General features: G+C 39.5%; 6 protein-coding genes and 1 long non-coding RNA gene across 23 annotated transcripts; 3 read left to right on the forward strand and 4 right to left on the reverse strand.

The window, feature by feature from the left end:
- Positions 1-9,180: 9,180 nt before the first annotated feature.
- Positions 9,181-51,278, forward strand: MTMR10 (myotubularin related protein 10). 2 transcript variants are annotated; one of them, XM_075431583.1, is made up of 16 exons: positions 9,181-9,370; positions 10,782-10,842; positions 24,019-24,155; positions 25,300-25,372; positions 27,536-27,678; positions 37,275-37,365; positions 39,736-39,910; positions 40,340-40,427; positions 40,590-40,678; positions 41,681-41,811; positions 41,923-41,992; positions 42,560-42,630; positions 43,473-43,642; positions 44,972-45,142; positions 46,055-46,237; positions 46,758-51,278. In XM_075431583.1, the coding sequence occupies exons 1-16, from the start codon at positions 9,311-9,313 to the stop codon at positions 47,355-47,357; spliced, it is 2,313 nt and encodes a 770-aa protein (XP_075287698.1). In that variant the 5' UTR covers positions 9,181-9,310; the 3' UTR covers positions 47,358-51,278. The 2 variants fall into 2 exon arrangements, with proteins under 2 accessions (XP_075287698.1, XP_075287700.1); XM_075431585.1 differs by lacking the exons at positions 9,181-9,370; positions 10,782-10,842 and adding an exon at positions 14,370-14,430.
- Positions 51,279-51,372: 94 nt separating this feature from the next.
- FAN1 (FANCD2 and FANCI associated nuclease 1) lies at positions 51,373-80,451 on the reverse strand. Of its 4 annotated transcripts, none has more exons than XM_075431882.1 (14): positions 80,360-80,451; positions 78,150-79,507; positions 72,227-72,367; positions 70,328-70,523; positions 69,283-69,516; positions 68,633-68,764; positions 66,315-66,423; positions 65,456-65,575; positions 62,933-63,097; positions 61,809-61,977; positions 56,253-56,356; positions 53,830-54,024; positions 53,319-53,447; positions 51,373-52,494 (listed from the first exon to the last, which is right to left on the reverse strand). In XM_075431882.1, exons 2-14 carry the CDS (start codon positions 79,444-79,446, stop codon positions 52,357-52,359), a joined length of 3,129 nt encoding a protein of 1,042 aa, XP_075287997.1. In that variant the 5' UTR covers positions 79,447-79,507; positions 80,360-80,451; the 3' UTR covers positions 51,373-52,356. The 4 variants fall into 4 exon arrangements, with proteins under 4 accessions (XP_075287997.1, XP_075287996.1, XP_075287994.1 ...); XM_075431881.1 differs by having other exon boundaries at positions 78,150-79,513; XM_075431879.1 differs by having other exon boundaries at positions 78,150-79,575.
- Positions 80,452-81,179: 728 nt separating this feature from the next.
- MPHOSPH10 (M-phase phosphoprotein 10) lies at positions 81,180-91,965 on the reverse strand. 2 transcript variants are annotated; one of them, XM_009936012.2, is made up of 11 exons: positions 91,625-91,965; positions 87,700-88,348; positions 86,700-86,848; positions 86,107-86,281; positions 85,678-85,819; positions 85,178-85,245; positions 84,318-84,455; positions 83,981-84,091; positions 83,635-83,742; positions 82,851-83,081; positions 81,180-81,383 (listed from the first exon to the last, which is right to left on the reverse strand). In XM_009936012.2, exons 1-11 carry the CDS (start codon positions 91,684-91,686, stop codon positions 81,234-81,236), a joined length of 1,983 nt encoding a protein of 660 aa, XP_009934314.2. In that variant the 5' UTR covers positions 91,687-91,965; the 3' UTR covers positions 81,180-81,233. The 2 variants fall into 2 exon arrangements, with proteins under 2 accessions (XP_009934314.2, XP_075287701.1); XM_075431586.1 differs by lacking the exon at positions 91,625-91,965 and adding an exon at positions 91,080-91,261.
- Positions 91,966-93,095: 1,130 nt separating this feature from the next.
- On the forward strand, positions 93,096-101,972 carry MCEE (methylmalonyl-CoA epimerase). Of its 2 annotated transcripts, none has more exons than XM_075431695.1 (3): positions 93,096-93,176; positions 97,676-98,016; positions 101,323-101,972. In XM_075431695.1, the coding sequence occupies exons 1-3, from the start codon at positions 93,146-93,148 to the stop codon at positions 101,473-101,475; spliced, it is 525 nt and encodes a 174-aa protein (XP_075287810.1). In that variant the 5' UTR covers positions 93,096-93,145; the 3' UTR covers positions 101,476-101,972. The 2 variants fall into 2 exon arrangements, with proteins under 2 accessions (XP_075287810.1, XP_075287809.1); XM_075431694.1 differs by lacking the exon at positions 93,096-93,176 and adding an exon at positions 93,374-94,234.
- On the reverse strand, positions 98,469-107,953 carry LOC142362565 (uncharacterized). Its single transcript, XR_012765154.1, has 3 exons — positions 107,757-107,953; positions 105,117-105,214; positions 98,469-98,532 (listed from the first exon to the last, which is right to left on the reverse strand). It is a non-coding gene; the product is annotated as an uncharacterized LOC142362565 (long non-coding RNA).
- Positions 107,954-108,021: 68 nt separating this feature from the next.
- Positions 108,022-217,589, forward strand: APBA2 (amyloid beta precursor protein binding family A member 2). Of its 4 annotated transcripts, none has more exons than XM_075431682.1 (14): positions 108,023-108,228; positions 108,921-109,138; positions 170,221-171,227; positions 183,125-183,205; positions 184,701-184,737; positions 188,841-188,986; positions 190,293-190,328; positions 191,949-192,035; positions 200,508-200,693; positions 204,058-204,237; positions 206,210-206,422; positions 207,207-207,326; positions 213,599-213,739; positions 215,156-217,589. In XM_075431682.1, the coding sequence occupies exons 3-14, from the start codon at positions 170,259-170,261 to the stop codon at positions 215,225-215,227; spliced, it is 2,268 nt and encodes a 755-aa protein (XP_075287797.1). In that variant the 5' UTR covers positions 108,023-108,228; positions 108,921-109,138; positions 170,221-170,258; the 3' UTR covers positions 215,228-217,589. The 4 variants fall into 4 exon arrangements, with proteins under 4 accessions (XP_075287799.1, XP_075287797.1, XP_075287798.1 ...); XM_075431683.1 differs by having other exon boundaries at positions 108,924-109,138; XM_075431681.1 differs by lacking the exon at positions 108,921-109,138.
- Positions 217,559-386,188, reverse strand: ENTREP2 (endosomal transmembrane epsin interactor 2). 8 transcript variants are annotated; one of them, XM_075431686.1, is made up of 14 exons: positions 385,951-386,154; positions 319,204-319,260; positions 313,896-314,012; positions 276,047-276,157; positions 266,257-266,388; positions 248,958-249,065; positions 242,031-242,048; positions 238,882-239,042; positions 238,130-238,265; positions 230,222-230,297; positions 226,825-227,415; positions 221,154-221,228; positions 220,127-220,455; positions 217,559-218,151 (listed from the first exon to the last, which is right to left on the reverse strand). In XM_075431686.1, the coding sequence occupies exons 1-14, from the start codon at positions 386,074-386,076 to the stop codon at positions 217,966-217,968; spliced, it is 2,223 nt and encodes a 740-aa protein (XP_075287801.1). In that variant the 5' UTR covers positions 386,077-386,154; the 3' UTR covers positions 217,559-217,965. The 8 variants fall into 8 exon arrangements, with proteins under 8 accessions (XP_075287801.1, XP_075287806.1, XP_075287800.1 ...); XM_075431691.1 differs by lacking the exon at positions 313,896-314,012 and adding an exon at positions 288,954-288,996 and having other exon boundaries at positions 385,951-385,981; XM_075431685.1 differs by lacking the exon at positions 313,896-314,012 and having other exon boundaries at positions 385,951-386,188.
- Positions 386,189-416,746: the final 30,558 nt, after the last annotated feature.

Consider the following 416,746-nt stretch of genomic DNA (forward strand, 5'->3'; position numbering starts at 1 on the left):
AACAGAATGACATTTGAAATTGTTTCACTTCCATGTTTACTTCTGTGTTACCATTCTATGCACCTATATAGCCATTTGTATGTGTGGTTAAAATACCCTCCAATTTGCCAATGCCTTTTTATTGTTTGCCTGCACACTCGCCAGAAACTGATTCATTAATTAACACAAAGGGATGCAGCGTTCAGCACTTTGCTAAACAAGCAGTATGCATTGTGGAATGAAATACCTATGTTGCATACCTCTTGTTACATTGTCTTTATAAAATGTGTGTTAAATCATGCTCTGTTTGACCAGTTCTTTTTTTAGCATTTACATTACAAATTTATCAGGTAGCATGTAGATTTCAAACAAAAACATTTATCTTTTATTTATTTATTTATTTATTTATTTATTGTAAAAAATATTTATAAAGAAAAACATGGAAAAGATGTGAAATGAATTCAGTATAACAATTTTTTCACTATAATGATATCAAAACACTTCACTCACCTGTTTCTTCTTCTACAGTGCATGGGTTGAACATTTTCTAAGCAATGTTTCTTTTTAACATTTGCTAGTAATTTTCCATAAAGTTCTTTATACAGTGATGACTTTATAAGGGTTGGATGTTTCTGTGCTCTTGCAGAGCATGAACTGAAATGATAACCTCTCTGCCATTAAACGTGAAGGAACTACACTGACTTTGGCAGAGTTATTTTAGACATACAGCCATGTTAATGAGATTTAAACATGGCTCTGTATATGCATAGAAGACCAATAGTGGATTTGGAGCACACAAAACAGAATAACGATCAACACATTTGCATGTCTGCCTACATGCTTTCTTGAATACTGGCTGAAAGGATGCAGGCACAGAATTTGCATTTCCGAAGAGGCATGCTGAATACTGCTTTTCAGGAAGATGCATCCCTCCTACTGCCGAGTATGTCGTAACTCCACAGCAGTGTCACTGTGAATACCATTTTTTATTATGTGCTTGACCCACACTGAACCAGGTCAAGCCTAAAGAGTATGTACTCTAAGGCTGTGTCTACACAGACACATTATACTGAGGTAATTTAAGTTTGTTCAGTTCACAGTATCATGCAATGCAAACATTTCCCTCTCCCTCAAGACGAATGCTTTAAACACAATGACTAATTGTAATATTCACATAGGCAGGTTCTTAACTATACCAGCTGATTCCATAAATTACCCCCTTTTACATTGCATCATTCTGGAACTGGCTTGACTTTGCTCTTGCAAGCCTCTCCTATTCCAGAGTCGCTCTCTCCATTTTAGATGCTGGATTTCGATACGTGAGAACCAAAAAAGTCAATTTTCCATATTATTTAGTAATGAATTAAAGTAGCCACTGAAACCTTCCAACTATGGTTTCTCCATATTGCGTCTTTGGATGCTTTCCTAAGTTCTAGGCTTGACTATCATCTTTGGCAAAATGTACATCTGTCCTTCTAAATAAAAATTAAAAGAATACAAGCATCTGTAAGGCCTTGTCAGAAAACAGGAACATGAGGAGGGTGCATGACCAAGGATGTCAACAGGATTATTTCATTAGATCTGCAATATCCGCAGGATTGTGCCCTGTTACGAGTATTCTGGGTAGTTAACCCACTGACACAAAGCCAGTTTGCTGCCAAGCACTTGCTATGGAGGAGGTGAGTTTTCAGAGTGACAGCAGCACGTGGACACGCTGCTGGGGACCCACCTAGTAGTGCCATTGCCAGCATATCACTTCTGCACCACTGTCCTGTCTGACTGATCACTTCTAGTTGAACTTGTATTACTCTCAAAAGCTTGTTATGAGCAAAAAAGGAGACACACCTTGTATGTAAAGTCAGGAATTTATTTTTAGTGTAACAAATTTTAACAGTCTGATATATGAATTATTATTAGTCTAGATCTAATTACAAGAGAGGAGAGACAAGAAGAGAGGAAAAAAAGAATACTACTATACAGGAAAAAAACAATATGGTAAAATTGATACATGCACACTTCCTACCATCTACCCTTTTTTTTTTTTTGATGTTATGCTCACACTTGCACTGATCCTCTGGGTCTAACAGTCAGTGGCTGCAGTGGGGAAAGTGAGGAAATATTGCCAGCTGTCAGCATCCAGTCCTTTGCTAGGATGAGCATGTTGATGTCTGTTTGTTTTTCCTTATTTTTTGCTTGCTGACGAATATTTTTATGTTTCTTAGCAACTTTACATCTTGTTTTTCTTCACTGGCCTTCAAATCCTACAATTACACCTGAATTCCCTAGTTATTAGCAAAATTACTTTCACAGCTAAACAAATGAAGCGACAGCTCAAGGCAGGTTAAGGCAAGTTCGGACAAAGCAATCCAGGCAAGCCTCAGTCCTGAGGCCTTACAAAGTCAGCATAAAGCCTGTGGCCTGCTACTAGCCCTGACAATACTCTGTTTACTGGGCTAAGAAGACACATTAGCCCTAGAGGTGTTTTCCTCTCACTACAGCCACTGCAGATAAATGCTGTACTGCGTGCAGTGGTCACCTGAGCTGAGTAATTCAGCCTAATTGTGAATTTTGATTCCCCCATTGGGATCCAGCATCAGACAGAAAGGCAAAACAGATGTAAGGACCTGGTTGATATAGCCATTTAATGCCCATTCCAACTGGTGCCAGGGTCCGAGGGCGGGGGTAGGATAGTCAAAAAACAGTACACAGCAGTAGTTTGGATTGCAGGCTGACAAACTGCAAGCCTTGGGAGAAGTGAGAAAAGAACTACAGATTTTCTTGAAACCGCAATCTTCTTTTGCTTTTTTCAACTTTTAGCCTTATCCGCAGAAACAAAAATTGATATGGCAAAGTGGTGCTTTATGGTTGATGCCCTGTATCTTTACAATGGATATGAGATATGTCTTGACAATAGGCTTTAAAATATTATTTGCAGTTGTTCTGCCAAAACATTTAAGTGCCTGTATCCACCTTTCCCTTGGTGTTAAAGTTAGTGAAAAGAAGTTGCCTAATTTCATCTGCCTGCTCCTCTTTAGTCTCTACAACATTAAAACCCCTGTGAAACTGCAGTGTTTCATCCTGCATGATTCTAGAAGTAAACATCTCCCATTTCTTGCACTAACTGGACTGCTGTGCTCAGCAAGCTATTATCTGAGCAGATCAACAGCCTTCAAAAATGGCCACAGAGAAAGACTGGAGTCTAGTTTAGGAGCACTGGTAATCTGATAGTCACTATGGCAATATCTATGCAAAGTAGCCCAAGCCAAGGTGGAATATTGTACCAATTAATAGCTCCAAATAACTCCAGGCAAGTAATACCTACATAAAGATTAACAAGAAAGTACTCTTATGTAACATAGCAAAGTTCAATATCATTAAGTCTCCACTCTGAGAATACTACCTCCACTTTGCAGATGTGCCTTGAAAAGGAGGCTTTTTTCCTGAGATACCTCAAGAAATGACAGTGTTTGCATAGTTTGTATATCGTTCATAGATCTTTGGCTAATACTATAAAAGTTGCCGTTTTATGTAAATAATCACATTTTAAATATTATTCTGCTGGAACTTCATCAAGGACACTCAGGAAAGAGATTTTTTTTCAACTGCTTAATAAATTTAAGGCATAATGTTGTTCTTCTATAAGAGGTAATACAGACCTGTAGGGCTGGCTTCCTCACAAGCCCCCAGCAAAAGTCCCACCCTTCTGAGTGCACGCTGTGGCAGCCTGGGTGTGCAAACTATTGAGTGCACAAGTAGAGAGGTGTCGAGGTAAAGTAATAAACCATAACACTTCCAGGGCAAAAGAGAACAGACTTTCATCACGGAATTCCTGACTTTGCAGACTTGTCACATACTTGCTGTAGCTCTGGGCACATAGCTCAGCTGTGAAATCAGACAACACGTATGTCGTTGTGTCTTGGGGTTCAAACCAATAACTGAACCACTCTTCAGAAGGCTATGAAGACACAGAAGTTGACATAGAAATGCAGGCCTGGAAGAGATCATCTACACTGAGGCAAGTTCAGCAGTGTCGATAGTATCAGTGGCAGATGGTGGTCAAACCTGTTCTCAAACATGTCTAATGAAAGCCATTCTTTAATCTGGTGAGAGATCAAAAGGCACCATTAGGGAAATCTGTTCTGATTTAACCCCAGCCCTCATGAATTGCACAAGCCAAAGTACCTCCCCAACCACAGAGCTGTCTTGTGAGGTTGTAACAGAACTTTTAGGAAGATACCTACTCTGATGTGCAGTAAATACAGCAGGCTTTTGCACCACAGCCATAGCTAAGCAGATAATTATCTTCGCTGTTACAATTTGCACTGTATGTAAAAAGAGGCCCCAGGAAACTGCCATACAGTACATGGGGTGTGATACCACCAGGACAGCAAGCAAGCTGGTTCTGGGAGAGCCATGACAGTGGACAAGTGTAAGGGTCGTGGTCAGTCTAGCACACAGGAGATATCACTGAATAACTTAACGTTGAGGCAATGAAAATAACTGCACTGAGAATTACCTCCATCCCAGGAAAGATGATGGAGCAACTCATTTTGGATGTCATCATTAAGCAAGTGGAGGAAAATAAGGTTATCAGGAGGAGTCAACATGGATTCACCAAGGGGAAATCATGCTTGACCAATCTGATAGCTTTCTATGGTGGTATGACCAGCTGGGTAGATGAGGGCAGAGCCGTGGATGTTGTCTACCTTGACTTCAGGAAGGCTTTTGACACAGTCTCCCATGATATCCTCCTAAGGAAGCTCAGGAAGAGTGGGCTAGATGAGTGGTCAGTGAGGTGGATTGAGAACTGGCTGAATGGCAGAACTCAGAGGGTTGTCATCAGCGGCGCTGAGTCTAGTTGGAGGCTGGTAACTAGTGGTGTCCCTCAGGGGTCACGACTTGGCCCAGTCTTATTCATCAATGATGTGGATGAAGAGTTAGAGTGTACCCTCAGCAATTTTGCTGATGACACCAAACTGGGAGGAGTGGCTGATACACTGGAAGGCTGTGCTGCTATTCAACAAGACCTGGACAGGCTGAAGAGTTGGGCACAGAGGAATCTGATGAGGTTCACCAAGGGGAAGTGCAGGGTCCTGCAGCTGGGGAGGAACAACCCCATGCACCAGTAGAGGCTTGGGGCGGACCTGCTGGAGAGCAGCTCTGCGGAGAGGGACCTGGGAGTCCTGGTGGACGACAGGTTAACCATGAGCCAGCAGTGTGCCCTGGCTGCCAAGAAGGCCAGTGGTCTCCTGGGGTGCATCAAGAAGAGTGTGGCCAGCAGGTCGAGGGAGGTTCTTCTCCCCCTCTACTCTGCCCTAGTGAGGCCCCATCTGGAGTACTGTGTCCAGTTCTGGGCTCCCCAGTTCAAGAAAGATGAAGAGCTACTGGAGAGAGTCCAGCAGAGGGCTACGAGGATGATGAGGGGACTGGAGCATCTCTCCTATGAGGAAAGACTGAGGGAGCTGGGCTTGTTTAGCCTGAAGAAGAAAAGGCTGAGAGGGGACCTAATAAATATCTGCAGGGTGGGTGTCAGGAGGATGAGGCCAGACTCTTTTCAGTGGCGCCCAGCGACAGGACAAGGGGCAACGGGCACAAACTGAAGCACAGGAACTTCCAGCTGCCCATGAGGAAGAACTTCTTCACTCTGAGGGTGACAGAGCACTGGAACAGGTTGTCCAGGGACGTTCTGGAGTCTCCTTCTCTGGAGATATTCAAGACCCACCTGGACAAGGTCCTGTGCAGCCTGCTCTAGGTGACTCTGCTTTGGCGGGGGGGTTTGGACTAGATGACCCACAGAGGTCCCTTCCAACCCCTACCATTGTGTGATTCTGTGATTCTATGAGTAAAAAATGATATTTTTTAAATTAATGAGAAAATAGACATCTGCAGTCTTTTCAGCTGGCTTTGTTGCATAGCTAGCTTCCCACCATCCTTTCAAGACTGTTGTCACAGAACAAAGGCATTCTCAGAAAAGTCTGGTTTAGCAGAACTGTTTGAAAAAAGCGAGCAAGGCAAGCCAGGATAGCTGGAGATGGGTAGGCAGTTGAGTGCGTCTCCAAAAAGGAGTCAGGGGATACAGCGGATTTCCTTCCCTGTTCTGCATGCCTTACTTCTGCGACCACCCATCCTGACTGCCTAGCCTAACCTGCCCTACCTGCCCTCCTCCCTTGTCTGCACTGCCCTGCCCTGCCTGCGTACCCTACCCTGCTTGCCTGTCCTGCTCTGCCTGTCTGCCCTGCCTGCTTGTATGCCACTGCAAGTTGTGACAATTAACTTGCTCCTCCAAAATACTCACTTCTGTCAAATCAGCTTTCTCCTTCCACTGGCATAAAACTCTTACAGTGGCAACTTGTGACCAGTTCCAACAACAACCCTCACAAATCTTGTGATCTTTTGTTTATGGAGACCTTAGTTTTTATTTTGTTTGTTTCTTTTGCTTCCTGTGATTCAAATGTGTCAGTGCAGTCCTTAATGGAAATTTGTGCTATCCTATGCTCATTCCCTCAAAAGTAAGACTGCATTTGCAGCCAGTTCTCAGAAGGCTATGTGCCAATGCAGAAACACTCTTGTAATTCTGATGTAGTATAAGTAATTGTCTTTTTTAATATCACTAGAAAATTTGTTATATGCAATTTCAAGCCTAGCTGATTTGGGTGGTTTCTGCCTTCCTCGCTCCCTTGCTTTCTTTTCCCCTTTTTCTGATTTTAATTTCCTTTCAACAATGTTCTGCATATGAACAAAAAACTTTAAAGAATATTAAAGATGAGGACATGTCCCACAGTATTTCTCATTTATCAAACATCCAAGGGATTTAGCTTATGAAAGGGGTAAGTCATCAACAGGAGAGGAGCTGTGGCTTGCTCTCATAGCACTGTTGGGCATTCAGCATTATACCACCAGCAGCTTCTGCAGCTCAGTGCACTCTCTAAAACGGACAGGGGCTGAGCCTGAGACCTGGGTGAATAATGCCACTTAGATGATGATGTTTACAACATAAAATAAAAATCTTCTATGTGAAAATACAGGATAAAGTGAAGTGTCTGCCAACACCAAATAAGATGGGACCTTGTGCAAGGAGGTGCACTTGTTTTTTAAAAACTACACGATGGGATTGTTTTTATCTTCTCCACCTGCAAGTCCAAGAGTAGTGTATGGTTATGGAGGTGCTTGCTGGTGTTCTCCCCTGGGCTTATTGAATATCTTTGAATGTATGCACACATACTTATTTCTTCAACCTAGGCAGGTGCCAGTGGGTTGTTTCCCTTCTCGCTGTTCAAACAAACCTTCCTGCTGGCATCAATGGGGCAGCTCATCTATAAGTTGGAGAATCCAGATTGTGCCCTAAAGTCTGTTCTTGCATTGAACATCCACCCTCTGACTTCACAAAAAAATCCTAGGGCCTATAATGCAATGCAATGTGCTTCCTGTTAATGAAGTAAGGGAAGACCTTGAACCTGCAGCTAATGCTGGGTGCTGCATGTGTCATTTTGCATCTAAAAATGGCATCTTCCAGTTCTTTACTATCTCTATGTCATGGTGATATTACAATACTACTATGCTGTAGTAGGCCTTTACTGATGTTAGTTTGCATGTGAGCTGTTACACAAAAATGACAGTATACTGACCAAAACCATGCTTCTTAATAAGTTACAGTACCCAAATACCAGCAGTTAGTTTGGCAGGTCCTGGCCTTCACATTCCCCTAAACCATGGGCCTTGCAGTGAACCACGCTTGGCTCACAGCTGGAACCATCACTGTGGTGCATCAGCTGTGAAGGGAGCACTAACAGGCACAGGAACCAGCAGCCCTTCTTACCCTACCCGATGCACCACACCTGTCTTCAAACTGTGGAGAGGCCTGGCTGGTTTTACCCAATTCCTTTCTGCTTGGACCACCAGCAGGACAACACAGGCTCTCCCCTTTCCTTAGGTCTCACGGCTGATGGCCCCGTGTGCTCCCACTCTGGGGCTCTTGATTAAACCACATTTCCACCCAAACTGCTGCTTCTTGTAGGAGGTCCTTCCACTGCGGAGGCCAAGTTCATTGCAGTCACAGCTCATATAAACCCCTGCAATGTGGACCTTTAAGAGTACCAAGGGCCATGAAACAATTGTGAGTAGTTACCCAGTTTCCTACTTATCAAAAGAGATAGCAGAGCTAGATTTTAGCAATTTAGGTGGACAACTGCGTTAGTTCCACGTTCTTGAGAAGCTCAAGTGAGCAATCCACGAGTGCCTGGAAACCTTATGGGTTGGAGTGCAGGTGTCAGCTCTGCATTCATCTCCAGCCGTCAGCAGTTACAGTGACAAGCAAGAGGGAGACTGCGCGGCAGCAGCCAGAGGCTTAACCCATGGACCGCACGTGTTCCATGGCTGCAACATGATGATCTCGTCTAAGAGGTGACCGTAAGAAGAACTCGGTAGCAGCAGCTGATCCACGCTGCACCTGGATTGTTCCCGCTGACCTGAGACAACCCCGGGTGGCGGTGAAGACCTGCCTCTGCAGGCCCCACGCGGTGGCTTCAGTCTCCGAGTGGCTCAGAGGCCGAACTGTGGAAATCTCTGCTTCAGTCCTCATTTTAATGGGGAGCAGCCCCTGGGTCAGCGACTGCTTTTCTCTCCCGAGGGCCAGGAAGGGAGCGCTCCTGGCGGCCTGCCCAGCGGCAGAGCTGAGGAGGGGCTGCGGGCCTGCCCCCGGGACGCTCCACCCCGAGGCAGGGCGCGGGCCCTGAGCCCGGTCTCCCCGGGAATCGGCAAGGTGCGGTAAACCAAACCCACTGCCAGGCTGTCCAGACATTACAGTGCTGGCTGTAACTGCCGTTACAGCAAGCACCCATGACAGTTGCACAAACCGTCAATTACCAGGCTGCTGGCCCGGGCTAACGGCCCCCGCCGGACCGCGGCCGCTTGGGCCCTCCGCGCCACCGTACGCAGACCGCTCCCCCCAATATGGCCGCCCCGGCAGAGCCCGCCTCAGCCTGCCGCCCGCCGGGGCCGCCGCCGCCCGCCCGCCGCCGCCGGCGGTAGAGACCGCTGGGCCGGCAGGCGGCCGCCCTCACAGGGAGGCGGAGAGAGCCGGGGGGGCCTCCATGAGGGGTTGGGGCAGCCCCCGGCCAGGCCTGCCCAGGCGCCTGACTCCTCCCTTGGGGAAGGAGGGTGCGCTGGGGCCGCCGCCTCCGCCGCCGCCCGCCGGGGCCGCCGCCCGCCGGGGCCGCCGCCGTGTGACTGGGAGCGCGCAGCCCCGAGCGGCTGCCGGGCCTGAGCCGGCGCGCGCCGACACCCTGCCTCCGTGGGACGGGGCCTCTAGGGCCCGTCCCCGCCGGCAGCGACAATGTTTTCCCTCAAGCAGCCCAAACCCACCTTCAGGTCCTACCTTCTGCCGCTGCCTCAGGTAACAGCCTTTTATTTCCATTAGCGACCTGCTTGGCTCTTCCCCTCCCGGCCCTGGCCGAGGTGCCGCCGCCGGGGTCGCCCTCCCGCCGCCGCGGCGGCTGTGCCGGCCCGGAGCGGGGCCCGCGGAGCGCCCGGGGCTCTGCCCAGGGCCTCTCTCTCGCGGTTACCGGCCCCGCGGGGTGGTGAACCGGCTCCTGCGCCTTTGCGGAGGGACTGCCGCAGAACCCCAGAAACCCCCCGTCGCACAGGGGAACAAAAGCTGTGTGGGCGGCTAGGAGCGCAGCCTCTTGGTCTTGGAGGTCGCACGCAAACGCGAAGTGAGCGTGTGCTGGTGACAAGGCCGAACTCCGGTCGAGGAGCAGAGCTTCTATCAAAATAAAGTCTCGTGTCGGTTAAAACCGGCCAATGTGAGTTGATCCCGGAAAGTTAAGAATAGCGCTTGAGGGGCTGGGGCTGGCTTTCCTTTTCGTGCTGGGGGGGATCGGTGTGACCCGCGTTCGCACTGGGAGAGAGGTTCTGAGGAGAAACCAGCTGGTGCTTGTCTGGCCTGCAAATAGTTAAAATTTCGCTGTAGCCGTCGTTTCACATTTAAAACTTGGCTGATGGCGTAAATAAGAAAATCGAGTATACGTGGTAGAATGCTATATGTAGTGCATATAGCATCGAGTATATCTAGTAGAACCACCAGGACTTTTTGTGTGGCCTGGGTGTGCACCTGACAGAAAGTGATTTTTTAATTTGTTTCTTTTAGACAAGGCAGGGCCTCTTCTATCAACACATTTGACGTTTTGACTGATTTTTGCTTTTTCACAATTTCTTGGTAAAAGTGAAACATTGATGCAATGTAGTTCTGGATATTCCTAGTCCTGGGAAATGGCAGTATCACTGTAAGTGTAGAAACTATGCCTTTCATTGAAGGTTCCAGTCTTTTTCTAGAAGTATTTTTATTTTTAAAGTTTGGAATTAAAATGCAAGTGGGCATGTATGTGTTCTAGGCCTTTGTCTTTTGGAAGTTTTTTCTGTGTCGGGAAGTCATGCATGTTAGAAGTTGGGGGAGAGTTTTGTGTAAACTTGGGTGTCTGTATCTGTGTAAAGCTTGCTGTGGGACTGAGCCTTTATGGAATGTCAAGCGAAATTTTTTGTTCGTCCTGTGACTTGTTACAGCCTAGGTTACACAATTAGTTAAACATAGTGTTTAAAACATTATATTATTCTTTTGATACAGAGCTAAATGTACACAAAAATGTTAATATTATTACAGTTGCTGTAATTGGATCGTAGCTCTTTAAGATCAGCTTTTTAAGTTAAAAGAAGAACTTTCTCTTTTGCCCAAACACATCAGGCTTGTGTCTGACCATAAGGTTCTGATTCTTAAATAAATTCTCGTGTTTTATTTTTTTTTTCTGCAGGCTGAAGACCATATAGCGTCAGAACCAAGGATTAAAAAACTGGAACCAGTGCTTTTGCCAGGTAGGCATAAATCAGGAATTTGTCAGATACCTAAACAAGGATATATTTAAGCCTTTTGTTTATTATTACAGAATTGGTAAAATATAAATACTTTTCCATATATTACTGTGATTATTGCTTTTGGTATATTTTGATCTTAGCATGCCCCTTGAGGGAACATATCTTTGAAGTGAGAAAATGTAATGATCACAGAATCACAGAATCACAGAATAATAGGGGTTGGAAGGGACCTCTGTGGGTCATCTAGTCCAACCCCCCTGCCGAAGCAGGGTCACCTACAGTAGGCTGCACAGGATCTTGTCCAGGCGGGTCTTGAATATCTCCAGAGAAGGAGACTCCACAACCTCCCTGGACAGCCTGTTCCAGTGCTCCGTCACAGAAAATTGTTCTAACCTGCCTGAAACACTAAATCAATACACAGGCAATTTTTGCCTGTGTAAGGCTTTAGTATGTGTAGAATAATGTCTTGGTTTTATTGTGAGTATTTGCAATGAAACCAGTGTAAGTTTTGTAACATTTGACACTTTTTGGAAGACTACTAATAATTATATTTTTGTCAGAGAGTCAGACCTTTGCCTGTGTGCAGAACCCACAGCCGTAGCATGTGTTGTAGTCTTACTTTATTTTAAAGGAAAATTTTAGTAGAATTTCCAGTAGGTAGGTGTGATTGACTTCTGTATTGGAAAACTTCTAATGCGACCTTTGTTCATTTACTCTTACTGAATATGCAGCTGTTATGTAATTTTGGAATTTGTAAAGGACTTTAAACCTAGGCAGAATAACCTTTTTAGTGTGTGGATGAGAAAAGCAATGTTTTTATTATTGTTCATAATTACATATAAGAATGTACGATATTCATGACTTCCGTATTTTAAATAAGAAATCATCTTTGATAAATGACATTTTGATCAATGAGGATTTCTGAAAGCCTTTTTCAGATACCAAAGGAACAATCTAGTATTCTCAAGATTGCTTTCATTGCAAACTGTACATCACAGTAATAAATTTGGTTTGCTGTTTCTAAGAGTAATTTTGAGTTTAAAACAATAGTAGTCTGTGTTTTTTTTCTTAGCAGTCAGATTATATGTTAACAAATACGAATTTACACACAGATACTAATGTAGGAAGCCATTGCTATCATGTTGTCTAAGTTGATAAAACATGTTAACTTTCAAAGTAATTAATAGAATAAACAAGTCACTCTTAAAATTTTTTTTCTGTCACTGCTTTATATGGGGCTGTTGGTAATTAAGCAGTACTGATTTATATATGATACGGTCCAGTGGGGTACCCTAAGCTTAAGAGACTGGAATAGAATCATAGAATCATAGAATATTGTGGAAGAGATTAGACTGAAAGAGTAAATAACAACTGACTGACACTCTTCATGAAACAAAATAATACAGATTTTACTTGAGGCATAAATACCCTAAAATACATTGCTAAGATTGCTCGGTGTTTGAAATACAGTTATATTTTTATGCTTGCAAAACTTCTGCTTACTACTTGGCATCTTATTGGTTATGTTGCAGTTGATATTCGTCCAAGGTCTTTGACTCACAAGGAAGTGACTGCATGTTCTACTCTGAGACATTCCACAGAAAATGCAAGGCAGTACAAGATTGCTTTTCTCAAAATGTAACGCATCTTGCCTTTACTGTGGGACACATGCATGAGCAGTTACAGAAAACAATCTCTGTGCAGTCACTTTTTGCAGTGTGGTTTATTCTTTATGTGTGAGACTCCGAAGCACACTTAAAATGGTGCTGACTGGGTTTGTTTTTCTCAACTGGCTTATGTTTATCCCGTTTGCATCATTTCCCTTGTCTGCACTGTCTTTGAAATTGGCATTTGATGGCTTTTGGGACATTTGTAGTAAGTTGCCCCAGGTTATATAGAAATTGATGAAAGAATATGACTCAGAATTTCCAGCTCCATATCATTCTGAGGTTTTATTTTGAATTATTTCATAATCAAATTCACTGTTCTGTAGAGCCACAGAGTAACTCTGACAAAATCTTTTCGTTTTTGTGAGCATCAGTCTGTATGAGGGTGGGGGGGAGTTTAGAAGTGATTTATTTTAAATGACTTAAATGAAACTTTTCCTGTTCAAAGTTAAGCACCGAACTAAGCACATTTTTTTTCTTTCTGTCATCAAATGGTGCAGCAATAAAGTGCATAAACAAGTACACATTGTACTGTTGGATAGACTGGCTTTTGGATTTGTCATAACCCAAGTTTCTGGCCAAATTCCAACTCATTTAATTACATTAAGGCTGACTTGTACTTCCTTGCAAGTACAGTTTGACTATGGTATTCCTAATATCCTATCCTTAATAGTTGTGTGAAATTGCTTTTGCTCTTATGAACAGAGTTAAACCTGGGCAGATGAATGTTTACTATTCTTCTTTAATTGGAGGAGTTTTTAAGGAGTTCTTTTGGAATTAAATTACATTAGCACAAGGAGTTACTGGCTCTAGTAATCTTTGAAAACCACACATAGTTGTATTAAGTTTTTGATTCCTAAAACATAGTCACTCTGAGGGAGTAGAATACTAAACAATGAAATTCCAAAGTACCTAAATACCCTGCTGTCTAACTTGTATTTCTGTGTAGGTTAGGAGAGGGGGTTACAGATACGGAAATAATGAGTCAGGTTACAAAATGAGGAGGATTTTATTAAAAATAAAAAGATAGAAAATTGCAATTTACATTGGAATCCACTTTCAACCTGTAGAGTTTGTTTTTAAAGTTTTCTCTGGTGCCCGGAGGAATAGAGAGGCATCTCTTCAGCTTCTCGAACAAAAGCCTGTATTCTCATGGAACTGTGTGCCCCGAAGAGGGTGGTGTGTTAGGAAAAGCAGCAGCATGATTTGAAGCAAGTAAAAACCTTGGTTGTAAGTGGCAATGCTGATACTGCAGTAGGAAAAAGCAAGTAATTTTATAGAATTTGGTATAATTTCATTCCAAAACACATGGTATAGATTTAAGATGGAGTTACAAAAATGTTTTCTTTTTCTTTCTGCGGTTCTGTTCTCCTAGCGTAGCTCTCTGATCGAGAGTTTTTGCAGAGTTAGTTAAAGAGTTGGCCTGTGTCACACTTTCACTTTTTTTGCTTTGTTTGTTTGTGTAGCTTGTTTTATAAGCATGTCAAAGAGGAAAAAGAAGAGGTAGTCGACCAGTCAGTCTGTTAAAGTGCTTTGTCTGGCTAGTAGGAAATTAGCTTCTGTACTTCTGCAGAAAAGTCGTTAAACCCGAAGGTGTGTTTTGTTCTGGTAATCAGTTGTAGCCTATTTTCCACAACAATGTCTGTAGCATTTTTGAGACATCAACTGAAGTATTCAAAAAAATGGTACAACATAACTGGAATGTAATGCAGTGTATGTTTTCATGATTTGAATGGCAAAACAGTGCGCAGAGGGGTGCAATACGTGGATGGATAATGAACCAGTCCAGTGTCTGTATTGTAAGCAGTGCCGCACTGGGGTTTAGGCAAGATCAGGCAAAAAGGTCCTCGCTGTTGCTCACACAGGATGTTCTGCAGGAGATTATGTAGCTAATGGAACATCTGGCAAAGTGCAAGAAAAGGTTTGTTTCTCCTGAATCTTAGTAGCGACTTGTAGTAATTATTTTAAGATGTTGGTTGATATACTAATTTGCTAGTAGATTAAGTTAGTAGTTGCTACCTGTAAATTTTTACAGACCAGCTAGAAATGGTTTAGTTGTTTTTAGAAGTTTATACAGCAGAGTTATAGAAGTAAACTGAATTAGAATAGTGGTTTTTTTATATTTAAGACTTGCTCACATTAAGGAGCTGTTGTTGGCAAAGCAGTTATTCATAGTCTCTTGTGTCTGCACCATGTTTCATGGTCAGATTGTAGAAATCAACTTCAGTGCCATCACTGGTGTGCTCACATCTGTAGTGGGTTTATAAACAGGTCATTGGTACGGCTGGACAGGGTCAGATGGCGCCTGTGGCTGCCAGCAGGCGTGTGGGAAGAAGAATGAGCAGGACAAGCACCACTCCCAGCTGCTGCTTCTGCCCTCTCTGCTTCCTTCAATGTGTGGCATGGGGACTTTCCTCTTAGAGTAATGTGATGGGCAGATCCAAGTGAGGAGTTAGAGCACCACAGAGACAGTGCTATCGTGTAATTCCTCTTGCTGAATTTTTCTTATGTGAATTTATCCAATTGCATTCTAGTCATGCAAACGTCTATCACCCACAGCTTCATCTGGTAAGGAGTTCAGCAATGTAATTATGTGCTGTTACAAACTACCTTTGTTTGTTTATTTGCTCTGAACGTATCACCATATAGTTTCTTTGGATAAATGCTACTTCTTTTATGACACAGCAAACATCGAGCTGTATTCCCCCACTCCATGTGATTTGTGATTTTCAGACTTGTGTCGTATGTCCACTCTGTTTTGCTTCCCTCTAGCTTAGTTGTCTTAGCTGGTCCTAAGGAGGAAGCTTTGCATATCTTTAATAATCCTTTTTGATTACCTTGGAACATTTTCCAGTCATGCTGTGTCCTTGTTGAGGTGGAATTACGTATCGTGTTCAAGATTTTTGCCACTGGGTATATTTGACTTTTATCTTATAATGCCAATCTAATTGGCTTTACCACCTGCTTTTTTGTTTGCTTTTTTGTATACATGTCCCCTTAGATAGGAAACTGACTGTAGAAATTTAATTGTGGGAGGTTTTCAAGACTGTATCATGGAAAGTTTTAATCTTTTAGAAATATCTGATCTCTTGCAAGTTCTATTTTCTTTTCTGCTTTTTGCAAATCCCTAGTACATTGTTACATGTTCCAGAGCAACTGCAGCACACCTTGTGATAGCACAAGGGAAATACTCTTTTTGGTAAGGTACCTTTGTGCATTAGTACCCCAGGTACATTCACTCTGGACTGCTTTGAACCTCTGCACCTCTTCCTTGGCATTTTCATTTGGTTTGTGGTGTTGCAGTGTGAGTGCATGATGCCAGCGCTGTACCGCGGGTGGGTGGGTGTGTGTGTGAGAAATAGGAACCAAGTTAATGAGGTTAATTCGTAAGCCCAGAGATTTGTCAGGTCTGCCTTTCTTATTTATTAGGAATCATTTTGGTTTAACACCTCAAAGGGGTAACTGGGATTGTTTAATTGCTTGGTACAAGTAGTGATGCTGTTACTGTCAGTGCCTTTTTCCGTCTATGTTTCTGGAATGAGTCATTGCTATTCACATAGGTTTTGCTTGATCTGTTAAGGATTTTCATCTGTTGGTGATGAGTAGTGATAGCCCATCAATGCTGATAATAACTGAATAGAACTTGTGTGAAGTCAGTTTCTGATTGCTTCCAAAGCATATTCGGTTGTTGATTCTCATGTCCAGTGTTACGGTGTGCTAGCCAAGGCTATCTTACTCATGCACAGCTGATTAAGACATCATATTGTGGGGTTATGTGTTTTTCCCTGCATCAAGTTTCTTAACTGAAATTGAAATTTTACTGTAAAAGTTTGTTTGTTTTTAAAGTTAGTGTGTGATATTAGACAGGTAAGTGAAATGGCTTTGTAATTTCAACTCTTTTTCAGGACTCATTGTCATTTTCAACATGTCAGAATGGCCAGATTAGATAATCAGAATAGTGATTTGGAAAGTAATACAATCCCCTAAAGCTTTTCGATATTAGAGTTTGTTTGTTTGTTTGTGCTACACCAAGATTACTGAAAGTTTTATTTAAATGAATTGTGAGAGTTTCAAGTTCTAGATTTAAAATCTGAAACAGCAGCTTTCTGCAAACTAGTCTTTTATACTGCGAGAAGTTTAAAAATGAACTAAGCGTTTGACTTATATTTAGAATAAATGAGGCATCATTACAGTAAGTATATAGTAAATACTCTATTATAGCTTTTTTGTTTGACTCAAAAGTAAATTCTCAGGCATGCTTTGGGTTCAGTTAACTGCTTGTTTTGTTTTTGATTTTGTTTTTTTAAAGGATTGGTATGATATAAGTACTAGCAAGGCAGTTTGCATATAGAATCTAAGTTCCAGACACGGTCTTACAATTGGATTTTGTTGTCAGTCAGTTTGTTCTGCCTGCTTTGTTATGAATACAGAGAGAACATTTCTTAAAATTTCTGATAAGTAATAAATTTGAAGTATTTGTAAATATCTACAAAAATACTATTTGCAATAGGTTAGCTGTAGGGCAATACGGAAGTAATTTTCTAAAGGTAGAAGGATGAACATGCTTTAAAATAAAGTATCTTAATGTTTCTGCATCTGCATTCTGCAAAACAGTTCCAAAGTAATTGGTTGCTGCCCACTCTCTCCCACATATATTTAATGCCACAAGTCATTAAAGTCAAGAAAGGGGATAAAATCTTAGTGTAGGTTCTGAGTTGTCAGCTGACCAAACTACTAGGGTTTTTGTCTCCTGGCAATTATATTTGCTTCCAGTGAAGTAAGTCTTCAGTGAACTAATTTCTAAGGAACACATGTTTCTGTATTGATTTGTTTATTAAGCCAAACCTGAGTAATTTAAGCTAACCAGTAAAATATTACATATTCAGACCAGCATCTGTAACTTGTATTGGTGACATAGTTATAAAATAACAGGCTGAAAACCACAGTCCTCTCAAATTATTACTCATTATGTTGTTTAGGCAAGTTAGGCTTTGGGAATTTGTAGTTTATGTAGCCAGACTAAAAATATGCAAAACATAAAACACTGTTCCTCCTCACTGGCTTGTTTATTGTTCACATTACAGAACTCTGACTAAATCATTGCTAAACTTTTTTTGGGGTGTTTTAGTGATAGAGCTATTTTAATTTGGCCTAAAAAGACATACTGATGGCAAGAGGAGCTGTTTATTATTCCATTTTTCTCATCACGGATGTGTGTTCCTATTGGCTACTTGATGCTGACACTTTTTTGTGCAACCAAAGAACAAGCCAGATTGGAGAGCTGATTCAGATGAAAGTAGGACTGACAAAAAAGGAAGAAAAATACGTGGTTAGAATTACTTTCAGCTGGATCAATTCTTTGATATGACTAACAAAGTCCTTCACAAATGGCAGTGCCAGCACAAGGGTTGAAGTGGAAATGAGTGCTGAATAGGGAACTATTTCCATTTCAGGGGTAATAGAAGTTGCTGAATTAAAGCAAGTCTGTAAGCATGATGAGCTTTTTAATCTGCTGCAATACTTTGTTTTGGATCTAGTTGCTAATGAGAGCCTTGCTCATGATGGATATTCCCTTCTTGCCATGTGAACTCCTGTTGGTTGCCTGCTCTACATTCTTGCGTCCTTCAGTGTGTTTCTGGGGTGTGGGGGAAGCTTTTGTGGAGCATCCCATCCTAGTTGAGAAAAGTGGTTATCTTTTCAGATTCCTTCTGTGGTCAATTTCTTTTGCAAGATTCACAAAGATTAGCCATTATTGGACAATACTGATTTTAGTCGTGTATTGTGTATGGGAAAAGAAGAGTTGTTCTTTGAGGACTTCTAGCAAGAAGTCTTTACTTCTTTTGCTACTTTTTTCCTTACTGAGCTTTTCTAAAATTAACTAAGCTCTTGTCATTCTCTTTTTCTGTTTGTTAGCACACTAGAGAAACTGTACAATATTAATATATGGTACTTCCATCACAATTTTTCTAACCACATCACCAAAGCAAGCTCTTTTGCTACTGTGCATTTAAAACACACCACTCTCCAAGCAGTGGTTAGAGTAGTTTTTTGACAGAAATCACAGGTTCTCCTATTAGAAATTAGTGCAGATAGAATATATCCACATTGTTTTTCATTCCCCAGTAATCACAGTATTGAGCTGTCTTTTTGGAACAACATTTTTACTTTTTTATTTTTTCCTTTCTGCAGATGTACAGAAGATGAAATGTAGTCTATTTTTTAACTAATTGGGAAAGTATTGGAAATTAGTTGGGGGAAGAAAAAAGATGGGAGATACCTACAACAGTGTGCAGCTTTGTCTTCACATACCTTAAATCCTTAAATACACTATAAGAGGTCATGAAAATCAGAAAAGAGATAAAAGGCAATTATTTCAGGAGCTTACAAATACTTTTTTCTTAAGTTTGGAAGTGGCTGAGCACACTGAACAGAAGATTCATTTAGAAGTGGATTTAGAGACATTTACATCTAAATGCTTGGCGCATACTAATAAACTCATACAACTTAGCTGTTCTCTTGTAGAGAATACCAAAAAGGCAGCTAAATGAGTGAAGATGGTCTAGATTTCAGTTACTTATTAATGAAGTTTTTATTAGAAATTCTTACGCAGAAATTTACAGAAGTTGACTATTTGCCAATCATTTTGGAGCTGTTTTAGACTTGGAGCTTTCTAAATACAAGTGAACTCATTACTGTGCATTTTTAATGGTTAAATGGCTACAATTCAGCTTTTCTATTGTGAACTTTTTAGACTATCTTTCATATAAGCAAACTGGTTTTCTGTTGTCTGAATTGTGTATAATCACTATCAGCATTATAAATGAGGAACAGTGTATATCCTAAGTGTATTCATGTGCTAGGTTTTTATGAATTTAGATAGGAATTAATGTGACTGCATGAAGTACTTAGTATCTTCTATTGTCCTCATGTCTATTAGACCTTGAACGTACACTAAACATACTCAGATTTTGATGTAGTACTTCAGTGCTCATTAAAGGAAGTTTATACTAATAAATCTATTCTTATGCTTCTAGTACAGCATTCACAATGTTCCTTAGCAATATTCAGGGTACTTGCAAACTTCTTGTGTCTGTAGGATTTGCGTTATTCATTTATGGAGTCTGATTTCAGCCATTCATTGCCTCTAACAAGTATCAGGTTCTCAATATGCTAGAAATAATGTATGTTAGCATTTTAACGTATGTATATATGCATGTGTGTGCTCTGTCTCTGTGTATATATCGATTTATGCATGCATATATGTATACAATACAGCATAAATAGGTCAGCTTGTAAACTGCTTAGTTACTTCATTGTGCAGCATTTTTATATTCAGTCAGTATTGTCAATTTTGTTGAATACTGTTCAGTGTGTTTCGCCTCGTACATAGTAAAGTTGTGGTCCTAGAAGCTGTTCAATCAACCTTCTTCCCTGAAAGCTAAGGTTTGCAGATACGCCGTTCTGCTATATTCCTTCTGCATTCATAGACAGCAAAACTTTTGGATGGAAGCGTTTGGCAGCTGCCTTAGTGAACAACTGAAAACCTGGAAATTACTTGAGGTCTCTTTCTTTGTTGGCGTGTTTCTTGAATTTTAAGCTAAGATAATACAGAAACATGAGAACTGGCTGTATAGGTGAAAGAGGATTATTTATGCATCTCCTGCTGCTATAAAGAATCCAGACCTTTGTTGCTAGAGAAAATACAGAAGTTTCCAATTACAAGTTCTAATGCAGTGCTAATTCTAGCAATTCTTGCTTAGTTTTTCAGATCTATCAGATTTACTTACTTGAGATATTTTGTGTGATCTGCATGTATGCAGGTTATTAGATCCAGAGTTCCTGATAGTAAATTACAAATTACTACCTTCATAAGATAAACGAAAAAATTAAACTTGATCCTGTGGGTCATGGCACCAAAAATGACAAAAATATTATTCAGTAGTAGGCAAAATGGTGCAGAACATCCTTTATTTTAGGATGTTACTGAGTAGGGATTATGTATTCAAATGTTGCCAAAGTAAATTGCCCTGAAGCCTAGACGAGACCTCACTTAGACTGAGACAACAGCTGTGGCACCTATTGATCACTCCTGCTGATCGCTGAATTTGGTATTTTTAGTCATGCCCATTGTCTCCAGTTCCCATGCACTCACACTCTGCTTTTCGAATTTTATTTGGATTGTAGTGGGTTATGCATTATGGTGGATTAGATATATACTGTAAATTCTCTTAACATCCAAAATGTGAAATGGTCAAATTGCATGTGCTTTTGGGAGATTTAGGAGAATTTTTCTGAAGGTTAGCAGTTTCTGAGTCTGTGTGTTAAGTGGAAAGTGTATTAGCTAGATAAATCCTTCAGTCTCTTGTGCTATTTTAGTGATTCATGTATTCAGTGTAGAAATATTTTTATTAAACATGATTAGGCTTTCTATATAAGGGTGGTAACCTGTAATTTTTCTTCTGGTTTCCTGTCAGAGTTTAAACAAACTGCTCTTGTCTCCTGAGATCATTCTTTGACTGTTAGAGTCACATGGAATTGTTGACTGCTGTTCCCGGTCTGGAACAGCTTGTGACTGTTTACTGGAAAAAAGCAGCAGCTACATTGTAAAAATGTGCAGTGTAATGTCTCTGAATAGCTCTGTTGTTGACACTTTCATAGAAAAAATCACCTATTCAACTACAAATACAAAAAGGGTTCATTGTGCAAGACCAACAAGTACTACTTATGTTGTTTACCTACTTTTCTAAATTTTAAGTTGTTTGGAAGGTTTGCACCTTTTTATATTGCTCATTATAGATGTCCAAATGAGAGATAAAAGCTCTGTCAATATAAAATTCCAAACATGCTTTTTAAAAAAGTTTAGTTTCTAGGGGCTTTTGAAAACTACATGTATTAAATTTGCATTGCCAACTTTCTCATACTTCTTTGTAAATTTTTAAACTTTTCAGTTGAAATCGGTATGCATGCATTCTCTGCGTTACTGTATTGTAACACTCGGGCTCAAAGCTGACAGTTCTGTGTTAGGGCTGTAAACTTGAGTGGGAAGGAGAAGCTAGGCCAGAAAATCTAGAATGTATTTGTGTTGGAGGAAATGAGAATAAATGAAGTTACACTAAAAATAGGACTAGTATTAACATGGTGCAGTGTAGCGACGCAAGTATGAGGAATGGATGAAGGAAGTAAAAAGGACTGGCTTTGGTAAAGAGAATGATGTAGCAGGCATATTTTAAACTGTAGTAGATTGAAATTGAAGAAGTTTGCATGGATCTCTTATTTCTCTACTGTTTTGTAGGATCAAATACATGAGTACTGAAATAGTTTGGTAATAGTGATTTGTGGTTTTAGCAAGAGTGTGTCCTGTGTCGTACTAAAATACAGTCCACTTGCCAAAAGATAAGAGAATGCTGGGGGGGGGGGGTGGATCCCCCACGGACATTGCACTTCATTTCATGGTGTATTTGGCTCTCTGTTTCTTTGTATTAGAAACGCAGTTTCAGGAGGTACTGAGAGAGGGAAGAATAAAAACTATTTAGGTTTAGAACAACTGACTTTGTGGAGAAAGGAAGCTTCACAGGCATATAGGGACTGAGAACTCGACATTGAATAGTTGAAGATTAACACCAACTGTGAGAAGGAATTGCTTTAGTATACAGTTTGGGCTTTTGCAGTTCTTTAAGTAAATAGCTTATTAGAAAAAATACTGGGCATTAAGAAGTTTCAGGCCAGACTCTGCTAAAAGTATTGAAATGTTTTCATTAGTGTTTAACAGAAGTAGGGCTTGCAATTCTCATGTACCCCATTCTGAGATACTGTTTTCAACTGCTGTGGACTTGGCTGAGCGTTAACTATTTGTACTGAAGCTGTCAGAGTAACTTTCTTTTTTCAAATTCAAAAGCTTATTTAACCACAGTTTAGTAGTTTGAGAAAAGACTTTAAAGCTCCAGCACATGTGTCTATAGAGCATTTTCACAACTCTTGCCACTTCTGGCATCGGTTATGCATGTATATGATAACCACAGGTCAATGAAACTTGTCCCCTTACATCTTAAAATGGTCCCAGAATGCACAGCATAATTCTGCCAGCTCAAGGCTACAGAGTTAGTCCAAGAAATTTTCATAGCTGTTTATCACAACTGAACTAAAAGCAGAGATTCTGTTTGCTGGTGCTCTTAGTGACTTCCAGGCTGATGCCTAGTCATATTAGGGGCAAGAGGGCTAGTAGGGCAGCTTAGCTAAATAGCTTTGGATAAGGAGCATGTGCAGAGACTGGGTCTTAAGGCTAGCAAAAGGTGCATTTCTGCTCAAGGATTTGCAATGCAAGTGACAGTTCTTTGAATGTGTGGTTACTTGGCTGCAGTGATAACTACCTGAGGAAAACCAGGAGGCAGATGGGAGATTTATTCAAAGCTGTATCCGTACTCGTCGGGCATACAGATAACAGTTTACTGTCGTTATAGTCACCCAAAGAGCTGTTTACTTGCAAAGCGCAGGACAATCTGAGATGACATTTTGGGCAACTGGGACTAAAATTGCCTAATTTACTACGAGCAAATTAGGTGTTAGCAATCTTTAGTCCTTAGTCTTTTTTTTAAACAAAAACCTACAGCTAGTATAAAATTACACTTTTCTTGAACACACTTCCACTCTCACTCTATTTATGGTATGCAGAGCAGCAGGAGGTGGTTGATCCAATGACAGAAGTGAAAGCCCTATGCAAGAGTAAAATAAACAACCAAGTTAATTTCCTGAAGTAAGAATGAAATTACAGTTTAGCTTTCAGAAGCCTCTGTTGTGGAAATAAAACATAACATTATGTGTAGCAATTTACTTTTTCTTTTTGACTGGTCCTCAGTCTCATTTGCCTGTATGCATTTTTAATTCATAGCTTATCCCAGATGAATTAGCATAACTTCTTTTTTATTCATTTGGATCTTCTGTTTTGCAAAAGGAAGTGATTGGTCTACTTCCATTAGATGGTCACAGTAGAAACTTTGAAATGGTGAGGAGTGTTTAATGTGTTTGTGTTCTGATTTTTCTGTTATGAAATCACCTGAAAATCTGTTCGTAAATGCAAAACTAAATGTGGACTGATTATTCTGAATTCATGAAGTTCATAAAACTCTCTAAAGTACTTAACAATAGCAAGCTAATTTCAATATTTAAAGTAAATTCTAGCTGAAGAACATGAACGTGTGCCTTCGTTTAAAGGACAGTGTTGTCCAAACCAATTAATTTTTAATAGTAGAAAATTGCAGATTTTGATCTCTGGGTATAAGGAAAGTGGTGTGTGGTTTTTTACTTTTGGTACTGCACAATATTGTCTGTTTCAGAATGGTAGGTTTTTTTCCCCCCTGGAAGGATGTTAGTTAAACTCCAGGTTTACCCCAAAGAGATGGATAACTTGAAACAGATGAAGAGTTAGGGGTTTCTTAGTACTACAGACTTAAAATTGTTGTACCTACAAGATTTATATAGGCTTCTCTGTTCCTCTCCCCTGTTTCTGTTTTAGGTGAAATTGTGGTAAATGAAGTAAATTTTGTAAGAAAATGCATCGCAACCGATACAAGTCAATACGACCTGTGGGGCAAATTGGTTTGCACTAACTTCAAGATTTCCTTTATTACAGATGACCCAATGCCATTACAGGTTTGTTATTACTCACATCACTACATCATGACAACAAATGTGATAAGTAAAATAGATTTAATTAGAATACAGTGAATCTGTCTCATATCTGATATAAATATGATGCCTTCTAAAACGAATCAGGCTCAATGATGAGGTCCCACTGTCCTGTTCTGAATGTGTTGCTATTGAGTGGCTTCATTGAGACTATCAGAACAGAGCAAGTTTGGTATGGAAGTACAGCCAGCTCTATTTACCTCTGTTTATGGAGACTTCATCGGGAAGTGGTTTTACAAAAGGCAAAGCAGGAATTATATAAAAACATCTTCCTCCTTGAAGAAGATAACTGCAAATGTTCCCTTGATTAGACAAATGTCAGATCAGCAAAGCCTTTAATGCATCCAAGTTTTATTGCCATTGCTGACAGAGGACAAAGTAACCATGAAATGAGTTTTCATTGTAGAGGAAGCAACAAGAAAAGTGGAGAAAGAAACCAAGCCTTTGGCAAAGGAGAACATGTGACGGTCAAAACCTCAATCAGTTTTTGAACAGCACAGCATACAGTACTGTTTCGAAATCCAAGTTGTGAGCTGTATGTTATTTTCAGTAGAGTTCTCACTTTCATTTTGGGCTTTTCAAAGAAGCACTCTGTCAACATAGATGTGTGTAAAGCTCTGAAAGTAGATAGTTGCTTATTCCGTAATGGTTAGTAAGTTTGATCAAAGCTACTTCAAAAAATTAATTTTTGACATGAAGTAGTTGTCAAACTTATTTCTGAAAGCTGAATTAATATTTTTTTCCTTCTGTTGTTACAGCAATAGATATTTTTTGTCTGATGTGTGTGTGTGTATATATATATATATATATATTTTACACTTCACATTGTGTTGAGTTTCTACCAGCAGTTTTTGAGGCTAATAAATTCAGTGCAGGTAGTGGGGTTATTTTGCGTAATCCCCTGGGTTTTCTAAACTGTTTGGTGTGCATTCACCAGCACAAAAGAGCTGTTTCCACAACCTCTGTTTGCCTGTGAATAGGCAAGGGTGGTACATGTCAGAAAAGTCTAGGCGTGTCTGATTTTCATCATAGTTTCTTTAAAGTTTGCTGTATATCTGGTTGCAAACTGCACAACTGCAATTAATGGCTGTGAGTTCATGTGTTTCAGAAATTCCATTATAAAAATCTCCTCCTTGGTGAGCATGATGTCCCACTAACGTGCATTGAGCAGATTGTCACAGGTATGTTAAAAATAGTTAGGTATGATGACAGGCTTTAAACTTTATTCAGTTCAAAACCGTTAACTGCTTGTTAGGTTGTGCAGAATTGTCGGCAATTGGGGTTTTATGTCATTAATCTTCCCTGATTTGAATAATTTGATTTATTTAAAATTAGGATAAAAGCCTTAAAAGGTGAGTAAAACTTGAGGTGCTGTGCAGGAGATGTATTTCATTGGGTCTTTATAGTGGTTTTAAATTTAACTACAATACTGAATCAACAGGTGTTCTAGGATAGACACCTGTTACAGCAGCACAAAATTTGTTAGCAACTTCTTTATATTCAAGCATCTGAATCGCTTCTATTTAAATACACTAGATTGCAAAAAACACATCACTTATACAATTTATACGTAGCTAGGATATCCGACGACATAAATGCTTGAGTTTCCTATCTTGTCTAATTCTTAGCAAGATAGTAGATAGTGGTCCTCAAGAATCTACAAATTACAGTAGACATCTTAATCTGAAGAAACAATTTATAAAATACTTATTTTGAAGAACTATTTTTTGATTTGGTGGATACTTTAGGCTAACCTATTCAAGAAGAGTATTTTTCATCTTGTGATTGAAGAATTTCGTATAACTGATAATTTTTCAAATCTTGATTATCACATGGCCTGTTAAATACTTGGTTTTCTGACTGTAGGTAATTGAAATCATTACTTACAAGTTTCCAGTGCCCAAAGTTATCCAGTAATCCATTTCCATTCTGGAAGCTGGTTATAATCACTGTGAAAAGATTAATGTGTATCTGAGGAAGAACATTATGAAGAAATGCCTTTTTTTTTTTCCTTTTTTTGCTAAATGAAGACGTGCGATTGACCTGTTATATGGTCTTGCACTGGCCCACATTTTTTGCCCCTTTTTAAAAATACCAGGTAGAACTGACAAAATAGTAGCAGTATTGCAAATCTGTTAATGACAGTTTTGCATGGAGAGGTGTTTATCAGTCTTCTTATGTAACATCTCATACAAAGGCTTGTATGATAAATTCTGCTAATTAGGGGGGAAAAGCAAGCCGGCCTCGAATAATTGTTCTATTAATTTTGTTGTCTATCACATGAAATGTGTTGTTCCTAAATGGGAGAGCTACAGGTAGCTCTTATTTTGAAACTAGACGGCTAACAGACTCTAGATTAATCTTTTGTATGTATTTCCCTAAAGTCAAATAGCATGAATGTTTGCAGTTTCTTTAGAAGAATGGTAGAAGTTGTCTAGGAAGCTTTTCTGTTTAGGTTTTCCATTGAGGTTTGAAACTCTTTAAAGGGAGAGGGCAGTATTTCCTGCCACACACTTGAGGAGATTATTCTTTGTTTTTGCTATGTAGGTTTACCCTAAATTTAGTGAAGCATAAGCTCGTACCAACAGGAGTTAAGAGGGAGGTTTTCACCCATGCTGCAGAAGAGGTTGCTTGCTTGAGGTTATATTGAAGGTGAATAGCTGGAGGTGTCTGAAAACACTTGTCTTGAGTTCCCTTGAAGTACTTAACCCAGAAGATACCTGCGACCAGGCAGCTATATCAGTTAATCTCTCAATGTGCCCCAGTTTTCCCAGCTACCACAAAGAAAATCTCTGTGGCTTCTGCAATGCTTGCTTTTTACAGCTTAACTTTCTCTGTTTCGAAAGGAGATACATAGGTTGAGAGATGCAGCCTGTCTGTGCAGATCTAGACCAGCTGGCAATTTACTATACTTACATTCTAGAGTTTTATGTAAGAAATAAGGAGTTAATCTTAGTCTTAACTCGAGCACTTTTTTTATACAACCAAGTTAAAAAAAAAAAAATCAGTATATGTGCCAGTTACTGTGTATCAGAAGGGCATTGCAGCATACGCAATTGACTGTCGGGGAGCAAAAATTGCTCTTGGGAATACTGCATGCTAATTCCTTGTTTGTAAAGTTGTTGATGGACAAAAATAATCTGAGCGTACAGGAGACAGTAATTCAGCCACTTGTTTGAAAGGAGATTGATCAACAGGAGGGCCTGTAGATTTTCTACCTCAGCTGAACAGTTGAAATATACTATTAAATGAAAAACTGTTGGTAGCAGCTTTAGTGTGTCTGAGCCAGTCTTGTGTTCTATATTTACAAACCATAGTCCAATAACTTTGTCTTTTCTTAACAGTGAATGACACCAAGAGGAAGCAGAAGGTCCTTGGTCCCAACCAAAAACTTAAATTTAATCCAACTGAATTAATAATTTATTGCAAAGACTTCCGTATTGTCAGATTCCGTTTTGATGAAGCGGGTCCTGAAGGTGCAAAAAAGGTATTATATCTTCTTATGAAATCTTGCCTTGTAGTCATTATGTGTAGCAACAGCTGTGCGAATAAGAACATTGTGGTTTATGAATTTATAGAGAAGTAGAGGAGAAGCATTACAGATTAATCACATTCTGTTACAGGAGACTATCTAGATTTTTAGAATCAAAATTATTAGGCAAAAAATTTAGTGTGATGTATTAACTGTTTCTTTTCATATAAGACAAACCTGCATTTTTGTCATATCTGTTGTACGTTTAAAAATTACTGATTTATTAAGCAAATATTTTTAAAGACTGGAATCAGAATACTGCATTGCAGCTGTACAGCAGATGTTTACATTTTTATGGAAAGTGATTGAAACTTTGATACATTTTCTGAAAGTTACAAGCTTAATTTGCCCATAGGCAAAATGTACTATCTTATATATACACTTTTTATTTGCTTTACACAGCAAGTTCTCCAATGAGCTCTTGGAATGGCCAGTTTATCTAATCTATGTAAAACTGTGTGCTCTTTCTCAACATTTTCTTAGAAAATACTTGCATTCCTCTTTACAAGAGGAATTACTTCTGTGTGTACATTCCTAGAAATTTCATTCCTTCCCCGGTTTTAACACTTTTTGTAAGTCTCAACAAAATCATACAATGTTATTTAACCTGGTGTGGTCCAGATAAGTTGCTGCTAATCAGAGATGGTTAGTCTACATAACAACGTTTGCTCACAGGCTTTCTTGCTCTGGACCAGTGCCACGGGCTATTTGAGTTGCAGCTCCGCTGACCTCCATGGCACCACTTCGTGGGCAGGCATGGCACAGCAATCATTTCATAAGGAATTACCCAGTTTTCTCACAGAGCTTAAGAATTCCCCTTCTCAGTAGGATGAAGTTTGAGCTTAAGTAGGTCTTACAAACCATCTGCCCAGAGAAAAGTCTGTTTGCAGTTACTGAGTAACTGACAAACCAGTTCATCACTTTTTCACCTTTTACCCTCCGTGGGCAGAAGCCCAGTAATGAAGCAGACTCTTCTTTCCTTGCTACTTTTCTAGGTTCCTTCCTGTCTACTGTCTTTGCTGTTTGTAACCTTCCATGTTTGGCAACCTTTCAGCAGTCAATTTCCCTTTCACAGCATCTCTGAAGTCTCCCTGGAGCAGCCCATCTACTGCAGTATCTTTTAGCAACTGTTTCTAATTGATCGTCACAGCTAAGAAGAGTGATTAGCCTGGAGCACAGAGGAGGAGAGCATAAACTCAGCATCTCATTAACATTTTTTGTGCTGCATTTACTTACACAAGAGCGAAAAGTGAAACCTTTTTATGAAGGTGCTTGCTTTATACATTTATAATTACATGGTCTAATGTGATTTTTTTTGATAGGAAGAACAGCTAGTTCTAGAGATCCGGAAGGATCTGAATCTGTGTGGTTATAAAGCTAGTACTGGTGGTCACCGAAAGTGGAAGAGTTGCCATTTTCAGCTATCAGAGTGCGCTCACTGGAGGAGTGGAAAAAAACTTGTACAAACCGTAATATCAGCTGTGTGGCTACTGTTGCAGTTTTGATGCATCAAGTAGGTTACTGCGACTTTGTGTGGGTGTATCACAGAAGCACGCTTACTGAAGGGAGTTAAGGTTCTGCTAACCTAATCTGTTTCCATAATAACATTATTCCATTAGTTTTAAAATATAAATGTCTAAAACCATGAGGTCCTTAGATTGGGTATCTTCTGTCAGGAATTTGCTTAAGTTATTTTGGGATGCTGGTGAACACAACCAGAATGGTCTTACACAGCATATTCAGTGGAGTTATTTTGTTCTTTCAGGCATTAAAATGGCATGCTAGTACCACACTCTTGAAAGATTTTATCTGGTTTCTGTTGCTGCCCTTCAAGTAGTACTTACTAGCAAAGATGTCCTGATGTTTAAAAACAAAGGAAGGTGGTCAGACCTCCTTATAGTTCTGAAGGGTCTCTTAAATAAATGTTTACATCCAGCTATTTGTGCATGAAAGCATTGGTAGAGGTCTACTTGGAAATAATTGTGTGCGCATAACTTTTGTAGGGACGACCAAGATTTAAAACATAACTGAGTTCTGATGAGAGGGAGTTCCTCTTCTACTCTTCAGCTGAGTGTGCTAGCATCATCTTCTGACTGAGAGAATGTTGTAGCAGAGAACTGACCATGGAGTCAGAGGTGCTGGATGGGAGGGGCCTGTGGAGATCAGCTAGTCCACCTTTCTCTTCAGAGTTGCCAGGATTAGATCAGGTTAGCTGTGGATTTGTCCAGTTGTATCTTGAAAACCACCAAGGATGGAGAGCCTTCTCCCTCTGTGGGTAACCTGTTCCAGTGCTGCATGGTTTTCCTGATGTCCAGCTTGAATGTTGGAAGATGAGTGTCTGGCTGCTGCCCATTATGTCATCTGGCAAGACTGAGTCTGTAAATACCTTCCTGGTAGTGATTTCCTGCAGTCTCATTATTACACAGCTAAATGAGCCTAGTTTCTTCAGAAGATGTGCTTCAGGACCGTAGTCATCTTGGTAGCCCGCCACTGAACCCTCTCCAGCTTCTCCTCTTTGCTTTTGACCTGGGGGTCTAATTTCTAGTAATCTCCTTGAGAAAAATCCAACTAATTGTCAGCTATATCTTTTTTCCTCACAAATTTGTTTGTGCTCATTTTGGAGCTAGATATGAAGACCTCCTGAATAAAAAATGAACTGAATAAATTGTGCTTATGTGTTTTGTGAAGGTTTTCTAGGGTGCTTAGTGTTGAGAAACTGCAGAACTCAGAATTTCTGTTGGAATCAGTGAATTGTGCAGGATATAACTAAAATCATGTCTGAAGTGTTTGACTGAAGTTTTTTCAAATAAGGTTTTTTTCACTTGTAGATTTTAAAATAAGAAGAAAGGAAGGTGATATTAGAGTTAGCATTACAATCTCTGTTCTCTAAAGCAAGAGACCTGCATGTTAGTGCTTTATAAATCATAAATAGCTTCCTTTAGCAAATTTTACATAAATACAGTCACCTATACAAATCAGAGCAGGGACATTTCTAACAAAATGTCATCTTGGTAATACAGAGGAGTATCATCCTATGAATAAAGTACTGTTAGGTCAAAAGGAAATATCTACCTACTAAAATATACATTTCAAACTGTGGGAGTATAAATGTCTAACTTGTTGCCAGGTCCTTGATTCCTTGATTCTTACAATCATCCTTGAATGTAATGGAAATACTCAACAGCATTCAGCTACATAAAGTGATGTTGGCAAAGAGAATGTAATCTGTTCCTCAGGAAGTGTCTATATTTGCTGAATAGGGCATAATGGAGAATAAACCTTGCTAATTAAGCAGCCTTACTAGAACAGAGAGTATTCTGAGTCTCTTTTTGGTAGTAAGTGAGAAAAGAAGGATCTAGGTTTGAAAGCAGTCAGGCTTTAGGTGTGGACAATCTGACTGACTTGTTCACACAAAGACATGATGTGTGGGTATTATCAGTAGAACTTTCCGAGCTGTTTTTCTCTACCTTCAAGCAGAAACAAATTGGAAGAACACATTGAATTTTGAGGTGAATTAGTTTATTTGGGGGTAAACTATTATGAAGAAGCTGAAAAATCAGTTCTATTACAAAAATACCTTCAACATTAGTTGCAGTCAATACATGCTAATAAAGTATTGTCTCAACATTAATCAGTCAAGTTAATATTTTCCTCGTTTATATTAATGGATATTTGGGAGACTAGTTAAGGAATAACAGAGGGAATGGAAACTTGCACTCATCACTATTTAGCAGTTTAATTCTGTTTTGTCTCTAAAATAAAGCTATAGAGTCTCCAAAGGAAGGAAAGCCAGATGGGTGTGGGAGGAAGTGGAGGATGGGGAAGCAAGGGTAAGCAAGTTGGGGAAGTCTTAAGTTAGGCAGTGTGAAAGAAGAAGTGTTTCATATTCCTTAAAGGAAAAGTGATGGTTTTGTTCCAGAAATCGCAACAGTCAGACTGAAAACTCCTGCTAATTTTTAGCCACTACAATACTTGACATTAGACTAAGAAATTAAAATGTATGAAAAGGTGAGGCTTTAGATCTTATGACTGTTAGATGATGGATAGTATGTTGCCTCACCACGCATGTGAATCTTGGCAGTGCACCAGAATGGCGCACACCCTGTAATCTCATGTTTCCTAAATATAGCTCCATTTTCTCAGCCCCTTTCCCTTTTGGAACTCCCTCAGTTCTTTTCCTTCAGGAAGCTTTTTTAAATGAGTATGAGAGCAGTTTCAGAAACACATGCTTAATCATAGCAGAAGGAGAATTATGTATCTTGAATTTTGTTTCCTGTGCAATCAAAACTAGCCTTCTCACACGTCATAACACTTGGGATGGAGTGGAACAATTTTTTCCTAATTGTTGTGAAGAATAATATGAAACTCAGAGTTTTGTACAAATGATCCTGACCCTTTCCAATATCTTTTTTTTTTTCCTCCAAATGTCTGTATTTCCTTGCTTTAATTGTTTATACGGATCACAAAATTGGTATTAAGACACTGGGAATGCACGAGAAGATATTATTAACTCTATGGGCTTTGGAGTGGGATTGGAGAGGGTGAAGAAAGCTTTTTTCAGAAGTAGACTTATCTAAAGGTATTTTAAAAAATAGCAATGTATTTTAATATTTCTCTTAAGGCTTAGGAAACGTGTACTTAGAATTCAGACACATTCTCATACAAACGAGGATTTTGATATTGAAGAAGTCACTTCATCTTCTGAAATGCTTGTACTGTTTCTTCTTGTGTAGATCACTTGTTTTCAAACCAAATTAAGCATTACATGTAGCTGGTATTGGAATTCTTATAGAAGTAAAAAAAAATAGTTCTCAATTAGACAATTCATAGCTTGGCAGCTAGGAGAACACACGCGATGGTTAGAGCTGAAATTCTTGTTACCTGAAAGCTTATTTTCCCAAGAAGGCTTCCTGCTTAGGAAGATTAACAAATTCTGTCGTGGGACTTGGTCTGGTCTTGGTTGCATGACTTTCTACCTGGTCAGAATAGGAATTGCAGGAGCAAGGGAGAATAGTATCCTTCCAGTGAGTGTATAAGACAAGTAGCTTGGCTTAGAGAAGGAGGTGAAATGCAGGGCTATGCTAGCTTAGCACATCTTAAATATGACTGTTCAAAACTACCTTTTCCAAGAGCTTTAGCAATATTTTGAAGCTCTCGTCCTTGGTAAAATTCCTGTTAAAGAAGAGGAGGGCTTGCCCTGAAAGTATCATTTATTTTTCTCAGATAGGGGTTGAACAGGGGACACTGGCATAGGGAAACGACCTTTGCACTGTGAAATAATTGTAGCCCTTACGATTACTGCTTTTATTAAATGAACTTTCCAACAAGCAGTCTATTCTATTGGTACTTGACTGAGCGCAAGTATCTTCAGCTTTACACAATTGTAAATTGGCAAGAATACCAAACATTGTTCAGCTTTATATGTGAGAACATTTCCTGTAAAACATGTTTGTCTTCCAATTTAAGAGCTATCTAGTTATAGTGATAATCTGCTGAGATCTGTGGAATGTGCTTGTCTTTTGAAACTTTCAGACAATAGAGTTACTATATGGGTTTACAGAATCACAGAATAATAGGGGTTGGAAGGGACCTCTGTGGGTCATCTAGTCCAACCCCCCTGCCGAAGCAGGGTCACCTACAGTAGGCTGCACAGGACCTTGTCCAGGCGGGTCTGGAATATCTCCAGAGAAGGAGACTCCACAACCTCCCTGGGCAGCCTGTTCCAGTGCTCCGTCACCCTCAGAGGGAAGAAGTTCTTCCTCATGTTCAGACGGAACTTCCTGTGCCTGTTTGTGCCCATTGCCCCTTGTCCTGTCACTGGGCACCACTGGAAAGAGCTTGGCCCCATCCTCCTGACACTCACCCTTCAGATATTTGTAGGCATTTATAAGGTCCCCTCGCAGCCTTCTCTTCTTCAGGCTGAACAAGCCCAGTTCCCTCAACCTCTCCTCGTAGGGGAGATGCTCCAGTCCCCTCACCACTTTAGTGAGGAATAAACTGAAAATGAGCATGTCTTTAATACTTGTTTAGTGTATATGAGTGGAATTTGTCTAAAATGTAAAAATGAAGACAACAGCAGAATAAGTATATGTTATTCTTCTTAACAACAGAAACAGAGGTCCCGAACCTGTGTTATAATCTATAGGTGGACTGTTCCACCCATGCAGTACCTGGTATTGTGAGTTACGTCTGTACTGTGGAACACCTGCTGCTGGGTTCAGAAGCACAGCTATGGTCTGATGTTTTTGGGGACCCAGATCTGAATGCTTACCATCTCTTCCCTCAACCCCCCTCCCCCTTTTTACCCCCCTTTAACACAGCACACACATACTGTCTTTCTAAAACATGGCAAGTAAATGACAGATTTCAACTGCTGCTTTTAAAATTAGGTTTTACTGTATTTATGTTTTGTTATTTGGCAGCACAATGGAATTTTTTTAATGTCTTGCAGTTCATCCTCAAGCCTTGAGAGTAGATCAGCATAGTAAAAGGCTTTCATCCTTCACTCCCATAAATGAAGATGAGGAGTAGCTCTGTTAATATCAGTTACTATAGTGAAAAGTTACATAAAAGAATGGAAGTCAGAATGTGTATGTACATAGATTTCCCTTTTGCTTCATTGTGAATGACAGGCAGAAGTTATCTGTTAGAAGAGGCCAAGTATTATGGAGTAGCTGGCTTCTTCAGCTTTGATTTGTACACTGAAATCACAAGGTTTAATAAAATATGCATGAATTCCAGTTATTTCATGGTAGCTATTAAAAGTTTTACTGAATCCTGCAAATGAGGTTATAAATGTTCTTTTGATAAGTCATGCTAGACTATTTCCCAGTGACACTTTTACTGTTTAGATTTTTTTCAGGGGTCCCCCCTGCAATATCCTGTCCTCTATATTCTTTTGCGGTTTTGATGTAGAACTGAAAGTGTGAGGAGAGAAGTTAAAGCAACTGTTTCTCTAAGACTCAATAGGAATTTTTTTGTAGGGGAGTGTCTGTGAAAACCTGTTTTCAACTCAAGTTAGTCTACAGTCATTACTGGTTTTTATAAATAGTGAGGAATGTCCCTATCAAAAGCCAAAGTAAATAAAAATATGGCAGAGGTTTCTTGATGCCATATATGTTGTGTACAATCTACTTGAAGTACAATAACTTTCACCGTGCAGAACTTAGCATAAGTGAGCTCTGAAGTTTTTTTTCCTGTGGCACAATGCTGCCAGTAGTAGTATTCCTTCAATTGTGTGTCATGAAAATCTTTCTTTTACATCTATGACAATAAGAAAACTTGCCTTCACTAACAGAAAACAATTTCTTGGATGCACAGAATGTTTTCCAAAAGTAATACCCAAAAGTGCTAAACAATTTTCAATAAATTGTGTCAATAAGTTGCAAAATATAAAAAGTCATGGAGAGTTGAAGAGAAGGAAAGAAATGGAAAGGAAAAAATTTAGGTGGTAATAATGTGAACTTATACTGTGTCTTTGTCCCTAATTGAAAACTTTGTCACATGGAATTTCTGTATCTGAACATGTAGAACAGAGTTTTGTGTTTTATAACCTCCTTTTCATTAAATATTTTCTTTAGAGATAAGACAGGTACATTTTAGTAAAATAGAGAAGCAAATACCGAGGGGAAAAAGGTAAAGCTAAAGACTCCAAACCAAGTCCTGAAATTTGGAGAATAACAATGCCAATCTCTACTTGAAAGTTATTTTTTTTTATCTTCCTGAATTTGATTCTTCTAGATATTAGGGGTTTTGTCAAATCTTCTGTATTTATTATTGAATATCTACATTTAAAGAGATAAAAGCTAGCGAAACTTGGCTGTATTTGAAGTCTAGTACCTAATCCTAAACCATGTGCTGCACTCAAGAGTTCTAGCAAAATGAACAATTTGTATGGGTATAGAAAAAGAGTTGCATATATGGTGCTGGTCCTGAGACTGTGGCAAAAATGCGAATTCTTAGGCAAGACTCTTCCTCATGCCCCAGATTAATCTCTGCTGTTCTGAGGATGCATCTCTTGCTTGTTTTAAATCTTTACTGAAGTTCCCTTCCCAGGGCAGGGCTTGTGACTCAGCCTGGTTAAACCTGATGAATGCATCAGATTGTCAGAGGCAGTGTTGGAGCTTGCTATAAACCTGCAGGCATCTAGAAGTTATGGGCGGGTTTCTTTTGTGAATGAAATCCAGTCATCTAGGACAGAACCTCTAAGGACTAGGCCAAAATTTAATGAAGCTGACATCTTGCTCCCCTCAGAAAGTATGGGTAATGTTTCAGTTCTCAAGAGCAGCTGGGTGCTGGGAAAGGGCATGATCACTGGCATGTTTCATTAACTGTAGATCTCTCACACTTGGCAAAAGGACTGGCCCTAAAAACTCACTTTTTATTGAAATTAGAGATAGATGGAGAATCTTTGGCCTGACATTCAGCTAACACACTACAGGTGACTAACATGAAGAACATGTCTCCCACTATGCATTACTTATTTCCAAGTAACTTTGGGGAAAAGCTGTTCTTTATTACCAAACAATTTGCTTTTCCTTTCTATTCATCAAAGCCCTTCATAGTTTTGGAATACAACTTAATGAGGTGCAGGATTGACTTAGGTCCTGGAAGTCTTCAAAGAGCAACCTCTTGTTTTCCCTTCCAAGAGCAGAAATTTTTGAAGGTTGAGTTTTGGATGGCAGAGACTGGTGAGCCTGATGCCTGTATGGGGTGAATGAGTGGAAAAGATAATAAAAATATAATTAGACACAAACTTTTGGTTAAGTGTGATACTTTAGGGAAGAACTCAACAGAGCTTTTGTAAAGGGAAGTCCCACTTCAAACAAACTTCTCTTGGCCTAGTTGACATCTTTATAGAGTACTTGTTAAGTGCTGTTGAATACTGATACCAGATTTTAGTTCAGGAAGTGCCTGAACTGTGAACTGTTGAATAACATCCTGGTAGAATTTAATTATATGCTTTCTCTGGTTTTACCCTCTTCCCTAAGCATTGATTGCTGGCCAGTGTCAGGAGCGGAGTTGTAGGTTGGACCTTTTGAACTGACCCAGTATGGCCATTCTTATGTTCTTCTGCTACATTGATAAGTATTCCTTATTAAAAAAAAAAAAAAAAAATCTAAAGACCAATTACAAATGAGATTTTGCTGTACTGTGCCCATGTGTGTTGAGCTCTTCCTGTTCTCCTCCTTAGTTCTATACGCAGGTGGGCAGGCACAGCACAGTAGCTCCAAGTCCTTGCTTGTCTTTGCTGATACAGAGAATCATGTTTAGGGATGCCTGTTGCAGTCTGACCTTTCTTGCAAAAACTTTGTCCACCCGTATCAGTTAATTACTTGATAGATGGTTGTGAACTTACCTATTATGAGTACAGTAATGGTCTCTCGGCAGCTATGAGTAGGTTTAACTATATAATTCAGTCCTCTCAAATACGGAGAGAAAATGTCAGAAGACTGATTTTTAATTATTGCTTTGCATGTTTCACACTGTCATAATTAAAGGTCAATAAATTTTACGTTTATAAATAACAGTAATAAATGCTTTTTTCTTAGGTGTGCCTTGCAATAGCTCATTATTCTCAGCCAACGGATCTTCAGCTTCTCTTTGCATTTGAGTATGTTGGAGAAACGTATCATAATCCAGGTAAGTATGAAAGTATTTTGATTTTTTTTTTTCCTGTGTCCTAATATGTAATATTAGTAAGACTTCTGTCTAGAAGCAGTGGCAAAAAGCATTTGAGGCTTTCTCCAGGGGTAATAAAATTGGCTTGTCCTGCACCCAAGCTCTTTACTTTTGGTAATAAGTCATTCATTGTGATAGACATTAGTGACCAAAATAGAAAGAAATGTCTTTCCTGTCTGAAACAAAACAAAAATACCTATGTCAGCACTTATACTCATATTTCTCAATTCACACTTCAATCCTCCTATTGTATGTCTATATTCGTTCTCTAGGTACCTAGCTAATCTCCCATCAGGCAGGCTTGTTCACCTGCCCTTCTTTTGGGAATAAGTTTCTCTTCTGGTGGTATTGCAGGAGGATTTGTGCAGCTTGGGACTCCATACCTTCTTTCCTAGAGGCTTACTAGGCAGTTCTTACTACTCAAAACCTCCACCACCCCTGCTGAGTTGGAGCACACCCTCTCTGCTCAAGGCCAATCTCCAACTGAACCTTGTCAGTTAGGTAAGCCTGAAAAAGATGCCTTTGGAACTTGATTTCTAGTATAATGCTGTGCGGTCACTGCTTAGTGTTCCCCAGCCAATACACAGCTGAAACCCATCAGTTCTAGTGTAACAAGCCTCCAAATAGACAAGTGCCATTGATGTAGTTCTGTGGCATTAGAAACCACTGATCTGCCTGTTACAGGATTTGAATATTGTGGAATTATGAGCTCTGGCCTTCAAATTTACACAGAAAGGCATGTTTTTCGTGCAGATGCCTACATGACTGCCTTGTGCATGCACAAGAACAAGTGTGCATGTGATTATGTTGCACACATAACTACACATATAATTTCTTACCTGATAAGACTTGGGCAATTATTAAGGTCCATGTATTTCAGCATTATAAGGTACTAGGGAGGAAGCCAATTTGCAGATAAAATTACAATAAAATGTTAAAGTGGAGTGTGAACAAAATGTTAGTCTGTCACAAAGATGCCTTTACTCTGTCCTTAAAATAGCTTTTGCTGTATGGAAAAATACCTAGTGGAAGAATTACATAAGGTGGGTAAAAAGTTGTTCCTCTGGAGCAGCAGACCAGAATGGCAAACAGTAGTTGTTCTGCTATGCTGCAGTTGCTGGAGAGAAGAGTTTGAACTACTTTTGGTTTGTGTTGGGGGTTTTTTGTTGTTATGAACCCTGGTGTTTGTAGCATAGATCTCTGGCTTTGCACTTAAAATTCCAGCACTGTGTTTTATAACACACTATCCCTGCTAGTCCTAGTAAAGTAAAAGCTGAAATACTGTCTTTATGCTTCTTGAGGAACATAAAGAGCCTGCATTGCTCTGATGTATATGTACCTATTTTTTTACCAGGCTGTATTTGATAATTCTATATCTTGCCATTGAACAACAAAATTATAAATTTTTTTTGTAATTACCATTTTTCTGTGTGCTATCTTTGAACAATTACTTCATTCTGATTTTAGTCCGATTTTCTTCTGAAAAACAGAAGTAGTCCGAGTACTAGTGCAAGAATGAAGTTGATCGATACAGAAAGTAGAAACTACACAATCACTGAGATGGCGGTAGAGCCATAATGCCGTATTTGGCACTTACATCTTTACAGACTGTTGCTAAAGCTGGGAGCTTTCATGGGAGACGTAATAGGGTTGAGTCTCAGTTTATTTCACTTTCATCTAAAAACTTACTTCCCGGTGTCAAGAAACAGAGTGTAGTCTCCTTTGACACAGCTGACAGCTTCCTTGGCACCTAAAGAATGACCAGCAAAGGAGATACTTCTTTGTTAGTAACAGATTGTAGTCTTCTTGGTCCATAGCCACAAAATGGTAGACCGTGATTTTTGTGGATATAAATATGTATATATTTTAACCTGGCTTTCAATTTATTTTATTTGCTGTTAATGCAGCAGTCATTTAAAGATGTTGAAATTACATAGTTTTTAGTTTGCTTTCTTCATAAGGTACCTAATTAAAGGGTAGCCTATAAAGGGTTCATGTTTTTAAAACACTGCTAACTTTGGTGTGTTGATGAGAAAAATCCTGTGACTGAAGATAACATTTGTTCTTAAGTGTTAGTATGTCTTGCTTTCTATCAAGCAGCGCAACATATCAATTCTATGTTGCTTCTCTGTTAAAATTGCAGGAAAAAATATATTTACATCTTCATGTATCGCCAAGCTGTCGTTAAATACTGATCTGTTGTAATGCAAAAATAGGTAACGTTAGCCCTGATGCTAGTGGCTCATTCTTGTAATCAGGAAGGTGAAGAGTTTGATTTTTTTTTTTTTCTCTTTTTTTTAAAATGTGCATCGATGGATTTTCTTTTCCTAGCAAAGAAGGTGAATGGAATAGACCCAGGAGGTGGTGGTGGCGGCATCGGCAGTGCCAGTGGTCAGCAGACACCTTTGTTTGAAACTTACTCTGATTGGGACAGAGAAATCAAAAGGACAGGTGCATCAGAGTGGAGAGTTTGTTCAGTCAATGAAGGCTATATGATATCTACTTGGTAAGTTTCTCGTATAACGCAAGTAGAAGAAAACAAGGCCATTACCCTGTCTTCTCCTGTCTTCTCTCCCAAAGCCTCCATCCTACCTAACTGTGCACTTCGCCTCTTAAATGTGCCAGTCTCTAGAGAGGCCCTCAGCTGAAAGATCCTGCAAGTGTTGTCATTAAGGGAAATGTCATATTCTGGCATCTGTTGCTTTCATGCTTTAGTACTTCCCTCTGGAACACGCACATTTCTAAACAAGTAGATGTGAGCTATACCAGTGGTATATGAGATCATGCAGACAGACAGGGCAACCAGTTAGCACTGCGGTGTTAGGGGCTGGTGCATTATAGTTTTAAGAGTTGCTAAGACAGCACTGCAACAAGAGAAAAGCTGGTAAAATACATAGGGAACAGTAACCTTTTGTATCATATTTTTTTCCCCAAGCCTTCCAGAATATTTTGTGGTTCCATCTTCCTTAGCAGATCAAGACCTCAAGCTATACTCCTACTCTTTTATTGGGAGACGAATGCCAGTAAGTGTAGTCTTTATTCAGGTACTCTTCTTGATCATTGTACAGTATTGAAGATATGTATGCCAATTAACATTTTGTGTGTAGCATTAAGAAAAAAATGTCCATGGAGTAACACTAGCCTGCATTATTTTGTTGTTTCTTTTGTGTTTTTTCCTGTATTAGTTATGGTCCTGGAATCACCCTAATGGGAGTGCCCTTGTAAGAATGGCCAACATTAAAGATGTATTGCAACAAAGAAGAATTGATCAAAGGTAAATGATTAGTTATGTTATTCTTTAATCAGATGGATAGGATAGCACAAGTGGTGACTGTGTAACATACAGCAGCAATTGATAATTGAGAGGATACTAGCTTTGTGATGTAGTGCAATAGCTTTTGAGAAGCTGTTCTCTGAATATAGTTCTGGCATAATTTCTGTTCAAGGTCCACTTCAGTTTTGAATACTGAACAATTTTTCAAATTTTAAGGGATGTTTATTTTTTAGCTGGCTAGTCATTCAGATGACAGAATTTATTGATAAAAGGATCAGACTTAATCTTTTCTACTGATGTTACCGTAATACAACTTAAGGTAGTGGAGGTTGTCTTACCCACTTCAGCAAGACACAGTAAAAATTATTTATTTGTGGCATCGGGAGATACAGGTCTATAGATTTAATGCCATAACGCACATGGTATTTCTGTGAAATATTTGTCATTCACGGTCCTTGATGAAAGATGAAGGCATTTAGAGCCTTGCATAAGTAGTTTACTAGCTTGGTGGTTTTGGTTCTTTGGTTTAATTTGTAGAGGGACTTTCTGTAGTAGTACAAACACTTGCATTGTGGGTCTTAGGCTGGAGCTCTGAGTTTTATTTGAAACCCTGTCAGATTTCTTGGCTTTCTAAACTTTATATATGTTCTGTTTATTTAGCAAGAATAAGTCTCACTAAAAATTGTGGAAAATTAACAGTTTAATAGAGCTGTTTAACCATAAGTCAGACTCAGATTTTCATTTCCCAAATGTGTTGTTTTAATGAGCCAGTGTTTCCATTTTTGTGTTTTGTAACTAGCAGACACAAAAAATACTGGAGTGAGTAGCTGTGTGACAGGAGCAGTATATCTCCTGAATATAAACTAGAAAACTTCTTTTTTAAAATAAGGTGCATGTCTTATGTGGTTTGAGATGTTTGCAGTTAAAAGCTGTGGCATGTTTGTTGAAAGACTGTTTCTCTTCTCTGCACTAATAATATGGCTGATTCTTTTTCTTTCTTAGGATTTGTAATGCAATAACTCGAAGCCATCCTCTGAGAAGTGATGTTTACAAGTCTGATCTGGACAAGTGTCTCCCCAGCATCCAGGAAATCCAGGCTGCACATATCAAACTCAAACAGTTGTGTGTTAATGGTATGCTGGACTGTCCTTCTGTCATGGCGGTTATTTTCTTGAAATACAACAGATTCTAATGGGTCTGGCTAACAGGATTGTTCAGCAGTGTAATCACTTTCCTTGTTGCAGAGCCTTTTGAAGAAACTGAAGAGAAGTGGCTATCCTCACTGGAAAATACTCACTGGTTAGAGTATATTAGGTTTGTACCATTAATAAAATAATGGTTAATGAGACGTGAAAAACTTTCACCAGTGTAAAATGAGCAGTGAGTCAGTTGAAGGATTCTCTATTTTAATATGTGAGTTGGATAATGTCATGGTTTAGCCCTGCTGGCAACAAAGAACCACACAGTCAGTCTTGCTCCTCTCCCCCCAGTGAGATGGGAAGGAGAATTAGAAGTAAAAGGCAGAACTCGTGGGTTGGGATAAAACAGTTCAACAGAACAGCAAAGGTAGAAGAAAATAATAATACTCATAAAAAGAATATACAGCATGCAATGTTCTCACCGCTCAGCTTCCTCCTGAGTAGCAAATCACCCTGCTCCAGCCAGCTCCCCTACTTAAATACCAAGCATGATGTCACATGATATCGAATATCCCATTTGACTGGCTAGTTTGGGTCAGCCCAACCTGCTTCTTGTGAAAATTAACCCTATCCCAGCCAAACCCAGGACAGGTAAATATAGATACCCCTTTTTTTTTTTTTTTTTTTTCTGGCATGTGAACCTGTTCTATTAACTGTTGTATCACTTTCTTTTCCCATCTAGATCGTTCCTTAGGCATTGTGCTGAGCTTGTATATATGATGGAGTGTAAGCATGTTTCGGTAGTTCTGCAAGGTAATACAATCATATAGCTTGCTGTAATTCTTAGCATTATTATGATAATGTAGATAAACACATTTCAATAAAATCAGCTGTAATCTTCATACATAAACCTCATTTTAGGCATTTGAGGAACTGGAAAGGAAAATAATTTTGTTATGTATCTGAACTGTAGTATAGTCCATAGCATCAGAGGAATATTTCACTTTGAGTCTTTGTGGGTTTTAGTCTTACAATCATACGATAGGATCAGAATTTTAGGGTGAACTTTTGTACTGTGTTAATTCGGCTAATACTCCTTGCATAAGCAGTATCAGCTTTATTCAGAGGTCCTGTGCACAAAAGTATCTCACTAACGGTGGCTGCTGTTGTGTAAGTGCAAACCTATTCCAGAAAAAAAGTCACTGAAAAACGTGCTTATATCAACATCAGAAATTTTGTAACTTCTGTAATGTTTACAAGACCTGTTCAGCTGGTATATCCCACTGTCCTGACCTAATGGTCTTCCAAAAACTGCTGCAGGGTGGAAAATATGTTGAAAATTTCCAGCAACATGAACACCCTCCTTCTCAGCACGTCTTGGTTTACATATCGGGTGTTTGGGTGGGTATTTTCTTCTTGATAAATGTATTCTTGTGCTGGGTACTACAGGAACCTTTCCTCTAGTATGAGTGTCAGCTGGAAAAAAGAAAAGGTGTTTTCTAAAAGCATGAGAACAATTACAGCAGCAAAAAGCATGTTTTAAAAAAATTCAAAGAACACTAGACCAAGTTGCCACTTTTTGATCTTTGAGATCTAATTCTGTATATGTGCCTATATAGCTTATGTATGTCATGCATTCTGTATGTTATTCACAGAGGAAGAGGGACGGGACCTGAGCTGTCTTGCTGCTTCTCTCATTCAAGTCATGCTGGATCCCTATTTTCGAACAATTGTTGGATTCCAAAGCTTAATACAGAAGGAATGGGTCATGGCAGGGTATCAGTTTTTAGATAGGTGTAACCACTTAAAGAGATCTGACAAAGAGGTAAAAATTAATTGTATTTGTATGTGATACCAGTATCTGGTTAATATCAGCCTGAACATTTACTCACACAGAAATCTAAAGCAAAAATACTTTTTAATACTTTCAAATCTCATGAAGCAAATGTCAGCGAAAATGAGCCTCTGTCCAGGATAGAGATACATTTTCTTTATCCTCTATAGTTCTGTGAGAATCAGCGAAACGCCAGGTGCAGTCAAGTGTTGCTGGGTTTTTGTGTTGCTTCCGTGTTACATGTGAAAGGTCCCGCTGTAACAAATGCTAACACAGTCCACATTTTAAGTTGAAGTAAAAGAGGGTTAAGAGTGCATTTGGAGGGTTTTACCAAGGGTATCTGTTTTCACCCCTGGTTTTTTGAATGAAAAGTTGTATGCAATATGTAGTACATTTCAAAATACTGAGCTGATAGAGAAGTGCTGCAGCTTTGTGAACTGATACACAGCTGCCAAACAGATCAATAGAGGGTAGCATGGTGCTTGATTTTCAGTATTTCCAGCTCATCTTATTTGGCTTCTTCATTGCAAAGGAGAGACTTGTAATTGCAGTTAGAAAAATAGAGGACCCTATGTTTTTCAGGGAGAATGCCCAAGAGTAATAGAAAAGCAGTGTCTCGAGAGAGTGGAGGCAGCAGATAAACTGAGGACACTGAGCTCTAAGCAGAGAAACTGCATGAGGAGATAAACTGAAATACCAAGGGGGAAGTAATGAGAAAGCAGATATTGTGACCCTAGGAAAGAATATACAGAAGAGTGAAACTGGGAAGAGGAAAATATTTCTAAAGCTTTATATAAATGATAGTTTATACTTTTGCCATTCATGGGCCACTGTGGAAAGAACGAAAAAGTGTAGTGCGAAGATAACATGGCTGAATCATAAGCTCTCCAGTCATTTCAAACACAAAGGAAGTATGTACGTTGTGAAAATAAGGCCAAGTAATAAGGAGGGCTCATAAAAGCACTAATTTGGAAATTATGAGGGACATACAAGATGGCAGAAAGCGTTTTTGCAGCTGCATGAGTATAAGGTGAGCGCTGGAAGGAATTGACTGGCTTCTGACAGAGGAGGGAAAGCTGTGGAAAGGGAGCATTGAGAAAGCCAGCTGACATAGTTGCTTGTGAAAGTGGCTAAACAGGAATACAGGGTATTAGAGTTGCATGAAGTCATAAAAAATACAATACTCCAAAGAGTTCACGCTGTTGAGGAATGTACCAGAGGTATAGCTAAATACCCTAATGGAGCACTAACTACAGAAAAATTGGTATGACTTGAGAAGAGCTTATGTTAAATCTAATAATTATCTGTTTCTTTTCCCAGTCTCCTTTGTTCTTGATGTTTCTTGACTGTGTTTGGCAGCTGCTAGAACAATACCCAGCAGCCTTCGAGTTTTCTGAAATGTACTTGACCATATTGTACGACAGTGCACGTATCTCGTTGTTTGGCACTTTCCTTTTCAATTGTCCTCATCAGCGAGTAAAGGAAAGCACTGTGAGTATGAAGTGTTACATCTACTTTTCAAATAGGAGACTTCAGCATGCCCTTCTGGAAATAACATCATCTCAGCTAAATGGTATTCCTTTGTATTTTTCAAAATGTCACACTCTGTTCGGGGCAAAACACTCAGCTGCCCAGATTAATGTGAGCAGAATGTCCTTTTAGGTGATCTTTGCATAGACAGTCACTAACTCTGCAAGAAGAAAGTCTACAGAATTTCTACTTTATTTTTTCCTAGAAAAGCATTGTTATTGTATATTATTATTTGTACTTCTCTAGGAAACAGATTTATATCTGGAACCGATACAGTGGAATGACAGGCAATAAACAGAATTTCACACTTCAGGCAGACTTTGAAATGTCTTGACGTAATTGTTTAAATAGTTGAAAGAGTTGGAAAAGACTGCGTAAAGTTCAAATACTAATGCACAATGAAAGTATTTAGAAAACTGAACACTTAAATTTGTTTTTGAAAACTGGAGCTGGTCAGAGCTGTGCGTAGAAAAGATTTGATGACTGATAAAAGTAAAACTTATTTTGTTAAATATTTTCTCTTTAAAACCTTACAAAGAAGTAGAGCATTGAGGGACCATTAGTGTATTCTCAAAATAACGGGTTGGAGGGTGTTTAAGAGTAAACAAACAATATCATTGAAAAGTAATTTTTGCATTGAAAAGTAAATTTTGCATGAGTCCTGCCTCTGCATTGCACAGATGAAAAACAGGGTACAGCTGTGTTCTGGAGCAGCAGACTGTCTTGCTGCTCTGTTGCTTTGATCTGCAACCAGCTCTTAATTATACCTCTGCTCTTCTTTGCCCAATGTTTATGCGCTGGTTTGTAATTAAGATTTGTGAATAAGGCTATTTTCTTTGATTTTTAATATGCCCGTATGTTAACTTCTTACAGGAATTTGCCATAAGCAAAAATATTCAGCTCGGTGATGAGAAAGGCCTCAGATTTCCTTGTGTTTGGGACTGGTCTCTTCAGTTTACAAGCAGGGATCGCCTGCTCTTTCACAACCCTTGGTATATTGGCAAGAGTGCACCATGTGTACAAAATGGAGCAGTGAAAACTTTTAAACGCTCAAAGGTAACTATAGTGATGTCTGTCTGTGAATGGGCTGTATCTGTGCTTAACCCTAGGGTGTTAACGCTTAAATATCTACAGTTGTGTAGTGTGCTACACCCTCAGTTTAGTAACGGAGCATTAATTCTCTCAGCTTCCCAGGCTTAAGAAATGATTTTCTGTAGAGGTAGAGATGTAAGTTGTTGAACCTAGTGTTCCAGGATGTTTTCTGATATGGCTGAGCTCACTGCCAGTATTTGCATTATTTCACCTATGGAAAAGTGATGACGTGCCACTTTTTTCCCCCAGGGTTGTTGTTTTTTTCAGTGAATACTGATTAATTCAATCGTTTATTGTTTTAGCAAGTCTAGAAAACACACATATTTCTTTTTAAAGGCCACAGGTGGCCACACTCTGCCCTGTGAGCCCTGCCATAATGACTCACGAGCTCAGAACTATTTAAAGGACACATCCTGGCATCTCAGGGAATCTGTTATTCAAATAAGCACAAAACTGGAAAATTATCAGTATTTATTTTCTGCAGAAAAACTACAGCTCCACATTGCGAGGTGTCCCCCCAGCATTAAAAAATGGAATCATCAGTGAGCAAGAGTTCCTTCCAAGAAGAAACTCTCTGATACTAAAACTGAAACCAGACTTTTTGCAGCAAACAGAGAGTCAGAGTAACAGTATGGAAGAGTACTTCAGAGACTGGTTTGCAAAGCCTGTTGATTTGCACGGCGTAATTCTACCCCGTACCACCGGAACACAAATAAAACTGTGGAAACTCTGCTACTTCCGCTGGGTTCCTGAGGCCCAGATTAACCATGGTGGCTTCATCACTGCTTTCCATAAAGTTTCTTTGCTGGCAGATGAAGTAGACATGTTAAACCGGAATCTTCGACAGTGCAAAAGCAACTCTTCTTTGCAAGGCAGCTGCTCAGAACTGGATCAAAGCAGGATGTACTTCAGAGCAAATAGTTTAAACAACACCTCTGGGGTCCCAGACTTCCTCTCCTCCTCATTCCCATTTTCTCCTGTAGGAAACCTATGCAGACGGAGCATTCTGGGAACGCCTTTAAGCAAATTTTTAAGTGGTGCCAAAATCTGGCTATCCACCGAGACGCTTGCAAATGAAGACTAAGATGATGTGATAGTTTAAAGGTTTGGGAAGAATACAGCATATCGTTTTGTCTTTTCTAAATTAACACTGCTAAATGCGGCATTGATAGCTGTAATAATTTTTATATACAAACATTACGTAAGTTTTGCACAAATATTTAAAAGCAAAGCGAGTCATGTTTCAAATCGCACAATTTTGTCTTCAGTAGGTTTCATCTGCCAGGGCTTCTGGTCCCTGATTCCTTCTGCATTTTGTGGTTTGGCTCATTATTGCAATGGAGCAATTTGCTTAGCTAATTGACACACTTGTTGTGGTCATTAATGAGGGTTTGCTTGAAATATCTTTTTTCCCAGATAGCGACTGAAGTGACTCTCGTGTCAAAACCACCTGGCAAATCAAAGTAGTTAGGTGCAGTGGACACAGACGGACAGCTGAAATCTGGGAACAAACTGTTCTTATCAGATTGCCTCTTCAGGAAGAGTACTTATATGCATGCATGCATACATACATACATACTAGTGTTCTGTGACTTGATCACTCTACATATGTGTTAATGCAGTGTGTACCCATAGGGTAAGTTGTTCCCTTTTCTTTCTCTCCCCAAAATGTGTTAATTGACAGTTGGTCAGATTTGTGCTCTTTGTCATGAGCTCGACTTTAGACTATAGGAACCAACTTCAGGACAATGCACTGTTAACCTTAAAACATTTACTGTAGATACGGTATTGTAGTAGCTTTGGAAGTGCCTTTAATTGGGAGGAAACAGCAAGATTACTCTGATGCAGCTGCCCCCCTGCCCCTTTTTTACAGTAGATTGTTATAGTAGGTTCTTGTTCCATCCCCTGCCTCCCCCTCTCCATTTCAGGAAATAACAGGCTCAAGAGATAGCAGGATTTTGCTCTTTAAGGTTAAGCTTGTTTGTAAGGCTGCTGAGAGCCTCACTTCTCTGTATGAGCACCTCAGATACTCAGCATTATATCCCTGCATGGCTCCTCGTCCCTGCCGACTCTCTCCTCCTCATCCTGTTGCAGGATGGAGTAGCTTTCAGCAGAATTCATGCTTGAGCCCCACTGGGCTCCAGCGAGGAGGACGTGCTCCAAGTGCCCAAAGCCATGAGGCGTGCTAGTGCTGCTCTCACTGGGAAGCGGGTGCTGGAAGAAGAGTGGTTGGTTGTGCCTCCTTTTTACGCACATGTGTGTCCATGTGGACAATGTGATGGGCAAGCACTGCTTGGGGGAATGAAGTCCAACAGCCTCCCTCCGATTAACGCAGCGGCCTCCCCCTTGCTCTAAAACCTTTTAAGTGATACCTCTCCCCTGGATGCTGTGCCAGAAGCCGCCTCATGTTTCATAGGGTGAAAAGCAAGAGAGTAAAGTGTGCTGGGAGCGTGGAGGAGTAGTAATGTGTCATTCTCATGGGTTAAGGCTTCTGTCGACTACCTTCTCTTAACAGCAAGGCTGTATTTTATGTGAACTGATTTCTGTGTAAGACACAAGCGCTATTGCACCAACACTGAGCCTCTGTTCAGGTGTTGACTCACAAGTTAAGGCACTGAAGACCTTATGTGATGGACTAGGAGCTATTCTCAGTTGGGGGGGAGGGTAGCTTATCATGGTCATACACAGTGTATTAGAGTTAAAAAAAAGGGGGAGGGATAGGATCTGGAGCTCTTCATTTGTCTGTAAAACCAAACTGGCCGTCAGGACAGCCTAAATCACAAGGTAGGTTTTGGATGTCTAAGACTGCTCAAGGATTTCTGTTAGAGAATATGCATCTGGAGTGGCCTTACAGGTGCAGGCTTTGCACTAGCAAAGTCCCTTGCATACAGGACCCTGTTTTCCCCAGGTTAAAAATCGCCTAAGCCACACAGCTTGGGGGGGCACCGGGGGCGCAGCTGTCTGCGTGGGGTGTGGGCTGGTGGGGATCAGCAGGTGGTTTCATTGTTAAGGTGAGCTAAGGCGGGTGGGGGGAGTGGGGTGATGTCCTTTTGTAACCAGCCCCCCCCCCCCAACTTGTTTTTATGTAAGGAAGCCGAGCATGCTTGTGCACGTGTGTGTCTGCATGCAGCACGCACATGCGTGTTCTGGCACAGTGCCAGATTGGTTTGGGTTGACTGCTGGTGAGGAAAAAACGTATTCCCCTCACTGGCCGGGTCATGCTGCCGGACATGGAGCGTGTTGGACGGGCTGCCAGCTAGGTGTGTTTATTTACAAGCTTGCTGGAGCAGTCATTTAACTTGTTCAATTCTTTATGCAAATGTTGGTATTAGTTTGCTTTTGTGGGTTTTTTTTTTTCATTAGTTTACTGCCTTCCCTGGCCTGATACTTGACATAAAAGACCTCAACCTGTGTGCTTAGTGTCCTTGGGTACCAATCTTTTTTCACTTTAAAATTACAGCTAAAACTATGGTGTCTTTCTTTTTTTCCTTAGAAGTGTAACCTTTTTTGGTTTAAAGGTACCAAAAATGTGTAAATAAGTGACTCCACACAGGCAGCTGGTGGAATAAAAAAAAAAAAAAAAATTAACGTTTAGGCTAGTACCCTTTGGGGGGGGAATGGGTACTGTATTGGTCTTTTATAAGGAGATTTCAGACATTTTTACATTTCAGTTCTAAGATGTGTACAGATGCTGCAGATGGTCTTTGTATTTTATATATCTAGCACGGGAGGGGGTTAAAAATAATACGCTTTTATAGTAAAAACCTGTCGAGCTCTCTATGTGCCAAACAGAAAGAAATTCTACACAGTGCAGAGAGGGGCGTTAAGCAAGCAGAGGCTGAGCTGGGGGAAGCACCAGGGGAGAGCAGGGGGAGTGACCCCTGCCTCCCTAGCAGTGCAGGCAGGGTTCTGCAGCCTTGTGTTGGCGCGGGCTGTTACTTCGAGGAGTGTGAGCAGCTGCTGCATGCGTACCTGCAGGTGTTGTTCCTTCCTCTGAAGTTCAACATCTTTAATTTTTTTTTAATTTACTCTTGAAAGACAGGTACTAAATGTTAATTTTAAAATACTCTCCACTGTGCACAATTGCCTTATCAATAGTCAGCAGGGACCGCTTCTGAGTATCTTTAATAACTTTCAAAAGCAATTTTGGGGTGCGAGTACATATCTTCAGCTTCTCTGTACAGAATACTGACATACAAGTGTGTGTATATATGTGTGTGTATATATGAATCATATTTTCAAATTTTAATTTCTGTTCATCATTTAAAACAAGATACTGTCAATGCCATTTTGGTGTTGCAAGAGTAGAAAAACTAAACTACCGCGAAGCTTCTCGTTTTGTCTTTTTCTAGAAAATGTGCACTATTTTGGCTGTTCCTGGCTGTTACATCGTAGGTTTTGTACTACACTGTAAGCCATGCAGGGGGAAATCCGTGGCGCTGTTTGGTATGGAGAAAGTGTACCTCTGCTGGCATTAGCTGCTGTGAGGTGGAGCTTATTGTAGACTATCATGGCCATAAACTTCATTCACCATTTGCTACCATGTGTCAGAGAGATTGCTTTCATTCCAGAAATGCGTTGCAAAGTGTGTGTGTGTGTCTGCGTACAACCAGGCCTGCACGTGTGTTTGATGCGCACCTGCCTGCAATACCACTTTGATATTAACTGCCTTGTATTTTTAATGACAATATAGCAAGTGGGGCAAAGGTTTTCGCTTACTCTTAGACAGAAAGACATTAAAACAAAGAAATTTCTAACATATGTTTAAGCAAAGGATGAAATTTTAAATTTGCCTCTAACATAAGAGACAGACATCTGTACCTCAAATTGCTCTAATGCTGTCGCTGTGACGGTTCGGAGTTCACTGTTTCAACTGAAACTAAAACCTTTGTGCCTGATAATGATTTACTGAGTAAAGTAGCAGTGCTGGGAAGATTATGAACTCCTCATGCTGAGTTGTGAATGTGAAGTAAATTAAACTAAATAAAACATTCATACCTTTCCACAGTGAACTCTGTTTTCCTTTCACTTCCCCTAACAAAAAAATATGGGGGGGGGGGGGGGGGCGGTAGTTTTTTCCAAGGACAGCAGGGACGCTGTGCTGTAGAAAGATGATTAATAAAAAAGATGTGCAAATGATCTTAATTTCTCACTACATTCTATGACGGTGTCTGCTGTTTGTACGGTAAGCAGAGTTTCTGCTCTCAGGAGAACTGACTGAGCATGCGAATGAAGACTCCAGAGACAAGATGTTGGCTATGTGTTTAAAATTGAGACAAACCCACAGGATTGTGATGTCTTAAAAGAGAACTCATCCTTTTGGTTCCATTTCAGTTGACTGGCTTCTTTCTGCATGAGAAAACACATCCACTTATGTGGGGCAAAACTGACCATGATGAGTGACACCCTGCAGAGGAGTGCAGTGATCCTGGCACTGAACAACTCCTGTCTGCTACCAGAAATGCTTCCCTTTTACACAGGTAATGCAGATATTGACAGCAGCAGGAGCTGTGAAAGAAATTATCCTTTCCTACATAGCAGCACGTAAAAACAGCTTTAAATAAAAAAGGGGGGGGGGGGTGCCTTACTCTATGCCATCATTGACCAGCTGTATTTTTTTATGTTAAAGTGAAAAACTGAAACACATAATGCAAAGTGGGAACAGTGAAAGAACCATACTGGTTCTGACAATCCTGGAAAGGCACTGAACGTGCACAATGTGGTGAACTTAGGCTACGCAGGCACCACGGAACTGACCAGGACTTGCTGTGCCACATTCTGCATTGCAGAGGCTGTTCTCAGCTGGTACGGCTGCGATGCCAGCTGTTTCCCTTTGCTGGGCAAACACCCTGGATTGCCTTTGACAGAATAAGTATGAATGGGATGTAGCAGAGAAAGGCTTTGCTTCTGAACACAGTGACACACAGTAAATCATACTGACAGTCTTCTCCAACTGTTTTTTGTAATGTTTTGTGCTAAAAAAGAAGCCAGAATTCTAGAAGCAACTACTTTTAATAAGCAGCAGCCAGTACTGTGTCATGCCAGTTCTTGTAAAACACTCGTGTGTCATCAGACTGCTGCTGTCAGCTGAGGCGTTTGCTCTTGCCTCCAACAGCTTGCACGTGACAAACTTCTACCACAGCACCCAGCTTCTGCAGTTCACTCAGCCAGAGGATCTGCTTGTGGGACAGGCGGTCGTTGGGGCCTTTCACTTCCACCAGCTACAAGGAAAGGCGGATGGTTAGTAGTGTGCCTGCAGAGGAACTGAAAGACCGTTAGAGCCCACAGACATATAAGTGTTCTTTCACAGCTGTTCTTTGCAACAAAAATAATACAGATTTTAGCACAACAGGAGGCCCAGTGGGTGCTAAATTATTAACTCTTACAGGTAAACTTTGGAACATGAGAACTAAATTTTACCAAAACACAGATAGAGGCACTGGTGAGTGAAGATACCACATATTCAGTCATCTGCAACCTCTCCTGTTCCAGCTGATACTAACAGCGGCCTGTTCAGATGCTCTGGAGAACTAACTCGGGCTGTTCAGCTGGGTGTTAAAATGCCTGACAAGTCGCTCCAGCAGCCGAGCAATGGCCAGTAGTCTCCTAGTACATATTGCACTACCAAGACACAAACCATGGCTGTTTACTCAATGTTTGTAGCAGAGACAGACACAGTTGTAGTCTTAGCTATTCAAGTTTTTGTGTAAGTGGTGACATTAGCACCCCTTGCTAGCAACAGTCAGAATCTGTACAACTGATTAACAGTTGCTTGACAGTAATTTCAATTGCAGACCTATTCTACAACACTATGTAGCCACCTCTGGCTGTTTCTCATTATGCTCACTGAAGCTACAGCAAAATGTGATGAAATACCAGATAACCCATCACCCGCTACTTGCCATAGGTGCTGGGCAGATGAGCAGCAGGTTTAACTCCAACACAACAGGAAAAAAAACATTTGTGTGGGCTGACAACAGGAAGGCTTTACACCTAAGGGTAAGCTCAGCTGAGCACCGAGTATTTCCATGATCTCCCAATATACCTTAAAGTGATTAGTGTGAGTCCGCCACACAACCAGGTCAGGAAGTCCCCCTCTGCAATGGCGTAGATCTTTGGAAAGCCGCCTAAAAACACCACTCAGAAACATTCCTCCAAGGCAAGAGACAAGGCTCTGTAAGAGAAGTTTTGGTGGCAGTGTTTGTTTTTGTTGTTTTTGAATTTCCTGTACAGCCATATCCCAACTCTCACAAGAATATTCTGTGGCCCATCTCAGCTTTTTGTTTAGTCATGCATACTAGGAAATTTAAGTAGATGTTATCTACAGCGATTTCCCTGGTGTGTTCCCAACTACTGCTGCAGGAGAAGTGACCATATCAGGACAGAGAGCAGCAGCTGGGACAGGGAGGACTGTGCAGAAGTCCCCCCACGCTTCCTCCCCCCACCACTCACCAGCAGTCTTGGCTCAGTGCCTCAGTCCTGTGAGTGCACTATGGCCATGTGTGATTTATCGGCCAGCCTAATCAGAGTGCCCACTCTGGACAACAGTTACTTACCTGAACTTGCTGGAGGGAAGTAAACCGTCCCCAGCTAACCAGTGCCACTGCCTTTCCCTCCTGAGTGGTCCAGATGTCAGCAACCAGCTTTTCCAGTATCTCTGAGGAAGCTGTATGAAGCTGCTGGAGTCTGGCCTCAATGGCACCCCTCCTGTTCTCATAGAAGCTGTCAGTGTATAAATCCAGCGGGAACATCTGTATAAAAAGGTAAACACAGCTCTGAGGAGCTGCCACCAACACAGCAATTCCAAGAATGACAATGCCCTACTTCATATTTTTCTTATCACAACTACAAATTCACGCAAACACTGAGTAAACTTCAACATGTCCACCTCATAAACGTTTATTAAATGGGGAAAGATTTGCACATATTTTAACAGCTAATGCCAGTGCAACAAATGCTGGCCACAGCTTAGCCTGTACTCTTGGTTTCTGACCTCCAGCTGGAGGGTTCCTTTGACAGACAACACAGTGCTATCTGCTCTCCTACTTCTGCGAGCAGTAATATTCTAGTCAGGATTTGGAATTGGCATCCAGACTGCTCAGCCCCAGTGAGCAGGCTGAGGTGGGAAGAAAGCAGTGATGAAACTGGGGAGTATCACTTAAGCCACCTAAAAGCAGACCACCTTATGCATAGTGCTGAACCCCTTACTGCATGCAGTCACTGCAGTTATTATTCAATTCTGAACATGGCTGAAAAAGCTATCAAGTAGTAGCTGAGTGCCACTCTAGCTTTTCAAAACCAAGTGCAGAGCACTTGGAAAAATGGCAGATTTCAACCTTACACATGCTGCTGCCACAGCGAATCCCACAAGCCTACAGTGTAGGAATGACTGAGACAATGTGTGAGCTTTCAGCTCATCCTTGTTCATGCCTGAGGCTCACGATAGCTTTGCTCTGCATTAGTAAGTAAAATCTCCTGCCTAAAAAACTGCAAATGCCTTTATGTCCCACCTCAAAATTCCAAAGCAAGAAGGACAACCATATCTTAGTTCTTTCTGCAAATAGTATTCAACCCTAAATTTACTTGGTCAGATGAATACAAGACTCAAGTGGTAAAAGACATTGCAAAGAACAGCCACTACTCTGTAGTAAGTTGCCTCTTTTCATCCCTGAGTAGCTCTCCAAGGATATGACCAAGAACACACTTATAATCAGGGGCTCGTGACTTAAGAAATTATTTCAAGACATGACTGTATACAGACTTATAATCCATGTCAACATAAAATAAAACAAAAAAAATTAAACTTCAGTGTAGCAGGACAGCGAGCAACTCATTCATAGTTTTGAGTTTAGTCCTACTGGCCTAATAAAATAATTGTACTGTTTGATTCTCTAGATTTTTACATCCTTTGCTTAAGGGACTAGGTAAGGGTGGCCTTGAGGGAATGTATCTCCCTCTCCACCATAGTGGTTGCTAATTAGGGAAACAGCCAGCTCCAAAACCACCAGGTGGTTTTCGACTCAGCCACAAGGATTTCTACTTCATACTGTTGAAAAAGAACTGGGGGGCAAGGAGGGGGGGAATGTTTCACCTCTAAAATAAGAAGAAATTTCTACCTAAGCTAGCTCCTACTGATACAAACCTGTAACTTCTCACAGTACAAATAAATCCAGTTGAGGAGGAGAACAGCACTGGCTGGTCCACCAGGGTTCCAGTTAGACACAATGGGATAAGGTGGAAGAAAGAAGACAACTGTCTGACCTTTTTCAGTTCTGCAACAGTTGAGATGGCTTCTTAGGGTTTTCTTAGCAGATGTCACTAAGTAATCAAGTTTTCTAATTGCAATTATTAAAACTGTTTCCAGCTGCAATTTGTAGGATGTAAAGCATTTAGCTAAAAGCCACAAGTTCACCTGGAATTATTAATCTTAGGGTGTGGCGGGGAGTTGTTGGGTGGTGTGGTGTTGTTTGCTTGTTTGTTTCTTTGACAGAAAGGAAGGATGATCCCAAAAGCACAAACATGTTGGGGTGGAGTGGGTGGGGGGGTGTTAACACACTCAACGTGACTTCCCTTTAAAGGCTATTGAAAAGAAACAGACTCTTGTATGTCTGTGTGGCTTTTTTTAAATGGAATGCATCATCTTCAAACGAGATGAACAATGCTATCGTGTAGCAGTGTTCTTCCACCGACTATAAGGGAAACAATGACCAGTGAGTTCAGAGATAGGACGCAGGCGTTAAGCCAGCCGATACACGCCCTACCTGACAGTCAGTCCAGACTTACATAGCAATTAGAGAGCAAAGAGCCCTTCAATGACAAGCCCAATATAACAAGTAATAAAACCAAGCAAACACCAAGAGCTGTCTGTAAAGTCCAGCAGACTACAATGTTCATCTATTCCTGAGTAAGATTTTAACATGGTTACAGAGTCGACAGCAATGGGTAAAGAAATTAACTACAGAAAGCCTTTCACAACTACCTGATAAGAATTTCTGAAAACGTCGGGTATGCCATCCATGAAAATGATATCCCACATTAGAATACCATACAGCGTCATAAATGTTGAGCCTTCCCCATGAATACCTAAAGGGCAAAATTCAATAAAAATTGAAACATTAATTTCTACAGCAGTCTCGTATGAAGAGGTACTAAACCATCATGATCCAAACCAGCACCACGCTATGCTCAGGTTTACACATAGCTGAAGTCAGTATATAATAACATTACAGCACCAAGCTGTACATGCAGTTTGTTACTTCCACAACTTGCTAACATTTTCCATTTCCAGGGTAGCAGCCTTCATTCACAGCGTAGGATTACAGTGCTCTGCCCTGTCACAAATAAGGTTTACTGTTCTAACCTGAATAATTTTTAATACACTTTTAAAAAAAATTTTTACACAAAAAAAGTAATACCGTAATAACAAAATGTTTATATATGTTTTATATTAGACATATATACACATACATGTATGCATACTTATACATATATGGAGCTACACATATACACAGATGTATACATGTATGCATATATACGTATACATACATCTGCTGCAAAAAAGCACTCATCACCAGACCAATGCTCAGCCAGTATACTAAAAATGTAATACATCAGCAACAAAATGTTTGTCTACATAAAAATGTTTTCTATTACATTGACATATAGACACATATACATGTGCACATGAACACATTAATGTATGTATACATACACACATATACATATATGTGTGCATGTATATATGTATGTGTAACAATCCTTTTTAAACATATATAAACATTTTGTTATTAATATATTACATTTTTGAGTAACACAGGCTAAGCACTGGTCTGCTGGTGGTGAGGGATTGCTTTTGCATCATCTTTCCTTTACTTTTTCATCCCTCTCACTCAATAAATTGTCTTTACATCAGCCCATGAGGGCTGGGGGTTGTTTTTCATGTAGAGGTATAATATACATACGTGATACGTGTGTGTGTACATATATATGCATATATGTTCATATATATAAAAGTCTATGTATGAATATGTGCATATATCTATATATACACACACGCACTTATTTTTGTATATTAAAAAAACTTGTGGTGGATTGACCCTGGATGGCAGACAGGCCCTCCGACCCAGCTGCTGACCCCTCCCGCCCCAGTGCACTTGGGGAGACAACTGGAAGGGCAAAAGCGAGGAAGAACAAGAAACAAACAAACCCACATCCCTCAGGGGTTGAGATACAGACAATTTAATAAGTGATGGGGGGGGGGGGGCACGGAAGAAGAAATGGAAGTGATGCAAAAGCACTCGCTCACCAGCAGGCCAATGCGGCCAATGCTCAGCCAGTCTCTGAGCCACAGATACTTTGGAAAAACTACCCCCCCCCCCGCTATTGCCAAGCAAGACATCCGCTGGCAGGGCATGTGCCTGGCAGCTGGGGTCAGCTGGCCCGGCTGCACCCCCCCAGCCCCCTGCCCCCCCCAGCCTACCCACAGGGGGGAGAAAAGGAGAGAGCCTTGGCGCTGTGTAAGCACTGTACAGCAAGAGACAAAACATCCCTGTAGCATCAACACCGTCCACCTAAACCAACCTAAACCGCAGCAGCACAGGGGCTACCACGAAGAAAATCAACTCCATTCAGCCAAACCCAGTACAACAATGTATATATCATATATGCTATATATAGCATACGTACATAAAACATATGTCACATATATACTAATAACAATAGGTAGTATGTAATGTATAATATATAATACATAGTATATAATCCATAATATAGTATACCATAGTAATGACATTATTTAAATAGTTCACATGTATTTATAAATATTATAAATTCTATATATTTATAGCACATAATTGTATGGTATATGATGTATATAAATTTACATATGTTCTATATTGTACTATCATCATAATAAAATTATATGCACTACATACATAAATTACTAAATATACTTTATATCCCATGTATTAGGTGTTATATGTTAGTATAGTACTGATGATAATATATAACATACTAAAAACATAATATACATTTTTATAGTATATCATTAGATCTTGCATATTGTATAACATATATTACTGTTACATATAATGTTTTATAGTTATTGTATATATTTACAATTATATCCGACAGTGGAATATTTATAATATATAACATATCTAAATATTTAACATACATCTCATATATGTATACATATATATGTGAATACACATAAGTATGTTGATATGAACATATATATATATATATATCTATCTACACACCCTCCACAACCTCTCCGGGCAACCTGTGTGAATGTAGGGAGACACACATATGTATGAACATATATACAGACATACAGAATCATAGAATGGTTTGGGTTGGAAGGGACCTTAAGAATCATCTGGTTCCAACCCCCCTGCCTTGAGCAGGGACATCTTCCACTAGAGCAGGTTGCTCAGAGCTCCATCCAACCTGGCCTTGAACACTGCCAGGGAGGGGGCAGCCACAGCTTCTCTGGGCAACCTGTGCCAGTGTTTCACCACCCTCATGGTGAAGAACTTCTTCCCAATATCTAATCTAAATCTGCCCTCTTTTAGTTTACAGCCATTCCCCCTTGTCCTATCACTACACACCCTTGTGAGAAGTCCCTCTCCATGCTTCCTGTAGGCCCCTTCAGGTACTGGCAGGCTGCTATAAGGTCACCCTGGAGCCTTCTCTTCTCCAGGATGAACAGCCCCAAGTCTCTTAGCCTGTCCTCATAGGAGAGGTGTTCCAGCCCTCTGATCATTTTCGTGGCCCTCCTCTGGACCCGCTCCAACACACCCATGTCCTTCTTATGCTGGGGGCTCCAGAGCTGGACGTAGTACTCCAGGTGGGGTCTCACGAGAGCGGAGTAAAGGGGGCAGAAGCCCCTCCCTCGACCTGCTGGCCACGCTTCTCTTGATGCAGCCCAGGATACGGTTGGCTTTCTGGGCTGCAAGCGCACATTGCCGGCTCATGTTGAGCTTCTCACCCACCAGTACCCCCAAGTCCTGCTCCTCAGGGCTGCTCTCGAGCCACTCTCCGCCCAGCCTGTACTTGTGTTTGGGATTGCCCTGACCCACGTGCAGGACCTTGCACTTGGCCTTGCTGAACTTCATGCGGTTCACGCAGGCCCAGCTCTCCAGCCTGTGAAGGTCCCTTTGAATGGCATCCCTTCCCTCCAGCGTGTCAACCGCACCACGCAGCTTGGTGTCGTTGGGAAACCTGCTGAGGGTGCACTCAGTCCCACTGTCCATGTCGCCGACAAAGACATTAAACTTCACCGGCCCCAGTACCGACCCCTGAGGCACATCACTCATCACTGGTCTCCACCTGGTCATCGAGCCGTTGACTGTAACTCTTTGAGTGCGTCCATCGAGCCAGTTCCTTACCCAACGAGTGGTCCACCTGTCAAATCCATGTCCTTCCAATTTAGAGACAAGGACATCATGCGGGACAGTGTCAACTGCCTTGCACAAGCCCAGGTAGATGATGTCAGTTGCCTGCCCTTTGTCCACCAATGCTGTAACCCCGTCACAGAAGGATATCAAACTGGTCAGGCACATTGTGCCCTTGGTGAAGCCGTGTTGGCTGTCCCCAGTCACCTCCTTGTTATCCATGTGCCTTAGCATGGTTTCCAGGAGGATCTGCTTCATCATCTTGTCAGGCACAGAGGTGAGGCTGAGTGGCCTGTAGTTCCCTGGGTCTTCCTTTCTTCCCCTTTTTAAAAATGGGGGTGATGTTGCCCCTTCTCCAGTTGGTGGGGACCTCCCCAGACCGCCATGACCTCTCAAATATGATGGAGAGTGGTTTGGCAACTTCATCCACCAGTTCCCTCAGGATCTGCGGATGCATCACATCAGGCCCCATGGACTCGTGCACCTTCAGGTTCCTTACGCAGTCTCGAACCTGGTCTTCTCCTACAGTGGGCAGTTCTTCATTCTCCCAGTCCCCGCCTTTGCCTTCTGCAACTTGGGCAGTGTGGCTGGAGCACTTGCTGTTGAAGACTGAGGCAAAAAAGTCGTTAAGCAACTCAGCTTTCTCTACGTCCTGGGTAACCAGGTCTCCAGCTTCCTTCCGGAGAGGGCCCAAATTTTCCCTAGTCTGCCTTCTATCACTGACATATCTATAGAAGGCTTTCTTGTTCCCTTTGACATCCCTGGCCAGATCTAATTCAGGAAACACTTTTTCACTGTGAGGTTGACCGAGCACTGGCACAGGTTGCCCAGAGAGGTTGTGGAGTCTCCATCCTTGGAGACATGCAAAAGCTGGACACGGTTCGGGGCAACTGGCTCGAGGTGGCCCTGCTTGAGTCAGGGAGGTGGCCCTGCTTGAGTCAGGGAGGGTTGTGCAGGGTGACCTCCAGAGCCCCTTGCCAATCTCAGCTGCTCTGTGACCTATGTTCTGCTATTAGCCTATTAGTATATTACATATAATATTATATGCAATGTTACATGTAATACATACAGATAATAGAATATATGCTATATCTTATTATATTATATATAATATATATTATAGTCTATCTGTATTCTACATGTACGATATATCACACATATTCCAGAGGGAGAGAGAGAGACTGCACAAGAGACTGTGCGTGTGTGCATATGTGCATGCGTTAGTGTGCATGTATAGCGCTGGACTGGGCATTCTGCTCCCTTAGGCGTACCACTAGATCATAGATGGCCATTGTGTGCTCAAAATTTGTACTGAGCCACTGAGCCAAGAAGGCTGACGGTGACTGGATGGGAGTGAGGAACTGAGTGGGGACTTCAGCAGAATTCTCCCAAATTCTAAATACTGTCACCTTCCCATTTACCCTTTTCTAATAGGGTCACTTTTCCTGCAACAGTATTTGGGAACACACCAATAATACAAAATTATAGTAAAATATATATTTTACGCAAAAACATAAATTTTACCTTAGAAAATAACCCACTTACAGGAAAAAAGCAAAATACAAAAAAGTAAAACAGACTATATATTCTTATTTGTCCATGGGTTTTCACAGCTCTTAGGTTGTAAAAATACATGAACAACTACTAGTAGAGCTGAAAATCAAGTCTTTCCAAAAGAAATTGCAAAGTGTCTTGCTATGGTATACACTGTTTTCATGTTCATCTAGTACCAAAAATCAGTGGAAGTTTACCTTTCCTTAATGACACTCCCTTAAACGACACTTCTAGCATTTTACCCCTAATAAACAAAACAGCTGTTCACTGATAAGAAAGGCTAAGTCATTTTCTATGGAGATAAAGAAGAAATGTTGGGGTTTTTTCCTAACACATTTCAAAACCACCTTAGGTATATGAAGGCAGCTAAAGACCAGGAAGCAGGTCAGGTTGAAAATACATATTGGAGCATTTTGGTAAGGAAATTACATATTAGAGCCATTTGGGAAGGAAACAGAATCAGACTCAAAACTGGTCTAATGAAATCTGCTAAAACTGGTCTATTAACTAAACAGCTTAGTAAATTGGTTCTTTATCCCCACAGTTATTTTACTGTATCAAAAAAACAAGAAAGTAACCGTTACCCTGATCAAAACCATCCTGCCTGTAATGAGTTAAAGCCAGCTCCTCAACTGAGCACATGACTGTGGATACACTGAAGTCTTCGCCTCCTTCTTCATCACCAATATCCTCCATTAGAAATACAGATTTCCCCATTCCCATCTGAGGACACATCTTGCCTTTGATTGTAACCTGAACATATTAAAAGAACTAGTTACTTTCCAGCATTACATTAAAAAAACTTCAGCCTAGGTATCTGAATCTCTCCTGGAACATACATTCCTCCTTTTCTGTTTTCTTCAAAACAGAACCAGACTTGTTTCCAAAAATCCACTGAATAAAATTTAACCTGCCATTCCCTTGAAATAATTCTGTTTAGTTTTTGTAAACTGGCGAATTTTTCAGAAAAAAAAATGTCTAGCAAAAATGCTGGGCACATGGGAATGTAGTCTTTCTATATGCAGGACTAGGAAGAAAGAATACAGATGACTGAGGAGACTGATTCTGGACCAAGAAGGGCTGTACGGAGATACATGGTGACACGGCTGAGTGAGAAAGTGAGGCTCTGCTCTGACTTTGCCCAAATACAATTATCTTTGCAATAACAGGGAAAAGAACAAGTTAAAAAAAAATCCATTCCAATATGATGCATATTTGGAGTGCGTAACTCCCAAAGACTAGTAAAAAAACCTTGCATTTTTTCAGCCCTTAACCTAACGCTGACAACATGCTAAGGTTACTATTACTTTTTCTTACACACAGAATGCTTGGCCTGAGGACACCAGAGGCAATGCACTGATTTGATCAGACTCCTCAGACAGAAAGGTTCTGTGAGTGTTGCTGGTAATTTAGTGAACTTTATAGCTGATCAGATTCATAACACATATTCAGTAAAGCAATGCAAATTAAATCAGCATACGGCTGACTGACTCCAACTAAGCAGCTGACTATTTATTAAAAAGTAGAAATACTTGTTTCCCTAAAGCTTCTGTTTTAGAAACACATTTGTATTCATTTTCCTGCAGCACAAATAAGTCAGAGGCTGGTGCATAGCACGTAACAGTCTCCCAGATAATTTTTTCTTGTCAGAAGAAAAAAAGACCTCCTGAGTTGTCATTTCTCAGAAACCACCAGTAACTTTACTCACGTGTGTCACATCCTCCACAGTTATGACTGGCAGATCATGAAACAGGCATCTGAACTGCTTGCAGCTGGGCGAGTCTCTGATTCGTAGGGCCCGCTGGTAGAGAGAGAGACGATGCCCAGTACGTACAAACGGGTCTGCCAGCCCATTTCTAATGCAGTCAATGGCCTAGCACAGAGCAAGGTAAACAAGCAATAATTTAGAAAGACCTATGCACATCTGTCTATTACTAAGCTCAAAAGACCAATTGATTTAAGGACCACAACAACATGAGTGTAAAAAAACATGTCGAAGATAGGGCCACCTTTCTTACTTATGCACTGAAGTTCTAACTAGTAAGTTGTATTTTGTAGCAGGCTTCTGGATTCAAATTTGCACTCATACAGTAAAAAGAAATTACTCTCCATTTTTACTGATCAGTAGAAGATTAAGGAAGTGTAAATTCCACATAAGTGATGAGAAAAAAAGAGTTAGCTCTAAGGTAAATCAATTTAATATTTTAGAGCCAGTTTCTTAACAGCACGTATTTTCAAAACAGGAGCACCAGATCAGTTGTGCAAGAACATGCATACAGAACAAATTTTAGACCAATGCACTACTGCACTGAAGAATATCCAGGGTTAAATATGGACTCCAAAAATTAATTAAAACCATGGTTCTGATGTACCTTCTTTCTGTAACTTCAGGAAGGCACTTTGTCCTAATTCATAAATAAGGAACTGAGACTAACTCTTCCTTTGTAAAACTTCTAATTCCAAATCTGGAAAAAGCTCGATATAGGGGTATAAGATGCAGAAGAGACAACTGCAGACGCTTGACAGCCTATGATATTATTTCCTATTAACAGACTTAGAGAATTAAAATGCAACACAAAATAAGAGCATTTTACTCCCAATTCTCAATAGCCTTAGTGAGGCAAGGAAGCAACATCAAGGAAAAAAAAAAGTCATTCTCTGCTTATTTTAAATAACTCTACAACTGCTACTCTTCCTGGACTTAAAACTTTTTTTAATCTCTACTTTTCATTGCCAAATTAGTCAGGTAACTTAGATGTGTTTAATTAGATTGGTCGTCTTTGTCTTTTAGTTAAAAGTTGATTTTCAGTCTGCCCACACTTCACTGTGGCCTAAACCGTCCTACAGACTGTCATTTTCAATCACTGACAATATTTCTCCTTTATATGTAACCAACAGGAAAAATGGACATAATCTCCTGTATTTATAAATCCTCAGACCTGCAGCTGACACAACTACCACCTGCTGTTTCTCACTCAGAAAATGCACAGAACTGCAACTGACCCCTAAAATGAGTCAGACAGGGGCTTCTGCGCCTTGTGGCTCTTGAAAAGGAAGTGTGTGAAAAACTGGTGCTGGCTCACAAGGAATTCAAAGGCACAACTCATACTGCAGCTTGCAGTTTTCTCTGGTTTCTTTATCTTCTACTGCAAAACTCTTTCCTGAGGTGCCAGAAAGTTCTACAGAGATTTACAGTAATCCTTGCACACAATCCTTGCCATTCCCACATGGTTGTTTTTCTTCCATTCAGCTACATGCCAGCTAATCACTTAGGAAACTCAAAGACTGCTCATCGTGTACACAGCATTTCTAAAAGCCTGAACTGCCTCATTCAGACTTGAAGCTGCAGGCAAGTTTACTCATTGCACAGATCATGTGTTTTACTTGTACAAACACACCCTACTGGTGTGTGTGTCCTACTGGAAGGGAAGAGTGAAGAAAACAAAGTTTCAGCAAAAGCTAAGATTACCTCAAAACTTCTTCTCCCCTCCTCTGTCTTCCTAAGAGAATTAAACAGACCAGGATGAACATAGCCTATAATACACGCTATCTAAACCCACTGTTATTCTTTACCAGTCTAAGGGTGGTCAGCTACAGTTCCTCTTGTAGGACCATGGAAATAGTTTAAATTTGCTGTTGAAGACTAATAAACCTGCCACAGCTGTGTACAAGTAACAGATTAGAAATGGGGTTGTCGACTGCTTGATCCCCTACAGTAGAAACCCCACACCAAAATTGGTCCCGATATAGAAGACAACCTTCTCCCCCACTGGCAACAGTTGGCCAAGGTCTTAATTCTCTTAAGTTTTTGTTTGAAAACATTAAAAAAGTCCTTACGATCATGTTTGTTTTTTTCATTCCCGAGACGGCCTCATCATGACTCAGGTTCGACAGCAGAAGTGTTTTACTGAAAGAAATTGCTTCTTGCACAGTAGGCAAATTTATAAGGCAGAACAGCAAGGAAACTGCTGCCTGATACCACCATACAACTCTTCATGCCAAACGGTGGTGTTCTACGCAACACAGAAAAGCAGGCCAACCAAGGATGAGGGTACACTCAACATTCAATTTCTTAGGAGAAACAGGCTGCCTGACCTTGGGATGCCCACCAATATCTGCATTTTTAGGAGAGCCTACCCCACTGTTATTCTCATACGAAATACTTCTTAAAAACGCTTTCAGACAACGACTGCAGTGTTTCCAGCTTTACAGCATGCAGTTGTGAAGATACCTTCTTAGTGTTTTTCAAGTGCTGATGTAAATTCAGAGCCAGGCGATCCCACCACCGCCCTCTGCTGTCAGTACAATACACATCCTGAGACAGCAGAGTCCGCAGCTCCCGCACCGCCTCCTGTAGCCAACAAGATTATATCTTTATTGATTGAGTTAGAAAACCAAGCTGAAGTTTCATTATATAATTAGCTTGTCACTCTCCCTTCTAATTACTGTGTACTATAAAACTTTGTCTCTGCACAATTCAAACCTCATTTTTACTCCAGGACCCAATGTATTCAGCTGCATAGGTATGTCTTAAAAACTCTAGAACAGAAATAATTTTATGTAAACTTTAAGGTTAGCTGCCAAAAATGTATATTTTTGTCTTTTCTGTATTCCTTAGTGTATACGAAAAAGACCTGAATATTACTTGTTTGCAGAGGCAAAGTTTTTTTCAGAATAATTTGGTTTGCTTTAACATGTAAGTCAGAGGCCTTGGGAAATGTTAGCTCCTTAGGTGAAGAGGCATCATCACCTTCATAAAAGACTTTTTTTCCAAGATTTTCTTATTTAAAAGCAATAATCAAATCTAGTGAAACACAGGTATCTTTAAGTAACAAAACAACGATGTCTCAGTAACAGTCTTATGGTATATTACATACGGTAAATCTCCAAAGCATAAGCAGAAATCAAAACGTACCTACAATTATCTAAAGCAGCAAGAAAAAAAGGCTCTTTTAGCTTAAAAGTAATCTGTTAAGAGAACTGTAGCAAGTCCTAGCAAACATTATCACCATTTTCCAGCCACATCAGAAATGTAAATTGATGTACAATGCTGCATTAAACACATACTCCTATTCACCTCACCACTTTACCTCATACATGTGAAGTCTCTGCAAAATTTCAACACCTTGAGAAAGGATTCTTGTATACACCCAGCCAACTGTGAAATGTCGCAGATACTCAGGTAAAACTCTATGACAGCTGAAAGAGAAAAGCAGTTCAGATCAATTCAATGATTGCAATTTAAATTCTTAAAATTCTCTTACTAACAATACTTACACCTAAAGCATATACAAAAATTAAATGCCTTATATATGACATGGATTTGACAGGTGGACCACTCGTTGGGTAAGGAACTGGCTCGATGGACACACACAGAGTTACAGTCAACGGCTCGATGACCAGGTGGAGACCAGTGACGAGTGGTGTGCCTCAGGGGTCGGTGAGGTTTAATACCTTTGTCGGCGACATGGACAGTGGGACTGAGTGCACCCTCAGCAGGTTTCCCAACGACACCAAGCTGTGTGGTGCGGTTGACACGCTGGAGGGAAGGGATGCCATTCAAAGGGACCTTCACAGGCTGGAGAGCTGGGCCTGCGTGAACCGCATGAAGTTCAACAAGGCCAAGTGCAAGGTCCTGCACGTGGGTCAGGGCAATCCCAAACACAAGTACAGGCTGGGCGGAGAGTGGCTCGAGAGCAGCCCTGAGGAGCAGGACTTGGGGGTACTGGTGGGTGAGAAGCTCAACATGAGCCGGCAATGTGCGTTTGCAGCCCAGAAAGCCAACCGTATCCTGGGCTGCATCAAGAGAAGCGTGGCCAGCAGGTCGAGGGAGGGGCTTCTGCCCCCTTTACTCCGCTCTCGTGAGACCCCACCTGGAGTACTACGTCCAGCTCTGGAGCCCCCAGCATAAGAAGGACATGGGTGTGTTGGAGCGGGTCCAGAGGAGGGCCACGAAGATGATCAGAGGGCTGGAACACCTCTCCTATGAGGACAGGCTAAGAGACTTGGGGCTGTTCATCCTGGAGAAGAGAAGGCTCCAGGGTGACCTTATAGCAGCCCGCCAGTACCTGAAGGGGCCTACAGGAAGCATGGAGAGGGACTTTTCACAAGGGTGTGTAGTGATAGGACAAGGGGGAATGGCTGTAAACTAAAAGAGGGCAGATTTAGATTAGATATTAGGAAGAAGTTCTTCACCATGAGGGTGGTGAAACACTGGCACAGGTTGCCCAGAGAAGCTGTGGCTGCCCCCTCCCTGGCAGTGTTCAAGACCAGGTTGGATGGAGCTCTGAGCAACCTGCTCTAGTGGAAGATGTCCCTGCTCAAGGCAGGGGGGTTGGAACCAGATGATCCTTAAGGTCCCTTCCAACCCAAACCATTCTATGATTCTATATCAAAATTGAACTGAAATGCATATCCCAGCTGCAAAGTCAAGAACTCAAAGGTAAGAAAACAGTTCAGCTGAGGCAGCAAATGCAAGCTGTACTTGCACAGCATATTTTGGTTTGAACAGCAGTTAGCAAGTTTCATATCAGATGCAAAACAATAATTCGCATCATCATGTTTTGTTACGGGCAACTTGTTCTGGAAAGTCAGGTTAACTTCAGAAACACAGCTGAACAAAAAAAAAAAAAAAAAAGGCTAGAATAGGCACTTCCTGGCATAAAAGACGACTAATATCTTTAGGGTAGGTACCTCTATGTTTGAAGACAAAGTCTTTTGAATGTCTTAACTGAAATCAAAATAGGTTTTTCCATTGTCTTCAGTGCAAAATAGAATAGACCTCCAAATGACCCTCTACAAATATTATTTTAAATCAGCTGCCATGAAAATTTATATAATGCCAAACACAAGGCTTTAATTTTCGGTGTATCATTAAGCCAGAAAACAAAATAACTGAAAGACAAACTGACGAAGGACCCTTCAAAAACAATACACATCATTTCAGTTCTCAGATCTTGAGTAATGTTTCCTGAATTATACCCACTTGGAAGTTTGAAGAGACGAATAACCCAGTATATTTCTCACAACATTTGCAACATTCTTCTGTTCACATTGAATTTTAAGTTCTGCTTATCGCTATTGGTCTAAAAGCCATATAACCAAACTGACAAGGAAAAAATAAAGCTCTTGTTCTCCTTACTGGCGCATAGAACAGAAATGTTTTAGTACTTTATCCATGCCTACTAATTAACTCCCAAAGTTTTATAAAAAAGGTCTTTTCATATCACCACTTAAAAGCTAAACAAACAACCAGGAAGTTCAAAGCTTTCAAGAACATTAAAGCTTCTAAGTTTATCAGGCTTAAATAATATCACTAGTCTATAAGCCTCTCTCAAAAGGAAAAGTACCAAAAGATAATACACTTAATAGTTTCATATGAACACTAGGCTAGTTTTCAGTTTACTACCTCAAAGAGGGGTGATTTTTCAGTTTGTTCCAAGTTTCTTTAGCACACATATACAGATGATTAGCTTCTTCCCAGTTCCCATTTACCATTGCAGTGGCTATATCATTTGACAAATGAGCAGCAGTTGCATACCTAAGGGAAAGAAACCATAATAACGGTATTAGGCTTTAAAAGTATTTATAGTTAAAAGAAATAAGTTCTTCTATACAATACCTTTTAAAAACTCCCTTCAAGTCTCCAAAGACACTGAATCATGCAGCCAACTTTACTCTTAATCTTGTAGGATCAGCACAGTTTACACTAGCAGGGTACACTATGTTTAAAATTACTTCTAAACTAGAGGACGTGTTTTTTGTTTTGTTCAGAGTCCATTCTAATCATCATCACAGCAAATGAAGAAACAACTTTCACCAGCAGATGATCACAAAGCAAATAAATATGCCATTTTGGTTAAAAATGCAAGCCACTGTGAATCACAAGTCCTACCTGCATACAAAAATGCATTTTAAATCATTGCCAAAGTGCAACTTCTACCCACTTATATCTGGAGCTCTACAAGATTAATTCTTATTTGCCTATGCAAGTACTGCACAGGCAAAGATTTTCTAGAAATAAACACATTTCCAAACAGCTGCCAAAGCTCCCCATACCTGATAAGATCTTCTCTGTCCTGAAAGACCTGTGTTTTCCTATTCACAGTGTAACTGGGGAACACCATACGCCCCATGTTTACCATAAGGACTGTGGAGAGCTGGCCTTGACCTGCACTACCAGCTTCTTCATCCTCCATAGACTCAGACAGTGAAAATAGCAGCAGAATTCGAGAAAACACAGCCCGGGGGCCTTTACAGACCCTGACAGATTTCCCAGCCAGGTCCTTCACCCTGGAAGGACAAATAAAATTATTGTAACAAATGGGTTTTGCCATCACTTATAAAAATTCCAACATACTGAATGAAGTCTGAGAATAATTTTGTTTTCAAGCCAATTAATGTGTAAACTTGATTTTCCTTGAAAGAAGCAGCTTGAGAAACTACATAGTGCATGCAACATCTAGTGAAAAGCCAAAGACATTCATTAACTAATAAAAAGTTTAAGGGCCAAACTTCAAGCAGAATAGAATAGGAACTAACTGCTCTTTGGGTGCAGCCACTCCTGTTGTTATGTCAAGCAGTACCAACAAGATGTGATTTGCTATTAGGGCAATGTTTACAGACCGCAATTTGAGATCCCTTGTTTTAGTGTATCTCCATTAGCACATCTTCATCCAGCCTTCTCATACAAGACAAGACTTCTGTTACTTGTCCACAGGACAGCACAGATTTAAAACAGGATTTTCTCTGATCTCATGGGGTAACTAGTATTAAAGAGTATTACATTCCCAAAGTTGATATGGCTGAGCAAGTAACTATCAGCCCCTTTTCTAGGAGTAGTGAGTAAGCCAGAGCCAAGGAGATTTTTTGAATATAACTGATTTTCTCAGGTTCATTCCTATTTCCTGAACACATTTTCCATTAGCCTGCCCTTGTATCATTTAAGCCAATATTCTGAAAACAATTCTGTTGGTGTCAGCGATAATTATACAGATCATGCATCATGCATCACCACATAGTTCAAATATCTAGTATTACACAGATACATTGAGTCCTTTGAATCATACATTTACCTGCAAAATTTAACTACAAACTGAGTTACCTTTTTAAAATCACTGTCCCAACACCAGCCTGACTCCTGCTGAAGACTGAACGTTGTTTTGCCAACCTCAGAAAATCATCCACAAGTTGGTGTTTCTGACCATTTGGGTTTGGCAAGTGAAAGATCTTTGCCAATGCTTTTAGCTCAGGGGCTGAAAGCAAATCCAACCCTTCACACAGGTCTTCCAGTTCAGATTCTAGAAGTAAAATGATCCACATATATTCACTGTGCTATACATACTGATACCTGTAAATGTAAAATTTCGACTTACCAGAGTGATTGTAACTAAACTAAACTAGATCCTTGCTGTTTTGAGAAGACAGGAAAGCTTTAAGATAAAGAGGCTCCTCAATAACACTACTTAGGCAAACTCGACTTGCTGCTTTGAGAAGACAGGAAAGCTCTAAGATAGAGAGGCTCCTAAATAATTCTACCCCAGACAGCTCAGCCTTGGGAGGGCAGATGTACCAAGCTACAGAGATAAAGAGCCACCAAGAGGGCACCAATTCCGGAGCAAAACAGGCTGGAAGGACATGGTATACGTAATCTTAGAACTGAGTCTGCGCAGAAACAAAGGTCAACCAGCGGACACTGTGATGAGGAGCATAAGCCTTCATCTTGAGACCCCCAAAGACCATCCGAGGATGCTAGCAGACATGCGTGAAAGATATTAACATATGCTAATTCGTTCTTGGAAAAGTCATGAATATGCTAAGCATTTCTCGGAAATATAATGGATATGCATATTGTGGTTGTATTTAACCTGAAATGACAGGGTGTTTGGCACGTATGTCCGGAGGAGAGATCCCCTGTGTGCCCGGCGCCGCAACAAAGAATACCTGCTTAATAGCCCTCTGACTATTGAGTCTTCAACTCCAGCTTTTCACGGCATCATTTCCAACTCTTTGAGCAACAGCTCAAAGTCTAATACATTCACATAACCTAGCACTAATCTAATGATTTAGATTCTTCAAACATGTATTACTGATGCTAGCTGGTTCAGCTTGACATTCATCCTCTTCACAGGCCCAGTTTGAAGGAATGGACTAATCAGAAAAAAAATCCCTTTGCAACTTCAAAACAAAAGCAAATATAAAGAAATTCTGATGCGTTACAAAAAAAAAAAAAATTGCTGTTCAGAAGAACTTGTCTTCCCGATGATTAAAACTTTGCCCAATGCAATAAAAGGTGCTGCCAGGGAGCTGCAAGGACAGACCTGTTTGAAAAGGGGGAATGAGCCAGGAGCCAACAGCGACCACAGCACTGGCAGTGTCCTCACCAACCCTGCTGCAGTCTCACCGCAAGTGAACAGAATGGGCAGAGCCAAACTCCCAATAACAGATACCACTGGCAGTCCCAGAAAAGGCATGATGATGAATCAGGTCCAGGGTCAATCTAAGAGACAAGCTGGACATAACACTAGAGACAAGACTACAATTTACATCTGAGATCTATCCACAGGACACGGCCCCAGCCAAGACTGGCAACAAACACCTTCAGTGTTGGCTGGAGGTCCAGCCAGGCAGGGATGGACCAGGCCAGTGACAGGGTGCCTGCGAGACAGCTCAGGGCAGTGCTAGAGGATATTAAGCAGAGCTCCTGGACCAATATGCAGAGGCTACACAGGTCAGGGTCTAAGATGAAGCTGGTGAGGGCAAGTAAGGTTTATTGTTGCACCTACAGCCCTGACACTTATTTAGCTCTCCCTATTACCTAAATTGCGCTAACTGCTTTTATTATTAATGTAACACAACACAACTCAACTACCTGAAACCTTTACTCTGCTCCTCTAGTTCTCTTCTCAAGGCACAGACAAGCATGTAGTGCATTAAGCTCTAACATGATACAACTGCAAATTTTATTTGTAATATTTTTAACATTTATTAATGCTGACCATACCTGTTTGCAGAAATCTGGCTGCAGCCAGTTCTTCAATTATTGGTGACAAATCCATACTTATCTCTCCATACTCTATTTTGTTCACCTTTAACCAGTTGAGCTTGCGTTGAAAAAGTCTCACATATAACTTCTGCCCACCAACTGCAAATTTAATTTAAAGCAGGGAAGGATAAAAAGCAAATTAAATTCTAAAACACAGTACTATGCATAATCACTGCCTTACCTAGGAAAAGTTACTTTGATGCAGATATCCTCTAAAATGAATTTTAAATCTGCCCATGTTCTATGAGCAGACTTGATAAAATACCAGTACTTACCTTTCCAAGTAATTATTGCTCATTAGAATCCTTCAGTTTTGTAGATAGAAAATTATTACAATGTATTTTGTAGGTAGTGAACATTGCTGAAACACATTTTGCACATTTTACCCTTTAACAAATCGTTTGTTTTCTAGGAAAAGACAACTACATTTTTCAAACTCTGCATATTGTGGTGTTAAATAAGTCCTTTTGCTTTCTTTAACACTCATTCAATAACCAGCTATTTGATGATGGGGAAGAAAAGAAGCTGATTGAATAATTGAATATGATTGAATGATTGAATAATCACAGAATACCTCTCTGTTTAGTAGCCTTCAGATTCTTCTCTTTCCAAAGATAAGCTTAATTTTACAAATATATCTAGTGAAAACAAGGGGAAAAACCCCTCCTATCAATTTCTTATCAGAGAAGTGCTCTCTTAAAGTAACTTTTAAACAATGTGGCAATTCTACAAAATAGCTCATTAAATCTTAGCTGAAAATAGTCTGGCTATTGTTATTACATTCAGCACCCTTTTGAACACTTAATTGATTCCTCATTAACTTCTAATGTTTTTATCCCTGGCTTCTGCTGCTTAACTGAATCTGATCATTAATAAAAACAGTCACTGAAACACTACCAGACCTACATATATTTAAGAAATGGCAATTAACTTTTACATGCTTATTTAACTATTCTCCTGTCCTTAAAAACACTTTTTCAGGGGTTATTTTAATAGACTGTTTCTGGGATCAATTCACTGAGAGAACTGCATTCAGACACACAGGCCTGTCATTTTCTCTGTGGGATTCTAACTTCTTTGAAGTCTGTCTCCAGTTTTCACAACTCTGGAAAAAGGAGAAAGGTCCAGTAACACATGAACATTCTTTCTCCAGACTATGGAAACTGATCAAACTAGGGTTGCAATTCTGTAAAGCCATGTGAGGACTGCTTTCTCTCTAAAGGATCTGAATGACAAACAGAAGAACAAAAAGCTATTGCGCAAGTAGTTAATTGCTTCTTAAGCATCCTGTTTTGCAGTACATTACCTTTGAAGGTTTGGGAGATATTTTTTTTCTTTTGCAGTTCTTAAGAAAGTTTCAGCTGTATCACTGAAATAAAAAAATTGCTCCAAGTTGAAATACTATCAGCAAGAAGATGCAGACTATCTTAGAAAAGTTCACCCTCTGTGATTCATTAAAATGCAACAGAAAAAAATTACAGTATTTTTTCTTGTTCAGTGTTCTATACCTCAGTTCCACTGGTGACTATAAATCAACATTTCTCAGATTTGATTTTTCTGTTGTATTGAAGTTGGAAGTAGGATTTCACAAAGCATATTAAGTAGTGTCACCAGAGCTATGTGCTTGCATTTAAGTTCTTCCAATTGCAACATACAGTGAAATTAAACATGGAGAATATAAAAACCAATTTTTTAATATTATACCTAAGTTCAGACAGATCTCAATCTTAAACCTGACAATGCACCGCAGCCTACGTGTTTTGCGTAACACCTCTGCTTTTCCCTACTCTTATTTACTGTTTCCACTAATCAAAAAATCGGCAGTGCTCTACATCCAACATAAAGGCTGATAGAGGGGATTGTAAGAAACGTGAAACTATAACAAAAAAGCCTTAATATTTTCTAGTTTTAGTAGTCTTTAGTACTGCAACTTGTATTTCTGAATGCATAGTGACCTAACGATGTAACTGTTACACTAATCCCCGTTTTCTCATTAAGGAATGTAGTGGAAGGACATGGGCACAAGCTACCACTTAGTCATCAGACAAAATAATTAAGTGAAACAAAAGTGGTCTTGGTTCTCAGCAAATAATTGGGATGCCTGTGGGATAAAAGAGACTCCTAAATAATTCTACTCCAGACAGCTCGGCCTGGGGAGGGCAGATGCGCTGGGCTACAGAGATAAAGAGGCACCAAGAAAGCAACAAGACCGGAGCAAAACAGCCTGGAGGACATGATATACGTGATCCTAGAACTGAGTTTGCGCAGAAACAAATGTCAATCAGTGAACAGCGTGATGAAGAGGATGGGCCTTCATCTTGGGATCCCCGAAGACCATCCAAAGATGCTAACAGACATGCGTGATATTTACATATGCTAATTAGTTCATATAAATATAATGAATATTTACATGTGTGATTGTATTTAACCTGAAGCAACAGGGTGTCTGGTGTGCACGTTTGGAGGAGAAATCCCCCGTGTGCCCGGTGCCGCAATAAAGAATACCTGCTGAACAGTATACATTGTACTGTTAGGTTTTTCCTACCGGATCTTCGAATCAAGGCCATGCACTTTTGAGAAAACTGGGCAGGAATGAAGGAAGGGAATTTAAACCTTTTAAAAATACCATTCCCTTCATAATAAGCATTAGAGATAACTCACTGAAGACCACTAGGCATTTTAGCAGAAAATAATGACATAGTGGAAAACACCTATGTTCAAGCAACTTTACAGTATTAACCGGGGGGGGGTAGTGGGGGTTTAGGTTATGACAACTGAAAGACAACACTTGCTGGGTAGAAACTTCTAAGGTGAAACAGATGAACCATCTACCGGACCTTCTAAATTATTCTAAGTTTTCTTGAAGGTAAAGACATCCGTCACTTGCCCAGAATTCATTGCCTATTGACTTAAAGCTATCCAATCACTTCTCACAGCTGAATCATTGCAGTTTTCCCACCCTGCAAAGAGAGACTGTTTTATTTGTGACTAGCAGTCAGTGCAGACATGGATTTACCAGCACCACTTTGTAATAATTCTTTCTGTATTCTGAACTCCTGTGAGAGAAGAATAGTGAGAATCACACTACTGAAAGAAAAACAAGCACTTCCCTTATTTAACAGAACAAGTTACTATTACTGATCAGTGCTATACTCATCCAGAGACAAGAGTGTGAAAATAAGGAAGCTGTATCCTGAACGTCTCTTAATATTTGTCAAAGTAGCCAAACTGTATCTAACTTTACCTAACCTTATCTAACTGTAAGTTTATTCCTAGATCTTCTTTGGAAGTAAATGTTACACATTTACTGTGTGCCTCGAGAGAGCCAATAACAGTTTTGTTGCTTATATTCCATTCTTTCTTTACATATTCCCATTTAAACTATCACAACATAAACAAGACATTACCAAGCTCCAAGAGGTCCCTGAATACATATTTAGGTGGAGAAAGTTAACTATTTTAACATTCTTATGGTCTTGAGGGCACCAACAGGTTCTGCAACCCCATCCCAGCCCCCACAGGGTTGGCTGACGTGTTCAAGGTCAGCTCTGATACAGTGCAGCTGTGTAAGCTGGGCTCAGGCTGCTGGGAAGAGCTATATGAGGCTTTGCCATGGCCTCCCCCAATTCGCTCAGGAGCTGTACTTAAGCTCAGGCTGGTGGCCTGTGCTCTTGCCTAAGCTCTGCTGTGGCATGCTGGTGCCCAGCCAGATACCCTGACAGCTTGGCTTCACCTTGCACCTGCCTTGTCGCTGCGGACTTGCCTGAAGACCTGCTGCAACTGGAGCAGGTCTGACTGCAGTAGCAGCAGTGGATCCACTCTGCTCTTCTTCCCTGCGCAACGTGGCCTTGTGGCCCCTGCCTGCCCTGCTGTCCCCTTTGGGTCATGGCTCATCTTCCCACGCAGAGTAGTCTGCTCTTGCTGCTCCCTGACAAATACAGCCCTATGTTACGATCTCACAATATTCTCATAATTTATGTTAGTATTATTCTTTAAATATTTTAAATGCTTGGTGTTACTGCATAATTGTAATCATTACAATATAATCTGCAAGAGTTTAACTATGACCAGGTAACCACTGCAGAAATACCTGTGTAAATTTAGAGCCCTACCTCCTCCTCTGAAGTTTTGTCACCTTTTTAGCAACCATTTCTTAAGGTTGAGTCAGCTCAGCTGACTTTTCCAAATGGGCAAATGAATAATGTTCACATGGGCCTTTCCAGCTGCTAAACTTTGAAAGAAGATCTTAAGTCAAAAAAGACATTTCTGAGATTGTTCCACCACAGTTCAAGTACTTCCTAGAAAGACAGATAGGCACTGACTCAATTTTTTTAAGGATCTGAGATTGTGAACTACTTATCAGGGCTGTATCTCTTCCTAAAAAGCTCAGGCCAACACTTCTCCATTTCTGTCACTCAGTATCCTGTATTAAAAACCTTGCGATGTCATATGCACTAACCTAACCTCATTCTATTATTCTCCACATCTATACAAGTTATCAGAAAAACACTTACTGAAAGTCTCCTACTGGCCTTGGAAAAAATTCAACTAATTGCTAATCACAAGTCATGACCTTCATATCCTCTTTTGTAATGTCCTGTGGTGTCAATCCACAGTATCATTCAGAACTTCATAGAAACGAACATTAGGGGACTAAGTGCTCTGAATAGCTAGAACAGTTTTCTTCCACTTTGCAATGGGGAAACAGTCTACAGACTGTTGTACACTAGTGCAGAAGAAAGGAATATAATCTACAGAGAGAAAAGGCCAAAATACAAAACAGTTTCACACAGGGAAATACTATTCTTTAATGTGATAAAACATTACAGCTTGCTAGTTAAGCTAAACTCAATGAACACAATACATTAACAAGTGCAGCCTGCTTCTTATTTTTTAATTACTTTTGCCAGCAGATATGTATGCAACTGTCACTTTCGCATGTTCAGCTCAGATGCATGAACTGAGGTCGTACAAGCATGTATCTAAAAATACTTTGTCAGGCAGTTGTATATTACATAGTAGCTTAAAACAATATAAAAGGTTATGCCTGCAATACTGCAATAATACAACTTACAAACATACATAATAATTTATACATCATAAGGGTTAGCTTTAACTTGCATCACTTCTATCATGCTTTTACTATAAAACTTGTAAGAGTGGGAGATTCAGACAAGCCTGCTTTGAATCTTGTTGAAATATGGAGGGCTTAAATCTCCAACTTTCTGGCTCCTACTGAAGTTAATGAAAGTTAAAAGTACGAAGCAATCTACATGAAAATGACTGTTAATCAGTAACTAGCATTCTAAACACTGGATAATAATCATAGGGATAACCATGGATTCACACCAAGCACGAAAGCCATCTGTAAATGTGCTGCATCAAAGCTTACAAATGCCACTTCAGAACTACTTTTTTCAAGATCTATGTATCTAGCACAGGCCTCTTCATAATCCCATTTTGTAGAATTCCCGTACGTAATAATCACCAAAAGCTTGGTGTTAACTGATACCCCCTTTCTGTTCTACAAGTTTCCTTCCTTGGAAACATAATTAAATGCAGCAGCAAGTTGACTTATGATTCTTAAAAAAAGTATTAAAACATTAAAAAAAGTATTCCAAAAAAACAAATATCCATAACCATTCTCTCCTTACTTCTTACAAGTCTCCACTATTTATCATTACCTTTCATTAAAGCAACATTAGGAAAGTTCACCTACAAGAAGCCCCTGAAGGATAAGTCTCCTGAGAAGAAGGAGCTTCTTGCCTTAAGGAATTCATCAAGTTAAATTGCCCACTGGTATAGCACTCTTCACATAAAACTATGTAACGGTTGTCTCTATAAGAATTAACTTGAAAAGGTACTAAAAAAAAAAAGATACCTGATAATTTGCAGAACTTGGTTATAATGTTCATATCTTGCTCATCAAAGAGTCTGACATCATCTTCATTCTCCAAGACTGCTCGCAGCACCACTAAAAAATTCTGGAGGTAATATGGGTGATCAGGAGACCCGGGCACAGAGCTAACCTCATTTATTTTGTCTAAAATGTCTCCAATGGAATTCTGAAATTCTACCTTTTCCACAGTTTCTGACAAAGTTTCATTAATCTCATCTTTCAAGTCTTCGTGAACTTCCACAGGAAGTACCTGTACATCACCCTTGCTAAAGCAATTTTGCGCACCACAGTTCACTTCTGTCTTGGAAGAAGGAATAACCTGAGTGTGAAGTTGAGTCCTGACATCCAAACTCTTCAGCTCTGCTGAAGTATGAAGGGCTAGATGCGTTTCAAACTTATCAGGACTAAGTATCACACCTTCAGAACTACTTTCTGTTCTGGTGCTTCTTGTACCAAATGGTAACCTTTTGCCACTAATGTTACTAGTGGGTGACGATACCTGAACAATGTCCACAAGGTTGTCTCCATTACATTTGTTTATTTCTTCCTGAAATTCAGGTTTCTTCTTTGAAAAATTTTCTTCCTGGCACTCACTCTGAGCAAGCTGATTTTCTTTCTGAGAACTATGCCCAGCAGAAATGCCATCATCATCCTGTGCTGCAGCACCTTTGCACATATTGTGAAAAGCTGGAGGTGAAGAGTCGATCTCTTTATACACGACCTGTTTTGGTCCCTGGCTATGTCTTCTGGACAGTTTAGATGCCAAGCTTCCCAAAGAGACTATTTTAACTGTTTGAGTCTGTGGTTCATAGTTAACATTACAGACTGAACTATTATTGCTAAAATAAGGACTAACTTGCTGTGCTGCACTCCCTTCCATTTTCAATAATCCGCTTTTGGAAGGACTTGTTTCTAGATTTAAGAGGTGTTTTGAAAAACGTGAGCTGGAATTGTTGTTCACATTTGCAGCTGAGGGACTCTCATTCCTAAAAGAGTCGAGTGTTGAATCAATGACGCCAATCATACCACAATTTCTCTGACATGTTTCATCCATGTGCTCATTTATTCCGTATCTTGGCACCATTTGCCCACACATGGGACAGGTAACTTTGGCAGGCGGAACACTGTTAAAAAAGGAAATAACAGAGGAGGATGCTGAAGGTATAGATGGTATTCCTTTACCTTCCACTTTGCTTGTTGTTCCTTTTTTTTTCTTATTTTTACTGAGTGACAAAGTTTTTCGGGATCTTTTAATTTCTGAACACCCAGCTTCTGCCATTACAAAACTTCAAAGCATTTCCACAGCACAGGCACCTTCATTCAGGCTGTATTTCCTTATTCTGTAACTTTAAAAAAAAAAACAACTTTTCTTGGCTTTACATTTCCCATCTGTAATCCTTCAACATGCCTTCAAGAAAAAAAAAAAGATATGGAATGAAAGGTACCAAACACAAACAAGATGAACAGTGGAGGAGAAAAAAAAACCCAACACCCTAGAAGTGGAAAAGCCAGGCAACCCTCCACCGCTGCAGGCAGCCGCCCCCCTCCCGCCCCCAGGCAGGCAAAGGCGCGCACGCCAAGCCTGCCGCGCCGAGCACGGCCGCTGCCGGCCGGGGAAGGGCTGCGCACAGGAACGCTGCTACGCGCCGCGACTGTCAAAGGCCGCGTTCGTTCGCTGGTGTCAACGAAGGCCTGAGATAAAAGTCACCGTGAGGACACGGCCAAGTCCCCCCCTCATTTTTGTCAGCGTCCTGTTTGCTGTCCACAGGCACGCTGACCTTTCGGCGCCAACCGCCACTTTCACAGAGCCCAGGCGAGGGGCGCGGGCGCGCACGGAGCGCGAGCGCGGTGCCCTCCCGAGCGCTCCATTGCCGCTAGCCGATCGCTCCGGAGGCGCCGAGCACGCCACGCCGCGCCGCCGGGCTGCGCTCACCCTCCCGAGCCGGCGTTCGGCAGCGCAGCTGCAGCGCAGCTCAGGCGGCTCTGCACGCACGCCCGACGCGTCCCCGAGGGGGATGGCGGCGCCCCGGGTTTCCGAGCCCGCTTCTGCCTCCTGCTGGCCCGCCCGCCGCCGCCCCCCCCCCCCTCGCCGCCCACCCCCCCTCGCCGCCCACCCCCCTCGCCCGGGCCGCGCCACGGGCCCAACCGAAGCTCCCCCCCCTAGCCCTCCGCGCCCGACCTTCCCCACACACCGGCGCCGCCGCCGCGCGTCCCTCTGCCACGGGGGCCGTGAGGGGAAGCGAGGGCCCGCCGCGCGCCAAGGCCGCCCCGGCAGGCGGGCACCCGGGCCCCGCCCCACGGCGCGCAGCCACCGCCCGCTCGCCCGCCCCCGCCGCCAGGCCAGCGCAATGCATCGCCGATGGCGGGACGCAAGGCCTGGGGAGGAGATGGCGGAGCCTGGCGACCGCACTCCGCTGAAAACGTCCGCGCTAAGGCCTGCGTACTGTAAACATCTTGCCCTCTTTGAAGTTAAAATTTCCTTTAACAACAAAGGGCGCAAACCAGTTGTGATCCTTCTTTAGAAAGGGGGACGAGAGGGGCACCAGCTGGCACTTCTTTTGGTTCAGCCAAGAGCAGAGCACGTGCTGCAGTACTTCCACCCGGAGACAACCCTTGGAGCCAAGAGCCACCACCTGCTCACTCTGCGGGCTGGAAGAGCCTGTGTCCTCCTTCGCTGTTCGGTCATCCCGACTGCAGAGGACCGCTGGGCAGGCGCAGTGCCAGGACGGAGCTGCAGGCCCTTGCTCCATGCAGTGCAACGGTGGCAGCAGACACCGAGCGAAGCAGCGGGGAGAGCAGAGGCTGCACAGCCCAAGCACAAAAGTGGAGCGTTCCACGTGGTTATGCATCTGCCCAGGGCAAGAAGCTTTCTTTTTACAGTAAAAAGACAAAATCAGAGTACTGTGGTAGAAAATAAAAGTATAACCCAAAGGAAAGCGTCTTTAAAATGTTCTGTGAACTTCTAAGGTGGTGTAAAGACCAACACAGAATAAAACCCACTCAAATTCAGCATTCACATGGAAACATTTTAATATATACAAGATGCAACACATATAAAAAGGTAAATTACAATTTCAGTTTATGAACAGAGAGTGCTTTCTCCTTCTTCTGTTTCTTCTTCAATTTGTTTGCATCTTTGATTTGCATTTTTACCTGATCTTGCAGTTGAGAAAAGAAGGCCTGGGATGATTTCAAGACCTTATCTTTACCTTCATCCTGTCGATGGACAAAATATTTGTTATAACCAAGAAATGTACAAACAGCATCATTATGCTACTTACTAGTTTACTCACATATGATGGTATTTGACTTAAAAACAAACATCTGATAATTAATTTTCAAAGGATACTTTTCACTGCATTCTTATACCACTCCTGCTATCTAAACCAGTAATGAGTACGTTTCCTTTCTAATTAGCAGTTAGCATGACAGGTAAGAACAGGCGTCAATATAAGATCCTTGCACTACGTATCTGTATTTTGTGTTTTGCTCTCCTTCTGAAAAGCTAAGCACAAACCTTTTAGAAGTAATCAAGTTATTTTTCCTCTTAGTTTCTAATACCCCAAAATTTCAGAGATTTTTAAAATTTAATTTACAAGGCATCATAGGTGGTATGCAAGTTTACTGTTTTATAGCATGCAAAACAAAATTGATCTGATGAGATTACAGAGAAGGCTCCACAAGAAGAAGTAGAAAATTAAATATGAATATTATATTTCAAAAAATAGCTGAAGTTACTCAAAGCTTAGAAAGAACTAAATAGAAATCTCATCCTCAATTACGCATGCAAGTAATCCCATTTAATCATGGGAACGGTTCAAATGAAGGAAAGAAGAGCCTAAGTCTCAGTATTTGCAGGAACACCACCCTGTAAACTTCAAAATAAATAAAAAGTAGTACCTAATGCAAACTATCATTTCTCCTTTGTGAATATGCTTTGATATAAAGTAATTTTATCATACAATTTTTTCATATTTTTCATATCTAAAGATTAAGTTGCTTACGAATTCAAATATATTTCCTACTCTGAGTAAGCTTCTAAAGGTTCCAACAACCATTTTGGTATAACTTATTCATAATTAAAGCATCAACATCTACATAAATATGCATCATAAACAAGGGGGTCACTGCAAAGTGCAACCAGAGCTGTATTTTTTCAGGTCTCTGTACTGATATCACACTGTCACGATAATTGGCAAAATCCAGAGTAAAAAGGCATTCAACGCCACTTTGCGTAAGACAGTTACAAGTATGGATTAGAACAGTCCTTCCAAAACTGCAGTTCAAAAGAATACAGGGGAAAGCAAAGGGGGCGTGAGAGAAAAAGGAGAAAAAGAAAAAAGAGGAGCATGCATGTGCCCTTCCCATGTCTTCCTCCTACCTCTTTCTTTCCAGCAGCTACATTAACCGTTTATATTTGCTCAGACATAAAGAAGGTAACAAGGTTTGGGTGGTAAGCAGATATACTACTTGCGTACAAGAATTTTTGAGGGGATGGAGAAACATTAGGAGATGGAACTGTGTCAAGATGGATGGGATGGAAACAAACCCTATACTTTGTAATTTTTCCTGATAAAGTGCCCTTTCCTTTCTTTATCTAAATATTATCTGTCCTTGGGATTTTAATATTCTTTAGCTAGGAAGCTCCAAGTTATACAGGACTACCAAGTATAAGAGCCTTACCTTAAGCAGAGATGCTTTGCCTTCTTTTGTAAGCTTTTTTAATTTTGCTGCAGCAGCTTTTTTGCTAAGTTTTGTGCCTTGTTCTGGTTTCGTCTTTTCAAGAAGCTTTTGACGTTTCTTCTTTTCTCTTAGCTTCATACGTTTACGAATCTTCTTCTTTCTTCGTTCTCGTTTTTTGTCTGTGGGAGTCTTTTCTGCATCTGTTTTTACATCACCAGCTTTGTTCTTTTCCTAAAAAGAACAAGATCTCTAGATCCGTAAGCATGCGGAAGAAAACTCACTTCACAATACTCAAATCTGTCTTAGCGTTTCCATTATTTCAAGTGTTTAGCCAGCTCAGGGCAATGCCATGTTAAGGCAAAGGCCAAAAACTGGCAAAAGTTGCTAAGTGACACTTGTACAACTGATTGAAGACGTGCTAATTTGCTCTTCCCTACTGTCATTTAGCTTCCCCTTCCAAATACCTATATATCTGTAGGGAAAATAATTACTGTCACATAATAGTCAAGGACAAAACCAAAGATTAATATTATGGCCTAGTATAGCCAAATAAAATGAACTCTTTCCCCTCCTTCCAGTTACCCTCCCCCCAAAAAATCACACAGTCCTCCCACAAAAACCCCAACAACAATCAACACTAAAATGCTAGGCAAAAAAGTCCACAAGGTGAGGAAGCCAGGGTGGGAGGGGACAGAATTCTCCCACTGATGTGGCAGCGAGTACACCCTTCTATCAACAATACAGATTCTCTCCAAAGCCTTCCATGACTTTTATTCATATTTACCTTGATCTCCTCTGGTGCCAAGAGAGCAGCATCACTAACAGCAACAGGTGCTACTTCTTCCACACTTATAGCTGGAAGGTTCGAAACTATTTTAACTTCTGGCACAGGCTAAAAACAAAACACACACATTCAGGACCGAGCACACCATCTCACAACAACTTACAGCTAACTGAAGATACTAAATATTTGGGTTTGTTTAGAGGCAATTATAGAAAATTTAGAAATAAGAACAAGCTCAATAACACTCAATGTTTACTTTACTTTCCATTTCCCAAATATATTTTAAAGTGTCCAGTTTCAAAGAGGGAGGGAAAAACCTCCAGCTTTATGAAACCTATCTACTCACTGGTTTGGGTGTGAAGTGGAAGTTACAAAGTGCATCCAGCTTCAGGAAGAGTGAATCCATCATTTCCTGAATTTCTTTGTGTTCAGGATTTTCTTCCTCTTCAGTCTTTTGCTGCATTAATAACGCAACATTACTGCAACACCATTCATAAAGCCATTTTACTTTAGCAAGACTGATAACAACACAATATACAATTCAGAGCCATTTCACCGGTGAACACTCAGAGAAAGACTGAAGTACTTCCATAAAGCTGAAAGCAGAGTTAGCAGTGTACAAATGCAGATATGACTAGGGGATGTGAACTTCAAATCAAAAGGAAAGGCATTGCTTACGTTACCTGGTGAAGTTTCATGTATTCTTGCTCATAGATCTCAGCAAGGCTCAGTTTACTTTTTTCATGATCCAAAGTGATGCGTTTCTTGTATTCAAAAGCCTCCTCTTTTGGTTTTTCTTTTGGTACTACATCATCCCATGCCTGAGAAAGTCACCAATTAATGTCCAAATGCAACTACAGTCAACCATCGGGTGCTACAGCTTATTTAGAACATTTTCTGTATTACTTATCTGACACATTAACTAGTTCATGCCTGTGGCTTCCCAGGAACTCATTAAGTTTCACACTTTCATTTGGAAAAAAAAAAGTAATAAAAAACTTACAGCTTTAGCTTGTCTGCTTTTTTTTTTTTTGTGGATTGGGGTAGAAACTGTGTAACAAACAAATGTGTCATTAAGTACTTAAATACTCTCCCCCCATATGTACCGATTTTTTTTACTCAACTAACAGTAAGCCTCAACAAGCTGTGAGATCCAAATCTCCTGTCAGTGGCTTTTAAGAAAAATTAAGTAAAAAATTGAGTTTTGGTTAGTATTCAGAATGCTCAGAGTGCTAGTTACAGTCCTAGACAAAATTTACAGACAGGCATTATATTCCAAATAAATTCCTTATAGTTTTATCTGCAAACACTCATTTTTCTGAAGTGCACCAAAACCTATCATGTAACAGGCACGTAAAAATAGACCTCCTTAGGAATCTAAAGACACATTCACCATGGCAAAAGACTAAAACAACGAGCTGCAGAAATTTTTAAAGATAACTCTACATCTAATATTTTAAGAGCTTCAAACTCATCCTTGGAATGTGACCTGTGAATCTAGTCTATGAACAAAATAGGGAGGAACAAGTAAGATAATACTAACCTCATCCAATATTCTCTGTTTAATGATATCTTCAAGCTGAAAAGTAGTTTCTTCTGTGATCACAGGTGCTGAGACGAGAAAGAAAAGAATTTTAAGATTAATGTTTCTCCAGCAAGAAATACTTTTTCTTCTATGAAGAATAAGCAACAGAAAAAGAAAGTAAAGCCTTAGCAAAAATGTAGTAATTGAAGGAAAAGTAAGTAAATAATGTTTTCCTCTATCTTGAAGAGAGTAATCATGTTATGTAAGGCTTGTAAAAATTACTAAAATCTGCCACCAAATTAATGAACTTTCAGCTAAGTTAAAAATGAGCAAAAGAGATTATACCTCTGTGTAGTTTTCACCACGAAAATGCAGAACGTCAAAAACACACTGAGAAGTTTAACTTAGTGTTGTGTTACCCTGCTCTTGAGTCATAGGTGTTTTCAGCAAGGTCACAGGGAAGCAAACTCAATTTGGCATGCAACACTCTTTCAGGAAAGCCCTCTCTCGCTACTTACCCATTCGGACTGCATGGTCAAAAAGTACTGTTTCTTCCAAAAGGCTGTTTTCAGGTCGTTTTCGTCCAGTCACTTCTCCTTTAAGCTGCCAAGGTTTCTCCTCTAACAACCCTTCTTCTAAACTTTTTATTTTTTTGCTCATCTGAAAAACACAGTTTCCTAAGAAGTTTAAAACATAGAGCTCACAAGTAAACTCAAGGCAAGAAATCAATAGTTATTTTCAGATACTTCTAACTCCTCCTTACATAAAGATGAGGGAATATATGATTGCATATATATCTGATGTAGATAAGCCACTTTTCTTCCCCCCCTTAACTTGTAAATAGCCTCTTCATATTTGCCAGACTCCAAACAAATGACATAATCATTAAAAAAAAAAAAATATTGGCCACTGTTTTGAGTTATTAGCTAAATAAAAAAAAAAATTACCTTTTCCTGTCTCCTCTCAAAAGAAGACTTTATTTCACTGGGATCGATGCCCTTCTCTAATTGCATATCAGTAACATCTTCTGTTTCACTGTCATCTGGCAAACTAAAAGTCACTTTTTTAGAGGCTTCTTTACTTCTCATATTCTCCATCATCATTTCATTCATATCCTCGACCCTGTAACATTAAAATTTAATACAAAATAAAGATTGAAAAGCCTCTATAGTTTTTCACATGAAGATATTTCAGCCATTAGAAGTTTACCTGTTACAACTAACCCACAATTAAGAAACACAACAGGCTTTCATTGTAACCTAAAGGCAAGGGACACTAAGGAAACTTCTATATACTAAAAATAACTTTCAAAAATTGAAGTTACAGCTATTAAGTGATTTATTAAAATAAATATCAAAGATAATCCTCAAAAGATAAGTGAACTACTTTTTAAATAAGGTAACAATACAAATCATGAACATACAAATAACAGAATGGCAAACCATGACCAAAATGAGGCTAGAATTCACACTTTATTTTTTAATTCACTTCGGTGTAAAATTACAAGGACATTTTAACTGCAAATAATGCCTGCACTTACTCAGACATGCTTTCTTCATTCTCCTCTTCAACAGCACTGTCTGCTTCCTCTTCCTGATCATCTTCAACATCATTAGCTACTAAATCATCATTGTCCTCAACTGGATCAAAGAAATCTTTGTATGTCAAGTCTCTAGAACTTTTAATTGGCTAAGAAGTGGAGAAGGAAAAGGCAAAACAAAACAATAAAACAAACCAAAACAAAACTGTCAGACTGACAGAAGTCTAAGGGTATCCTGTCTTTTTAAAGTCCTTAGCACCTGGGGAACAGCACTATTTGTGTAACAGTAATTCAATTTACTGAAGCATTAACCTGTGGTAGGACATCTTAGTAAAACTAACCTCTTTTACAAGTATTTTAGATATTCTACCGCTTAAATTCATTTCCAATTTCAATATATTTCAATATATTCAGAAGTCAAAGAGCAGTAAATTTTGCCTTGGAATGCGTACATGTTCTCTTATACCCTGGGCATAGTTCCTACTTGGTAGTGAGAATCTCTGGCAATATTAAATAACAAAAGATTTACTTTTGAAACAAGTCCTCAGCAACTTCAGTTGCATCAGTTGCAAAGCCTTGTCCTTGGAAAAAAAGAAGTTGCCAAAAGCCCTTTGCTCTGCATCAGTCATCTTAGTGATCTCTAATTGCCAGATGTCAACGCTGAGTGACATCCTTCTGATGTGCTGGGTCACCTATTCTGCAAGGTCACTTACTTCTTATGACATACTATCTCTTCCTTTATTCATGCAAAAACCCGAGACCCATCTAAAGAAAAACTGGAATAGCAGGACAGTATGTTCTTCTACAGTGGGACGTTTTGTTACAAGACACTCATGTCAAATATGCTGTTAAAGCTTCAGAAGTAATCATCAGTCATCTAATCAAATTTAACCTAGTAGTTTCTATTCAGAGTTCAACAATTTACAGACACCCTAATGGTTATTAGATCTTGATTTAAAGCAAAAAAGGTATCAGAAAATTAATTTACTGATATTCTTACTTTGACTTTAGCTTCTTCAGACTCTTCTTCCTCATCATCTGAGATGATGTCTTCAAAATAATTAATATCTTCTTCGTCCTCCCTGTTTTCCTTCTCTGCATGTTCTAAAAAAGCTTCCATCTCAGCCAGCTTGAAAAACTTGTCATCCACTATAGATTTTCTTCCTGTTTTTTTCAGTGTGGTTTCCTTGGCTGTTTTAGTTTGTTGCTCCAGTGCTTCAATATCAAAGTCAATATCAGAATCCTCATCACTGGATTTCTGCATTATGCTTTCTCTGAGTTTGCTTTGCTTTTCTTTAGCTTTATTTTTATCTTTTGTATAAACATTCTTCTGTCCAGTTTCTGCTTCCATTAAGTTGTCTTCCAATTCCTTGTCACTGCTGTCCTCTGCATCAGAGCCATCCTCTTCCTGGTCTGAGAGAAGGCAAAGGTCTTCATCCTCGGCACCCCTTGCAATGGATTTCTTGAAGAAATCGAGAACTGCATTGTTCTGGAGCTCTAGTTGTTGCCAAATTTGTTCTTCATCAAAATCTTCTATCACCAGTTCTTTTAGAGGACCCCCATGAACTATATTACTTCCCAGAAATTTATTTAAATCATAGAGAGTCTTTGTTAATGCTCTGAAGTCAGCAGCCAGTCCATCTTGCACACTAAGCGTAGAAAAAAAATTGAGCTTTAAAAAGGACAACATTTAATAATAAATTTTTATTTTCTGTTTTGCAAAATTTACTAGCTTTCATTCATTTTACATCTTCCATTAAGTTAATCACATGGTCACACTGCAGCTCTTTTTATATCTGCTTAGGTATTCTGGTGCCAAAGCATAGCACCTTTCAACAATTACTGCTGTTACCTAACTTTCTACATATCTCTTGAAGTACTACTACTAAACATTTTTAGAAAAAAAGACATTATGATTATTAATTAATTTGGTAGCCTTCTACAACAGGGTTACTACATTAGTGGATACGGAAGAGCAACTGACGTCATCTACCTGGACCTGAGCAAAGCTTTTCACACTGTCCTGCGCAACATCCTTGCCTCTAAACTGGAGAGACATGGAATTGATGGGTGGGCCACTTGGTGGATAAGGAATTGGCTGGATGGCCACACTCAAAGAGTTGTAGTCAATGGCTCGATGTCCAAGTGGAGACCAGTGGCATTCCTCGGGGGGCTGGTATTCGGGCTGGTGCTGTTTAACATCTTTGTCGGTGACATGGTCAGTGGCATTAAGTGCACCCTCAGCAAGTTTGCCAATGACACCAAGCTGTGTGGTGCAGTCGACACACTGTAAGGGAGGGATGCTATCCAGAGGGACCTTGACAGGCGGGCCTGTGCGAACCTCATGAACTTCAATAAGGCCAAGTGCAAGGTCCTGCACATGGGTCAGGGCAATCCCCAGCACAAATACAGGCTGGCAGAGAATGGATTGATAGCAGCCCTGCCGAGAAGGACTTGGGGGTGCTGGTTGATGAGAATCACAGAATGGTAGGGGTTGGAAGGGACTTCTGTGGGTCATCTAGTCCAATCCCCCTGCCGAAGCAGGGTCACCTACAGCAGGCTGTAGAGGACTGCATCCAGGCGGGTCTTGAATATCTCCAGAGAAGGAGACTCCACAACCTCCCTGGGCAACCTGTTCCAGTGCTCCGTCACCCTCAGAGGGAAGAAGTTCTTCCTCATGTTCAGACGGAACTTCCTGTGCTTCAGTTTGTGCCCATTGCCCCTTGTCCTGTCGCTGGGCACCACTGAAGAAGAGTCTGGCCCCATCCTCCTGACACCCACCCTTGAGATATTTATAAGCATTTATAAGGTCCCCTCTCAGCCTTCTCTTTTTCAGACTAAACAAGCACAGCTCCCTCAGCCTCTCCTCATAGGAGAGATGCTCCAGTCCCCTCATCACCCTCATAGCCCTCTGCTGGACTCTTTCCAGTAGCTCCTCATCTTTCTTGAAGTGGGGAGCCCAGAACTGGACAGAGTACTCCAGATGGGGCCTCACTAGGGCAGTGTAGGGGGGGAGGAGAACCTCCCTCGACTTGCTGGCCACACTCTTCTTAATGCACCCCAGGAGACCATTGGCCTTCTTGGCAACAAGGGCACACCGCTGGCTCATGGTCAACCTGTCATCCACCAGGTCCCTCTGCAGAGCTGCTCACCAGCACATCCGCCCCAAGCCTGTACTGGTGCATGGGGCCAGCAATGTGTGCTTGCAGCCCAGAAAGTCAACCGTATCCTGTGCTGCATCAAAAGCAGCATGGGCAGCAGGTCAAGGGAGGGGATTCTGCCCCTCTGCTCCGCTCTGGTGACAGACCACCTAGAGTCCTGTGTCCAACTCTGCAGCCCTCAGCACAAGAAGGACATGGACCTGTTGGAGTGGGGCCAGAGGAGGCCACAGAAATGATCAGAGGGCTGGAGCACCTCTCCTGTGAGGACAGCTTGAGAGAGTTGGGGCTGTTCAGCCCGGAGAGAAGGCAGCTGCAGGGAGACCTTATTGTGGCCTTCCAGTACCTGAAGGCACCTACAAGAAAGCTGGAGAGGGACTTTTTACAAGAGCCTGTAGGGATAGGACAACGGGTAATGGCTTTAAACTGAACAAGATTTAGACTAAATATAAGAAATGAATTCTTTACTCTGAGGGCTCTGAGGCCCTGGCACAGGTTGCCCAAAGAAGCTGTGGCTGCCCCCTCCCTGGCAGGGTTCAAGGCCAGGCTGGTCGGGGCTTTGAGCAGCCTGGTCTGGTGGAAGGGTCCCTGCCCGTAGCAGGGGAGTTGGAACCAGATGATCTTTAAGGTCCCCTCCAACCCAAACCATTCTATGACTAAGATTTTCAGCTTCATTACACTTTGTGTATGAAGTAGCAGCTGGGCAGAATATTCTACCCTTCTATAGTTGCATCTTATTATAACTAGATCTTATTTAAGCACTCCAGATGTTTTGGGGAAGTAAACAGTATAGCACTAAACACTTAAAGCACACAAGATACAGACTCTTGGTTTTAAAAAGGTAATTGTCCTCCTCCACTGCCTTACTCCTCAGCTTTTATATCTGGGCAGTCTCTCCATTTTTTTCTCTAGAGCTACCAAGGCTTCAACACAACTAGCTGAAACAGAAATCTCTGTTTCCTACTTCCCGAACGCTGAAGAAAAGAGCAGGACACTGCAGCAGCCGAGGCAGAAGCTGCTAACAGCGCGCTCCAGCAGAGCTCTGAGGCCCCGGGGGTAGCAGAGGGACCCCGGGGGTAGCTGAGGGGCCCCGACCGGCCGGCACGAGGCCTGCCTCCTTCCCTCCCTCCCTGAGCATCGAGGCCCGCACAAATCGCGGAGCGCTACGCGCACACAAGCCCGCCGCTCGGGGGCTCGCCAGCCCCGGGCAGCCCCGCGGTACCTGAGGAAGCGCTCCGGCCGCGCCGCGGCGGCGCCCGCCACCCGGAGGCACGTCTCCAGTCCCTTCACAGCCGCCATCTTCCCGCCGGCCGCGGCGCGTGGGCCAACCTGGCACAGCCCCCCTGAGGCCCCGACTGAGCGGTCCGGGCTCCTCCCGCGGCCGGCGCCGAGGTTCCGCACACAGGAGTTCCGCCCCGCGGGGCCTCACCCCCACAGCGGCGGGAGCGCGGCGGAACCCGTGCTTCTGCCACAGAGCCGCCTCTTTTGTTCATGGCACCCCCACTTCTTTAGGCGGGCCTACTCGCGTTCGCGCTGAGCCGCGAGGAGGGTGCTGCACAGCCATCTCCCGACGGCTTCTGCTTCCTCCCCTTGGCAGAGCGTGGCGTTGCTCTAGGTTGGGATGCTCATCGGCACGGAAAAACCTGCTCTAAGTACAGTAAAGCTACAGTCACCTCACTTGGCAGTTTTGTGTCTCCGACCTAGATACAAAGGCTGTTTTTGAGCCACACATTTCCAGCTGATTCTGAGCAAAGCGCCCGACATTACCTGGCATCTCCAAGCTCCCCACCAGGCAGGCAGGCAGGCAGGCAGGCACACGCCGACGCCATTAGCGAGCACTGCCCAGTCCCACTGTTCTGTTCTTTAACACCGCAGAGCGTCCTCCCAGTGTATTTTACAAAGCCGCACTAAGCGCTGCACCCCCAGCCCCGGTGCGGAGGCTGCTCCCGCCCTGGGGCAGACGGCCTGCTCCTGCCCCAGCTGCGTGCATGCCACCTTCTGCCGCTCCCCGCGGCCATGCTGCACCAGGCCCCACAGCCAGGACCAGCCTTTGGCCTTTGTCCGTGCTACTGCCGCTGCCCTTCTGCTGCTGCATTCATGTCAGCTTCCTACGAAGAAAAGAGAAGTCTTTTCAGTGCACAGAAAACAAAGCCCTGCTGCGCAACTCGGGCGTGTCCCCTCGGCGGCACATCGCACCCCGAAAACCACTGTGCGGAGCAAGGCCAGTGATGCCGTGAAAAGCCAGAATTGAAGACTCAATAGTCGGCAGACTATTAAGCAGGTATTCTTTATTGCGGCGCCGGGCACACGGGGGATCTCTCCTCCAAACGTGTGCACCGAAGAGACACAGTTACTAGGTATTTATGCTATGTTAACATACATATTCATTACATTTCCAAGAAATGTTTATCATAGTAATGCCTTTTCCGATAATTCATTAATATATGGTAATGTCCATCGCACATGTTTGTTTGGCGTCTCTCGGCAGGGGTCTTCAGATTATCCTGCAGCCTCCTTATCTCTGTAGTTTGCATACCTGTTCTCCCAAGGCCCAGGCGCCTAAAGGGATTATTCAGGAGTCCCTTGTCTTGCAACCATCCCAATTATTCACAAAGAACCAAGACTTGTTTCTGACCACCTGAAGTGATAACATCCCCTACATGTTACATTTGTTACATTTACAGTTATCACCAGCCAGCAGAGGCACGGGCATGACCCCTTCCCGTGCTTCTCCAAACGTCACAAACGTACCTGACACTCTACAGCTGCATTGGAGGAGGACGCGTCATGTACTGAGACTTTTAAATACCCATTTTGACCACTCTGACCCGCACCTTTAATCATTCGGATATTACCAGATCTGACAGGGCACAAGCTGTGTGTTTCGGATGCGCCGCAGGCCCCTGACAGGACAGGCGCGGAGCGGCAGGGAACAGCCTGCCCGCTGTCCCGAGTCCCCCCTGCACGACGCTCCCGGCAGAACACCGTCCTGACGGCAGCCGCCCTCCCTCCGCCGCACGTCCCCCGCCCGACGCAGCTTCCTCCTCCCGGGAAAGGCCCACCAGCCCATCGGCGTGACGCCGCTGCCGCCACCGCCGCTGCCGCGTACCGGGACGCGCCGGCGGCGCCGGCCCTGCGCACACAGCCCCGGCCGGCCACCGCGCCCAACCGCTCCCCGCCCGGGGACGCCCTGGCGGCCGCTGCCGTGCTGACGGCGGAGGGCGGCCGCTCCCCGCGCCCAGGCCCCGCCTGCTGCGGCCGCGCTGGGTGAAGCGGCGGGGCGGCGAGATGGCGGCGTCCCTGGGGCGCGCGGCGGCCGGTAACGCGGGGGGCGGGCGGCGGGGCCAGTGACGGCCGGCGCGGCCGCAGGGCTCGGGGTTCCGCGGCGGCGGGCGCTGCGCTCCGTGGCGGGGCCGGGCGGGCCCGCGGCGCCCTGCGCGCCCTGGGGTGCGGGAGCGGGCCCGGGGCGCTCCGCGGGAGCCGCACGGGCCACAGCGAAACGGGGCGGCTTTTGTAAGTGAAAATGAGGTCTTACGATCAGGATGGCGGGTACGTCGGCGGCTGGCATCGTCTGGCTTAGAATACACGTCCGCGGCAAACACCACACTAGAGGTGCAAGGAGAGGCTTGTCTTGTTCGGGTACAACTTGGAGGTCACATGCAAAATCGATTCCCTTTCATTGTAATTGTGTGGACTATTCACTCGCTTCATAGTAAGGCGGGCAGGTGGAGCTTACCGTACCTGAACCACGCGGTTTCACTGCATAGCTATAGGCTGCAGGAGAACAGGGAACGAGCGACTCAGTGCTGTCAGTGACCCATCAGTGGGATACGGGCAATGAAAACACCTTTGTGTAACTACAGTTGCACTTCGACGGAAGAAACCAGAGCTGCAGCAAAGTGAGGCTCCATTTCCAGGACCTGTGGAGCCCGTCTGACTCCCAGAAGTCACCTCCAGCACAGAGCAGAGCAGCACTATGGGTGACCTAAGCCTCATTGGCTGGCAGAGCTTCCGGGAAGCTGATGCACCTTGCCTTGCTGGGGTTTAAGACTCACCAGCCTAGGCCCGTTCTCCACTTGGGCCACAGAGCTAATACACAGCCCCCGTGTGCCAGACTCCCAATGGCGACAGTATCCTCTCCGTGCTTGGGAGTCTTTCTCAGCCTGCAGTGGTTGACAATAGAGCAGTGCCCAGTGACAAGGTTCTTCTTACTGCCACCCACAGTTGTGTAACCTCCCCATAGAGAGCATGACTGAATTCAGTTGGGTTTGGCTCGCGTTTGATTACTTAGGCGTGTAAGTTGATGAACTCTGCCCCACATAAGAAGCAACAAGCCTATGAATAAACATTTGAAGGATGAGGATCTCATTTTATGGGGTACTTTAGACTTCTTACTTCATAATCTGCTTCGTTATAGAATGTAAGCCACAGCTGGTAGAACTGTACATGGTTAAACTCTGATGTGCATAATACTAGTAGATCAGTCAACCATTAATAGAATTAAACCCAAATAGATCAATTTAAAAATGTTCTTCAAGTGATGCTAAAGAAGGTGACATACATTCTGCAGTATCACTGAGGCTAGGAAGTGAGCAATTATATATGAGAGCAGGATCAGATGAATCTTCTCTAAAGGACAAAATAGCTAGAAAAAATCGGATTTGGCTGTCAGTGTTTGAAAAATGAGGTCTTAAAAAAAACAGTAGGGGCAAATGCTGTATATACCAGGAGAAGCAACTGCGTGTGTGAATTTGGTCAGCGTATGCAAGTTTTTCAAGCAGGACAGATACTTGGATAGATACTTCAGTCAGTGTCCACTGGCTTCAAAAGAAGCAGAGAAAGTATTTTTTTTTAACATTGGAGAAAACAATTTTAATAACTCTGTAGTCAGTAAAGAAATGCTTTTGTGATTGAAGAATTTAGCCATAACAGTTAATAGGACTAGTTTTGAGATACAGGCATAAACGTGTTTCTTTCCTGAAACATGGCAGCGATGGTGTTTCAATCTGAAAAGCATTTTTTTTCACTGCAGGGTCATCTTGATTATTGGGTTGGAAGAAGAAGATTAGAATTTTAAGTAACTAATCTCTATAGTTGCTAATCTATATAATGCAAGAAAAACACGAAAGCTTTTTGTTTAATCTTGGTCAATTCATACTGGCAATTATGGGTTTAAAATTAAAGCTCTGTATGCATATGACTAGAGTTAGGATAAATACACAGGAGTTCATAGAATAAAGTGAAAAAAAAAAACCCACCAAACCCACTGAAGAGTCCTCTGCCCCTACATACTCATAGGAAAAATACATAGGGTTCTACCACCTGTTCCATTGAGTGAGAGGAAGAAATGGAGAGATGCGTAAATAGTATTGTCATGAGTGGGCATTTAAGTATCTTCGACTTTACAAGAATCCTAGGAATATACTTCACTTTTTCAATCTATTATCTTTCCAGGAAACACCACAAAAATCCAACATTTCTTGGGCAGAACCCAACAGAAATAACATTTTCTATTCTTCTTGTTATTGCTTCAGTAACAGCTAACTAAGAGTCTATGTTTCTACTTTCTGTTAATTTACTTGAAAATAGACAAAATACAAAATAAATTATAGTAAACATGTAGTCATATGCCCTGTGTGAAGTACAGCAACAATTACAGATGGGAGATATCAAAAAGAATGGGAAAAATCCTAGCCTTTCCCATCAGTAAAGAGTGCTTGAAAAGTCTACATTAGTAGTCTTTCTACTGAACTGTGGTCTGTTAATGTTTGGAAGAAGGAATGAAACAATAAAAGGCTCTAGGAAACATAACAAATGATGTAGTAATTGGTCCTTATCTTTCAAAGGATTTTTATCTTTTGGAGAACACTGACCTTTAACTGGAAGAGTATCTCTTGCTTGAGCAAGAATTGAATCAGGCCTTAAGATATTATTGTAGGAAACAAGAGGTGCTTAGGTAGAATCATAGGTGGACAGAAAAGACTGCATGGTGGTGGGGTTTCTTACTACTGTTTGACACATTATTTACTCTGGTCAAACTCTAGTTAATTATCCATGCTTCTAATTATGCCAACTAGGTACTGCATATTTCTTATTTTGTAAATTATAAGCATTGCATAGTATTGCTTCCTTGGGCAATTGCTTTGTTCACCCCAGCTACAGCTGCATTTAGATGGCAAGCTTATCTACAAAATAGTTTCAGTATTGACATTTGAAAAACTAAAATTTTTCTTCTGTGTAGAAGTTGCTATGGAATTTTTTTTTTAATATGTAAATAGTGGAAAAGTACTTTGAACTACTGAGTTGCTCTACTATGCCAGTATGATAGCTTAAAGGTAACAAGCAAAAAAGAATTATCCAGAACTTCTGGCTGGGATGAAGGAGATGACAGGATGTACGTGTGTGAAAGGCTGGCAAGAAATACTCCAGGGCAGTTACTTGCAGAACTGGACAAGTTTCTGGAAATTTTTCATGTAGGATGTTGATTAGTATTATCAAAAGATGCTGAATATTCTGTGATTCTGTGATTCTGTGAATAGACTTACTTTTGTGATACAAAGTCTTTGGAAGTATGTACATTGCATGTTGCAGTTTCAAGTCTCAAGTACACACAAACACTTCTTCCATCACAGTACAATGCTCAGAAAGGCTCTAGATTTAAGGACTGCCATCTTTGTGAAGAATCATTCTTTGTGAAGAATAATTAACCGATAGCTGTAGAGTCTTGAATGCATGTGAAAATGGTAGTTCTCGTGCAGTGAAGCTAGCTGATTGATTACAGCTACTACTAACCTTACGGAGTACAGAGTCTGAAAAAATGCAAGCCGTGCTCTCCTCAGTGTATTGCAAAGCATCTGGAATCTCAGTGCATTCGTGGCACGATCTCTTAGCAAAATAGCACATTTGTGAATTTAAAGCTAAGAATGCCTCAAAGACTTCCAGAATGCTCAGGTGCCTCTAGCTTGGCCTTGGGGCATTGGGAACTCTGACATGGCCCAAAGCAAACTAGCATGAAATTAAAATGCGGCTTTTATGAATACATCCTTTCATCAAATTCTGATTCTGGTGCTAGAAACAACTGACATGATCGCAATTTCTCCCCCACCCCCAAACTCTCCAGATTCTAGTACTCTCTAGATCAATTTTTAATGTAATTCATTTGTAAGTATCCTCATTTTGTGTCTTATTTTTCATGATTTTTTTAAAAAACAAGCAACCCCAGAACTATTTGTGAACAATACAGCAATTTGACACCGATAGTGCAAAGTTCAGTACTGTCTTGTCAGAGCAGTCCGTGAAGAGTTCTGTAGATACCTAAGCAGTTTTTCATGACACTGAGTTTCTCCATGACTCCTCCATCTTTTCTCTACACGTTAGCACTTAACTTTGTGTCATATGGTCATCCAATATTATAATTATCTTTTCAATTATAACGAGCCAAGTCTCATTCTTTTTCTTTTGTAAGTCACAGTGAAGTCAGTGGCACTAGTTGCATTAAAAAAGCTAATATGATTTTGACCTTTGAAAGATAATCTTCTGAACTATTATTGGTCAGTTGGACATGGTATTGTTCACAGCACTTAGAACTGAAGTATTTCTAAGCATCCTGAAACAGATCTGTGAAACTAAGTGTAAGACTTGTATGGCATAGTCTGTTAGTACTACAGAATAATTCTTTGCTTGGTCTCAGTCTGCCTCCAGCTTTGCACACTGGTGTGCTTATGACATAGGAGTTATACAGGCCTCGTTAAAACGGGAAAGAGCAGATATTGTTACTTTCTCAAGAGCATTATATCGGTGCTATTCTCTTTTTTCCAGGGCTTCTTACCAGGTTGCAGACTTCAGCTTGCATAATACGAACTCTATCATCATCGAATTCCTTTTCTCAAAACATTCCAAGCTGTTTGTGGAAACTGGGCCGACTTAATCATGTAGCAATTGCAGTACCCGATTTGGAGAAAGCTCAGTCCTTGTATAAAGATGTGTTAGGAGCACAGGTGAGCGAGACTGTTGCTCTTCCCGAACACGGTGTGTACACTGTTTTTGTGGAGCTGGGAAATACCAAGCTGGAACTTCTACATCCTTTAGGAGAGAAAAGTCCCATTGCAAGCTTTCTGCAAAAAAATAAGACTGGAGGAATGCATCATATCTGCATTGAGGTATTTTAACACACTATATCATATAATAAGATAGAGATATTAAAGTGTGCATAATTTTTTCATACGTTTGACATGTGTCAAGGACAAACAAATAAGGCTGTCATGTTTGTGAAAATTTATATTGCCTAAGAAGTGTTAAATGCCTTTTTTCTATTTTGGAAATCACAGTTCAGTTTTATAAGCTATATGATAATTTTTTGCCTCTTTTATGCTATAAAGATTAAATTGGGGAGGGGAGGGTTAAGTATCCAGTGTGGAAGGTGAACAATCTTAAGGACTTGTGAAGAGTGAAAGGTGTCAACTTCCTGCCATAGAAAGGACATAGACTGGAAAAAGATGGGAGTTGTAAATTTAAGCTAAGGCGTAGTTTAGATTTTCAGAAGTTTCCTCCTGTTTGATACTTAGTTAATAATTGTATACAGAAATCAAAAAATATTGTCAGTTGTACTTACCAAACAGCAGTAAAATCTCCACAGTTTCTTCTGTCCTGTTCTTGTCCATCAAAGAGAGATTGATCTGGAGGTACATAAGATGTAAAGGTGCTGGATAAAGTAGTTATCTTGTTTAGTATACTCATTTTTTAGTGTAAGATGTTTGATACAAAATTTCATGCTGCCACCTATGATACATGTTTTTAATATTTCACAGATCTGAGTCTTGCAAACTTTATTATTTCATGCAAAGTGTAAAAATAAAAAGTAATGGGATTATTGATATGAGTAAAAATTGTTTTCAGAATACATCTACAAAGACCAGTGTTTGCAGTTGCATGCTGTCATTGAGAATTGAGAAATTTTGCATACATGCAAACATTGCAATTTTTCTTACATTGTTTGCCTATTTGCAGATGTTCAAGAATAAGAAAATTAATTCTGTTTCAATTGACCCTGAATTGTATTGCTAGGCAGTTCTGCTATAGAAATGTGAAAGACCTAATCTGTACTTTAGGAAATGGAGGGTGTAGAAGAAAGAAGTGATTTGCAGCAAGACCAAAAAAAACCTCCAGCCCTTTGTAAGATCAGTGCTACTTGTAGGTACAAGAGAAAGAAGTTGTAGGCATTTCTCAGCAGCAAGAGCTCAGAGCTTCCAAGGGTTTCAAGTATATGTAATCCCTTTTAAGACATTGCAGGAAATATTTGTTATCAGCTGAAAATGTTCTATGTAGATTTCCATTTTGTATGACAGCTGATCTTGTTGCAGATAAACCAAAGATGGCTGTCAAGGGAAGTCATACCGTTAATTATGAAAATTTAGAAGAATGAGACATGCTAATTATACCATGTTGGACAATGTAGAAGTGTTGTGTTAAAAAAGAAAATTTATAACTGTATGCAGTAGGTTAAGCAAGCCAGAAGTCATAATCTAGCAGTTAATTTCTATTAGTTGTGTAAGCTAGTGCTACTTGCAGCCAGATTTTCCTAAACGAAGCCTTGTAACTCACTAACAGGTTCTCTACCAAAAAAAAAAAAAAGGAAATGATTGTCCAAAGTCCCTCATGCATGTTTGTCTCCACATAAAAACAAATGGAAGATTATAGACTAATTTACTTGGAGAAAAAAGCAATACATTGTTGAGCTGCTGTTTAAGAGGGACTGAAGACAGATTTGGTCACTACCATAGTCAGACAAAAAGATACTAACGTTCCTCCTCCAATTTTCCGTTCTCAGAATGGAAAATCTTGCAATTTCAAAGACATGTCGTCTTCTGAGGTTGAGCAAAAAGAGTTTTCAGGAAAACTATAAAAAAACTTCACTGTCAATTGATTGTTAAATATCTTTCTGTGAACAATTTTATTGCAGAAAGCTGAATTGTAAAAATTGTTTCCATACTGGAGAGGAAGCCTGACAAATTTATCAAAATGCTTTTTTATTTCTTTCATCTTAGTCAAAGGAAAAGGTTAGACAGTTGTGTTGATAGGGAATTTGTTTCAGAAAAAATAAGCATTTTAAGAAGAAATAAAATTATTCCTGACCAGCTATAATTGAATTTAATATCTGCAATGAAAAGCATTCTGGACACCTGGTAAAATAAAAGAGAATCCGAGCCTGCTATTCTCCTAACACGGATGCACCCACAGGCTTTCCACTGTCTACCCTCACGGCTTGCTTGGGGATGCAGTCATTCATTCCAGCTGAGCCCAGACACAGTTTCTCTTCTGGCCATCTCTGCAGGACAGGAGCAGCAGCTGCAGTGGCTTTTCTGCTTGGGGAGAGAACCTGGAGGGGACTATGGCACACATTACATGTGCTGTTTTATTTTAGATAAAACTTCACAGTAATTTTCTTTTATTTTCGGCAGACTTGTAGTTCTGTGTAGGAAGAACTGTAGTGAGTTCAGAATTTTCATGAACAAAACCGCTGCAAATGAGTAGGAATTAATTGATGTCTGTTCCTCTGAATTAAAGCTAGATATTTCCTTCTTCCCTCCAATAGCATCATGCAAATTTATTCATCAAGTTAGGCCCAGACACCTCAGTCTTGACAAACAGCAATGCTGTTATTTTAATTCTAGGTCTTTGTTGATAATCGGATTTGCTGAACTGAGTGCTAATTTTATTATTTCAAAGAATGAATGCATTTAAGGTTTGGGAAAATTCAAATGCCATCTGATGGCATGACATCAGACTTAAGACCACATTATACAGTATAGACATGTTTCTATTAATTACATTTTCTGCAGGAAACTGCACTGAAATACTATGTTAAAGGCTATTATTATAATTAAGTTCAACAGGAAACCCAGGTCATATTCTGGGTATGTTTTGATCTTAGGAAGCTTCATGAAGTTTAACCTATTCAGAAGGAGGATACATAAATCTAAAAGAGACTTTCATTTTCCCTTCTGCCCATTACCCTTCCTTTTCACCAGCATCTAGTAAGTCAATGTTCTGTCATCAATTAGACAGGGAGGCATTCTTCTTTAGTTATTGATAGTTTGAGAGCAGTGTGATCTTCTTAGTAACAGTAGAGCACAGTTTACATTATTTATGGAATCCTTATCAAGTAACAACATAAAAAAATCAACGGGCTTTGTGCATGAGTGATTTTTGTTTAATAATTTCTTAAATGTAGCACAATCTATTTGAACAATATTTTATAAAATCTACAAATAACAAATGCAAACTTCTGTACGATTTTTATTTTGAAGACTAGATGTTTTAAAACTGTTTTATAATTTATTTTCAGAATTATATAGAATTTAGAAATAACATTTTAGTAAAGAATTATATTACTGCTCCTAAATGTAGAATCTGCATAATACAGTGTAAAATGTTAATTTGTGTGAACTGTATTTTTGTTTTATAAGGTTGATGACATAAAAGCGGCTATGACAGAACTGAAGAAAAAAAGTATACGAATATTGAGTGAAGAGCCAAAAATAGGTGCACATGGCAAACCTGTGATTTTTCTTCACCCTAAAGATTGCCACGGAGTCCTTGTGGAACTTGAGCAAGCCTGAGCTGTAATATTCATAAATAAAACAATACATTAGCTGTGAAGTTACCGAGTTGGTGCTGGGAATATTGATGTGTTATTCAGTCTTTACAAGTTCCTGTAGTTCCTGTGGATTAAGTACAGCTTTAGAGTACTGAACTAGTGCTACAGATTTAGGGTCATTTTCTTTTTCTTGTTGTTGATCTGATTTTCAGAATTAATAAGTTGATATTTCTTGCATTCTCTGTGATTCTAAAGACTCATAGTAATTTATGTCCTGTTGCCTTAGGTTTGCAGCATGGTTTTACCTCTGTAACCACAGAAACTGTACAGTTTCTAGGTCATCCCACATTATTTTGTTCTACATTTCAGAGCAGAGACCCACTTCTCAGTGACAACAGAGCTTAGATATTGCCTTCAGAAATAAAGGAAAAAGGAACATTGTATTTTCTGTTTTCACCATCAATGTCTGTGCTTCATGCTGATTGATTAGTTCACGCAATAAAAAAATCCTTATGTTATTGTATGGGTGTCTGCAATCAGTAAATAAGTTTTCCCTGGCAAAGTAATTACTGCCAAGGTAATTCATGATTTATTCCATGCATAAATCATCATTTAGTTGTTTTATGAACTCTCTGGATATGCAGGCAATGCGAGAATAGTACCTGAAAAATTATTTGCCTGAAATATACTTCAGACTGTAACGTACTTGTCACATTTTAGTTTTTTCAGGTATTGAATTTTTGTTTTTCAGGCTTTACCCATAGGAAGATATCTGGGAGAGACCTGAACAAATAGCAAGTAATCTTTTCACTTACTTTATAAATACTGTTTTCCTATGCAAAAGCACTTAAAAAATCAGTCTTGCTTATGTACATTGTCTTTAACATCAGAAAGCATGCCAGCATACTTATGTTTCTGATAGACTGCAGTCGCAGCTTGTTGACTTATTCATGGACAGACTTCACTTTATTGCCATACATTAAGCAAGCAGCTTTTGTTCTGATACCTTCTTGTATAGGTTTTTTTTTTTGACATGTCAGCTGTAGAAACTGAAGACTTGCTGTTTATCTCTCTAATTTTCTTAATCCTTAAAAGTCATATTTTTTTCCTAGCTAAACCACATCTGCATATACAGTGAATAGTTTCAGCTTGATACGAAGTAAGTTGATTTTAGTCTAGGAGAATTTTTACTTAATGGAAATGGAATTATTTGTGTTCTGTGTCATGTTTTCTACAACAATATACAAGTACAATGTTGACCTGAGATTTAAACAGGGCTTTAAAGACATAGATGCTGCCTCATGAATTTTACTTCTGAAAAAAACTCTACAAGCCATGCATTTTTTTAAAATTAGATAGTTTTATACTCAAAGAAATACTCTTTCTGTCATATTTTAAGAAAAATAGTGTCTTCTACAGGGTTCTTGCATTTCATCAAATCACTGTTTAGAGGGTAGTTTGTGATCTAAATTCTAAATTGTTTGAATTTAGAAATCCTAAGGCTCGTGATGGAAAAGCAGGATGATTTGATATTCCTGAAATATGATTCTGCCATTCTAGGAGACATTCTATTGGCAAAGCTGCTTTTGTCTTTCTGTTCTTTCAAAGACAGGGAGGCATCTTTTCTGCAAAACTAGCATAGGAATGCCAAGACTAGAAGCCTCACTGGTTACAAGTCAAGATAATTGGACAGAAGTCTTTGCACCTACTACCCTTAGTCTGGTGCAACACAAAACTGGGCAGTCCTCCCTAGGTTCGTACTCCATTTCTTTGTCCTGTCTGAAAGAGACGGAATTTTGTGTATGACATCTATCAATACACTCTGTACTAGGGAATAGAGATTTTGAGTAAACAATACTTACTCCACTTGCCTCATTGTGCTTCCCATCTTACTAGCAGAAATAAACTTGTAATGCTTTTAGCTGGTAACCAAGAATTTTCCTGACTGACTGCAGTGGGGTTGCCTAGCATTAAGTCCACTGATGTATTTTGTTCACCATAACTAAGTCATGCTCCTATCTCACTCACAGTTTATACATTTAATCTGACTCCTCCTAAGGTGGAAGTCAAGATATTAACAAAAAGAAACCCAGAATTATATATATATAAAAAAAAAAAGAGTTTAGGTCTGTAAAACTAGTCAATACCCAAAACTGGGGCATGCTTTTACCATTTGGTGGGATCAGAGCCCCTTATAAATATACACTACAAGATATGAGAATTTCCACCTCTGGAGCTCTAGACTTGGAAGGAATAGGCAAGAGAGCTGGACATCTGAGGAATCTGAAGACAGCTGAAAGCACTGAGAGAAGTTTCCTGTTCGTAAGCCTAACTCCCGTAGACTTCAGTGAGAACAGGATCAGCCCCTATACTTGTAACAAACTTCTAGCCCTTCACCTTATACAAGAGAGTCTTCACAAGTCATTCTTTGTTCTGACTTTCTCATGGGTTGGGGGGGGGGGAGGGGTTAGCTATATGGGCCTTACCCTTTGTCACTGCCATGATTATAAAAGGGGAGTAACATCAAGAAAAACAGTGGAAATTCAGGAATGGAAACTAGTGCAATAGAGAACTGTGATTTGTTTCTTCCAGTCAGTGGACACTTAATGATGCACTCCTGTTGCACCAGTATACAATTTTTGGAAAGAACAACAGTGATTCAAATAACTGGAGCCTGATTAGCTCAGAAGGGAATAAGGCTTTGATAATGGGTATTTGGTTTTTTTTTCAAAATGTACAGTGAAACCATATTTTCTGATAATGTCAAGCCTTTCAGAAGATGAAGTGTTAAAAGTTTTGTCACTAAATTTTGTCATGCTTGGGTCATTTGTCAAGTGCGAGTTCCCTGTTGCAGTCTTTCCATGTGGCTTTTTCCTCCTCTGAGCTCAAGCATGTTCCCATTTTATGCTGCCTAGGGCAGACAAGACACATTTTTGTGGACCCCATCAACATTTCTCGGTCAGCTAATGGGCTTATAATTAAATGATGCAAAATAGCTTTTTTGACTTCCTCTGTGCAACCCTCGTGCCTCTCCTAGGTGGGAGGAGGAGAACAAGCTGCAGAATGAATCCGATTCTGTATGCATGAGACAAACCTAGAAGAAAACTCCAAAAGCTGAGAAAAGAACTATGTGCCTTTTAACAGCTAACCTTATGGTTTTGCAAATCTGCAAAAGCTCTGGTCCCATCATGCTTGTACTGCAATTAATTCACCTGAATTAATAAAAACCCCACCCAAACTCGGTATGAATTAAAAAAAAACCACAAACTGGATATTTTATTCTGAATTCAATTGCTTTCATTATTACCATATTTACACTTATCACAAGTTTTGGGAGAATGTACTCTATCATAATGCCACAGCTATAGTGCTTAATACAGTTAACACAGCCTGAAAACGTAGAAAGCTGTGAATGGATTACAAGAGGAACTGAAGATGGCATTTGCTTCTGCACACCACTTCCTGGGTGGATGATACTTCTGTGTTTAATACTGAGACTAGAATTTACTTTCTTAATGCACATTGTTGTCTATTGTTAAGTACAGTCCTTGAATTAGGACTTTATTGCTAAGATAGATGAATGGAAGTTGGTGTGACCAAGGAAGTTTCATAGAAAGACCAGGAAACGTGGAGATGTTTATAATATCTAGTTGAGGTACTTACAGTAGGTGCTTGGAATCCTTTCCTTGGCGCTTCTGTTTGATTCTCTCCTTACAAGAAATTCTTCCTGTAGTGAATTGGGCTTGTTGAACTCAAGAACCCTTAAGAGAAAAAGTTAATTGTTTCAATAAACACTCGATTCTTTTAGCAAAGCAGTTTTCATGTTGGCCAAATTATTAGACTGTGAAACAAAAGAAATCCCTAAAATTGTAGCCCTGGTGCTTCTAATAAGGGTGCTGGATGACACTAGACACAGAAAGGTAACTGACAGTTTAAACTGGGAACATCAAATCATACAAGATTAATATGGAAACGAAAGCTAACTATATAAATTAATTGGCCTGATGCTGAAATTTTCAAATGGAAAAACTCACGTTCTTAGGAATGCAAAATCTGTCACCTTTGATAAGCATTTTCAAAGCAGTTTGAATGTTTTATGAAACATAAATTTATCTTATTATGAAGGAGGGAGGTTTGCCTCCTGGGATGATATAATCCTTCAATATCTATAAAATGATGTCATCTATTTGTACTGTCTTGTGTATTGTTAAACAGCATTGTTAACTGCAAAGTACATAGCATAGATTCACAAGTGAGGAAGATTTCTCTCAGACAATTTAAAGTAATTACACATTTCGAAGCACTTCTTGACTTTTCTAGGTGTAATCTGAAGTGATCTTTTGACTGTTATGCTTTGTTAACATAAAAAATGGCAAATAGGTACCAAAATCTTCTATAAAACAGATATTGAATGAAGACTTTTACTTGTTTTTAACATCGCATTTTTTCAGTAACAGGTTCAAACTATGATTATAAAAAAAAAGGGTTCTGAAGTAACTAGTAACTGTGTGTCCTCTGAAGCCATATGGAACAGTGTAGAGTTTGCATTAAATAGAGGGGAATACCCTACCTCTGCATCTGTGGTTGGCCTGGATGGAAAAGTTTATTTCCAGAAACTGAAGAGTAGCAGAGAGGTGCACTACTGGACTGATATTATGCACCTTATTTTTATCTTCCATTTTGGTATGTAATTTTCGATAATAACCATGTCTGAGTCACTGTCTCCAAAATGAGACCGAGGGAGAATGTTTATTAGGAACTTAAATTTAAGAAGTTAAAAAATATCCCTTTCCCTTTGGGACCCCTGTGGTCTTTGAGAGGTCAGTTGTAGTACAATACTTACAGCTGCATTAACTTCAGAAAGAAAACACAAGCTGGCAATACATCTTTTGGTGTATTGATTGAGAAAGTGAAAACTTCCTTACATACACAAGGCTATTTCATCATGTTAACAATTTCTGGAAATTAATAATTTGGCAAATATTTAAAAAAACGATCTACAGATTATATATAACTTCCTGTAGTTCCGTGTAAAACATAGATGCATTACAGTTTATGCAATGTGTCAGTTTTCATTATCTTCAGAAGAGAACCAAAATCAGTCAAGCAATCAGGATAGAGAAAGAGACAGATGAGAAAAGTCACCGTAGAAAACCATGATAGAAAATAGCCTCTTAGTAGCAAATGGCTACTCTGTATTAGTGAATCGTAACAGAAATCCTAACAACTAAACAAAAAGCAAGAAGAAAACCCCCACAAAATGGTGTTTTCATGAAGGGCCTTTGCATGTGCATGGCATTTGACTCAGTGCTAACCAACTGGTATAGCTGCCCCAGGGCAAACAAAAACACACCAAGTTGGACACACAGCTATTACAGTGAACACTGATATCTAGCTGACTGGAATGCAATATAATTACATTAAGATAGCTTTTCACTTTTGCTATAATGAGAAAGATTACTTTTTACACTCAAGAATAGCTGCGAGTCTCAAATCTGCATACTTATGAGCAAGTCCTGTCAGAATTGGCCTAAGAGCACTTTATCTTGCATACGTTCCTTTGTATACAAAGTAATCACCATCACCTAGCTACAGTAGAAAGATCTAGTAGTTTCTCATAAAAGGCCTGAGAAACCAACTATGTTTATCATTCACCGTAATAAATGTTCTCGGAGAAATCCACTTCAGTGGATTGCATCTTCCATTTTTAATCTTTATGAGGGAGGAATCTACGTATTTTATGCACAAGGGCATAAAAATCATTATTTGATCTCCTAAATCAGGCTGTATGATGGAATATGACTAAGTCCAGTGCTGTCCCCTGCTGTAATGTTCAAACTTTTGGTGTTTGATTTGAATTTTGTTGCACTGGAGCATGTCAAGCAACAGGGAAACCTGAGATCATTAACTAGAAAGGTTACATTACATTCTTCACAGAAAAGTAGCATGAAAGACTCACAGGAAACAACATACGCTATGGCCCGTTGAAATGGGGTCCCTAGATGTACAGTGCAGCGTGGCCTCACCATGCGTCACAGCAGGACTGGAGGCCTCCAGCAAACAGAGCTGCCTACCGCTGCTGCTTGAGGGGCTGCTGAAGGGTGGCCGGACTGAAGGATGCTCCATCCCGCAGGCTGGGGAGCACAGGAGTGACGTGCCCTGCCACCAGCTCGCCTCAGCGTCCAGGACTGGGCGAGCTGCTCCGCCGGCACCTGTGAAGCTGGCGCAGAGCTGGGCCTCCAGTCTCCGGTCCCTGTGGAAGACCGTACTTGACAGATTAGTCTGCATCACCAAGCCACTTACTTTTTGTGCCATTTTTTGAGAAGCTGCGGGGCGTAGCCACACGGCATCACCTCACCGGCCCTCCATGAGGCAGCGCAGGGAGTGCTCCCACTGCCTCTTCCAATGGCTCTGGGAGCAGGCCGAGCAGGACCCTGCGAGCGGAGACCGACGCCCGCGCCCCGGGCCGCGAGGGCTGGCCGGCAGGGCCAGGGGCAACCGAGCGCGGGGGGGTGAGCGGGCCGGGGCGGGCGCGCTGAGGCGGCGCCGAGGAGAGGCGGGGGACCCCGGGCCGCTCCGCCGCTTCCCGCGGAGGCCGGGCTATGCGCCATACAGGTTCCCGGGCGGCCGGCAGTATTCTCGCACGCAGCTTCCCGGGCCCACCAGCCGTCTCGGTGTGTGGCGCTGAGGCAGGCACACAAAAGAGCGGCGGTCGCTGCCCCCGCGTCCCCGCCGCGGCGCGGGGTGGGGACCAGCCGCGCCGCTGCTAGCAGAGGTAAGGAGCGGAGGCGCGGGGCGGCGGGCCGGCAGCCGGTGTCATCGCGGGGACCGGCGGCTCCACCGGGGGTGGGGCGGCAGCATCCCCGCGGGTCCCCTCTGGAGCGGGGAGCCCGCGGGGCCGGGCGGGCGCTGAGGGGGCGCCGCAGCCGCCCCCGCGTGAGCGCGGACATTGCTGCCCTCGACATCGGGGCTGGGAGCTGCCCGCCCCGCGAGCAGCGGCACCCGCCTTATCCCCATCCCCTGGCAACCGAGCTGCCCGCAGGTGGACGGGGAGCCGGGGTGGGGGGGAGCCCCTGCGGCATGGCGTCGCCGCTGGTGCGGTCGCAGTCGGCGGCGGGGGGCTGCGGCGGGGGAGGCTGCTGCACGCCCTCATGTCCCGCCCCCCCCCCCCCCCCCGCTCGGCGCGGAGCCGCCGTTCTGCTCGCTGTGGCGGCGGGGCGGCGGCGGAGGATCCTGTCAGGCGCTGGGGAGCGGGCAGCCTCTCCCCGGAGCCGGGCTGCCGCTGGGGTCGGTGGGTGCCTCGCGCTGCCGGCTCTCGGTCGGCTCCCTCCCGGGACGGCTGCGAGCGCTCCGGCTCGGCCGTGCTGTGCCGCCTGCTCTCGGTAGTGCGGGGACCGACAGTGCACCGTGTGCATCCTGTCTGTGTTTTGTGGGAGGGCGGGAGACTGAAGAGTCTGTTTGTCTTAGTAGAGTGAAAAGAAATGCGAGAGGAGCCCCCACGTAATGCAGCACCGCCAGGAGTTTGTGTTTGTTTCTGATTTCGTGCCCCCCGTGTGGCAAATGGACGAGAGCTGCGGATCTGCTGTCTTCCTGTTCCATTCGTCAGGAGGTCTGGAGGGAAAAAGCTGCTCAATTAAGAATACTTGATTTTTGTTGGGATAAACAGCGTGAGACATTGTAGCATGGTCTGTTTTCCCCTTTTTGAGCATTTTTTTCAATACATGGGGGGTTTTGTATTGCCGTAACAAAAGGGGTGGGGGTGGGGGAGAGGAAGGGAATGCTGCGTTTGGAGCTGCATATTGGGAAGGCAAAGACTGGCTTTTTTTGCCTCAACTAGCAGTCTGCGCTTTCAGATTTATGTACTTTGCATCCTCAATGCCGTTTTGATGGTTGTACCATGCTAGTGAAGGCATACAAGAAAATAAATTTATATAAAGACAAGAGGCCATGCAACATTTATAGTACAGAGATAAACGTGCATTGCAGTGATGTTTAAGAAGTCTTAAATTATTGTGACCAGTTTGGATAAAAAATGCAAGTAGAGTTTCAGTTGTATTACCTGGTCAAGGCCACCCTATAATCTCCCAGGAGGGGCTGGGAAATCCGTTTGCAGAAAAGGTATTTCATGAATTATTCCTGTTACCTAAGAATCCCTCATTACTTAACCAGCAGAACTGAAAACAGAAACAACCTCTGTCGCAGTTTTATGTGGTAGTGTGTGAGCAATAGTATTTCCACGTAAGGTCATTTTAAAAGGGAGGAATTTTAGTGTAATTCTTTATTGCCGCTTAAGAAGTAAAAATACAGTATGTGCTGGTTGTCTGTATGTTGAAAAGCATAAGACTGACATTTATGTTAAAGCATAAGATTGCAATTTATCACTGTATAATCCAGATTCTCCTCCATATGGGACAGACAAAGACGGAAGAGCTTTTCTTTCCCTGTGTTGTTCTGTGGGTACTAAACTACTAAAGGCGAAGATGCTGTCCATACTCCACTTTGGGCTCATAGGATTTCAGGCTGCAGACTTGTCCTTGTAAACCTTGATTGTCAGGCTTCCTAAACCTAAATTCTCTGATCATTTAGTCCTTATCTACACTTGGAAATTTCTAAAGCTATTTTTAAAAATGCAGTGTTGCCTCTAATCAGCAGCTGCATTACTGCTTCCCCTTGATTATCTGATCATAAAGGAAGAGTCTTCTTGAAGAGGCCATAGCTGCTTAGCTCTTTTGGTCAAAGTCTTATGATTCAAAGGAGGCATCTCAAAAAGCATTTTTTGTGCAGTTACTTGGGTAATGCCAGTTCAGGTTGGAGACTGGACATGAATTTAAACAAGAGCTAGGTCTTTAAAAGTGACCTTTGCTTAAGGCTGTGAACGTGAGGAACCACTTCAAGAAGCATAATTTTACCATCTCTCAAGCTGTTCTGATAAGAACATTTGCTAAGAAATAATTTGTGAAAATACCACGGTTTAAGCCTCTTCCAGTTTATATTCCTGTGCTGAAGGTAGAGAAATCTACCAAGAAGTGATCTGTTCCAGGCTACCAGCTCAGAGAGAAATCTGGAAGACCCTGGGTTTGTCCAGAACAAAATATTGCTTGTAGCCTTTGAACACATCAGGTTTTAAGTGCTTTTGCAGACTTTTTATATCCATTTCCCTTGTAATTTGTGTTTAAATAAACAAGACAATGCTTTCATACTTTAAGCCATTGCAATGATAGAGGCAGTCGTCTTCTGACAAGAAGGTCCAGAGGTGCTGGTGGACAGCAAGCTGCATATGAACCAGCCGTGTACCCTGGCAGCAAAGATAGCCCAGGAGCGTCCTGGTCTGCATGAACAAGAATGCAGCCAGTAGATCAAGAGAAGCAATTATCCCCCTCTACTCTGCATTCAATAGGCTGCATCTATAATAGTATGTCCAGTTTTGGTCCCACCTGGTACAAGAAAGATACTAATGAGCTGGAGTGAGTTCTGCAGAGGCCACCAAAGTGGTTGAGGCTGGAGGCCAGGCTCTGTGAGGAGAGGGTGAGGGAGTGCGGCTTACTTAGCCTGTGGAAGGGGAGGCTTTGGGGGGACCTAACAGGAACCTTCCAGTACTTACAAGGAGGTCGTCAGGGAAGTGGAGCCAGACTCATCACAGTGGTGTGTGGCAGAGAATGAGAGACAACAGGCATGTGTTGAAATGAGAAGTTCAGACTGGATGTAAAAAAAATCTTTTGGCCCACAAGGACAATCATACATGGCAACAGGTAGTCTAGAGAGGTTGTGTGGTCTCTGTCCTTGGAGGTTTTTAAGACCAGACTGGATAATGCCCTGAGCAACCTGATCAGGCCTCACTGATGACCCTGGTTTGAGCAGGATGTTGGACAAGAGACCTCCGACATTCTTTCCAACCTGAATTGCTCTATGATCCTATGCTTGTGCCTATCCATATGTGATACAAGAAGCAGACATGTTTTCAGAAGTCAGATTTTTTTTAGAAAGAACTAGAGCTTCCATTCCAGGGCTAAACCATGCATCTTAGCAAAGATGGAGTATAACATCGGTATAATACATTGGTTTCTATTACCTGTAGTAACAGTATGTTACTATTAGTACCAACTAATACCTTACTGTAAGACTCCCAAGGAAAATATATTTGCTTGAAATATTTTTATTTTAATGTAGATATAAAGGAAAGGAAGAACATACCTAGTATCTTTTGGCACTCCTGTGAGGCAATTAAAGCCTTGCAACATTAGTGCAAAAGACATAATGGTAGTTCTTATAGCTGGAGAAAATAAAGCACTGATGCGGTCACATGAACTTGGTGAGTTAAGAGGAAGAGCTGAAAGCAGAATCAGAATTCACTATATTTTAGACACTCCACAAAACATGCAATTGCTGAGTCAAATGTTCATTATAAGTACTTTGGATACTTGCAAATGTCTTTAGTCTGCTGGAGAGAGCATTAAAATGTAAGATTTTTTTTGTTTGTGTTTTCTTTTTTTTCCTGAGGATCCATTTTCCCTTGAGACCTGTGTGAGAAGCAGTTCAAGACAACACCACGTGTTTCTTGAAGTATTCAGTGCTTTAGACTTGTGATGCCTGTAGGAGCTGAACATGCAGTGCTTAGGCTTTATCATGGCATCCATGAGAAGAGGGCTTTCATTCCAATTCTCAGTTTTGTCAGAACTTAAATCTCATCTTGGCTAACAATACTATTTTCCAGAGGAAGGGTCTTATACGGCTTGTAAAAACATATAGAATGAACTGTTTGCTTCTGATGCTGGTAAGTAAATGCACTGTCGTTTGAGTACATGACATTCCTTTCCTTTTCTGTTGCAGTACTTACTGTCTTCATTCACCTGCTGCAACACAGGAAGGTAACTTGCACTTCAAGAGGCGTAAGTTGGAGCTGAGCAGACACTGGTACAGAAAACTCTGGGATTAGTAGGTAGTTCCGCCTAAGCCAGAGAGGGAGAGCTAGAAGTCGTGTAGGCAGGAATGAAAAGGAAGAAGTGTCATTGTTCTCAGATGATAAGGTTGCATGAACTACTGCTGGAGATGCATACTCTGAAGTATACTCGTGCATGAAGGGATCATTTTCTTTTTGAATAGAAGCAAATGAAGAGGAAAGGAAAGCTGGCAAAAAAGTGTACAAAAAGTTAGTGGAGTAGTATGTCAACTATAACCAGTGTGAGGTTTGGAATCTAGATAAGGATTTTCAAATAGTAGTACTTATGCAATGCAGAAGAATCTGCTGATACGCACCTGAACTACCGGTGGGAGCTGCACGGAGGAGTATCTTGGGATAGTTGTCTGTTTTGAACTATTGATATGAAGTTTCCTTCAGAAAATAGTCCTTCTAGTTACAGACTTGGTAATGAAGATTCAGCCACATAGGAAGAAGTTGTCATTGTTTTATTACGTAAAAAGTAGGTTGAATATTTCCATTCTATTAATTGAATTGAGTAGTTTTTCAACTTCTATTTGTACATTGGTGTTAAGAATATTTGTGTGTCATCAGCTAGCATAATTTCCAGACTTCTGTCTTTCCTTTTGCTTTCTGAGATCCCTCTCACAGATGCACTTGTCAGTTACAACCTTTGCAGAAATTCTTCTCCCCAAGTCAATTGTACTGTAACCCTGATCATTTTCGAAGAGTGAAATCCGCTGGATTTATTCCTAAAACGTTTCTACAAGAGAGAGGCCTGATTTTGCAAGTTTTTCTTTTATACATCATCTACCTTTGTGTGTTATGGGTTCACAGGATCTAGTCCTTGAAGAATTTAGTGAAATTATTTCACCTGAGTACAGTGGTTAGATATAGCTAAGATTTCATAATGTGGTCATAGCAGGCAAGTTACTTCTTACTGTCACGAGTATAGCAACATCTTCTTAAAAATACAACGTCAAACCAACAGCTCATGACTCAGCAGAATAGTTTTGTAACACTAACCATGAGTGGTGGCACTGTTCTTGTGGGTGTGCAGATCTAGGTTCTTGACCACTGTAGTCCAGAATGCCAAGTGATGTTGTCTACCACAGGAACAGAGGGCTTTTTGGGTTCATTTACATTTTCTCCAGTAAGGTATTTTTCTTGCAGTGACTGTAGAAAAGTCATCTCTTCTTTCCATTTGTTCCACTTTGGATTTGTTGTGAGTGACAGCCAAATGATTATCATGACATTACACTGAAGGGTTCTCCAGGGGATTTAGTGAGATAGTAATTCCAGTAAAAACTGAACAGAAAATTCATATTTTAGCAGATAAACAGAGATGGACAATTCCTATTCTTATGTACAGACTTTCGTCATTCCATCTCACTGTGTTAAGAACCTGAGGCCATAGAAAGAGCATCATTCAGCTGAGGTTTTAGGAGTGACATCAGAATGATCCCATGGGATCACTGTATGGTCTGCTCCTCTGAGTAAGCTTCTGAAGACAGAAGCATAGGAATAAATGTAGAAGACTGTGCATACCTTGGGGTTCTAACAGTTGATGTAAACCTTAGTTGCACCACAAACTAGCAACAGGATGCCATAACAATGCTACCTCAATTCTCCACAAACATACTGTGCCTATCTTTGGGAGAGTCACATGGACATATCTCATAAGGGCCTCTGGAAGGGACTGCACAGGCATCGTGCCATGAAAAAGACCACTGGTCTTATGCAAAGTGACCCTGTAGCACCCAGAACTCCCCAAGCACGGGGGAAGATTCAGTCATTACAGCATTTTGTACTAAGGAATAAACAAAGTACGTCAAAAGTCAGGTTGAACCAAATCTTGCAACAAAGCATTTGTGACAGGGCAGGCACTTTTGAAGTGGTTGTGGTAATAAAACTTGGACAAAGCTCATCTCCTACATAAGGGAGAGACCTGTAGACCTATAAGTGCTGACTTACTTTAGGAGTTCTAAACTGATTAGTGAAATAAAATTAGCATATTGGAAAGCAAGAAAACATGGGAGGAAGGAAGGAAAGAAGGAAGAGGGGAAACAAGACAACATCTCTGTTGTTGGTAGTGATAGTGGTATGTCTGTATGTGAAAATTCCCTGAGGAGGAAGAGGAAGTCACAGGAATTTTTGAAGTGTAGGCTCCAAAAGAGTGAATGTTTAGGTAGAAGTAGGGAGCCTGAATGAAACATTAGCTGCAATTCCAAAAACAAGGTGATACCTGCCGCAAATTGTATGAAACACAAGACTATGAAGTCATCACTATGTTGTCTGCATTAAACCAGGATAAACAACTACCAAGGAACAAAAAATTCAGGCTGTGTGTCTGTCTTTTTTTGGTGCTCAATTATGCCAAGAACACTTAGACAAGTATTTCTAACCAGCATTTTTTTCCCCTCTCTGTACAAGCTATAACATAGGGTGAGAAGCCAAAGTTCCGCAAGGACAGCGCCTATTTAAACAGTATTATAAGAACCTCCCAGAAAGACTAGTTCTGTTTGGCATTCAGTGTTCAGGTTCAGTGAAATAGCTGATCTTTATGTGAGAGGAGAAAGAATAATAAAGAAAATAAGATTCCCACACAGCTCTCCACATATTTACTGCCTTCATGCACTAGACAGAAACAAAGGTACTTGGGTGGACTTTCTGTCACCCGTTGTGCCCTTCAAAGCCAGAAGATCGTCTGCCATACTTTACTGGTTAGCCTGTCTTTCTAGGGAGTCTCAGAAGTGCAAGTTCACTCTCAGAAGTGCAAGTTAACTTTGCCTTTTCCTGACCCAGCAAAACGGTAATATATTCCTGAGTGCCTGGTTACTAAAGCAACTGGAACAACTGAAGAGAATGAGTGTTGCAGGGACCAGATTTTGTTCTGGAATGACATAGGATTTTAATTCCCTCCCCCCCATCACCAAGAGTGAAATGACATCAAGAAATTGACATTACTCTCTAGAATCACTGATACCAGCTACCGCAAAAATATCATTTCAGTGCAAGGGCAAATGCATCCTGTTGGTTTAGTCAAATCTTAAAATAGGCCTCAAAACTCAGACTCTAAAAGCCAAGAGAGATGTCTTTTCAACACATCAGGGAGAGTGCACAGAGGCGGGATTGCTTGTTTCTCGTTCCTACGCAAGATTGCTTCAGAGCTGTGATACTCCTCAAATCCACATCAAATCTCTCTCCTGGGAGTGAAATCTTGTATTAAACACTGTTACTAAGCATATATTTTTTTTTTTTCTATTTTAATGTTTTCTTCCAATCTGTAGCTTTTCTGTCTATTGAGGTTGGCCATCCTGACTGCTACCAGGTTTCACAGGGTTGCTGTTCTGTCTTGAGTTTCAAAGACAACTACAGCTACTAATGTAGGAATAGTCATAAAGGCAGTTATACAAAGAACACAAATATTTCTGTTCATAAACTGATCAAGTATGGGAAAGAAGCAAAGACTTGCCTCCGTTCCAAATTCTTACTATGCAGCATAGCATGTTGTTGCCATGCTACCAGAATTGCTTGCCTTGATATTTAAATTTACCCTTAACACATTTGCATTTGAAAAGAATGAACTGTTAACAGTACATTAAAATATAAAATAACCTGACAGGACATAAGCCTTGTCACCAATTTGTTCATGTATTATTGACCTCTACAGATTTGTGTTTTCATTCCTAAATAAACCCCACAATAATGACAAATCTCAGAGATGAACAAACCAATGAAATATTCAAAGATGCTGTGTGGTACTGCAATAAAGGTTTGTATCAAGGGAGGGATATAAATTATAGTTTCGGTACTTAAGAAAAATGTACATTTTGTCTGCTTCAGTTGTCATCCTTCATTGTCTGATTTAGCACTACAAAGGGAAATCAGAGTATAATGATATTTTCTAGTTATTGCTGCGTTGTGGAGGAGAAATGAATGTTATTTTTATATATGTGTGTGTGTGTATAATATCCTTTAGGCACAAAATCTTGTGTTACTGGAAGGCAACCCTTGATTAGAGATAAGGCAGCTTTAAAAAGAAACTTACCCGTGAGATATTCTTAGCCAGTGAATCGGTGTGGCTTTAATTATGTAGAAGTATTTGACATATTATGGCCCAGGAGATAAGAGCTGTCACGTACTAGATGATAGAAAGGGAAGGAGTTATGTTGGTGACTAGAAATTCTATGCTCAGTGCTGTATCAGAGGTATAAAATGAGTGGTGGAGGGGAACACTTCCTAGTAACTACTGATTTGCATTGCATTTCTGATTCCACTATCAGGAAGGTTGCTGGTGGCAGAATTCTTCATTCCTGGTAAGTGACTGCCTGCTCTCTTGATGGAAGACTTGCCATGAAAATACCTGTGTGGTATCGGGAGTGTGCCTTTAATTCAATTCTATTGGGGTTTTGTGTTGATTTTTTTAATAATAAAGGGTTTTTCTTTGTGTTTTCAATGGTAGGTGGAAATCTCCCTCTGTTCTTCGTAAGTAAAAGGCACAGAAGCCATCTGTTGTGATACTTGCTGTTTTCAGTACTTGAAAAGAGACCAGCTTAAGAGTTTTTAGCACATCTATTCCACACCTATCTGCAGTGGTAATAAATTGTCTCTGCAGCATGTGTTTCACCTGATATTTGTCCTCCAATTATTATTCAACTCATACACATCGTAACTGGACCCACCAACTAGCAGACGATCTAATTAGAAATAATGATTTAGGGGAAGAAAAGTGCTGTTAAGATTATATTACTCTAGGCATGAATAACCTCATGTCAGTTTTATTGCAGCATCAGATGTATACATTGGTACTGTAATTCTTTTGTACTGTCATGCTAGGTAAGATTTAGCTTTTGAACTTCTTATCAGAAAGTGTCAAAGCAAAGGAAATAAATTTGTTGGCCCTGTTTTACAGATAGGGAGTCACAGAAATGACTTGCCCAGAGTCATTCAACCTGCTGGGTGACTGAACCAGGAATAATACCAAGATCTCCAGATTAGTTGCCTAAAGGTTTATCCACGGTACTATCTTAAGCTGGTTCTTGCTTTGTACAGTAGCATTTAGGAGAATAACAAACTGTTAGCTGATCTGCTTTCTGGCATACAAACATCTTTCTCACATTTTGATACAAGAATGATTTGCTTCATGAGAAGGCACTTTGTGCAAAACATAGTAAAGAACCTTAGTAATCTATGCTTTGCTTCCTGAAGACTGGAATGAGGGAAAACTGAGTATTGGGGGGGGGGGGTGTTTATTACAGTGCTATTAGCCCTTTGTGACAGTATTGTTTTTTCCTGTGCACACCTCTGTATTTGTTTTGGAGGTTTTAAATGACAATTTAGTAAAATTTCTGACTTGATTTAACTTGGATTTGTTAACACTTTTTAGTATTGGGAGACTTATGATATTTCATGGTTTAGTTAAGGCTCCAGCTGTTGGTGTGTGAGAATTGCAGCTTCGAGTTTCTACTCGCACAGGCTCCAGGAATGAAGAAACTGTGAATATGTACTTTAAATATCTGCGGACAATATGATACCTTTAAATAATTTTGGAATTCTTGTGATTTGCAGTGCTATAGCAGTTGCAGTGGAAGTAAGTTCCTTAATATTAACCAGAATCTGTTTGGATGACATAAGCTTGAGTTACTGGTTTTCTTTCTGATGATACTTAACATTTTTATAACCATTCATAAGAAATACAAACAAGCCAAATGCCATCCATGGTTTCTGAACCAGCTGTTTTATCAGTAAATAGTCCATGGTATTACTTATTTTCATCTATGTAATTATAGTCTTAATTAAATTAATGTAGTAATTAAGGTAATGTAGTAACCTGCTATAGTACTAGTAAATATCATCACAAGGTTGGAAAACATTAAATCTGTGTATTGCTGCTCTAATTTTCCCACCCTCCCCGTGCTCTGGCACAATGAATCTTGTCCTTTGATGGCATGAAATCTGTATTACCTTTAAGATGATCTCTCGTCATCGGATAAACTTGTGACTGTAACTGGTGCTGACAATTAAGGTTGACCCTAGCTGCCTGGTTGACAACTTGTAACATGCTGGTCCCATCAGCACAATGACTCTCATCTCCTCAGCCTGGACTGCTGGACATCCTTCCTTTTCTTCTCTTCAGACCATCCTGTGAGGCTCAGCAGAAGTGGTTTCTCTTGCTGAGCTGCATGCCAGGCTCCCTATCACAGGATGCATGCTGAAGACTGCAGAGACCCTAACATATCATACAGGCAACAATGGGGGAAATTCAAACTGGAATTTTTGAACAATAAAATTTGAAGTTTACCGTACATGTGGAACTAAACTAAACAACACAGTAGCATCCTGAATGAAATGGAGGTGCTCTAAAAAAAATTAAAAATTGTTTTTATAGTGGAGCCTATGAGGCAACTAAGTGTGTAGAATCCCTTTGTGGTAGGCATTTATAAATACAGCAGTAGCCTGTCGTTGCTCAAAAGACTGACCTGTCTAAATAGACTTGATGGTTTGGTATCTTCCATTACATTTATCTAACAGAGGAAAAGAATATTGCAAGACTGTAAAAACATGGTACAGAGCCAATATAATCTTATTATGGTAGAGACAGGGTGTGAAACACTGGATTTAATCAATAACACATAGTCTAAACATTTACTGAAAACTTCGAATAATAGGTATGTCTATAATTATCAGTTAAAATAGCTTAAATGTACTTACTGGAAAATCTTAGTTTGGTTTTGCTATTTAGTTGAATTTTGCTCTTAACCTTCTTGCTTGAAGTATTGACCGGTACTGTGTCAATGTGTGGGGTGTAGATGTGTTTGGTTTTGGTTTTTAAACAAACTCTCCAAAGTCTGCTTCATTCATCTGTCACGTGTAGACTTACTTAGAGATTTGTAAGCTCTTTGTGGCAGAAATATCTGCAGAATACTTAACATTATGAAATCTTGGTTAATGGACTTTTCCGCAACACACAGAATTTAGGATTTATTTGCCCCCAGCTGACAGTTGTTGCTGTAGCAAATACGAGATGAAGAATTAAATGGAAAGGAAAATACTATGTGACTGTTCAGGGCTTAAATCTGACAGAGAGATATCAAAGGGCACAGAAGTTGATTATAGCCTTGCAATGTTAGGCTACATTTGCTGGTACAAAGTTGTATCCTGCAGGGAAACCTTGTAAGGGCCTGCCAAAATCTGTTGAGAAAGCTCAGGAAAGGTCTGCACAGTGCTAGGTGGTTGTTGTTTTACAATTGTGGGCATCTTCTGTTATTAAGGAACTGTGTCATATCTTTGCAATTTAAGTGGCCTGAAGCTAACCTTTAATTTGAACTGGGTGCAGCTCAACAATACTTCAAGACTTCATTTTTGCTACAATCTACAAACTTCCTAGAATGTCCCACCAGCCCCAGCAGGTCTATAGGTGTATGTAGGAAGTTCCATTTCCTGTTAGGAGGCTGCCATGGTGCAGCTGTTCAGACCATAATAATTAAGCTTAGAAAGATGAAACCTAGTTGACCTAATGCTAGAAAAATAGGATTTTTTCCAATTGTTAGAGGAATTAGTCTACATTTGACTTTCCCAATGAGCACAACAATTATGTAATATGTAGTATTCTTTAAGGATCATATTCTGCCAGCCATAATACTTTGTACCATATCTATATGTAACTGTAGACAAGACATTACTTATTCTAAACCTGATACCACACGTACTGTTCTGAGCATCATTTGAAGACAAACCAATCTATTTATGAACAAATAATCAAAACACTGAAAAATAATTATTAGCAAGACTGGTATTGCCATTTACATACTTGCCTTAGTAGCTGCTTACTGCGTGTTTAGTGATGAGAGATACAGAGTATTCAACTGGAAAATTCATCGATAGATACAAAATAGACTGACCCACAGTGTACCAATGTGATGTCTCAGGTAAGATGATTCAGTGATCTGTCAGCTATTTCATTTTGAAAGGAAAAACATGAATTCTCGAAAGTGTTGTCCAAGTGCATAGATACATTTACTGAGAGCCTGTATTCTTTATTTAAATGCGTTAAGGAAATCAGAATTGTCTTACGACAAATAGAATAAAATGCAGGGGATATTCTTGTTTTCATACTAGCTTTTATATCTGTCTGTCTGTCTGTCTATCTATCTATCTATCTCTAAAGCTTCATTAATATCCCCGTAGTCCTTTGATAGCTGAGCATGAGGCTTCCTGTGTGTAGCTGTCTTCCATATCACTGCCCAGATACAACCTTCCCTTGTACTAGGGTACAGCAACCTTGTGCTGCAGGATTAATGCCTTTTATCTGATGGCTCTGTTACATGTGATTTTTTCCAAGGGATACCATTATTTTACATGCCAGAGTTAGGCCAGCTACAGTCCAAAACAAATCTCTTGTTTAGGCCAACTGTGGATCTAATTAACCCTGCTGACACTGCATCTTACTCAGCCACAGGGTATGCTTGCTAATGAGAATGGCTGAAGCTGTGTTAATGCTTCTTGGAATATTGCAGAACAGTCAGTTTTCAGCCTTCTTCCTATTCTGTGCTGCATTGTTGCATACTCAGCCTGTCATTTACTGATAGGGAAAGTCTACATGTATGTGAAGAAAAAGGAAAAAAACAAACCCCCAAACGAGGCTTAAAGTCTCCAAATAGTTAGGATTTTGATAGATCACTAGAACTCTCAGTGTTCCCATCTCTAGCAGAGCATAGGATGGCAGAGAAGACAAAGAAGGTATAGCCAGCTATTGTCTCCTGTACTTCCTTGAAGTAGTTATTGAGCCTGGAGGAAAGACATGCATACAATCAAAGACTGTTCAAGAGGAGTAATCTAAAAAGATAAAAAGACCATATTATGAACTGCCAAAGGTTCATGCCAATCTGATCCACAGATTCTGGTCTAATATTTGTGTTTACTTTTATTTTAATAACAAAGTTTCACCTTTATCACATACCTGTAGAGGGTAGCATCTAGAGTCTGCGGTGTTTGAAACAGTTGCTCTCCCTGTGGTGATATAAGGGGAACTATGCTTGGAAGTGATTTATCTATTGGGGTTTCATCTCCCAGCAATAGATTTAGTTGATTTTTTCCTTGAATCATAAAGATTCCATTGTGTTGCTACAGAAATCACATAAAATAAAAGATGCCTTTTTCCAAAGATGGTCAGAGACTTTAATAGATATTCAATCCCTTCCTCTTCTTACTAGAGCTACCCAAGATCGGGAGTAAACCAGCACTTTGTTGCCCTGCTTTGTCTGAAGAAGCTTAGTTCTTCAATTTTCAACAACCTCCTCAAGTAGACAAGATCCACATGCCTCCCTTCTCCTTTACAAGCCATTAGGATCCGATGGGATAAGACTAGTGTATCAGAGCCTAGGCAGCTAATGATGTCTGACTTCCTGGCTTTAAGTGGAGCCTTTTAAACAACAGAGTTAATACTTACAGTTTCAGCACAGAAAAGTCTGTTTAGTTAAGGATTTCATTTGAATTTTACCTGTAGATTTCTTGAAAAGGATCTCTCCACCTTTACTGAAAAACTTTTTCAAACTAGAGTAGGACAGTTGAGATAGCCACAGTCACATTTTTTCAAAGAATCCTTTAACTGCAGGCTAACCGCATAGTTTATTTCGTCCACATACAATGTGCGTGTTGAGGTTGAAGGCAATGTTCCCTTATATCCCAGAGGATGAAAAATCCGTTTAAAAATGGTGCTTCATCCTTGATGTTTTTTCACACCCTCCATTTTGAACCATTCATGAAGGTATTTCATTATTTTCCAAACAGCAGAGTGGTCTTTTGTACCAATCACTACTATTTGCAGAGCACTTGAGTGATAAGTTGTCTCTGTGAAACCTCAGGAGTTCCCTAGAACTGGTAGTTGGAGCTGACTCTGTCTCCTTACCAAAGATTACTGTCAGAATCTGTAAAGCACCACCAGTTGTCCCTCTTCCCTTCCAGTCAGCCTCATTACTCCCCAAAGAGAAACAATAGCATGTTTTGGAAGTTAGCAGGGGCTTAAAATTGTATATTCACTGAAAGATGATTGTTGTTTGTTCTTGATGTAGTGTCAGAAAAGAAATGAAGCTTTGAAATCTTCTGTTTAAGCGATAAAGATACTGAGTACGGGGAATGAAAAAGTAAAACATAGCTCCATCCTCCAAGATAAAAGATCACGGTCTTTGGTACTGCAATTTCATAGGTAGAAATCTACATAGAGCAGTCATTTGTTTGTCTGCTCAAAGCTTTTACATAATCGACACTTTGTCACCTTTTGTCTGTAAATTAAAGGCAGTCATTGGTGAAGTATATGAGTAACCAAGAGGAGGGTTAACTGCCTAGCGTATATAACTACATATCTGGATCTATGTGAACATAAATACATACATAGATGTATTCTTGCTCTTCAACAAGATACCTAGAAAAACCTAGACCCTTAATGTCATACATCTGTGGATTCTGGTATAAATATGAACAGATAACAGGAAACTATTTGGTTCCTTTAAAACAGAAAGATGGAGGGAGACTGATTGGGGAGAAAGATGTGAGTACACAAATATAGATAAATCATGTAAAAACAAATACAGGTTGTTACAAACAACTAAGAATGAAATAGGCAAATTAGGTACTAAATTTTGTGTCAAGTGTTTTTGGCTGGCTTGGTGAAGAGAAGACTTTCTCCAAATGTCATTCTTTGCATTGATAGCAAAATAGTAGAGACAGTTTGCATCTCAGAAAACTCAGTCTGGATCAACCCAATTTACATTGTCCCAAACATGATACTACAGTAACATTTGGAAATAGGTTCTTAAACAGAATTCTAAGTAGGCTTCTCTACATACGCACCTTACTAATTAGCTCCTCCTCATAGAGTTACAAGATTCTGGACCTTCGATGTACAGAGCATCTACAGCTGTCACGGAAGATTTAAACGTTTGTGTAAGTGCTCGGTACTTTTTGGTAATGGAAATATCTGTCTGTGTGACATACAAACTAAGCTGCAGAGAAACAGAGTTCAAAGGAACTACAACATCCTAAATGTAAAACTCCACCTACCCTAATTTAGGATAAAAGATAATATCTTCATAGCATATTGGTTACTGTGGATGATCCATCCATAGCTGATTGCGCTTTTTTAACTGTATTAAATAATGAGCTGAAATTTGCATTGGAAATTGTAGGATGGTGGGCCATTTTTCTTTACAACTAAATCAAGTCAATTCCACCAAGGTCCTCTGTATGTAGCAACACAATAGTGAAGAGCATTTTGTCCATCCCGTTTTTCATCCTTTCTTTGCTTATTTTCTGTTGAGCATGAGGGACAGGCATTTTTGTAAGTTCACTGTTAGGTTCCACAGATGTAGGTTTAAGGAGATTATTTATGCTTTAGGATTTAATATCTACCAACATGCTGTTCATTTCTCTGATACCACTAGGGACTAGTTCTTTCATTTTCAATTTATGAATCCTCATCTTCAGACATTCAGGTTTTCAGATATCTGAATGCTTGAAACATCCTGCAGTTATTAATATCGTGAATTTTATCTCAAACAAACTAATAATGTTTATTCAACCAACGTTATGTATCCTTTATATCTGATAGGTCCACGGTTGTTCTGATTTTTTTTTTAATTAAAAACTAGGTTAGTATTATCTACTGATAATACTAACCTAGTGGCTTGTTGAAGAGTCACCTTGGGAGCTCTCCTTAGTTTTATGCATGTTTGATGAGGAATGCTGTTTTCTTGTGCCCTCTACTGATAAATTTGGTGGTTAGCCTTCCGAAAGGACAACAGCTGAAGCTCACAAGCACATATCCAGTGCTTCTTCCCTCCAAAAACCTTGCTCCAAAAACCTTGCATCTGGAATGAAGATGTCAAACTTATGCTCTGTGTGCCTAATGAGACCCCAAGCCTCGTCAAAGGTTGTAAACAAAGATGTGACTGAGTCTTATGTCAAAGCCTCATGATACCTGAGATAAGTGACTGTAAATGGGTTGCAGTAGCTGATGAGGTCTTACACTCTGTGCAAACAAGCTATTCATATTCCTGCAGGGGCAGCTCCATACAATGTGCTTTGATACAGAAGTACTTTATTCCCTGTAGTAGTCTGGATGTAAACTGTCAGCGGACGAGATTCTGCCACTTTGCTTCTAAGCAATATTCTTCGGTTGCATGGGTCTGGCAGTCAGTGCTGCTAGCTGCTGTTCCCCTGCCCCCATTCGTTGCTAGGCTTCATGTCGGCTCAGCTACTCCTATCAGATTGTACCAGAGACAGAACTGTCAGGTCCAGAGAGAACAGGAGCTCTCTGAGACTTGCCATGCAATAAGTGATAACCATCTCGCAAAGCAGGATGCTTAAAACATTAAAATACGAGAACAGAAGGTGAAATCAAAGTATGAGTCTTGTTTGAAATGCCTGAGTTAGCTGAGTCTTTATGCTGCTTTCAAAGTACATTGCCTATTCTTTTATAATTAAAGCTTGAAATTATTTTATGTATACTGCAGTGACTGATTTCAGAACAAGAAGGCATTTTAAAAATTCCTGTGAGAGAAAGTTTCATAATAATTAACAATGCAATGCTAGAAATTTGAAAATAAACCTGTTTCTTTGTCAGTGGTTTTCATCCTTTTCTTGGCAAGCATTTTCCTCTCCTGTATTTCTTGTGCTATGAGAGCCATTCTGGATTGCTGATAGGCTCAAAACTTAAGCAGTGTGTAGTCAAATACCAGATGCTTTGATTTGATCGTTCTGGGCTGGGATGCTGTGAGCTGCCAAAATGCAGTCTAGCATTTTATAGAAAGGCTGCAGTCCCCCACTGTGGTCTTACCAAGAGCTCATGCTGTACCCAGTTTTCTTTGGACTATGAAAAACTGACAGAGGACAGAATTTCCCTTTTCAAGTTTTATTATGTTTTCAGTGCTACTAAATCAGGAATGTGTATTCTGTTACACTGTAATTTTGCAATATAATACATTTTAAGCATATTTTGGTACTGCTGAGTGCCACGAGATTATTAATATTTCATGGAACTTCCTTTCACCTGTATTAAAAAATAATACTTTCTCGATCTTGTCTGACATTCAAAGGCTAGAAAGATGCAGAGAAACCAGAAGGAAGACTATGAAGGAGGCAAATAATTGTGTATCATTTCTGCACCTGTGCAAGGGTCATTTTCATGCACTAGAAGGCAGAAAGATGCTCCATGATGAAGCTTGCAGCATATAAGGAATGATGAAACAGGCAGGGCTGGAGGCAGAACCTCTGGATCCATCTGCTGTCCTCATGCAGGTAGTGGGAAGCTTCAGTAGATAGTGCAGAGCAACTAGGGGAAAAAAAATAACTTCCTTTCTAGAACTGACAAATTTCCCCACTACGCAACACACATACAGTGCTATACTCAGGGAACAAAATTTGACCTTGAAAAAAGTCAAAGTGTTTTTCACAAACCTCCAGAAAATACTAACTGTTTGCATAGAAGGTACTTGATTTTGTGCATTTAAAAGAGGAATTAATTCTTCCATGCGATGTCTAAATTTAATTCTTTATATATCTCAGTGGTGCTTATTAAAATTGCTTATAGAGGTATCTCCAATATTTTTTCAGCTGATCCTGACTAGATTTATTCTGTTTTTTTTCTACTAAAGCTTTGAATGAGATCTGTTCACGCGGCATCTTGTACTACATACAGAAGTAGCCCTAGGGCATTGTATAAGTTAATATTCTATCCATGAATGTAGCTAGTAGTTAATTTATCATTTGGCAGTGAGAAACAAGAGACTAGATTACTGATTAACTATAATCAAGATGAACAGAATGCTCACGTGTATGCTGAAGCAGAGTATTAATATACTAGTGATGGCGTTTTGCAATCTAATCTATTTCAGTCGTGGTAAATCTAGCAGTTTAAGAAACAAATAAGAACAGTGGTAAACAGTACAAGTAATTTTAGTTTAGCTCATTAAAATTTTATGGCTGGCGTAGAGGATTTGAGTTTATGGCATCTTCAAGTTTGGCATGGGGAAATAAAAGAATTTTCAAGAGTTGACTTTTGGTATAACCTGTCGTATCTTATTATGCTATTTCCAAGTCTCTCTGATTTAAAACAAAACAAACATAATTTATTCATCACTAGAAATAAGAGGAAATAGAGCCCAGCAACTGCAGCCAGCAAGTACATCCGAAATAATACCATGATTACTATCAGTGACTGTTTGGAGCAATTGCGTCCAGTGATCATCCTAAGAATAATTAGGTCTTACCACTTGGGAAGAAGCTTCAGAAAAATAGAGTAAGGAAATATTAATGAATTACAATAATCACCTGATCTGCAGTTATCAAACGAAATCTAGATAAACACAAGAATGTAGCCTCTTAAGCACACATAGACAAAAAATGGACTAATGAATCTTTTCTATTTGTGTGTGTGCAAGGAAAAAGAAATGCTTTTGAGTCCTTCATCTGGGCTTTGAACATCTCTGCCTCAGGTATATCTCCAGGTACATTTGTGAAAACATGGCTGCTCTGCATTAAAACTCTTTTTAGCCTTGAAGTTTTATTTTGAAACAATCATAATTTACAAAAAAGATATTAGACTTTTCAGTCTTCCTAATGAATTCTTGTGTACTGTCACAGGGCCATATGTAGCCTGATGTGAAATATGTCATCCTTAATTGATGTCTGTGACCAAGATGTAGAGTTCTGTTAAGGACAATGCTGATTAGGTTTGGCTGTTAGCTTCAGGGTGAGGCATGGGCAGGGCCAGTAATTAATTCTAAAAACCTCTATCTGTCAGACATTGTGGATCTAATAGAGATCATGGTAGGAAAAACTGACAGCTTTTCACCCAGTCCTGTAATCCAGGACTGCCACCATCTTTAGTCAAGAGTATTCTTGGCGTCTTCTACCTGTGGGAGAAACGCTGTCAAGAATAGTGATAAAAATCAGCATATCAGATGATTTAGGAATTCAGTGATTTAGGAGTACTAAACTGAAACGCTATCCAGCAGTGCTTGGGAAAGGAAGAGGCTCTGGGCCTGCCCCATGTAATCTCAAAAGGGATAAAATGCTGTAGAGGGTGTTGACTTACAAAGCACTGGGCTTTTCTTTTGTCATTGTTCCACCGGTTAGGTTTTACTATGTTCATCAGTGGATTCAGACCATCTAATGCTACAGCATTTAGTATTGTTATTATAGAAACACCTTCACGTTTAAATTAAAAGAGTGCTTTAATTCTTTTCAGAGAGATGACGAGGGCTGTGAAATCACCCACATGATTTTGCAGCTCCCTTTACCTTATATAAACAGCTCGTAGGAACAGGAACATTTTGATTATCCTTAATGTTTGAAAGTGGATGAGAGCTACTGTCTTTTGCTTCCCACTCTTCTGACTAGCTTTTGTTTACTGTATTCATTTAGAAGACACTGCTAATTACAGATTTCCTCAACGTACACTTTGATCTTATACTAAGATAGGATTTAGGTGCCTGTGGTGTGTGCTACTGTTTTGGAATATATTTTTTTCATTTGGTTTACATATTGGTACTTTGTACTGCTAGTTTTTAGTAGTACATTTATCTTTTTGTGTCCTATAATTTTCTCATTAGTCATCCTTGCTTTCTAATTCCACAAAAAATTTAATTCCTTAATTGATATGTTGCAAATTTGTTTTAAAGATACACAGCTATCTGTTTTGCTTGTTTCTGATGTGCTGCTTTATACATATGCTCCATTTTTGTCTCTTTTTAATCAGTTGATCTAAGCCTGCTTGCTTGACTTCACCCAGACTTCAGCGCTCCATACACGTGTAAAAAATTGTGGTCATGCTAAAAAGTGCCTTTTACTGGGTTATTCAGCTAGTTCCTCAGCGTCATGTTGGGATTTTGACATTTTGGAACTTTGAGGGAAAGGCTTAAATCCACTTCAGCTTAAATGAAAGGTGAAAAAGTACAGAAAAAAAAAATCTCAGATCAGACTTGTCCTGAACAAACAAGATATACTGCCTAGAGGCTGCAGTTTTGTAAGAGCACTGGAACAGGCTGCCCAGGGAGGTTGTGGAGTCTCCTTCTCTAGAGATATTCAAGACCCGCCTGGACAAGGTACTGTGCAGCCTGCTGTAGGTGACCCTGCTTCGGCAGGAGGGTTGGACTAGATGACCCACAGAGGTCCCTTCCAACCCCTACTATTCTGTGATTCTGTGATTCTGTGAAGAGTGTAGTTGTAGTCTGTCAGGCTGGCTGAGAATTGGACAGAGCATTCTTATTTGTCATGCAGTATAATCAATCTGATGCAGATTTGCATACCTGCACAACAGTGATAAGACATCAACACTTATTTTTATGCTGCATAGAATGTAAACAGGAGTAGTTTGGGGTATAATGTAGTGAATTTTTGCCAGTGTTTCATTTATTGTCTGTAACTACTGACATGCAGTGATTTTCTGTGCAGAGCAGCAGCTTGTTTCATTTTTTTCCAACTAGTTGCCATAATTGTGTTTCTGGATGCAAAGAAAATCTTTCTCAAGATGGCATCTAACAATTCAAGAATAGAAAACACTGGGTTTGATAGTTTAGGCCCTAGTTAGGTAGCTAGTCCTCAGCCCTGTGAGCAATTTTAGAGCCTTCAGTTTTACTGCTTGTAGAGGAAAAGTAACACTACTCATACAATTAAGGTTTTGCAGGATTGGGCTTTTTCATTACTGAAGCACTAACATTTATTTTTAGCAAGTTCTAGTTCTTTTGTGCAGATGTTTGAAATGTTTGTTGTCCAGGCTGCTGCTTCACAGTTTACGATGACGTTTTTGGGCCACAGTTAGAGTAGAATAGGAAAATGAAAATAAATAAGAATAGATAGCTCTTATCATTATGATTTGAAGTTGAGCTGATGAAACTGTTTAAAATCTGCAGTAACTACAGTAATATGGATTAGAGGCAAACAGGAACATTTTGGAAGGGATTTTGAGGGACATATCATAATCCTAATAGGCTACAAATCAACTGCTGATGTATTCAGAACTACTTAGAACTTATAGAAGAGAATTACATGTATTTCAGATATTAGAGTTTAATATCTGTTCTTCCACATATGTACGTAGGCATCATTTACCTACTGACACTTGCATGATGTATAGGAAGGTTTATTTTATTTCGGTTTATTTCTGAGGTCCCTCTGTGTTACTCCATCCCTTTCTCTTGAACTAAACTTCACATCCATACCTCCAGCATCATAGAATCATAGAATGGGTTGGGTTGGAGGGGACCTTAAAGATCATCCGGTTCCAACCCCCCTGCCACGGGCAGGGACCCTTCCACCAGACCAGGCTGCTCAAAGCCCCGACCAGCCTGGCCTTGAACCCTGACAGGGAGGGGGCAGCCACAGCTCCTCCGGGCAACCTGTGCCAGTGCCTCAGAGCCCTCAGAGTAAAGAATTCATTTCTTATATTTAGTCTAAATCTTGTTCAGTTTAAAGCCATTACCCGTTGTCCTGTCCCTACAGGCTCTTGTAAAAAGTCCCTCTCCAGCTTTCTTGCAGGCCCCTTCAGGTACTGGAAGGCCTCGATAAGGTCTGCCTGCAGCCTTCTCTTCTCCAGGCTGAACAGCCCCAACTCTCTCAACCTGTCCTCACAGGAGAGGTGCTCCAGCCCTCTGATCATTTCTGCAGCCTCCTCTGGACCTGCTCCAACAGCTTCATGTCTTTCTTGTGCTGGGGCTCCAGAGTTGGACACAGGACTCCAGGTGGTCTCTCACCAGAGCAGAGCAGACAAGCAGAATATCCTCCCTCGACCTGCTGGCTACAGCATAAATTTATCTCAAAACTTCATTTAAGTTCAATTATATGTTGACTTGAAGTATCCTTTTATGTTTACTTTTGTGTGTGTAGTTTTTTCAGCAACTCTAACTGTTATAAAACTGATGGTAAAGGGATAGATTGTACAAATTGCCCTACGAAAAATTAATCATGAGGTCTCAGGTACAGACAAGGCTCTCTGTACCAGACTGCTGTGCTAACTACAGGGAAGTGGAGTCCATGATTTTGTAAGAAAAACAGTAAGGCATTTAGAAAGTGAAAATAAAGCAGATTGTAAACTGTAGTAAGTGTCACTAGTTAGCTAAATGTGATCTCTAAAGAGCTTGAAGCACACTTAATATTCCAACTATGTCACTCAAATTAAGTTTTGTGATTATAAAATTAGAACCATTCAAGGAAGAAAAGAGGTTACAGCAAAGTACATACTTCCTCATATGTTTTAATGCTGTTAGTATTTTTAAGAATCCTCCTAGTTAAGAGAATATAATAGTTATATTGTTATACAAGCAGGACATTCTTGACAGTCTTCAAACATTGTCTAAATTATTTGTGTATTTGGAAATAGCAGTTTAACAAGGAAGTGCAATTTTCTACTAGATGTGTTCTCCAGTAGTGTAACAAATATCCAAGTGTAGTAATCAAAGAAATTAAGAGATTGATCAGGATTTGTGTACAGTTAAATTTTGCATTAATTTACTGTGTAGAATGGATGTAAGTCAAATTTCAAATTTTTTTTTCTAACAATAGGTAAAATACAAATTATCATTACCACTGTGTAATCTAGTAGACACAGTCAGTGTCAGAATATTCCAAGTTCATTATTGTTTCCTTTGTTCCTTGTGCCTTGCTTGGCAATACATTGTTTTATGACTAAGTCCCTGCTGAAATGTATCTCAAAAAACTGCAGTGAAATGAAAAAGGAACTACAACTGGCAACTTAATGAATGAGCCATATACTCATTCACTATAAATTCAAATTAAGTCCAGTAATTTCACTAAAAACTTGGAGAAAGTTAGTCCTTATCACCCAGGAGTAAATACACCAATGGTGGAACAAGGATAAACTTTTTCTAGGAATTGTGTCATATATCTGTAGCATTTTTTTGTAGGGGTCTTATTTCACTTTTCAGCTTTTAAATGTTTTTTTTGCTGAAGTGCTAAGTGCTTAGATAGTCTGTTGATTTTGTTCTCCATGCGGTGGCTAACAAAATGGATGGAAGCATATGGTAATGATAAAACTAGGGGTTCTTCATCTTCACAGCACTGTACAGATATTGGTTAATTAATTAATCACTCCAGCACTGTTGCAAAATGGGTAACTGTTCTCCTCATTTTCACTTACCTGAAACATTTTATACTTTTTTTTTTTTAAAAAGAGAATATTTCAATTTTGCACAACCAAAATTTTGATGTTCTGTTTTATTTAGCATCTGGGACCTCAGAGTGCAGTACTTCAATGAAATTGTCATATATTAGCATATAAATTAAGTTAGTCTGGTATTCTGAGTTTCTCCAAACAGTTTCTTCAGAAATCAAAGAAATGAGTTGATTTTAAATTGCTGCCACAAGCAGAGAGAGGTCCGTTCACATCCCAGATATGAATAATTGAATGAAGTCTGCTTTTACATATAGGAACTGAACAAAGTTCTAAGGTGATAATTACAACCCCTGAGCTTTGTCTTTAAGAAAAAAATCTTCTGAATTTAAGATGACATAAAACATCTCACATGTCAAGTAAAAATTAATAAATTGGCACTGTCAAACATCTCTTTTTACATAAACCTATTGAAGAATTAATTCAGATTTATTTTATATGTACACAGACAAGTAATTTACTAGCATGTGATTTTTGTCGTTCATACAGAATTATACCAAGGGACATTTTAGCCACTGCCAAAAATACAGAGTACTGTAAGGAAGAATAATTTATGTGCAATTTGTAACCTAGCTTTGGACTACAGAGGAAGCATCATTTAAAATTCTGCAAATGGACAGAGGAATAAAGGCTGTCTTCATATTGCATTATGTGCATTTCCCCCCATGCAAATATGAGTAGAGCCTGTTTATTTTGTAACAAAGAGTACACATCTCTGCTTATTGGACACATTATTAAATACTTCCCTTGAAGATAAGATGACAGTACTTAAGACATTTAGCTCCTACGTGATGAATGTAATTTATGTAGAAGCAAGCATAATTCTTTTGGGAGAAATTTTATTTAATTCTCGATAATTTTTTTGAGTGAAGTCCACATACTGCTCTGAGACGGGCAAGATCTCATGAAAACATGTAAATACTTTAAGACTAGTTGAAATAGGAAAACAGATATCTTTGTTTATTTGGGAGGGGTATGAGAATATTCCAGGGACCAACTCAGGATTCCTGTAATTCACAAGGTCTTAGAAGTACACTTTTTTTTTGCTGATCCATCTCTCAACTCCAGTGGAGTAACTGATCAGCAGCACAATGTCTGCTCTTTCTATAGAATAACTAAGCAACAAGTTATCTCTCCCTGAAGCCCTCTGCTCTTCAAATTACGATAACAAACCCATAATTTATTACGCATCATCAGCTTGGGTTATATACTTGTTGTATGAGTTCTAGGTTACTCAGGAGTGCTGCAGAAAGCTCTGAAAAAAGGGTTGTGGGTTTTTTGTTGTTGGTTTGTTGTTGTTTTTTTTTTTAAGAAAAACTTGTTATCCTTACTATCCACTAGGCACAATTCTTTTGAGTCTTTTTGGACAATATGTCCTTTGTGCAACATCTTGGCATAGTAGCCTCTATTTACCGGAGCATTAGTCCTCTGTTTTGGTAGTTCCTTTACAATGTCATGCCTCAACAGGAGGATGAACAGTTCTTTTCTGACAACACAGCGGAGTACCACACAGGCCTTTCTTATTCCAAAAAGGAAGTTATTCCCTCCTTGACCTTTAAAATACATACTAGCTAAAGCTTTATCTGACTGAAATCTGTGGGGTTGTTCATCAGGTCAGATTTGCTAGGAAACCTGTCAGTATTTCTGTAAATGCTTGCGTTGGAATGCTACTTACTCATTCAGAGTGCATACATGGTTCTGTGGGTTAAACTTAGAAATTGCTGCAGTATGGTGCAGTGGTGCATCAGCTCACTGCCACCTTTTGGCATTAATCCCAAGGATTGAATCTTATCACAGCCAAGTTTTGCAGTACTTTTAAGCCCTACTGGGTAAAGGACTTGAGAAAATTAACTGATCTCTGACTGTAGATCTCAAGGACATTATAATAAAATAATGTAGTAATATAATAATGTGCAGTGAAGTATAAATGGCAGATTATATAATCCTATTGTACAAGAAATGCATCTCAATAAGCAGAGAGAATGTGTTTGGAATGCTGTGGAACCAAGTTATTACAGCAAGACCAATTAGACGTGATTGATCTCAGAAGCCTATTTAAATTACTTCAGTAGTAAGCATTAATATCTTGGGTAGAGCTTCTAGGAAATATGCCACATTAGCTGTAACATTCTTTCACAGACTTCTAATAACTGAAAAGATAATTTACTGAGTGTGTTATAAAAGACTGCATATCTTAAAGCAAAATAATTAAATAGAATATTGACTTTAAATGTATTTCAGTTTTAGAAGCAGTACTAGAAATTGTTTCAAGTCTAATAAAACCACTTCCTTTAAAACTTTTAGAAGACTTTAATTTCTCATTTCTGTTGCTTAAAAATTCTTACTTGCATGACTGCAGCAGCAGTTATAGAATAATATAAGGGAGTTCAACACTACAAAATTTGCAGATAGAAAAACCAGACATATTGGAATACAGAGAAGTTTCCTTTTGTTATTTCCTGTTGCAATAATTTCAGCTATTTTCATTACAGAAAGTTCAGAATTAACTTTCAAGTTGCCTGTAGTGCGTGAGAATAGAGAGAAGTAACACCTTTGTAGTCCAGTTTCACCATTTTTTTGAGGACTGTTCTATCTGTTTGCAAGACTAGTGAGAGGGAAAAAAAGAAAAAGCTTTTATTGCCTGCAGAGCTGAAGGGTTCAACCGAGCTACAAAACAAGTTGGAAAAGTTTTATATATTTATGCTTTTACCATATCTGAGCTCATGCATGGTTTTACTATCAAAAAGCTTGAATTGATTTGTGGATTTTACCCCTAAAATAATCAGTAACATAGAAGTTCTGTTGTCATTAACCTAGTGGGTGAAAACTCTTTTTACAGGTCATATTGCTTCTTATTTCAACTTCAAATACAACTTTGTAAGACAGCAAGATGACCTGAGAAATGGATGCTGTACTGAGAAATGCAGTATGTTAGGTACAGATCTCACTAACTTCTTAAAACAAATGCATGCCTGTTTATTTAATCAAGTGGATTGTTTTTATTCCTTTTGGTACTTTTGTGCATAGGAAAAATGCTATTACAAACTTGGTGGAAGAAATTAGATGATACCACAGTATTTAAAGTGGCACATTGTAAATACTGAAGAAGATATATATAAAAATTTAAGCATATAGAAATCCCACCCCTTTGCCCCAAGCTCTATTCCTCTCTCTTCTTTGAGCTGTTAGACTAAGCTGCAGTCTTCATATGACAGTGCTGTAGAGCTGCTTTCTGTTTTGAGACTTTTCATTCTGATGGTCAAAGAGCAGAACCATTGCTCTGTTCTCAACGGTCTTTGACACTGCCAGCATGATTTTCTTCTTGAAATTGTGCGCTCTCCTGTCAGTCTTTCATGGCTGTATCCATTTCTGTGGCCCTAAATATTTTTAAAAGACAGCTTCCCGAGAAGTCTCTTTCTTTTCCTGTAGAAGTCTGTACAGCTCTGTCCATTGTTCTGCCTTATTTCTCTCCATACCCTTTGTCTCAGTAATCTCAAACACAAATTTGGTTGCCCTCTCTAGACTGACAGTTTATACTTGCACCTCTATTCCAGACATTGTCATCTAGTCAAGATTTTAGATGTTCTCTCAATATTCCTACAACAGAAATAGCCCAGCAACACACCTCTAAAACAGAAGTCTTTATACCTTCTACTCCTGTTATGTCCTTCTTCAGTCACTGTAGGCAACATTTTTTTACCCATCATTCAGGCCTGCAAATAGCATATCCCTTTTTCACATACCTTGTTAAATATAGCATATTCTTTCTTTATCATATCCATGTAAGTAAACTTCTTTTACAAATTCTAATAAAGTCATGTCTGATGTCTCTGACCTCAGTGAATGCAATTTCTCTTTTCTTACATCCACTCAGGCTACCACTGAAAGATCATTTTCTCACATATCTGGTGTGACCACATCAACTGTTCTCTTGTCAGCACTGCATACTTTTTCATTACAATAACAATAATTATTTTTAAAGATCTGGTTGTTCTCGTGAAAACATTTAAAGTTCTTCCTCTCCTCTTTTATTCAGCAGCAAACTAGAGATACGAGAGTTCATCACCCATTTATTAAATTTTTAGTAAGCATGTTAGGTTTATTCCCATGCTGGCTATTGCATCTAGGAGAAGGTGTTATGAAATACTTGAAAAGATTTATCTATATCCTGTAGATTAATTGTGAAAATTTTATTTTGCTGTAATACCTACCCACCCCCCCAAAAAAAAAAAGACAACTGAAGTGCGAATACTGGTGCTTACTGTGGTGGACCTAGTATTACAGTTCTCCTTTTCAGGAACCTGTTGGCTTTTACTTTGTAGCTGAACCATGAACTTCTTAGGACATGGAAAATCTTGCTCTTGTGTGTTTGACTGTCCACTGCAGCTATTATGCCTCATACTTTGCTATATGTATACTAAACCATACCGGACTCAATTAATTTCCTCTGACTCAGCAACCTGCCAGCACAGGGAGGAGGAATGTGTAGATTTCCCATCCTTCTGGGGAGACAGAAGAGAAAGAAGTATGGTACAGCTCTTTACCAAATCTACTTCAGATAATTTTTCTCAGTTTTTATTATGCTAATAACTTCTTTTGTACAAAAATGATAACATGTAATTTAAACTTAACTTGTATCTTTCTCCAGTAAGAATTAGTAAAAGTGTATCTGAAACTTCCAAGTGGTTTTACAATATTTTTCCTTCTTTCTCATTTTTTCCCCCAATTATGAGTTCACATTCTTCCCCCCCCCCATACTACTCCAAAATTATTTATTATTTTTCAAAGGTCGTGACATCTACCTTGCTTATAGGCCTAAGTGATTTTCCTGTCATTGTTCAGAAAAGGTAGATTTCTGCTTTGGTATGATTTCAATATAAGGAGTATTCACCAGTGACACAGCTATGTCAAAAGTGAGCAATTTAACACCAAATTAAAAGAATTTTATATTGTCTGTACCTGAACAGATGGTACCCTTACTCATTTTGTGAGCATAAATTACTACTAAGCTTAAAATAATTTATTCACTCCTTAGAACTGTAGCCAATAGCTGCTATCTAGCTACATGAGTTTTCACATCCATCAGCTCAGCCAGTGATCCGAAAGCAAAACCTGGCTCTTGGAGCATTATTTTCCTTTTGTGACACTCCTGGGAGGACTTCAGGCCTCTGAGTCAATGGATGAATATGCATTTCTTTCATTTGTGAAATGATACTATGGAGAATCATCTTACTATAAAAATTCCAAGCATGATTCAATGCACATTACAAACATAAATTAAAATGAAGTGGAAAAATAGTGCAACAGAAATTGCTTAAGGCTACTTCCTGTTTATATTGTCATTTCAAATAATTTATTGCTAGTTTGTAGTTTTCTGTAATTTTAAAGTTCCTGTAAAGCTGAGGAGACATTTGAAGGAAATTACTGTGTACTTTGATTTTTCCTGTTCTTGGGTACATTTTTTGCTCAGCTGTTTGGACAAATTTCAGCTGAGGTTTGAAAACAAAATCAAAGAATGCGAAAACACTGTTGAAAAATGACCATAGAATAATAGTAAAACCTTTAAATAAGCATACAGTAATAGAGGTGCCCTGAGGCAAATACAGAGAGAAAAGGCCCATGAAAATCGAAAGCTACTAATTCTACAAACCCTGTAAAAAAAGAAGCATGTTGATATCCTCTTGCACCCTATCCCGTGTCTACACTGGCTTATCCTAATGCACACAGGTTCTTCTATAGTGAATCCCATCTGCCCTTCCATTTGATTCCTTAGATCCTTCTGGATATTAGAATATGCTTGTCAAGTTCAGGAGTGGTGCGTCGAGCCAGGTCACTCCACGCGCTGTGAGGTTCTCCCTGTTACCATGCAGACTGGTCATTAGTGTGAGCTGGTTGTTTCTGTCTAGCCAGAACGTGTTGCAACAGATTTGGTCTGACTTTACTGTGAATGTTGAATGGTTGCATGGTGGACTCATGTTCCTCTGGCTGTTGTGGGTTTAATGAGAGAACAAGCAACAAGCTTTTTTTTTTTTTCTGTGTGTGTGTGTGTGACTATCTATGAACCCTTGCCTTCCTTAAAAATGGGCAAACGCTAGTTTTTTGGATATGTATGTATTACATGGGGTCCAAAAGCCCTTTGAGTCACATTGTGCTAGGAATTGTCAAAACATATTTGGAATAGCTGTTCTTAATACAGAAATATTTTTGCTTACAGATACTTCAGATTTCATGTAGGTTTCTCACCTTGTAATAGGCAAAAGCTACTAAGCAAATTGCATATAATTCAAGATTTTCACTGATTAAAAATCACTAATTTGATGGAATTCTTCCAATTCAGGAGAAATAGATGTTTGAAAGTTACATTTGTTTTTTACCATCAGGCACATTTTCTGTTCATGTTGCTTTTTATTTCCATTCTTTCAAACAAACTCAAGGAAGATTGTAGCAGAGTGTGTTAATTATTAGTAACAGTCTGTAAAGATGGTTTTGTGGCTATTTTCTATGGCTAATAGGTGGGTATTAGTGTTTTTTGAGGTGTTTTGGACTTTTCAGTTAAATATGTTCTGTTGAATTTAATCAGGAAGCAATGGGTACATAAAATCTGCTTTAAAAAAAAAACCAAAAACAAGGTACTAGAAACCAGAGTTCCCAACAGCTTCTGAGAGACCTCAAAGACTGTTTTTCCAGATGCAAATTGAGAACATTTTCCTCCTTAACATACTCTGATGATTAACAAACTAGTGTAACTCAACGCAGTGATCAATTTCAGTTGTTTTTCTCACAGAGGAGACACTTCTCAAAGAGAGTCCAGTATACGTGGTGTTACAGGAATTGGCTTGGAATGGAGAAGGCAGCCACTGGGATGCCTTTAGTTTCCACTCCTGCAGAGTTGCCTAAAGCTTTCTGAAGCATCACATCAAGTGGAAACTTTTCCTGAGTATGTATTGCAGAATTCAGCAGTTCAAAAAACAGTTTCCATTATTATAGCTAGAAATAGGAATTTCTATAGCAATTGATCATTTCAGGCCTATGCACTCAAAAGGTGAACAATCTCTTCCCAACCCTGTAAGTCTGGTAAAGTTTTCTGTCCTAAAAAACTTTAAATGACGTTTAAGAAATGTTTCCTCTCCATACAAATACAGAGCAGCAGGCACTAAGGCTGCCTGACACAACTAGAATGATAGCCACGCTTGTGATCCTAATATTCTCAGCTGAATGTGTCCATGGAGGAGACATTCATATTTTGTATAGTGGAAAGAAAACAATTCCTCAAACTGGGGTAGATCAGCAGGTAACCTGCTGAGAATGAAAATACGCAACAGTAAGCAGTAGATGGGGAGTTCTGTTATGATTGTGCTAATCAAATAGTTGTAACAATAATATAAGAGATGCTGGAAAAGCTTATAATACAAAGCAGTAATACTGCTGCCCTTAAACTGTCCAGGTTAAAAATACTTCCCCAGAATCCTTATTTGTTTGAAGTCAATCCAAGTTGTGTTCATCCTGCTTTTGTAACATTTCTACATATAAACTGTAACTTCCTGCCAATTAATCTGCAAACATGAGATATAGGAACTTATAACCGGCCCTAACTGAATCAATGTGTAGGTTACGCATATCTGAACAGCCACTACGAGTCTGTGCATAATGCCCCAAGTGTGTAGGGGTATGGTCTGATGACAAAGTATAAACGCAGATGCTGCTGGTGGAGCCCTAGTGCCTGATTCAGGGATAAGAGCACAGTGCATTCTAGCTGGTTTCTGAGAGTCAGTATGATTTGTGCGCTGTGGCATTTAGTACAGTTTTCTTTCACATTAATTCTGCCTGCAGGACTTGTGCAACAATGCTGTATTCCAGAACAGTCACTGATACTGTACGTTGGTAGTTACGAATTTTAACAGCCAGCCCCAAACACAGCACTGACATCCAAGAGTGAGATTAGAAATATGGCATGGATGTTTATTTTTCATCTTGGAAATGCAGAGATTTTCTAAAGATACTACGGTACATGAATTTTAATTTAGGGCAGTTTATAGTGATCTTAACTTGGGGGGTTGCATTTGTGAGTTTTGCTAGCCTAAGGACAAGAACAGAAGAATACTTTGGCATAGTCCTAGATCACCTGGCACACTAAAATTAATATTCTAAGCCTCCTATCATTAGTTTCAACAGTGTACTCTTTGGTGGTGACATTCTTGTCTCAGCTGCATGGGTGAGTTTTCTCATCAGTATCTGTCACTACTCCTTGTCTAGCTGCTGATCCCTTTTAAGCGTTTTCTTTCTGCTTTGCCAGTCTCTACTCCCTCTCATTTTCCTTTTTCTCTCATTTATGAAGTACCACATTTTGAGGACATCCCCTGCCACGTATCTGCAAGCCCTCTAAAAGAAGTCTTTGAAGTTTAGCAGCTTTGTTACAAGTCTTCAGATATTGCAAGGGTGGCATTCATTCTTTTTCACTAATTTCTTTAAAATACACAAGTTAATGTAATAGAAAATTATAGGATTATTACATTTCTGAAATACGTCAATATACCACTTTTCAGATATTGTAGGATTCTTAGAGGCCTGCAATTCAGAACGTGTCATGTTTTCTGAAGCAGACTTCCCTTCACCAGACAAATCAATAGTAGATTAAGGAGTAATGTACTGACTATTTCTTGAGACATAGGAGCAAGAAATTGAACTTGCTTCAAAGTTCCTGCTTGGTTTTCATTTTCAAGTTGTACTGACTTAGAAGATTTCTATGGGATTTGTTTTGTGGTGGTGTTTGGTTTTTTTTTTTTGAGAGAGAGTGGTGAGTGTTTCACCTTAATGGGTTTGTTATTAACGTTTAACTTTTATTGAAATTAACAGATGAGGGAAACCATATCATACATAGCTATAACTGTTCTGAATGGTTCAGGTCCTATTTAGGCAGAGATGCAAAGATATCTGAGAACATTCTCTTGTCTCATTTTCTGCCTGCTTGCAATGCATCTCCTAAAGCACGTCCTGTTGCTTTGATCTAAAACAGAAGGACCATATAATGGAAGTAGTTAGAGATATTCTTTTGTTAATAGGTTGATGGAGAAGGGGAGGGGTCTTTTACTTAATTAATGCTGCTTTATGAAATATCGCCTATACAAATTGGTTTGATTTGTAAAATCATGTTTTTCCCTAGTTAAGAAACGTAGTGGTTTCCCAGCTGCAGCGGCTGCCTGGGGATACCAGACTGATGTGAATTACGCTATCTTTGTAGTGAAATGTTGTAATGGTGACAAAAATTTGTTTGCGTAGTGTAATAATGCAGCCTAAAACCAAAGCTAAAGCAGCAGGAATGCTTTGATCTACAGCTATGAGATTCTTCCGGTGTTCAGTGTAAGATAAGAATTCAAATTTAAGTGTGCAGAAAACTTTTACTGAATTAACAATTGGAATAAGTATCTTCTGTGAGCAATCCTACACAGGTACTCTGAAAATAAGTCATTTATAACTGTAGGACAACATATAGTACAAACACAATTCTAGCTTCCTTCTACCGCTGTAAAAAGAATTCAATTTGTGGTACTTCTGCCTTGTTTTGTCTGCAACCATTTTCTAGTTAGTGGTAGTATAAAAATGAGTGGGCCTATCAAAGAGACAGTGAAAACTTTATCAAGATCCAGCTTCCTGTGCTATTTCACATACATTTGTATAAAGTCAGTTGCCCCTTTTTTGACAACTGAAGCTCTACCTCTGTATATCTGAAGATTATTAATGGACAGGAGGCAAGACTTGCTCGAGAGTGTTGAAGGAAGTCTAGGGTGAAGATAGAAACTGAGCCCCTTTTGACTTGGTGTCTAAGACAGAGCCCTTAATCACTAAAATATTCTTACTCTCTGAAATAACTCCAGAAGATGCACTGACTCTCATGGTCAGTGGCTGTGCAGTGCAAATGGACTACATCCCCTCTTCTTGAACTGCTATGGATACAGTGCTCTCATTTTCCCATTTGCCGCTTCCCATTACTGCTGACTCGTCTCCCAGAATCAACAGTAGTTTGAATTTTCAACCTCCTAGTAAAAGTCTCGCTGTCTACCTGTTGTCCCCTTACTGAAGAAGTGGCTTTGAACAGAAATTTTAATTAGTCTCAACTATGAGATTTGAAGAGTTTTGAAAGATGTTACAATCTCTGATTACTTAACTGTTTTCCTGATAGGAGAGAAATCCCTTAGCGTTCATTCTGCAGTGATGGAACCATCTGCTCTTGTATGGAGATTCTAGTACAGAAAAGGATGGTTGCTCATAGCAATCAAATAGGTGGTTTTGAGGATTTTATTCTGACGTCGCTTCTTGACTCCTAATACTTCTAGTGGTGCAGTGTCTGGTGAAATGTAGCAACAATTCTTTTTTTGTCTGTGTTTGTTTTTATTCAAGAGGGATTATTTTATTCTTTTTTTAATACATATCTGCCGACACTATTTCAGTTTTGAATATGTAATGCAGTTTAGTAGGTTAGTCTACTTTTTTTTAATATATCTTATATTTAAAGTAGGATATTAATGTGATGTGTGTAGAAGTATTTTCCCTAGTTAGTTTTCCTGGGAAAGGTTATTTTAGAATGTAGTTACCAGTGATGGCTACTATTAATGCAGTGAACTAATCTGCACTTCACATGGCAGAATCCTTTATCAGGCACAACGCAGGCATGCAAAGAGATAAGAGGAGCAGCAGGTCTCCAGGCAGTGGAAAATGGGTACAGATGGCAAAGACTGAAGGAAGGTTTTCAAAGGTAGAAATGGCAGTTGCCATATCTAATTTTATTTATGCATTTAAAGTGTACCCCATCTTCTCTAAATCTCAGATATACCTGCTGTTTATATTACACATAATAAAAAATCAAAACTAAAATTGCAGATTTTTTTCAATAACATAGGGGTCAGCCCAAAGAAGGGTGTCGATTTGTGACTTTCACAGTTTTACTCTGTTTTTAAATGTTTGCCCCAATCTGTGGCTGTCCGTATTTCTTCCCTAAAAGGTTCTTCTGTAAATCAAGAATAAAACAAACTTAGCAGCAATATCTCCTTCCTCTAGCCACCTCTCCTCCCATTTGGTTCAGGTGCAACAGAACAGGAGACACTGCAACTTAGCTGTCCCTGGATCCCACTGCTCAGGGGAACGCTAGGCTTAGTGTTTAAGCAAGCTTTCCAGCTGCCTCGAGCCAGGTTACCAACTGGCTCAGGTTTCAAAGACATTTTCAGTCCCTACTGATTTCTTTGCAGAATAATTTATTGCATATCCCAAAAGTTCTCTGAATTCATTTAAGTTGTCTCTGGATATAGAGAGGAGTCAGTTGCAACCTCATATTCTGATATTATTTTATTTCAGCATATTATATATTAAAATACTCTAAATAATACAACATATATTTATTTTGTTTAATCCATTACTGGCTTTTAACAAATAAGTAAATGTATGTTTCAGATCTAGCAAATACTTGCCTAGACAACATTTGATTGAAATCAAACTACATTTTTCACCAGTACAGCATGGTTTATATCTACATAATGAAACAAGATTCTTGTAGTTTTTTAAATTGTAGTTTTTGCTCTGGAATTAAGAGTTTTAATACAGCTTTTGTGGGTCGCTGAAGGCATCTGAAGTCTCTGATGTTACTGGGCAGCAGGAATGATCAAGGGACTGGAGCATCTCTCCTGCGAGGAAAGGCTGAGGGAACTGGGATTGTTCAGCCTGAAGAAGAGAAGGCTGAGAGGGGCCTTATAAATGCTTATAAATATCTCAAGGGTGGGTGTCAGGAGGATGGGGCCAGACTCTTTTCAGTGGTGCCCAGCGACAGCACAAGGGGCAGTGGGCACAAACTGAGGCATAGGAAGTTCCATTTGAACATGAGGAAGAACTTCTTCCCTTTGAGGGTGACGGAGCACTGTCCCAGGCTGCCCAGGGAGGTTGTGGAGTCTCCTTCTCTGGAGATATTCCAGACCCACCTGGACAAGGTCCTGTGCAGCCTGCTGTAGGTGACCCTGCTTCGGCAGGGGGGTTGGACTAGATGACCCACAGAGGTCCCTTCCAACCCCTACTATTCTGTGATTCTGTGAATGGAACTTATTACATTCTCAACAACAGGATTTGATGACACCTATTAGCTTAATAATAGGGAGTACTTTTGATAAGAGAAGTCCATTATGGAGAGGAGAAGAGCAGCAAAGTCCAGTCTCCAAGAGGCTTTGATTGCAGCCCCAACTCCCTGACTTGATAAATGGTCTTTCACAAACTTACCTGAGCATCAAATCTTTCTACACTATCAGTATGTTTCCATGGGAACAGTAATGATGGAAGTGGAACATTTTGAATCCCATGACCAATCAGTGTTTTAACTACATTCCAATCAATGCATACTTGCCGAACAGTTTTGTGCTTCTTCGTCATGTCTGTGTTGGCTTTATTGCAGTGTTTACCCATTGATCTTGAATTGCAGCAGTTCCCTTTCTGCCTAAAACAAGCTGTGAAGTTTGCTCACAAATAACCATGAGTGCTATATTCTGTTGGTAATGATCACTGTGAAGAGAAATGCAGGTAATACCTTGCCTCACTTCACAAGGGAAAGACTTCCATGCATGTGTTTGGAAGTGAATCCTAAACCTCAGTGCTCAAGATGAGATGGTATGGTACTCTCTGCTACTAAGCCAGCTGATTAGCTGTGACTCTTAGCTGCTTGTAGGAGCACACTAAAAATAAAATGCCTTTCTTGTCTTCTCTTCCATGCCAAAAAGCTATGGCCAACAATAGCAGTAGTTCTTCCTACAAACAGTTAATGCGTGTGTGAATCACAAAAATTACATGCTGCACTTCAGAGATGCAATACATATAACAGACCTTTGTTTTTGCTGATCGTTTAAAGAAAGAAACAAAGAAACATGCATTGTTTCTGAGGCTTTGACACACTGAAAGAGTAAGGAGAATACAACCAGGCTTTCTTTTAGTGAAGAAAAAGATCGTTAGGGAGGGAGGAGAGAATTAAATCAGAGTTCTCCCATTTAAAATTGTTGTTAGTCTTGGACAGAGTTCTCCATCTCTTGCCTTTTCTTTTTTCTGCTGCAGTTGCAATACAAAATACTCTCCAGCATATATACAAGAACTACTCCAAGGAGAACAAAAAAAACCAACCTGAAATAGCCAACCCAATCAAAGTTTTATAGACTGAAGAAACACTGGCAGCATAATTTATTTTAATGGACATACTAAGTTTTCACCATCTGCTCTGCCCCTAATTATAAATGCCAAAAGAACATATATCACAGTTAAATCAGAAGATATTATTCATGCACTTTTATGTTACTTCCACACTAACACTTCTGCAGTGTTCTCATACTGCCTACGCAATTCAGAGCAAGCTGCTCACATCTGAAACTGAACTTCTTGGTAAAAAGTATTTTTCAATAACTGTTTCAGTGGGATAGTATTTAATGTAAAATGTATTTTTAAACAAAAATAAGTGGGACAATGAAAGCCTTTGGTTTTGGTAATAGCTTCTTGGAGGCATATATTTGTATCCCATATTAATCCCAAATATAAATATATATAATATACATTTTTCTAATTTTTCATATGGTTGTCATAATTAAAACTACGCACAGGTACTCAGGTGCTTGGTGTTTTACAAAAATTATGCTTATAAGAATTGGGGGTTTTTTTTGGTCACGAGGTGAACAAAATTTTTTTTTAATTTCATAGCTTCTCAAAATTTATTTTCTGTTAATTAACAGAAATAGCTACCAGATATTTTTGCTTATATCTCTAGTGCTGTATTGAAAATGTTCTGTATTTATAGAAAATTTCATTACTTCAGGGAAAATTTAAAAATAGATGCAAGAAAATTTAAAAGGATTAAATACCAGTTTGCGTGAAGTACTCTTAAATAATTTGCTGAATCGAAGTGATCAGATAGGGGCCTCCAACTTGCAGTAGAAGAATAAAGTTGGTGATGGATTAAGATCTGGATCCTTGAATTGGTTCTCGGTATATACATATGACTTTAGAGAAGGACAGAGAAACTAAGTCAGTAATGACTTGCTAAAAATAGAGCAGTCTTTGGACAAGTACGTTTTTCTCTGTTTTCTTGCATTTTGTTCCCCTTGTCTGTTTAGATCCTGTGTATGCTCTCTGTGTGTGTATACAGTGCCTACTACAGCAGCTGCTTTAAGTGATGTTACAGTGTACCCTGTCCTGCACCACTTCATAGCAGAGGTACACATTATCCTCACTGGAGAAGGGGAGCAGCTATTTAAGAAAGAAAAATTGAGCAATTTATAATGCTCACATGATCAAGTCAAAGACCACCTAAAACAACAAGAAAAACTCTGCAAGTGAAGCTTGTTAGTGATTCTGTGAGAGAAGCAAAGGAGTTTGAAGGGAATTGATACAAGCTTAGAATTTCATCCTGTAGATGTATTGAGTGTACGATACTGGAGAGAACCCTGTGCTGTTCTCCCTGCATGAGGCATCTTTGCACCTTGGTGAGCTGCAATGCTCTGCTAGCTGGAACTGTGTTCAACACACAAGATAAAGCGTTAGCATTATGTTAACTAGTATGATATTGCATACCATGTGACATTTGGTATTGCAGTTTGTGCCATCCTTCATCCCACACTGAAGGAAAATAAAATAGAGAAATCTTGCCTTTTAGTCTTGATACAACATGCCTTGTTTTCATTTAGCAATTTAGCCCTCAGTATTTGCTTGACCTTGAAAGTGGTAGTTGTTTGATGAAGAATCCTAATAAGAAAGAGAAGAATGAGCGAAATGTTAAACTTGTGCTAGAGTACAGCCATCATCCGGACAGTCTGAAAAGCACAGGAAATCTTTAGTAACACAATACAGAAAATAGGAAAATCAATGGAAAAATTAACTGGAAAAAATGTAATTGGTATTACGTGGTTTGCTGAGGCTGAACAACAAAGAAACTTGGCAAAGCACTGGAGTCTTACAAAGAAGGACCTGAACTTTTCTTCTGGAATACAGTTTATGTTCCTGAATGGGATGGAAGGGACCACCTTTTTCACTGACTTAGTGCTCTGCAATAAGTCAACTGAATACAGGCATTTTTTTATACAACCATCTAGAGACTGACTCTACTAGCAGCCACAAACTAATTTTTTTGTAAGAGCATAAAGCTTATAGGACAAAATAATCCAAAGGTGTAGATTATAAAGCATGGATAAGAGATCAGGAGAAATCAAAGGGATTGCCACTATCCTAGAGGATTTTCTAAATGAAAGGAGCAAGGTGGTGCTAGGAAGGGGATTCTTTCCTATGAAATCAGAAAGGGAACAGAAATCCTTTGTCATTCTAACCTGGGGAAAAATTCTTTCCTTACCCACACAGCCTTATAAATAAAATGCACGGATACCCTGCAAAAACGTCACCTTGAGAGAAAACGTCAGGAAGTGTCCTTAAAAGCAATTTTGATTTTAAATAAATGTAACCATGCAGTGACCATGAAATGGTTGAGTTCAGGATCCTGTGTGGAGGAAGCAGGGCGATAAGCAGGATCAAAACCCTGGACCTCAGGAGGGCTGACTTTGCCCTCTTCAAGGAGCTACTGGGAGGAATCCCGTGGGCCAGGGCTCTCAAAGGCAGGGGGGTCCATGAGTGCTGGTCGCTCTTTAAACAACACTTCTTCCATGCACAGGAGCAATGCATCCCCCTGAGAAAGAAATTTAGCAAAGGAGGCAGGAGACCTGCATGGTTAAACAAGGAGCTTCTAGCAGAGATCAGGCAGAAGAGAAAGGTCCATGGAATGTGGAAAGAGGGGCAGGCCACTTGGGAAGAGTACAGAAACATGGCGAGAGCATGCAGGGATGCGACAAGGAAGGCCAAGGCTCACCTGGAATTGAAGCTGTCAAGGGATGTCAAAAACAACAAGAAGGGCTTCTTCAACTACATCAGCAGCAAAAGGAAGGCTAGGGACAATGTGGGGCCGCTGCTGAATGAGGCGGGTGTCCTGGTGATGGAGGATGCGGAGAAGGCAGAGCTACTGAATGCGTTCTTTGCTTCAGTCTTCAGTGCTAAGACTGGCCCTCAGGAATCCCAGGCCCCGCAGGTAAGAGAAGAAGCCTACAAAGAGGACGACTTTCCCTTGGTCGAGGAGGACTGTGTGAGGGATTGCTTAAGTGATCTGGATGTCCACAAATCCATGGGCCCCGATGGAATGCACCCACGAGTGCTGCGGGAGCTGGCGGATGTCATTGCTGAGCCACTCTCCATCATCTTTGAGAGGTCCTGGAGGACAGGAGAGGTGCCCGAGGACTGGAGAAAGGCCAATGTCACTCCAATCTTCAAAAAGGGCAAGAAGGAGGACCCAGGGAACTACAGGCCGGTCAGCCTCACCTCCATCCTGGGAAAGGTGATGGAGCAGCTTATCCTGGAGGCCATCGTCAAACAAGTGGAAGAAAAGAAGGTTATCAGGAGTAGTCAGCATGGATTCACCAAGGGGAAATCATGCCTGACCAATCTGATAGCTTTCTACGATGACATGACTGGCTGGGTAGACGAAGGGAGAGCCGTGGATGTTGTCTACCTTGACTTCAGCAAGGCTTTCGACACGGTTTCCCATGATATCCTCCTAGGGAAGCTGAGGAAGTGTGGGCTGGATGAGTGGTCGGTGAAGTGGATAGAGAACTGGCTGAATGGCAGAACTCAGAGGGTTGTCATCAGCGGCGCTGAGTCTAGTTGGAGGCTGGTAACAAGTGGTGTCCCCCAGGGGTCAGTACTGGGCCCAGTCTTGTTCAACTTCTTCATCAACGACCTGGATGAAGAGTTAGAATGTACCCTCAGCAAGTTTGCTGACGACACAAAACTGGGAGGAGTGGTAGATACACCAGAAGGCTGTGCTGCCATTCAGCGTGACCTGGATAGGCTGGAAAGCTGGGCAGAGAGGAACCTGATGAAGTTCAACAAGGGCAAATGCAGGGTCCTGCACCTGGGGAGGAACAACCTCATGCACCAGTACAGGCTTGGGGTGGACCTGCTGGAGAGCAGCTCTGCGGAGAGGGACCTGGGTGTCCTGGTGGACGACAGGTTAACCATGAGCCAGCAGTGTGCCCTGGCTGCCAAGAAAGCCAATGGGATCCTGGGGTGCATCAAGAAGAGTGTGGCCAGCAGGACAAGGGAGGTTCTCCTTCCCCTCTACACTGCCCTGGTGAGGCCTCATCTGGAGTACTGTGTCCAGTTCTGGGCTCCCCAGTTCAAGAAAGATGAAGAGCTACTGGAGAGAGTCCAGAGGAGGGCTACGAGGATGCTGAGGGGACTGGAGCATCTCCCCTACGAGGAGAGGTTGAGGGAACTGGGATTGTTCAGCCTGAAGAAGAGAAGGCTGAGAGGGGACCTTATAAATGCCTACAAATATCTGAAGGGTGGGTGTCAGGAGGATGGGGCCAAGCTCTTTTCAGTGGTGCCCAGCGACAGGACAAGGGGCAATGGGCACAAACTGAGGCACAGGAAGTTCCGTCTGAACATGAGGAAGAACTTCTTCCCTCTGAGGGTGACGGAGCACTGTCCCAGGCTGCCCAGGGAGGTTGTGGAGTCTCCTTCTCTGGAGATATTCCAGACCCACCTGGACAAGGTCCTGTGCAGCCTGCTGTAGGTGACCCTGCTTCGGCAGGGGGGTTGGACTAGATGACCCACAGAGGTCCCTTCCAACCTCTACTATTCTGTGATTCTGTGATTCTGTAACGTACTTATTTCTGCAAATGGCTAGAATGTGATTCTGTGGACAATCTGACATGACATCCTAACCTGCCTAAGTTCTGAAGGACTTTCATTCTAGACTTCTATTTTGCAAACTCATTTTTTTTAATTGCAGAAGACTAGTCTTTGAGCTTGCTGAATGTATTTTTTTATCTTTTAGCTGAAAGTGGAACTATTCTAAAGTTGAAACTTTATATTCCGTGGCTGTTGACAATGAACATATGCCCATTTTCTAAAAAGAAACAAAGGGCAATGCATTCATTTTTCAGTTTCATGTATGCTTATGCATGGACATATGTGTATGGGACTGTGTCTCTGTGGGCATACAGGAAACTATCCAAAAGGACTCCTATGCACATGAGTACATCTGACAGTAAAAAGTATGACAGAAAAGGAATCTGGTGTCAACTGAAGGCAACTGAATAATGTTGCCCAGTATCAACAGGGGCTGAATTAGGACTTAAGTAAATCTTAGCTGAATCAATGCACATACAACATTTTCCTTTCCTCCCTATAAGTTTACACACAAAAATACAGATGTTTTCAGTGGAAACCCCTCGCAGTGAGTACGTTGGATGTGGAAGTCTAGGTTACTCTAAATTTTGGCCCACTACAGGCTCCTCCCTTTTAGTATATAATTTTGGGGTTGATGTGAAAGTAAGCCTTATGAAAAGCTTGTTCTGTGTGCTCCTCAGAGATTGTATGAAACATTTTTTTTTCCTTCCATCCACAGTAATTTAAGCAGCTAACCAGTACATGTAACTCCATAAGTCTGAAAACATTACGTATTTTTTTCATATGGATATTGAGCAGAAACAGCTGGTCACAGAGACTGTGGATTGCTTGCCATCAGTTTTCTCTTCTTTGTATTCCTGTTGGATATTTTAATTTTAACTGAGGATAGAGGATTTAAAGAAAAAGTCAAAGTTAAGAAGTTTAAAAGCAGAAGAAATTACTTGTCTATTCTAACTGTCCTAACGTAAAAACTTTATATTTTCCTACAGCACTATTTAAAATATCCTGGTTTTGCAAGAAAAACAGTTATATTTTTTCCTTAATGGTCACTAGGTATTAATTACATTATATTCTGTGCATCTTATTTTAAAAAGGAAAATAATGAATAAGAAATTTAAGGGTTAAATTTTGTGGACAGTTTAGGTTTTGATATAGAAGCTGTGTGTAGAAGCTGGATGTGTGTTTTCATATATGCGAGTACATGTGAAAATATGTTCTTGTGTCATTGAGATAAAATGATATGAATATTGGGAAAAGGAATTGTATTGACTTTTCTAGTGTATCTTGTGTATTTACGCTGGCAATTATGAAACTGCTTAAGTGAGACCTGTAATATAAAAGCTTGGGGAAAGTACGTGTTTAAGTATATCCAAATCCAGTACAGCTAAGAAGCAAAATCCCTTCTATGATGGCATAGTACTTGTTGTGTCTTTAATTTCCTACTTTTCATTGTCCTCAGTGATCTGGAGCTCCTCCATTCTCTTGGAGGCACTAAGCATTATTCTTTTTTGTACAGATATTTTTAATTACAACAATCACTAGAAAAACAAGTATCCTGTCAGTGTGCTATGTTAGCAGGTCAATTTGCTAGTCACGTAGTATTAAACTGACTGTTGTTCGAACATAACCTAATTTACCTTGTATGCTTTTGTTCCCTGTCTCAGTTCATAATGTTGTAAATGTCTGATGCAGATTGTTAGCAAAGATAAAAATTAAATGTTGTGAGGAGAAGGAGACAGTTTATAGTTTCATTATCTTGAAATAACTAGGAAGGACAGATTTATCCTTAGTGTGTTTTTATATTGATTTTCTGAAATCAATGATACTATACCACCTAAAGACGTGGCTGTAATTTACAGGCAGAAGGTGATCTGGAGATGCTATATGTTTGCTGCTCTTTAGGTTATTCAAGACAGACTTTTACTAACGGCATATCTGCAGGCATTTTAGGCCCACATTGTTTGTGTTCATCTGAGACACCTACAGCTTTGATTACCATAGCATGTTGTCAGCTTTGCTGTGTCAGCAGGAAAAAATTCTTTTGATGTGGAAAAAATAGAAGGCATTCAGTGTGTGCTTAACACTGTTTGTGACTGTAACATTTAAAGGGATACCATGCCAGCCTATAAATACAGAAATTCTTTTTCCATTTTTCTCATCAAAAGAGTATTTCCTCAGTAGGACTATACAAGATTATAGGTGATTGCGAGAAATAGAACAAAGGAGCAGCTTTGATGTAGTTTTTTTTTAATACAAAGATTCTCATTTAACAAATTCTTGGTTGTCAGCATGCATTTTTCTGTAGTTTGTATTAACTAGCCTCATAGCTGCAAGTTCATGAGCCAGAGGAAAACAAGCCCTTTCTTCTACCTCCTACAATAGGAACATGATTCTCCAATTCTTTTCTTCTTGCACATATTGTTTTCAAGTAGCCCTTGCAAATAATGAAAATTAAAAAAAATTGAAACTAAAGTGCTGCTCTCAGAAGTACTTGTGGCTGCCAGCCAACCCATGCAAGACCAAGGACCATGTCTTCAGCTGGTTAAAACTGGCCAGGAAGAATGTCAGAACCAAACTCTATTAGAGCACACATTGACTGGTGAAGTGCCTCCTTTCCTAGTTGTCAGTGTTGTCTCTTGGTTAGCATTACAGAAATAAGACTCAATTAAACCACTTAGTAGCTGTAAGTAACAGCAAAGCTTTTAAAGATATTATGCATGTATTCTGCATGATCTTAAAAAAATAAAATGTCTTTGCTATGGATATTTATGAATTAAAGAAAATAAAAGCAGGTTGTGGTGGTGGTTTTTTTTACATTAACACTGAAGGCAAATTTTATTTCCTTTGATTTATTTGTAGATAGCAGTCAAATTAAAAGCATTCATATTTGCATCAGTAAAATAAATTAAGGGCATTCTAACTAAATATTAAAAATGAGTTAAGGCAGAGGCATAATACATTATCCTCAACATTTAAGAAGCTGGAAAAGCTTGTGAGAATGCATGTCATTATTCAGGGAGGGTTAAGAAACAAAATAATCAGGACTCCAAGCTATAAATTTACAGCTTGCAGACAAAGTATAGGTTCTCTTTTATACTTGATACATTTTAGACGTATATTGTTTCAAAGTACTGGTTACTTCCCTAGGCAGGTAGTTTTACCTTATTTTAACATTAATAACAGTATTTATTGTTGATTGGAGACTGACATGTATCAGTTAGGATGAGAATTCTTTGTCTGACGGTAAGCTCATTTAACTCTCCCTGCCCCATCCTCACACTCCTTGCGAAGGAAAAAAGCCCCCAAACCCTATGGTTTCCACATTGCTTGGCAAATGGGGAAAAAGGATCAGTGCTATGGAATGCCACGGAATATAATCAGTGCTGTTGGATAGCTTCCACTTGCTATTGGAATGATTACACCTGCAAGATGTGTTAGGCAATTTGATAGCTAGGCCTTGGTGTCTATTTATGAAGTATAATTTGCTCCTCTAGACCAACTCTTACTTGTTCCCCAAAATATGTACAATCTGGGCATGGGGACTCATTCTGTTAATTTGTTACAAATAATTGTTCCTTTGTATTGCCTTCAGTAATCATCTTATTTAAAAACTGATCAAATGAAAGAGAAATACTGCGATTTCTATGTTGGCTTTTTTTGTGGTTTGTTTTTTTTTTAGTATTGAGCATTATTTCTTGCTGTACTTTGCAAGGCAGGTGAGATATTCTTCCCTTTTGTTCAGGAAAAAAAATAGTGAAAGGGTTTAGAATGTAATGGGTCTTATTTAATGTTTTATTTGTATTATGTTGGATCATCAGCTTCATGGATGAATTGTGCAAGACATCTGATTCTCGCACAGTATTCTGTGTTGTTCTTTCAATTCAGGCTAATAACACACATATTAGAACACTGTGTGTGAGCAACAGTCTATTCAATCTACATGCACATTAATTCCCAACAGTTTTCTGACTGTGTTGCAGATAACCCAAGCAAGGAGGTACAAAAGTGGCTCAGCATAGCTCGCAAACCCTGTGCTATGGGTGAGCTGCTGTAGCAGAATGCTTATGCGTGAGCTACTCTGAAAGACTTATCCTGGGTGTCTCCAGCTTGTGTATCACAGGCATGCACTCATGCACAGAGACCAGCACTATTAAAATGGGACAAGTAGGATTTAGATAGTACAAATTGAGAAACAAAATTAAATTGGAAGTGCATTTATTCTCACCAGCCCTTTCGGTGATAATTCAAGGAGGGTCACTGTAGTATTGTGTTTATGGATATTTTATAAATCCAGTTACATAGAAATTTGATTCTGTGGCTAAAATACTAAACTGAAATTTCATTTGAATCTTAAATAAATTATTTCTGATTTCATTTTTATTTCTGTTTTTTTAGATGCACGTGTGAATTTTGTTCAGGAGTGCATACTTTGAGAGTACTTCCATGTGTTTTATTTAGCTAGTAAAATTCTAATCTTTTTCAGCAGAGTCTAGGGGAGTATTTGTGACTAGATCAGGACTGACATTCTAAGCAAAATTACCACTGAAAGTAGCTAGAGAAAAAAAAATAGGATATTTGGATACATGTTTGGAAAATATTTGGAAAACATTAAAAGGCAAGAAGCTTGATAGCTAATTAAAAAAAATTAAATCAGGTTAAAATAATTGAGTTGATTCTTACTTCCCTCTGCCAACTTTGTAGTTTTGAACATGTAGCTGCTTTGGTTTTTTCCCCCCAGTGATACTCTCTGCATAGCAACTGTATGAAAGGCCAAGCAGAAATTACATATGCTTTGGAAATAAAGAAATTGAACAGACCCAAAGCTGCAAAGATAAACTAAACACACTGGAGAAATAATTTTTGCTAATCTTTTTTGGCTACAGTATTCTTACAGGGTGTTAGTTGTAATAGGCATAGATAATTTTTTTTTCTTTTTTAAATTGAAATCCTTCTAAATAGCATGATAAAAAAACTCAAGACAGCTGTTTTCTGAAAGCTGAGTTCTATCATTTCTTTCAGGCATTCCTGTCTCTCATCAACAGACAGTAGACCCTGGACGCATTTGCAGCTTAGCCACTTAAAATAAATGAATTGGTAAACACATTTTCTGAGTGAGTCAGGAGCAAATTTTATCTGTTGGTACATCATTCTGTAAATTCATAGATGCATTATAGATGAATGGCTTTGATCCCTAAGCTAAGCTTCCAGGCACAAGATAGTCAAGATGTGCAACAGCTATGATATACTTTGAGCCAACGAATCTCATTATCTTTGTGTTATCAAATGTTAAATCATTGGCTTGAGGCCTGTTTTGAATAGCATGCACAACTTAATCATGTGAAAAGAAAAAAGATGGTCCTCATTTTGGGGAATTATATTTTGAGACAGAGACATTACTTTAGCGTTTTGGACAACTGTTGAAATTATAAGAAACCAAAGTACAAAAAAGGAAGATGTGTGATAGAATAACATGTGGAAATCTAAAATTTAAAAACATCTAGTCCATAACACAGATTACCAGCACACTACTCTTAAGCAAGAAAGTTATGGTACAGTATTCATAATCCCAGCACTCACAGAGTTCAGTTATTTTGCAGTGAGACCCACTTGTATGGCTCAATAATGAGTTTGACAATGACAGGAATGGAATGAAGGATGGGAGAAGTTTAAAAAAAATGCTAGTAAAGAATAAAATAAATGTGACACTGCTACATTTATATTTTATCTTTACAATGTGGAAGAAACATTCTCCCCTTTCCAAAGTCATTAATTCAGAAAAGAAAATGTGAATATGAGAAAGGATTTGCACTGAGATTGTTTAGGTTCATGTGTCACCTGTTGATGAAATGGAATTACAGTGCTTTTTGAAAGGCCCTTGATGCAGTAGCCTGGAGGCTAAAATACTGTAGACATCCACAGCATAGATCTAGTACAAGCACTTGAAATAAACTTATTTTTTTGACAGCAGTCTTCACACATGGAGAGAATTGTTTTAAGGTGTAAGATGACTGTTAGCTCGCTATACAATGACCATACAGTCTTTAGCTTTTCACCAGAAACTGTCTTCAAAGGTTTTTAAGTACTCCTACATACTGATGGGATTAATACAGCCAAAAAATTAACAAAAAAGTAAGCCTGCTTATTTTTCTGGTTATGTAGTCAATTAATAAGGAAACGACAGTTTACCTGTAATTAAGGTAGTAGATTCAGGACTTCTCCCTGAGAAGCATTTTGTTTTTCCTTAGTTGAATGTTTCTTGTTAAAGAAAAACTGCTTACGCAAAAGGACTTGAAATCCCAAATCAGTATAAAGAACGTTGGGCTTTACTGAGCAATTACAAAGAACTCCTGTAGCTGACATCAACTTCTGTAGGGCCTTAATATTTGGTAGCCAAATTCCACAGTGCTCTGTGACTGAAGTGCAACACTGCGTTCAGTGCGTTTCTCGTAAGGTACTAGTGTTGCAGAAAGCACACTAGTCTTACCTGTTTTAAAAAAAAAAGTTGAATTTCAGAAAGATTGCTTTCAGCAGCTTGACTCTGTAAACACCTCTTACATGTCTTCTTTAGAGATATCAGAATTTTGTGGAATGCTTCCTTGCTCAGAAGTGCCTCAGTTTAATAATTTTGTCTTTGATTACTAATGGTTACCCAAATAATTTGACCTCCTGACATATGAGGTGATTTTGTGCAATGACTTTGTCTGGTGTGTCCTAATGACAGCAGTGATGGTTTTTGTATTTGGCATTTTTGGATTTTAATGAATATTTTGAGTGATAATTAACTATCCTCTGTGGATAAAATCCTCTAATCTAAATTGCAGATCTCTGCAGATAAGAGATCAGATTCTCTGTAGTGTTGATTAAAAGAGCAAAATTTGTCCTAAATGTTTGGAAAACTGATGCATGTGAACTTTAATTTTATATCAATCAAAATTCACATTTATATAAATAATTAATTTTTTTAAATACTCCTAGTAATAATTCCTGAATTTGTGTGAATAAAGTCAATACTTAGAACTAATACATGCCTCTGCATACATCACCTGAACTTAACAATTGAAGGGGTAGGACTGTCTTGCAGCTATTCAATGGCAGAGTTTGACTTGGGTAATGTGTTGTGCTGGCTTAGAGGAAAGATCATCAGGCCCAATATCCATCTTCCAGCGTGGCCAAAAGCAGATGCTTAGGGAAGATGAGAACAGAGTAGTATCTATTGGGTCTTCCCCAGAACTGTCTCCCTGTTTCTATGAGTTTGGGACTCTTTTTTTTTTTAATTGATTTTTGCTTAGGGCTTGTTTTTTGTTTTTTTTTTTTGAGGAAAGAGACAAGATTGCTGTCAATTTCTTCATTTTTAGAAGAGGTTACTTTAGCCCAGGTCCTCAATGGATGGTAAGCCTGCATTTCTGAAATCAGACAGGTCTGCAGCTCCATATGAGAAGGCTATGATCTTACATGCTGATAGAACTACTCCCATTCTCAGAACTAAATGATTGTGTATGTACTTTGCTGTACAAGGACTGAAATAGCCTGTCAGGTAACCTGTGCAATACACAGAGATACAAGGCTTAGTTTTGCCAGGTGTACTAACGGAGGTCCAGTATGCATGCTGCTTCTTGGACCGGCTTGAAAGCAATGAGGGTGGGATTTAATAAGTTGACCTCAGAGGTGGCCCTGCTGGACCTGCAGTGACTTTAGTGGAAATCAGTTCAAGTACAGATGCCAAAGCATCATTTGTTTTGCTTTTAGGCAGCACATCCTAGTTCCCGTAGCCATAGGGACTGGAGAGCTGACAACGGAAGGTAACAATAATTTGTTGGTCAATATCCATTTCAGTTGCGGACTTGTTAGTTTAGAGTACACATCCTTCGTGTGCTCACATAGCATCTAGCATAGCAGTATGCATGCCAGGTCACAACGTGTATCTAATGCTAACACCAAATAATAGTTTAAAGCATTGTGGTCAGTGCTTTGTTTTCAATAACTATTTATGTGTAAACCCACAAAGCTATTACAGTATTATTCAGAGCACATCTAAACAATTCTACATTCAAAATACTTATTTAGGAGGAAAGGTCTTATTTTCATAAGATGTATATATATACATTTTCTCCTGACATCTGATGAAAAAGCTGGTGGGTGTAAAGGTTTCAAGCCATCTTCAGTGTCTGCTAAAGTGATTGACAGAGTATTTATCTTCTAACCAGTTGTTATAAATTGGAGAGCATTTTACTCATGTGCAATTTATGCCTTAGACACAGAGGGAAAAATCTTTCTGATCTTGCTTTTCAAATTGAAGTGATCATCCACTACGGAGCAGTGTGCCTGAAACACAACCAGCTGCAAGCTACAGATATGTATTCAAAAGTTGGAAATGCAAAATCCCATGACATAATTCACTGCTAACAAAACCTCTGGTTATCCTCATTATCTACTATTCTTATTAAATCTTTATTTTGTAAAATGTCTCATAACTTAACCTTGCAATTTGCTGATTCTGCTTAACAAAGGCAGAGTATTTTATCTTGAAAATCATTAACATAATAGTCTTTACCCTTATTTTATTATTTCAAAAGATTTTTAAATTTATTTACCAAATCTGATAGCAATGCAAGTATTTGTATGAGTTTGAAAAATGCAATGTTCCGCTAACAGGAGAAAAACACAACGTAATCCTCTTATGCTAATTGAATGGGGAGGTCGTTAATGGCTTTCAGCAAGATTTTAGAGGTTTCATCACTGGAAAGAACTTCATGCAATTTCCAGATTACTCATCTGTGGTTTTACTGCAAATAATACTCAGCAGTATCTATTCTTGACTGTATTTCCACCAGGAAAATGGTCTGAATACAGTAAACTCCTAAAAGGAATTTATGTATCTCTTCCCCTTTTTTTTTTGAGTGAGACTTAAACACCCAAATGTGGTGAATAGACAGTCATGTAATAAATAATTTTATACTTTCTGGACTGTGGTTAAGAATTAATTTTTGATCAGGGCTACCTGTTTCCAGCTAGCCAATGGGACGAATAGCTAATATTAACTCTATCCTAGCACCATCTAATTGTTATGTCTTCGTAGATACTGCTAATGGGGAATGTGTCAATTGTTAATACCTGCAACTGTTATTTGAGGTTTGACTCATTAAAGTGCTGTCAATCCTCTCCTGTAACCTTTTAAAGAAAATTTCATTCTTTCCTGTGATAATGTTAAGTGAGCGCCCATGAGACCGTTCACAGGACTTCAAGATCAATAGTGATAAAAGAAGTCTTTTTGAAGAGTTATTGTACAGTAAGAATCAAGAAGCTCTAAAATTTGAGGGTTGGGTGTGAATGGCTAACCTAATAGTTAAACCCTGAGTTATTAGAAAATGAAATATCTCCATTTCTTTTACAATTGAGGCCTTTCCAGTGACCTGCCTCCACAACTATCGTAAATTGACAGTCTCAGCATTCTAACCACCTTCCCCTCCAGCCATCTAATCATTCATTGAATGGCTGTTCTTGGAATATTTGGCTTGTTGTTCTTAAAGTTTGAAATGTTCCAATGAATCTCCAGGTTTCATTTCAAGTGACTTATTCTGTCCTTTGCTTCCCTTCTATGTTATTATTCAAATAGTATACTTTATTTAGCTCTGCCTATAACCTGAAAATAGTATTCATAAAAAGAAAGCTATCTTTTTTTCGCATGAGGCTGGTGAAGCACATACATGAAATAATATTGCAATGATTAAGTAAATATGTAGTAAGTATTTCCAATTTTGTTTTGTTAGAAGTTTGAACAGATGCGTCATGCCAAAAACTTTCAAAGAATCTTTACTTGGTAAAATGTAAACTAATGTTAATCAATTAAGTTCTGAAATATGAATTGCTTGTACACGATGTATTTTTAAATAAATATCAAGTTTAAGAATTTCTCTTCCTTCTGAATGGCAAAAGGACACATAATTTAAAAATAATGCTAATGGCATTTTTTTTCCTGTGCTATTATGTTTTTCTTTAATATGACACCTTTTTGCATGAAGGGATACAGTAAAACATGGACTTTTCTAAGGACATTTATTTCAAAGAAGAAAGTTGATAGCAATAAAAGCAAAAAAGTGAAAGGCATGCGTCTATAATACTAAAATAACCATGAAGTAGCCTCTCTGTAAATGAAATTGAGCCAGGATGAGAGTTAACAGTAGTTATTCAGAGAAACCACAACATTTTTTCAAAGAGTAAATGGAGTGGCATACAGTTGTATTGGTAAGAGTGCTATATTTTATTAATATTTTTTCACATGCACAAGGTCTGGTGTGCTTTCTTCTGTGTGTGGAAATGTGTAGGCAACAGCTAACAGCTCTTAAAAGCCATGTGTCTACTGAAGATATAAAGTTGGCATAATGCTTTTATGATCTTTGCATCTACTCTGAAGAGCTAATTTTAAAATAGCCATAGTTTTCCAAAAGCTGTAAGGAAAAAAAACCGATTTCAGATACACAAATCTCAGGAATATATGTGGTTGCTGTATTTAAGGTGGAACTGGATGCAACCAAATGGAACATTTTTATTATGTATATTTAATGATGAGGTCGAATTAGCTAACTCTACCTTATAGTTATCTGATATTGTTAGTAGATAAATGTATTCTGTTACATAAATACTCAAAGTACTTAAATAATAACGTTTAAATGGCAAGATCACAACTTTTAAAGAAAAGAACGTGGGCACAAAGAACGACAGGAAATGCATCACTGCTATGCTGAGATCATACTAGAAGTATAATTTGGTGTGGGGGCCACTATTCTTACTGACTAGTTGGGACATTAGTGTCTTGGCATTCCTCAAAACCAGAAAAATATCAATTTCTCTGATGAACTACCTCATCTTCCCAGATTATTTTACGATTAAAATAGCCCTATAACTTTTGTAGAGATATTCCTAGTTTTTTTCGTAGTGGGAGCAGGGAATGGAGGAGATGAAGTTACAAATTTACTACTTACATCTGTGTAGATATTAAGACCTATACCTATGCATATGAGATACAGACAACAAATACACAAGCAAGTATAACATGCATGACCTCCTACGGAAGCCTTATTTCCATCTGAACAAAAATGGGAGGGTTAAACTGGGTGTCTGACACCCAGTTTCCAAAATCTAAATTGTGACAATCTGAAATTATTTTTGCATGTGTGTAAACCTATTTAACTAATACCCGTGGGGTTCTTTGGTATCTATGTGATAGCAACAGAGTTGAAAGGTTGCTCAAACAGCTTGCTTTCTTTTCTTACTGTATATCAGGTTCAATAAAACCTCTTTTCATTGTAGCTGACAGTGATGTCAGGTCTACAGCATAGATTTGATTTGTTGTGGAAGAGAATCTCACAGAACCAACAGATTTTATGTTTCTTCTTACAGTGAAGACCCTCTTTTTGCAATATCATTTTTTTCTTTGACAACATGGAAATTTGGAATTTACAGATCTTTTCAGAAGTGCTAATCCTTCATCTCTGAGGAAGTCCTCAAATCCTGTCTCACCTTTGACCTATATGCCCAAGGCTCTAGTCACTGTATAGGCTTGATGGCTTAAAAGGCTCTTCTAGGAATTTGCCATGGTGGATTAACATTTTTTCCATGTTTCAGCCAAAATAAATTTTATCTCACCCTTGTACAACATTTCTTACTGCACAATACACCTTCCAGTCATTGTTCAATCCCTTTCAAAACACTGAATTGTTGTAGATACAGAGGAATGATTCCATATATTAATAGACACTTTATGTGGGATAATTTGTTTTATTACTAAAGAGTCAGTTAAATCTACATTAGGGGCCAAATGCGTAAGTTTTGCCGTAGTGCTTTTCCAGTGAACAATATTTTCAAAAGTATACCAGCATGTAGAGATAAGAAGAAGGAAATTCAGTTGTGTTGGCTGTTTTTAATTAAACATATGAAGTTGACAGAAAAATACTGTTAGACTTAAGAGTTTGAAGAAATTGCAATAGGTGATGGTTTTGCATGTCAGTTGTGCGAGGCCAGATTCTGTTAGTATTGATTTGTGCAATTGGCCCTCCTGACCTCAGTAATTTTCCCCACTGCCAAGTATAGCTGTCTCCAAGTTTGTGTTTGGTTTTGTCTTGTTGGAATTTCAGCTGCATAGTTACATTAGCACTGGCTCATGTTATGCTTATAGAGATCTGTTATAATTTAGTGCTAAGTTGGTATGGAAGTTGACCTTCTTATTGAGATAAAATATTACCCAGGAAATTGCAAGATGAACATCAAAAGCATACAATTTAGCAGGAGAGATAAAGATTGCCGGACTTCTGAATAGCCTCCATAGTCAGCAGAAAGGTACTCTGCAAAGCATTTTACAACTTTATGTAATCCATTCTAGGACAGCGTAAAAATTCGACTACAGCTCTGGATGGAATGCAAGATGTTTCACAGTGGCTAGAATGTGTTTTAATTCAATTGGCATATATTCTTTGTGCATGATAATGTTACTATATACTTTACTTTTCCCTTATTCCTGTACTTTCTTCCCTTATGCCCATACTTTTCCCTTATTCCCAGTAAATTAGGAAATACGATAATCATGAGAAGATACTAAAATTTATATTTATTATGAAATAAATTTTAAAGTTGAAGCCTCTGCATAGCTATCAGTGGAGCATTTGTATGCAGGTGAAATAAGAGGGATACTTTTTCATTATTTAAAACTGGTCTCTTGGAGCTGGGCAGCCACAAGAATAGGCACAAAATCTCAGTGCCTTAATGTTTGAGGCTCCTCTTATTCTGTTGAATAAAAATACTCTGCTTCTGTCCCTCCCCAAGTTTAAGATACCTGCAATTAGGTTATTTTTGGTGGGTTTTTCTGTATAGCAGGCATTACACTGGAAAACTGATACTAGCCTTAAAAATCTTTACTCAAACAGCTATATAGATGTGGCACTACAGCTTTAATATCCCTCTTTGAGCTGTGGAATTAAACCCTAAAGAATGATTAAGCCACATCAACAATAAATGATAATTAAATATGTGATTACACATATTTTTATTACTTCAGCAGGAGATGATATCTAATCTTTTTAATTATAAAAGCTACATTCAGTTGGGATATATGTTCAAGAAGATTATTTCTGCAATGCCATAGGATTTTACACTGTCTTTAGTTTATCTTTTTCTATATTCGACTTTTAATTTCTGTTGGTGGGTTCTAATTAGAGAGCACTTTTAGAATGCCATTTACAAGGTTATTATTGCATTTTAAAGGCTTAATAGATCAAACCAAACAGAGAAAATATTATATACCATGAAAAGAAATACAAGAACACAGTTCAGAATGTACAAGCTTTTAAAAATATGAAAAATAATTAAGTCATCTCAGAAACCTCTTGATGTCATCTGGCAAATAGCATGAAAAGAAGGTTGTCTAACCTACCGAAAAGTAATTGTAAAGATTTCGCTTTCATGTGAGATAATGAAACATTTCAAATATACTGAGGGATCATGTTGATGTGGTTTATAACAGGAGCAAAAGACATTGCATTGCAAATTGATTGTTTCTCTTTGGTTTCAGGGTGAGGAGGAGGTGTACGTTAGGTATGACTGGTCAATACATGCTATTCATTTCTTCAGTATATGCATACACATTTCATATTCTACTCAGAATGCAACCTGATTGCTGACAAATTTTTGTTACAGCAAGGTAATAACTCAGGACAATCTGCTCCATTTTAAAAGCATTGCCTGTGGATACAGGGATGTGTGTTTCGGAAATCCCAGGCTGTTAAGGTACCTAGTATTCTGCAGCTGTTGTAGCTTTAAGCAGAATTTCTGCAAGACTGCAACTGAAATAATCCTAATATACAGAAACATGCATTTGTTATCTCAGAACTTTAATTTCTAACTCTACTGTCAGTTGTTAAACTAATAAAGTAATAGTAATGGTGAGTAATAATGGATATATAACTTTCTTTCGTATTTGCCTTTTCAGTGATATTTTTTTTTCAGATTTATATCTCTTGTGACTACCTTAGATTCACAGCAGACACAGTTGAGTAGCCAGTGAATGATAAGAGAATTTTTTTTCTCCTTAGCTACACAGGCAGACCCTAGTGGCTACTCTTGAGATGACTAGCAAGTCATGTGTTCTAATGCCATCTAGTTTTAGATGCTGCTCATTTTCCCTTACTTCTTTAAAAATCATTCTTCCTCTGTGCTTCCTGTGCAGATCTCTTGCCACTTTCTAATTCTATGTTTCGATTATGTTAAGCATATTAAAATAATATTTAGAGAACTTGAGGCTCTGAAGCACTAAATAGCACCAGATTTATAGTTGCCTTTAGCTGTTTTTCATCCTGGACTATCCCAGCTGTGTTTTGAACAAAGCAGAAGGCAGGTGGCATACAATAATATGGAATTATAAACTTATAAAATATATGTACACTGTGTGAAGGTGAGGAGTTAAGGTTAAAAGGAAGATCATGAATCTGGAACTTAACATGTTGCTGCTACAATTAACAAATTTTAATAATTTTTTGTTGATATTTTAAATTTGTAACTTCCTACTTTATTCTTGTCCTTACTGAAAACAAGGGATTGTGTACACCTGGACATATGGTCAGTGTTGTGTGAACCCCAGCTGTTCTCAGCACTGCCACTCAGCCTCTGCAGTTGAGCTACCAAACTCATGGCAGTTGCTATATGAGCTATAGACACTGGAGGAGCACAGGCCATCTCTTCTCTTCAGAACATGCGTTTGGTGGTTTTCTGGCTTGTCTGTTCATAGGGTGTAAAGTACTTCAGGGAGCCCCAGCCTTACATCTGCCCAGCAGAGAGATGGGAAACTAGGTCTTGACAGAAGAGGCTAAGAAAATAAATATCAAAAGGCAACTAACTATAGAGTGTTGATTTTGTAAAAATTTGTTTGACAAACTGTCAACATTTTCTAAAGGCACTTCTGGAAAAGAGAGTCAGATCAAAATTCCATTTTTAATGGAATTTCAGAGGATAAAAGAAAATGCATTTCTAAAGCCCAAGAGGTTTCTGCTTGCTGCAAACAATGGCGCTTTGAAATGTGTTTTATTATTTGAAGTCTGCTGGATTTTATTTTAAATTAAGGAAAAAGATGGAAAATATAAATAGCAAGTTGCTATTAATTCTATCCACATTTTATGTTTGCAACTCTTATTTTTAGACCACTCTCTAGAATAAGTGTGTGAGAACAGAAATATCTTAAAATAAATAGCAAAAGAGCTCATTTAAGACTAGTTTGGCTTTTGTTAGCCCTCTCATTCCTGTTGTGGGTTGGGATGAAAATTCTCTTGGAAGGAAGAGGAAATAGAAAGGATTGTTTAGGGCATTTAGCAACAGAAAATGTAAATTCGTTTCTAATTAAGCTTTAAAATTCCTGGTAATGTCCTAAATTGTCAACAGCACTGACAAAACACTTCAGGTTTATTCGTATATACTATCTATTTATTGAAGTTTATTTTCTAAATGGCTTCTGACAATTTTAAGTTTGAAAGAAAAACACTTTTCTGCAAAGAGTCATGTTAGTAATTTAAAAATTTTTCATCACATGTATTGTTTGTGCATGACAAACTCATAGATAGAAATATACTCCCCATAAAGTCAGTGTTCTCTCTAATTTGCTTTGAGTTTGCCTGATGTTTTTTTAAATAGCATCAATAGCACTTTTCAACAATGATATATGTCTGCAACATTGCATTAGTGTGGTTTACCTAAATATTTGTTGTATTCATAAAGAGTTTTAATAAAGTATGGAGAAAGCTTTCTGAGAGAGGATAGGTAGCACTGTAAAAGGCAGAAGTGGCATTCACACCACCAACTTAACTGCTGGCTTAGGCTGTCAGTACTCAGATTGGAGTTCTGTACAGAAATGCTAGACCTCAGTCCAGTTTTCAGTCTCAAGTTTCACAGTAGAAAAATCAGAACTAAGCTGCTAAAAGTAATAATTTTTGTACAGACACTTCATTACTTGAAAGTATTCTTTATGGTATATTTTCACAAAAAGGTGAATGAAGCCATTTCATTGGTTTATAAATAACAAACCAACTCCAAGTGAGACATCAAGTCACAGAGACTAGAGCTTAGCACTACCACATGTCTAGATTTCTAAGGTGTCTTTTGTGATGTTCCCCCCTCCTCCAAAAAGGGGTGGGCAGGCTGAGGAAATTGGCTAGCTCAAAGACTTGCAGGTTCAAACAGCACCCCTGAATCATCTGTGGCCACAAAAATCCCAGAGATATGCTGGGCCTGCTGAGCATACATTGAACAAAAGACATGGATGTATTTGACTATATTTGCATGTATTTACTGCACATGCAGATCTAACAGCCTTAACGTAAAAGTAGCAGTTCTGCTTACGTTCCAACAAAGAACTGAAACTTTTGTCCTAGGTGTTTCCCCTCCTTGAAGTAATGGGTTGTGGTTTTGTAGAGGTTTTTTGTATTAAATTCAAAGGGTTTAGAGAAAAGGGCTAGAGGTTTTTAACGCACCTGGCTAATAATTAGTATCAGGCTGTGCCAGTCTTACTCAGAAAAACACTTCTCAATTTCAATAAAATTTAATAAAATTTTAATAAAATTGAGATGCCACTCAGAATGGCACAACATGACCCTAATTTAATTACGTTGTGGTAGTTCCGATTGTGGGACACAGTTTCACTTTTTCCATATACAGATGGTAGAAGACCAGCATTACACAGGCTCAGTCTATGCATGTTAAATGAAAAACTGTCAGCTTGTTTTGCTCCCACTGTTCAGCTTGTGAATCAAGTACATTTGTAAAGCAGTGTTTTAAACAGAGCCAGAAATATTTTACTGGGTATTTCACTTTATCACCGTGTTTACAATTGTGTACCATTTCCCATTTTTAATGTTAATTTAATTGGTCTCTCTCCATGAGAAGAAAGTAGTTGAAGGTATCTTTCTACACAGGTGAAAAGATGTAGAAGTGTTAAGTTCCATAAACCTCTCTGAAGCTGTCTGGGATTAGGTGCAAGGAATTCAGGAGAAAGCTAATGAGTCTATAATAAGCAGTGATTAGAATAAATTCCAGCTGTAAGCCAGTAGTCCTCTTTCTAGGAGCAGAGGAGATTGGTTCCCCTGTGCATACTCCTCTTTACTGCTGCATGGAAATGCAGCGTGTGTTTTCTGGAGATGGATTTCCTTTTCCTCTCAACGTTGAGCTGAGGCAGGGAAACTTAAGAAAAATAAAGCAAAACCATTATTGAAAGCAGAACATTTTTACTGAGAACTCGGTGTAGCTTGGCCCCTGAATCACTGATCTTGACAGCACTGATGAAGCTTTAGTGGTGCACTGTACAACACAAATCAGCATTTGCTTGTCTCAACAAGATAAAAATTACTGAATCCTGAGGAGAGTAAAGAATAATACAGCACTGACACTCCCCACCCCACGACCCCTTTCTCAGGAGCACTTCTTTTTCCCCTGCCAGAAGTTGAAAAGTCCACTTGGAGTGATACAGAAGTTTGACCTAACTCTCCCCTGTCAAGAAGGGAGCTGAGATACCCGAAGTAGGAGGGAGTCCTACACCAAACAGAGGAAATAACCTGCTGACTCAGTTGAAGCCTTTATTCATAAAGTACTTAACAGGACACTGGAGTAGTGTTCAATAGAAATTCAGTATTTTCTTCAATTTCATGAGTATTCTTAGTAACTGCCACATGAATATTAGCTATGTAACATTCTAACAACATAGATTTCTTGAGAAAATTAGGAAAAGTATTAATCCCTGCATTAGGTGACTAAGAAGGCTTCTGTACAGTAGACTGAATAGCAGAACATGTGGTAAAAATTTTAGATCTATTGCTTTTTGCAAAAAATATCCAAGTTCTGGTTTTGTTCTTTTAAAATCCAAATACATCGGGTTTAGTTAATTGTCATCAACATAGATAAACTAACATCTTTGCAGGTGAGAAGATGGACCTGTGGCCATCAAGAACTAGCACCTTGCTGTGTGACATGAGACAACTTAGAGCTTTAGAAGGATTTTAGGTTTTAAAAGAGTCAGGTTATGCTAAACCTAATGTAAGACTATAGGATTTTTTGAGGAAGCTGGAAACATATTTTTGAACAGTGGAAGAAAACTAGCCTACCTTTGCTGTTCTGATATTTGAGCTTAAATACAACTGTTGATTTCCTTGACAGAATGTGTATGCAGCTCCATAAAGAGCAATTCTCTGACTTGTGTTTTAAAACTCTGTTTAGTAATTCAGATGTGTCGGTACAGTTGTAGAAGTTACATTTCATAGTTAAAGATGGTATAATCAGTGCACATTCAGTCTGCAATTCAGAGGCTGCTATTTTAATCCAGTGTAAAATAAGTTTTGTTGATACTGCAATCACAGTATAGAAACATCCTTAGTGTGCGTAAGTAGAGCTAACTAAATTGGAGGCAACACTAGCGGACAGATGGCTTGGTGTTCTGAGTTTCTTGTAATTGACTCCAAAGTAAGAATTGATAGCTAGTTTATTAAAGGGATCATAGTGGGCGTACAGATCATATTGAGAAAGACTTGTAAGTCTGCTAGTTCTTCAAATAGTCAGAAGGTGCAAGTAATCACTGGGAAAGTTTTGCCTGCTCTGATCTCATTTAAAACTTCACTTCAGATATAGTATATACTTCAAAGCTTACCATCAAGACTAATTCTGCTTTCTATCAGGACTAATTCTGCAAGGTATCAGTAACTAAAAAGAGCTTCACATACTGGGTTCCTTTAATGTCTCCTCCTGTGACAATATGCATCTCTGCTTTGTATCCCAGAATCTTGATTCCCTGTTTCAGGGACAGCTTAGATTTGCCATGTGGTGCCATTGCACTAATCCATAGGTGCATCAGATTCCTGGAATTGTCACAAACCAAGGTTTGGGGATTTCCTTGTGATATCAGAGGTTTTAGGTTACAGTGACAGGATATTTTTGATAAATTCATAATGCCTATCAAATTAATCTCTATACAGCTCCTCTAATCCTCTAGCTCCGTGCTAGTTTTATTGCTCTGTGTGTGCACACAAGACTTGGGAAACTGGTTATGTCAAAATGATCATGTGGTTGGCTGACATGCCTTTGTTATATGCATATAGTAAAGCATGCAGCTGTGTGGTGCATTTCAGAAGCCTGTGTCTGAGGTCAGTTCACCCCAATTAAGTAACTGCACAGGTCAAGCTTATCATAAGCATACAACAAATATACACAGAGAAACAAGCATACTGAAAGTACGTTGTTTTACCCCATACAAATCACACACAGCATTATCATAGTTGTCAAGCCTGTCTAGAATTAGCTGCTTTCTTTGACTATTTTTGATACAGTTGGTGTAATCTCTTCTTATTTATTTTAATCCCATATTTAGACAAAAATATGTAATTTAAAGTAGCACAGGTATTTAGTGGGAAGAATTAATAAGCTTTTATTGTAAGTGTGTCTTTTTTCCTGGCATATAGATTCGAGTGCTTGAAACACAGTCTTGCCAAGAGATCTAGACAGATTGGAGCATTGAGCTATGATTAATGGGATGAAATCTGACAAGTCAAAATGCCAGACTCTGCACCTGGGACAGAGTAATGCTGGGCACAAGTATAAATTGTGAGAGGAGTGGCTGGAGACCAGCCTTGCAGAAAGGGATTGGGGGGTGCTGGCCAGCAGCAGACTTGATACCCGTCAGCAGTGTGCCCTGGCAGCCAAGAGGGCAAATGGCACCCTGGGGTGCATCAAACAGCTTAACCAGCCCATCAAGAGAGGTGATTATCCCCCTGTATTCAGCATTGGTGTAGCCTCACCTCGAGTAGGGTGGGCAGTTCTGGGCCCCACAATTTAAAAGGGATGTGAAGGTCCTTGAACATGTCCAGAGGAGAGCAACAAATCTGGTGACAGGGCTGGAAGGAATGTCCAATGAGGAAAAGCTAAGGACTTTGGGCTTCTCAAGTTTGGAGAAAAGGAGGCTGAGGGGTGACCTCGTTGCTCTCTACAGCTTGCTGAGGAGAGACAGGGGAGAGGGAGGTGCTGAGCTCTGCTCCCTGGTACCCAGTGATAGCACAAGTGGGAATGGCTCAAAGCTACACCAGGGGAGGGTGAGACTTGACTTTAGGAAGAATTTCTTTGCCGAGAGGGTGGTCAGACACTGGAAGAGGCTTCCTAAAGAGGTGGTCAATGCCCCAAGCATGTCAGTGTTGAAGAGGCATTTGGACAATGCGCTTAATAACAGGCTTTAACTTGGTCAGTGCTGAATTGGTCAGGCAGTTGGACTAGATGATCTTTGTAGGTCCCTTCCAATGGAAATAATCTATTCTAAAAACAATATTTGATTTAACAATGGAAGATACTTAATGGTATCCAGCTAGTAAGAGCCAATAAAGCAGTGAGTGATTTTTTTTTAATAACTTTTTTAATATCAGTGCATTATCCTTTAGTTCCCTGTGTGACTGCCAAGTTAATAGAATTATTCTCCTTTAGTTTTGGTAGGAGCAGGTCAGATTCGTAGTGTGCACTGAAAGCATACATTAAGAAATGCCTAAGCTGAAAATGAAAAGAGCTGTATTTACTGCATAGCAATCAAAGCATGACCCCTTACTGGCAAGAAAAAGTAATTGAAAACTGATTTCAAGGTTCAGGATTAATTTTCTGTCAAATTGACAGAAGAGATCCTGCACTAGAATATGTTGAGTATAAATGTAGAACCTTCTTTTTATCTGTTCCTTTCAGTGTGCAAGTTATTACTTTCATTTCATGGTTCCATAACATGAGCATTTTAAAAGTTAGTTGTATGTGAATCTGGTTTAAATATCTACAAACAAATTTTTTTACCAAATAAACCTATCAGTTTGTTTCCTATTAACATCACTGCTCTTTACTGATGACCTTTTCCTGAAATATGTGTTTTTCCATCTTCCCTACAGTAATTGCTTAGAAATGATTGTCATATAAGGAGTTGGCTATGGCAAACAGGAAACGTCAAAGCACTACAGCCAGCATGCTGGATCACAGAGTGAGAGCTTGCCCTACTTCATCTCACAACAGGGAGCCTGAAAATGAAGAAAGTGACCTTCCTATTGAAGATTATGCAGGAAAGGAGGCAGAACTAGCAACTGTCAGACAAGGCAGTCCTACACCTGTGGAACATGACTGCAATGATCATAGTGGAGATGGTGACTCCAGCTCTGACTATGTGAATAACACCTCTGAGGAGGAGGACTATGATGAAGGCTTGCCGGAAGAAGAGGAGGGGATCACATACTACATTAGATACTGTCCAGAGGATGACAGTTACCTGGAAGGAATGGACTGCAATGGAGAGGAGTATGCTGCCCATGAGGAACACCATGTTGAAACAGATGAATGTCAGGAAGCTGTGGAAGAATGGGCTGAAGGTAAAATTCAGCACCAAGATGAAAATGAGGTGACAGACAGGCAGGAGTGGCAGGAAGGTCAAGATAATGGCATTCAGGTTTTGGAGGATGAGGTGTCATCTTTGGAGATTCAAGACCAAGAAGAAAACATACAATATTGTCAAAGTGAAGGTGGCTATCCGGACTATTACCCAGCAGAGGCTAATGGAAACTCACAGGGGATATCACCATACCATTCTAGAAAAGAGGATGCAGAACTGGAAGAGCAGGAAGAGGACATTGACCAGATTGTAGCAGAAATCAAAATGAGTATGAGCATGAGCAGTATTAACAGTACAACAGAAATGAGTCCAGAGCACACTGGAACTGAAAACATGGCACATGACTATCAAGAGACTTGTTCAAAGGGAGAAGCTGTGCACAGAGCTAACAGGCACGAAGGGAGGCCAAAGTCACTGAATATCCCGTCTGCCTCTAAGCACAGTGGAGATGTGCCTAGAGGTTTTAAAGCAAAGTCAAGAACCCCAGAGGACAGACAGAAGTGGCCACAAGAGCAGGTATGAGGTTCTTTGTTTAACCAGACTGACAGAGTCATGATGCAAATGTTATGTTAGTTATTCCAAACAGAATTAGAGCAGCATTTTTACTTTTTTTTTCCCACTGTATTGCATTCACAGCTACATAATCACATTGTATATTTAGAAAAAGGTGCTGAATGTAATCAGTTTAGGTAGAGAACTAGGAAAGAGGTTTTGCAGAGAACAGACAATTTAAGTAAAACAAGGTATTCCAGATGCATGAGGCAAAATTAATTTATTTACACTATTTGTGTTCTGCAGTGACACACTAGATAAACATAAAACTGGGGTCAGCACCAAAATAGAATCATAGAATGCGTTGGACTGGTTGAAGAGTTTTTTCGATTAAGGGCTCCTGTTCCATTGCCTTAAAGGGTGATTACTTTTAATTTCTTTTGTTTTCAATAAAATGTACGCCAAGGCTAGATACTGCATAGGTTCAAAACAACTGTAAGAAGTGTCTGCATATTGCTGTGTTTTTTCTAGTAGCTGGGCATATCTTGACCTTGGCAAGAAGGAAGAAACAGGAGGTTTACTTGTACCAAAAATGCTGTTAAGCAGTTTTATCACAAGAATGGTGTAGATGTTAATTTAAACTATGCAGAATCTTTTCTCATTCTAATGATGAGTGTCAGAAAAAAAATCTGGGAATGAAGCTCAAGATTTTTTAGAGGAACAGAAGTGTGATGTTTTCTTTTTTTAAAGTTTCGAATTGAATGTGCCTGCTTCCTTATAGAGAGACATATCTAATTCCCTTAGCTCTGAGGTCAGTTTAAAGCTTTGACTTTGCATCTCTGAAATTATACGCAGCTGAATATTAGTTATCTTCTGCAATGAAGAGAGATCTACCTAAAAGAGTTAAAACATAACATGTATTTATATGACAGACTAGTAAGGATAAATGAATTATTTTGACTTACCTTTAATTAAAGTGCTTTATTAAACTTCAGAGATGTTTGCTGTTTCAGCTTTATCAAATCTACAGATATTATGATTTTTTTGTGAAGCGCCCTACAGTTACGCAATTTAACCTAGATGATTTCATTAGAAGCAGATATTAAAATATGTTAATTCCTCTGAAAAACAGTAAAAGGAAATCAAGTGTTTAAGTATATGCTGGTGAAACATGTTGACCTTTATTATAATTGTGAACAAAAAATATTAGTGAGATATTTTCAGATTTCCCATATCTACAGCAAGTTTTTAATATTAATTTCTATATTCTATTTTCAGAAGTATAATTAGAACCAAATTGTGTAACTTACTATATTCAGTGCCTGACTGTCAGCAGAAGAGTTCTAGCTTGTGTGAATAAGCCAGATGATCTTGAATGCTTTGAATAGTTACTAGGTATTGGCTAGGAGCAAAGATGTCTAGTTAGCATGTTTTAGACTAATGGTGAACTAGGTCTTTCTGGCGTAGTACACCAGTAGCTGCTGTTGGGACTGTTGCTGCTTGTAAGTTTTGAAAGTATTTGCAGAACAGAAGAGGAGCTCTTGAATAAGAAAGTTAGTGAATTCTTCTGTATGCTTGAATCAGAAATTGTTGGGTTTTTTTCCTCTGAGTTATTGCTAATTCAAAATAGACTTTCATTTCAACATCTTGTTGTACTCTTTCAAAGTTTATTTAGCAAAGATTGAGCTGAATTGCATTGTATCTTTATTATTCTTGCCAGACTGCTAACAACTGGGAGTTTTGTAACATCAGGATATTGATATAACTCCCACTGATATGAAAATAAACAAAGGGACCTAAGTATTTCCAAGTTGCCAGTCTGAGCTTTAATTGTTATTTCCAGTCAGCCTTGGGCCAATGCCTTAATCTTTTTTAATAATGGGGGAAGTGCTGCTGCTGCGATGGGTAGCCACTGGCTGGCATGTAGCCATTGAGTTTCTACAGTCACTCTTCATAAAAACAACAAACTATTGTCTAATGAATAGAACATTAAATAATACACAATATTTCATTCCTTCAGGTATGAAGAGAGAAAGGAAAGTAATTTCTCAGCCAGAGACACAGCAGTAAAGGTATCCTTTTCAGTTCAGCATGAAGGGATAAACAAACTGAGTAACAAAACATGCATTTAATTTGTAAGAAAAGAGACAGGACAAAGATGCTGTGGGCATCTTCACTGAAGAGGAGAGCACATAGGCCTCCAAGTCATAAAGGTGTGAAGCAGCATTTCCTATGGAGATACAGAGGCTCACAAATGGAGACATGAGGAGATTCCCCCATCTCCCACCCCAAGCCTCCAGGGATATAAAAGAAAGATTAAAAATCAAGTTAAATAATCTTTGGCAAGCATTGCTTGAATTTGTTTATCATAACAAGACTGGTCTTATCTTGCTGTTCCTGTTCACCTACTGCAGGTTGCTTATAATCCTCAGCTTTATCTAAAAGTCAGGCTCGTGAGGGCATTAGAACAAGAGTACAGCATCCACTACTGCTGAAGTGAGCTATTCTTAATAGGTCCTTAAATGTCCTTGACATGAGGTGTGGCTGGATCTTTAACATAGATATTGGACCTCAAAGATTTGATATGAAGTGCAGAGGATTTTCTGGTTTTCTTATGGGGCATTCAATTATTTTAATATTTACTGTAAAATGTCTAAGGGTTGGATGCAATTAGTGTATTGTCTAAATAAACCTGTGTCTCATTTGTGAAACTGAGGTAGTCGTTATTGTAATTACAATAATTAGAGTCTTACATGGTGAATGGAGAAAAACCCAAGGTCATTGTCAGTAGATTTGCATGCCAAACTTATTGTTTGCAGAGATTTTGCTTGGAAGATCCTTGGTTTTATCATCTTTGCTAAAAGATTTCAGTTATTGTAAGTGTGCATCACACAGTACAAAATATCATGATGAGAGGGATGACACAGAAACATACATATTGTATATGGAATGCTTTTTTGCCCCAATTCTTTAAGTAAATGTAGATTTGAATGCTTTTACATAAAACCAAGATACTACGTGTATGTCAGTTTTTGTAAACAATAGTGAATGGAAATGTGCATTTTGTTGGTTTTATGCACATACGGTGCTGTCCTTAGCTTTTTTTCATGTTTCTGCTCCTCTCCTTTCTTACCTCCCATAGGTGGCAATACTGCTGCATAAAATTTCAGGTTGCTTAGCAGTAACTGATACACAATACATTTTACATACCTTTAAAAATACGTATTTATTCATTCTTAGCCCATGATAAATGCTAGCAATGTTAAATAACCATTAGACAAATGTGATTTTTAAAGGTTCCAGTTGCTAGGTTTGCTTTCAGCAGTTAATAACCAGAGAACAGTAGTCACTTCTAAGAAAGACCGAACAATCTACAGAGAATGGAAAACAAAGTAAGCATCTTATTTTACTTTCAGTGTGGGTCAGACTCCAGTCTTAAATATACATGCTCACCCTTGAAAACTTTAGGGATATGAGAGCCTTTATTTGTAAATACCTCTTGGGAAGTGCAGAAGAGGATTTGCACTAGACAAGCCTGAGGGAAACCTAGAATACATTTAGAGTGTATATTTGCTCTAACTCACTGCTTAGCACAACTTTTATTTCTTGCAGGTTTCCCAAGTTTACATTATTTAAGAAAGGCATTACATCTATGAAGTTGAATATTTTGGGCATTTTATGGGACAACTCAAATTTAACAACTTCCTCAAGCTAGGAGTTTCTCCCATCTCCATCATCTCAGACCAAGCCAATTGTTATCGTATCTGATGTGAAGAAATTTTCTTTTTTGCTTATAATTTCATTTTATATGTTTCAACTCCGTGCAGAGAAACTGAATATGGTCAGGCACCCCATTGATGTAATTCTTCTGGATTATCGTAGTTTTTATTGTAAAATAAACATGAATTAACTGACTTAGGTCTATCTTTGGAGTAAAGAAGAAGAGGAACTGAATGACTCATTCAACTGATACTGGCATACTCTATGATGAGAAATTTTAAATTGATATGGTGCTCCTGCGCAGAAGTAGTTCCTGTTGACTTGAAGTTTTTTTCTTTTGGGGATGCTATTACATTTGCATAGCTTCAAGTTTAGCTAGAATATTGTTGGTTTAGCACAGTAATAATCAACCTAGGAGCAGGTTTACTATATGGAAAATGAGCAGTATCCTGTTGCAGTTGAGTGCTTGTACTGCACAAAACATGAACATGAAGGGCCTGGTCTAAACCAAAGCTTGAACCACAAAAAGCTTGTCTCCAGATCAGTTCACTGCAAAATACCCTGTCCTGCTTCCTTCCCATGAAGCAGTGTGGTATGGGGCAGTCCCACGCCCATCCTCCTGCTCCCTGACAGCATTTGGAAATTTAGTTTCTATTGTTGCACTCCTAAGACATCTGCAGAGAATGACGTTACAGAATCACAGAATGGTGGGGGTTGGAAGGGACTGCTGTGGGTCATCTAGTCAAACCCCCCTGCCGAAGCAGGGTCACCTAGAGCAGGCCATAGAGGACCACGTCCAGGCGGGTCTTGAATATCTCCAGAGAAGGAGACTCCACAACCTCCCTGGGCAGCCTGTTCCAGTGCTCCGTCACCCTCAAAAGGAAGAAGTTCTTCCTCATGTTCAAATGGAACTTCCTATGCCTCAGTTTGTGCCCATTTCCCCTTGTGCTGTCGCTGGGCACCACTGAAAAAGAGTCTGGCCCCATCCTCCTGACACCCACCCTTGAGATATTTATAAGCATTTATAAGGCCCCCTCTCAGCCTTCTCTTCTTCAGGCTGAACAAGCCCAGTTCCCTCAGCCTTTCCTCGCAGGAGAGATGCTCCAGTCCCCTCATCATCCTCGTAGCCCTCCGCTGGACTCTCTCCAGTAGCTCCTCATCTTTCTTGAACTGGGGAGCCCAGAACTGGACGCAGCACTGCAGATGGGGCCTCACTACGGCAGAGTAGAGGGGAAGGAGAACCTCCCTCGACTTGCTGGCCACACTCTTCTTAATGCACCCCAGGATGCCATTGGCCTTCTTGGCAGCCAGGGCACACTGCTGGCTCACGGTCAACGTGTCGTCCACCAGGACACCCAGGTCCCTCTCCGCAGAGCTGCTCTCCAGCAGGTCCACCCCGAGCCTGTACTGATGCATGGGGTTGTTCCTCCCCAGGTGCAGGACCCTGCACTTGCCCTTGTTGAACTTCATCAGGTTCCTCTCTGCCCAGCTCTCCAGCCTGTCCAGGTCTTGCTGAATGGCAGCACAGCCTTCCAGTGTATCAGCCACTCCTCCCAGTTTTGTGTCATCAGCAAACTTGTTGAGGGTACACTCTAACTCTTCATCCAGGTCATTGATGAAGAAGTTGAGCAAGACTGGGCTGAGTACTGACCCCTGGGGGACACCACCAGTTACAGGCCTCCAACTAGACTCAGTGCCCCTAATTATTGCCTATTATTTTACTAATACTAAGTTAATGCTAACTACACAGTCAAGTAGCATAATTAAAGAATGGTAAAACCAGTCAAGAAAAAAATTAACAAGATATTGGACAGCAGCGTAAATAACACCAAAGGAAGATGTCTTTTGTACTAATGGGACTCACAGTTAAATAATTGCTCCTCTCTGGAACCTTGTGTGTGGCAGAGTTTACTCTTCTCATCCCAACTGGAGTCATACTTTTATGAAATACTGGCATTGGCATGGCCTTAGAGCTACGTCTGATGAGTGGGGATTAAAGAGGAGTATGGGATTCAACACTTGAGCATTGACCATCGAATCAGCCCTTTCTTTTTCTTGTCTCATCTACTTAGATTTCAGACTGCAGACTCCTGAGTATGCTTATTCTCTCCTACCCTATTCAAACAGATCTATTTACCAACAATAAAGTTTTTAACAGCACCAACACCTTACGTTCACCTATACCCTTTTGAAGAAACAGGGATTTGCCATTATCACCATTAAGAAGGAGAACCTTAGAGGGCAGTCTACTTTTTAATGATGCGGCCTGTGACACGTGAATCCTATTGCTTCTCATTTCACAGAATCACAGAATCACAGAATAGCAAGTGTAAGTACTTACTGAAAAGTGCTAAACAGTCCAAACATTCTCAAACAAAACCAGTTTCTCTGTGCTAATTGGGTGAGTCATGGCTTTTTAGCAATAAACTCCTGACACCAGGAGATGGCAAAATCAATGCCTCTTACTTAAAGATGCATTAGTGACAGAGACTTCTCTGGGAGGTTTAAAGCAGAAGGCAGCGTGCACTCCAAATCATATGTGCATAAAAATGCACCATTCAGCACAGCTATTTCTCTGAATCTCTTATCATGGCTGGTTCTCAAATACATGCAAGGACAAAAAACCTCTTAATTCTTTAAGATGTTAAAAATCAATTGGCAGTTGTTTTAATGTTGTCGCGTTAATTTGGCAGAAAATAAACCCCCTTGCTTTCAAACGCTCTTCACCGAAGTGAAAGGCTAGGTGCGGCTAGGTTTAAATTCTGAGTGATGTCCAATTTGCCACTACCAGTCCAGTCGCATTTAATATGTTCACTTTGGCAAGGTTTCGAAAACCTGTTGGCTCAGGGGGCCAGATGAGCTGCTTATCAGTTCTAGAGAACCATTTCTTCCTGCTTTATCATCATGGACCATGGCCACGGAGTCTCCACTCCGTTCCGTCCTCTATGGTACATTGCAGGGAGTTGCTGTGTTACTGGATTCCTTGCATGCCTGCTGCAGCTGTGTCCCATCCTCAGAGCTGCTTTTGATTTCATGCTTTTCCTCAATGGGTGAACACTGCTATGTTTTTCATATAAACCTTAATTTTACTAATAATTCCACAAATGTTTACTGAAATTCTTTTGTGGAATGCTTAGATCTCTAAACTTCCTTTGACTCCTTCTCTTTTCCTAATGGCAATTCTGTATTGTAACTTGATTTGCTTACTTGGAACTACTCTTTTCTACAAATATTTTCCTCTTCACATGTGCTAGCACCACCTCTAGTTTAGCACATAAGGAATGGAATCTTTGTGAGAGAACAGTGTGGAGTCTGGGCTTTTTTTCTGTGATCAAAATCAGAAATCCTTCAGCTAGTCAAGAACTGCCTCATTCAGATTCTATCTTTTTAAGTGTATCCTGCTGGGTCAAATTGCTCTTACTGACAATAGGATGTTACTGATGTTACGATAACTAATGCAGCAGCTCAGTAGGGTACATTAAACCATTCCCACTACACATCACCAGTATCTACAAGAGAAGTTTTTTCAGTCATGTAGTTTAATAGGAAATAGTACCACCATAATAAGCTTGTTACTAGGTTACCATCTATTGATTCAAAAAGATGTTTTAGATGCATCTTGATGTGTTTCTGTAAACATAGTAGTGTTTAAATATTAGGAGGACACATGGCCCAATGATAAACTCTCTTCAGAAACCAACAGAAGATCACAAAACGTGAAACTAGAAACTGAAGTTTTGTCCTTAAGTGACAAGCATAAAAATACCCATCTGCTTTACCTTTCTGCAAGAGAGAGACAACAAACCTGGATGAAAAGTCAATTAGATCTGTTGGTTTACTTGTGCAACAGGTAATTTAATACTCTAGTCAATTTAATAATCCAGTCAACCTACCACAAAACGTCTCTTTCCAAGAAGTTTTTTTCTGCTTGGGGCCTACAACAAGGAACCTTTTTCAGTTGGAGCCTACCACAAAACATCTCTTTTCCAAGAAGCATAGTAGTCTTCAAGATGAGTTTCAAACTACATAAACCCGTACATTGGTTTCTGAACACATTATTTGATAACATTTGAACAGTATTGCTAGTAAAGAAATTGGCAGGTCCAGCTTGTAAGCCTCATTATTCAAATATTTAAACATAATAATAAAGCCTTACCACACCTTTGAGCTGCACTCAGTGCTTGCTTACCATCTCTTCACAAAAAGGGTTAATAGTTCTGAAAACACTAATCTTTTATTCCTCTCTCAGACAAATTATTTTTCTGAATAAATCAAGAAAGGGACTAACCTACTGTCTTTCAGAACAACATTCTCCAGCAGGAAACTGCTTTGTCAGCACTGAGCACCACAGAAGCATTCAGGATCACAGGTGGCAACTTCAGGGAGGACCATATTGCTGAGATGAGCCTCAGACTGAAAGGCTGAGCAGCTGACATGGTAGTAAACAACTAGTAGTGTTGAGAAACAGCAGAACTCAATCATTATCAGCCCTCACCTCCAGCTAAGAGGACCTTTATGCTCTGGGGTGGTGGTGGTTATGAAGGGGGCCTGGCTGGCTGGGAAAGGCCCTGCAGGACTGGGAGGATGGAGGCCCAGGTGGCCCCAGGCCTGGAAATTAGCCATCAGGACAGGGCTAGGCAGGGCATGGGTAGAGCTGGAGGCTTATTTCTGGAAAATGGGCATAGATGCTTCAGTGACCTCAAATAAGTAGAGTCTGGTTTTTCTCTCACCCTAAAGATGGCATTTTCTGCTGCCTCACATTCCTTCACATGATGCTGCACACTGCCTCGGTGCTTGCTCAGAGGCAAAAGTATTAATAACTCTTCACCTTTGATGTTTTAATATTTTTAATATCTTTCCTTTGCAGAATCTGTCCTCTTATCAGAGTGTTATCCTAGGATAAGAGACTTTTAACATAGCTGTACCTCTGTCTTAGTGTGCAGTCCATTTCACATTTCCAGTTTAGCATTAGGTCCTATCCTAAACTGCCACCCAGACTAGAAAGTATTTATAATACTTTATGATTGTTTCCCTCAAATGTGATTTTTCTAGCTATCGTAACACTTAAAACAACAACATAAATTGGAAACTCTGTAAGAAACATGAAGAAAGCAAGTACTGAGTATGATAATTTATTTGACATTGGTCAGATCACCTGGGATTGTGAACCAACTTCCAGCCCATACTGAATGCCAGAATTTGTGGTTTTTTACAAATGATTCCATAAAGAAGCTCCAAAACAGTCCCTTTATCCTTCGTCTAGAAGCATATGCTTCCATACGTACAAGACTGCATGGTTTGTAACTGTGTATGGGACATGCAGCCATGCCTACTCTGCATAGTTCTTTGATACTGTTAAGTCTTAGGGAAAGAAAGGGAAGCCCTTCTGCCTGTGCTTGTTTCTGCGCTTTCCTTGTGGGATACCATGTTAGCAAACATTTCTTTAGCGTGAAGATCTCAACACTTTTGTAAAGGGACATTGTAACAGCCCACATATTTGCAGGGAAATGTTGGGCACAGAAAGTCTCAGGTACAGCTCTCCTTACTGACTACTCGATATTTCATGCTGCTGAGGAAGGGACATATGGTGTGCTAAACTCCAAAGCTGAGTAGATCTCAAGAATGTGATATTACACTCAGCTTTTTTTAGAGGAAGTGCTCACAGTGACACAATCCCCATCACAACACTTTTAAAGAACAAAGTGTTAATAGATCAGCCAGAGGTGGAACATGCTGTGTGCACAGATGTGCATAAAAGAAATGGAGGAATTCTTTGTACCTGAGATTCTGCCTAATTAGACTGGAGCTTCTAAACACATAGGCAAAACACTGGGGAAAAAACAAAAATTGGCCTTCATGTACAGACACCAGATAGTAAGTAAAAAACATTTATTGTATTCCTTGCAGAGGTGATGTGATTAATCCCAACTCGTCATGCATTCTGCACAGACTTCTCTTTGGAATCCAGACAATGCACAATAACAACGTATATACTACATATGTGACACATATATATTACATATGTGACTAAGAAACAGCAAACAAGCCAGGTTTATTTATCTTCCTAAAATCCTGAAAATAGGAACCCTAGTAAATTACAGCTATGTATAAATCAAAAACAAAATGTCATCCAACTGTTCAGTCATATTTTATATTAAGACTATGTGGAATTATGTATGCAACTATTACCTAAGAGCATGATTGGTATTGTGATCCGCAGGGATGAAGTCCATCGACATGGAAGATTTGTGACAGAGACAAGTTTCAATAATGTTTATGGCAGTCAGGGTATGCTTACTAAACCAGTCAACCAATTCTTTCTTTATATGCAGGCGCATTTTCAGTTCAGTCAAGTGTGTCGTAATCAGAACTGACAAAGCTTTAGAAGTATTAACATTATGTTATACATACTGGAGTTAATAATTTGCTGTCACTGTTTACAGTTTAACGTATCTTCATTGTGGCCATGTCATTTTCCCTGCTTAAAGCACACTTGATCTAATCCTACTATTTTAGGGAATAATGCATGATTATTATGCTTGTTTTATTAAAGTCCTCTAGATATTTGTTTACCTTGTTAATATATTTCACTGCACATCAACACATACTGCTCCATATTAGCTTAGCCATGCAATATAATTAGATTTGTCTCAAGCATAACAGCATTCATAAGCAGGGACACGGTAAGCTTCTTAGCTACTACAGCCATGTAGACAGGGCACTAGTCAGGGGGTCCCCAAGTCTTAGTGTTTTGTGTGTGTCTCGGATGCTGTTTTCTTTCCTAAAATCCTGCTACTTGGGTGAATTGCTACTACTTGGGTGAATTTTTGCTTTGTAAATGTCGTCCTACCTGAGAATTAGCATTACTGAGCTAATAGCTCTAATGTGATTGCTGCATTAGCACATTTCATTCAGATGACTAAATATTACTCATGAGGAATAATTTGTCTAGAGGTGAACTTGCAAACTTCCTTTGATTACAGCTACATACTGCATTTCAAGGTCAGAAGACGAGGAGTTATGTTCACATGTAACATTCAGACTGACCCTTTGAAATGATACTGGCTTGCTGTTTTCAGTTTGCACAGTTGTTGATACAAGTTCTTATTTGTGAAGCCTTACAATGACAGTGGCATTTAAGCACTATACATAATGGGGAAACTGAGAAAAAATGAAAGTGAAATATCCTAAACTATAAAAGTTTGTTCCAGAAATCACCTTGGTTTTTCGAGATTTCTAACACTGAAACTGTGAGTCATGAAAACTTCACTTTCTTCGTACATATGGGACATGGGTGCTCCCTGTGCCAGGTGCTGGTGTTCTGTGACTTGGGTCAGGTCTGGAGAAGAAATTCAGCCCCTGAGAACATCGGAATTTAGAAGAAAAAGAGTGTTCCATGGTTTAAAAGACTTAGTATTTTCCTTGTGTAAGGTTTTATATTTTCCTTTTTACATTTCTTCAGAAACCTGAAGCTGTGCTGCCAGCATCCTATAAATTTGCGTTGCCCAAAAGGAGGGACATGCCATGAGTATCTCCCATGAACAGAGAATCCTATATTCAGTGCTGGGATTCTGTTTTTCAGACCAGAGGTAGCTGTTAGGACTGTTTTGATTTTTGTCCAGTACTGAGTATAACCACATTTAAAAATTCTGACTTTAGTTTCTGAACAATCTAAACATGTCAGCATTTGGCTTAATTTCATGTGAAAAATTTGCATTGAAATAAAATCATTTAGTTTAAATTTAAATCAGTAGCATAACTGCTACTTAATGATAATTGAAATGTCTTACTATTTACATTGAAGCAGATCTTTTATTACAATTACACAGCTCAGCATTTTTATATGAATCTCATATTTGTTAAATTACAATAGGAAATTCCAATTATCATATCACATTATGACATTCCAGTATCAGTAATGAATATTGATTGCACATAAATAGCTACATGTAAATAACTACAAATAACTATATATACAGAACAGCTTCATGACCAATGACTGTCCTAAAATAATGGAGAACATAGTAAATACAGTTTCATATGTTAATGCTTTATGAAATTTTATTAAAATTTTCTGAATGTAATTTGGTGAAAATTTTCTGACTATGTTTGCACCATGGACTTCTACTGAAATCTCTACTTTGTTTTGAAGCTTTTCACAAGACAAAAGGATTTTAAGTCCTTTCTCTTTTTTCTTATAGATGTGCAATGGTTTAGAGCAGCCAAGGAAGCAACAGCGTTCAGACCTGAATGGACCAGTTGACAATAATAATACACCCGAGGTAGGTACCTTAGGCCGCTAGGCCATTCTGCTGCCTTTGTTCCTGTGGTCACGCTTTCGTGAAGGAAAGCAGGCACTGAATTGTCAGCTTTCTCCCTCTCACACACAAACTTCGGCTCTATTTCTTTTCCTGAAATGAAAATAAATACCACATCTGCATATTCCAAAAAGTCTTTGAACTATACCCATGAATCTGTTGCTGCCACATTGTTTTTATGTAACTGTCCACGGCATGTACTCAAGCCTAAAATTTTCTGATGGCATACAGAATACAGAGAACACTTCAGAAATTCTCTTTTTGTATTATTGGAGAGCAAAAGTAGCATCAAAAAGAAATTGGCTTCTACTTTTTTCTTTCTTCACCCTTGCCACCCTGCAATATCAGTCTTTGAATCCAAAGGACTGCTTAATTCCCACAGGAATAATTCTCTTTAAATAGCCCCCAATATCAAGCACATCATTCAATGCTGAGGGCTCAAATGATTTACATTTTTTGAGTGGCCTCTCTGGTAAGATGTGTCCTGGCTTAGTCAGCTGTGAAAAAGATGCAGTGATAGGCAGACCTGCTCTTGTCACTGAAGACTGGAGCAAAGAATCACAGAATCACAGAATGGTAGGGGTTGGAAGGGACCTCTGTGGGTCATCTAGTCCAACCCCCCCTGCCGAAGCAGGGTCACCTAGAGCAGGCCACAGAGGACCTTGTCCAGGAGGGTCTTGAATATCTCCAGAGAAGGAGACTCCACAGTCTCCCTGGGCAGCCTGTTCCAGTGCTCCGTCACCCTCAGAGGGAAGAAGTTCTTCCTCATGTTCACGTGGAACTTCCTGTGCTTCAGTTTGTGCCCATTGCCCCTTGTCCTGTCACTGGGCACCACTGAAAAGAGTTTGGCCCCATCCTCCTGGCACCCACCCTTGAGATATTTGTAAGCATTTATAAGATCCCCTCGCAGCCTCCTCTTCTTCATGCTGAACAATCCCAGTTCCCTCAGCCTCTCCTCGTAGGAGAGATGCTCCAGTCCCCTCATCATCCTCGTAGCCCTCCGCTGGACTCTTTCCAGTAGCTCCTCATCTTTCTTGAACTGGGGAGCCCAGAACTGGACAGAGTACTCCAGATGAGGCCTCACTAGGGCAGAGTAGAGGGGAAGGAGAACCTCCCTCGACCTACTGGCCACACTCCTCTTAATGCACCCCAGGATGCCATTGGCCTTCTTGGCAGCCAGGGCACACTGCTGGCTCATGGTCAACCTGTCATCCACCAGGACACCCAGGTCCCTCTCCACAGAGCTGCAATGCTTTGAGATTCCACTTAAACAGCGCTATGTAACAGGTTGGGTTAAATGCTGTGATGTAACGTGTTTCACTGTGCTAGATAGAGGGTATGCAGAAGTTATACAGAGAAATTTGATTTTTTATAAACAGTGGTCAGCTGTTTAATATGAAGTCACTTCAGTTTGTGAAAATGATTTTGTTACAGCTATATCATTTTTATTTCTCAACAGACAAAGAAAGTGTCTTCATTTCCAAGTTTTGTTGATGGTGAGTTCTACATAATCCATAGTTGACATGGGATGAAATGTAAGCAAAAGCTTTAATATATTTTAAAGATCACAATTCTAAAAACCAGTCAAACCCAAGAGAATACAGCTGAATAAGTACTGAAGTATTTAACATTTTCATCGCCCCTGTGGCAATTGGAGCCCAGTGGTGATAAAAAGGAGGAGCAGACGGAGCTCTCAAGGATTAAGGTGAAGATGGAGACAGCTGCAAATCTGGAACGGGGTAAAAAAGGTGGTAACAGTGGCCCCAGTTGGGTGGAGATTTACGAAGGTATAAGAACACCCTGATCTTTGTGGCCTTGTGCAGAGGAAGGAGTCATTTAACTGTTCAGAGCAGCCCCTGTATCATTTTTATGTGATGTCTGTTATTGCACTCTGGGAGCCTCAGTTGGCAGCTCAAACAGAAAGGTTCTCCTGATCTGACAAAAAATAGCTAATCCAATTCTCTGTTTAGGAGAACCACGCTTTCATGTGCTTCTTCAGAGTCTCCTTTGCACTGCTGTTACGTATTTTCTGTTTGGAGAAAAATAAGTCCATTTATTAACACAAGAAGGTGGACGGAGATAAAATGGGGTTATACTGAAAAACCTTATCATTCTCTGATTCAGAGACAGCTCAAGAACTTTGTATGAGGAAAATGCACAGAGCTCTTCCTGCAAAGGAAATGTCTGCACTGTAAAGTGAGAAGAGACAGTAGGAAATTTCTAAGGATCTGACCCCTTAGATCTGCCACAAACACACTTTTCCCCACAATGGAAACCATAAATGAATATTAAAAATTTGATTTCTAATGCCATTCTCAAATCAGGGAAAACTTCCTGCAATTTAGAATAATATTAGAATGTTCGACACATTTTTCTTCTATTCCCTGATCTCATCAGCTTGACTAGCAGCTTCTGTTTTTAGTCATTTCCTTGAAGAGCTAGAGCAAATGGAAAGTTCAAAGATTGCCCCTTTTACACAGATTGACATCTGAAGGAAATTACACATAACGCTTGGCATGTACTGGCTAACAGGCCCAAATAGAGGTACATTAAACGCATTCCCCAAAGGTGGCGGAGACAAGAAAGCAAGCTGATGCTTTGTAATAAGCATCTAGTGATTGTGTGTGGACAACTATGAAGGGAGGCCGGCATGAGCAGAGCTTTGAAACAGACTAGAAAATTCACCCCAACAGCGCTTGCAGATGCAACTGCACATTTTAATTTTATTGGGATAAAAAGGTTACATCTCTTTCTTTTCTTACCAATCAACTCACTACTCTGTTGGAAAGGGGTCAGTATACTCTTTTAGATAGCATAATACTTTTTTCTTCTTGTAGTTCAATTGCTTTGCTTTCTCTGAATGTTTTCTCTAGTCACATAGTATATGAGGATAAGGTATCTATTAGGCTTTTTCTATTGCAGGTATTATATGGCATTGTCTAATACAAATAAGTATGTAGCTCACTAGGAGCTTATCATAGCTAACATGACTGCTCTCTGAATTCAAAGAGCAACATAGTTTTCACTATTAATTTGTATGCGGAGTCCCAAAAGGAACAAGGACCCTACTGCACATAAGAAAAGATTCCGCCAATGAACACTCGGTGTTCTTCCCTGAGCTTAGATGGTGATGCCACAACCATATTCTGGTTATATTCATATTCAACTGTTCAGACACTTAACTTTCAGCATGATTCCTTAACTACAGTAGCTATATCTATATGAATACATAACATTTTTCATATGCCATGTGGACATAAAACCAAATTAGATAACAGGCAAAAAAACCATTGGACGTGTGCTTTTGCTATTATAATTGTTTCAGTAGTAGTATCACTACATGCTTGTAGTGGTAATTAGTTCCAAGTTCAGGAGTTCTGGCTTTTTTGCTCTCTGTATTTGTCCTATCACCATAAATCTCATTTCTTTGCACAGTTACAACCACAATGAAGTAAAAAAAAAATCAGCCAAAATATGGAACTTGTAGATAGGCATTCTGCAAGGTGACATAATGCCCTGTGTCCATTTACTCCTTATGCAAAATCTGCTGCAGTGCCATGCACCCTAAGGTCTTAGTGAGGCCCTGGAGTATGATCATAGAATCATAGAATCATAGAGTGGTAAGGGTTGGAAGGGACCTTAAAGATCATCTGGTTCCAACCCCCCTGCCTTGAGCAGGGACATCTTCCACTAGAGCAGGTTGCTCAGAGCTCCATCCAACCTGGCCTTGAACACTGCCAGGGAGGGGGCAGCCACAGCTTCTCTGGGCAACCTGTGCCAGTGTTTCACCACCCTCATGGTAAAGAATTTCTTCTGTGCTCTGAGCGCAGCCTCTAAATACTGTCTGAATCCTTGGTTTACTCATGATTTTAGATAAATACAAAAATGTGTTCCTAACAGATTATTAAATTCAGTCATGCTGAATTATTGAAGAAGTACTCTTTTTCCTGTTTTATAAATGCAAAACATAAGTTAATTTAAAACTGTTTAGACTTAGTCTGCTTAGTCTAGAAATATGTTTATGCTTGTTGCATTAATAGATCAGCAGCAAAACCAAGTAATCTCTATTGCATTGGTAAGATAGTGCAGAAATTTACAGTTGGATTTTTCAGAAACAGTTATCTAATGTTTAAGCACCAATACTCAACATAAAATTCCAATCTTTGTTCACACCAAACTCTTCAATTTTCAAATCTATTTCTTCTTCCCTTCTTCATCAGTAAGCCTTACACATGCTTACACTCAAAGGTATGCTTAAGCGCTCTGATGAACTGGGAGCTCAGCCAAGTCTGCATTTTTCTATTATTTAAAGCAGTCAGAGATAAGGGAAGAAAAAACTCAGGTAACCCAGTTTGACCCTGGCAATTTTCAATACCATTCCATCCTTCCAACAGATGTCTTATTTTACCTGACAATTGCTTACATTGCCTTCATGATGGGAAATGTATGTTGGAAATGTTTTCTTCCCAACTTGGGGGGGGTGGGAGGGGAGGCTGTATTAGCTACAGCTATAAGCATTTTATACATGCTATTGTTTCATACATGATGTTGCAGAATTAGTTGCTAGTATAATGATTCTGCAAAAAAAATCACTTTCTAATGCTATGAAGAAATGATGAAACCATATCCAACCAAAAACCCCCAATCTTTAAAGAATAAATAAAATTAGGATAATAAAATTGCTTAAAACTGTAGGTTGTTTCCATGTTCAAGAAATTTTTCAGACAAATTAGTTGAAAACACCATTGCTGTCACCAAACAGCCAAGAAGAATATGTTGTTTTCTCTGTAAGACTCATTAATTTCACAGACCCCTAAGATATGGTGGGGATTACTGTTTCACAATGGGAGATGCTACCAGCATATACATAAAAATAGATCTCTAAATACCTCTTTGAAAGGAAAGTGCCTTTGACGTAGCCTATCAATGACTTGAAAATCAAGATAACAGTGTCTTGCTCAAAGATGTACAGAGCACTGATATAACCAGAAGTGGGCCAAATTCTACATTCTTGAAAATAATTTAAGAGAAAACAAGCTTTCCTGAGTTCATCCACAGCTTTTGGGATGGAAAGGAAGTAGATTAAGGGACTGGTACGTTTTAAATAACCAGCACAAATGTTTTTGTTGACAGATCCTTGCAGACTCTTAGAATTTTGATTTTTGCTTGATGAAGTAATTACTGTATTAGAATTTGTACCAAGAATTGTAATTATACTTGTCTTCAGACACACAAAATATTCAAGAAAATTAAATTTATTACTAAAGGAAGTTAGTTAAACTGATTCAAACATTATGTAGGTAAGCGCATTTCAGAGTTAAAGGAACCTTGATTCAATTTAGCCTGGTTTACTTAGCCTGAAGTGAATGAAGGAAAACAAAATTAAAGCCGCATTAATTTTGAATGAGTGTATTGATGCAGGTATCTAATTTTTTGAAATATAGGGAAAAACATCATTTAATTTACACTGGATTTCTTCACCTCTTTCATACTAGAAAAGGTATTAAAAAGGTTGTCCAAGCCTCAATATCCTCAATATTCAATTTCTCATCTTTCTACCCTCTTTTGAAAGGCAGTAACTGTAAATGTCTCATGTCAGTTCCAGGACCTTGTGAACCTGAAGACCTCATTGATGGCATCATCTTTGCAGCCAATTACCTGGGCTCTACACAGCTGCTCTCAGAGCGCAACCCTTCCAAGAACATAAGAATGATGCAGGCCCAAGAGGCAGTGAGCCGTATTAAGGTCAGGGATTTTTACGGTTTGCAGAATACTCTCTTATCCTTTGACAGCTGATCTCTAAACAGTACAAGATCTGCACCTTCAAACCTATTCTGAAGTGCACTTATGTGAGCATAGATCTAGGACTGTAAATACCATTAGTTTCCAGTGCTTATTATGAAAATACATACAGCATCTCTGAGGAACAAAATATAAATTATTCCAGAGTCTGTTCAAAATTGTTTGGAAGCTGTATGAAGAATTCAAGTATTAAAGACAAATTGCAGACTGCAATTAGGAAATATTCCCAACGGCAAAGCTTCTTAGGTCATTAATTCCTTTAACTTACTACAGATTCTGAAGATTACTCTCAACATACTGAATTATTACTTTTTTAGGACAAGAAGATTCATTACTATTGTGTTTGGATTTGGTATTATTTACAATGAACAATTTCTGTGCAAATAACACAGCATGGACTGCTTCATACAGCTGTGTAAAAAAAAAAAAGGTTTTTTTGGTTAATGATCCAAGTAGGAGCATTTTCTTTCACATTTTTTTGTGGATCTGCTGTAAATACCTCATCTAAATAAACATGGTTAGAAAGAGGTAGCCTTAAATGCTAATAGAAAAATTATGTGCTTAGCCAATAAGCTATCTAATTGGTAAAAATGGCATGTTTTTGAAGGAAATCAGTTTGGGAAAACCATTTACTGAGCAAGAGACTGTCATGATTGATGACTGATTTGGTATTTAGAAACAAATGGAAGGCTAGAAAGGTCCAGTTCTTTAAACTTTCCAAACCTTTCAATTTATTTCCATTTAGCATATTGTGATGTCTCAAGCAGTAATTGATATTGCAATTTACTCCCTAAAAACTGTTTCATGTATTAATAGCAATCTTAATCTGTCAGGGATACCTCACTACTGCAGACCATCATGGAAGAGAGCTTGGGTTATGTTTTGTTCAACAATTACATGTAGACATATGATTAATATGGATAGAAAACCTTGAGTTTAAAACGGTGCTTGTACTGTCATTTTAGACTGCTGAGTGTTTAGCAGGATAAATGTTATGAGCAGCAGTTAACAGAGAATTTTTTTGTAATCAATTGACAATATGCATAATGCCATTAAATCCAGTTATGCTTGAGAACTGCGTAAGATGTAAACAAATCTTTCTCTCTTGCACATCCTTCCCACTGCCCCCAAATTTTTAACTTTTAACAGTCTGGATTCGTAGTCAAAAGGTTTCCCTGACTTCCCACACTGTCTTTTCTCTTTCTTTGTGTATACATCTGTCTGCATTCTTTTTTATGCTACTCTTCAGAGGATGCAAAAGGCGGCTAAAATCAAGAAAAAAGCGGTGTGTAAACTGTTTTTCTTGAATGCTACTGTTTACTTATATTTTTGTTGTACTTGTTCTCCATGGAGTGTTGTGTCTTTCATTATGGGTCTTCATAAAGCTGCCATTTTGGTTTCTTCTTTGTTAAGTATTAGAACACTGGATGGAATAAAATGAACTCATTTTCTTCATTGTTCAGTTTTTGGAGTGCATGTCTGCTGCTCCTCTTCTATTGAATAACTGTGATTTGTTTAGACCAGACATACAGCCAATGTTATCTGGGAGATTTTTTTTTTAATATAATACTTATTTTTATTTTACTAACTAAAACAGTAAGATATATTTCCTGTGCCTGTGACTTGTTGTATATTTATTAAATTATTTTCAATATTTAAAAACAAAGAAAATAAATTTACCAGGTAGTAGATGGAACAATTCATACAGGAGGCATTTTACTCAGTTAAAAACTATACTTCAGTTAACTAAATACAGTTGACAAAAATATCACTAAAATCAATCTTACTCTTTTTGATAGTCTTAGATGAAACCAATGCAAGTAATCTCTGCCAAACTATGTGCTTACTTTGTATTTTGCTGGATATTAATTCCAATAAAATTAATCTGAATTAATTAGAGGCATAGCTAAGTCTTTGTAACTACAGAAAAGAACAGCAAATACATCATTCTTCCTCGCACTAATTCATCAAAGAACCAGTCTCTGACCTGGAGACTGATGCCTGTCTTTAGCACAGGGTGATAACAGTCTGTGGCTGTTTTATTCTGAGGCTGCTAATGTGGGTGCTACTAAATGCCAGTTGCAATAGTGCACTGTGGACAAGTAGCCTGGAGGAATAAACAGGTTCCTGCTGGAACTCAGAGTACTAGGTAAGCTCTTGGATGATGCTTCAGTGAGAGGTAGCAGCTGCTTTGCCACTTTCTCTCCTGTTTTCTCACGTGGGCAGAGCCAGTACTCACACTTAGGAAACCATGTGGCACTACACTGTCATCCCACTTGCTCTGTGACCATGTTTTCTAAAGGGCTGTGGAACTGTTTCCCTAGCGAGCAGGGCTCAGAAGTTGAGGTCTAAAAGTCAGCTGATGGCTTTCTGTGATATATTAGTTCAGGGCTCAGTTCTTTATTTTCTAGCAAAAAAACCCCTAAAAATCTAAAAACACCCTAAAATCCGCCACAGTACTGACCACCAGCTTGCACTTTTTTTGGTGATCTCACTGAAGATGGAAAGGGCTAAGCAGCTGATGAGGAGTAAGTCACATTCTCAGTTCTCCTGCTTTCTCAGTTCCGGTGCCTCAAGTACTGAAGTGCATCGATGAGACAGTGGGGAAGAAACAGCCATACTATTTCTCCTCTTCTGGCTATAAATAGAGAATTTTAGTACTTGAGCTGTCAGTCGCACAGGGTCCGAAAATTCACTCTCACCCACAAAAACCGAGTACGCTTCACTCTTTCTATGCAAGAAATGCATTTTTTGCATGTATTTAGAAACACCTTTGAATAGCCATTTTCTTAGTGGTTTAACAGTGCAAGTGCCTCACATCACATGATGCTTGAAGCGATCAGTGAATTTGTCATTCTAAAGAGGAAGTTAAAATTCCCCTTGTAACAAAGCATCTGTCTTTTAGACTTCAGAGGGAGATTCCCAGGCCTTGACTGAAGTAGATCTGTTCATCTCCACACAGAGAATCAAAGTTTTAAATGCAGACACACAGGTAAGTTATGATTAAAACTCTTGAAGAATAATGTTGAGTTAGACTGAACTCTTGTTTTATTAGTGGGAAACGTTACTAAATTTGGATAAATTCACTGTTATGAGAATATTCAGAAAGACCAGAATTAGATCTGCTATTGTTGTAACACTTGCCATTTGCCAATATAATAATACCGACATCAGTTTTGCTTATTTGATGTATTGGAAAATGTCTGCATGTTACTGATCTCTCTAATTCAGTTTAGGAAAAAGATTCAAAAGTCTTTCAGAATACATGTACCCTGTTTCTCTGAAACAGTTTCAGTACCCAGATTTATTTTCTAACGGGGAAGTCATTTGCTGCTTTGACTAAGCTATTTGTATCTTGCCATTTCTAACATTTAACCTCCAATTTTTCCATAAATCACATCTGAGCTACCATCCTCTTTGCCTAAGGTAAATTATTAATTATTCATATTAAAGAAGCATCTGGAGACCACAGCAATAATCAGCCTCGTCTTCTAGGAATACATATATATGTATTCAATAAGAGATGACCTTCATAAGAAGGATTTTGTTAAAGGAATTAAATACCTATAATTTATACATGGATCCCAACATTTAGTGTAATAAACTCACAAGATTTCTTAGACTTTGATCAGCTAACAGCAGTTGAAAAATGTTAAGAGCTCAAGTTACATTAAAGAACAAACCATTTTGAAAGTTCTTAGTTAATCTAGATATAGCCAAACTAGAAAACTCATCTTGCAGTATTTGGAAAAATAGTTGGAGCGACCCTGTGCTATCCTTTCAGTGATACTCTTCCAGAACTTCTGAAGGTAATATTTAGTCCTTTTTTATGAGTAGCAGAACAGACCAAGGACTATAGATAACTAACTGTCAAGAAAGATACCAAAACAAACAAATCCTTTGTAGGCAGTTTGTGAGTGAAGATGAGCAAGAGTCAGCACAGAACTGTCAAAAGTAAATCATGTCAAACCACTCATTTGCTTTTGTGATGGGGATTATATTTGTCCATGGCACAGAAGCAGTATACATCATCTATTGACTTAAATAAGGCTTTTATCTCATACAATATTTTCTAGATTATATGCTCTAGACACAAGAGATACAAGCAGGCTAAAAAGGTTTCTGAGAGTGAACTTATATCTCATATCTTGCCATATAGATGGCAATATAAAGAGATAAAGAGCAGAGGGAGACTCACAAGCAAGTTTCTTTGATGTTGTACTGTTCAATATTTTCATAAACAACATGAAAGAAGGAAGGAGAGAATGGTTATTGAACTTGTATCTTGGTGTATAAGATCAAAGTTCAGAAATATCATGGCCAACTGAAGTGAGCTGAAACTGTAGGACTTATTTAAGTAAAGACAAATCACAGAATGTTAGGGGTTGGAAGGGACCTCCGTGGGTCCAAACCCCCTGCCGAAGCAGGGTCACCCAGAGCAGGCTGCACAGGACCTTGTCCAGGCGGGTCTTGAATATCTCCAGAGAAGGAGACTCCACAGCCTCCCTGGGCAACCTGTTCCAGTGCTCTGTCACCCTCAGAGGGAAGAAGTTCTTCTTCATGTTCAGACGGAATTTGCTATGCTTCAGTTTGTGCCCATTGCCCCTTGTGCTGTCGCTGGGCACCACTGAAAAAGAGTCTGGCCCCATCCTCCTGACACCCACCCTTGAGATATTTATAAGTATTTATAAGGTCCCCTCTCAGCCTTCTCTTCTTCAGGCTAAACAATCCCAGTTCCCTCAGCCTTTCCTCGTAGGAGAGATGCTCCAGTCCCCTCAGCATCCTCGTAGCCCTCTGCTGGACTCTCTCCAGTAGCTCCTCATCTTTCTTGAACTGGGGAGCCCAGAACTGGACACAGTACTCCAGATGGGGCCTCACTAGGGCAGAGTAGAGGGGGAGGAGAACCTCTCTAGACCTGCTGGCCACACTCCTCTTAATGCACCCCAGGATGCCATGGGCCTTCTTGGCAGCCAGGGCACACTGCTGGCTCATGGTTAACCTGTCGTCCACCAGGACACCCAGGTCCCTCTCCGCAGAGCTGCTCTCCGGCAGGTCCGCCCTAAGCCTGTACTGGTGCATAGGGTTGTTCCTCCCCAGGTGCAGGACTCTGCACTTGCCCTTGTTGAACTTCATCAGGTTCCTCTCTGCCCAACTCTCCAGCCTGTCCAGGTCTTGCTGAATGGCAGCACAGCCTTCTGGTGTATCAGCCACTCCTCCCAGTTTTGTGTCATCAGCAAACTTGTTGAGGGTACACTCTAACTCTTCATCCAGGTCATTGATGAAGAAGTTGAGCAAGACTGGGCCCAGTACTGACCCCTGGGGGACACCACTAGTTACCAGCCTCCAACTAGACTCAGCGCCGCTGATGACAACCCTCTGAGCTCTGCCATTCAGCCAGTTCTCAATCCACCTCACTGACCACGCATCCAGCCCACGCTTCCTGAGCTTCCCTAGGAGGATGTTATGGGAGACAGTGTCAAAAGCCTTGCCGAAGTCAAGGTAGACAACATCCACTGCTCTCCCCTCATCTGTCCAGCCAGTCATGCCATCGTAGCAAGCTATCAGATTGGTCAGGCATGATTTCCCCTTGGTGAATCCATGTTGACTAGTCCTGATAACCTTCTTTTCCTCCACTTGCTTGATGATGACCTGCAGGGTAAGCTGCTCCATCATCTTTCCCGGGATGGAGGTGAGGCTGACCGGCCTGTATATCCCTGGGTCCTCCTTCTTGCCCTTTTTGAAGATTGCAGTGACACAGCACTCTACATATAGGATTTGGTTTTGTTTTCAATTACTATATAATTTATTTTTCTAACAATGCAAACCACGAGGCACCTAATTCTTCCTGAAATTTAAGAGAGTGTTAGTATCTTTTAATGTGAGGGTAATGATAGTATCTCCACGCAATGGATTATTTTTCTTTTAACATAAGCAGATGTCCTTAACATGCCAGTAGAACTCCCAAGAGATGGAGCCAGATTAGGAGTAGAACATCCCATCTAACGTGGGAAGCAGTATTTACAATCTGCCATCCATAAATCGTCCTAATACTGCATTTCATCCATGATAACCAATACCACTCAGGCTTTTTTTGACCTCATATTAAACGTGCATCATCCAGAGAGTATATTATCAAAGCTCATAACTATTTTTTGCATTAGCAGAAAACAAAATACTAGTAATTATCAGAGTAAAGATGACTACAGACAATTATTGATAAATGAACAGCTACATGTTATAGTTGGAATGTATGGCAGCAAGTAGAGAAGCTCTCTTTGTTGAGTAAGGATTAGTCTTAGCCGAAGTCACTCTTTCCTTTCATTAAATAGTTCAGCATTTCAGCTGAACACCAACCCTTTTAAAAATAAAAAAGGAAAGTCCTTTGAGGCAGACAATAAATGCTTTGTCAAAGTAACTGTTATCTTAGCCTCCTGATTCCCCTGAGATTTCTAGTGATATAAAATGCAATCCAGCATGAGGAATAGTGTCTAGTAAGAGCTGTTCAACTAGTTGAAAATAGCAATATTGGAAATTATTATAATTACAAGGTGTCTGGCTTTTGTCCTGGGGTTTTTGCTTGCCCAGTTTGTTTTGGTGTTTGTTTTTTTTTTTACAGTGGGTCTAAGGGACTTATTCCCATGACCTTTTAGCATTGCTGTCTGCATGCCTTTGCATTTTCAGCTTGGTAATATTTTTCAGTGCTAGTGAAGTTTCCTGGCTGGTGTAATTACTATATGTCTATTTCAGCTGGTGTGGCAGGTGGCAGAGACAATCTGTTCTTTCATGGCTTTATTATAATTATATAAAACCTATTTCTGCAGTGTGCCATCCGTGTTTTAATCCATCTGTAGTGTTGTATAGCTCACATGAGGTAGCAGCTGATCTAAAATGTAAAATTCTCCATTAAAAAATGACATGCAGCAGGGTTCAAAACGCGGAGTAGCACCAGTAAGGTGTATTGCGGTGATTCTGTTGGCCTCAGCAACACTAGGAAATGGCACCCCTGTCACTTCTTAGTTGCTTATGCATTTAGTTACCAAATACGTTCAGTCCACGTTGACCACCTGTTTAGTATATGTGGTAGAAGCAACCTTAGGTTTGGCCACATGCCTGCTTCATACAAAAGCAATTCTCCCCTGACTGCTGCAGCTTTACGGGCTTGCAGTCAGTGCACAAAGCCAGCAGAAATACCACAGCAGCCTCTCCCATCTTTTTGTTCATTCAGTGGAGAGTGGAGCAACTGGGAAAACTAGCAGAGAAAAAGATAGATACAGAGTTCACAAACGTGTACGTGCAGAGCCTCTGGTAGATGATTGGGTCCATAAAATCTTCTGACTCATTAGGCTGTCTAATTGACAATCCCATAGGACTACATCACTTGAAAGCTTGAAAAATGCTTAGGTTTTCCTCCTTCAGGTATTCTTTGGGTTTCAAGAGGGACAACAAATGCGATTTTAGAAGAGTTCCATAGACAGGAAAGGAGATTCTGAGAAAGAGAAACTGGGACAGGAGAAGAGAGAACAGGGGTTTTGAAAAAGGCCAAGAGAGAGGCTGAATTTCTAAGAATAAATATAAGGATAACAAGGATGGAATGGGTGGGAGTAGAACAGGGATAAGGGAAGAACAGAGAAGCTGATGGGCAGAGATGGAGGGATTCATGGAAAAGTAACAAAGGAAGAGAGAGGGTGAAAATAAGATAATGGTAATGGAAAATAGAGTGGAATGGAATATTGAGTGAGAAAGGAAAATTTCAAGTCACGAGTAAGTCAAAAGTAAAGACATGTTTACAGTCACTATATATTATTTACTTTATTCCTAATTGTAATTGTATTAGACAGGGAGAAGTGGGAGGGAGTGGGAGAATGACTGCTTTCACTCCTACAAGGGGAAAATACAAAAAAAGCTTTGAGCACTTCTCTGTGACAATAAGGACAGAAAGACTTCCTTGGCAGGTGAGATTAAATGCATTCATTTTCCCAATCCATTCACTCTTGTGCACACTATATGTATGATTACGCCCTTACAGAATACTTAGTGCAGACTGCTGAAAAGCAATTATCTCTGCAGAGCTCCCAGGATCCTGCTGGGAGATGTCCATTATAAAACACTTTTCCACACTGAGAGACATGCTATAAATCCTACTGAGCCCCTGCAACCCTTAGAGACACTCCTCAAACCATCTCTTAACCATCATCAATTTTCATAGTTTAGGGATAAGCATAGAACATGTTATTTCAAGCCTGAGAAGAATCATTACAATAATTTTATGGGTAGTGATTCTCTGCAGTAGGACAGGTGGTTCTAAGAAACAATGATTATTTGTATTTTTCTCTCTCTGTCAAGTTAAATTGTACTGAAATTCTTAAAACAATTACTCTTGTCGATGTGAGGAACAGTCTTTCTCTCTTAGGCCTTAGAGATTTGTTCCACTAATGGTAAACTAATACCTAGCTGTTTATATAAAGGATGCTGCTGTTTACCTAAATGATGAAAATCACATATTATCTCATACCACATTATGGGATTTTTTGGAAGTTCAGATATCAAGGGAACCACTGCCACTACAGACACAGCAAGGAGGGTATCTCACTTATCTAACATAATTGAGTTAGATGAAAACTGACCTCATGCTGCTCAGTGGGATATTCTGATATATATCAAGAGCCACTAGCAAATAATTTAAATAAAAAGAAAACCAAAGGCCTTCATAGTCAAAAAACAAAACAAAACAAACAACAAGCCTGTAGTCAATTTTTCTTTCTTCGTATCAGAAATATCAACATATATATTCAAGCAGATGCCAAAAGCAGCCGAGACAACCTCAGTCTTGGCCAAGAGCCAAAGATATTTTAGACACCAGAAAGCAATTTACTGACTTAAAACTCAAAGAGATCACAAAGTAAAGCAAAATAAATTGATCTAATAATAAGTATTTTTTAATTCCAATTCAGGCAGAATTTGGTGGATGCTTTTGACTGTTTGGTGGGGGAGGGGGAGAAGGGGACACCCTCAGATGTTTTAATCAATAAAATCATTATGCTTCTGGTTGTTTCCAGTTTGAGCAATAAATAAAAGTCCAGAAAACCCTCCAAACTGACCAATGACCCCAGCAAGAGGCACTTTCTTGGTCTTTGTTTCACTAGAAAACACTATCTTAAGTACTTAACATAAAGTTTTGAAGTAAGTAGCATCCAGTTTAAGAAACCTATAAAGCTCATGTTTGAAATGTCCCATAAAAATAGGATTTGGACTCTTTTTTTGCCTTAAAACAAGGATGTTCAACCCATGGCAACAGATTGGATTCAGTACAGCACACCAGCCAGGTCTGAGAGCAGAGTTAATTACCCTGGCAGCCTGATGTTGAAATTACCACTCAGGAGCCTCCTGCAGTCTCCTCGTTGTCACACAAGAAGTGCACACATGGTGGGACCATTGTAACTGGACACGGGCTTCCTACTCATGTGATGACAAAGTAGAGTCTGGCTTTGAGACTGGGAAGGAGCAGAAGCTGACTGCTCCATACAGAGAGGTTGAGCCCCTTGAGTCAGATGGCAATAGTGGGCAGCAGGGAGGCGAGGAGGGACAGCACAGTCACTTAGTGAAGAGCGACTTGAATGTCTCACCAGCAAAAATGTAAATCATCACTGCCTTAAAATAACGTCTTATGGGTCCTTATAGCTAGGAGGCTTTTCCTGATATTTTGTCTAAACTGTCAAAATATCTACCAGATAAGCGTTACGAACATAAGTTATATTACCTTTTTTTCCTTAGGAATTTCTCTTCCTCCATAATTATACACAGACTTCAGTAATAGTGATTTTTTCAAGGGACTTATAGGAAGCACAGTCTATCAGATTACTTGATTGCATGAACATTCCTAAAACTCTCATTTTAAGCCTAAAAGGTTCTTACCATTATGGAACATCTTCCATAGCAACATGCCTTTCTGGGAATTTAGAGAAGTTGTGGCTTTTTATTTATTTTCATTAAAAAAAAATAAAGGGGAAATCAGGTTGCTTATACAGTATCTTGAATAAAGCCTGTATGAAGGTACAAATAATTGTCTAAAACATTAGTGTAAACAAGTATAACATTCTGTTTCTCTTTGCAGTGCTAAATATATGAAAATCCTTTGAAATTATCAGTGTAACAATGTCACATACACTGTTTTATTAAAATAACATTATCTTACATATAGAAGCCTTTTAAGGAAAATAAGACTGCTAGCTGTTGAGCACATTAATTTACTCATACTTAATGCCAAGTTCAGAAATAATAAAACTTACTACAAGTTCATACTTACTGGTGCACAAAAACTGTTACAAAATGTCCTTGAAGGTTCTTCCTTCTGGGAGCTTATTGCTCTTTTATAAAAGAAACAACTGATAGAAGCATGAACTGGAGATGAAAACAAAAGGTAAAATAGTAATACCTGAAATAAAACAAGTTTAGTGACAACATATCCTTCTCTGACTACAAATATGCACTCAGTTTTCATTTGTCCAAGGCAACTCAATACTTAATCAAAGCCACTGAATAATGATATATTCCTGTGAGAAAAACATTTGGAAGTAGTAGGTTGGAATTTCCCTGCTAATAGCAGAAAGTAAAATAAGAGTTTGAAAGGCTAAAGTAATTAAAGGGATGTGGAGCTCAAGGATTTGAGATAAAGGCAGGAAGTTTCAAGACTTTTTATATTCAATAGTTTTCATGGTGTTCTTACATAAGAAATGTTCATTAGGATGAAGCTTGTACAGGTTTCCACTTAAAATCATTCTCACAGACAATTGCTCTTCTGAGTTGAGTTCTCCCAGCACAACCGAACTGGCAGCCTAAGGACATTGACTGGAATAGGATTTTGCCTGTGAGCCCAGACACTGGACCAGTTCTCTCCAAACTGATCTATGTAGGTAGCCAGAAAAAAGTATTAAAAATTATGCCTACAGAGAAGGTGAAATACTGCCTTAATAACTTTTTGCAAAAAAAGTATCACTTTGATGTAACGAAAAAATATTACCTTAGATATTATTGCTATTATAGGACATGTAAAAAAGTAGTAACATTTTCTCATGTACATATGACTTCCCTAAACTTATTCTGTCATTGTGAAATGCATCTGCTTCATTCAGCAAAACCAATACAAAAGGGAAAAATAATTTTCAGACAGCATGAAAATGTTTATAAAACATTAGTACAGATCTTCATTATTGCTTTAAGTAGCAATCATGTTGTATTTGCTCAGGCAACACTTCCATTGAAGCTAATTTCTTGAAGAGCCACTGTGCCTGCAGTTGGAGTTCAGGCCCATGGCCTGCATAGGGAACGTCAGACCTGGGCCCACAGAAAGTGTGTCTGGAGCTTTTGTCATTATCAAGCAATAGGCCATCAAGGAGAGGGAAGATGCAGTATTTGTAGAATAACAGCAGGCATGAAGAATGACTTTATTTCTCTTTGCTTTATGTAGGAAACAATGATGGATCATGCACTGCGCACAATATCATACATTGCTGATATTGGTAACATTGTGGTTTTAATGGCACGCCGCCGCATGCCAAGATCAGCTTCTCAAGACTGTATTGAAACAACACCTGGTGCCCAGGAAGGAAAAAAGCAGTACAAAATGATATGCCATGTCTTTGAATCAGAGGATGTAAGTAAATGGAATTAAAATTATTTAAACAACCTATGTCATTTAGAGAATCTCTGAAATTACATCTAATTTCTTGAATGAATTTTTGTTGTCAATACTCTTTTCTGATTGAAGCTACAGGTAATCTGTTGGAATCATTAGCCAGTTGTTTGTCCATATTCATATCTTTTTTCTGTCTCCAGAAATTCATGTCACAAATTCATGTCTCCTCAGTCCCAAAACATCCACTCTTTGTCTCATGTGTTACAGAATCATTTGTGTTCTTTCAACAATGCTTCCCCAAGTGTTTTAGTACCTAATTATTTGGAGTTGTCTGGAAGTCGATGGCCATTCATGGCCAAAATTAATTTGAGATATCAAAATTAATGGGATATCATTCATCCTGGATTGGATCCTTTAGTTCAGCAGGTTGGCACATAATGACACGCACGAGCCTCCCAGACACTTGCTAATGAGGGGGACCTCTTTCACACTGGAGCCAGGTTGTTGAGATCATTCACCAACTTGGCTGGCCTGGCACAAGGTTGCCCTCTACCTAGTCCTTATTCCCTTATGACTGACTTACCTGTAGTTGGTATACGTACTCTCAAACATCCAACTTGATCCTTTGATGTGTAAGAACACATTCAGCTGTTTAGTTTTCAGTTCTTCTTTTTCATCCCTAGCAAAGATTATGAATTAGAATTTTTACATACATGCAATATAGAGCTAAGAGAGTTTAGTTCTCTATATTTATAGAAATTTTTCTTCATGGCCAGAACAGTGTAGCAATTCTTAAGTAAAAGGCTAGGAAGAACTCACCTTCACTACTCTCTCAGAACATCTATACAACAGAAAGCATAATTTCAGTCATTTTATGCTGTAAGCTACTTTGAGATCTAATACCATATTAGCCCTAAACCACTTTTTGTTAAAATTCTGTTTAAAAAATGAGTGACTGCTTCAGAATTTAGGTCCTAATTTTCACTTGCATAAGAAATACCAAAAGATGAAAGAACTTGGAGCCATTCTCAAAATAGGATTGCAGAAGTAGTGGCTGCAAAAGAGTTCTGTACACCTCTGCTGCATCCTGTTTCACCCCTGTGAAAAGTGCTGGCATGCCATGTCCTTATCTCTTGCGGCAAAGAAAGATAACCTTGCTTTACTGCTATTGTATGTCCAGGTTTGGTTTTGTAGTGAAATAGATATTTGTGTCTGAAGTGGCAGACCAGGGGACTGGAACTCAAAACATTCACGGAAAAAAATACCAACCCAGTAAAACAGAAAAAGCAAAATCCATTATCTGTTTCTAACTCGACAGCTGAGATACAGGTATTAGGCAGTACTAAACATTTCCAACCATTGTTATAAAGGAGCAGGTTTAAATATAATTTGTCATACCAATTAAAAAATAATTGAGTTCTTCAGTTCAGACGGTGATAACTCACAGGTTGCATATTTTTTTGAGCTAAGCAATCCTTTTCATTATTTTAAAGCAGTTAAGCCAGTGAAGGAGAAATGGCATTGTCTAAAGCCTAGAGTGCTAGACTGGGATTGTTCTCAGACCTCAGCTCTGCCAGTGCTTTGCTGGGGTGATCTTTTCAAGCAACCTCATTACATTATCTCAGAGTTTTATACAATGCTGAAGACTTTCATAAACATTCATAAAAACCTGGAGATACAGATGAAATGAAGATGTGAGAACTGGCTGTTACTAGCAGTAATAGAATAAAATGTGACTTCTAGATGTGTTTGCTTTGAGAATGTAGAATGGAGGAGAAAGCAAAGGACTAACTACAGAGCAAGCAGTGGCACTGGAGATCAAAAAAAGAAGTCAGTAAGGACTGGTGACAAATTTTAATAATGGAACAATATAAAAATGTTCTTGATGACTTCTGTACTACTACAAACCTCTTGGTATATTGGTAAGATTTTAAAAGATGTATATGAAGGAACAATTTGTGACTGGCTAGGCTAGTTATGTCCTTGATTTTCTAAAATCATTTTCCAGTCAAGCAGACTGGTGCTTTTGTGTACTGCAGTACAAATGAAATAAGAAAACCATCTTTTAGCATCAAAGAATAGTTTTATAGGTTTGATTAGTAATATTTTTAGGGAGTTACGTTCTAAGATGCAATTAACTCATCCTCAGATCACTGGGAGTTACTCATATCCCCTGATGACAGAATACAGTACCTGAAAACCACCAATATACGAAACTCAATGTGGCATTCTCCTGTGAGCTGCAGTAAACGCAGAATAGGAAAATAAAAAAAAAAAATCAAGTGTAGAAAACGTTGACTACAAATTCCTTTTCCTGCTCTTTACCTCTGTTTGTCTGTGTTCCAGTTCCATCTAGTGGAACAAGATATTAAATGTTATGGCAGTTCAATAATTAATTAGTTGACTTTTGCAGTGTGCTGAATGTGCGAAGTTGTTGGTATTATTATCATTGTCAGTTTCTGTAGATTTCTTTCTAATATATATATATATATATTTCTGACACATCCAAATACCAGTCACTGTAATGTTTCATTAATTGTACTCACTATACAGCCCACTGTAATGGGAAGTCACCTTTCATTGCGTAGTGTAGTAAAACGCATGCGCAGATAAGTGCTCCAACAATTAATAAAGACACAGGGGATTTTGACGAGTTGTTCCTAACATTAACAACCTATACTCATGGCACTGGCTGCATTCTTGAAAGCATCCCTGACAGTGCTAGTCAAGGTGTTAATGAGAATAGCTATTGTAGATGTGCAGTGCTATTGCTGGTTTGCTGGGAATATGAGATGGGTATCATGGCAGTAATAGGAGAGCAGATGGTTTTGCTGAATGAGTGTTTTCAGTCTTATAAAAACAAGGTGGAGAAGTAGCAGGTGAGTTGGCAACCAAAATCATCAGTGCATACATGTCTGTGAAGGCGTGTGCAAGCAGAGCATCCGTTCTCTCATCATTCCTGCAAATATACTGTGATCAGAAGCAGGGTTTGTGACAGCCTTTTCTGTAAGCTCTGTTCCATATTGGTACAAAGCCAGTACTCTCCAGTGTTTATTGGAACGAGTACATAAATAGCATATGGCTGCTTGCTACTGCAATGTACTGATGAAAGGAGATCAGTAGGGTTTTTAAATGGGGTTTGCAATTTGATTTTGGATGTAATGAATTCTTTCTGTACAACTGACCTTAAAGTGACTTTACATCCATACTAATGGAGCAAGTGACCTTAAAGTGACTTTACATCCATACTAAAGGAGCAACTTTGCAGGATCCTTTATTCTGACTCTGTCTTAAAATCCAGTCTCTCTCTTGTTTCTTCTGGTTTCAGTGGTAAACTGTTTATTAGTCCTTTCTCTGAGCTACGTTTTGTTCTACATTCTAGGCACAGCTGATAGCTCAGTCAATTGGTCAGGCTTTCAGTGTGGCTTACCAAGAGTTTTTAAGAGCCAATGGAATTAACCCAGAGGATCTCAGTCAGAAAGAATACAGTGACATCATCAATACCCAAGAGATGTACAATGATGATCTCATACACTTTTCCAATTCAGAAAACTGCAAAGAGGTAAACTACTTTTGGAATTTCATTTCAGATTCATCCAATTTTTCAGAGGAATGTAGTTCTCATGGAAATCTTTTTGCATTTTAAGGACGAATTTACATCTCAAGATGTGTTGCTTCATCAGTACTGTGCGACTAAAAGCAGTTTTAGAAGTTCTTGGAATTTTTTGTTTTGATTTTCAGGGTCTTTCTGCTTCCATTGATCAAAACAGTAATAAAGAATATTTACATCTGACATAGATAAGCTCTGTGCTATTCACAGTACACAGTGTGTTTTTATGCTTTACCAATGTATTGGTGCAGAAAGAGAGATGACAATCCATTTTAATGCATGTTGTAAGTGGTTTCTTATTTAATAGGTACAAGGACCATGACTCCAGGATGCTATGGCACTAAGCAGGCCAATTTCTCTTCCCCTATTAGAACACTGGCAAAACTGCCACGTGAAACGGAGTTTCACACTCATAATGCATGAAAAGGCAAGAATTTCCCTTAAGTGCCCCAAACTACATAAGTGTAACTATTTGTATTTGAGTTTGGATGTAATGGATTCTTTCTGCATAACAGCCATATATTTCACATTTTACAGTTCATATAGAAGTCATTGCAATACTGGGCATTCCAAACCAGAATGTGGCAAGCGCAGTTGCACCCAGATTCTGTCCTTTGTCTTATACTGCTGCACTGTGACAGGAATTTGGGACATGTTCCAAAGGTCACAGTTTCTATGCTGAGTCCTGAAGCAGTCTTCCTTTGAGATGAACTGCAAATTAATTAATCCTTCAGTCACAGCTTTCCTGCTTATTTATTCTAGCATTACAGGTTCTTTTGTACAGCATGTGTGTTCTTGGGAATAGAGCATTTTTCACCTATACCTGCCGATAGAAAGATTATGATTTGATGTGTAGTATTATTCATCTGCAGTCACTAGATATCAATAAAGTGTTTTCATGTGCATATAACTATGACAAACTATTTCTCTTACAGCAACCAAGGGAAAATTCAGTTGAACAAATCTTGGTTTAACTTAGAATCAGAACAAAGAAATACAAATGTGTCACATCTCAAAGTGATTTTAAAGATCATTATTTTTGTGGCACCTTTGTTTCTAATTGATTTATGAATGTTTGAACAATGACAGAGTTGTGGCATACTGGTTGGTTCAAAGCCTTGATAGGTAGCTTCAACAGAAGTCAGCTGGCCTTCATGATTCCTGTAAGTACGGATGTCCCTGTCCTTCCACATTTCAAATAAGACAATTCCCAGTATTTTGCTAAAGAGTATGTTCTCTACTTAAAACTCTTACTCCTCTTCTGTAAAAGTTAGATATGCTGTAATTACTGAGCAGTTAACATCACCATATTGAAGTCGTCATTTACATTACATCAGCACATCAGGGATCTCAGATTAACGTACTAGGCACAAGTATATTCAATAACGTTAATAATAATAACAACAACAACAACAATAATAATCAAGCGCTACAACAACAATAATCATCAAGAGCTCCTTGCCTGAAAATAAAGACAGACAAACCCTGAGATCAAGAGACAACCTGAGCAGCGATGGCAGAGGTGGAGCTGAACTCAAGCCTGTGTTCCAGGCATTGCCTTAGCCACAAAATGTTACAGCCTCCCCTAGCTGCCAGGTTCCAAGAAGGATAAAAACTTCTTTGGCACTCATTCATTTGGTATTCGGTTCCACCACTTTCTATAGAGTTAACCAATGTATTAGTTTTTTGTTTATTATAAGGACCTGTCTGACCTTCAACAAACAAGTGGAGGATACCCCTGAAAAGAAAAAGGTATGCATTACACAGTTTTAACAGTGTTTTTGAAGTCTTGCTACTACCTGATGGCAAAAAATAGAATTATTTTTGTAATTTGTAGGCATTATTCAGGAACAACTAAGACGCTAGTACTCAAATTTAGATGAATCAAAGCAAAAAACATTTTTTTTTTTCTTTTTAATTGCAGCTCCAGCTAGAAAAACAGAAGGGAGAAATTCTTGGGGTAGTGATTGTGGAATCTGGATGGGGATCCATTCTACCCACCGTTATCCTGGCTAACATGATGAATGGAGGCCCTGCAGCCCGTTCAGGAAAATTAAGCATTGGAGACCAAATTATGTCCATTAATGGAACCAGTTTAGTTGGTCTACCTCTTGCAACATGCCAAGGGATCATAAAGGTACCCCAAACTTACAACTGTATGCTGTAGATTGTAAGCCATTAGACCTGTAATATTCTGACAAGCGACCCTGGAGATTTCCAGCAGATACAATTCTCATATCACTGAAAAAAAAAAAAAAAGTGATCTATTGTTAACAAAAAGTAGAATTAGAAACAGAGATTCAGTACAGATAATGTACAGAAATTTAGAGCTGGAGAATTTAACTGCAGCTTTGTTACTGGACTATAACAAACAAGGCCAGGTCTGAAAAACTTGCCTAAATTAAGTTACTTAGCTATCTTCAAAGTTTGAGGCTTCACTACAGCCTCCAAATTAGTATCTGAGGATTAAAATCTACTGTGCTCCATGGAGATTAAATGGATGGAGGCTGGTAGACTGCAGGGCAGACCAAGTGAGTATATGAAGGTTCCCCAGACATGATGGAATCTCAGAATGCATTATCATTAATCGCTGAGATTAATGTCTGTTCAGATTTACCAGCAGCAGCAGCAGCAGGAGATCAATTAGCCAGATGCTGGTAAAGGGCAAACAGTAGTCAGTTTTGGTTTTTCTTGAAGTTTTTATAGTAATTAAAGGCAAAGTTTTGGTATGTTTTCTTGCATCAAATAGCTTGGGAAATACATAAAACTGAGAAATGTATCTAAGTTAACAACAGATTTCTGTTAACTCTAGCTGTTCTTTCTCAGATCAGCTGCTTTATACTCTTGCAATTAAGAAACCACTAATGAAAGAGCAAATTAAGATCCATTTCAGAAATATTAACTTTTGGAATATCTTACAGGGTCTCAAGAATCAGACGCAAGTCAAACTGAACATTGTCAGCTGTCCTCCTGTTACTACTGTACTCATAAAACGGCCAGACTTAAAATACCAGCTGGGCTTCAGTGTACAGAATGGAATTGTAAGTTTCTGTGTTCAGTGATTGTTTTGGTTTGGGGTTTTATTTCCCCCTTTCTTTTTTATTTTTCTTTCAAGAAACACACTGAAGTACTGAAAAAATCCTTGCACATGACCTCACTTTTTGTACTGTGATCCCTTAATTAATCAAAACCTTATAGTCACATGTCTGACTAATATAATGCAAATGGACACCACCAGGAGAACAAGTACTGCCATTCGTGGGGAATTTTCCTACATAACACAGCCACCAGATTCATAGTCCAGATTGTTTGGTGCATTATCTGGATCAGCTAATTCATGTATAACTCTGTCATTAGTGTGCCAGAGTTGCATGGAAAACAGGTATGCTGAAACAGGATTTTACAATTATAACATTCTAATCTTAGCTCCGATCCTGTACCTCTTTTCTAAATTGCAGCACACATTCACTAAGACTTTCCATTTTTCTTCTGCTGTGCATAATTTATTTGGATCACATGGTAGCGGGCAAAGGAGTGTAATTGTGACCTCCTCTGGTTAAAACTAAACACCTCTCACCACAAGTAACTGTATAGGTTGTGGCCCAGGTGTCCCTTCTCTGCATGCTGCAGTTTCCCCTGTAGTAACAGCAGCAAAAAGGAGAATGAATGTGGCAGGTAACACTTACCCAGTGCAGCTCAGGGTCCTGCTCTCGTAGTTCTTCGTAACCAAGCCATTCTCGGATGCCTTTCCAAAGCAAACTCCCAACACAACTAGCTCAGGTAGTCACCTGGCCTTTCTGGGGGCTGATACTAGCATTATGGACTGTCTGTAGTGCAGGACCATCACCATCTCCTCTTCCTCCAGTCTAGGAAAAAAATAAATCAGGCTGCTCACGCAGAAAACCACATCACAAAGGACTGTGGGCTCTGGTCCCCTGTTCTGTGAAACTCATGGATTGAAGTTGCCAGACTTCTGTTTGCCACTCTTGGAAGAGTAGCAGGTAACTCTGCAGGATATGGTTTATGGGTCTTACTGTGCTTTAGCAAACAGATGGCTCATTGTGGATTTTCAGCTCTGCTAGCCATCTCTTAAGTTATTATTGCACCTAAGATCACATATCAAGTTGTGGTCACAGCAGAGACTGGTATAAAGAACGCCGCTACAAGCCTTGGTCCAGCTGGAAGCACTCTGGAGTGATACCTACAACAGACTGACATCCTTTAGAAGCAGAGGTTTAAAGTGTTTGTCACTTTTGAGATTGATGTTCTGACACTTGAGAGAGGTCTGTAAAAAGATACAGAAAAATGAGGTGTGTGGTGTATTTCTGTCCTCCTTTACCTGTGCTTATTCCCTTTCACCTACGTGTACACGTATGTTACGTGGATATGGTTATTGCTGGTAGTTCACTGTTAGCAAATCCCAAGTCTTGGTATGAGAAGGATGGGATCTGCTTTTACAAGATCTCACAGAGGGTGCAGAGAACAGCATATAACACTGTATGAGGCACTGATTTATTTCCTGATTGCTATCCTTTGTAAATCTAGTATGTTTGCTGGTGCTATGGTAAAAAGAGGAAAATATACTTAAGGAACAACACGCAATAGCATGGTGTGTTTATCAACTCTTTTAGGAGGCCCGTCATAGCATTGGTGGGGGTTGGGTCAGGGCTGGGGAAAATAATCAGGCCAAGGTGGATTAGAAGAGGTGTATCATGTCTACACATGTCCAGAGGCAGTTACGGAGTTTGTGAGACAATCTGTTCATCTTGTCCCAGCTAATCATCTCCTACATAATTGGAGCCTTAGTTCTGTAAATGCTGCAGAATGCAGTTGTTTGCTTTCACAGCGTGCTCCCTCCATCTACTGGTCATTTGTCATATTCACCACACCGGAGAGTCTGCATTCATTCCAGTTAAATGAGCAACATTTAGATGACACCCAATACGAAGTTTACCAAATTCAGCATAAAAATCCTTCTCAGACAATAAAAAAAAGGAAGTGTTGTAATACATTTCATTTATGAAGAGTCTGTGTTTGAACATGAAAGCCAATGAACAAAAAGGGGAGATCAACATCTGTTGTTAGGCTGCTACATAGACAAGCTTCTGGGCCTGTAAGCCCTTCCTCAGGTAAACGATCTCTTACTTCACAATATGACTCTGCAAAGTACGTCTCTGGTAGTTTGACACTGAACTTTTAAAAAGCCATTTTGTAATTGCCAGAAATTATTACAAATTAGGACAGGATTCAGAAATAATATCCTTATTCTTTGTTGGCTCAGCATTAGCACAGTGAAGAAATAAATGGCTTGCTAGAACAGGTATAATGAAATGTCTCCTACTGCTACAGCATTATCTTGTCATGCATGCAGCCAGTACGTATTTCTGTGCCTCTTCTGATAGCAGTTTTGCGGTGGTTCCTTTTCACCCTGCCTGTCTCATCTCTGCAGGATGTACAGCTACTGTATTAGTGAATAGCCCATAAACAACCTCAGCATACAAAAGTACTCTGAGCTGGGTTTTGCTTGCATAGGGTATCAGGAAGATGCCGAGACTGGGCTGCTACAGGTGACTATTTTCTTTGTGTATTCTGTGGAGTTTAATTAATGCAAAGCCTGAAGCTGTGCTTCATGGAGCACTAGTAGTGCCAGCTTTTGCAAGTTTCAGTTAGGGAACAGCACAACAGCATAAAGCAGAGTATTAATTTTGCAAAATTCCTCTTGCACCAATGATGCAAATATTGTTCATGGATCTTGAAAGCTACTGATGTAGTTTCATTGCATATTTATAAAAGTAATCTACAATTTGAACTGTAAAACTTTAAGAAAAAAAAGAAATATTGTGCATACATATGAAACAAGTATGAATGCTGTTTGATGGGGAGGTAAACATAAGGTGACTTATCAGCCACCTTCGGAAAATCATTATACTATACTTCTTTTAAAATGATGCTATTTAAATACAAGTGGTCCTCTCATATCAGATCATTATCTTGTTTTCTAGATTACAAAAAAACCCTGCATATCACCAGTTGTATTTTTACTGCTGATAATGCACCACTTCTCCGTCTAGATCTCAGAGCTCAGACACTTTGAGACGTGCATCTACCCGAACCCTAGCCTAGCACAATTCTATCTAACCATACAGTAAAACTAGGTAAAAGTTAACAGAACAGACAGTTTATTCTTTCTTGCTTGCTTTTGTTTATATTTATTTAAACTGTCTGGGGAAAAAATGTACAGGGTTTAAATAGAGTAATATAGGAGTAAGATGAGGCGAAACCTGGTTTAATAGGTTATATAAGGCATTTACACAGAATAAATAGTTTGCCTTGCATTGTTCTGACCCTTGTGTTTTGCTACACAATGGGCAGTTGCAATAAAACTGATTGTGAAGCTACTGAAGTTTCACATCTGATGTACTGCAGCTTATCTACGATACTGCAGAATCTTGAAGAGCTGAATGGATTGAACCAGTATGGTTTACACATTTCTTTCCCCCCTTCTTTTTAACTTCACTTTACATAGTAAATAGAGTATAGGCTCTTGCTCAGAAGAAGATCCAGATCCATCGTGCTTTATTTAATAATATTATTGCTGTCACCATGTTCAATATGCATAGCAAGCTAAACAATCCTGGCTGAATAGTCATATTTAGTGGTACTGCTCACCTTGCCAGCCTAATCCGCCACAACTCCACTGGCTGGAGACAAAAGTCATAAGGCTGCTTTGAGTCAGCCACTTGCAAATACAGGAGCCACATAAACATGTGCTCTACAGTATATTTCTTTACATCTGCACTCTGTCTCTAGTTTAACAGGATCTGTGAGGCTAGGCAGAGCCACCTGGGCTCTGTATCTGTTTCTCTTTCTACCTCGCTAAAATAGTTAATGCTCACAGAAAGGAAGCTTACTTACTTCCCTGGACAGGGATCAGATTCTTGAATGAAGATAAGAGACTGCTTCCTATGTCTGAGGCTGTTAGAAAGAAAAATTCACTGATGGCATTAAAAGTGCTTTGAGAGCCACACAATGAAACATGCTCTGGACAGATATGCAAGTCATTATCTTTTCCTTCATGCCAGTGGGGTGAGAGATCACATTTTCATTTACTCTGAAAGCTTCTATTTATTTCAGCTGGCTGTACTGTCTCTATATTTTATTTTCTTCTGTGAAAAATACATTTACAGGGTTTTTTCTGGCACACTCTGCTTTTTGTCCTTTCAGATTACTGCATACAGTCCCCAACAGCAAGGAGCAAACTAACAGCGAGTTGAATTTAGAAGCTTTCAATAAAAGAGAAGATCTGTGTAGTACAGCAAATGTTGTCTTTTATATGATTAGAAGGCAGATTACCTGCAAAACAATATATTGTACGCAACTGAAATTCTAGACACAATTCTGTGAAGGGTCCTGATGGTGCCTCTGTCCGTAGAAGTCCATCAGAAATAGTTTATGAACCACAGTAGGTAAAACTCGGCCACTAAAGATAGCGTGGTAGAAGATAAGTCTCATTGCAGGAGAAAGTTTTTTCTCAGAAAGCTGATTAAGGCCTTTTATAAACAAAGAATAACTATATATTTTCACTCCCTGTATCAGACAACCTGAACTTTGAGTAAGAAATTATTTCATTTTTTATAGCATTATTTGTAAAGAGGAATTTAAAGGAAACTGTTAGTGTCATACAGAAAAGATTCAGTCAACCACAGACAAGGTTTTACCTTCACTGTGCTCCAGCTTGGCCATGTCCCCACATTCTGTGTTTCTGAATTAGATTACAGACTCACCGGGACACAAGCCACATCTTACCATACTTGTATTTAGCTCTGAACAAATGACCAGATCTCAGCAAATAATAATTCTTGGCATATGATTCTAGCCATTGGCTGTAACTGCAGAAACAGCCATCTTTGGATGCTCTAGCACCCACTTCTCTTCCTCCAAGAACAGATTTTTCTCAGTAAACAAAAAGTGAATCTCAGCACTGCTGAGCTCTGCTCCATTTTGCTGACTCGAGCTGTATGTTACCTGCCTTACGTGCTGCACGAGCTTAGTCTTCTGAAATAACTTACCAACAATTGCTACCTAATACACAGCTGTCCTGTCTGTCAGGGAGGGCCTTGTCATAGCACAGATACTGTTGCTGAGGAGGAAACATTCTTTTAAATTTGCCATACTGGATTGAGATTTTTCTTTCTGCCTGTATACCACATGTGTTGCAACCTCAGAATAATTTTAAGTAGCAGTGTCTGCTGGGACATGTCTGGTGAATGTAATTCTTCTTGTAGAATTATTCCCCTGTTTTAGGGGGCATAAAAGTCAAAATTTGTGCCTAGTTCTTTACTGGTACCTGCAGCTGCCAGTTGAAACAGTGTCCTGACTTGCCTTCTTCATCCTAACCTCCCTGTGGCCAGCAAGCACTGTGATGCACAGAGGAAAGCAGTGGCTCTGGAGAGTAGAGGACCTTTTTCCAGCCTGCAGAGGCACGTGAAACAAGCTGTCATACTTCACTGTGTTGAGAACAGCTTGTTAAAAGAAACAGATTTTGCACATCATAGACTCATAGGGATGGCTTGGGTGGAAGAGACCTTTAAAGGTTATCCAGTTCCAACCCCCCAGCCACGGGCAGGGACCCTTCCACCAGACCAGGTTGCTCAAAGTCCCATCCAATCTGGCCTTGAACCCTGCCAGGGAGGGGGCAGCCACAGCTTCTCTGGGCAGCCTGGGCCAGGGCCTCACCACCCTCACAGTAAAAAATTTCTTCCTTATATCTTTGAGATAGATCTTTCCTTATGTCTTCCTTATATCTTTGTGACCCCTTGGGCAGATCGCCAGCTATCAATATAGAAGGTCTGTATGGCATCATCCTTTTGTTCAGCCTAAACCAGCATTTGTGTAGGGTTAAGGATTAAGCTTTATATCTTTTTTTTTTTTGCACATGTGTGAAAAAATTGCTGTTGTAGATGAATTTTTTCTTTAGCACTTTTTATATTTCCCACTATTCAGAAAGAATAATGTGGTAGTCTGCAGAAAGAGTCCAGGTGGCAGAGTCTTTTACATGGCTGCTACCTGTGTCACTGTGTTAGGTACTTATATGTTCTGAGTCCATAAGAATGAAAACAAAAATTGTAATTTGCAAAAATTTTGGAAAAAAACCCAAACCAACATTTAAAAACTTACAGTATCGCTTCATAATTTCCACAAGTATCTTCTGGAATCCTTACAGTATCACCACTCATTATTATGTATTAAATCCTAGTAACTGCTACATTATGACATTTCTCAACTTATAATAAACTTTGCTTTCTCTTGGCAGATTTGCAGCTTGATGCGAGGTGGAATAGCTGAGAGGGGTGGGGTAAGAGTAGGACATCGTATTATTGAGATCAATGGACAAAGTGTTGTTGCTACTGCTCATGAGAAGATAGTACAAGCATTGTCTAATTCAGTGGGAGAGGTAAGAAAACAAATACTTCATCAAGGAATTAAAGCTGTTGAAAGATTATATTTTTCGGTTGAAATGAGTGTCTTAAAACAGTATTAAAACTACCACCTCAGTAAATTGGAGTTGACCACTAATAACAAACAATTAACAGAACATTTTTTTAACAATTAGATGTACATTGACTGCATTTTTCCACTCATTTTCAAGAGTTCCTGGCATGATTCTGAGCCTTCAACCTACTGTTTGAATTAAACCATCAATTAAGGGAATAAATCACACACGAATGTTAGCTATGAAAAATGTCTCCTGGCTTATCACTACAGCATCTGCCACAGAAATAAGTTAATATACAAAGAGCTGTAAGATTCAAATTTATATGTATTTTAATAATTTCATTTCCACTGAACATTTCGACTTACCTTTGCATCTCTCTCCAGTACTTTTAGAGAAGTCAGCAATGAATGGACAAGAGCCGTCAATTTATCAAAATCCCTACTGAATTTAGTGGCAGTATCACACACAACCCTGGCCAGATCTTCCACTAGTCCCTTTGCCAAACATCAAGGATAACTTTCCTGTGGAAAATGATACTTGAAAAATAGTACAGAGTGTGTGCACATTGGCAGGAACAAAGCTGTAGATTTCAGTAGAACCTCCATAGCATCTCACTAAACATGTCAGGACAGTATGAAACTTTTTTTTTCAGCATGAAGAGACCAAGATATCAAGGCAGCATGTGGCTGGCGTGGGTCTGTTTTATCATTTCGTAAAGTTTACCTTCCTTCCTCTTGTGTTGTCTGATAGGTACTTAGAGCTGTTACTACATTTCTGATACAACTCTGACTACCTGATGCCGTTAATCCTGTTAGTCTGCTACATTCCTCTTGACACTTACCACAGTACTCCTTGTAGAAAGAACTAAAACACACCAGCCATGAGAGAACTTGTTCCACCAAACTCTTGACTGGGATTTAAATACTAGGTGATAAAGTCCAAGTTTTGCGTTCAGAGGATCATACTCCAGTTAAGAGAAAATATATACAAAATGACAGTCCCACAGGGAAGGAAGACAAGAAAAATTTAAGTTCAGTTAATACCAGAACAGTAGAATGAATTTTCAGAGAGGTTTGTGCTGCTTCTTTTTTAAGGGCTGCAACTGGAGTAGGGTGTAACAACGGAAGGTGTTTCGGTGTCTTTATAGCATCCTGTCATTGTCATTTTAAAAAAAAACCACACACACAAAAAAAAGCAAAGACAGCAAACCAGCTTGTTAGAACAAAAGAACTTTGAAGTAGAAACTTGGGTACCATTCACATCTATAAAACCCACGACAATAAATGCACTTGCACCGCAGGGAGAGACAGACTGGGCCTTACCGATTATTTTGAACTAGCAACAATGTTAATTTCTATGTAAATCCATTGACAGATTCACATGAAGACCATGCCAGCTGCCATGTTCAGGCTTCTAACTGGACAAGAGACACCCCTGTACATCTAGCATGCGACTCTTGCAGCAAAATAACCAAATGATTCCATCAAAGCTGAAGCCCTCATAGCTGAAGAGAATTTTGTATTTTGTATGAATGAAAGTCTTTGAAGCTGACCTGAGGACTCCGAAACAAGGAACAGACAGGTGTCTCTGCCTTTTCTCTCCTTCCTTTTTATTTCTTTGCTAAAAAGTGATGAGAAGGATGGTCAAAGACAATAATCATTGACAAAAATCTTTGTAAAGCATTAAATATTTTACAACATCTTCTAAACTTTTCTCATAAAACTTAAAACATATTTATTTGTAACCTTTATGTGGAGTGACGTATGTCTGTCTTGTTTGATAACATGGTGAATGTGAATATTTGATGAATGAGACTGCAGGAAATGGCAAAGAGAAGCAATCAGAGAAAGCTGTGGCTGCCTCAAGTTTAAAAAAAAAATCCCAGTCCCATAAAATAGTCCTATACTGATGGCTTTGCATAATTTTAAAACTGTGCCGAGTAGATGGTATTTCAGTGGAAAGGAATGTGTGCAGTTCAAACTTTTAGATTCTAACGTAAAGAAAACCACTGTAGTACTTGATATTGTCATGACAAGTGTAACCTGTTTGGCAAGGTGTGAACATAAACATGTAACAAGTGTTTCATATGCTAAATAAAGAATAATTGCCACAAGATTAAAAGCAAAATATTTATTTAGATACATATTTATTTTTAATGCTTGTGATTTTTATGATTTAACAGAGTTATTTCATGGGTGACTTATTGCACAGGTTGTGTAATGTATGTGTTGGGCTGGGTGGTGGGGGCTCTTTAATTTTTGCATATTACCGTTTTGTTTGTATTAGCTTAAAATGGGAAAGCCATGCTTACCTGTTTCTGTCTTTTATAAAGCATTCTTATTCCTAAGGCAATGTGTTCTGAATGTAAATTGTTTTGACAAAAAACCTAGCACCATCAGCAGTATTAGAATGTGTGTAGATAAAAACCCTAGTAGTAAAGTTGTATTCCTTACGAGATAAATGTTAATTGGTGTAACTTTCCGTCTAGATTTTTTTTTTTTGGCTAAGACCTTGAAGAAAATACACTGTGACTTAAGAAGCCTTACCATGCAGTAACTAAAGAGCTTTAGATGACTGTACTTCACGGAGTAGTGTGTTGCATGCAACTGACCTTAGGAAAGAATTAACCTACTATCACTAATAAATCTGAAATAATAAAGGAAGCTTGCTTATTTTGTTTGTTGTCTAAGTTTACATAATAAAAAAAATCCAAGTAGAAGCTCATTTAATTCTTCATCTAAGTGCAGTTGCAAAGGTCGCAGATTATTTTTTTTAAAAGGAATTAATCTCTTGAATTAGGAATTTGTATAACATTATTATTGAGATTAGATGCTTTCAATTAGCATACCTTGTTGCCACTGGATGTCACTGTGACTTCATATCAATACAGAAGCATGCTATAATTAAAATACACTAAAATGGATGATTCTGTAAAACTTAAAACTACCCCTCTTCAGCTACATTCCTTTGTGACCTTTTCACAGGATATCTGCCCAGCTCAGAGTGGCACAAATGAAACCAGTATATGATTAAACTTGAAATGGAAACTAGCACTACTGACAAGCACTGCTGCAAAAAAAAAAACCCTGAAATGTCAACCTGTGGTAGGTTCTTTGTGAGAACCTTTGGTTTAAGGCCTTTCTAATTTCCTCTCAGAGAGCTAGGATGAAGCTTGCACTGGAAGACGTTGCTGGCAGACCTGTGTTCATGCTGGTAATCAAATTAGTGTCAACGGTATTTACTTCCTGATTTTTTTTTTTAAGATCAATGTTAAATCATAAATGCAGCAGAACCACAAGGGCATGTTTTAGTAATACAATTGTCAAAACTACTAATTCGAGTGACAGTTCTTCTTGAAACAATGTTCAGGGCTCTGCTAGATAAAAATTCATCTAACTTCCTATCAGTTCCTGTTTGTAAAAAGTTTGTGAAGTCTGCTTTTTGGAAATGCAGAATTTCAAAGATGTCTTCCCTAATGCATCTTTTGGTTACAGCTTGCAGAGTACTTAAATGTCAATTTTCAATAGCACACGCTACTCCATTAATAAACTTGTGAGCATTCAGAACAAAGGAAAAATAAATCACACTGCAGCCTTTACTGTAATTTAAAAGGGCAACATCTGGGGGGGGTGTCGGAGGTACTGGAGGAGCAGTTTAATAGGACAGATCAGTTAGCCTGGCATGAGAGACACTGGAAAAATGGGTTAGAAGTGGCACTGTATGTGCGTATGAATCACCTTTACATTTCTATCCAAATCAGTTATTGAAAAAGCAAAGTCCAGAAATACTTTTTATTAAAACACTGATCATAGTTAAAACACTTTGAGGTACATAAAATAAACACAACTTTTCAGTTGTACAGCCGGTCTCTGGCGGTTTTGCAATGGTTTTCAAGAAATGCTAGGCAGCATCAGTAGTATTTCAATAAGTACAGTGAAATAAATGCCTTTCTGGTTGAGAAAACATTTGTTACGACTTTACTAATAAATCAGTTAAAATTTTGCAAAAATCAGGGCTGAAATTTACATTCAGAAAAACAGGTGTTCTCCTCCTGCTGTTGGAAAAAAAGTGGAATTCCAAAGGAAGAGACTTTTCCTTTTTTAAGTCATCCACTACTTGTATTTCTCCCAGTCCTGGTTTCTTCCTTAATTGTCTCTGCTGGGATCACATACCTGTGAATATTATCAAAGGATGGTCTCCCGGCAAACTCCAATTAAACTGTGAGGCCTGTCCCGCTCTGAGCTGCAAGTGATCTGGGACCTACGTAAGAAGGCAACTGGAGAGCTCAGAGCACCACAGCTCTGGAGATGAAGATCTTCTTGAAGTCGCTTTCTAGAGGTATTCGCATTCTGCTGGGAACTTGTAATGACCTGTGTGAAAGGGCAGGAACGGAGAAGGAAAAAAATGGGGAAAACAGGGTGAGAAATGTTTTCATTTAAAAGGTGCAGTCCCTGAATATGATTTCATTTAAGTTATCTAATGATGGCACTCTCCCTAAGGAGATGTGTGTTTGTGCAGCCATCCAGACACCTTCTCACTTCTGTTCTCACAGCTGGTCAGGGCTAAGTACCGGCTACTGGAAGGCCCGGCAACAGGCCTCGTGGCTGTACCGTATGTAGTGTGGAATCAACAATGGCGCAAGCAAATACGTTTTTCTCTCTATACCAATAAAAAAGAAACCTGTGGAAAAGGCAGCAGCTCTGCCTTACAATCGACAAATATAACTTTGGAGCAAATTAAACTCATCTGTTTCTTTTAGGAGAAAAAGAGGCTTCACTAGCTTTGCTGAGGGTGGAAGAGGACTAAAACCTTGCAAGCCTGGTAAACATTTTGATGTTAATAGAACTGTCAAGCTACTTCACAAACCTGAATTATACAACTGTTTTACCAAAATTCTGTGTCGTCTTAAGTAAATTGCTGGGATGCCTTGGATTTTCACTAATTAATAATGGTTTTTGTCTGAAAAAAAATAACTGTTAAAGTTATTTCTTTAATGTGAAAAAACTGTATGTCTCCCTAGAACTAAGAAATCCACACAGGATAAAAATGGGACCATTGGTTTCTGGTTTTATGTTCTACATAAACACTCAATTTTTTTTTATACTGTTTTGTTTTGTGAGAAACTATGGCTTTTTCATTTAAAGAAAATTGTTTTCAACATTCTAACCTTGAGGATCTAATGACCTATAAATTTTGCAAAGCAGTAAAATTGTTAGAATTTAATTCCATACTGACACTCTGTTAAGCATGTCCTGATAGCACTGCTTTTCTACCCATGTGACTACAGAGGTAACTGATACGGTCCTACTTCTTTGTTCTACTTCATAGGTAACAAAAACAGTCTTGCGGCAAGCTTTATTAAATGCTTTATGTTTCCTGCTACTCATCAAAATATCTCATATGCTGTTTAAGTGTTATTACATCATATTTTATTACTTAGCCAGTTTCCCTCATTTAGGGATCAGCAGACTAATACCACAGAAATTACAGTGTCTGAGAAGGGGGGGAACAGCCCCAGGTGTGTATCCGCAATTGTCTGTCCAGCTCTGTGGAAATCCTACAGGCAACCTCGACGTGGTTACTCAGAGCTAAGAGCATTCTGCTTTTAAAATCTGACAACATTAAAAGGAACTTCACTTCTATAGCTGTCATTCTGGTGACAATATTAGCAAAAGGTGATTCATCACTTTTCTTCCTCCAAAAAAGATTTATTATTAAACTTGCATTAGATAACAAAATTTGCTGCCACTACTAATTCCTTCGTTTTGTAGGACTCCTTTCAAGCATTGTGTCTGTTTTATTATCACTCAAGGTAAGAAGATGCAGTATTCCTTCATTTGGCAAAGCACAATTTCTCAATTCTTTTTCTTACAAAGCAAGAGTTATTACCGTTCTAGTCAGGAGTAAGGGTAACTGCACTGTTCTGTTCTGATAGATCATGGCCCTGCTGATGTATCCACCCATTTTTTTCAGCCAGTAGCTTATGCTGTACAAATACACTGGCCTGAAAAAGCAACAGATCCAAGTCCGCTCTGTGTATCTCTGTATATAAACACAAATTCATGTATGGAACACTCACAAGTGCAGAAAGAGGTTGGAAATAAGAAAGGATGATTATCAATGTGTAAATATCAGTTCCCTATAGATCTCCTAGGATATTACTCAGTCCAGCTGAAGAATTTTAAATGCATTCATGAGTGCTTCAGTGTAAAAAGCACTGCTGCCCAAAATAATTAATTATTTCTTACTGAGGCCATGTTACTATAAAAAAAAATTTTGTACGAACTGTCTGAAGTACTTGTGTCTACCATGGTTGAACAAATCTTTAGAACGTAAATGGCCTACCTGGTCTATAATATTGGCACTGAAGATGGCTTCTTCCATGTGTCTCTCATCAGATTTTATTACTGATCGTATGCTGTTCACTACATGACGTACTTCTGGAGGAAGATTACAGTTTGAATGTTCCAAAAATTTTGCCACTAAAATTTTTGTGTCTTTATAGGCCTTAAGGTCCACTAAAGAGTGTGGTCGCTCTTTTGAGACTGTGTGCAAAGCCTTTGGCTTTAGGCGTAGATCAGTTTTCCTTGTATCCCTCTGTTTTCCAGTTGGTAGGACACTGCTCAAAGAATGCTGACAAGCAGAGGCAGCCACATGAGAACCAGAAACAGGAACTAAAAAAGGGGGGGAAGAACATCTTTAAAGTAATAGTTTAAAAAAAGGAAAAAAAAAAAAGAAAAAAAGAAAAAGAAAAAAAGGCAAAACAAATACAGTCACAAAAGTTTTTACTTTGTGGGAAAATGTCTGTTTTGTCTTAAGAACAAAAACACGCAATCAAGGAAACACTGAAAAATGGGTAAATTTAACCAGGGGTCACCAGTAAAACTCTTTGTTGTGACCAAGCAGGACTGCATTGAGGAGGAGTGGGTAGGTAATAAAGTACTTCATAGATCACGGACATTTTCGTTACCTTTACTTTCAGGGACTTCAGCTGACCTTAATGGTAAGGGGAAACACCAGCTACTCTGTGTTACATATGTAACTTGTAATGCTTTAGCCCGCCCCCCAAAGGATAAAGTTCCCCTTATTTCTAGGCCTTGAAAACTGTAAGCAGTGAATAATACAAAAGAGATCAGTATGAAATACAGAGAAAGCAAAAATGCTGAACTAAACCGGAGGACTTCATTTGCAGCATCTGTTTTCACTCAAAGGCTGGTTCCATCAGGATTGTACATCATATATGTATGCTGTTAGCAAGTGATTTTTCTGCCCTGAATTTTCTAGAGCTTGTTTCTCTATCATAAGTTTTAAATTGTTTTTAAAATAAGTGAAGGAAACCCATATGAACCTGCTTTAGAAAACTACTCCTCACCTGCTTCTAATGTAGCTGGAGATAATCCTGCATCTTGACACTGGCTACATATAGGAGTCCAGGCACAATTATCACCTTTAACCAGAGAGAGACAGAAAGAGCACAATCAACCCCTGCTATCCTCTGCCCAAAGCAAGGAAAAATACATTGGAATCTTTTATTATGTCCTTTACAGAAAGAAACTACTCAGAAGAAATACTACTTGCAAGAGGTCTGTTCATAAAGAGAAGCTACTCTATACAGAAATGTCCTGTAAGCTGTTAAATAAATACAAACAGACAGATACAGTTCCTGCTTGATCCTCTGTTATCCAGCTATCAAATCCTAAATATTTCAGGCCTAAGTGCTGAAGCTACGGAAGGCTCCTTGACAGGGGCACATCGCAGACTTTCCTGTCTTTCCTTGGCAGACAGAATTTATCTTAGAAAATTGGAAAGATTAATCCCTCTTATTTCTACAAAACCAGCATTTCACTCAATATTTCTACCTCCCTTTTTTATGGATTCTCATTCTTTGGAGGACAAATGCTATCCACCACTTCTTCGATTAATGGGTAGGTGACCACTATGGCTACTGATGGTCCAATCAATAACACATGGTTACAGAGCATCTACCAACAGCTCTGGACACAGTTGCCTTCTAAGGACAGAATTCCTGGGATGCCAGCACCAGGATCAATGATGATGAGATCATGCTATACAGTATTTACTAGTGCTGTTTTTTTGATCTCAAGCTTCTAATAATCAAGATGGAATAAACCCTTACTTTTATGCTAACGCTGTTTACATATGTTTCCAAGACTAAAAGCTATTTTGAACTTCTAGGTAGAAGAGGTTTTCTTCCATGTCTTCAGGGAAAGTTTATAATGAAAAGCTGGTATAATCCTCTCCAGTAGAATTACTAATTAAATGAAGGAAAACAAAAGATGCTACAAACAGAAAATCTGTAAGAAATTAAGAAAGACAGCTTCTATTCTGTCTTCAATTTACTTTATTATGCTGAAGTACTGCAACACAAGAATCATGGCGTGCTTATTACGAGGAGACACTTCAGAGGTTCTGTCTTCCCATCTATTACTATACTGCTTAATGTACTTGCTGCACAGTCAAAACTACACCACTAGACATTATCCTGAATTATCTGGAACACAGACACTACAATAATCACTAAGGCACTTAACTGATACAGCCACATGGTCTACCATATTTGATTATAACTTAAGATTATTGTAAGAAACATCAGTTCTAGAAGTTGATTTTATCCTCCTTTTCCATGATAAACTTTATGGGGAAAAGACAGAAAATGTGCAAACTACTCATTTATAAATATTTTTTTAAGAGGGAACTATTTCTTCCAGAGATTATATGTGAACCCACCATACTTACACTGTCCAGGAACTACACAGCGACTATAAAGGCACCTCTTAAACTGAACTTTCATCTATAATTTCCCTACGAGGAATGACGGATACCTTAAAATACATGCAACATCCCTGTGTCAATTAATTTATGTTCCAAAGCATGTGCAGTGCAATCACGGTAACATTCAATACCCATTTAACAAACCCCTAACACAGGAAATTTCAAGGTTGCACTTCTAAATCTCTTCACGCTGACTTGTACAGGGACATTAATGAGAAGATAAATTTTTTTCTTAAAGTAGAAAGACAGGGTCCTAAGACAAAACCAAACCCCACTTATCAATCTGACCACTGTCTTTCCCATTTGTGAACATGCCTGAAGCTCCTCCACTCCTCAGTTCTCCAAAATCCTCAGTATGTCTCTCACATGAGTTATTAGCATTAATGATGTGTAGTTACAGCTCTAACTTTCATATGGTCAGTCTATTTGACCAGTTCTGCTTCAGGATGATTTTAAAAAATAAGTGTATGTTACTGAAAAAAAAAGCAAAACACTTTTTCTTCTGGGTTTGTTAGTTGATGGAGCTCAGTTGGTTCCCTTTGTCAATTGCTCAACTCTGTGGATGTATTTTAAAATTCTGCACAGAGACCTATAGATCAATAGCCAGACATGAAAAATCTAGATCAAATGCCTTTTTAAAGTTATAAAGACCATAAAGAACTTCAGCTGTGTGTCACAGCTTAGAAAAATAAGCTTCAGGTCTACTACAAACAGCTGGTCCATGTTATTAGAATTGTGCTGCTTCTAACCTATGTATGATTTCCAAATGAAGTTTAACAAAAACTAGAGGAAGAAGTAGCGATGTGAAGCTGTGAAAACCTTCAGAGTAAAAGTCTGAAAAACTGTAGTTTGCCAAACACATAAATGAAAGAAACATGCACATCTAAACTCAAGTGCTTCACTTAAATTTTAAAGAGGCTTCTGTGGGTTGCAAAAAAACAGCAAACTAGGTCAGTACAAACACATTCCCTCTGAGTTACTTTTTCTCTTGCTCCCCCCCTCAGCTGTGTGTATATCAGTATCTCTAGAACCTTCTCTGCCCATTTATTACAAACTTTGCTACGCACAGATAAATCTCTGTAATGTTTAACCCGTGTCCCTCAACTCATGTAGGGTTAAGAACTTGGAAATTAGTCAAAATAATTCCTATAACGCCACTTCTCCAGAAAAGATGATGGATGTATTGAGGACATGTTAAAAATGAAGGCAGGCAGAGCATCTGGTCTACCAGGTGTCCCAGCAGTCAGCTAGAACATGTAGATATGGCTGCCTACAGTAATCTCTCAAACACTACTCAAAGAGCATATGGAGCACAATATGGAAAACTTACAGAGCGTGATCCAGAAGAGAAAGGGCTGCTCCTCTTGTCTTTGGCACAGTAGAAAGGATTCAGAAATTCCTACTGTCTGCACAGCAGCTTCATAGCACGTGTATCACAGAATCATAGAATACTTTGAGTTGGAAGTGACCTTCAAAGGTCATCTACTCCAACACCCCTTCATTATTTTTGTATCTACATACTATATGCCACTTGGTATATTAAAGTATCTACAGCCCACAGAAGTGAAACTTTGTGCCTACAAGACAGCCACGGTCTCCCTCGTATCAAGCACTTCTTGTCTGAAAAGAGATGAATGGCAAACAGTCAGCCATAACAAATCATAGAATGCTTTGGGTTGGAAGGGACCTTTAGAGGTCATCCAGTGCAACCTCCCTGCAGTAAGCATGGACATCTTCAACCAGATCAGGCTGCTCAGAGCCCCATCCAACCTGGCCTTGAATGTTTCCAGGGATGGGGCACCTACCACCTCTCTGGGCAACCCATTCCAGTGTTTCACCACCCTCACTGTAAAGAATTTCTTCCTTATATCCAGTCTAAATCTACCCTCCCTTAGTTTAAAGCCATTACTCCGTGTCCTGTCACAACAGGCCCTGCTAAAAAGATTTTCCCCCTCTTTCCTATAGGCCACTTCAGGTACTGAAAGGCTGCTATAAGGTCTCCCCACAGCCTTCTCTTCTCCAGGCTGAACAGCCCCGACTCTCTCAGCCTGTCCTCGTAGGAGAGGTGCTCCAGCTCTTGGATCATTTTTGTGGCCTCCTCTGGGCCTGCTCCAACAGGTCCACATCTTTCCTGTGCTGAGGGCTCCAGGTGGGGTCTCACCAGAGCAGAGCAGAGGGGCAGAATCCCCTCCCTCGACCTGCTGGCCATGCTTCTCTTGATGCAGCCCAGGATACCGTTGCCCTTCTGGGCTGCGAGCGCATGTTTGTGGCTCATGTCCAGCTTTTCAGCCACCAGTGTCCCCAAGTCCTTCTCGGCAGGGCTGCCCTCAATCCCTTCATCCCCCAGCCTGTCCTGATAGTAGGGGTTGCCCCGGCCGAGATGTAGGACCTTGCATTTGGCCTTGTGGAACCGCATGAGGTTCACACAGGCCCACTTCTTGGGCTTGTCCTGGTCCCTCTGGATGCCATCCCATCCTTCTGGCGCATCAGCTGCACCACTCATCTTGGTGTCAGCTGCAAACTTGATGAGGGTGCACTTGATCTCGCTACGTGACTGATGAAAATATTAAACAGCACTGGTCCCACTACAGGCCCCTGAGGGACACCACTTGTCACCAATCTTCATCTGGACATCGAGCCATTGACCACTACTCTCGAGAGGTGTGAGAAGAGAGGCTGCCAGTGAAGACTGAGACAAAAAAGTTGTTGAGTACCTCAGCCTTCTCCTCCTCTGTTGATACCAGTTTGCCAGTCTTGCTCATCAGGAGGGGTACACTTTCTTTAACCTTCCTTTTCTGGCTGACATACCTGTAGAAGCCCTTCTTGTTATTCTTTGCATCCCTTGCCAAGTTCAGCTTCAGCCGCACTTTGGCCCTCCTACACAACCGGGCGGCATCCCTACACTCTTCCCAGGATACCTGTTCCTGCTTCCACTGCCTGTGCAGTCCCCTCTTGCCCTTTAGTTTGGCCAGCAGGTCTCAGCTCAGCCATGCTGGTCTCTGCCCTCCCTTGCCTGATTCCTTACACCTGGGGACCGAGAGCTCCTGCGCTCTATGGAAAGCATCCTTAAAGATCTGCCAGCTCTGTTCTGCTCCCCTGTCCCTGAGGGCCGCTTCTAAGGGGGTCCTTCTGACCAACTCCTTGAAGAGGTGGAAGTTTGCTTTCTTAAAATTCAGGGTCCTGACTTTACTCTTCGCCTGACCCTTATCCCTCAGGACTGTGAACTCCACCAGTGCACGATCACTGCAGCCCAGGCTGCCTCCAATCTTGACATCACCAATTAGCTCACCTGCGTTGGCGACCAACAGGTCCAGCATTGCATCCCCTCTGGTAGGGGTGTCTATTTTCTGTCTATATGCTAGAAAAATAAATTACATAAAATAAATGCAGGCTTCTAGATTAAACATTCACTTTTTCCTGGTCAGGATGCTGAGGCTAGATTTCTAAAAGGTAAAAAACATCCAATTATTAAGCTACGTATGAGCTCTAAACAGCTTACATCCTTTTTTAACACCTGCACTTTTCAAGTGGTTTAGACAGTTCTACATTCCTGCTATTATTTGATCGAGCCATTCTCTACTAAATCAAACATTTCTTTTCCACTAACAAGCAGATTTTTATGAAGACACACTGCTCAGCCAACAATGTCTCCTCTCTTCTTCCCTCCTTGTCTAAAAGGAGATTCATAGCAGAATATGCTTATCCACAACAGTCAAAAGCTTTCCTTTAAATTTATCATCTTGTCACATGCCTCATTCATTCCTTTGTCCTTTAAAACTTTTCACCGCACAGCCCAATTTGCCAATACACAGTCACACTCTGACTGCCTCTCACATGCCCCAATGCCATCACTGTCAGCATCACCTTCAGGAAACACAACCTGCTGTATTACAAGCCTGACAGCTCAGGTAATCGTTTTCTGAACAGACCCCAGCTACCACTCAACTTCTTAGTTTAGCTTCTCAGTAATAGAGTGGTAGAAGCATCTACTCAAGAGATGGTTTTCTGAGCAGTGCAGAAAGGCTGGTACAACTTAGAAAAGCCAAAATTGATTTCACTCTGTCCCTTTTCCATTTCCATTCTTCTTAAAAATTTTCAAATCTAGAAAATGTGCGTGGAACTAAAGCCTTCACACATAACTCGACCCTCATTGGAATGTTTCATATAATTTCCAGCAGCACCAATTACTGCATAAATCACATACCACTCATTTGTTCTGTGCTCCATCAGCCTTGTGGTACTACACCTACCTTCTGTATAAGACGAACACGATACAGGGTCACTAGTTGATCGGACTATATTTGAAATTCGGTGTTTTGTAATGTTATGCTGCTGGACACCACTCTCGTGGCTGCTCGCGTACGATGAAGTAGTTGCAGGCCCAAAACATGGAGAGGTCTGGGAAGCAACAGGAGGCTGGCTAAAGTCTGCACAGCACATTTTCTTTTGCTTCAGTGGCAGTGTGGCATTGCTCTCCTGAGCAGAACTCTTCAATTCTCTTTCTGAGGGGCTGAGATTCTCTGAGGAACATTCCAAGGACCTGCCGTGGGCACAGTTCTTTTCCTGTCCTGGAGACCTGTCTGTAGAGGCTTTGCTGTGGGAACTGTCATCCACATCAGGAAAACCTTCTGAGGGAGTTCTGTGGAACCTGCAGCAGGTGCTGTAATCCAGAGTGCTGCAGCTCTGGTCCGTAGCCCCTTTGGGGGTTGTACAGTAGGGAGAAAGATCTGCAGAATGGAGAAATCCGTGACCTTCCAGCGAACAAAGATCTTCAGAGGAGCAGCTATGGTCTGGGATATCAACAGCCTCAGACACCATCAAAGACGTGCTCTCAGCAGAAACTGCAAAATAAGAGATTCAGAGAAAAACAGACTTCTTGCCCCTCTCCCATCCCTCCCCCAGACCTGTTTTCAATATACTGATCTAAATTTAGTAATTGGCAAGTACATCAGTAATTACTCAAAAGCTTTCAGATGACAGAATGCCAAAGCAAAAAAGACTGAAGTAATTTACTTGTTTCTAGTGTCCTTCAGCAAAGACAATTTGTGCTGTCCTCAAGTATTTTCTTAAACTAATAAGCATGGTTGAGCACTGGTACCGAAGTATTATCTGTAACTACATTTGGACAGGAACTGCTCTTTCACTGCTAGTTTCTCTGGTAAACAGTGAGAGATTGCCTAATAGAAAAAGCAAAACTTTACACAAATGCTCAAAAAACACGGCTCTGATCACTTTTAAACCTATCGCTACTGTCAGTATTAGCTTTGCACCTAACACTTTCTAATCAATCATTTCCCTAAAGCATATATCTAAGTTCTTTACAAATGAGAATTCACCATTATATAACATCTCTGGCACACAAAATATGTGACACACAAACTTCAGATAGAAGCTAAACATTCTGTGCAAGGTCACATCTTCTTTGAAGCCCTTTGTATTAAAAATTAAGAGTGTTATCACTTCCTCTGTCATATCTACAAATATATGTTAAGGATGAAAATGACCCCTTGTATGAAGACAAGTATTTGGCTCTGCATTATTCCCAAAGTCATGACAAAAATAAAGAAAATAAAACTAGATCATCCAGGCTCCAGTAATATAGACAACACTTCTCCCATATCAGAGTGGAATTCCTTAAAGTCCTATATCTAAAATCAAAATATTTACAAAATACAAATCATATAGTTCTATTCAGCTCAGCAGCTTCTTATGCCCTTATTTGCATAACAGCTGTTGCTAACCATATTGATGAGACAAATGTATTTTAACTGTTTTGTTCAGGAATCAAAAAATAGGATCTTTTAGTGAGTTAGAGAATGTTTGTTAAGTGTTCCCATATTTTGAGGTCTAGGAAGCAGAAAGCTTTCTACAATATTGGGAAATTAACTATCAAAATGAAAATCAAATATTCATGAAGTTGGATTTTATGAAGGACATTTTGTTCTTACATAACATGAATCACAACTATTTTCTTTTGGGGCTTCCAGGAAATAAATTTGTAACACCTACAAGGCAATAATAACACTGCCAAAAAGGACATAAAAATCAATAATGGAAATACATCTCCTCATCTATATTATTCTAAAAATGCATACTATGTACTGCTTATTATGAGTTAGGGGCAAAGCTGCAGTGGTTTATTGGGCCATTCATATTTGTGATGAGTCCCCAAACATTTTTTACCTAGTTAGATGATTCTTTGCAACATACTCTCTTAACTCAAGCTTCGAAATATCTGTAAAGTTTGTGTGGATAAATGAAAGCATCCAGTTTGTGCTGTCTTCAGAGCACACATCTTCACTGTCCAAACTCTCTGGTTTGATTCGATTTAATTGATAATTAAAGTGTGGTTGGTTGTGCCATTTGCTACCTGGACTCAAGGGCCTTAAACTGCATTTACAGCTTTTTCCTAGTCTACTCTTCCACTGGCATGGTTTTTCTGGTACTACAGACAGCAGGAGGAGGGGCCTGAAGCAGATGAGAAGCAATTACGGCTCAAAAGACATGGAATGGTGGCACCTCACTGATTTTAGATGAACAAGATATGCCCGAGGACCTTCCTTTCATGTGCGCGCAGCACAATAATGTAATGTCAAAACCTTAGCTTGAGAGCTGGTCCTCTGCTTATCAATAGTCAAAACTCTAGCACTGGCCTTAAAATTTAGACTTTTATATGTAGATGTGAAATCCAAATGTACTTACAAACTTTAGAAACTAGCTCTGTAGACACAGCCCTTGTTAACTTAAAAACTAGTCACCTGCCGCTGTCATGGCCCATTGCAGCTGTCAAACACCAGGTTTAAAAAAAAATTAGTACTTAGCAGTAGTTGAAGGTGACCACTGGTGGCTCTGGAAACTGAAATCCTTCTCCACAGAACAGACACTCTGCGTGTGTAGGAACAGATGCTCCTCACTGATCTGCTAAGCTGTCAGTCCCACTCTGGATGCTAGGCGAGAGAGTACTGTTTCTCCATCTTGGACCACTCCGTCACCACCCCTCTGCCCATAAGCATACTATCTGAGAACACCTGCCAGCCTATTCATGAATATGATATGAATATGATGTAGAAAAAGTATTTAATGGACGTTTTAGTATAATAATTATTTCATACAAACTCCTCAACATCACATGATCCATGGAGGCTGTAATGTTTAAAAAGCCCTCCATATCAACAGATGTGGTAAGAAGGCCTATTCTAGTAACTTCTAAATTCTAAACAAACAGGCTCTGTGCTGCTACTCATCTACTTGCATTCACAACAACTACGCTTCAGGCAGCAAGCTTCCTATTCAGGCTTCTGGAAGCCATGTGGAAACTATGTGGAAAAGGCATGTGGACTATTAGGAAGGCACCCTTGGTGGCTGATAATGAGCAACAAACTACCAGTTATGCATATGACTCTTCAAAGAGAAATGACAGTTGCCATATCTGACTCAAAGCACTTTATAGAGCATGCTTTGCTGAGTAAAATTCTCCTCTGCGTTTCCAGCCACATCAGTTTATGACTGTGAAAAGATTCTTCTTGCCATGAACAATCTGAAAGCAAATCCTTCTCTCTCTGTTGGGAGGGGCAGAAGAGAAAGAAACGGCCACTCAAAAATCCTACTACATCTTTCTCATGGAGACAAACACAATGCTATGATCACCTTGTGTGCTGAAGTCCAGGGTCATGTTCCTCTCACCCAAGCTTGATTCAGATACTTGCTCATGAGTACCAGTGACCTAAATGAAAATTGTTTAAGGAAACAGCACAGTAATCTGCAATTTACCAAAACAAAGTATAGCGCTGATGATCTTAAGAACACACCCGACAAAGTGACACTGCTATTCAGATTGAAAGCTATTTAAGGATATAGTATTTTACAAAGTCTTTGGCTCAGGAACAAATGTAGGGCAAAGGAACATGCTTAAAGCAATTTTTCATTTTTACAGAATCTACAAGCTAAATTCGTGATAGAACAGTTTGGGTTGGAGGGGATCATCTGGTTCCAACCCCCCTGCCATGGGCAGGGACCCTTCCACCAGACCAGGCTGCTCAAAGCCCCGTCCAGCCTGGCCTTGAACCCTGCCAGGGAGGGGGCAGCCACAGCTCCTCTGGGCAGCCTGGGCCAGGGCCTCAAAGCCCTCAGAGTAAAGAATTCATTTCTTAGATCCGATCTAAATCTCTTCCAGTCTAAAACCATTATCCTTTGCTCTATCCGTACAGGCCCTTGTAAAAAGTCCCTCTCCAGCTTTCTTGTAGGCCCCTTCAGGTACTGGAAGGCCTCAATAAGGTCTGCCCGCAGCCTTCTCTTCTCCAGGCTGAACAGCCCCAACTGTCTCAGCCTGTCCTCACAGCAGAGGTGTTCCAGCCCTCTGATCATTTCTGTGGCCTCCTCTGGCCCCGCTCTGACAGCTCCATGTCTGTCCTGTGCTGAGGGCTCCAGAGCTGCATGCAGGACTCCAGGTGGGGTCTTACCAGAGCAGAGCAGAGGGGCAGAATCCCCTCCCTCGACCTGCTGGCCACGCTTCTCTTGATGCAGCCCAGGGTACAGTTGGCCTTCTGGGCTGCGAGTGCACACTGCTGGGCCATGCTGAGCTTCCCATCAACCAGCATGCCCAAGTCCTTCTCCTCTGGGCTGCTCTCAATCCATTCCCTGCCCAGCCTGTATTTATGCTGGGGATTGCCCCGACCCACGTGCAGGACCTTGCACTTGGCCTTGCTGAACTTCATGAGGTTTGCACAGGCCCACCTCTCCAGCCTGTCAAGGTCCCTCTGGATAGCATCCCTTCCTTACAGCATATCGACTGCATCACACAGCTTGGTGTCATTGGCAAACTTGCTGGGGGTGCACTCATTGCCACTGACCATGTCACTGACAAAGATGTTAAACAGCGCTGGTCCCAATACCAACCCCCAAGGAACGTCACTCGTCACTGGTCTCCACTTGGACACTGAACCATTGACTGCAGCTCTTTGGGTGCAACCATCCAGCCAATTCCTCATCCACCAAGTGGTCCATCATCAAATCCATGTCTCTCCAGTTTAGAGACAAGGATGTTGTGCAGGACACTGTCAAATGCTTTGCTCAAGCCCAGGTAGATGATGTAGGTTGCTCTTCCCTTATCCATCAACACAGTGACCCATCGTAGAAGGCCACCAAATTTGTCAGGCATGATTTGCCCTTAATGAAGCTGTGTTGGCTGTCACCAATCACCTCCTTATTTTCCATGCGTCTTATCATAGTACACAGGAGGATCTGCTTAATGATCTTGCCAGGCACAGAGGTGAGACTGACTGGCCTGTAATTCCCTGGGTCTTCCTTTCTACCCTTTTTTAAAATGGGGATTATGTTTCCCCTTTTCCAGTCAGTGGGAACGTCACCAGACTGCCACCACTTCTCAAACATGATGGACAGTGGCTTAGCAACTTCATCTGCCAGTTCTCTTCAGGACCTGCGGATGCACCTCATCAGGTCCCATGGACTTGTGCACCTTCAGGTTCTTTAGATGGTCTCAAACCTGATCTTCTCCTACAGTGGCCCATTCTTCATTCTCCCAGTCCCTGCCTTTGCCGTCTGTGACTTGAGCAGTGTGGCTGGAGCGCTTGCCAGTGAAGACTGAGGCAAAAGAGTCATTGAGTACCTCAGCCTTCCCCATATCCCGGGTAACCAGGTCTCCCGTTTCCTTCCAGAGGGGGACCACATTTTCCCTAGCCTTCCTTTTATCACTGATGTACCTGTAGAAGCTTTTCTTGTTGCCCTTGATGTCCCTGCTCAGATTTAATTCTAACAGGGCTTTAGCTTTCCTAACCTGGTCCCTGGCTGCTCAATTCGTCTTGAATTCAAGGCAGCTGGGGCTGTAGGCCCACATCACAAAACTTAATGTCTACAATGCTTAAAACTAATGGTTTTATTAAAAGCAATCTCTTTTTCTACGGTCTGCATTTTTCCATATTATGCTTTTTTCCCCACCACATTTTATCACCCCAAAATACAGAACAGAAACCATAAAAACAAGCACAAGCGCAGTATTTTCCTTTGGTTATTTGCTGAGATGTTAACACCTAATGTATTTTCAAGCCCAAAGAATATCATTGCCACCCAAGGTGGCTGATGCAGGGTGCTCTCCAGCCTATTAAACACTGCTGAAGGGAGGTAATACTAGGACTCACCTTTTTTCTGAAAGGATGGATCTAAGTGGGCAACTTCCCTTCACTTTTGAGAATCATGTGAACAAAGTATAGAATCGGTCCTGCTGGAAAGATTTGATCCACAAACACCTGAAATTTAGGAAATTATCCTTCTATTGATTTTAATAGACTTTGGATTGGACCTTGTTGCCAGTCTCATTAGATTTTTAGCAGTTCTATGGGATCGTGATTATTAAAAAAATGGTTCCAATAAATAGCTGGTGACAATAAATGACAAAAATATAAAAAGAAAAGTCGAAGGGAATGAGATCGATACCATTTTTAGCAGAAAGCATCATATCTGCTTCTGTCTGTAGGGCCACAATTAACTAGTAAAAGCTCATTACGGTTGGTGACAGTCTAGAAATAACCATCAGTCACCCCTGTGAAATCCTTTTTGTCAAGAGCTTAATTTGTATCAGGCCTTCTAAAAAATTGAATGTGACACTATTGCTCTGAAGCTATTAACAAAAGAGCTTCCAGTGCACATGCCAGTGTAGATTAATATACACTTATATGCAATTTTTTTATATCTATCTGTCTGTCTGTCTGTCTGTCTATCTATCTATCTATCTATCTATCCATCCATCCATCCATCCATCGCTTACTATGATCAAGTGATCAGGAAATATTTTCTGATGCAAATTTAGTCTTTAAAAGCGATTTTAAGACTAAGGGTTAGCGAATACAACTCTAAACAAAGAAAGGTAGCCGACAAACTTTAACTGAGCAACAGATGGATAGAGGACTGGGAAGCAAAGGTGAAATCACTTATATTTTTAAGCAATTTGCTTGGAAATTCCTTAAAGGATCTTTCTTTATTGAAGCAGAGTATTGCACCTGGGGTAAAAAAAAAAATTAGTGGTGTCACTCTAAGTTGCAGACCATTCCTGGGAACGAACTGTGGAACTACTGGGAACTCACTGGAAAAGTGTTCTCAAATGCTCTTTGATGCTGGAGAAAATTCAGTCAGACTAAGTAGCTTTTGGATGACATAATATAATGTTTTAAGGGTGTTTGTTTCTTTTTAAAAATCTAGAGGTTCTTTTTAAATCTAGGTGGTTTCATAAATTCTTAATCATTGACAGGAAAATATCTGCTGAGTATTTGTGCTGAAACATTTACTGACCTTATAGATTCTTCCAGTCACCTGGCATCTGTAGTGACATTGTCTAGTACATATAAAATGACCTAGTACCTGTACAATGAGTTACATGCAAGGCTGAGGTTTTGGCAAACCTGTCTTAATGGAAAAGAACCATCTGCAGCTTTGATCTTGTAATTTAAAATAATGACAACATCATTGTACAGCATATGAAGCAAACTTAAGCCTTGTGAAAAAAGCTCTTAGCAATTCTTCAAACCAAAATATTGCATCTCTCAAAAAAATTACACTATTTTACAGGCAGAAGAAATACACCTATTGTATTTCCATACCTTAGTTTCCTATTACACAAACACTTCTAGATTACAACAGCTCAATCTTCATGTCTTTTTTTAATTCTCTACTTATCTTGCCAAAGGGAACAATTATAGCATCGACGGAATTTTTTTAACTGGGAATAAGACAGCTAAGCTCATTTAACAGAAGCCACAGAGCAGCAGTATTGTGCCTTGACATCGTGTTGGAGCAGAGCTCACACAGAACACACCACGGACCCAAGGTATATTCCAACATGGGTAGGAGACAAACTATTTTACCTTGCAGTTCGGTGTTAATACTGAGAGTCCTTTAAGTTCACCTATGGCAAGGAGTTGTGTCTTACTCAGGGAAACTACAGAGAGGAACTGTTCTCAGCCCTCTCCTCCATTAAATGAGATTTGCATCAGTCCTTTACATCCTTTTGAATTCAGAGGGACACAAAGGCTCAGCCACCATCCCTTCTCAGGCTCTGCCTCAATCTCAGAGGCTCCTACAGAGGCAGAAAAACCCTGCAGCAACATACCTAAAGACATGGGGCTGCACAAACAAGATAACATTCTTAGAGGTGACTCATTACTATGTGAATCAAAGGACACAGCCTCTCAACGTCTGGATGCTTGCATATATACTGCAGACTATATTGTATTATAGATTTCGCTAGTTGCAACTGCTGGAAATTAAAAAAACAAACAAACAAACAACAAACCCCACAACCAAATCCCAATACTATGACACATAGGACAAATTTACATGCACAGAAAGTGCTTCTTGAGACCAAATGCAAGACTGTGAATACTCCCCTCTACGTAAAATCCCCCACATACAGAAAAGCACTCATCATCTTTAAAGTTGATCTCTTAAGGGCCTCATTCACAACTAGCATCCTTAATAGTGGGAAAATGAGAGTTTTCAAGATTTCAGGCATTTAGAAGAAATCAGGAATATAATTTGTATTTTGGTTTCTTCTACTTTTTTCAGTATTTAGTGACATTTTGGGAAACATAAGCCATTTAAACTTATCTGATCAATGTGTTAATTTTTCCTTTTCCTTCCCTTGTTCTTTCTTCATAGAAAGAATTCTGCTTCACAAGAACAATTGCTGCATGTATGTTAAATGCATTTGGAATCGATTAACCTTCTTGCCTGAGGGAAGTAGAACCATGGTTTTAATTGTAGGAGGTAACACTGACAATTTTTAGTCAGGTCAGAGTTTGGGTTCATATAGGGATGGCATATAGAACATACTATATGCCTGTATGTTCATATAGGCATACAGGTTCCTGCACAGCCTAGGGTAACAAAATCTTATTGACTTGCACATTGTCAGACATAAAGCTGGTAAAGCCAGTCACTAAACTACCAATAGAAAAAGGAAAGACAAACAATGCCTTTATCAAGCCTGCACAGCCTACAGGTTAGTAAACCTTATAAAACGGTCACTGGTACAATTCACCCAGAACCCTGATCGGTTTGTTCTTGTCTTTTCCATATCCTAGTCAATACTTTGCATGGAAAACAGTGTGAAAAACACTTTTTTTTTGTAGTCATAAAGTGGGAATTCCTAATCAGTACAGATGACAGCAGCAATTTTTACTTAGATGCAATGACTTAAATTAGCACTGACATTTGTTGTCCATGAAATGCATGTAATATTGAGTCTAATTTGATACAATTTAATAATATTCTAAGGACCTCAATCCATTTAAAAACAAACAAAACCTATTGCTTGATGCTCAGTAAGAGGTTTTACAATTATGACATTATTGCATAATGGTTCCCAGAAGCACTTCTGTAGCTAAAGCTCTGCCATGATTTCCATTGCAAAGTCTGCCTTTGAGGGTTTTATAAATGGAGTTATTTCAGTTCATACTGTACTGTAGCTTGGTGTATATTATATGGGAACATTTGCATCATGTAAGAATTTAGGATTCCATTTTGTTCCTCTTGTAGACCTAAAACAGTCTTAGACTTTGGCTCCATTCCTCCATTTAACAGGCTCACTGGGACACTGACTGCAAAAAAATACGTTAGGGCTTTTGTTGTCAAGAAAAGTATCTGGCTACAAAGTCGCTGTGTAGGCTTTTGCTTGCATTGCCAACATACTTCACTTCTGATACTCAGTACCTGTTGCTATTTTGCTCCTACAAGCTCTCTGAACCGTACCAGGAATATAGCAACTCACTCCTGGTGAGAAACTTTGTCAGGGACCGCGCATCTCAACCTTCTTTTTTTCTCAGATGCTTGTCTTACTGTCTTAATAATCTTCTTGTGTATAACAGAAAAAAAATTATACAATTTCTTTAGTTTTATGGTTTCAGTTGTAGCTTCCCCCAGTGTGAAAAAAAAACCTAGCAAACTTTTCAATGTTACATTTTGAGGAAATGCAAAGTAGGCCCCTGTGTAATGTGGGTGCAATTTGGCAACCTGAACACACATATTTCCACAGTGCTCTATTAACAACTGATAAGCAATATCTAGAATGTTTGACTCCTTGAGTTTTTACTGAAGTCTGCAAGAAATTACAGTTTCTAAAAGTGATTTTAAGTATTTTCCCATTTGTGACAGCTGATACAATTATCACTTCAAGTAAACCTTTGCTCAAATTAGCTTTGGCTGTACATGCAGATACACTATAATTCTAGTTTCAGTTGACTTGACACTGTATAGTAAAAAATAAGGAAAAAAAGTGTAACATTAGTATTTGTCTGAAGTACACTAGATCCCTTCTCAAAGTTCAGAATAAAGGTGCTATGCACTCTCAAGAATAACTGTTTCTACCATGTAACAGCAGAAGCTGTGATATGGCATGTATATATATATATGGCAGTTATTTAACACTGTAACGCCAAGAATGTAAGCAATAGATAGAGAACGACAAGTTGCTTTCATAGGAAGAACACGTCTCTATCCTTCTATCATTCAAATCTTTGCTCCATACGGTTTATAACCAGCTAACGTAACACTGAAGCAGGAATCAGCTTCTAGCACTCTGGTGCCTGACAGGACCCTCCTTATGGAGGCTGTATCTCACAACCAGTAAAGCATAAATTTGGCACTGAGTTCAAGGCATCCTGTCAAGACCAGAGCATACCATTATAAGAACCTATACGATTACCAGATGCGCCAAGTACTTCTCCAGAACATGATCTGAAATCTGACATACGTTGGGGACTGCAAATATTGTTAATGTGAGGTTATTTACAGAGATTTTTGTTAGGAATTTTCAAGTACGTGTTCTACCTACACATAGAGTTTAAAATGGGAATTCATCATTATCTTGGCTCAGATCTCACACAGAGCAAAACCGCATGTCCAACGAGCTCTATGTTCTATATACACATACACAAATATACAGAAGTTATTAGCGTTACAAGTCAACAAGACACACAGTTATCCTTTTCCTTTATTAAACCTAAACTGTTGTACTGAGCTTCAACTAAAAGTAGTATATTAAAGTGATGCAAATCTACTATCATCAGTATTTGGAATAAAATACTTTACAACTGTAGGGATTTTTAAGAAAATAAACCTCACTAATTAGTTATTACTTACAGAAATTAAGAAATGTAATCTAACTTTAAAACATTATTATCCTTTTCAAATAAGGAAAAACACTGTGCTTTGGTGATTCTAATACATTCTTCTAAGTTTTTGTTACTGGCAGTCCATTATCATACAACATTTTTAATGGATAACAGCTGATATATTACTACTCGCATAAGCATTTACCCAACCGTGCACAAGAACATAAGGAGAATATACACTAAATAAAATTTGTTAAACACTTTTGAAGAGAATGGTCTGAAAAATGTCTTTAAAGAATATAAATATTTCCTAATGGTTGTTCCCCCAAAGTACAATTAGCTCCTAAATTATTTTAGATCATTAAATTTATCTAAAATTGTTTCACATTTTGAAAATTTGAAGACTATGTAAAGGATTTCTTTTGGCTTTCGTTACCTGACTGGCAGGCATCTCTCCAATCACTGCCTCATAAGGAGGGGGCAGCTCAGTTGGATACAGCATTCCTGGGCTGTTAATGGTTACTTCATATAAAGCGCTGAATGGGGAATGAGGAAAGTCCAAATGGAGACCTCTGTCAAAAAACACAAGAAAACTTAATAATTAAGAAATTGCATTGGATTTATTTGGTAAACTATTACCTACACCACAGTGATGCAGAGTGTTCTCTGAATTCAAAGCCAATATACTACAAAGAATTATATTGAAGAAATTTATTAGACAAGCAAAAGGAAGCCCTCGTTCACAGCGTAGCTTTAAAAACTGTATTTCATCTTGGATGCCATCTGTCTCTACCAGCCCATTTTGCAGTCATTAATGTCCTTCACTGCTCCACAATAATACACAGTAACTGCAATGATTTCCTTAGAAAATTAAATCTCATTTTCAACTTCAAGTGTATAATGTTAACAACTGCAAAAGAGTTACCTGTAAGCTGATCTCTGCTTTAAGTTCAGGCATTGTTATCCTTCTCTTAACTAAGTTCAATCACTTCCCTATTACAGCAGTGCTTTAACACAAATATTTCCAGGTGCATCCTAACACATTTGCAAAAAATATGTGTAATCTCTCTGGAAAAGAAGCACCTGATGTAAGCGAAGGGCATTACTTGGCTTCACATTCTTTGAAAGAGCCTCATAGTCTGTAGCTCAGAACTATGTGATGACTATAACTACAGGGAAGAGAATCACCTCTGTGCCTCTGTCACCGGTGTGCAGGTATATTCTGGTGGGTAGTAGGGTGGAGGTGGTATTGGTGGTATGAACTCATCAAAATCCAAGGTTTGATGCAGAATAGTTCCATGTGGAGTCATGCAGTCAGGATTCGTAGAATGTGGCCTCTGTGGCAGAAACTGAAAATGAACATGTCAGGTTCCTTCAAATGGTAGAAACCTTATCACCAATAATAAAAATTTTAATAAAAGGTCAGTATTAGCAACCTTGACCAATACCCAATTTCATTAATATCCATACTGAAATGAAAGAGACACTCCTGGAAGCATAAGAATACTTGCGATCAGTGAGGAGTGTGAGTCAAATTGCCAAAACACAACACCAAGTTTTACTAAAGACACAGAGGCCTGTGCCTCAAAGTCAATCACTTAGGATGCAGAACAGAGACATTTAAAATTAAACAGCTTTGCAAGAAATAATTCTACCTTGTAATACAATTTTATTATAGCACTACATAATCAGCTGTATTTTAATAACTGATGAACAACAGACACAACTATTAAAAAACCTGTTTGCATGGTTTTGTTTCCAATCTGAAATGTCTTGTGCTTATAGAGAAAAAAAGAACCCCATCCCCCCAAAAACAAATAAAACAAACTAGAAACAAGATACCACATATTAAATTTTGAATAAGACAACTACAAACATCCCACCTATTTTTCACTTTCAAATAAAGGGCCATTTTTATTACTCATATAAAATAAAACATTCTTAATAACCAGTTGTGGTTTGGTGATACAGACACTGCACACTGTCCTGGGTTTGGCCAGGACAGGACAATTTTCACCAGGAGCCAGGAGGGGACACAGCCGGGCAGGCTGACCCAAACTGGCCAAACAAACGGGGTACTTGATACCATGTGCTGTCATGCTGGGTTCTGTGTGGGGGAGCTTAGTTGCGGCTTGGGAGCGCGCTGGGCATCCGGTGGTGAGAGAGTTGCTCTGTCTATTCCCCTGACTTTTTTGTATAGTCTTCTTATCGGTATTGCTGTTGTTTCCTTTGCTGTTCTGTTAAACTGTCCTCATCCTGACCCAGGAGTTTTGCCTTTTCTTCCCATTCTCCACCCTACCCCAGCAAGGGGAGGGGTGGTCCTTTGTTGCTGGCCAGGGCTAAACCACGACACACGCTGATATTGGGTATAAATGTTTTAAATACTGGTATGAAAGCAAGAAAAACCTTTGTTCATATAAACATCTCAAAACCAGAAAGAAAATAACCACACTGAATAATAAAAAAAGTAACAATACTGAGAACTACTGTCAACATTCGTGACGGGAACCTAATCAGCTTCTAGCACAGCAGTGATATCAAGAAGCCATTCCGATATCTTTGATACTGGAAACACTGTCACTTAACAAGACTATTAAGAAAGGCTTGAACTACTTCAAGATCAAATATGGACCATTCTGCAAATCACATGGAACCCTGCCACCTTGACCTGGCTTTATATGGTCCCCACGGATAAAAGGGGATCAAGAGACAATCCAAAACCACAGAAGAATTCTTTCTTCTCAAGGCAAGCTTCTGCTGTCATATCACTTTTCGCAGGTCAATAGATGACTTGGTCTTTAGCTCTTGCCTTTTAAAAAACAAGTGAGCTAAGAAAATGTGCTAATTTGTTTTTTATACTGGAACAAGAAAATATGTCTTTGTACTGTTGTCTCATTACATATTATCTGTTTAAATCTACGATAAAGGCTTAAGAAGCCATGAAATAAAAGCGAAAATGCTTATGCTTAGGAGATCCAGCAAAGTAAATTACCTTAATTTTTAATGTCACAGTTTTATTTTTTACTTTTTCAAATTTAACTTGGTACAGTCATACCCAATTTCAATTACCATAGAAATGATATGAGTCTTTGGTATTTAAACGATTGAATTACATCTTAATTCTACTAAATACACTCTATGTATGTTGTTTCAAAGGTCAAAGCTGTAATAATGCGACACAACAGAGGGTCAGGAGGACCAATTTCAACTGTTTGTGAAAATGAACTATTAGTTGCTTACTAATCATCTCTCTAGAGATATTTTCAGAAGTAACTATTAAATAACGAATTTCCTCTGCACAATATGTTATATCATTATATCTTACAGCCAATCAATGACTTTCAGCCATTGTAGACTACTACAGGAAGAAAAGACATGACATCTACCTGACTTACTCTTCATTACATAAAATGTCTGATGCTGTTAAGCACTCTTTCATGCGAGATGTGATGCTGTTAGCCTGAGTACTATCCGACATTTCTACAGCTTTGTCTTACAGAATAAAACTAAATTTCTGCAGTCATTCAGTCTAAATCAACCTCATCTTTCAACAGCCATTTCCCAAACTGCAAAATTACATTAACTGCTAAACACCAAACTTCTGCCTTAAGTGATACAATCATCAGCACTCATCAGTCCGCTACCATCCCACTGAAGAATCTTGTAGGAAAAAAGCAAGACAAACTTCAACTTAGTGACCTAAAAATTGTATAAAAATTTATCGTAAGGATGACAAGTATCTGTATACTCTGGCTCACATTTTGTACCCTACTTGATTCCACCAAACTCAGGACTACACTAATTTCCCTAGTAGAGTTGATAATCCGTGTCATTTTTACAGTCTGGAAACTAAACAATTGTCTTTTACAGCTTTCTTTACCTTCTCCCAGACTATTTCCATATACCGCCAAGGAACCCAAGCTTTGGTTTGCACCAGAGAACACACAGCTCCATCCCTTCTGTTCTGAGTTCCCTGGAGCTCGTTTCAATCAGCCATATATAGGGAGCGATACTCTTAACACTCCTCCAAACAAGGCAATTAAAGACACAGCACTTTTACAGTGAGTGAACTATCAGCACACATTTTGTGGGATGTGACAGAAGGGAAAGGTTTTACACAGCGTAGAAGGGCTGGGATTCAAGAAGGAAAAGACCTAACATTTAGATGCAGCTCAGTTTAACAGTAGAATCACTTGCATCCCTTTCAAGAACCTTGACTTTGAATACAAACCATGGCAACGAACTCTGTGTGACCAACACTGAAAATGAGTGGCTAAACAGACAGGAAAGATGCACATATTTTGGGAGGGGGTGTGTGTTTATAAAGAACAGTTTACCTGTGTGATATCATCCTGCTGGAAGGCACAGAAATTAAAGTGAAAAAGGCTGTAAGAGGGAGACTAGCAGCAAATATACGGGATTATCACAAAGAACAGACATTTTTTAGAAAACAACTGGAAAGCTATTAAGTAGGAATTAAATCATATCTTATTCCATACTACCCTTCTAATCTCTACTAGCCTGCAACAGTTTATTCATCCTACAGTAAAATGTATTTTAAAAATCATTAAGGGTTAGTCTCAAATGGTGAAGGCTGGCAGGGGCTCAACAAAGACTTAAGACAGAGTCCATAGGTAAGAACAAGACACAGTCAGAAAATGCAAACAGCTGACAAAGCTGGACTAGGTGGAGAAACACTGACAAATGCTTTCACAAGGAAACACACATTTTTTTGTATTAGAAGACAGTTGTTACTAAACAATCAGTCTCAAAACGTTGATGAGCAGCAACAAAAACTGCCAAACCAAAAATGGGGGTAGCTTGTTAGGTCACAAGTATAAATAAGATGAAGTTCCATTTGATTTCATTTCAAACACTACAGCACAACTCAAAAAGCAGGTGTCTTAGCCAGGCTTCTGGGATTAAACCAACGGCCGCTGCAGAAGCAATCGATAGAAAATGGTCGCAGACAAGGATGAACAGCAAACGGCACCACTCAAACGCTGTAAATAGCCAACACTGTTAAAAGCTTTGCATAATTTCATAGCTATCAATAGCTCTTCTGAACATATTTACAAGGCATAGATAGATATCCCCCGGCTCTGGAAATCCCAAATACTCAACTGCTTCTGTTGACCACCTGGAGCTGTTGGACGCTGGGAGGTTTCAGAAATCTGACAGGCAATGAAATACAGATCTAGAATTCATCACCTTCTTTTAGGAAGGATCCAACCTTATGTTTGAAGCTTGGCATTCAAACTATTATACACATGCATTTTTTTTCTCATCCTTGGACTAAAGATGGTCTTACTTTAGATTATGGAACGTGTCTGATACCTAACAGGCATTATAGATAGACCAGTGCATGTGCTAAATGGATGTACAACACAGTACACATACTGCACACAGAATTTTGTGCATTTTAATTTGACAGAGCTAAATAGCCCGATTTAAACAGCCCTCATCTTTATTTCACACTGAGGACTATGGAATTTGTTATTTGGTTTGCAATTATGAGGGAAGAATAAAACATGCTGTCTGGCTGCAGTAGGGTAGACAAGGAAGCTGTACAATGCTGCGGTTTTGTACCCAATTTCTTGGACCTGAATTCAATACAGGAGTTAGCCATAGCATCAGCAGCAAGTTGTCAGCAAGCAGAGAACTAGAATCACAAATGTTAGCAGCACACCACTTCCAGCAGGAGCAGAAGAGGTAAAATTTTTATGAAAATCCAGTTATGCTCAAGGGTCTGTGTGCCACAGTACTGAGAACTTCACACAGTGATGTAGGGCTGGAAGCCAGTGACCTCGGAGAGCTTAGAACCTGTAATAAGACACCTATGCTGTCACTTCCCAGTGAAGAAGGCAGTGCTTTGTAGGGTAACAGAACTCTTCTCTCAGGTTTTAGCTCTTCAAGGTGAAATTTAAAGTTTGGACGGGGCTCTGACCAACCTGCTCTAGTTGAAGATGTCCCTGCTCATTGCAGTAGGCTGGACTAGATGACCTTTCTAGGTCCCTTCCAACCCAAACTATTCTGTGAGTCTATGATAAATAAACCCCATTAGATAGACAGGAATAAGATTATAAAACTCACTCTCTTTTTTTATTGTCAGACCAAATTTCCAGCTCTTCACTGAGATGTCACCTAAAAGTTGGTCACTGAAGTGACTGGATTGATTGGACTTTACTATTTATGTTCTGAATATTTTGAGCATGTTGAAGTAAAAGCTGACAGAGGAGTCTCAGTTAAGGAACTGAATGAACAGCAGATAAAGACTGTAAAACACAATTCTCTAATGAAACAGTTACCTGATGTGATATAATGCAGTAAGTCCTTCTACCCGAGATCTGTGAGACTAAGAACTTTACAGCAATATTTCCAGGTATGGGACATCCCCACTAAACATCAACAAAGACATCCTCTATTCTACATATTCTGCAGCTGATTAGCACTACTGACTCCACGTAAACAACAGTGCTGGGATTCACTGCTTAGCAACTACAACATCTCTAAACCAGTAACTGCCATACATCAGCACATGACTAGTGCTCTAAGGGAATCTTCTTATCTAGAGTATTTCCCATATCTGCATGTATTTACCTCTGCCTTCCATATCACATTTAATAAATATCCTGTGTATCTTTGAAAGGAGTCCTCTGGGGCTCTGGGATTCACTGTCCTCATTTCAGTCTCTATATGTCATTTATAAAAACCTGCTAACTCTTCGGCATGGGAAATAAAAATTTCTAATTGCATATGACTAAATATTGGCATGTTATCTATTGTAAAAGCTATTTGCAATATACTTGAGTCTATAATTCTGTCTTCAGTTAACTGTCCTCCTCCTGGACAGGTTGCTTTTTTTCCTTTTCTGAAACACTGGAATCAGTATCTCCTGGAGGGAAATGTGGATACTATTTGTCTGTGAGAACAGAAGGATCATTGCTGACACTTCTCATGCATCCCTGATCTTCAAGGGGAACTGCAACACAGAAGATATTTTGATAATGAAAACACAGATTTAAATTTTTCTGCTCTGTTATTTCCAGTTGTTGTTCCTATAACCATCACAAGCCATTACCTCTGTGGTCTCAGAGGGACTGGTCTGTGACACTACATCTTTCTTAAAGTACTGACCGTATTTTAAATAGTCTTAAATACTAAATATTCTTATTCTACCAATAAAATGTGAAATGGAAAATTGTACATTTTCTTAAAATGTCAAAAGCTTTCCTACATCAAAGGTTTCTATTTTACCCTTTTATTTCTTGTGGGGGTGAGAGGAATATTTATTCAACCATATTTACATTTGCTACCAATGTACATAATTCATAATGCGTATCTCTAGAAGGTCTGTCATCTGGGTTTTCCAGTACCTTTAAGTGAGCTTTATGCCATAAAATTTAATATTTAAGTTTTGATATAATTACATTAAATAATAAAAATTACGTAAGAAGTTAAGATCAATTCTCACTTAATGTGAAGCTTCATCATGAACATTTTTTTTATTACTATGTAACCGGGATAGACAATGCCAGCAAGGTATTATCCTCATACAGAGGTGTTTTATTTGAGATGTTTGTATAGAAACATTAACTACAGCCTATTAAGTTAATCACATGCTGAATTATCATTATGGCTGATGAAAACAGTAATTAAATGTTACAGCTTGCAGGTGTCATCACTACCTTATTTCCTTTACAAAATAGCAGATTGTTTTACACATCACATAACATGAAGAACAGTTACTAAGAGCGATGGTGATAAAATCAGAATACACAGAATTGCATCAGTGCCAGTACTTCCAGGATAAGTACCGTATAAATATATTTGGAGTGGAAGGAGGACTGGAATAGGTGTACTTCATGCTTTAGCTTGCCCACAGTGTGCATTTCATGTTTTTCTTTGTTTAATTCAGGCAGCTAGCTTTTGAAGAAAAGGACGTGAATTTCTACAGTAGCCATTCATCAGACAAGACGCAAACTGAAACTGCCTTAGGCAACACATGAAATATCACAGAAGTGACAGTTTGGTTATCAAGAGATGTTTCTTCACATTACAGAACCTCAATACAATCTGATTTGATTTACACTTCTCTGCTGGAGGGGTGTGTACACAGAAAGAGCAATGCTGGGAAGCCCTGTAATGGAGTGCAGCCTTAAACTGTCTGAAGCAGTGAAACGTGTAACAAATGCTATTGCAATCTTTAACTACGTGTCACTTACTCTTGCAGCTTTAGTACAATTGGTAGATTTTTTTTTCTTGAGCAACTGTGTATAATTGAGAGAGTGAGAAAGGTTAAAGTGAGGTGGAAAATTTGGGCTACTTTCTGAAACAGTCAACTCAAAGAAGGAACAACATAGGAAAATATGTTTTTGTGTCCCATATGACAGTACAAAAGTAAACACTAAAGGAAACTAGAATATAATGCAATAAAAATAGATTGCAGTAGTTTGCAGTATTTTTTTCCTTAACGCTTCAAACCACATGTTTGTTTGGTGGGATTATTTTTAACCAACCCCCTCCCCCCCTTCAAATTAATTGGAAGATTTAATCTGCACTTGCTACAGGACAGCTTGTGCTTATGTGTTTCAGGGTATTTTTACTGACAGATTGGTACATCAGAAGGTAAGTCTCCAATAAAATACTGTCAGTTTACTTGTACAAATCAGATACTCACTGGATGCAAAAGTTAGCACAATAGCAGATACTCATGAAACATTGTTGCAGATTTTCTTGAGACTGTATTACATACCAGCTCTATAAATGCTAGGCAATAAATACCTGAAGAACATAGAACAGCTTTATGCCAGAGGGAAACTTGAAATTATTTGAAATTTGCAAAAAATCACCATTCTAACTGATTAATTTCTGAGCCAAGAACACTAACCCATCACGTGAATCACAAAACTGATGACCTAATGACAACCTAATGATGCATAATGTTTTGGCTGGCTAGGAATTATATTTTTATGCCTCCTCTTCCTACAGGAGAGCCTGTGTAGCTTTTGAATACTGTAAGAACAGAGTAAAAGAATCAGCGCAATAATTAAAACCTTTTAATCTAATAGGGATCTCTTTCTGCTGCTATCTTAAACTTCCAGCATGGTACAACCCTGCTAAGAGAAGATGCATACCTCGGTGAAAAGCAAAAGGAAAAAGCACAAATCAAGCATTAACAAGCAAGAAAAAAAGAAAGTAAATCAGCTTTCTGGGTGCAGAAGACAAAAGTGAACTGCAGTTCATGGGACAATAGACTGAAAATAGTGGAAGAAAAATATATCTTCAGGTCAGAGTTCATCTGGTCTAAGTCAGCGTAGCCCCAGGGAAGATACGCTCACTTAGGCCTGGTAGGAATCTGGCTCAGCAACCTGAAAAAAGAAAGGCAAAACTTAGGGATAAACAAGAAAAGACTTGGGTTGAGCAGAAAGAAAAATATAGTTCCCTTCTTCTGTGGAGAGGGAAGAAAATTCTCGTCAATGGAGCTGAAAGGGTGTGAGAACAGACAACTAAGCAAGAAGACAGAAAGCTGTAAGCACAAAGCATAGGAAGCGAAAAGAAGTTGACATAATCGCCAGGTGGTAAGGAAAGAATTTTAGGGAAGAAGTGATGAATGAAGTGGCAGAGAGAAAAATCATGTGCTTTTGAGGTATTTGACTTCCTATTGAGATTACTGCTTCTTGCAAATGCCCATCAGAAGCACTTTAATATCCTTCCTGGTTCATTGTCATCTGTACGTTTTTATTTCTGTTACATTGCTAAATACAATAAAATTAAGACTAGGTTAAGATTTCTGGATTATATATGGTTACACTTCTAGATGACTGCTATCATTGTTACACTAGACAGACAGATCTTTCCAGGTGTGACGATCACTTCATCTCCCTGTCATCACTGGAAGGTGAAAAGAAATCTTTAGTCAATGGGCATTCTTGTAGCAAATATCAGGAAGGGAAGGAGTGTATGAAAAGAAAAAATACCTACAAGATCATCAAAATCCTTTAACATTCAAAATACAGTGTGTTGTCAGCTGAAATGATTATTTTTGTCAATTCTGTTCGACATCCAAAACAAGCACTGTTTACAAGCCTCTACAAGCACACACAATATGAATATGCAGTGCTATATGAAAAAAGGCATTTATTTATCATTCGTAGACATTACATAGACATAGGTGCCTAACTTATCGTATCTGCTACTATGTGAAGTAAACACCAGATGACAGACTGAAGACATTCTTTAACTATAGCCCAATGACTGGAACACTTCTCTGGAAAGGACAGCCTTATCTCTGTAATTCATGCACTTAAATCGATATCCATGGCGGCTAGTGGTTTTGTATTTATTTATTTTTAAATCAATCACATGACTGCACAGCAAGTTATACAACATTTCCCTGCTGTGTAAATGATTTGCAGTTAACTTCTGGGCCCGTATTCTATCTATGCAAACTTTTAAAATACGAGAGATTTACAAATGACTGGTATTAGGTTTGTGCACTTTCCCTCTCTTATTAAACAGAGGAAAATTTCATAGATTAGCTAGTAATAGAGCTAGGTTAGAAACAGTATACCTGCCCTGCGAAATACAAAGGAGTTTAAATTGTTCTTTTTTGTTTCATCATTACATTGAAACCTCGAGAATCACAGGGATAGGAAAGCTGTCTTTGTCCAACCAAAACAAGTCAGTATCCTGTAATGCAGCTGGCTATGCAGAAGACTAATGATCCTTTTCCCTTTTGTTTCAAACACAAGGCTACTCTGCAGCTGAACGTGTTTTCCTGATGAAAACACTGTTACTGGCACAGAGCTGTGAAAAGTTCCAGTTTTGAACGCATAGTTCCCATACTCCATAGTTCTTGTACCAGAAAAGTAGTGAAAAATAACATCTCAAAGCTAAGTAATTGCTCTGGATAATGTGGAAACTGAAGATAATAAACATGTAATGACAGAAAATTTAACGTGCCTATATAACCCCGTTAACAAAAATAACATACTCCAAATTGCAAAATCCTGATTATAACTCTTACACAATATGTAAACATTTTAAACACTGCAGCTATTCACACTGCTTACAGCTGCATGCTATATTTATATAGACGCATGCAGATAAAAAAATACACCCATGTACATACACGCTCTAACACTACACAAAGACACACAAAGAGCCTGAAGTTTATAAGCAAAGGTACAAATGAGTATACGCAGATAAGGACAATATGTTATGTTGGACAATATCCTGTGTTCTCTCTGAACCATACTCACCATTTGCAGAAGATCAGAAGAAACCATCTGCATGCAACACATCGCTGTTGCCAAAGCACAGACAATAGTGGAGATGATATTGAGAGCGCACACACTGAACAATAGGTCCTGTAACAAGACATGCATCAGAATGTCATCTCTTATCTCAGGGACACAAAGGACAGGAAATATTTTTAGCAATTTGATAATAAACACTGTCAACTGCTATCAATTGACATGGTCTCAACTAACTGTGTAAAACTCATTCAGTTCGCAATGATTTTTTTAAACCAGTCTGCAAAGGGAACAACTACAGAAACAAACATCTTCCCTTCTCACAATACATTTGGCATTAGAGATTTCCCCAGAAATATTGATATTTCAAGTTTTCCAGTTCCCTGAAAGAAAAGACAAATTACTGCTTTCATAGTAGGCTCCAAGCTACAGCTATCACAAGAAAGATACTATAAAACAGACTTCTGACTAAAAAAAACAAAACATACAGAAATTTCATTGCTTTCAGTAGTTGAAATCTACGACTTAGGGTTGTGTGTTAAAAAAAATCAGTGGAAACTCTAGTATGAAATAGAGAATTTTATCCTGTATCAGGTACTCTATGCATCTGAAACATTTTTAGACATGTGAGAAAAGCAGTGACTACATCTGGGCATTTCACCTTGTGCTGATGAATTAAGTACACACGGCAACACTGTATTTTAAAAAAACCCAAAACATTTAAAATAGAACATAAAATGTTTCTGTTTACTAAGTAGAATAAATTAAAAGAAACATTTGAATTAAAACTGAAACAATTTTATAGCAAAGGTACAATTACAAAAAAAGCACCTATCTCTTCCAATCACTGGATTTTTATTCACTTTCCCAACAGCCAGTGAAAACAAACACTGATTTAGCATGCTGGCAACATTTCAAAGCTACTACAATCCTTCTACAGCAATCGCATAGCTGTTGTGACAATTATGTGGCTCAGTTAGTATATTGAACACCCAGTAAAAGTATCTGAGAAAAAGCATCACAGAGAACAGATGAAAAACAAAAGTGTTAATATACCATAAGTAAAAAAATCTCAGTGTCTAAAGAACATTTTGTAGGATTTATGTTTAACAGAGTATTTCAGTCACTGCCAGGGCATAAAATAACTTCCATGCTACAAAATCAATGCATTGCTTGCTTTGTTTTTTCCAACAGTACTGAAAATATGATATAAAGGTGCGGATTTACTCCTGCCACTGTAATTGCATGCTCTTCAAGTGACCTGCATTTGAAGACGGAAATGCCAGTCATGGGAACCAGGGAGACATTAAATGGGTCAACAAGTTCTAGTCATTTAATAGCTTACACTGAGCCAGGTTTGCTCTTGCTGATATGCTCAGTAGTTTTCCATCTTCTTGGCCAGCCCCTCAGCCAGGGGAATAATGAATCAACAGCAAACTACTGGAAGGGCCAATCTCTAACTCATATACAGAAAGTGATATAGAGGACTCATTCAAATACGAAGTCATATAGACCCACTCAGAGCATTCAAATGGAGGTAAACAGCCAAGTAAATCCCTAGAGATACAATTAACAGTGGCACAAAAAGAGATTGAGATCCTTCATGTTCTACTTTCCGTATGTCAACCTAGTTAAAGAACACCAAGGCAGAGACAAGTTCTAGGGTAGATATAGAACTATTCCCTAGCAATAAGAAACTTCATTCATAGCTTACAACAGCCATTTAGAACCAAAAGATTTAGCTAATCCAAATGTATAACGTAACACCATTTATGCTAAATAATAAGATCTACATCAAAGTTGTAAATTAGGATCCAAAGTGTCTTTAAAACCCTCATACAACTTCCATACCTCAGGACAGACTCAACTGTGCCTGTATCACTCATGACAGAAGTGTCTTTGATCTGTTCCTAGAGATCCCACTGATTCATCCCCCTATTCCAATGTTTATCCTTACCATCAGAGTAGCTTCCTTATGTCTATCCCTCAGCTGAAAACCAATGCTCCTTTTCTTCCATAGCTTTTGAGAACAGGCTATTACACAGCAGACTTTTACACCCTTCAACTCTATTATCATGCTTGAAGTCTTCTCCTCCTTTACTGCATATCACCCCCACTTCCTCCAGTCTTCAACTGAGACCAATTTCCTAGGCGTCTGATCGTTTTCTTTAATTTCACTTGGTTCACCTCAAGTTGGTACACATTCTTCCTTCAATGCAGGATCCTAAACTGGGCACAACTGAGGCCTTCCAAATGCTGACTATAGCCTAAGGATTATTTCTTGTGCTCTACAAGCTATACTCATCCTTACACATCCTGCAGTGATGACTCAGATTTTTTTGCAACTGTACATCATCAATTTATCCTTCGTCCAACATAACACTAGACCCTTTCCTGCAGAACTACTACTCTCTCCATCCTGCTACTAGGTAAGGACAGAAGCAACATCATAAAGACAAAACTATTTTTACTGAAGAAAAGGCAAAACTCAAATCTCATTCTCAATTACACTTCTCGCATTTATAAAAAACAAGGAATAAACCAAACCCATTTCATACTACCACCAATAGAGAGAGAAGGATTAAATTTTTTTCCCCCAATTCCTTCCTCCCACACTCCAAAGCACAAAGTAAAATCAAGTAATGCTTTTCATTTCTAGTCTTTTTTTCCTTTGCTGCCAGCAATTCTAGAAGACCAATTGCTTTAATTTTTACTCATTGCTAACCACTGTGAAACAACAAAGTAAGTTGACTCTGCAAGTACCCTGACCTGCAGTAGTGTTTTAGACTGAACACTCAAAACGATCACTTCTCTGCTGTTGTTTGACAGTTGTTTCCCCTGCCACACATGCACTAGCTGAACTCAGTTTGCTATTCAGCATTACATTTGTTATGTAGGGCAGGGATTACCGTCCACAGTAACAATGGCCCTCTTTCCACAGACTCCTTGTCCAGGCTAAGCACGCAACAGTTAGACTACTGTTCCCACTGCAGTCTTTCTGAAGGTGAAGATACAACTAGAATGTTTCAAATGCAGTGATGCAGAATTTTCATACAGAGCAATGAAGAGCAGACATCTATCAGCCATAAAACGTAACAGGACAGCAAAGCTAAACAACTTTGGAAAAGATGTTAAGTTTACATTTTTACTGAGTAATGATTGTGGTATCCTCACTATCACTCGGTATCTCTTTGAGCAAGACTACTTCTTTAGCTGTTTTTTGTAATTCGCCACCCCCACTCCCCTGAGTCTGTTTCAACTCCAAGGGGAATCAACCCGCAAACCAAACAACCAGCCCTTCTCCTCTGCCCACCCCCTCCCCCATTAACCAGCCGCAGGCAATTTACCATTTGTAGAGAATCCCCCCCCCCCCCCCCCCCCCCCCCCCCCCGTGCCCTGCAGAACAAGGAATTAGGGAATTCATAGGACACTCATTTATTCAACTACACATAGCAAGTGAGAAGGAACAGGCTCTCAAGACCCAAAACACTCCGTGGCCCAACATGCTGCCAGCAAGACAGTGTAGGTGCTTATGCAGATCCCAGCTGGAACATGATGACAATTAAGATGTCCTTTAGGAAATGTTCTGTGAAAAAGCAGTAACCACAACAGGGACAGTTTTAACTCCCCAGAGCACCTGGCCACAGACAGCTACATTTATAGAGGCCTAAAGGAGCAGGAAATCTATATTAAATACACAAGCAAGGAGCATCAGTGACAGATTTTTGGTTTATATCTGTAAGAACTACACTAATCGGAAAACACAACACATTAATCTGTAATGGTGTGAAACACAATTCTTTACTCTTTACAAATGGCTGAACCAATCTTATCTTACACAGTGTTTTTCTGGGTATTTTCATCTTTTTAAGACAAAAATCTGATTCTTCAGCATGTTTATATGATAATTAATGCTCTGATAGGTATAATGTGCTATGTAGAATTACTCTTCTACAGGTTATGTGTACAATTTTCTTGCCACACCTTAACTCACAATTCCCTTTAAGAGTGGAAGCAGCTGTCAGAACTGCCTGGAAGCAAGGCTAGATCAATTCAGATACATATCCACAGTAGCTAGACAGCATTGTGAGCTGTTTCTCTGTGACCATTTTTTTTTTCCAAAGTAGGTCTCTTGGTACATCTCAAAAGCTGAATTTGAATTTAATACTGATTTATGAAAAAAACCCAAGTTTACATGGTTGTAATATTCTGTATTTATTACAGCTTAATAATTACCAAATTAATTGTGTCATTACCATGTAACTGTTTATCACATTTTCCCTCCCTAATGACATCTTTGACTTATACAGTGGTCCCACAAAGGATACTTGTGCATTCTCAAATCTTTTTCACACTATCATCCATATGTCTTACTTAAGGAGAGAACATTTTTTCTTATTCTTTTACTTAGTTAAGCTGTTTGCAGTATTACTCTTTTGATATTGTTTCTGTGCTATTGCATCTCAAAGTTCTGCCTTTATTAGCACAATTAAAATAATACTTTGCAACAGAAGTTTTAAAACCACACATTTTCCAAAATAAACAATCACAAAGCAAAAAGTATACTAAAACTAAACCTTTATATCTTTACATAGATATAAATAAATATACCTTTAAACTTCATATCTATCAGGAATTTATCAATCTTCAGTAGGGATTTCCTTCTCATAGAAACTCTCCCATACTTCCTATGCTTTCTCCTCCATGATAGTTCCAGCCACCTTTATGATCCTGTAAATTCTTGAAATAAGCATAATCTTGCATCCTTGAGAGTTCAAAACTGACTTCAGTTTCCTTTCAGAAGGGAAAAATGCTTGTTGCACAAAATTTGTGGTCTTGTAAAACATCTCAGCTGGAAATCTTCAGAACAAAAGCAGAGTATAAGATGAAAATGAATGTAATTCTTCAGCCATACAAAGACTCTGGGCACCAATCTCTTAATCCTCCAACATACTGAAAGTTATATTGGATGAATTGCACGAAAATGTGGCTGTGTGTGGAACAGAAGATGCAGACATTGGGATTTAGCCCTTTGTGGAATAGTCATCCCATGTCAACGCTTCTCAGCATTAGAAACATTGTTTTCAGATATATTAAGCCTCAAGAATGCACACTGGCAGCAAACTCAAATAGCTACTAAATTCAATAAAGCAATTTTCATCAAACCTACTCTGCCAAGCCAAAATTGTAAGCAGGGTCAGGTATAGACCTCTTCTCACATGAATCAACAAACTGAGAAGCAGAGGCTTCCAAGAAAAGGAGGTGTGTTTTCCACGTTAAATAGCATGTGTGTTATCTGGCTTTTCGTCTTCTACTAGCAGGAATCTCACAAAACATGCTGTAAACAAAGAGAATATGCTAATCCTTTAACTACGGAGGAGTCATTGAGATATTTGGAGAAATGAAGCTTATAAATGAAAGAAGAAATACAACAATTAACAAACAACTTGGACAAAATAGCACAAAGTGCTATCTCAAACAGAAGGCAGAAATTGTTTGTACCATTTCTGAGATTAAACATGGTTTAACTACAGAATTCCATGAAATGCTAGTGACAGAACTCTGGACTTGATCAACAGAGGCAAAAATCACTGTATGAGCTTTATAACCTTAAAAAGGGGGCTAAATGAACCCATCTGTCTCCTATTGAGGGGCTGCACACTAATCTGGGTGATGCTCTTAAATATTTATCAACTAGCCTTCAAAAGCTAGTTTTATGTGTGTGCACTCTCTTCCTTTGCTGTATTTTCTTCAGCATAACAGCTGAAAACTATCTAGTGAAAAACAAATATTAACTAATAATACCATAATATGAGTATAGACTAGACCATTTTAGTTTCACCTTGCATAACAAAAAGCAGTAAACCTTTCAAACCTTAGCTCAAAATGAAATTGAACATTTACCCAGTCTGAAAGTAGTAAGGTCTATGATAGAGCTAGTATAAACATTTCAGAAAAAAATGCCATTTTGACACTACACATATATTTGATTTCATTTTGGATTTCAGCAAAAAATGAAGTTGGAGCTCTCAGGCAGATCTAACATGCAGCAATATATCAGAGAACTATTTACGTTAGGGGTGGCTGAACAGAAAGAGAAGAGATATTCCTTGCCTCCTCCCTCTTGTTTACATGCATTAAGTCTAATTAAACTGAAATACCTCCCCTTTGTGTTTACGTCTGCTTGTTAGACTGTAGGACAGCCTTATGGGATGTAATGTTAGTCCACTATTTAGAAAGGTAAAAAGACTCTGAGCACAGGTTGTGTAAACTGCAATGTAAAAATCCTGAAATTCTGTCTGGAAGCCCTGAACACCTAAGCAGACAGAAGTCCTGGTTTGTATTGCTGTGTTCTATCAAGCACTGACAGCAGCTACCCATATCTAATCATGCAGTAACCGTCTCTCTACAACAAAATGACAGCTTAATAGTTTGCAGTGCTGCTCTTTTAAAATCCTGAACCATGGCCCTATAAAAAGATTCCCAATACCTTTTTTAGACATCCTACACGTCATTTGATCATTCAGAGCATGTTTACTTCTCTTTAACGGAATTGCTTTTAGACTTTAAATGATTAATGTAAGCTGCCCAAGCTGTAATCTTTGCAAATAAGTGTAATTTACAGACTACATTGCTGACTACATTTCCCTACCAAGCAATGGAGACAATAATGACATTTTTATCTTACAAACCTTCAAGAAACTAAGTTTACAGAAAACACACTAGAAGTCAACTTTAAAGCACACTTTTTCTTTTATGCCCTACATAATAATCTCTAGTAAATTTGCTCATATCTCTTGAAAAGAGAGCTAACGAACTGTCAAATGTCCAAAACAGGCACCCAGCTTATTCCCCCAAAAGGTTGCAGAATTCCTTTTGTTCAGGTCTGAAAACGAAAGTTAGAGTTTAGGACAAAGTTGTATATGCACTAACATTGAAAATAAATATCATTTAGTGAAATCTTGTGTCAAAGTCTTCCGTGTTTCATTTACCATCTAGAGAGCAGGTGAGTTTTTTGTTACCTCAGTCCAACATTTGCGACATGATGATTTACATTCACTGCTGGAAGAGAAAGGAACAGCCTGTTTTCACACTGATGGCTTCAAGGTGTGAGCTAAAAATTGCATAAGCAGTTGTTTACATCCATGATGTTAGATACCTATTTCCAGATACTATAGTCCTCCTTATTAAAAGTTAACTTTACTTGAAACTACAACCAAAAATTAAACTATGCCATTACCTGGGATGTTTTCTAAAAGGGGTATGTTCTAGTAAGAATAAATGAGGAACAGAGTTACTCAATTATTTTATTCTAAGAAATAAAGATGAAATGCAAATTGAAATTCAGTAAAACCAGACAACAGAGTTGTCTCTCAGTTCAAGAATACTAAGTTGTCAGTACATATATCCACTGTTTATCAAGCAACTGAATAGGAAATAATTCTCTCATTTTAGAGCCAGAACCAGTATTTCAGTATTTCCATTCTACACATTAGTTTCTATCAACTGTAGTTTTAGCAGCTCCTGGCTGTGCTAGGGAAAGAACAGAAAGGAACAGCCACCCTCTGACAAGCCTTGCTCCAGAAAGGAGCTGAAGTTTGACTAAGCATAGGAAGACTGTCTAAATAAAGCTCCTCTCCTACAGAAAACATACAGATATCCTGCTTATTTCATAGGCTTCTACATACAAAATTCATTGTGAAAAGAAGGTATCTGCCAGACCCTTCAAAACCTGAACTGTATTCCCAAATATCCTAAGATCCTCACCACTTTTATGCCAGTGAGCTCACACAACATGAAAAACAGCTATGGAACTTCAGTGCCTCAGGTTGCTGAGCGTTCCCCTTCCCTTCAACCACATTCAGGCATACTCAGCCCTTGAAACTCTATTCCCACATCTTTACCTCTTTCCCATACGCCCCTCCATCACCAGTTTGCAAATGACTGCTGAGCTAAGTAAAGTGGCAGTGATTTTTTTTTTGATCGGTGAGTGACTGAAGGCAAGGGAAGAGATACTGGTGAAAGTGACTGTCTCTCAAATTTTATCAAAATGAAGATTACCAGCAGGTAATATTTAAGATAAATTGCAAAAAATGAAATAAAAGCAAATCACACTCAGCTACATCTCATCCTTTTCTTTTTGTGCAGAGTCTTAGGAAGACACAACCCACATTTTCAAGGGCACCATTTGTCTGAAAAGTGACTACATAAAAATGCACATTCGCCAAATCTGAGACTATGCCCAAAAGCCTATGAAACACACTAAAGTAGGAGCTGTATTACAAAATCTGAGTATTTTTCTAAATGTGAATGTTTAATTGAAATTTTTTTTATATTTTGCATTCCTAAAATTATAATTTAGGATAAAATTTAGTGAGAACATCACATAAAAAACACATACAGTAATATACTGAAAAAGTAGTTTGTCCTAAAAACTAATTTTCTTTGTTTTTATCAAAATTCTAGGTGATAAGGCAGTCACATGGGATTAAACTGGAATAAGGAAAAAAATTGGTGATTGATTTATTACTTTGATAACTCAGCTATAGAAACAAACATTTAACAAAGCAATTTAGAACAGCTGTTAGCCCATGCAATTACCTGGCAGAAGCAAAGAAAATCTCTGGCATGAGATAGAATCTAAAATGAAAAATGACAATGGCGTGAGCCCCCTATTAGTGACGGGAGAGGTGGCAGACCTGGGTCCGTTATAACCAAAGAACACTCACTGCAAGTGTACTCACCGTTCTGAAACTTCACCTTCAAAACATAATTTGTATGTCCTATCAGAGAAAATATAAAGCAAAATTTAAAGACTACCAACTTGCTCTGAGTGAGCCGTATCCATAAAGTTCCTTCATCTCAGAAAATCAAGTTACAACTGAATTTCTCTCTACTATTGGTTGCCTTCCAGAACCAGCTGTAGAAAAGCTGTATTAGTCAACCACAGCTGTAATCCAGCTGTAATACATGTAATAGTACATACATCAACATTAACAGCAAAAACTCAATGTAATTTTAGGTCTGGAAGGGCCATACTACATGACTGACAGCAGCCTGCATATGAAACCAGCCAATAAGGTGAATTCCTAAAGAACTTTACTTGCATATATACAGTATCTCCAAACTCATAGCTATGAAAAAGCAGTAAGACACAGTAACCTTTGGAATGAGAAGGTTTCATCTTCTTCGTACATACTTTATTCATCAAATGCATAAAACACCGAGTCAAAAGCCAGAAAGTTTCTCTGAAACTTCCCTTTGATATGTAACCACCTACCATAAACTACTGATTTGTAAGGGCTTGAAACGAAGCCAAGTTATAGCAATCACAGCAAAGGACTTCAGTATAAGCCAAATAAAATTATATGTTTCAGGATAATTGTTGTTTGGGGAAAAAACACTGGCAGCCTTGTTTAATCTGTCTCCTTTTACTAAACTATTGCAGGAGCTCCCTAATTCCTTCTACATACCCACTAAATACAGATTAAAAATCAAGTAAGTCAAAATAAAACAAGAATCTCTGGACATCTTCACAATTCAACTCAAATGCAGAATTTTGTAAACATTTAATGACTCCCTTGCCTCTTCATATCATAGCAATGAACTGTACTGTCAATGAAGTTATACGCATGAATACCAAACCAGGGAATTTAACATTCAATACAGACATACACCACACAGATGAAGGGCTATTACCACAAAATACTCATTCTTTCTGTCAAATATGATATAGAAAATCATCCAGTTCTGCTGTTTACACAGAATTGACAAACTGTATTTAAACTTGTTTTGCTCTAGAAGGAAACAAAGTACAGATTAATGCTTCTTGTCCCCACTTCTCTGTCTCCACATTTATTGACAACATTTACAACACATCTTATTTTTTGTGAAATGGGTTACTTATGTTCATATCATCAAAAAGATCAGTTACATAGCAGAAACCCAGTACTTCTTAAGAGTTCTAACCTGTGCAACAATATTGAACTATCTTTACAACACAATCACATTTTGCTGGCTCAGTAGATTGTTTTCCTGTGGAAACAAAAGGTTTATAGTCTTTGAGGCTCTTAAGTCCTTTGCACTTTTGAAAGCTTAGTCAATATACAATAAAAGAAGTAAAATAAGCTTGCTGATGTGTACAAAGAACACTCTGTAATCAGCTGCCCTGAACACATGGATTTAAACATCCACACTGATCAAGGGCTAAAACCAGCTTCACTTCTGCAATTCTGTGAAGATGGTTTCTTTTCTCCTTGATTGACTTCAGTTACAGTGCTTCATTTCTTATACTACTATAAACTGAAAAGAGATAATCATCAGTAAAGCTTTTTCACCCACGAAATTAGTGTCTGTGTGCTTCTTTTATTCGCAAATTCAAGGACAACGATCCTTGTAACTCAAATTATAACTTCAGTTGTTCTAACTGGATATGTCTGAAAAACACTAGGGAAAATAGCTGCTCTAATACTAGGAAGAATGTCTTTGGTTACAAAGAATCAATTCTGAACCATACCTATCTCAAATGCACATTGAACTGTAAATAGAGAAATGGCCAATGCTTCATAAAATAAAAGGTATGAAGGTACAATATAGCACACTATTTTACATGGGTCTAAAGTATTTACTATATTTTTAAGGAAGCAGTGCATAGCTGCTGCTTAAGATAAATAAACTCAAAAAGGTCTTCTCTGCTTGGATGCAAGTGCGTATCTCATTAGCCCAGTTGTCTACACTAAATTTAGTACTGAATATATGTTAGTTAGGGACTCCTGAAAGACTAAGGTTCCATAAAATAACTGGACAAGTATGTAATAAACAGATTCCAGTCAACGAAGCAGCTTTTCAGCATGAGAGACATTCACAACCATATTCATTCATTGCATAAGCAACAAACAAAAAAGATTCACGAGGAAGGAAAACTGTGAGCAGACTATATCTGTTATACGACTGTTACTTAGAACTTCTGAATACTTGTAGCTCAACTACTCAGACTATGAAGCCCACACTGAACTATTTTTGATGGTATCTAGTATGGTAAATACACTCTGAGCATAGAGAGTATTTTCAGTCAGCTGTTAAGGAACATGAAACAACTCCAGCATTTAAAAATCTTCTAGCAAGATACTTATTCTACACTGAGCTTTATCCAATTTTAAGCAGATTATGAAGTCTTTTAGGTAAGTCATTCAGCAAAATTACATATTTTTCATTTGGTCATACAGTGAATCTGAGGAAAGTCTGTTCTCATAACCCTAAAGAACATGTTAGAAGTCATCCTCCTCTGTTTTGCAAGTGAAAGCATGTTGTTCTGAACGGAAAAAAAAAATCAAGCATATGGGTAGGCTTGGTCATCAGGAAACTCAGTAACAATCAATTTGGATTCAAAGGAGAGGAAAGGAAAGATTCACACAAAAGACTGCAAGAACCCCAAGTTACATAAATCTCTAATAATGATGCCTAGCTTACAAACTAATGAATTGGATAATCTGAAAATACATTTACTATTTATAGTGCACTTTAATTTTAGCAGCTCCAAACCAAATATCTATGCTGAAAACAGAGGGGGGGATCAGCTTTTCCCCTAGCCAGTAGAGTCATAAAGCCATTCTACAGAAGCACTTTAAGTGAAGTAGTAAGCAATTATTTAAATAGCAAATTTATAAATTAGCATACATGACTGCAGGTATTCTGGGCTGTGTAAGCTGTTAAAGTAATTAAAAATACCCTACTGGATCATTACTGAACAAAAGCAGCATAACATTCTCCTCTTACATGCAAATATCTGTCAGTAATAATAAATTACAAAATAATTCAATCTTCTAAATACCTATCTTCATCCTCTCAAAACACAATCTCAAGAAGATAAGCTTTGCTGCATATGTGTCTTTAATAAGTTCAGGATATTCTGAGTTCAGAAAGAAGGAATAAATTCCACAGATGAAAGCTGACAGGAAAACTCAGTCCCCATACTTTAATTAACTCAGTTCCTTAACATTTCATCTACAAACCAACATATTCAGTGCAGACTACTATGTCACCATTTGATGCTCACTCAGAGGTCAGACTGCTAAAAAAAAGCATCTCATTTGTACTGGTCTCATCTTGGAAAAGATTTAGGATGTTGCCTGAAGTATAATCAGCAATGTAATCCAGAGATGATACGATTTTATAACTAGTTCTGTGTGTTTGTTTCCATACATAAGTGTGTGTATGTATAAAAGAGACTTACCCTCCTATATTTTTTCTGTTTTTACCTGAATAAAACCCACCTTGCACAGCCGTATGAGATGACTGAGAGACAGTCGAGAAAGTAACACACTGCTGACAACACCTTGGCTAAACTGACTGGCGGCAATTTGTAAGCCTCTAAGAACTTTTCCAGTGGAGCTCCGGCTCTTTAATTACTTCAAGCCTACTCGTAACGGGTTTATGCTCCTGCCCTGTTTCACAGTTCCCTTAGTAGTCTACAAACCCTGGCATCTTTGGCCATAAAATTCTACTTTATCCATTAGAAACACTCCTGTCTTGTTTGGACAGAAGGTAAGAGCAAAATGAGCTCAACTGAAGACCCTCTCAGAAAGTGAAAAAATACTGAATTCCTTCCAAGCACAAGATAAAGTTACAAAGTGTTATTTGCACAAGATCTACTGGTTCTGGCAAAAAAATTATTCCCAAGTGACTGTTTTTCAGATACTTAAATAATGAGCCTTCTATGGTTTACCCAAGAGATTTCATATGTTTGTCCTTCTAAGATTTTAAAATACCAAGTTCTGTAAGAATCCATTAATTGTAAGGTTATGCAGTCTATACATCAATAAAACATTTTGCCATAGCTTCACCCTTCAGCTCATATTTTTCTTTTACAAATTTTACTGTAAGTAAAAAAGTTATCTTTTCACTGTAAGAATCATGTTACCTTTTCCTCTTCAATGAAGTTCATAAGACAAAAGTAAGTCCATATAAGATTTAAGTAGCAGAGAACAAATGATTTCTGATATTCACCCCATAAAATTGATTTTTCAAAAATCATTAAATATTACAAGGAATGTCCAAAGGCAAATTTCCTTGTGTAACAGTATCCCCTCCTACATTTGTAAAACCATCATATGTCTTTGATTATAAACACAAAATCTCCTCAAGCCAGAGTTCACCTGAAGCCATTGTCATTCACATTCACGAAACTGGACCTAACAGTCAATTAGCAAGAGCGCATAGTGAAGTACACACGTTAGCCTTGAAAACATTTATCTTTGAAGTATTCACCTTGATTTACATGATTTACCGACATTGCCTGTGTGGGATATGAAGTTCAGCATATAAAAGGGCTAACACCAAGCCTAGTTTCACACCAGCTGAAATCAATCTAAGAAGGAACTTCGCTGCTGAAAGAGATGACTTGGAAAGAACGGGCAACCAGGTGCTCTTTTTGGCATCTTGGCTACAGCACTTCACTGCACTCTACCTAGCAGGTCAAGATTTGGAATTTCAGTTATCCCAAAGGTGGATCTGTGCGACAGAAGAAACGTAGACCTCAGTGGCAGATTGTTTTCACTAAAAGCTCAGTGCAGATGCTGTGGGGTTTTGGACCAGACCAGTCCATGGAAGAGATTCATTCCGTGATGACATGACTGCTAAATCCAAACCAGCAAACTCATTGGCAGGCGACAGCCGGATACAGAACAGACAGCCCCTTCTGGTGGCAGCTCTGTGGAAAACCAGATTAAGTTGATGCTAGTGAAACTGCACCCTCCGTCCATCACATCCGTAGTCATCATCTCGTGTCTGTACATCTGACTCTTAATAAACCTTTCTAACTCTTTTTACTAGTTTTCTAAATAGGTAGGATTTGCTTTTACCTTCATTTGGCTTGAATTAAGTCAAGTAACTTCCTAACATAGGACAGAGTTATTCTAGAAGTGTGGTTATTGTTAAAATCAAGATACTGAGACACCAACATTCTTTAGCAGCACAGAATCCAGAGGAAAGCAAGGAACCTTATTTTCAAGGGCAGTTCAGGAGCTTTTAATGCAGGAAACTGTAGAAAATGCATCTTCTGGTAGAAAACAGTAACCAGGAAATCTCTCCATTGTAAAACAGGGCAGATGGATCAGAATTCAGTCCCTGCAGATCTTAATGGTAGTTTGTCACTTCATGCAACTGTGCTATTTTTTTTTCTGGAGATGTGCAGAAAAGACTACAAGCAGAATGCCTGACAAACAAAACTCTCAGCACACGAATTCACTGTGCTTCAAATGGGTTGAGTCCCCAACCCTTACAACAGTGAAACAGCAGAGTATTTTTGTCCATTTTACTGTAACATATAATTTTGTGCTCAAATTTCACTATTCGGATAATCACAGGAATTAGCACTTATCTCACAGATCACATACTCAGCTATTGCAATCCATACTCATATCTATATATGTATGTATGTGCGACCATAGATATTGCAGTGGTAATTCTTGTGTCCCCACTAAAATATCTAGATAGTTCATACAGAGTTTCAAAGGCAGAAACAGACACTGATTTACAAAGGAACATAAAGAGATGCTTCTGAGCAGAGATGCCAAAAATAAATAAAAAAAACTTCTAGAAATTTTTCAAAGCAACTATAAAAAAGCCCCACTCAATATCGTGCAAGGCATGACCCCGGCACAGTTTAGCATATACAAGACTGGCAGCCACTGTTATTTTTCCTTGTCCTGTTTGACTGACTGGGAACAAGATCAGACAGGCAATACGTGTGCAACGGTTCTGTTCACAATGCAGCTCCCGCAGTTGCTACCACCAAAACCACACAGATGACTTAGTGGAAACACCAGATTTTACTCCACCCTCAATAAAGAAGAGGATCATGAAACCTACATAATGTTATAGTCAAGGTGTATAATGGTACTCTACATGTTCTCTCCCTCTGACTCCCCAGACAATGAACTCAACTGAGCTTTTGGTACTAAAATGTCTGTTCTCTTAAAATCACATTGTAGTTGTTAATTGCAATTAAAGAAGGTGAGCCTTATCACTGTCCATTGTTTACCTAATGAGCTGTAGTCTCTTTTTCTCATGGGCTTAGTAGAATGCTGTTCTTAAATTTAGTCAGGAATGCAGAGCTGTCAAAGCCAAGTAGAAAGCAAATGTAGAATTAAAACTGAAAAAGATTTAAGAAAATTTCTGAAAAAAGTTATTTTCTTAATTACCTTCTCTTAAATGAAAAATTCTGAACATACTTAATTAAAGCTGCACTCAGATTACACTCATAAGAACTCCTGTGTTTAAAACAGACCTCTGCTAGTGCAAGCAGATATGCATCAATTCCTTTTATAAATGACTGAGTTGTATTTTAAGAAAAATTATATTTTGTGCTTCTATTCTTATTGCTGTATTGGTTAGAAACCTTACCCTGACTTCCAGCATATGTCACTTCTACTTACTTCATATGTTGACAATGTCCTAAAAGATAAACAGTTCTTTTCTCTCTCATTAAAGTTTACTCTACTGGCATACTTACAGCAAGCAACCATATGCTCCCTCAATCTCTATATTTACAGGATCAGCAAGTCAGCTTTTTCTGTGCTACAGGTTCATGTTTTTGCATCTCTCATACTTCGAAGAACATCCTTCTAAGAATTACTTTCCTTCATTATCCTCTCGTAACAGGTCACTGAAACCTCACACTGAATACAGTCATGAATTCAGCATTATGCTTCCTTTCCACTTCCTGAATTCTAGCTACTCAGTAGGTTTTTGCTCCTGTAGTCTCCTCTATCATCCTCATTAAAACCTGAGGAAGAGTTCTTACTTCATTTTGGGGTCATATCAAATTGTTTTAATTTATTCCTGGTCCTTAGTAGTTGTTTTTCTTTTTTCGTTTTTCTTAACAAGAACATTTAGATATTTATTATATACCTTTTGCAGGATTTCTTCTTGTTCTGAATTTTAAAATACAGCTTCAAATATCAAAGTAACTTAGCATTTTCAGGCCTCACACTATAGTCTAAATGCCCAAGATCCTTATCACATCGAATTTCACTACTCCATTATATTCCGTTAACTATATTAAAATAAATATTTTGAGATTGAAAGCCACAGATGCAGAGTTAGTTCTGTTGATCATTAAATTAAACCTAATATGAATCAATATCTGTGTCTCAGGCTAGGGGTTCGTTTTTCTGACCAATTCTTTCATGGTTCCTTACTGTTTTCCAAACCAATACAACACCATGTCTTGCTAGTTTGGTGACAATAAAGTGAAGCAATGATGTGGGCAATTACACTGGGATATAACTGACTCATAAAATATTCTTAATATTTGCTGTCAATTTTTTTCACTGGGCAGTTGTAACACAAAATGCTACAGGATTTAATCTTCTTATAATATTGCAGAGCAGTCTATAAGCATGTTTCCAGCATTATTCTGAAAGAATACTTACTATTTTCTCCCAAAGTAACTTCCATCTGAAATACTGCTAATACTTTGTGTTAGCTTTACATCATGAAAAGCTTCATCATTCTGCTAATACTTTGTTTCTTTGCAACATTATTGAACAATGTCAACAATCACCTTTGACTTTAGCTGTCTTGAGCAGTAACATGAAAGATACCTGTTCTTATATCTTCCAGCATCAGTCATAACCAACTATAACTTCTGTTTCTTAAATAACCTCTAACAAAATAGTTACCTATACAAATACAGTTATTGAGTATGTAACATAAAACCATTTTGATGCATAGCAGCACTAAATTCTGTTGGCTGAAGATAATTCACATTTTTTTTACATGTAAGAGTGTAGAAACACAGAGAACACTAGCTAGTCCCCCTTTCATCTGATGCCGTGAAAAGCCGGAATTGAAGACTCAATAGTCGGCAGACTATGAAGCAGGTATTCTTTATTGTGGCGCCGGGCACACGGGGGATCTCTCCTCCAAACGTGTGCACCGAAGAGACACAGTTACTAGGTATTTATGCTATGTTAACATACATATTAATTACATTTGCAAAAAATGCTTATCATAGTAATGGTTTTTCTGAGAACTCATTAATATATGGTAATGTCCGTTGCACAGTTTGTTTGGCGTCTCTCATAGGCGGGGTCTTCAGATTATCCTGCAGCCTGTAGTCCCTTGTCTTGCAACCATCCCAATATTCACAAAAAACCAAGACTTGTTTCTGACCACCTGAAGTGATAACATCCCCTACATGTTACATTTGTTACATTTACAGTTATCACATCACACACTTTTGTCTTGCTAAGTACTCACTACTTAAAACTGAAATAAACTGTTAACTCCTCTCATAACGCACCTTTAGGGTCAGCCTCACAACATTACACTCCTGCAGAGGGTTCAGTTTCAGCGTTTCTCCCAAGTTACTGCAGCCTGATGTCTGATGCTGCATTTCACAGCAAACACAGACACCATCACTGTCAAATTTAATCTGTGAAGGAAAGAAAAAAGGTCAGAGAAAGTATAAATCAACAGAAATACACTTCCCCAAAATTATATTTACACTTACTGTGACAGTAATGACTACTAAATGCAAAATGAAAATCGGTACGCAGAATCCCCTGGAGGAGAATGTCTTCCATTGGTTAATGTAAGCCATGAAACCAGATGAAATACAGAAAGAGGAGACAATACCAAAGAAGAGTGCTACATTTTATGTCTCTTCATAAAATAAAAATTTGCTTTACAGAGACAGATGAAACCAGAGTAACTGAACTGAAAAAACTCATACCCAACTGGGAAAGCGAAAAAATAATAGAAAAAAGTCAGAAAATACATGAAGCACTCATGATCACAAATTTAACTTACACATACATGGGAAAATAATTACAAAGAAACCATGAAACATACTCGAGAAAAGAGAACATTGCATGAAGAAAAAGTGGAGGAAGTACGAGGCACATGTCATCTCATACATATTTTTACTTTGGAAAAGGTTTGCTTCCTATTTTCCTATTTTCAGTTTGTCTTGAATACAGTAAGTGTTCAATGGCTTTACATTTTAAAAAGCATTATGCATTCTATTCTTCAAAGACCTGCATTAAAGCATGCCTTGCTAAGAATACTGAACCCTGATCATTCTCAAAAAGTAAGCTAAAGTTAAGATATCTATAAGTGACATTAAAATAATTGTGTTCAGCTCAATGAAAATATGCATTACACTGATTCTGACTTCTTTGTTAAAACAAACAAACAAAAAAACCTAAAACTGAATCTCACAGCAAAGTTTACTTTTTTGTTTCCTTCAATAAAGACTTTTTTAAGCCAAAATTTAACTTCGCACACTTTTTTCTCTAGCCTGTTAATATGAACTGTCATTGCTTTAGATTTTCTCAATTGGGTATTTCTATGCTTTCTCTAGTCCCATTTCTGCAGGTTATTTAAAGGTCTAATAATGGGATACAATACCTTACTTCTTCAGGTCACTATCTGCAATTCAATCCGGGTTACTACTGAGAAAAGTAATTAGCAGCACACAGCAGTTCCTTGAAATATCAGTCTAAAAATACCAGATCCCAGGTTTCCATACTCCAATAATTAGCAGTAAGAATGACACTGAGGAGAAACTTCCATGGCTTCTCATGTAAAGAATAAAAGATTCAATGTCCCATTCACACATAATCAATCAGTCCTGTATTCCTCCAAGTAAAGATGGAAGCACAGTGGCTGAGGGGTGAGAGATCTGAATATCATGTTACTTACACTTTAAAAAAACCACCCAAAAAACAAAAAACCCCTCGCGCAGCCTTATATGCAGAATAATTTCAACCAAATATTTCTCACTGCTTAAGACCTTGAAGAATGTTTAAATTGTTCATATAATCTTAATAGCTACATATTTAAATATATATGTTTTTTAGTGTCACTCCTGTCAGGCTTATCTAGTACTCTCTGCTTCCATGCTAGTGACAAGAACAGCAGCTGGAAAAGCAGAAATAAGAGTCCATTAAAAAAAAAAATAATAAACTTTGCCAGATGAAATACAGATGAATGAATGCTTGCCACATACAGTGATGAAGGTGTGCTCAGGACAGGATACTGTCTCAGTGGGCTTCAATTCCTGAGACCCTAGACTGCCCTCCTGCCAGTATAATTTGTAAAAAGGCTTTAAAAAAATCTGGGTATGTAAATTATACCATTTCCCATATACCCAAAGGCAGCACTGGAAATAATTATCTATGCCAACTCACAGAGACTGGTCATACCCTAAGTCATAGACACTGTAAAACAAATTTAAAAAAATAAATAGTTCCAGCACCTTTGTAACAGTCGTGTTGTTTATTACCAATTGGCACACAATATAATTCACAAAGCTGCTTTAACAATTTCAGACAGTGGTTTCTTTCAGTTCTTGTCATCTTTTAATACTCTCTTTTAAAAAAGTGAAAGATCTGAGCAAAACCGAACGTGGTTTAAGCTCTTCAAATCAAGGCAAAATATAAAGCGCTAAATACCATGGGGAAGGTCTTGCTCCTAAACCTCTCTGGGAGTGTTATAAATGGTGTCAACTGTTTTATAAATGCCACAGAGGAAGTTTGAAACTTTCTCTTTGGATTTAGAGCCGTGTCCAATTCAGTGGCCAGAATGCTACAGCACAGCTGCTCTACCAGCACCACGCACGCAGCAGATCAATACAGTCTTCAGCTGTTCCAAGTTTCTGTCAGGAGGATAATGGACTTCAGACAAAGCTATGTACTGCACCATCATTTCTTCTCTGATTCATGCTGCCCCTGTTCAATGAAAGATAGTCACTGACTCCTGATGGGATGTATTTGACATTTCTAATACGAAATACAGATCCCAAGTCTACTTTTATCTCCTGTAATGAACAGGTGTCACAGAAATGAGACTGAAAAGTGCAATACTTTCTTGGTCAAGATTCCCTGTCTATGAGAGATTCTAAATTCATTCTGAAAGGTGTTCCATAACTTTGTAATGCCCAGTAATTCTCCCTTTAATTCAACTCTTAACAATAGTTAGAAGATAATTGTTTATGTGAAACTTCGTGCAAAACATAGGGACATCTTAAAAATCCCAGCATATTCAAAACCACCTAAGATTTGCAACCTGACTGCAAAACAAAACTGTTTTAATCTTAGACATACATTTTTTGAGAGCTTTTAACAATCTGCCCTATTGTGCACCTTTTCCTTCAAATGCCTGTGAAGTGACACCTTTGCTAGCTTGTGTTTCTGTAGTGGGGAGCAGCACAAAAGGCTGAGCAGGTCACTGCCTTCGTGCTTTCAACAATACAGCAGCTGAAAGCAGCTTGGAGCCCTCCCGCTCCAGGATGCTCCTTCCTGCCCTGCTCTGTCTCACACTGGTGCAGACAGGATCAAGAGTTCCTACAGCTATCCTGTGACGTAAACATTTCTTTTTTTGCGTGGGAGTGGTTTGTCTTTAGCCCAGATCAGACCTCAATTGCCCTTCACCTTGTGGTTTCATAAATACAGACAGCAGCACAAACAGTGGAGCTACACCAGCGCAGGCAGAAGGAGCTGGGATTACACCTTCCAGCTGCAGGGCTGGTGTTTGCCAGCCTCCCGCACAATCACATCAGCAGTGCCTCCAAAACTCCGTTCTTTCTCCTGTCTCTGCTATGTTTAAATCTGTTTTCAGTTGGCAGAGCTCAAGAATAAAGCATCATTCACTTCATCCCCTACACATACTCCCCACCATCCTGTATATATTTGCTTTCCACTTTGTGATTCTTACTCATGGTAGTAAGCACAGTCAGTAATCACTGTATAGATTGTGTACTTTCATGTTTATGACAGTTACACAGTACACCCTCATCCAAACCATATTTAAGATTTCAAACATCAGCCTGAGCTGCCTACATGCATAAATTATCTTTTAAATTTATCTCGTCTTGCCAAAAAGCAGTACTGTTACTTCAAAAGTGATAAAACCTATTAAAATCTGACTTTTATGTAACAGAGTATCAAAAAAGTAAAGGATCCTCCAAAAACAAAGAACACAGAAAACTTCGGGCTTATTAAAAGCATGTACGCACACAAACACACAAAGCCCCCTATGTTACAATACAGTAACAAAAATGTGTCCAGACCAGACTTTTCTAATCTGTATGAATTCATCAAATTCTGTCTAGGTATTAAAGGTGTCTTAACAAAGAAGAAACTACTGCAGAGTATACACACATTCTCACCAAAAAGGGTAAGTTAGGGATGAAGTAACAGTGTTATTATGCATTCTACCCTATTAGAAATCTAAAACTTCCGGTACAAGTAGTAGTAGACTTTGCTTTTTCTTCTAAATCAAACTTCAGGGTATTTTATAGGGAATATAAAAACAGCAGGACAAAAATTTCAAAATAAAATTTAAAAGGTCAGAAGTTGAAAACAAGGCATTGAAATGCAAGAAAGCCTCATTGGGATATTTATTGGAAGGAATTTAGTCAATTATAGCAGATTATGCAAGGAGAAAGAGCAGGAGGACCCAGTAAGGAATAAAGTTGAGTGGCAGGGAATATCAAGAGAAAAAGCTGACAGGTGAATAAGAACAACGACAACAACAAAGCACATCCATTTTCCTGGAATTTTAAAATTTATTTTTCAATATGCACAGAATTGAACGTAGCTACAGCACAAAATGGAATACAACGAAAGCGCAGCTCTGGAACCAGGCTATGCCATTCACCTCTTCCATGAACCTGCGCTTGCTTTGCTTTTGCTTGCTTTGCCTATTCCAGCTAAACATAACTCGGTGAAAAAGGAGCCTTCCTTTACATGCTACTATAACCACAGGCCACTTTCAGCTGTACCACTAAAAATAATTCACAAGTAATCTCTCTCTATAGAGAAAGACACTATCACTACTTTTCTGAATAATAAGCAGCTGAAAATTTGATTAAAACTAGAGCATTTATTTTGAAATGAGTAAGCGACTTAACAGTAAGTCTGGTACACCCAGTAAAGACAAAAACCGACTAAAAAAATGAAACATCACTAACAAAATTCTATCTTGTGCAGTAATAGAATATAAATTAAAATATATAAATTGCTCTACCCACACGTTAAGCATAATTTTTAGAGATTAATTTTTTGAAAAAGAAATTCATAAGACAGAAATGTTGTCTCTCATACACAGATTAATGCACAGCTTGAGTGTTTAACTGCTCTGTATACATCCTGCTCTCACTGACTTACAGCAGTATCTTGAGCTTTTGGCTGCAAGATCTACAGCCAATCATGGGGAAAAAAAATCCAATTAAATTTTCATAACAAGCCATTAAAGCTACTGGTATTTTTTGTTCATCAGTGTTGTATATTGCTAAGTTGCAGGATAAAGAGCACAAATACTAAATTCACAAATTACACATTCAAAATGTTAACATATGGTGAGCAAATTTTTTATATTCACATAAAAATGTATATTATAGAATCTACAATAAATTCCCAGTGTTTAAAGCAAAATAAGCCCCTTTTGTCTCATTCTTTTTCTTCAACTACTCTACAGGTGAAGCACTTCTGAATTTAAACTCCACAATACGATAGATACTATTATCACTTTTAAAGCCATACATTCAGCATTAATAAGTTCAACAGAAACACTACAAGTAAAACAGAATTTATTTTGAATTTGATTTTTGTACTGTACTTGGAAACATAGGAATATATTTTTGTCTGGTACAGTTACATGGAATATTAACTACATCTCAAATTCCATGTCTACAGAAGCTGGATTTTGACTCCTAGAGGTCCATTGCTGTAAAATAAATTCATATCGTAGCAGGCAATCAAAGGATTTAGAGCTCTCTGATTATGTACATCCAGTCACATACTGCAGGACTGCACAGATCTACAACACTAAAGTGAGCCATATAAGGAATTAACATAAAATATAAGCTTAGAACAAGCTGCTAAGAAACTGGTATTTTTCCTTTTTGAGTGAAAACCGGTAATAAAATAATTAAATATGTTCACCATAATAATTTACCAAATTCTGAGTCAAATCTTGCGCTTAATCACAAAGCAGTGTTGTTCACTACAGCACATCTCTCCCCGTAGGTGGTCTACAAGCACAGAACTCCAGAATTTCATCCATATGAGCACTTCAACATGGCAATAAAAGGTATCCATATGCAAGTCCCAACCTGACTGAATGCGTTTTTGAGTAAGAAAATCTAAAAAGTAAGGTCTGGGCAAAAGCAACTGCAATTTTTTGGAAACAATTATGATATGATAAACGGTCACAATGACCTTAAATTGCCCTCATCTAGTACAATACACTGTGCAAAGCTACTTAGTATTTCATTATGCTCTGAAAATTGAAACTAGCAGTTTGAACATTTATCTTCTTTTGTCAGCTCAGCGTTTCACTAGTCCAGAGGAAAATTTGCACGTTCCATTTGTAGCAGGAACAAAAAGCTCAGGAAAGTACAAATGAAATGTAACTGTTAGCCTTTTAATTTACTAGCCAACTACCCTGGCTTTGGAAAAAGTGCAAAACACTGTTTTCAGGTGACAATCTTCCATCCACCTCGAGAAACAAGCAAAGGTTTCCTTTGAATTCTGCCACAAGAGAACAAATGGGGAAGGCACCTCCTCAGAAGTTCCCTCCTATGTGGCCACCCACCAAACCTCTGAACCCTCAGACACCTGCCCAAGGGCAAAGCCTAGGAACCTTCTGCTGCCCACTGAAAGCCTTTGTTTGGTACCATGCCTGTCCCTCACTGTTGACTGGAACAAGACTAGAGAAGGCAAGACTGAGGGAAGCAGGGGGAAAATATGCAGTGAAAGAACCCAAGGCTATTTTAAACTTCAAATCAAATGTTGTCCCATGAAAATCACTGAACTTAGGATATTCTGGAACATTACACTTCCAAGTGGAAAACAACCCAAACAACTGAACATTTTTTTCAAAAAGCTGAAGGAAAAAAAAAGAGGAAAAGCAATTCTTCCTGAACCAACCTTTTTTTTCCTTCTACATTTCACCTTATCCGAAACGAATTTATTCCTTTTAATTTTCATCAGTGATCTGAGAATTCAGCTGCACAACTGCATCACCAGTTACTTCTGCAGCAGTAGTTTTCCTACTAGAGATGGTGATTCTGAGCCAAATTGAAGAAGAGATATGGGATTTATAACCAGAAGAGAGGTCACTGAAGCGAACATTTAAAAGACTGAAAAGACTTTCTGTTGACTTAGGTCTTTTTCTTGATAGTGAACATCTAACCCCTGGCTGGAGCCAGTGCTTTCTTTGTCTCTGAATGTGCTAATTAAGCAGAATTTTACTTATTTCAACTTTCCATCCCTACAATGCCATTTTGTTCATCCTCATTAACTTTAATTTCTTCCTTTTGTCCTACACCTCTATTATAGCTCGTATTAGGAGAATTTAAAATGCTCCCTTCTGCTTGGTGCAAAGGCTCATGAGGAATCCTAACACAAACACATTATCACAATACATCCCAGAACAGAGATCACATATGGCTAGGTGGTATTATTAAATGGTAAACACTGTCAACAATTTCAAACATAGACTCCAACAAGCACACACTTAATCACCGTTTTCAGTAGCTTGAGTAAGCAACTGAATTGTAGGCGTAGGGACTTTTCAGTAGGCTTTGCCGAGTAGCCCTGTTTGCTAATGGCGGCCTGAAAGGAACTGGAAAAGCAGACATACACACGAAGCAAGACCCATGCATGCAGTAAGCTGCAATGGCATCAGTGGCACTGTTCTTGCTACATGCATTCCTCTCCATCTGGGACAGGATTTGCTGTTTAAGTTCTGTTCACACAGCTTGCTGGACATCTGTCAAAACTCTGTCAGTAATGACACTGGTTACTACTGAGTCAGAGGTGAAAGACTGCACACACAAGTACCAATGGCTCCCCTCACCAAGATATACATGCACACACATTCTTTTCATTTATTACTATATCAATCAAATGTCAAAAACAGTAAGTAGTTAAGAACATGTTGGTTCTGAAATTACATATCCAACAGTACAGAAATTGTAGGGGATTTTACCAACAAATCAAACAATGAGATATTGAGAAAGGAAGAGGTAAATTAATGTGTCCCAAATTCCAGTGTTCCTTCCTCTTTTTCTTTAGGGCTTGATACTGTCCTACATGAGAGATGTGCAAGATGTCATTGCTTGAGAGTATGGAACACAATGTATCAACCAGTAGAGCTAGTTTGATGTCTGGACACTAGCCTAAAATATTAATTACAATGACGCTCCAGGTCAAAAGACAGTGTTTGAAATTTAGAGCAGATAGGTCACATAATATAGTTATATAGTTGCATCATATAGTTAGGGAAGCATTCATTTTGAGAGACTATTTATTCTTTCTTCCATGCAGATACGAAGCCATTTTTGTAAGTCTTCATAGGAAGTTCTGATATAAACACAGTCCCTCAAAGTAACTCCTAAATAGTCTTAATATCAAAGCAAAGATCTCAGAACAAATTAGTAGGACTCACTTCAAAGACCTTTCACAAAATATACCTATGACGCTACTTTTTTTTCATTAAAAAACCCAACAAACTCCACAACAAAAAAGCTATTTTGCCATAGCACTCCAAAATACAGCATGAATCTTCTAACAGCTCCAGGTTCCACCAGTTGGTTTCTCCCACTCTGCAGCACTACTCCAACTCTCCACCAAAATGAGAGCCAGGAACTTTATCAAGAGTTTCCCAGATCAAATATTTTACAGGGAAAAGCCTCTCTTCCTCTCTTTGGGTCACTGCTGGCTTTCCACGAGTCAGCTATCTGGCTCCATCCATCTGGTTCTATACAGCCTTTACCCCAATCACACCTGGAGATCACAAGCAGTATAGAAAGCTTAGCAGAATTACCTGAGCTTTTCCAGACTCCCTAACTGATGGAGCTGCAGACACACCCCTCTGAAACAGGACGGGTGACAAAACACAGGACGGAAAACAAAACACAGCCTTGAAAGCTGACCAAACAAGGTGAAGGCATGTGACAGGTCACACCCAAGTGGTTTCCTCATCTGTATTTTTCATGGGCCTTTTGCAGTATTTGCTGAAACATTTTATATTGTTTTTACTTAGTTTTATTAAATATACTCTGTGCAAATGGAAGCCTGCAGGGTTTTACTGGACAAAAACCTTGGAACTGGCTGAACAGAAGCAGTGCACAAGCATTTTGTGTGGTCTTCTGTTGGTATTAGAGAGAAAAATATCTTTTCTCTTTATCATTCAATCGATATCATGCAGTGCATACGTGCACATATTCCTAATACTTAATGAATCCTATGAACACATGCTCATACAGTTTAAAAAGCCTGATGTGGTCTAGTGACAGCCAGATTATACTAAAAAGAGCACAGATGCATATCCATAAACATTCTGCAGTCCATTTGTCATCTTACAATTTAATGTCATTTCTTTCCTGAAGCGGGGGGGGGGGGGAATGTTTTGTTATTTACTTTAAATCAGAGATTTCAGAGATGAATTTAGTTCTGTACACATCTTTGTAAGTTGAAGTCAGAAAATATGTTAGAGTTCAATGAATATGTCTATTTTCCTGAGATAAAAACATAAATATTTTAGGTATACTGCACCTTTTCATAATTTAGAGCATGTCACATCACGGTAATTTTTATTATACCGTATTTTATATTTAACACAAATACCATGCATCTGCTTTGGAAATTAAAAAAACTGACCTCATTTAGGTTGGCAAATAAAATATTAACATACACATACTAAAACATTACTATCAGTACAGTGATATATACTGGCTGTATAAGGAGCTACTGGATGAAATCGTGATACTGGTGACATCAAATGGTAGCCACAGCATTGCTTTGATGTGGCCTGTATTCCACCTATTCTGTTTAAGCATCACTAAGAACCAAGTCTTTCTAATACTGCAATTTACTTTTCGAGGTGACAAAACACTGTAAATACATTAGCACTTTAACTCTCAAACGTTTTCCAACACGATTTTTCATGTTGTAATGCCTATAGATGGCTCTACTAAGAGCATACTGTTCTGAAAATTAAAGGAATATATGTATAGAACCCAAACAAATGGAAAATAAAATCCATTGCCCTTTGTAAGAGACTTGTTTTTCATTACTCACCAACTGACATCCTTCCAGGGACTTTACCAGCTGAGCATTCTGACAAGAAAGAATGGAACCAGCCAAGTTCAGCATTACGCACACTGCAGACAGCAGCATGAAAAAGGTTATCTGGGAAAAAACCAAACAGCCTATTATTATTATTCACTGCAAGGGGCAAACAAGGGGGAAAAAAGGCATTTACACATTCAAGAACTTTCAGCCTGTCATGCGATTACATGGATGGTAATGTTTTATACATTTTAAAGAAGAAAGTAGAGTATTCTTTAATCTGACAATATCCTGAGTCTCACACTATGAGAGAAACTTCAATGAAAACTAGACTATCACCTATTTTCCTCCAGCCATTTCAGAATCATGCATGTATCTCCCATTTTTATCACATACTTTGAAAATTTAATGGGGTTTATGAACGAGCACTATTAACAAGATGTGAAAAAAGTATTTTTATAGTCAAAAGTAGTCTTAAAACAATTTAAATCCCTTTTGATGAAGATATCGGTATCTTAAACAGGAGAAGTATTTGTGAATATCATGTATCATGATGTCCTGGCTGTACAACTTGGGGGATAAAAAGGGTCAATAAAATTCTGGATATATATAACTACTTGTTTTTAAAACAACAATTACAGTTTCAGCAGCACCCTCCATATCAACTACGCACTGTGTTAAGTACTCCTTTCACCTCTTTCCTAAATACGTCAAAACAATCATTCACTTGATTGCATCAGTCTAACTGTCATTTTATTCCTTTAAACTTAAAAAACCTGGCCCAGTGTGGGCAGATAATCTCATTACGTAGGGAACTCAGTATGCAGGGAAACAGAAAGGCACAAGCAGCAAGAGGCCAAGAATAAACATGGGCTCAATATGTGGCCACCTTAAATATTCAGTGTTCACGTTGCCATATAACACTCATACTCACACCGAGTTATCTGAAATTAGTAAGGAGTTCTGTGGCATCTTTTTTCTGTATGCATGCCCATAGTTTACAATCTTTCACTGTTCTCCCAAAATGTTACCATTTACCAATGCATATGATATGAACGTTTTTGGCAACCTTAAATCCAAAATGTTTGGATTTTTTTCAGTGGTTTTTCTTTTTCAAATAAAAAAAGACCCAGGAATTTGAAGAGCTCCCTCTTCACCAACCTAAGCCTTGACAGAAAAATTCCCAATTGATACATCTAAGGTTTAAATTATATTTCCATTGCATATTTTGAAAGAAAACAGGATTTCAATTATTTTTACAATTTAACACTCCTGTACTGTGTGTATAAAAAAAAAACCACCTGTGACAAACCTGTGTCAAAGTCAAAACTTCTAGAATAAAAGACATACTGCTGCCATATAACGGGCAAATAGATAACATCTGTGTCTCCACAGATTGTCAGAATATATGTGACAGCAGAGAAACACTGATACTATGTCGCATAAAATCTGCACTAATGGATACGTTGCAGGCGCAATATTTACATACCACCTATTTTTATTATTTATTATTTTTTGTATTTTTAATCATTGTAACCTAAGAGCTTTATGCACTTACTTTTGCTAATATAGGCAAAATTTAATATACTTGATAGTGTGTGACAGTTGTTAAAACGCTGAGCTTTGTAACATATGACATATGATTTTTAACATATTTGTTCTAGTCCTTTAACTGCAAATGCATTTGAACAGTTTATGGAACTTTTACCAACAATAGGAAATGGATTTATTTTTATTTATTAGTTTTGTTTTTTATTTTTATGCGCCAGTATTTCAACTGCTAACCTTGTATTGCAAATTTTCCTGGAGTAAATCCACATTGTTGGTTATATCACATTCTTTTATGAACCACAGACATGTTCCTGGAAAATGACATCTTTAAAGAAGTCCTGATTGCCTTATAGAAAAGAGTAGCCAGGTGTGCAAATGGATATCAAAATTTGTTTGATTCAAAAAAATGTAAACATCACCTTTTTCTAACAAGTACAGTTTGCATATGAAACTTCAGCCATTTCAAAAACCATGAAAGTAACAAAAGGCAAACATCCTCTATCTTGATGTTGACTGACTTGGGTAGGCTCACAGGAAATGAAAAATACACAGCGTGACGTTAAAGCTGATGAAATTCAGTCCTTTGCTGACATATAAGTTCCATATAAAGTCATCAGAACTGTGTATAATCTTAACACCAAATCCCCTTTACAGTTCTGCTACAACACCAAGTAGTAGTTAATTCTTCATGGTCAAAGCACCTTCCTTATTCATTCAGTTGTCCCATCATTAATCCATGGCAGAACCAATGCAGCACCTGCTGCTCAAAGATCCTTCCTCAACTAACAAAGTCTACAAAGTTCTATGAAGCCTACAAAGTTCTGAAAGCTCAAAGAAAACAGAGTCCCCTATGCTGAAGGAACACCTACTGTATCAACTCTTCTCCAGCTGCCTTTCGCTAGTCATAGACCTACAGGAAAAGAAGGGTCCCGAACAGTTTTTGAAAGCTACTGCAAGCATTTTTTTGGAAAAACAAATAAACCCCCTGTAATCTCCACATTATTAACCACAGGACAAAAGTTGTGTTACAAATTTTAGTTGCCAGCTTCATATTCTTCCAAGCATCAGAACTGACAACAAGGTTTATAATCTATGTCAGGTTTATCTACCTTTAAAGTATTTTCTCCATATCATCATTCATGAATGATGAAACCTCCATTGGATTTCCAAAGTAACCTCTTCCCCCTGTCATGTGCAAAGACAAGAGAGAAGGATCCAGCACTTCGTTAAAATCATGCAACAGGCTCTTACAGTTCCTGCTGTTCCCTGTGGGTCTCAGTCTCACATTCTGTATAGAAGTTGTATTTAGAAGTGACAGCCACCAGTGACATGGTCACATATCAAACACTGAAGTAATTTTTCACGCTTGTCTTCCTCGTTTTGCTATTTTATGCCTCACTTCTCAGTGTCCTGGGCAAGGCATGACATAAGCTGGGCTGAGTATGCAGTTAGAAAGAAATACTCAGGTCCTAAGCAAGCCTTTTGCAACTACCTTACCTCTTGGAGGGCACAAAGAGGCTAATAAAAAGCAATTTAAGTATTTCCAATGTCTTCACTTAAAGCTTCTTAGATAAATACTAAAAAAGCTTTCCACTGACAGAATGGGACACACCTGTTATGCTGTTATACAACTTTTGAGGTGAAGTTCACCACCATGTTGGAAGCCAGAGCAGTAGAGATAAATGTATCTGCAACCCTTTGAAGGAATGGTCATTGTGGATTATGATGCAGAGCCAACACTACATAATTCAACACTGTAGACGCAGTTAATTACCCATTATTCATTAAATTAAGTATGTCTATTTCCACATTAAAATTTTCCTCAGAAAGTGAGCTACTGAGTGATTGCTCTGAGAGCTTGGTATGGCATACTTGCAGAAGCAGTATGAAACTATTAGGAAAGAGTATAAGATGCAGTTAACCCAGTGACCAATGGCAAGAGCTTACACTGAAAGAAACACAGAATTAAGTGTCAGACACTGAAGGGTTATTACGTCTTCATGCCACTTTAAAACTACAATACTATGTTCTTTACCTTTCTAGCTACAACACACAAACGATAAAATATCCCTAGAATTCAGGAAGATGCATTAATACCACTAATTCCAAAAGCTTTAGAGTCACCAAGAATTAGTACACAAACAAAATGTGAAGGCAACAGATCTATTAAGACATGGAGTTAGCAGAATTACAGAATCGCAGAATTACAGAATCACAGAATCACAGAATAGAAGGGGTTGGAAGGGACCTCTGTGGGTCATCTAGTCCAACCCTCCTGCCGAAGCAGGGTCACCTACAGCAGGCTGCACAGGACCTTGTCCAGGCGGGTCTTGAATATCTCCAGAGAAGGAGACTCCACAACCTCCCTGGGCAGCCTGTTCCAGTGCTCCGTCACCCTCAGAGGGAAGAAGTTCTTCCTCATGTTCAGATGGAACTTCCTGTGCTTCAGTTTGTGCCCATTGCCCCTTGTCCTGTCACTGGGCACCACTGAAAAGAGCTTGGCCCCATCCTCTTGACACCCACCCTTCAGATATTTGTAAGCATTTATTAGGTGCCCTCTCAGCCTTCTCTTCTTCAGGCTGAACAAGCCCAGCTCCCTCAGCCTCTCCTCGTAGGGGAGATGTTCCAGTCCTCTCACCTCATCATCCTTGTAGCCTTCTGCTGGACTCTCTCCAGTAGCTCTTCATCTTTCTTGAACCAGGGAGCCCAGAACTGGACACAGTACTCCAGATGAGGCCTCACCAGGGCAATGTAGAGGGGAAGGAGAACCTCCCTCAACCTGCTGGCCACACTCTTCTTCATGCACCCCAGGATTCCATTGGCTTTCTTGGCAGTCAGGGCACACTGCTGGCTCATGGTTAACCTGTCGTCCACCAGGACACCCAGGTCCCTCTCCACAGAGCTGCTCTCCAGCAGGTCCACCCCAAGCCTGTACTGGTGCATGAGGTTGTTCCTCCCCAGGTGCAGGACCCTGCATTTGCCCTTGTTGAACCTCATCAGGTTTCTCTCTGCCCAGCTTTCCAGCCTATCCAGGTCACGCTGAATAGCAGCACAGCCTTCTGGTGTATCTACCACTCCTCCCAGTTTGGTGCCATCAGCAAACTTGCTGAGGGTACACTCTAACTCTTCATCCAGGTCGTTGATGAAGAAGTTAAACAAGACTGGGCCCAGTACTGACCCCTGGGGGACACCACTTGTTACCAGCCTCCAACTAGACTCAGCGCCGCTGATGACAACCCTCTGAGTTCTGCCATTCAGCCAGTTCTCTATCCACTTCACCGACCACTCATCCAGCCCACACTTCCTCAGCTTCCCTAGGAGGATATCATGGGAAACCGTGTCGAAAGCCTTGCTGAAGTCAAGGTAGACAACATCCACGGCTCTCCCTTCGTCTACCCAGCCAGTCATGCCATCGTAGAAAGCTATTAGATTGGTCAGGCATGATTTCTCCTTGGTGAATCCATGCTGACTACTCCTGATAACCTTCTTTTCTTCCACTTGTTTGACGATGGCCTCCAGGATAAGCTGCTCCATCACCTTTCCCGGGATGGAGGTGAGGCTGACCGGCCTGTAGTTCCCTGGGTCCTCCTTCTTGCCCTTTTTGAAGATTGGAGTGACATTGGCCTTTCTCCAGTCCTTGGGCACCTCTCCTGTCCTCCAGGACCTCTCAAAGATGATGGAGAGTGGCTCAGCAATGACATCCGCCAGCTCCCTCAGCACTCGTGGGTGCATTCCATCGGGGCCCATGGATTTGTGGACGTCCAGATCGCTTAAGCGATCCCTCACGCAGTCCTCCTCGACCAATGGAAAGTCGTCCTCTTTGTAGGCTTCTTCTCTTACCTGCGGGGCCTGGGATTCCTGAGGGCCAGTCTTAGCACTGAAGACTGAAGCAAAGAACGCATTCAGTAGCTCTGCCTTCTCTGCATCCTCCGTCACCAGGACACTCGCCTCATTCAGCAGCGGCCCCACATTGTCCCTAGCCTTCCTTTTGCTGCTGATGTAGTTGAAGAAGCCCTTCTTGTTGTTTTTGACATCCCTTGACAGCTTCAATTCCAGGTGGGCCTTGGCCTTCCTCGTCGCATCCCTGCATGCTCTCACTACGTTTCTGTACTCTTCCCAAGTGACCTGCCCCTCTTTCCACATTCCATGGACCTTCCTCTTCCACCTGATCTCCGCTAGAAGCTCCTTGTTTAACCATGCAGGTCTCCTGCCTCCTTTGCTCGATTTCTTTCTCAGGGGAATGCATTGCTCCTGTGCATGGAAGAAGTGTTGTTTAAAGAGCGACCAGCACTCATGGACCCCCATGCCTTCGAGAGCCCTGGCCCACGGGATTCCTCCCAGTAGCTCCTTGAAGAGGGCAAAGTCAGCCCTCCTGAGGTCCAGGGTTTTGATCCTGCTTATCGCCCTGCTTCCTCCACGCAGGATCCTGGACTCGACCATTTCATGGTCACTGCAGCCAAGTCTACCTCCGACCTTCACATCCTCCACCAGTCCCTCCTTGTTTGTTAACACAAGGTCCAGCAGCGCGCCTTTCCTTGTTGATTCCTCCACCACTTGCATCAGAAAGCTATCATCGATGCTGTGTAGGAACCTCCTGGATTGCGCCTGCCTAACTGTATGGTCTTCCCAGCTGATGTCAGGGTGGTTGAAGTCCCCCATGAGAACCAGGGCCTGTGACTGTGAGGCTGCTTGCAGCTGCCTGTAGAAGGCCTCATCAACTTCCTCCTCCTGGTCAGGTGGCCTGTAGTACACACCCACCGTAATGTCACCCTTATGAGCCTGTCCCTTAATTCTAACCCACAAGCTTTCAACTTGTTCCTCATTTGCCCCCAGGTCAAGCTCAATGCATTCCAGTTGCTCCCTCACATATAGAACAACTCCCCCACCTCTCCTTGTTGGTCTGTCTTTCCTAAAGAGTCTGTAGCCATCTATGACAGCATGCCAGTCATGCGAGTTGTCCCACCACGTTTCTGTGATGGCGACCAAGTCGTAGCCCTCCTGCTGTATAATGGCTTCCAGCTCCTCCTGTTTATTGCCCATGCTATGTGCATTGGTGTAAACACACTTGAGCAGGGCTGTCAATCTCACCCCTGGCCCTGGCACGCCAAGCCTAATGCTCATCCCTAGTGAGCTGGGCAATATCCCCTTCCCCCTTCGAACCTAGTTTAAAGCCCTCTCAATGAGCCCCGCCAGCTCATGGCCAAGAATTCTTTTTCCCCTTTGAGACAGCTGAGTTCCACCTGTCGCCAGCAGGCCCGGTGCTGTGTACAACTCCCCATGATCAAAGAAGCCAAAATTAGACTGATGGCACCAGTCTCTGAGCCACCTGTTAACCAGGTGAGTTTTCCTGCCCCTTTCAGTGCTGTTCCCTGCCACTGATGGGATGGAGGAAAACACCACCTGCGCCCCTGATCCCTCAACCAGTCGCCCCAGTGCCCTGAAGTCCCTTTTGATGGCCTTGGGACTTCTTTCTACTATCTCGTCCCCGCCAACTTGCATTACCAAGAGGGGGTAGCAATCAGAAGGCTGCACCAGACCAGGGAGTTTCTTAGCAACATCCCTAACCCGGGCCCCAGGGAGGCAGCAGACTTCCCTGTGGGATGCGTCCGGTCGGCAGATCGGGCCCTCTGTTCCCCTCAGAAGGGAATCACCTATGACAATGACCCTCCTTTTTTTCTTAGTTGAGGCAGTTGTAATACGTGGGGCTGTCTGACTCGTTCTAGGCAACCCCTTGGATGGAGCCTCACCTTCACCCACATCCTCTGTGGCCAGTCCCTCACATTCCAGAGCCCCATATCTGTTGCTTAAGGGCAACTGGGCAGGTGAGGGAGGCCGGGGGAAGATTCGCTTGCCCCCCCGAGCAGGGATCTGTTTCCATTCCCCCCCATCTCTTAGGTCCCCTCTTTCTGCTCGGTGGCAAGAGGGTAGGGGGTTCTCTGCTTTCTGTGGAGCCGCCTCCTGCTGCCTCTGCCTCAGGGAGGGCAGGGTGCTGCCCCACCAGTCGATCTCCCTCTCGCACTCCCGGATGCTCCTCAACCTCTCCACTTCCTCCTTCAGCTCTGCCACCAGGCTGAGCAGATCATTCACCTGCTCGCACCGAACACAGCCGTTGTCTCTGCTGTCCGCCGGTACGAGCGCCAGGCTCAGGCACTCCCTGCAGTCAGAGACCTGGACACCCGCGTTCTTGCGTGGGGCCTCCGTCTGGGTCCCCACACTCCTTCGAGCAAGAGCTTTACCACGGGTGGTAACCATGGCTAGAATATCTCCTGGAAGAGCGATGCCCACTACTTGAGTTGCCAGAAGAGGCGGCTGCACCCTGCCTGTCGCCTTTCCCGCTCGCCCTGCCTGCGCGAACTGCCGCGCAAACTGCTGCGCCGCTCCCGGGCTGCTGCGCCGCCTCTGTTCGCCCGCGCTCCTGGTCGCTCACGCTCCCTGGGGGCTGCTCTTTTCCGTGAGGGGGTTTGGCCGCTGTCACACTCGACTCCGCCCCCGCTGAGTCAGAGCTGCCGCTCGTTGGCACCTCCCGCTTTCCCGTTCGGGGGGGGCTGGGGTCTCCTCTCTCTCTCTCGGCGCTTTTTGCCGCCTCGCCGCTGCGGTTTTGCCACCGGAGAAAGGGTCCCTCGGCGCGAGCCTCTGCTCCAGAACCCTTCACCTTCAGTAGCTTCCCCGAAATGGCGAATTAACTGGAGAAGTCAAAGTGGGTATTCTATACAAAGAAATCGATAGAAGAAGCGTTAACAGGACTTCCTACTTAAATATTACCGTAGTCCTAAACTAATTCTACAAAACTAATTAGCTCTGCTCTGAGGCAATGATTAAAAATGACATACCAACTCACAATTTAGAGATGTCATCTTGCACCTGGAATAATAAACTAGCTTAATTCTCTTCATGACCTTAGTTTGCTTCTTTCATTTTGTATTTTCAATAATTTTGAGGCTCAGGTTACATGAAATAAGTTCTCCTAGCCTTCTCACAACGTCCTTCTTTAAGAATAAAGCTGTTTAAAGATCAGGCCTTCACAGCAGCTCTCCACCAAAAGGAGAAAAAAATTTCAAATGCAAAGGGAGGTTGAGGCCAGAGCCTAATAGAGTATCTCTGTTGTACTCCTCAAAGACTGGGATGAAGGACATTTGATTGTAGGCATACATTGCAACAGCAACCTACTTTACCAGTTTCTATTTTATCATCAACTTCATTGCTCCTTTGCAGAAGTCTCAACTTATATGATCATATGATTATGAGAATCTCTCAGATTTCATCTAAATTAAACCACTTTCTAGGCTACTTGATCATCACATAAAAAAGTTAAAAAGCCTGATACAAGACTACAAATTTCAACACCAGCCCCCTCCACCCAATTTATTAAAAGAAAGCTTGTGAATTTTAAGTATATGCCACAAAATTTCAACAGCCGAGCTTAATACAGCTAGAGCCGGTCTTTGAATTTCCTACCATAGCATCGAAAACAGTTGTAGTGGAAGAGACAGGGAACAACCTTATCTTTCATTTTATTCTGCCTATTCATGAATCAAAGCCTCAATGAAAGTTTAGGGACTGGGTCACACTAACAAATTCTCCAAGTTCTGTCAAGACTCCTTCCCAAAGTTTCTGGCTTTATTTAATTACAGATTTACATGTACATCTGGACAATATGTAAAATGGGAATGTGAACACAAAACCTTTTTGCAGAGTGGTTTAAAATTTATAAATGAAAAATCCTATTCAGAAGGGTATGTGTTATTTTCACCATTTGTATTGTGGAAACATTCTAGATTCATGCTACCATTTTCTTACTAAACTTTAACAGAGTTCCCATATTCCTTATCAGTCATATACGAAAATGTTGTGTAGGGAGTACTGAGAGAGCTGGCGGAGGAGCTGGCCAAGCTACTCTCCATCATCTGTCAGCAGTGCTGGCTAACAGGGGAGGTCCCAGATGACTGGAGGATCACCAGTGTAAAACCCATCTGCAAGAAGGGCTGGAAGGAGGATCCTGGGAACTACAGACCTGTCAGCCTGACCTTGGTGCCAGAGAAGATTATGGAGCGATTCCTCTTGAGTGCACTCACTGGGCATGTGAAGGACAACCAGGGGATCAGGCCCAGACAGCATGGGTTCATGAAAGGCAGGTCCTGCTTGACCAACCTGATCTCCTTCTGTGACCAGGTGACCCACCTAGTGGATGAGGGAAAGGCTGTGCACGTCATCTACCTGGACTTTAGGAAGGCCTTTGACACTGTTCCCCACAGCATCCTCCAGGAGAAACTAGCTGCCCATGGTCTGGAAGGGTGTACTCTTCACTGGATAAAGAACTGGCTGAATGGCCGAGCACAGAAAGTGGTGGTGAATGGAGTTAAATCTGGCTGGTGGCTGGTCACGAGTGGTGTTCCCCAAGGCTAGTTTCAGGTCCAGTCTTGTTTAACATCTTTACCAATGATCTGGATGAGGGGATTGAGTGCTCCCTCAGGAAGCTTGCAGATGACACCAAGTTGGGCGGGAGTGTCGATCTGCTCGAGGGTAGGAAGGCTCTGCAGAGGGATCTGGACAGGCTGGATTGATGGGCCAAGGCCAGCTGTATAAGGTTCAACAAGGCCAAGTGCCGGGTCCTGCACTTGGGTCACAACAACCCCATGCAATGCTACAGGCTTGGGGAAGAGCGGCTGGAAAGCTGCCGAGCGGAAAAGGACCTTGGGGTTGCTGGTCAACAGCCGGCTGAACATGAGCCAGCAGTGTGCCCAGGTGGCCAAGCAGGCCAACGGCATCCTGGCTTGTGTCAGGAATAGTGTGGCCAGCAGGAGTAGGGAGGTGATTGTGCTCCTGTACTCGGCACTGGTGAGGCCACACCTGGAGTACTGTGTTCACTTTTGGGCACTTCACTACAAGAAGGACATTGAGGTGCTGGAGCATGTCCAAAGAAGGGCAATGGGGCTGGTGAATGGTCTAGAGAACAAGTCTTATGAGGAGGGGCTGATGGAACTGGGATTGTTTAGTTTGGAGGAGGCTGAGGGGAGACCTTATTGCTCTCTACAACTACCTGAAAGGAGGTTGTAGTGAGGTGGGTGGTCTCTTCTCCCAACCAACTAGCAAGAAGACGAGAAGAAATGGCCTCAAGCTGCATCATTGGAGGTTTAGGTTGGATATTAGGAAAAATTTCCTTACTGAAAGAGTGGTCAGGCATTGGAACAGGCTGCCCAGGAAAGTGGTGGAGTCACCATCCCTGGAGGTGTTCAAAAATGTGTAGATATGGCACTTTGGGACATGGTTTAGCAGGCATGGTGGTGTTTGGTTGACGGTTGGACTTGATGATCTTAGAGGTCTTTTCCAACCTTAATGATTCTATGACTCTATGAATAATTATTTTATAAATAAAATGATTAATGAAAGATTATTTGTGATTTTGTCTTAGCTAAACTATGACGTTTCAACAGTGTACTGGGAAATCCACTACGATTTTGTTCACAGTCTTAGGACTATACCTAAACACTTGATGTAGGAATCTTTCCCTACTGTGCTAGAAGAGTTCTACTTCCCAAAACTTCAGAGAGGAGTAAAAAATAAATTTACAATTCAATCAGTTTCTCAACTGGTTACTCTTTATTCCTTTAGAAAGTTGGCGGAATGCAGTGATGTAAAAAAAGGGTGCACTGGTCCCATGCTATGGCGGAAGATGTGAAGAGCCACATGAGGCTCGCCTTTACACTCCCTCACAGGCAAGGAGAATCTGGTTGTAATTTGCATTACTGAAATTTTCAAATAGAATAATGTTAGCTTAAAGCAGAAATGATGCTCAGAGCAACAGTACTGAAAATCATCCATCAAAAGAATAAGAACCGATCCTTAGACTCTTCTGGGTTTTTTCCAGATATGAATTTTAACAGTAAGATCTTTTAGTGAAATGATAAAGTACAAAACAACAACAAAAGAGCGCCAAATCTCTTTCATTTCCTCCCTATACTGAGTGAATAAAGAACTGTTTAGGGTACAGAACACAGGAAATTATTAATCATAATGCAGTTTATACCAGTGGAGAATCACAAAACAAGCACTCTCATATTGATATAAACCAGAAATATAGTAATATGCCTTCAAGGAATAACCAGATTGCCAGCCACCAATATTTACAAAGCTTATCCTTCTACTAAGTAAAACAAAGGTACTGGGTTATTTCATTCCTTCAGCAGCAACGATGAAGAAAACAGAAGAGACGTGCCAGATCACACATAGTCCTGCTGTTCACTCTGCCCACATGCTCATACTTAACCAATACAACTGCTTAATCTCCTCCCCTTTTGTGTTACCTTGTAAGAATAAGGAACATAATGCATTAAGATGAATATAGTGAAAGAAAAAAGATTATCATATAATAAAATATTATTCATTTTATCATATGAATTATACATCTATATACATATTCACCATATTTAGGCTTTTATTGCAAATGCTTTGAAGTTATTCCACTTTGTTCTGCTCACAGGTAAAATTAAGATCTACCATCTAGATGAAGATTCATGTACACTGCCTTTTGAGATGAAGAAACTAAGCATATTGGGTTATTTCATACAGGGGTCACCTCTAGAGACTACTTTGCTAGGTCAAGTATATGTACAGGTGTTCACCTAACTGATGAGATCAGTGATCAAAGCATAAATAAAACACAAGACATGCAGGATCGCAGAAGACTTTTTTATGTTCCTCATAGAAAGAATATCTCATGAATTCAAAGGTGAATTACTTCCAAAACAAAGAACAGGGAAACTTTGCCTGTCAGCCAATTCTGTGTTCTTAGAAAGAGGGAACCATCCACTGGGTATTCACGATAATGTCTGCTTCCAAATTGCTTGAAATGAATGACACCAAGAAAGAGCACCCACCATGCACGAGTCTACAAACGGAAATACTACATTCTGGGATTCCAACAAGGAGGTAGTTAGCAGCCTCCGGCCTAATGCTATCAATTCAACTGTAATGAACATATGCATTCCTCTACAAATTCTCTTTTGATACGACTTCTCCAGCAAATAACAAGGATTACTAGAAAGGATGATCGCAATCAAAAGAGAAAGGTTTAATTATCAGGAATGCTCTGATATGCCTTGATTATTTCTGCAATATTAACCTGTTGCAAAATACTTTGCAAAATACTAAAGGATACTGTAGGATAGGCTGAAATTTGGCAAGGATTTAACCTACTGAAATATTCCAGAAATTAGTTTTAACTCGATTACACATTTCTGAAAACATGTTTTAGCATAAATATGCAGAGTATATCAAGAATGAGTTTTTACCATTGCAGTCCCAACATCCACACTTAATAAAAAACCACACCATACACATCTGCACAGAATGAAAAGTCAGTTCTCACCATGCTTTTACAAGGGACAGCCCATAACAAGTGACCTTCCATACTGAAAGAAAAAAAAAATTATTTAAGTCCTAACCCTAATAGGTTATGTTATCTTTCCATTATAAATGAAGTTATTTGTAGTTATATCTTTAGTAAAATTTGTAAACATGCCTTTAAAAATAAATATAGAGTACCACAGAAATCATTAAGAGTAAAGAAGCCTAGATATACTGAAAATTATTGAAAATACAGCACAGTTACCCCTTACTTTTCTTACTCATCATTGTTATTCTTTTTTCACGTTTCTGACAATGCAGTTTTTGATAATTGATGAAAAAAATATTTAAAGTGTAATTTGGAAAACTTCTCATTGAACTATACTAAAAATGAGGAAAACTTTTGCAAACATCACTTTCTAGTCATGTCAGGAGAATTTTCTGCAACCTTCGCAACTTTAAGAGGACGTAAGTCTAAAAATGCATGTGTATTTAATAAATAATATGAAAATATGTAAATATAATTGTTATTTTACAGACCGCATATGCCATGAGAAGAGCATTTCTCCCACCAATGTCACAATTTGGCTTGTATTTTTCAGTCACCATAGTTTGAGCAATAAACCATGAAAAACTAACCTTAGACAGCTATATTCTCCAAAACTCACTCACTCATTTGAAATAATACACATCTTAAATCAGTGTCAAAATGGTTGTTAATCATATTGCAAGAAACGAAGCACTAAAGATTATATTATGCTTTAGAACACTATTCAATACTGTCACAATCCATTTAAAAGTCATCTATAAGGTAGGGTAGCTCCTAATAATGCTTTCTAGATAAAGTAGTATGTGAAATAATCCATTTGTACACCACCATAGAGATTGTTTTTGTTTTCCTTATTAGTTCCTTATTGTCCTGGACTCAAGAAAATAATTTTACTGACAACTCCATAAAAGGTGATATCCTGGGGGGGGGAAAAACCCTGCATTTCAGAACCATATACTGTTCAAATTTTCATTCTTCTCCCTTCTCATCCCCCTGTAAGTATATTCCACCAACGCATTGCAGTACCTTTAATACTTCCATGACAAGACATTTACGCCAACTTTATTCTCATTTGAACAACTACTGAAGTTCTCAAAAAGCAGAAAGACAGAATATGATCTTTGTGGGACATGGTTCTTGCATCATAACTGAGCTTTATTAAAATGCACTATGGTGTCTTTAATCTGCTGCAATCACAAAAGGCCTTCTGCCGACCTACACTACACTTGGATTTTGGGTAGAAGAGACTAAAAATGGCTTGCAATTGTATGTTGTCAAAAGTTCACCATTAAAGCTAAACTTACAGAATCTAAAAATGCTGACATAGAGCATTTACGGTACCTTCTCTATTCTCATCAGTAACCTTATGACTGGTGGTTAAAAGGAAAGTAAAAAGTCTCTTTAAAAACAATTCATATTAAAATTTTCACTCGTGGTCAAAAGCTTTTTTGTGATGACCACTACAGCTATACTTTAAATTACATTTGGAAGAAACCTTAATTTCTGAAGAACAATATGGAAAAACAGTCCTAAAAATTAACCAGTTATTCTATAAGTACTTAACAAATGCAGCCTGATTTCACGTGAAGTTTTGTTTCAACCACATTTATATTCATTTTGCATTCTTCTGTGTTCTCTCATCACTGCTCCTCTTAAAGAGTCTCCAGCTCCTTTTCCTTCTATCTTTCCATTTTCCAGCTGTCTGCCACCACACAAGAAATCCCACAGGTCTGCAACTAGTTGCAAGCTACATGTGCTGTCTGACCACTGCAGGTGTGCTTGGCTGATCAGTCAGCCCAGCAAACAGCAGCACGTGTTGAAGCCATGCTACAGTCTTTCCTTTCGCGCGAACACTCATTCCGGTTATCTCCTCTGCTCTGGTACCAATTATATCATCTGTCCTTCAAGGATTTTTCTCTCTTTAAAACCTATATTCTTGTGTCAGATTTGGCTGAAGTTGTCTGCTCAAACATTACTAGGAAGACACAGCAGATGAAGACAGATATTTACAAATACTGTTTCTTTAGAAAAATGCTGGAACATAGGTTTATACACAGCAATCCAGCAACTTTGGAATATGGAAAGGCTAACGATTATAGGGTAAAGAGAGGTTGGTAGCCCTAAATCTACACTTCTATATCTGTGCAGAAACAGATTTCTGTAAAAAATTAATAATGCTGTGATTACAGCATATCTGCAAAATTCTTTCAATGTATCATTTTTTTGTCTGAGATTTTTGTCATAACATGAGACAATTCAAAAAGCTGAAGGATCGTGAACCTTTTCAATAGGAGTGTCTTCTTGCACTGTGAATACACACACACAACGGCAGCTCTCAGATGTCCCTGTCTCCTGTGAAAACTTTGAGATTATTATTTCTCATAATGTAACATTTTTGGCTGTGATAAAGTTTCTACTCAAACAGCGATACTGTACAAAAAAAATGTATGATTACAGGAGCAACACATTTTGCATTTTATTGTGTTTAAAATATAGCTCATTTTTAAGTCAATTTTTAAGAACAGCAAACAGTATGGCTATAGCAATCTGAGAATTAGCACCTCTTAGAAAATTATTAGTATTCTCAGTGAGATTATTTGTGAACGTTTTTTCCTGCATAATTCTGAAATGTAGATACACCTATACACATGCCTTCAGAATAGTCTCAATGTAGATCTGAATTTTATGGATGCTAGCAAAAAATCGAGAGGATTTACAGAACCCCATACATTTATTCTCTCACTCCATTCTTTTTCATCACTTCCTTTTTTGTCTCTTAAAATATCGCTTTTTTTCTCCACAATTGGCCTCAAGTAATTTATTCTCTTTTGGTTTTACCATAATCTTTAGACTTCCTTTCATCTTATTTCCCAAAGGCACAGTTAAAACTGTATTGCCTGCAAAACTGAACGTCTTTAATCCTTGAGGTAGTTGGCTCAAGCCACCTCTTTGCCCTTACTTTTATCTTCACAATTTGTTCTTGAAGTGTTAGGATGAAAAAAGGGGAGAAATAAAAGAACAACTCTAGCATATATAGTGCAGTTTGTTACTTGCAACAGAAGACATTAACATTTTCAGTTTTCTGTCAACATGCAGCTTTCTACCAAAAAGTAAAACTCATTGAAGTTGTACATCTAAGCAAAAAATATACTGGAGAAGCTACAGTGTGCTAGTATGACTCTAAAGAAGTAAGTTTGAGAAGACATAGTTTCTTATGCAAAAGGAGAAAAATTTAATAACTGGAGAACTTCAAATTCCATTACAATGATAATTCCGGATCATCCACATTCTTTTTTTGAAAAAAAAAGTTAAAGCTGCTAGTAAAAAACATACCTAGGGACTCCTGACTGCAAAATTAATACTTGCAAAGATATGGCCCTCACAATGTCTGACTGTAACCATCAGTTAAATATTTAATTAAATGCATCACATCATAATCTGAAAAAATACTAACAGACATTATTAACTTTCTATAACCAGGAAACACTCAAAAATGTCCATGCTAACTGTAAGTACATCAAGGCATTATGTAAGTGTCAATGCATTCCTCTACATTGCTACATGATCTTCTCAATTAATACCGCTAATATACCAAATATATACGCTCACAGATTTCAGAAATAAATTTGCCAAATATGAAACTGGTCAAAGCTTTCATTGTAATATCAAACAAGTCCTTGAAAGTGCGGACTACGCATCTGACATGATGACAGGTAATTAAGACTGCAGGAGCAAAATTCTTTAAAAAATGTAAGATTATGACCAATATGTATCATTCGCATACTCATACAGCGCAGAATCATGCACTACAACCATTCAAGGCCAAAAATTTTGTGTCTAATGAACATCTGTATTCCGGTTCACTAACTGGCCCTTCTTTTTGTTCCATATTTGCACAAAGAATGTACCATATTGTTTCCTTTCAAGCAAGAAATTAAAGAAGTCCAAGCTACAAAAGAATGGAGGTAGAGGGTGAATACATACAGAAAACATTTCCTGAACTCCTAACAACTGGCAAGCAACCCTACTTTCTTGTCTATGCTATTACTATTCACTTTCTGGATAATTCTAAATACTGTCCTCCTCTATTACCACATATTACACAGAGATGAGCACCAGAGCTCTCCATGTGAAGCCAATCACAGGACAATTTCACCAGCAGAAGCCTAATCCCCACAGCTCTCTGTAAAGATGGTGCTAGATAAAAACCTGAATAGCATCTCAAATGACAATTTTCTGTGGGTGCCAAGCATGAAGGCTTTTGTCAGTAACAATACTGATACACACTGAAACCCAGCACGGTTAACACTGCACACTGGATGAGTACCCAGTCATCTCATAACAGGACTTGACACTGTCCAAAATTAATTGATGCCTATAGAGAGAAGGGCACCTCCCTGTCTTTCAGCTAGGGATGTAACAAATTAGCATGTACTTTGGAAATTCTAACTCCCATACAAGTAGAGTAATGTTTTCCTGATAACCACTGCCTGAAGTGATGCTTCAAAACTGTAGGCATGAAGTTTAGGTAAAAAATGTTTAAACTAGCTTCCTTACAACAGGTTCTATTATCTCATTATCAGCTGTCTCAAAAAAATAATTCCTTTGTTCTAAAACTTGCCATTTCATTTGGTGCCACCTTTTGCTAAGAAAAATTGTGAATAATTATGCCCTACTGACCTTTTCCAGGCCAGTAATGCATTTTGTAAAATTGAATCTGTCTTATTCAAGACAAAGAGTTATCACCCCTATCATTATTCCCATCACCTTTCTCTTAACACTTTTCCGGTGAGGTAACTGGAACTACACTCAGCATTCAATACATGGTTTTAAACTGTCACATACATAATGAGATATTATAACCTGTTCTATACTTCCTTCCTAATAACACCTAGCATTTTATGTGTATTACTGAATGCCAAGTATTGAACTTCTCCATCACACAGCATTTATCATAATTCAACTTTTAAGTCTTCCTCTGTAGCATCTACCCCACTATCAGCAGTCATACACAGGATACCTAGTACACGTATTTTTGACATAGCAACACTCACGTACAAAGCAATACTGGAATGAAGGAACACCAGATGAGCAACCAGATTTCACAGGGTAGCAGGTCTGTCTGCTAATTCTGGCTCTGCTAATGACCAGCTGTTTGGCTTCAGGCATGATACTTCAACTGCATGCCTCTGCCATAGACATGAAGTGAGCACTTTGAGACTGTATAACTTCCTAAGTACCTTCACACTTCTGACAACATGAATTCTTTGCGAAAAGTATGAATCAAGAATTTATGTACCAGAAAGTATAAATCAAGAGCTCCTTCAGATTTCTGCAGGTCCAGCCTTGTGAGTTTGAGCTCAGCGAGCTTCTGAAGTTTCTTTTGGCAACGTGTTGAATCTTACTGTACCACTCCTTATGGACAAACGGCCATGTGTTTTGCTGACTAAAGCACATACAGAGCATTTTTCTGTTTCAAAGCTCCTTAAAGTGTTTGAAGAAAAAGTTTCAAGGATGAATAAGCTATTCCAGAAAGAGCCGTCTTCCCAGAAGTAGTCTGCACTTTCACTTTGAAATGAAAGTCAAAATAAGACACAACCTCACATCAGATGCAACTGTGTGAAAGCTGACTCACTGAAAACTTCAGCCATAAGCGATTACATCAAATATGTAGCATCCCTCTACTTTTCAGTACTTGATACCAAGGGGGTACACGTATCTTCATGCCTGCTATATGGAAGAAAACAGACGTATAAAGCAAAATAACTACTGCATATGAATAAATCCGGAGCACAGTAAAAAGGAACAGCATATACTAATGTGGTTTGAATAATGACTGACTACTACAAGGAGGAAGTAGTCTCTAGATGCAAAGTAATTAAAGTCCTCCAAAAGTGATGTCAGTATTGTATCACATGAAACTGTATTTGTACAAGCAAGATTTTATTTCATTCCTAACACTTTCATTTTGGAGATACATACAAAACAGGATTTTCTTTTCATTGCTGGCATTTCAATCACTACTTTCCCTCATGGTTTTCAGTGGTTTGATAGTCAAGACACTAATACTTAGAAAATGCTACCTTCTGTGCTAATGAAACATATTACTCAACACTACTGTGTAGTGTACTTTGAGAAAAATCAGGAATTGACATGTTAACCTTGCTTCTGCAAAACTGTCAATCCTCTGTACCTGTAATACTGCATCTATGTGTTTTTCCCTGTTAATTCCTGTCGTCTAGTTCTCTGAAAGGTCATAAAGTCATCCTTGAATGAACAATTTTTTTCTTACATTACTGAAATACAGTGTTTCAAAAACTTTCTACAAAGGAGTTTGACATTAGATACTACAGAGTTTTCCAACCACATTAAATATGTATGCATATGTTTAATGTTGTTTAAAATATAGATACTTTAATATATACATTTATGATTTGTGAAGCATCAAGAATAGCCTGAGGCAAATGTGCTTGTCTCTAAACTATTGTGTGAGTAGATTAGAAATCTGCAGCATGGTATTTTGCTCACAAAGCTTTGCCTTACATGGTCTATATATAGTAACATTTATTATTATTTATTCTATAGAATTTATAGTTTCCCTGACAGAGATGCAGAAGGACACAAGCAGAAGCAAAACTGAAAATTTATGAGCACCAGGCATTACAAAGTGGTGAGATCAGCAGCTGTGCCAGTAGGGGGTACAGAAACAAGCTACCTGTTGGATCAGCCAGATCCTGAATTTAATATGAAGATTTCTGACTTTTCTATGAAGTCAGCTTCTCCACAATAAACACATGTGCATTCTCTTTCCCCACAATGCAGACAAGCAGCTCATCGTAGCCAAAGCACTGCACATTCATACCTTACCTCATTTCAGACTAACATTTCTTCTTGCCTATTTCCCTAAATAATCACACCCCTAATAATAACTATGATGAAGTTTTAAGATCTGTTATACTGAATAACAAATAATAGTCTGTATATATACTTTCTTCCAATGGTCCCTTCGAAAGCTTTGTAGAAACTCAAAAATTTATCAAAGTATAAGTGTAAGAATACAGGATTACTTCTCATTAATTCAAGTAGTATTAATTATATATTTTTGTTGTTATTACTGCAATAATTTAAATTATTATTATCATCTTAATGGTCTAGTTGATATTTTATGTTTCAACATATCTGATACACTTGTTTTATATTCTCAAGTCATTCATCCAGGAAAAGAGAGTTCAGAATAAATACACTCAGATTTTGCCTGCTTCTGTAATCAGAAATATAAGATTAAAAAAAAAAAATCTCTTAAATCACAGAATCCATAGACTAAAAGACTCGATGGGCAGTGTCTCTTACATCTGTTCAGCGTGGTGCTTTGTGTATTAAGAATAACCTGTGTTAACTGAAGCCTGGAGCCTGAAGTGCAGCCTGTGCCAGATGAGCTTCCTCTTACTGAGTAACTGGGCTTACTCAAGTTAGAGAAGATTGCTGCGACTGCAAGATGGGGGCCACAGAGTCTCTGCATGGAGCAGAGCTCAAGGAGCAGGCAGAGCAGGCAATGGCAGTCAAGTTGCATAGAGGACAGAAGAAAGCATGGTAGGAACCTGACCGAGAGAAACAGAGTGGCGTGCGGCCACTTGAAAGATTACTGAGGAAAGGAAACTAGGAAGGATTCCCCACAAAGCCACCTGGATTCTGAGAAGATTCATATAAAAACATTTTAACATTTCTATCCTCTCATCTCTAGTTCCATTATAAAAGGTAACTCTCACAGTTTATATTCCAAGAAAAACTGGCTTTAAAAGCATATTGTTCTTCTCTACCCAGTTCACTATAGTAGAATGCCTAGACAGCTCTGTCTCAAATCCCTAGCCAACACAAGGTCCTACCATGAACAAAAACCAGAGAGCAGCTCTTCAACTAATTAAACGAAGCATAAGCAGCTAGTAACAGTGGGAAGCCAAAACTAGCCAAATTTAGGCTAAGGTATTGATTTTTAGTAAGATTTATTAACCATTGGAATACTGTACATAGGAGCATGCTGGAGTGTTCAACAAAAAGGCAACACCAGATAGCATTTTTAGAAACTTTTTTTTAAGATATTTTGGACTATATAGCACAAATCCAAAGGAAGTTTTACAGTTCATGATTAAAGCTGTTTGGGCTGTTATTTTAAGTGGTCATAGTACCTGATTTTATTGATCATAGTACCTGATTTTATTGATATTTAATTTACTCAGTTATAAAGCATACAACACAAAAATATCGTAAGATAAAATTCAAACTTCATTTAATCACAGATTACAGAATTAAACAGATCACTCACATAATTTTAAAATGAGCCCAATTAAAAAACTTACTATACGGAAACGACAACCAAACCAACATTGTTGACTAATGGTTTGCAATTGCACAAGAAACAACAAAATTTAGCTTCCCATTATTTGCCTCACAATAGAAATTCTTTTGTTACATGATTCAGTTGTATCACTTTCAAAATTATTTCTCAATACTTGCCAAGAAGAGATTTATAATGAAAAAGTGTTGGCATTTCAGATCTGTTTAAATCAGCATTCCAAGTCCTCTGTCTAAATTAAAATAGAGGTTTGAACAAAAATATTTTCTCTAGGTCTACAGCAATGTTCTATATTAAACAGGAACAAATATTCCCTGCTGTGTGGCACAGCATTAGGTTAAAGATTTTAATGCTTTTATGTTAACAAACATAAATTATATTGTTTTATCAAAAAATACACAAAACCATTCAATTCTACTCATTATTAAATTAAATTACATTTCCTCCAGATAAAATTCCTTTTGACTACATCTAATGAGGCTATTTAACTTTTGAAGAGAAACCTGAAATGTTGGCTTTAATATTAAAATACATGCAAATATTTGTAATTTCAAAGCTAAATATTTCAGACGAAAACTTCTAAAGTTAAACTTGGTGTTCATGATTTTATTGACCATGTTATGGTCCTATCAACTTGTTTTCATCCAAATAGATTTTGTAGTTTAATTAATTTATTCCTAGTTGCTTGGTTGTATCTTCATTTCTATATTTCTTTACAAAAATTTTCTGTGGAAAAACCCAACTAGAACTTCAAAAATTACGCTATCTGAGATTATAATAAATACTGCTGTTTTTAATTTACAAGAAAAACTATGCCTCTCTCCTACACTATTTTATTTATTGCTAGAGTAGCACTCAGCTTCAACCAAGAGTCAGCAAGTCAAATCTTCAAAATAATTATCTGAAAGCTATTCACAAGAGCACAGTGCACAACAGAAAGGGGCACTGTGTGTTGCCAGTAGGATTTGCATCACAAAGAACAACATCTATTTAAAGACCAGAAGAATTAGTTTAGTTTCCTCCCGTATCACTGTGTAGTAAATAACAACAATAATAATAGAGATTCAGTAGTTGCTTTCCAGTCTTTTCAAGAATGCTGGAATCCAAAACGTGACCTTGTCTATGTGTACAGGAGTACAGAGTGACAGACAAAGAGAAAGATCTGTTTATACCAAAACAAATCTCCTCTAATAGCTCATAAGAGTATTCCAATTCAATACCTCCAAGAAATTCCCTGACAGTAAATGCAATTTGCATAGGTGGAAATTCTGATGGCCACACAGATTATTTCCTCAGGTGTGATCAGATTAAAGGACTGCAACACAACAATGAGTTTCGCATTGTCATATTCTACACAAAACAATCTGTTTGTTATTTCTGTAATGCTGTATTACAGTAGTATCTGAATGAGGCAGGTGTCCTGGTGACAGAGGATGCAGAGAAGGCAGAGCTACTGAATGCCTTCTTTGCTTCAGTCTTCAGTGCCAAGGCAGGCCCTCAGGAATCCCAGGCCCCGGAAGTAAGAGAAGAAGCCCACAGAGAGGGTGACTTTCCGTTGGTCGAGGAGGACTGCGTGAGGGATCGCTTAAGCGATCTGGACGTCCACAAATCCACGGGCCCCAATGGAATGCACCCACGAGTGCCGAGGGAGCTGGCGGATGTCATTGCTGAGCCACTCTCCATCATCTTTGAGAGGTCCTGGAGGACAGGAGAGGTGCCCGAGGACTGGAGAAAGGCCAATGTCACGCCAATCTTCAAAAAGGGCAAGAAGGAGGACCCAGGGAACTACAGGCCAGTCAGCCTCACCTCCATCCTGGGAAAGGTGATGGAGCAGCTTATCCTGGAGGTCATCAACAAGCAAGTGGAAGAAAAGAAGGTTATCAGGAGTAGTCAGCATGGATTCACCAAGGGGAAATAATGCCTGACCAATCTGATAGCTTTCTACGATGGCATGACTGGCTGGGTAGACGTAGGGAGAGCCGTGGAGGTTGTCTACCTTGACTTCAGCAAGGCTTTCGACACGGTTTCCCATAACATCCTCCTAGGGAAGCTCAGGAAGTGTGGGCTAGATGAGTGGTCAGTGGGGTGGATTGAGAACTGGCTAAACGGCAGAACTCAGAGGGCTGTCATCAGCAGTGCTGAGTCTAGTTGGAGGCTGGTAACTAGTGGCGTCCCCCAGGGGTCAGTACTCGGCCCAGTCTTGTTCAACTTCTTCATCAATGACCTGGATGAAGAGTTAGAGTGTACCCTCAGCAAGTTTGCTGACGACACCAAACTGGGAGGAGTGGTAGATATACCAGAAGGCTGTGCTGCCATTCAGCGTGACCTGGACAGGCTGAAAAGTTGGGCAGAGAGGAACCTGATGAGGTTCAACAAGGGCAAGTGCAGGGTCCTGCCTGGGGAGGAACAACCCCATGCATCAGTACAGGCTTGGGGTGGACCTGCTGGAGAGCAGCTCTGTGGAGAGGGACCTGGTTGTCCTAGTGGATGACAGGTTGACCATGAGCCAGCAGTGTGCCCTGGCTGCCAAGAAAGCCAATGGGATCCTGGGATGCATCAAGAATAGTGTGGCCAGCAGGTCAAGGGAGGTTCTCCTTCCCCTCTACACTGACCTGGTGAGGCCCCATCTGGAGTACTGTGTCCAGTTCTGGGCTCCCCAGTTCAAGAAAGATGAGGAGCTACTGGAGAGAGTCCATCAGAGGGCTACAAGGATGGTGAGGGGACTGGAGCATCTCTCCTACGAGGAGAGGCTGAGGGAGCTGGGCTTGTTCAGCCTGAAGAAGAGAAGGCTGCGAGGGCACCTAATAAATGCTTACAAATATCTGAAGGGTGGGTGTCAGGAGGATGGGGCCAGACTCTTTTCAGTGGTGCCCAGTGACAGGACAAGGGGCAATGGGCACAAACTGAAGCACAGGAAGTTCCGTCTGAACATGAGGAAGAACTTCTTCCCTCTGAGGGTGACGGAGCACTGGAACAGGCTGCCCAGAGGGGTTGTGGAGTCTCCTTCTCTGAAATACTCAAGACCCGCCTGGACAAGGTCCTGTGCAGCCTGCTGTAGGTGACCCTGCTTCGGCAGGAGGGTTGGACTAGATGACCCACAGAGGTCCCTTCCAACCCCTACCATTCTGTAATTCTGTAATTCTGTAAAGTGTAACAGGGAGCCTGATTTAGTAATAAAGCCCTTATGCCCTCAGCTCAGAAACATTAAGTAGAAATTTGTCAAAACTACATACTTCAGCATCTATTCATTTTCTGCCATTTTGATTATAATAACACTTTTAACATCTACACCTCTCTGAAGTGTTTTAAAAGGAACAAAGAGAAATTCTAGGAAGCTTGGTAACCAAAGCAGTTTTCTCCTGACACATAAAGAAAAGCTTCTGTACAGAATCTTGCAGCTCATGGAGGACTTGAGCTGCAATTTGCGAATGAAGCACTGGAGGACTTTCAGTCCTACTGGCAAATGAAAAGCTTAGTCCAAACAGACAGTTTGATTAGTTGCTCTGCTGGTTACATCATCTCCCTACCATTCTTAGCAGGGCAGCAAACACTTCTAGATCTAGATCGGCAGTAATGAATTTTGATATCTAAAAAAACTTTCCAGCCTGGTTCAAACACTTCTCATGCCCTAAGAATAATGTATTTCTCTCCTTCCCCCCCTTTTCCCCCACCCCAGTGAGCAGCAACAGAAGTTAACTTGCAGGTTTCAGGCGCACTCACTTCTATTTCTCCTCTCTTTGCTGAGGTGCTGACTGCAGCAACAGCTGAAGAAATTCCGACCGAGAAAAAAGTAAACGGATTTTGCAGTCACACTGCAACAGGCTCCTTTCCAAAAGGGAGCCTTACACTCTACACTGCTTTGGCATCCATTTGCCATGTAAGGATGAACACGTTCTCAGGCAAAGGCATTACCACCGCTTGATGCAAATGTGTACTAGAAGTCTCACCATTTGCTTTCAAGTCCTTTGCACCCAAGGTTCCTGAAACGAATAGATGTTATGTATCTGCTAGCAACCTTGGGCCAACAACATGTTTGATTGTGTTAATCTATTCCATGAGTGACAAACAGATTCATCGTTCCACGATCTGCAGTTAATAATGCAACATTTATCAGATAATCTTTACTATACGTGCAGGCAACCAACAGAAGTCCTTCTGACAAAAAAAATGTTTTATATAGTAGTTTATATTGTCTAATTTTTATCACTGACATTTCCATTTATACACCAGTGCTTCTCTAAATGAAAAGTCCATGCACATGAAATCTAACTTAAAATATTATTTTGAAAGAGAAAGAAATCAAACAGCACTAATCTATTTTAATGCCACTCGAAATGTTGTCAATTTGAAATGCTTCAAAAATGACTGCTCCAGCTCTACAATCAGGTGGAAAATGCAGAATTTATATCAGTGTGATCATAAACACTTCAAACATAAATGCTTTCTGAACAGAATTTTGACCACATAAGCAAGATTTAAAACTTGCAGCTACCTAAGCTATGCCACGTTAATTTTCCTTCCAATGTATTCTCTGGGGAAGTAAAAACTGAAACTTTTTGAAATTACCTAATAAAATACTATTTGTCAAAAATGTTCTATGACAACAGCAGAACATGGTTAGGTTAGGAAAGAAGACATTTTTCTAAATTAGTTTTGTATATAACAAAACAATTCATATTTAAACAAAACAGCCAGCTAAATCAGTAAGCAGAAACTAATAGATTAAAATAAAGTGTGAGTAGTCTAGTAACTTTAAAGGAAATCTGCGCAAGACTCAATTTACACTTCCATAGCAACTGCCTTAACAGGGTACTCCATACATACAACATATTACTTTTTGCAAGTGTCACATTGCTGGAAGGATTCACCTCCGTGGAAGTGTCAGTGAAATGCTACTGCATATAATTAACCTTCCGCAACATCTGCAGCAGAATACCCTGTGGAAATACAAGCTCATGTTGCCCTGCTGACAAGGACAGGCATCAAAAGGCTACGCAAGCAGCCCTTGCTGGCAGTAGCATAATTAGAGAGAAGCAGGTTGTAAAGGTCAAATACACAGATAGTTTGCATCTGTCTTTCCCAAAATATTAATAGCAATTAAGTACTCATGTGCAATTATTCTTATTAACGAACAATTGCGTGGTCTCTCTGAAAGCTATCACACCAGAATACTTCTACTTTCGTGATTAAGGAAGAAGGCTTCTGTCAGGTAAGCACAGTCAGCAAGCCATGTCTGCTCAATTATATCAACAGCAAGTGAGCACTCTCCATATCAGACAGCTTGTGAGGCAAGGCTTCAATGGCGACAGCAGTTTTTCCAAATTTGATTCTAATGTAATCTCATTATAGTTTTGGCTGTTTAAAGAAACATTGCACACACATCTCTACAGAAGACTCACAAGAATAATTTGATGGAGAGCCATCAATACATGAACTTAAAATTTCTAAGACCTTCACTCGTATCTGAGGTAGAACTGAATCCGTAAGTTTGTGTGAGATGTTGTAGCATCTGTAGTAAGAGAACCCAAACTCTTGATCACAGGAATGTCTAGCTCAGCGTCTAAACTGTGATTCCCTTGGCAAACAAATCCCACTGAAATCAAAGTATTTTTCTTCAACAAGCACAGGATAATTAGATTATCTTTGGATAACTGCATTTCCTTCCATCTGTTGCACAAACAAAAATTAAATCACATGAGTTTTGATTGTATAAAGAATGAGGTACCCATCCCCAACTCCATCACCCCCTCCAAAATACTTTGTATTAGTTCATGCAAATATTTATTCTACCTTTAAATAAAAACATTTCAAAATCAATTCATCTTACCTAAAATACATTTCTGAAGTCACTGTTTTCTCACCATTCTAAATCAAATTATAAAGCTTAACAAATACTTTCCATGCTGCCCAACTAGCCAACTCCAGTGATACCATACAGATGCAGCTTTACTCCAGTTATCCAAATTAGAGGACGAAAAACATATAGTCACCAGTTTTGCCTTTACACACATGTATAAAACACACACATCAAATTATAATTTTATTCTCATAGATGAGAAGCAGAATTTAATGTTTATGTTATCATAGCGTATACAGTTTACGATGGAAGAAAATCCTGTACTGGGAGGACAAGGGAAATGACACGGGCAACGTATTTCTATTCACCTCTTCTGAAGAAAAGTTCAACTAAAAGCTTACGACCATTAAAAAAGACCTGATCAGCAGAGGGACCGTCTACACTAAGATCTGCAGAGCAGCATCAAATTGCCAGCTCTCCCTCCCAGGCTTCCTTTCCTACATGACTCAGCAGCGTGTGCAGAATGACTCCTCCTTTCTCCACTACGACACTAGGACCACCCCAGCTCTCTAGACCCCAGGACTAGCCTGTCCAACACAGGGGTTTTTCTCACCTTCCCAAGGAACAGTCTACAAACCCTAACAGAGGGGACGGGCTATAATGTCGATTACATGAGGCAGAACTGTTTGCTGCTGGCAACAGTACCTCATAGCTGCTCGCTGGGCCCTACTAAGAAGAGTTGACTCCTCCCTTCCCCTCCTACACAATCCCTATAGCATAGTGTACTCCAGACACATCTGTGTATCGGTCTGTGTGAATGTATATAAGTGCTTCTTCAGCTCTCTGCAGAAGTAAATTTATGCTCCTCCATTCTGTCCATATACAAGTGAAAATTTCTCAGGGTAAGGGGAGCAACAAAACAAGGAGGGCAGGCAGACTGCCTGTATTATGTGTACCTAGTTCTTTTGCCACTTTAGTAGCGGAGAAAGCATACAATGACTTGAGCCATTCTATACAGCTCCTTTTTAGTGTTGTATCAACTTTTACATGCAAGAACCACTCTAGCAAAAAGTAGTCAGGTTTTTGCTGTTTTCTTTACTGTCTGAAAAAGTAAGGGAGAAAACCAGTCCGTTTTTTCCTACTGCAAATAAAGCTGTTAACAAGAAGCAATTCTTTTGGTTTTCCAACCAAATGCACATATTGATTCTCTACTATGATTCTTAGGTGCATATCAGATTAACATAAACTATCCTGTACTTCCAAATTTTTTAGTACTACATCAGAAAGCACGAACATTTTCCTGCCGATTCCTCATAGCTGTCATTCATTCATATTCAAAAGCAAAAGAAACAGATAAAGTATAGCTTTATAGCTTTTAAAATTTTTAGTAGTGGATATTACAATAAAGCTTTCTTTGGAAATCATGCAGCAAAACAACACAGAAAGAAAGAGAGACCGGTAACTTCACAACACTTTTATCTCTGTATTTAGAAGTACACTCCAAAACATGTCTATGCTGCGGTCACTTGTCGAAACTGTAGGTTTCCTCAAAAGAGAATGAAGCCGATGAATTATTCTGATGGGCTGAATTTTCATTAAAATGCCAAGTTAAAAGAAATGAGATCTCTTAATCCATCTTCAACTCAAATCAAAATAAAAATATGTCAATAAATAGATTTTCTCATTACACTGCTCTCCAAGGAGACCAAACATGGTAACAGTATTAATAAACAAGCTAGGCTGATGACCAAACATAGCAGCTGAAGAGAGATCAAAATAAGTCAAAAGACTCAATTGCTTTTTCTCTTAATCAGCTTTCAATACTGCAATGCTATGGAAATCAGTGTAATGCTACGGAAATCAGCAGAGAGAGAACACTTGTAAAATCACAGGTTAAAAAAACCTGAAAGACTGCTTCTGATCTGGCCGTGCTGCTCACGTCCATTCCCCTGCCACACTGAGAACAGAAATTACCGGAGCTGAAAGGATTTAATATCTTCATGGGCCTCTGTAGAATAAAGCCACTACTGGGTTTCGCTGCCACACACACAGAGGGAGTTCAAGGCTGTGGAATACTCTGAGAGGACCATTTTCATCGTTTACTGTGTGAACAGGAAAGACATCCTTCTTCTCCTCCCCCCCATGCTCCCTTTTTGGATGTGGCTCTGTTTGATCCCATACAGCACTACCCCAAGGAACATGACTATATCAAGCTTAAAGTCTCGCCAGTTCAGAAGATGAGACCTTTGATGGAGTTTGTAGAACCTGTTTAGTTTATCCCTCCCCACTCCCTCAAAGAGATAAAATTCTTTACTTCTGGTGAATAAAAGGCATGCATTTAGTAGAAAACTTATATCTAAGCATAAAACATTTGAAAAAAACCCGCACCACATTTAGGAGAAGCTAAATTAAAAATTTTTGTTTACTATGTTTCTTTGGATGTTAGGAAGTACTGTCTTTTCCTAAGCACAAAATAGATACACACAATTTAGAATTAAGCACCTTATGACATAGAAATGGATAAATTATTATTAGTGCTCCTCATGACTATATAAAATCTACTGTATGGCAGGAAACCAATCTCTGCCTGGTTCTATCCAGCACTATATTAGATCCCGTATTTTAAAAAGTGTTAAAATGCTTTTGCACTTCTACTTTTGAACAAACACATCATTTACAGATATCAGTCCTTCCTAATATGAAACAGTATTATGACAATGATGAAGAGTTTGAACAGATCCTTTTGAATGAAAATCCTTGTAAAATATGAAATATGACAAAATGCAGAAAAACTTTTTTCTGTTGTGAACAGTGCATAACTCCCCATCTATCTAGAGACTAACTATATAGTTTCACCTCCAAAACTATATTATTTTACAGTGTAGAAAGCATAGCATCCAGCTGCCCACGGTCTACTTCTGTTTGCGTTAGTATATATTGGTGTAGCTTTTCTACCCAGAAATTGCAACACTGAGCAACTAAATACTGCAATATATGAGCAACTAAAATGTTGAACCATAAACATAAGTTTTCTCAGTCTGGGATCGAGATAAGTCTCCTAAGTCATTTTAAGTCAACAGTTGAAAGTCTTTGGCAATGATTATGCTATCTAAACTGTAAATAACAGGAATGAACTGAGTTCAGTGCAAGTCTGAATTTAGTAGCTGTAGGAATTAAACAGGAAATTTATCACAGATATCAAAATAGCTTTGCTTCTATAATCAATCTGCTTCTACATTACGCTGTGTGTAATCACTTTCATATTGGTATTCTACAAGGCAGAGATGCCAAAACTAGTAGAAATGTGAAAAATTATTACAAGAAATTGGATTTGCACGTATTTTGTTCAATGGATGTATTTACAATTTAAAAACATATTGACTCCTTTACTCTCAAAGCTCATATCTGGCTTCTTTTGATTTTGGAAACCCTTCAGCGTTTCCAAAATGCTTGAGACACATCAACTATCAGGGCCCAAAGTACTGATATTTCATTTTTGTAATCTGAAAACTAAAAATATCATAATTTATCTCTCCATCATCTCTACACAATTTCTCATAAAGTGCAATGAATTGTCTTACTAATTTTTACTATTTTTAGAAAGCTCCACAGCTGTTGATGAAACTTCTGGAATTAAAACAACTTCATTTTTGAATATTCAGCATCAAATTATTAATCTTACTTGTTTAAAAAAATAAACAAACAGAACAAACACAGTGCACCAAACCCCCCACTACTATCTCCCTCTACAGGTTTTGTTTTCTCTGAGTCCCTCAAGCATTTCACATTTCCTACTAACTGTCACAAACTCCTTTTCTCTGTGAAGAGGTTCGTTCTTGTAAAATCCTTTTATTGGTCATTGCCATTCTTATTCAAAAAATGCAACCACAGGGCTTTACTTGTTGTATTACCAAGAGTAATGATAAATTTAAGGTATCTTACATTTAATGTTCACTCTACTTTGAGGATTAGGGGCTTGCTTTCCCTCAGCAGTTTTCTCCACTTGACATATCTGCCTGCACTTTGATGAAATATCACTCAAGAAAGTAAACAATGTGCTCTTGCTGCACATCTCAAATGTTTTACAAAATACACGTTAACAATAAGAATTGTTCCTTTTTATGAAGGTCTAATTTTGTAAAATGAGTGACACATTTTTTAGCCTTTTAACATTTTATACTTGCATCTACCCTTTGAAATGCCCAAAATTTTCTTGTGCTGATATGTTTAAACAAACATTTCTTATTCATCTTGTAAAATGCATTTAGCCATAGTCATGCCTAAAATATAATGTTATAACCAACTCCCAGGGTTTAACAGTAGTTAATTCTTTCATTCCTTATGGCTTTATTGTCAGAAGCGACACATGGTAAAATTAAGAACAGGAAAGGAACTCAAATGTCCATAAGACGAGAAAATTACTCATGACTGAAAGGAAGGGATCGCTTAAGCGATCTGGAAGTCCACAAATCCACGGGCCCCAACAGAATGCACCCACGAGTGCCGAGGGAGCTGGCGGATGTCATTGCTGAGCCACTGTCCATCATCTTTGAGAGGTCCTGGAGGACAGGAGAGGTGCCCGAGGACTGGAGAAAGGCCAATGTCACGCCAATCTTCAAAAAGGGCAAGAAGGAGGACCCAGGGATATACAGGCCGGTCAGCCTCACCTCCATCCTGGGAAAGGTGATGGAGCAGCTTATCCCTGGAGGTCATCAACAAGCAAGTGGAAGAAAAGAAGGTTATCAGGAGTAGTCAGCATGGATTCACCAAGGGGAAATCATGCCGGATCAATCTGATAGCTTTCTACGATGGCCTGACTGGCTGGGTAGACGAAGGGAGAGCCGTGGATGTTGTCTACCTTGACTTCAGCAAGGCTTTGAACATGGTCTCCCATAATATCCTCCTAGGGAAGCTCAGGAAGCGTGGGCTGGATGAATGGTCAGTGGGGTGGATTAAGAACTGGCTGAATGGCAGAACTCAGAGGGTTGTCATCAGCGGCGCTGAGTCTAGTTGGAGGCTGGTAACTAGTGGTGTCCCCCAGGGGTCAGTACTGGGCCCAGCCTTGTTCAACTTCTTCATCAACGACCTGGATGAAGAGTTAGAGTGTACCCTCAGCAAGTTTGCTGATGACACCAAACTGGGAGGTGTGGTGGATACACCAGAAGGCTGTGCTGCCATTCAGCGTGACCTGAACAGGCTGGAGAGCTGGGCAGAGAGGAACCTGATGAGGTTCAACAAAGGCAAATGCAGGGTCCTGCACATGGGGAGGAACAACCCCATGCATCAGTACAGGCTTGGGGTGGACCTGCTGGAGAGCAGCTCTGCGGAGAGGGACCTGGGCGTCCTAGTGGACGACAGGTTGACCATGAGCCAGCAGTGTGCCCTGGCTGCCAAGAAGGCCAATGGCATTCTGGGATGCATCAAGAATAGTGTGGCCAGCAGGTTGAAGGAGGTTCTCCTTCCCCTCTACACTGCCCTAGTGAGGCCCCATCTGGAGTACTGCATCCAGTTCTGGGCTCCCCAATTCAAGAAAGATGAGGAGCTACTGGAGAGAGTCCATCGGAGGGCTACAAGGATGGTGAGGGGACTGGAGCATTTCTCCTACGAGGAGAGGCTGAGGGAGCTGGGCTTGTTCAGCCTGAAGAAGAGAAGGCTGCGAGGGGACCCAATATATGCTTACAAATATCTCAAAGGTGGGTGTCAGAAGGATGGGGCCAAGCTCTTTTCAGTGGTGCCCAGTGACAGAACAAGGGGCAATGGGCACAAACTGAAGCACAGGAAGTTCCGTCTGAACATGAGGAAGAACTTCTTCCCTCTGAGGGTGACGGAGCACTGGAACAGGCTGCCCAGGGAGGTTGTGGAGTCTCCTTCTCTGGAGATATTCAAGACCCGCCTGGACAAGGTCCTCTACAACCTACTGTAGGTGACCCTGCTTCAGCAGGAGGGTTGGACTAGATGACCCACAGAGGTCCCTTCCAACCCCGACCATTCTGTGATTCTGTGAAAGTTACTTACGGAAACAAAAGTAAATAATGTGACATTTCCGGCATATAAACAGAAAGTGAACAGCAAAGATGGCTGCAGACTTCTAAAGAATGAAGTAAGTATTTCGCTGAAAGACAGAGACATCCCTAAATAAAAATAATTTATTTTCCTCGGTGCTTACAAAGCAAGTGAGGCAGATGTCAGAAAACAAGATTAATTTACCAAGGAGGAAGAAGAAGTGCTGAAGGAAACCAGACTCACACTAAGACAGAGTTGAAAAAATTTGTGCAAAGGCTGCCAAAAACTCCAGGACCAGATGGGATGCAGCCTGCATTTCTAAAATGAGCAGCCAATGAGATGAAAGAACCATTAGCAGATATATTTAGAAAGCATGTGAGAACAGGGGAATTACTGATGGACTGAAGAGAGGTAAATGTAGCACCCATACCACACTTCATTATAAGCAGCAGCAGTAGTAATACTGGAACCGTGACAGTCTCCTGTTCATGGTACTGCGCTAGCATTAACTGCTGCCATGGCAACACCATGCAATGGGAGCCGCTGGGGAGTAGAAGGGTCTGTTTAAGGGTAGTTAAGACGTGCTTGTTTAGGAAGGGGCAAGTGTTATGCCCCAGCAGGCTTTGTCTGCTCTTCAGGAACAGCTGCTTGTGGTCTTTTAAAATTTTGCCCCTGGGGATAACTAATCAGTGGATGGATGCTCAATAGAGCGGACATCGGTGCCAGCTGGTGGCAGCCCGGCCCAGGAACAGGCAGTCATTGTAGAAAGGGTAACAGAGAGATGCAGACAGATAGGCCTAGGCAAGAAAAAGCTGTAAGAAGTGTTAAGCTGTAAAAGGGGACATAGAATATTAATTCTAAATAGATGCTTCGCTCTGTGACACCTTTTCTCCCCCCTCTATAAGGATTTCTTTGATTCACTTCCTCTGTTTTCATCTCAAATGTTTCTCTCCCAGTTCACAGCTTTACTGGGTCATTCTCTATTTTCTTCCTCCTTCCTCTTCTGTCATGTATATTCTAATAAAATGGCACTAGGGGTAGGTTTTTCTGTCAGTTGTTTCCATGTACTAGAGAAGAAAGAAGGGAATCAGCAGTCATAGGAAAAGAACAGCAATAGGCATGACAGTGCACTGTTACAAGTCCAAATATTTATGTTAATCTACATTAAAAAAACAGTTTGGGACATGAACATAATCAGAGTGTACACACACTCGAATTGCAAATTTTGAAGACCACACTTTCCAGACCCCCTACCGAATCCAGCATTAATTCACGTTCTAAACCAGTAGCGTATACACTTGGAAAACACCTCTCTGGGCAGGGGACAGAGGTAGAAACTCCAGCCAACCTCCGACTTCCCCATGTCACACACACATGTGCACACATGTTAAAGCCCTTCTTTTTGGCAACCAAAAGCTGCACTAAAGCGCAACACTTACAACTGGTAATAGAGAGGAAGACTGGAGAAATGCAAGACAGACAGCTTAAGTAAGAGGAAATGAGTCAATAACAATGTCCCAAACAAATAAAGATATAGAAAAGGCCCATTCTAGAAAGAAAACAAAACTCTCGAAAGCCTCAGATTTAAGGCACAAACATCTGTCAAGAGGATTCAGGCATGAAAGTTCGTCACATTTGACAGACTATTTTCTAGCCACCCAAAGTTACTCCCTGTCTAAGAGAAACTCCATTTATGATCCATGCATAGTATCAGAAAAGGCCTCAGAAGGCCTTCAGAAAAAGACCGAAACGGCATCCAGAAGTTGTAGCACTTTAACCTAAGAATAAACTTAAGCTTAACTGCACTATTACAGTTTTGAAGAAAACATCATTTATCACACTATGTATAGCAAATAAAATACTGTATGCTATTAATTTCCACAGACTGATCACAAATATCAAAGTTCAAGCTGGATTGTTCAAGTGTGGTTGATCAGATAACTTCTATTTTCTGAATAGCTGCACAAATATCACTAGGGCACTTCTTGAATATGCACATCTAAAACTACATGCATCTTCTACAAATATCTTTGAAATCTACTTCCTGAGAAGTGCTTCAGTTGAATCTGCTCACTTGAATCTTCACAGAAAAACAAAACACAAAAACCAGCAGAAGTACAGCGAAAACTAGTTACTAAATATAGAATAGCTATATAAAAGATTTATAATTTTTACATAGTTATGTTATTCATGAAGGTAATTTATGGAATCAAACCCTAAGAAATCCCCATTCTTATCTCACACAGTTGGTTATTTCTTCAAATATTTGGAAATAAAAATTTACCCATAGAGCATAGAAATACCCTAACAAAAAGGAAATAGTAAATACTGTGCTTGTCCTGCTACCGCTGAAACTCCTGCTTACTGCTGCCAGAAGCTGAGGAAAGAAAAAAACCTGGAAGATCAACAACCCACTTTTGTGGAAATGGCTCAATCGGGATGCAGCTAAGGATTCCTAAAGCAGACCTGTTCAGCTGCAGTTCTGTTCCTGTTCTCTCCTCTTCCGCTACTCTTTTTACTAAAGTAGCCAGTCCAAGAACAGCATTCAGTAAATTAAAAATGTCCTCCACTTACCGACCCAAATTCAACATGAGAAGACACAAAAGAGATCCACAGCTTTCATTTCATGCAGGGTGCTGGAACGTAGCCAGATAAATGGCAAGAACTCTTATTTCTCTCAAGAAGTCTCCTACGGACCACTGGCACAGTTACTAGAACCAGGGTAAGAAAGGTACATACATCCAAGGAAGCAAGTAAGGAAGGAGCAGGAATGAAAGAACGACAGCAGATTAAAAAGACTCCATAATCTGATATTCACTAGTCTGATTTGGTGTAAAATTTTTTTTTTAAATAAGCAAAGAGAATTTACTATAAAAAAAATCATTTAGGTCTAACTACTCTGGTTTGAGAATCTGCTTGGAATAACTAACAAACCAAAACAGCTTTTACAGAAATATATTTTAAATTTGCTTTCAAATTGATGTAACCTGGAATGCAGTTACTAATAAATACATGAACCTCATTTTTAGATACTGTCTCACAGACTTTTGCTGTAAGTACAGTCACACTGCAGTAGTATACAGGGGCAGCTGATCTAGTTTGGTTACCAGCAGTATAGCCATGTTAGTGCTTTATATGTCTAGCCCTCAGCAAAGGGAAGAAGAGGACGGGAAGAGACAAAGAAAACTTAACTATGTCCCAACTACACAAAAAGATTATTTACAGCTCACACTTCCATTCAAACCTAAGATACAAATCTATTCTAAGTCAGGATTAATTAGTTATGGTGCTTATGACACTATATTTAAAAATCACTCTGAAAGATCAGAGATTCCATTGTGTGATTTCTTATCGTCATGCTTTTGGTTCACTCCTCTCTGTTCATCTAGGTCCTGCTCTTCCCAACAGCTTTTGATCTCAATCTCCCTTGTGTTGCCAGACTCGCATTTTAAGTCCTCCTTCCTGTCCTAGCCCTCTGCCTTCCTCTTCCCCTTGATTTAGCATCAGCTCCTATGAATTTGAGTATTTTCCTTCCGCACTCCTAGAAAAGAGATCAAATTAAAACACTCTGCTTTCACTTTCAATGCCTGGGTTCACACTCCAGTCCACACCAGCTCTGAGCAAAATTTACAGCTCTATATTAGAAGAGCTACTTCGTGAACCAGCATTGGATTTGCCTTGCAAGTAGAAGCAATTATGGCTTTCCAAGTTTCTTTTTGAAAGCAAGCAATACTCAGCATTCAACCACACCCAAGTTACTGATAAACTTTGCAAGACTCTGGTATGTAAGATGTAGTTATTTTTACCCAGTGTTTTGTTAACCTTTAAACTAGTTCTTCAGCCTCAAAGATGACTGCTTGTTTAATAGCAGGGTTCCTAATGAACATCTTGATCAACAAATTCAAAGAATACGCATGCTGAAATGATACTGCAGAGTGATCAAGGGATATGTTAAAGCAGAGAGATATTCTGCATCTCATCTCAACACCACACAAGTATCAAAGCCAACACTGACATACAAGGTGATGGATGCCTTTAGACTCTGCCATTCTCCCAGGGTGTGCGTGTTTTTCATTTTTTTACTTCTTTTTCTCTTACAGTCCTGACCCATTTACACTAACATTGCCTCTCCACTATGTAGATTATCTATTTATTCCAGCTACCAAAACCAAATCTCTGCGGCAGGGAGGGGTGAAGACTTTTTTGGTTTTTTAATTCAAAAATTTCAGTCAGATTTAATCTGAAAGGAAGCTGTGAATTCTCTTAGCAGCGTTTAAAAATACATGCCTCATCACTTAAGCTACTCTAGGACCTCAGGTTAAGTAGTATGGCCAGGAATATGTCAACACCCCACATCACTGAGAAGAATACAGGAAACATACGTTATTTTTACACATTTTATGTATCATCTGTTTCCTGGAGACTAGTTGTTACTGCTATACTCAGCAATGATATCCAGTGATAGGAGATAATCAAGGAGGAAACATTTGGACCAGTTTTACAGATCCATGCATCTTGTGGGGCAAGCGTACACGTGGATATATTTATTTAAAATTACTAGTAATTTCTTTTTTATAACAGGTATAGATCTTTTTCTACTGATTTTTACTGAAAAAAGAAACTGATTTAAGTCTGATATTCAAATAGTTCAAGTTTTTCACAGGACTTCCAGAAAGAAAAATCTCCCATTTTGCAACAAACTACCAAGCTGACCCGAGACAAATACTTTCTAACAAAGTCAGTTCACTGTTTGACTGATTCTTACCACAGATGCAGTCTGAGACCTTGCACAGCAGTTCATCCTTGTGCCTGATGTGCAGGTTGAACTGCTGCTATTTGGGATGACTCCTCTTTTATTTTTCTTAAATGATGAAAATCCTATCTGCTTATCACAAAAAAAAAAAGAAAAAGAAAAAAAAGCATGAAGTAATGGTTCATTTGAAGGGATAATGCATCTAAACAGAGCATCCCCTTCCATTTAAGACAAAAGAAAAAATTCAGAAAACCTCCTGAAAAACAAACACACAGACCAGATTTTTGACCCCTTATATCCAGGCTAGTTACTAAAGGTATATGCACAGATTTGCATGTTCACTGATGCATGGAACTGTATATGGAATTCAGATTTCATAGGAAATGCTTTTAAATAGCTATTCTGAGAAATCAAGATCACTTATTAATATGAAGTACTATGCTGTGTTCACTGACATTCACAGACATCAAGAAAATATGCTTCCGTTTCTTGAAAAAAATTATTAAATCTATCGGTTTGTTGTAAAAGCTTTCAGTTAGAAACGTAAAAATATTTTTCTGGGATCACCCACATGCCAGATGGCAACAGAGAAGCTTTCTACTCAATTCAGAGGCTGAATTAATCTCCTTAGCAGAAACAGATTTGCAATTACCATAGACTGTAACAGAAAAATAATCTCACGGCACAGTTTAAAGTTTAGTACAAGGTAATCCAACCTCTGGAGCTACACAAATTCTCCCCCAAATTTTAGATACTTCCATAAACCACGAGGAAACAAATTCTATTTTAACACAGCATTTTAACCTTAAGCAGTGGTCCTGAGAGAGCCAGCACTTAATTTCCAAATAGGGGACTCTTGAAAGATTTGCCCAGAGCACTACAAATTATCTGAGATTTCGTAACTAAAAACAGAGAAAGCTTAATGAGGAAAGATCTGAAATATATGGAAAATACTGTTCGTAATAAATGCGTAAGCAATTTGAAGATCTCCTTTGCCCAAGTGTCTCTTATGGTAAATGTAAATACCGGTTTGATAACAGACACTGATTCCTTGTATATAATGAAGCATTTTGGCAACATAAGCAACTTATGGCTTGGTGGTGACCAACGAAATTCAGATAAACTAACAAAATCTGGTGAATCCTTCAGATTAATTAATTAAGTTACAGAGACACTTTAGCATGAGAGCTTCTATGTGTAATTAAATTTCTGCACATTAATATCACCGTAAAATTTCCTTAGTACGTACACATTCACAAATCTTTTACTGAATGTATAATAAAACACCACCACTCATACTAATGTCTTGTAAATACACAACTATTCTCAGTTACGACTTTGGTGCCAAGGTGTAAACCATTCAACCACTCAGTCATTTGTACACCAATACTACATAGCACATTTCTGGTAAGATACAGTCAGAAGATAACGGCTGATGAACTACTATCTGTGTTTATTGCTTCGACTTCCTCTTTTTGCCCGCAGAAAATAATACATTTGCAAAGAAAAGACATTGCATCTGTGAAAAAAAATTACATTAATACAGCAGTGAGCAAACCAGAATCTGTAGTATGAGGGGTTGACCCTGGCAGCAGCTAAGCACCACACAGCCACTCCCTCGCTCCCCCTTGCAGCAGGACAAGAGGAGAATCGGAAGAGCAAAAGCGAAAAAACTTGTGGGTTGAGATAAAGAGAGTTTAATAAGCAAAGGAAAGAGGAAGAAAAAAAAACAAAGCAAGTGATGCAGAGTGGGGAAAAAGAGAAAGCCTTGACACTGTGCAGGTACTGCTCAGCAACAGCCAAAACACTGGTGTTACAGGTTATCAACTCTGTTTTAGACACAAATTCAAAACTTGCAGGAAACTGGCACCTTAAAATTTTACCAGAGTTTCACCAGTTTTTAGAATGTCACAGGTGATGTAAGATGTAATTTCATAAAACTTTACTCATGGCTTCAAATGATAAAGCTATCTTTCTTTCTGTTGTTGCTCACTGCAATGTCAAATTTTGTAACACATTGCAACAAAAAAGACATGTATATTGTAACTGATTATATAGTTGTTTGTACTACTATACATTAAAAAGTAATTATTGACCATATGTATTTTATATATGTATTGTATAAATAAGATCACGAAATACAATTTATTAGCATGTTGATGGTACTTTGTGCTACGAGGTTATGAAGTTATACAGTATAAATTACTTAATCAGAACAGTCACACTGCACACATGGGTTCCAACCGCTAACAGGTATTTACACCTCAAAGAAAAACAGACATTATGTAGCCACTGCAAACAAAAACCATCATCCCTATCCCCTGTTCCTCCAACTGATAATTATACCACCACCAAGTGCCAATACAGAAATGGTGAAGAAAAACTATCAGGATCTAACTCATGAGCACTAAGCTTACTCTTGGAAAGAAAGAATTTCCTAAAGCATATTTTAGGAACGTGAGCTGTTCTGAGAGAATGAATGCTACCACTTATTATTTTTTCCCTTTTATATTTATTTCCTCAAATGACACTGACCACAACTGCCTATTTACATTTCACCAAATGAATTGATATTCAAAAGCATAGCTGAATTTACAATATGCAAGTATTCAGGAATCAAAAAAGCAAAGTCTCAGTGGGCCTGAACAACATTTCTGATGCACGAATATTGCTCATTTCAATGATGTAAGCAGCAATTCCAGCAGCTTACTAGCAACTAATTTGAAAAGTGTTCGTTTTAGTTAGATTTCAGAGTTGTACAAGCTCTCAATTCAGAGGAATTATCTTAGTTTTAATAGTTTGCAACATGTGAGCAGTAAAGTGTAACACAAATGAAAATCAAATGAGAACTGGGTGTAAACCACACAATTTCATGATTCTTTCATTGTCAGTCTTTTCAAATATTTCTAGTAGGTAATACTATCAGAATCCTCTTTAGTTTTATTCAATCAAGAGGCATCATTCCCAGCTACCAGGTAAAGAATTATTATTAACAAAGCCCATAAGGTAGAATAAAATATACTGGAATAAAAACAGGTATACCAGCTACTTGTCATAACACTGAGCAGAAATTTAATCCAATCTTTACCCAGAGATACACGTTCTTTCTCTAAACAACACTGCAAATCTGAGAAATCTCCAATATGAACTACATTACTGATGGACTAATGGAGAAAACAGCATTTTGGGCCATGCTCCCCTTTGGTCATACCAGGAAAAAAAAAAATAGTTCTTTGTGCCTCTTCCTGCTTCTGTCCAGCAAGAGATAACCAGAGAAGTACTGGGGCAACCAAATGACTGCTCCCATCCCGTCCACGTATTCTCATAGACACATTCATTGTTTGCTTTTAAAAAATTAAATTGAAAAGCCTGAGAAGAAGAAGGGTCCAGGGGAGGCCACAAAGATGATCCGAGGGCTGGAGCACCTCTCCTACAAGGACAGGCTGAGAGACTCAGGGCTGTTCAGCCTGGAGAAGAGAAGGCTGTGGGGAGACCTTACTGCAGCCTTCCAGTACCTGAGGGGGGCCTATAGGAAAGATGGGGAAAATAGTTTCAGCAGCGCTTGTAGTGAGAGGACAAGGAGTAATGGCTTTAAAACTAAGGGAGGGTAGATTTAGACTGGATACAAGGAGAAAATTCTTTACAGTGAGGGTGGTGAAACACTGGAACGGGTTGCCCAGAGAGGTGGTCGATGCCCCATCCCTGGAAACATTCAAGGCCAGGTTGGATGGGGCTCTGAGCAACCTGATCTAGTTGAAGATGTCCATGCTTGTTGTAGAGAGGTTGGGCTAGATGGCCTTTGAAGGTCCCCTCCAACCCAAAACATTCTATGATTCTATGAGAAATTCTGAATATTTTAACTTGATGTCTGCCCATTCATGACATACCAGTCCTTTGATATGTTTTAATGTGAAAGCTCTCCCTGCTCATCAATGGTGAGTAAAAATTTGTCTTTTTTTCTATTTTAGTCCAGAAACCTGCCTGCTACCTTTCTCATGGGCACTCATTACACTAATTTACTTCACTTTGACCTCATTTTGGGCACATTTATCTTGCCATCAGACAGCTTTCTACATGATATAGAGTTCATCTGTTGGTAAAAACACCAACCAGTTAATCAATACAAACTCAATCTGTCCTTTCTGTAATAACAATAAAAAGTGAATTATGGAAAGGGAAAGAAAAAAAAAAAATCAGAAGCTCTAACACTGCTGCTTTAGTTCATAATACTGACAGATATACCTGAAGTTCTAATTAGGCTTATTCTTGTTAAAATAGAGGTGTTTCCATTTCATAGTTTCCACTATTCTTTTTTCTTGGGACTACCTTTAGTATTAACTATGTTACAAATGTTACGTATGTTACTGTATTACATATGCACACTTTTTCAAAGGCAATATTTACCTGCTAATACATCCTTATTGACACAGGCATCTCACTTTTTTAATAACATTGATTTGAATCTAACACTGCTGTGTTAAGAGGTTAATTGAAACTCTATTACCATGCATATACAAGGCATAAATTACTTTTCACTATTAAGCAATTGCATGAATCTCACAACAAAACACATAATATAGCTGAAAATTGTGTTGCAGACAAAGAAGAACAGCTACTAATTTGGAATATCATTTTCTGCGATCCAGATAGTTGGTTAAAAATATTTCTCTGTGGTGCAATTTTAGGGAAGTTAAATGCAAAGATAAAAGCAGACCTACAGTCTGTTTGTCTAGAAAAATAGTGACAGACTAAGCCCTTTTCTAAGGTCAGCATTAATTTTTAAAATACATTAATAAAAAATTATTGAAAATTATAACATATTTCATATTTATTAATCCAAGCCATACTGCAGTATTAAGCATATCTACTACGCAACGCTATTTTCAGCGATTTTTAATATCACACCATTAGCTACAGTATGATTGTTGCCTTTCTTTAAACATACATATTTATCAAAATGTATATGATTCATTAGTTCTCACATTTAAATTACGAAACCATATGCTGTGACTTTTCAAAAAGAGAGATACAACTGTAACAACAGCAAGGAAGGGGCAGTAGGTATTGTATATCACGGCTTTCCAAGACTTCAGTACAGGTAGAAGAAAAATATTACCGTCACCTAGATAGCTTATGTAATACAACCTCAAAGTCCCAAAACTTTTGTTCTAAGTGTTTATAACTATGAGGATACATAACAGCACTAAAAGACTATTAGGCTTCTACATAAAGACAAAACCACTGGGAGTTACTTCCACAGAATCCTTTAATCACTTATCTAAAGTCTGCATAAGATGATTAAAGCCACATTGCCACTCACCACAAGTGAAAGGGGCCTCTTCCAAGAAACAACACCAATCAATCCTGACAACAGGACCTGTAATAAAGAGAGCAGGGTCACCAGAGACACATAACATTTATACCAGTGTCATTAAAAAAAAACACTAGTAAGTATTAAGATGAAGCTTAATACACAATCATGATGTGTATTTCCAGAGTGCTGGAAAGCAACTGCTAAAAAGATAATGTCTCCATTTTATTCTCAACAAAAAATAAACAGAAGTACTGCTAAGATGTTTTTTAAAATAAATTTCAATCCAGCTGCCAGATCCAAGTAGTTCTGATCAGATTACAATAGGTCTTCAAACATCTTCTCTCCCAGTCACAAATGTTATCACCACTAAAAGAGAGTAAACCTTTAGGGTAAATTTTCTTGTGGTCTCTTAGCATCATTGAAAATTAGCTCTCAAAAAGGAAAGTAAAGATAGGACAAGTACAAAATCAGCCAGGGTATCCAGCTAAATGATCAAAGGGGTGTTTTTTGGTTTTGTCCCACCTACCCAGCCTAACAACCACACTACTTCATCTTATGTTTGAAAAAGTCCATGTACATTCATTAAAAACCTATATTTAACATACATATACATTATGCCCTCCACTACAAGCCAAAAGCAAGTGGGATTCAGACCTTGATACACCTAAGCTGCTCTTAGGTACTTTAAAATCACATGCAAGTTACAGCTGAGACACCATAAGCTTTGCATACAGTTAAAAATATAGAGAGAAATTGGAGCAGAGGGCTTAGGGATATTGACCCTGGGCTGGAAAAAAAGGTGTGAAAGAACCTTTTCATTAAAATGTTTTATTAAAAAAAAAAGTAAACTAGAATACAAATAAAACGCATTGATGCATGATGTATTTATTTCATGAGTACGCAGTGTCATTTTTTTCACTTCAGTTTGTGTAAAGAATTTGTCTAACAGTAACTCGTATACTTAGCTAGCCTGATACAATCATTATGAAATCCTCCTGCAACTGCTTAGAATAAGCTCTGGTGTCATTATTGCTCTCCCAGAAGCTAATGAATACCCTTGGCCATAAAATTAGATTCAAGGTTGGTTGAAATTCAAATGCCAGAAAGTCACCATTCCCACTATGTCACACTTTACTAGCAATCTTTTAGGTATAATAACAGTAGAGCTTAATAATTAAAAATGCATCTATATATAAGCCACCACAGAAGCGATGAACACTGTAGTGGGAACCAGGCTGTAAACAGTCTGTCTACTGAAGCTGGGTGTGAATGTGGGAGAAAGAGCTGTTGGTTATATAGAGAAGTTGGATTGTGGAGCACCCAGGTTAAGCTTTCACTATGTCTAGTCTGTGGCCATTCATACTGCAAGCATGTTTCAAACATATTTCACAACGTGATAATATCCACAACTGCTGCAGCTGTTGAAAACATTATTCAGGAAGACAGCATGCTGGAATATGCACCTTTTGATATGTTCTTTAGTAGCTATGCCTTTAAAAAACACCTCAGATGAGGTTCAACAGTAAAACCTTAATGTTAGTTTTTTAAGCCAAGTACAAATGCAACAGATGAGCAGGCATAAACGCACAGTAAAAAGTGATCCAAAATCAGGATATGGATACCAAAGACTATTCAGATGATCCCTCCACGCAAATGTGCATAGTTCGTATTTTACAGCATAAAAGCTACATACTTCTGGATGTTGGCCAAGCCAGGGAAAAACTGAGAATTACATTTCTGCAGTTAATTAAATTTGCTCACATAGCTATGTTAGCTTATTATTGCTGTATGATAACTCTCTGGGCTGATAGTCCTGTAATGTGAAACTGCACTCAAGAAGGTAAAATGACATGGTTAGCTAGTTTGTCTGCAGGCTAGACAGCAACATGCTCTCAATTAAATAAATGGGATGGCTGAAATAGTGAGGTTATTAAAGAAAACCCTTTAGGAAACACAAGAAATTGGCTTCCAAAACAGAGCATGTATTGGTACGTAAAATACTCACACATAAGCCAGTATTTCTCAGTCACCAAAAGTGATATGTTCAAAGTCAAGACCTTCTAGTGTGCTACCTATGAGTAGCAAATCCTTAATCTCACTTAATGCACTACAGAATCACAGAATCACAGCATGGTCGGGGTTGGAAGGGACCTCTGTGGGTCATCTAGTCCAACCCTCCTGCCGAAGCAGGGTCACCCACAGTAGGCTGTAGAGGACCTTGTCCAGGTGGGTCTTGAATATCTCCAGAGAAGGAGACTCCACAACCTCCCTGGGCAGCCTGTTCCAGTGCTCCGTCACCCTCAGAGGGAAGAAGTTCTTCCTCATGTTCAGACGGAACTTCCTGTGCTTCAGTTTGTGCCCATTGCCCCTTGTTCTGTCACTGGGCACCACTGAAAAGAGTCTGGCCCCATCTTCCTGACACCCACCTTTGAGATATTTGTAAGCATATATTAGGTCCCCTCGCAGACTTCTCTCCTTCAGGCTGAACAAGCCCAGCTCCCTCAGCCTCTCCTCATAGGAGAGATGCTCCAGTCCCCTCACCATCCTTGTAGCCCTCCGCTGGACTCTCTCCAGTAGCTCTTCACCTTTCTTGAGCCCAGAACTGGACACAGTACTCCAGATGAGGCCTCACGAGGGCAGTGTAGAGGGGAAGGAGAACCTCCCTTGACCTGCTGGCCACACTCTTCTTGATGCACCCCAGGATCCCATTGGCTTTCTTGGCTCTCTGCCCAGCTTTCCAGCCTATCCAGGTCACGCTGAATGGCAGCACAGCCTTCTGGTGTATCTGCCACTCCTCCCAGTTTGGTGTCATCAGCAAACTTGCTGAGGGTACATTCTAACTCTTCATCCAGGTCGTTGATGAAGAAGTTAAACAAGACTGGGCCCAGTACTGACCCCTGGGGGACATCACTTGTTACCAGCCTCCAACTAGACTCAGCGCCGCTGATGACAACCTTCTGAGTTCTGCCATTCAGCCAGTTCTCAATCCATCTCACCGACCACTCATCCAGCCCACACTTCCTCAGCTTCCCTAGGAGGATATTATGGGAGACTGTGCCGAAAGCCTTGCTGAAGTCGAGGTAGACAACATCCACAGCTCTCCCTTCGTCTACCCAGCCAGTCATGCCATCGTAGAAAGCTATCAGATTGGTCAGGCATGATTTCCCCTTGGTGAATCCATGCTGACTACTCCTGATAACCTTCTTTTCCTCCACTTGTTTGATGATGATCTCCAGGATGAGCTGCTCCATCACCTTTCCTGGGATGGAGGTGAGGCTGACTGGCTTGTAGTTCCCTGGGTCCTCCTTCTTGCCCTTTTTGAAGACTGGAGTGACATTGGCCTTTCTCCAGTCCTCGGACACCTCTCCTGTCCTCCAGGACCTCTCAAAGATGATGGAGAGTGGCTCAACAATGACATCCGCCAGCTCCCTCAGCACTCGTGGGTGCTACCTCCCCTCTGCAAGTTAACCCTCTCCCCCTCCTGTCCGACGGATTTGTAGCATTGCGCACCCCTGAAGATGCACGAAGGCAGCTGATCCTTTTTGTTCAGCAGAACTGCAACTGTGTTTGACTTTTACAGAGGCCTTGCAAGATGAATGGGGTACATGTGTTTTTGTCTGGCAAAGGAGAGCTTCGCGGTACTCACCATACTGGCTCTCCATGCAAAAGGTCAAGCACAGCTAGGACAGCCAATAAACCTTCAATATGCACCGATGATAAGACACTAAAACTCTGTGTTCCATCTGTGTCTTCTGTCTTTGTTATAAGAGTTCATCTCAACAATGCTGTAATGTATTTTTCTAAATCCCATTAGTCCCCAATATCACTGTGGTTACCCAAAAGCTTATTTTGCTTTGAGATGCAGTTAATTCCAGTGCCAAGCACTTTCAACACTTTAGGCCACAGTACACACAACTATATAATTAGGAAAAAAGCACACAGAGAATATCACATACTAATATTCATTAGAATATACCAAATGACTATTAAAATAGAAATCTAAAGAAGATTTCTCTTGGTCTTGCAGAAGACCAGGAATTTAAAAACAACCAAACAAACCACCCTTAACGCTTTATTTTCTCTTCAGTTTTTACTTCTTATAAATACAATGCCAATATTGACTAAATTAAATAGAATCACATTTGGTTCTATTTAACTTTCCAGCCTGTCTAGGTCACGCTGAATGGCAGCACAGCCTTCTGGTGCATCTACCACTCCTCCCAGTTTTGTGTTGTTAGCAAACTTGCTGAGGGTACACTCTAACTCTTCATCCAGGTCGCTGATGAAGAAGTTAAACAAGACTGGGCCCAGTACTGACCCCTGGGGGACACCACTAGTTACAGGCCTCTTGATGTTTAAGTATTAATTTGTTTAATAAAACTAATTTATAAATTCATAAAACAAAACATAATTTGTTTAATAAAACAAATTATCTTTTTTTCTCAGTACAGCTTGGGATCTTGCAATGCTTTTTTAGTCAAATACAGAGCATGTAAGTTAGAGGAAACTCCAAGTTTTAGTGTCCATTCTTATTCCTACTTTCTTGTTCAGGCTGATACACCATATGTCAAGACATCTGCTCCTTTTCTGCAAATTTATGGTGTCCCTGCTTTTTCAGCTTGTAAATCTGAGACAAGTTCTCCAGTCAATGGATTCAGTTACTATTAAAATAAGCATACAAGTTGTTCACACTAATTGCAGAAACTCCTTAGCGTTCTTCCAAGACACTAAATAATGCAAATAGTGGCTATCTTTAGTTCCTATGTTATCCAAATAAACAGAATCCATAACATCGCACATCCTAAGTATCTGCATTTCCTTGCAATCAAAATATATGACAATATGCATATGACACATCAATTCAAACTCATGACAATTCAAATATATTGAAATAAAATAATTTCAGAAAAAAGGAGAAATACCACAACATAGAATTTAGAGAGGTTGATTGTCCAATTAAATGTGGAGTATTCCTGCAGGGGGTGGAGAGGCAAGCCAATCCCAACCATATAAATGAGCACTACTAATAACTGAAATTAAAAATAAAACTGAAACTCTTGTCTCTTTAAATCACCTGTAATGTATTAACAGGTTAGGTATAATTGATAAAACATCAGTCACTTTATTTTGCAGTATAATAGATGCCCTCATACCACTAGCAAATGGGAACTTAGTCCAAGTGCCTTAGAATAGACAAGGTAGCAATACACTAAATAAAGGCACAACTACAGAAATAGGGCTTAAATGAGTTTCCAAAGTCACAAGGGTCCCATTAAGGAATAGACAAAACACAACAGCTGAGAAGATTACTGACCATCTGTTCAGACAAGCAGAAAGAAAGGAGTCCAGGACACTCTTAAAAACTCTCCTTCTTTGAACTATGAAATATGGTGGTGACCAAGTTCATGTGCTCAGATAATCCAGCTCACCATGAAAGGCATATAAACGTGCCCTTCAGTGCCAGGGAGGCCATTCCTCCTCTGCACTGAGGAAATTCAAGGCTCACTTAGAAGAAATAGTACAGTGTATTCCTGAACCTCTTACTACTGGTGTGGCTTTTTGAGACAACATCTCTGCTTTCGCAATGAAGTCTGAAATGAAAAACTGGCACATAGAGGTGCCCAGTGAGTGGTTCCTTGGAACCTCAGAGGGTGAATAACTTTGTGTACATAGGTATTCCTCATGTCCAGCTTACCTCTATTTAAACACTAACCATGAACTCCAAACTGACGCAGCTGACAACACTCATGCTACTGCCTGGGCTCTGAATGACCAGATTTCAAGACTTGAGAGCAGAATCAACAAAGAAACTGAAAAGATGCAGTAGTCTTTGGAACCATGGTAAGCAACAGCTGCACCGTACCGCAGTGATCAAGTAGTCATTGACCACTGCAAGCTAGAAGTGCTTTATGAAGTGCGACCAATTTCAGATAAAGTCCATTTCAAGTGATTTACCTCAACCTGCAGGTAAGTTACCTGGCACCACTTGCTGTGTGCTAAAATCAAAAGAAAATTAGAGAAGATGCATAATTCTCATTACATGGGTCTTACAATTTTTACTCAGTTGTTAGTCGAATCGTCATAAAATAGAAGATCTAAGGATGACCAAAGACGTACAAGGGTTCTAGATACCACCTGCGTGGCTCAGAGCCAAGACTGAAAGATGTACCGCCTTCCTGGTGAAATCCCATTTTTTGGAAAGCATTGCGATTTTCAGAACTAATTGTATTGTAAATTAGGGTGTAAACAGTTGGTTGTTTGGTTTGGTTTTTTGTTTCCTTGGGTTTTGGTTTGGGTTTTTAAACTTTGTTTATTGCCCTCTGAATTCTAATCTCTGAAGATATTTTGGACTTCCAATATGTTGTTTCACAATTATTTAATTCTTTTTGTATCTACATATTATATACCACTTGGTATATTAAAGTATCTACAGCTCACAGAAGTGAAACTTTGTGCCTACAAGACAGCCACGGTCTCCCTTGTATCAAGCACTTCTTGTCCGAAAAGAGATGAATGGCAAACAGTCAACCACAACAAATCATAGAATGCTTTGGGTTGGAAGGGACCTTTAAAGGTCATCCAGTCCAACTTCCCCGCAGTAAGCATGGACATCTTCAACTCCATCAGGTTGCTCAGAGCCCCGTCCAACCTGGCCTTGAATGTTTCCAGGGATGGGGCACCTACCACCTCTCTGGGCAACCCATTCCAGTGTTTCACCACCCTCACTGTAAAGAATTTCTTCCTTATATCCAGTCTAAATCTGCCCTCCCTTAGCTTAAAACCATCACCCCTTGTTCTGTCACAACAGGCCCTGCTAAGAAGATTGTCCCCATCTTTTCTGTAGGCCCCCTTCAGGTACTGGAAGGCTGCAATAAGGTCTCCCCACAGCCTTCTCTTCTCCAGGCTGAACAGCCCCGACTCTCTCAGCCTGTCCTCGTAGGAGAGGTGCTCCAGCCCTCGGATCATTTTTGTGGCCTCCTCTGGACCTGCTCCAACAGGTCCACGCCTTTCCTGTGCTGAGGGCTCCAGAGCTGGATGCAGGGCTCCAGGTGGGGTCTCACCCTGTCCAGCTTTTCACCCACAAGTACCCCCAAGTCCTTCTCAGCAGGGCTGCTCTCAGTCCCTTCTGGAACCTCATAAGGTTCACACAGGCCCAGCTCTCCAGCTTGTCCAGGTCCATCTGGATGCCAGCTCGTCCTTCTGGCATGTCAACTGCACCACTCAGCTTAGTGTCATCTGCAAACTTGCTGAGGGTGCACTCAATCTCAATACGTCATTGATGAAAATATTAAACAGCACCAGCCCCAGTACGGACCCCTGAGGAACACCACTTGTCACTGGCGTCCATTTGGACATCGAGCCATTGAGCACTACCCTCTGGCTGCGACCTTCCAACCAATTCCTTATCTACCAAACACTCCACCCATCAAATCCGTATTTCTCCAATATAGAGAAAAGGATGTTGTGAGGGACTGTGTCGAAGGCTTTACACAAGTCCAGACAGATTACATCTGCAGCTCTTCCATTGTCTACTGATGCAGTCACTCCATCACAGAAAGCCACTGGGTTGGTCAGGCAGGACTTGCCCTCAGTGAAGCCATGCTGGCTGTCTCGAATCACCTCCCTGTCCTCTATGTGCCTTAGCAGAGCTTCTAGGAGGATCTGTTCCATGACCTTCCCGGGCACAGAGGTGAGGCTGACAGGTCAATAGTTCCCAGGATCCTCCTTTCTACCCTTTTCAAAAATGGGCAAAATGTTTCCCTTCTTCCAGTCACCAGGAACTTCGCCTGACTGCCATGACTTTTCAAATATTATGGAGAGTGGCTTCACAACCACATCAGCCATTTCCCTCAGGTCTCTGGGATGCATCTCCTCAGGTCCCATAGATTTATGTATGTTCAGGTTCCTCAGGTGGTCCCGAACCTGGTCTTCCCTTACCGTGGGAGGGGCTTTACCCCTCTGGTCCTCATCTTGTGGTCCCACAACTCAGGAGGGGCGAGGAGAGAGGTTGCCAGTGAAGACAAAAATGTTTTTGAGTACCTCAGCCTTCTCCTCCTCTGTTGATACCAGTTTGCCAGTCTTGCTCATCAGGAGCAGTACACTTTCTTTAACTTTCCTTTTCTGGCTGACATACCTGTAGAAGCCCTTCTTGTTATTCTTTGCATCCTTTGCCAAGTTCAGCTTCAGCCGCACTTTGGCCCTCCTACACAACCGGGCAGCGTCCCTGTACTCTTCCCAGGATACCTGTCCCTGCTTCCACTGCCTGAGCAGTCCCCTCTTGCCCTTTAGTTTGGCCAGCAGGTCTCAACTCAGCCATGCTGGTCTCTTCCCTTCCTTGCCTGATTTCTTACACCTGGGGACTGAGAGCTCCTGCTCTCTACAGAAAGCATCCTTAAAGATCTGCCAGCTCTGTTCTGATCCCTGTCCCTGAGGGTAGCTTCCCAGGTGGTCCTTCTGACTAACTCCTTGAGGAGCTGGAAGTTGGCTTTCCTAAAATTTAGGTTCCTGACTATACTCCTTGCCTTTCCCATATCCCTCAGGAGTGTGAACTCCACCAATGTGTGATCACTGCAGCCCAGGCTGCGTCCAGTCTTGACGTCACCGATGAGCTCACTTGCATTGGTGACCATCAGGTCCAGTATTGCAGCCCCTCAGGTAGGGGTGTCAATTACCTGGCTGAAGAAGTTATCGTCAATGCATTCTAGGAGTCTCCTGGATTGCCTACAGCTTGCCATGCTACGTTACCAGCAGATGTCAGGGTGGTTGAAGGCCCCCAGCAGGATGACAGCCTGAGAGCATGAAGCTTCCTGGAGCTGGGAGAAGAAGGCTTCATCAGTAGGCTCCCCTTGATCACACAGCCTGTAGTAGACACCAACCACAAGTTTCCCTTTGTTGCCTCTGCCTCCGATTCCTATCCATAAGCTTTCAACCTGCTTGTGGCTATTCTTCAGGGACAGTTCTTCACACTGTATCGACTTCTTGCTCTAGAGGGCAACGCCTCCACCGCTTCTTCCCTGCCTGTCCCTTCTGAATAGCCTGTAGCCATCGATAGCCACACTCCAGTCATGGGATTCATCCCACCAAGTTTCAGTAATAGCAATCAGGTCATAACTTTCTAACAGCCAGCTAGAAAGTCAACTTACATCAGCAAAGTGCATGCGAGAGAAGTATCACAACTCCATTCAACTGCATGCCAACTAAATCGAACAGACACGAGCAATAAACTGGCCCCCTGAAGTATGAGCTAATTTTTTAATTTCTTTGGAACCACAAGAAGGAGGTTTGCTCCTCAACTAGTTGATCTTAACCGGCTTGTTCCATACTGCATAGCATTTGACCGTGGTTTCCCTTGGACTCTACATTTCCCGCACAATCCAGCAACATAGTATTTTTGGCATGATTTCAGTTCAAAGTGCTCATAAAAAAGCTTTACTCAAACAATCAGAATGTTTTTTTAAAACATTAAGACACAATTGTGCGTGGTACTGCATTGCGCATAAATAAAAAGTTAGAGGCAATATAATTATGTTTCTAACAATATGAATACCCATACATAATTTTGTAAGCAGATTTTATGAATCTTTTAAAATGAAAGGCCAGAAAACTACTTTGAGAAGTGTGATATGAAAAATTAACATGATTATACACAAGAACTTTAGCGATAGAAGAGAAATTTCAGTGGTACATTGTATGACTAACATCATCAATAGACTTATGACCATAGAAGTATCAGCAAAATTTATACAACCATAAGAGCTAAAATTACATGTTTACAGATGTATCTGTATATGCTTTCAAAAACATATGGTGCAAATGTGTCCCCATGGGGAATTTTCTTTCCCCCCCTCCTAGACCCAGTCTGAAACTCTCTTCTTTCAATTTACACCCATTGTCTCTTGTCCCTTGACGTGCTGCTGTAAAGACCCTGGTATTAAGAACAGCATTAAATTGGCACAATTACAAAAAAAAAAGTCTTCAATTTTCATCTCAATCTAGATTTAAAAAGTAGGCTACAAAAATATTGTCATGCTTTCATAAAAAAGGCTTTTTTGCTGTTTTATAACAGCAGATTTGTCAAGCCGGTATGCAGAATACTATGAAAAAAGCAATACTTATATAAATAAGGAAAAAAGTATACAGCTGTCAGTCACCTTTAAATATTCTTAATAACAGAAGTTGACATGCAGTTAAGAAACCATAAATCACTCCTCTTCACCATTTCAGGACTTGCAGCTTTCTGGAACTCAGATTTCCTTTTCTCCCAAGACATTAAGAAGATCAATTGTCAGTACCATAATTCTTCAGGAAGTCCAAGGGTATGTTTACATTTTGATACTGTATTCAATCTGCTGTACTCAAAGTGGAATAAACAAAAAATACTGTATGCTGGTGTGAGTTTCTGTATCATTATTTTTTAACAGTTTTCTAATGCATACTAGAATTCTTCTATTTTCTGTTTATTTGCTCTGGAAATCAAGGAGCCCTGCTTAGGAGGTCTTAAGGTTAAAAAAGTTTTGACAGGGATGTCTTATGCAAAATAAAGATCTATACTTCAAACTCTCATTTTGTTGTTATTCTCCACACACTTTTGATTTCAGTGCATCCTTTTAGATAGTATGGTTGAATAGGAGAGGTTGAAGCAAGCTGGTTTTATAGCAGAGAAGACTGAGATGGAACATAACAGCAGTTTCAAAAACAAACAAGATTGTCACAAAGAAGAGACTGATCAGTTGTTCTCCAAGTATACTAAGGGCTGAACGAGAAAGAATTGATTTGCATTTGCACTAATGGAGATTCAGGTTGGACACTAAGAAAAACTTTCTAATGCTCAAGACATTTTAACATCGGTAGAAGGGGTAGGTTATAGAATTCCCATCACCAGAATTTGTTAATACCACATTAAGCAAACATTCATCCAGGTGGGCCAGGCAGAACCAGGTGTAGAACAGGTAGATGCAGGCAGCAGCTGAATGGAGAGGGCAGAGCAGTAAGCAGGCTGCCTGACTGACCATACCTAAGGAGGTAACTCCCAGCCCTTTCAGCGCTAGTACCGACTAGTGCTTTGTGTCAGCATTATTCTGACACATAATGCTACAGCACCTGTTTTTCTTCAGAAGTGCCTCAAACCACTGACACTTGCCAACCTTCTCCTCTCTCCTCTGCAGGAGTATGGACTGCTGCAAGGGTGCATTTTACCAACTCAAGTGTTCCTGGAAGGGTAAACCTGAAGAATGAAAAAGTACTGATACACCCAGCCAGCTTTGGGTCTAGGTGTACCCCACACAGAGAGACTAAATCAACAGCTGAAATATCTTCAGGGACGACGTTGCTGTGCAATCTACAGTACCTCTTGTAACAGGTACAACAAAACTCAAGTATTCAATATTGCGGAGGCAGCATCACAAATATGACATACTCGGGGACTACAAAAGTGCGACACGTTAATACCAGAGACGAAATCTTCTTACAATAATACTCCCTGCAGCATCTGCAATCCATTAGCTCAAAATGTCAGTAAGTGAAATACAAGCTACAGGAAAAAGAACTGTGACAGCATGGGAATTAGCTAAAAGGGGACCAGAATAATCTACCAGTAATATTGCTCTGCATTCCAATTCTAATTCCTGGAAAAACAGTGAGGATGAAAATCTCTTGGGGTGAGTGTTGTGGGAATGTATTAACAAGTATCAGAAGAAACAAAATTTTTTTCAATATATTTCTATATGTATACACACACACAAAAACTGCATGGACAAATATGGAACAGTGGCATGATTTTGGAATGGTCTTTCAAAAAAGTCATCCTAAATGGTAGGTGCTGAGAAAAATCACACCATTCCACCACTTCCAAAATACTGCAAAAAACAGTCATAGGCTAAAGAATTTTTAAAACAGTTAATACAGCTATTTATTTGCAGACATGCAGACTCTTCAACTTGCAGCTTTCACTAGAATCCAGGGACCATTCTCTTGTTTAAAGGCTACATCACAATGAACACAAAGAGCACAAGTGCCACCGGACTGCCTAACCACAAGCAAAAGATCTGTACACTGCAAGATGAATACAAGCAAGTCAACAGCAACTAAAAAAAGCAACAACTTAAGCACAGTTTTGAGCTGTTTTCTAAAAAGACTCTGTATGTTCCAGACTCTCAAACACTGCGTCATAGCTTAGTCTCTCGCATTTACCCACTGTGAACCTAAAACTAATCTAATTCCAGTTGCCATGGAAACAGGAGCAGAGAAACAAAATCCCTTGGTGCCCCACAAGAACAGGACAGTAAAATTACCTATACATTGACACAGCTACCAGAATGTATTAACACTACGCAATTTTGTTCTCATTTTAAGCTCTAGGGTTTATTTTTCTCTGTTTTCCTATGAAATATGGTCCATATCCATCAGAAATCTGCTTGTTTCACATCTGTAGTTTGTTTATAGAAGAAATGAACAATTATTATAAAATTACAGTACACACTAAATCTTTTGTAGAAAAAGGACTAATCCAAAAAGATATTTTTTCCTTTGACATACAGAGAAAAACAGGCTGGTGGAACAGATACATCAGAGTAATGTATTTTCTAATTATGAATAAAAATCGTACATTCTGTATTTGTTACTCTTCCGAGTGGTTTGGATCTGTTATGCTCAACTTCACTACAATATGCAAATTGTATTAAAAGCAATGGACAGGGATTTAGACAAGATGTTAAGTACAGCGCTAATATGCCAGTGACTCACAGTACAGTCTTAATTCTAATCTGGTTTTTATTAAACACATTCACAGAACACACTATTACATTATTTTATATGTCCCATAATGTAATCCGTGAGTATTAATAAGGCATACAGCTATTAGCATAAAAGTATTTAAACAGAAAAGAAACTAAGCAGTTTGCAACCAATCCTCTACGCTTTCAAATTCATTAGATTACTTATGAATAAACTTGAAATAAACAGATGACTGAAGACCTAGCTCAATACATGCTGTTTCATAGGTGAAGAGCTGTAACTCAGAGTAAGATCTATCCTTAGATATTGTAAGAGATCATATAAGAAGCTTTTGTGGCATTTTCCACTTTGGAGAATTCTCTAAAATTTAAATGAGGCACCCCACACAACCTGAGCAACTTTCCTTCTCTAGAACAACCTATTAATGAAGCAAAAGGACACCACTACTTTTGAGTAACATCACCAACAACACTACTGCATAACTATTCACTGAATAGTTCATAATGTTCAATATGAAAGCTAAAACAAGTAATTGTTTTTACAATAATTGACTGAAGAAATTTGCTGCCCATACATGCTATTCAACATCTCTGCTATAGCTCAGATCAGTTCTGGACAGCTTACTGATTCTTTGAAGCAGGAAAGTTTTACTGAGGCAGCAGTCAAAAGCTTAATTAAAATGCAACGAACCAAAGAAATCAGCAAAATTAGAAGCAGTTTATCCACTATGACAGATCTGTATACAGGTACTGTACACTCAAATGTTAATGTTTTCTCATATGAATATTTATTTTCTTGGTCTTTATGTACAGTCCATTCCACAGATTACAAAGATGATTTATATGAGGGAAAACACCTCCACGCCTAGAAGTATACCAAATTTTCTTTCAAAAAATACTGGTACATTTTAAAATCTTTGTAATTTCATTATAGTCAGATTTCTTCAGGAGCTGAGAATGTGAAAAGGATATCTTTAGTCCGGTAACAAAAGATTCGATGATTTTTCCATTACAAAGGCAAAGATATTAGCCAGCTATGAGGATTTCACTTCCAGAATTTTCATTTTATGTTTCAGTTACCAAAAAAATTATGTTATCCATCATGTCGCTATGACAAAGAAAAATACTGTGATAAATTTCTTTAGACATTTCCTAATTTGTTTTCACATCAATCTTGACTTGTATCATTGACTCAGTACAGAATATTATTCTAGAAATGTTGTTTTCCAGTAGCGTTAGAAAATCGCTAATCAGATTTTTGCTGCTGGGCTCTTCCAATAATTATAAGAATGAAGACTGAGATTGCTTTAGATATGTGAAATAAGATGATGGCTCTTTCAATTACTGACACAATTTCTCAAGAGATAAAAGCTGAGGTGCACTGTAAAGCGATCTAAACATCAGGAATAACAGTATTTTCTTTGCCTCAAGCTCAGAAGAGCTTCCAAATGCAGATAAAACACAGTGCTTCTGCATATTACTAGTACACAGTAAGGTCCAGTCCCATAGATCATTTGGAGCTATATTCCTAACCGTACTGCCGCAAGGGCACATGGAGAAAGGTTAATCAAAAAGCAATACACCTCATATTCTAATAAGCATCACTAGTGATTCACCTCAGGGCCATGCTACTAGATAAAAGGTTATGCATGCACAGAATGTGGCTGGAGACAGAAAGGGACAGAGCAAGTATCAAATGGTCATAACAGATGCACACTATCTCCATCTTTAGCCTACTTGACTTTTGTCACACTTGGTGAAAGCCATCTACGCTACTGCGTTTGTCACCTTTTCTGAAACACACTTTCGAGGCATCTATAACCACAACAGACTGTTAGTCACCATGTCCAAAACAATATTTAAGAGAGAAAGGACAAATGAGTTTGTATAAGCACAGGTTTAATATCAGGATGGGTAGATGCCTTCCAAACACCCTGAAAACCCAAGGGCTCTGAAGATTAATTTTATGTCTCTGATGTTACCTACCTGGTAATTTTTAAAGTTATTTTTATCAAAGTATCCCACTACTCTAGAAAGTAAATTCAAGGTAGTTTATGATTATTAATTAGTAGAATGAATATATCTGAAGCCTACAGTTCTTCTCTTGTTTGGTCTTAAAATTTCTGTTCTTAGAAAAACAATTAGTATAACTAACACCTAATTATTAAATAATACATTACTAACACTTAATGAATTAATATTTTAACAATAAGAAGTCTTCTTGAATATCAGAAACTCAACTAACATGTACCTCAAGGTTAAGCTGTTAAAAAAAACACAGTAAGGCAAGAAATGCTTTAAATGGCAGGTAGCAAGGATGCTAGTAAGACTTATTCCAAAGACTTTACTCCAAAATTATCAAGTTTATACAACACTTACAGCTTCTTCCCTGACAAGATAATAGAGAATCAATTGCAACTTAATAGGATTTAAGGATACATATGCACATACTTTCCTTGAAGCCAGGTACGTTTGTTGTGGTTTTTTTTAATATTACCAACCTGCCTGTGTTTTACTAGCTGAATAGCTAGTACAAACCACCAATCATCTCTGACCTTCAGAAGAACTCTGTTCCATGTCAAAAAACTGATACAATAATTCCATTTTTGTTGCAGTAACTTCCTCGGGACCTAAAGTAATACATTCCCTTTTAGACATTATGGCTTCTGTTACAAACAGTTCAAGTTTTTTAGGATAAATTCAGTGCTCACAGCATATGTCAAACTAACTGTTTTAGAGCCTGATGCTCATTATTTACTAACAGTGCAGGTAGTAACTCTTCAGGTCTCACCTTGCTACCTTGCTTAATGTCTCTCAACTACCACCTGAAGAGAGTAGTTAAAACCATACACCCATCTACCCATTGGCTTCACTGGAGAGATGTTTCTCATTCATATCAACTGTTACATTGCCCTTTTTTTGTAAAATATGTGGACAACAGCTTCAAACACAACTTCACACATTTTTCAAAAATCTACAGCAAACTTCACAAGGTAATGGAATCTAGTAACTACAGGTGTGGATTATAACCAATACTCAAATGTTTCATAGTCCTATTACAGACATGTACTCTCATAACAACAAAATGTTTTACACCGTTTTAAGGCTGTCACTAGACACACACAATTGAGAAAGGCTTTATTATAACGCTTGCTTTCTAGAGTGGCTTAGGAAATGCAGTAAAACTATTCTCACTTCCAATTAATTGGTTCAAGATCAAAACCTAAACCTTCTTTCAATTTGGTTTTACATTAAAATATTCTGAAGACTGCAAGCTGCTCAGCTCCTCCTCTATTTATCAGCTTCTTTTTCAACTCTATGGAACTCTATATGCTTACTACCACCTACAATGTTATTTCTTCTTCCTTTTCAAACAAGTATCACTGAAGTTTTTAATTTTTCTTTTCTAGTTTTTATTCCTCCCTTCTCTGTATGTGCACATACACAAATATGTGGCTATAAAGCAGAAATGCAATATACTCTGTGCATTCCACTGCTATTCCCTCCTTTAAAAAGTGTTATATAAAAAATACATAAACATATTTACATGTTTATAACGTATGTACAGACATATAAACAATTTTTATCCATAACCTTTACAAGAGAAAGTTATTAACAAAAGCTCTGTATTTAAGAAATCGAATCATATGTGGGTTCTCAAGTACAACTACATATATAACTAGCTTGTTTATTTCAAATTTACTAATTAAGAAGGGTGAGATGGAGAAAATTTAGCTAACTCTTTAAATGAACAATATCCAGTATATTAATCTCTACTGTGTTAAATCAGCATACTTCTTTCCTGTAGACTACAACAGCAAGTAACTTGCTAATAATTATCTCACCAGTATGTAATGTGCTCAGCACTGATACTATGCAGAAACACATTGGTTTGGTTGGGTACATCTGCACTACATCTAGAGAAGATTTCTCTACACCCATCCCCCAAAAGCAAATCCTATTTCAACCAGATTTCTGCTGAGACAAGATCAGGAAATATCTCCACCTGGTCAGCTCCAGTCTGGATACCACAGAACAGAAGTCCAGGTGCCATCAGCAGCCAGTAGCAACTATATTACATCTCAGCCACGTCCCTACTCAGGATGCTCAGAGGCCTGAACTCCTGACTGCTGGTCAGCAACAAATTGTACAAATGAAATCATGTTAATATACAGACTGAACAAAGAACGTAATGCATCTAGAACAGTTCAGACCATTAGCTGTATTCTTAATTATAATAATTTCCATTAATTATTACTGAAGATTTAAAATACATCATTTTAGATATGCTGCATACAAGGCATAAGACTTCTGTTGTGTGACAACCCTTAAGAATGACTTTTACAAAAATCTATTTCTAAATAGAATCATAGAATATTTTCGGTTGGAAGGGACCTCATGCTTTGGGTTGGAAGGGACCTTTAGAGGTCATCCAGTCCAACTTCCCCGCAGTAAGCATGGACATCTTCAACTCCATCAGGTTGCTCAGAGCCCCGTCCAACCTGGCCTTGAATGTTTCCAGGGATGGGGCACCTACCACCTCTCTGGGCAACCCATTCCAGTGTTTCACCACCCTCACTGTAAAGAATTTCTTCCTTATATCCAGTCTAAATCTGCCCTCCCTTAGCTTAAAACCATCACCCCTTGTACTGTCACAACAGGCCCTGCTAAGAAGATTGTCCCCATCTTTTCTGTAGGCCCCCTTCAGGTACTGGAAGGCTGCAATAAGGTCTCCCCACAGCCTTCTCTTCTCCAGGCTGAACAGCCCCGACTCTCTCAGCCTGTCCTCGTAGGAGAGGTGCTCCAGCCCTCGGATCATTTTTGTGGCCTCCTCTGGACCTGCTCCAACAGGTCCACGTCTTTCCTGTGCTGAGGGCTCCAGAGCTGGATGCAGGGCTCCAGGTGGGGTCTCACCCTGTCCAGCTTTTCACCCACCAGAACCCTTCTCAGCAGGGCTGCTCTCAATCCCTTCATCCCCAAGCCTATATTGACAGTGGGGGTTGCCCTGACCCAGGTGTAGGGCTTTGCACTTGGTCTTCTGGAACCTCATGAGGTTCATACAGGCCCAGCTCTCCAGCTTGTCCAGGTCCATCTGGATGCCATCTCGTCCTTCTGGCATGTCAACTGCACCACTCAGCTTAGTGTCATCTGCAAACTTGCTGAGGGTGCACTCAATCTCAATACATCATTGATGAAAATATTAAACAGCACCAGCCCCAGTACGGACCCCTGAGGAACACCACTTGTCACTGGCGTCCATTTGGACATCGAGCCATTGAGCACTACCCTCTGGCTGCGACCTTCCAATCAATTCCTTATCCGCCGAACACACCCATCAAATCCATATCTCCCCAATTTAGAGAGAAGGATGCTGTGGGGCACTATCAAAAGCTTTACACAAGTCCAGATAGATCACAGCCATTGCTTTTCCTTCATCCACTGATGCAGTTACTCCATCACAGAAAGCCACTGGGTTGGTCAGGCAGGACTTGCCCTTGGTGAAGCCATGCTGGCTGTCTCGAATCACCTCCCTGTCCTCCATGTGCCTTAGCAGAGCTTCTAGGAGGATCTGTTCCATGATCTTCCCAGGCACAGAGGCGAGGCTGACAGGTCAGTAGTTCCCAGGATCCTCCTTTCTACCCTTTTCAAAAATGGGCACAATATTTCCCTTCTTCCAGTCACCAGGAACTTCACCTGACTGTCATGACTTTTCAGATACTATGGAGAGTAGCTTGGCAATTGCATCAGCCAATTCCCTCAGGACTCTGGGATGCCTCTCCTCAGGTCCCATAGACTTACATATGTGCAGGTTCCTCAGGTGGTCACGTGAGAATTGGAAACTGGTTTGGAAAGAAACAGCAAAAGACTCTGATAAGCAGAAAAGAGTGTATCACTCCAACAACACCAACCATCCATGACTTTCTACAATGCAGCCACAAGAAAAAGAGTTTTCAATGACATCCCATTGTGTAGTGAAAGCCATCAAGCTCACAGAATTGATTGCAGATTATCGGAATGATCTAGCTAACAGAAAGGAGTTGTGCTTGCAGGCAATAGACTTGGGGAACGTGTGAACACTTTCAGTGATATTAATGCAATGGATTATTTCGGCAATATTAGTCCAAACACTAAGTATAATCTTACTTCCAAAATCAAAGCCCAGATCCATTTTAGGTGTAAGGGGAATGGGGAAAGAGGGAATCCTAGAAATATAACAGAGCAACTAAAACGATGTGTATTTTCACTCCATGAGAGATTCAAAGAGATTACTGATGCATAACACTAAACTCACTTGAACAGCAAGTTGCAGTTAATCTAAAGAAGGCCAAAATACATGAACTCTGAGACATTAGAGGCAGAAATTCATCTTGTACAACACTGGTTACAAAGACAAGCTGGATCATCAAATTCAACCTTTTTCCATCTTGATTTTGGAAATAAATGCAAGCATAAACCACCAATCTTCATATGAGACCTCACCTCACACAGACCCATTTGCCAGATCTTGTGGTCTGTCTTCTAGTATTATTTAATCTTCTAAAGGTTCATGCTATTTTATGCTTCCAGAAGAAGACTGAATGAGAAGGATCTCAAGTGCACTCCTTGGTTAGACAAAAAACTGTATCTAAATTAACTCAGATGCAATTGCTGAGACTGCTCAAACTTTCATTAAATTTTCACAGCTTTGCACTGCTATTTGCATACCAATACTCTCTCAAGTTGCTTCTGACACCCTGGCATACACACAACTACTCTGGTTAACGCTGCAAATGGCCTTTCAGCCACAACTCACCCACTCACTCCACAGAAACGCTTTCTCCACTGAAAGTCCCAGGAGTCCAAAGGCTTATTCCAACGTGACTCTAAGGGCAGGACTTCTATTAAATATGATGGGCACTTCGTGTCAAGGTTAAGAGGAAAAATATCTTGTAGTCTTAAGAGTAGTTATGCATTTTTACGTTACCGCTAAATTCATAGACTTTTTTGTAAAAATTTGTTCCCAGGGGTTACACAGAATCATTCTACATCAGAAGAACCTCAGACTTGCAGAAACTGCAGTTCCTTACTGCATCACTAATGGGCAAATAACAGTTACATTATACAAGATACATCTATATTGTCATAGATGGACGAAGCAAAAAAACAGAAAAAGTGATTCACATTGCAATGTTAAGCATGCTTGCTGAACAAGAATTACAGATTAACTAGCATTATGCATGACATTTAGTGGTGGATCCACCACTGTGACCAAAACTTACAGTTTAAATTAATTTCACACAGTACAGCCAGTCACATACGCACATTAGACTGAGCAACATTAGATACTCACTGTAATAAAACCCACTTTAATTTAGCTTAGTTAAGCTGTGCAGATAAAGTCTTGAGCATCTTATAACTTACCTCTTATTTACAAGGGAAATGTATTCTTCCAGGGAAAGAAAATTCTTATTGCATATATGTCATAATCATAATGAAATCTAGAGAGCTCCAACAATGTTATTATTTCCTCATCCCTTATATAAATACTTCACTCTTTCTGTCTTCATGAAACAACATCTGTACCACCATACTACTATGTTCAGAGAAACTGAGAACAGAATTGATTTAGGTTAGCACTAGATTAAAACATCTTCACTTAGATTTTTTTTTTTTTTCAGTTCCCTGTTGTAGTAGTGACTTGTTGAACTCTCTTGAGAACTCGGTGGCAAAAACTTTAAAACACCTTAAGTATCACCTGAGAAATTACAATTACTTCATATAATATTAAATGGATAAAGCTCAAAGATGACCATTTTCCAACTTCATCACACACTGTCAAATGCCTTAATTTTAACAAATTTTGCAGGGTCAGTGGCAAAGAAAACTGAGTACACAGTACATCAAACTCAATTATATTTCAAAGACTGGCAGGGCCTCTTTGGTTTGTTCTAGCTGTCTGTGCCCACAAAAAAAAAAAAAAAAAGTCACAAAGCAGCTTTGAAATCTCCATCCCAGTAAGATTTCCATACTCTTGATGCTTGTGTTACTGCAGCCTGGCTGACCACAGACTCAACAAAAGCGTAACATACTGACTTTCATAAAAGAAGCTATGTCCCTACTTTAGTTGTCTGGAAATATTTTATTCATCAAGACAAGATAAACTGAAAACAAGACAGGCAGACTAATACTTACTTGCAAGTGATTTAGGACTATCACATTTTACATGCAATGACACACAGCCTAAAAAAAGAATCAGCCAAGGCAGGAACATAAGATTCCTGGATTTTCAACGCAGCTCTGAGAATTTTAACTTGCACTTCACAGTAACTTTGGCATTTTGACTCCATCTAAATTAGATGGCTTTGTTTATTAGCTCTCAAAATCCAACACAGAATAGGACGGCATTCCAGGAGACAAGTTGTTACCTGTCTTTTCAAAACACATCCTTCATTTTACTAAGGTTAAGCTTATAATAGAATGGGCTGTAATACCTGTTTCTACTATCTTCCCCTGTTAACTGTACAGAGTTACTATCTGAGAAGCAAAAGTGTTATTTTCAAACTGCAGAATGCTGAGAGAGATGGACATCTTCAAATGCTGCTCTGGTCAGCAGCTTTTCTTTGTACACATTGATAAAGCTGACAGGAAAACAATGACAACCATGGTTGTCCTCACATAAAGCTGTCAAGTTTCAAAACCACTTAACAGAGAAAATTGCCTTTTTAGCAATATCAAACAGACTGAAGAACATACTGAAGCTTGCTGATTAACTGATAAGTGAAATTCATGAACTGAGTTAATCCCAAACACCTAGCTGGCAGCTAATGTGAAGAAAATCGGCCTCAGTACTCCAATGCTGTCAAGGAAGATTCTCTCAAGTTATTGCTATTGATTTGTACGAACATGACAACCTGTGTGTGGTGTTTCAAGGATTCTTTGTTTAGGGGCTATATCAGATACTGGTATCTTAACCAGGAAAAGACTCTCTACAGGATAATTTGTAACACAAATTATATGCTGTCTTGTATCACAGAAAACATAACATGGCAAAAAACAAAGACAACAGAACTGTGACAATCAACTACAAAATTAGCAGAAAGGTACTGTCTGGGGTGTTGGATTTGTTTGTTTGTTTGTTTGTTTAAAGAGAAAGCAATCAATGCAAGTATCAAGAAAGCTGGCACAAAGGACAAGGAGGAGGGGAGAAAACAGTAGAACAAAAAAAGAATTAAAAAATTAAATTCAAAAAAATCACAAAAAAAACCAGCAACAAAAAAAAGACATTGAAAAATGTGAAAGCCACGCTAATAGAAATTACAATGTTATTCTAATAGTCTGCTATTTCTTTTCCATTCCTAGATTCAGGAAATGTGAGATTGCTAATAAGCATGTAGAATACCAATGATTCTCATTAGACAAAAAGTCGAAGAAAATATTCAGAGCTTACTAAATAGAATGCAAGTTTCCTATAGCCTCCACAGCTTTCATTTCAGAAAGTTTTTCCATATATAGGCAGCTAACAGACCCCAGCTCAAAACAGACTTCATACATCTGGGATAGCACATGCAAGCTAGACTAGAAATCTAGGATTGAAACTCTCCTTCTCTCCTCCCACAAACCCTAGCGTAAGGTGATATTGGCCAGTCTCTAAAACTCACGCGCACAGACATGAACATGCAAGAATTCTGCCCACTGTATGTGTATGTGCAGTATGTATCCATACAGCTCGTGTGACTAAACTGCTACAGGTTAGAAACTAATGAGACGCAGCCACCTGGTTATAGACCACACAGGCACCAAAAATAAAAATGAAGTCTATGCAACCAGTACATCCTGTCTTCTCCTTCCCCTCTTCCTTCATCTACTTGTTGGTTCAGACAGTTCAAAAGAAGATACGAACGAAAAAAACTGGACAATGAGGAGGGAAAAATTAGAATAAATTAAGCATGAAAACCAAAAATAATCCTTTCCTGCAGTATATACATACTGAGCATATATCCATTGCAAGCTTCCTAGTATTTCATTACAAAGGAACAAGAGCAAAAGCACAGACCTACACCCAAATGCCTATGCATTTTGCACACAGTCAGAATAACTTATGGGCATTGCTCCTTATGGCTTATAGTAAAATCACGGTTCTCCAAATGTAAGACCTGGTTTTACAGCAGTCAGTTTAATTCATTTCCTAAAACCAACCAAAGCAGTGCTAGTATTTCTATGTAGCTATACATAGCCACCAGCTGCACGGTAGTGATGCAAGTATGGCTTTTCCTGGGATTTACCATTTTTCTTGGTATTACCTCAAGCAGTATACACTTTCTGTCACATCACATGGCTGCAGATAAAAAGCAGCACAGTTCTGCCGCAGAACGGCGTTCAGTTGTCACTGAAGAAAGTAGAAAAGGAAAAGCTAACGTGGGATGTCTACCCAAAGCACATCACTAAATTCCTTCATCTCCCATATTGTCAGAAGTGACAGGCTCCTCTAAAGGATGCAGCTGTATTAGGACCCTAGTTAGACCTACTGCTATCCATTGACTGCACTGGGAGCCTAAGGAAATTAGCCTTTTAACTTAGTCAGTTAAGCTGGGCAATGTAAACACCTTTTCTCCAGCTCCTCTTTCCACAGTACCTCAAATAACATGGGTACTGTTATTTCATTACCTAGCAGAAAACACTCACCTTACTGACACTTCTGGAGGAAATTACACTAAGGTCCTCGTTCCTATACTATGTCTAACAGACATTTCACAGCATGTAATGTAGCAGGGAAACAAATGACTAAGCAGGAAAAGCTGAACAGTTAGATTCATCATAAGGGTCTCCACAGGAAATGTACATGTATGAGAACAACAAACAAATAGCAAGTTTTGCTAAACTGTTTGTTAAATTATATCTCAGCAAGAGATTGCACGTATGCTAAAAATTCTAGGTAAAGCAGATGATGTTATTTATCATGACATTTAGGAGCTTCTAAAATTACTTATTAAATAAATTCTATTTTATGAGCTGGCTTTTATAAGAATTTGATGTACTTTTAAAAAATAACAAACAGAAAAATCTAAAAGTAAAGATAAGTATTAAACTTAGAAGTCCAACTGTTAGCAAGGGCCACACTATAGTCTCATAAGACAACTTCTATAGGAGCTGTGGCAGATAGACTATATACTTATATTGTCCATTTTAAAATCTAATTAATTCAGACAGACAAGCAATGGATTTCACTGAACTTTCCCAATTTTTAAGAGGGCAAACAACAGAATAATTTAACATCCAGTAAGACAAAAAAAAAAAAAAAAAATCTCTTTTTACCAAACAAGATACAAGTACTCTTAAGAAATCTGTTAAGTTTATACAGAATTTATTCTTAACACTTGTATAGCTGTTAGCAACGCATCTGTAAATTTGTAAAACAGAGATACTTCTTTGAATCTATAGAAACACTGAAACTTACAAATGTGTATGGTAAACTATTTAATCCAGTCCATACATCTGAAGAGTTTGTTGCTGTTGTGAAACAGCATCACAGAACAGCAGAAAACTAGCTACAAACCTTAGTTTTACTTATTTGTTACTTCAAAGTTGTATGTACTGTTACAGAATATATATGGCAGATTCACAATGAGGAAATCAGATGAAAATGGAATTTTTTGTATCACTATGCTTATATAAACAAGCAGAGGACATTATTAATGTCAAAGGAACTGTTACTTCCGACATCTAATACATTCTGCAATTTGACGCACCTTCTTTAATATCTGTAATTTTTGCTATATTTTCTTGGAATCATTTTTATGACAAAGTACTCGCTATTTACGTTTTGCCAAGAATGCCAACAGTATAGTATTATTTTAAGAAAGTCTTGTTCAGCTTGCAAATATGAAAGAAAGATTATTTACTTGAGTAACAGATAATTACAACAATTCACTCTGGATATCAGTTTCTTTAATCTCATAATCAAATTAAAATCTTTTATAATAAATTACAGAATAACAGATTCTCAAATGAATTTGCTATTATAAAACTGAAAAGGATGAATGCCTTTGTTTTTTCTGCATCCCCATTCCTGCCTATGAACCATATAACATAGAACCGCTAAAAAGAATGCCTTCCTGACCTAGAGTCTTTACAAACTTCTGATCCTTTGAATTCACTGTATTCTCTCACAATATCATAAAAAGCATTACTGTAAAACTACTAAGCTGAATACAAAAGAACTTCAACAAGACTTCAGATTAAGCTTTTACTATATTTTCTGTTACTCTTAAGAAAGAAAACTTGTGTGTTTTCTATTTGAAAATAGCTACCTAAAAACCTGCTTTAGACTGTCTGATAGTTCAAGCTACAAAAGAGAGACTTAAAGACAAGATTGAAGTTGAAGCATTGCTATCTTTATGCAGAGGGCAGTGATATAAAGGACAGCACTATCAATTAATTGTTTGCAGTTATTTTGTGGCATAAGAAACGGTGGTGAAATTGCTGTTAAACTGTTTTAACATCCCATCCAAATTCACTGAAAATAAACTGTGAGAGTTTGCCAGTGTAACGCATCAAACCTCCATGTTTCACTAGTTCATATGGGAGTTTTCCAGCCATTACTGGGCAACAAACATTTCTTATCTTTTTTTCTTTCCCTCTACAGCAGCATTTCCGTAACACGAGCTCTTCTCCACTCTTGATGCATCAGAAATGAAACTGAATCTTCTTTGAGCTTTCCACAAATAACTGCACAGGTATTGGTTTCTCACCGTTATGCTCCATGCTTGCCACAAATCACTTGTTACTCAAGCTGTCTGGTGCCTTAAAGTACTAGTGCAGAATTTAGAAGATCAGTTTCAAGCATCTGTCTCCTGTCACTGTCTCCCTGCTTATCATGGTCTCCAGTCAGCCACTTAATACTCCAGGTCCTCACTTACAAAGTAGGCACAACAGTTCTGAGTGTGGCAGGCATATTTAAAATAAGCAAGCAGGCAAACCAAAACAGGCGCTTGAGAAATAATCACAAACAGTATTTGATACTACCATATAGAGCTACTAAACTGGTAGAGCCACAATATAAAAAACTTCCTGTAAGACAGAGGAATACAAGACAACCAGATACGAAGCATCAGTTGCAACAGAACTACAGAAAAAGACACCATCAGATTTGCCTGGCACCCAGGTTTAGTCTTTCTGCTTACAAAAAAAAAAAAAAAAAAAAAAAAAGTCAGTCTTTTTTTGTTTCAGAGATTACTTACCAGCAAACTTTATCATCAGTAGTTGGGAATTTCTCTAATGACCCTTTTTTTCCCCATAGGGAAAGGAGTCCTCAAAGCTAAGAACTGTTGGGTTTTTTTTTTCTCTCTAGGGAAACTTCCTCTAAATTTTTCCCAATATCAAAACAAAAAAACCAAACGCATTCTGTTTATCTGATCTACTTTAGCGAAAGCTTCTTGCACAAATTACTTTTCCATGCTTTCAGTCTGGCTTTCAATCTGAAGAGACTTTGCTGCACTGCCACCAAAGATGCAATAAAACAAAGAGCGGTGTACAGAACAGTTCACATTTCTTCATTTTTCTTTGCAATCATTTCTTAACTTTCTTCTCTCTCATGCTGCCCTGGAACAAAAGCATAAATATTTCTCCCCTTAAACTAAGTGCAGTATGATGTGATTTGAAGTTGAAAAAAACTACACAAACAAACAAACAAGTGAAGCTTTTGCTTTCTGTCAGTGTCTTTATCTCTTTCAAGCATTCAGAAGAAAAATTTCCATGACATCTTCAATGCGAATGTAACTATCAAATTATCATCTCACAAAAGGATGAGGAATAACAATTTATTAAACTAAAGGATTATTTTCCTTTACTTTAGGTAATTTCCTTTAAAATATTCACATTTCAAAAGGAAAAGACGAATACTTCAAATCTTATGAGCCCCAACATGTAAAAGTTCAAACTGCAGGAAAAACACTGAATATAACAGATGCAGTCATAAATGTACTGTTCTAACTAAAAGATCCTTTTCTTCATTTCAGCCTCAAAATACAATCCAAAAAAATATTAGATCACAGAACATTTTAATACAATTCTCTTATGAGTCTTCATTCATTCAGTCTATAATGAGTACTCATTAATATTTGTTCCAAGAATTTAGAGGAGACTTTAAAAAAAGTGAAGCAGATCCTTTTGCAGACAAATTCAATAATTTAGAAATACTGATCCCTAGAATCCCTCAAATCTGTATCAACTCCCACAAAAATATCCAAGTCCCCAAATCTCAATATTTTATTCTCATTTTCAGTAAGTAGCAGCAATACCATTTAATTTGATTTAGAAATCCATTATTTATAATAGACTATCCAGCTACAGACAGTCCCTCAGCCATCTGTGATTTCTATTTAATTTTACAAGGAAATAAAAAATTTGCAAGCCATCAATATGGCCAAGAAAGATTAGCACTTCTAAATCAGACCTGCTTAAAATTACCTTATGAATGCTTGCAAAAAAAAACATTCCAGTTATTGCATTAAGAAAAATAATGCTTTTATCTATTTTATGTAAGTTTTAACAAAGGTAAAAGCAAACTTTTGTTTGATTGATATTAGAGTAACAGAGTAACTTAGTAGTCTCAACTGAATGAATCTTTCAGAAGCTTTTTCTTTTGGGAACAAAAATGACAACACTAGGTAGAAAGTGAACTCGCCCACAACTACAATACTCTTTTCATCATGAAGGTAAAGACCAAAACAAGGAACCTAACTACTACCTCTAGAGGAAAAATTTCTATGCCAGAAAAAATAAAATTAAAAATTACCAAATCTAAAACTACAAGAATTTAGAAGTGAGAGGAATTTCTGAGCTTGGGTCAGTAAAATGAAGTTCTTCATCTTATCAAAACCTTTTTGCTGAATTTATGCCAAGTTATATATGACTACTTTTATATTCCTTTCTGATTAAAAATAAAACTGTAGAATCTACAGAAAGGAGAGCAGAGATCCTAACAAACAGGAACTCAGCAACATCTGAGAGCGAGAAAATGAGTAACTTGTCCAATATTTTACTCTGAGATTTTTCCCTCAAACTCATTTTATTTATACAGCATACTGACTAGGGCACAGGGAAATTATCTTGGTACAGAGAGAATGAAACATAACAACCATAAAGCAATCTGTAAATCAATTTTTTAAAAACTCCTCCAGCTCTTATCTTTAAAAGAATATAAAAATGAGACTACAAGACAACTCCAATAAACAAGCCTCAACACAGTACATGGGTACACATGCATAATTTGGCATCTGTATTTATTTTTTGCTAAACACATTTTGCAAAGCTAAGTGCTATATTGGCCTGAATGTAAGTTAGTCCTGAATATCAAGACCTGGAATATGTCAGTCTTGATGAAACACCCTGACAGAGTGCTGGTAGAACATCAACAAATGTGAAATGTCCAGCAGCACAGAGTCCCTATAAAAGACCCAGTACATCCACCAGCAGCCCGAACTGGCTGCAGCCACTGGAGTCCCTGTTGAGAAGCTAAATCAAGAGATGGACAGCATCTGCCTGGGTTTGGAGCCTTGTTATCCTAAGCCAGTCTAGCAACCTCAGCACTTCTCAGCTGCAGGACTAGATGCAATATTAGCCCAGATAACAAGTTCAGAATATCAAAGATCAAATGAAATACACTTTTGCTGATTCTGGAGTTCAAGAGATCTTTAGAACAGACCTGGGACACATAGAAACAGGGAACTATAACCGAAATTCAGTTTGATCTCTAAGATGGCATGGACATCATCAATTAATCACAGCTTCTACTTCATTAAATATTCCTTACAGATCAGCAAGAAAGAAACTGAGTAGTAAAGAATGATGGGGGCTGTCAGGAACAATAGACAATATCCAGCATTCAGTCAGTGTTAATGTGGATCAGAAATCTTCTTCATTTTAGCAATTCTCTCAATAAATAATTCTAGTAAAAAAATTCAGTTGCTCTTAAAATAACACTACTTTTATTTCCTGAGGTAGGGAAAAAAAAAATCATTATATTCCCAGCCATTTTTGCATTTCAGTATATACAGGAACTTTCATCTGTACCTTCTCATCCCACTTTCTTCAGAATTTTCTTCCTACTCACCGTAAAAGTGTTCCCAGATAGTACAGATTCTCCCTAACAACACACAGTATAAAACCTTGGTGTGACCTTGCACTGGCAAAAACGGTATCACACATCATAATGCCATATACTTTTCTTCACAGGGTGATGAACACTCAGACAACTAACGAGTAAAGGTATCACTTAAACCACTGGAAGGAGACAGAATCCAAGAAAGAAAATACAAAGGAAAAAACCTGAAAACCTGGTGGGTTTTTTTTTTCAAATAGTAGGTTTCCCAATTCTGAAAAGCACAAATCTTTGTCACTTCAGTAGGTCATCTCACCTTCCCATGCTTCAGGCTCTCTGCAGATTTAGACAACTCTTTGCTAATTCACTGTAATACTGCAAAATTTAATGAATTTGCAATAAATTTCTGAAGTGCTTGAGCACCTTATACCATATCTCAGATTCTGTTTTTAATATGTTGTAATAAACAAGTTCTACTATACTTTTTCAAAATAATTCCGGAAAAGACACCTTTCTAGATTAATAATCCACCCCAGCTGTATTTATCTAAAACCGTTCCTAATCAGTATCCTGACATCCCTCCTATGGAGACTGCCACAGAAATTTTATGGCTATAGATGGCCCCTCCTCATGTTCTAACACGATTTCATTACCTCCTCACAATGGTAATAATTGCTTTGAAGCACAGAAAATTTCTTTAGCCATACATTGGTAAACAGCCAAACATGTGAGAAACAGACTTCATTTTTTCAGTCTTTGTTTTACAGCAACATCTCAAAAACAACTTGTTCTAGAAATTCCAAGATAGTTTTATAAGAAACAGTACTGTTGAATATCATTGATCATTTTGCAGATTAGTTGCATCCAGAACACAGTAAACTGCAGGAGAGGCAGCAAAATTGCTAGTTCTGGTCATAACAAGAACAAAAAGAGACAGCCACTCTCCTGTCTCTTCCCTCTGACCCACTAGAATTCCCAACCTACTTCTCATCTTAAGAGACAGGGAAATCGGCAACAGTAGTGAAAGAAAGTGTATTACCAAGACAGGAATTATACAGCATTGCCAATTAACAGTGAGGTTTCTTTTTTTGTTGGTAGTTTTTTGTCTGTTTGTTTTTTCAAACACAAAAAGAGTCAAAGCAGATAACGGCTTAAACCAGGAGATCTGCAGTAGACAGGGACTGGAGAAACAGGATATGAAAAACAGAGGGCTGGAGTAGTGAAGTCATAAAACTTCAGTGATGAAGTCAGGAAAAAAGCAGATTTTTAATGTAAAACCATCATTAAAATGAAAAGCAATGTTGCAACTCTTAATGTAAGTGCAGCTAAATGCATCAAATTTTTCTAGCCATTGGCAAAAAAAAAAAAGTACTTGAGATAAAAAATAAATGTAACAATTAAAAATATTCTGTTGTGTAAGTGAAAATTTATCTCCTTTAAAGCTGGAAATCTGACATGAAAGCTAAGCTATGTCTTATGCAGACATATTCTGAAAATTTCAAACATATGTCTGAATGTTTAGTGAGCCTAGGGAGAAGCAGCAGAGATACTGCATGACCGAACGCACAATTCACAGAAGACTAATTTGTTTATGTGAAGCAAGTGATGCAGGCTGCAAAACTTTCTCATCACTGTTCCAGTACTTACGCAGACCATGCTTAGTGAAACCTAGCACTGACGCCTGTCCAATTAACGTCTTATTTTACTGTCTCAGCAAAGAAAATAAATCAATGCTGCTCTTAAAGCATAGAAGTAATCTCTCGCTATATCTCAAGAGACAATAAAACTTTACAGTGGTTTGTTAGGTTATTACTAATGATATTATTTAATATAATAAAGGGCATTCCAAAAATTTAATTTACATGTCAAAATGCTGAACCACCGCATATTCAAAGGTAACAAGCCACTTTTTTTCTTTAGGATGCTTTTGGACGTTCCACTAGCTACTGAGACCATAGGCTTAGAAAATGAGTATCTAAATTAAATCCATAAAGTTAAACATGGCGAAAATTCCTCACCCCCTCCCATCAGACTTCCTTAGCATCATGCTACAACTGGACTTCTGAAAATGTAGTGCGAATGTTACAATGTTGACAATGGCTAAGAAAGATCTCTTACCATGTCTTATAACTTACTTGTTTACTAGGTAACTATTTGAGACCTGTCATCAGTACAGAATTCCTGCCACTGTTCATGAAACAGTAAAGCATAAATTGTTCCAACACACAACCCTTACTACTGTTTGTACTTCATTTTCAAAACCATTAATTTGCTACAATGCAACATTAATCTTTAAAACAAATATCACCATTCATATAGTGCAGAAAAAGGAATTTACTTGTGAAAACATGATGTATCAGGTACCTTGATGAATTCAAATGTCATATGCCTGTCTAAGCCTGTGTAAGTAACAAAGGGCTCCAAAAGAAAGGCAAGAAAAATATACATAACTTGAATACTACAGAACAGATTTTAATCATTTTGTGCTGCTGTAAGGCACAAGAAGGTAGGCTTGGAAACATGAAGAGCAGGAAATTTCCACATGCATTATGATACACTCCAGAGTTTTTTGTTTGTTTTTAACTCAAACAGCTTCCATAGCCTTGAATTACATTTGGAGACTTGAGAGATATACAGAATGGAATGAGGGGTGGTAGTGTCAGTGACTACAGACATTCAAATCTACAGAAAAATTCTCCAGAGACTTAGACTCATCATTACGAATACAAAACCTCTGCATTCTGGCACTATCCTGGGAGAGACACTGGGAAACACCAACTGAAATAAATGATTAATAGGCATCTTTAACGCTGATAGCTATACGTAAAACAATCAGAAAAAAGTATTGCATGTACAAGACAGGCATAGCACACAAATACAGAAATAAACAAAAATTAGATAGCTGCCCTAAAATATTGGCTAACTTTTCCTAATATTTCTTACTGTTATACTCACAGAACTTTCAACTGTGAACAGACATGCCTTTGCCAATGTCACCTAGTTTCACTTTATCTTCTATTTCATCAGGTGGAACAATGGTTACAAGTTCCTACAGTATCGCAAACTGAATTCAAACGAGTATTGAACAACACCACACTGATACCGTAAGTCGGGAAAAAAAAAAAAAAAAGACTCTCTAAAACTCATTTGGGAATTTTAGAAAACAAGCATTCTTTATTACAGCGCCAGATGCACGGGGGATAGTTCCTCCTAGCATGCACACCACATATCGAAGCAGGCATTCTTTTATTCAGTTTCTTATCAGTAAGTTTCAGCCCATGAGGCAGTCCCATGTTGCTGACTGGTTACATCATTTACGTAACACTTGGTCAGCACTTTCACACTGCGCATGTTCAGTGAGTAGGGGTCTGGGGGTCTTTCCCCCAAGGGGTGTGATTTTTAGTATTATAATGAAGGATAGGTTACTTTTGGACACTACTTTTCAGCCAGAACCAGCCAAAACTAGCCAAACACTGACAAGCAGTCTTGTCAGGGTGTTCTTACCTCCTTCAAGGACAGTTCCCTTAATTTAAAGGCTCTTCTTGGCAGCTTGAAGGCAAAGGTTTCAAACACATTCCTAAATCTTATCCTAAATAAGCAACAAAGTCCTGCTTTTCTAACTATACTAAGGCCTTTATGATAAAAAAAATAGGGAAACTATTTTCAAGTCTTTTTTCATGGTGGAAACTCCAGGATGACAAAAGGGTTTAAATTGCAACATACTGAAGTTTTATTTCAATATGCCAACAGGTTCTGCACTTAAGACTAAGACTGTTCACATCATATTGTACATCTTCAAAAATGAAATGACATCTTAATCACTGAGGCTAGGTCTGCTCTGTCTAAAACCAAACTGCATACGGAGGATGAAGGTTTATCAAGAATGAGAACCCTAATTTTCATAGTATGAAAGCTTCTACAGGTAAAGATTGGTTACAATTGGCAGAACATTGAATTTACTGAAGTTAATGATAACTGTTAACTCCAGCACACTCCAGACTTCAGCAATTAGATAAAGAGATCATCAAAGAAAATCACCATAACATGGATAGTGGATGTACTAGGTTAGGCTGGGATGGAGTTAATCTTCCTCATAGCAGCTGTATGGTGCTATGCTTTCAATTTGTGATTAAAACAAGGTTGGGTTAACACACCAGTGTTTTGGCTATTGCTGAGCAGCACTTGTACAGCATTAAGACTTTCTCCTTTTCCCACTCTGCGGGAACACTTCCAGCAAGTAGGCAAGAAGTTGGGAGAGGACACAACCTGGACAACTGACCCAGACTGACCAACGGGTTATTCCATGACATACAATCCCATGCTCAACAATAAGAACTGAGGGGAGGGAGTTTTGGGGGAGGTAGCCACTGCTCAGAGCCTGGCTGCTCACTGGTCTACTTGTGGAAGGTTGTGAACGGTTACCTTCGCATCACTTCCTTTTGGTCTCTTTCCTTTGCTTATTAAACTATCTTTATCTCGACCCACAAGGTTTCTCACTTTTGCTCTTCTGGTTCTCTTCCCATCTTACTGCAGGAGGAGTGAGCAAGATGCTGTGTGGCGCTTAGCTGCTGCTGGCCAGCACCAACCCACTGCAGTGTATGACCTGCTTCACCTTCCTTCCCTTCAACAGCTCTCTGCTGCCTGGGCTCCAGGATTTGAGGAAAGCAAGGACAGTTTCAAAGCCTGTGAACTATAATTTTTAAGACTACTCTGACATAGTTATTAACAGAATTAGAACTGCATAAACGTCTTATAATCATGCAAACAATCTAAAATATGAACTAGAACATAGCAAGGAAACAACGTCATCACCCACATGGGCAAGTGTTCACTATGAGTAACCCCACAGAATAATCCCAGAATTTGGAAATTAAGAAAATGAGGAACAGGCCGGGGGGGGGGGGCGACATGACAGAATCTTATTAATTCCACAACAAAAAAATATTTTTCAGGTCCTTCTAGATAATATTTTATAAATATTATTTAATCTTGAGTGACCTGTCTTCCGAGTTGTTGTCACTGATTTTTTCCACCAGCTGCTGCATCTTCCAACACCAACTACACGGGACTCTTTAGCACCGAGTTCTCTTTAAGTATCAAGACAAATTCTGCAGAAAAAGTAAGTATACAAATAACTAAAAAATACTGATAACTTCTGAAAGCCGTTAAACATGATGACCCACAGAGGTCCCTTCCAACCGCTACCATTCTGTGATTCTGTAAAGATGTGAATTTCAGTCACAGGATACGGGACAAACCTATCTTTTTTGACCAAATGGCTCCAAGCATTACTTAAATCAGCATTTTAAAATATCATACAAAGATGCACATAGTTGTGCATCTGAAAGCTGCAGGACCACACTGATTATCTCCTACTCTCCAAGAGGATAAAAAAGCATCAGAGTAGTAGATGCCAAATAATATAGTTTTGGGAACATTTCAGGTGGATGATACTGTGAAACTGCTGAGACTGTTAATACCATCAGTTCTGAAACTAAATCATCAATCCAAATCCACCTCTGCCAAACCACTGCACATATTTCCCTTTATTCACAGAAGTTCCCTCAACTACTATTAAATTAGTTATCCTTATCACCAAAGAGTTCTGCCACTCACCGAAAATTACATTTGGACAGAAGACACTACCAGCAACCTCTCTCTACCTTTCAGGAAAAGGAAAAAAACCCACACCACTACCCCACTCCTGTAAGTGCATTCTGCAGTTTAATTCACTTACTTTTTGAGAAATACAGAATTATTTCAGATAATATCTAGCACAAAAATAGTAAACTTAAAAGTAATGTTCAGCTTAAGCTTACAATTAAGGACATCATACACTAGTGACATAGTGATACCAGAGAACAGAATAACCAAGCTTTTTGTTCCAGTGCTTTTCAGAAACAATTATTTTTGCTGAGCATTTGAAAGTCAGCACTCCATTTTCCCTCGAGTTTTAAAAACACATCCCCTGCAACTTAGTATTTTCAAGCTTATAGGAGGTTAAGAGTTTTATACAGGTGTTTTATGAAAAAATTAAGTAAATGAATAGTCAGAAAATGTCACCTTCCTACTCTATTGGCTTGGTGCAGGGTAGAGCAAGAGAACGAATTTGTTGTTGACATTAGAAGGCATTCTTAATGAAGACACTTAGGAGTCAGGTAGAATACTAATCAACAAAGTGTATGACAATTTGGAAATGCATTATCAAAGGATTAAATGTTCCCATCACATTTCAGCAGCTGTAGCTGAATACTCAGAAAATTCTTCTCAAAGTCATCCCAAAACAACAGGTGGCACTCTAATGCTCTCATAAAAAGCTAACACCACCAATAAAGCTCCTACTAGTCATGGTAATTAAACTGATATTGCAAACGATGACAATATGTATATAAATATTACCTATGGAGTCTCAAACACCCCACTACAAAGTACTTAGGAAATCACCACAATTTTTATCATCCTCTGATCTCCCTCGTTTAAGCTATGTCTAGTATCTAGTTGTGGAGCACTGAATCGCGTATTTCAAGTGCATTTGATTTACAGACGTTCAGAGTAACTCTTATTTACTACCCTATAATATATCATGGCATATAAAAAAGCATATTAAAAATTTAACTGTACAGACATTACAATTTTATTTAATACAGGCACCAGTCCCAGTGTGTATTTTGGCAAGTGTCAGCCTTTACTAAGGACTAGCATCTGAGTTACTTGCATCTTTTCAAAATAAGCCTTATTATTTCAATTCATTGATTTTACATATCTTGATTCCTCTTCTAATCATCCTCTATTCCTGCTAGTGATTTCCACACCTTTTTTGGATTTATCAGCAATCTTAACCATACTTTTGCATTTCTTCCACAACGTGAATCAACTTGAAAAAAATACGTCTGTATTTTTAATTGGCATCATGAAACAAAAAGCACCTTCACTTAAACAGCAGATACATATAACCCCAGTATCATCAAACAGTGCTCAGCTTTTTGAAAGTTCTACATTCAAACATTCCAGATTAAGAAAATGGGAAATGGGGTTTCAACCTGGAGCTTGAATCCCAGTAAAACTTCTGGTCTTCCATTTTCAAATCGCTATAAGCTGAAAAAATTATTTCGTAAAAAGATACAGACTCAAACCCCTTTCAAGCCTTGTTTCTTTGCTGACACTGATTTTAAAGTATCAGTTAATGCCAGAAGCAGTACCAGCTTTATGATGTGACCACCTGTCTACTAGTACTGAACACAGATATACAACAGCTTCATAAAATAATATCCAAAAAGACCTCAGATGACAGAAACTATTGTTGTAAAACAAATTAACTCAAGATGTTCCTGACATCATCTACAGTTACTAACTACCATCTCTCTTCTATATTAGGTCTCAAGAGTCTATACTCTGACTAAAACTCTGAATTCCATCATTTTGTACTAAAAAAATTCAGAGCTATACATAATTATATATTTTATTTATATATTATATATTTCATATACTACATAAATTAGATATAATTGTATATTTTACCTATAACTAGGAAAAATAATGCTCTGATACTATCACACTAAAACTAATCCATATTCCTATTACTTCCTAACGAAAACTGGATTTTAAAAAATAACCTGGAAAATATGTTTTCTTTATTCTTGTAGTTTTTCAAAACTACCTCATAGGAATGATACTTTAAAAAGCTTTTATAACACATTAGAATCATAGAATCATTAAGGTTGGAAAAGAACTCTAAGATCAAGTCCAACCATCAACCCAACACCACCATGCCTACTAAACTGTATCCCGAAGTGCCACATCTACACCTTTTTCGAACACCTCCAGGGATGGTGACTCCCCTACCTCCCTAGGCAGCTTGTTCCAATGCCTGATCACTCTTTCAGTAAGGAAATTTTTCCTAATATCCAACCTAAACCTCCCCTGACGCAACTTGAGGCCATTGCCTCTCGTCCTATCGATAGCTACCTGGGAGAAGAGACCAACACCCACCTCACTACAACCTCCTCTCAGGTAGTTGTAGAGAGCAGTAAGGTCCCCCCTCAGCCTCCTCTCCTCCAGACTAAACAGTCCAAGCTCTGCTGCTCATGAGACTTGTTCTCTAGACCCCTCACCAGCTTCCTTGCCCTTCTCTGGACACGCTCCAGCACCTCAATGTCTTTTTTGTAGTGAGGGGCCCAAAAGTGAACACAGTACTCCAGGTGTGGCCTCACCAGTGCTGAGTACAGGAGCATGATCACCTCCCTACTCCTGCTGGCCACACTATTCCTGACACAAGCCAGGATGCTGTTGGCCTGCTTGGCCACCTGGGCACACTGCTGGGCATTTCACAATGCCAGAGAATTAATCTTCTCTCCAAAAATGCATAATCTGCATCTTACTAAAAAGGTGTATGAATTGCAGATGTTTAGTACACTGGATTATCCACCCTTTTTAGCAGTAGAGAATGCACCATTTTAGCAGCAGAATCAAGAAAATAACTGAGGAATACAAACCTGTACCTCTTCCTATATCAGGTTCTTACAGAAATGTGTGATATTACAACTGATAAAGAAACTATTCTATATAAATGTTAATCACTCATCCCTTTTAAGAAAGTGTTTGAAAACAGTGATGTAGTGGCATTACAGTACATAAATATATGCATGTCTGTAGTAGGTTTTTTTGTTAATCCCATGCTGCTGCATCCCATGCTGCTGCATCCCATGCTACACCGTCACTGACTTGTGGTCCTAACTGAACTTTTAATAGCTCCTATTTCTAAAACAGAAACGCTATTTTTAAAAACATAACAGGTACTGCTGATGTGATTGCTTTGCTGAAAGTATCAACTGGGAAGTTATACTGATAGTTGTACTTTTTAAAAAAGCAAGTTTTTCTATAAAAGCTGTGCTTATCTTCAACATTTGTAACAGGAAAACACTTCAGTTCGTTCTGGTTTTAATCAATAGTGTAGTTAAAGACAGAAAGGTTGAGACTGCTCAGATGGTTTACGTGTCTTAAACATGGCTGGCTGCACTACTACACACCACAGGAAAGTGGCCTTTTCGTAGTCCCAGTCCTGCCTCACACACACAAGTGGGCAGAACTAGCTTATGTAACACCTTATGATCTTTTCTGGGAACATCTTAACATTTTTTACAAATGTTGTTACATAATATCTCTGAATGAAGGGAAGAAATTCATAGTAATGTTAACACCAGCCAAAAATGCAATCACCTCCAGGATGGAAGTTCAAGGTTTTGTTCAACAGCACCATTTCAAAAATCTAGGTCAAGAAATGAAAAATACTGTATTGCCACTTGAAGTTTCCCAGGCGCTATATTTTAGTGCAGGAAATATAATAAATTACTTTTTATTTCACTAGAACAATTAACTTAAACTGAAAGATTTGACTTCCCAGTTTTCTGCAGCATCTTAACAGGGTCATGCTTTTTCAGAAGAGTTCAAATTACAATTTTTAGTGAATTGGTTAAAATACTAGGAGTAAATTCTGTATCAAATCACATGTGATTTGTCAAAGATTATGTGATTGACTCAAGACTTTGTAGATGCAGATGTACAGTTTGGTATAGAATCTGTTGCCTAGCCTTCAAGTTTGGAAAACAGCAGAAGAATTTAATCATTCTGAAACATACACATTATATGCACAGTACTATCTTCCTAACAAAAACATAATCAGAAAAGCAAATGAGGTTCAATCACGGTAAATCTAAGCTACAACTTGACTTGTATGAATCATTTCAGAGTTGCAGTACCATAACTCTGAGCCAAATAACTCAAAAGAATTTGTTAAAAAATACAAATTAATTAGACAACTTTCAAGGTTGCATGCATCAGAGTATTAAGTGAAAGCATAAAACAATAGCTCTCTTGGAATATTCCCAGATGAATGTTTATATTGACAGGACTACTTGAAAAGCCAATTAAAAACAACTCATGAGTTGAATAATGCTGCATAGACTGAATGCTCATGATCTTCGCTCCAATTTAGACAATTAAGTGGCAGAGTTGACATTTTACAGTTGCTGAGATTCTCCCAGTTAGGGCTGCCTCTGTGGAGGTAGACAGCAACCAAGAACTTTAAATCACATATATGAATTCTCACTGGCACACTAGATGGGAACCGAATGGCCTATAATGACACGCTGAATAATAGCGAAATCCAGCTTATAAAGTTTATCGGTGTAATTTGTGTAAAGGCTGCATAAAGTTTAATTTCCTTCATTTGAAAGCTTTATTAAAAATGTTTTATACTGTATTAAGAACAGTGCATCTGAATAGCTTTGAGCATGAGAAAGAACAGAATTGGAAAAAGATGTTGAAAGGAATTAATGATGTAACTACAGCATGATAGGCAGGAAAGAAAACTCCTTAGCTTTCCCTTTAAGTAATTTTAGAACTACAGAACTCATACTATGAGTAGACAACTATTGGGTTTAATATCTTAAAGATGCAGTTAAGGATAGGACAAAACTATCTTAGGGGAGATAACTATAGGGGGAGTTCTTTCTAAAACCAAGCATACTTCATAAAAATATGTTTTGCTATACTTTTGTATAGGTTTTAACTCCTTTGCTTAAACCTCTTATTTATTGGAATTAACTTCCCTAGCATTTTACAGTTAAATTCTCTGGATCAAGTATAACAGCAAAAGAAAGTCCACACTGAAAATCCTATGGACAACAATAAAATTGCAATAACTCCCTGTCAGCACTGAATAAATCTTACTGCATGTAGACATCCTTAGATGAAATCTTGAGTCAGTTTTTAAAAAAGTATTTTCAAACATTAAGCAAGCTATCTTAAACCTAGAGAAAAGTAGAAGTGAGAGCACAAATGAGTGCACACAATAGGGTTCTCAGACAACTGAAAAAACGTTAACATATGTATTCATATATTTCATGAGCATTACTATGCTAAACCTACAATCCATCACACTGTTCAAGAAGTCCACATAAAGTAACAGAAATCAGTATCATCAAATACTTGTCACTGAATCCCATGTAGATTTGTTTCCGTCATTAAAAGTTTTGCCTCCAAGATAAACAGCTAATAGATTATGAAGTACTCTTAATTTTGCTGAAAATGAAGTATTGTTTCTTGAGTAGTAAAAGCTTGAAAAAAAGAATGAGCTAGTGGTGAACGAAGCCACTGAAACTGAGTGTCTCAAAGAAAACTGGTTGCCTTTGATTATGCTTTAGGCAGCATGAGATATCTGCAAGAGGCAATAAAAGGTGAAGATGGTTAGCACCATAACAAATATGAACTACTAGCAATAAAAGTACAATTACTATTCAGACACGACTAAAAGCTCTGCACACTCAATTTTTAAAGTGGTATTACCTATGCAGTATGCAGTGGGTCTATTATGCTTCCATTATATTCTGTGCTACTTTTTACAAAATAAATTAACCTAGCAAATATTTTTATGTCAGAAACAATTACCCAACAAATTAATTCCACTCTATCAAAAGGTAAATGCATACAGCTCTGAAATATCTGCTAAATGTCTGAACTAGTCTGGATACAATAACTTCTGCAGAGTCTCTCACACAGCCAAAACATACTGGATTAATTACAAAACATATTCTCAGTGGAATATAAGCTTAATGCCATTACTCTCCTCTCAGACAATGAATCAAAAAATACAACAAACCAAATATTTTAGGATGTTTAATTTAAATTTATTATAGTGCACAGGCAGAAAATTCCTTAAATCCTAGGACAATCCGTGAAGAGGTATTTAAAGCACCTAGATGGAATCTGCTTAAGTCACATGCTAAGATTCATAAGACTAAAGGCATTTTTCTGAAAAATAAATGCATTTATTATTACTCAGATTACAGTCTGGTAGCAAATCTCAAGTACAGTCTCAAAAATCTTAAACACATTATAGTATCTACTCATACACTAAATATGCCCTTTTTGAAGAAACAGTTGAATTTCAAACAATAATAATAATAACAAAAACAATTGAAATTAAAATCCTGCCTGTCTTTAACTGAAATTACAGTACCACAAATGTTCAGCAATCAATATTATTCTTGACAACATACTGTCTTGTCTCTCCCCAAACAATGGAAAGCTTCACTGAGGACTTGTGCACACAACCACAAAACTTGTTCCTATTAAGTAGCAAAAAAAAAAAGAGTATTCCTGTGACATTATCTAGAACAAAATCCCACAAAAAATTGATGCAATATGGAAAGAGTAATTGCAAGGAGTAAAAAGAAATACTCATTATTAGGACAGTCCAACACTGGTTCTTGGAACCCGACCAAAATAAAAGTTTTGGGGGGTTTTGTGGGTTTCGGGAGGTTTTTTTTGTTTGGTTGGGTTTTCGCCTCCCCTACCCCCACCCCCACCCCCTTTTTTTTTTTTTCTAAGTAAGCACATTATAAATTTGGGGGCCAATTGGAAGAGGTTAAACCCCAACAGATTCTCTGTTTACTATATACTATTTTCACCGAGACATAAAAAGTCAAAGAAGTTCTAAAACATATCAGTTTTATTCTTACTCTTTCGCAGAAATTAAACTGTGTTGTACACAGGAAAAAAAGATCATATTTCAACTTTACTGATACCTGTTCTTTACATTTGCTTCTTTGTCATTTACTTAATATTCAAGAAACCAAACCATTAACCTGCAACTACATTATTTAGCAGACAATTCCAAAAAGCTCACAGCTCTATGGAAATTTATTTTTTCATGAGCATGCACTATTTTAACAGACACGCAGAGTCTATTCACGGGAGGAGGTACAGCTATGAACCACAGGATTCTTTCACTGAACAGTAATTCTATACAAACCAAAGCCATAATTATTAAGCAGATCCTTTCATTCCTAAAGTTTAAGACAGGCCAATAAAATTTATTACAAGAAGGGTAAGAAAATTCTCACACTACCCAAAATCAGCACCCAGACACTGATGAAGTAAATTCCAGATTGACATATAGCATACCATCCTTTAAATGGAATATGCAATCTGCCTGTGGTATCTGTAAGATCTAGAGAATACTCCCCATCAAAAAGTAAATTCCAGGAACACTCATTTCCAAGATTCCCCTGAAATTTAGCAAATAGTTTTCAAACCACTAACAGCCATTTGTATTCTGCCCCCCTCAGTCCTGGAAGCCCATTACAGGCCAGCTTTTAATGTCCAAAATTTCAGAATGCAGACATCAGTGGCCTGTGGAACCTTACCCTGCTTCACAGGAGGCTTTCTGTTTTTAAAGCAGTCCTAGGAATTTATTTACAACCTCTCAGAGAGCATTAACATGTCTACCTCATCTTAAACCCAAATTTTGGAACACTGTCACTATTTTTGCATAATTTGAAATGGATAAAATCTCAGCTCAGAAAAAGAACTTTTAAATTTTCTGATTCATTCATTGCTAATACATTAGTAATGCAGCAGAATAGCTCCTTCTGCTCACAGACATATGCCAAAGCACTCTCTTCTCACCACAGGTACCAGCATGTAACTTTCAGTCAGCCAGAACAATTAACATAAAAAAATTAAAGTGCTGAGTACGAAGCTATGTTAATTGTATTTGAAATATAAAAATCAAACAATCAGCAGCCACAGCAGTTATGTCTCTTCTAGATTTACTAATTATTTTTCCCCAGCTATGTGGTCCTTTTTGGCAAAGTTCCAACAGGCAGTTTTTTGCTAAATGGAGTGTGCATCTTCGGCTGGTTTGTTTTACTCCTACCTGAGGAATAATCAACACCTTTTTTTCCTAGGAGAAAAAGTCAGGCAGGAAGGTAAAGCTAGCCAGCTACCGTGCCCAGTGAGACAGTGGTAACAGATGAGCACAGAAAAGGCTTTACCCAAGCGGACTGACAACAGTCCAGAGAAAGTGACAGGAAAAAGCGGGGAAGGGTGCTGCAGAGCAGTTGCGTAGCTTGGAGCAGATGAGTTTAGAAGTATGATCCTCTTGTTAAGAGTCTGGGAGAAGAGAAAAGAAGGTCTAAGATATTTAAATGAAAGTCAGTTGAGACGATGAGAGACAGGCTGGAATAAGTAGGTCTATGGATTACTGGAAACAGAAGACTACTGGGAGAAGAGTTCCATGACAGCTGGAAAAATCAAAAGCTGCACGTCTAGGGGCAGAAATCCCTGATGCCTTCTGCAGGATCTGCGCATCAGGAACTGCCAAGTCAGGAAGAGTTTGAAGACATCCCTGTTTGTCTTCCAGCCTAAGCAAGATCCTAAAAGACTGACTCTTGACTTTTCCTCTTCCTCTCTTCATCTACTTCAAAATCGTCTCTAGGTCTTTCCACAATGTTCTTGCCTCTGCTTTTAGAGATGATAGGCTTGGATTACTAGTGGATCTTAAACTGATCCTATAAGACGTTCTACAACAACCAAAAAAAAAAAAAAAAAATCTGAAATGTATTTAGAAGGGAGTTTAAAATTGTAAGTTCCTGCTTTGCACACAAAATGTTCTATTTTTATTTGGCTGAGGGAAGCGGGCTGTTAAATCTAACAGGCTTCTTAGGGCTGTTTTTCAAAAAAATTTCTCATTCAAACATACTACAGGCTCAAGTACCTTACTCTCTAAATGCAGCTTAACAAAACTATTTTTAAAAACTAACGTTACAAAAAATCAACTATATAAGTTTTTATGACTCCTGCAAGGTATAGCTGTTAACGCATTTCTGTGTTGAAAAGGACTCTGAAAAGAAATTAAGGTGAACAACTCAAACATTAAGTCAAAAATCAAATGTTAATCTTTTCATTTGCTACCTGAACCATGCCATTCTCAAGAGATCCCAGAACAACCAACTTCAGTCTTTTCAAGTGGCCTTCAATACTTAGCACAGCTCCTACAATACCTCCACCTCTGCAGCAACCTTCCCTTTTGCTTAACTCCCTTACTAAAGGTTATCATTCCAAGAGCCTTTAATTCTTGTAATACTAGTTTTCCTGTTTACACCATGCAGTTCATGTCTGAGCTGTAACTATTGATTTCTTCATATTCATTGTTCTTCGTAAACCATAAAAATACTGAAGCCAACTGTGCAATTTAAGATAAAAATTGCTATCATTAACATTTATTTATAATAAAAGCTACATCTATACCTATACAAACACAAAGATGGTCAGTGCTGCTACATTATACACAAATGTGTACAGTGATTGCCTCCATACCCAACAGCATCTCATGTTCTTGCAACACCCAAACACTGATTGAAAAACAATTTCCTGTTAACATATGATCAAAAAATCAGTTCATAAAAGTAAGACAAAACAACTGCATTTGAAATTCACAAGTAGAACAGTGTGTAAACTGTAGCCTCCTTCTGTCCAGGAAAAAAAAAAAAACAAACAGCTATGCCTGCTTTGATGACCTCAAATATTTTCCTTCTGGCTTACAACCTTACAAGAAAAGCACAAGCAAAAAAATTGTAATTTAAAAAAATACTGATGCAACTATCACACAGAATACATATTTTTATGTCAGAATTCTTCAGTTCAAGTGTGCAAATCTGTTGCTCAAGCCATATCAAAACTCTGCAAAACTCTCTCAATTCTGACCTTTTGCTCTCTTTTCATTTCAATTTTAGCTAGGGTGACCTTTGTTTTGTAAAATATTACTTTCTACAAATAGAAATTGTAGAAGTACTGAAATGTAAGAAAACAGACTAGTTAAATCTCCAACCAAATGATAAATTGTAACACTAAAATCACAGGATATTTAAATATCAGCTAAGAGACCAATCAGAGCTGGAGCTGCTACTGGAGCTCAACAGAAATGTGGAATATGATCTTCGGAACATTACTTTCATCTTAAATCTAAATTAAAAAGCAAAACGGCAGACAATTGTAAAATCTCTGTGTCATACTTTGAATAAGTTTGGGTGAGAGCCCTGGCACACTAACCAAGCTCCTCTGTAGGAAAAGGCGTGCAATTTCACTTCACTTCTTTTAAACTAACCTGGTATTTTACCTCCTGATTTCAATTGCTTCATGTAGTACTTCAAGGAGCTAACAAATGGCTGCGAAAGTCTGTCCAAAAGTCATTACACTAGCACAAAATGAAAAATAGAGAATTTGTAAAGCATTTCTTAAAACTTGGAACATTAATATATAATATACATAATACATTATTATAGTAATATTACAATATATATTAATATATAGTATACTGAAACAATCCCTAAGTGAAGATAACAAATCACTAACCTGAAGAAAAGAACTGAAGCTTCAGAACCTTTCACTTCTGTGATCTGCTACCCCTACGCTGGATTTGCAAGCTATTCACTGTCATGACAATATTCAACTCCATCTGTTAAAAAAACACTAAGCCCACTCACAAGGTGCTGTACCAGCTTCAACAGGGCACAGGCACCAAATAAAGACATGTTTTCAAAAGTGACTCCTCCTGCCAAAAAGATTATTCTGATGGCGTATGGTGCCAAATCAGGCCCCCATGTTTCAGTATGTGATATACATTGTACTCCAGAATCCACAATTTCTTGCTACACCACTGGTAGGAAATTCAAACAAAAAGTATTAGTTTCTTAAAAATGCTTTCCTGAAATGTAAGAGTTAAAAGCCAGTATCTGGTACTGCCTGAGCAACAGAAATCCATCCTCACTGAATCTCATGTTCTCATATCACAGTTACTCACCTTTACTGAAGTCACTGTGTCCCTTCCTGACAGAAAGGGTATAAGTACTCAAAAAAAAACCACCCCAAAACAATGAATCTTTATGACAAAGAACTTCTGACGACGCAGCTATCACATTCACTCTACAGCTACTAAACCCTATAGCCTGCTGCACCGCTGTTTTGACATACGTAAGATTTGGAAACTGGCAGTGAACTTCCTATTTAACAATTATTCGCCAGGGAGATTAAATGTAATTAACTTGGTTTACAAATACTGAAAGGAAAAGCAGCTTGCCACATTCCTAAATACTCTCCCATCTATCAACCAATTCCGCAAGTAGTAACAGAATTAAATTACTTGAGTCTGGTCTGAAAAGCTCACTTATACTGATTTACAACTTGGATAAGTCAAAGACACCCAGTCTTTTTCTACTACAAGATCTCCAAGAAAGGTGGTCAGCAAGAGAAGCTTTCCCAACTCAGACACTTAAAAAGCACATATTTAAAAAAAACAGTACTGACACATTGCTACAACAGTAAAGCAAGAACTCTTTTACCAAACATTGTCTCTTACTGATGGCTTACAAGCCAACAGCATTGTCCTGTATTTTTTCATTTCAGTGACAAAAGCAGCTTTCATACAGATATCCTTGAGATCGAAACTGCAAACGTTAAAAGCAGTACAAATAACAATGAAAAGCCCTCTAGGATTTGATCTATGTCACTGTCACTCTGATACTTCTAGCTGGGAAAGCTAGAAAAGTCACTTGCATGATTTGATGTTCCCCAAATATACAACCTCTCAGTAACTTTTTTTTTTTTCCTAATTACTCACTCTTCCTTATTTCTTTGCAGTCTGCAGGAAGTATTTTTAATAGCAAAGAAAGCCTGAGCTCTAGCTAAGCCTTCACACTGAGCATTTTAATTAGTCAGTCTGCACAGGACATCACATTTAGTGCTTTCTAGAACCCACTGTCAATATTTGGAAAATAAAACCATGTTTTTTACCGTGCATTTAGTCATCCTTCAGGAGGCAAGTAAACTGTCCTTCTGTATGCTGTTATGGCTTCTAATTTTTAAGCCATAAAATCCATCTCCACATTTTACAGCAAAAAAATCACTAACTTATCAAACCTTCGTATTAGTTGGAATATAGTTCTAGCCTGGCATTTTCAAAGCAGACGAAGAAAATAAGATTCCACGTTGAAAGGAAATCACATAATTAATACTCCTATTCTGAAATTCCCAACCTTAATTTTTTCTGTATCCCGAAAATAACAAACTATATACATATATGAATTTATAATACTGCTTCCCTTCAGCATGACTGTAATGCTGTCATGGATGGCTACATACTTTGCAGGAAGGACAGGCCAACCAGGCGAGGTGGTGGAGCTGCTCTTTATGTGAGGGAGCAACTGGAATATATTGAGCTCTGCCTGGGGGCGGATGAAGAACAAGTCGGAAGCTTACAGGTAAGAATTAAGGCACAGGCTCTTAAGGGTGACATTATTGTGGGTATGTACTACAGGCCACCTGACCAGGAAGAGGAAGTTGATGAGGCCTTCTACAGGCAGCTGAAAGCAGCCTCACAATCCCAGGCCCTAGTTCTCATGGGGGACTTCAACCACCCTGACATCAGCCAGGCACATGCAGTTCGGTAGGTTCCTACAGAGCATCGATGGTAACTTTCTGATGCAAGTGGTGGAGAAGCCAACGAGGAGAGTTGTGCTGCTAGACCGTGTGCTAGCAAATAGAGATGGACTGGTTGAGCATGTGAAGGTTGAGGGCAGCCTCAGCTGCAGTGACCACAAGATGGTGGAGTTCAGGATCCTGCGTGGAGGAAGCAGGGTGATAAGTAGGATCAAAACCTTGGACTTTAGGAGAGCTAACTATGGCCTCTTCAAGAACCTGCTTGGAGGAATCCCATGGGTCGGGTCTCTAGAAGGTAGGGGGGGTTTAAGAGAGCTGGTTGCTGTTTAAGCATCACTTCCTCCACACTCAGGAGCAGTGCATCCCCCGAGAAAGAAATCTAGAAAAGGAGGCAGGAGACCTGCATGGAAGAGCAAGGACCTTCCAGCGGAACTCAGGTGGAAGAGAAAGGTCCATGGAATGTGGAAAGAGGGATAGGCTACTTGGGACGAATACAGGAACATTGTCAGAGTATGCAGGGATGCAACAAGGAAGGCTAAAGTCCACCTGGAATTAAATCCGGCAAGGGAAAGACAACAAAAAAGGCTTCTTCAAGTACATCAGCAGCAAATGGAAGACTACAGAAAATGTGGTGCTGCTGCTGAACAACGTGGGTGCCCTGGTGATGGAGGATGCAGAGAAGGCAGAGCTACTGAATGCCTTCTTTGCCTCAGTCTTCACTGCTAAGGCCAGCCCTCAGGAATCCCAGGCCCTGGAGGTAAGAGAGGAAGCCTGGTGAAAGGATGACCTTCCCTTGGTAGAGAAGGATCAGGTTAGAGACCGTGCAAGCAAACTGGACACCCACAGATCCATGGGCCCTCATGGAATGCACCCACGAGTGCTGAGGAAGCTGGCGGATGTCATTGCTGAGCCACTCTCCATCACCTTTGAAAGGTCCTGGAGAACAGGAGAGGTGCCCGAGGACTGGAGAAAGGCCAATGTCACTCCAGTCTTCAAAAAGGGCAAGAAGGAGGACCCAGGGAACTACAGGCCGGTCAGCCTCACCTCCATCCTGGGAAAGGTGATGGAGCAGCTCATTCTGGATGTAATCAGTAAGCAAGTGGAGGAAAAGAAGGTTATCAGGGTACACCAAGGGGAAATCATGCTTTACCAGTCTGATAGCCTTCTACGACGGCATGACTGGCTGGGCAGATGAGGGGAGAGTAGTGGATGTTGTCTACCTTGATTTCAGGAAGGCTTTTGACACTGTCTCCCATAACATCCTCCTAGGGAAGCTCAGGAATTGTGGGCTGGATGAGTGGTCAGTGAGGTGGACTGAGAACTGGCTGAATGGCAGAGCTCAGAGGGTTGTCATCAGTGGCACAGAGTCTGGTTGGAGGCCTGTAACTAGTGGGGTTCCCCAGGGGTCAGTACTTGGCCCAGTCTTGCTCAACTTCTTCATCAACAACCTGGATGAAGAGTTAGAGTGTACCCTCAACAAGTTTGCTGATGACACAAAATGGGGAGGAGTGGCTGATACACTGGAAGGCTGTGCTGCCATTCAGTGAGACCTGGACAGGCTGGACAGTCAGGCGGAGAGGAACCTGATGAAATTCAACAAGGGCAAGTGCAGGGTACTGCACCCATGCACCAGTACAGGCTTGGGCCAGACCTGCTGGAGAGCAGCTCTGCGGAGAAGGACCTGGGCGTCCTGGTAGATGACAGATTAACCATGAGCCAGCAGTGTGCCCTTGTTGCTGAGCAGGCCATTGGTCTCCTGGAGTGCATTAAGAGGAGTGTGGCCAGCAGGTCAAGGGAGGTTCTCCTCCCCCTCTACTCTGCCCTAGTGAGGCCCCATCTGGAGTACTGTGTCCAGTTCTGGGCTCCCCAGTTCAAGAAAGATGAGGAGCTACTGGAGAGAGTCCAGCGGAGGGCTGCGAGGATGAGGAGGGGACTGGAGCATCTCTCCTATGAGGAGAGGCTGAGGGAGCTGGGCTTGTTTAGCCTGAGGAAGAGAAGGCTGAGAGGGGACCTTTGAAATGCCTCTAAATATCTGCAGGGTGGGGGTCAGGAGGATGGGGCCAAACTCTTTTCAGTGGTGCCCAGCGACAGGACAAGGGGCAATGGGCACAAACTGAAGCACAGGAAGTTCCATCTGAACATGAGGAAGAACTTCTTCCCTTTGAGGGTGATGGAGCACTGGAACAGGCTGCCCAGGGAGGTTGTGGAGTCTCCTTCTCTGGAGATATTCAAAACCCTCCCGGACGAGAACCTGTGCAGCCTGCTCTAGGTGACCCTGCTTCGGCAGGGGAGTTGGACTAGATGACCCACAGAGGTCCCTTCCAACCCCTACCATGCTGTGATTCTGTGAAAAGGCTGTAATTTGTTCTCCACTGCACACAAAATACCTTCAACATCTAAACAGAAGACTTTTGACTGGAGAATTATTAAATATTCAAAGTCATTTTCTGCTATAGGTTGAGTTAAACATGACTTGAGTTGCATAGTGCCAGCTTCCAATTTATGAAGCTATTTGGAAGTGTTATATAAACACAAGAGAAGTAATTTTCACCAAGTATATGCACAGTAGTTCCTCAGAGAAACAATAAGAGATAAAATAGAACCAGAAAACACGTGCAAGTATTTATAACTGGCAGATGTACAAACGTAAAACATCCCACATTCTTGTTACAAAAGACATTTCAATGACAGCTGTTATACGTACTACCAAGGGCAGCTCTAATGAATTAGACACAGTCAAACTATTAGAGGATAGTGAGTAGATCATGTAGGGACTAAACTAGCTTAAACTAAAAGGGACATGTAAGGTTTGCTCTCACAGCACAAAGCTAAAATACTAGTCCATTAGGTAACAGGAAAGCTTCTTTCATTAAAAAATCTCTAAGCTTTTCTATAAGCATACCTTTTTGTTTTTTTCAAAAAACGATAGTTATTCCAGATATTTCACATTATTCATAGTTCCGAAGTAGGAATGTAAATCAGAATACAGAAGAAACAGTGAGATGAATTTGCATCCTTCAACCAAGCACGGCCCACAAACACAGAAAACACCACAGAGTGGCACAAACAACATCCAAATCACTAGCTACCACCTAAGAGTTCATACCACTCAAAAAAATTGCTATGAGAAATTACTATAGGGAGTATGTACAGCTTATTAAAACACCATATTCATAAGAACAGTGTCTACACTGACAAGTAGTCTAGGCCAACAGGAACAGAGCCGTAGAGCGAACAGATGTTGAGAAGCCGACATCCACACCACTCACATTTCAGGGGAGTACTGTTTGGTTTAGTTTTTTGTGGCAGAGTGTGAGGTTTGTTGTTACTGTTGTTGTTAGGGGTTTTTTGTTGGTTTTGTGGGGGTTTTTTTGGTTGTTTATTGGGGTTTTTTTTAAAACACAGAGCTAGCTCTAGTCCAAGCCCATGGATTAAATGCCTATTTGCAGATAGACAGCATTAGAGATGCCACTGGAGCACACTTTCCAGTTCAGTGTTATCCAAAAGGCATCCAGTTTGCATGCTCAGAGAGCACCACAAGGTGAACCAAAGAACAGTGTGGAAACAACTGCATAATTCATTTTGAAATCGCACATCTGAACCAATACATTACTGTGGAAGTACACTGAGATAACCATTCAGGCACGATCTATACTTGGGAGACATGCTGGTAGAATGGCCTAAGAACCTTGATAAATCAAAAGCGAGTACTTCAAACAGGAAATTAAATGATGCTTGCAAATGAGGAAGTTCTAACACTGTTGAAAAGTAACACACACAAGAAAAAGAAAAGATTCATACTTCAGTATGTAAGGGGCCCTAACTGGCAGAATAATGGGAAAACTGCATAAAAGGATTTGAGGATTAGTTTAACCGGGAATCAAAATATAAATAAAAAAAGTTATAGAGGACCATTAAAAGACAGACAGCATCTAGGAACAAATTAGCAGTAGTATTATAAGTACAAAGTGAACAGTATACATTCTGCTGTGATAGGCACTGGTCTGCCCATTTTGGACATTGTATTTCATTAAATATGCCCAGCTACTGTAGAGAATCCAGGTCAGAAATAAAGTTGCCAAGGAATTTAGAAAATTACTTATAAGTCAAGTTAGAAAGACCTGATTTTGTTTACCCAGGTTAAGAATAGTGGAAGTATTCTTGTACATTAAAAAAACCACAACAAATAAATTAAAAAATCATTTGTCTTTGTCCACTGACTACAAGGGAAAAAAAAATAAATCAGAGGCTTAACTTGCAGCATATATTTACACTATATATTAGGATATATACAGTTAACATATGAAACTCATACCAGCACAGAAATAGCCAAGCGCTGAAAGAGGTTACCTAACAGGTTACAAAATTTCCTTTATTACGAAAATTCAGGAATATCTAAACAAACACTCAGCTAGAGATGCTTTTGTTTACAGATTGAGCTCTCAGTCAAAATAGGGTAGATGAGCTGTTGAGACCCATTCCAGGAACACATTCTATTATTTTGTACTTTCTGTCACAAAAGTACATTCTTGACGTTTTACTTTAGCGTTTGTACATACACATATGCACACACAGAGTATATTTGTCTATATTTGTACTATTAATTTCTTTTCAAAGTTTTATATTTTAAAAATGTGCATCTACTTATCAGATATTACTGTTTATTAAGGAAACATCATCGTCAGAGAATGGAGTTTACCACTCCTTTAGTACAGTTAAGCATCTTTGCTTGTGCACTTACAGTGAATAGGAAGCAAGGAAGGTTTCTTTGTACTCTCTCCCCATCTCCAAGTATCATCAGTATTCACTTTGGGATTTATAATTATTACCATGCCTTTCCTAAATCTTGTATCAATGCCTACAGTTAAAGACTTCTGAGCTTCCAAAATTCTTTATCAAACAACGTCATGGTGAAATCCAACCTAGGTCTACAAGTTAAAACACAATTATCAATATATAGAAAGACTATTAAAGAACCAGCTGGCATTTAAAAATTATGAAAGCCAATACTGTTCTGTGGCATCAGCACTAGCTGGTGTTGCTAAGCTACTGCTGCTGCCCAGACAGTTATACACCATCAGGTATTTAGTTCATACAGGCCAGTGGTCTGAAGAAAAAAAAAAAAAAAGGCAACAAAAGCACTCAAAATGTATTTTTATACCAGTAACACCCAAATCTTACCATCTGAGTCTATGAAGTGTAATAGAGTTTGTGTCCGTGATCAAACAATGTACAGAGAAAAACAATTACCTTTTGGTGCTATTTTAGAGTCCATGTTATCTTTACTCGCCCTGTTAATTTACTTGGCTTTGGTTTTGCTATTATGTAACTATAACGTAGGTAAGTTTTTTAATATTACCTACGTCTATTTTTTTTCCACTTTTCATGTGTGAATTTTGATTTTTGTCAAATAAATGTCTTGTTAAAAATCACAAGAAGATTCTGCTTGTGTGGGCCAACAGAGGCTAGCAAATAGAAAAAAAACTATCAGCAAGTATGATAATTTTTTGGGCGGTTACATTAGAGCCTATAAAAATACTGTTATTTAGTATGTGATCACTGTTCAAAAAAATTCTTTTCAGTTCCTGGTAGTTTCTACGAGATAATACTGGCAGCCTTTTCCTAATTCTTTCATTACTCATCACACTTGTGATTTGCAGCTTCCAAATCCAACCCTGCATTTACTCTTTATAAAGTAACCTAGCTAGCCCAAGTACCACCATTAAACTATTTAACAAAGGAAGTGTATTTAAAACTTGGAGAAGACTGCCAAATCACTTGCTCATCACAAACATCATCTCAACAGTGCTTTTTCTCTGGTTTGATTTCATTTTTATTTAGGACATTATTTTTATGCCCTTTGCAAAGCTATGTCATTTGGAATTCAGGCTTTTATCTCTGTTGTTGCAGAAGGAGATAGTTCTATTGGTAGGAGACAATTATGACCTCTACATACACTGTAAGCACTAACTTTATGACTGTGATGTTTCTTGCTTTCCTCATATAATTAAACTAGGACCACTATTAAGATCAACTACAAGTTTAATGCTTTCTGGGTTTGTGTTTTTTCCCCCTATGGTGAATGCACAACCAGTTGAAAAACTGTACATGAGAAATATTTAACCATTTCTTACTATCAGTCAAGAATTAGCACGTAGGATTCTGCAGACTGATCAATAATTTCAATGAATGAGCTAAATGATGAAAAAAAGAGCAACGGAAAAGATTATCGGTCTGCAGATCACAGGTCTACAGAACATGACAAAAAGACTGCAGGTGATTAATTTATTGATAGAAGGGATACTTGATAGCTGCCTTCAAACATACAGAAGGTTAAAGTGCACTAGGAGCCCAGGCAACCTGACAAAAGCATCAACATTTAACTCCTGGCTTCTCAACACAGGAACTGGAGATCGTTACTTTCACAGACAGAAAAGTTACTGTCAAAACAATGATATTCTTACTCCGTCAAGAATAAGCATTCTCTGGCTCTCAGTAAGTTTTTTCCTCAACAACTAACCTCCAATTTGTAGAAAAACAAAATACCATGAGCAGTCCACTCTTTAAAGATCAGCTGTCAGCTTACCCTGTTCTAATTTGTTCCAACATCATGTTCTAGAAATACTCACTGTATATAAAAAACCAACAAGCCCAACCAACCCAACCAAAAAACCAAAACACAAAAACAACCAAACAAAATCCAACCAAACAAAAAACCCCCAAAAAAACACCAAAGAAACCCCACCAAAGAACTGTGCAAAAATTATTTTTAAATTTAAGAGGTTTACTTCTATATGTTTGCAGTTCCACAGGATTACAAACCATGAAGCTATACATCTACTAATGCTACTATTATAACCCTAGATTTCAATGATACTCCTTGCATTATCTGTTAATACATTCCCTAAAGCCTTGCTACAGATCATCAGTGAAACAACTAAATTCACTGTCTCTGCAACATGTTACTGTTGTTTTTAAAAGATGTAGGCAGGTTAGGCTAGAAAAACTTAGAATTTCTCAGGCAAAGAAGGACAAGAACTCATCACTATTATGATTGTTACAGTTCCCAGCACGTTTGTACAACCTTGTTATCCAATGGTACAGCATATTTATAGCTTACTAAAATAACAGACCATCACTTGTCAGATGCTGAAATACAGAAGGAACAGACAGCACATTTCTTAAGAAAGAACTTTTGGGATTGAGGAGGTGTGAATCCTGTCTGAGAACACACTATTTGCTTATCCTCATCTTCCTGCTCCTCAGGCATTTCAAATGGCAGTTGGGGGAGCAAACATTTCTCCCAGTTAAATGATAAAAGCATTCTTTAACAGACACCAAATACACTTATTTTTATACTAAAAATAAATTTTCTTGTCTTACACTCAAGTTATCAAAAAATTAGTGCCTGCTTCTGAGAAATCCAGTAAACCACACTTCATCCAACTATAAATTTACGTTCTAAAATAGCGACATGAAGTATCTTTTCTCATACTAGAGACCCCACCTTTCCTAATACACAAGCCTATGCTTTCTTTTCCAGCCTATTCCTTGGTAATTTAATTGAAAAAGATTTAATCCTTTGTTGCAAATCTATGCTTGTAAAATTATAAAAATCACTTTTCATCTTCTTCAGGCTGATCTCCTCAAAAAGTATTTTTTTACTTCATCCAAAGTATTATTACATGTATTTATACCATCAAACCTCTCACTGCCACAAGAGCCTACTGATTAATATAATCATTGTGCATTATAGTTAATCTGCAGGCTCCTTGTGGGCATCTAACAAACATAATTACACTGACTGTTGAATTTTCTGCTTTCAGAAAACAGAACACTTCACAAAGCATCATATTATTTTTAAGTATAAGTTTTTACATCCTATTCACCTTCAGCATTTTCTATGGTCTATGCTGTTAGTCAGAACTTCACATCCATTTGCTTTGTTTCATCTGTAGGACTGCCTGTAAGGTAGGACTTACTAACTCTTAAAACACAGAACCTATCTCTCTCAAACAATAGCAAGTGAAACAGATGCACGGTTGAATGCCTACTCTCTAACAGGTAAGACTAAAAGACTCACTTTTGCAGCAGCTGGTGACTCGTGAGATACTACTTATATTTTTGTCTGCTTTCATCAGATGACTCCTTGCTTAAAGATTTAACTTGTTACCTGAATGATTGAAACAGGTCACAGTTTTAGTGTTTTATTCTATAATGTTTTACCCAAAATCTTTTTGCAAGAATATACTCCTAACATCCTGTCTACCTTCTGAAACTCTACAGCAGAATTACGTCAATAACAGTCTAAATTATCTGTCTTCAATATTTGATTGTGAATCACACTGCAGGCAAAGAAGGTAAAAATTTCTTAGTTTAACTTCTTTGATGCTATATGGTTAACATACTGAAGCAAGATACAAGAAGTATTTCCAGACCTTTTTCAATTAGGGAAATACTGCTTACAACATCGCTCCAATTTCTAATTGAGCTAGTTTTCATGAATTTAGGCTACAGCCCGTTACTATGTTTTACTAGAGCATTCAATTTGGTATCAGATTCTTTTTCCTCAGTTAAGTCAATTGCAGTAGATACAAGGAAATACGTTGTTTGTGGACTCTCATACAGTTCCTAAATACACCTAACTATAAACAAAAACATCTAATTAATTCGGATCTTCCAGGCACTCCAGAGTTAAGCACAAGGAGACTTGCTTTTATATGGAAAAAACTTATTCTTCACAGACCTAACTTGTTCCACTGATGTTATGTAAATCATAACAGGCATGAATGAAGGCAAGAAATTCAGAACACTAAAAAATTACCACCTTCCAAAACCAAAAAAATTGTTTGTTCCAGAAACAAAAAATATTGAAAAATACCTATAACTCTCAAACTGACTCCTTTTTTGCCCATTACTTCTTCTCTATTTTTCAAAATAGGTTAATTAACCAGATAATGCAAGATAATTACTTGTGTAGTTTTGGAACCAAAACAGCTGATCCAGGCAAAACCTCAAGTTAACCACAAACAATTCATACTGTAAGGCAAGCTTTTAAACTGTCAGGACACACGAAGGAACTGCCAAGTGGAAGGACACCTACAGTTTGTCTAGTGATGAATTATAATTCCAAAAGCATAAAGTATACTGCTTCAGAGGAAAGTCCAATGCCAGAGATAGAAAATGGTTTTGATTCCTTCTGCCTCCCTTCCAATTAGATTTATAAACCAATGAAGGATCTGTGTGAGCACTTCAGACAATCCTCATCTAGAACTGACAGGTATTGTCACTGGGGATGACTTTTCCTAATAGCTGGTTTGATACTCAGGCTTTCAGACACTCAATTCACAATAAGTTAGGTTAAGGAAGATGAGCATATAGTCTCTGGTGGACAGCAAAATGTCATTCTGATGTTGGTTATACTTATTATCTGTGTAACCCTTTATTGTTTGCACTATTATTGCTTTTACAGTAAAGGTTCCTTTCCACTCAGAGGGAAACTATCATTTACCAACAGAAATTAGTCTGTCTAATCACAGTGTGAGATTTTCAAAAGCTCAAAGGAGAAGCTGCATGGACTATTGATACTACTTAACTAGCTAAGAAAATATTTACTGAACAAACACAAACTTCAGAAGCAGATACAAATGCTTTAGTTTTGTTACTGCATACTGTAATGACATTTCACAGGATCTCAAAGTATGGTCTGATGGTGAAGCTTTATTTCAAATCTATCACCTGATTTCAGGCAGGACACAATTCTTAAATGACTTCCTAAATTCTTCACGCCCAGAATAACCCTTGTTACACAAATACAACAAGAGGTATGTCTTCCAAGAACTCTTTAAAAAGGCTAGTGTCTTCTCTTTTACCAAGAACAAGCATGAAGAACTGGGCACAGGAACGACTTCAGCCTATATATTAAATCTGACTCCTACCTACCATAGCAACATTAGTAATGTCCTTCTGAAAGGACAATCATTGTCAGTACAATTCCTACCTTTACACATAAAAGGCAACGTGGAAAAGTTGTTAACATCTTGCCCAATCTGTACAATGTTATCAGGGAGAGAGAGTGCACCTGCCACTCCATCTGTCCTCTCTCTGTCTTGCCTTCACTATTCACTCTGTACCATGCAGCAGGTTCTGTGCCAGAAGTGTCAGAAATGTGTCAGAGACATCACATGATCCAGCTGCAAGAGATTCCTACATGTACAGCCACAGTGATAACGCAGACTCAGGGGCATAAGTTTGCTATTTTACATGCATTTCCTTCCTTCCCCTCCCTGCAGATACCCTCCCTTTAAATACCCTCCAGATGTATTTAAATAAACCATTCCCTAAGTCAACTTTTCTTCAAGTGTCCTTTATAATGAAACATTTGCAACTAAAACTCTAAGAAATATTCTTCTTTGATGCTCCCATTTGCTCTTTATATGTCAGGAAAGCGTATTTCACATGAAATTCTATTCCGTTTAATACTATTGCAAAACAAAAAATTCAAATCTAACATACCGTGAATTAACACTGCTGTTTCAGAAGGCAACTGTAAAGTCAGAAAGGAGTACAAAGGCATCCATTTGGTTTAAGAGATAAGCTGGTCAATATATTTTCCTGATTATTATCATTTGCAACAGATACAATAATGTTTCAGAAGCAAAACACGTACTTCTCAGCTGCCAACATGCCTGTATAAGCAAGCAAGAGGATGTTCAACTTCTCTTCATCTGGACATCTCATACTTTCATTTGGAGTTTTCCAAATATCTTTTTTACTTTAAGATCATGAACATCAAACTGAAACATCCTGCAGGAATGCGTAAGTGGTCTTCACCCCCCTGAGGAAAATTCCTAAAGGTAACAAATGCGAAGAGTCAAGACAATAGCTTGGTAGCCCGGATGGCCTGGAACATCTGAAACAGACCGAGTTCCCTTCACACTCACACAAACACAGGACTTGAGCCTTTGCCTCCTTCACCCCTCACAACCCATGAACACTACACTCCTAGCTGTATAGAAATGTTGCAGCATTTCATTTTTTCAGTCTGATTTTTCACAAGTTTTCAAAAGGTTTTGAATTTAGCCTCTGGAAAGATAATATCTGTTTGAACCTAGCTACTTTCAATATATGACAAAACCTCTTTCTACCACTGTTATTTTCAGAACAACATAGCAGTCAGCATGCTAGCCACATGTTCGCAGCACTATTTCAAGGAATGTGTCCTTAGAAAGTTCTTGATGATTGTTTATAGAGTCAGAAATTGAAAACCTCCTATTTTAGTACCATCGATCAATAAATGCTTTCACTGCTATAACAAAAGAACACCATTCAGTTTAACTTCTCTGCTAGAACCACAATCACTAGAATGCGTAATAGTGAGATAATTCCTTGTGTTTATTATTGACAAACGACATTGTCCATTGGCTGTCTATTATGAATGCTGATATAATACTTCCTGTTTTGATTTTTTTTTTAAACTAAAGAGTAGTCTTACTTTCTGAGACAGACCAAAAATCTACCATGATTCTTAAGAATAGTTGCAATCACAATTTCCACCTAGAATAAAACAAGTTTTGTCTCTGAAGAGTGAATGTGAAAGTGACAATACAAAGCTACATGGTTATCATCTCTTAGTGCTTCTGGATTAAGCGTGTTCATCTTAAAACATGTGGTTTTATCTCACCTGGCACTGAAGACTTACCTAAAATCTTCAGATTAAGCTATGCTCTTTTCTGCTACAAACAGTAGCAAAAAATATTACATAAGCAAATTATATCCTGCACACGAAAATAACTCTGCTGAGACTGACTCTTTATAGGTGACAAAAATAACAAAACTGTATAGTTATCAGAAAGGACATTATTTGCTTGTTTTACAGAACAGAAATTAGTCATGATGGTGGCATCCAGAAAGGAAGAATGTTCATACTCAAATCTGAAAGCAAGCTTGCAAAGTTGGCAACTCTTACTCCACAAATTAGACACAAAGTTTAAACTTGTAATGCTGTTTCAACTCTCCATGTTTAAATCAAGCTGTTGCAAAGATCAGAAATCCAAAAGTTACATTCAGTTTGCCTCCTCCAAGCAAAATAATTTGCACTGTTGTTACAAATCCAGATTGTAGCCTCTGGTTATGGAATAGAAACTGTGATTCTGTGATTTTGCCAAATAGGGAAGGCTTAGCTTTGTGGCATTTTGATCTTAAAATAGTGCCTGCACATAAATTATGATGCTCTGAATGTATAAATACTGCTCAATTATAAATTCCCTAGCTTTGTCAACATTTGCATAGTATTCCTTTAAAGCAGTGTGGTTACTCCCGTAGAGAAGAGGTAATGATCACACCACATTCTTCTGCTAGAAGAGTATCTCTCTTGAAATGCATCACTGAAATAGTCATACTCCTGTAAGCTACATATTTTCAGGCAGTTCACAACTTAGAGTCCCATTATCTGTTCTGCCCTTTGATTCCAGCAGACGCAGGAGTGAGCAGAAAAATGAATGGTGAAAGAATAGCCAATTAAGCATGATAATTCACAACTCCCTCCTTCAATAAGTTGCAACATACAACTAAAATGGAGGTGCAATAAGTTCAACAGCTGCTAATGACTGGATAATTGATCTTGCAAATTCCCACTTCAACTAAGCTACTTCTCTATTCCTAAATTTCTCTGTAGACTGTAACTATTCTACACAGCTAGTTGTTGTAAGTTCCAGGGCAGTATTCACTGTCTTTACAGCAAATGCTCATACGTTTCCAGCATAAAAGAACATCTGGAAAGGACAACCAGAATTCAGGAAAAATATTTCATTCCTAAAGAGACGAAGACATACACCCATCTTTCTACTACAAATTAAAAAATAAAACCGTATCTTATGCTGACAACAGTAAAAGACTTACTCAAAATGTAATATTTTTATTCTGCAGCCTAGCTGCCCACAGAAGAACAAAGACTTCAGAACACAGATAATTTATAATAATACAGCATTAAAAAAAAAAATGGTGCTATTTCTTCCCTACAGATTGGACACCTCCCCCCCAAATCATAACAAGGCATCTTTGCTTTCTACAACTATTCCTTCCTGTAACACAGGAAGTTTTTAAATTAATGTGCATGATCACATGCTTCTCAACCCCATAAGGCTTAGGCAGCAGAATATACTCAGAAGGAATAAAAGCTGATCTGCCTCATGAAACAAATAATGCTGGCTTCCATGAGTCTGCTATTTTCCAGTGCACTGGAGACAAGAAATCTCAAGGTTACACTTGGCCCAAAATCCTCAGGAAGTTACAAATAGCCATTTTACCATGTATAGTTCAAAGAATGAAAAAGGAACGCTGTCTTCTTTCCAATTGTTCCTCTTTCCAGCTGTTTAATTTGCTGTCATTCCATCTGGATATGGAAACACCATTTTCACTCATGAACCCAGTGTTCCACAGCCCTGCCTTACACGGGCTCCAGAAAGTACAGAGAACATACCCAAGGCTTCTTACACCTTCTGACTACAGGATGCATATGATCTCTTCCTGTACACTAACACCACAGGTTTTAACTGGCATCTAATCACAGGTTATAACAGCCTTGCTCTAGGTTTTCTGTCTGTCACACAGTATCATCATGATGTGCAAATCAAGAATGCTAAGAAAATTAATAATGATTACCTAGACAAGACATTTTGCTTTCTTCACGAATTTTATGAAGGCGACAGGCAAGCCCATGCAGGTGACATTGATAGTTTTTTACTAATACTTGTGTACAGGAACATGCATGCCTAGCAGGCTTCCTAAGACACGAAGTTCAGATAGTTGACTTCCTTCCCCAGCTTGCTCACATTTCAAAGCCCTGACAAACTCACAAAGGAAAGGAAAAGCATGCCTAAGGTGTTATTAAACAGCCTACTCATGTAGAAGAGTCAGAAAAACCAGGGATGGCGGGCTAACTAAAGGACACAGCAGTCAGTAATAGACAAAGTCTCAAAGAATCAGTGTTAGCATAGTTCTCTTACAAGTATATATAACTGGAAGTTCCACTAGAGGTAACTAAAACTGTTACTGCATATTGCAATTCTTAAGTGAGAAGTTAACAGCGATCAGTCAAACATTATAGTACTGATTTCTCAAATTTATCATCCAATCTAGCTGCTCTTATTTTGTGACTATCACACTGGCTAAAGCCTACCATGAATTGTTAGCCACATGCAGTAGTCACTCATTTATTGGAAAAGAGACTGTGAATAGGCAAAGACAGATTAACAAATCACTTGTAGGATTTCTGAGGTGATCCATTTCTTGGTCTTCTAAATTTCACCCATCTGAAGCAAAGAACATCAAGATAACTGTTCTAGTGCATAGGATGCATTGCCTTTCAGGAATGACATGAGATCTTCAACAGTCACATAGGGAATTCAGTTCCATTTGCTCCCTGGATCCCACTTACGTTTGATAATCTGCATCAGAGGTCTGATAAGTCTCCTGAAGAGGAAACAGAAATTTACTTACTCAATTCCCAAAACAACATTACCAACTACTTCCAAAAGAAGCCTGAAAGAATTTGAATATTTATATATACAGAACATTGTCTGAACCGGTAGCAAAGTTCACAGAATAACAAATTGTCCACAATAAACTAATTATCATGGTCCTGGAGTCCACAGATTTGAAATCTACCATTAGAACAATCATTTACAGAGAAGGAGTCTGATCTGATAATCCTACCCAGACACCTAATGACCTCTCTGAGGTTACAAGAGATGTTCAGGAATGTTTCTGACAATTTATGCAAATTCTAGGAAAAAAATAAGTTTCATTTAAGAAAGTTGTAGGTTAAGCACTCAGGTTCTGTGTGATAACCAGGGGTATTCAAAACAAGCAACCCATACTCTTATAGAGAAACACGTGGCACACTCAGAGTTGCAATGGACATTTTGATCAAAACTACTTGATATCCATGCTAGAGTTTCATTTATACCTACAGCAGGTGGACAAGAAAGCTACCATTTACGTCCTAGATATGAGATGATTGGCTCCGAGAAAAATAAATGATACACATTAGCAGATTTTACAAGTTTAGTATATACAATACGTATCGCTCAATACTAGCAGTAAGTTTACTTTCTCTGAAACAGCTTAGCTCTACTTCCACAGTAACACACTCTCTGTTGGCAGCAGGCTTTTGATGCACATTAAAGCTCATTCCTCCAAGCCACAAATACCATCACTCTAGTATCGCCTTTATTTCACCTGACTATCCACAAGCAGTAATGGAAAACCCCAAAAGGTAAAGAAAAAGGGGAAAGGAGGAAGGAAAAAAAATCCATACCTGAAATGGAGAAGAGATAAACACTCACAATTGCTAACAAATCATCTTTTTTGCGATCTCCATTTCCACAATGATTCTGCATAGGAACAGGCTAAAACATCCTGCTGCATATGAGGAACAGTCAGGGACACAGACTAACAGAAGCTTTTGACAGTTCACTCCTCTATGCACTGTCTGAGGGAATTAAACCTATTTTGTGCAATGTCATTGAAGAATACAGAAACGGCTCTACACTCCACTTTCTCAGTTAATAATGTAGACAAGTACATAATATATTTCACATTTTCCATAAGAGAGAAGCCGGGTCTGAGTTCACCTTGACAATCTCCCTATACGTCTGTTTCCTTTTTCAAGGACACATGAAAGCATGTATGTCACAAACTTGGAAGACATGCTGTATGAGCGCTGCTTTTAAACCAGAGGACTTTATCCATTTTGAACATGCAATATGGATGAAAAGAGGCAGAATTGATCTTCCAGCAACACACTTCTAAACAAGAATACAACCGCTGTCACACAACTATATATAAAAGAAGAGATGGCTTGTAATTTGTTGTATGTTCTTCTAAGATTTCCAGTGCCATGGTGCGATTTTAGAAACCTGGGTAATCTTATGATTTAACTTACAATTTCATTAATGCTTTCCTACACTAGAGATAACTCTTGTCTCTGAGGCTGATAATTTTCTCAGAATGCCAGGATTGAGGCGAGGCAGGGGGGATAAACAGCTTCTTGCCAACTTCTAAGTAATTTCAAGAAATGACTGTAGAGAGCAAGATTTGCTTTTGTAATCATGCTAAGGTAGCTCTATCAGGCCTGTGCTTCACTAGTGTCCTAACACTAATACAGTAACCATAAACGTTACGCACCCTTTGCTGAAGCGTTGCAACCAATCGATCACGTACAAAGCCTGTAACCTGCCAACCGGTGTATGTTTTGGATTCTAAAGGGCAAAGAGCAAACAAATACTTTCTCATATTCACCTACAGGAGAGACAAGGGACCTTGTCACTGCTTATAGTTTTGAGAAAAGTGTCAGTGAGCTACCAGAACAGCCTAATTTTGAGAGCTATTCTTCCATGACCAAAATGAGGCTAATATTCAGTTCTTCATGTTCTGAACAGGATCAAAGACACTGATGTTCTCATACATCTTATATGAAAAAGCATACACTTTTACTTTATTTTGAGAGAATGCGAAGATGAAATTGCCATTCTCCTGAACAAAAGACTGCAATGGGAACAAACTGCCTAGCATTTCACCACACGGTTTGTAAGATCTTGCCAATGATTTCTGCCTAAGCAGAGAAGCAACCAGCGCCCACCTAACCCCCAAATTCCCTTGTGCTCAGTGTGAGGCTGGCTCCCATTAATTATCTTAAAATGTCTTAACACAAAATATATGAAACTATTTTTTCCCTTCCTGATATGATGGTATAAAAGATAAGATAGAGTAAAACGGTTTAATTTATGGGACGGTGCTTAAATAAGCTCTGAATTCTTCAAAGTTTCATGGAAATTATGGTGTCTTGTTTTTTAAATAAGCTCTAGCTGGTACAGTCGCTTGATCTGATTCCAAGAAGAAAGCGATAAATCGGAACCTTTCCTTGCATTTGATTAGAGAATTTTCTGTGAGGAGTGTAATATGCAGCCTGTTCTTTTTTTTTTTTTTTTTTTTTAAATCAGCTAGAATATTACAAAAGTTCACGTATTATTTTCAAAAACATTTAAAAGATTCCTAGCAAATGTTTGCCTTCATTTATGTTGACAGGGCAGTTGGTGTCAAAAAAATGCTGAAAAGTGCCAATGCCAGGTGCACTCTGTTTGAGGACATGCATTTCTCATCAGTAAAAAACACAGTATATCACACCCCACCTCAAAAAAAAAACAAAAAAACAAAAAAACAATTTTAGAATTGCTACTTGGCCATCAAGCAACTCAGTTATTTACTGCTGGGGGGGGGCAAATAGTAGTTTGAAGGGAGTGAACATTTATGCCTGATTTTGGCACCAAGTAAAGAGAGAAAGGATACTTCCATTATTTTTCACTCATGTCACTTTACTCACCTTTAGTTATTTCTTTGTATTTTCCAGAAGCAAGCTAAAAAAGTTTTCTCTTTTACAGAAATATTTTTCAGCTGTGAGTGATGGTACACCTCAAAAGGCTTTTAGAAAAGGCTGCGTAAGCAACTAACTTGGCCTCAAAAAGTTCTTTATGGCTCACCATACTGGAAAACTGCTCTATTGTTACCTTATTTCTTGAGACTTAGGGATAAGGAGATTAGGAGAAAAGTATGGTTACTCTCATGCTCCAACAAATCATTTATTAGTAAAAGTTATTTTTTTCAAAAATAGTTTAGGAAACAATGCATACCTGGCTTCATTCTGATAACACAGAACAAGGCTTTTTGTCAACAGTCTTACAATAGGTTCCCTGCACCTTCTACCAAGTGACACCACAGGCTGAAATCATGGCTTTCTTCTCTATGATGAGCAAGTAACGTTCATGAAATCTAACTGGAAAACATACTTTTCTACACTTTTTTACACTGCACAGAGAGAAGAGTGGAAGGCATCCACAATCAGAAAAACACCACAACTTAGAGCATACTGATAACCTCCAAAAGTCTCTTTTCACAAAGATTACAGGAGCTTGGGGGAAAAAAAGTATTATTGAAAAAGTTGTGCTTACTGGAATACACAAGCAGTTGCGTACATTCCTGCTTGGTCTGTCAAGATAAGAAACCAAGTCCGCCTGAGCTGCGTTGTTTTAGTGGCATATTAATAAGCAGCTAGATTCTTAAATAAAATTCACACCTCATCACAATGAGTAGTTGCATATTAGTTTGCAGAGGTTCAAACTCAAAAGAATTATTATTACAATATCAAGGCTACTAGTGTAAACTAATGTTTCTCTTCAAGACTAAAAAAAACATGCAAAATAAAGAAAAATATCTAAATAATTAATCCAAAACTACTCTTCTGCTCTGAAGGACTCGAAAAAATTATTGAGTAATGTGCTGCATAAGAGCATATTAAACAGTTATTTTTTAAATTACACCATTTCTGCCACATGCTCAGAAGTGAATAACCCAAATCATTTATCTAACCGTCCTGGTTTCTAACAAAACTCTAAAAGCTGAAAACTCTCTCGTCTGTTAAAAGAGCTGAAAAGACATACTTGAAACCAATAACGCATTAAAATAAATGGAGCAAATCTTCACCAATAACCCACAGTCTGTTATTAGCGCCCTCAAAAACGTCTCATTCTTTATAACCATCAAGTCCCATTTCACTGCTTATGAGAGAAACTTTCACAAACCAGTATCGCACCAATACATCCATGCGTGCATTGTGTCCACGCATACATGTAAACACTGGTAATTAGCGCTGTCTAAGGCCCCCTGAGTAAAAAAGAGTTTTGTTTTTTTTTAAACTTACACTAGCAGGACACAACGGAAAGCCAACAAGAAAACCACGCAGGAGTCGGGACCCAGATTTGGGCGTCTGGGTTCAGAACAAACGAGCTTTCCTCCCCAGATACCCAGCCCTATGGGACCAACCGCCTCTGCCGAGGGGGCTGGTCCCGGCCTGCCTCATGGCGGGACTGCGGGGTGCCCCAGTGCCCCGGGCCTTTCCAGCGCTCCCGCTGCACTCGCACCCTCCTCAGCAGCGATCTCCCGCGCTGCGCGCACACCTGGCAGCCTGCTCCTGCTGCGCTCGTCTCGCCGCGTTACCTTCAGCACAGCGCAGCTCGGGGCTGGATGCGCACCCGAGCGCAGCCCCGCGCCGATACCTCGAGCAGCGGCCGGACCTCACGGTGAGCTCTCGGGCGGCGGTGACACCGGAGCCGGTACGAGAGGTGCCAGGGGCAGCCACAGCTGCCCGTGAAACGGGTACCAACCGCTGAGGCAACGCCAAAGGCTCATTTGTTATCCCGACTTCCACCTGATGCTGTCGATACGACGCCAAACCACCGCGGCGAACCCTGCCGAAGGAGGCAGCGAAGCGCCGCCGCACCGCCGCCGGCCTCGGGCACCGGCCGGGGCGGAGAAAGCACCAGGACCGCGCTGAACACGGCGCATCCAAAGAGGGGTTTCCCGCCCGACCGCCCCGCTGCCCGGCGGCCCTGCGGCAAAGCAGCCCCAGCCGCCGGCCCCGCTCCTCGGGACCGCCGGGGCGGCGAGGGACGAGGCCCGAAAGCGGCGCCGCCGCCGCCCGCGTCCCCCCTGCAGGCGCGGACCCGCAGTCCTGAGGCGCTGCCGGCGGCCCCGCGGCGACCGCTGAGCCCGGCCGACGGCTGTGGGGGCTGCGCCTCGCCCGCTTCCCTTCCCGCGCGGCCCCGCACTCACCGAGAAGCCGGCCCAGAAGGGGCAGGAGTGGCGGACGCGGGCCGAGGTGGTGAGCGCCAGGGCGGCGAAGCTGACAGCCACGATGAGGCAGCCGAGCACCATCTGCGTGACCCCCAGGGCCAGCATGGCCCGCGAGCGGGCGCGGTGCTCGCGCAAGCGGGACAGGCTGCGGGACAGCGCGGTGGGGCTGAGGGAGCGCGCCCCGGCGGGGGGCCGCGCCGTCCCGCCGCCGCCCACCGGCATCCTCCGCCGGGCCCCTCACGGCGCGGCCGGGCGGCACCGCCTCCTCCGGCCCCCCGCGCCCGGCGGGGAGGGCGCGCTCCGCGGGGCAGCCGGGCGCGGGCGCTGCGGAGCGGCGGGCAGCCGCGGCGCATAGAGGAGGAGCTGCGCGGCCCGGAGGGCAGCAGCCGGCGGGCAGGGCACGGCGCGGCGGGAGGGGGCCGCCCCGGCCCAGCCCAGCCCCGGCGCCGCTGGCTGGGCGCACGCACGGGGAGAGCCGGAGCGCCGCTCCGCCGCGGCTGCCGCCTCTCTCGCGGAGGGAGGGGGAGAGGCAGGGAGGGAAAGGGGGAAGGGTTGTTTACGGCCAATGGCGGAGGCAGCTGCAGGAGGATCGGCGGCGGCCGCCGGCGGCCCTGCGGGGAGAGCGCGGCGGGTGCGGGGCGAGCGGGGCGGCGGCAACCGCGGCCCCCGCACAGCGCCGAGCCGCGGGGGGGGGGGGGCGGCCGCCTCCAGCCGGCCTCGGGCCCCGCGGGAAGAGCTGCTGCCGGCCGGGCCCCCGCCCCTGTCGCGCGGCGGCGGCCCTGCGGGGAGGGCAGAGTGCGCGGTTCGTGCTCGGCCGGAGGCCCTCGGGGGCACGCACCTGGCCTTGGGGTTGTTGTTTTTTTTTTTTTTTTCGCCAGAGCCTCGGCTGCCAGCACAAAAGGCACCAAACGAGCTTCTGTTTATGAAGACTTCCCGGCCCTGCTGCTGCTCCCCACAGCACGGTCCAGCATGGTAAGGCTACCTGCAGCACGCCTAGGAAAGCCCGTTTTCTGCAGCAAGGAAAGCACAGTGCTAAACCTGGTGCCTGCAAACACCGGGGCCTGCTTCTGGAACACACACCAGCAGAACCAGAGCCTAAGAACATCATCTCCCTAGAGAGCAGGATCATTCAGGTAGTAAAACTGTTCCAGAGTTAATGTTTGTAGCACCATAACTGGCACTAATTTTTATTTTTTATACAGGAATTGATATGCACAGTCTACGTACCTCTAATACTGCAATATGCGTAGAAAAAAAAATCCCAACACCACATGTAAACCAGGCTTAAATATTTGTTCATGAGGTCCTTTCTCCTTTTTCAAGAACTCTTCTTTGCATAAAATAGTTTGTTTGCTGGGGAGGGGGTAGTGGGGAAGTGCTCCTTGACAGGAACATGTCAAAAAAGTAAGTCCCCTCTTTTTTCATACAACATTCACATATTTTACTGTAACAGGAAGAAAACACCAAAGAAGCTTGCCATTTTTAACGGAAATTGCTGTCTGTGCCACAAAACAGGTTAGGACAGCAGACAATAGTGCTGTCACCCCAACATGGCTGAAATACTGCTCCAGCACATGTGCAAGTAATATTTTAATCAGATCCAAAAAGCACCTGACAAAACTCTACACTGAAGAGACAGCTGTTTTGCTGGAAGTTTTTATTCTAATGAAGAACAGTACAAAATTAACATGACTAGTAATCAAAAGCAGAGTTAGCTTACAATGTCTTAGTTTCTCAAACTGTGCATGAACAGAATGGGATTCAGTTAGAAACAAAGCACCACCACACACAGCCCCTTGGCCCAATACTCAGCCTCAGCTGATATTCCCGAATTGATTGCTGGCACAGCAGTGCTACATCCCATCTGAAAGCCCAGGTGGAACAGCTAGTGGAAGGGGGGGTGGGGATGTATGGTGACAGATCACTCTGAATTTTTTGTTCATACCAGTTCACACTAACCATTTGTTTTTCTCAAGTAGAGCTGTTTGCTATCCAACATTGGAAACATTACTTCAAAAGTATACCTTTTAAAGTCAAGGAAGAGTCTGTGTTATAATATTCTGCCAAACAAGAGTGAAAGGGTCTAGTAAAAAAACCAAAACAAAACGCAGAACCAAACTAAACTTGTGCAGTCTTCATGATTAAGCAGCTCATTCCCCAACCAGCTGGAAATGCTTAAGGTTATTCAACAGCAGGATAATTAGAAGCCTTATAAACAATAAATGCATTTAAACCTCTATCTGGGTGCTCTCATTAAGGAGTAAGATGGCCCTAGGGCTTGGGGAAATTAGGACACATTACACTGGGGTGTGAATTTACATCTCACCAAGTCCCTCTGCTGATACAATTGTATGCATTAAGTACAAAGCAATTTACTTTTGTTTCCAAGGGCTTTCTAACTGGCACATAGAAAAAAATCCACATTTGTGGGCAGTCTAGAGAAGAATCTGGCACTGCGAATCCACCTGCTCACCCACTGTCTGTGCATCTCACATGTGGGTAAGCTCTCAGGTCATCAATGTGTGCAGTGCTTCCGATACAGCAAACTAAGGCTACCAGAACACAACTGGTCTGTCTTCCAGTAGGAATCCACAGGAGTTTAGGTCATGTCTTGTTCACTCCAATTTTCTTGAGCATTCAGGTGTAGACAGATACTGCTCAAGATCTGAATTGGCTCTGGGTACACTTAGCTTTCTCTGAAGGCTCTCAGTTGCTGGATTTGTTTGAGAGTGTTTGAGAGCAGTGTGGGAAGTAGTATTGTCCCTAACTTTAAATGAAGTTACTGAAGAGATTTTTTAAAACACTTTCATTGGTATTTTTCAATGCCATATTATTAAGCATAACTTAAAAGTGGGATGCAGTACTGAGATTTCTTCCAGAACTGCAGTAACAAAAGCTTTGTAGTAGCCATATTTGTATTTGAACACTATAATATACTATTTTTTTAATTTAACAAATAATTTGATCATTTCCTGAAGGCAGCCAGAAGGGCACTACCTATCAGACCTTATTAACAAATTGATTGCTGAACATATTCCATCTAAATCAGCCAAACAGATAAGTGATAAAAGAAGAGGGCTTCACAAGAGCCCTGTAAAGAGAAGGGAAAAAGATCAGGAAAAGCAGAAATATTTTGAGAGCGAGAGGTTACATCTAACGGGCATTGAATCGCGGTTGGATGGGGGACTAAGGTCCCATTATCGAAAGGTTATTTCAGATTGGGTAACATCTGGTAAATTGGGGAATATTTGAGAAAGTGACTGAAGGTGAGAAAGACCTATCGACTTTGGTCGATGAGGCGACCCAAGACCGCTGTGCGTGCCTGTTTTTTAAGTCCCATGAGTTGAAAGCGGCCCAAGGTGGAAGGCCCAAAGTAACCCAGAGGGTTCCCTCTTCTGAACCACCGAAAATGTGGATGAAGAAGAGGGCCAAAAAGCGAGGGCATTTCCTGAGGTTCCAACGGCTGTTTTACCTCGATCGAGGGAAACTTGCCGGTGTTATCTTGGACAATGTGGAATCCTTGCGATGCGGCATCCTGCTTGATGATGTACACATGGTGTTCAAGTCGAGGTGGGAGATGTCAGGAACATTCAAGGGCTTGGGGGCCTTTGTCACTGAGGGCCAGGCAGACAACTCCGCATTCCAAACCATGATCACGGCAAAAGAGGTCTCTAAAAACATCAATGAGATGAATAAGAATGCGGCGCCAGGTCCAGATGGGCTTAGTTTGCGGGATCTTATTAAAACTGATCCCCACTATACCCAGTTGATGGAACTGTTCAATCTCTGGTTGGCCACAGGGGTTATACCGGACGTGGTGAAAGAATGCTGGACGGTATTAATATCTAAATCGGCCTTGCCGGAGCACCAAAAAGACATCAATAATTGGCGCCCAATTACCATCGGATCGATTATCTTGAGATTATTCTCAAGGATCCTAACCGTAAGGCTATCTAAGGCATGCCCTATTAACACACGACAAAGGGGCTTTATTAAATCACCAGGATGCGTGGAGAATCTAAAATTATTACAACTTTTGATTCGGAGTGCGAAATGGGAACATCGCCCCTTGGGGGTGGTCTTTGTGGATTTAGCCAAAGCCTTCGACACGGTGAGCCACGATCACATCATAATGGCTCTAAAGCAAAAGGGAGTGGACGATCATATTGTCTCCCTAATTACCAACATGTATCGAAATGTTAATACTTGCATTCACCTGAAAAATGATCAGTCGGACCCTATTAGAATATGTATTGGGGTCAAACAAGGCGATCCAATGTCCCCTATTTTATTTAATTTATTGATTGACCCTGTACTGTGTAAGCTTGAGTCTGAAGGAAGTGGGTTCCAGCACTACGCGAAAAACATAACAACTATGGCTTTCGCGGACAATTTGGTACTCCTGAGTGGGTCATGGGAAGGGATGAAGGATAACATCACGATATTAGAGGCCTCTTGTGAGCTTACAGGCCTCAAAACACAAGGGGAAAAATGCCATGGCTTTTTCATCCAGCCAACAAAAGACTCATACAAGATCAATGACTGTCCACATTGGACAATTAACGGCACCCCGATTAATATGATTGAACCAGGTAGCTCTGAGAAATATCTAGGGGTAAGAGTCAACCCATGGATTGGAATATCAAAGCCAGAGCTACTGGAGAAACTGCAAGGATGGTTACATCGAATCCACAGTTCTCCACTTAAACCTATGCAGAAAGTTGACATCTTGAAAGGTTATACGCTCCCACGATTATTCTATCTGGCAGACCAATCCGATGTGAAAGCCACGTATCTCAAAACCCTTGACTTAGCAATACAAACAGCTGTCAAGGAGTGGCTACATTTACCACCTAGCACATGTGACACCATCCTGTATTCCAGCACTCGGGATGGCGGACTGGGTATTACTAGGCTTCTGGGACTTATCCCAAGTGTTCAAGTCCGAAGGCTGCATCGTATTGCACAGTCTTCGGATGAAATAACAAGAGAGGTGGCCCGAAACGAGGGAATAGAAAAGGAATTTCAAAAACTATGGGTAACAGCTGGTGGAGATAAGAATAAAATACCATCTATTTGGGACCCAAAAACTGTTATGGTTATATCCAAGGAATTGGGCGGGGAAGAACTGGCATCCGAATGGGAAGTGCCAGCCCCAAAAACCATCTTTCCTCGACCCTGCGACTGGAGGAGACAAGAATTCATAAACTGGACAAAACTTTTATCCCAAGGTCGTGGAATATCAAATTTTGAAAAGGATAAAGTCAGTAATAACTGGATTGAACATTACAGGGGCATTCCTCACAGGAAAATCATCACGGCCCTACAACTATGTGCGAATGTCTACCCCACAAGAGAATTCTTGCCTAGGGGTAGGAAAGATCAACAATCAACATCATGTCGGCACTGCGGAGCGGACAATGAGACCTGTGCCCATATCATCGGCTACTGCCCTGCAGTCCAAGATGCCAGGATTAAAAGACGTAATTACCTGGGCGAACTACTAATCAGTGAAGCCAAGAAGGAGTGGGTTGTTTTCCAAGAGCCGTTGCTCAGGGATAACAACAACGAGTTGTATAAACCGGATTTGGTCTTTGTCAAAGGGGACCAAGCATTGGTGGTTGACATCACGGTGCGATATGAAAGTAAATCAACATCATTGGCGGATGCGGCAGCAGAAAAAATAAGGAAATATCAACATCTATTAAATCAAGTGCAGGAACTAACAAATGCAACCCGCATTAAATTCATGGGCTTCCCACTCGGAGCACGCGGAAAATGGTACCAAGGCAATTATGAGTTATTGGCGGATCTGGGCCTCTCCTCTTCCCGACGAGAGAAGGTTGCTCGTCGACTATCAAATCGAGCACTGTTCACCTCTGTGGACATAATACATATATTCGTGAGTAAATCGCGGACTTTTATACCTTAATCTTGTAACCTGTTCCGCTTCTAACATCTTATTCTGTATTTCCAATACTGTATTCTAACTACTACTAATAAAAGAAAAAATGAAGTGATGAAAAAGTGGTAACACCGCACTACACCTCCGGTCTCTGTAGTATGTAGGGACTATATTGGGCACTCGTGATCATGACGCGTTATATACCAAATTCTGACAAATTCACCAATTTTGACTACAGGTGGACAGGCCACCTTTACTTAACTCGGAAAAGGAACATGTATAATTTATATATGTTCGATAAATAGCCTATTAAAAAGCATCAAAACTCAGAAGTCAGCATGATAATCATCCCACTTCTATGGTAATTGTCTCATTACTGTCAGTCATTACTGACTCCCAACCAGTTCAAAAAGCAGCTTCATGCTTCATACTAGGAACTATATCAGTGAATCGAAGTTTGTATTTATTCTACCTCACTTTCAACTTTAGTGAATTTCATGCATCTTTATCTCTGCAGTTGTTATTTGAAATTAAGTGACATTTTCAAGTATGACAGAAGTGGAAGATTAGCAAAAAGATGTAAATTTATAGTTACAGTAAGCCTTGCTTACCAATTAATGTAGATAAGGAAACTGTTAAGAAGGTGCCCCACAGGGTACAGTTATTCAAAATACCTCTAAGGGCCCTGCTGCAGTAACTTATACATAGCATGTGTCAAACTTGCATACTTGACATGATTTAATTGTTTTTAGCAGCTCTTCTCTCTATGTGTATATAGCTCTAAGGACTTAATAAGCACTGGCGAACCAGGTTGTCCCACACAGTGTACATCCTAAAGATGTAGTGGAAATTGGTCAAATAAGGTGATATCACTGCTGAAAAATAAAATTTATGCTATATATATTTATACATACAAAATGAGAAGAACCCACAAACCCCCAAATTCCTCTTTCTACATCCAACCTTCATAATGCATCTTGATATCTTGACTTTTAAGTATTTTTATTATTCTAATATTTAGCAAGTAATTCCTCAGCCATTCAGATGTCGGATCCTTACAACACCAGCAGCAGTAACTCTACCTCCTTTGCCTCCTCTGTTCGTTCCTCAGAGGGAATCAAGTATCAAGACCGCAACAGCCAGGATGAATTCAAATGAAGTATACCATTAGTTCATGGCACGTATCTTAAAAATTAATTATCCTTTTCCATGGTTACACTTCAACCTGTTCTGAAAATAACTTGTAAGGCACTGAAGCTTACTTTGTCAGATTACCAGGAACCATGCCCAACATACCTGATTTTTACAGAAGTAATAAAATTGGTTTATGGATACAAGCACCTAAATAAAAAGTCTGTATCGTTGGCAGAACCGAAAAACAACATATTCTCACGTGCTAACTTTTAAGCATATACCAACATTTGTTTTCAAATGCAACAGAAGCTGGTATTTCAGTAAATTAAAAAAGAAATTTGCACTTCCTCACACTCGATAATCAATCTTCCTTAAGTTTATCTACCAAAAAGTTGTACTGGGCAACAGTAAAGAGAAAAGGAGGGCAAGACAGCAATAAAGACTGCGTTATCTATATACAACATTCAGTTGTAATTAGCATCTTGCAGGAAGTATCCTGCTTTACCAGCTTTATAATTCAAAAATCATAATAAAAAAATCCTGCTAGCACATACTAAAAAGTGACAAAGACAAGACAATACATGCCAGCGCCCACCAGTGTAAGAAAGGATCACAGTTAACCCTGTAGACTTGTGTAACCCTTACAGTAACACTGCCGTCTTTGTTGTTAGTTTGCTTCCTGATGACTCAATGTTTTTCTTAAAATAGGACAACTGTGTCTCAGACCTGTAAGCTAAGCAATGAACTTCTAAAGAAAAAAGAAATGTTCCCCCCCTTTTGTACTAATGAAAGTATCCATTGTGTTTTTACAGATGTTTCCACTTTGCAAATCATACATACAACATCAATACCAGTCCCATCTTTTACAGCATTTTTCTGTGGAAGTGAATGACTGAAGAGTTCACAAAGCACTCTGATTCTGTGTACAAAAATGTTATGAATAAAAACATAAGAATACTGTAAAGATCAGCAGATTTTGACTAAGCCCTACTTCTGTGCTTGAAACATAAGTGCCTATTTATGAAAGTTTTTTAGAAGGATATTATTAAAGTCAAGAGCATCTACCTCACGATCATCAAGAGCCCCGTAATAAACCAATGCCTAGACAAAGTCTGTTTCCAAGAGGTAACACAAATAAAAAAGACTGTCATGTCCCCACTTGTAGGCTGCAGAACGCTGCCCTTGGTGGGGTGGTTGTGCACACAGGAACAATTCTCTGACTTGTCTGTTTAAGGACTTGAAGTTTACATGGATCCCTGAACTTTTCAGCTATTTTCTGCACCATCTTGTACCTATGTATTGGTCTGCTACCCTAACAGACAGTAGACCTAAAGGAGACAATAAAAAGAAGCAACTGCAATTACTTCACGCCCATTGTTATTGTTCTGTTCTCTCATGTTTTTACACAGACTATATTCACAGATTAGATGGTTTTACAAAAGTAGCATCCTGTAACAACATAATTTAAGCATATATAAAACCATAGGGTTTACTTCCATATGTAAGCCAAAGGGGTTTTAAGCTGGAATGCTTTGCAGATAAAAATAAAAGAAGCCTCAATTTCCATGCTTTAATCTGAAAACAGCGTGGGGGTCTTCTTCAGAAATACCTACCTTGGAACTACTTCCTCCATGGGATTGGCTGCCCTGATGTGTCCCGGAGTGCTAAAGACACCACTGAAATCAAGATAATTGCCCTGCATTTTATGACTGCTTGAAAGTTGAAACTGGGTGCGTGTCTTGGATCCAAACAGCAGACTGCCCTGTGGTTTTAACTCGGATGTTTTTAAACAAGAGATTTCTTTCCCAGATCACCACCCCTGGCATGGCAGAAAATGTAATCACTCTGCTAAAGTAAATTACATAAAATGAGACAAGTACCTGGTATTTTCTGTTCAAAAATGAGCAAAAGTTAGCAAAACTACTCTTCATCAGGAGTTTGGTCTAAGAAATTAAAATGTGGGAAAATACATATCCAATATCATATGAGAAGTTTTGGACAGCAGTTTGGTACATTAAAGCATACCACTTCTCTTCTATAAAACTTTAAAATGTGCAACACGTGTATATACGTAACTGGTAGTAGTGATCAGATTCCTTACTGATCCCATTGCCCAAAGGAAAAAATGTGGTAATGTAGAAAAAGCTGCTTCATACTGTCTCTTAAAATGATCGGACTTTACAGGTCTGTTAGGTTGTTTCTACTGCAGAAGTTAAGTAGCTAAAAGTCCCAAATAAAACTTAACATAATCACTTTTAATAGTGCACAATTATCAACAAGGCATTAAAAATTACACTTGGATTTTAGTGGCTTAGCTGAAGAATCATTTTAAGTATTTGCAAGTAATTTTTTCTTTCCTTTACTGAAAGGAAAATGACAGTTACATTTTTACATAATAGAAGTCAAAGACTTAGTTTGCTGAGAGCAAACATCTCAAAATTTCTTATTATGATTGAAGAAATAAAACTTTCAAGAAATTAATTTGATTTACAGGTGATTCAGGTGTTTAGAATGAAAAAAAAGAAATTAAATCAGTAGTCCTTGCCCTAAATATCTTCCTGAAATTGTGGATTTTCTGGTAAATGACATGGAATCGGAGATAATTCTGCTTGTGGGGACCCAACTATTCTTCTTTGACATCTATACATCACTGAAAAGATACAGGGAAAAAACTAATAGATTTCCAATGGCAACCAAGTAAAAATCATCGAAATATTAGGAAAAACTTCTCAAGTCCTGTCTTTATTGATTTTTCCTTTTATACAGGTTTTTTCATTGATAAGAGTCCTAGTTTTATTGGCTCCATCACAACTACTTGGTAATGGGACCTGGCAAAAACCAATGCAGCAGTAAGTTTGATGTTTAATTTCCAAATGAACCAAAAAGTATTAAAAAAACATACTTTGTAAAGTACAAAAATTGAAAGACAAGAAACACTTATTTAGCTGGATAGATACACTTTCTAGAAAGTAGCTTACTAAAAGCACAGAGTCTTTCTCGTTGGCATCTATAGAAAAGTAAAGTTTTAAACATAGGATGCAAGGCTCTTTCTTGGAGAACCAGAAATCAGTGTTTCATGGCTGAGACATTTCAGTTTTATTCAGAGGCATAGGGTAGGTAATCTAAACAAGTTAAAGGCCAGCTGAGTTGCTCATACCAATTTAGTTAAAGACCACACTAGATGAACACAGCTTTTTCTAATTTAGATAGCTGAAGAAATCAGAAAGACTACTCAGCATAGAAACTCAGGTGAGCTGAAGTTAAGGATTATTACAATAACTTTGGTTCTTAGATGAAATGATAATTCATATGGGACATCTATTTGATATGAAGTTGCTACGGACATTTATTAAATCACTCTCCAACATATTGGATCATTCTCTCAAGAATTTTCCTTATGAAATGCAGCTGAAAATCAGAAGGCAAAATTGGCTGTCTGTACGTATCTGAAACACATTCAAATTAATTAGAAATCATGGTTTAGTCAAACACATACACTATAGCAGTCTTTCCAGGTGTGAAAGAGTTAAACTGTATACTAAACATAGAAAAATCATTGTATGAAGAAGAAACAACTAAGAAAAGTCACATAATTTTTTCACATTTTTGGAGAACTTGCATGTGTAAGTTAGAACAGCCCTCGGGCAACCTGAGACTTCTACAGCTGGCAATTACCCAGCAAATCACTCGCTGACCTTGGCAATACTCTAAGGGTTAGACTGTAATAGAGACTTTCTCAAATAATATCTCAAATCTATTTGCTGCAAGAAGTCTTCCTTCATAACACAGGGCTTCAACTTTTATTTCTAAGGCAGGCAAACTTGCTTCACAGTATTCTCCACCTACTCACATCTAACAGCTGCAATGTACTTGCGGTTTCAAAACGGGTCTGTCAAACTCATCCTCCTCCTTCGGAGCCCAAGTGACCTAGAGTAGAAGCAACCTTCTGGTGATACTCAAGTCCCTACTACTTTGCCCCCTTGCTCCAGACAGAGAGACAGCAGGACTAGACTGCAAGCAAAAACCTGCAAATACTGGCATAATATTTTCTATTTTAATTCATACCCTCTTCTCCAGTGTGTAGTATTTTCCACCAGCACAGATGTACTTCCACCAACATTTATGTCTTTGCCCTCCTTTCCTTTTTGCTTACCTAGCCCTCCTGATCCTCTGCATTCCTCTAATCCTCCTAAATACCTCTGGCCTTCCCTAAATAAGTCTAGTAAATGAATGTTTTATATTAGGTTTTCAGAGCAACAATACGCAGAGTAAAGTGAGGAAAATGACATCAATGCCTGGAAAGCTATTCTTGGGGAGCACACTGGAAGCTCACTAGGCTATTATAACCTTTTTGCTCTTATTTTTTTTTTGTCAAGTCCACTTTGAAAGCAGAAGACTTCAAAGAAAGAAAACGTCTTGCTGCTGTTTGCTTATTTCAGCATCATACATTACTATAGCACGGATTTGTTGTAACCACTGATGAAGTACAGGATGCATTTAGGATCAAACACAAGAAAGAGCTTCCCTCATAAAATAATCTTTATTATTCTAAGCTAGCAAGTCTCTACAAGCGTTATAAGCAATGTGAGGAACTTGCTTGCTACATGTGTTAGACCTAGTAGTCCAGAAACTGAGACTGAGATAAACGACTCTTGGCTTCTATTTGCATTTTTCATGAACTCACACTTGCTCATGTCTACCATATTTATTTCTATGCTATTTAATATTCTACTTCTGATTCCCTACAACACCAACAGCTCTGCTGTAGCAATAAACACACTGTTTTCATGTTCATTGAAGTCAGCAGCCTTAAGTCTTGATTAAAGTGGAGCACAATTGCAAAAATTGGAAATCATTAGCCTGCTATTTTAAAAACAAACACATTGTGCCTCAAGGGATGCATGAACATAATATGACCATTTTACACCAATTTAGTTTACCCTGCACAACTATTAAGTGGTCTCAAGTTTAAAACTAGATGAATTTGTCTAGCTGAACCTACAAATGAGAAAGTGCTTTTCTGCAAGTTCTATCTTCTTACAATTTTAAGAGCTAAATTTTGGCTTCAGGTTTTGTGTGTGTCACACTTTAAAAGGAACGAAAAGACAGCGGGGGAGAAAGCCAAAAAAAAAAAAGGCAACTGTAAGCCTAAATCCTAGCTCCATCAAGGCAGGGAAGACCATAGGATCCAGAAGTGTCCTGGATAGCTTTGGGCATCAAGATGCTGGGCAGCACTGAACTGCAGAGCAAGTAGTATTTGACACAGACGCCTTATCTGTCACGAACACTGTGCAACCTTCTGTGTTTAGACGTGTGGATGGACCTCCCTGACTGACGACTGCCTGAACCAACACTTCTCCCACTTTCAGTCACACAATTTCAATGGCAGCTTAGAAGAAGAAAAGTTTTTTGTAATAGGGGTACAGTTCTTCAGCCATTCTTTCTAGAACTCCAAGGTTACAGTCTGCACTTTGAGAAGAATTTAAAAACTATTTTTTGTTATGCTAAGGATACAGATTTTCAAACCCAGTTAAGGAAATCACTTCTGCTCAGAATATTGCATTGATCTGACTCACATCACAAAAAGTAACAATTGCTTTAGCATAATTATATCATCAGACAACTTCACTGTGTAAATACCCGTAATGAAAGCATCTAAGATCCACACTTCTTCAAAAGGTTTTAGTTGCTCTAAGTTGGGACAGGTGCAAAACCCCACATGTCTGAAGGAAGTCAGGCAGAAACCTAACACTTCCCTTTGCAGAATGGTACAACTGCACCTGCCGCTGAGGCTGAGATGGCCAAAGAAGTAGAAAACTATGTAAGGATTGAAAAGTTTAGAGAAAAACCAAATTTCACAGTTGTTAAAATTCAAAAGAGACTGAAAGGGTCTGATTAATTATGTCAGATTTTTATTATTCTTATGTTTCCTACACCAATTTGCTATTTCTTTTTTAATTTTTTCACTTGTGATAAAGATTCATTTTTTAAGTCAAACTTTCATTACTGTTCATCTCTGTCCAGGCATCGCAGGGAAATTCTTTTTCTGACTTCAATGTATTGGCTGGAAAGTGTTTTTTCTGAGGTACAGCAGAATATTGTTTAAAACAATTGTGTCTGAACAGAAGCTATTTCTTCTCAAATGTATCACCCATATAAAATATTCTTTCTGAATAAATTCCATTCTTCCCTGAGATACATATAATTCTTAGGCATTATATGGACTTTTTAAAATGAATTTGGCAGAAACGTATCTATATTTACTACAAAAATAAGTTGAGAAAGACTTCATTTACACTTTCTGAAAAAATAGTCTTCAGGGAGAGATTAAAGCTTCTGCAGAATTAATTTTAAAATATTTTTCATGTACAATTACTATTTGAAAAAGCCTTTATAAAATCGTTAGCCATATGTACTAAAAATCTTTAATTATATTGTCATTAAGTCTAAGTGGTTTATTTATGCACAAAACTATAATTTCCCATTCAGCATAAACATTTTAGTACAGGGTAAGTCAAGAAATTACATTTGTGAGACTAGCTAGTCTTTGCTATCTACTTAAAGTGGTATAAAAATCCAATATTTAGTTTTTGACAGTGTTCTGAATGTCAGGTGTGGTTTTATTTTTGAACAGCACACAGCTTGCTTTCCTCTTCAAAGTGTTTTTAAAATAGGATATTTATTGAACAGATGTGTGGCACTCCTTAAAACAGGTTTTGCATAGTCAGAAAGTAAGTGGCTAAATTTTAATCAGAATTAATACTCGTATGTTGGAAGGTGCAAAAAAGATCATGGGATTTACGATTCAGTAGTTCTATACTTTGGAAGGAACAGATCCCTCCAAGCAGGGCATCTAAAATATGCATGCTTCACTGTGGCCAAGAGAGCATGACAGATGCTGGCCATTCTAGCTGAAAACTGTTATTTACGCATTTAGAAGGTTCTTACAAACAGTAAATCTTATCTATTTGAATTTGCACCCAGTAACATTTCTAGAAGATGATTTGCTCAGCAGGAAAATAATCTTTTCTACAACTTCCAATAGAGCGTTTCTTCTATCTGGAAGACTGCAATTCTGAACAGTTATCTGCTGATGACGACAGGTGGGAGGCATTTGTTCTTTCTGTTCTGAACAAATACCGCCTATGTCTTTTCAAAAGCAGCTTACTGTTGGCCTGAGGTGGGGGGAATCGACATGCAATGCCAGTGCATAACGAGCGGTGTAGTTTGCCATCGCTGCCCGGAGAACAGTGCTGGCAGCATCCCTAGCCACAATGGCCTGGGGTCTGCAAAGATGGCAGGTGGAGTTAAAGTCTCTTTTGGTTTTGGCAGTGCCACAATGAGAATTATTTCATATGCTGAAGAATCCTGTTCAATCACCAACCTCTGTTTTTGTTTCTCTGATGTCTCAAAATGGGAATTTTTTTGGTGATGACAAAAAAAATATTAAAAAAACCCCTCACATCCTTCTTAAATTGTGATGGTTGTCAGAGACTAGTACAGGAAAATCTGGCAAAAACTATATAGGTAGGATGTAAGCCAGGGATATAAAATGGTTTGGCAGACAGAAAAATTCCCTGCAGGGTTTATAACAAAAACAATAATACAAAAACATTAAATAGAGAGATGTACGCAAAAAGCAATTACTCAAAAGGAGTATTAGTTACTATGACATGCTCTTAAAAAACAAGACTTAACTGTCAAAAATAATTAAACAGACTGTCTTGCTGCCCTTCAAAGAAACTTGCGAGAAATTTCATGAAGACTTTGTGCTTCTTTCTCCAAGAACTAGCAAAATTAACAAGGTCAGCTTTAGTACAACTAGGATTATTCTTCATCCAGTATTTTAGCACAATTCTTAATACTATTTTTTTTTAATTTTCCCTCTTGTTAAAGCATTTCTTCCCAAGAAGCCTTTTTACAGTTTGCCAGATTGTTCAGTGCTCTCTGTTTCACCCTGCAGCAATAAGCATTTCTCCTGCTGGCACCACCAGAGATAAGGGGCCAGATCTACCTCTCATTGAAACCGGTACCATTCCATACACATCTCTAGTGTTGTACTGATCTAGCTGGAAGGACACTGGGGCCTGAGATACCAAGAGCAACATGGAGGCAGTTAGTCCGTTACAGAGAATATGAGACTTGGCTGGATTCTTATTTTGACTTCTTTATAAATACTCCAGTTCCTTGGGTAGGAATGTGTGTTATATTGTGGAATTGAGTATTTCAGAAGGGAGTCTCTTAGGGGAACAGCTGTTGGAGAAACACTCAAGGAGAAACCAAGTTTAGTGAAGGCCTTTAAATGAGTTCCCCCCTCCTCCCCCAGCCTGTTTATCACTCAGTAGTTCAGAAGATTTTGCTTGAACCTACTGCTCAGTTCATCCCTCTTTCCCCATCAGACTACTGCTTGAATGCAGTTTCTGGTGCAGTAACTGTTGCTGAGTGGTCTTGGGCCGAGACTGCACATTGGTGCAAGCTTGTTAATATTTCTGACTTGCGCTTTTTACAGATACATTTCTTGCAATGACAAAACACCTCTTACACTGAAAGAGCAAAGGTAGCCAAAGCCAGAGAGAAGACAGCATGCAAACATGCACTCATCATGCATGCAACAGTTTAGCGAACAATTGCGGAATTGTGCATTTGCTGTTTGTAGAAGAGGTTCCTCTTAAACAAGTTCTCTAAACAGACCCCTTGGATGCTGCAGGCTTATTCCAAGTTGGAATATAATCTCAAATAATTTATAGCTACTATAAAAGAAGGTAATACAACACCTTTAGTGCTTACTATATGATATATAGCATGGACAGAACTATTTCATTAGAACTTCTGCAGAACCTGGAATGGAAAGACACAGCAGTGAAGGTGAGGCATACGTGCCAATCGCAGAGTTAGCCAGGATAAGCTTTTCTATGATCAAGGACCAAATTCTGTCTTGTTTTCACAGATAACAAAATACTTACAGTAAGGCTGCAGCAGCTGTATAACAGCATCCTGGAATCTCACAAATAATTTTTTGCCCAAACTACATTTTACCTTGATGAAAAGATGAGAGAAATCTTACTTCTCTGCTATATATGTCATTTATGTGTATAAGCATTCTCAGATTATTATATAAAACATGAATATAATTCTCTGTGTGACATTGTCCTTCAATGCATCAGTGTACAACTTAACCTCTCAGTACTGTATTCTTTTTGGCTTTTTTAAATGGGAAGATTTTAAAGATTTGCTAAAAATTCGGTCAATCCTTCTACAAATACAGTGTTTAATGTAATGAAACCTAAAAAAAAAATAGAAAAATAATCAACAGCTTTGAGATGTAGACATCATGAAGTCACTAGTGTTTTAGGAAAGTCAACATTTTAGTAATAATTGTTATTATGGGACAATGTATAAATTGTTCACATTGGACAATGAAATAATTCTTCTAATCTATTTGGGTACAAATGTGCATTGTTAATGACTAGTTCATTAGCTTTAGCAGCATCGAAGTGTTCTGACTACCCAGTTCAGCTAAGTTACTGCCTAAGACAGGCATGTGTTAGGCACATATCTCACATAAAAGTGTTCACTAATGTGATTTGTCCTCACAACTACCGCAACCTACTCAACCAACACAAGCAATACAGGGATTAATTAACAATTTTAAGCAAAAGAATGATTGGGCAATTTATAAAAATTAACCAGTCTCATGCATGATCATAACTTTCTTCCTTGAAGCTGGAGGGAAGATGTGGGGGCTAGTCACAGCACTAGCTGAAAGGGGCAGGGGGGTTTTCTGGATATCTAATGATGTTAATTCCTGTGAATCAAAGCAACTAGGTGTCTCCAGAAGGACAAAGAAAAAAGAAAAAAAAAATGTTGTTGTGCTGATCATGCACCCATTGCTTCCATAGAAGATGTGAACCAGGTTTTAGCCTTCAGGCTAGTGAAATGTATGACGCCCTCACATTACGTACTCAAGAGATACTGTAGTAAGTTTGCAAGAACAGTTCCATTGGATATATCACAAAACGGTTACCTGTGAAAATAATTCTGTTTTTTCATTTTGCTCCGTTCTGGAGTTGAAGCCATTGAGGAGACTCTTCCAGCATTATGAGAAGTGGGCATATGCAGGAACATGCCTGAGGAGCATTATAGTGAATATATGCTTTAACTTCTGACAACAAAATCCCCTACTATTCAGCAATAATGACTCTGTGTTAGTAATATCACATAGCCTCTAACGATTAGGAGGGTGAAACGCTACTAAGGTTGAAAAAGTAATTTTGTAAGCTGCAATAATTTGGAAACAATGAAAAAAAAAAATCTGCTATTCTGCTTGTGTTTCTTGTCCTGCATGAATACTTACAGCATTAGCCATTCATACAGAGTTCTGAAGGTTACTGGTACTATCAACCCTTCTTTTTTCCCTAGTAATGTTTTTCATTAACAACTGGAAAGGATTACATACCTTTTTGAAATTAATCCCTTTGATTTACATAGGGCTTGCAGATCCTGCCACCAAAGTACACTCACAGGCAGTCTGCTGCTTTGGGTCACTACACCCAGTGTGCTAGGACCATCAGGTCCGACCTGCTTCCTGGGAGTTGATGCTATGCTTAAGTTCTAGGGGTTTTTTGTTTAAGAACAGCATTTACTGTAAGTGTTCTATTGCTGTTAAAGATAAGGGACATTTTTACTTTTGATGTAGAGGTACAAGCCGATAGAATAGTGCATTGTTCACATAAGACGGGACCAAAATAAACACTCTGAAACATAATTATTAAATAATCTTTCCAATGTGATCTACACAACTAAAGGAGAATTATAGTCCCCCATTCCCTCTCCCAGATAAAGCTATTGGAGCAATACATCATTTTAAATGAGATTTTATAGCATTCTGTAATTGTTTCTTATCTCTATTATATTGCTAGTTATTTTGTTTTCTGCTGTGTGTATATGTAGTGGATTGTTGATAGACAAGTATAGAATTAGCATGTAGCCTAGACCTTTACGGAAATTGCTTACAAGCCAGAAGTGCTGTTCTGGAGGAGAATAAGCTCTAAATTAAACTAAAATCTCCACTGGAGTCACACTGCCAGAGAACTGAAATTCATCCAAAATAGATGACTACTCCATGCAATTCAGGACTTGGATAAGCCCCACAGTCTGTTCTCCTTGATTATCAGACTGCGAAGGGAAGGATGTCTGTCAGGGTACTCTCAACCTACCACAGTATAGTGGTTTTTTTTTTTTCAGAAACCAATTGAAAATTGCTTTTTTAATCAAAGTCTAGGGGAACATTCCAATTTATTCTTAAAAAATGCTAGAATTTATAGAACTAGAGAACTGTGACTGAACAAGTTTTCCTCTATTTTATGTTAATTTAACAAGTGCTTCACCTGGCCCACTTAAAAATGTTTGGCTAGCTCTGCCTGGAAAACGAGAGCAGAATGTACACCGCAGAAATGACAAAAAGAATCCAAGTAAAAATATCACGGCTTATCCTTGCTAATAATTTCTGTTGCTTGCACGTCTGCAGGAAGTTCAGGTAACTCTGTTCTTCCAATGCTCATTCAAACCGAGATGGCTCATCTAGCCATCAAATGAGAAGAATATACAGCAGGAGAATAGTAGAAAACAGCATGCTTTTTGCTACAACAGGTATTCAAGCTATAGTACAGCTAACAATACTATAGTTGTGATTCTGCCAGTCTGTGTATTAAAGCTCCATTCCAAGTGGTTTTATCCTAGACAGTTCATACAAGGCAATTGTATCTGATACACTCCGAGAAACAAACACCACACAACACTCAGGGCTCACCAGAAATTATATACTTGGATGTAATTAGTTACAACAAGAAAAATTGTATTTGTCTTTAACGTTCTATTTTTCTCCCACTCTAACATTTTCACTCTCATTCCTTTCTTTATTCTTATGCATGATAATTTCCGAAGGCATAGCAAAAAGAAAGAAGAATTACTTGGGTTTTTTCCTTTCAAAATGAGAACCTAATCTAATACTGTTAACAGTGCACAGAACTTTCCTAAAAACAAGACAGAAAAAAATTAAATGGCACTTCACATTTAAAAGTAATAAATGTCCCTGCTGCATGCACACTTGTGCACAATTCTATGCCAGATCGAATAAACTTGTTTCACGCAAAGATTTTTCCACTAGCTCTCTCCTGTTTTTAATAGTTTTCCTCAGTTTTCTTCAATCGTATTTTCAGTTTTTATTCTTTTCTAAGCCTGCATTTTTTTAACACTACTCAAACTTTTTTCAAAAGCTGAGTGACTATTTGACAAGATATTTTAGTTCTCATCATTTTCTCTCATATCCCTGTTGCAAAACCATTTGCTTTCTGAACATACAAAAGAACATCAGAAAATACTATTTTCCTCAGTAGTGGAGTTGAAGCACATAGTACTTTAAAAGCTTGATTCTGCCTTCCTGACATGGATAACTTATCTTCCTTCATGCTATTTAGCTAGAGGAACTTTTCCGAAAAGATGAGTCAAATCAAACAGTTTTTCTGGGTACAAATGTAGAGCTCAACTGTCTCGCTCTTACGGCTCAAACGTTTATGCCAAGAAATTATGTTTTTATCTCATGGTGTCAAGGAGCACTGGTGTCTTCGGTTACCATGATTGCCAATTAAGTTTTCATTTTGGCTTTTTACAGACGTTAGGAAAGGTTGCAGAAACTTCATACCAAGTCCCCAGTACATGACTCGCTGTGGAAAACCAGGAACTCTGTATCAGACCAAGCAAACCATACTGTCAATTGCACCAGTGGTCGAGTTGCCACAGAGACCTCTAAAGCACAGCAGAGACTAGTGATTTGTATTACAGTGATCAAAAACCTTTGCAATATGCCCATTTTCAGTTCTAATCTACCTTTGCCAACACTCATTACATTAATAGCAGGGAGGCAGCAGCCCAGTTATTTGGTATAGCTTTTGTAAGTCTCCATCTATGTAACACCACGCAAGTATGGGAACAAAATGTCAGCAAGGCTAAAATTAATTAAGTTCATCTCTAACCTTTTAGATTACTTTTCTGTGTAAAGCCCTTCTCATCTTTGAATTACGCAACACTTAAAAAGCATTTACAGAATTTACATTGCCTACTCTTAACCATTCAATGTTTTTCTCCTCTGAAGCTACTTCTCATAACATGGAAGGATCTGTAAGCTTCCCACAGCTGGAAAAATGCTGGCATTCACACAAACCAACCAATTCAAGAGAGACGTTTTGAGACACTAGTCCTCTTCACTCTGACCAAGAGGTGATTTCATGTAACTTCTCTACTGTTGAAGGGCAACCTACCTTTTTTCCATTAAGTATTTCCCCCCCCCACCAAATCAAATGAAATGGCAGTCTTTTGTTGGTTTAATAAAGTTTTAGCCAATACACTTGTCTCAATCACAAGTATTTCTGAAGATTTAAGCATCAAATTAAAATTACTGCCTTTTTGATTGAAAAAGGAAGAACAACGCTAGGAGCCTGTGCATTGCTAACTTTGATTTAGGTAATTCAGTACTATTTTCCTCTGTGAAAATTATTCTAACCTCACTCTTTCTTCTCTGTTCCTTATCAGCCAAATGATAAATAGGCTTAATAGGCCTTTCAAATCACAGACACGTAGTGTAATGATGGACTTTCCATTAGCTGCATTAGCACAATGTGGTTTTGGAATTTCAAGAGGAAGCCATAAGCAAATTGAGCTATTACAGGCTATTTCAACAAGTCATAAAGCATTTTATTTATTAAGTTTCTTTCAATAGCGGTATCAAAGATATGGATAGAAATGTCATTAGTACAAACAGGTTTGATATACTATACAATCTGTTTTTTTCTTTGTTTTTTTTCTATTGCATCTGAATAACAGTTTATAGTCTGACAAAAATAGGACTTGATATTTTGATTCACAACATAAAATGTTATGAATGGTAGCATGTATTTTACATTACTAGGCTCCTGGCCTGACAGCTTCCACTCCCTCACCTGCTGCGATCATTTTTCTAAGGCTTCGGTCGTTACTAGTATTGAAGACTAACAGTAATTAGCATAGCACAGGCAGCACTATAGGCATCAGAGATTTCTGTGCAAGAGTAAATTCTGTAATTGAAAATAACAGCTTTGAAGGAATGAAGATAACTTCGCTTTACTAAAATAGGGGTATAGAAAAGGGTAAAGTGAATATTCAGAATATGTATTATTATCCAACAAATAGTATATGACCTTGTCTTTTTTTTAACTACTATTTATTTTTACTATGAGTATAGTCAAACACTGGAACAAGTTCCCTGAAGTGGTGGATCTCAATTCCATAAAAGATGATGAATTATTACCTTAATTATTTAGGGAAAGACTACACAGGGCCAGGAAGGAACAGCGCAGAAAGGTCAGAGCTGTAGTGAGGAGTGGGAAGAATTGTGAAGCTAATGCAATTCTAGAGCATACCTGCAGCCTTCACCTCAGGACGCGCGAACACAGGAGAGAACCTGTCCCTCTACCAGGGCCTGAGACCGTGTCACTAGGAGCTGACATCCAAGGGAGATGGGAAGGGTGGTGCTGGGGAGTTTGAAAATAAGACTAGAAATTTAAAGCTTGGAATGGAAAAGGACCACAAAACTGATGATACTCCCATCTGCCTACAAGGAATGGGACTGAATATGGTAAAAAAGGCAGTTAATACAGTGGCCCAAGGCCATATATATCGGAATTGTATTGGAATGACTCTCCACTCCTTATTTCCTGGGTTTTGAGAAGACCCTGATATTAGAGAAGGGTGGGAGATTCCACTGAGCAAACTCAAACCTATATTAAAGCTTTTGGCTACCATTAAGCAAAACACACTACAAAACAGAATTTTGAATGTCCTAGAAAGTGATCTCATTATAGCACCTACCAAGTTATCCCTCCTTAATTGGAAATATTTCTAATTATATTTAGCCTGTAAAAAATTGTAGGTAGCAGCTTGTTTACAGAAGTACACTGCCTGGTGAAGAAGACGTATACACATGCTACAATGACCAAAATGCATAAGCTACTTTAACAAATCCTCTTGGACAGCATCAGAGAGTAATCTCATTTCAGTACAGCACAGCCATTCTAGTCCTCCTCAACCCAAGTTCAGGACCTCCCATGAACTCTTCACAGATGGGAAAGTTTCCAACAAAAGTAGTCTTTTGATCATCTCCAGAGGAAAGGGTGTATCCAAAGATACTATAATGAAGAACTTCAAACCAAACTAATCACTACTGCAAACATACTGCAGTAGATCTGCTGGTCTTTATTACCAAACCAAACTAGACACTACTGCAAACATACTGCAGTAGATCTGCTGGTCTTTATTACTGAGGTCTGTTTTGCTATATTGAGAGTCAATTGCTGACATTCCTATACATACTAAATAGCACTTAAGAAAACATGAGTCTATGCTGCAAGATGCTATCTTCAGATTTGCTATTTTAATTGCATAATTCCCTGTGGAAGGACAGATGCACTAGCAGGGTAAGATTCAGCAAAAAAAATATTGTTTGAAACCCTTATGAAGCAATGCTTAGAAAAAACCCCCACAAACAGAAGTGTTTAGCCATTGATTTATGTTAAAAAAATATTTTGAAGTGTCCATAGCCATTTGTAGTTATTTTTTTTTCCTCTCCCATGGTATCTTACAGTGAACTAGTTTTAAACATTATTTGTCCTTTCCCACAGTGCTCAGCAGTGAGCGGCCAGTTCCCACCACAACGCGGAGCACAGGACCTGGCAGATCAGACAAGTGGAGTGCTGGAGAACTGCTGCGAGGTGGGGCCGAGCGTGCCAGCGCTCAGGGTGCTGCAGAGTCTAACACTAACAAGTGCAACACAAGTACTTAACCAACTGCAGGGACTATTAGACAACGACTCATTTGCAATCATGTATCATTGTTCTCATATGCCTGGATAGAGATTGCATAACTACTTGATTACACAGCTCTTGCCATATGTGCCCGTAACAAGGGATTTCAGAATTGCTTAGTTTATACAAGCAGGGTAAGGCAAAAAGGAGAAAAACTGGTCTGGCAGGGTCCCCGCTTATTTACCCAGAGGTAGCCCTTAATCACTACAGCGTTTCATCGAAGTCAGTCTAGCATTTTAAGGTCTGTTGCCTTCACTGTCCTTGTCTTTAACTCTTTTGGTGTCAGCGGCAGCAGTAAGTTCTGCTTCCTCACATGCAGTAAGGTCAGAAAATCTCCCCTTAGCAGCTAGAAAGACAGAGCAAGCGCTGCCAATGTCAGTGGAGGACACCAAAGCCTGGATGTTGCCATGCTGGCTGAACCGCACAGCTATTTGAGAAGAGCGCATTACAAGACTAAGGGGAATTCAGACAGAAGTAGTTAGATCTCATTTTAAATGGCACAAAATAAGTGCCATTTGTCTCATACTGTAGAAAGTAAGCGTGGCTCATTCTTGGCACTTCCAGAAAGTCTGTAGTTAAAAAAACTGCTGAAAGTTTCACCAACCACAATAGCAAATTAAGAGTAGATTTTAAAAAGTCCAAGCAGAAGACAGAGAAGTAAAAAGTTACTAAATTCAGGTGATCACAGAATCACAGCATCACAGAATAGTAGGGGTTGGAAGGGACCTCTGTGGGTCATCTAGTCCAACCCTCCTGCCGAAGCAGGGGCACCTACAGCAGGCTGCACAGGACCCCGTCCAGGCGGGTCTTGAATATCTCCAGAGAAGGAGACTCCACAACCTCCCTGGGCAGCCTGTTCCAGTGCTCCGTCACCCTCAGAGGGAAGAAGTTCCTCCTCATGTTCAGACGGAACTTCCTGTGCCTCAGTTTGTGCCCATTGCCCCTTGTCCTGTCACTGGGGACCACTGAAAAGAGCTTGGCCCCATCCTCCTGACACCCACCCTTCAGATATTTGTAGGCATTTATAAGGTCCCCTCTCAGCCTTCTCTTCTTCAGGCTGAACAAGCCCAGCTCCCTCAACCTCTCCTTGTAGGGGAGATGCTCCAGTCCCCTCACCATCCTCGTAGCCCTCCGCTGGACTCTCTCAAGTAGCTCTTCATCTTTCTTGAACTGGGGAGCCCAGAACTGGACACAGTACTCCAGATGAGGCCTCACCAGGGCAGTGTAGAGGGGAAGGAGAACCTCCCTCCTCCTGCTAGCCACACTCTTCTTGATGCACCGCAGGATCCCATTGGCTTTCTTGGCAGCCAGGGCACACTGCTGGCTCATGGTTAACCTGTCGTCCACCAGGACACCCAGGTCCCTCTCCACAGAGCTGCTTTCCAGCAGGTCCACCCCAAGCCTGTACTGATGCATGGGGTTGTTCCTCCCCAGGTGCAGGACCCTGCACTTGCCCTTGTTGAACCTCATCAGGTTCCTCTCTGCCCAGCTTTCCAGCCTATCCAGGTCACGCTGAATGGCAGCACAGCCTTCTGGTGTATCTACCACACCTCCCAGTTTTGTGTCATCAGCAAACTTGCTGAGGGTACATTCTAACTCTTCATCCAGGTCGTTGATGAGGAAGTTAAACAAGACTGGGCCCAGTACTGACCCCTGGGGGACACCACTAGTTACCAGCCTCCAACTAGACTCAGCACCGCTGATGACAACCCTCTGAGTTCTGCCATTCAGCCAGTTCTCAATCCACCTCACCGACCACTCATCCAGCCCACACTTCCTCAGCTTCCCTAGGAGGATATCATGGGAGACTGTGTTGAAAGCCTTGCTGAAGTCAAGGTAGACAACATCCACGGCTCTCCCTTCGTCTACCCAGCCAGTCATGTCATCGTAGAAAGCTATCAGATTGGTCAGGCATGATTTCCCCTTGGTGAATCCATGCTGACTACTCCTGATAACCTTCTTTTCTTCCACTTGCTTCATGATGGCCTCCAGGATAAGCTGCTCCATCACCTTTCCCGGGATGGAGGTGAGGCTGACCGGCCTGTAGTTCCCTGGGTCCTCCTTCTTGCCCTTTTTGAAGATTGGAGTGACATTGGCCTTTCTCCAGTCCTCGGGCACCTCTCCTGTCCTCCAGGACCTCTCAAAGATGATGGAGAGTGGCTCAGCAATGACATCCGCCAGCTCCCTCAGCACTCGTGGGTGCATTCCATCGGGGCCCATGGATTTGTGGACGTCCAGATTGCTTAAGCGATCCCTCACACAGTCCTCCTCAACCAAGGGAAAGTCGTCCTCTTTGTAGGCTGCTTCTTTTACCTCCGGGGCTTGGGATTCCTGAGGGCCAGTCTCAGCACTGAAGACTGAAGCAAAGAAGGCATTCAGTAGCTCTGCCTTCTCCGTATCCTCCGTCACCAGGGCACCCGCCTCATTCAGCAGCGGCCCCACGTTGTCTCTAGCCTTCCTTTTGCTGCTGATGTAGTTGAAGAAGCCCTTCTTGTTGTTTTTGACATCCCTTGCCAGCTTCAATTCCAGGTGAGCCTTGGCCTTCCTCGTCGCATCCCTGCATGCTCTCACCACGTTTCTGTACTCTTCCCAAGTGGCCTGTCCCTCTTTCCACATTCCATGGACCTTTCTCTTCTGCCTGATCTCCGCTAGAAGCTCCTTATTTAACCATGCAGGTCTCCTGCCTCCTTTGCTCGATTTCTTTCTCAGGGGGATGCATTGCTCCTGTGCATGGAAGAAGTGTTGTTTAAAGAGCGACCAGCACTCATGGACCCCCATGCCTTCAAGAGCCCTGGCCCACGGGATTCCTCCCAGTAGCTCCTTGAAGAGGGCAAAGTCAGCCCTCCTGAGGTCCAGGGTTTTGATCCTGCTTATCGCCCTGCTTCCTCCACACAGGATCCTGAACTCGACCATTTCATGGTCACTGCAGCCGAGTCCACCTCCAACCTTTACATCCTCCACCAGTCCCTCCTTGTTTGTTAACACGAGGTCCAGCAGCGCGCCTTTCCTTGTTGGTTCCTCCACCACTTGCATCAGAAAGTTATCATCGATGCTCTGTAGGAACCTCCTGGATTGCAAATGCCTAGCTGTATGGTCTTCCCAGCTGATGGCAGGGTGGTTGAAGTCCCCCATGAGAACCAGGGCCTGTGACTGTGAGGCTGCTTGCAGCTGCCTGTAGAAGGCCTCATCAACCTCCTCCTCCTGGTCAGGTGGCCTGTAGTATACACCCACCGTAATGTCACCCTTGTGAGCCTGTCCCTTAATTCTAACCCACAAGCTTTCAACTTGTTCCTCGTTTGCCCCCAGGCCAAGCTCAATGCATTCCAGTTGCTCCCTCACATATAGAGCAACTCCCCCTCCTCTCCTTGTTGGTCTGTCTTTCCTAAAGAGTCTGTAGCCATCTATGACAGCATGCCAGTCATGCGAGTTGTCCCACCATGTTTCTGTGATGGCGACCAAGTCGTAGCCCTCCTGCTGTATAATGGCTTCCAGCTCCTCCTGTTTATTGCCCATGCTACGTGCATTGGTGTAGACACACTTGAGCTGGGCTGTCAATCTCACCCCTGGCCTTGGCATTCCAAGCCTAGGCTCATCCCTAGTGAGCTGGGCAATATCCCCTTCCCCCTACAGCTATTGTTTCACCTGTTCGTAATCTATACTCCAGGTCCACAGTAGGCTTTGTTCTCTTAAGCTGTGAACTCTGAGTGAAATAAAGCTGGTGTTAGCTGTAGGCTTTGGGCACCTGTCAGAAATGTGAGGCTGGAAAGTGTAGAAGACAAGTATGACTTTTTTTTTTTTTTTTTTTTTTGCATGTCCAGCTGGTAAAGCACTGCTTTGACTTCATTCTGTGGATATTACTATTACTTCTAATCTGTTTTGTATTTGCTCCTGATAGCATCCCAGTGTCTGGATTATGTTCATAACAAAGACTCTCCTATTGTCCTCAGCAAAAAATTAAAAGCCTGATTCTCCTTTCTTTTACTGGAGACAATGACTCCTTACACATCATGTTAAGAGTGGTGTAAAATCTACGTAAGTGCACAAAGGCTAGATTAACAGTATGCACACGCACATTTCAAATTGCTAGCTACAGCCTTCCTCCGCTTCAACAGAGGATCACATTAACAAATATTAAATAGTCACAGTGGGCAGCCTATTACATGTTAGGAAGGACCTGTCATTTAAATGGACTAATGAGTCTGGGATGACTAGAAATAAATGTCTGTGACAGCTAGATACAAGTGCTATGACATTTATTAGCTGTAAGGTGGCAAGCAGCTTCCATCTCAAGTGCTGGAATAACAGTTAAAATGAAAACGCAATTCATTTGCCAAATCATAATGTAAACTATTTCTTAAAGAAGTACAAAAAAAACCATCTAACTTCAGTCATCACTCAAAGCCAAACAGTTCACAGTTATGATCCCACACAAAAACTGAGAAGGTAAGTTAAATCTTAACTGTATACACACGAGGAAAGTTTCTCCTCTAGAGACCTATGTGAAAAAGGCTGCTTTAGCATCATTCAAACCACTGGCCTTGCAGCTTTTGCACTGCAAGCACAGAGGGAATTAATGGCCCTACCAGGGACATTTCATAAATAAAGCATGGATTCCAATATTCTAGAAGCTAAATCCACCTTTGTTTTCACGTGTTAAATCTCAGAAGTATTACAATAAAAAACCCTCTGAAGTCTCAATTCTCTAATCTTTTTCTGTTGAACTCTAAAACAATACGACACGAGCTGTAAATATGTAACTGAGACAAAGGAGTTTTCAGATTCTAGTAAGAACGCGAGTTACTCCTCCATTCCCCTCATTCTATTTGCAAAGGTATGCAGAGGTTCATTGGGTGGCAAAAACTGATTTTATTGTCAAATGCGAAACCTTCGTGGGAATGTTCAGTGAGAAACTATTCAGGTGTGAAAAGGAACAACAGAACACACATACCACAGAAGACACGGCCGTGGCTTCAACTTTTCAGTTACTCAGACCAGAACAGCTGAAGACTTGCATGATCTATGGTGTTCTCTTTGCGGCTGTCCACCCAACGCACAGATGTGTCACAGTGCCTTGCTGCTTGCAGTCACCAGCCACAATGATGTCCGAGACAGAGGTAGCTGCAGCATTACCCAGCTGAAAACAACTGAGACAGCAAAGCGCTACTACTGCTGCAAATTCCAGATCACTTCTAGTATTAAGAGTTTTTGACACCTCGACATTGGACACTAAATCCAAGTGAGTTAATTTACCTGCTAAAGATGACAAACACTGTGTAAATAAGAATACTTTTACAGCATTAATGTGTGCAGAGTGAAAACTTCAAAGCATTACATAATAGGATCACATTACAGGATATGAGCACCCCCAGCAACATCTAACTATACTGTGGCAACCCTGCAGCTGTTTAATTCAGGAAGCCTCACTGAACATAAGTGATTTAGTTAGATTCAAGTAGAGCTACGGACAGCTACAAGTATATTTTGTTCAACTAACAGCAAAAATATGTAACCCACTAACAGGGATTTGGAGCTAGAACTAGCTGTTATGTTTATCTGCTTACAATCCTCTCCCATAAACAACAGAGTGTGACAGCAGGCCTGACTAGGAATAACAGCAACTGAGCTATTTCCTTTGACAATTGCTACGACACCTTGATGTCTTACAGAAGGAAAGAGCCCCTGTGACGTATTTTTGTCACCACACTTCTATGGACAGTCAGATTCTCCCTAAGTTAGTAGATCATAGACAGACTCTTAAAGAGGGAACAGCCTCACTGAATGTCGCGCTATCTGGTCACAGGAATCATAGGATGGCTGAGGTTGGAAGGGACCTCTGGAGGTCATCTTGTTCAACCCCTCTGCTCAAGCAGGGCCACCTAGAGCCAGTTGACCATGACTGCATCCGGGTAGCTTTTGAGTATCTCCAAGGATGGAGAGTCCACAAACTCCCTAGGCAACCTCACAGTGAAGTGTTCTGTGATGTTCAGAGCAAATCTCCTGTGTTTCACTTTGTGCCCACTGCCTCTTGTCACACCACTGGGCACCACTGAAAAGAGCCTGGCTCCATCTTCTTTGCACCGTCCCTGCTGGTAGTTTGTTTATATATGTGTGTATATATATATATGTAAAGAAAAATAAAAGATCCCCCCCCAAGCCTTCTCTTCTCTAGGCTAAACAGCCCCAGCTCTCTCAGCCTTTCCTAACAGGAGAGATGCCCCAGTCCGTTCATCATCTTTGTGGCCCTTTGCTGGACTCTTTCCACTATGTCCATGTCTCTTGTACTGAGGAGCCCACAACTGGACACAGTCCTCCAGGTGTGGTCTCACCAGCACGGAGTAGAGGGCAAGGACCCCCTCCTTCACCAGCTGAAAATAGTATGCCTAACGCAGCCCAGGAGACAGTTACAGCAGCCTTTGCTGCAGGGCACACTGCTAGCTCATGTTCAACCCAGTGAATCAGGAGTGTTTCCTGCCGAGACCCCATGCAACCCCATGCACCAGTACAGGCTTGGGCCAGACCTGCTGGAGAGCAGCTCTGTGGAGAGGGACCTGGGAGTGCTGGTGGATGACAGGTTGACCACCAGTCAGCAGTGTGCCCTGGCTGCCGAGAAGGCCAACGGGATGCTGCGATGCATTAAGAGGAGTGTGGCCAGCAAGTCGAGGGAGGTTCTCCTCCCCCTCTACACTGCCCTGGTGAGGCCCCATCTGGAGTACTGCGTCCAGTTCTGGGCTCCCCAGTTCAAGAAAGATGAGGAGCTACTGGAGAGTCCAGAGGGGGGCTACGAGGATGATGCAACATCTCTCCTACGAGGAGAGGCTGAGGGAGCTGGGCTTGTTCAGCCTGAAGAAGAGAAGGCTGAGAGGGGACTTTAGAAATGCTTATAAATATCTGAAGGGTGGGTGTCAGGAGGATGAGGCCAGAATCTTTTCAGTGGTGCCCAGCGACAGGACAAGGGGCAACGGGCACAAACTGAAGCACAGGAAGTTCCATCTGAACATGAGGAAGAACAACTTCTCTCTGAGGGTGACGGAGCACTGGAACAGGCTCCCCAGAGGGGCTGTGGAGTCTCCTTCTCTGGAGATATTCAAGACCCACCTGGACAAGGTCCTGTGCAGCCTGCTCTGGGTGACCCTGCTTCAGCAGGGGGGGTTGGACTAGATGACCCACGGACGTTCCCTTGATTCTGTAATTACCTTTACTTCCAGGTAAAGTGATTTGCATAAGAGAACTTGTCCACAAATTAGAAGTTTAACTAGGGAGACTGACCTTGTATATCTTCATCATTTATCAAGACATTCAGAATGAAATAAAATTACTGAAGACACCTTCTCTTGTGTCTCTCTTTCTACTTATTCACTGGCCACAATATGGCTGTTCTTAATGCAAAGTACACATACTGAAAAAACCAACCACCATGCCCAGAAATACAGGGGAATAAAATTCTGTATTTCTGCACATACCATAAGCAAATGCTATTCTCCATAGTTATATTTATAGTTACATAACTCTGCACCAGAACTTCAGCACCCTTTTCCAAATATTTTTAGAATTTAACATTCGCTAAGAATAAAATGATGCACAGATGGATCCCTGAATTTCATTGCCTCGCTAAACACTTAAAATAGCTGTTCATTCCAGTCAAGGGCAGAATGATTTTTGGTATGTCAACTTTTTGCTTAACAGAAATGAAGTGATTTCTTACTCAGCTATGATTGCTGCAAGAAATATTACCTGATCTTGTCACACAAGATTAGTACATTTTGACAGAAAACTAGTTACTAGAAATAAGTAAATCTTTGATCATCTTTGACTGAAACATTCTTCAGAAAAAGGACATTAAGAT

This window comes from Opisthocomus hoazin, chromosome 10 (genome assembly GCF_030867145.1).
Source record: "Opisthocomus hoazin isolate bOpiHoa1 chromosome 10, bOpiHoa1.hap1, whole genome shotgun sequence".
Taxonomy (NCBI): domain Eukaryota; kingdom Metazoa; phylum Chordata; class Aves; order Opisthocomiformes; family Opisthocomidae; genus Opisthocomus; species Opisthocomus hoazin.

What these genes read in the sequence shown, in the direction of transcription:
- MTMR10 (XM_075431583.1), top strand. Translation starts at nt 9,311, where the DNA reads ATGTTTTCCCTCAAGCAGCCCAAACCCACCTTCAGGTCCTACCTTCTG. An exon ending in AGAAACGTATCATAATCCAG is followed by an intron (nt 37,366 to 39,735) that starts GTAAGTATGAAA and finishes TTCTTTTCCTAG; the next exon opens with CAAAGAAGGTGAATGGAATA. An exon ending in CAAAGAAGAATTGATCAAAG is followed by an intron (nt 40,679 to 41,680) that starts GTAAATGATTAG and finishes TTTCTTTCTTAG; the next exon opens with GATTTGTAATGCAATAACTC.
- FAN1 (XM_075431882.1), bottom strand. Translation starts at nt 79,446, where the DNA reads ATGGCAGAAGCTGGGTGTTCAGAAATTAAAAGATCCCGAAAAACTTTG. An exon ending in GACAGAGAAGATCTTATCAG is followed by an intron (nt 68,765 to 69,282) that starts GTATGGGGAGCT and finishes TCTTTCCCTTAG; the next exon opens with GTATGCAACTGCTGCTCATT. An exon ending in CTCACACTAATCACTTTAAG is followed by an intron (nt 52,495 to 53,318) that starts GTATATTGGGAG and finishes CTTTCCTTGTAG; the next exon opens with CTGGTGGAAGTGAAAGGCCC.
- MPHOSPH10 (XM_075431586.1), bottom strand. Translation starts at nt 91,156, where the DNA reads ATGGCGGCTGTGAAGGGACTGGAGACGTGCCTCCGGGTGGCGGGCGCC. An exon ending in CGGCCGGAGCGCTTCCTCAG is followed by an intron (nt 88,349 to 91,079) that starts GTACCGCGGGGC and finishes TTCTACGCTTAG; the next exon opens with TGTGCAAGATGGACTGGCTG. An exon ending in AATACATGAAACTTCACCAG is followed by an intron (nt 84,092 to 84,317) that starts GTAACGTAAGCA and finishes TTATTAATGCAG; the next exon opens with CAAAAGACTGAAGAGGAAGA.
- MCEE (XM_075431694.1), top strand. Translation starts at nt 94,195, where the DNA reads ATGAATAAACATTTGAAGGATGAGGATCTCATTTTATGGG. An exon ending in TGAGGATCTCATTTTATGGG is followed by an intron (nt 94,235 to 97,675) that starts GTACTTTAGACT and finishes TCTTTTTTCCAG; the next exon opens with GGCTTCTTACCAGGTTGCAG. An exon ending in TGCATCATATCTGCATTGAG is followed by an intron (nt 98,017 to 101,322) that starts GTATTTTAACAC and finishes TTGTTTTATAAG; the next exon opens with GTTGATGACATAAAAGCGGC.
- APBA2 (XM_075431682.1), top strand. Translation starts at nt 170,259, where the DNA reads ATGGCAAACAGGAAACGTCAAAGCACTACAGCCAGCATGCTGGATCAC. An exon ending in TTTTAAATGCAGACACACAG is followed by an intron (nt 192,036 to 200,507) that starts GTAAGTTATGAT and finishes TGCTTTATGTAG; the next exon opens with GAAACAATGATGGATCATGC. An exon ending in ATGTCTTTGAATCAGAGGAT is followed by an intron (nt 200,694 to 204,057) that starts GTAAGTAAATGG and finishes TCTACATTCTAG; the next exon opens with GCACAGCTGATAGCTCAGTC.
- ENTREP2 (XM_075431686.1), bottom strand. Translation starts at nt 386,076, where the DNA reads ATGCTGGCCCTGGGGGTCACGCAGATGGTGCTCGGCTGCCTCATCGTG. An exon ending in CCTTCTGGGCCGGCTTCTCG is followed by an intron (nt 319,261 to 385,950) that starts GTGAGTGCGGGG and finishes TCTTTATTACAG; the next exon opens with GTCCTGTTGTCAGGATTGAT. An exon ending in GGTCTCAGACTGCATCTGTG is followed by an intron (nt 276,158 to 313,895) that starts GTAAGAATCAGT and finishes GTTTTTTCCCAG; the next exon opens with ATAACCTTTTTCATGCTGCT.